Raw genomic sequence first — 425639 nt, 5'->3', positions numbered from 1 at the left:
TTTTAAGCAGGATTTGATTTTGTTTTTTAATAGTTCTATTTCTTTGTCAAACGTTTTTTAAATTAATTTTTTATTTTTTATTAACATACAATGTATTATTAGCTCTAGGGGTACAGCTCTGTAATCGCCAGGTTTACACACTTCACAGTACTCACCATAGCACTTACATTCCCCAATGTCCATAACACCACCACCCTCTCCCTATCTTTGTCAAACTTTTTATTTTGCTCATGCATTGTTTCCCTAATATTTGGTCTTTGTGTGTTCTTGTGAGTTCACCAAAGTTTAAGTATTATTCTCAATTCTTCGACAGATCATAGATCCCTGTTTCTTTAAGGTCAGTTATTAGAGTTTTATTAGTTTTCTTTGGCAGATCATGTTGACCTGAGATTTGTGATCTTTATTCCTGACATTGGTATCTATGCATGTGAGTAAATAGTCTCCTTTTCTGGGCCTTACAGGTTCACTCAGGCAGAGACCGTTCACCAGACAGCTCACTTTAGGTTTCTGAATGTGTCTCCTGGCAAAGTCCAGCTGTAAGGCCTAATATGTGGGTCCTATTTTGGGTGACGCCATTGCCTTAGCCCTGAGGTCAGGAGTGGGGCTCCCAGGGTGCTGTAGGATGGCCTCCACTGTTGCCTGGGTTCTCCGGTCAGACTTTCTAGACAGTCAGGCCTGGGTGTTACGCTCAGTAGTAGATGGGGTAAGTCGAAGTTGGCGTCCTGGCCCAGTATAGCAGAACAGGCCATAGGGCCTGCAGGGCTCGCTGGAGAACCTGATCAGGCAAGATCATGCGCTGAATTCTCTGGCTAGGCAGGGCTGCTGGTTTTGCTCTGCAGACCGGGAAACCACAGATGTCCTGTTGAAGGGCCACACTATAAGTAGGGATGGGGAATGTGACTTCTGTGTGCTCTGCTCCGGCTCCTTAGTTGGGTGTCGGAGGGCTGTTTTCAGCAGTGGGCGTGGCTACTAATTTCCCCACCTGGGTGGAGGGGTAGAACTGGCTCCAAGATCGCAAGACTCTTTCTGGTCTTGACTCCAGCCATCTGGTGTCCCAAGGTCTCTCGCTGAATGGGGCTGCCGGATTTGTCCTGGGGTCAATCAGGACTGCCTGGAGGGTGGAGGGTGCTTTCCCGGCTTTCTGTTAAGGTGTACTGTAGGGACTGTATTCAGTCATGGGTGGGCCTGGGCCCCGCTGGAGCCCGTGGCAGTCACGCTCCCGGGTGTTCCATCGGGCGGTCTAGTTGGAAGGTCCGGAAGCTACTCTCAGTCCTGGGCGGAGCCAGGTCTTGACTCAAGCCAATCTCCTCCCCAGGTACCACTTTTTGGGGATGATCAGCTGTGCCTGCTGTCCTCTCTGGTTGAAGCATTTCTGGGCTACACAGGTTCCAGGTGTTGCGGCCAGACTCTCTGGTCACGTGACGGGGGCTGTATATAGCCGGGGCGGGCCTGTGAGTGAGCGCTCTTTCCTGGGCCGCGGAGACTAGGTCAGCCGCGTAGGAGCCGCGCTCCGCGGTGGGGGGAGCTGTAAGTTGGCTCCACGGCCTGAGTGGGCAGAGCGGCTCCGGCCGAGGCTCCTGGTCAGATGGCAGCGCTGCGGGGAGCAAAGGCGCTGGCTGGGGCGACTCGTCAGGCTGGCAGGGAAGGACTTGGTGTGTCAAGATCCCAGTCCTGGGGGCTGCAAGGGCGTCCCCCTTTCTCCGTCAGATTCCAAGCGCTTGAGCCGAACAGACTCCTCCGCAGTCCCCTCGCGTTGGAAGTGGAGTAGAGGTTTCCGTGAAGTGACCCAGGGTGCTGGGGCGGGGGGCTGCACGAGGGAACCAGAGGCTCGGGGGAGACCCCGGAGCGGTGCTGTGCTGGCCTGCGGGGCGGGGAGGGGGGGGCGCCCCTAAGGCTCTGACCTTCCAAGGCTGGCTCTCCCGGCCTCTCGGGGGGCAGGGGTTACTTCGGCCTCCCCCCACATTGTAGGATTCTCTCAGTGGTGTCTTCTTCCAGAGGATCTGGTGGTTTGGGGAGCCGGGAGTGAACTCCCGCTCGGTGCCAGGGCTCTGTGTCCGTCTTGTGTGGAGAGAATGGAGGCCCTGAGGACCGCTGGCGCCGCCTGGGGCGGCTATTCTGCGGGGCTGCGGCTGTGCTCTGGGCTTTGGAGGGTTCCTCTTGGAGTGAACCTAGTTTTGCTCTGGAGTCAACTCGACATGCCACGTGGGAACTGCTGCCGCGCTGACCGACCTGGTGTCTAACTCTCAGAACGTCCTTAGCGCATTGTGAAAACTGCTGGACTGCAGAGGAGAGGAGAGGAATTACAGTGGAGATACGGGGAAATAAATTCCAGACGAGATAATTAGCTGGAGCACCTTAATAAAGCAGTACTCCTACCTCGTAAAGACGGAATTCCTCCTCTTGTAGTTAGCTTTGACCGGAGTCCTCTCAGTGAAGGAGAAATTCAACCGCCCTCGCTGGTTCCTGGGGCTCGGTGTGCATGGGAATCACCTGTGGAGCTCCGCAGGTGCCCCGACTTCAGCCGGCGCCCCGGAGCGGAGTGCGGGGTGGGGGAGGGGGTCTGTGTGACGTGCGCCAGGCACGGGGGTCGAGGAAACCAGGGAAACCGGCTCTGGGCTTTTAACTGTACTAAAGGGTTAATTTAAGTCTGGGTTCCCAGAGAGAATTCCTCTTCTGTACACAAATGGAAAACACCTGACTCTGGAAAGTCCTGGCTCTGGCAGCACCGAGGAAGGTCTCTGCTCTCTAATGACAGATGGCTGATCACCAGCTCCTGCCCGTTTCTCACTCTTGGGAGGGATCTGGACCAAACCGGACTCAGCCATGCAAGTTTTCTTTTTGGAAAAGTGTGTTATTCACCTTGGCCGTTTATTTGCATCGTGTGTTAGGGTCACTACTCAGGCGTTTATGTCTTGCTAATTTACTCGAGGCACTGGGTGCCCGCGGCAGCTGCACCGCCAAGCGCACCTGGTTTTTGGACAGCGGCTCTGTGGTTCTGTGTGGCGGTCAGATTCTGGCTCCGAGGAGTTTCCCGGGATCTACCGCTCCTTCCCCAGCACTTGACCCTTGGAAAAGGGCGCTGTGCTTGGAAATGGGTTTCTATCAGCTAGTTCCTCCTGGACGTCTGTGCAGAAGTCCTGTGGGTGTGTGACTAGTGTCACAGGTCAAGAGCAAGTGTTGAGAATGAATGCCAAGAAAAACAAGTGGCCGGCATGTTTTCTTAAGCTCTCTGTAAACCAAGCAAACGTAGGATCATTGTAACCCAGATTCTCCCTGAAATAGGCAGGACAGGCCCCTAGAATTGTAGGCAAATGGTGCCTTCCGTAAAATGTAATTCTGCTTTTAAAAGTAGGGGCTTATGTTTTGGATTTTTGAACTCTCAATGAGAACAGTACCATTAACCTTAGTTTTATTTCCTGAAAATGAAACATACATGGATGGCACCGTCTTTTTGTGTAAATGGAACAAGGCCTTTCAAAATGAAGTCATCGTGACCTTTTGTAAACATTTGAAAGCTGTTACATTTTAATTTTAATTTATTTTTAAAAAACATTTTATTTGACAGAGACCTCGAGAGAGAGCACAGACAGGGGGAGTGAGAGAAGGAGGAGCAGGAGACCCATGCGGGGCTCGATCCCAGGACCCTGGGATCATGACCTGAGCTGAAGGCAGACGCTTAACCACTGAGTCGCCCAGGGGCCCCAGCTGTTATATTTTTAAGTAATTTTACCTTGTTAAAAATTTATGCCAACTGTTCCTCATTCCTCACCTTGCTCTTGGCATCAAAAGAAATATCTTTTTCATACTGATAGCTGAATGTTTACAATAGTTTAAGAACAGCTCAGGTGATTGTGAAGCGTGTGTGTCTTTTGATTGTAAATATGGTCACCGGCCAGGTTTGGCAGGCCTGTCTGAGGAGCGAACCTTTCCACACATTGTCACTCCCTGTGGTTGGTTTCCCCTGCTTCAGTATGGCCTGGGCTCCCTCCGCTCAAGCTGCGGGGAGCACCAGCAGTTGGTGAACAAGTACGAACAGCGCCCTCAAGGTGCTTCTAATCCACTTAAGTGCTGCCCCGAACAGATTTGTTTAAATTACCAGTTGTCATGACTTTTCCAAAAATTTGGAAACTAGAAAAAGAAAGAAAATGTTACACTTACTGCATCATTCTACTGGCAATTTTTTAAATTAATTTTTATTTTTTTTTTATTAATATATAATGTATTATTAACCCCGGGGGTTCAGGTATGTGAATCGCCAGGTTTACACACTTCACAGCACTCACATACCTTCCCCAATGTCCATAACCCCACCACCCTCTCCCGAACCCCCTTCCCCCAGCAACCCTCAGTTTGTTTTGTGAGATTAAGTGTCTTTTATGGTTTGTCTCCCTCCCAATACCATCTTGTTCCATTTATTCTTTTCCTACCCCCCAAATCCCCAATGTTGCATCTCTACTTCCTCGTATCAGGGAGATCATATGACAATTGTCTTTCTCTGACTGACTTATTTCGCTAAGCATAAATACCCTCTAGTTCTATCCACATCATTGCAAACAGCAAGATTTCATTTCTTTTGATGGCTGCATAGTATTCCACCGTGTATACATACCTCATCTGCTTTATCCATTCATCTGTTGATGGACATCTAGGCTCTTTCCATAGTTTGTCTATTGTGGACATTGCTGCTATTCGGGTGCATGTGCCCCTTTGGATCACTACATTTGTGTCTTTTTTTTTTTTTTTAAGATTTTATTTATTTATTCGACAGAGATCACAAGTAGGCAGAGAGGCAGGCTCCCTGCTGAGCCGGGACTCAATCCCAGGACCCTGAGATCATGACCTGAGCCGAAGGCAGCGGCTTAACCCACTGAGTGACCCAGGCCCTACATTTGTGTCTTTAGGGTAAATATCCAGTAGTGCAATTGCTGAGTCGTTAGGATAGCTCTATTTTCAACTTTCTACTGGCAATTTTTACGTTAAAATATACACAGATAGCCGATATCTCTATCTCTTTTCATATAGATATATACTCTTCCTACAGAGTTGAATCATAGTACACATACAATTTTGTGCCCTGCTTTTGTCACTTAAATAAAAAGTGACTGATACTTGCAACATATTAGAAACTGAATTTTGTATCTGGTATAACTCCATAGTTTTGTGGGTCAGATGTGCAGTTTCTCCAAATCCTGACAGGTCCTGTCAGTGTGTCATCTTTATGTGAGCATGGACTCTTCTAGAAAGGATACTTTCTGATGACCAGTTTCTTGGGCCCACAGCTTAAAACCCTCTTTATTACTAGCAAATCTTCCAAAGGAAAGCCATTACTCTTGGCTAAGGTCTTTTCTTAACACCACCCAGGGATGTATCTGCCAGGGCAGGAGGGAAAGGGGTAGCACATGGAACAGGAGCTCAGACTCCTAGGCTCTTCAGTTTCAGGGGAGAGGGGCCCCAAAAAGTGGAGGAGAGAAGGCAGGAGAGAGGGAGGCGTGGTGCAGGACCACCCTGCAGGGCTGTGGGAAACAGGTTTCGGGGAGGTGGGTGTGAGCTTCTCAAATGGTATGGAGTGGGCCCAGAACACGAGGCTGGAAAGGTGCTGGTTTTGTGAAAAAGCTCGTGGAGCGGCCACCATGCGGTTTGGATACCCGGCGGTCACAGGAGGCAGCTCACTGTGTGCAGACTCGGAGGGGAGGTAGAGGGGAAGGAGGGGGTAGGTCAGAAGGGCAGATGTATCTTCCAGATCTGGGTCCTGGGAAGATACAGCACCCACGTAACCGGTACCCCTGTATTGCCTCTTGGTTGGCCTGGTCTTCACTGGATATTCTCAGATCCCCGGGGCAGCAGCTTCAGGGGACTTGGGTTTAGTTTTCAGGTTTTGTGCACAGTGCTTGACACGGTTTCTTACAGGGTGAACCAGTGTTAAGGTCTTGGGTATGTCCCCCGCCCCCCAGGGCCCACTGTGGCAGGAGTGGGGGCCACAGCCAGAAGGGCCACCCGGCTAACACCGAGGGCAGGCTGCGAGTCCCGGCCTTGTGGAGCCCCTTCAGCTCGTGGGCCTCATCTCCAGTCTCCATCGGTCCGCACGCAGCCCTGAGAGGCCCGTGTTGTTTTGCAGTTTGCAGGCTGGGAGGCTGAGGAGTGGAGAGGGCGAATGACGCCCCAGCCGCCCACGTGTGAATTGCTGCAAGTCTTCTAGAACACTGTCTGAGGCAAATAAGGTAGAAAGCACTTCATGATCCTCCTCCTCCTGGACCTGCTGGGAGCAGACAAGGCCCCCTGGGGCGTCCAGCTGGAGCTCCTGCCCCTCACGGTCCCCTCCCCGGGGGGCTCCAGCAAGCCCAGGCGGCTTCCTCCCCGGGACTTTCCCTGGTGGTTGGCATCATTCCTGGGGCAGGTGGTGTCCCTGCACCTGCGGGTCCTGGCCTGCGCCGGGTGTTCCGGGCTGTGCCCCCAGTCCCACTGTACTTGGCGTAGGCTGGACTCTGAAAGCCAGGGAAGGGACACGGACAAGGTCCTGGGAGGTCTGGGGAAGAAGGCTGGCTGGAGTCTCTTGGCAGCGAGGTGACCACTGAGTACGACGCACCAGAGAAAGGGGCTGTGGCACCCAGTGGGGGCTTCTAGGGGCCAGGAAGTGATGGACTGTGTCGTGGGCTCTGGGCTGGAGATTTGTGCATACGGTCTTGTTTCACAGCCTGGGTGGTGGTGGTGGTGGTGGGGGGGGGGGGTGTCCCTGAACCTCTTGTTTGCAGGTGGGAGGCCTGGAGATCCCTGAGTCTGTGACCTGGTCTGGCCTCAGGGGAGTGGCGGCTCTTGGGCAGGGTGGCCTGGGGTCACCTGCGCAGGAATCTGAGGACCAGCGGGGAGGCCCTGGGTTTATTTACATGTGCTTCATTCCCAAGGGAACTGGAGGCCTCACAAAGTTGAAAGCGAGGCCCCCTGGCCATGAAGGCTTGGAGGGGGCGCTGTGAAGAGTGTCTTGGGGCCGCAGCTAGAGCGAGAGGGCTGTGGGGACCGCAGGGGCCCTTGGGTGGTGCTTGGGGCCAGTGAGGGGCCTGGCTGATGGCACGAGTCCACATGACCTGAGGAGGGCACCGCCAGGTGCGAGGCCCGGAGGGAGAAGGACCTCACAGAGCAGGGCAAGGAGCTCCGAGCAGTCAGATTCGGAGGGTGCCTTCTGAAGTTTGAAGAAATGCACTTTTTTGCTGATTGAGTTAATTTGATTTCCCTCAAATTCTGATTGATGCATCTGGTGTTTTTTCACTTGGCTCACTTAACAAGCAGACGGATTAATTAGGAGAATTTTACATGTTTGGCACCACTGCTGTTCCCGGCGCGACTTTCTCTGGCTCTCCTGGTCCCTCCCAGCGCAAGCACAGACAGGTGTTTTCTGCAGCTGAACTCTTCACGTGCAGAAGCTTCCTTGACTAAAATAAGGTGTACATTTCCTTTGCACACTCTTGGCCTTGTGCAGTGGCTGTCCCCCGTGGCTGAGCATCGGAGTCCCCTGCAGGGTGGGACCCTGAACAGGCTTGCTCCGACCAGGAGCAGGGAACCTGAGCCCCTGCTGTGGTGGCAGGCACCTGCACTTTCAGGGTCCCCCAAAGTCCAGCGTGCAGCCAGGTGGAGAACAGCAGGGGTTGGGTCCTGCTGGCCTTGCTGGCCTCGGGGTGCCGTTGGCCGTAGGCCGCCCTCCTGCCTCTTCCTGGCCCCTTGGGCCCTCTGGGAACTCCTTTCTCGGCTCAGGGCTCAAGCTTTACAGCTGCTGGAGCGCAGTGCAGGGAGATCCCTGTCCCCTGGCCACCCCCGGAACTGGCAGGGTGCCCAAAAGCCTCTCCTCCCAGCTGTGCCTCCCAGGGGCTTGGTCCTCCTGCCAGTGTGAAGCTTTGATGTTGAAATCACAACCTGGATGCTTAGTCTTGGATTTCACTGCAGGTCGAGTGTGGCTCTGCTGGCCGCAAGCCTTGGAGCAGGTAGGACTGTGACCTTGTAACACGCCGGCCCGCCCTGACACTGTCACGGCTTTGCCATGTTGTTGGTTCCTGAAAGTGCCTTTCCTATGACCTATATTTACTCATTCCTCAGTCAGAGCAGTCTTCTTTCTCCATTCCTGCAGCTCTGTGTTTGGTTTGCTTTTTGGAATCAATGTCCAACCCAAGACCGGGAAAAAGATACCAGAAAAGGTTTGGACACCCACACAATGGCAGGGTCGTAGCCTGGGGTGCAACCTTGCTCTTAGGGCAAGTAGCACCGCGCTAGGCCCGGGCCCCTGCAGTTTGCTGGGAATGAGGGTGGGTTTCTTTGCTGCCAGGAGTTGGGAGCTGAACCGTGGAGGATGTGGAGGCCACTGGTCTCGGGATTGAAACAAGTTTGGGGTCTCTATCTCTGGTACATCCCGGTGCCTGCCTTCCTGTCCCGGCCCCAGCCAGGATGCCCCTGTCTCCTGCTCTTGTCAGGCTGCCCCAGGCAAAAATGCCCACATCTAATTCTTAAATTGCAGTTTCAACATAACAGGATAGATCTCATTTTAGCCCAAGAGATTTCCAGTAGGCACTCCTTACGCCAAGCCTCTTAAAAAGGGTGACAAGCTGCAGTCTAACGTCTAGAGACATCTACTGTTCGCCGACGTAACATCTTCCCTCGTGAAACAGATTGGAACCAAGATAATTTGGGATAAACAATTTGATATTTCCTCACAAATTTTTACAATTCTTTAAAGAAATTTTTTGCTTAATGATGGAAAACAAAACCTAACAGACTGTTCATTCGCTTTTAGAACTCAGGACCTCCTGAATAGGCCTCATTGCCACTCAAATCTTGATGCATTTCCTTTTGTAAAACTGGGATTCTTTTTAAACTGTGGTCACTGAAGGTGGACTTGGGCGAGTAAAACTCCTGTAACAATTCAGGACACAGTGATCCGGGGACCCTCACACACCTGGCTTGTTAAGAGGCAGCAAAGGCAAGAGGGAACAGTCGGGGGTGGATTTTCCTTTCATTCCCAGAGCACTTTCCAAGCGGGAGGCTTCAGCAGAGGGTATGAGGCAGGGAGCTGGGTTCAAGAACCCTGTGTAGGGGGTAGGCTTCCATCTGGGAGTAGTGCGGGGCAGGGGGAAGGACAAGAGAGGTCCCCCCCCCACCCCCACCCCCCTGCACGGGGAGGCAACTGGGAATCGTCCCCAGCTTGCCTTGGGACCCTGCCCTTTCAGACACTAGTAGTTTCCGCCTGGGAATCCGATTGATGAAGTGATTTCCCTTTTTTTGTTCTACATGAAGCTGTTCTTTTTTTCCAGCAGACCAGAGGAAAATAATTGTAGCCGCTCAGTTTTACAGCGTGTTAATTTAGCTCTCCAGTGAATAAAGTCTAAGGCTGAAGGCCAAGTAGTTTACTCAAACAGGAGACTGGGACTGTTGCCAAGACAGTGGGGTGGCTTCAAGGCCGCCCCGCCGTGATCCCCTAGCTACAGGTGGAGCCGACGCAGGGCTCCTGCAGGGGAAGCCAGGCAGTTCATTGCTACAAATGGCCCAAAGGAAAGTCACTTCCCCAGGTTTGCAGGCCAGACCCAGGCCTGCCCCCCACCCCCTTTCCAGTTTGTAACAGGGCCTCTGATCCTTGGCTATACCCTGGGAAGTCTGTAGGAGAATCAGGGGCCCAGCGCCCTGAGGTGTCCCGTGGCCATGCTGTCCCTGGCCGCAGCACCCACCGGTGTGCAGAGCGGATGTGAGGTGATGCAGGGTGGGGGCTGGGGGGTGCTGTGACCTGAGAGCACGATGCTTATTCTCAGCCCGTTATTTGGAAAGCTGGCTTTGTCTTAGGACCATTTGCTGAGAAGGAACTTTAAGATTTAGGACTGAATGTCACAATCTGTTTTTACCAATGAACAATCTTGACTAATCTAAGCTGTTTGGTCCCACCCTGAGGCCTCTCTGCCCCTCAGCCCTCGGACAGAGCCCCAGCTCGCTTTTGAAGGTACTGGGACCACATGGGCGGCCTGTGGTGAGGGTGTGGAAGGCTGTGAGCGCTGGTGTCAGAAGGGCCCGTTGCAGGACACCCCACCCCCACCCCGTCAGGCTGGGCTTGGACTCAGGCATGTCCCATGCCTCTGTTTCCCATGAGTGGGTTGGGACCCTTAGGAGGAATTACGGTCAGGATCCACACAACCCCTCTACCCTTGGGGGCTTTCTAGGGCAAAGGCAAACTGAATGCCTGCTTCAGTCACCCAGCTGTCTGTCCACAGGGGGAATTCAGAATCACTCGAGGGCCTTGGGGACCGGCCATCTGTTAGCGATCCCACATGGACCCGTGACCACGTAACACACTGTCCAAGCGGCGGATTGAGACAGGTGTAAACTGGAACCGTCCTGCACAGTATATGGTCCATCCCATGTACAGAATATCACAATTTAAACTGGCCCTTTAAATTCTAGGAAAAAACCTAATTGCTGAAAACAACTACGACAAATACGCCGCAGACATAAGTAGGAATGAAATAGCTGGTATTTTAAAGGGATTAGTTCTCAGCTTTCAAAGGGGTAGGTGGACGTGGTGTGGGGAGTTGGACTGGCACATGACAAGAAAAAGTCTGGAGGTAAGAGGTGTTTAAGTTCTCTCAAAACAGTTATAGTAGAAACTATTTATCTGATTCTAAAACTGAGCAGGGAATTCGAAAACACACCCGTGACAGAAAACCCATTGGCTGCAATATTCCAGCCAAAATTGACCATCCCCTTGTGAGGCCGGGCTGACCCAGCCCACGTGACTGATCAGGGTGAAGGGCTTGTGTAGGACTTCTAGATGTTTCCCCACACAGATGCCACAGAAGGAGTAGATTCCTTGCTGGAAATCCAAGCCTTGTGGTCTGTTTCCACTAATAAAGCTGGGTAAGGCACAGCTGAGAAAGAACACTCAGCCCGCACAGCCTGTCACCTCCCGAGTCCCCATGGAATGGGGTTGGCCCCTCCCATGGGCAGGAGAGCTGGCTGCTGGGCAGAACCTGGTCAGCCAGTTGGGGGTTCTGTGAGATGTCGACATGAAAGTAGGCGCTCTAGTGGTTTAAAGAAATGGAAGCTGGGAGAATTTTGTCTCAGTGGAGAACGTAAACCTAAATTACTAAAGGATAAAAGACCTGTCCTCCAGAAGAGGAGGGGTAAAGGCCCCAAAGCCTTGGCTCCCTTGTGGGCTCCACCTGGTTGTGGAGAGGGGTGGCGTCGAGACATTGGGGATGGGGCAGCTGGATGGCATCAGCAAAGGGGATGCCCATCGCCCACCCAGAGCTTTCCAAATCCTAGAGAAATGGACTGTTGTCTGTGCTGCTGTTGTCCTCTGCTGGGGTCTTGGGCGTGGACCTCGAAGAATCGAACTGAATCCTGTGCCTCAAGCCTTGTGTCCATGCTCCCTGCCTGGCCCTCCCCCGCCTCCTTCTGAACCCCAACCATTCCAAACAAGTTTCATGGCTCGGTTCCCACTTTTTGCGCACTGCGCTTGGCCTGAGATTCAGATGTGGCTCTTTTGACTCTAAGACTCTGCCCTTTCCTTAGACCGTAACCGAGGAAGAGGCGGGGGGCAGGGACTGGACCAGCCTAAAGGCCTTTTCCTTCATGTGACGCCACTCACCGACACTTCGTGCCTCCGTTCTCAGGGCAGGAAAGGAGCATGGAGAGGCTGAAGGGGGTGGGTCCAGGCCCCAGGTCAGAGGCAGCAGAGCTGGGGCCTGAACCCCTTGCCATCAGAGACCACATCCGTGGGCCCCCTTGCCCGTGGGCCGTGTCAGGATAAATCCTACAGCAGAGGCCTTAAAAGGCTTTTTTGGGGGTACCTAGTGCAATATGTAGACTCCTTCCCTGAAGACAACACAGCCAGAAGAGGAGACTTTGCAGCATCTGGGAGCCCCCCAGTGAGCTGGGGCTCCCCAGGCGAGGAAGGGCAGTGGGCAGGCCCCATCAGACCCCCCAGTCCTCTCATGTGCCAGTGGCCTCTTAAAGTGACGGTAACAGGAAGACTGGATCGTCAGACAGATAAAGGGCACTTATATTTTCCCGTGCCCAGTGTGACATTAAAGGTTTTACGCTTGATTGTAAATTTATTGCTTGATTGTCCTAACAGCCTATGCAGCAGCTACCATTATTTCCTACTCCCCCGGTAGAGGAATGGAGACAAAGGAGTAAACCAAGGCACCGCATGTCACAGAGCTGGGCCTTGAAGCCTCAGTAGCTAAGTCTGCCCCTGGTGGCTCTGGAAAGGGGAGGCGCTGGGCCTGGAGAAGGGGGCTGCCAGCGGGTCGCTGTGGGTGCTTGACCCCCCCTCCCCACATCATCTGCGGGCCTTAGTGGGGAACGCAACTCTGCCCACCAGCCTAGCTTGGGGGCTTCTCACCTTCATCGCCTTCTATCCTTATTCATGTAGACTGACTTTTTTTCTAGATAGAATTAACTAATGAAGATAGCCGCACACAATTCTTAGCCAGCTAGCTCTAAAGTGAGCGGGTATCTGTCTTCCTGAGCTCCTGCGGCCGGCTACCCATTAGCTTCTGAAAGCGGTGAGCTCTTTGGTCAAAGGCATACATTACGTTAATTCTTACATGTTAGTTCATTCCTGTGTTATTTCAAAGTCCTGTGTTTGCTGATTGTGGGCGCTACTGAGTTTGTTTGCAGGAAAGTAAACTTTGTAATGATGAGAAAGAAAATAATCTGTAAAATACCCAGATCTTTTTTCTCCTTTAACACAGTCTTTGTTTAAACAATATAGCACAATATTTAAAAAAATTTTTTTAATTTTTTTTGTTTTGTTTTCCTAAGGCACATGACGTATAGAAATACTGAGGTACAAAATGCAAATTTCTGCATAAGACTTTTAAAATAATCATTTTTGGAAAATGAAGGTGAACATCATCTTCCAGAATATTCAGCTTTTAGCTTGTTTTTTCTTTTGGACCAGTTCAACCAGCAACTTGTATCTAGCGATACAGTCTTCCTGTAGGAAGAGAAAAAGAGAGGTGAGACGGTTATTTCCACAAGTCAGTGAGTGTCGTGGCCGAGCCTGCGGTGGCCTGCCTGCTGGCCGCACCCTGTGTGAGCGGGGCGGCCTTGAGTCTGTTCGCTCGGCACAGAGCCTGCCCGCGACTGGCTGGCTGGGTGCAGCTGCTCACCGTAGATGAGGCCACACAGGTGCCGGGAGAAGGCTGGCGGGAGTCCTGCCCCAGGGGGAGTGTGAATCCCTGCGCTGAGGGGCCCAGGGCCGCTGTGTGTCAGGCGCACCATTGTTACTGTGATTAGGACTTCCAACTTGCTAACAATAATGATCTAAAAATGATCATTTTTATATTTTACTATAACATCACGTGGCCCTATCAGAGGAACCAAAAAACTTGAGGCCAGGCATTCATGATGCCCTTTCTCAGCTGGGTTTGCCTCTCCTTAAGGGGCTGCTGGGACCTTCCTGCGGTGGCCCTGTTAGCCTCCTAGGACCCTGGCAGGCAGTGTGCCAGACTCTTCCTCCAGCTTGTCCCAGCTCCCACCCCCCACATCCTCGGGCCCATTGCCACAGAACTACCAGCTTCAGATCCCAGCTGCCTGCAGCTGTCACCCCGTGGGGTGAGGATGCAGGATTAACGCAGAGCTGGGGGGAGGCTAGGGAGGGACCTTATTACTCTCATGTTTGTCACAAGTACTTTCCAGAATCCATTTCTGTTTCTGTTCAAAGTATACTCCCCTCAAAGGCACTGGAAGCCTTCACTAACTTGAGGTCTAGGGTGAAATGATTTCTGCTCTGTGCCAGATGCTTTGATCAGCCACGGACAGAGCATGGATGTTCATTCTCTTCCTAGGATTCTAGCTTAGCTGTGGTGTGAGAGTTTCTTATATAAGTGCTTTTTCGGGCTCCCCAGAAACTACCTATATAGGGTCTTTGAAAATATCAGCCTTTTCTTCTAACTCTGCCGCCCACTAGCACAAGCTAGTGCCTGACCTCAGTGCAGCCCCAACATTACACCGAGGACAGCGCGACCCACCTGAGCCCTGAGCACCCCCCACCACCCCAACCCAGGATGCGCCTCCGGCAAAGGCTCCTCCTTCAGGGCCAGATACCCCGTGGCCTGGAGGCCACTTACAAGGAGCCGCTCCAGAGCAGGCAGAGCCAGCAGGCAACCTCTCCCGGAACTGGTTCTATAGGCAAGGTTTAAAGGGACCACTTGCAGGACAATAAAAGTGCTGCTTATTTCTGGTTCAAACAGGATGGTTTCCAAACCCTGAGGCAATGAGTTTCTCAATGTTCTATCCTTAGGAATCCACAGTTCCAGCTCCTTCGTTTCAAGCCAATGTCAATTCATCACACATGTAGATGCCTGTGTCCTGACAGATGCTAGAGAAATTCAGGGAAAATAATTACTTCTGGCAAACCAGTTGGAGAGGCTGGGAGAATCTGTGTTTCTCAAATAGATCAACTGCTAATGGTTTATTTTTCTCCCCGGGAATTCTCAACTTCATCATTTTCAAGTAGGTGATAGATAACTAGACCTGTACACACGGGGACATTCATGGCCACGAGCTAGATTTTCCAACATAGAATTTCAATTAAAAAAAAAAAAAAAGAATGTAAATGAACATCAGTGTGCCCAGAGGCTACAGAGTGATAGAGGCACAGAAGGCAGAGGAGATGTGTTCTTTCGCGCTCTCAGCGTTCCTGGTGCCTCAGACTGAGAGGAGAGCGACAAGGAAAGAAACCCAGGAGACCGTGTGTGTCTCCCGAAGGGCCCGAATGGGAGGCTCACACCACAAGCGCCACAGCCCCGAACTGGCAGACATCGGGCAAAGACCGGGGTGAGGGGCTGGCTTTCCCCGGGGGCAGCCCATCTGCCCGCCTGTCTGAGGTTTCTTTAGAGAACTATCTGCAGGTGTGTTTCAGCAGACCTAACAGCTGTAAACGGGGAAAAGAGCTAAGTATAAACAGTCAAGGCTCCAGGGTGGGCTGAATCCTAAATGTCCTTGCCCGGACCCCCATCCCCTTCTTCCAGAGTCTGGAGTGACGTGCCCTGCAGGTCTGATGACCACGACACAATCACCTACCACACATATGCTCTCGGGCGAAGGCTCGTTGCAGAGCAAGAGGGCAACGTCCCCCTGATGCAGGTTACCGGAGCCTCCACCCGCGAGGGAGGGCCTGCGGGCCTGCATAGCCGCTCCTGCTGCCCTTGGGTGATGAGGCTACAGGCCAGCCGTCCCGGGCAGCTTTCAGACTGCCAGACTGGGGCGAATGCTCCAGAAATTTGGCAGACTTGTTGTGGGTGAAATTTATGTTCTCTACATGGAATTTTCCCTGAGGAAAATCCACTGGTCTATAGAATGTTACTTTAGACTCTTGACCTCATTTATACACACTAGTCAGTCCGGGGCACAGATTCAACATGCTGTCAGAACTACACTGGAAGACCACTGGTCAAGTAAGATCGCTTGCGCAGCTGGAGAGAAAAGCGTAGGAATAAGGTGAAGAACGAGCTGCCGCAGCCACTTCAGTGTATTCTAAAACCAGTGCAGAGGCCTCCTCTTCCCCCCTATCACCCACCTTACTCTTAGACGGGACACATTTGGCTATTTTGTCCCAGCGGTCAGAGGATCCCTTTGGGTACTGCTGTAATGCTAATTCCAGAAGTTTCTGTTGACTCTGAGTCCAGGGTTCCTCGGCAGCACGAGTTCTGTCTTTCTTCTGGCTCTCCTCATCGCTGGATTCCTTTTGTTCTGACATATCAAAGTCCTTCTGCCTCTTTCCTCTGAACTTCTCTGGCTCCACCTTCGCAGCAGCCTCAGGCAGCCTGGCTGGCCTTCGCCTCCGTGGCCGGCTTTCCGGGACCGCTGCCTCCTGCTCGTCGTCGTCATCCTCTTGCTCGTCCTCCTCATCCTCCTCCCCAGCCTGCTTTAGATCTTCTCTTTGGGTGATGATGTCATCTGGCAAGGCCGTGGTGGCCTTGGTGGGCCTGGAATTCTGAGCTGTAGATCTGAGTTCAGAGAGTCTGACCATCCCTGTGAGGAAGGACACATCACATGGACAGAAGGGCGGGTCAGGTCAGGTGACACGAGTAACAACACTGCCCCCAACACAGCAGACAGTGTAATAAGACCTTCTGCATATATTATTTTACTTAAATTTTACAGTATTCTAGAAAAATAGGTATCCTTGTCCTAATTCTACAGATGACAAAAATCAGGCTCAGAAAGCAGCAGAGGTGGCATTTGACCCCAAATTCTGCCTGATTCCAAGTTTCTGTCCTTCCCAACACTTTGAGGGACAGTGGGTTATACACAGTCTGGCTGTGACCAAAGAATGCAAAGAGCTCTTGAAGAACGAGTAACCTGCCACTTTTTAGGTAAGGAAGGATGTTCTTTACCATCCAGAATTATTACTAATTCCATTAGCAAAGCTAAAATGAATCTGCCAAACCTTGTGCTATCTATGCTCACCATCTGCGGGTGAGCCACCGACTCTGTGGGACCCGCTCTCCGCTCAAAGCTGCTCCTGGTGCTGCCATGTTGGACAGTAAAGGGCAAACGGACCCTGTCTCCCAGCCACGGGTGCCATCTCAGAGATACCCCTGAATGTTCAATGTCATAGCTCTTACTCTGTTCATACTTTTTCATACCTGCTCCACCGATTCTCTAGTAAGATCTGTATCTGTGCAACAGTCTACACCACACCGCTTTTCCAAGAATACATTTTGGAGAGTGCCCTGGAGGCTGGCTTCTTTCACACAGCTCTCATTGCCTATTTCAGCCTCTGTGCCGACAAATAACTGTGTCTGTGGAAAAGGAATCGGGAAATGCCCTCTTTCCTGAAGCTTGCAGAGCCCTGGGGATGACTTTCTGGGTTTGCTCACCTGTATTGCTTTCTTTGGGATGTGTATTTAAGTTGGAAAGCGTTAGGAAGTATTTTCTTCCTGGCTCCAAGCAAAGAGTACAGAGACTCTAGGAAAATTGCAGTTAATCTGGAGGAAACATATTTTGAGAAATATAGAATTCTTGGGAAAGCCGCTTGTCTATTCTGAAAGACTGCCCTGTGTGCCTGGTCTTACCAGGAGGTGGGCTGTATAGGAAGCGCACAGAGCACTTGTGGGGTGCGCAGAGTGGCTTCCCCCTGTGTGCCCCCCTCACCCAATACCAGCAAAGAACAAGGCTTTCATAGATTTTTAAACTTATTAACTCCTTCATAGCACCCACTCTGTGTGTGTGTGTGTGTGTGTGTAGGGCTGGACTGTTCTGTTGGTACCTGTGATTTGACCCCTTTTAGGGATATGACCAACAGAGTTCATTGGCCAAAACTACTAAACCATTGTATTTAAAGTCGTTATTATAAAAGGGGATTTATATTTGAAGGAATCACTCTAGATTAGTGGGATGAAGCGGGTGTTGACTCACCTGGGGAGCAGGTAACCGACTCCTTCAGCTGCTTGGCTTTGGTTGTCACCTGTTTCAAAGAATAAAAGCAAAGGAAAACCTTACTTTCCACAGGAGTCTTGTAGGTCAATTGACCTATTTCACAGAAAGTTCATGGGAATAAAATGGGCTCACGGAATCTTAGGCCTGGAAGGGCCTTCAGTCACCCATCCACTCATGCTCATGTCTTTAACCAACAAGGAGACTGGAGCCCAGAAAGATTAAATGGTTTGGTCCAAAACAGCCGTGTGACTGGTGCAGAGTCAGAACAAGAACTCGATCTCCTGACAACTTCTAGTTCAATGCCGGTTGCATCGTACTAGGCTGCTTTTCAAAATACACTATACAAACAAGTTGTGTTTTTCAGTTAGGATTTGCTGACAGAATATCTTTCTTCATCAGAGAATGTTATAACAGTGAGTATTAGAAACAGCGGAGAGATTTACTCTTAACTAATGTTAGAGCATAAATGAACTGACACTAGAGGAAGACTCTCTTGGTGGAGTAGGGCAGTCAGACCCAAGACCCACGAGACCTTACATACATGAGGGTGGATCCAAAGCAATATTTTTGTTCAGTGGCAATTATTTCTTTTTTTCCTCTACAAATGGTATCACATTATTGGTCTCATTCTGTACCTTTTTTCATTTAATGATGTCTTGGAAACCTACATATAGATTTCCCTCTTTTAAAATTGAGATAAAATCTACATACAGTTAAATGTACAGATTTTAAATGTACAATTCAGTGAGTTTTAACCAAAGAAAAGGACCTATGTAACCATTTTAATTCTAATCAAATTATAGAACATTCCTTTTATCCCAGAAAGTTCTCTTGTCCCCCTGATTTAATCTCTATTCTCTCACTGACAACCACTGCTCTGATTTTTGTTATAAACATTTTAAAATACAGGGTCAAATTAATTTTTAAAAAATGTTAATTGCTCAATGAATTTATCAATCAAGCCATCCTTTCCTTACTTATTTGAAATGGTGCCTTTATGAAATGTTCCACTGTCTATATGAACTATTTTTCTATATTTTGTATTCTGTCCCATTAATGCATGCATATTCTTGAACCGATGTTTCACCGCTTTAATGAAATTTGAAAGTAAAACCTCAGAAAGCATGATTGTTAAGAACTCAATTAGGTAGACTTGTCTTGATCCCACCTCTTATTAGCTGGGTAACTTCAAGCAATTTCTAATCTTTTCTCTGTGTTATGCATTACCCTCTGTCATATGTGGATAATTCGAGTAATACTATTTGCCTGTTAGGTTCTAAATTTGAAATAAGCTCTTAACCATGATGCTGAGCAGATATGAAAGGCTTAGTAAATACTACCTATTATAATTGACATGGATCACTTGTTTTTCATTCATACAAAGGACAAGAATTTGAGAAAATATTTAAAGCTGCTTAGGAACACTCTTCACTTTTATTCCCTACTTTTCTCTCTTCCCAGATGATCTTGTTTCTTATTTAATATAAGAAAAAAGGAAGTTCTCCAAAACGAGCCTCTTTGCATTCCATCTTTCCCCGCTCATTTGCATCACCATATACCCTTCCTATCTTTTATCCCAATTCAAAGAAATTATCTTCCTTCCTCTTGAGTTTTCACAGAACTATGTGAAATCTGTGGATTTCCTTTGCTTTCATCTTCCGTTTCTCCCTGTCCATCAGATACGTTCTATAATTCACACTGAGCTCAAGCGGCCTCCACTCTAAAAGATGATCTTGCCTTACATTGTCTTTTCTACTCCACTTGGCTTTCTCTTTCTCTAAATGTTCCTTCAGTGCCTACTGTCCCCCCACCCCAAATAAATCTGTCCTTGCCATTCATCTGCCCTTTCTATTTTCTCCTTTGGTATCTCATACCACTGTTTAATATTACTTCAGGAAAGGAATGATTAACCTGCATCTCTGGCCCTGACCTCTACCTTGGAATAGCATGTCACAGAAATTGGCCAAATCACAACAATGGATCTTCAGATCGAAAAGGACTTCATCTATAAAACAAGAAGCTTTCTTTGTCCCGAGCATTGTTCTAAGATACCTGTCCGTACACCTATTCCCCACAGCAGTCAAATTAGGTAGGTAGATATATAATTATTATCCCCATTTTACAGAATCCGAGGCCCAGGGGGCATAAATAACATGTCCAAGATTAAATAAAACGCTAACGAGTAGCTAAACCCAGGCAAGTTGGGTTCTAAATCTTTGCTCTCAATCACTATAACACACTGCCTTGGAATCCAAATCTCTTCTTTTATAGATGAAGAGATGGGCCATGTTCTCTTTCTGCTCTGTTAACGTGGCTTCTCTCTCAAACTGCCACTAAATCTCTTCTTTAGAGGCCTCCTAGTTCCTCAAACAAAATCATCAACTTCTCAGCTTTTGCTTCCTTCTCTTGATAGTGCTAGCATCCCAGTCACCCAGGCTCATAACCTGTTGTCAGGTTGTGGTCTTTTCTCTCGCTCCCCAGCCACATGCTCCACAGTGTCAACCCCATCTGTTCCTTTCTCTCACAGATCGCCACCTCCTGGGTCAGTTCTTCATTCTCACTTGACTGAACCACTACAACAGTCTTCTAACTGGACTCCTACTTACTAATATTTTTTATAGAGTAACACCACCTTAAGGTGGAGTTCTGATTAGACTCCTTTCATGGCTCATCACTGATTGTATAATGTTTAATTCCTTTTTTTTTTTTTTAAAGATTTTATTTATTTCAGAGAGAGAGCACACAAGCAGGGTTGGGGAGGGGCAAAGGGAGAGGGAGGAGCAGACTCCCCGCTGAGCAGGGAGCCTGACGTGGGGCTGGATCCCAGGACCCTGAGATCATGACCTGGGCCAAAGGCAGACGCTTGACTGACTGAGCCACCCAGGTCCCCTTAATTCTTAACCTGACATGCAAGGAGATCCACAATTTGATCTGTTCTCTTTCTCGTAGATAGCTTTCCTTTGAGCAAAACTGAATAATTAATGCTTCCCCAGATAGTCAGAAATTCCCTACCTTGTACTTTTGCTCAACATTAACATTGCCTGACATGATTTTCCTTTCATCAAATCTCTTCTTAAATATCTGTCTAGAGCCAAACCATCCTTCAAGGTACTATCAAGTGTGACTCCCTTCTTGATGACTTCCCTGATGTTCACTACCAGGGTGACCAATTCTGTGACCATCCCTTTTCTCTCTCAATTTCTATTATGTTTTCTAAGATGTAGTTTTTTTGATTATCATACAATAAAATTATCTTTTTCACTTTTGTCACATAGTTCTATGAATTTTAACTCAGAGATTCAACTACCACCACATATAGGATGTGAAAGAAATGTTTTTTTATTGCATCTTGTTTAACAAAATATTTTAGAGATTACTGTAGAATAGTACACAAAAATCTCTCATTCTTTTTTTTTTTTTTTTTAAATAGCTTAACTGAAGGGCACCTGAATGGCTCAGTTGGTTAGTTGGTTAAGTGTCTGCCTTCAGCTCAGGTCATGATCCCAGAGTCCCAGAATTGAGCCCCATGTCGGGCTCCCTGCTCAGTGGGGAATCTCCTTCTCCCTCTACCTCTGCACGCTCCGCTCTTTCTCACTCACTCTCTCCCAAATAAATAAAATCTTAAAAAAATAGCCTAAGTGAAATATAATTCATATACCATATAATTCACCAACTTAAAATGTACGATTCAGTGGTTTTTAGTATATTGTTATGTACAGCCATCATCATGGCCAACTTTAGAATATTTTCATCACTTCAAAAAGAAACCTTATACCCTTTGGCTATCATCCTCCCCACCTACCCCATCCCTCACACCAAGCAATCATGAATCTACCTTCTGTTTCTAGATTTTCCTGTTCTGGACTTTTGTATGACTGGAATCAAATAATAAATGGATTTTTGTGGCTGGCTTCATTCCTTTAGGGTAATGTTTTCCAGGTTCATTCAAGTTGTGGTACATATCCTTTGTGCCGAATAATATTCCACTGTATGAATGTACTGTATTTTGTTTATCCATTCATCAGTTGATAATCATTTGCATTGTTTCAATCTTTTGGCTATTATGGATAATGCTATTATAAACATTTGTGTATAAGTTTTTGTTTGGGCAAAATGTTTTCATTTATCTTGGGTATATACCTAGGAGTGGAACTGTGGAAACATATGGTAACTCTATATTTAACTTTTTGAGGAGCTGCCATACTGTTTTCCAATATGGCTGCACCATCTTATATTTACACCAGCAGTAAGTGTATGAGGCTTCTGATTTTTCTACATCTTGGCAAACATGTGTTATGGAAGAAAGTTTGTTATCAAACTTTTTGATTCCAGCCATCTTAGTGGGTGTGAAGTAGTATCTTGTGGTTTTGATTTGCATTTCCCTAGAGACTAAGGATATTGAGCATTTCTCCATGTGTTTATTGGCCATTTGTACAGCTTCTTTGGAGAAATGTCTATTCAGATCCTTTCTCCATTTTTAAAATTTGGGTGATTACTTCTATTATTGAATTGTAGGAGCTCTTTGTATATTTTGGATATAAGCCCTTTATGAGATAAATGATTTGCAAATATTTCCCCCATTCTATGGTTGTCTTTTCACTTTCTTAATGGTGTACTGTGAAGCATGGAAGTTTTTAAATCTGATGAGGTTCAATTGATCTAATTATAGTTTTAGCTCTTACATATAGGGGAATATTGCCATCGTGAAAATTAAGACTTCTGAACCATGAACAGGGGATATTTTTTCATTTATTTTGATCTTCAGTTTCTTTCAACAATGTTTTATAGTAGTTTTTAGAGTTAAAGTTTATATTTCTTTTGTTAAGCTAATTCTTTTTTTTTTTTTTTTTGATCTATTATGAACGAGATTATTTTCTGAATTTTCAGGTTGTTCACTGCAGGTATAAAAATAAAACTGATTTTTGTATATTGATATGTATCTTCCAATCTTACTGAACTCATTAGTACCAAGTTTTTAACATTAATTCCTTTGGATTTTGTATATATGAAATCAGGTCATCTGCAGATAGAAACTGTTGACTTCTTTCTTTTCAATCTTCTTTGTCTTGGCTAATTGCCTTGACTAGAACCTCTAGTACAATGTTGAAATAAGTAGTGAGAGCAGACATACTTGTCTTATTTCTTATCTTAGCAGGAAAACATCCCCTCTTACCCCAGTGAGCATGATGATAACTGTGGGTTTTTAGTAGATGCTTTTATCAGGTCGAGGCACTTCTCTTTATTCCAATTTTTAGTATTTTTATCATGCAAGGGCGCTGGCTTTTGTCATATGCTTTTATTGAGATGATCTTGTGATTTTTTTATTGATACAGTGTAATTTTATGGTAATTTTCAAAGATTCAATATTTGGATTAAATCCTGCTTGATCAGGGTATAAAATTATTTTTATAAGTTGCCAGATTAAGTTTGCTGTATTTCATTGAGGATTTTTGCATTCATACTCATAAAAATATTTGTATGTAGTTTTCTTGTTATTTTCTGGTTTGGATAAGGATAATACTGGCTTCATAAAATGAGTTGGGAAGTGTTCACTGTCTTCTATTTTTTGGAAGATGTTGTGAAGTTCTGGTATTCTTTAAAGTTTTGGTAGAATTCAGTGGTGAAGCCATCTAGATCTGGGCTTTTCTTTGTAGGTAGATTCTTTTATTACTAGTTCAATTGTTACAATTGTTATAGATCTATTTCAATTGTCTATTTCTTCTTGATTCAGATTTAGCAGTTTGTCTTTCTAGGAATTTTGTCCATTTCATCTATATCTATTGGAAAAATAGATATCTAATTTCTTAGCATATACTTGTTCCTGGTATAGTATTCCTTTACAGCCCTTTTTATTTCTGTAAAGTTGGTAGTAATGTCCTTCCCCCACCCCCATTTCTGATTCTAGCAATTTGAATCCTTTCCCCCTGTTGGTCAATCGAGCTAAATGTGAATTTTATTGATATTTCCTAAGCATTAGCTTTTGAGTTCACTGATTTTTCTCTATTGATTTTCTAGTTTCTATTTCATTAATTTCTGCTCTTCTTCTTATTTCCTTTCCTCTGCTCATTTTAATTAATTAATTTTTTTTCTAATACCTTAAGGTGGAAGGTTAGATTACTGATTAGGATCTTTCTTCCTATTTTTTTTTTTTTTTTAAGTAGGCTCCATGCCCAGTGTGAAGCCTAATGCAGGGCTTGAACTCCACAACCTTGAGGTCAAGACTTGAGCTGAGATCAATTTGGACACTTAACCACCTGAGCCACCCAGGTGCCCCTCTTTCTTCTTCTTCTTTTTTTTTTTTTTTATAGGGGGGAGGAGGGCTCCAGTGCAGAGCCCAACTTGGGGCTTGATCCCATGACCATGATATCATGACCTGAGTCAGAATGAAGAGTTGGACACTTATTAAGCAACTGAGCCACCCTGGCGCCTCCTCTTCCTCTTTCTTAATAAAGCATTTAAAGCTATAAATTTCCCTATATGAGCTGCATTAGCTGCATTACCTACATTTTGGTGTGTTATGTCTTCATTTTCATTCATGTTTAAGAATTTTGATTCCGCTTGTAATTTCTTTTTTGACTCATTATTTAGACGAGATCGGGTGCGTTCAGGGTGGTATGGCTGTAGACTCATTGGTTGTTTAGGAGTCTGCTGTTCAATTTTAACATATTGGTTGATTTTCCTGTTTTTTCTTTTTCCCTGTTAACTTATTTCTAATTTCATTCCCTTAGGATCAGAGAGCATACTTTGCATTATTTCCATCTGTTTAAACTTTTGTTTGTTTGGCCTATCCTAGAATTGTCTCATGCATACTTGAACATATATTCTCTTGCTGGATAAAGTGTTCTATAGATATGTTAGGTCTAGTTGGTTTATCATATTGTTCAAGTCTTCCTGTTGATCTTCTGTCTAGTTCTACACACTATTGAAAGTGGGGTTATTGAAACTTGCAACCACTGTTATTGAATTTTCTATTTTTCTTTAAGTAATCTCTACACCAAACATGGGGTTCAAACTCACGACCCTGAGATCTAAAGTTAAATGCTGTACTGACTGAGCCAGCCAGGCACTCCTTTTTTCATTTATATCTGGTTTTGTTGAATGTATTTTGGTGCTCAGCCTTTAGGTGCATATATTTACAACTGTTATATTTTTCCGGATTGGCCTTTTAAAATATCCCTCTTTATTTCTGGTAACTTTTTGTTATTAAATATTTTGTTTGATATTGGTATAGCCACTTTAGCTTTCTTATGGTTGCTATTTGCATAATCCTATCTTCCCTTCCTTGTCTTTCATTTTATTTCTCTTTGAATCTAACGTGTGTCACATGTAGATTGTATACAGATAGATCATGATTTTTTAAAAATCCTGCCTGCCAATCTCTCTTTGGATTGTTTAATCCATTCACATTTAATGTTACTATTGATATAGCTGTTTTTAAGTTTGTCACTTTACTTTTTGCTTTTTTCTTATGATTGTTTTGTTCCTTCATTGTTGCTTTCTTTTGTGTAAGTGAATACAGTTTTTCTTTTGTATAAGTGAATTTCTAGTGTAGCATTTTAATTTTTTTTTAAAGATTGTATTTGTTTGACAGAGATCACAGGTAGGCAGAGAAGCAGGGAGGAAGCAGGCTCCCTGCTGAGCAGAGAGCCTGATGTGGGGCTCAATCCCAGGACCCTGAGATCATGACCTGAGCCAAAGTCAGAGGCTTTTACCCACTGACCCACCCAGGTGCCCCTAAAGTTTTTTTTTTACTATTCTCTTGAGATTTTTTTTTTTAGAAGTTGTAGGGTTTACCATATACATCTTAACTTATGAAAATCAGTCTCAGTTCTACATTAGCTTAATTCAAATGATAAAAATAAACACTACTTCTATAGAGCTCTATTCCTTTTCTCTCCAAACTATAGTATAATCATTATATATGCTATTCATGTTATAAATCCAACAATACTTTGTCATAATTATGATTTTATCACCTATAGTTTACTCAGCCCAATAAAACTTTGCTCCCACCTGCCTCCTTTGTGCTCTTAGAGCAAGTATATTATAGATATATCATCTTTCTATATGTAATAGGCCAAGCAAACATTATATATCTATTATACAATTGCTTTATAAAATTACTTAGGAACAACATATACATTTCTAATGGTCTTTTATAATTCCCTATTTACCTTCACTGGTGCTTTTTGTTTTTTCATATGGATTTAAATTACCATGTGGGATCACTTGCTTTCAGACTGAATGACTTTAGTTTTTATTCATCTTGAAGTTTTTATTTGGCCCTCATTTTTTGAAAAATAGTTTTGCTAGATAGAGGATTCTTGGTTGGCAGGTTTTTCTTTGAGCAGTCTGAATGTATTATTATGCACTCTGGCCTCTATTGCTTCTGCTGAGAAGTTAGCTGTTAATCTTATTGGGTGTGGGAGGGAGGGGTTGCCTTGTTAGTGTTGAGTCATTTTTCTTTTGCTGCTTTCAAGATTTTCTCATTTTTTGGCTTTTATCATTTTAATTACATGTACCTTCTGTCAATATCTAAGGCTTTCCTACTCAAATTTACTAAGCTTCCTGATGTATAGGCTAGTGTTTTTTAAAAAATTTAGAGTTTTTACCCATTATTCTCTGGATATTTTTTTTTTCTGTCTTTCCAGTACTTCCATTATGCATATGTTGGTGTGCTTAACAGTATCTCATAGTTCTCTGAAGCTCTGTTTATTTTTATTTTTCCTAATTCTTTCCTCTGTCAGTTCAAATTTACTGTGGATCCTAGTCTCTAGTGAATTTTTAAAAATTTCAATTATTATATAACTCCAGAATTACCACTTCTTTTTCAAAATAATTTCTCTTCATTGATATTCCCTATATGATGTAATACTCTCATCATACTTTACTTTCTTTATTAATGCTTTCCTTTAGTTCTTTAAACATATTTATATTGGCTACTTTGAGGTTTTTTTGTTTTTTTTTTTAAGATTTTATTTATTTATTTGCGAGAGAGACAGTGAGAGAGAGCATGAGCAAGGAGGTCAGAGAGAGAGGCAGACTCCCTGTGGAGCTGGGAGCCTGATGCGGGACTTGATCCCAGGACTCCAGGATCATGACCTGATCAACCAACTGAGCCACCCAGGCATCCCTACTTTGAGCTTTTTCTGTTAAATCTAAATCTTTTCATTCTCATGAGCAGTTTCTGTTGCCTTCTATTTTTCATGGTTTCTTGGTTCTTTCCATGGCTCATTTTTTTTTTTTTTAAGATTTTATGTATTTACTTGACAGAGATACAGTGAGAGAGGGAACACAAGCAGGGGGTGTGGGTGAGGGAGAAGCAGGTTCCCTGCTGAGCCCAGAGCCTGATGTTGGACTCAATCGCAGGACCCTGGGATAACGACCTGAGTCAAAGGCCGACGCTTAATGACTGAACCACCCAGGTGCCCCACATTATTTTTTTTAAGTTTATTATTATTATTATTATTTTAGTAATCATTACACCCAATTTGGGGCTCAAACTCATGATCTGAGATCAAGAGTCACATGCACTTTTGACTGAGTCAGTCAGGTGTCCCCAAGACTCATTTATTTTCATTGTAAACTGAATTTTTTTTTTTTAAGATTTTTTTTTTTAATTTATTTGACAGAGAGAGAGAGAGGGATGACAAGTAGGCAGAGAGGCAGGCAGAGAGATAGAGGGGGAAGTAGGCTCCCTGCTTCCGAGCAGAGAGCCTGATGCGGGACTTGATCCCAGGACCCTGAGATCATGACCCGAGCTGAAGGTAGAGGCTTAACCCACTGAGCCCCCCAGGCGCCTCTGAACTGAATATTTAGATAATATATGGCAGCAGTTCTGGTTACTGGTTTCCCCTTCCTGTCCCCCCTACTTGTACCCCCATCACAATTGTTACTGTTATTTGCATGTTTGTTTAGTGGATGGGTCAATTATTTTAGTGAAGTATATGCCCCTCTGTCCCCTACAGTGTTAAGCCTCTGATGTTGCTCTTCAGGAAGGTGCAGGTATGGACAGGCCTGGTAATTTTGGATGACAGTGGTATGTGCAGAGAGAGGACTCTATTCCTCTCTTCATCTGACCCCACTGAATGTTAAACACCACTAAATGCTAACAGATGCTCTACTGTTTACAAAATGCCCTGGGGCATAAATTGCTCAATAAACAAGTCCAATCAAATTGTGGTTCCTTTGAAGGAAAGTTTCTGAAGTCAGTGTTTAATATTTGTTTTGACTTCAGGAGGTCTCCTCCCAGAGAAGGTATTGGTGAATTGGTTTGAGAATACCTGGTAATTACTCCTTGTACTGACTGAGAATTCTAAATATTGTATATATCAAAACTTGGCCTACCATACAAAACAAATAATGCTATAATCTGAGTCCTTCAGAATTTCAGTATCAAACAGTGAACCACACTTTTCTCCCACTTAAAAGACAACTTAGAACTTTTTAGGAAAAAGCAAAGCACAAATGGTTAATTTTCTAATTCTATGTGGTAAAGTAATTATTTTAATACTTTAGGCTCTTTGGGGCACCTGGGTGGCTCAGTGGGTTAAAGCCTCTGCCTTCGGCTCAAGTCATGATCCCAGGGTCCTGGGATCGAGCCCCGCATCGGGCTCTCCACTCAGTGGGAAGCCTGCTTCCTCCACTCTCTCTCTCCTTGCCTCTGCCTACTTGTGATCTGTCAAATAAATAAATAAAATCTTAAAAAAAATACTTTAGGCTCTTTGTCAACTTCATATTTCCTGGTATCACAAAATGGTTGTATCACAATGAGAACTGCAGATGATCCTTTTTTCTTGAGAATATCTTTTTTCGTCTCAGAAGCAAGCAAAGATGTATATGGTAATAATCACAAAATATTTGTTTTGGGGGCAAGTTTGGCATCCTCGGCATATTATTTATGATTCTAAGCAGATAAAGATATTTCTAAATAAGTAATGGTCTAATATAAAGCTTAATGGCTAGGGTGCCTTGAGTATGATAGCATGTCACTTCAAGAAATGAAAATCATCTTTCAGTGAGTATGGTCATCATCAAATCCAGTTTGTATCCTTTAAACAAATACCTAGTAGTACAATTGCTGGGTCCTATGGTAGCTCTATTTTTAACTTTTTGAGGATCCTCCATCCTGTTTTCCAGATTGGCTGCACCAGTTTGCATTCCCACCAACAGTGTAATCCTTAATTGACTTTTATTTTTTGGCTGAATAATATTCCTTTGTGTTTCTTTATGTATATGTGTGTATACACATATATACATATGTATAAACATATAAAATGACATTTTCATTATCTATTCATCTGACAGACACTTAGGTTGTTTCCATACTTAGTTAATTGTGAATAATGCTGCTATGCACATGGAATGCGGATCTCATTGAGATGATGATTTATTTCCTTTGGATATATGCCCGGAAGTGGGACTGCTGAATCATATGGTAGCTCTATTTTAAATTTTTTGAGGAACTTCTATACTGTCTTCATAGAGAATGTATTAGTTTACATTCTCACCAACAGTTTGCTGTTTTTCTCCACATCATCATCAGCATTATATCTTGCCTTTTTGATAATAGCCATCCTAACAGGTGTGATGTCTCATTGTGGTTTTGATTTGTATTTCCTTGATGATTAGTGTATTGAGGACCTTTTCATATACCTGTTAGCCATTTATATATCTTCTTTGGAAAAATGTCTATTTAGTTCTTTTGCTCAGTTTTAAATTCTTTCTTTCTTCTTCTTTTTTTTTTTGCTGTTGCATTATAGGAATTCCTTATATATTTAAATTTTAAATCATTATTGGATATGTGGTTTGCAGATATCTTCTCCTATTCCATAGATATCCTTTTTGTGTTGTTGATGGTTTCCTTGCTATGCAGAAGCTTTTTAGTTTGATGTGGTCTCACTTGTTTATTTTTGCTTTTGGCATTAAATCCAAAAAATCATCACCAAGATTGATGTCAAGAGGCTTACCCCCTTTGTTTTCTTTTAGTAGTGTTATGGTTTCAGGTTTTATGTTAAAGTCCTTAATCCATTTTGAGTTAATTTTTGTGTAGGTGTCCAATTTCATTCTTTTGCATGTGCTGTTCAGTTTACCCAGCACCATTTATTGAAGGGACTGTTCTTACCCCATTGTATATTCTTTGTTAAATATTCGTTGACCTTGTATGTGTGGGATTATTCATGGCCTCTATTCTGTTCCATTGATTGGTTATGTCTGTTTTTATGCTTGTACCATACTATTTTGGTTACTACAGCTTGAAATATAGCTTGAAATTCAAAGTGTGATGCCTCCAGCTTTGTTCTTCTTAAGGTTATTTGACTGTCAGTAATTTTTTGGGGTGTTCATACAAATTTTAGGATCCTTTTTCAATTTAAGTGAAAAATGCCATGGGAATTTTGATCTATATATAGTGGATCTATAGATTGTATTGGGTAGTATGGGCATTTTAATACTATTCTTCCATTTTAATAATAATCTTCCATTCCATGAGCACAGAATATCTTCATCAATGCTTTATAGTTTTCAGCATGCAGGTCTTTCATCTTCTTGGTTAAATCTATTCCTAGTATTTTATTTTTTTTCGATGCCATTGTATATGTAATTGTTTTAATATCATTTTCTGATAATTATGTTGTTTGTACATAGATATGCAACTCTTTTTTGTACATTGATTTTGTATCCTGCAACTTTACTGAAATAGTTTATTAGTTCTAACAGGTTTTTTTTTGTTGTTGTTGTTGGAGTCCTTACGGTTTTCTGTATATAATATCATGACATCTGTAAACAGAGATGACACTGGAGGTGAACTAGTGTCACTGTTTGGGTTGGTCATCAACAAATCTATTTCTCCCTTTTACATCTAGATGACTTCAATAATACATGTGCCAATTTGAATTGTTTAGTGTTATTTTTCTCACAAATTCTATAATGAAGATTTCAGTTACTCATTCTGCTTTTATATGATGTGCAATTATAGAAGATAAGGTCTTAAAGGTAGGTTGTATCAAGATATATTCAAGACTTTTTTCTAGGCTTCTCTTGGGAGAAGACATATATTTCTACATAGGTCTCATGCAGATGAGGCTTCTCTTTTTCCTCAGTATCTGAATTAATAATATTGTGGGCTACTGCCTAAGGTAGGATTTTGGATAACACTCTTGCTACATGTGTTTTAATAGTTACATGAATTGTAGAATTGTAGGAAAATTTGTTTTACCATTTTCTAATTCCAAGTAGAAAACATTTTATAATCCTTCTTCTTGATACAGGTATACCTAAGTTTATCTTTAAAATTCTTATGAAATAGGGGATCTACAATCAAATCTGAGACATACAGGCTAGGGTGGAATGGACAAAAAAAATCTAAAATATGGGGCGCCTGGGTGGCTCAGTGGGTTAAGCCGCTGCCTTTGGCTCAGGTCATGATCTCAGTGTCCTGGGATCAAGCCCCGCATCGGGCTCTCTGCTCAGCAGGGAGCCTGCTTCCCTCTCTCTCTCTCTCTCTGCCTGCCTCTCCATCTACTTGTGATTTCTCTCTGTAAAATAAATAAATAAAATCTTAAAAAAAAAAATCTAAAATAGTTTCATTCCTTTTAGTGAAAACACTGATGAAAGTAACAGAAAATTAAATTTGCAAAATGAAAATTCCAAGGTCCAATTAGGATCAGTGGAAAGTTATATGGTGGCATATTTCTGTTCACTATATAGAAGAATTTTCTAATTTTCTGAGCTATATAAAGTGTGTTCCTGGCATCCTCAGATAACTCAGAAAATAAATGTTGACTACTAGTGATAATCTCAAGTCCTGTTTTTCAAATTCTTGCTGGGTTGATGACATTTTAAGTATTACTCTAATCATAAAAATTATTTAACTAGGGGTGTCTCGGTGGTTCCATCTTTAAGTGTCTACCTTTAGCTCAGGACATGATCCCAGGGTCCTGGGATATAATATATATATAATATAATTATGTTAATTATATTATATATAATAAATATTATATATACATATAATAAAATATATAAATTAATTATATATTAAATATATACACATAAATATATATTATATAATATATTAAATATATGCATATTAAATTATAATTTATATTAAATATACATTATAAATTTTATTATATAAAATATATATATATTTATAATACATATTTTATTATATAAATTAAATATATTTTATATAAACATATACATATTTTATATATATACATATTTTAAATATATACATATTTTATAAATAAAAACTAAATATGGAGTGCCTGGGTGGCTCAGTGGGTTAAGGCCTCTGCTTTTGGCTCGGGTCATGGTCCCGGGGTCCTAGGATCAAGCCCCGTATTGGGCTCTCTGCTCAGCAGGGAGCCTGCTTCCTCCTCTCTCTCTGCCTGCCTCTCTGCCTGCTTGTGGTCTCTGTCTGTCAAATAAATAATAAACAGAATCTTAAAAAAAAATAAATACAATAAAATAAAAATTAAATATATACATATATAATATATACATATTTTACATAATATATACATATTTTATGTAATATATACATATTTAAATATATACATATATGTATATATAAAATATATACATATTTTATATAATAAAATTATATATACACATATACATATATTTATATATAAAATATACATATTATATATACATATATATACAATATACATATATATTATATATATACACACACACATACACATACACACTCAGTAATTAAAGGAATAAAGTCCTGAAAATTCATTATTTTCATTCAGTAGTATTTAATCTTGGCCAACTCTATATGAATTGAACACCCACTATAACTGAGTACTACTGTACCTTTCAAGTACAAAGGGCATTCTGTTATTTGAATATTAAATAAACCACCTAAAAATGTTTCCAACTGGTGGAAAGCAGTGCTGTTCATTCTTATTATTTTTTCAATGTCTTTAAACTTTTCTATGGATTCTCTGGAGAGAAAAATATAAAAAATAATAATAGAGTTCATCTTAACTATTTAAAAACAGAGCCTTTCATTAACTTCCTGATTACCTTTACAAGTAATGTAGATGTTTTGGCTTTTTTCTTGGGGGGGTTCCTTTTTTAATTTAAATTCAATTAATTAACATATAATGTATTATTAGTTTCAGAGGTAGAGTCCAGTGATTCACCAGTTGCATAGAACATCCAGTGCTCATTCCTAACATCATTGCTGAAGAGACTATCCTTTCCCTATTGTGTATAGTTGGCACCCTTGTTGAAGATCAGTTGACTGTGTATGTGTGTATTTACTTCAGGGTTTTCTGTTCTGTTGTCCATTTCTTTTCTTTATGCTAGTACCACACTGTTTTGATTACTGTAGCCTTATAATATATTTTGAAATCAGGAAGTGTGACGCTTTTAGCTTTGTTGTTCTTTCTCAAGATTGTTTTGGCTGTGTCCTTTGTAGTCCCATACAAATATTAGGATTGATTTTCCTATTTCCGTAAATCAATAAAACTTTTATAATTAAAAGAATGAGGTAGACCTATTATATACTGATATGGGAAAATATTAAAGGCAACATATTCTTTTTCCTTAGATTCTTAAAAGTAGTTTTAAAAATCAAGGTAATATATGTTGTTATATTAATTATATAATATATAATAATTATATATTAATAATACTTATATTAATATGTAATAGATAAATTAATATATAATATATACAAATAGCTTTTTAAAAAGCTTTAACAATATTATTTTAAAAATAGCTTTTAAAAAAAGCAGTATACAACAAGGGCTTATGAAGAAAAGCAACACACCCTACATCCAGAGTCAGTAATTTCTGTTCATAGTTATGATAGTTATTGTTTACAGTGTATGTATAATTAAATAACATGCTTTTGGCATATTATATCCTGAGTTCAACCTCTTTTTCCAAACTCTTTCAATAACCCTTGGTCCAAACGACCATCATCTTTTGCAGGAACAACTGAAACAGCATCTTACTTAGCCTGCCTTCCTGCTTGCATACTTTTCCTACCACAATGTCTTCTCCACAGAGCAGTCAGAATGACCCATTTAGATCTTGCACTCCTTTGCTCAAACATTTCCAGTGTTTTAACCATCTCACTCAGAGTAAAATCCACACTCTTTATTGTGGCCAACAAGGTTGTAGATAGCCTGCTGTCCACTGCTTCTTGCCTCATCTTTTACAATCCCCTCCCACTCACTCTTTGACAGCCATATTGACTTTTATGCTAGACTCTGCACACCCCAAGCATGATCTTATCTCAGAGCTTTTGTAAATGCTGTTTCCTCTATGTAGAGCACTTTATCAGACAGCCTTGCTTCTTCCTTTGCTTTGTGTCCCTGCTTGAGAATTACCTGTTTGAGAGACTCCTCAGAACCCCATTTTTAATTGCAATTCCCTTCAGTCTCTAACCTCTTACTCTGCTTTCTTTCTTTCTTTCTTTTTTTTTTTTTTTTTAAAGATTTAATTTATTTATTTGACAGAGACAGAGATCACAAGGAGGCAGAGAGGCAGGCAGAGAGAGGGGGGGGAGGCAGGCTCCCCACTGAGCAGAGAGCCCGATGTATGGCTCGATCCTAGGACCCCATGACGTGAGCCAGAAGGCAGAGGCTTAACACACTGAACCACCCAGGCACCCCTGCTTTATTTTTCTTTATAGCACTTGTTGCTATTTACAATTTTCCTTTTACTCCATACAGCCAGGCTCTTTCCACTGTGTGCTTCTCCACCATCTTTAGGGCAACTGACTTTACCTGCATGGTTGTAACTTGGCTGTGGGCAAATTTGGTATTCCAGCTCCATGGAAGGGAAAAGGGAATAAGAGCTCCTATGAACACACATTATTTCAATTATGCTCCTCTGAAAAGAAATTAGTAACCTAGCCATGCAGAGCTTTGGGGGGACTTGGATAAGCTGCTGCTGGGCAACTTGCCATAGTCTTCTACAATTTGTTGATTTAAAAAATTGGAAAGCCATCTGTAAAAAACATAAAGTGTTTAAAATATGAAAAGCCATTTTGTAAGATCTTACAAATTATGATATGGTAAATGTTATTCCTGTAGAAATAAGCTGTGCCGTGGACACACTTCTTGTGCCCTCAGAGGAGAATGTTCTCAATGTCAAATTATTTTGCTGTATTATTCTACTGTCTAGCATACTTAAATTTGGACTATGCCTTTTTTGTATGGTTTTCTTCTATTGTTTATATAGAGTTTCTCGTTGCCTTTTTTCATATATATACATTTTTTCAACTTTTCAGGCATACTATCTAGTCTATAAAATCTCCCTTTCTTCAAGGGTTGCTCTAACACAATCCTTTATTCTCCTACTTCAACGTGGATATATTGTACTTTTGTCCTATGGTATCACTGTGGGGTCTTGGGATTTCTGTTTATTAGATTGGATTCCATGTCTTTCTCTTTTTAAATGTGATTGTTTTGTTTGTTTGTTTTGCTAGAGTACAGTCTCTAGCAACTTTGTAAGAAAGACTGTGCATCCTTCCCTTATGTATTTACCATCACACTTGGGTTGCTCCAGATTCAGAACCATTTTTCCTCAGTGTGGTGAAGCCATCTGTCCCTTGTCTCCCTGAACCTAGTGTTGCTAATCAACCTGATGTCACTCTGATTGGTCTTATTGGGATGTCTCTTCTCCCTAGAAGGCTTAAAGATCATCCGTGTAGTCTCAGTGTTCATAAATTTTTTCAGGATCCCTTCCATGTATCCTACTTGACTTTAGGAGGTTCTTACAAATTGGTCTCAGGCTTTTATAAATTGGTCCCTGGAAAGCTTCATTTATATTATTTATTGAATAATATTCTTACACCTGTTTTCTTTCTTTCTCACTGGAAATTTTAATCAGATTTGGACCTCTTGGACTGATTACTTGTGTTTCTTATCTTTTCTATAATATTTTAAGATTTTTCAAAATTTTGCTCCATAGGTTTTCCTGATAACTTTCAGCCATTCTACTTCATTTATTTGGATACTTATTTTTGTTCAGATTCTTTTTTCACAGCATCCTTTCCTTTTTCCTCTGTTTTATGAATGTAATACTGTCTTGACTCTATAGATGTTAGAAGGCTGGCATAATAAAACAGTTCTAGAAGGTTGGTATAACCCTATCAAAAGATATCCTATTAACAAAACACCAAAAATTCTACAATATTCTTATATATAAATGCAAGAATTTGAAATAAATAAATCCAGCTGTTTATTAAAGAATAGTAATATATGGCCAAGTTTATTTTATCTTGAAAACACAAAGAAGAGGCCTTGATAATATATTCATCTGTATTAGGTCATATGAGAAAAATTGTACGATTATGTTGATATATGTTAAATATAAACCCCACTGTTAAAATTTCATATCTATCCCTGAGTACAACTGTAATGAATCAGAGTTGGAAAAGCTGAAGTAAATTTCTGTAGCATAGTAATCTATGTCTTATATCAATGACTAATATTAAAACCAATGGCCAAACATTAGGTTTTCTTATTATAATGTTGCACAAAAAAGTCTGCACTAATCACTATTACTATAATACACTATTCCTCTGGAATAGCTAGGTAATACAATAAGATATAGGGGCATGCGGCTGGCTCAGTCGGTAGAGCATGTGACTCTTGATCTCAGGGTTGTGAGTTTGAGCCCCATGCTGGGGGTAGAGATTACTAAAAATAAATAAACTGAAAATAAAGGGAAAGATATAAAGAAAGTGGCAAAGTATTTGCAGGTTGATAGGTCTGTCCTAAAATTCTAATGAATTAACACAAACTTTATTTGAAATAAGACCAAAATGTAAGGAGGCAAGTTGCAAAAATCAGCGCTATAGCACTTTTCACTTATTTGACAGGCAATGATGAAAACCCAAAAATAACATTCAGTGTTTGTGAGATTATGAGGAAGTGACCTCTCTTGTATACTACTAATGGCACTGTTTATTGTTATAACCTCTCTGGGGGCCAATTTTAGAGCCATCAAAAGTTCTAAAAACAACCATATTCTTGAACCAAGCAGTTCTACTTCTAGGAATACAAGATAAGAAAAAAAGTAAGTGGAAAGATGGATGAAGAAAAGAAAGATAATCCAGTAAAATAGCAAAAAAAGGAAGCAATTTAAATGACAATCCTTAGGACACGCCTTAATTATATCAAGACAACATAAAATATTCTGTAAGTGTTTAGAAAAATGAAGTGGCTCTCACTGTTGTGAAGAGTAGCTCCTGAAGTGAAAAGGACAGGGCACTGATTAATACTGTTAAAATAATGTATACTTATGCCTGTAGAGGAAGACTAAAGTCTAGTCCACATTTTGTCTATGTGACAAAATGTTTATAGAAATAATGTTTTATTATGGCTGATGAGAAACAAATTTTTACTTGAGTGTATTTTTAAAAGTTTCTTTTTTCTATGAACATAGTTTTACCAAGAAAGGCCTAATGACAAAACGTCTCTAGACACATTTAAAGTGTCTTTCATACACACAGCAGTAAAACAGCATTAAGTAGTGATAGGAACATAGTAGATGAGGAACCAAAATAACTAGTATTATCCCAACTCTGCTAGTAGTTGTGTCACCCTGAATAAACATCTCAGCAACAGTGTACTCAACTGTAAAATGGCTACCTATCTGTCTCACCATGCTGTCATGAAGATTGAGCAAAATAATGTGTATTTAAATGGTTTGAAAAATATAAAATACAATGAAAATGAATAATGGAATAATCAATATTATCACTTAAAATAGTTAAAAATGTTGGTTTGATCTCCTGATTTTTGCAATGTGGAGACCGAAATGATGACATGGAATTCAGATCTATAAACCTTTGCCCCAGAAGTCAGATCATGGCAAAATTCTAACAAAGTCAATAGACAGATTAAGCAATTAATTATGTAATTTTTCTCTGATGGATACCAAACAGTGCTAATACTGCCTCATCTTTCCTTTAAAGAGGCAATCAAGTTGCCTGAAATTCTCACCCTGATCATTCATATACTTGGGATAAGAACCTAAAGGCTCCTATTAAAATACAGGGGAGAGAGAGAAGGAGGGAGAGAGAAACAGATTTGGGGAACACATTTTTAAAATCATTTATTAATATTACTTTGAAAATTGGTTATTAGATTAGCCAGTGACTCAGCTAGCAAGAAGAACGGGATAAAGGACGTATTCCTTTCTAAAATGTAAATATCTTTAAAGACCTTGAGGTTGAGGAAGTGAAGGAGGAGAGGAAGGACCAGATGTGACGTCAGGCTCCGACCAAGGAAAGAGCCGTAGCAGGAATCCTGGCCGCGAGAATAGTGAGACGGTCCTTGTTATCTTTACAACTCATGTAGGTCTAGTCTAACTATAAAAGTAATAGCAGTAATATACTCACCAAAATAATTACTGTATATTTAATTCACTGATAAAGCATAAAGCTTATCTGCTATTGAATAAAATCTCTATTTACATATTTTTGGAACAACTACCATAATATATACATTCCCCCAGAGTTTCTCCTCTCTAGCTGTAGTTATATAAAATACAATTGGGAATTTTATGATTTTCCCTCCTCTTTTTCATTGGCACATGGGGATGCTTATCTAACTATACAACTTTTACTTCTCACTGTAGCACTAAGCTAATTATAAAAGTCTTTTTAAATCTATTCACCTGTCTTTTGTTTTGCTGCCTATTTGGGCCTTTTCTAAGCAGGCAGAAAATCTCCAATCAGTCAGTTATCACAACCAGAATGCGCGAGATTAGTGACCAGGAGAGAAGCAGCATCAGTTTACATCCTTTCAGGCAAGAGAATGATATTACTTCACAAGCGAGAAATCTGAGGCTCCCTGACCTTAATTTAGAAAACCTGCAGTTAATAATCACGTTGAAGTTGGTTTTCCATGCCAGTTTTTGTTTCCTTTGTTGTTTTTACAATTTCAGTATCCTTTGTGGTTACCAAAATTATTTGCTGGAAGGCATATATTAACATTTAAAATACTTACTCTATAATAAAATAGGTCTTGTAGTTTTGATATATCTGAGCTAAAATATACTTTGAATTTTTTACAATGGCAATCACATTGCTTGTATTTTATCCAGAGTAGAATTTAGCAACTTGTTGATTGCGACCATTAATTCACTGAAAACTCCTTTTTAAAATGAGGAATAAAATGGGTTTTTCATTGTAATCTGTCAACCCAAATACGGGACATACTCTAGCTGCTCCCTGCAAAAGGTCAATTGTTTCTTGAAGGAAATAGAACTAAACCTGAAGTTAGAAAGTTAGCAAGCCAAAAAAACAAAAAAACAAAGGTTCAAGGAACAGATGTGCAGACCAGGGAGAATTGGTACTGATTATGTCAGGAAGCAGAGGTTCTGATGACAGCAAACTGAATTTGTTTTTTCGCCATAATTAAATACTTAATGAAAACAAATCTCATTAATGCCATAAGCCAAAAAGAAGTATAAGTGATCTAAAGTGATCTTAACATTTTACTAAAGGAACTTATTAGCTGAACCCACTTCAGCTGCTTCGATGTACTTCATTGTGTGTTCACTTCATTGTGTGTTACCTGAGTCTACAGACACCTGCTCTCTTGAGGAGAGTGATTTGTGTGTGCCTGCACATGTGTGTGGGGTTACTGAAATGAAACGTGTAGTCCAGCTAGGATGTGATGCCGACAGAATGAAAATACAGTGTACATGCTGTACATAGAAGAAAAGTCACAAGTGCATTTCTTGGTGCCAAAGAAGTTTAGGTTCAAGGTATTTTAGGTACCTTATTATGAAAATAGAATATTTGGAAGAAAAAAAATCCCAAAAAGTCATGTTTGCTACTTCCATGGTAAGAAGAAAATATATCTAGTGCAGACATGGATTCAGTTTCCTTTGGCTAAGTCTAGAAGAAAAACAACTGAAACATATGGGATGCATTTGCAAAAATTTGAAAAATTTGAAAAGATATCTTTGCCTATACCAAGACTGCACTAAGACTACTGAACAATATATAGGTTTTCTAGATCTCTGATACTAACTAGCCATTCTCAAGGCTGTGTTGGTTACACCATGTCTATTCTTGGCATAGAAACTTTCATCTCTCTTCTTAAAAATACAGATAAAAATTTACCAGATTTTAACAACTTAATTTAAAATATTGCTTCTATTCTGTTTTCTGTCTTTGACATTATTAACTATGAGGTCTCATAGAAATGTTATTTAAAAAGTTATTTAAAAGTTAAAAGTTATTTAAAAGTTAAATGTTATTTAAAAAGTCATTTAAAAGTTAAAGTCTGGGTGGCTCGGTCATTGATCATCTGCCTTCAGCTGAGATCATGATCCCAGGGTCCTGGGATTGAGCCCCGCACTGGGCTCTCTGCTCAGTGGGAGGCATGCTTTTCCCTCTCCCTCTCCCACTCCCACTGCTTGTGTTCCCTCTCTCACTGTGTATCTCTCTGTCAAATAAATATATAAAATAAGAATTAAAAAAAAAAAGTTAAAGGCAGTGCTGCCTTCAAAGGCGACACTAAATGAACTATTTTTTTTCCCCAGTAAAACTAAAAGTCTTAGGGCCCTTTAAACCAGTTTGTTTTATGACTTTCTAAAAATTATTTCAGTAATTTTTGTTAATCATATAGTAACAGTAGTATAGTTAGAGGGTCATAGTACTTAAAACATCAATAACCATTTGGTCAGATATTTAAGGATAAGCCATTATTAATTTATCTTTTATGAGCAACCTAAAAACAAGGTTATAAAATGCACATCCCAATAACATTCTTAGCAGAAGAAAAGGTATCCTTATGGTTTGTCTCCAGTCATCTAAATAATGGATCTCCTCATGAAACAGAAAAAAAAAAAAGTTAGAATATACAAAGCTTTTTTTCATGAGACTTCAACTCTGAAGCCAAAATGATGCAAAAATCATATAAAAATTCAGAAAGTAGTCTTTTAAATGTGATCTTTAAAAGACTTATTTGATAGTAAAAACATCTCTATTATTTAAAATTCTCAAAGCAGTTCCTATCCGAAAAAAAATTGACAGTAATATTTTGTAAGTTTGCTTATAAATTAAAATGGAAGTTTATTATGAAAAAAACCTAGCATTTATGTAACAAGCTGGATGTTTTTGTCGGGGTGGTTGAGCTAGTCATTTCATAGGGTTTTAAAATTGTTCATTATCAAAAATGACTCAAGGGTATACTAACAGAATTGAAGAGGTCATTTGAATCTTTTGCTTTCAGTAATCCCTGAAATATTTTAGGTGTACAGGATTTACTTAAATTCAGTAAATAACTGACTTATTTAGTAAAGAATATTTACTATCAATTATGAAAATAAGGCTCATATTGATAAAAATAAAGATTTCTTTGAATTTCAAGTAAACATTTACTATTTAGCACATGTCAGATACTGTGGTAGATGCTTTTATAAGGTTCTCTGCCTTAAATTTCCTGAATAAAGTGTGAAATCAAAAACTTTTCAGGTAAATACTTAGTCTTTTAAATGTTAGATATAGCCAGTTATATATATATAGATACACATATATGTGTATCTATATATATATTCATTATATTCAACATATATATATTCATTCACACACAGATATATATAATAAAAATTATATATTTTTATTATATATATTATTTTATTTTTATTATATATATTATATATCGATATATATTGTTCACATATATTACTTTTTTTGGTTAAACAACTTGTCAAAATGGATGGTAGTTACCATTCTTGAAATAAAAAGATATATGTAAGAACCCCGCTGATTTAATTAATGCAAACCACCTGATTAAATACCTATAGCAATCTGTACTTCAACGTTAAAAAGATCCAGCTGAAATAGAACTTCTCTAATTCTGATCAGTCTAAGAACTATTTTCTCCACAGATAAAGGGGTCACTTTAAGCACAAAAACCAGCACTGTTTTCTTTGATTAGGTTACTGTAGCTTAAGTCTCTCAACACTAGAATTCCTCACACAGCTGTTAATTGTGGACCAGGGGACTGGCTGACATCTGCTTCTTGCTTATTTCATTAATGGTTCACTTCCAGGTCCTAAAAGAATTGTAGCCTTTCTCCAAAGAGAATGTCGGATGCATCTATGTCTGTCTTCTACATAGTTGGCTTGTTCTGGTTTGTCACTCTCCATACAATGCAAATCTGAGTAAACTCACATCTGTCACCGATCGACCCAATTCGTGGGCAATCTTTTCCCATCGACCTGGGGTCCCTCCTGGGAACTTAACCATACTTCTTGTCAGCTGGCTGAGGTCCTCTTCTGTCCATTCAGGTGCCTGCAAAAATTACAGAAAAAAGTAATTTTAGAGAATGTTCGCTGTAACATTTAATAAGCCTGTGAAACAAACTGGGCAATTTGCTTACTACAAAACCAATACTATTAACATGTATCCAATAGTTTAGCTAAAGCTTTGAGCTGCATATTTAACATAAGAATGCAAAGCTCCAGCAGCCTTTTAAATTTTCCTATGTATACCAAATAAGAAAGCAGAAATATTGTGAGACCAGGCTTTTGAAGACCAAAAAAAAAAAAAAAAAAAAGTTCAGTTTTGCATTAAGTGAGGAACCACTCTCAAAGCCTATGAAATACATTGTGTGTCACCCTGCTCTCACAGATGCCTCCTAAAAGGTTACTATAAAAGGTCTCCAAAGTTTTAAGAGAAATTATACCTAAAGTAAACAAAACACCTTATAAGTAAAAATGAAAATGTAAACAAGTAAATGTACTGCTTTAGAATCAGAACTGAAACAGAGATAGTTTTTGTTCATTCTGTAATAAAACTTAACTCTAAAAATCGTGTATTTTCAAGAGGTTTAACTTATCAAATGGTTAGCACTTTATAAAACTTAGAACAGAAAATTAGAAGTACCTACAACTGAGACTTAAAATCTCAAGTCCATGCAAAGCAACACTTCATTTCTGAGAAGGTAAATAGCCCCTAAAATTTTATCTAATTGTGAAACTGAATAAAAAAAAAATACCTTCAAGATTATGAAATCTTTTTTGCAAAAGCAAAAATTCTAAGAGCAAGCATATTCTCTGCATTTTATTCAGTACTACTTGCTCAAACCCAAAGCTGAGCAAACAAAACCCCCCAAAACAACACCCCCCCATTATTTAATAACAAATAACCATGTTACAATAACTCTACATTAGATTGTAGCACTAAACTACTCCCTACCAGAGGCGGCAACCACTGTGGTATTAAACAATACTACTCCAGGAGTCAGCAGAGAAATGGAGGAAGCCCACCTTATTTTCTTTAATTAAAAAAGAAAAAAAGAAAGAAGGAAACCTTTGAGACAAATACCTTTTCTAATCACCATTTCCGATAATGAACAGGCATACATCAGGCTGTTTGCATTACAGAACCATCAGCACAGAACAACAGTCAGAGGTGAGTGACCCCAGGGACTATCTCCACAGCTACAGCAAAGCTTCTCCCTGACACTAATCCTCCCTGTCATTCTCCCACTGTGCTCTAACCACACTGACATCCGCCTGCCTCACTGCAAGCTTAACGGGGCCCTTCCTGACTTTTTACTGTCTCCCCCAATCAATGGTTCAAGCGTGCTCTTTTCACCATGTCCAAATGGCAGCTTCACTCATAATCAAAGTGCACTGCCCCTGTTAAAGGGCTTTCCGAAAGGCTCTCCCATTTGCATTCATTTGCAAAGCAAACTACTTTTATTCACTTTGTTCTGCTATCAAGAATGTTCCCTGAAGCAGATAAATTGGCATAAATACAACCTGCCACTTAAGAGTCAGTAAATAATAGCCAATAGTAGGGAGGATTTTATCAATCATTCTATTTTGTATCCACTAAAAGCTGAAAGCCTCAAACATATTCATCAGTACAGCCGGTACCATACATGCATAAATTCAGTTCTATAAAAAGGTAGTCTCCATAGGGTATGGTCAGAATTTCTTTGATATTTAATGAATATCAGAAGTCTAATGCTCCATATCCAATAATTTGAAAATTTACACTGAAGGTCTTTTCTTTTTGCTTGTTTGTTTTAACTTTATTTAAAGTTATTATATGGACATTAGTGGGACATGAGTGGATTTCCAAGGAAATATTTTCATTTCTAAAAAAACTGAAACTTTAATAATTACACCAACTGACTTCAGAAATGCCCAAAGAGTTAATAAGAATTTAAGTTTATGGTAAAAGTCATACCAGGAATCATGAGGTTGACATTGCACAGAGATATAGTATCCAAACTATATTGTGTAACAATGCAAATTCACATTAAATCAAGTCATCTTACCTCTGTATTAATCATACAAAATTTTTAAGCAAAAAGTTGTCTAAAATATCAACACTGTAGCCATTGTGTCACATAGTAAACTAATTCTTTTCAATAATTCCTATTTTTAATCCACTGGCTTTCCAAATACGCTGCAGACATGAATAATGGACATTAAAAATCAATCAGATTTTAATTCTTTGTTAATGAATCTTAAAGTACAGTGCCACTTTTTTTCTGGGAAGGAAAAATTTTAAGTATCTGGACTGACATTCTAAAAAATCATCTATTGCTATGACAATCTTTCCTTTTAGTTTCATAGTTATTTCATGGCTGTGCTTTTTCATTATTAATATTAAAAAAAAAACTGGATCGATAATAACTAGGCCCATAATCTGAAATCTTTGAAAGAATCCTTTTAGCAATTCATTATTCTCTCTCCTACAGCTGTAAGGCACTTTGGTGAATGTGTAATTCCTCAGCAATAGTTAGTTGTGTCTTTAGAAGCAACAGAGCCTACTGTGATCCAGCTACTACAGCAGCCATGAGGGTGGCCATGGTGTGAATGTATTCTCCTTGTTCTAATCTGGAGCCAACTGTAGCTGTGAAAGTCAAATGAATGCATAAGCATACTGCTTTGCCACTTAAAACCATGTGTGTCCAATATTACTGAGACACTGGGCCAAAAATTCATCTCTACAGTAAAGTAATGGAAGACACCACATGGTGTGGGGACAGCTGTTGTGACTACACAAGCATTCCAATTTTGCATCAGAAAAGCCCCGCTCTGGGAATAAATCTCCATACTGAATAAAAAATAAGTAAGTTTTCAAATTATTCAATATTTTTATGTAATGACCTCAAAATATATCTACTAAAGTAAGAGCTGATATGAAAATTTAAATTGTATCCCCAAATAGTATCCCTTTGGGATAGATTTTTATCATAAAACCACATATGTTCAAAGATTTGATGTCTTTGAAAATCCTCACTATTCTTGGGGGAGAGGAGTTGGAAGCTGTACGAGAAAGCACACTCTATTTTTTGAGTAATCTATACATACCTTCCCCCTCACAGCTGTAGACCACAAAATGTTAATTACTAAGTATCATGCAATTTATGAGGTACTGAAAACTTATGGCCAATTTAGAAGAAATTTTATATGTATTTATTTATATTTTCTTTAAAGAGAAAAGGTCCATTTCTATCTGATAGATATTGAAACTCCCTAATGAATATTTCTATTGAAATGACCTACTAATGATTATTATTTTATATAATTACAAAAGTTACAATTTTGGATTCAACAATGTTTAGTAGATTCAGCTCAACTCAAATTCTTAGACATTTAAGAAATAATGTCCTTGCAAAAGAGCATCACCACTTAAAGTATCAGATATATCAGATATATCTGATAATGGATACCGAATAATGCGAATGGTATATCTAATAATCTGCTACCTTCCAAATCCATGCTCTATACTGACTTCGTGTTTCAGGATGCATATTTGATGTTCACCTCTACAGTTTTCCTTTCCAATTTAAAAACCGAGCAGTTAGGTACCCTTGACTATTTATATGAATAAATTGTATGTAAAGACAACCAAACAAAATAATTTTAAAAAATCACTTCAAATGTCTTTTCACTCTTAAGAGGAGAAACTCTTCTTTAAAGAATTTCTTGGAACTTCCCCCAAACTGTTGTTCCAAGGTTGTGACCCTTCAGCAGCAATCACTTCATGTTGTGCCCAGAAATGTCTCCTCATCTATGAGTTAGCTATCTTCCCAAAAAGGGAGGTCTACCTTTGGACCAGTGACCCTAAAGTGTGGCCGTGGGCTGGTGCCAATCTGCCAACAGTTTTTTACCCATCTGTGACAAAGTAAATCCATAAACTTGAAGTAAGGGTTAGAGCCAGCAAATTAAAACTGCCATAACAACCAAAAATGCTTCTTCTTCTTTTTTTTTAAATTAACATAAAATGTATTATTTGCTCCAGGGGTACAGGTCTGTGAATTGTCAGGCTCACACACTTCACAGCACTCACCATAGCACATACCCTCCTCAATGTCCATTATGCAACCACCCTTTCCATACTTCCCTACCCTCTGCAACCTCAGTTTGTTTTGTGAGATTAAGAATCTCTTAGGGTTTATCTCCCTCCCGATCCCATCTTGTTTCATTTTTTTCTTTCACTATCCCCGCAACTCTGCCTCTCAAATTCCTCATATCAGGGAGATCGTATGATAATTGTAATGGAATACTATGCAGCCAACAAAAGAAATGAAATTTCTTTCCTTTTTTTTTTTTTTCAACGATGTGGGTGGAACTAGAGAGATTATGGAACTAGAGGTATGCTGAGTGAAATAAGTCAACTTAAACAGAATATAAGCCAGTAAAATGTCAAACTACCATGGCGGGTCACATTAAGTGTGAGCTGCATTCTTCTTTGGCACAATAGGACTATAGATTGGTCAGCAACAGATGGAAATGAAAATGTTCTAAACTGGGTGCCTGGGTGGCTCAGTGGGTTGGGTGACTGACTCTGGATTTTGGCTTAGGTCATGATCTCATGGGTTGGGAGATGGAGCCCCACATTGGGCTCCATGCTCAGTGGGGAGTCTGCTTGAGATTTTTTCCCCCCTCCCTTTCCCCCTCCTCCCAACTCGTATGCTCTTTAAGCCCCCCACCCCCAAAACTAAAAATATTTTAAATCTGGTTCTTTACTAAAGATAGCTTAGAAACTTTGGTCAAGACAATGCATGTAGTTCAAATTCCTCTTTACTTCCTCTCTGGGGAGCAACAGTAAATAAATCCCCCTGGAGAAACGGACACAAGTATGTTTGATCCAGTCTTTTAAAAAATATTTTATGTCACTAAGTGTTGTGGTGATTTGATACACAGTAAAATACAACCCAGCAGAATTACTCTGAGATAGGAAAGAGAAAATTGTAATAGGCTTCAGGTGGAAGATGTCTAGGATGTCTGAGCCATAATGGGATGACTAGGGTGGCTTCAGCAAAGCAGGGCAGGGAGAGATGTGGCCAGAAAGGTAAGAAGGTAAAATCACATAAGGACTTCGAGGCCACTGCAAGGATGCTGGCCCCTTTATTCTGCATGACAGAAAAAGCTACTGGTGGGATTTTATTTTATTTTATTTTTTAAGATTTATGTATTAGAGAGAGAGTGAGCTCAAGCATGGCATGGGCGGGGGGAAAGAGAATCAGAGGGAGAGAAATTCAAGCAGATTCCCCACTGAGCAGGGAGTCCAATGTGGGGATTTTTTTTTTTTTTTAAAGATTTTATTTATTTACTAGAGAGAGAGAGCATGAGAGGGGTGTGGATCAGAGGGAAAAGCAGATTCCCTGCTGAGCAGGGTCCCCATGCATGACTTGATCCCGGGACTCCAGGATCAGGACCTGAGCTGAAGGCAGTCACTTAACCAACTGAGCCACCCAGGCACCCCCGATGTGGGGATTTGATCCCACAATCCTGAGATCATGACCTGAGCCACAGGCAGATGTCAGGTGTCTGAGCCACCCAAGTGCCCCTGGAGGGATTTTTTTTTAATTGAAGTATAATTACACACAACATTACATTACACACATTACAATAGTTTTAGATGTACAACACAATGATTCGATATTTATATATATAGTTGACCCTTGCTTGAACAACATGGGTTTGAATTGCATGGGTCCACCTACACACAGGTTTTCTTTTCTTTCTTTTTTTTTTTTTTAAGTAAATACAGCACTGTAAATGATTTTAGTAACATTTGTTTTCTAGCTTACTTTATTGTAAGAATATATAATACATACAAAATATGTGTTTTTTAAAAACTTTTAAAATTTATTTTATTTTATTTTTTAAAAGATTTTACTTATTGACACAGAGAGAGATCAGAAGTAGGCAGAGAGGCAGGCAGAGAGGGGAGGAAGCAGGCTCCCCACCCAGCAGAGAGCCAGGATCCCAGGACCCTGAGATCATGACCTGAGCCGAAGGTAGAGGCTTAACCCACTGAGCCACCCAGGTGACCCTAAAATTTATTTATTGACAGCAAGAAAGAGCATAAGCAAAGGGAGTGGTGGGAGAGGGAGAAGCAGGCTCCCTGCTGAGCAAAGAGCCCAACGTGGGGCTCAATCCCCGGACTCTAGAACCACGACCTGAGTTGAAGGTGGACACCCAACTTACTGAGCCACTAAGGCACCCCTAAAATATGTTAATTGACTTATATTATCAGGCTTCTGGGCAATCATAGGCTATTAGTAATTTTGGGGGAGTCAAAAGTTACAAGGTTTTCAACTGAGCACAATATGTGCAGGTGGACTGGCACCCCAACCCCCATGTCACCATTTATAGTGATAGAATTTTGTTTTCTTGTGATGAGAACTTTAAGAAAATTATTTAAATTCTATTTAGTTAACATGCTGTGCAACACTGATTTCAGGAGTAGAATTCAGTGATTCATCACTTAAATGCAACACCCAATGCTCATCACAACAAGTGCCTGCTTTAATACTCCTCCCCCATCTAGCCCATCCCCCACTCACCTCCCTCCATCACCTCTCAGTTTGTTTTCCATCCTTAAGAGTCTCTTAGGGTTTGTTTCCCTTTTTCCCCCTCCCACATGGTCATCTGTTTTGCTTCTTAAATTCCATGTATAAGTGAAATCATTTGATATTTGTCTTTCTCTGACTTATTTCACTTAGCATAATATACGCTAGCTCCATGCACTTCCTTGGAAATGGTTAAGATTTCATTCTTTTTGATGGCTGAGTAAAAGGCCATTGTGTGTGTATATGTACATACACACACACACACACCCCTTTTTTAAAGAAATTTTTTTTTGTTTATTAAAGGATTTTATTTATTTATTTGTCAGAGAGTGAGCACAGGCAGACAGAGGGAGAAGCAGGCTCCCTGCTGAGCAAGGAACCTGATGTGGGACTCAGTCCCAGGATGCTGGGATCATGACCTGAGCTGAAGGCAGCCGCTTAACGAACTGAGCCACCAAGGTGTCCTTAAAGAAATTTTTAAAAAGATTGTATTTATTTTAAGAGAGACTGAGCGATAGAGTACAGTGGGAGAGGGGGAAGCAGACTCCCTGCTGAGCAGGGAGCCCAACTCAGGGCTCCATCCCAGGACCTTGGAATCATCACCTGAGCTGAAGACGGATGCTTAACCAATTGAACCACCCAGGTGCCCCAATATACCACATCTTATTTTTTTTCCCGCTTTTTTTTCTTTTTTAAAGATTTTATTTATTTGTCAGAGTGAGCACAAGCAGGGGGAGCAGTAGGCAGAGGGAGAAGCAGGCTCCCAGCTGAGCAAGGAGCCTGATGCAGGACTCGATCCCAGGACCCTGGGATCATGAACCCAGCAGAAGGCAGATGCTCAACCGACTGAGCCACCAAAACATCCCCATACTACATCTTCTTACGGACATTGGGGCTCTCTCCAAAGTTTGGCTATTGTTGATAATGCTGCTATAAACACTGATGTGCATGTGCCCATTTAAATTAGTATGTTTGTATCCTTTGGGTATATATCTAATAGTGAGTAAAATTGCCAGATTGTAGGGTAGCTCTATTTTTAACTTTTTGAGGAATCTCCACTGTTTTCCAGAGTGGCAGCAACCAGTTCCCATTCTCACAACAGTGCGAGAGAGCTCCCCTTTTGTCCACATCCTCGCTAATACCTGTTGGCTTTGGTGTTGTTAATCTTACCCATTCTGACAGGTTTGAGGTGGTATCTGATGAGAACTTTTAAGATTTACTCTTAGCAACTTTCAAATATGCAATACAGTATTAACTACAGTTGTCATGCTATAGATTATATCCTACGACTTATTTCGTAACTAGAAGTTTGTACCTTTTGAACTCCTTCATCCATTTCACCTACTCCCTACCCTCCCCTTCTGGCAACTACCAATCTGTTCTCTGTATCTATGAGCATGGTTTTTGTTCGTTTGTTTTTGGATTCCAGTATGAGATCATATGGTATTTGCCTTACTCTGACTTATTTCACTTAGCATAATGCCCTCAAGGTCCACCCATGTTGTCACAAATGGCAAGAATTTCTTCTTTTTTTATGGTTGAATAATTGTGTGTATACACACACACACACAAATCTATATATGTATATTTTATGTATATTTACATACATAATACATATACACAGCACATTATTTTTCCCTTTCATCTGTCAATGAACATTTAAGATTGTTTCCATATCTTGGCTACTGTAAATAATGCTGCAGGAAACATTGAGGTGCATATAGCTTTTTGAGTTAGTATTTTCAGTTTCCTTCAGATAAGTACCCAGATATAGAATTGCTGGATCATATGGTAGTTCTATTTTTAATTTCTTGAGGAATCTCCATACTGTTTTCCATAGTGCCTGCACCAATTTACCTTCCCACCAACAGTGTGCACAAAGGTTCCTATTCTTCCAAGTCCTTCCCAACACTTTTTTTTCTTGTCCTTTTGATACTAGTCATTCTAACAAATGTGAGGTGATATCTCTTTGTGGTTCTGACTTGCATTTCCCTGATGATTAGTGATCTTGGGCATCTTTTCATGTATCTGTTGGCCATCTGTATGTCTTCTTTGGAAAAATATCTATTTAGGTCCTCTGTCCATTTTTTAATCAGACTGTTTTTCTGCTATTGAGTTGTACTGAGTTCTTTAATGTTTTGGATAGTAACCCCTTATTAGATATTAGAATTAGAATATTATTAGAATTTGCAAATATTTTCTCCCAGTCAGTGCACTGCATTTTCATTTTGTTGATGGTTTCCTTTGCTGTCCAGAAAGCTTTTAGTTTGATGTAGTTCTACTTATTTTTGTTTTTGTTGCCAGATCCAGAAAGTCATTGCCAGGACCTTTGTCAAGAAGATTACTGTTTTTTTTTTTCCCCCTTCTAGGATTTTTAAGACTTCAAGTCTGAGGTTCAAGTTTTTCTTTCTTTTCTTTTTTTTAATTATCTAAGACCTTTATTAACTGGTGCTTGCCATTTGTTGACTTTTAAAAAATCAAATTGTAAACCTTTATTACAAATTAAAAATAAGATTCTTAAAAATTTCAACTAGATCCAGATATGAAACAATTTAAAAATCTTTAAAGATGTATTGAGAAAAACCAGGTTTTTTTTTAAAAAACTTTTTCATTATTAAAAAGAGACATCTTTAGGTAAAAGTAATAAAAACCCCATGCTGCATAGATAACGCAGATAGTTCTATTTATCTGATCAGTGGGCAAAAAGCAAGAACTTAAGGTCAAGTCCAAACTTCTGTTCATTTCATATTTAGAATTTCATATTCATTTCTTCTTGTTGGACTAAACTGGATGATGGTGTAGAGATGGTAAGCTGGCATTTAGTCAGCGCTGCCCTGCTCAACCTAGGAAGTGGATGAATTCTCAGCTGGTGGACTCGCTGCTTTTGTCTCTTTGCCATCTCGTGGTTTAGGGTTTTCTGGGTGTCTGTGATGGTATGAATGTTGAGGTGGCTGCTGACTTTGGATCTCATCTTCTTGATTTTCCTTAGCTTTTTCATTGCTGTGCTCTCTAGGCTGTCTTTGGTGAGGAGGACCGTGCAGAATCGTGGTGTATAATCCAGATGCATATTCTGTCTCACTGGTCTACCTTGTTCTCCTGCATGGAGAACATGGGTGTCAGCACCTTCCATCACCTCTCCCTGCACAGGAGGGTTGGAAGACTGTGGTCCATGGCCATGGAGGCTCTGCATGTAGTAAGGGGGAAACCCTCACCTGTGGGAGGGCAGCACTGTTAAGCCTGGCCTTCAGGAGCAGGCTCTGATCGGTCCTTCTTTGCCCCACTCAATTCTGGTAATTGTGCTGGGAGTTGTGATGTGGAGGACCCCTGTGATGTGGGTAGCATGTATAATGGTTACAGTCTGCCGCATATTCACTGCTGTACACTGGAGATCCACCAGGCCCTGTCACATTTATGCCTCTGAAACCTTTTCTCATTCATCAAACTCCACGGTCTCTCCATCCCCTACATTGTGAAGGTACTTCCGGGTTTATTCTTTATGGTAGTCTGACACACTAACACATCTTCCTTGGTGTCATTCCTGTTGATGAAATCATACCGGTTTCTTACATTGAACCATTTACTGTTCCCACAACCCTCCTTGCGATGATCTCGTCCCTGCTGGCTGGCGCCAGCAATGTGAAGCCACTGCAGTGGTGTGGGGCTTGGGGTCTGTGACGCTGAGGGTGGGTGGAGGTTTGCTGCTCGTGGTTGCAGTGATGGTGACTGGGGCCAGCTGTAGCTCCTTCCAGGGTGTGAAGGAGGCCACTGGAGGCAGTGAAGCTGCTTGGGGCTCTCTGGGGTCCTCTTTCCACTCCCCTTTGGAACTCTAGATTCAAGTCTTTAATCCATTTTAATTTTTAAGTGTAAGTGGTATAAGATAGTGGTCTGGATTCATTCCAGGTAGAGGGACAAAGTTGGCCCAAGACGACCACATCCAGAACCATAGCTGGGACTGGCATCAATTTCTTTTTCTTTCTTTTTTTAAAGATTCTGTCAGTCTGTTTATCGATCTTAGAGAAAGCATGCATTCTTGAGCGGGGAGGGGTAAGCAGAGGGAGAAGGACAGAGGGAGAGAGAAAGAATTTCAAGCAGACTCTGAGCAGAACATGGAGCCGGATGCGGAGCTTCATTCCACAGCCCCAAGATCACGACCTGAGCAGAAACTAAGACTCATACACTTTGTCCATTGAGCCACCCAGGCACCCCCTGGCTTCAGTTTCTAATTAAATTTGTGCTATGTGAGTAATACTTTTTTTTTAAGATTTTATTTATTTGACAGATCACAAGTAGGCAGAGAGAGAGGAGGAAGCAGGCTCCCCACTGAGCAGAGAGCCCGACGTGGGGCTCGATCCCAGGACCCTGAGATCATGACCTGAGCTGAAGGCAGTTTTAACCCACTGAGCCACCCAGGCGCCCCGTGAGTAATACTTTTTTAAGTCTCTAATGGTAGTACTAATCTCTATATTTTTCCTAGGAAAGCAGTGTTTTTGAATTACTATGTGAGGGTACTCTTTCTCAACTGGGGTTCCTTGCCTGAACGATAAGATACAGAAAACTATTGAAATGACCCTTTTAAAATTCTCCCAAGGATGGTACATAACTAGCATAGGAGAGAAGTTAGTTCATTACATATACTAAATGCATGAGCAATAGGGCATAATTCTCTCGTTAAACCCTGCCTGAGAAAGGCTGAGGGAGTAGTTACTGAAGGTCTGCATAATTGAAATCTTAATAAAGCTTTCCTGCCATTTTTATTCCTTTCCTTGGAACACTGTTAAATAACAAATTCAGGTTGGGGAAAAGGATCTGGAGGGAGGTGTCAAACTAGTCCTTGTGCGGTCTTTTATCCAGTCCCCTTGTCCTACGTGCACCTTTAATTCCTGAGCTCTTCTGGGCTTGTGTGACATGAGTCAGTCTCGTGCAAGGGCAGGTGGGGGAAAGGTAAGGCCTAAGATGCTGGTAATTATCTACTCCTCCCCATCTTACAAAATTTCATTAACATTGCCTGACTGCTACAGTTGTCTCTCCTAGTCTCTTTGTTCCAGGGTTTATGCCTTTTTTTATTCCTTGACTCTCATTTTGTGAGGATTTAAAAGGGACAAATGATAAACAAATGGGATCAAAGTGATCTATTTAACAAGAATATAACTTTATGTGAAAAAATTTGTAGTCTTATTTAAAATGGTGAAACACACATTACATTATTCAAATATAACCTAAACAGTATGTGCTAGAATCATCCATTCATGATAATTTAATATGGTAACAAACAGCTGACTCCATTTTATGATATTTGATTGCTGATAGCTTTGAAGTCTCTCTTCCCTTTGTGCCCTGCATCTGGGCAAGCTGTTAAGAAAGCCCAGAAGGGGCACCTGGGTGGCTCAATGGGTTAAAGCCTCTGCCTTTGCCTCGGGTCATGATCTCAGGGTCCTGGGATCGAGCCCCATATCGGGCTCTCTGCTCAGCTGGGAGCCTGCTTTCCCCCCTCCCTCTCTCTGCCTGCTTCTCTGTCTCCTTGTGATCTCTGTCTGTAAATAAATAAATAAAATCTTAAAAAAAAAAAAAAAAAGCCCAGGAGACTGAGACATTGCAAGACCCTTCCTGTGCACAAGAACCCTCACCCCACCCCGACTCTCAACCACATTGAAAAACTCCAAGCCAGTTTCCTTTTCCTTGTTCTCTCAAGCAATTTTGGGCTAATATGGGAAGTCTGCCTTGTTTGCCTCAGAGAGCTGTATTATATAGTAAACTGAATTTTGTATACTCCTAGTGTCCCTGTGTGTGACATCATCAGTCTTGGTTATCTGAGCTAAATTTGGTGTGTGGAGGAGGTCCATCTTATTTCTGCAAGGGACACAATTGGTATTGTAAGCAGGATGTACAGAGGAGGACCACTACCGCTGGCTGAGGGACTTTTTTCTCTTGCTTCAGTTTAACTGGCTCTGTGGTTTGGTGCTACATTTGCAGAGTTCTACCGAACCTCTGTTATAGACTGAACCAATTTAAGATGGAAGTTTCAATAACTGGTGTTTAGGGAGAGGTGTATGGGATGGGGCCCTCTAGGTTGCCTTGAGTCCTGTCTCAGCTCAAACCTGTCTTATGTGTCTTATACTGAGTTGCGGGTTGTGATTCAGTCATAAGGCATGACTGATGCTAGATTCAGGAAAGACTCATCCTGTGATTGACTGGCCGTGTGTCTCAATCAGGTATTAGCCCGTATTCTACAGAGGGGCTTAGACTTGCAGCTTCAATACATAGGCCCACTGGGTGATCATCTGTGTGTGGCATTATTTGAAGAGTTGAATTACTCGGATTTATTCTAAAGGCACATGGCTTGATAGGACCCTACAAAATTCTTCTGTAGCTTCTGCTGCCTATTTCTCTGACCCCAGAATGATCTTGATCCTCAAAAACACCCATGGAATACCTGTGGTATAGCCAAGGCATTCACTGAACCACTGTCATGGGGAAGAGCCCTAATTCTGATGATACTGATTTGAGTCTCTGAAAGAAGGAATTTATAAATATGAGGAGTGTAGAGAAACCTCCTTGAAATACATCTAGTAATCACCACCAGTAAGTAGCAGGAGAAAAGAAAAAGAAACCTGGATACAGGGGGAGTGCATTGGTTTGTTAGGGTGGCTATAATAAAATGCCATAGACTGAGCAGCTTGGACAACAGAAATCTATTTTCCCAAAGTTTCAGAGGCTAGAAGTCCAAGATGAAGGTGCCATCACAGTTGTTTCTGGTGAGAGCTCTCTTCCTGGCTTGTAGATGGCCTTTTCTCCATATGTGGGAGGAAGAGAAAGAGAAATAGATCCCTGGTTTCTCTCCTTCTTCTTAAAAGGACACAAGTCTTATCAGGTTAGGGCCCCACTCTTATGACCTCATTTAATCTTAATTATTTCCTTAAAGGCCCCATTTTCAAATAGTCACTCTGGAGCTTAGGGGTTCAATGTGTGAGGTGGAGGTGGGGGGGGGACACAATTCAGTCTACAATGAGGAAACAAAAACTAAAAACAGAAGTACACTATTAGACCCAGGTAGTAACCTGAAATTTACTGGAAGAATTCATACAACACAAAGATAAAAGGGCACAGACTGGCTTTGTGCTTCTAAAATATTGGTTTTGAATTAATTTAAAATCTGCTGAAGTACACCAATTGCCAAAGTTTCATGGTTTATGCAGGGCTCAGATTATGGTCGTACTTGGGGTATCAGTGAGTTTAAACAAAGTGCCACCTAGAATATTGGGGAACTACTGAACATGATGAGAGGACAAACAGGTACGCCTCACCTTAACCATGGACACTGCTCTTGCCAAATTGCTCATGGTTGCAGTGGCATCTCCTAAAATATCCCACAGTGGTCATGGACTCTCTGACTGGATGAGTAATAAAATTAAGTAGTTGCCACTTACAAATTATCTTGATAAAATGGAACCCCATGGACCTCCTCTCCCATTAAAACAGTTAATAATGTCCAATGTATATTAAAACATGGCCTTTTAAATGAATGAAACCCCCTATACAAGACACATTTAGAGAAGGGGTGATTATCCCCGCTGCTTTGCCATTTAACAGCTCAATTTTGGCCTGCTCTTAAACTTGGGAAGAATGAATGGTGCCTCAAGGTGGATTACCTCAAGCTTCATGCTGTGGGCCTCATTAATGTCCAGTAGTCAGTATTATTGCAGTTACTGACTTCATCCAATCAGCAACTGGTAAATATTTTGCCATTGTAGATTTGGTGAATATGTTTTGTTTAGTGACTATTTCTACAGCCTCTTCAGTTTTTTGTTTTTTTTTTTTTTTTTTTTTAAAGATGTACTTACTTTAGAAAGAGAGCAAGCCGGGGGCTCAGGGGGAAGGGGCAGAGAGGGAGGGAGAGGGAAACCCAAGCAGATTCCGTAGCTTTGAGTGGAGCCTGACATGGGGCTTGATCTCACGATCCTGAGATCATGACCTGAGCCAAAACCAGGAGCTGGATGCTTAACCAACTATGTCATCCAGGTGCCCCTTGAGTGCAGTCTACTTCACCTCCAAAGTACGACCTCCTTCTCCCCAGCTACCATGGGGAGCCTCAACAGCCTTGTGATCACACACAGTCTTTAAGGGCAAGATCTTAACCATATCCTGCTTTTGGTAGGAAGACAAGTATGACATTGCACTGGTCTTTGTCCCCTGAGGAGATTTGTTTGACCTGCTCATTCAGAAGCTCACAAAAAGAAAACGGACCACTGCCTCATACTTAGTGTAAGGTTGATTGCAACCTTGATTAAAGTCTTGAAAATAAAATGGTAAACAGAGGGCTGGTCTACTAATGATGCTGTCAAGAAACAGCTTTTGAGTCTCTCAGACCCACAACATCTTTTAGGCTTTTTTGGGTTCTAGAGGAAACACACCTCTCTTTTATGTATTAAGTCCTTTTATGCTGTTACTTACAAACTGGCTCTCCTTGAGTGGGGGTCCCTTTTTTAATAAAAGGCTCTAGAATCCATCGAAATTTGCAAATTTGCTGACACTCCTGTTAATGACCCCTAGAGACTCCTTTAGTAAAGGTTTTGGCAACTGTGTGTCAGCACCAGAATACCATTTATATATACATAATAACTTTAAAATGGTAAAACCACAAATATTTTAATTTTGCTAAAATTAAACTTTTGGCCTTTCAAAGAAACTTTTTTTTTTTTTTTAAGATTTTATTCATTTATTTGACAGACAGAGATCACAAGTAGGCAGAAAGGCAGGCAGAGAGAGAGGAGGAAGCAGGCTCCCCGCTGAGCAGAGAGCCCGATGTGGGGCCCGATCCCAGAACCCTGGGATCATGACCTGAGCCGAAGGCAGAGGCCTCAACCCACTGAGCCACCCAGGCGCCCCTCAAAGAAACTTTTAAAAAATGAAAAGGAAAGCCGCTAACTGGGAGCAAGTATTTCACAACACATATCAGAAAAAAGCCTTGTATCACAATTTGTTTATCCATTCTCCTATTGATGGACATTTGGGTAGCTGCCAGCTGCTGGTTAGCATGTATGATGAACACAGCTGCTATGGACACTTATTTATACCTGTCTTAATGGTCAAATTCCTCTTGGATAAATACCTGGTGGTGGAATTGCTAGGTCATAGGGAAAGTATCTATTTTATTTTATATTTTTCCAAGCAAGTTGTATTGTTTTACATTCTAACCAGCAGTGTATGAAGAGGCCCTCCAGGTCTTCACCCACACTTGGTATTACATTGTTTTAGTTTTGACCATCCTGATGGGAATGAAATGTATTTTGGTAATAATTTGCATTTCCCACATTACACATGGTCTAGTTTACATATATTTACATTTACATATGTTTATTGACTCAACTGAATATTACTTTTATGAATCTGTGTTTATGTCTTGCTTATTTGTTAATTAAGAGTTCTTTGTTTTGTGGATATAAGATCTTTGTCAGATATGTTTTATAAATATCTTCTTCCATTCTGTAACTTATATTTTCCTTTAAAATATTTTAATTAAAAAAAAATCCTTTAAGTTTGAAATAATTTCAGATTCATAGAAAAGTTGTAAAAATAGTAGAGTTCCCATATACTCTTAATCCAACCTCCTATGATGTAAATATACTTTTATTGAAGTATAATTAATATATAACGTTATATTAGTTTCAGGTGTATAACATGACTGGCTATTTGTATACATTGCATATACATAGTCTACTATTTATAGTATACACCATACATAGTAACAATTTTTTTTCTTTTGATAAAAAACTTTTAAGATCTATTCTCTTAGCAACTTTCAAATGTGCAATACCATACTAATGATAGTCACCATGTTGTATATTACATCTCAATAACTATTTTAAACTGGAAGTTTGTACCTTTTGACTCCCTTTACCCACTTCGCCTACTCCCTACCTCTGGCAATCACCAGTTTGTTCTCTGTATCTATCTGCATTGTCTTGGAGCTTTCCATCTATGTTTTCTTCTAGGAGTTTCATGGTTTCAGGTCTTATGTTCAAGTCTTTAATCCCCTTTGAATTAATTTTTGTGTATGATGTAAGATGGTAGTCCAGATTCATTCTTTTGCATGTGGCTGTCCAGTTTTCCCAATACGATTTGCTGAAGAGACTTCCCTTTCTTCATTGTATATTCTTGGCTCCTTTATCAAATTAATTTCATATATGTGCGGGTTTATTTTTGGGCTTTTTATTTTGTTCCATTGTTCTATGTAACTGTTTTCATGCCAGTACCATCGTGTTTTGATAACTGTAGTTTTATAATAGTTTGAAACCAGGGAGCATGATGCCTACAGCTTTCTTTCTCAAGACTGCTTTGGCTATACAGTCTTTTGTGATTCCATACACATTTTAGGATTGTTTGTTCTATTTCTGTGAAAAATGCCATTGGAATTTTAATATGATTGCACTGAATCTACAGATTGTATTGCATAGTGTTGATATTTTAACAATAATCTTCCAATGTATGAGCATGGTATATCTTTCCATTTATTTGTGTCTTCTTCAGTTTCTCTCATCTTTGTTCATAGATAGTATACAGGTATTTTATCTCCATGGTTAAATTTATTCTTAGGTGTTTTATTCTTTTTGTATAACTGATTTTTATGTCCTGAAACATTAGTGAATTTGTTGATTGGTTCTAACAATTGACTGGTGGAGTCTTCAGGGTTTAATAATATAATACCATGTCATCTACAAACTGTCCTTGCATCCCTGGAATAAATCACACTCTATCATGGTATATGGGACTTCTGATATATTGCTGAATCTGGTTTGTTAATATTATTTTTTTTTAAAAGATTTTATTTATTTGACAGAGAGATCACAAGTAGGCAGAGAGGCAGGCAGAGAGAGGAGGAAGCAGGCTCCCTGCTGAGCAGAGAGCCCGATGTGGGACTCAATCTCAGGATCCTGAGATCATGACCTGAGCCGAAGGCAGTGCCTTAACCCACTGAGCCACCCAGGCGCCCCTGGTTTGTTAATATTCTATTGAGGATTTTTGCATCTGTGTTCATGAGAGATATTGGCTTGTAATTTTTTCTTTTGCCTTCCTTGTCTGGTATCAGGGCTTTTTATTTATTTATTTATTTATTTATTTAAAGATTTTTTATTTATTTATTTGACAGAGAGATCACAAGTCGGCGGAGAGTCAGGCAGAGAGAGAGAGAGAGAGAGAAGCAGGCTCCCGCTGAGCAAAGAGCCCGATGCGGGGCTCGATCCCAGGACACCGAGATCATGACCTGAGCCGAAGGCAGCGGCTTAATCCACTGAGCCACCCAGGCGCCCCTTATTTATTTATTTTTTGAAAAGTTTAAGAAGGATTGGTATTTATTCCTCTTTGAATTTTTGGTAGAATTCACCAGTGAAGCTGTTGGGTTCTGGACTTCTGTTTGTTGGCAGATTTTGATTACCGATTCAATGTCCTTATTAGTAATCAATCTTTTTTCTTTTTAAGCAAGCTTTGTGCCCAACATGGGGCTTGAACTCACAATCCCAAGATCAACAGTCACATGTTCTACCAACTGAGCCAGCCAAGCATCCCTCAGATTTTCTATTTCTTCATGGTTCAGTCTTTGTCAATTGTATATTTCTGGAACATGCATTTCTTTGAGGTTGTCCAATCTGTTGGTGTATAACTGTTGATAATTTTTTATGGCCCTTTATATTTCTGTGGTATAAGATGTGATATCTGTTTCATTTCTGATTTTGAGTCCTTTCTTTTTTCTTGGTTGAGTCCAGTTAAAGGTTTGTCCATTTTGTCTTTCAAAGAACTAGGTTTTAGTTTCATTGATCTTTTTCTTTTTAGTCTCTATTTTATTTACTTCAGTGATCTTTATTTCCTTCTGACTACTAACTCAGTGCTTTGTTTATTCTTTTTCTAGTTCCTTGAGGTATAAAGTTAGGTTGACATATTTCTTATTTTATTTTTTTTAAAGATTTATTCATTTTTGAGAGAAAGAGACAGTGAGCACGAACATGAGGGAAGGGTGGGGGAAGAAGCAGATGCCTCACTGAGCATGGAGCCCAATGAAGGACTCAGTCACAGGACCCTGGGATCATGACCTGAACCGAAGGCAGAGGCTTAATGACTGAGCCACCCAGGCATCCTCTTGTTTCTTAATATAGGCATTTATTGCTATGAACTCTCTTTTTAAAACTGCTTTTGCTGTCCCATACGTTTTGGTATATTGTTTTTTATTTGTTTCAAGATACCTCATTTTCTTCTTTGACCCACTGGTTGTTCAGCTGCATGCTGTTTAATTTCTGAATTTTCTAGTACACTTCTTTTAATTCATTTCTAGGATATTGTGGGAATGGCTTACATGGATAAGTTATAAAAGACATCACAGCTTCTGTCTTGCTCTCTCTTCTATCGTTTGAATCTGGAGAAAGCCAGTGCTAAGTTGTAAGGGCACTCAAGCAGTCCAACAGAAAGTAATGATAGGAAGAGACCGTTCCTCTTCAAGATCAAAAAGCAACCATTCATGTTTAGTATAGTGAAGATACTGCCTCCCTCTGGATGAAAGGGGAGTCATGCTTACTGCATGCAGATTTGGGTTCCTTAACCTTAGGGGAACGTAGTAACAATCTACTTCTGTAACATAATCCACTGGTTGTACAGGGGGTCATATGGACCTCTTTGTATTGTTCTGTGGGGATGGGGCTTAGGGAACCAGAAGAAAAATACTAAAATTGTAGCTACTACTTTTGCTGTGAGTAATACAATGTCCTTGTCTCTGATCAAGGAGTCTTGTGTCTTCAAAAAGCATGAAACTATGGCAGGTTAACTTATTCATTTGCGGGCAGAGTAAAATCTCCAACTCTTCATAGTTCTTGACAGTTTTGGTGACAAAGATGGGACTATATTTGGTGTGAAAGCAAGTCATTAATTTGAATGGTCATAAGAGAACTTCAAGTGTTTAAAGAAACGCCACCAGTACGTTATATAGCCCGCAGATGACTGAGGAGGTGTCTCCAAAATAAGACTACCCTTGGTTACCCAGAGGGATAACTGGCTTGTTATTTATGTGCTCTATGATGGGGTTATCCCTACAGTAGGAATCCTCCAATTTTAAAAAGTGGTATGAAGTTTGTTCCGGACTATCTGAACTGACCAATGACGTTACCTACCATGGTGGTGGAAGGCATTCAGGTCAATCTCAACTCCAGGGTTGTTATTGATGACCAAATTGCCACAATTTCCTGTGGGTAAAGGTAGAAACTGTACCATTGTTAATATATCCCACAATACCTGAGGCTTGTGGGATTGGCATAAAAAAGCTGGTATTCTGGCCACTTTTTTTAGGCCTCCTAGGAAGTCAATAAACTGTCCTTTATCTCCAATCTCATGTTTTCCACTAGTATCGCTGAACCTGTGGTGGGCTAACTTGTTAGTCTACAAATAGGATGGAACTGTAGACCCTTCACAGTTGTTGACAATCTATGTCCTTTCATTTTTTTAAAATGCTAAGTTTTTAATTTTCAGGAAGTACAATTTATTAATATTTTTCTTTCATGGTTAGTGATTTGAGTGTTCTGTCTAGGATATCTGTGCCTATCAGATGAGCTAGCATCTAAGTTCACTGTCTATTTCACATGGGTATCCAGTTGTATCACTACCATCTATTGAAGTCTATTCTTTACCCATCTGAATTGCCTTGATACCATCGTCAAAAAGCAACTGGCTGCATTTAATTCAGGAACCTCTGTCTGTTACAATGGTTTACTTGTCTACTGTATGCCATATAATTTCCATTATATAGATAAATTTAAGATGTAGCAAATCACATTTTTTTTTTTTTTTGGCATTAAAACTATTTTAGGGGCACTTGGGTGGCTCAGTCAGTTAAGCATCTGCCTATCTCAGGTCATGACCCCAGAGTCCTGGGATGGAGCCCTACATTGGGCTCCTTGCTCAACAGGGAGTCTGCTTCTCCCTCTCCTTTCTGCTCCTCCTCTTTCTCGCTCTTTTTCTCTCAAATAAAATCTTTACACACACACACACACACACACACCCCAATTTTAAATTACAAAGAAATGTTCAGTCTATTTAAATCTTTATCCTCTGTCTGATCATGTAGGCAAAGGACCTGTATCATGGCTTCCAGTGTTTGTTCCCCTTACCCCCACCATTTTCTTTTTTAGTTACATCTATTGTTCTACAGAAGTTATATCTTGTCTTGCTTTTCCTAAAATAATGTCATCACCTTTAAGATTAGGAAACTGACTAAAAGAGGTAATATAATTTTTTTAGGCCTCCTAGGAAGTCAATATAGGAACCAAATTAGGATTAACAGTTCCTAATGATAATGCTGCTATAAACACTGGGGTGCATGTATGCCTTTGAATTTGTAATTGTGTATTATTTAGATAAACTGGATCATAGGGTAGTTCTATTTCTAACTTTCTAAGGAAACTCTATACTGTTTTCCAGAGTGGCTGTACCAGTTTGTATTCCCATCAATAACGTAAGAGGGTTCCCTCTTTCTCCACATCCTTGCCAACACTTGTTTCTTTTGTTATTTTAGCCATTCTAACAGGTGTGAGGTGATATCTTATTGTAGTTTTGATTTGTATTTCTCTGAGGTTGAGGGATGTTGAGCATCTTTTCATATGTCTGTTGGCCATCTGTTTGTCTTTTTTGGAAAAATGTCTATTCATGTCTTCTGCCCATTTTTAAATTGGATTATTTGGTTTTTGGGTATTCAGTTTGATAAGTTCTTTACAGATTTTGGATACTAACCTTTTATCAGATATGAGATTCACATATATCTTCTCCCATTCCATAGGTTGCCTTTTAGTTTTGATTCCTTCACTGTGCAAAAGCTTTTTATTTTTGACATAGTCCCAGTAGTTTATTTTTTGCTTTTATTTCCATTGCTTCAGGAGACATATCTAGAAAAATGTTGGTATGTCTGATATCACAGAAATTTCTGCTTGTGCTCTCTTCAAGGACTTTTATGGTTTCAGGTCTCACATTTAGGTCTTTAATCCATTTTGAGTTTATGTTGGTGTATGGTGTAAGAAAGTGGTCTAGTTTCATTCTTTAGCATGTTGCTGTCCAGTTTTTCTGACACCATTTGTTGAAGAGACCATCTTTTTTCCCACTGGATGTTCTTTCCTGCTTTTTTGAAGATTAGTTCACCATACAGTTGTGGGTTTATTTCTGGGTTTTGTATTATGCTGCTGGATCTATGTGTGTGTCTGTTTTTGTGTGGAAACAGCTCAAGAGTCCATCAAATGATGAATGGATGAGGAAGACATGGTATAGACATATAATAGAATATTACTCAGCCATAAAAATGAAATCTCACCATTTGCAACAACATGGATGGAGCTAGAGAGTATTACGCTAAGTGAAATAAAGTCAGCCATAGAGACAAATAGCATATGATTTTACTCGTAGAGTTTAAGAAACAAAAGAGAGAGAGAGGCAAACCAAGAAACAGACTCTTAACCATGGAGAACAACTGATGGTTATCAGAGGGGAGAAGGATGGGGGAATGGGTTAAATAGGCAATGGGATTAAGAAACTTACTTGTGATGAGCACCAGGTGTTGTAGGGAAGTGTTGAATCATTTTATTATACACAGGAAACTAATACTACACTGTATGTTAACTAAGTGGAATTTGAATAAAAACTAAAAAAAGAAAAGTTCCTAACGAAAGAAAAAATGTATTCTGGACAAAAATATAAATGACTAAAACCCAACTTTGACTATATCATTTACACATACATACAAAGACATATATATATATGTAATATAAAATATGTACTTATTATTTAGAAAGACCTGGAAATGAGCACTGGTAAATTTATTAGTTTCTACTGTTTTTTTTATATGCTGGAAAGTAGAAGAAGTCTTCTAAAGGATTACAGTAGTACTGCTTGAAACTGTTGCTTTTAGAACAATAGAAAAGAGTAAAGTATAAAAAGTCAGTTATATGCATCACTATTACACTATTTAGGATAAAGTAAAATTATATTTCAATACTAACATGATGTTAACAGAAAATTTTTAGAACATGACAGTGGGTTTAAGAACTCATGAAAAAGCAGTTAAAATTACTTTTCTTTAGTTTTGGCAGAGACGAATTGGTCTACCAGCTTGTCAGTCATGTTTTGAAATTCAAGTTCTAAAAATGTGTTGACTTACCACTAACATAATTTAAAATTATAGAAGATCACATATTTAGTACCTGGGAGGTAGTCTTTTTTTTTTTTTTTAAAGATTTTATTTATTTGTCAGAGACAGAGGGAGAGACAGCGAGCGAGCACAGGCAGACAAAGAGGCAGGCAGAGGCAGAGGGAGAAGCAGGCTCCCTGCCGAGCAAGGAGCCCAATGTGGGACTCAATCCCAGGACCCTGGGATCATGACCCGAGCCGAAGGCAGCTGCTTAACCAACTGAGCCACCCAGGCGTCCCTGGGAGGTAGTCTTTAAAAGTTAGTTTGACCACACTTAATAAAAAATTTATTAAATCATTATTGACTGCATTAAGATCTAGATAGTATACTAAAAATTAACCTATTTAAAGTATCTGATTGAATGTTTCTTAGTATGTTGTGCAATGATCACTATAATCAATGTTAAAGCAGTTATAAACAATGTTAAAACATTTCCTTATCCCCCAAAGAAATCTTTTACCTTTGCCCCAACCTCCTCAGCCCTAGACAACCACTACTCTACATTCTGTCTCTAAAATTTTCCCTATTCTGGGTATATCATGTAAGTGGAATCATATGGTGTGTGCGGTCTTTTACTTAGCATAATGTTTTCAAGGTTCCTGCTATAGTGTGTATCGGTACAATTCCTTTTTATTGCCAAATAATATTTCAGTATATGGATATATCACATTTTGTTCATCTAGTAATCACCTAATGGACATTTGGATTGTTTCCACTTTTTGACTATTATGAATAAAACTGCTATGGGCATGTCATGTATAAGCTTTTGTGTAGACATATTTCAGTCCCTTGATTAGATACTGAAGAATGGTATCTTAAGGATAGGGATATTGTATGATATGGTAACTCTTTAACTTTCTGAGGAACTGCTAGTCTGCTCCCCAAAGCAGTTGCACCATTTTACATCTCACCAGCCATTCACAAGAGTTCCAGTTTCTCCATGTCTTTGCAAAGATTTTTTATTATCTGTCTTTTTTGGCCAGCTTACTAGGCATAAAGTGATATCTCACTGGTTTGCATTTCCCTGATGTGAAGTATATATTCTAGATGTATACCTGATAAGGGCCTGGTATCCAGCATACATAAAGAATGCCTTAATTAGGCAAGTGGAAAAAAGAACTTCATAGACATTTTTTCCAAAGAAGATATACAAATGGCCAGTAAGCATATGAAAATATACTCAATATCATTAGCTACCAGGAAATATAAATTAAAACTGCAGTGGGTGGTCCAGTATGGGATAAGTAGTGGGTAAGTAAGATTTTGAGACATAAGGCTCAAGAATTCAGGGATTGGGTCCTACAAGGCTTTGATGGCCTTCTTTGACAGTGTCAGGTATAATAATAAGTATCTATAAGTACTTCACATTTATTAAATCATTTAATACTCAACAATCTATGACGGTATCACAGAGCATTGAGATATAACTTGTCTAAGAGCTTACAAATTTGATCCACTATTAAAAATCCACCAGTGTTCCCATTACCTATAGGAAAAAAAAATTCAGGTTCCTATGCATGACATCTAAAGACTTGGCATCTGGTCCTTGCCTTCCTCTCCAGTTTTATTTCATTGCCTCAGATATCCAAAACTACCAGCTGAATAGTCAGGCTGTTACTTATCTTTGTGCCTTTTTGAATATTTTCCTTTTCCCCAGAATGCACTATTGTGCATGGTCTACCTAACTCCTTCTCTATTAAGATTACGTTTCCACTGAGAGGCCCACCTAGTCCGTCCTTACTGGAAAACCTCTTAAGCACTCCTGATTCTCAAGCCTTCAGACTTGGACTGGAATCTATACCATAACGCTGTAGTCCTCCTCACCAAAGACAGCCTTCAAACTACACTACAGGCCTTTCTGGGCATCTAGCTTGCAGACAGAAGATCATGGGACTTCTCAGCCTCCAAAAATCACATACAAGCTCTGGATTAAAAATCAGCATATATAAAAACTGAACAGGATTTTACTGGCTTTGGAGCTCAGAGAGATGGCAGAATAGAAGAAACCTGAGCTCATCTCCTCCCACAGACACATCAAGAATGCAACTCAATATAATGCAACTCACTCTGAAAATGACCTGAAGATTAGCAGAACAGCTCTCCCACAGCTGAAGATATAAAGAAAAAGCCACATCAAGAAGAGTAGGAGGGATAGAGACCTAAAGACATTTATAGACTTAAAGTGAAACACTGAAAAAACACATGCCATGCAAATGAGAGTGAAAAAAAATGTGAGGGTAGCAATATTTATATCAAGACAAAATCAGCTTTAAAACAAAGACTGTAACAAGAGACAAAGGCATTACATAATAATAAAGGATCAATCCAACAGGAGGATAAAACAATTGTAAATCTGTGCTAGAAGCACAGCATAGGAGCACAAATGGAAGCATAAATATATACAGCAAATATGAACAGACATAAAGGGAGAAACTGACAGTAATACAGTAATAGTAGAGGACTTTAACACCCTCTTTACATCAATGGATAGATCATCCAGACAGAAAACCAATAAGGAAACAATGGCTTTGAATGACAAATTAGACTAGATGGCCTTAATAGATATATACAGGACATTCCATCCAAAAACAGAATACACATTCTTTTCAAGTGCCTATGAAATATTCTCCAGGATAAATCACAAGGTAGGCCACAAAATAAGTCCTAATAAATTTAGAAAGATTGAAATCACCAATCATTTTGTCCAAACACAACAGTATGAAACTAGAAATCAATTACAAGAAAAAAAAAAACTGGAAAAAACAAAAATTATGTGGAGACTAAACAACATGTTACAAAACAACCAATGGGTCAATGGAGAAATTAAAGAAGAAATCAAACAATACTCTGAGACAAATGAAAATGGGAACACAATGGTTCAAAATCTGTGGGACACAGCAAAAACAGTTTGAAAGGGAAGTTTATAGTGATACCTGCCTCCTTCAAGAAAGAAACATCTCAAACAAGCTAGCTTTACAAACCTAAAGCAACTAGAAAAAGCAGAAGTAATCCAGTGTCCATCAATAGATGATGGGAAAGATATGGCATATAATCTATAATGAAATATTACTCAGACATAAAGAATGACATATTGCCTTTTGCAGCATTTAAGGACCTAGAGGGTATTATGCTCAGTGAAATAAGTCAGACAGGAAAAGACAAATGGTTTATGATCTGAATCAAAAACAAAAGAAAACAACTGAAAAACCAGAAACAGGCTCCTAAATACAAACTGATGATTGCCAGTGGAGGGTATGGGCAAAATACTGAAAAAGTTTAAGTACAAACTCTGAGTTGTAAGTCATAAGGATAAAAAGTACAGCATAGGGAATATAGTCAATAAAACTGTAGTAAGTTTGTATGGTGAACATACAAACATACTTTATTGTGGTGAGCATTTCAAATATACAAATGTAGAATCACTATACTGTATACCCAAAACTAATACTGTATGCCAACAATACTTCAATTTAAAAAGAAAAGAGGAGGGGGCACCTGGGTGGCTCAGTTGTTAAGCGTTTGCCTTCCGTTTGGGTCATGATCCCAAGGTCTTGGGATGGAGCCGTGGCATCAGGCTCCCTGCTTCGTGGGAGGCCTGCTTCTCTCTCACCCACTCCCCCTCCTTGTGTTCCATCTCTCACTGTCTGTCAAATGGATTAATAAAATCTTAAAAAAAAAAAAGTAGGGGCGCCTGGGTGGCTCAGTGGATTAAGCCGCTGCCTTCGGCTCAGGTCATGATCTCAGGGTCCTGGGATCGAGCCCCGCATCGGGCTCTCTGCTCAGCAGGGAGCCTGCTTCCCTCTCTCTCTCTCTGCCTGCCTCTCCGTCTACTTGTGATTTCTGTCTGTCAAATAAATAAATAAAATTAAAAAAAAAAAAAAAAGTAGGTTTCCTCAGTGAAGCCTTTTTAACTCCCAGAATACTGAAGTATTCCATACCATTAATGTACTTTTATGAAAATTGCAGTATTATATTATGATGGTCTCTTTACATTACTGTATGATAATCTCCTAAAGTTTTGGGACCATGCCTTTCATTTACATATTCACAATGCCTACAGCACATTATAAAGTCAGTGAGTAATTCATGAATGAGCACCATGGGGAAAAAGTAGAAGAAGCTATAAGAGAAATAGGTGGAAAGTCTACCAGGCCCCTTTGGAGATAGAAAAATAACTTTTAGATGCATTATTAGAAGTTAATAACATACACAAATGGGAAGTAACAATAATTACATATTTCTCTCAAGATTAGTGAGGCTCAAAATGTAGATCTCTTGCTCAGTAAGTCTACCAAAGATATATTTTCATGTTTCTGGAAATATTTTTATTTATGTGTTTACATCTTTTAAAGTTAAATCTAAACTCAGGGGAACAGCTATTTTTGTCTCCAGCAGAAAATGTCTCATATTATCCTATTTGTGAAAAAATAACAAAAAGAAATTGAAGGGATTTTAAAAAATTAGGATTTGTGATTGTAAATGGGACAGGAGAAATGAGAAATCCACCGTATTCTTTCTATTCTATTCAACTATGGTCCGTCCAGTATTTGTCAAAGTCACAGTATTCAGTAAGTATTACATATGTACACTGGAATCTAATTAGCTTTTTAAAGTATGGTATGTGGGGGGGAACAATTTTAGTAGTTACATTCTCTTAGAAAAGCCACATTTCAATTGTTGTATATGTTGAAATATTTAATAAGGTTTTTAGAATTAGAAGGATCACAGAGACAATTTAAGATAGAAGAAACTGAAGCCTTTGGAAGTTGAAAAATCTTCCTCAGCTTCAATGGACAGTTAGGCAGAGCCAGGTTAAGACATTGTTGCCCAGCAGTCCACTGTCAGGTTTATAGGTTACCAATCAATGTAAGTGTTAAGATGTCACTGACAGTGGGCATACATGTTGTATCATGGGATATCTTAAATATATATCAAGCCAAAGTGTTTAAGTGGGATACCTTTTCAATGTTTCTACAAATTTAAAAAGTAGGATTATAATTTTAAAGAGTACCACAGTCATGACAAGACTTTGTAAACTCTATAGATGAGGATAAATATCATAATTTCCTTTTGTTTTGTTATCAGATAATAAAGTCCTAGAAACATAGTAGGTGCTCAGAAAACACTTGTTGAATTAATGGAAAGAATACCATCTGGTAGTGTCCAGTATTAACCATTAATAAGGGAAGGACTGTGAAACATACAGAAAGGGAATGGGAATAAGAATATAGCTAGGAAAAAACATAAGAAAGGGGAGTAATTTATAAAATCATGATAATTTAAAAAATAGGTGTTATTTAGGTCTTTTCTAAACTCTGCAAATTCGGAGACAACCACAAACAATGTATTAGAAACTGCTGAGGTGAAAACAAAACTTAGAGGAAGTGTGCACTTAAGAACAGCTTCTTCGTAAGTGTAGTAAATTTTCATGTTTTATTCACACCTCCTTATGACCAGTGGGATACATCTGTAAGAGGACTCCTAGGATGAGGGAAGTGGATGTGAAAAGTATAAAAGCCACTGTCACACCAGGATCAAGTCATAGCATAATACTCATATGTGTCATCATACATCTAATTGCATTTTTATACAGGGAAGTTTAGGGTGTTTTTCCCCCTAACTTTCCCTCACTGCTGTTTATTTTCCTCACTCTCAAGAAAAGCTACTTAACTATCATTAGATTTTCTTCCTTCCTTATTTAGTCTTAAAAATTTATGGCTTCCAGGGGCACCTGGGTGGCTCAGTCAGTTAAGTGTCTGCTTTTGGCTCAGTTTATGATCTCAGGTCCTGGGATTCAGGAGCCCTCATCGGGCTCCTTGCTCGTTGGGGAGCCTGTTTCTTCCTCTCCTTCTGCTTGCTACTCTTCCTGCTTGTACGGTCTCTAACTATTTCTCTCTTTCTCTGTCAAATATATAAGTAAAATCTCTAAAAAATTAAAGTTTATGGCTTCTGATATACTTTCCACTTATATATAAACAAGTATCAGTCAACAGGTTTTTAGTTTGAACAACAGTGGTAAGATATAAAGTGCTTTGTTACTCCTTCAAGTGCTTTCAGTACTTGAGAGTGAAAATGGGATATGATAAATGTATCAAAAGGTGAAAACATGGGAAGAAATTCCTTGATTATCTCAGTTTACTTTACCATGCCAGTAGGCTTATAATAATTATATTGAAAGAATGCCTGTCTGATTGGCTGGCTGGCTAGCAAATGAATGAGGGAAAGAAACAGAAAGATTCTGGCCATTCTGAGAGGGGCAGTAATTTGCCACTGAACAGTTCTCGCATACAGCCAAGCAGACTAAGCTCACTTGCTTTTCTAAGGGATTAGTAAAGCTTCCATTCAAAAAGGGCGGCAGTGGTCGGGGCGCCTAGGTGGCTCAGTGGGTTAAAGCCTCTGCCTTCAGCTCAGGTCATGATCTCAGGGTCCTGGGATCGAGGCCCGCATTGGGGGGGACCCTTCTTCCTCCTCTTTCTTTCTCTGCCTGCCTCTCTGCCTACTTGTGATCTGTCAAATAAAAATTAAAAACAAACAAACAAAAAGGGCAGTGGTATTAAGAGCAGGTGGTGCAGCCCCATATCAAACCTAGGCTAGGCAAGAAGAGAATCGAAGGAACATTTGAGACAAGGGTTTTGAACAGGCTTTGTTCTCAACGGTTAACACAGCTAAAGTGTTAAGAGTTCCACAAATGATGTTATAGTCACATAACATGCCCTGAAAGAGTACTAATGTCTCAAACCATATGAAAGATTTGTCATAACAGGATGGGGGACATACCTTTGTGTACATGAAATAAGGTATACATTAAGGACATATATTAAGGCCCTAGAAAATAATATTTGGTAATTGTAACATGTATCAGTTCTTTTTGTGGTTGAGAATATTCCATTTTATGTATTTGCCACATTTGTTTATCCATTAATCTTTTGATGGACGTTGGGCTCTTTCCACCTTTTGGCTATTGTGAATTGTGCGGCTATGAACATGTGTGTACATGTGTTTGCTCGAGAACCTTTTTTAAAAATGTTATAACCATCCTACTGTGTGTGCAGTGGTATCTCACTGTATTTGTATTTGATTTGTATTTGCCTAATGAAAAATGATGTTGAGCACCTTTTCATGTGCTTACTGGCCATTAATATATCTTCTCTGGAGAGATGTCTATTCAAGGTCTTTGTCCATCTTTGAATTGATTGTTTTTTGTTGCTGAGTTGTAGTTCCTTTTATTTTCTGGAAATTAATCTCTTATCAGATATGATTTGCAAATATTTTCTCCCACCCCATTCCATTTTCACTATCTTGACAATGTCCTTTAATATACCAAAGTTTTTAATTTTGATGAAGTCTACTTATCTAATGTTTTCTTTAGTTGCTGTGTTTTTGCGGTCATAGCCAAGAAATCTTGCCAAATTCAGTGTCCTGAAGCTTTCCCCCTCTTTTGTTCTGAGAGTTTTATCATTTTAGCTCTTAGGGGTTGATGTCTTTGATCTATTTAGAATTAATTTTTGTACATGGTGTAAAGCAAGGGTCCAACTTCATTCTTTTGCATGTGGATATCCACTTTTCCCAACACTATTTGTGGAAAAAGACTATCCTTTCCCCATTGAATGGTCCTGGTACATTTACTAAAATAATTTGAGCATATATGTGAGGGATACCTCTAGGCTCTCTATTCTTTTTGTCTCTATGTCGTTCTGTATACCAATACCACACGATTTTGATTACTGTAGTCTTATCAGTTTTGAAATCAGGAAATGTGAGTCCTCCAATTTTAGTTTTTCCATTTCAAGATTATTTGGTTATTAGGGGACAGTCCTTGAGATTCCATTCCGATGAGGACTGTACTGAATCTGTAGCTCACTTTTAGGTAGTAGTCACATCTAACAATATTAAGGATTTCCTCCATGAGCATGAGATGCTTTTTCCATTTATTTATGTCTTCTTTAATTTCTCTCAGCCATGTTCTCAGTTTACCTCATTCATTTTTATAAAGAAGATCAAAGCTAGTTGTCTAGTCAGTACCTCTTACTTACTTGAGATCACAGTCTCCTTCCTATCTCCATGTCTGCCTTGAGGTTATAAACATTGTTATTTATTTATTTTTATTTAGAGAGGGAGAGAGGGGCAGATGGAGAAGGAAAAAAAGAATCTTAAGTGCACTCCATGCCAATACAGGGCTCCATCTCACAACCTTGAGATCATGATCTGAGCTGAAATCAAGAGTTGGACATTTAACTGACTAAGCCACCCAGTGAGCCACCCCCACCTTGAGGTTATATAAATTTTAGCATGCTATACACTGTTTCCACTTTTGACATTGATTCCGCATTGATCTTTGATTTTAAGATTTACCTGTATTGATATGTGTGTGTGTATACACATACTATATTTGTAGTTACTTTTAACTGGTATGTAGTATTCACTGTGTATTAGTTCCTTGGGCTGCCATGAAATATTACCACAAACTGGGTGGCTTACACAATAAGAGGAAACTAAAAGCCCCAAATCAAGGTGATATCAAGGTAGGTTCCTTTTGGAAGCTCTGAAGTAGAATCTATTCCATGCCTCTCTCCTAGCTTCTGGTGGCTACCAGCTATCCTTGGTCTTGCTTGGTCTGTGGCTGCATCACTTCAACCTCTGCTGTGTCACCACATGGACTTCTTCCCTGGGTATTTCTCTGAGTCTTCTGTTTTTACAGTGATACCCATTGTTGGATTTTGGGCCCATCTGGATCCAGTATGACCACATCTTAACTAAGACTCTGTTTTCAAATAAGATCATATCCTAAACTTCTGAATGGATATGAATTTTTGGAGGGCACAGTTCAAGCCACTATACATTATATGACTGTAATATACCATTTACCCATTCATTTTCCTTACTGATAGACATTTAGGCTACTTTCAATTTTTACTATTAGAATGCTGTACTAGGGCCCCTGAGTGGCTTATTGAAGCTTCTGACTTTGGCTCAGGTCATGATCCTAGCGTCCTGGGATCAAGTCCCATATTGGGCTCCCTGCTCAGCGGGGAGTCTCCTTTTCCCTCTGCCTCTCCCTGCTTCTCATGCTCTCTAATAAATAATAAAATCTTTGAAAAAAGAATGCTGTAATAAATATCTTTTAGAAGACTCTTAACCTATAGGTGTATTTCTCTGCGGTATATATTCAGAAGTGGAAATTTCTTATCCCTGTTAACAGGCTATGGGTAATTTTAACTTTACCATTAACTACTGCCATATTGTTCCCCAAAGGGATTGTATTAATTTATTTTCCCATTGATAGCAATGGAGAGTTCCTGTTTTTCCTCCATATACTTGTCAACATCTAATTTTTAACTTTGCTAGATATTTTAGTTTGCTATTATTGCAAAACAAACAACTGCAAACATCAGTGTTTAAAGCAACAGGCATTGGGGCACCTGGGTGGCTCAGTGGGTTAAAGCCTTTGCCTTTGACTCAGGTCATGATCTCAAGGTCCTGGGATCGAGCCCTGCATCTGGCTCTCCGCTCAGTGGGAGTCTGCTTCCTCCTCTCTCTGCCTGCCTCTCTGCCTACTTGTGATCTCTGTCTGTTAAATAAAATCTCTAAACAACAACAACAACAACAACAACACAACAGACATGTATGGCACGAGTCTGGGACTCAGAGATGGCTGATCTAGGCTGGATTTGGCTCAGGTAACTCAGCAGGATCACCTATATTCCATGTTTCCTAGGTAGGTATTATAATCACACTCATTTAACAGACCAGAAACTTAGGACCCAAAAGAGTAACTTTTGTAAGGTCTCTCAGCAAAAGAGTGACTATTTATAAACTGGATCTCTAGGTAATGTTGAATGGAAGAACATACAAATATCATTTTCATGTTCATGATGTTTAAGGGAATGCTTCAAATATTTTACAAGTATGTATATATAGGATTTTGCATTTTGGCAGTTGGGTATAATGGATTATGTGTTTATTTTAAAGCAACTCCAGGACATTAGAAAACAGATTCTTAAAACTCAGTATCTAACCTTTTTGAGTTTTGTGGGGTTTTTTGTTTGTTTTTAGAGAGCGAGCGAGCTCACAGGAGGGAGGGGGAGAGAGAATCTCGAGCAGTCTCCCACTCCAAGCATGGAGCCTGACATGAGGCTTGATCCCACAACGCTGAGATCATGACCTGAGCTAAAATCAAGTCAGATGCTTAAATTAATGAACCACCCTGGTGCCCCATTTCTGAGATTTTTGTATCTATATTAATTTGCAACAGTGACCTCTTTTTTTCACAAAACATATTTAATTTTTAAATTAAGATTTATGTTAGCCTCATAAAAATACTTTGGGAGTTTTCCTTGAAAAGTAGAATAATTTATATAAGAGGTTATCTGTTCTCAGAGGTGTGGTAATTGTGCATATTTTTTGACATGTAAATTTGGGTTATGTTAGATGCATAAAGCTTATTATCCTCATCATTCTTTTTTTCTAACCTTTTACTTCAATCTTTCAGAGACATTGTGCTTTAGATGTCTCTGTTACAAACAACATGTGGTTGCATTTTGTATTAGTTTTTCAATTTGAAATGTCTACATTCATTTACTGTGATTATTGAAATATTAGGACTTTATCTTACTTTATGCTTTTCATTTACCATGTGTGTCTTTTGTTCTTTCTCATTCCCTTCTATTGATCAAGTTTTCTTAGTCTCTAGTGGGTTTAAAAGTTTACATCCTGGGGCACCTGGGTGGCTCAGTGGGTTAAAGCCTCGGCTTTCAGCTCAGGTCATGATCCCAGGGTCCTGGGATTGAGCCTTGCATCGGGGGGGGTCTCTGCTCAGCAGGGAGCCTGCTTCCTCCTCTCTCTCTGCCTGCCTCTCTGCCTACTTGTGATCTCTATCTGTTAAAGAAATAAATAAAATCTTTTAAAAAACTAAAAGTTGTACATCCTAGTATTGTTAATGATGAATACCCTTATATTTTTAAAATAATCACCAACAAAGTCTACAGTTACAGTTTTTCTATCTTTCTCCCTCTCAAAACAAGGATCCTAAAATTTTCCTGATCTTTTCCTTCAGTTTTTTAAGTACTGCTGTCATTTATTTTAGTTTCAGCTTGTTCTTAATTAGTCATCCAAATTAGTCATCATTATTGCAATAGTTTCTTTTATAGCCAACCCTTCAGATTTATCAATGTGGTTTTTGGGGGTTTTTTTCTTTGGTCACAGCTTTTTCTTGCTGCCCTCTTCTCTCTTCTATGTTCAGTTTCCTTCTAACCGAAGCATATCTGCATATCCTTTACTAGCCTGTATAGTAAGTGTTGGGGAATGACAAGCTGTTAAGTCTTAATTTTCTGAAAATATCTTTATTCTTATTCTCAACTAATATTTTAATTCGGCATAAAATGCTAAGATGACAATTTTTTTCTCTCAGCACTTTGAAGGTGTTTTTCTGCTTTTTCTGATACCAAACGGTAATTGTTAGTATAGCTGGTGTTCCTTACTTTTCTCTCCATAATTAGTTTTAACAGGTTTTATTTATTTTAATGCTCAATAGTTTCTCCATGGTGTGTTTAGATATGGATTTTGTTTGTTTGTTTCTCCTCTCTAGGACATTGTGTATTTCTTAAATATCAGGACTCTTTTGTCAATTCTGAAAAATCCCAGCATTATTTTATCAAGTACTACATCTCCTATTCTCTCCTTCTGGAACTGTCATTTAGATAGATCTATACTTTCTCATTCTCCCTTCCGTATCTCCCAATCATTCTTCTATTTCCCCATCCTTCTCTCTTCGTTCTACATTCTGGGTGATTTGACCAGATCATCTAATTCACCAGTTTTCATCTCAGCCGTTTAATCCAACCATTAAAAGTAAAACAAAAAACAGTCAACATTTCATTTCCAGATGTTCTTTTTTTTTCTTATCCTTTTATTCCTGTCATGTTCTTTCATTACGGTTTTATTCCTTTTTTAAATCTCTTAAGTTACTTATTTTAATATAAGTAGTTTTATGGTCTCTTTTAAGTTGGTTCTCTTCTGTTTACGGAATTAAAATTTTCTTTGTATCTGTTGATAACCCTCAGAATTCATATTTTTATTGTAAGCACATCTTTACTGAGTCTTTTTTCTTTTCTTTCTATTTTTTTTTAATACCCTCAACAGGAGTTTCAAAAGCCCTAAGTTTCATGGTAGAGAACATTTTTACATTAGCTTTTATCAGGGTCCTAGAGTTTATAATAGCTTTGGACCACTGAATTTTGCTCTTTCTCCTTTCACAAGGGACTAGCCATTTGAGACCAGACTTTATGGAAGAGGCTCAATTCCAGCTGCCGGTGGACCCAAAGGCACAATTTCTGCCTCAAGTAAGTATTAAAACCGCAGGCACCGAGGCTTATACTCTGTGGTGTCAATTCTACTTATGACTATGGTTTTTTGAACTGTTGTTACTGGCACTAAAACAGAACTAGATTTCTCTTTTATTCTCTTATTAATCAAGGCTATGATTACATTTTTTGTTAATACTTCATCTTCTCTTGGAAGGGCAGGGTTCATTCATATCAGGTATCTTTCATGTTGCTAGAAATCTCCCAAAGGAGCATTCTCAAGGACTAGTCTACATTTACTCTTATGTCTAGAACATAATATTTACTTTATTTATATATATTATATATAGTCTATAGCATTTATTTATATATAACATTTATAGGTGCCATAGTTAATCTATGATTTCCAGGTGCTGTGAGGGAATCTAGAATTGACTTATAAGGACTGAAAAATGATTTGAAGTAGAACAGCCAATGACAGGAAATGAAACAAATGTGTAAGAGAAGTGTCTAAGAGAAAGAATAAAATAGCATACATAAGGCATAAGTGTATATAAGCCTAAATACTCATGATCTCACAACCTAGATTTTGTTAATGTGGCCAAGAAATTCGCCACATTTGTTTTACCTCTCTGCAACATTCCACTGTCTCACTTCCTATTTTAATCCTTCTGGTTCTGTTTACTTTGGGAATATTCCTTTGATAGTTCTGATTCCTCCATCTGTCCCCTAGATGTTTTTCCTCCACATGCTTCCCTGGTTTTAGCTATCGGATGTATGCCAAGGTCTCCAATAGTTACATCTCTAATTCTGATCTCTTAAATTCTACATTACTGTCTGCTGAATGTTTCCTTCTACTGGCATGATAAATCTGGCATATTTCTCAAACTGATTATATCTCCTTTCTCTATCTGTAATCTCCTAACTGTGCTCCCTTATCTTTAAGTCAATGGTATGTGTCTCTTTCAGTCACCTGGTAGCCAATCAGTTGGCATTAGCTAAAAATTCAAGAAGACTCCTACAGTCTCTTCTCTGGTCTCTACTTCCCCTGTTAGGTACCTAATTCAGGGCTTCATTATTTCTGAGACTACTGCAATAACTTTCTAATTGGTCCTTCTCTTCCCTTTGGCCTTAAACGTTATTGTTGTTGAACATTTCTAAGATACAGGCTTAATAATATCACTCTACAACCTATAAAATGTGATTTAATACCTTAATTTCACATTCAAGACCTACAATTTGGCTGCAACCTACTTTTATAAACTTATTTCCTTTTACCGTTTCAAGTACCCTTTGTCCCAGCTAAACTACATTACTCACAGTTCCTGGTAATATGCTCTGAATAGTCTGTCTCAAGAGTGCTTTATATCATGCAGATTCTTCTCTGGAATGTTTTTCCCCACCCGATTTCCAAATCCCTCATAAAGCTGCTTTTTTTTTTTTTTTTCCTAGGTGGAAGTAATCTTGCCATCTGCTGATCTGCAAAAGTACTTTAAACCTCTCACAAAGCTCTTATGGTACACCTCAAAATGTGCTTAAGTTTCTGTCTTACCTTTTCAACTAAATGCTATAGTGGTGGTAGTGGCTAAGAGCATGGGTTTTGAAACTAGTGAAGTGGGTCTGAATCATGGCTATGTCATGTATTAGCTAATTTGGAAAAAGTTAGTTTATTTCTTTTGTGTATTATGAGGAAAATAATAGCATATACCACATGGGGTTGCTGTGAGGATTAAATGAGTTATATATAAAGTACATAGAACAGTACCAGACACATACTAGCCACTTAATAAATATTAGTTAATATAAAGGACAAAATTGGGCATGTCTTACTTATCACTGTAGCACAGTCACATTATTTTCCACATAGCAGGCAGCAAGGTTTTTTTTTCCTTCTAAACTGAAAAAAATTATAACCAACAAATTGTACTAGATAATTCCAGGTACTATACAATAGCCAAGTATAAGCAGTACAGAAATAGTGCTATAAGAACTGAAGTAAGAGAAAGATCACAATAAGATGATTTTATAAGAAAATACTTTAGTGAAGAGTGACTCTCTAATGCAGTAGTATTTTAAAAGGCTTAATCTGAGAAAAGCCAGCAGGATGAACTGATAGAGTAATACTCAAGAAACTATTAGCAGTCGTGAGATAATGGGATACTGAATTATGATGATTAGCAATGAGGATTTTTTTTTTTTTAAAGTAGGTTCCATGCTTAGCGTGGAGCCCAACACTGGGCTTGAACTCACAACCCTGAGATGAAAACCTGAGCCAAAACCAAGAGTCAGATGTTTAACCAACTGAGATACCCAGGCACACCAGCAAAGAGATATTTCAAAGGGAGGGATAAAAACAGAGAGGTAACAAAGCCAGAATAAACTAGGTTTATAAAAATAGGAAGAAGTTAAAGAAAACAGTATAAAACCTGGATCTGTGGTGCTGGCAGATTAAAGTACAGATTTGAGAAAGTTGGGAGGCTTAAGTCCTGTTTTAGATATGTTGAATTGAAGGTACATTTTGTGTTACAATATAGTAAGGTCCTGTAGGTAGCTACAAAAGAAAGGTGAGAGGTTTTAAAGATGTAAACTGGGAAGTCCTCAGAATAGAGTTGATGGCTGAAAATGTAGGCATAGATGAACTGCCAGGAGGAAAGATGGAAGACGAGAGACTGCCAAGTACACTTTGTGAGGCAATTCATCACTGCCTTCCTAGGATCTTCAATGTCTCTAACAAAGTTATCAAAAACTGTCCAAGTATGTTCTGATGGGGGATATAGGCAAACTCAGAAATTGGGAACACCCAGTAAAACCTGTTCTCTCTAGTCAGAATGCAGATGGCATGAAAGCAGGGGCTGTGATGTTCTCAAATGTATCCCCAGGACTTAGTTCACGCCTTGCACATAGTAGTCAATAGATTAGAATCAGTGACTAGGAAGCACTGAAAAATGTACTTGTGGGTAAAAAGATTCAATATACTACTCAATGTAATAGCTAAGATGATGTGCAAATATTAAGCAAAATGTCAGAATCAAGGGGACAAAGTTCTCAGAAATATATACTATTTGGAATTGAGAAAAAATATTTCATAAGTTAGAAGAAACATGTATCATTATTGGAATCAGCTTAACTTTCATTTTTTGTCACATATCTGCATTTATTAGTAAGATAATCCAAAAACATTAATTTAGCTGGTTCTGTAAGCTCAGTGAAGTAAGTTCTATCTCTCTGACCTTTCTGGGAAAGAGCTTAATTTTTATTCAATCAAAGAAGATATAAATGTATTATTTCTTTACTTTTCTTTTTTTAAAAGATTTTATTTATTTATTTAACAGACAAAGATCACAAGTAGGGAGAGAGGAGGAAGCAGGCTCCCTGCCAAGCAGACAGCCCAACGCAGGGCTCGATCCCAGGACCCCGGGACCATGACTTGAGCTGAAGGCAGAGGCTTTAACCCACTGAGCCAGCCAGGTGCCCAATGTACTATTTCTAATCAAGATTCTAGTTTTAGTTAGTACCTAGAAAGGTACTATAATGGCCATGATCTGATTAAAGTTAGAATTGTGTATAATGATCAAGAGTAAAAATTTTGGGGTCAGATAGACTGCCTTTTGGATCTGAGTTCCCCTAATCACTAACTATGTAAGTTTGGGCAAAAAATATAAGTACTTTAAGCTTCAGCTAACTTATTAAGAATTGGAGGATAATAATAGTATCCCATATAGTTGATGTGAGGCTTAATTGAGATAGTTTGTGTACAATGCCTGTCAATAATAAACGGTCAACAAACATTAGCTGCTATTATTAATATTTTTTAAAGATTTATTTATTTATTTGGCAGAGAGAGAGAGAGAGAGAGAGAGAGAGGAGGAAGCAGGCTCTCTGCAGAGCATAGAGCCCAATGCCCAGGACCCTGAGATCACGACCTGTGCGAAGGCAGAGGCTTTAGCCCACTTAGCCACCTAGGCGCCCCAGCTGCTATTATTATTATAATATCATGTGAAGGGAGCGTCCTGCTATTTTATTGAAACTGTTTTAATTGACACTTTTAGAATATAATTTTGGACTCTGGAAAAAATAGTTTGGTATAGCAAATGGGCACCCCAAATTTAAATTCATACAAAGTGGTAAGTCTAATAGAATCTTCCCCTCCTCATGATCAAACTGGGATTTCTATTAAGGACTAGATCCTCAGTTTAAGGCAAATAAGAAAAAAAAAATTCACCACATACCTCCCATCCACATGGGATTGTTAGGAAAGGTATTAGCAAAAGGCTAAGAACCTTAGGAAGATAAAAATAAATTCCAGAAAATTTGAAACTATAAGCTGGATCTCACCAGTATTTATAGCCCAAATTTATTTGGGCAATCCAAAAAAGTCCAAAGTCTTGAATTCAGTATAAAGTGGTACTTTGTTAGTGGTGTTACCATCACCAGGTACCTGGAAGTACATTCGTTCAAGGCCTTAAAGAGTACTTTTTTTTTTTTTTAAGATTTTATTTATTTATTTGACACAGAGATAGCACAAGTAGAGCAGCAGCCAGAGAGGGAGGGAGAAACAGGCTCTTTGCTGAGCAGGGAGCCTGACGTGGGGCTCAATCCCAGGACTCTGGGATCATGACCTGAGCCAAAGGCAGATGTTTAAGCAGCTGAGCCACCCAGGCACCCCCTCATATTTTTTTTTTTTAAAGAAAGATGAACTCTCAATAAAAGAATAATGGAGCAAACCACCAGGCATGAGTGAGAACTTGCAGAAACAATAGGCAGAAGGTAAACACTCACAAAAACTTTATATATCAGAATATTAGAACTGTCATACAAAGATTATAAAACAACCATGTACAGTATGTTTAAAGAAATAAATAAGGGCACCTGGGTGGCTCAGCTACTTAAGTGTCTGACTTTTGCTCAGATAATGATCCCAGGTCCTGGGAGCCTGAGCCCCACCTCAGGCTCCCTGCTCGGCAGGGAGTCTGCTTCTCCCTCTCCCCCAACAACTCGTGCTCTTATTCTCTATCTCTTGTAAATAACTAAATAAAAAAATCTTTAAAAAACCTGTGTGAAAATAACCAAAGGGATTAGAAAACTACAAATATTTACCAAAAAGACTTGAAAGAATACCATGTAGAGCCTCTAAGATTAAAATTCTTTAAGTTGAAATAATAACTCAGTCAATAAATCAAACATCAGATTAGACACAGCTGTAAAGAGAATAACTAGGATGGAACACAGGAAATAAAAAGTCATCCAGAATGAGGCCCCAATAAACGAAAGTAGGAAAAATGTGATAGTGAGGTTATGAGATATCAGATGTAAAGGGAGGAAAGTCTAACAAATATTTAACCAGAGCCTCAGAATATGGCAGAAATAGCACAAGGCAATTATATAAAGAGATAACTGTTCCTATAACAAAAAAGCACCAATCCCCAACAAATCCCAAGAAAGGCACAAGAAAAAACACTGATACCTAGCCAGGTAATGGAGAACACCAAAGACAAAGTGAAGTTTTTTTTTTTTTTTGTTGTTGTTGTTGTTGTTGTTTTTAAAGCCAAAAATGGTGGGACGCTTGGGTGGCTCAGTATGTTGGGAGTCTGCCTTCTGTTCAGGTCAAAATCCCAATGTCTGGGATCTTCCTCTCTCTGCTGCCCCTCCTGCTTGTGTGCACTCTCTCTCTCTGACAAGTAAATAAAAAGCCAGAAGTGGGACTGGAGAGGTGCTGCTCTAACACCAGCTATCACACCTTTTGTGGTGCAGGTGGAGCTGGGCATTTGGGGCATTAGGGCCACACAAGCCCAAAGCTATAGCTCCCAAGGTTAGTGGATTCTGGTGGGGGCTCCATGAGCTCCACACAGGAGGCCCTTGGGGCTTTTGGGAAGACAGCAAGCTGAAGAGGAAGGATGCCTCTGAGCATGCACTAGAGAACCTGATAGTCTTGAAGAAACACCATGAAGATCACTTATTATATAGAGACTGAGCATCTGCAGAAAGAAACTGAGCAGCACAAGATAATGATGATTAAATGTACATAGTTTTCATATGGTGGCTACATGTCATTGCCCATTCTATGTAAACATAGTTTTGGTTTGATTAATATCTTTGTGCTGCCAAGAGATTCTAATTTTTAAAAAGCCAGAAGCAGTAAAAGAAGGCAGATTATCTTCAAAAAGTAACAATTAGACAGTTGACAGTAGAAATAGAAGTTAGAAGACACTGAAATGTTAAGATTGCTCTTCATTATCATTATCACTAAAATAAGCTAATTGTCAAGCTATAACTCCCCAGCAAAAATAGCTTTTAAGAATGAAAATAAAGACATATTCACAGAGACAAAAAACTAAGTTTTCACACCAATATCTTTAACTAAAGCATAATCTAAGGGATGAAGCTCAGGAAAAAAAAAAATGACTCCCAATAGAAAATTTGAGGAATGAGAAGAAAGAAAGAGCATACAAAAAATAGTAAATATAATAAAGATGTCTTGAAATGTTTTTAAAAAATAAGACAGAATTAAACTACATTAATAATAAAACAATCAAGGAGGAGAAATTAAAAGGAGGAATAAAGAATTGTAGTATTTCAAGATCTTCAAATTATTCAGGAAAAGGATTAGTTAATAATGAATATTTTAATTACCATGGTAACCACTAAAAGAATAGAAACAGTGTCTAACTTGAGAACTATTTGAAGGAAAAAGTGGAATGAGAAAACCATTAGTCCAAAAAAAAAAAAAGCATGTGAAATTGGAGATACCTATTAGACACAAAATTAGAAAAACACAGGCAGAAATAAACAGGTCTGGAGTTCAGATAAGAAGTACCATATAAGGATATAAATTTGGGAAGCATCAGCATAAAAACTGGGTTTAAAGCCAAGAGATTTAATAAGATCACTCTGGAAGTAAGTGGGGATAGAAAAGTAAAGTCCAAAGATAAAGCTCTTAGGCACTCTAACTTAGAGGTAAGGATGTGAGGAAGAATAATTAATGACTGTGATTTTAAAAGATAAAAATCACAGTGATTTTTAAAAGATAGAATAAAAATACCTTTCTAAAAAAAGGTATGGAAAATTTCCCCAAAACTGATCAAGTAATAGACCAAAAAGAGAAAATATTGATATATTCGAAGACACGGAAGCCATCTAAGTCATATTCTGACTATACAGCAGTGAAAAAGGTATTTATAACAAAAGGACAGCTAACAAAAATAAAACTAATAGTTTTAAAATTTTATAAAACACTTCAAAATAAATCAGAGCAAATAAAAATACAGAATTTAAAGACTTTAGAAATAAAGACTGAGAACAAACTACATAAAAATCCATGGGAAAACAGACATACAGATCAAAGGAATAGACAACCCAGAAATAAACCCATGTATAGATGGTTCCTTCATTTACAACAAAGGAGCGCAGAATATATAATGGAAAAGGACAATCTCTTTCAATAAATGGTGCTGGGAAAACTGGACCACTATCTTACACCATACATAAAATAACTTAAAATGGATTCAAGTAACCATTCTGACATTGGCTGTAGCAACTTCTTACTAGATGTGTCTCCTGAGGCAAGGGAAAACAAAAGCAAAAATTAGACTAAAAGGCAAATATAAACTAGTGGGACTTCACCAATAAAAAGCTTCTGCACAGCAAAGGAAAAACAACTAAAAGTCAACTTATGGGATGGGAGAAGATACTTGCAAATGACATCTGATAAAGTGTTAGTATCCAAAATCTATAAAGAACTTATTAAACTCAATACCCCAAAACCAAATAATCCAATTAAAACAGGGTAAAAGACAGATTTTTCCAAAGAAGACCTACAGATGGCCAACAGACACATGAAAAGATGCTCAACATAACTTATCCTCAGGGATGATACACAAATACAGTGAAATATCACCTCATACCTGTCAGAATGGCTAAAATAAACACAAGAAATAATAAGTGTTGGTGAGGATGTGGAGAAAGGGGAACCCTCTTACATTATTGGTGGGAATGCAAACTGCTGCAGTGTCTCTAGAAAACAGTACGGAAGTGCCTCAAAAAGTTAAAAATAGAACTACCCTGTGATCCAGCAATTATACTACTAGGTATTTAGCTAAAGGATACAGAAATACTAATTCAAAGGCATAACATGCACTCCAATGTTTACAACAGCATTGTTATCTACAATAACCAATTTTGGAAACAGACCAAGTGTCCATTGACTGATGAATGGATAAAGATGTGGTATACATATATAAAATGGAATACTACACAGCCATAAAAAGAATGAAATTATCATTTGCAATGACATGGATGCAGCTAGAGAGTATTATACTAAGTAAATAAAGTAAGAGAAAGACAAATACTGTAAGATTTCATTCACATGTGGAATTTAAGAAACAAAACAAGGGGCATCTGGGTGGCTCAGTTGGTTAAGCTTTTGCCTTTGGCTAAGGTCATGATCCCAGGGTTCTGGGATGAAGCCCGGACTTGGGCTCCCTGTTCAGTGGGGAGTCTGCTTCTTCCTCTCCCTCTGTTGCTCTCCTGCTTGTGTGCTCTTGCTCTCTCTCTCTACCAAATAAATATCAAAAAAAGAAAAGAAAACAAATGTGCATAAGGGAAAAAAGGAAGATATAGGCAAACCAAAAAATAGACTTTTAACTAAAGAGAACAAACTGAGGGTTACTAGAGAGGAGGTTGGTGGGGGGACGGGTTAAAGAGGTGATGGGGATTAAGGAGGGCACTTGTGATGAGCGCTAGGGGTTGTATATAAGGGCTGAATCACTAAATTGTCCACCTGAAACTAATATCATTACACTGTATCTTAACAGGAATTTAAATAAAAGCAAAAAAAGGTTCTCATGACAGGAAAAAAACTGAATGTTAAAATGGGAATCATTTTACATTATGTGAAAATATCAGATCATTAGGTTGTACCATCTGAATGTTATATATATGTCATTATATATCAATTAAAAAAAAAAAAAACCTATGGGTATGGCCGGGACTGTACTCAGGGAAAAATATGGCTTCGAATGCATTCATTAAAATATTGAGATGAAAATTCAAGTGTAAAAAGCCAAAGATGGCAGGAAAAAAAATCTAAGGGAATGAATAATAAACACAAAGGCATAAATTAATGAACTTTAAAAGAACAATAAAAAATGGCTTGATAGGCGCACCCGGGTGGCTTAGTGGGTTAAAGCCTCTGCCTTTGGCTCAGGTCATGATCTCAGGGTCCCGGGGTCGAGCCCCGCATCGGGCTCTCTGCTCAGCAGGGAGCCTGCTTCCTCCCTCTCTTTCAGCCTGCCTCTCTGCCTACTTGTGATCTCTGTCTGTCAAATAAATGGATGGAATCTTTAAAAAAAATAGCTTGATAAATCAAGGCATGAACTGGTTCTTTGTCAAGAATGACAAAATGATAAAACCAGACACATAATAAATAAGACTACAGGTAATAAAGGGATATAATTAAAGATTTGTAGGATGTTAAACACTACAAAATAACAGTCAATGTTAACATTTAAGAATGATAAGACATAAGTATTCTCCATTATTTCCTAAATCATAACAGAGGAATAAATAACAGTATAAAAACTACAAAAACTCTCCCATACCTTCCTTATGAGTGGTTTCAAAATACCCAAATACAAGTGGAAATGGGAGAAAAAAAGAAATGTTAATTTTTTTTTAAAAGATTTATTTATTTGTCAGAGAGAGGGAGCACAGGCAGGCAGAGTGGCAGGCAGAGGCAGGAGAAGCAGACTCCCCACCGAGTAAGGAGCCTGATGTGGGACTTGATCCCATTATGCTGGGATCATGACCTGAGCTGCCACTTAACCAACTGAGCCACCCAGGCATCCTAAGAAATGTTAATTCTCTGGCAAAAATTTGGCTGATGATTGATTATGGCAGAGTTTTGTCACTATCAAGCTGCATCTCTGTCTATCTCATTGTCTATTTCACTATCAAGCTGAAATCTCTTTAGAGGTTTCTTTCTAATCTCTGTGTAGAGGTTAGGATTAAATACTTTTTGCCTGTCAAGTAGCAAACCTGTTTTATATATATTAACTTAAAACAACCCTACTGTTATGCCCAATTTATAAGAACACGATGAAAGTATTATCTCCATATTATTTAAAAAATAAAAATTTCCATATTAAAAATGATAGACAACTGGGTCATGACTGTTTTGTAATTCTGTTCTTGAGTTCCCATTTATTTAGTGGCATTAATAAGAAAGAGAATGTTGCCTGAAGGTATCAAGAACAAAAAACCAGGAGGCTCCTTTGATAAAATGATGTAAGTGTTTGGCATAATATTATCACCAGAAATAAATATGTTATATTCTTAGGTCCCCTTCCCTTTTCTAACTGTCTGGCTGACTCCTTGTCCTTAGTGTTCAGCTCAAGTGTATTTCCTCTTCCCTTAGGTGTATCCCTTTGCATATGGGTATTATTATTAATAGAGTTAGAATTCAGTAACTGTTTACTGAATTAAAAAAAAAAAACAACTTCTGAATAAAGATTACAGCTTTTCTTTCCACCCATTCACTTAAAATTTCCTCTGAATCATCCCTTATTCTTTCCTTCTTTATTTAATTCTCCTCCAAAACCAATGCCTCTTATCCCATGGCTTTGATCTATCTTCTATTATTTCCTTTTTTAAAAAAATTTTATTTTATTTAAAAAAAATTTTTTTTTAAGATTTTATTTATTTATCAGAGAGGGGGGAGGGAGAGAGCGAGCACAGGCAGACAGAATGGCAGGCAGAGGGAGAAGCAGGGTCCCTGCTGAGCAAGAAGCCCGATGTGGGACTCGATCCCAGGACGCTGGGATCATGACCTGAGCTGAAGGCAGCTGCTTAACCAACTGAGCCACCCAGGCATCCCTATCTTCTATTATTTCCTTTAAGGTCTTGGTCCTTCAATCATCCCCGTTTAGTAGCTTCAATGTGTATTTCTTACTTTGCTCTTTCTGCTTTGCACTAAAAACTATGTTCATAAATTCCCTTTATGGGAGTGACACCAACAAAAATGGTAACATAGCCCCAAACATTCACCCTTCCACATAAACTGAACTATCTGAACCAACTTTGTCAGTGCACTGGAAAATAAAGGCTTATAGAAACCCAACAAATGATGAATCAAAGAAAAAGGCAAATTAAAAATGGTAGCAAGCTTTGAGGTATTTTTACCTGCCCTTTCCCTAGCCCAGGTTGGTGGTGATCTTGAAGATGGAAGTCTGCATTCCCAGTATGGGACCCTAGTCCTCGGCCAAGAGCAAACAGAGTAGACCTTATTTGCAAATTATTGTGTTTATCTCTTCTAACCTGTCTAGGGCTACCTGAAAAACTAATGCAGAGCCCTTGTCTTTGTCGTAAGACACAAAGAGGCTGCAAATGAAAAGATGGAAAAAGATATTTGATGTAAAGAGTAACCAAGGAGAACTGGGTGGCTATACTAATACTGGACAAAATAGACTTTAAGACAAAGAAAATCATTATATACTTACAAGACTCAATTCATCAAGGTGACACTTATAAACATAAACAACAGATCCCCAAATACACAAAATGAAAGAGCAATAAGTAATTAGAAAACCTGGAGCACCTGAGTGGCTCAGTAGGTTATGTTTCTACCTTTGGTTCAGGTCATGATCCCAGGGTCTGGGGATCAAGTCTTGCGTTGGGCTCCCTGCTCTGTGGACTGCCTGCTCCTCCCTCTGCCCCTGCCTCTCATAAACTGGGGGAAAAAAAAAAGGGGAAATGAGAACGTGACCAACACTGTAAACTACTAGACCTAACAAACATCTGTAGAATACTCCACCCAACAACAGAGTACATTTTCTTCTCAAGTGCACATGGAATATTCTCCAGGATAAACTTAGGTTAGACCACAAATATCAATAAATTTTAAAATACTGAAATGATATAAAGTATCTTCTTTAATTACAAGGAATGAGACTAGAAGTCAATAACAGAAGGAAAATTAGGAAACTTACAGATATATAGAAATTAAAAATATTGTGTCAAAAACTCACAAGGGAAATTAGAAAATATTTAGAAATCAATGAAAATGAAAATAAAACATGCTAAAACTTATGGGATAGAATGAATACTGTGCTCAGAAGGAAATATATAGCAGTAAATGCCTACAATGAAAAAAAATCTCAAATCAGTAACTTGAACTTTATAGCTGAAGGCTAGAAAGAGAAGCTAAAACTTAGAGGTGCCTGAGAGGCTCCACTGGTGAAGTGTCTGCCTTTGTCTCAGGTCATGATCCTGGAGTCCAGGGATGGAGCTCTGCTTTGTCCTGCTCAGTGGGGAGTCTGTTTCTCCCCACCTTCTGCCCCTCCCCTGGCTCGAGCTCTCAATTGCTCCCTCTCTAATAAATAAAATCTTTTTCAAAAAAAGAAGCTAAAATTTAACCAGAACCTAGGAAAAGTGGTAATTAAAATGAAAACAGAATAGAAAAGCAACAGAATTACTGAAACAAAAAACTGGTTTTTAAATAATCCTAAAATTTATATGGAACCAGAAAAGTCCCCAAATAGCCAGAGGAATGTCAAAAAAGAATACCAAAGTTGGCGGCATCACAATTCCAGACTTCAAGCTCTATTACAAAGCGGTAATCATCAGGACAGTATGATACTGGAACCAAAACAGACACATAGATCAATGGAACAGTCTAGAAAGCCCAGAAATGGACCCCCAACTCTGTGGTCAACCAATCTTTAACAGAGCAGGAAAGAATGTCCAATGGAAAAAAGACAGTCTCTTCAACAAATGGTTTTGGGAAAACTGGACAGCCACATGCAGAAGAATGAAACTGGACCATTTCCTTACACAATACATAGAAATAGACTCAAAATAGATGAAAGACATCAATGTGAGACAGGAATCCATCAAAATCCTTGAAGAGAACACAGGCAACAACCTCTTTGACCACAGCCACAAGAACTTCTTCCTAGAAAGATCGCCAAAGGCAAGGGAAGCAAGGGCAAAATGAACTACTGAGATTTCATCAAGATCAAAAGCTTTTGCACAGCAAAGGAAACAGTCAACAAAACCAAAAGACAACAGACAGAATGGGAGAAGATATTTGCAAATGACAAATCAGAGAAGATATTTGCAAATGACAAATCAATAATGCAAGCTTTATTTTCAACTTTTTGAGGAACCTCCATACTGTTCTCCAGAGTGGTTGCACCAGCTTGCATTCCCACCAGCCATGTAGGAGGGTTCCCTTTCTCCGCATCCTCGCCAACAACTGTCACTTAGATATATATTTAAAGGAATTGAAAACAGGTACTCAAACAAATACATGTATAGATATGTTCATAGCAGCACCATTCACAGTGTCCAAAAGGTAGAATTGGCTCAAATGTCTTTGAATTGATGCATGGTTAAACAAATCATGGCGTGTGTGTGTGTGTGTGTACAAAATGGGGTATTATTTAGCCATAAAAAGTAAAGTACAGATACATGCTACAATGTGGATAAACACTGAAACATGCTAAGTGAAAGAAGGCATAAGCAAAAGGCCACATATTATATAATTCCATTTCTAAGAAATATCCCAAAATAGGTAAATCCAGAGACAGAATGCAGATTATTGGTTGCTATGGGCTGGTGTAGACAGGAACAGGGAATGGAGAGCAATTGCTTAATGGGTAGAGTTCCCCACTGAAGTGTGATCAAATGTTTTAAAGCTAAACAGAGGTGGTGGTTGTACAATGTTGTGAGTGTACTAAATGGTAACAAATTTTTCACCTTTAAAAGGTTAAATTTATGTGAATTTCAACTCAATTTTAAAACTTGTTTTTAAAAATAAACCACATTGGGATGTCTATTAGAAGAGCGAAATGAGGACAAGATGGCGGAGGAGTAGGAGGAGGCGCCTTTTCAGCCGGTACCCCAAAGTGAGCTGATTACCTACCAAAGAACTCCGATCACCCATGAAATCAGCCTGAGATCAGAATTATACATGTCTGGATCTCTACAGGGGCAGAAGACGCCAGTGGGCAGATAAAGCGGAGTGGGAACTGCGGACTGATATCGGAAGATAAACAAAAGGCGGAGGGAGCCACCAGAGGCAACCGGTTGGAAAGTAATACCCCAATCAAGCAAGAGTGCCCTGCGTCTGGGGACCAGCATTAACTTGGAGACTGGTTGAAAGCACTCCAAAAGAGCAAAGGATCGCGGGGGAAATTGTGGGAATCGGGGCGGCTAGGGACAGGGGTTTAAGTCCCCAGTCCCAGGACAGCCTCCCCGGCGCTTAGGCAGAGAGAGTGCGGCGGAGAAACCAGCGCTTGGTCCCTAAGCCGCCAGCGAGCCCGAGAATGCTTGGGTTCTAGTTCCTGTGAGGGGTTGGGAGCCAGCCGGTATGCGCCGAGCCCTACCACAAAGCTTGAGATACGCGCGCACGTCCCTCATGCTCCCCTGAGTTACAGAGGCCCAGCCAGCACTCTTTGACCTGCGCCATTGTTTCAAAGCCTAAGCCGCGCGCCCCAAACTCTCCCCCGACAGAGGTGCGCAAAAGCCCAGCCTGGTGCTTACGGACCAGCGCCCCGTTCTCAGTGCCGAGACGCGCGCCCGACCCATAGCCGCCTCTGAAAGAGGTGCGCGCAAGCCAGGCACTCCCAGTCCGGGTCAGTGGCAAAATCTCAGTGTGCGATCGCTGCTTGGAACCTCTCCCGGTCAGGAGCTCCCAGACAGCTGCCACTGCCTTGGCTTTGGGTACAAGCAAAAGATCCTGCGCCCCCAGGGTCTGCAACTTGGAACCTGCTCTGCCAGCGGCCAAGGGGGAACTTATTTAGGCTCTGCACCCAGACTGAGGCTTCTCTCTGAGAGGGAGATCAGGGTGCGGTTTGTTTTCCTCTAAAACTACAAAAACCATCAAAGGTGGTCAAGGTGAGAAAAAAAAAGTGAACAAGCATAAAAACCGCCAGAGAACAAAAGCCTGAAAAAAAGCAGTTTCCTCAGAGCCCACCCCCACTTAACTCAGGAAACATCATTGACTGATAACCCATGTGGCAGGCCCCTCCCCCAGAAAACAAACCAAGAAAGAAAGAAAAAAAAAAAAAGGACTACAAGAAAACAACCACTACTTCATAGGAAAACTTGTATTGTACACTCGTTCCCACTATTCTGGTTCATTTTCTTTTTTTTTTTTTTACACATAGGTAATTTTTTTAACCTATTTACCATCACAGCGAGTTGTACAGTACATCAAATTCCATAATACCTTTCTAACCTGAACTTTTTGATACATACACCTATGTTTTTCTTTTGCATTTTTATTTTTTGAATTCCTTTTTTAAAAATTTAGTTTAGTTTAGTCTAGTTTATTCCTTTTTATTTTTATCCTCTCATATTCATATAGAGTTAAACTTCAAAGTAATCCCCTTTCCCCAATCAATACTACCCCTATAGGTAAACCAATTTTTAATCCCCTTTATCTTAGGAGAGTTGAGTGCTTTAACAAAGATATCAAGATACATCCAGGAAGAATCAAAACAACCTTCCTCGCACACACTGAGAATTTATAAGAACTCTCCCATCTTCTTCCACCAGTGTTTCTGTGTTTTTTTGTGTTTGTCCTGATAGCATATAAATTTTACACTTGTGGTTCTTTTTGACGAGGTTCTTTCTTTATTTGCATATATATACATATTTTTTTTTCTCTTGTCATATACTTGTATCAGTCTTTTTATCTCTTTTTGTCTACTTCATAAATCTTACCTTGGGGCCCATCTGGGCTGAACCTTCTTTTTCATCTTCCCTTTCTTTCCTGTCTCTCTCTCTCTCTTTTTTTTCTTTTCATTTTTTTCTTTTTCTTTTCTTTTGTCGCTCATTTGGGTGGGGAATCCTGATTGCTCAGAAGTGTTCCAGGGTGCACCTTGACTGCACCACAGTTAATACATCCAGCTACATCTGTTCAGTCATCTCCCACCAAAATGACTAGAAGGAGGAATGCCCAACAGAAGAAAAATACAGAGGATGGACCTTCTGCAACAGAGCTAACGGCTATCAATATAGACAATATGTCGGAAAGAGAATTCAGGCTAACAATTATCCAGGCAATAGCTAGGTTGGAGAAAGCCATGGATGACCAAACAGAATTGATTAGGGCCAAACTGAAAGTGACCAGACAGGATGTTCACAATGTTAGGGCGGAGCTTAAAGCTACCAGGGAGGAGGTTCACAATGCTCTCAATGAGTTCCAATCTAATCTAAACTCTCAAAGCTAGGGTAACTGAGACAGAAGATAGAATTAGTGATCTGGAAGACAGATAGAGAGAAAGGATTAGGAGGAAGCCTGGAACAAATAGCTTAGAAACCACGAAAACAGAATCAGGGAAATAAATGATGCCATGAAGCATTCCAACGTCAGAATTATTGGAATCCCTGAAGGGGAGGAGAAAGAAAGAAGTCTAGAAAATATAGTGGAACAAGTCCTTCATGAAAAATTTCCCAATCTCGTGAATGGAACCAGCATTCATGTACTAGAGGCTGAACGGTCTCCACCCAAGATTATACATTCCAAAAAAACATCACGACACCTGATAGTCAAATTGAGGAATTATAATTGTAGGTATAATCTCTTGAAAGCCGCCAGAGCAAAGAGGCTCCTTACTTACAGAGGGAAGCCCATCAGAATAACGTCAGACCTGTCCACAGAGACCTGGCAAGCCAGAAGAGGCTGGCAAGATATATTCAGGGCACTAAATGAGAAGAACATGCAGCAAAGAATACTTTATCCAGCAAGACTGACATTCAAAATGGATGGAGAGATAAAGAGTTTCCAAGACCGGCAAGGCTTAAAAGACTATGCACCAAGCCGACACTGCAGGAAATATTAAGGGGGGTTCTATAAAAGAGGAAAAATCCCAAGAATAGCATTGAACAGAACTATAGAGACTGTCTACAGAAAGAAAGACTTCAAAGATAACTCGATGTCAATAAAAACGTATCTATCAATAATCACTCTCAATGTGAATGGCCTAAATGCACCCATAAAACGGTACAGGGTTGCAGATTGGATAAAATGACAGGATCCATCCATATGTTGTCTACAAGAGACCCAATGTGAACCTAAAGATACATGCAGACTGAAAGTGAAGGGATGGAGAAGCATCTTTCATGCCAATGGGCCTCAAAAGAAGGCTGGGGTAGTGATTCTCATATCAGATAAATTAGACTTCAAACTAAAGACTGTAGTCAGAGATACAGAAGGACACTACATAATCTTAAAGGGACTATCCACCAAGATGATCTAACAATTGTAAATATCTATGCTCTCAATATGAAAGCAGCCAATTACTTAAGAAAACTGTTAATCAAGATAAAGAGTCATATTGATATGAATACACTAATCGTAGGAGATCTTAACACACCTCTCTCAGAATTAGACAGATCATCGAAGCAGAAAATCAATAAAGAAACAAGAGCATTGAATGACACATTGGACCAGATGGACCTCATAGATATATACAGAACATTGCACCCTAAAACAACAGAATACTCATTCTTCTCAAGTGCACACGGAACCTTCTCCAGAATAGACCACATACTGGGTCACAAATCAGGACTCAACTGATACCAAAAGACTGAGATTATTCCCTGCATATTCTCAGATCACAATGCTTTGAAACTGGAGCTCAATCACAAGGAAAAGTTCTGAAGGAACTCAAACACCTGGAAGCTAAAGACCACCTTGCTTAAGAATGCTTGGATCAACCAGGCGATCAAAGAAGAACTGAAACAATTCCTGGAAACCTATGACAATGAAGACACTTCTATCCAAAACCTATGGGATACAGCAAAGGCGGTCCTAAGGGGGAAATACATAGCCATCCAAGCCTCCCTCAAAAAAATTTAAAAATCCAGAACACACCAGCTGTCTCTATACTTTAAAGAACTGGAGAATCAACAGCAAATCAAACCAACTCCACACATAAGAAGGGAAATAATCAAGATTAGAGCTGAGATCAATGAGGTAGAAACCAGAGATACAGTAGAACGTATCAATGAAACTAGAAGCTGATTTTTTGAAAGAATAAGATCGATAAACCATTGGCCACACTAATCCAAAATAAAAAAGAGAGAAAGCCCAAATTCATAAAATTATGAATGAAAAGGGAGAGATCACAACTAACACCAAGGAAGTAGAAACAATCATCAGAAGTTATTATGAACAATTATATGCCAATAAGCTTAGCAACCTAGATGAAATGGATGCATTCCTGGAAAAATATAAACTACCAAAATTGAACCAGGAAGAAATCAACAACCTGAATAGACCGATATCTAATAATGAGATTGAAGCAGTGATCAAAAACCTCCCAAAAAACAAGAGCCCAGGACCTGACGGATTCCCTGGGGAATTCTACCAAACCTTCAAAGAAGAAATAACACCTATTCTCCTGAAGCTCTTTCAAAAAATTGAAGCAGAAGGAAAACTTCCAGACTCTTTCTATGAAGCCAGCATTACCCTGATTCCCAAACCAGGCAAAGACCCTACCAAAAAGAATTTTAGACCAGTATCACTGATGACTATGGATGCAAAGATTCTCAACAAGATCCTAGCCAACAGGATCCAACAGCACATTAAAAAGATTATCCACCATGGGGCGCCTGGGTGGCTCAGTGGGTTAAGCCGCTGCCTTCGGCTCAGGTCATGATCTCAGGGTCCTGGGATCGAGCCCCACATCGGGTTCTCTGCTCAGCAGGGAGCCTGCTTCCTTCTCTCTCTCTCTCTGCCTGCCTCTCAGTGTACTTGTAATTTCTCTCTGTCAAATAAATAAATAAAATCTTTAAAAAAAAAAATCTTAAAATAAAAAAAATAAAAAAAAAAAAAAGATTATCCACCATGATCAGGTGGGATTCATCCCTGGGCTACAAGGATGGTTCAACATTCGCAAATCAATCAATGTGATAGAACAAATTAATATGAGAAGAGAGAAGAGCCACATGGTCCTCTCAATTGATGCAGAAAAAGCATTTGACAAAATCCAGCACTCAATACTGATTAAAACGCTTCAAAGTATAGGGATAGAGGGAACATTCCTGAACCTCATCAAATCTATCTATGAAAGACCCACAGCAAATATCATCCTCAATGGGAAAAAGCTTGCAGCCTTCCCACTGAGATCAGGAACAAGACAAGGATGCCCACTTTCACCACTCTTGTTCAACATAGTATTAGAAGTCCTAGCAACAGCAATCAGACAACAAAGAGAAATAAAAGGTATCCAAATTGGTAAAGAAGTCAAACTCTCTCTCTTCGCAGATGACATGATTCTTCATATGGAAAACCCAAAAGACTCCACCCCCAAACTATTAGAACTCATACAGTAATTCAGCAACGTGGCAGGATACAAAGTCAATGTTCAGAAATCAGTGGCTTTCTTATATACTAACAATGAAAATACAGAAAGGGAAATTAGAAAATCGATTCCATTTACTATAGCACCAAGAACCATAGGAGTAAACCTAACCAAAGAGGTAAAGGATCTGTACTCGAGGAACTACAGAACACTCATGAAAGAAATTGAAAAAGACACAAATAGATGGAAGACCATTCCATGCTCTTGGATCGGAAGAATAAACATTGTTAAAATGTCTATAGTGCCTAGAGCAATCTATACTTTTAATGCCATTCCGATCAAAATTCCACCGGTATTCTTCAAAGAGCTGGAGCAAATAATCCTAAAATTTGTATGGAATCAGAAGGGACCCCGAATCGCTAAGGAAATGTTGAAAAACAAAAATAAAGCCGGGGGCATCACGTTACCTGATTTCAAGCTTTATTACAAAGCTGTGATCACCAAGACAGCATGGTACTGGCATAAAAACAGACACATAGACCAGTGGAACAGAGTAGAGAGTCCAGATATGGACCCCCAACTCTATGGTCAATTAATCTTCGACAGAACAGGAAAAAATATACAGTGGAAAAAAGTCTCTTCAATAAATGGTGCTGGGAAAACTGGATAGCTATATGTAGAAGAATGAAACTCGACCATTCTCTTACACTGTACACAAAGATCAACTCAAAATGGATAAAAGACCTCAACGTGAGACAGGAATCCATCAGACTCCTAGAGGAGAACATAGGCAGTAATCTCTTCGATATCAGCCACAGCAACTTCTTTCAAGATATGTCTCCAAAGGCAAAGGAAACAAAAGCGAAAATAAACTTTTGGGACTTCATCAAAATCAAAAGCTTCTGCACAGCAAAGGAAACAGTCAAAAAAACAAAGAGGCAACCCACGGAATGGGAGAAGATATTTGCAAATGACAGTACAGACAAAAGGTTGATATCCAGGATCTATAATGAACTCCTCAAACTCAACATACCTGAAACAGGCAAACATATCAAAAAATGGGCAGAAGGTATGAACAGACACTTCTCCAATGAAGACATACAAATGGCTATCAGACACATGAAAAAATGTTCATCATTAGCCCTCAGGGAGATTCAAATTAAAACCACATTGAGATATCACCTTCACCAGTCAGAATGGCCAAAATTAACAAAACAGGAAACAACATGTGTTGGAGAGGATGTGGAGAAAAGGGAACCCTCTTACACTGTTGGTGGGAATGCAAGTTGGTGCAGCCTCTTTGGAGAACAGTGTGGAGACTCCTCAAGAAATTAAAAATAGAGCTTCCCTATGACCCTGCAATTGCACTACTGGGTATTTACCCCAAGGATACAGATGTCGTGAAAAGAAGGGCAATCTGTACCCCAAAGTTTATAGCAGCAATGGCCACGGTCGCCAAACTATGGAGAGAACCAAGATGCCCTTCAACGGACGAATGGATAAGGAAGATGTGGTCCATATACACTATGGAGTATTATGCCTCCATCAGAAAGGATGAATACCCAACTTTTGTAGCAATATGGACGAGACTGGAAGAGATTATGCTGAGTGAAATAAGTCAAGCAGAGAGAGTCAATTATCATATGGTTTCACTTATTTGTGGAGCATAACAAATATCATGGAGGACAAGGGGTGTTAGAGAGGAGAAGGGAGTTGGGGTAAATTGGAAGGGGAGGTGAATCATGAGAGACTATGGACTCTGAAAAACAATCTGAGGGGTTTGAAGTGGCGGGGGGGTGGGGGGTTGGGGTACCAGGTGGTGGGTATTATAGAGGGCACGGATTGCATGGAGCACTGGGTGTGGTGAAAAAATAATGAATACTGTTTTTCTGAAAATAAATAAATTGAAAAAAAATAAATAAATAAAGAGGAGTAAAATTAAAAAAAAAAAAAAAGAAGAGCTAAATGAGAAGACATACCATACCAAGTGTTGGCAGGGATGTGGAGTAACAGGAGCACTCATAAAATAATGGGGGATGTGTTAAGTTGGGTACACCTGCTTAAGAAAACTGGCAATATCTATTAGAGCTGAACCATATGTACACCTTAGCACAATGCCTAGAACATGCTCAATAAATATTTATTGATTGAACTTACGAAGAATTCACTCTTTTTTTAGGCACTGGGACCTAAAGATGAAAAGATACAGTTTTCTTTCCTAATAAATAAGACACATAAATAAATTATAATATATTTATACATGTTTATATATGTGAAGGGTAGATAGTATATTGGTTTTGGAATCAGACAATTTGAGTCCTGGCTCTATGATTTACTAGTTACCTATGATTATAGGCAAGTCTGAATTTTATTTCTGTATCATTTCTGGAATTTCTTTCCTTTCGACATTCACTCTAGTTTCAATCTATTGTTGCCACAGTCATATTTATGAAATAGCACATCACCCTATTCCTTTCAGTTCAAAATCCAGTTTCCCCACTATATAAAAAATATTTAAATTTCTTAGTCTAGCATTCAAAAACTTTTACATGTTGTTACCTGTCTTTCAAGCCTTCTCTCATAGTATACTCCCACCATGTTTTAGATACAGTGGCTGACCACCTATCTTGAACATGCTTTGAAAAATATTTTTCCTTTGTATCTTTGCTCAACATGTCCTTCTTCTAAGAATTCACTGTCTCTTCTTTGAGTATCTTCGGGTTAGGTTACAGATGGAAGAAATAAAACCGATCACATTTAGAGCGTCGTCTGATGCATATGACAAATGAGTGAGTTAACATTCAGAGGCATACTTTGGCCTCCTGGGCATTTTACTTAGGTAAAGGAAGTTATTATTTCCTCTAAAATAATCATATTGTTGTATCAGAATGTCTCTTCTTAAAAGACTGACACTTGAAAACTGCTTTTCTGGTCCATCAGTTTGAATCTAATTCAGAGTCAAAATAAGTTATCTCTGCCCCTGTGATTCCTAGTTGAGAATGTGATGAGAGACTCCCAGGAACTTGAAAATTATGTAAATAAGACTGCCCTTTGAAAGATAAACACATAAAAGATAAGAACATGAATGGATACTCAGTGACAGAGTAAGTAAATTAAAGGGATCGTTTTAATTGAACTGACTTGAATTCAGTTAACATTCACCCCATAGATAAGACACTACAATGAATGTAAAAAAGGGTATGAGCTCAAATATGAGGTGGTTTATGGTAAAGAAGGAAAACAAGTGACCAGGTAATACTAAACCCAAAATTATATTTCAGTTTCTTCCTAAAAAATAGTTATTTATATTATTAATAAGACTGGATGCAAGAGAAATAATATAAAGTATATTACCCATATACCATACTACAGAATACAGAAAAAACTCATTACATTATAAAAGGAATACCAGAAACAAATGTGGATTTTTAAAAACTCTCTCTCCCTGCAGCTCAGGTTATGATCTCAGGGTCCTGGGATTGAGCCCCACATTGGGCTCTCTGCTTGGTGGAGAGCCTGCTTCCCCCTCTCTGTCTCTGCCTGCCTCTCTGCCTACTTGTGATCTCTCTCTGTGTCATATAAATAAATTAAAAAAAAATCTTAAAAAAAAATAAAAACTCTCTGTCCAAAGGTATACATAGTTATATTTCAAATATCAGTAAAATTTTATTTTTGGAAAACAGCTAGTGTACTATGATTGGTCTTTTCTATTATCCCTTTCCCTCTGCAAAAAAAAAAAATCCTAATTTATTTAAGTATATTATGGAACATCATAATCCTATTAAGATAGAAAGTTTATTTCAAGATAGAATGAAAAAATAGGAAATAGTATTCAGCTTTCAGTAATATCATGTCTGACTAGAACAAGTAATAACATTAGTTGTTAGCAAGTGGAAAACATTCTCAGATTTCAAAGCAACATCAATGTGATAAGATTCGAGGCAGAAAAGAGCAGGTGGTTTGGTTATTAATTATAAGCAGTTATTAATTATAAGACTCCAGGCTTAACTAAAGACCCACCTTAAAGACTTAATTATTAATAATATCTTGGCATTTTTCAAAATACTTGTAAACTATTTCCATTATAGAAAGTCTCTAAGAAGAAATTACATTTATAACTAAAAAGTTAAATAGCAATCACAAGAGAAATGATTAAAAAAACTTCCTCAGCTATCTGAAACATGGTCTTTGAAAGACATTATGAAATGAAAGATGTTAGAGTATTCATCAGTAGAATAAAACATGCTGATAAATACTCATTTTAATCACAAACCCATTAAATTAAAAAATTATCTATTTAAAGTGAAACTCATTTATTGAAGGGCTACCATGTGTCTGCAATTTTTGTATATATTTCATTTAATTCTTGTAGTATATTTTATTTACTTACATATACATAAATGTATACATGACTGTGACACATACAAACTGATATGTAAATGTCACCTAATACATTTTAGTACACACAGAGGTACAGTTTATTTTTTGCTTCACTTTATCTTAGTCTGTAAAACTCTGAAGTCAAGACTGATTATTTTCTCTTTTCCCATTCAGAGGAAACTTCTATAAGATGAGCTACTACGAAATTTAAATGTAGCCAGTTGTTAAACAAAACCATCACAAAAAATTACACTAAACTTATAATGAAGTAAATGATATTTAAAAAGGTTAAAACCCAAAACTCATCACTGTCTACTGTACTATATTTCATTATTATATATGCCTTTGAAGATATTCCCATCCATTGTATCTACATGGTGGAAGTATTACATAATGATAAGCTACTACTCTCTTTCCAACTCCACTTCTAAGTGATTTCACTATGATAATTTGAAATCAGCCATAATGGGAGTAATTATCAGTCAATTTGGCAAATGCTACAAATTGAAGCTTTCTGCCCCTGAAGAATCAATATTTAAAAATTTACCACCCATGGATCATACTACAATTTTGATGAAGAGGGCTGGCTTGAAATGAGTAACCCTGTAAAATACCTGAAAAAATACTCCCTGAAAAATCATTAATGACATATAGGGAATATTATCTTAAATGGTAGTAAATGATAAATTAGATCAATTCTAGAAACTACATAATACAAATAAATGACCATTCTTATTTCATTAGGAAGGATAAGCCATTCATCTTTAACTGATTGCTATGACCAGACTTTGTTCTTTGTTCTATTTTTCTGTTACTCATTTTTGTTTACTCTTTTTCAAAACACTAAATATTTATGTATATGGCTTGATGTGAAACTGAGGAGGGCAGACATGTGTCTTAGGACTTTTACAGTTTTTCCTAGGTACCTTGCCTTCCTGGGGTGAGGAAGAGGATGAATGGATGGGGACTAGGCTCCCTTATTTTGACATTAACCAGAGAAGCTCAGCTTCTTGTATCTTTCCTGCATAGGTTGAGGTTCTATGTAAAATGTCATTAGAAAAAAGGGAAGTTAGGAAGGCAGGAAGAAGAAGGGCAACACTATTTCTCAAAACAAATAGAAACAGGGAACACTTTACAGACATAAATAAAAAGGGAAGTCCCTGAAAAACTAAATTTTTAGACAATAAAAAGATACTGCTGGTTGGAATACTGTCTCTTCAAAAATATAGCCAAACACCTTTCAAACTAAATAGACTTCCAGATTTGAAAAGGGAAAATAAGTAAATGCATTGATTTAAATTACTAGGAATGCGTTTACTTTGAAAGACCTTTTTTTTTTCTTCCTAGAGCAAGTACATCAATCAAATACTAAAGAGTAAAGTGCAATAATAACTGTAAGACAAGAGTTCAAGCAAGACGACATCCTGGCTGCATGGAAGATGTGTGTTCCACAGACTCCATTTTCTTTGAGGGCTCCATCCCAGTACTAACGAGGCCCATCTAGCTTAGCTTATGAAATCTGACAAGGGTACGGCCCATGGCAATAGGATGTAGGATAGTGATTTCCTTTCTTATTTTATTCATTGCAGCCGCAGGGAGAGAGATAACGAGAACAGGAATGAAATCCAGGTCTCCTACATAGAACACTGCAGAACATTACTACTAGGTCACCAGGGGGAATAAAAGAAGGAACTATTTTATTTTAAAAGAGTTTATTTGTTATAATAATATTTATGGTGGAACATTATTTGGTTTCACTTACCTAATGACTTATTAAAACCTCACTTCTATTAATCATATATTTGAATGACTGTTTTAACAAAAAAATGTTTGACACATGCTGTTTAGGTTTAAAATATTTCACTATGTTTCAGAAATTGGTCAAAAATGACTATCACCAACTTAACTTATAATGCTAAGTAATTATAATCTGAAATAACTTTTAAAATTTCATTTTTTGTTACATAGTCCTACTATTTAGATTTTTTTCATCTTTTGCTTATTGCTACAGAGTGCTCTAGGCACTTTCACTAATGAAAGCCCTGGCAAATTCAGGGAGAAATCACCTAGGTTTGGCCCTTCCATAAGTTTAAGAAGGTTAAGAAATCCCATGGATTTGTGCTTAATTTATTTATACTGGTTGAGTGATGTATTTACAGTTCCCAATAGTTACATGTTTTCATCCTGAAAAATGGCAACTGAATATGATTCAAGGAGATATATCACAGTGGCCCCAATAACCAACCATTCTTTGCAAAGTGGAGAAAACATTGTTCACTTAGGGTTCTTGTGAGAATTAAATAAGCTACTCCATATACAGTACATAGAACAATATCTGCCATTCAAAAGATATTAGGAATGATAATGATCAAAATTCTGTAGTTTCTCTCTATTCGACATGGAATTATTGGTGAAACCAACAGCTAGTTTTCTACTCTGCTGTTTGTCTATATGAGCTACACATGGGTACATTAACCTGTCTATGGTCAAACACCAACACGTGTCCAGCACACCTTTTCCTCTTAGAAGCACATCTCTCGATTACATTGTTTTACATCAATACTTTGTAAGAACTTACAGATATGATATTTAAAACCTTCCCAAATATATATAGGACAAAACCAAAACTAGTTAGGGAAAATATTAGAGAAATTCTTGAAGAAAAGTCAACTTAAAACAAACAGCAGAGTAGTCACCTGGGACATAGTTACATTCATTTGGTTTCCACTATTATAAAGACAAAAGAAAAATGGAAATGTATATAAAAACTCTGAAAATTACAGCAGGATCTCAAAGAAGGCTAGAATAAAAGGAAAACTATGTTTTAGGTTTCTCAGTTTATAAAATATTTGAACATATATATTTTTATTTCTAAGGTGGAAAGAGTAGATAACTTCACACTTTTTGTATGGTGTTAAGTAATAAGAAAATGAAAACCCAGACAAGTAGAAAATAAACACTGATGCTAAAACTGGGATTCAGTTCTCCCAAACTTAAAAGTCCAGTATTTTGTCACCCACTCCCTTATTATTATGCTTTCTCTGCAGAAGTCACCATAATAAGTCACTGTGGATGCTTGATTAATTTAACAAACACCAAGAGTCTAATGTATGCACATTTCTTTTTTTTTTTTTAAGGTTTTATTTATTTATTTGACAGAGAGAGATCACAAGTAGGCAGAGAGGCAGGCAGAGAGAGAGGAAGGGAAGCAGGCTCCCTGCTGAGCAGAAAGCCCTATGCGGGACTCGATCCCAGGACCCCAAGATCATGACCTGATCCGAAGGCAGTGGCTTAACCCACTGAGCCACCCAGGCACCCTGTATGCACATTTCGATGGTCAGTTCAACCACAGAAACCATAGATAAAAATTCTAGTAGGAAAATAAACTTTGAAACAAAGAAATCCAGGAAAGGACATGTTGCATAATCACAGAGTTCTACATACAGAAACTCCAGTATGACCTCATTTTAACTAATTACATATGCACTAATCTTATATTTACCTGTAATATTCTGAGATACTCAGAGTATCCATTTAAATTTTGGGAGTGACACAATTCAACTCATAACATATAATAATACTTTCAGAAAGTTCAGGAAGATAGATGATATGAAGTTAGGGTCTCAGATCATTTCACTCTCTGGGCAATGGCAAAAACAAAGTCATACAGGAGTGTAATAAGTTAAGATGCATTTAAATATCTAGATTGCCCAGTAAAAGAACAAAAAAGTATATGGCTATACCAAGTTCACAGAGGGGAGAAATGGAAATGAAAAAATTAATAAATCTGATGGGGGAGGAGTCAAGATGGCGGAGAAGTAGCAGGCTGAGATGACATCAGGTAGCAGGCGATCAGCTAGATAGCTCATCAAACCATTCTGAATACCTACAAATCCAACAGGAGATCGAAGGGAAGAGCTGCAATTCTAGAAAGAGAAAATTGACCACTTTCTGAAAGGTAGGACCTGCGGAGAAGTGAATCCAAAGCTGCGGGAAGATAGACCACAGGGGGAGGGGCTGGTTGCCGGCAAGCAGTGGAACAAGGGAGCACAAAATCAGGACTTTTAAAAAGTCTGCTCCACTGAGAGACATCACTCCAGAGGCTAAACCGGGGTGAAGCCACACGGGGACAGCGTGGCCCCAGGTCCTGCAGGGTCATAGAAGGATCGGGGGTGTCTGAGTGTCGCAGAGCTCGCAGGTATTAGAGCAAGGAAGCCAGCTATAGAGACAGAACCAAGAGTGAGCTCTCAACTCGGGGTTACCTTGAATTGTAATCCGTGGAACAGGCCACTGTTCTCTGAGTGGGGTCCCCACAAGATCCGGGGAGACCCCCTTGGAAGAGCTCAGGGATCTGTGGGGTTCAGAGACTCCAGGCAGAGCTGTGCACCAGAGACAGAGACGCTTGGACACAGGCTGGGTGAGCTTGAAGCGCAGCTGGAGGCCAGGGAGACGGGAGTGATTGAGTGCTTTTCTCCGAGGGCGCACTGAGGAGTGGGGCCCCGAGCTCTTGGCTCCTCCAGGCCAGAGACTGGGAGGCCGCCATTTTCATTCCCATCCTCCACAGCTCTATGGAAAGCATTCAGGGAACAAAAGCTCCTGAAAGCGAACTGAGTGTATTACTTAGTCCGGCCCCTGGTAAGGGCAGTGCAATTCTGCCTGGGGCAAAGACACTTGAGAATCACTACAACAGGCCCCTCCCCCAAAAGATCAACAAGAAATCCAGCCAAGACCAAGTTCACTTACCAAGGAGAACAGCGGAATTCCAGAGGAGGAGGAAGCAAAGCATGGGATTCATGGCTTTCTCCCCATGAATCTTTAGTCTTGCAAAGTTAATTTTTAAAAATTTTATTATTTTTTCTTCTGCTAAATTTTAACTTTTACCCTTTCCGCTTTTAACATTTTTTAACTAGTTTATCTTAATACCTGTCATAAGAAAAAAATATTTTTTGAACCTTCGTTATTATAGTTATATTTTATCCTTCATTGTATCTAACTTTATTTTTTATATACACATAGGGTTTTTTCTTCTAAAAAATTTGGGGTAAAACTTCTCCTAATAGAACAAAATACATCCTAAATCTAGCACTGGACTTGTTCTAGTCTCCAGCCCAAGCAAATTCTCTTTACCTTCTTTTTCTTTATTCTCCCAACCAACTTACCTTATCAACTCCTTTTTTAAAAATTAAAAAAAATTTTTTTTTCATCTTTATAGTCATGTTCCATCCCTTCATTGTGTTTACCCTTATATATGTTTTTCATTCATTAAAATTTTGGGAGGTAGTTTCTTCTAAGAGACCAAAATACTCCCAAAATTGAGTGGGTGACCCTGTTCTAGTCACCAGTCATATAAATAAATAAATAAAGAAAGAAAGAAAGAAAGAAAGAAAGATATTTTCTTTTTCATATTTTTTATTTGTTTCCTTTCTTTCTTTTTTTTTTTTCTGAACTTCTTTTTACCTCCTTTCTCTCCCTCACTATTTGGAGTCTCTTCTGATTTGGTTAAAGCACATTTTTCTGGGGTCTTTGCCACCCTTTTAGTATTTTATTTGCTCCTTCTTATGTTCTTATCTTGGCAAAATGACAAGGCAGAAAAACTCACCACATAAAAAAGGACAAGAGGCAGTACCGAAGGCGAGGGACCTAATCAATACGGACATTGGTAATATGTCAGATCTAGAGTTCGGAATGATGATTCTCAAGGTTCTAGCCAGGCTTGAAAAAGGCATGGAAGATATTAGAGAAACCCTGTCTGGAGAAATAAAAGAACTAAAATCTAAACAAGTTGAAATGAGAAAAGCAATCAAAACTGAAGGCTCTTACTGCTAGGATAAATGAGGCAGAAGAAAGAATTAGTGATATAGAAGACCAAATGAGAGAGAATAAAGAAGTTGAGCAAAAGAGAGACAAACAACTACTGAGCCATGAGGGGGAGAACTTGAGAGATAAGTGATACCATAAGATGAAACATTAGAATAATTGGGATCCCAGAAGAAGAAAAAAGAGAGAGGGGAGCAGAAGGTACACTGGAGAATTATTGTAGAGAGAATTTCCCTAATATGGCAAAGGGAACAAGCATCAACATCCAGGAGGCACAGAGAACCCCTCTCAAAATCAATGAGAATAGGTCCGCACCCCGTCATCTAATAGTAAAATTTACAAGTCTTAGTGACAAAGAGAAAATCCCAAAAGCAGCCTGGGACAAGATGTCTGTAACATACAATGGAAAAAATATTAGATTGGCAGTGGACTTATCCACAGAGACCTGGCAAGCCAGAAAGAACTGGCATTATACACTCAGAGCACTAAATGAGAAAAACATGCAGACAAGAATACTGTATCCAGCTAGGCTATCATTGAAAATAGGAGAGATAAAAAGCTTCCAGGACAAATGAAAACTGAAAGATTTGCAAACACCAAACCAGCTCTACAGGAAATATTGAAAGGGATCCTCTAAGCAAAGAGAGACCCTAAAAGTAGTAGATCAGAAAGGAACAGAGACAATATACAGTAACAGTCACCTTACAGGGAATACAATTCATATCTCTCAATAGTTATCCTGAATGTTAATGGGCTAAATGCCCCAATCAAAAGATACAGGGTATCAGAATGGATAAAAAAACAAAACCCATCAATATGCTGCCTAAAAGAAACTCATTTTAGACCCAAAGACACCACCAGATTTAAAGTGAGGGGGTGGAAGACAATTTACCATGCTAATGGACATCAGATCAATCCTTATATTAGATCAATTAGATTTTAAGCCAAAGACTATAATAAGAGGTGAGGAAGGACACTATATCATACTCAAAGGGTCTGTCCAACAAGGAGATTTAACAATTTTAAATATCTATGCCCCTAACATGGGGCATAGAAACCATATATAAATATATATATTTATATATAAACCAACTAATAACAAATAACTATATAAACCAATTAATAACAAAATCAAAGAAACGCATTGACAATAATACAATAATAGTAGGGGACTTTAACACTCCCCTCACTGAAATGGACAGATCATCCAAGCAAAAGATCAACAAGGAAATGACACACTGGACCAGACGGACATCACAGATATATTCAGAACATTCCATCCCAAAGCAACAGAGTATACATTCTTCTCTAGTGCACATGGAACATTCTCCAGAATAGATCACATCCTGGGTCATAAATTAGGTCTCAACCAGTATCAGAAGATTGGGATCATGCCCTGCATATTTTCAGACCACAATGCTCTGAAGCTATAACTCAATCACAGGAGGAAATTTGGAAAGAAGCCAAATACATGGAGACTAAACAGCAGCCTTCTAAAGAATGAATGGGTCAACCAGGAAATTAAAGAAGAATTGAAAAAATTCATAGAAACAAATGATAATGAAAACACAACGGTTCAAAATCTGTGGGACACAGCAAAGGCAGTCCTGAGAGGAAAATATATAGTGATACAAGCCTTTATCAAGAAACAAGTAAGGTCTCAAATACACAACCTAATCCTATACCTAAAGGAGCAGGAGAAAGAACAACAAAGAAAGCCTAAACCCAGCAGGAGAAGGGAAATCATAAAGATCAGAGCAGAAATCAATGAAATAGAAGCCAAAAAAACAATAAAACAAATCAACAAAACTAGGAGCTAGTTCTTTGAAAGAATTAATAAGATTGATAAACCCCTGGCCAGACTTATCAAAAAGAAAAAAGAAAGGGCCCAAATAAATAAAATCATGAATGAAAGAGGAGAGCTCGCAACCAACACCAAAGAAATACAAACAATTTTAAGAACACATTATGAGCAACTCTACGCCAATAAATGTGACAATCTGGAAGAAATGGATGCATTTATGGAAAAATGTTCCATGCTCCTGGATTGGAAGAACAAATATTGAGAGACATATAAACTACCACAACTGAACCAGGAAGAAATAGAAAACCTGAACAGACCCATAACCAGCAAGGAGATTGAAACAGTCATCAAAAATCTCCAAACAAAAGCCCAGGCCCAGATGGCTTCCCAGGGGAAGTCTACCAAACATTTAAAGAAGAAGTAATTCCTATTCTCCTGAAACTGTTCCAAAAAATAGAAAAAGAAGGAAAACTTCCAAACTCATTTTATGAGGCCAGCATCACCTTGATCTCAAAATCAGACAAGGATCCCATCAAAAAAGAGAATTACAGACCAATATCCTTGATGAAAACAGATGTGAAAATTCTCACCAAAATACTAGCCAATAGGATTCAACAATACATTAAAAGGATTATTCACCATGATCAAGTGGGATTTATTCCAGGGCTGCAAGGTTGGTTCAACAACTGCAAATCAATCAATGTGATACAATACATTAATAAAAGAAAGAACAAGAACCAGACGATACTCTCAATAAATGCTGAAAAAGCATTTGACAAAATACAGCATCCTTTCTTGATCAAAACTCTTTAAAGTGTAGGGAAGAGGGCACATACCTCAATATTATCAAAGCCATCTATGAAAAACCCACCACAAATATTCTCAATGGAAGAAAAACTGAGAGCTTTTCTGCTAAGGTTAGGAACATGGCAGGGGTGTCCATTATCATCACTGCTATTCAACATAGTACTAGAAGTCTTAGCCTCAGCAATCAGACAAAAAGAAATTAAAGGCATCCAAATCATTAAAGAGGAAGTCAAACTATCACTCTTTGCAGATGACATGATATATATGTAGAAAGCCCAAAAGACTCCACTCCAAATCTGCTAGAACTTGTACAGGAATTCAGTAAAGTGTCAGGATATAAAATCAATGCACAGAAACAGTTGCATTTCTCTACACCAACAACAAGACAGAAGAAAGAGAAATTAAGGAGCCAATCCCATTTACAATTGCACCCAAAACCGTAAGATACCTAGGAATCAACCTAACCAAAGAGGCAAAGAATCTATACTCCAAAAACTATAAAGTACTCATGAAAGAAATTGAGGAAGACACAAAGAAATGGAAAAATGTTCCATGCTCCTGGATTGGAAGAACAAATATTGTGAAAATGTCTATGCTACCTAAAGCAATCTACATATTTAAAGCAATCCCTATCAAAATCCCACCCATTTTTTTCAAAGAAATGGAACAAATAATCCTAAAATTTATATGGAAAACATCTTGAATAGCCAAAGGAATATTCAAAAAGAAAGCCAAAGTTGGTGGCATCACAATTCTGGACTTCAAGCTCTATTACAAAGCTGTGATCATCAAGACTGTAGGGTACTGGCACGAAAACAGACACACAGATCAATGGAACAGAATAGAGAGCCCAGAAATAGATCCTCAACTCTATGGTCAACTAATCTTCAACAAAGCAGGAAAGAATATCCAATGGAAAAAAGACAGCCTCTTCAACAAATGGTGTTGGGAAAATTGGACAGCCACATGCAGAAAAATGAAAACAGACCATTTCCTTACACCACACATGAAAACACACTCAAAATGGATGAAGGATCAATGTAAGAAAGGAATCCATCAAAATCCTTGAGGAAAACACAGGCAGCAACCTCTTCAACCTCAGCAACTTCTTCCTAGGAACACTGCCAAAGGCAAGGGAAGCAAGGGCAAAAATAAACTATTGAGATTTCATCAAGATCAAAAGCTTTTACACAGCAAAGGAAACAGTTAACAAAACCAAAAGACAACTGACAGAATAGGAGAAGATATTTGCAAATGACATTATCAGATAAAGGGCTAGTGTCCAAAATCTATAAAGAGCTTAGCACACTCAACACCCAAAGAACAAATAATCCAATCAAGAAATGGGCAGAGGACATGCACAGACATTTCTGCAAAGAAGACATCCAGAAGGCCAACAGACCATGAAAAAGGGCTCCACATCACTCGGCATCAGGGAAATACAAATCAAAACCACAATGAGATACTACCTCACACCAGTCAGAATGGCTAAAATTAACAAGTCAGGAAATGACAGATGCTGGTAAGGATGCAGAGAAAGGGGAACCCTCCTACACTGCTGTTAAGAATGCAAGCTGGATGCAACCACTCTGGAAAACAGTATGGAGGTTCCTCAAAAAGTTGAAAATAGAGCCACCTTATGACCCAGCAATTGCACTACTGGATATTTACCGTAAAGATGCAAACATAGTGATCCGAAGGGGCACATGCACCCAAATGTTTATAGCAGCAATGTCCACAATAGCCAAACTATGGAAAGAACCTAGATGTCCATCAACAGATGAATGGATAAAGAAGATGTGGTATTTATATATACATGGAATACTACGCAGCCACCAAAAGAAATGAACTCTTGCCATTTGTGATGACGTGGATCGAACTAGAGGGTATTATGCTTAGCGAAATATGTCAATTGGAGAAAGACAACTATCATGTGATCTCCCTGATATGAGGAAGTGGAGATGCAATGTGGGGGATTTGGGGGGTAGAAAAAATAAATGAAACAAGATGGGATCGGGAGGGAGACAAACCATAAGAGACTCTTAATCTCACAAAACAAACTGAGGGGGGCCGGGTAGGGGGGTAGGGAGAGGGTGGTTGGGTTATAGACATTGGGGAGGTTATGTGCTATGGTGAGTGCTGTGAAGTGTGTAAACCTCACGATTCACAGACCTGTACCCCTGGGGCTAATAATACATTATGTTTATAAAAAAATAAAAAAAATTTAAAAATCTGAAAGAAAGCAAGAGAGAAAAGAACAACAAAAAAACCTAATAAAACAAGGACAAATAGAAAGCAAACACTGAGATAATAAATTTAAATCCCCAAATGTCAATAATAATACTAAATATAAATGAATTAAATGCTCACCCAAGATTTTAAAAACTGTAATACTTAAATTAATATAAAACTATATACGAAAAGAAGGCAGTAACAGAAGGATCTTTGGAAAATACTCATCAACACGGTAACTAAATATGAGTCACAAATGACTCATATTTAGACTATTTTGAACTAAATAAAAAATGAAACATCATATCTAAATTTGTTGGATATAGCCAAAATGTAATATGATATAAAATTTACATTTAAATTAAATAGTGTTCAGAAGAAATTTATAGCAATAACACTTAGAAAAGAAGAAAGTTCTCAAATCAATGACCTAAGCTTCCACCTCAAGAAACTATAAAAAGAGCAAATTAAACCAAAATAATTAGGAGACAGGAAAAAGAAATTAAAGAGAGTAGAAATCAATGAAATACAAAAGTGAAAAACAACAAAGAAAATCAGTAAAACTTGAAAGGTGAGTTTTAAAGAAAATCAGTAAAATGCATGTACTTTTGAGGACCCTGAACAGCAATAAAACAGAGGACACAAATTAGAAACAAAAGACATCACTCGAGATATCGTCTCTCATCCACTACTACAGATATTAAAATGATAATCAAGGAATATGACAAACAACTTATGCCAGTACACTCAATAATAGGGGGAATGGTCAAATCCCTTCAAAGACACAAACTACTGGCTCATGTAAAAAAGGAGAGATGAAATCAACATAAATTCTTGTAGAAAAGAGAACAGGAAAAGAATAGCTCCCAGTGCGTTCTATTAGGTTAATATAGCTGATATGAAAAGCAGACACAAATATTAAAATAAAACAACATTAGGACTCTGAGAAACAAACTGAGGGTTTAGGAGGAGAGGAAGGCTGGGGGGTTGGGTCAGGCTGGTGGTGGGTATTATGGAGGGCACGTATTGCATGGAGCACTGAGTGAGGTACATAAATATGAATTCTGGAACACTGAAAAGAAAAAAATTATAGGCCAATAGCCCTCATGAACATAGTCATAATTTTTAAATATTCTCATAAGAGGAGTGGCTGGGTGGTTTAGTTGGTTATAATAATCTTGATTTCAGCTCATGTCTTCAATACAAGGTCATGCATTCACCAAATTGGGCTCCATCCTGGGCATGGAGCCTACTTAAAAAAAAAAATTCTTGTACATATCCACAATACATAAAAATAATAATACTTAGACAAATTGGGGTTTTTCCCTGTAATATAAGGCTGGTTTAACATTTAAAAAAAAAATCAGTAAAATTCACTGTATTACCACACAAAAGAGAAAAGACATTTTAACTATCCTATTTGATGCAGAAAAAGTTTCTGACAAAATCTAACATCTATTTATAATTAACTATCAAAAGACTAGAAATAAAAGGGACATTCCTCATTCCTCATTTTAATGATGAGCACTTGTTAAAAGCCTAGAGCTAACATCATTCTTAAAAACTTTCTAAGAGGGCGCCTGGGTGGCTCAGTGGATTAGGCCGCTGCCTTTGGCTCAGGTCATGATCTCAGCATCGGGCTCTCTGCTCAGCAGGGAGCCTGCTTCCTCCTCTCTCTCTCTCTGCCTGCCTCTCTGACTACTTGTGATTTCTCTCTGTCAAATAAATAAATAAAATCTTAAAAAAAAAAAAAAACAACTTTCTAAGAGCAAGAAGGAAACAAAGGTATCTTCTCTCATCATTTAAAACTGGATGTCCTATCCAACCCAAAAGGCAACAAAGAAGATTTTAAGGCCTCAATGTCAGAAAGGAAGAAGCATAACTGTCTTATTTGTAGACAACATAATCATCTATGTAGAAAAATAACAAGGAGTGTATAAAAAAAATAAATAAACAAATACTAAGACATAAGTGAATTTAGCAAAGTTTCAGGATAAAAGGTCAATCAATATATAAAAATCAACTATATTTCTATATACTCATAAAGACCATCAGAAATTGAAATTAAAGTCAATTTAGAAGAGTATCAACAATATTTGAAATACTGTTGGTATAAATATTGATATTGTTAGTATGAAATGCTTAGGTATCAATTTGACAAAAGATGTTCCAAGAGAAATTAGCAAATACTTTAATAAAATGAGAGATATTCTATGTTCACAGATCAATGGATTCACTATTGCTAAGATGTCATTTCTCCTCAAATTGACCTACAGATTTAATGCAATTCTAATAAAAAGTTCAGATTTTTTTGGTACAGAGTGACAACTTGATTTAAATTTTATAGAAATGTAAAAGAAACTAGAAAAGCCAATACAATTTTGAAAAAAAGAACAAAAGTTGGAAGATTTACAATATTTGATCTCAAGACTTATATACCTAACGTAATCAAGATGAAACTATACTGCTGTAAATACAGACATACAATTTAATATAACAGAATAGAAAGGCCAACAGAACTGATTTCCAATGAAGATCCAATGGGGAAAGGATAATATTTTAACAAATGGTGCTACCACACATTAAGAAAAAGTATGAAACTCAACCCTTACCCTACACAATATCAAAAATTAACTTAAAAAGGATTATAGACCTAAATACAAATGCTAGAGCTATAGAATTCCTGGATGGAAACATTGGAGAAGCTCTTAGAGACTTTGGGTTTGATAAAAATTTCTAAATTAGTTCATAAAAGCAAGTTAGTATAAAAGAAAAAGATTGGATAAACTGAAAATCTGAATTAAAAATGTTTGCTTTTCAAAAGACACCATTACTAAAATAAAAGCAAGTCATGAACTGGCAGAAAATACTGGCAGAACATATAGGTGACATGGGACTTGTTGCCAAAATATGTAAAGAACTTCAAACTCAATAATATGACAAACATGGGCGACTGATGTGAACAGCCACTTCACAAAAAAAGATATGTGAATGGAAAATAAATACATGAAAAGGTGCTCAGCATTAATAGTCATTTGGGAACTGCAAATTAAATCACCATGAGACTGTAGAGGACTAAAATGAAAAAGAATGATGATAGCAAGGTTTGGCGAGGATGTGGAACAACTGCAACTCACACATTTTCTGAAGGAAAATAAAGTTGAATAGCCACTCTGCTGAACAGTTTGGCAGCTTCTTAAATATTTAAATAGACCCTCATCTCATATTCCAGTCATTCTACCAAAGGCATATACGGAGGAGAAATATAAGCATACGTCCACATAAAGACTTATACAAGATTCTTCACAGCAGGTTTGTTTGTTTGTTTTCAGAGAAAGTGTGCCTGTGCAGGTGGGGGAGAGGAGCAGAAGAAGAGGGACAGAGAGAATGCTAAGCTAGGTGTAGAGCCCAGTACAGAGTCAGACATGGTGCCATCTCACGACCTTGAGATCATGACCTGATCCGAAATCAAGAGTCGGATGCTCAAGTGACTGAGCCACCCAGGTGCCCCATCACAGGTTTATTTATAATGGCATAAACTAGAAACAACTCAAATGTCCATCAACTGAAGAGATTAAAAAAAAGTCCCAACTGTAGCATATCAATGTAATAGAATATTCAGCATTGAAAAGGACAAACCATTGAAACACAAAGAAACGTGGTTAAATCTAAACATTATGCTTACAGAAAGAAGTCAGACAAAATAAAGTACATACCATATGCTTCCACATGCGTGTTAGATTATGCAAACTAATTTACAGTAAGAGAAAGTAGAGACAGGTTGCCAGGAGACAGATGTAGGGTTGAGAATGACAGATTATAAAGGGGCATGAATAAAACTTTTGGGGTGATAGATCTGTTAAATATCTTAATTCTGATGATGGCTTCACAGGTAAATATATATCATAAAAAGGATGAAATGGAACACTTTAAATATGTGCAGTTTATGTCATTTGCATATCAATAATAAAGTTGTTAAAAAGGACAGAATGTAAAAAATTATCAACCAACACAAAAGAAAATAGGAGGAAAAAGAACTTAGAATATGGAGGGCAAATGGAATACTAAAAATTAGTCCAACAATCCTGAAGTCAAGATTTGAGAGAGAAAAAGAACATAAACTAGGAAGGACATATAAAAAACAAATAGTAAGATGACAGATTTAAACTCCAAGAGTTCAGTGATTTTATGAAATAAAAAATGGAATAAATGCTTCAAAGATGTTAGGCTAGCTTTTTTAAATTTCACAATAATAGGGGGCATGGGAAGCCTGGCTGGCTCAACACGAGGAGCTTGTGACTCCTGAGCTCGGGGTAGTGAGTTTGAGCCTCATATTGGGTATAGAGATCACTTAAATAAATAAATAATTTTTAAAAATAAGGGGCATATCTAATATATAAGGAAAACAAAAGTGCAACAGGATGGAAAAAATATGTACCTTGTAAACATAAAGCAGAAAAAGCTAGTATAGCTATATTAATATTAGACAAGGAAAATTTGATAATTAAAAAAGCATTACGAGAAACAAGCTGAAATACCTCATATGGTAAAAGGGTTGATTTATCAAGAAGATATAATTATTCAAAATTCAAAGGCAACAATAGCTTCAATATATATAAAGCAAAATCTGACAGAGCTGTAAGGAAAAACTGACAAATGAACAATCTCATTTGAAGATTTCAGCACATTTCTCACTATCATTGGCTAAGCAAGCATAATAAAACCCAATAATGATCAAATCATTTAAAAACATAATTAAAAACATTAACTAACATATATAGAATACTTATCCACAACTACACAAATCTTTCTGGATTTACTGAGTATTTATAATAATTGACCACAGGTAGTCCATAAAGCAAGTCTCAACACAAAAGGCTGAAATCGGAATCTTCTCAGCACAAAGCAATTAAGCAGGAAATTAATAACATAATGATAACTAGAACATTTTTATATGTTTGTCAATGAGGAAATATATTCCTAAAGAGTCCATAGTTCAACAAAGCAATCACAATGAGAGTTAGAAATATTTTTAACTGAATGATAACTGAAAATACAAAATATTAAAACTTGTGGCTTTCTACCTAAAGCCATCTCTGAGGGACATTTATAGCCTTTAATGCATATATTATAAGAAAGATTGGAAATCAATATGTTAACTTTCCTTCTTTAGAGGTTAGATAATAATAAAAAAAATCAAAGAATGAAAGAAATAATGAAAGAGCAATAATCGTGACACAGAAAATAGGCATAAAATATAGGAACATAAAAAGCGAAGATGGGGGGGGCGCCTGGGTGGCTCAGTGGGTTAAAGCCTCTGTCTTTGGCTCAGGTCATGATCCCAGGGTCCTGGGATAGAGCCCCACATTGGGATCTCTGCTCGGCGGGGAGCCTGCTTCCCCCTCTCTCTCTGTTTCTCTCTCTGCCTACTTGTGATCTCTGTCAAATAAATAAATAAAATCTTAAAAAAAAAAAGAAGATGATATTTGAAAAGACTATTAACTTAATAACTGAAAAGAATAATTAAAGAGAGACACCAAGGACACACAAATACCTAATATGAGCAAAGAAAAGGAGGAAATTATTATAGACCATACAGATGTGTGCTAATACTGTCATGAAGCTATTAAATAAAAGTTATTTATAATTGTAATGAAATTAATAATGGAATTAATGAAATTAATAATGAAATCCAGTTCCTTAGTCCCACCAGCAAAATTTCAAGTGCTCAAAAGCCATATACCACCCTGAACAGCATAGACATTGAACATATAATTGCAAAGAGTTCAGTTGGACAGCGCTGCTATAAACAGTAAATAAACAAACTTTATGGTGATAAATTTCATAATTTAAACAAACTGACAAATTCTAGGGAAAAATATACCTTAAGCTGATACAACAAGAAATATGAACCTGAATGATTATGTAAGTATTAAAGAAACTGGATCTCAAAAATCATCCCTGTGAGAATCCCCATTTGGCTTTATGAGTGATTTCTTCTAAATATTTATGGGAGGAATAATCCCAATTATATGCAGCCCTTCCAGGAAATAAAAATAAAGAACAAAGAATATTCTTTTAAACAAATGGTGAAGTGACTGTATTAAACATTAAAAATGAAAAAAGAACCTTTGCCTAAATTTCATACCAAATATTAAAAAGTGGATCGTATATTTAATGTAAACCACAGCAATAAAAAACTTTTAGAATAAAATCCAAGGTAAAGCTCTTTGGAAAAAATGGCATGGTAAAAAGTTTTTGAGCATGACACCAAAGCACAACAAATAAAAGGACAAAAATAATAAACTAGACTTTATCCAAATTAAAACCTTTTTTTTTTCAATTTCTTTTTTTTTCTCATTTTTAAAAATTAACAGAATTTATTTTGCTCTGCCAAAGATACTGTTAAGAAGATGAGAAGAAAAGTTACAGACTAGGAGAAAATATTTCTAACCAGATTTCTGATAAAGGACATATATTAAGAATATATAATGAACTTTCAAACTTTAATTACAAAAAAGCAACCAAAAGAATTACAAAATAGGCAAAACACATAAAGATTTCACTCTAAGAGGATATACAGACAACAAATGAGCAAAAAGATGTTCAACATAAAAAATCATTAAGGAAAACATCATTAAAATCATGATGAGATATCACTACACATTAGTATAGTTAAAAAAAAATAGTGAAAACACCAAATGCTGGTGAGTATGAAAATAACTGCATCTTTCATATATTGCTGATAGGAATATACTATGGTGCAGCTGCTCTGGAAAACAGTTTGGTAGTTCCTCTAAATGTTAAACTTAGAACTACCAGATGACCTGGCAACTCCACTTCTTGGTACCCAAGAGAAATGTAGTTAAATATTTTAAATCCAAAAATCAGAGGGTATGATATAAAGAATGAGAGTTACCTTTGTGTTCTGTATCTTGAATAGTTTTATATCTTTATATATATATAAATCTATATATGTGATAAAAGGCATACAAGTAAACTTATGTAAACACACACTAATGTCAATTTCCTGGTTTTGGTATTAAAATGTAGGTACAGAAGATATAACCATTAGGGGAATATGGATGAAAGGTAAATAAGAACTCTCTACTGCCTATACAATTTCCCATGAATCTGAAATTATTTCAAATAGAAAGTTTAAAAAAAGAAGCATTTCATATTTATAAGTCCAGCACGATTAACATCAAACCTAGCAACGATATAAGAAAAGTCACTCTTTCTCATATGGCTAATATCTCTCTTTTAAACATAAAAACAAAAATCCTAAACAAAGTACTGTCAAATCAAAACAATAAAATGGGTTTATTCTAGGAAAGCAAGGTAGTTTAATATTAGAAAATCAATCAATATAAATCATCTCATTAACAAAGGTAAGAAAATCACAGGACCACCTTAATCACAGAAAAAGGTATTTGATAATATTTGATAATATTCATTTTTAAAGATAACATTTGATAATATTCATTTTTAAAGAATCTTAGCAAAACTAGGAAGAGAATATACTTGATTTTTATAAAACTTAGAATTTTGTCAATGAAAATGGCAGAATAAGGAACTCCAAATTTTGTCTCTCCATAAAAGCAAGAAAAAGTAGGCAAAACTGTTAAGAATCAACTTTTTCTGAACTCTGGAAATTAGCCAAAAACTTGCCAGGACCATTTCAAGAAAAACAGCTGATTATTAAAATAAATAAATAAATATAGACATTATTTATTTGAGAGAGAAAGAGGGAGAGAATCTCAACCAGATTGCCCACTGAGCACAGAGCCCAATGTGGAACTTGATATCAGGACCCTCAGATCTTGACCTGAAAAGAAATCAAGAGTCAGAGGTTTAGCCACTTAGGTGCCCCGAAATCAGTTGATTCTTGATAAGAAAAGCAAACTTTCTAATATAGAATTTAATGTAATGTACATAAAGATACTCACTGGACTTGATTAAAGAGTGGATGTACTCAATTAGAACTTCGACAAAGAGATAGAAAATACTAAAAAGAACCAGTCAGAGCTGAAGAATTCAATAACTGAAATAAGAAACTCACTAGAGAGAATCAACAACATATTAGAGGATACCTGGGTCATTCAGTTGGTTAAGCATCTGACTCTTGATTCTGGCTCAGGTCATGATCTCAGGATTATGAGATCAAGCCCCTTATCAGGCTCCACACTGGGTGTGGAATCTGCTCGAGTCCTTCTCCCTCCATCCCTCCCCCATCTCCCTCTCCAGAAAAAAAGATTAGAGAATATAGAATGGATCATTGATTTGGAAATCAAGGTAATAGAAAGCAAAAAAGATGAGCAGGAAAAAGGAAAAAAGAGTAATAAAAATAGCTTAAGGGAACTCTGCAATATCATTAAGCAGAATAACATTCATATTATAAGGATCCCAGGAGAGGAGAAAGAAAAGAGGACAGAAAACATACTTACACAAATAATAACTGAAAAATTCCCTAATCTGGGAAGGCAACAGATGTCTAGGTCTGGAAAGCACAAATCTCATAGCAAAATGAACCCAAGAAGGTCCACACCAAGACATATAATGAAAATGGCAAAGAGTAATACTAAAGAGGGAATTTAAAAAGCAGTAAGAGAGGAGTTACACACAAAACAAAACGAAACACAAAACAAACCAAATCTATAAGACTATCAACTAATTTTTCCGTAGAAATTTTGCAGGCCATAGGAAAGTGGTATGATACAGTGAAAGTGTTGAAAATTAGAAAACCTACAACCAAGAATACTCTACCTTGCCAGGTTATCATTCACAATAGAAGGAAAGATAGTTTCCCAAACAGAAGTTAAAGTTCATCACCACTAAAAAAACCTTTAAAGAAATATTAAAGGGAATTCTTTAAATGGAAAGAAAAGGCCAAAACTAGAACAAAATTATGAAAGGAAAAAATTTCACAGGTAAAAGCAAATATAGTAATGTAGTAATATTAGTAATAGCATATAGCAATATTAATAGCAAATATAGTATATTTGTATATACTATATAATTTATATACAAATATAGTAATAGCATACAGCAATAGCAATAGTAATAGTAAATACAGTAAAGATAATAGATCAATAATTTATAAAGCCAATGTGGAGGTTAAAATGCAAAACCAATAAATCAACTGTATCTACAAAAACTAATCAAGGGATACACAAAAATATGTAAAATAGGACAGTGATACATAAAATGTGGAAGGGGATATAAAAATTTAGTGAACATGTCCAAACTTAAGATACCATCAATTTAACATACATTGCAATACATATAAGATACTATATATGAATCCAATGGTAAACAGAAATAAAAAACCCGTAACAGATACACAAAGTAAAGGAAAAGAATCCAATTATATGCTAAAGAAAGTTATCAAGTCGCAAGGAAGAGAGCTAAAGAAGAAGAAAGGAACAGAGAAGGACTTATAAATAATTACTTTAAATGTAAATGGACTAAATATTCCAATAAGACCTAGGAATGACTGTAAGGATTGAAAAAACAAAAATCAACTACATGCTGTCTACAAGAGACTCACTTCAGACTTAAAGACACACACAGATTGAAAGTGAAGGGACCATGCAAATGGAAATGAGAAAAAACCTGGGGCAGCAATACTTGTATCAAACAAAATAGACTTTAGAACAAAGACCGCAGTAAGAGACAAAGAATTGCACTAAATAATGATAAAAGAATCAATCCAGTAAGAGGATGCACCCTACATATGAGCACCTAAATACCTAAAACAAATATTAACAAACATAAAAGGAGAAATTGATAGTAATGCAATAATAGTAGTAATACAATAATAGTTAACACTCTACTTACACCAATGGATACATCATTCAGACAGAAAATCAACAGAAGGGAACAGTGGCTTTGAACAACACATTAAAACAGACAGACTTAACATACATACAGAACATTCCATCCCAAAACAGAAGAATACACATACTTTTCAAGTACACATGAAACATTTTCCCAGATAGATCATATATTAACCACAAATCTCAATAAGTTTAAGACTGAAATCATATCAATTATCTATTCTTTTTTTTTTTTTAAAGATTTATTTATTTGAAGGAGTGTATGTGTGCATGAGTAGGGTGGGGAAGGGAGAGAGAGAATCTCAAGCAGACTCCATGCTGAGTGTGGAACCCAGTGCAGAGCTCAATTTCACATCCCTGAGATCATGACCTGAGCCCAAATCAAAAGCTGGGTGCTCAACTGACTGAGTCATCCAGGCTTCCCACAACTACTTTTTCTGACCACAACAGTATAAAACTAGAAATCAATTACAGGAAAAAAAAAAAAAAACCTGGAAAAAACACAAATGTGTGGAGATGGGAAAAACATGCTACTAAATAATCGATTTGTCAATGAAAAAATCAAAGACAATATTAAAAAATATATGGAGACAAATGAAAACAAAACCACAATGGTTCTAAATCTTTGAGATACAGTTAAAAAAAGTTCCAAAGAAGAAGTTTACAGCAATACCTGCCTACCTCAAGAAACAAGAAAAATCCCTTCACTCACATGGAGAATTTAAGAAAAACAAAGGAGCAACGGAAGAAAAAAGAGAGACAAACCAAGAGACAGACTCTATAGAGAACAAACTAACGGTTACCAGAGGGAAGGTAGAGGGAGGAATGGGTAAAACAGGTGATAGGCATTAAAGAGTACACCTATCATGATGAAGACTGAGTAATGTATAGAATTGTTGAATCACTATATTGAATCCCTGAAACTAACCTAACACTGTATATTAACTATACTGGAATTAAAGTGAAATACTTAAAAAAAAAGAAACAAGAAAAATCTCAGTTTAACCCTATAGGTATAGGAAGGAGAAAAGAAGAACCAACAAAAGTCAAAGCTAGAACAAGGAAAGAAATAATAAAGACTGGAGGAGATAAATGAAACAGAAGATAGAACCAACCCCTGCCCCCAACAATAGAAAAGCTCAATGAAACCAAAAGCTGGTTTTTTGAAAAGATGAACAAAATTGACAGAATTTTAGACTCATCAGAAATAAAGACAGGACTCAAATAAGTAGAATCAGAAATAAAGGAAAATAAATAACAACTGACACCACAGAAATACAAAGAATTATAAAGAATATGACACAAAATCATATGCCAACAAATTGGACAACATAGAAGAAACAGATAAATTCCTAGAAACACAGACTCTTCCAAAACTGAATCATGAATTAATAGAAAATTTGAACAGATGGATTACCAGCAATGAAACTGAATCAGTAATAAAAAAAAACTCCCAGGAAACAAAAGTCCAGGACCAGATGGCTTTACAGGTGAATTTTAACAAACATTTAAAGAAGAGTTCATACTGTTCTTCTCAGATTTTCCAAAAAATAGAAGGGAAGGAAAAGTTCCAAATTCATTCTATGAATGGGCAACATTACTGTGATATCAAAACCAGACAAAGACACTACAAAGAAAGAGAACTACAAGGCAATATCTCTGATGAACATAGATGCTAAAATCCTCAATATACATTATCGTGCCAAATTCAACAATACATTAAAAAAATCATTTACCACAATCAAGTAGGACAAAACCATAGGTAACATCATATGCAAAAGTGAAAAACTGAAAGTGCCTCCTTTAACATGGATGACGGTGTCTACTCTCACTTCTTTTACTCAACATAGTACAAAGACTTGTACTGTGAAAAATATAAGACATTCATAAAAGAAACTGAAAATGACACAAACGGAAAGATAAATCATGTCATGGATTGGAAGGATTAATATTGTTAAAATGTCCATACTATCAAAAGCAATCTATAGATTAAATGCGATCTCTGTCAAACACCAACAGCATATTTCACAGAACTAGCATAATCATCACATTTGTATGCAACCAAAAAAAAAAAACCTTGAATACCCAAAGCAATCTTGAGAAAGAGCAAAGCTGGAGGTATCACAATTCCAGATTTCAAACGATACTACAAAGCTACAGTATTCAAAACAATATGGTACTGGCACAAAAACAGACACAGAGATCAACAAATAGAGAACGCAGAAATAAACCCTACTTATACAGCCAATTAATTTAGGACAAAAGATGCAAGAATATACAATGAGGAAAAGACAGTCTCTTCAATAAATGATGCTGGGAAAAGTGGACAGCTACCCATAAAAGAATGAAAGTGGCCCACTTTCTTATCCCACACACAAAAGTAAACTCAAAATGGATTAAAGGCCTAAATGAAACTAGGAAACTCCTAAAAGAAATCATAGGCAGTACTCTTGGATATTGGCCTTAGCAATATATTTATGAATATGTCTCCTCAGGCAAGGGAAACAAAAAGAAAAATAAACTATTGGGATGACACCAAAATAAAGAGCTTTGTACTGCAAAGGAAACCATCAACAAAACAAAAAGGTAACCCACAGGATGGGAGAAGATATTTGCAAATGATATATCCCATGAGGGTTAATATTAAAATACACAAAGAACTTCTACAACACCAAAAAATCCCAACATTACAATGAAAAAACAGAGGACCTGAGTAGACATTTTTTACTAGAAAGACATGCAGATTGCCAACGGACACATGAAAAGATGGTCAATATCACTCCTCATCAGGGAAATGCAAATCAAAACCAAATGAGTTATCATCTTCCACCTGTTAGAAATGGCTAGTACCACAATGACAAGAAGTAACAAATGTTGGTGAAGATTTGGAGAAAAGGGAACATTTGTGTACTGTTAGTAGGAATGTAAATTGGTGCAGTTGATATGGAAAACAGTATGGAGGTTCCTGGAAACATTAAAAATATAAATACCATGTAATCCAGTAATTCTAATACTGGGCATTTGCCCAAAGAAATAAAAATACTAATTCAAAGACATATGTATGCACTCTCAGTTTACTGCAGCATTATTTACAATAGCAAAGATATGGCTAAGTCTCCATTTATAGATGGACACACAATACTCACACACACAATACACACAAACACGCATACAATGAAATATTACTTAACTATAAAAAAGATAGAGATCTTGCCATTTGTGACAACAGGAATGGCCTTAAAGGGAATTATGCTTAGTGAAATAAGTCAGACAGAGAAAAACAATACCATATGATTTCACTTATATGTGTAATCTAAAAACCAAAACAAACAAACAGACTCTTAAATACAGAAAACAAACTGGTGGTTGCCAGAGGTAAGGGATGTTGGGAGATGGGCAAAATAGATCAAGGAGATTAAGAGGTACAAACTTAAGTTATAAAATAATTAAGTCACAGAGATAAAAGTACAGCAAAGGAATGTAGTCCAAAATACCGTAACAATATTGTATGGTGACAGATGGTGACTTACTGGGCACAGTACAGAGTAATGTACACAATGTTGAGTCAGTATGTTGTACACTTGAAACTAATATTACATTGTATGTCAATTATACTTCAATTAAAAAAAAGCACAACAAACTTTGTGGCACTTTAACGGACCCCAGTCCTATCTTCTATTCTATAGCTCATCACTGCCTCTGAAAATAACAACTGATTTCTAATCATGGCAGGTGCAGAATGAGCTAATTTGCAAAGAATGATGAATATTTATCCTAACCTGTCTGGTGGTTCCCTGGAATACGGGTTCAAAAAGCTTGTCTTTATTTTCCCTATTTCAAAACTGGCCTAATTCTAAGGCTGCTTCCCTACAGGCATTTGCTGAAAACTTTTACAGGCTAATATCTTAGCCACTGCTGACCGAGGTGACAGAAAATTGTTGGGAAAACAACAGATTAACTAAAAAGCTTGGGAGGAAAGCTGAGGAATGGGATGCTCTGACATCCCGGGGAATCTAGAAGTCTATGTGCATGCTCAGTGCTGTGAGAATGCTCAAAGAAGACATGAAAATGACAAAGTTCTCACTAACTGATGACCTTGAGTGTCTTTGGAAACACAAAGTAAAGGCAAAAGCAGGGTTGGTTTACAGCCTTCCATAACCAAGGTTGAATATGGAAGGCATCTCCAATACCTACATATAAACTTTGCATGGACTGTAAGAATTTTGGGCTCTAGACATTTAAGGAAACTCTGTCACTAAGCTAATGAAACAGAGATTTCAGTGGCCACACATGACAAAAAATACAGACTTCATAAAATGAGTTTAAAAAAGTACTAAACAAACAACTACAATTAGACCAAATAACAACAAAACCTAGAAAGGAGAGAGAATCTGGTTTCTAGAGTTGCCAAGTTATAATATTCATAATATCTGGTCTTCAATAAAAACAACAAAAATTACAAGGCCAGCAAAGGAAAAAAAGACAATATGTCCCATACAAAGGAATAAAGAAATAAAAACTGCACCATCATCACTGTTAAATGCTACAGCATGGATGAACCTTGAAAACATATTGCATGATTGTAATTACATGAAATGTCTATAATAGGTAAATCCACAGGGACGGAAAGTAGATCAGTGGTTGTCATAGAAGCAGAGGTTGAGAACTGGAACTTACTGCTAACAGGTAGAGGGTTATTTTACTTTTTTTGGTGTGTTGAAAATGTTCTCAAATTAGGTAGTTGCACAACATAGTGAAAAGACTAAAACCACTAAAATGTATGTGATTTTTAAATGGTGAATTTTGTTATGTGAAATATATCTCAATAAAAAAATTGTAGGGGCGCCTGGGTGGCTCAGTGGGTTAGGACCTCCTCTGCCTTTGGCTCAGGTCATGATCCCAGGGTCCTGGGATCGAGCCCCACATCGGGCTCTCTGCTCAGCAGGGAGCCTGCTTCCTCCTCTCTCTCTCTCTCTCTCTCTCTGCCTGCCTCTCTGCCTACTTAAGATTTACTTAATAAAATCTTTAAAAAAATTCTATAAAAAGCTGGCAACATACATCATATTTAATAATGAAATAATACAATTTTAAGAAATAATTTCAATGATGAAATAGTAGTCCATAAATAGTTGCACTATGTTGTGCAACTACCTAATTTGAGAACATTTTCAACACACAATGCTGTAAGTTTTTGAGATTGAAAATGAAACAAGGATACTTGGTATAATCACTTCTATTCTACATGTATTGAGATCCTAATTAGTACAAAAGAAATGTATAATATACAGATAAATAGAACTGAAAAATAAGCTTAGCAAGGTGGCTGGATATAAGGCAATTATAGAAAAATCAATTATATTTGTATATACGAAATAGAATTAGAAAGTGAAATTTAGAAGCAATATCATTTATGGTGTCATCTAAAAACACTAAAAACCCAGGAATAAATCCAAGGAAAAAATATGCAATATTTGCACACAAAAAGTTGTAACACAGAATCAAAAAATATTTTAGATTTATTCATGGTTTTTAGAACCAATGCTGTCTCGGTATCAATTCTTCTAAAACTGACCTACATATATTCAATATACTCTAAATTGAGTACTTCAGCTGAGTAATTTGTGGAAAATGACAAGCTACTTTGAAAATTTATATGAAAACATAAAGTAGTAATCTTACAGAAGGAAAAATGAGCTGAAGAGTTATTGCACCACGTTCTTATTATAAAGCTACAGCAAATTATGATGTACGGTATTGGCACAAGATGCACAAGACTAAGAGAGTCTTGTAAGACTTTCTAAGTAGAAAGCCTGAAAACAGACCCACACAGTTATGAACACTTGTTTTAAATAAAGATGGTATTTGTAGAGCTGTAAGAGGCAGTATTTTCATTAAGTGAGCCAACTGCTTTGGAAAAAATTTTGAAAAAAATTTATACTTAAGTATTACTTCACCCTAAACACAAAAATAAATTTCAGACTATTGACATTATGAAAAACAGAACATTAAAGTTTGTAGAATTTTTATGACTTTGAGGTAAGAAAAGATTTCTTAAACACAACACAAAATATATCAAATATGGAAAGGAAAGGAAAAGCATGATGATTAAAATTAATAACTTTAGTCATCAAAATACACCATTAAGAGAGTGAAAGGGCAAGCCAGAGTTGGATAAAATATGTGTAGAAGATCTATTTATGAAATATATAAAGAACTCTTCACAAATCAGTATGAGAAAACACACGCAACCCAATTTAAAAAAAATACTTGAAAAGACTTCACATAGGAAATTATTAGGGCCCAATAAACATAAGAAAAATTGTTCATTCCATCTTATTGGTCAAAGAATATGCAAATTAAACCATAATTAGATATCACTATATACCTACCAGAATGGTTAAAATATAAAAGACTTGACCAAGTGTTGGCAAGAATGTAGAGTAACTGGAATTTTCATATCCTGCTGCTGAAGTATAAATTGATAAAAAACATTTTAAAAAACTTTAGAAGTAAAGTTGAGCTTTACTGCAACTTAACTTCAAAATAGAAATTTACACATAAACATACTAAAGTACAGTAACGTTCACATGAAAATTATTTATTGTAGCCAAAAACTGGAAAAAGCACAATTTTCAACAGAAAATTCTGTATTTCTAAATGGACTATGACACATTAATGAAATGAACAACCTACTGCTACACACAACAATGGACAAATCTTACAAATATAATACCAAATGGAGGAAAGTAGATGTAAAAGAGTACACATGGAATGTGTTATGGACTGAATGTTTGTGTTCCCCCAAAATCATATGTTGAAATCCTAACCCCCAATGTGATGATATTAGGAGGTAGGGCCTTTGGGAGATGATTAGATCATGAGGGTGGAGCCCTCATGAATGGGATTAGTGCACTTATAAAAGAGACCCCAGAGAGCTCTCTCACCTCTTCTGCCATGTGAGGACACAGCGAGAAGACTGCTGTCTATGAATTAGGAAGAGTGCCCTCACCAGACACCGAATCTGCCGGCGTCTTGATCTTGGACTTCCCAGTCTTCAGAACTGTGAGAAATAAATGTTTGTTGTTTAAGCCACCCAGTCTATTATATTTTTGTTATAGCAGCCTGAATGGACTAAAACAGGATGATTCCATTTAGAAACTTCAAACAGCAGGTAAAACTAATCTATGATGTTAGAAGTCAGGACAGTTATATCTTTGTGGAAGAAAAGGAAGGTAAAGAGACCAGGAGGAAGAATGAGGGAGGTTTCTGGCCAATGGCAATGTTCTAGATCTTCTTGATCTTGGCAACAGTTAACTTGGTTTACCTTATGACAATTCACTGAGCTGTGTATTTATATTTTATGTACTTTTCTCTATTTTATTCAATTAAAATAAATTTTTAAAAGTTTATTTACCTGCTTTTTCTGTGTTTTGTTTCTGTTTTCCAGCCAATCATCCATTTGTTCCTCAATTTCTTCTATAGAAGTTCCATGATCATAAGACTGAATATATGCACTTTCTAAAGGTGTATATACAGGAAATTCAGGTTTTGGCTTTTTTACTTTAGCTTTCTTCTGTTCTAAAAATGTTTAAGAGAATCAATTATGAGATTTGTTAAGAAAGAAAAGAATTTTTAACAGTCTACTCATACACCATACCTTGAAAAAACATATACATACTGTTCTTTCATTAAAACAGAGTTATATACAATGGAATATAATTTAGCCATAAAAAGGAATGAAATCTTGCCATTTGCAACAGTATGGATGGACCACAAGGGGATTATACTATGTGAAATAAGTCAGATATGGAGAGACAAATACCATATGATCTCTCCTATATGGGGAATCTTAACAAAACCAAACAAAAAACAAAACCAAACCAACCCCCAAAAAAACCCAGCTCACAGATACAGAGAACAGATTGGTGGTTGTCTGAGGTGGGTGAGGGGAATGGGAGAAATGGGTGAAAGGGGTTAAAAAAAATTATAATTGCTTTGCTATAAATAGCTAGCTGTTTTATTGTGCTTTAGCTACTGCATTGTTTTTAAATAAAACTCAGAGATACTAATGATGAGAGGATGATCATGATATAACCACCACGTCAATTTGTATATACCTTTAGTTTTCAAAGTACTTTTTATGAAACATTTCATACTGTCACAATGAAAAAAGCCTGGTCATAATAGTGACATAATATTGGGCAAGTAACTTAACTCTTAGAATAAGTGTCTATTTTCTCATCTGTAAAAGAAAGCTAAACCTAATCTTCTAAAGTTGCTATGTGGAAAATAATGTAACCCTAACATACCACTTGGTGTAAAAGTGGCTTTTTTTTTTTAAGATTTTTATTTATTTATTTGACAGAGAGATAGAGATAGAATACAAGTAAACATAGTTGCAGGCAGAGGGAGGGAGAGAAACAGGCTCTCTGCTGAGCAGGGAGCCCGATGCGGGGCTCGATTCCAGAACCCTGGAATCATGACCCGAGCCAAAGGCAGCTGCTTAACCAAATGAGCCACCCAGGTGCCCCTCAAAAGTGGCTCTTGATAAATAGTATATACATTCATCTTTTCAATATTTTAAGAAATGCAAAATTTAATCTGATGGCATCAGAGGCAGTTATCAATAGAGCTCTTAACTGGACTCTTCATTAAAGCCCTTTTGATTAGAGTCCATATTGAAAAGCAATTTAAATCTTAATTGCTATAGTCAAATTTCTTATAATCATATCTTCACCATTGTGTATTTGCATATTGTCTAATGCTTATGTAATAAAATTAATATAATATTGTCATAGAAATGGATAAATTCCTAGAACAGAGAATCCATAAACATTTTGAGTGGGAAAAGGCTTAAATGCTGGCACAACTGAATACCCATTTGAAGGTAGCTGGCCATCATCTTACACAATACACAAAAATAGGTTCCAGTTAGATAAGAGACTTGACTTTAAAAACCCAAACAATAAACATCTTACAAAAATAAATCTTAAAAACTACAGGTACTATTTAAAGGATGAGGAAATCTTAACTAAAACAGAAATATAGATGCTATAGAAATGGTAAAGGACAGAATAAACAAATCAAGAGAGAAAGAATACATTTGAAAGGAATATGTACGATTCAAAGTACAAACAGATGACTGATATACAGAACATATAAGGAGATACTATAAATTGACGAGGGGATAAGCACCCAACAGAAAAAATGGGCAAAGTCACGAAAGAACAAATCCAAATGGCCAAAAAACAAGATACACCCTCTAAAGGTTTATCTTTATCTCTAAAGGTTTATCTTTAACCTCTAAAGATTAAAGAAATGCAGTTTGAATCAATAACATGATACAATTTTATACCTATCATATGGGCAGAAATTTTTTTTATAAGATTTTATTTATTTATTTGAAAGAGATCACAAGTAGGTGGAGAGGCAGGCAGAGAGAGAGGAGGAAGCAGGCTCCCCGCTGAGCAGAAAGCCCCATGCGGGGCTCGATCCCAGGACCCCGAGATCATGACCTGAGCTGAGGGCAGAGGCTTTAACCCACTGAGCCACCCAGGCACCCCCATATGGGCAGAAATTTTTTTTAAATTTCTTAAGAAAAGGTACTGTTGGCAGGGAAAGGGCGATCTCTACACTGGTGGTGGAAATGTGAATTATATTGCAGACTTTTTGGAAAGTGATCTAAGAGAACCTGTTAAAATAAAAAAAAATTTTTTTTCTCCAGCAATTCCCTATTTAAAAGCATTAAAATATAATTGTATATAAGTACATGGTTATATATGTATGTCTGTATGTTATTTGTTATTCATAAAGATATAAAACTGTTAACTTAGTAAATGTATATTAATAAGAAAAATGACTGAATGCATCTATACTAGGGAATATTAAATTTTCATCAAAAGATATTGAAGTAGAGCTATACCAGTTGACTTACAGAGACTTTTATGAGTTTGAGTAATAAAAGATGGAGTAAAGCATGTAAGATTCTCTATTTGCAAAACAAAATAATGCCTCTTTAAACCTCTACAAATGTTTGTGTATACATATTCATCTAAATATATTTTATTATTATTATTAAAGCATGGAGAAAAATATAGATGAACACCTACAAGGTATATAGGGGGTAGAGATAAAGAAAAGAAGAAGCATAGAGACAATGAAGGAAAAGAGAAGGAACATATCACTAAAAAATAAATAATATATATGCAGGTATACTTATGTATTTTTACAAAGTTGTAGATATAAATATAAAAACAAAATTTAAAGATATACAACATAAATCTTCAAACATAATTTCTAAAACCAATAAACCCACAGCTTATAAATATTCACTGATTTCTTGCTACTTTACGAATACAAGGCTGAGAATGTAGCATCTAACATTTTGCACTTGGCAACATCTTTCATATGTTAAAAAAATGTGTTTTCAAAAAAAAAATGTGTTTTCAAAACATGTCTAAGGGGAAAAAAGACCTCTATTTGCTAACTACCCTCATCTTTCCTGCAAATTTCTAGTTTCAATAAACTCTCTGTAATTAGTATGCGCCCAGCTATCATCAATTTTGGTGTTATAAACACATCCCTATTCATAGTTCATCCAAGAAACACAAATCTAAGAAATTTTTTTAGCAGCATGATGAATTTTATAGGGAAATTCTTGAGTTAAATAAAAAAATAAAGACTATTTTTGCTGGAAGAGTCTTTATTTTTATTTTATTAACATGTAACGTATTATTTGTTTCAGGGGTATAGGTCTATGGTTCATCAGTCTTACACAATACACAGCACTCACTACAACACATACCCTCCCAATGCCCATCACCCAGTCACCCCATCTACCTACTCCCTTCCCCTCCAGCAACCCTCAGTTTGTTTCCTTAGATTGAGTCTCTTATGGTTTGTCTCCCTTGGAAGAGTAAGTCTTATTGAAATTTAGTAAGTTATAGGCCTTAAGTTAAGATAGATTGGTTCTTAATAACAAGCCTGACAACGGCTAGAAACAAAAACTAGCCAACCAACCAAACAACAACAAAAATCAAACAACAAAATCCAAAATAAACAAATCAAAAAAGAAGTAAAACCCATGACTGATACCTTAAGTGTCTAGTGACTGAAGAGAAATGGTTTCCTCTCAAAAGAAAAATTTATTCAACATGATTGTCAAAGGAATGAGAAATGAGTCAAATATCATTTTAAGGGGGTCCTTCCATTTAATGCTCTTAGTCAACAAAATGATGCAGAGTTTGGATCCAGCAACAAAAACAAAAACAAACCAAAAAACTCTGGCCTAAGTAGCCTACCTTCTCATATATTTGGAAACTTACACTAAACAATTCAACTAATAAGTCAGTTACTTAGATCAAACACTTCCTGTCAAACATTGCAAAAGTATTTATTATGCTAAGACACATTTGCTGAATAGTGATTTGGGATCTTTGACCATGAACCTGAGGATAATTCTTTAGGTCTTGATTAACACTTGTACCTCTATGGTTTTGAAAACAGTGGAAAAGAGTTCAAATTGAGCAAAGTCATAACATCTTAACTCATTACCTTCTTTTTCTAGCAGGCACAGAGAATTTCTCCTTGGAAATGCACAGACAATAGCGCAGTAGATATTAATGAATGTAACTTGGAAGAGGATAGGAAGGAAGTTTTAATCAGTTTTGAGCACTATGCTTAAAATACAGAATGATAAGAATACAGATGATATCAGAAAAGTTATCAAAATAGTAAGGAGATTTGAAATGTCATTAATATAAAAAGTGGCAGAAAAATGAGAAAACAAGAAGTCAGAAAAACTAGGTTCTATATCTTTAGTCATATGTCAATACATTAGTATTTCCCTCACATTACTGACCTCTAAGTCTCCACCTGTAAAACGAAATATCTGCCCTACCAATCTCACAGCACAGTTGTGGGAATTAAATCCTGACTTGTTCAGGAATGTGCTCCTAATATTAAGGAGAATATTTAGAACTATGTGCTAAACTAAGCTCTTGATAAAACTCCTTTCACTTCTATCTGCTTCTTCCAATATAGTTCCCATTCCTTCAACCTCCTGGGGTTCCAAACCTTGGAGCTAACAATTTCCCCTTCTTATATCCTGTATGAAATCCAGTAGGAAATCTTGTCTCTAACTTCAAAATACATAAGAATTCCATTTTGTTACTTTTGTCACTCTGATCCAAGCCATCATCATTTCTTGTCTGGATTCCTAAAACAACTCCCAGCTGATTGGTCTCCTTGTTTCAAGTCCTTGTTTCAGTCTGTTCTTAACCTCACAGCCAGACTTCTTAGAACATGTATTAAATCATGTCAGTCCTCTGCTCAACCTTCCTAGGACTTGCCATTCCAGAGTAAAAGCCAAGTTCTCACAGCATAAGGCTCTAAGTGATTTATGCCTTCCATCCTCACCCCATTCATCATCTATCTGACCTCATTTTAATACTCTCCAGCCTCCTGCTGTTCCTCAAAAACATAAAGCTTTCGGGATGCCTGGGTGGCTCAGCTGGTTAAATGTGCCTTCACCTCAGTTCATAATCCCAGAACCCTGGGATGACATGCTCCCAGGGTCCTGGGATCGAGTCCCATATCAGGCTCCTTGCTCAGCCAGAAGCCTGCTTCTCCTTCTGCCTTTCACTGCCCCTGCTTGTGCACACACACTCTCTCTCTGACAAATAAATAAAATCAACAACAACAACCCATAAAGCTTTCATCTGTTGCCTCTACTGAAACCTACTCCCTCACCAGTCTTGCTTACTCCCTAACCTCCTGCAGGTTTTTTCTCAAATGTCTTTTCATTACTGAGGTCTTCTTTGTCCCTGCAGCCGGCCTGCCACACATCAATCTATCTATCTATTCTCCATCCCTCTTCCTTGTGACTTTTTACTGCAGCATTTATCACTGCTCATCCTATTGACTCTTTCTACATGGGCAAAATTCTTTTATTTAAAAAATTTTTTTTGAGGTTTATTTGAGAGACAGACAGAGAAGGTAAAGGAAGAGGGAGAGAAAGTCTCAAAAAGACACCACGCTCAGTCCATGTGGAACCCTACATAGGAGCTCGATCTCACGACTTAGAGATCACAACCTGAGCTGAAATCAAGAGTCAGACCTATTGCGCCACCAAGGCGCCCCATATGTGGGCAAAAATTCTTACTTATTTTGTTCACTACTGAATTCCCAGTGCCTGGGACAACATCTGGTGCTAAATAAACAGTGAATGAGTGAATGAGTGAATGAATGAATGAATGGAAAAGCTCTCACTGTGGACAGATCTGGGACTAGAACTCAGCTTCTGCAATTTACTAGCTCTTTTGCTTAAAGTCCTTTTGTAAAATGGGAATAATGGTAATACTACATCTCATGAATTGTTAATGAGGAGTAATGATATTAAAGCATATAAAATGATTAGAATGGTACTTAGAATATAAAGAACTTGTAAAGAACTGTGCAAAAACATAGTATTCTCAAGATTTAAAATTTACTATCCTAATATACATAAGATACAAAGAGGGGAGTTTTGGAGAAAGGAAGAAGTCTTACAATGCTTACGTGGGCCAGGTGAAACAACTAAAGGAAAAGGTCAAAGAAGAACAAATTAATGCATAATTTTCTAAGAATTTTATTTCCGTTTCAATTAAAAAAGCCTGCCTGATGAACGGAAACTCTGAAGGTAGGAGTAAGATCATTTATTCATTCACTCACATTTCATCCAAGTTTGTGAATTTAGTATGTGCCATGAATAACGCACATTAAGAGTACAGTACTGTGGGAACAGTTCTATTTAAAAGGAATTACCTTAACTAGAAATTATGTGGTATCTAACTACTATATTTTACCTCTTATTGCTTACATACTTTTATGTACTTTCAGGATTTTAAGATGGGTGATTTTTTTTTTAAAGTCCCTAATACTGGGGTGCCTGGGTGGCTCAGTGGGTTAAAGCCTTTGCCTTTGGCTCAGATCACTCAGGGTCCTGGGATCAAGCCCCACATCGGGCTCTCTGCTCAGCAGGGAGCCTGCTTCCCCCTTCCTCTCTCTCTGCCTACTTGTGATCTCTGTCTGTCAAATAAATAAATAAAATCTTTAAAAAAAAAGAGTCCCTAATACTATATTAGACAATTGGTAACTTAAATGACTGGTGATTCTAATATAAAACTATTGAGAAACTAGGATGGTGTCACCAGAGTACCATATGAGCTCAAGTTATAGACCAGGCTTTTGTTTTTCAAAATATTTTTCCTAAAAGGGGAACAAGTCATAGAACTGACTGCTTATGAAGTATGTCATATTACTTAGCTTCTCTAAATTTCTTTATTTTGAACACTAAAGTACTGCTTGAAAAAAATGTACATAAGCTAGAAGCCACCTCTTCAGGAGTAATTTTACCTCCTTACAGAGAATCAGTTATAAAGAAGCAAATAAGTAAATGTAGTTGTTTATATTTAATTCTGGGGTACTGTATCACAATTGCAAGTGTTTGATGCTTTTGTAAAGAAGGATTTAAAAAATCACTTTAAAAAAGTAATTCAAAACTTCCAATTCTAAAAAAATGGGGTAAAAGTACTTTTTCATACTCCTCCCCCTAACAAAATGGAAAACCCCTAAACATTATGTATAAAACAAGCACAGGAAGACTGATTTTTGAAGAGAAGACAGGCCAGCCAGGTATGGCGGACACGACGAACACCGAGGTGGTGAGCGCCCTCAGTTTCCTTGCATAGTAAGACAAGCTTAGGTAGTAACCGATTTATACTTCACGCAAATAAGGGACAGAATTGTGGCCAACATTTTCTTGCCAGTGAAGGCTAACAAGAAGCCTAGACTTCTGCCACTGTGAGACTGTAATAATACCCCCCAAGCTCCCTACCAGGACGTGGAAAAGACTTTCCTGCTGAGAGATAATAAGAGTCTCCTTACTCTGTAAAGTCAGGGATGGGGTAGGGCTAACGTAGGCTAATGGGAAAACTAGACTTCCTGTCTACCCAGAGGTAATGAGGCATCCCTCCCCTCCCTGCCACGGTGGCTTCAGAGAAAGCCTTGAGGCTTTCAGTGCTTTTACAACTGCCCAGGAGTAAAGAGACCAACCCTCCACAGCATCAGCAAAGGCTCGGCGGGGAACTCTAAGTGGGCATTCTTGCCTATCCCAGCGAGGGGATGTCTGTTGGGTGTTATCAGTGTGGCCTATTTGTAAGCGAGAACACCCACACTTGCCCAGCCCTAAGAAGATTCACAAGCACCCTCTCCCTCAGCTGTAAAACAGGCCGTGGACTTCCTGAGTATAACAGTGTAATAGGGCAGCAACTTTCCCCCTTTTCAGTTCAGCTAGAGCACTGTCAGAGAACATTAGCTAAGATAGAGTATATTCAGAGTATTATAATACCCCAATATTAAATAATATTCAGAGTATTATAACATAATACCCCAAATGCCCAATTTTTTTTTAAAGATTTTATTTATTTATTTGACAGAGAGAGATCACAAATAGGCAGGGAGGCAGGCAGAGAGAGAGGAGGAAGCAGGCTTCCTGCTGAGCAGAGAGCCTGATGTGGGACTCGATCCCAGGACCCTGAGATCACAACCTGAGCCGAAGGCAGCGGCTTAACCCACTGAGCCACCCAGGCGCCCCCCCCCCAATTTTTTTCTTTAAGATTTTATTTATTTGTGAGAGAGAGAGAGAGCATGAGCATAAGCAGGAAGGGGGAGTCAGAGGGAGAGGGGACACAGGCTCCCACTGAGCAGGAAAGCCCCACATTGACTCCGACTCAGGGCTCAATCTCAGGACACCTGGGAAGTCCCTCATCATACCAAGAACTGAGAATACCTCAATTTGGATGAAAAAGATAATCAACAAGATGAAAAAGAGATCCAAAGTATTTGACTAGGATTTTACAGTAGCCATAAAAAAATGGTTTGATAGTAATGAACATTCTCAAAATAAGTGAAGAAATTAAAAATCAATAGCAAAGACACAGAAGACATACAGAAAAACCAAATGGAAATATCAGAAGTGAAAATGTGGTAACTAAAATTAAAAATTTAATGACTGAGAACTCAGCAGAAAAATGGAACAGAAAAAGTAATCAGTTAACTTGAAGAAAGAAATTGTCTAATCTGAAAAACAGAGGGGGGAAAAAAGAACAGAGTCTTGGGGACTTGGGGGCTATAACAATACTTCATTAAACAACAGCAGAATACACATTCTCTTCAAATGCCCATGAGATATATACTAAGCTAGAACCTATCTTGGAGCATGAAACACCTCAACAAATTTAAATGAACTGAGATGATACAGAATGGGTTTTCTGACAAAAATGGAATCAAACCAAAATTCAGTTAACAGAAAGGTAACAGGAAAATCCCCAAATACTCAGAAAATAAACAGCTTAATATTTAAATACTTAAGTAATCCAGGTTATCAAAGAAGATGTCTCAAGGGAAAAAAATACTAAACTGAATCAAATGAATAACTACTGTATCAAAATATGTGGGACACACCCAAAACAGTGCTGAGAGGAATTTAAAGCACTAAAAGCTTACTTTAGGAAAGATGAAAAGCCTCAAGACCTTAATCAAGGCTTCCACATCAAAATCAAGCAAAATCAAAACAAGCACAAGAGGGGTGCCTGAGTGGCTCAGTGGGTTAAGCCTCTGCCTTCGGCTCAGGTCCTGATCCCAGGGTCCTGGGATAGAGCCCTGCATCAGGCTCCCTGCTCACCAGGGAGCCTGCTTCCCTCCCACCCCTGCCTGCCTACTTGTGATCTCTCTCTCTCTGTGTCAAATAAATAAATAAATAATCTTAAAAAGAAAAAAACAAGCACAAGAAAGCAGAAGGAGTAAAAAAAATAAGAGCAGAAATAAATGAAATAGAAAACAAAAGCAATAGATTAAAAAAATCAATGAAACAAAGAATAAGCTGTTTGAAAAGATCAATAAAATTGACAAACATCTGGCAAAACTGAGAAGGAAAAAAAAAGAGAGAAGTTACCAGTATTCGTACTGAAACAGGAGAAATCACTACAAGACATGCAGACATCAAAGGGATAAATTAGGAATGATCTCCCTGATATGAGGAAGTGGTGATGCAACATGGAGGCTTAAGTGGGTAGAAGAAGAATAAATGAAACAAGATGGGATTGGGAGGGAGACAAACCATAAGTGACTCTTAATCTCACAAAACAAACTGAGGGTTGCCAGGGGGAGGGGGTTTGGGAGAAGGGGGTGGGATTATAGACATTGGGGAGGGTATGTGATTTGGTGAGTGCTGTGAAGTGTGTAAACCTGGTGATTCACAGACCTGTACCCCTGGGGATAAAAATATATGTTTATAAAAAATAAAAAATTAAAAAAAAAAATTAAAAAATAAATAAATAAATAAATAAAAACCCCCCAAAAAAAAAAAAAAAAAAAAAGAAACTATACACACATAAATTTGACAATTTAGATGGAATTGACCAATTCCATCTTGAAAAATACAAACTACCCCAACTCACCCATAAAACAGATACATAAAAGAAATATTTGAGTAAACCCTGTAAAAACAAAGGGGTTTAATTCATAATTTTAAAACTCCTAAAATAGAAATATCCAGTCTTAAATGGTCCCACCAGAGAATTCTATCAAATGTTTACAGAATTAACACCAATTCAACATAGTCTCTTTCAGAAAATAGAAGGGAGAATGCTTCCTAATCCCTTACATGATGTTAATACTACTCTAATACCAAAATCATACAAAGACAGTACAAAAAGGAAAAACTAGAGACCAATATCTCTCATATAGGTACAAAAATCTTTAGCAGAATATCAGCAAATAGAATTTAGCAATATAGAAAAAGAATTACACACTATGGCTACTTACTGCAGGGATGCAAATCTAGTTCAATACTCAAAATCCAATCAATATAATCCACCAAATTAATAAGCAAAGAAATATCACATGATATTAACTGACACAAAAAATTAACAAAATTCAACACCTAGTCATGATAAAAGCTTAGAAAACTAGGAACAGAGTGAGATTTCCTCAGTTTCATATAGAGCATCTAACACAAAACCCCTACAGTTTACGTACTTCATGGTAAAGTGCTAAATGCTTTCTACCCAAGGTTGGAAACAAAGGAAGCATGTCCTCTCTCACCACTCTCAGTAACATAGTTCTGGAAGATATAGCTAGCAAAATAAGAAATGAAAAGGTAATAAAATGCATATAGGTTGAAAAGGAAGAGAAAAAAACTATCCCTATTGTCATATGACCTGATTATCCACATAGAAAATTCAAGGAATCTCATAAAAACTCTTGTATTTAACAAGTTAATCTAGCAAGACTGCAAGATACATACCTACATATAAAAACCAACTGCATTTCTTTATTTGCAGTGAACATATGGAAATTGAAATTAAAAACCCAATACCATGTATAATCACTCAAAATAAAAAGAGAAATACTTAGATATAAATCTAACAAGATATGTACAGGATCTGTATGCTAAAAACCACAAAACACCAAAGAGAGAGATCAAAGAAAATATAAACAGATGAAGAGCAGATGGTGTTCATAGATTAAAGGACTCCATTAGAAAATATTAATTCTCTCCAAACTGACATACAAGTTTAACATAATTCCTATCAAAATTTTAACAAGATTTTTGGTAGATATGCATAAGATTATCCTCAAATTTATATATAAAGCAAAGGAACTAGAAGAGCTAAAACATGTTGAAAAAGGATAGGAAAGTGGAAAGAATCACTCTACCTGACTTTAAGACTTACTGTAGAGCCACAATAATCAAGACTGTCATATTGGCAGAGGAGGAGAAATGTAGATGAATGGTACAGAATGGAGAGCTTAGAAAGAACCCCATGCAAGCAAGGGCAAGTGATTTTTTGACAAAAGGTGCAAAAGCAATTCACTTTTTGAAGAATGGTTTAAAAAAACAGTTGGCAAAACTGGCTATACATCCATAAGCAAAAAACTAAACTTGAACCTAAACCTCACACCTTAGAGAAAGTTAGATCAAAAGGGATCATAGATTTAAATGTAAAATATAAAATTTTTAGAAGAAAATAAGGGTGAAAATATTTAGAATAGGGCTTGGGAAGAGTTTTTTTAAATAACATAAAAAGCATCATCTAAAAAATAGCAACAATAAATTGGACTTCATCATAAAAGTTTTTGTTCTGTAAATGACTATTAAGAAGATGAAAAGCTACGGATTGGAAGAAAATATTTGTAAACCACATATCTGAAAAAGAAATCATATCTAGATTATATAAAGGACTCTCAGACTCAACAGTTAAAAAAAAAAAATCCAATTCAAAAATAGGCCAAAGGCATAAACTGTAGAGTACACACAGATGGCAAGTCAGCACACGAGTGTTTCAACATCACTGGCCATTAAGGAAATGCAAATTAAGATCATGATGAGCTCTCTCACAAATGTATTAGAATGTATTAGAAAATAAAAAACACTGAGAATCCCAAGTGCTGATAAAAGGTACAGAGACTAGATCTCTCAGACCTTACTAGTAGAAATGTAAAAAGTTATATAGGCACTCTGGAAAATAATCTGGCAGTTTCTTAAAACTCTAAACATAAACCTGTCCTATGGCCCAGCAATTGCCTTCTGGGCATTTATCCCACATAAATAAAGACTAAGTTCACAAAAAAACGTACACCTGACCATTCAGCAGCTTTATTTGTAACAGTCAAAAACTGTAAACAACCAACTATAATTGGTGAATGGTCAAACAAATTATGGTAAAACCTTACACAGAATAAATAGCAACGAACTATTGATACATGGAACAACTGAGTGAAAAAAAGCCGATCTCAAAGGTTGAATAGTGTATGATTCTCAAAATCATATTCTTTAAATCGTATAGGCAAAATGACAAAATTAGATAGATGAAAAATAAATTAGTAGTTGCCAGATATTAGGGATAATGGGAGAACGGGAGGATATGGGTATGATCATAAAGGGGTAGTGACAGAATGGGATAGTAGTAACGTAAATACACACTTGTGATAAGGTAGAGAATTATATATACATTTTGTATTAATGTCAAGTTCTTGGTTTTCAGGAAGACACATAGGACACTCTCTATGCTATTTTTGCAACTATGAATCTATAACTATTTCAAAGTAAAAATTTAAATAAAATAATAATTCAACAAACGATGCTGGGAAAACTAGATAACCACATACAAAATAATGAAGTTGGACCCTTACCCACTATGAAATAAAGTCCAAATGGATTAAAGATCTAAATGTAAGACCTTAAACTATAAAACTCTTTGGAAAAAAAAAAGGGCAAAAGCTAAATGACACTGGATTTGGCAATGATTTCTTTGATATGACAACAAAGGCACAGACAACAGAAGAGAAAACCGACAAATTAGACTAAAGGAAAATTTAAAAATTCTGTGCATCAAAAGACAATGTCAACTGAGAAAAAAGGCAACCCACAAAATGGGAGAAAATATTTGTAAATCATATATTTGATAAGGGCTAATATCCAGAATATATAGAGAACTCCTAAAACTTAACAAAAAATAATCCAATTAAAAACTGAGTACAGGAGCTGAATAGACACTTCTCCAAAGGAACACCCATTAGCATGGCTACAATTAAAAAAAAAAACACGGAAAATTAGTGTTGGCAAAGATGTGAGGAAACTGGAGCCATTTTGCACTGTTGGTGGGAACGTAAAATGATACAGCTGTTATGGAAAACAGTATGTTGCTTTCTCAAAAAATTAAAAATAGAATTGGGGTGCCTGGGTTGCTCAGTCAGTTAAGCATCTGACTCTTGAACTCAGCGCATGTCTATCTCAGGGTTGTGAGCTTGAGCCCCATGTTGGGCTCCACACTGGTCATGGAGCCTACTTAAAAAATATTAAAAACAGAATTACAGTAAGATCCAGTAATTCCAACTCTGTGTATATACCAAAAGAACTGAAACCAGGGACTCAAACCGTCCTGTGTATACCCATGTTCATAGCAGAATTATTCACAATAGCTAAAAAGTAAAAGCAACCCAAGTATCCCTTGAAAGGTATTCAAATGGATAAGCAAAATATGGTATACACATACAATGGTATAATAGTTAGTCTTAAAAGAGACGGAAATTCTGACACATGCCATAACGTGGATGAACCTTGAGGACATTATGCTAAGTGAAATGAGCTAGTCACAAAAGACAAATATTGTATGATCATCCTTACATGAGACACTTAAAGTAGTCAGAATCATAGAGACAGAAAGCAGAGTGGTGGTTGCCTGGGGCTGGGAGGGAGGCGAGAAGGGGGAGTCACTGTTCAATGCGTACAAAGTTTCAGCTTTACAAGACATTGCAATGTGATGGCTGTACAACATTTGCCATTTTAAGAAGACCACTACACCTTACTCAGTGTATACTCTGGCACAGCCCTCTGAGGATACTGCACCATCTCAGCGGTGGAGTACATAGACTTGAGGGCAGATTAACAATTAGGTCATGAAAAACAGGCAGCATAAAATAGCTACCACTAATCTGCATGAGATGCATTTACTCAATTAAGCAGATGGAAATGTTATTATGAACTCAGTATTCCAATGATGGTCTTTAAAATTAAGAAGGATAGGGGCAAATGAAATGCACACTGGGGGATTTGGGGTCTTTATATATTAATTCTAAAGTATACAATACAGAACACTGTAATGAAGTTAACAAAATTAATTAAAAGATTCTTTGCATGTAAACCCTTAGAGACTACATTAAAAAATACATGACAGTTTCTGACATTATTAATAATGTGACTGCTCTTTAACGTTTTTAATGTTGATACCATCACCTTTCCCTAATATACACTACTTATATAAAAAACATGAGCATTAGAAGTCTTATTACTCATGGCTGGTATGAGTATTATTTTTAATATGCTTTCTGGTATTTACTTTTTCTATTTTGAATTTTAAAAACTGATAAATTAGTGATGAATTTTCAAAACTTTTAAAAGATTACTATATATTTTTACTGGTAAACAGTTTTCAGGTATTTACATATTTGAAAATGTTTTTCTTTGCATCATCATCTTTATTAGGCAATAACAACAAAGTGAGAATTACTAATCTGTTTGAAAATTTCTATCAAATGCTTCAAACAAAAATCTTCGAGTGATTTTGTGAAAATGGCCACAAACTTTAAAAGGAATTTTTACATGTGATAAATGTCTTACATTGTGATAAATATTTTATGTCTAACCCTTATTTTCTAAGTTGCAGTATACATACTAAACCCATTATTACAGAATTCTAATACATATGCCAAAATTATAACAATTAAGTGGTTTGTTACAAAAGCTACACAAAATGGTAAACTATGTCTACAAAAGCCATAAAATATATATTCACCTTGACTCTACAGGTAAATTTTGGATTAGCTTGATATTTTTCTCTTTTCTTATAAATGTGATTTCCCCCTTTCTGACTTGTCTTAAAAAGCTTATAAGAATTTAATATAACAATTGTACTTAAAAACAATTACATAAATAGTATACTTAAGAGTTTCACTTATTGATTTACTCAACATAGTTAAAACTATCTCAACAATTGCTAGAACATAAGCTTCTGTTTCAATTTTAGATTTAATATAACAATAATACAATCATTTTTCCATCCCTCCCCCTCAACCTTCATATGGAATCCTCTATTATCCTAAACTCTCCCCTCTTAACAGAAATCTGCTTTAAAAAATAATGTAGTTGACTTGAATATTATTATTATTATTTATTTATTTGAGAGAGAGAGAGCAAGCAGGGGGAGGAGCAGAGGGAGAGGGGAAACAGACTCCCCACTGAGTGTGGAGTCCAGCTTGGAGCTCTAACCCAGGACCGTGAGATCATGACCTGAGCTGAAACCAAGAGGTGGATGCTGAACTGACTGAGCCACCCAGGCACCCCTGATTATTATTTAGTATTTATAACTGTTGAAACTTTTTGAATTAAATTATGTGCTCCTTGAAGGAGTGTTGTATACAGGATAGATGCTCATTAATATTTATGGATTACATTAATTCACATATTCATCTAATATAGCCATTTATTATCTGCCAGGACACCATAGTCAATGCTGCAGACATAAAGATGAAAAAGAAACTGCCCTGTTCTAAAGCTGCCCAGACACCCGAGGGATTATAACAGGGAGAAAAATGGGTCCTTAAAGATGTCCACATTCTATTTCTGGAATCTGGCAATATTTTACCTTATATGTCAAAAGAAACTTTGCAGATGTGATTAAGGTTGAGCATCCTGAGATGGGAGATTATCCTGAATTATCCAAATTTGCCAATCTAATCACATGGGTCCTTAAAAACAGAGAACTCTTCCCAGTTATTGTGAGAGAAAGATGTGACTACAGAAGAAAAGTCAGACATCACACATGTGCCTTTGAAGATAGAGGAAGAAGGCTATGATCCAAGGAATACGGGGGGGCCTCTAAAAGCTGGAAGAAGAACACAGCCCTACTTGGTGAACCTTCATTTTAGCCCAGTGAGACCCATGCTGGACTTCTGACTTACACAACTGTGAGATAATAAATTTCTGTTTAAGCCATTTAATTTGTGGCCATTTGTGAGAGCAGAAAACTAATACTGGATCATCAAGCCCATCATGTTTTTTTGACACATAGGAAATTAAAATACTCAAAGGCACACTTTGACACTACCTAAATGTACTCTTCGGATTTGGAGAGAACATGAATTTTCTTCTCTCTCCTTATACCATTGTCTGATGCCAGGGTAAAGGCAGAAAACAGGGACCTTCTGAAGGGAAATAGTTATCATCATTTTTCTATATATTAAGTGTCAACTGGACGCTTACTATTCTAATGCCACAGCTGCTTTCTTCCAGTTTGCTTCGGCTAAATACAGTTGAATCCTAAATAATGCAGGTTTGGACTGTGTGGGCCCACTTATATGCAGACTGTTTTCAGTATATACTGTACAGCGCTATAAAAGTATTTTCTGTACCTTATGATTTTCTTTTTTTTTTTTTTTAAGATTTTATTTATTTATTTAACAGAGAGAGATCACAGTAGACAGAGAGGCAGGCAGAGAGAGGGAAGCAGGCTCCCTGCTGAGCAGAGAGCCCGATGTGGGGCTCGATCCCAGGACCCTGAGATCATGACCTGAGCCGAAGGCAGCGGCTTAACCCACTGAGCCACCCAGGTGCCCCACCTTATGATTTTCTTAACAACATTTTCTCTTCTCTAGCTTACGTTATTGTAAGAATACAGCATATAATATATAAAACATACAAAATACGTGTTAAATCAATTGAGTTCAAGGTAAGACTCCTGGTCAAGGGTAGGCTATTAGTAGTTTAGTTTGGGCTGCAGGAACAGCTTTTACTGTACACCCTCCTCAAAAGCACTCGGGCTGTTTTGTAACACTATGTGTGCTGTGCAAGTGTGTACATTTATAGGTGTGGGGTGACCAGTTATTAATTATTGTTGTGTTGTTTCCTGTGCCCAGATTGGTATCATGACACTGTACAGTTCTTTAGAAAAAAATTTTTTTTATTTTAAAGATTTTATTTATTTGAGAGAGAGAGAAGAAGCAGGGGGAGGGGAGGGGCAGATGGAGAGGGAGAGGGAGATTCCACAGGAAACTTGGCTCTATGGTGCTCAATCTCAGGATTCTGAGATCATGACCTGAGCTGAAGGCAGATGCTTCACCAACTGAGCCATCCAGGCACCCCAATACCATGCTCTTCTTTCTGAACACAGGTAGGTAGAGGGAAAGGAAGTCTGAACCCCAAATACTCACACTGGAATTTTTAAAAGAATAGAGATTTCACTTCCACAAATTCCGTCAACAAGTATTTACTGTGGACCTCCTATTATATGGCAGGGTCTGTTTAACGTATTTGGATAGACAGAGCAGTGAACGAAACAGTCCCTACCCTTCCAGAACTTACATTCTATTGGGAGAACCAGATGGTAAATTAACAAATAAATTAATGTCAAGTAGTGTTAAATGCTCTGAATAAAAATAGAGCAAAGTAAAGGGAAGGGTGTATAGATGTGGGGAAGATGTAGGTATGGCAAAATCAGACCAGAAGACCAGGGCTGGGGAAATGCCTTCTTTAACTGTATATTCAACTTTTCCTAAAATCAGCAAAAAATGACTTTCATGTTCAAGAGAAAACTTCTTTTCAACATATTGATAATTTAGTCACGGGTTTTCTTGTTTTAACAATATATTCATGAAACAAAGACTTTGAAAGCAAAAATCCTTAATATTTTCAGGTTTCCCATTTACTACTGTTTTACAGCAAACTGAGGGATGAGCTGGGCAGACTTGGTGCTGAATATCAACGACAGTGAAAGCACTGGAGTATTTTAGGACTTTCTGGATTTTGGATGCCTCCTAGATCTGAGAAACTCTATGACCCTAAGCTGGTTTTATCTCTCCTCTGATACTGAACCATGGGTGGTTCAGTAATTACTAATATAGTATTTTCCACATACAATAAAGAAGTAACTCTATTCAGAGGATGGTAAAGAAAGCACACAACATTTAGTTACTGCTATTTTAAGGGAAAAATCCAAATTTAAAAAATCAGTTTCATATGATATTGTTAACACAACCAAGACAATGTTTAAAACTCACTTTGAAGTGTTTCAAGTTCAGCTCTAGTCAACGCATCTTCCTTTTTCTTCAATCTTGTTTCTTTATATTTAGCATAAAACTCCCCAGCATCCTTAGGAAAGAAGTTACAAACAAATTAATATGAAAATCAGTTTCTTTTGTCATTATTTACCACATGATTTCATTTTAAAGCAGTATATTCATTTAACAAGCATCTTCCTTTGCTTGTTTTTAAATTTTATGATTAACAGAAGAAACTAAGGAAATGTTTATGATTTTTATCTCTTAGCTTATTTATTAAGGCCAGTAATTGCAAAAATATAAATTTTTTAAAGATTTATTTATTTTTTGACAGAGAGAAAGAGAGAGAGTGAAAGAGAGAGTGAGCACACATAGGCAGAGTGGCATACAGGGGGAGATGCGAGAATCAGGCTCTCTGCCTAGCAGGGAGCCCAACATGAGGCTCAATCCCAAGGACTCTGGGATCATGACCTGAGCTGAAGGCAGCTGCTTAAATGACTGAGCCACCCAGGCACCCCCAGAAGTATAAATATAAGTAAAGTCTTTTTTCTCAGTTATGGAAGAGAGGATTCTGCTTCCTGTTTTCCACCACTGTTTATTTTCTCAGTATTGTGCCACTACATGGACAAAAAGCAGAAAAACACACTTGTTAAACTGAATTATTTGGTACAGTAAATTGTATTACTGTGACCAACAAAGTAATAACACTATTTTTATATTAGTCCCTTAACTTTAAAAGATTTTCAAAATTATTATATGCAAATCTGATTATGAAACCTATATGATCATATAGATACAAGTGAAGTTGTCATTCCTCCTTCCTCCACACTTAGAGATTAGTTCCTATCATGGAATGTTGGGGATTGAGGACAAATACTTAGGTGTCAAAATAGAGGGCTAAAGTCTCAAGGAGTGGCACCCAGGTAAGACTCTACCAGAGTAATGAAAAAAGACTAGGGCCTCAATAATCACAAGCATGGAAATAAACAAGTTGATGCTCTAGCCATATGAAGATCCCGACATGGAGAAAAACAGAATAGGTCATTTTCCACTACCTCTTGATTCAAACTTCATCCATTATATAGCAAGATTCTTGTAGCTGCCAGGCCACATGGTGGTTTTTTAAAATGTCTTCGCCTATGCTTTGCCCTCTAACGAGGGCAAAATGCTGCCCTGCCATTATTCTGATGAATTCCTATTCATCCTTGAAAACTCTACCCAAGTATCACCTCCTTTGCAAATTTTTCTGATCTTCCCTGGCAGAGTAATTTTCCACTGCTTACTGCTTTTGTATTTAAGCTCACTTCTAGGATTGCTTGTATCATGCTATATATTCTCTCCTAGAAAATGAGAAATTTGAGAGAGGGGTACTTGTATGACCAGAGCACAGTATCTGGCATAAAGCATGTACACAATATTCATTGAACTGAACTAGATCAAAATATATGAGAAATCTTGTCAAGAAAGAAATGAAAAGGCTTGATGATTGATGTGGAATAAGAAAAAAAGAGGTATCAAGGATAACTCTAGGGTAACATTCCCAGATTTTAAGATCCCTAGGGCAGATAAATCATAGACTCATTTGAGAGAGTTTTATTTTTCAAGGAAATAAAGGAACAAAATCAATTCTTGGCTCTATCTTGATTCAAATGGAAATACATGAACACTTAAACCCTAGAATGGAATTTTCTCTTTTCATCTATGACTGTCTAGGAGTTACAGCTTTTCTTAGAGTCTGTATCTTTTGGAGTTATATCAGAACTCTTCCACTTGACAGTGAATTAGGTAAATAATAGGCATTTCTAAAATCACTGGGTCAATGTAATAAAGATTTAGCTCTTATTCTCCTATTCTCACTTTTATGTTCCTACCTCATTTCTACCACAAGGATTCCATAAGCCTTGGGTCAACGAAGCAATGTTATCATTTGAAGGGTATAGAAAAATCATGCATGCAACATACTTATCCTCCTAACTGTTGGGTTAAGGATTTATGGCCCCTTTACATTCCCTGTACCCCTAAAAACTTAACCCTGCAATACTATTATTTTCCTTAAGTCCTATCAGTTATTGATTGCTTGATGTGAATGAGTGAATGAGCTTATTAGCTTCTTTGCAGGCAGTTTTTAATAGTAGGAAAAAGAAAAGGTTGGGAAGGCACTGGGCCCTTGAAGGGAGTAGGAAAGGTGGCAGCATGCAAGAAAAAAGGTCACAGAGAAGTTATTCATGAGACGTGAAAGAAGGCAGGTTGAAATCAACCATCACAATATCATATAGTGAGATAAAATACAGTGATTAAGAGGACAGAATTGGGAGCCAGACTACCTGAATTAAGGTCTCAGCTCTGCCATCTTAAAGCCTATATAACATTCAGCAAGTTACTACACTTAGTTTTGGGTGAATCATCTCATTCAGGAATGGGGATAATCACAGGGCTATTGTAAAGACCAAAGTGCTGATAGACGGGAAACACTTAGAATAACATCTAACACACAGGCTTTCTATATGTTACCTATTTTGATTATAACTTCAACCTTTTACCAAAAACCTTACTCTGCACCACAAACAGTTTTTTTTGCTTCACACTTCACCAAAACTCCTCCTGCAGACTCCTGTTATCTTCTTGCTTTCATGACTTTCTTTATCTGCACCCCATCCACGCAAAAATCTTTCATTAGGTAAGAGCAGCCTCTTCCTCCTGGTCCTACCAAATCTGAGTATTTCTCTGTTAATGTGGTCCTTCCTGCTACAACACAGAAGTCCAATAAAATTCCTTTTTGAAATTACCCATCTGATCCAAAATCATACTTATCTGAGGATCACTATGGACCTAATCACCTTAACGTACTCTACCTAATTCCAAGAGTTTTAACACATTCCCTAGTTTCACTCACATTTTGCTCTAGGCCAAGAACCTTATATGATGTTATACCATTCTCTCCTATAATAAACCTTAAGATATTGCTGAGAAGAAGAAACAGTTTCACGCTTCCTCACCATTTGATCACTTTCCAGTTTGTCAGTGCACCTTAAAGTATGTACACCAAACTGCACACAAGGAGGGCGGGAACAAAGCAGAATGTTGAATGCAGTAGACCTATTTGAGACCACAGGTTTCTTAAAGAAGTAAGCCTTTCTAGGATGCCTGAGTGGCTCAGTGGGTTAAAGCCTCTGCCTTCAACTCAGGTCATGATCCCAGGGTCCTGGAATCGAGCCCCTCATTGGGCTCTCTGCTCAGCAGGGGGCCTACTTTCTCTTCTCTCTTTCTCTGCCTGCCTCTCTGCCTCCTTGTGATCTCTGTCAAATAAATAAACAAAAATCTTAAAAAAAAAAAAAAAAAGTAAGCCTTTCTGGAGAAGGCATATTGTAATTATAGTCTGAAAATACAAGTTAGAAAAGAAAAAGGATGAGGAACACTTAAATGCTTAGAAATGGAGCAGAGGGTCTTCCCTCTTGCTAGGGGGATGGGGTAACTGGGTGATGGACACTGGGGAGATTATGCGTTGTAATGAGCCCTGGGTATTATGTAAGACTAATCAATCACAGACCTGTACCCCTGAAACAAATAATACATTATATGTTAATTGAATTTAAATTAAAAATAAATAAATGAATAAATAAATGGGAAAAATGGGGAAAAAAAGAGCAGTTGTTTTCAAACTCCCCCCCTCCCATTCTTCAGGGATGGCTAATTCACATCAATATAATTGTCAAGTAGAGAAAATAAAGTCTCATTTTGAGTCTAGAATAAGCCTCAGTTTAAATACACACACAAAAAATTAGAATTTCTTATATATACAAACTTCTTATCCATCTTTGTGGACACTGCCTGAAAAATAATAGAAGTTTAATAAGTACTCCATTAATGAATGAATGCTTATTTTAATCAACCAGGACTCTAGACTGCCAAGGTTTAGCTCTGTAATACTATATTAAAACTATGGGATTTACATGATTCCAAACAGACCAATTCTCAAGTAGCTTCTATTATAATCACTATGGATGTAACATGAGCAAAAGTTTTTACCTTAGAAGCAACTCTTGTAGTATTTAACAAAAAATTTTTAAGGGCTCAAAGCTTGTCTACATAGATATGAAGCAGGGAACTGATTCTACATTGTAGAACTAGAGCCAACTTCAAGAATTTGCATGTTATGACTGTTCTTTGTAATCGTAAATCGTAAAGCCTGGCTCTTGCACAAGAAGACATAAAGCAGTTATATTTACTTATGTTTATTTATTGAACCACTATTATATATGTTGTACATTGTAAGGATAAATGGGGATTATATGATAAGGCAAGCAGCAGATAAGGCATATGTAAAAATAACTGAATAAACAAAAATTTGGAATATAACCTATGTGAGAACAGAGATTTTTGTGTTTTAACTTCTTCTTCTTTTTTTTTTTTTTTTTTTTTTTTTTTTGTATTTCCAGGGCCTAGAGGAGCACCTGGCACATAATAAGCACTCAATATTTGTTGAATGAATTACTGGAAAAGAAAATGAAGCTCACCCAACATTCTATGTTTTTTTTTTCAAGATTTTATTTATTTATTTGACAGACAGAAATCACAAGTAGGTGGAGAGCCAGGCGCAGAGAGAGCGGGGGAGGAGGCAGGCTCCCTGCACAGCAGAGAGACCAATGCAGAGCTTGATCCCAGGACCCTGAGGATCATGACCTGAGCTGAAGGCAGAGGCTTTAACCCACTGAGCCACCCATGTGCCCCAACATTCTATCTGTTTCCCCACATTTCCTGTCCTCTTGAGATTAGGTGAGGTCATGGGACTAATTGTGGATAGGTTGTAGATGGAAATGTCATGTATCATTTCAAACCAAAGCATCAAAAAGCTCATGCAGTCCTCCAGTTATCTCCTCAACCATCGTGAGGAAGGAGGCCACATGTTCCAGGTGGGTACGGTTTTAATATGGTAAATATGTCATTATTCTGAGTCCTGAATGGCTGGTTAGAGCACGATGTCCTCTTTTCTATCAACCAGCGATACACCAGTAGCATAAACTAGAAAAAAATTTTAAGCCACTGGATTTTCAGGATGATCTGTACCTTGCCATAGCCTATCACTCTATCCTTACTATAATACAAATAATAAGTGCTGTGAAGTTAATAGAATATTTAATGGGAGGTTTTCAATTGGACTGATCAGGAAAGGCTTTCTAATGATGATGGCCATTTATGTAACCCTTGAGGATGTAATATTTCCAAGAGTAGTGAGTTATTAGATGGAGGATATCTGTATCAAAAGCTTTTCTTTTTTTTTTTAAAGCTTTTCTTTTAACATTATTGACATGGTTCATTTAAGTGATAAAATAACATGCTGAGCTGGTACTGTTTGCTGTGTTTCAGTTTATTTTTACTTTTCCATATAAAGTTCAAAATATTAAACAACTGAAGGAAAACTTAGGAAAGAAGGGTGTTGATCTAGAGTGGTACAAGCAGTGAATTGCTACCTATCACCTATTCTATGGGAATAAGGAACATGGAAGAGCTCTGAGGACAGGTAACTACAAAAGAGATGAAGGATGTTCCATTTCTTTTTTTGATTGTTGGACAGCACAAATCTCCTTTGTTTGAAGCTTACATAAAACCTTTAACATAGAAAATACCGGAGGCACATTTCTAAAAATCTGCCCACATGGTCATTTACTCCATATCAAATTTTGTTCTCCCACTGGCTTACGCTGTAACCTCAGAATTACTAATAATGTGTAATAAAATTACAATAAGGAAAACAGGAAAAAATTTTAAATTGTAGACTTTGAATAAAATTTTTAAAATTTTTATAAAAACATTGAATTCACAAAAAACTCATAAAATAAAATATTAAATAAAATAATTAAAGTAATAAAATAAATAAAATAAAATATAAATGAAAGAAAAACCCAGAAGCTATGCCTTCCTCTCTCCCTGAGTCAGTGGTACTCAAGAAGATATAAGGCCTATGAACTATTTTTTCCACTTGGGCTAAGAAACCGAAGAGATTATAGAAGTCATCTACTCAGCTCCAACTCAATGCAAGAATCCTTCTATAACTTTTATAATAATCAGAACCAGTCTAAATACCCTGATAGGGACTTTAAGACCAGAGAGCTTATTCATTCAGTATAAAGTGGTTACCTACCTAGTTATTCCACTAGTGGGAAAGTTTATTCTTTCTCAGCTTTTATATATCTCATATTTCAACATTTATTTTGGTTTGCTTTAAGTTTCATTTCTAGCATTTAGTAGTTGTGTCACTTTGAGCAAACTGCCTCACCAATCTGAGTCTTAAGTATTTTTTATCTATAAAATACCGAATCAATGAGATTGTAGATCTCTAACATCCTACCTAACATTCTGTGTTTTTTAAAATCTTTTCTACATCTAGCAAAAACCTAAAAAGTCAACTTTATATTCTGTCTTTGGACCTCTGACTACTTGCATCTTACACCCCCCTTTCAGAGGGCAGAAGGAATGGATTCTTTGTGTTCTGTTGGGACGTGTTTCCAATTTTCTTTCTCTGTCTTTCTATAGCAGTAGAGTTTCAGCCTTACAAAAATTCAGACACACTTTTCCATCTCTTTCCATTTGTTTGCATACTGCCTACATACAATATGTTTGCAAAATTTTTTAGAAAGTTCTTAAAAGTAAACTTTTTTGTCCCTTGGAGAAACTGTGTTTAACTCTGCCTAGGAGAACAGGCAACTCAGCTTGCTACAATTGCCTCAAAGACTTTCAGAAGCTTTTTTTCACTGCTAATTAGCTGTGAATGTTTTGTTTATTTGGTTTCTGACAGAGCCCCAGCAAGCAGAAGCAAAGGGGCTAGAAAGGAAGGGCCCTGACTGTACAGTGGGTGACCTCCAGGCTCGTCTACAGTTGTAATATCCATGGGAGAAGCTTCTTGGGAGGGAGGATGCCTCCATTTACAGATGGTTCTGTAAAGTAGAATTTTCCCTTTACTCTCTTAGGCAGCTTTTATTTTATTTTTTAAAGCAAAAGCCACAGCACTGTGGAGAAGATTCCTCTATTTTCTCAGACACTACTCTTAAGCAACCTACAAATCCTGATAGTGGTGTTGCTATGCATGCTGGAAATTTCCTACAGTAATTTTTAGTCTGACTGTATTCACAAAAGATCAGCTTGGTAGTGAGAAAAGATGGGGCTGGGACTAAACAATGGGAAAAACATACAACTTCAGGCAATGTACACATAAGGGAATTTTATATTTTACAAATTATGTAACTAAGAAAAGTAACACAGCAGGTAGAGAGAAACTTGAATGTTGAATTCCCACAGAATCAAACAAACTATTAAGCACATAAATTCTGAATACCTAAGATCTGTTTCATCTCAGAAAGTATAGAGAACTATGAACAGACCATGATTTAGACTGGTAATCACTTAGGATATATGGCACTTACTGATTTTATATATGAGAAATTGGTGGTATTACCAATCTAAATTATTATGGGCCCAAATATATGAGACTCCAACACAGATAGGCAGTGACAAAAATAAACTAAGTTATAAGAGTTAAACTGAAAATACGCACATAGTATATTTCAATATTGTTTGCTACTTTTATTGTTATGAATATCAAAAAATATTCAAGAAGGGCATTTTGGAGGCCAGAAAAATTTCTTGGGATTATAGGTTGAAATTAGCCAACAGAGAAGACTTGTTTAGTCAAATTGCAAGAGAATGTATATTCCCTTTGAAACTACCATGAGAACAGAAACAGACTAGTAAGATATAAGTATCACTAGGGCTAAACTTTTAATGTTAAAATTAAATTCTTGGGGCACCTGGGTGGCTCAGTGGGTTAAAGCCTCTGCCTTTGGCTCAGGTCATAGTCCCAGGGTCTTGGGATCGAGCCCCGCATCAGGCTCTCCGCTCAGCGGGCAGCCTGCTTCTCCTTCTCCCTCTGTCTGCCTATCTGCCTACTTGTGAACTCTGTCTGTCAAATAAGTAAATAAAATCTTTTAGTAAAAAATTAAATTTTAGGCTCAAAGTATATGATACCTCTCTTGATATAGTCCAAGTTCCTTGTTATATTCTAGTTCACATTCCATGTCTTCTGATCATTCCACTTGCTTTCTGCACTAAACATATTTTCTCAAGTTTTCCTAACTTCTCTGCATATAGTCATGCATTTAATCTTCTCTCATCGCTCTATACACAGGCAAACCTTCCTTCTACTCATCAATTTACAAACACTCTACATTTCTTTGGTTTCTCATCTTTCTACTTGTCTGCATATGTGAGTACATGAATGATGTGAAATATACATTTTACAAAATACATACACCTCTACTTGGATATTTTCTAATCTGGGAAATGTTTGATATCTATTTAACATTATCAAATACTTTATATGTACCAAGTATAATAGTTGTTAGTTTTCTGATCTTACTCTCACCTATCAATTCTTACAATTTTCCCATTATCTTTTTCAGAACAAAGGAAAGGGAAAAAAAAAAAACAACAACCCAGAGCTGGAGGTAATAAGGACCTTCTTGAAAAGCAAAGGAAGCTGTCAAAGATATACTTTTATCTCTATCCAGTCTGATCACAGAACAACTTTGGGTCTTTTCTGCCCACTATGCACTATAACTTTTCCACTAGTAATATTATGTATGTGTCTTTGACAGATGTGTGGGATGGAAATACTTTGCTGTCTAATCAATAAACTTTATTCTGTCTAAATGGCCTTTATAGATTCCCCATATCAGATTTACCTATTAGAGTATAAATTCCTGAATGGTTATATACAGAGTTTGGAGAGTTGGAATATTGGCTTAGAAGACAGTAATGGGCTATGTGATATCTTCTTTTTTTAATAAAAAGCAGTTGTATAATGTTTTTCTTAGGTCTCTTTCAACCTCAACCCAGAATGACTGTATGGGAATTACTGTATCTATGAAATTATTTTTGCATACTACCCTGTACACAAAGTGGGCACTCCACTGTCAATGGTCTAGTCATATTTCAAGACTCAATTCAAGTGACTCTTCTTTGTAGTTTTCTTTGGTCACGGTATATAGAGACAATCTTATTGTCTGATCATCTACAGAAGTCTTTTATTTATATTACATATGTGAAGCTTATATACCATACTGTATTACAATTATTTTAATTCATGTATTATAATCTCTACATGACATAAGGTCCCAGAAGGCATATTCATCTCCATGGCCCCTTAAGAGTGCCTTGTTCTGACATGTTTAATAAATTTTTACTGAATTGTCTAACCTATTTATCTAAATATATAACTTAAAAGAAGCTTTACATATCAAATACTGATGTAAATATTGTAATGTGTAATTTTTTGTGGGAGGGATAGAAAATAATTTAGATAAATTAATTAGGGATCTTAGCTGCCCAGTAATAAACAGTGAACTTAGGAGCATAACTGAACCAGAACTGTCAGTTTTCCAACTCCCACTGGATAACCATTCATGTATATGAAGTACAATAAAGGAATGGGTATTTAGAGGAAGAATAGGAGGAAAGAAGTTCGAGATGAACAGCTGTTGATATGATAAGGAGAAATTTAAGTATGGATCTGGCTAGTGTAAAGGCCATTTGCTAGAAGTCTCTGAGTCTCCCTTTGGACCCTCCTTCTTATCCAATAGCTCTAAACAGAACCCTTGCAGACCAGTTTTAATGAATTTCACGGAAGTCAAGGGATTCACAGACAGAAGTAAAATTCTCTTAACTGATATCTGCTTAACTAACTTATTGCATGATTATAGGAGCTGGATGTGTCGATTAATACTTGTTATTGTAATTATATGATTCAATTTAAGTATTATATAAAAAAGGTGAAAAGTAAGTAGAAAAAGAGAGTTGTTTCTATGAATACCAAGTAGATGCTTTGGGAAGCTCAATAAAAGAGTTGCTGAAAATGCTGTTAACTAGATATAAGTCTGTCAATTATGAAAGACAGGGGAAATAATAAAAATCTATAAGGATTATATAATTATATTGCTTTGCAAGAGTCTAGTTTAACTCTTCTTTAAGAAATCAAGTGGAAGTTTGCCCCTAAAGAAACCAAGATTATAGATGCAGTATACACAAGGAAAAACAAAACAATGGCACTATATCACAGGAGTGGTGAATAAATGTAAAGTACATGCTTAAAACAGTTGACGTCCTCTGTATTTTTAAAAAAATTTTTTTTTAATATATACTTAGAGCTCTAGTAGGGCTCTTTTTTGACTATTGCACCAATTAACCAACCCAGACTGCTTTGGGTAAGGAGGGCTTCTCAATTTCGTAAGTATCTTATTTAAGACCTCATCTCATCAAAGCTTTAGTATTGTGGGTAAGGCATATGTACTCACATTATACAATTTTACGGGTGATAAATTAATGCAAAGTTTACAGTAGATCGAAGAAAAAAAAGAAAACATCTAATCCTAACAGCAACTACTCAGTACTGCTTTGCTCAAGCTGTTTATCAATCTGCAATACTTTCACTTTCACAGTTTGTATCAGTCTACTGTATTACATTATTTTGTTAGTGAATGTGAAAAAAAAAGTATCTTATGTCCCCAAAGCAGAATTAAAATACCATGTATTTGCTTTAAAAAAGGAGAATTGTCTTATTTTTATTCTTGGAATGAATTTATCAGAAAGAAAAAATTAGAACAAAATTTAAAAGTGAGATTTACAAAGATTTTAAAAACCTAATGCCTAGCATCTCAAAACTGAAAGCAACAGGTATCCCCAAGTAAGTAAAAACTTTAAAATGCAAACTGATCCTACAGTTTAAGAAAGCAGAGTTTCTAAAGAGATTACAATTTTTTTGTAAAATTCCTAATTTCTGTGACTATAAAAAAAAAGTATGGTGAGGCAACACCATCTGTTAGCTCTAGATACCATGGGGAGATAATTAAAATAATAACTTATAAATCAAAGCCCTCTTAATATATTGGCTCTGTTTTTATGACTCACTCTGCATACTAACCAGGAAATGTTAATTTTACCAAGTAAATGTTTCAAATGGCTTAGTTTAAAATTACAAAGAAATGTTTCAACTAACATTTTGTGTGATATTCTATTTACTCTGCCTCATGACTATAAAATCATCTACACTCTGGTTTGCTTATTTCAGATTCTAAAGCAAAAAACCCCCCAAACCAAAATCCACACTTAAAAAAACATGAAAATATATGTCCTAAAATATTTTTTGGTCACATCCTCTCATACACATATTGGTATGGTAAATATACTTTACATCTCTCTTATTAAGACACATACATAGCATATAAGGATTTTGGGTTTTTATTCAAATAAGTAAGATAATATGTTAAGCAACTTATAATCAAAAGCTTTTAAATTATCCAAATACTGTAATTTTCTCTATTAGCTATAAACAAAATATATAATTCTGTAAGCAAGAACTATTAAGATGAACTATTTTGATGGAAGATAGGTAAATAATTTCGCAAAGTTTAGAAAGAAACACACTAGCAATTTTAATTTCATTTTCCCCTCTAATATAAAATTTTTATTGTAAAAGGAAGAAAGAGAATAAAATGCAGAAGTTGGAATGATTCATTTCCTTAAATGATTAGGAAGAACAGTTCTGATATGTGAAAAGAAGTGGGTAGGACCAGGTAGAAATTATCTGGCTCTCTCTTTTTTTTTCCCTACACATTTTCTGAAATGAAGTACTTCCTCCCCAAAATTAAAACTTAACCTCAAAATTTGTACACCCAAACTATTATTATTACATATACTTTTAAATGTTATGTTTATGTGTTGGGAATTTTCTAACCAGATGTAATAATTAAAATTAGCAAAGCAATAATTTAATAAAATCTACATTGGTATGCTGAATATTGAAAAAATAAGAGAATTACCATAATGGTATGATACAGATCCACATTCTATTGTTTGATCAAGACCGACTAGCAACAGAAACTGAGTACCAATATAAGATAAAATATCTCCTCTTCAAGTCACAAATAAAATGGAAAGCAACGTATGTTTTTGCATAATTATACAAATGTTCATGTAAAGTGTTGTTTTTTTTTTTTTTTTTTAAATACTGTCTTCTTAAATGCATTACAATAATAGGTGACTGGCTATTTTGAGTCCTGTTCTTATTTCCTGGATATGCCTTAAATGTTGACAGTGAATTAAATTTTTATTGCTCTTGTATCTGTCTTAATGATAGTATTTTTTTCTTTTTTCTGATGTTTTGGAATTCTAAGGTGTTCTAAAAGCAATGTAAGAGACAGTTACAGGAAAAGATACCTAAATAATTTTAGAACTATTCTAAATAGATTTACACTTCTATCAATTCAATCACCATTATAAAGCATCCACTGTATATCAGCACTCAGATAGCAGACATGGGCACAAATTATTTCATGAATAATTAAAATGAAAGCATCTAATATTATATGAGAGAGGTATGCTTTACCTGGATTAGATGAGGCAATGCTTTTAGTGTAAGGCAAAACCAAATTCCCAGCTTGCATGGAAGCAAATCATGCCACTGTGGTTTTGTCAGTAATCTAAAGGAAAAACACAAAAACAAAAACAAAGAAGCAAAATATAGAAAGAATGTTGGGAGACAAATATTTTTATAAAGATCATGAATTCTTTCATGAATTATGAAATGAATACCTGTTTCAACAAAAGTACAAGGAAATTTTTCAATGTAATACTTATGACCGTTATCACTACATTTGATATAGCCTATCATGAAGTACATTAGTACTTACACATAAGTGCATTAGTACATATAGCAACTAAGAGAATTTAGGCAAGATTTGGGGGAAGGAGACTCCTAGACAAGTTATAAAGCTGAAGAAACAAAAGCCCTCTTTCTAACCTGGACTTTTCATCAGTTCTGCAAAATGAATTCTTAAACCTTATGATTACTTCAGCCATAAAAGACTAAGCATCATCAGAGTGTTCCCAAGTGCTGACAACCAGATATGAAGACTGTAGTATAAACAAACCAATACATAAAAATTAATGTCATTTGCAGTTCACTGAAGCATTACTCACTGATGTCATCAGAACAGAAGACAGGCAGAATAGTCTCTGATCTCCATCTCACATTGATCCAGTTCCTGCCCTGCTGTGTGAACTATTTAAACCTTTTATTTCTTTTTATGAATCGATATTAGAAATGGTATCTTTTTGAGTGTACTGCATATCACGGCCTTTCTACATATTGTCACTTCTGAGCTAAACACTAAAGTGATAGATTTTTTTTTTCTAGGAATACTTTATTTCTAAAGTTCAGTATAAAAATTTCACAATGACAAGAATTTGGGAGTTTGATTATTTAAACATATATTTACACTTTCCAAGAGAAAAATCCTGTGGAACTTTTGCCTACGATTAGGATTTGTCTCATAAACTATGGCACAGTACTAATCTTTCAAAAAACCTATTACAGATGTAAGTATTACATATCTGAAATGAATATATATATATATATATATTAAGTTGAATCATATCAAAGACAGTTTAAAAGTTTCAAATTACAAAATATTTTTATATGCTCCCACCTTTCATTTTTTTCTGAAGCACCAAGTTTTGATACATCCACACTCTTGCTGCCTGTCTTTTTTTTCTTTTCTCTTTTTTTTCTACTAAGCAGTTCATCCTTAATGTGGAAAGAATTATGGTTACAGGTTATCATTAACATGTACTCTTCAAATGTTATCAAGAGTCTTCTGTGAAGGGTAAACATTATAGAAGAACATTTATGCAAATGTATGTAGGGTCCAACATGATTAAGTAAAATCATCAATCTTTAACAATAACTGTTGCCATGGCATCCAGTTCTTAAACACACATGAAGTTCAGCACTGTCAGTCATGTGTATCTCCATAGCAATCAAAGTTTTCTAAGAGGAGAAAGCATTCAACTTACTTTTTCTCATTCATCCAACTTTAATAATGTCACTTCAAAAAGAATGAGTAAACAGATGCAAATTTAGAATACTGATAAATATGTTTGATTATCTTTAGCAAATAAAAGTTCAGAGCTGAATAAACTATGTAATGGTATGTTAAAATAAGAAAAGTATAATTTTTTCATCAACTGATCTCTGAAATTATAAAATTATACTCACTTTAAGTCATATATTTAAAACCTTTAAAGTAAACATTCTTTATATAAAAGGCTATAACACAAAAATTTCTAAAAATGCTTTTTACATAAAAAATATTTCTGTTTGGAAGGTGACAAGAAAGAAAACATGGCTGTACCTTTTAACTTTCAGCTCGATATTCGGGCCTTCACAAAATTTTATGACAAACTCAAACGCCACATTTTTTAAAAAGAAGATTTTTTTCTTGTGTCATGGGTTCTTCTTTACTTAGAAACACATTGAACAGTAAATACTGAGTATAAAACTTTTAGGATAAGAAGTATATATAGAAAACTTGAAATTTCTATCAGTTGAAAAATAAAATGTCTGAAATTCCATGTAAAATTAAGGAGGCTAGATCATTTGATTTATTACCAATACTTACCAGTTGTTTTTCCAGGTAGATTGACCAAACCACAGCATAATGACCCACCGTGAGAATAATGAACAAAAGTAATGCCAGCTCAGCATTGCTCATTTTTCTCACCCGCCTGTAGTAGAATACAGGCTGTCGCCAATCTGGAAGTCCATTGATCAGAATATCATCATACCTACAGTAGCAAATACAACAGTTTTTCATGGGGAGTTTAAAATAAAAGCAAAAAAAATTAATTCATGCCTATACTTAAGAATAGGAAAGAGAAAATAATTTTCTCCAAAATATATAAAACTTATGTAGATTATTAGCATTACAATGGCCTATAAATTCAAAACACTGCGTATAGTACAGTCACAGACAACCCTCAAAAAGATACACAATAATATACTGTGGATACCAGACCTGTGTTTTACAGCACCCCAATGACGTGACTTCTGGAATGACATCTAAACTAACGAGACATATAGTCTACTTCTCTATCATAGTCTGCAGTAAAGACCCTACCACAGAAGTCAGCAACAAAAGGAAAGATCTTAACAGAAGAAAAATCAAGATAAGAGGCTCTTTGTTACCATGAATTATATATTAATTGAACCAAATTCAGGATGAATTTTCTAGTCTGTGCTATTATTTCCAACCCTGTACTATAGTTTAAGGTTGAAATATTTATATATACTATTTTATCAAAGCTTCTTCATGATTAGAAGCCTATGAGTACCTTTTAATTTTGTATTGCTCAAATTCCTTTAAAGAATAAAGTTTCCAAATTAAAAAGAGATGGGAAACAACCAGTGTTTATGTCAGATTTCTCAATAAAACTGTTTATTTGTAACCATTTAAGTGGCAATTTCCTCATTTTTGGCTTTGCTGGAAGCTTTTCTAGTAATACGTTTTAAATCAGCTTTCTTTAGAATAAAATTTCAACTGAATTGAAGTTTACCTGTCAGACCACTACGAAGATAAATATTTTTAAGGTTAAAAATCAGGAGTAACATTTATGATTGTAAAACTCAAAATGGTCACACACAAACACTGTATGTTCAAAACACACAACCTGTTAATCTTAATTGAACACAACTCATTAAATATTCTAATCACACTATTTCTCGAATTAAATCTTCACTGAAAGGCCTAATTTGGTGCAACACATTGACCAAAATATTTTAATTAAAAATATTCTGAGTTACTCGCAGGCCTAATTACAGGAATAGAAATAGGGCCTATATTGTCAGGCAGGTCAGTAGAACTCAGTAGTAGGTTTTTCTCAAGTAAATTGACCGATCTAGGAATAATAGCGCAGCTGCTAAACTGCCAGTCTTGACATGTAAATCAATTTAAATGCAACAACTGCAGTAGCTACTTTGATAGTTATTAAATTGATACCTTGGAGATATGCTTAAAAAAAATAAGCACAGGATTTATTATAGGCAACTTCTTTTTTTAGTAGAAAAATATTGGTTACAAATTTGAAATATATTTTATTAGCAAATCTGGAAAGCCTAACATTTAGATCAACTTAGATTATTAATAATAATGGCAGATCAGAATAACCAGTGTTCAAAGCAGAAGACATTAATTAGTACTAAATTCTTAAAAGGCAATGTGTAGTGTACAATAGTGTACAAATTAAAATATGGTTGTGTAGTAGCCGGACAACAAAATTGATGTTAAATGTTCTCCTTTTAAATACACAGAGCAATTCTTGAACACTATAATATCAAGATAAAATAATAAGATTTCATCAAAAACTATCATTCCTGCCCTCAAAAGTTTGTTTAAATTTATCTTTGTATAAATTGACTCAGTTTAAATTAGAAATGGATTGACAAAAAGGTTTCAGGATTACATTTGAATGAAGGCCAATGAATGTTAAATCCTGAATTTATTCTAAATCTATATTCTACTCCAGATTTGTTCATAGAAATAGAAGTGAATATAAAAATCACTATTTTCAGCTTATCTGTCCCATGAATTAACTTCATGTAAAGTGGTTATTAACAAAGAACATCTAAGGAAATGGTGACAATTCCCTAAGAGCATTAATAAGTATTAAATTTGTTTTAGATCTAAACTGTATTGGAAGAAAACATAACTCATAGCTATGAATCTTATCCCACATATTTTAATCACTATCATTGTTAAAATGCTATGTATGTATTAATAGCTACATTTTTCTACCCCACATACAAGTTGTGTTTAGTGTACAGCCAAATTCAAGACAGTAAAACCTCATGTACTGAACACATTAAATAGAACCAGATATTTACTAAGCTATGTTTGCCACTCTAAACAACAGTCTCCAAGGATTAAGCTTAGAATCAATGCTCTATTGATTTTACTATCAATGAACATTATGGCTCATACGACTAGCCATTTTAAGGGAAGATAGCTTCTATTAGTTCACTTTTTAAGAATATATGCTGTTAAAGATAAATCATTGCTTTCCTGAAACACTGAAAAATAAAGATATTTCTTAAAATATACCGAGACTATATTTATAATTATTTAAGAAAAAAATGTGTTGACAACTCATAAAATTTAAAACATCACTGTGTTTTGCTTTTTCTATATTTAACACATAACACTGATAAAATATTCTGTAATTCAGCTTGTACAAACTGCTCTGAATAACCTGTTAAAACCAGATTAAGAATATGCACATTATCATTATAAGAAAATACAAAAGTAAATATGTTTGATGAAAATATTACTAATGCAAAAAATGATATGGAGTCATAAAGGCTAATATCTTGGAAATTAAAACACTGATTAACCAATACCACATTCAACATATGATTTAATATATGTTTACTTTGATTTTCTTAAAATGTACCTGATAAACATAAAATAATGGTTATGTAATCATTAGTAAATTTGATTCTACAATCTCAATTTATCAAATATATTTAGCCTAATATAAACATTGGAAAGCCATTAAATCTAAAAATGTTTAAATTACCAACAGAAAAAATGTTATGTAAATATAAAATATTCTCATATTTTGAAATGTAAAACAGTTACTATGAAACTAAAATAGAAAACATATGTTATGAAAACAAATACTTAAATAATTCTAGCATGTGCCTAAACTGGGAATTTCCCATCATACAAAATTTGAAATTTTAGTTTAAAAAACAATAACAACAATGACCATCTAGGTCACATTTTGGACCCAAGAGTAAAAATTACCTACACAAAGATCATAAACAGGAAACACATCTAAATTAATCGATCTGACTCTCCTTTAAAAATGTATACATATGCAAAAACTTGTGGAATATAGCACTTTCTCTATTCCATATAACAGGTATCTTATATATTCTGATTAGAGAAGGTACTAAGATAGATTTCTTACTCTCAGGTTAGTGTATATTTTTCTTCAGACACATCTATAATCAAATTTAGAATAATGAGGTAATGGATTTGTAAATGTTTAGCATACTGAGGCTGAGATAACTACACTTTTTGCTGAATTTGTAAGCAAAACATGATTGAATTTAGTAAACTAAAAAAAAATCCAACTTTTACAAATAAAGTACCTTAAAATAGACCAAAAATCTCCCCAAAATTTAAAGTTGCACAACTGGGTTAGCAAAATAATATTGGTTAAAAATTTATAATAGATTTTAAATAAAAGTGATATACTAATATTACTAAAGCATAATCTAGTGTGTATATGTAATGACTAGTATCTACTTGGTACTTTTTTCAGCTAACGCTCACGGCACTTGCACAGAAATTTATGTCAGACTATAGCTGAGCTGCTTTTCCCCAAATTAAACAAGTACCTGGGAGTTGAGAAAAGGCTATTATGCCTTCCTTACACTAGCCACACAAACTTGTTAGTTGCATACTATAGTCTGTGTTTCGGGCTGAAAAAAAAAGGCTTAGAAATTTATTCACAATCTCACTCCTAAGAATCTATTCAAGAGAAATCGAGAAAAAAAAATCTGTTCAAAGACTTAAACGTGAGTATTCATAGCAGCATTGCTCATCGTAGCCCCAAAATGGAAACAACCTAAATGTCTATCACTTGGTGAATAGATAAACAAAAGTTGTATATGATATGGAATATTACTCAGCAATAAAAAAGAATTATCTACTGGTATATGCTACAATGTAGATGTGCCCCCCGAAGAGTGTCACAGAAAGAAGCCAGATGCAAAAGAGTACACATTACATGATTTCATTAATAGGAGATGCCCAGAAAAGAAATTTATAAACACAGAAAGGAGATCAGTGATTACTTGGGTCTGGGAGTAGAGTGGGGATGGCCTGCAAACAGGCCTCAGGGAATGTTTGGAGGTGATGGAAATGTTCTAAAACTGGGTTGTGGTGTCTGCACAGCTCTGTAAATCTAGTAAAAATCATTGACTTGAACACTTAAAATAGGTGACCTCTATGTATGCAAGTTATACCTAAGGAAAGCAGTTTAAAAATAAAATTTGCTTTTCCTTAAAAAAAAAAAAAGTTATCTAGTTTATTTTATCTACGTCAATTGCTATTCTCTTTCCTACCAAAATTAAAGAATGCACCTGATTTCAGTGAAAACACAATTCCTCATAAGGGAAATAAATAAAGAAACATATATGACAATTTTCAAAACTGCAAATTCTTGGGAGGTTACACATTTAAAAGTACTTATTTAATGAATATTTATAATAAATAATTCTGATACCAAAGAGCATTTTTTAATACCAGCATAAGACAATATTCCTTTAGAAGATAAAAATGACTGCTGGATTTTTCTTCCTAAAGGAATTAGAAACATTAGATAATTGTCTGGAGAGGTCCATTTCTCCTATATGTTTAAATACACATAGGTCACCTGGCCTCAGGCGTAAGCTTTAGAGAAGTGATTCTCAGCTTGATTAGTTAAGATTTTTGCCTCAAGGAAAACCAGTTACCAAAGAGTTACTTGTGCCTCAAGGGGTATAAATAGTACAGCTGTTTGTGTAACTGTCAGATTCATTTTTTTCTACTAACACTGTAAAAACATTGCAAAGGGAACGAATCCCCCCAAAAATGTTAGATGCATCTATGTCAATGAAGAAACATTTTATACAGAAGAAGTGATTGTTCTGTAAAGATATAAATGATTTTTTCAGGAACTGAAAGAAATTGTTACAAAGTTAACTGACTTTAAGGTAACAACAAACAAAAAGACAAAATCCGATGCCAAAGACATAGGGAGACTAAATAAAGCTATCTTTACAGACACATTCTTGATGTGTGAAATAAAACTAGGGGCTCAGGGAGAGAAAGCAACTAGAAAATATGCACAGAACGACCAACACTTCTTTCAACACACTTCTAGGACTCTTTCAACACTATGGATTATCTCAAACCAGAGGAATGTCTGCTATGGTATCTGGACCAATGCCAGCCCTTGTTATAAAGCAAGAACACTTACAGAGGATATCTTGAGTCCTTGCTTTGCAATCTGACAAACTGAGGCATTCAAATTAAAGAGTTAAGATGAGAAGCAAGAGTAGTAGCTAACATTTTAGGATATAGAATAATTCCAGATAATACATTCAAAGAATTTTTTTTTTTTAAAGAAAAGATTAGTCTACACTAGCCTGGAATAGAAAATATCAGCCTGTATCACGCACTATTGTTTTGTGAAATTTCTGCTGCAAGTGTGTGTATGTGCACCTGTGTTCTGAGGCATGATGCAAAATATGCTGCCCCCCGCAATATACTTACTGTGGGTCTGACTTAAGAAACTTGGAAGCCTAATGCAATAGTGTCAATGCATTCCACACATTCTGAAGGAGCAAAGGAAAGGGGCCTTTCTGCAATCTCCTCTTACGTCACTGGCACTATAAACTATGTATAAATTTATTACTACTCTTCTGAAAGGGCCGCAGAGAAGTCTCGAAGTGAGGGGGCTGTCTTCCCTCCGCAGTTTAACTTAAATGCAGAATCACCAGAGCAGAGTAAGGGAAGGGAAGGAGGCAAAAGAAATAGGAAAGAGAAAGAAGCACTTTTCTTCCATACCTATTTTCTACAGACTTATACAAGTCTGTTCTCTTACTCACAAATAACAGATTTATTTTGAGAGTGAGAAAACACCAAGAAATTGTGATAACATGAGTATCACTAACAGCCTAATTCCAAAACATTTAAGGAATGGGGGAGGGGGAAGACCACCAAGCACAATTAGGAGCTATTACTGATAAATCAAAAATGACTGGGCATTTGTTTGAAGTCAAGTGGTATCTGTAAGTCCCACAGCATAGACACTCATGTTAAATCATATCTAATGGAGCTATGACTTGGTAACATTATGACTCACGATCCTGAAGTGTACAAGTACTGAATCAACCTAGTGAATATTTTCAATAGAAATTAACTCTGCTCTAAACATAGGAAGAAACAAAAATAAAATACTAACTTATAATAAATGTCTAGTAAGACAATTTTCCTTTACAAACTTAAGACATCAAACTGTAACATCTTAATTCAAAAGCAGAAATGAACACTCACCTCTGCCTTCGTTCATCATCCTTTAAAACTTCATAAATGGCCACCAACTAAAATAAAAGCATTACTTTAAAATAAAAATACTCTCAGCTATAAGAAATCACTTAGGAAGGTGAACACACTATAATGCACAAGCAGAAAACCCTATGTGCTCATAAATACGATGAACAGATATAATCTGAATTTTCTGTAACATTTTCTATTTTTAGTAGAACCTTAAGAGGTTAAAAAATGCTTGATACCAAAATACATCTTTGTGAAAGATGCAAAAGTAATAATTATGTTAAAATGTGCTTTTAAAAAGCAAAAGCTGTAATTTAGACAAGAAAATTATGACAATTATGACCCTCCAAGAATTTAGAGATTCTAATATAAAAAATGATGGTGATATTTTGTAAAAAATTGAGTGAACATGGCATTCTATTTCTAAACTACGACCCCATTTTCAAACAGAATTATTTTACATATAAGTTACTATTTTTATTAGAAAATAGTTATTTATAATTTGTTATAAAATATATATAATAACAGTACACTTCACTTACTTGTCTAAACTGAGTTTCTGCGTTTTCATCTTTATTCTTGTCTGGATGCAAAGTCAGTGAAAGCTTACGATATGCTTTTCTAATGTCTGCAGATGAAGCATCCTGGGGGTGGTAGGGGGAGGGGAAAAACACAAAGCAAACGTTGTCAGAAAAAGAAATTCCCAGAACCTTGTTAAGATCTGAGAAGACAGCCAACCAAGTGCAGGACCCCGGGCAATGTAATTTGAGCAATCAGTCTAACAACCAGGCTATGCAACTAGCCTGACCCACATGACTGAACAATTATTCAATCTAATTTGGCTCTCCTCTTAACTTTTCATTACCATACAGTCATTTAAAGAAGACAGTGTTTGGCAAAACTTTTCAAACACTTGCCTTCCTAAAATTAACCAATAAATCTTTTTCAGTAATTAAGAGATCAAAAAGAAACAAATTAAAAATTAATACATCCATGTGCCTTCAAAGAAGATCTTTATTTATTTAGAATCTTAAAGCCAATTTCTGAATCCCACGCTTACCATATGTGGTTTCTTCATTGTTATTTATATTGAATTTACCATCGAGCCACAACCTATGGAATCTCAATTTCCCATGTCAGAAGTACACGTATTTGAAGGCAGTTACATTTGTATTTATCCAAGATAACTGTAATTAGAAGTAGTTGTATGTATTGTACTTAATATTTTTTTAGTATTTCCAAGGGTGTTTTCAATGGTGTCCAGTTTCCATGGTCTAGCTGTTAGTAATAAATTTGCCCACTACTATTAATATAGTACATTTAAAAAGTCACAATAATTCAGAAGGAATATGTTGGATTAAGTGGATGTTAAAATTACATTCTATATAATCCTGTGTGTATAGATAAACTCAGAAAACATGGTTTTACATGGTCAGTATAAAAGACATAATGATAAAAAAAGAACACGATTTAAAACTGGGTTTAAAACTATCTCCACTGAGTTTAAAAATTATTCTAATAACTAGCATATTCATAGTGGTACAAAATGGTAACAAAATTGTTTATTAAATTGTATTTTGTTTATAGCTGAAAATTTAGTAACTCCTAAAACTACTTTACTTGAAAAAGTTCAAATGCCTAAAAAAACCAAACCAAACCAAAACAAACAAAAATCTTTGTCCCTGGGACTAAATAGTTGTTAAAGAAATAGAGCTGGAGAGAAGTAAAGTGAGATTATAATCTGTCTGTCAAGCTTTCCTTTATGAACCATTATTTTCATTATCAATTTTCTGGGGCTTACTGCTCCAGGGTGTCACTCTTGTGAAAAATCTCAACTTAGGTGTGAATATTTTTGTGCCTTACAGAGGACTGAGAAGATATAAAGTTAGCAGAGTAACTTTTGAAGATATTACAGTTAAAATTTTCATTCTAATTTGCTAAATAGAATTGATGTGTTCCAAATTCTTAATAGGTAACATGCAATAGAAAAGGATGATTATTTACTGAAAATTTGTGATGGAGATTTTGTTGAGCGAAGAGGTCAAGTGTCAAATGAATAACTGTTCTCTAACTGGGACTTTAATTTTGGATTTTATTGAATTAGGACTGTATCATAGAAAAATTCCCAAAGTAGATTTCTTATAAAATAAAGCTTACGTGTTTTATTGTGTTACAAAATCAATGCATGCTCATTATGGAACACCTAGGACTTACTTAAAAATAAAAATAACTTATAGTCCCCTCCTTCCAGTCTTGCCATGCTGATTCTAATTCTCCATTTTTCTGCCACAATATGTGCTCTAAATATAAATGTAGCCAGATGGCTCTCCTATTTCAAACCCTTCAGTAACTCCCAAGTGCCTTCATCATCTGTCTTTTCCAATCTTTTTAGCTTTATCTCCCACTATCTTGGCCCATCTTCCTGGTCTCCCAGATCATTACATATTAGGATGCTGTTCCCCAACCTCATGTTTTTGTTTTGCACCCAGCTGTAGGTACAGACGATTCTCTCCTAACTAAAGAATGAGTGCCTCGGCCTACACACAGTATTGTTTGACTTTTTCCTCTTGAGAATCTGCCCAGTACAGTTATTTCACCAATTAGCTCCACCCTAAGTGGACAGAACAGAAAAACTTGAGGATTTCCCTACCTAAAAGCCATGCTCTAGATAAGCTTCACTTTGAACTATTACTTATTTAATATTAGTAAATTATTCTAAGAATCTTATTTCCTTATAACAAAGCTATGAACTAACTACAGTTATTAGGCCCATTTTCTGATAAGATAAGTGAGACAGAGAGAGGTTAAGTAACTTGCTCAAGTTTTCCTGCTATTGGTAAACCGATGAAAACAGAACTCAAACCCCAAAAGTGTTTTATCAGAACCAGAGACTCCTATGTCAGCTCGGTAGATCCAGCTAGTAGATTTGAACTGAGTCACTTCACAAGAGGCTACAGCTTTGGGAAGGCAGTGAAAATAATTGTTACATTCATAGCGATCTGATAAACCATATGGAAAACATCCACATAACTACAATGTGAATGTTCAACTGCAATTTTAAAGGTAAAGACCCTGATGTGTGTTAACTTTTCTAACATTTCACATCGGATTTCTATGAGAGAACTGCATATTAGAACATTTACCTCCCATAATCACTAGATTAGCCTTTTATCTCTCTGGCATGTGAAGAAAATTTTTTGATAGGGCTCACTTCAAAGAGAGCCATACCTCAAAACATAATAATCAAATTGTTGAAAGTCCTGGGTGAATTGGTTATCTTTTTTTTTTTTTTTTTTTTTTTTAAAGATTTTATTTATTTATTTGACAGAGAGAAATCACAAGTAGATGGAGAGGCAGGCAGAGAGAGAGAGAGAGGGAAGCAGGCTCTCTGCTGAGCAGAGAGCCCGATGCGGGACTCGATCCCAGGACTCTGAGATCATGACCTGAGCTGAAGGCAGCGGCTTAACCCACTGAGCCACCCAGGCGCCCCTGAATTGGTTATCTTTAACGCTATTGAGATCAGATCTACAGGGTTCAATTGCCAGAATTCTTTTCCTTCTAAATGTGACAGTTTCTTGGCAACTTGGATGTGAACTATCTTAGTATTTGGATGACCCGTATAAAGAAGATACATATGGTTATTCTAAAGAAACAAACAACAACAAAAGTCAGATCCCCAAAAACCCCAATTATGAAAGTAATATGTTTGTCAAAATTAAATACAGTGGATGTCAGCAAAAATAGAGTGGCAAACTCCAAAGACCTGTCCCTTCACAGAAACAGCAAATAACGTAGCAAAAATAGTTAGAATCAACCCAAACTGAACTATGCAAACTACTCAAACCAGGCAACTACTTATTAGGAAAAAAACAGCTAATTCTCAGTTAGGGTCTTTAAGATTCCAATCTGAGTTCTCTGTGTGGGTTCCTAGTGCAGAAGGAAGCAAAACAGACTTGGTTCTTAACTGTGGTTGTTTATTTTGGTCTATTTTTTCCCTGATGGACTGTGTTAAGAGCTTGCTTTTATTTTACCAAACTCAGTACTCTCCCAAGTCAGAGAGGTAATTAATTATCTAGGACATTTGTTAAAAACACTTAAAGGTAAATTTATTAGCTAGTGCCAAATTGAGGCAAGGGATAGCAGTTGGGTCATACAATAGAAACATCAAAAAGCTTGGGAGGAAAGACTAGTAAGATGCTTTGGGGAAAATGGTTTGAAAAGCTCCCATATATTCCTTGGAAACTAGAAGACCATGTGCATGCTCAAGGTAGAGTACATCCTTTCTGAGGATGTACTCAGAAAGACCTGCAAAGATCCTAAATTCTCTGGCTGATCTTTACTTTAGCTTAGACACAGCAGAAAGTGAAAGCTGAGAGAGAGTTGTAAATCTAGTTGAGTGCTGAAACCATGCTCCATTATATACATATAACCCACTGGCAAAGACTAAGTCCCCCCCAACACAACCCCCCCAGGTCCAAGCCTTTAAGGAAATCTGTTGAATCATTAACTGACCACTAAGCAATTCAAACAGAGATGTCAGTGGCTACACACAACAAAGAATATACACTACAAAATTAATTTTAAAATGTCACTAGACAAATAAAATCACAAGCAGCAAAACCCAAAACAAATAAACAAATAAACATAACCAACCAACCAAACAAAAAACAAACAAACCCCTGGTAGTGGGGGATAACCTGATTAAATGATGTACTCAAAATGTCTAGTAATCATGAAAAATTATGAACATGCAAAGAAACAAGAAAGTATGGGGGTAAAAGAAATTAATAGAAATTGTCCTTGAGGACGCTCAAACATTGAACTTACTGGACAAGGACTTTAAGTCAACTATTTAAAATATGCTCAAGAGCACATACAAAGAACTCAAATACAAGAGTCATGTCTCACCACACAGAGAATATCAACAGAGACAGAAATTTTGAAAAGGAACCAAAAGGAAATTCTGGACTTGAAAAATAAAATAACTGAAAATAAAAGTTCACTAGAGGGGCTCAAAAGCAGAGCTGAGCAGAAGAAAGAACCTATGAACTTGAAGTTAGGTCAAATTGAGATTACCCGATATGAGGAACAGAAAGAATGAAAAAAAGATGAACAGCACCCAAGAGACCTATGCAACACCATAAAGAGACCATCCTACACAAAATGAAAGTCCCAGAGGGAAGAGAGAAAGAAAGGGAGAAAGAAAAATATTTGAAGAAAATAAATGCATGAGGACAGCCAAATTTTGATGAAAGATATAAATATATGCATCCAATAATCTCAACAATCTCAAGTAGGATCACTTCAGAGAGAGCCATACCTCAAAACATAATGATCAAATTGTTGAAAGTCAAAGACCAAGAGAGAAAATCCTGAAAGCAGCAAGAGAAGTAACTCATCAAATACAAGGGATTCTCAATATTATTAATAACTAATTTATCATCAGAAACCATGGAGTCTAGAAGGTAGGGGAATGACATATTTAAAGTGCTAAGAAAAACCTTTATCTATGAATTATATATCTAGCAAAATTATCTCAAAAATGAAAGAGAAATGAAGATATCACAATTAAACAAAAACTGAGGATTCACAGCTAGTAGATTAGCTCTAGAAGAAATGCTGCAGGGAGTTCTTTGGCTGAAAGAAAAAAAAATACTAGACAGTAACTCAAATCTATATGAAGAAATAAACACTGGTAAAGATAATATATGGATAAATAACAAAAGTCAACATTTGTGTATTTTTGGTTAGTAATTCAATTTTTTTCTATACAATTTAAAGGACATACTAAACAATAATTACAAATCTAGATCAAATAAAACAATAATAAAAATCAATGTCTATGGGCATACATTCATAAAGATGTAATCTATGACAATAACTACATAAGAAATAGGAACAGACTTTCTGGGAGCCAAATGTTTTATATGATTTAAACTAAATAGGTATTAATTCAAACTAGATTGCTATAAATTGTTAATTGAAATCCCCATGGCAACCACAAAGAAAATAAAGATCTATAGTAAAAGAAACATAAAGTGGATTAAATGGTACAGTAGAAAAACAGATCTAACAAAAAATAAGCAGTAAGGGATAAATGAGGTAAAGAGAAGATATAAAACAAATAGAAGACAAACAGCAAAATGGCCAAAATAAGTATTTCCTTATCAGCAATTATTTTAAAAAATGGATTGGGGCAGGGCGCCTGGGTGGCTCAGTGGGTTAAGCCTCTGCCTTCGGCTCAGGTCATGATCTCAGGGTCCTGGCATTAAGCCCTGCATGGGGCTCTCTGCTCTCAGCAGGGAGCCTTCTTCCCACCCCCCCGCCTGCCTTTCTGCCTACTTGTGATCTCTTTCTCTCTCTGTCAAATAAATAAATAAAATATTTAAAAAAAAATGGATTGGGGCACTTGGGTGGCTCAGTAGGTTAAGTGGCAACTCTTGATTACTCCTAAGTCATGATCTCAGGATGCTGAGATTGGGCCCTGCATTGGGCTCCAGGCTCAATGGAGAGGCTACTTGTCCCTCTCTCTCCTCCTCTGCCTCTATCCTGCTCATGCACACATAATTTCTCTCTTAAATAAATAAATAAGATCTTTAAAGAAATGGATTAAACTTTCCAAATAAAAGACAGAAACTAGCAAAATGGATTATAAACAAACATGCTCCAACTATATGGTATCTATAAGAAACTCATTTTATGACCAAAGTGATTGAAAGTGTGTAGGTGGAAAATAATACTAAATGCAAACAGTAACCAAAAGAGAGCTGGGATAGCTATACTAATACCAGGCAAAATGGACCTTAAAACAAAAATTGTTACAAGAGACAAAAAAGAACATTAATGACAAAAAGGTGAATGCATCAAGATACAGCAATTATAAACATATATGCACCTACCAACAGAGCCCCAAAATAAAGTGAACACTTAACAGAATTAAAGGGAAAAATAGGTCATTTGTATAGTAACGTTATAATATGTGTACAATAATATGGGAAACTTTGGCACCTCAGTTTCAATAATGCCTAGAGAAATTCTGTAGAACATTAGTAAGTGAACAGAAGACGTGAACAACAATATAAACCAACTGGACAAACCTAACAGATATCCATAGTACATTCCACCCAACACCAGAATATACATGGAACATTCCCTAGAACAGCCCAAATTTTAGAACACAATGTAAGCTGAAACAAATTTTAAAATACTGAAATCATAATCTCCAACCACAATGGGATGACATTAGAAATCAATAATGAAGGAAATTTGGAAAATTCACAAATATGTGGAAACAACACACTCATGAGCACAACCAATGAGTCAAAAAATAAAAAATAAACTAGAAAATACCTAGATATGGATGAAAAGTGCTATTATGTTATATCCCTCTAAGAGAACTGTTGTACATGTTAAAAGAACATAGTAACAAGCCAGAAAACTGTGCTCCTGAAGAATAAAACTGAAAAATTCTGGAGAATTTTTTTCCCAGTGATGTTTAGATTAAGACTGAACCAAGAAAGGTCACTAAATTTCAGGATCATATCATTTCCTTTTGGATTTATGCATTCTGTGAGGTTTTAATTCATTAATGTAAACAATTATAACTATTTTTCTAACTTAACATGACTAAGGATTAAGCAAGAACTAAATTAAATTATGACAATTTTATATAAAGTAAAAAAGAAATCACTGTAAAAATTAGCAAGTATTGATATAAATGAAAACAAAAATACAACATATCAAAACTTAGGATGCAGCAAAAATCAGTGGTCAGAAGAAATTTTACAACTACAACTGATGACAAAAAAAATCTCAAGCTAACCTTCCACCTTAAGGAAACAAGAAAAATAAAGTAAACCCAAAGCAAATATCAGAAATGAATAAAGATTAGAGCAGAGATAAAGGAAATAGAGAACAGAACAACAGAGAGACTCCACAAAACCAAAAGCTGGTTCTCTGAAAATGTCAACAAAACTGCTATACTACAATGAGAGTGAGACAGGGGTTTCAAGTTGCTAAAATCAGGAATAAAAATGGGGATATCAATCTTATAGAAATAAAAACAATTATAAGAAAATATTATGCATAATTGTTTGCCAAGCAATTAGGAAACTCAAATGAATAGACAAATTCCTAGAAACACAAAAATTGACTTATAAAGAAATAGAAAAACTGGATAAACTTAGAACAGTAAAGAAATTGATCAATTAGGGGGCGCTTGGGTGGCTCAGTCATTAAGTGTTTGCCTTTGGCTCAGGTCACAATCCCAACTTCCTGGGATGGAGCCCTACCTTGGGCTTCCTCCTCAGCTAGAAGCCTGCTTCTCCCCCTTCCACTCTCGCTGCTTCTGTTCCCTCTCTTGCTGTGTCTCTCTGTGTCAAATAAATAAATAAAATCTTTTTTTTAAATTGATCAATTATAAAAACCCAAATCCAAAAAAACTCAACATCCAACAAAGAAAAGGCCCAAACCTAAAAACTTTATGACTTAACTAGTGAAATCTAGTAAACAGTTAAAGAAATCACTAGTTCTCTACAAACTCTTCCAAAATTTAGAGGAAGGAATGCTTCCTAACTCATTCTGATACCAAAAGCCAGACAAATACCACAAAAAAAGAAAACTATAGACCAATATCCCTTATGAATATTGATACAGAATTCCTCAAACTTTTGGTAATCCAAATTCACCAGAATATAAAAAGGATTATATACCATGTATGAAAATTAATATTATATACCAAATCAACAAAATTAAGGACAAAAATCACATAATCATCGCAAGAAAAAGAAATAGAAAATAGAAAAAGAAATAAAACACATCTAAATTGGAATGGAAGAATTAATACCATCTCCATTCACAGATGACATGATTCTATACAAAGAAAATCCTAAAGCACGGGGCACCTGTCTGGCTCAGTTGGAAGAGCAAGCAACTCTTGATCTCGGGGTTGTGAGTTTAAGCCCCATATTGGGTGTAGATGTTACTTAAAAAACTCTTTTAAAAAAAAAAAAGAAAAGAAAATCCTAAAACATCACAGAACAAGTATCAGAGCTAATAAATAAATTCAACAAATTGTAGGACACCAGAACAACATATAAAAATCAGGCATATTTCCATACACTAGAAAATCTGAAAATGGAATTAAGACAAATCTTTTATGATAGCATCGAAAAGAAGAAAATACTTAGGAATAAGTTTAACAAAAATGTTACGGTTTTACACTGAATTATAAAACATTGCTGAAGGAAATTAGAGTTCTAAAAAAATGAGAGATATCCATTTCATGGATGGGAAGGCTTAATATTGTTAAGATGGCAATACTTCCCAAGTTGATGTACAGATTCAATGCAATCCCTATGAAAACCCTACCTGGCATTTCGCAGAAATGTATATGCTTATCCTAAAATTCATAGGGAAAAGCCAGAGATCCAGAATAGCTACAACACCTTGAAAACAAGTAACAAAACTAGACAACACCACAGTCTTGATTTCAAAAATTTCCTATAAAGTTGCAGTCATTAAGACTTTGTAGTCAAGGCATAAGGATATATGTATAGCTCAATATAAGAATTCAGAGTCCAGAAATAAACTTATCCATCTATGGTCAACTGATTTTCAACAAGGATGCCAAGAACATTCAATAGGGAGAGAATAATTTTTTCAACAAATGATGTTGAGACAACTGGATATCCACATGCAAAAGATTGAAGTTGGACCCTTACCTCACACTACAAACACAAATAAGTTGGAAATGAATCAAAGTCCTAAATCTAAGAGCTAAAATGATAAGACTCTTAGAAGAAAACAGAGAGGTAAATCTATATGACCTTGGATTTTACAATGGACTCTTAGCTATGACATCAAAAGAATAGGAAACAAAAGATAAAATAGAGAACTACACGTCATCACAACTTAAAACTTAAAAACACTGATCACATGTTCGGTGGTTCCTTAAAAAAATAAACATAGAATTACATTCTTAGACATTTATTGAAAAGAATGAAAATAGGTGTTCAGTCAAAAACTAGTACAAAAATGTTCATAGCAGCAATAGTCAAAAAGTGAAAACAACCGAAATGTCCACGAATTATGCATGGATAGACAAAATGTGTATAGGTCTATACGTACAATGAATATAATTCAGACATAAAAAGGAATAAGGTACTGAAATACGCCACAACACAAATAAGCCTTGAGAAAACTATGCTAAATGGGAAAAGCTGGACAAAAAAGCCATATATTACAGGATTCCATTTTAACTGTACATTTGTACTTTATATACAAGTCCATTGAGGAAAAACAAATTAGTAGCTCCCACAGACTGGGGAGGAGGAATGAGGGAGTAGACTGCTTAATGTACACAGAGTTTCTGTTGGGGTGATGAAAATATTCTGGAAAATGATGACTGTACAACACTGTAAATATCCTGGAAATCACTGAATTATATACTTTAAAATGGTGAATTTTATGTTTCATGAATTTTCTTTTTATTTTTGTTTGTTTGATGATTTTTTAAATTTATTTTTTATTTTCAGCATAACAGTATTCATTATTTTTGCACCACACCCAGTGCTCCATGCAATCCGTGCCCTCTATAATACCCACCACCTGGTACCCAACCTCCCACCCCCCCGCCCCTTCAAAACCCTCAGATTGTTTTTCAGAGTCCATAGTCTCTCATGGTTCACCTCCCCTTCCAATTTCCCTCAACTCCCTTCTCCTCTCTAGCTCCCCATGTCCTCCATGCTATTTGTTATGCTCCACAAATAAGTGAAACTGTATGATAATTTCTAAAAAAATTAAAGAATGCATTCATTTCTTTTAGCAATTGCTAAAAATTGAAAGAACTGCATGCTATGCTATGTACGAGGCACTATCCTAAGCCACCATATATGTATTATTAATTGCCTTGATTCCTACAGCCTTTTGTGAGAAGTATAACTATTATCTCTGTTTTAATGAGGACACTGGGACTCAAACTGAGGCTGAGTAATCTGCCCAATGTTACACAGGCAGCATGGCAAAAATTTCCTGCAAGAAATTTGATCTCACTTACTATGCTCTTTTAAAGATTATTTTATGCATATCCTATGGTCACGCCTTGGTTATCTTCTCCTGTAAGATATGCTATATACCTCAAAATGGAGTCAGCTATTTCTGGGAATCTGAAAAGCAGGATTACTAATGATCTGATACAGCTCAACCCAGAGATGTGTAAAATATATGGGTTGCTCCCTATGAACCACTCTTCTAGAGATAGATATGCTAACATAAAAGAAAAAGTTCTCACCTAATTTACTTATGTATTGACCTGGAAAGGCTAGCTGTTAGACTGGAGGGGAGGTGCCTGGGTGCCTCAGTTGGTTAAGCCTCTGCCTTTGGCTCAGGTCATGATCCCAAGGTTCTGGGATCGAGCACCAAAAATAAATAAATACGATCTTAAAAAAAAAAAAAAGGCTAGCTGTGAGATTGGGACAGATCTCAGAGAAATATTACTTATATTCTAGATCATATTAGAGTTATTAGTCACTTTCCACTTATTATAATGTTTATGACAAAGATGGGTTTGAACATAGCTAAGTCATTTGCTAGCTATGCGATTTTAGACAAATTACCTGCTTTCTCTAATATCAATTCTTCATCTGTAAAATGGGGATGATGATGCTACAACACCTAAAACATGGTTGTGATGTTGAAATAAGATGCATATGAATGACATGCTTATTATAGTGTGTGGTAGTAGTGATGAGTAAATGAAAATTATTATTATAACAGGTGGGCTAAAAAGTCACTATTTCTCCTTCATTTTTATGCTTGGCAAATTTGACTTGAAGTATATTTGGATTTTTTTCTTTCTTCCTTCCTTCCATCTGTCTGTCCATCCATTCTTCCTTCCCTCCCTCCCTCCCTCTCTCTCTCTCTTTCCTTCTTTCTTTCTCGTGGATTTGTGGTTGAGGAGAGTAAAAGGGATTGGAGATTTTTTATTTATTGCTATGACATTTATTGAGTACCCACTATGTGCAAGCACTGAGGATATAGTGGTAAACAAAACACAACCTCTATCCTCATAAAAGTTTTGCAAAGAGCACTGAAATCTCTTCCTTAGGTAACCTAAGAGAGATTTCTTATTTTATTTTCTATAAAAGTTGGCAAAGTTCTTTTTTTGGGGGGGGGGGCAAACTTTTTATATAAAAGTCAGATAGTAAATATTTGAGGCTGATAGTAAATATTTACAGGCTGAAGAGTCTCTGTTGCAACAATTCAACTCTACCACTGTAGTGAGAAAGCAATTATAGACAATCCATAAAAGAATGGGTGTGGTGGGGTTCCAATAAAATTTCATTTTCAAAAACAGGTATGGCTGGCTTTGGGCCATGGACTGTAGTTTGTTGACCTCTGATTGGTTGACTGATTAATTTTTTAAAAATTTTACTTATTCATTTGACAGAGAGAGAGCAAGAGAGAGAGCACAAGTAGGGGTAAGGACAGGCAGAGGGAGAAGGAGAAGCAGGCTCTCTTGCTGTGCAGGGAGCCTGATGTGGGGCTCAATTCCAGGACCCTGGGATCGTGACCTAAGCCAAAAGCAGACGCTTAACCAACGGAGCCACTCAGGCCCATTATGACCTAAGCTGAAATCAGGAGTTGGACACTTAACCAAATGAACCATTCATGTGCCCCCAAAGTAAATTCTTCTTAATAAAACTTTCTAGTCTCAGACTCAGGGATATTCAATACAAGAGAAGGACATATATTTAACTATCAGATTCAGCAAGGAGAAAAGACTACAGTTACTCAAACTATATAGTTAGGCACAAAACTGAGGAACTTCAAACTCTGGTTGACATCCATGAATCTTAATTTGTGTAATGTTACAACATAAGATCAACTGCCTCAAAGTTAGTAATTCCATGTAAATCTTTCTGACTCAGTCATTTTTGCATTTGGTATTACTGATTAAAACTCAAACAAAATAAACTCTTAACTTTGCCCTCTTTTTTTAAAAAAAAAAAGATTTTATTTACTTATTTGACAGACAGAGATCATAAGTAGGCAGAGAGGCAGGCGAAGAGAGGAAGCGAAGCAGGCTCCCTGCCGAGCACAGAGCCCAATGCTGGGGGATCCCAGATCCCTGGGATCAAGACTGGAGCCGAAGGCAGAGGTTTTAACCCACTGAGCCTCCCAGGCACTCCAACTTTGTCCTCTTTATTCTGGCTTTGCATTTAAATTTATCAGTCAACAGAGTCTACTCTCCCCCTCTATTTCCCCCAAAAGCCGTCAAACAAAAACTATATGCCTAGACATAAATGCATGTACCACTAGAAGAACTAAATAATAAAGACTTTGAAAAGAAGCTGTCTCTGGTCAGTGGACTGGGAGGATAAGGCAGGAACCTTAGCCTCTTCATATTAATATATGTATTCATCATATCTCAGGACCATGGGATTTTATAACAGGTGCATATAAAATTCAAAATAACTTGAAAAAGGAAAATGTTTTAAAAATAAATAGTGACTTCCATGGAAAAATAAATAACATAGAATAAAGTAGTTTTCTTCATTATAAGTATTAAGTCTGGGCTTCCATGGCTAATCTACAAAAGAAGCAGGGGGAAGCTTTGAGTTCTGTTATAAATCATAATTAAAGTCAATTGCCTTTAGAGAAATCCATTGAAATTTATATAAGATGATAGTTTTAATAGACTTTTCTTAGCATTAAACTATACACATAAACCAATGATAGGTTTTCTGTATAAAATTCCCGGTTATTAATGCTCACATAGAACATTTACCTTATTATTCTTTGAGAGTCAAGATCAGTAAAAATGATTTGTTGACAAATCAGATAATTTCTAGTACAGTAAAAAAGGAATTCTGACCCCTCATTTTTAACTTGTATCTAAATAAATTTAGATTAATGACATGTTTATTTAAGTTGGACACACCTCTGCTCTCCCCGCAAGATTAAAAAAGTAAGCACTCTCCAGAATGTAGAAAAAAAGAGTAGCTTCAAGAAACATCTGCTTCTGATATCTAATTACTGGGGGGACTGACTTGGCAGGAACACCAGGTCAACTATACACAAAACAACATCATCACTTCTGGTAACCAGATTAGTTATCTTAGACTACATTTGGCAACCAATTCCCCGTGAAAGGGAGGTCTTTTTAACAAGTCAATGGCAGGTGGAATAGTTCAATATTAAAGAGATTTAAGAGACAGACAATCAAATGTAATATATGGACCCTGTTTGGTCTCTGATTCAAAAAAACTAAGATGAGAAGGCATTTTGAAAAAACTGGGAATACCCAAATAAGAACTACATTCTAGGGGCTACTAAGGAATTATTATTAATTTTATTAGATAGATAATTGTATCATAATTATTTAAGAAAATGTCTTTATCTAAAAGATGCATAACATGTCATACTACCTGATATTTATTTTTAAGTACTTCAGGGAAAAAAAAGGATAATGAGGCAAATGTTGGTAACTATTAAATTTCAATAAAGGTATATGGGAGATTAAATTATTCTCTCTACTTTTGTGTATGTTTTTAAATATTCATAATAACCCCCCCCCAATCACAATGGTAAGCAATAAATCATGCAATATTCAGTTAAATCTATTATAATTGGTTATTACATGTATTTAGTGTTTTTGAAACCAAAGAGATAAGCCATAAGAGACAATCTAATAACAGCCAAGAATTTTTAAAAAAAAAGAAGAGTAAAGAGGGAAAGAAGGATAAGTAGTGAAGCAAAAGTTACTATTTAATTATGATCCATTAGAGAAATAGAGATTTTATTATCATTTTTAAAGATGAGAAGGTAGCCACTGAAAATTTCCAAATTAACAGAAAAAGAAATTTTGCTAATCCAACAACAGCAAGTAAAAGACAACAAGAAAGTATCATAAATACTATAGACAAAATAAGAATAAAATCAAATGCAGTAATTTCTCAGTAAATATAAAAATATAGTCAGTTCACTTATCAAAATATGAATTATCACCAAACTGGGTTAAAAACAAAACCCTAAAGAGCAAAAACAAAGAGATGAACAAAGACAAAAGTAAACAAAAGTAAAGAGTGTTGGCTATCAGAAAAATGGTAATCTAAAGTCAAAATTCACCACAAAGAGTGGTAATAGGTAATGACAAAAGGCATATAACCCACTGAAAAATTAAAATAGTCACAAACCTTTTATGCTCCAAATGACTCCAAACCCATATACACATAATAGCAGAAATTCCTAAATATAAGAACTTCATAAAAACAATTATGGTCAAGGACTTTCATATACCTTTTATAGAATTTGACATAAGTAAACAAAAACTAAGCACAGTTATAAGGAATTTGAATTAAAAAAACCTTAAAGATGCTTATATTTCACATATATATGTGAACACACATATGTTCACATATGAAATATAATAAACAGCACAACCTACCAAAGTCTAATGTCAGAGATCATTAAAAAAATCTGTAATGAATTTGGTCACGAAGAAAGCTTTAATTCTAAAAAGTGGAGATTCTACAGCTCACATTTTAAAATAAAATTCAAATAACTATCAGAGTCAAAAATAACAAAAAGCCCCCCAGCCGCTGACAGATTTTTTAAAAAAAGATTTATGAAAGCAGAGTTAAGAGTTGAAATTGAATACATTTTGCTTAGAAATTAATACAAAGGAAAAAATGCAAAATCAAAACTTCAGAGAGCTAAAGCCCTAAAAAGAAATATATGCAACCATAAATGCTATTATTATTTTTTTAAATGCCATTATAAACAGGACAAACTGAAAATGAATCAACCAAGTGCTCACCCTAAGAAAGTAGAAAAAATTAACAAAATACACAAAATAAAATAGGAAAAATTATACATGCTGAAGATAGTGAAACAAAAAAGGCAAGAAGGTAGTTCTTTGGAAAGAAGAATAAAATGTACCAGAAGGTGCCTCAGCAGTCACTTGAAACCTCAGTTTCTGTATCTTAAAAATAGTCCCGTATCAATTTTTACCTTCCTTTCCTCTGCCTCGATCTACTTTTTAATAGTAGGGCTGAATAATCTCATCTGAAAGATCAGCCCAGACATGTTCTAGATATGACACAGGGAACATTTAATATCTCTTGTTCACCTAATGCAAATGCCGTTTTTACATTTATTCCCTTTCAGAGACAAGACAGCATTTACATAGCCACATGTGGCGACCAGCTAATGGTGTTTGACAATGCATTTCTAGAACACTATTCTCTTATCACAGAAGATAGAAAGTAAAAAACTAGAAGTGAGTTGGGTTTGGCCAGCAGATGCCCTCTGATAATAGAATCCAGAAAGGAGGCAAAGAGCACTTTTGCTGGCAAACAAGGTCAAGAGTTTTTCTGTGATAGTATCAGTTAGTCCTATTATTCAACCACCAGCTTTGTGAATGTTGGGTACTTCTTTGAGTGAGGTTGGTTTAGTTCTGGAGGTGGCAGAAGTTGCAATGGCTAACTGGTCATGGCGGTTTCTTGATCCTAGTGATTCCTAACTGTAAGCAATCAGGGTAAGGTTTAAATAAGAGTTACAGGAGACAGGCAATGAGCTTATTATCTTGGGTACCTTGGGGAGAAAGAGAAGGAAGAATCTGTAAGAAATATTAGAACTTCCGTTGATAAATTAGGTTGAGGTTAAGGGCATAAATGATAGATGACTTGTAGGTGTCAGACTTGTACAAGTAAGGATACTGGTACCATTAGTAGAAGTAAGGAATACTGGAAGAGGATTGGAAGGGCAGAGAAAACCATGAGTTTGCCAAGCAGGAGGTGCCTTTGAAACCAAAGTCGAGTGGTCAATTAAGCATCTGGATATGTAGTCTGGAGCTCAAAGTAGTTTGTGCTAGATGTATAAATTTAGTTGGGACATGAAGAAAAATCAAACCATAATAACATTACTTAAAGAAGGAAGTATGGCGTGGTAAGATACGAAAGCCTAAGTGAATATAAAAAAATGTAAATAATTAATGGCAGAGAACCAGAAGTAGGTAGAAAATCAGAAAAGTGTAGTCTTATTTTAAGGATAAAAGAATGGTCAGCAGTATCAATACTGCTACTGCTACATAAAATGAACACTGAAATATATTAACTGGATTTGCTATTATGAAGATCACTGGTGACCTTGGCTATTGTTTCAGTATCGATGCCAAAGCAGAGTGGGATAAGGACAGTGTGAAGTGAGGAAATGAACAAATTCAAGAAACTTGACTGCTAAAAATAAGAGATGTGGGATTGAGGTAAGTTTTATTTCCTTTTTATACTGTTGAGAAGGATCCAGTTAAGAGAAGAATTTAAACACAGGTCAATACAGAATTATTGATAGTATGCTTCAGAGAAGGTGGGGGCAGAGAGAGGGATAAAATTCAAATTATAAGAGAAAAACTGGCCTTCAAAGCAGAGACATCTCAATAGCAAAAAAGAGAGGACAGTTGTAGAAGTAAGCCTATAAGTGGGTCATGGACAGCTGAAAGCAACTGAATGTAAATGTTATAAATCTTGATGATATATAAACGCCATTGCTAGTAAAAGTTGGGAATAGAATTCTTTGCTTGAATTAACAGTAATGAGTGTAAAAGAGCTGGTGGTAAAAGAGTTCTTTTAGCTTTCAACTTTTCATCAGAGGTAGTAGGAAAGTCATACTAAGAGGAAAAAAATGGACAGGTAGAGAGAAGGGAGATAAAACTAGTAATAGTCTGTAGATTTTGTCTAGGTGTTCTGTAAAAGGAGATCTGAAGTATATAGTGGTAAGTTGACATTTTAACTTAACCCTTTTTCCTACATTAGTGTTTCTTCATATTTCTAGTTGTATGCAAAATAACTGATAATTTATTCGTTTTAGAAGTTGACATGTGAAAAATCAAAATTAGACAATCACTGAAGAAAATGATCAGGAAGTTCAAATTCCCAGCTTTTCTCCGTATGTAAGAATACTACATAAAAATAGATATACTTTATAATCTGTATATTTTATACCCAAATGGCCAGCAAACATATGAAAAAGTATTCTATTTAATTCATCACTGGGGAAAAGCAAATTAAAGCCACAGTGAGATACCACTTCATACCTGCCAGAATGCATACCCACCAAAATGAAAAAGATAATTTTTTAATCTTTGTAAAATGAAAATTTTAACAAGACTTACACTTAAAAAAAAAGAGATAATACCAAGTGTTCACAAAAATATGGAGCAACTGTACCAGAGAGGGAATATAAAACTAGTAAAACCATTTGAAAACTTTGTCAGTGTCTACTAGAGCTGTATATACACATACCCAATGACTGAGCAACTTCATTCATAGGTACATATCCAACAGAAATGCAAACATGCTTACCAAAAGACATGTACAAGAATGTTCATAGATGTACTGTTTATAATGGCTCCAAACTGGAAACAAACTAAATACCCATCAACAGTAGGATGGATAGGGGCGCCTGGGTGGTTAAGTGGGTTAAGCCTCTGCTTTTGGCTCAGGTCGTGATCTCAGGGTCCTGGAATCAAGCCCCACATCAGGCTCTCTGCTCAGCAGGAAGCCTGCTTTTCCCCCGCTCTCTGCCTGCCTCTCTGCCCACCTGTGATCTCTCTCTGTCAAAGAAACAAACAAAATCTTAAAACAAAACAAAAACCCAGTAGAATGGATAAATAAATTGGGTACATTCATACAATGGAAATACAAAGACAGCAATGAACACAAGGGAACTTCTGTTCTATACAACATTGGTTGAATTTCATGAGCATGTTGAGCAAAAGAAGTCAAGCAACCAGACTATATGAGTCTGGGTATATACTTTTTTTAAAAGATAAAACTAATTTATGGTGTTATACAGCAGGATAATGACTGTCTTTTGAAGGACAATGATTGAGAGGGAGCACAAATGGGGGTATTATAAAGTGCTGGTTACATTTTATTTCTTAACCTTGGTCATTACACCAATGGATTTGGTTGTGAAAATTTATCCAACTAAATACTTAAGATTTTTGTATTTTTCTTAATATGTGAATTTGTGAATTTCAGTAAAAATTTTACTTCAGAAAACTGTATCTCTTAAACTACTTTGCTAAATCAGACTCACCAAATGAGCTCCTTACAGAAATACCAACAACCCAATAGAAAATAAAATATATAACCTCCACATTTAAGCAACTTCTCTTCCAAAAAAAAAAAGAAAGAAAAAGAAAAAGAAACCCAAAAAGACCAAAAACAAAAAAATCATATGCAAATTAAACAAAAACTTTCCACCAACCAGCTTCATTCCATAGCATCATGTGGTCTTCCCCCCTTTCCTTTATTGTGAATAAACAAAAAAAGGAAAGAAACCTCACTTGCAGCCTTCCAAGAGATAAAACTATGTGAAATGATAAAGGCCCAATTTATTTTTCCTCTTTGCCCTGTGGTTACCTTTAGAACTATAAAACCAGAGAGAAGATTTGCAATAATTTTTTTTCCCTGCAGCAGGACAGTTCTAATTTCTATGATTTAAGAAGCAAATTGGCAATTAATAAAAGCAAATTAGTGTTAGAGACTTTGATACTATGTATTTTTTCTGTACATTTTAGCAGCTCCAGAAGCTAAGAATTTTCAGACTCTTGTTTCCTCATAGGCATTTTATTATGCGATAGCTTCTTATAGATTATTTCATGATCATTATATTCTGGGATGCGTCTAATACTTCTTATCTTGGAAAAAAATTCTGAAGTATTTTACTTTAGTATATTTGTCAACACCTTACTTGTAGATCACATTTTCATTGAATTATTTGTAATAATTTTTAATTGTCCTTTTGTGGAGATTACAAAAGAAAGAAAATACAGGTTATTAAATTCTAAATTCTATTTCATCTATATTTCTAAGAATTAGCACATGGACTGAATGGGCTGGGAGATTATGGCAGTAGCTGAAGTAAAAAAATGATTGTGAAAGAAAAGGAAGAAGTGCCTCAGTGGTATGTAGACAGAGAAGACTTTGGGAATTTGGTGTGATCTGAGAAGCAAAGTAAGAGCAAATGGATGCGAGAAGTATTTATACAATTGAAGAATTCAGTTAATACTGATTCTTAGGAAAAAAAACAAATTAGAAAAAAAGGTAGCAATGAACATTACTTTAAGCAAAACCATAAAAATCAACCTAGTTCTAAACATTGGTTATCAGGCAAAAATCACACACAAACACACAACCAGATTAAAAACACGTTATGTATTATTCCATATAACGTTTCTCCTTAACTCTCCTAATTACCAAGGTAGCCCTGAAGGTTTAAAGGACTGAGTAACCTAGTTTGGTATTAGATAGCAATCATTTTTTGAAACATGGATACTTCAAAACAAAACAGGATATAATCCTTGTGAATCTGGAAATGATTTAAAATGATTTATCAAACCAGTTAAAAGTAGAGAAAAAAAGAGAACTCTATGCAAATCCAGAAATTATTTCAACAATCTATTCCTGGTTCTAATACATGCATAACATCAGGGGAAATTTTTGAACCTTCATTCTAAGATTTTATTTATTTATTTGACAGAGGGAGATCACAAGTAGGCAGAGAGGCAGGCAGAGAGAGAGGAAGGGAAGCAGGCTCCCTGCTGAGCAGAGAGCCCGATGCGGGACTCGATCCCAGTACCCTGAGATCATGACCTGAGCCGAAGGCAGCGGCTTAACCCACTGAGCCACCCAGACGCCCTGAACCTTCATTCTTAAACTGGTTAGGATTATTTCACTTCTCTTACTTATTTGTTTGTTTTTGTTTTGTTTTTAAGCAATAAACAGAAAAGACAGAAAGGAAAACTCTTAATATACATCCCAATTTTAAAACTTTTAATTAAGGTGAGCAAAAGGATTAAAAATGCCTTACCTGGAGGCGCCTGGGTGGCTCAGTGGGTTAAAACCTCTGCCTTCAGCTAAGGTCATGATCCCAGGGTCCTGGGATCAAGCCCGGCATTGGGCTCTAAGCTCAGCAGGGAGCCTGCTTCCTCCTCTCTCTCTGCCTGCCTCTCTGCCTGCTTGTGATCTCTGCCTATCAAATATATAAATGAAATCTTAAAAAAAAAAATGCATTACCTGTAGTGTAACTGGTGGAGTCTGACCCTCACTGGGACAGATAAAAATTTCTTTGAGATAGTCTTCCAGCTTAATTAAATCTGTTTTAGTAAAACCACTTTCCTAGAAAGTTTCCAATTGGGAAGGAGTGGAGAATGAAGCTAAGGTAAGAAGCAAGCATTTTTTAAATTTTTTTTTTTTTAAGATTTTATCTATTCATTTGCCAGAGAGAAAGTACAAGCAGGGGAAGCAGCAGGCAGAGTGAGAGGGAGAAACAGGCTCTCTGCTGGGCAGGGTGCCGGATGTGAGACTCGATTACAGGACTCTGGGATCATGATCTGAGCGGAAGGCAGACGCTGGACAAACTGAGCCACCCAGGCGTCCCAAGTGGTACGCATTTTAAAGAAGAGGTACTCTTAACTTGTCCTAAGTTTCTTTTGAACTTAGACTAATTCCTAATGTGCACTACAGGTCACCAAACACAAGTTGCCTGGAATTAGAAATTTTCCATGTTGAGTCCATCAGAACTGATTTGGAGATTGTTTTGATGTTATGAGTGCTTCTTACAGTCAGTATTTTGCCATTTATTTTGTTCCCACAATTACTATGTGCAATGGTGTCTGATATTCTTGAAAAGCAGTAAATTTGCAGAGCTTTAAATGTTCAGTTATAGACATAAACATTAAAAACCTCAAGTTGGTAAGGATATAAAAATGGGTTAATACTACTATTTTTATTAATCCCATTTCCTTGAACCACGACATTAGCAATATCTAATAAATCAAAGTAGTCTTCAAAAGTCAAACACACACTTCCATTCCAACCCAGAATAGCTCTATCTTAAAATTTGTTCTCTTAATTAAAACAAAACAAACCTTTGGATATCATTATGGAGTAAAACAACATTATTTGGAAAACAACTTAATCGATAAGCTAACAAAACTATAAATGACCATAATTAATTACATTCACAGATCTTTATCTGAATAATTTAGGCTGGCTTTGTTAAGTGTAACATCCAGTTCTATGAGGCCACATAATTTTACAGGGAACTTTATTAAGATAATTTGATACAAAAATCTTTAAGTCAAACCAAACTAATTTCTTAAAGATAAATAACAAATTATATTGATACAAAACACTCTCCTTCTAAAATGTCAAGATGATCATATATATGAAATAATCATCTGATATAACAAATCAGAAAGAGAAACTAGTATATACCAAGAAAAGTATCCATGATCAGGAAGTCAGGAATTCTGATGAAAACTTTTTTTAACCCTCTAAAGTCTTTTAACAATCATGACTACTCCAATTGCAAAAAATGCATACCAAGCAAACTCTCTAAAAAAATACATATTAATTAAAGAAATTTGGCTACAAGGTCTATGTTAAATGTTAAATAAAAGGATATCCAAATTTAAATACCCCCCAAATTCTTAAGCCCATGAACAAAAAATAGAAATTAACATTTATACACAAGGACTCCATATTCTTTTTTTTTAAATTTTTTATTTTTTTATAAACATGTATTTTTATCCCCAGGGGTACAGGTCTGTGAATCGCCAGGTTTACACACTTCACAGCACTCACCAAAGAACATACCCTCCCCAATAGGACTCCATATTCTTAAATTTACTAGCTAATTTAAGTTTCATTATGTGCTTAAATTACTATTCTGGAGCTATATCATTTTATCTAATGTTATGAAGTATTCAAATAATTATAACTGATTAATTACTCTAATTTATAAACTTTGACATATTAAAATTTTCTTAGCATGAAAAGGTTTAAGTTACAGCTTCTCATATCAAAATATCATACCCATTAGGGTAAAATTTATTTTTAAATGCAGTACTTAGGCTAGTTTCTTTACATACTTACATGTCCATTCAATATATAAAAATTTACTCCTCCCCATTAATTGTATTTTCAAAATTGAGGAAATATTAACAAACATGACTATAAGTCTATGAAAGTCTTAAAAATAGATGTATCATTTCTTATCCTAAAATAGATGACATGTAAAGTAAACTTTGAAATTTATTTTACATGTAAAATACATTCCCAATAAACTGAGTATGAAAAACAAAAGGAAATGAAATAATTAAAAACATTAAAAAATCTATTATCAGTTTAAATATCTAACATTAGATTAAAGATAAATACTTAAAACACAAATTAAATATTTCACTATTTCATTAAACCAGTCTATATATTAGGTCTGGGATGAAAATTTAAATCATAAAATATTATGGATTTTCATAATACAACTGTCTAACATATATATTAAAATTTTTTGTTCACAGGTCATCTTCAGTTACATGAATTTACTTATTTATTTTTATGCTACAGTTCAATTAATATGTTAGGACTTAGAACAGATTTAAGGTACCATCAAAATATTAAAAAAATCAGATATTATCTAGCTGACATTTTATAGAGCAGATGAATAAGGAAGTTGCAAATTTTCTATGCTGTTCCTAATGTTCATTATTATTTCTTATCAATAATTATCTCATTATCAATGTCACAAATGTATCTTAGACACATACATATTATAATCACATAATCATATAACACATAATCCACTCTATAGACTTTATATATACTTTGTGTCACATGTCATGACTTTATTATTTCACCTTCATTAATAAGCTCCTAATTTACAGTAAAGTTTCTTTAGATATCAACTAATTTTTTTTTAAGTATCAATGAATCTGGAGATACATGTACAACTTTTACAGACCATCACACCTGCATTTGGATGCAAATAAATTTGTTCATAAATCAGGGCTACTTTATTTAAGAGTGTTATCAAAGGATTCACATTATAAAGTAAATTGAGGGGTGCCTGGGTAGCTCAGTAGGTTAAAGCCTCTGCCTTCAGCTCAGGTTATGATCCCAGAGACCTGGGATCGAGCCCCGCATTGGGCTCTCAGCTCCATGGGGAGACTGCTTCCTCCTCTCTCTCTGCCTGCCTCTACCTACTTGTGATTTCTGTCAAATAAATAAATAAAATCTTAAAAAAAAAAAAAAAAGTAAATTGAGGGGAGCCTGGCTGGCTCAGCCAGTTAAGCAGCTGCCTTTGGCTCAGATCATGCAGGATCTTGGGGTCCTGGGATGGAGCACCGTGTCAGGCTCCCTGTTCAGCGGGGCATCTGCTTCTCCCTCTTCCTCTGCCCGTCCCCAACTCATGCGCGCGCGCCCTCTCTCTCTCTAATAAATAAAATCTTTTTTAAAAAAGGTAAAGAAAAACTTTGCTATAAAAATTACGTATACATTATTACATTAATATGGCCTTTTACTCAGTGTTATTTTTCTTCATAAATACTTATAGGAGACAGAAGACAAAATTCAGAGGGTTTGTTCATTGATATCTTTTCCTTTTTAGTTAAGAAAAAAAGGTGTTATTACATAAGCAATCATATCTTTTTTCCGCTTAATAATGAAAACTTTATAGAAAGGGGATGGGTCCAGGATGAGGGACAACCCAAATAAATCATTGGTGTAGTACAGGTTCATTAAAGGACTTTTTTCAGAAGACAGTGAGCTTTGGAAAGCATTTTATTAGCTATATAGGTGGCCTGATGATACAAGATAAAATGAAACAAATTATTTCACTGTATATAAAATTTATTTTTAAAAGTAAAATAAAATAGGAATTCTTAACTGACAGAATAAGTGAAAAGGATAAATAAAATTTTTATTAAAATAAAGTAACAACTAGAGAGCCAAACTGTTTTTCTAGCTGCTGTTTGATCATATTTTAGGTAGCACTGAAAGCTATCAAGTATTAATGTAAAACCAAAACTTGAACACAGAATGAAGACAAATAACATTAGAACACATATGTAATGGAATACAGAGTTGTCCAGACACATCTTTAGAGTGGTCAAACTGAAGCTGTATTTTTCAGTCTGTATGAATAGCAGGAGCTGCATCTGCTTTTGTTGGTATATTAATATAATGTTTTGACAAATCAAAAGATTTTTATTAAGCAGTATAGCTGCTACATATTTCTTTGTGCTTATTATACTTGCAACATATAGTTTAATAAAAATCTGTTAAGTATTCTGCATTTCAGGAAAATTTATGTTTTAAAAAATAGTATACAAAAAGAAGTAAGTTTGATTATCCTTTTCTACTTGGTTAATTTTTGTCTTCTTGACATTGATAAAATTTACTGCTAACAATGTGTATTGTATGAACACTGAAAGTGAATAGTATACTCTCGATATAATGCTGTGTTGGTAAAAAGGAAAGCTATATTGTAGCTTTTGGCACTACAACCAGCAAGTATAAAAGTAATATAAATAACTTTAAATACTAGAGATGATACTACATAATGCCAACATACTGGTTAAAAAGGAGAAAATACAACTCTGCAACCTCAGTGTAAAATAAAGGAACTTTTTCTCTACCAAATTAAAGATAGTTTTAAATTTGTTTGACTGTAGCGAATAATAACTGCACAGCTTTATTCTTTTTCCCTTTAAAAAGGTTTAACATGTGAAATTAACTTGATACAAGGCACAAGTTTCTTCCACAAGGCAAAAGCTTCAGAAAAATGGAGAATATTTCAGTTACCTTTTGTCAAGAGAGATTACTCAAATAAAAATTAAGTTCAAACTTAACCATAACTCTTTTAGATATCCATTTAATTTCATTATTTCATTAGTAACTACAATTACAAAGCTAACATTTACAAATATCTGAAGTAGCTTACAATTTTTTGGAGTTTTCCTATCTATGAGAAACAGACCGTATCTTTTCAAAGTTCATTCTATTACAGAATTGAAAACTAATTTAATGCAATTATATTGGTTTAGAAGGCATTAATAATAAAAGGAGATCCTTGAAAATTATGTTTCGGCAATGTGTTTTCTTCTTACTAGAGTCCCCAAACTTCGTAAGATAAGAAACAAAGCAATTCATGATTTTCTGGAAGATTGCTGCCATTAAGGTGATTAATAAGCAAATTATGCTGCAAATTTAGCTGACTTTATAAACAACCTGAAATGAATGTACACTACATTTGCTTAATCAAAACAAAACAAAACAAAACAACCCAGCCTGTTACAAACTCAAACATTAAGCATAATAATAAGTTACTGGCAACTACTCTACTTCAGTGTGTTTTTTTTTATCTTGATAGAAAATAAGAATTTTATCAAGAAACTAAAGAAAAGTAGAACCACTGCAAACCATTTTTCATGCTTTTCACAGGATTTTCCAAATACGTATTCTCTTTCAACATAAAACCAGTATCTCATGCTAATATCAGATCAAATATTATCCATGGTTTCCCTCTGATATTTTGAGTGATAAAAAGACTAACTGTAAACTAATAGAACATACTTACTAAAACACTTTATAAAACATCAAAATTAATCCACATAATGGGATACTAGTAGGTAAGTATGAAAACTTACTATTCTTGTTATTGTGAAAGAATTAGACACTAAAATCAGCAGAATACTGAGAAAATCAACATTTGTTTTTTTGTCCTAATAAAAATGACAACTTTACTCCCATATATGTAATGTCTCAGTTCCAGGGATATATAGTGAGAGTGGATTTTTTTACTTGGCTATAAAAGGAAAACATTTCTGATGAGAGAAAGAATATTAACCACTTAAAGAATACATATATTCTTTAAAAGAATATTTTACATAAAATATCCTAAATTTTGGTTAAATTAATTTTATTTTAACTTAAGGAATTGAACTGGAAAAATATTTCTGTTCTGTTAAGAGACTATAACAACAGTTAGATGGTAATGTTTAATTAAGGTGCAATATTGATTGTGAGCACCTCATTTACTACTAATAAAGTATCTTTTACTAACTTGTAAAATCATTCTAACTAATATTAGGTTAGGAACATTTGACCAACACTTTTTTTCAACAAATATTAACAACGAAATAGAATTTTAAGATACTTAAATAGCCATTTTTTCAAATTATTGGTAGACTTTGTAACTTATTTCTCTAATTACAGTGACATTCTTAAGTATTATTTAAAAAATATATTCTGGATTCAATATATTATCTAAAACAATATAAAGCACATATTTGGAAAGAAAGAGAAAATATTCTCCCTTAGAAAGTACTGAAGCTCCATCTAGAGGCTTTTCCCCCTATTACTGTCACTTGCAATATAAGTAATATCACCTAGAAATGTGAATAATATTAAAATGTCAGAGATTTCTTTTGTATCTACCTTTTTGTTATTCATAATGAGTTCTTGCCCTAACCTTCTTAGGGTAGCGCTAGCTCCGTCACTGCCATCAAGTGGTAAAAAACTAAAACTGAAGTTGAAAGAAAAAAAAAAAAGAAAAAATTTATGCCCTCTATACTACTTATTTGGTTCTTTTTTGGTTCAAGAAATTAGTTTTTTTTTCCCTGTGCCATTTATATTCTTGGTCAAATTAAGGAGAAAATAAATTTGCCATCTGTTTCCAGAAAATAGTAGCACTATACATTGTCTGTAAATCTGAACTTTTCTGGATATTTTTATATTTGCAAGGTATATAAAAATACTTTGAAGTAAATCTTTAGGTAGTTCAATGATATATTTAATATAAATACAGTTTGCAAATTACTGATAGGCAGTTTGCAAATTACTGATAGGGATAGCAGAGAGAAACACAGAGAATTGTTTGTGATTAATGAATTTTACAGTACAACAGTTATGAGAAGAATAACACTATGATGGAACTAAAATAAATATTTTCTATTATCTGTAAAAATAATATAGATTTTAATAAATTGAACACTCTCATTGTTTTCTCAGGTGTATGTATAACACTACCTCCCTAAAATGTCTTTTATAGCCTTGAATGGGGAAAGATCAGAATAAGGGATTCAGCACTAAGAAAAGCAAAACAACAACAACAAAAAATTTAACAATGAGGAAACAAGTCAAAGATTCAAAGCAAATCCAAATTATTTAATATCTTTCCTTCTTTTTATGAACACATACTTCCTGAATAATGTTACAGGACTTAGGACTTCCAAAGAAACAAAATTACAGAACCTAAAAGACCAATGAAATAATGTCTCAGTTCAAGGGATGCTACTCTGTGAAATGCATCATCATTCACACCAAATAAAAATATTTAATTTTTAAATATTAAAAAAATTATGTATGAAATAGTACATGGGAGTGTAGTTAACTTACTAAGTCTCATACTCATGTTTAGAAACTCCTCCAAATTGCTAGAATATGTATTAATGAGCCACTCTTTTTGTTTTATATATTCGTAACATGAAAATTTCTGAATGCTCTGATTTTATTCTTTTGATTAGATTTTAAGTTTTACCATGACATTTGTCTATAAATCATAATTTGAAAAATTTATAACTTTGATTATAGGTATGAATCCCCACTTAAATTAACAAAAAACAGTAAGAGCCAACATTTATCGAGTTCCTACTATGTGCCAGGCACTATTCTAAATATTTCATATGTATTAAATAATCTCTCAAGAGCCCTATAATAGGTACTATTAATATTACAGAGATAAGGAAATTGAGGCCCAGAGAGGTTAAATAACCATCCATGTCACACAGTAAGTGGTAGGAACAAGATATGAAGCTAAGCAGTCTCCCTGTGTAGTCCTTACTCAACCACTTTCACATAAGGCAGGTTTTCTCAGTCTTAGCACTACTGACATTTTGGACTCGATAATTCTTTTTTTCCTTTTTTTTTTTTCTTTTAAAGATTCTATTTATTTATTTAACAGATGGAGATCACAAGTAGGCAGAGAAGCAGGCAGAGAGGAGGAAGCAGGCTCCCCACCGAGCAGCAGAGAGTCCGATGCCGGGCTTGATATCAGGACCCTGGGATCATGACCTGAGCCTAAGGCAGAGGCTTTAACCCACGGAGCCACAGAGGCACCCCTCCTTATTTTTTTTTAAGTAGGCTCCACACCCAGTGCTGAGCCAGATGTGATGCTGGAACCCACAACCCCAGGATCAAGACCTGAGCCAAAATCAAGACTTGGATACTCAACTGACTGAGCCCACCCAGCTGCCCCTAGATAATTCCTTATTGGCAGGGGGTAGGGCTTGGGGGGCACTGTGCATTGCACCTCTGACCTCTACCACCAGAGGCCATTAGCATCACTTCACCCGCCCAAGTTGTAACAATCTAAAATGTCTCCTGACAAAACCAAATGTCTGGGGGAGGGAGACTAGCGGGGGGGGGGGGTGGTGGCCAAAGTTAAGAATCACTGTTATACGATAACAATTTAATCTGCTATAACACTGCAGAAACAAATGATGACCAAATTATCTGAAATTAGTTTTCCCTAATTTTGTTTTATTTTTAAAGTTTTTAAATCATTTTTATTAACATATAATGTATTATTTCCCTAATTTTAAATTATTTACCACAATACAGAAATTTTTAAATCTATAGATGGGTTAGAATAGTAATACTCTAAGTCTTACAGTTTAGAAAATAATGTGTTATATAATTAAAAGCCATAATATAAAGGGTAAACCTCATAATCCAAGATTTGTATACATAAACATGAAAATATTAGGCAAACATAAAATATACAAATTTCATCCAAATTTATAGAAGTACCTACCTCTGGTAAATGGGACTGAGGGACAAAAATATGGGAATATCACCTTTTACTTTACATACTTTAGTATTGTGTTAAATTTTTTCAAACAACATGCTGGTTTTTTACTGTTTTTTTTAGAAACCAGATTTTAGGAAAAACTTTCTTTCTAAAGTTAGCATTTCAGTTATGCTCATTTAAGTAAACTGTTTTCACTGGTTTTCCTATATTTCTCCCTGTTATGCTCTATCTTACATGTAAAGGTAGGAAATACAACATATTCATGATAAAAGTAATTACACCTAGCCAGGCAAAAATATAAACTAGACAGTCAACCAGATTAAAACAAAAAACAGATCTAGTAAAAAACCTCCAGCAGCTTTCCATTTTACTCAGATCAAAAATCAAAGTCCTTGGTCGTTATCTCAGGAATTACAATTAACACTTGAACTTTTAACAGCCTAGTTTAACTTGTAACAACCTATGTTGCCATCAGGAAATAACTAAAAAAGAAATTTAAAAAAGGAAAGGGAACAGAAACAGTATACTATAAAAAATCAACTAAATGCAAAAAAAAGCAACAAAGGAGAAACTGAGGAATAAAAAATATACAAGATAGCTTCAAAGAACACAATCAAAAGAGTGAAAAGATAACCACAGAAGAGGAAAAATACTTGCAAATTATGTATCTGATAAGGGGTAAAAACAATCCAGAATACATAAAGAAGTCAACAGCAAAAAAGCCAAACAGTACTGTTAAAAAATGAGCAAAGAACTTGAACAGACTTCTCTAAGGGTGACAAACAAATGGCCAGTAAGTACATGGAAAGATACTCAACATCACTAATAATTAGGGAAAACTAAATCAAAACCATAATAGATACCACTTCAGAACTACTAGGATATAGTTTTTAAAAAATGGAAAACAGGGAGCCCGCTTCCCCCTCTCTCTCTGCCTGCCTTCTGCCTACTTGTGATCTCTATCAAATAAATAAATAAAAATCTTTAAAAAATGGAAAACAGTGAGTATAGAAAGTAATGTAGAGAAATTGGAACTCTTGTACATTGCTCGAGAAAGTAAAACGGCACAGTCAGTATGGAAATAGTATGACAGTTTCTAAAAAAGTTAGATATCATTAGCAATTCCACTTCTCAGTATATTCCCCAAAGAACTAAAAACAAACTCAAACACATTCGTACACCAATGTCCATAGCAGCATTATTCACAATAGCCAAAAGGTGGAAACACAAGTTCATCAAAAATGAAACCATATACAGTGGAGTATTAAAAAAAGCAATGAGGTACTGATATATGCTACAACATCGATGAACCTTGAAAAGACATTATGCTAAACAAAATAACCCAGAATTTGTGCAAAAGCACAAACAATGTATGATTCCATTTATAGGAGGTCCCTGGAATAGGCAAATTCATAAGACAGAAAATAGAGCTGGGGGAAGAATGCATGTGAAGTTATTGCCTAAAGGGAACAGAGTTTCAGTTTGGGATGATGGAATATACTTGAAAAAGATGGTGATTAGGCTTTGAGAACATTGCGAAGGTACTTAATGCTACTGAATTGTACACTTAAAAATGGTTAAAATAGCAAACTTTTCATAATACATATTTCACCACACTTAAAAAAAAAAAGGCCAAAGTCTTCACAATCACATCAGAATCTCCCAAGTCTTTCAAAATGGCCTACCAAGTCTCTGATCTCATCTCCACTCTTCCTCTGGCTTTTCCACACTCGTGCCTCCTTGTTGTTCCTTGAATGCACAGAGGACACAATCCTGCTCAGAGCCTTTGCGTCTACTGGTCCTTCTTCCTGAACTGGACCTCCCCCTCGTCTTCAATGGCTCACATCCTTCCCTTCTCAGTTCGTCAAATACTGCCCTTTAAGTAAGGGCTTTGCTGATCACTCTACCTAAAGCTGTAACCTCTCCCCTGATACTTCCTATCCATTTTCTCTGCTGTATTTTCCTCCATAGCATTTATACTATCCGGTATCTTATGTGTTTCACTCATTTATTGTCATTCTCCTCCATCAGAATGTAAATACCATATGGGCAGGAATTCTGTCTGTTTTATTCAGTGCTGTGTCCCTAAAATAGTGCTAGTTACATAGAAAAAGACAATAAATCACTGCTGGGTGAATGAATAGTAAATTATTACAATTAGTAATTTACTTCCCATCTCTTTATCTTCTCTAGAAATTTCATATAAATGGAATCATCCAATATGCAGTTTTATATATCTGCCTTCATTCATTTAGCATAATGTTTTAGAGGTTCATACATGTTGTTACATGTATCATTTCTTCATTTTTAAAAAAATTACCAAGTGGTAATATATTTTTTACATACTTATACATATTATTGTATATACATAAGTAACCTTATTATACTTTAAGCACTTCTTTGTTATTATTATATTTAAGTAGGCTCTACACCCAGCATGGAGCCCACTGCGGGGCCTGAACTCATGATCCTGAGAAGGAGACCTGAGGTGAGATCAAGAGTCAGATGCTTAACTGACTGAGCAACCCAAGTGCACCAGGCACTTCCTTACTTTCTCACACACAGATCTAGATTCATCTATTTTCCCTGTCCCAGCTCTGGAAACAATCATTTCATGTAGCCCTGATTCTTTTTATTTACTCACTGAGTATTTATTTCAATTTTCTTTTTCATTTACTTTAGTACTAATAGGTCCTTTTCCAAATCTGTTTGACAATTCTTTAAGGAGCATTAATTAGGATATAGTCTAAGCTCCTGTAACAAAGAGATTCAAAGATACAGAAGAAGATTGTTTCCTTCTCGGTATGCAAGAAGGGGGCGTACACTGGCATTTCTTCTTAAGGCAAGACAGAGAACTGCTACATTATACTTCATAATCCATGGCCAAAAATCAGCCTTGGCCACACCAACCTTCAAGGGAAGTTAGTAAATGTGGTTTTCAGTTTGGCAGCTATAAACAGGCTATACTCATCTATAACCTAGGGAATCTTGATGCATAACTAGCACCAGAGACTCCTGTGCCAATCAGAGTCCACTTCAAATTAAACTCCCCACTTGAGGTTTTGTCTTATATAAGTAAAGTAACCCAGGACCACCAACTTAACTGAAGACTCACAGTTACAAAATCTCTGGGGAAAGGTTTTTGCCTTTTTAAAGAGCACCAGGTTGAGACAGTCAAATTTTGATGTTCTGAGAAATGCTAACTTTATGCTAGCTGAGTAATGCATTTAATTTTCCCCCTTATAATCAGTATTTTAATTGTTTCAATTGAAAGGATCATCCCACATAGAAATCATATGCCCTCCTACTCTTTTAACTGTGCAAGGTGGCAATATTTCACTGAATGATCACAGATCAAGAACTAAAACAAAGGTCACAAAATATGCCAACAGCTTTAATCTTTCTTCTTATAATAGTTACAAAATGTATCATTTCAGAATCTACAATTAAAATGATTAATTCAAAATTTTATCAATTACCTTCTAAAACAATAAAATAATTTAGTGCCAAATTTCCATTATATACAATACTACCCTCTAATTGTAAATGCATATTTGAATGATTTTATATTACATCAAAAATTAAAGTTCAATTAAAACATTTTTCCAGAATTTTCACTCAGTCATTTGCTATGTGAATTTGCATCTTTTACAAGTTATAGCCATCTTTAAAGCAAAAGCATACAAATAAATATACAAGAAGCTCAAGTATATTTTTCTAGAAACTAAAAGTAATAGCTAACATTTATTAAGCAGTATATTTTACATATATCATAACATAGAAACCTCACAACCATCTTAAAAGGGAAGGACTGCTTATCTCACAGATGTGGAAACTAAGATTTAGAGACCTCATGCACTTAACTGAGATGATTATTACAGCAACCCATCTCTGAGATCACAGTCACTATACTTTAAAATGAACATTTCCCCGTACTTTAAGCTCTTTAACTTCAGGCTGCATCTTAAAATTGTTGGTGTACTATTCATTGCTGTTGAAGTGATACTAAGCAACAATAATGTGGCAGTTGTCATTCCCTGTGCATGCATTAATCTCCAAGGCACTAGTACCAAACCTGCAGAATCTGAGTTGGAAGAAAATCCTAGAGATGATACTGGACTTTTCTTTTAATTTTAAGAACCAAAAAACTGCTAAGGAGAGGGGGAAGGTAGAGGAAAGAAGACCTATTTAGCAACACTTCCAAACAACATTTCCAAAGTGGGAATCCAAAGTAGGTTAGCTCCACATAATTACAAAACTGGCTTAAGAACTCAGCAGCAATAGTTCTTGATTTGTTTTAGAAATGCTGCACAGAGACAGACAGACTCCATGTGGCAAAATAGAACGTCACTGACTGAGTCAAAAAGTGATTAAAGAGCCGGACTCTGATTGTAAAGAAATTTAGCAATCCTTTAACCAATTTATTTCATACCTATTTTCATTTTGGGGTATGTGCAAAACTTATAAATAAAATCTATGTCTCAATTTTGATAGAGTTCTTTTGATCATTTTGACAATTCTAAATGGTAAAAAGCCTCAACAGTGCATTTTCCTTTTAATTAGTATATAAAATCATGGTACAACATGCTATGATAGCAAAAACAGTGTTTATTATATAATTCACTACAGGACATCTTAACATAGAGCTTCAGATATAACATCAATGAAATCATGCCCCTTCCTACCAACCTCACCTTATGACCAGGAGCTTATGCATTACCAAGGACAAAAATCTGATAATTAACCCATATAATAATAGCATTGACAGTTTCTCAGTTTTTTCAGGCTCATAAAATATGTTTTTCTGCTAAGTTTCTAATGTATTCAGTTCATGATTTCCTTTATGTTTTAGCCTTTTTATAATTTGTAAGGCTGGGGTAACAACTAAAAATATTTTATGCATTTAAGTTACTTTCTTAAATTATCATTGTTTTTTTAAATCATCATTGATTTCTGTTAGTATCTTTGCTATCAACATTGTGATGTTTCTAAGTTTTCCTAAGTGGGCAAATTTATTACTAATGCAGAGTAAAAAATAATGTAATTCAAAGCTATACAAATTTAAATTTTATACTATCAAATAAAAATATGATGACCATTATGAATCATAAGGTAAATTCTCTTTTTTGTGCTCTCCAAATTTATTAATCTAAGTTAACTAACAAATTAAGCCTCCTTTCCCTCTCATACTAAGTTCCTTGAAGGAGGTCAGTAGAGGAAAACAAAAAATTCCCACTTCTTAGTAGGTGTTAAAATACAAAAGTTTTTAAAAACAAAAATGCAGAAATAGCACTGGGGCCAGAAAATACGTAGAAGAGGAAATTCTGAGTTACAAAACAAACATTTTTAAATAAAAGATTTGAAATTTTTCAAGAGGGAAGAAAATACTTGTGATCCTATTCAAATTATTTGTTCCTGTCCTTCCGTAAGGAATACTTTCTTTTATAGATCTTGACAGATTCCCTCCTGTGTCAGCATCTTTCTTAAATTGATAGACCAAACATTTATTTTTAAACATGGACCACAATAAATATGAAGTTGATGAGATTTCTGCTATGCTACTTTGTAATATTCTCAGAGACAGTATGATCACTGGTTCTAGTAGAAAAAAAGATAAAATGATCAGTTTAAGAGTTTGGAATCTTATCCTGAATATTCTGAGATGTTTTCCTAATCCTACCCAAATGGTTCTATATTGCTAATCTCTCATATACATTCTAATCCCAGTAAAATTTTGAAACATAGCTTCTAAACTTTTATTTCATACTAATTAGGGTAAATATTTTAGTTTGTCTTGATAGGACTCTGGCCACAGAAGTACATATAATACCTTTTTAAACATACATGTGACATAATTCCTTTAATTTTATAATTTATTTAGAGATATTCAGAAAATCAATGACAACTAATAAATGTTACCCTTTAAACATTAGATTTGGCTCATTAACAATTTAATAACTGGGGTGAAAGAAATAATTTATTTGGATATCCTTTGTTGATGTTAAACAATGAGTTGTTTATCTTATTAATCTATTTCACCTTCAGAAGCTAAAATCATCTCAAAGAGTCACATCTTGTCTTTCTCTTTGGTATATATTTATAAGGACCAGCTTAAGAGTTTTAAGTTATAGAAGAAATCAAAAGAAAAGGACATCTGGAGATACAATTTGAACTTCTAACTAAGAATTACTAGCCCTGAAAAACTGACAAAAGAAAATATAACACAGAGTCATTTTTAAAGTCCTTCCTCTGAGAAGCAGAAGATATACTGTACTTTTTAAAATCTAATTTGTGAACTGATTTCTGCTAATTTCAGAAACTCCTAAAAGTTACACCTCGAACAAAGAGTTTGACATCATAATACAAATTACTTCTACTGAAATTAATCATTAAAACTAAAGAGGAAATGGTACAGATATAAATATATAGTGTCAAAGATGCCTCAGTCATTCACAGAACTTTAGAAAATTTATAGCAATCAGGATGGTATTATAACTGCATAGAGTAACTAAAGCATACTGAGGGAAGACAAGGCATTAGGACTAAATAGGTCATGTAAACCAATTTCAAATACAAAAAAGTGCTGTTCTCAGAAAAACTTTCAGGATTTCGACTTCATAATTTACATTCACCAACTTCTCTTTTCCCTTTATCTTCTTTATGTAAGCCATCTTTGCAAAAAATGAAGTACTCAGGGTGCCTGGGTGGCTCAGTGAGTTAAGGCCGCTGCCTTAGGCTCAGGTCATGATCCCAGCATCCAGGGATGGAGCCCCACGTCCAGCTTCCTGCTCAGCAGGGAGCCTGCTTTCTCCTCTCTCTCTGCCTGCCTCTCTGCCTACTTGTGATCCCTGCCTGTCAAATAAATAAATAAATAAATAAATAAATAAATAAAAATGAAGAACTCCACTTTGCTGTACCTGTTTACTAATATTGAGCATGACCCAGTCTTTGTTTTGCTTTCAAGGAGAATTATGTAAAATGCAACATAAACAAATTACTGGAAGAATAAATTTTGAAACAAGGACATACCAAATATAACCCTCAAATTTGTTATTAGGCTCAATAGGTATATATATCCTTTACCAAACTGCCATAAAATTTCTAAATGCTTTCTCTCAATTTCTGTGTTTATCACACTGCAAACAAGTTAACAATTTGCAAACAAGCACCAGTCCCCAGATCACACTTTGAGTAGCATTATCTCAGAGACCAAAAAAGAACATAACACACAAAAAATAATTAGGAATTAGTGGTTGAAGCTTTATTCAAGTGCTAAGTATTCAGCAAGTTTGTTGTTCAAGAGGATATATTTAAATCTAAAATAAATGCACTGAATATAACTTCCTTCTTTCTTAAGTAGTTTTTATTACATTTGAAGTCAAATTCAGAGTTGGACATTTGAGTATGCAACTAATTTAAATTAAAAAAAAAAACCCTGGATTTTGAAAATAAAAGAAACTACAAGTTTATTTAATCTATTTTTCCTTAAGAGTAACACTGGTTGTCAAAGCAGTCCTATAACCGATTCCTACTTGTCTGGTATAAAACGTTACTTGATAAATAAGAGGTCTAGAAGATACAGTATTGGCAGCGTAAAACAGACTAATGATCATCCACTGGTTTTAATCCGGAAGTACTTCTGCCCTATTTCTATTACTTGAGAATAGCTGCTGTTATAGTTCATATTCTACATCAAGAAAATGGAAATAGGGTAATGTTAGATTGAAAACAGGAAAGAGTGTCATGATACATTCCAGGAAAAAGTCTCTGCCTCAAAAAAAGCTGAAAGGCTCTTCAAAAGATGATGTAGTTTTCTTTTTCTTTTTCTTTTCTTTTCTTTTATTTGAGAGAGAGTGTGAGAGAGAGAGAGCACAGGGAGAAAGGGAGAAGTGGACACAGGACTCTATCTCAGGACACCGAGATCATGACCAGACCCAAAGGCAGATGCCCAACCAACTGATCCATCCAGGTGCCCCGATGATGTCATTTTCAAATCAGCTTCCAACTTTGTTAACAGCTTTATAAACAACATAGTTAACTGAAGTAAGATAATATTAAAACCTGGCAACTTAAGAAATAAGCCTTACAAAGTAATAAATCCAGAAATCATTAGTATGCACACATAAATATGAACATAACCTAAAGAACAGGGCTACTTGGCTGTATTACTGCACCTGTGTTCTGGTTTCTCAATTCTCTAAAAATCAAAATTCCCACAACAAGGAAGTCTTGTTGCTTCAGTATTAAACTGTCATAATTAAAGAAGTATACTCTTTCCTATGTGACTTCTGAAGGCAAATATAGCTCCAATGAAAGAAATTATTATTAAATTTATCAGGTTAAATTTTAATAACCAACACTAACAATGAAAACAACTACCTAGGAAGAAAGTGACTATATTACCAGAGAAAATCAAACAGAAGGTAGATCTATTGCCAGCAACTCCTTTAGGGTTCCCAGATCTAATTCTACTGTTCTTTTTTTTTTTTTAATTTTTTATTTTTTATAAACATATATTTTTATCCCCAGGGGTACAGGTCTGTGAATCACCAGGTTTACACACTTCACAGCACTCACCAAATCACATACCCTCCCCAATGTCCATAATCCCACCCCCTTCTCCCAAACCCCCTCCCCCCGGCAACCCTCAGTTTGTTGTGAGATTAAGAGTCACTTATGGTTTGTCTCCCTCCCAATCCCATCTTGTTTCATTTATTCTTCTACCCACTTAAGCCTCCATGTTGCATCACCACTTCCTCATATCAGGGAGATCATATGATAGTTGTCTTTCTCTGCTTGACTTATTTCGCTAAGCATGATACGCTCTAGTTCCATCCATGTTGTTGCAAATGGCAAGATTTCATTTCTTTTGATGGCTGCATAGTATTCCATTGTGTATATATACCACATCTTCTTGATCCATTCATCTGTTGATGGACATCTAGGTTCTTTCCATAGTTTGGCTATTGTGGACATTGCTGCTATAAACATTCGGGTGCATGTGTCCCTTTGGATCACTACATTTGTATCTTTAGGGTAAATACCCAATAGTGCAATTGCTGGGTCATAGGGCAGTTCTATTTTCAACATTTTGAGGAACCTCCATGCTGTTTTCCAGAGTGGCTGCACCAGCTTGCATTCCCACCAACAGTGTAGGAGGGTTCCCCTTTCTCCGCATCCTCGCCAGCATCTGTCATTTCCTGACTTGTTGATTTTAGCCATTCTGACTGGTGTGAGGTGATATCTCATTGTGGTTTTGATGTGTATTTCCCTGATGCCGAGTGATATGGAGCACTTTTTCATGTGTCTGTTGGCCATCTGGATGTCTTCTTTGCAGAAATGTCTGTTCATGTCTTCTGCCCATTTCTTGATTGGATTATTTGTTCTTTGGGTGTTGAGTTTGCTAAGTTCTTTATAGATTCTGGACACTAGTCCTTTATCTGATATGTCGTTTGCAAATATCTTCTCCCATTCTGTCAGTTGTCTTTTGATTTTGTTAACTGTTTCCTTTGCTGTGCAAAAGCTTTTGATCTTGATGAAATCCCAATAGTTCATTTTTGCCCTTGCTTCCCTTGCCTTTTGCGTTGTTCCTAGGAAGATGTTGCTGCGGCAGAGGTCGAAGAGGTTGCTGCCCGTGTTCTCCTCAAGGATTTTGATGGATTCCTTTCGTACATTGAGGTCCTTCGTCCATTTTGAGTCTATTTTTGTGTGTGGTGTAAGGAAATGGTCCAATTTCATTTTTCTGCATGTGGCTGTCCAATTTTCCCAGCACCATTTATTGAAAAGGCTGTCTTTTTTTCCATTGGACATTCTTTCCTGCTTTGTCGAAGATTAGTTGACCATAGATTTGAGGGTCTATTTCTGGGCTCTCTATTCTGTTCCATTGATCTATGTGTCTGTTTTTGTGCCAGTACCATGCTGTCTTGATGATGACAGCTTTGTAATAGAGCCTGAAGTCCGGAATTGTGATGCCACCAACGTTGGCTTTCTTTTTCAATATCCCTTTGGCTATTCGAGGTCTTTTCTGGTTCCATATAAATTTTAGAATTATTTGTTCCATTTCTTTGAAAAAGATGGATGGTACTTTGATAGGAATTGCATTAAATGTGTAGATTGCTTTAGGTAGCATAGACATTTTCACAATATTTATTCTTCCAATCCAGGAGCATGGAACATTTTTCCATTTCTTTGTGTCATCCTCAATTTCTTTCATGAGTACTTTATAGTTTTCTGAGTATAGATTCTGTGTCTCTTTGGTTAGGTTTATTCCTAGGTATCTTATGGTTTTGGATGCAATTGTAAATGGGATTGACTCCTTAATATCTCTTTCTTCTGTCTTGCTGTTGGTGTAGAGAAATGCAACTGATTTCTGTGCATTGATTTTATATCCTGACACTTTACTGAATTCCTGTATAAGTTCTAGCAGTTTTGGAGTGGAGTCTTTTGGGTTTTCCACATATAGTATCATATCATCTGCGAAGAGTGATAATTTGACTTCTTCTTTGCCGATTTGGATGCCTTTAATTTCCTTTTGTTGTCTGATTGCTGAGGCTAGGACCTCTAGTACGATGTTGAATAGCAGTGGTGATAATGGACATCCCTGCCGTGTTCCTGACCTTAGCGGAAAAGCTTTCAGTTTTTCTCCATTGAGAATGATATTTGCGGTGGGTTTTTCATAGATGGCTTTGATGATATTGAGGTATGTGCCCTCTATCCCTACACTTTGAAGAGTTTTGATCAGGAAGGGATGTTGTACTTTGTCAAATGCTTTTTCAGCATCTATTGAGAGTATCATATGGTTCTTGTTCTTTATTTTATTGATGTGTTGTATCACATTGACTGATTTGCGGATGTTGAACCAACCTTGCAGCCCTGGAATAAATCCCACTTGGTCGTGGTGAATAATCTTTTTAATGTACTGTTGAATCCTATTGGCTAGTATTTTGTTGAGTATTTTCGCATCTGTGTTCATCAAGGATATCGGTCTATAGCTCTCTTTTTTGGTGGGATCCTTGTCTGGTTTTGGGATCAAGGTGATGCTGGCCTCATAAAATGAGTTTGGAAGTTTTTTCCTTCCATTTCTATTTTTTGGAACAGTTTCAGGAGAATAGGAATTAGTTCTTCTTTAAATGTTTGGTAGAAATTCCCCCGGGAAGCCGTCTGGCCCTGGGCTTTTGTTTGTTTGGAGATTTTTAATGACTGTTTCAATCTCCTTACTGGTTATGGGTCTGTTCAGGCTTTCTATTTCTTCCTGGTTCAGTTGTGGTAGTTTATATGTTTCTAGGAATGCATCCATTTCTTCCAGATTGTCAAATTTATTGCCGTAGAGTTGCTCATAGTATGTTCTTATAATAGTTTGTATTTCTTTGGTGTTAGTTGTGATCTCTCCTCTTTCATTCATGATTTTATTTATTTGGGTCCTTTCTCTTTTCTTTTTGATAAGTCGGGCCAGGGGTTTATCAATTTTATTAATTCTTTCAAAGAACCAGCTCCTAGTTTCGTTGATTTGTTCTATTGTTTTTTTGGTTTCTATTTCATTGATTTCTGCTCTGATCTTTATGATTTCTCTTCTCCTGCTGGGCTTAGGGTTTCTTTCTTGTTCTTTCTCCAGCTCCTTTAGGTGTAGGGTTAGGTTGTGTACCTGAGACCTTTCTTGTTTCTTGAGAAAGGCTTGTACCGCTATATATTTTCCTCTCAGGACTGCCTTTGTTGTGTCCCACAGATTTTGAACCGTTGTGTTTTCATTATCATTTGTTTCCATGATTTTTTTTCAGTTCTTCTTTAATTTCCCGGTTGACCCATTCATTCTTTAGAAGGATACTGTTTAGTCTCCATGTATTTGGGTTCTTTCCAAACTTCCTTTTGTGGTTGAGTTCTAGCTTTAGAGCATTGTGGTCTGAAAATATGCAGGGAATGATCCCAATCTTTTGATACCGGTTGAGTCCTGATTTAGGACCGAGGATGTGATCTATTCTGGAGAATGTTCCATGTGCACTAGAGAAGAATGTGTATTCTGTTGCTTTGGGATGAAATATTCTGAATATATCTGTGATGTCCATCTGGTCCAGTGTGTCATTTAAGGCCTTTATATCCTTGCTGACCTTTTGCTTGGATGACCTGTCCATTTCAGTGAGGGGAGTGTTAAAGTCCCCTACTATCATTGTATTATTGTTGATGTGTTTCTTTGATTTTGTTATTAATTGGTTTATATAGTTGGCTGCTCCCCACATTGGGGGCATAGATATTTAAAATTGTTAAATCTTCTTGTTGGACAGACCCTTTGAGTATGATATAGTGTCCTTCCTCATCTCTTATTATAGTCTTTGGCTTAAAATCTAATTGATCTGATATAAGGATTGCCACTCCTGCTTTCTTCTGATGTCCATTAGCATGGTAAATTCTTTTCCACCCCCTCACTTTAAATCTGGAGGTGTCTTCGGGCTTAAAATGTGTTTCTTGGAGGCAACATATAGATGGGTTTTGTTTTTTTATCCATTCTGATACCCTGTGTCTTTTGACAGGGGCATTTAGCCCATTCACATTCAGGGTAACTATTGAGAGATATGAATTTAGTGCCATTGTATTGCCTGTAAGGTGACTGTTACTGTATATGGTCTCTGTTCCTTTCTGATCTACCACTTGTAGGCTCTCTCTTTGCTTAGAGGACCCCTTTCAAGATTTCCTGTAGAGCTGGTTTGGTATTTGCAAATTCTTTCAGTTGTTGTTTGTCCCTGAAGCTTTTAATCTCTCCTTCTATTTTCAATGATAGCCTAGCTGGATATAGTATTCTTGGCTGCATGTTTTTTCTCGTTTAGTGCTCTGAAAATATCATGCCAGCTCTTTCTGGCCTGCCAGGTCTCTGTGGATAAGTCAGCTGCCAATCTAATATTTTTACCATTGTATGTTACAGACTTCTTTTCCCGGGCTGCTTTCAGGATTTTCTCTTTGTCATTGAGACTTGTAAATTTTACTATTAGGTGACGGGGGTGTGGGCCTATTCTTATTGATTTTGAGGGGCATTCTCTGAACCTCCTGAATTTTGATGCTCGTTCCCTTTGCCATATTGGGGAAATTCTCCCCAATAATTCTCTCCAGTATACCTTCTGCTCCCCTCTCACTTTCTTCTTCTTCTGGAATCCCAATTATTCTAATGTTGTTTCGTCTTATGGTGTCACTTATCTCTCGAATTCTCCCCTCGTGGTCCAGTAGCTGTTTGTCCCTCTTTTGATCAGCTTCTTTATTCTCTGTCATTTGGTCTTCTATATCACTAATTCTTTCTTCTGCCTCATTTATCCTAGCAGTGAGAGCCTCCATTTTTGATTGCACCTCATTAATAGCTTTTTTGATTTCAACTTGGTTAGATTTTAGTTCTTTTATTTCTCCAGAAAGGGCTTTTAGATCTCTCGAGAGGGTTTCTCTAATATCTTCCATGCCTTTTTCGAGCCCGGCTAGAACCTTGAGAATTGTCATTCTGAACTCTAGATCTGACATATTACCGATGTCTGTATTGATTAGGTCCCTAGCCTTCGGCACTGCCTCTTGTTCTTTTTTTTGTGTTGAATTTTTACGTCTTGTCATTTTGTCCAGATAAGAGTAAATGAAGGGGCAAGTAAAATACTAAAAGGGTGGCAACAACCCCAGGAAAATATGCTTTAACCAAATTAGAAGAGATCCAAAATCGTGAGTGGGGAGAAAGGGGATAAAAAGAGGTTCAAAAAGGAAGAGAGAAAAAAGAAAAAAAAAAAAAAAAAGAAAAGAAAAGAAAAGAATTTTAAAAAAAGAAAACACCTAAGAAAAATGTAAAAAAAAAAAAAATATATATATATATATATATATATATTAGATAAACTAGTAAAAAATCGTTAAAAAAGAAAAAGGTAACAGTTAAAAAAAAAAAAAAAATTTTACCCGAAGGCGAGAAAAAAAAAAAAAAGAAAAAAAAAATGAAAACGAAAAAATTAAATTAACTGCAAGACTAAAAAAAATCACAGGAAAAAAGCCATGAGTTCCGTGCTTGGCTTTCTCCTCCTCTGGAATTCTGCTGCTCTCCTTGGTATTGAAACCGCACTCCTTGGTAGGTGAACTTGGTCTCGGCTGGATTTCTTGTTGATCTTCTGGGGGAGGGGCCTGTTGTAGTGATTCTCAAGTGTCTTTGCCCCAGGCGGAATTACACCGCCCTTACCCGGGGCCGGGGTGAGTAATCCGCTCGGGTTTGCTTTCAGGAGCTTTTGTTCCCTGAGCGCTTTCCGTAGAGTTCCGGAGGACGGGAATACAAATGGCGGCCTCCTGGTCTCCGGCCCGGAGGAGCCGAGAGCCCAGGGCCCCACTCCTCAGTGCGCCCTCAGAGAACAGCGCCCAGTCACTCCCGTCTGCCTGACCTCCGGCCGCGCTCCGAGCTCACCGAGCCTGCGACCGGTTCAAGGTAACACGGAGCTGCGAGCTTACTGTCAGCTCTGTCTCTGTAGCCAGCTTTCCCGTTCCAATACCCGCAAGCTCTGCGACACTCAGACACCCCCGATCCTTCTGTGACCCTGCGGGACCTGAGGCCACGCTGACCCCGCGTGGGCTTCGCCCCGGTTTAGCCTCTGGAGCGATGTCCCTCAGCGGAACAGACTTTTAAAAGTCCTGATTTTGTGCGCGGTTGCTCCGCCGCTTGCCGGGAGCCGGCCCCTCCCCCCGGGGTCTATCTTCCCGTCGCTTTGGATTCACTTCTCCGCCGGTCCTACCTTTCAGAAAGTGGTTGATTTTCTGTTTCCAGAATTGCTGTTCTTCTTCTCTTCGATCTGCCGATGGATTTTCAGGTGTTTGCAATCTTTAGATAAGCTATCTAGCTGATCTCCGGTTAGCTGAAGCAGTCTCAGCTTGCTACTTCTCCGCCATCTTGACTCCTCCTAATTCTACTGTTCTAATTCCGCAGAGTGCCGTGAGGCGGAGGTTCCCACTCCCAGAACACCAAGCAATTCTTGGACACCCCGCTGGTGTCTAAGAAGTCAACTCTACTCTGATACTATCTACTGAAAGATAGTATTAGATTCCACAGGTTAAGGGCACAGTCCTACAATATACCCCACTTCAGATGCCTGTCACAGCCCTAGGCTATTAACTGTGTTTCTAGCCTAGAAGGTTCAGATTGGAGGTCCCAACAACCTCCTCCTTAGGTTCTTTTAATTTGCTAGAGTGTCTCACAGAATTCAGGGAAACACATGTTTACCAGTTCATAAATAAAGGATATGAATCAACAGTCAGATGAAGAGATACATAGGGCAAGGTGTGAGGAAAGGAGGCAGGCTTCCATGCCCTCTTCAGACACGCTATTCTCCCAGCACCTCCATGTATTCACCAACCCAGAATCTCCCTGAATCCAACCCTTTTGGGTTTTCATTGGGGGCCTCATTGCCATCATGATTTACTAAGTCACTGGCCACTGGCTGATTCAACCTATAGTTCCTCTCCCATCTCTGATCAGGAGGTGGGATGGCAAATTTCAACCTTCTAATCACATGGTTAGTCCTCCTGGCAACCAGGCCCTACCTATGGACAGGGTCCAAGAGTCACCTTCATTAATAATAAGATACTTTATGGCTCCAAAGTATTTTCAGGAGCTGTGGATAAAGACCAAATATAACCGAGAAATATATTTTGGTCATATTTTAGTCATTTAAGTGACTAAGTATATATTTCTTATAAATCATTTTTTTAAGGTAGATAACCAACAATTAAACCAAAGTTATTTTCTAATGTTTTGCTCAATACCAAGATCTGACCATCCACAGTGGTCCTAACAAAGGGATAAAACTTTTCCTAGCACTTGGCTAGAATTCATCTTCTCTTCTATAACAGAAGAAATAGGCATGATAGATGGAATTTTGCTGAAATGAATCTAAATTCATATATTGAGGGATATCAGTATTCCTCAAATATGCTATTCATAGTGGATAAGAAAATTGTGTTTCAAAACAAATCTGACATAAACCTAAATGTGTCATGGTTAACAACATTATTTTTAGTAATTATTTCATAAAGCCACATAGTTGTATGCTTGTATGCTCACTACCTTAAAAAAATATAAAGTGTTATTAGCCAAGACTGTGGAGATAAAATTTTCTCTAGTTTGAAACAGGATTTGCAAGAATAGCAATCCCACTAGGTAGATATTCCTGACAATTTTCTTTTTAATAATAAGGAAATTATGCTCAACCTCACTAGTTAAAATGAAAATTAAAATGGAATTTTTTACCCTTAAGAATATAGAAAATGTAAAAAAGTCTGACTAGAATATCAAATATTGATTAGGGTATATGGAAGGTAACTTAATGTAGTCACTATGGAAAGTAATTTGTCTTGTCTAACAAAATCCAAAATATTATGTAGCCTATGATCTAGTTAATTCACATCTAGGTATATAACCCAAAACAGACTCAGATATGTAGTACAAATATATTTTGTATCACACTATAAAGTTTTTGATTGAGACCTGCAGAGAAATACATTTTATATAATTGTGTTCTGAGTTATGATATACGTCTCATGAAAAAAAAATAAATGTCCTTTACTCTGACACTTTCTACTACATTTTATTCTTTTTCAAAAGGTAGATTATAACTTACCTAAATTAATTTCACCACCTGCCGCAAGGAAAACACTGCCCTAAAAACCTGTAGCATATGTGCAAGACAATATCTATAAGACTGTTCATGTGGCATTGTTTAAAATAGAGAAAAACCTGGATATAATTTACATGTCCATTGATATGTAGATAATTAAAATGTAATACACAATATAATATTATGAAACAGCAGTATATAATATGTACAGATCTTTAAAATATAGAGTGAAAAAAGAAGCAGAATAATATTTCCAGAATTCTGCAATTTCCAGCAATACCATGATTACTACATATATACATACATAAAATTATTAAAATGGCCAGAAGTACATACATATTAATACATTAATTCATAGGGAAGTGGGAAGTTCTCAAATAGTAAAGGCAGGTTTGAGAGGCCTTTAAGTGATGTATGTCATGGTTTAATTTTTAAAGAATAAATATTACTTGAAAAAATTTGGGAAGAGTTGCAAGTTTTGAGATAGGAGTAGAATGAATGAATGGGAGTAGAGTTGCAGAAGAATGAGGTAGAGGAGAGTAGAACCAGGTGTATATATCCATACACTTGCATCAATGAATAAGAGAGAAAAAAACCGGGGGGAAAAATCATAAGGACTAAGGAAAGATTAGGGGGGTATGTAGTAACAGCTGGGGTGGGGGGAGCATAAAGTAGATTGAAAAGGCAGGAAGAAAAGGCCTAACAACTGGTAAACTGATCCATTCCTCATTGGTGGTTCAACTGTATAAATAAAAGGGTGGCAGCTTAGTGGGAAAGTACTTAGCAACTCTGTTTACACAGACAACAGAAAGTGCCACTAGAGTGGCAAATTGAACTGTGCAAGGCCAATTAACCCTTTCACCTTAGTGTTTTATACTAGCTATCTTACTTAATGTGCCTCTGTTAGATCTACACTGATGTGTTAGAACGAAATGTAATTATAAATCATTGTTACATGTATTGATGAATTCTGCAAATTCCATGAAGCATATCCATTTTATTTAGTGTTCTGAATACCTTCTTTGCTACTCTCATCTGGTTTTAATTAAGAATGCTTTTGAAGGAAGAAAGGTTATCCAAAAACTCTAACTACACATGTCCTTTATTAAACTATGAATTGATTACTACTCAAGTTTTCTGGCCTAAAGGATTTTTTTTTTTTTCCAGTTAGATTCACCTTAAATTTCTTCTGGATAAATTAGGGGAAAATTAGGGAAAGAAAGACATATTTAAATGGGCAAAAATATAACAGGGAAATCCTAATATGCATTGAAGATGTCTGTAAACCAACCAGCTGCTGGATAAGCAGTTATCTATACTCATGATTTACTACTTACGAAAATTCTGCATCTTGAAGGCCTATATAATTACATTAAAAAAAAAAGACAGTAAATAGATTTATTGTTGAAAATTGTATTCATCTTCTTGATTTCAAAATACAGTCATGTATCTTCTTTGAACCCTCTATATTTGAGAGCAAGGATCATATCTTCCACATACGCTATCAAATCTAGAAAACTATCATGCACTTTTTATAGGCATCCACGCATTCGGTAATGATGAAGGAGAAATGGTGGCATATATGAAAGGCCTGCTTCTATGATGTAGTAGGGCCAATAATAAAAGCATGTATTGTTCAATAGTAAGTTAAGACAATCCACGTAAACATTTATTCATTAATCCTAACACTCTTTTCCCTACTACCCACAGCTTCCGAAGGTTACCAATATCTTCCCACAATTAGCTAAAATTCCATGTCATATCTTCTTCTGGCCATTTGTCAATGAATCTTAATAGCAATACTTTTTAAAAAAAAACGATTTCACTGATTTATTTGAGAAAGAGTGGAGAGTGAGCACAAGAGGGGGGAGGGGCAAAGGGAAAGATAGCAGCAGACTCCCTACTGAGCAGGGAGCCCCACACAGGGCTCAATCCCAGGATCCCCAGATCAGGACCTGAGCAGAAGGCAGACGCTCAACCCACTGACCCACTCAGGTGCCCCAATAACAGTACTTTTTAAAATGCTAATCAAATACTGGAGAAAATGCCAACAGTTTTTTTTTTTTTTTTTTTGAGGGGGGGTTTTAAAGGAATAAGACTATATATCCTAACCCAACAAATATTAATAAAAATTAATACCAGTCAGAAGATGTCACACTTGCTTTTAGGAGCAAGGGACTTTTCATAGTTCTGGCTTTTCTCAATTCTTCCCAGTGGGTAACAAAAGATGAGAGAGGTGGAGAATTTGGCCTGCATCATGCTACAGAGTTTGTTTATTGGCTTCCACAGCTAGGCTAAAATCAGTGGAGGAAGGGGTATGTGGGTGGCTCAGTCGTTAAGCGTCTGCTTTCAGCTCAGGGTATCATCCCAGGGTCCTGGGATACAGACCCGTGGGCTCCCCACTTGGCGGGAAGCCTGCTTCGCCCTCTCCCACTCCCCCTGCTTGTATTCCCCTCTCACTGTCTCTCTCTGTCAAATAAATAAATATAATCTTAAAAGAAAAAAAAAATCAGTGGAGGAAGAGAAGGATACAGCCTCTGCCTTTCTCTTCTCGAATGCAGGCCACCCACTAGGTTCCCCTATTACTCTTTTCTTCCATAACAACACCAACATATCCACTGCAAAGCCAACCAATCAAAAACAAGCAGCATCAGTGAAGACCAGTGGTAGGATCAATGGTAAACAACGGAAGAAACAGTGTTAAAACTCCAAATCTGCTCTCATGAACGAGCCTGAGCATACACTGATGCTTCTTTGTACCTAGAGAGAGAATATGGTGACACTCAAGCACAAAAGCAAATCTCGGTACTTAGTACTTAAATACCACACAAAATTCAAGATTTTATCTAAGCGATTTTTTTTAAAGATTTTATATTTTGAGAGAGAGAGAGAATAAGAGAGAGAGAGAGTGCAAGAGAGAGGGGAGGGTCAGAGGGAGAAGCAGACTCCCCGCTGAGAAGGGAGCCCACTCAGGACTCTATCCTGGGATTCCAGGATCATGACCGGAGCTAAAGGCAGTCGCTTAACGAACTGAGCCACCCAGGTACCCCATATCTAAGTGATATTATAAAAAGAAAACTACTAAATTTCAAAAATGTAATGAAAAATACAGTGCTAGATTATGACAAGTAAACATAGGTTATTTACCTAACAAGTTGTAATATAGATTGTGCAGTAACTAATTTACAAAGCTCAGTTTCTCTAAAGCACTTATTTCAAGGCCTTCTTTAGGAATTTACTTCCTTGTTTTGTAGATAAATACACAAACTATAATACTAATCACAATCATTCTTAAGGAGAAATAATTTCCCAAAGTAGTGATTATTAATTTAACTCAAGAAAGGATATATTAAGTACAGATATCTCTGACTAGTTCCCTTCTGAACACTCTAGTTCTGGGGCCAATTTTGGACTTAAGTTTAGAATTAAATCCCAGTGCAGAGTACCAAAATACACATGCCCAGGAGCAGGTAGTCAATTACCACAATTTTTTTTTTCACATTAAATAAAACAAATACATCATAATGAATATAACATTTAAGTTAAAAGTCAGGATAGTTATGTTCTCATGCTGACACTGCATACGATCATTACATCACTTTTGATTTCTCCCTCCCTACCTGGATAATGAAGGTTGAAAATAGGTACTTTTTCTCTTTTGGAAAGCTGATCAGATTGTCTAATATAAACATTCTTTGAAAAGTCTACAGAAAAATAATAAACAAATGAAAATTTTTTCAAAGAAACAAGGGGAAAAAAACCCATTCCCAAATTATTTTGGTACGTTCTGTACATCAAGCCAACATTTAGATGATATTTAACTGCAAAGCTTTTTTTTTCTTTCTTTTTTTTTAAATTTTAAATGAGGATGTATAGTTTGTATACAGGAACACTTGGCTTATTTTGTAATTTGGTTAAGTGTCAGTATTTTTTTTCCCTAAAGCTCTTCTCTCTAAAGTCCTTCCACCCTTCTCTCTCCTCATCCACCAAATATATATTGATACCCTGAGATTTTTCTTGATTAACTTTTTAAAATAGGTAATACAGTATTTAAGAAGTACTAAAGAATATAAAACATAAATAGCCACTAGTCACTTAGAAGCATATCTCTATCAAAAGAGGGAAATCTTGGAGCACACAATTGGCTCAGTGAGTGGAGCATGTGACTCTTGATCTTGGGGTTGTAAGTTCGAACCCCATGTTAGATGTAAAGATTACTTAAAAATAAAATCTTAAAAACAGCAACAACAAAGAGAGGAAAATCTTAACAAGAGAGGGAGGGAAGGGCAAGAGAGAAACAAATGCAAACTCTACAAGAATTTTCATTATTTCTTGAAGAAAGGTTTTGTAGTACTCATATACTGATAAAGTAATTTACAGAATTCAGAAAGCCAGTCTCTCACTAAAATGAGAAAGTCAATTAGCAAGTGAAAAGACAGGCTCAGAATCTGGTGAGCATGGGGTCAGCAACTTCTTTTTTTTTTTTTTATATGTGGTTTTATTAAAGCAAGAGGACAGGACCCCTGGGAGAAAGGGCTGCCTGGGGTCAGCAACTTCTTAAGCTTTGAGTACATTCAGCAAAACTAGGCAATACCAGGGCACAGGCAGGGGGATTGTTTACAGACAACATATAGTAATCTGTCAGTTGCTTTTATTTTGTCTTGCACTGTTACCAAATTATTTCCTCTCTATAAAGTATATCATATACTTCTTTCAAAGATTGATAAAACCTAACACAGTGCAGGAGACTAACAGAATAGATAAAGGAATATAAAGAGGCGGAAGGCGGGGCAAAGAATTTAAAAGACAATAGAAACATATATGAAATCACTACAAAAGGGCTTCTACGACACCCAAGGATCCCAAGGCTAAAATACTTTTTAAGAAACTACATCACAAGGCACACTTTATTCAGAGACTGTAGATTCAGCAAGTGATATGTTTGTATGATGTTATCAGAAACATCTAAGGCTATAAAAAATACAAATATCAACTCTGGTTAAACATGGTCATTGAAGTGCACACGTAAGAGCAATTAGTTACTCAGCTTATTGCAGGTTAAATAGTGTTATGACGAATGCTTCCTTAACTTGAACTGCCTTGTATGTGATTAGTAAACAATGGAATAAGGTCCTTACAAATCAAAAGTTGAGTTAGCACAACTTGGTTTTCTCCCAGCACTCTCATTTTATTAAGTGATCTAAAACGAGATTTCTCACAATTAGACAACGCCTTAGCAATATATGAAGACCTTACAAAAGAGCTAAAAATCTACAGAAATTCCTTCCTTTAATCTAAGTAGTAGCTGTTTTATAGACATCAAGAACATCTATAGTTTCCACTATATAAAGTTATTGAAGAAGCCATGAGTACTGCTGAGGCAGAGGCAAAAAAGATTTGTGAAATAGGTTCTGAGTCATACTTTAAATTTTTATTCAAATGACCTTAAAACTATTATCCCAAATAAAGAAGCATAAGCATAAGAGTTTAAAGGATTTTAAGAACTGACTGACTATAATGCTAAGTAAAAATGCTGAGAGAGATTTAATTAAAATTTTTAAAGTATTGTTTTAGTTAATGCTTATAAAGTTCCAGAGAGCGCTGTATTTGATCCTTTTTTCCTAGAAGTTGCTTTTCTTAGAATATGATTTTGCAGAAAAAGAAAGTCATATATTGAGTTAAAGCAGAAATAACTGTTCTTGGATCTGGTCTACGTGGATAAAGTAGAAAATAACGGAAGGCAAATTAAAGACAGAATTCCGGTAGAAGAGATATTCTATTTACTTTTTTCACCATGGCTTACTGACAAAACCTTCTTCAAGTCAGTCAGATTAAGGTATAATGAATAAAAAAAAAAAACTATCACGGTTTTCCTGCTTACCTACTCTGAGCAGTTTATTTCTAGCCTTCAATGCCTTCACCGTTTTTTATAATAATCAAAACTTTCTTCTCCCATGGCTTTTCTATTTTCTTTATTCTGAATTTTTTTCTAGTTCCCCAGCTTACCATTCTTTCTCAGAATTAAAACATAACAGATTTATGAGGTTGAAAAATCTAGTGCTAAACATTGTGCTAGGTATATTAAAGAAATAGCAGCAAAAACCAAAAGATACAGAATCCAGATCCTAAAGAAACTATATAAATACACGTATTTCCTAGTTCTTTCCATTGGGAAATACTACATGCAATTAACACCACAAAAGTAACATGCATACTTAATGCCCATATTTTGGTTTCTAAATGCTACTCTTCAATGAGAAGAACCAGCACTGCTTGAAGAAATGACGGATTCCAGGGCTAGAGCAATGGGAAGTATATGAAAAGTCTGGAACACCTTGTGGTGCCAGAAAATAAGGCATCCTGAAAAACAGTAGGGATAAGTTAAAAAACAGAGGAGCCAATGTGAAGGAGTTCTCAATGGCCAAATGTGATAAAACACCAGCAAGAATAATGATGGTAATGGAGTATAAGCCATAAAATATTCATGAGTGCATACCGATACAAGCAACTGTCCAAAAAGGGATCGCTCTTCTTTACAGTTCAATACTAACTAATAAATATAGAAAGAATAACAGAAATAGAAAAATCACCATCTTGTAAATACCATAGTAATGCTGTGACAGGCAAAAGTCATCAATGGATGCAATTACTGGGCAAAAGTATGATGAGAAACAAAATATTTGCATAGTCTCAAAGTATTTTCCCACAAGAAAAATGAGAGAGGGAAAATACTAACTTTCCAGTTGAAAACTTGGCAGAAACTTAACCAAATAGTTAAAATTAATATCATCTGTAATGAGATACATCAATGTCATGTTCTTACCAATATACCAGAAAGGGCACATCACCTCTGTAGGTATTCGTGCCAAACACACATAAACTGAATAAAATGAAGAAACATCAGATAAACCCCAATTGAGGGATATTCTAAAACATATAAAAAATATAACTCCTGAAAAGTATCAAAGTCAAGAAAGACAAAGACTGAAGAATTGATCCAGAGTGAAAAACATCAACAAGATAACTAAGTGGGTGAATCTGGACCACAAAAAGAACGTTAGTGGGATTGCTAGCAAAATTTGAATGAGAGTATAAGCCAGTTAACAGTACTATCTGTGTTAATTTCCTGATTTTGATGATTTTATTAAGGTTATGAAAGATATTTGGGAAAGCTAGGTAAAAGGATATAAGGACCTCTTTGTATTACTTTCACCACTTTTTTTTTTGTCTTAGGTTATTCCAAAATGAAAAATAAGTAAAAATAACTTAAAAAAATATTTTAAAAAGTTTTTAATTATGTATTTGACAGAGAGAAAGAGATCACAAGTTGGCAGAGAGGCAGGCAGAGAGACCGGGGGAGCAGGCTCCCTGCTGAGCAGAGAGAGCCTGATGTGGGGCTGGATCATGACCTGAGCCGAAGGCAGAGGCTTAAACCACTGAGCCATCCAGGTGCCCCTAAAAATATTTTTCTTAATTCTAATATTTGAAGTCAGTGATCATACATCTCTTTAGCCTCTCCTTTTCACTTATATATTTCTTCACTGGACAAGATTTCCAGAACAACTATTATATTTGTAACTCACCCTTCAAAAATTCCATTTGAGAATGTATCTATGCTAGGGTTGTATATAATATACTGATAGAGATTACTTTATATTTCTTACTTTCTATGATCAAGTCACTATGTTTATTAATGCAAACAGAGTTAGCTTTTAAAAGCAGAAGGATGTATCTGAAATGATCATGTAGTTTCTGTCCTTGATTTTATTAACAGGCTGTACTACATTAGTTGGTTTTCAGATGTTGAACTAACCTTATATTTGCAAGATAAAGCCCACTTAATCATGGTGCTTAATTAATCTCATATGTTACAAGATCCAGTTTACTAACACTTTTGCTGGAAATTCTACATCTACATTTGTGGGAGTAATTGGTCTGTAATTTTCTTTTCTTGTGACTTCTTTGTCTACCTTTATGTTACCAGAGTAATACTTCACAAAATGAGTTGAGAAGTATTCCTTCCCCTCCTCTTCTATTTTCTGGAAGTTTGTGGAAGACTACAATTATTTCTTCTTTAAAAATCTGATAGAATTCACCAATGAAGCCATCTGGGTAGAAGCTTTTCTTTATGGAAAAATTTTAATTACTAATTCAATTTACTTACTTGTTATAGGCCTGCTCAGATTTTCTATTCACATAGTTGTGGTAAATAAACTTTGTTCATTTCATCGATGTTGCTTAATTTATTGGCAAAGTTCACAGTATTCTCTCATAATGTTTTTAACTTCTGTAGGGTTGGTAGTGATATACATCTTCTTTCATTCTTGAAGTTGGTCATTTATTCTTTCTTTTCCTGATCAGTCTAGCTAACAGTTTATCAATTTTATAATCTTTTCAAAGGGCAAAATTTGGTTTTATTGGTTCTTCCATTGTTTTCTGTTTTATATTTCATTGGTTTCTGCTCTAATCTTATTATTTCCTTCATTTTTCTTGTTTTGAGTTCAATTTGCTTTTTTACCCCTCCTTGTGTTTTAGGCAAATGCTTAAGGCTACTGATGTGAAATCTGTTTTCTTTTTCTTTCTTTTTTTTTTTTTTCCTAAATGCTGCTCAGGTTTTTTTTTTTTTTAAATTTATTTATTTTCAGAAAAACAGTATTCATTATTTTTTCACCACACCCAGTGCTCCATGCAATCCGTGCCCTCTATAATACCCACCACCTGGTACCCCAACTTCCCACCCCCCCACCACTTCAAACCCCTCAGATTGTTTTTCAGAGTCCATAGTCTCTCATGATTCATCTCCCCTTCTAATTTACCCCAACTCCCTTCTCCTCTCTAACACCCCTTTTCCTCTATGATATTTGTTATGCTCCATAAATAAGTGAAACCATATGATAATTGGCTCTCTCTGCTTGACTTATTTCACTCAGCATAATCTCTTCCAGTCCCGTCCATGTTGCTACAAAAATTGGGTATTCATCCTTTCTGATGGAGGCATAATACTCCATAGTGTATATGGAACACATCTTCCTTATCCATTCGTCCATTGAAGGGCATCTTGGTTCTTTCCATAGTTTGGCGACCTTGGCCATTGCTGCTATAAACTTTGGGGTACAGATGGCCCTTCTTTTCACTACATCTGTTTCTTTGGGGTAAATACCCAGGATTGCAATGGCAGGGTCATAGGGAAGTTCTATTTTTAATTTCTTGAGGAATCTCCACACTGTTCTCCAAAGAGGCTACACTAACTTGCATTCCCACCAACAGTGGAAGAGGGTTCCCCTTTCTCCACATCCTCTCCAACACATGTTGTTTCCTGTTTTGTTAATTTTGGCCATTCTAACTGGTGTAAGGTGATATATCAATGTGGTTTTAATTTGAATCTCCCTGAGGGCTAGTGATGATGAACATTTTTTTATGTGTCTGATAGCCATTTGTATGTCTTGATTGGAGAAGTGTCTGTTCATATTTTCTTCCCATTTTTTGATATGTTTGCCTGTTTCATGTGTGTTGAGTTTGAGGAGTTCATTATAGATCCTGGATATCAACCTTTTGTCTGTACTGTCATTTGCAAATCTCTTCTCCCATTCCATGGGTTGCCTCTTTGTTTTTTTGACTGTTTCCTTTGCTGTGCAGAAGCTTTTGATTTTGATGAAGTCCCAAAAGTTTATTTTCGCTTTTGTTTCCTTTGCCTTTGGAGACATATCTTGAAAGAAGTTGCTGTGGCTGATATCGAAGAGATTACTGCCTATGTTCTCCTCTAGGAGTCTGATGGATTCCTGTCTCACGTTGAGGTCTTTTATCCATTTTGAGTTGATCTTTGTGTATGGTGTAAGAGAATGGTCGAGTTTCATTCTTCTACATATAGCTGTCCAGTCTTCCCAGCACCATTTATTGAAGAGACTTTTTTCCACTGTATATTTTTTCCTGTTTTGTCAAAGATTAATTGACCATAGAGTTGAGGGTCCATATCTGGGCTCTCTACTCTGTTCCACTGGTCTATGTGTCTGTTTTTATGCCAGTACCATGCTGTCTTGGTGATCACAGCTTTGTAATAAAGCTTAAAATCAGGTAACGTGATGCCCCCTTAAAGCTATAAATTCCACTTAGATACTGCTTTAATGCATCCCCTAAATGTGATATTTTCTGTTTTAATTTTCAGTCAGTTTAAAATATTTTCTAATTTCCCTTGTGATTTATTTTCTTTGACCCATGGGTAATTTAGAAATGTGTTAAGGTCCAAATATTTGGGGATTCCCAAATTTGTTTCTGTTGTTGATGTCTAATTTAACTCCATTGTGAATAAAGAACATACTTTGTATTATTTTAATCCTTTTAAATATACTGAGGTTTGATTTATGATCTAGTATATGAACTATCCTGCCAATGTTCTATGTGAACTTGGAAAAAGGTATATTCTACTGTTCTTGGGTGCAGTGCCCTATAGATGTCAGTAAGGCCAAGTTGGTTGACAGAATATATATTCTTGTTGATTTTCAGTCTAGGTATTCTATCATTTAAGAACAGAGTATTAAATTATTATTGCTGATTATCTATTGTTCCTTTCAATTCTTAAAGTTTTTGCTTCATGTATCTTGGAGTCCTCTTTTTAGATGTGTGTAACTGTTGTATATTCTGATGACTTGTCCTTTTTATTGCTATCAAATGTCCCTCATTTTCTGTAGTAATATTTTTTGTCTTCAAATCAATTTTGCCTATTATTAGTATAACTGAATATTAGTATATTGGTACATTCCCTAATGTTAGTATCTTACTGATACAGCATTAATGCTTGTACCATCTTTTTATATTCAACCGATTGTGTCTTTGAATCTAAAGTGTCTGTTGTAGAAAGAATACAGTTGGATCTTTTTTTAATCCAGCCTGACATTCTCTATTTTATATTTTGGAATGTTTAATTTAGTCATATTTAGTTTAGTTATTGATGTGGTCAGATTTATAGCTGCCATTTTGCTTTGTATTCTATATTTCTCATGTCCTTCCCCCAATTTCTCCTTTCAGTTACATAGCTATAGATATGTCCTAGTGTTCATTTTACTTTGTTAGAATTTTTATTACATAAATTTTTTAGTTGTTTTCTTAGTGGTTGCTCTAAGGATTACAATGTATATTGTAACTTATCAAGATGTACTTCAGATAATACTAACCATTTGCTGAAAAAAATATAGAAACATTCCTCCATTATACCTCCATTTCTTCCCTCTTTGTATTATCATTCTCATATAATCTTTACATAAAATCAACAACAGAGTTTTATAGTTGTTGAACTGTGTACCTACATATTTATATTTTTCTGTTTTTTTTTCCTTCACATAGATTTGCATTATTCTTTAGTTTCATTTTATTTCAGTCAAAAGAACTTCCTTTAATAGTTCTTGTAAGATAGGTCTACTAGCAATGAATTCCTTTAATCTCTGCTTATCTGGAAATGTCTTTATTTTACCTTCTTTTTGAAAGATAAGTCTGTAGGATATGGTATTTCTGGTTACACTTTTTTTCAGACCTTTGAATACGCCAGCCTTTTTTTCTAGCCTCCATTGTTTCTGATGAAAAGTCCGTTTTTAATCATATTTCTGTCATCCTGCATGATTTTTAAATTTTACTTTCAAGATTTTCTCCTTATTTTTGGACTTTTACAATTCAACTCTGCTTTGCTTAGGTATGGATATCTTTGTTTAGCACCTATTTGGGGTTTTTTGAGCTTCATGGATGTACAGATGAATATATTATATATATGTTTTTGGGGGGGGGCATTCAACATACTTTTTTTCTCTGGTCCTTCTGGGATTTTCATTATATACATGTTGATATGCCTGATTGTGTCCCACAGATTTTTGAGTCTGTTCATTTTTCTTATTCTTTTTTCTTTGTTTTACAAACTGAATAGTTTCTACTAACCTGTCTTCAAGTTCATGGATTCTTTTGTCATCTCAAATCTGTGATAGATCACACTGAGTGAATTTTTCATCTCAGTTAATGTCTTTTTCAATTCCAGAATTTGATTTGGTTTTATTTTAAAAATTTCTATTTTTTACATTCTTTATTTGCTGAATCATTGTTATCATATTTTTCAACACTACTTCCTTTGTTTCTTTGAACATAACAGGATCTTTGAAGTTTTGCCTACTAAGTTCAACATCTGGGCCCATTTAAACACAGTTTCTATTGATTTCTTTTTTTCCTTGGGTACAGATCACTTTGTTTTTCCTTTGTATGTATCACAGATTTTGTTGAAAACTTGCTATTTGATAATACATTGCACACCTTAGATTCTAATTGCCCCCTTGCGCTGGGGCTTGTTCTTCAATTATTGTTTGTATGTTTAGTGATCTGCCAAGGGTTATTGTATGGAGTCCATCTTCTGTGTGGTGTGAAGCTGCTGAAATCTGCACTTGGGTTTTTTTTCCCCCCTCTTGTTTTTATTTTTAAGCTTGTGCAACACAGTTTAATGATTAGTCAATCATTAGCTAGGGGTTGTGCTCAAACATCTTAGGCCAGTAAAGCTTCTGCTTTTTGATGATGGGTCTATGTGTCAGCAAAGAAACATATTCATTAAATTCATTAAATTCATTAAATTATGAATATAATTTAGTTTTTTTAAAAGTCTTTTCAGGCTCTTACTTTCTGTTTGACCCTCTTGTGGCTTATCTGTATATGCATAAGATATCTTATTGAGGCTGGAATGTGTGAATAGCTAGAGCCTTCTCCATTCCTTCCATAGTCTTCCAGATTATAATGGACATGGGGATGCTATCAAAGCCCACATAAGTGTCTTATTCTCTGGATCTCCTAGTTAATTTTTTGACTACTCTACTGTGATCATGGCCTTCCCTATTTGTTTGCTATTGAAATAGCTAGTAATACTGACTACACCCAACAGCAATAGACTTTTCTGTGTTTCACTCCAAATCAGGTCAGCACCTTCCACCAGCATTGAAGTTGATTCCTATAGTTTGCTCTGTCCACTACTTCACAAAGAGAGCTAAAGGGATGGATGAGTACAATCCCAGGCAAAAATGTCACCAACTCCCACTTACATTACCTGAAGTTCACCAACTTATTTTTTTTAATATAAATACTTCTCAATTTGTCATATGTCTTTATTCAATTTTCAGAGTCCTGAAATAGTTGTTTTTGACAATTTTGTAAAATTTCATTATGGGGCTCAGGGGTGGGAGAGCAGATTTGCCGAGCTCCTTACTCCATTAATTCAAAAGCCTTGTCTTTCACTCTTTTTCTCTCTTTTACAGAACCCTCTCAATTACAACCTCCATATATTTTTAGTTGTATAAACTACCTATAACAAATTTTTGTATTCATATTTGAACCTTATATATCTATTTATTCATTAACTTATATGTAGTCTGTTACCATACTAATATATATTATAAAACATATATGAAAATATGAGATTTTAAAGGATAGAAATATAAGTGAATAGAGGCTTCAACATTTTTCCCAAGCCCAACAATGATCTTTTGAACCCTGGGCAAAGTAAGTACCTGTTCTTCCACTCAGAAATCTAAACCAGGGACAAGTCATACTTTGGTGATTCCTGCAGTAAGCCAGCACTGTCCAATAAAAATATAATGCAAGCCATATGTATAACTTTACATTTTTCACTAGTCACATTTTAAAAAAGGAAAAATATATAAAATTAATTCTAATAATATTTTTTTTAAAGATTTTATTTATTTATTTGACAGAGAGAGATCACAAGTAGGCAGAGAGGCAGGCAGAGAGAGAGAGGAGGAAGCAGGCTCCCCGCTGAGCAGAGAGCCCAATGCGGGACTCGATCCCAGGACCCTGAGATCATGACCTGAGCTGAAGGCAGCGGCTTAACCCACTGAGCCACCCAGGTGCCCCTCTAATAATATTTTAAACCAAAATATTCTTCTCAACATATAATCAATATTAAAATTACTGAGATATTTCACACTACTTTTTATATAAAGTCTTCAAAGTCAATATATATCTTACATGGCCAGCACATCTCAATGAATAAGCCAAATTTTTGATGGTTAAAGTGAAATGTAGTCCTACCCAAACATAAAGTTGCGTTTAATGGGAAAATATTTTATACTCCTTTAGTTTTAAAATCTTAATTTTAAGTTAAATAAAATATAAAATTAATGTTCTTTGTCTAGCCACACTTCAAGTACCTGACCATCATATGTAGCTAGGGGCTACAATACTGGACAGCACACCTTAAACTATATGCACTATAAGGACTGAAGAAGTTATAAATAAGCCTATAAGATAGCTGGTTGCTCAACAATATCTATAATATACTGTATACATATATAAAAGCATTCAGAAGAATAATAGAAAGTTAAGAGCACTGAAGTGTGGTCTCATTCTCAAAACCTATTAGTTGGCTTTCTTGGCCAGGATATCATGGTGTTTGTTTGCCAGAATGAAGAATTATATCTGCAGCTTATCCTAACTATCCTTACAACCTTAAAGCTACTTCATTTGATGCAAGCTATTAATTTCTCAAGTGACTAACATCTGAAATTTGATGAAATAATTTCTAACAATTATTTCAGTGAATCAGAAACTACCTAATATATTTTTTTACAATAACTAAATGTATAGATAGGTTTTTTTAGTCTAAATTTGTTTCTTATTTCATTTCCTTACTCATCCCACTTATTTTAAATAGGTTATAAGTTAAAGGCAACTTAAAAATATCTATTAAATTTATCTAATAAATATGAAGATATGTTGTTAATTTAGCTTATCTAATTGTGATTAATTATTATTATTCTTTTTCACAAAGTAAAAGAACTTACATGGGTATATAACACTAATATTAACAGAACTCTTAAAGGAAATATTCACCCCTAAATAAAATAATCCTACTAATCCCAAAATTCAAACTCTTCCATTAGTTCACACTACTTTCTCACCTTTGTGCATGCACATATATAACGCCTACAAAATTATAACCAAATATGAATATGAATATGAACAACTTGATATTTGGCTTTTTTTCACTTATAATTACAAAACAAACATAATTTACTGAAACAGTCTCATGTTAAAATTTGATTGTTTCCAATTATTTACTATTAATGCTTTCAGAATAACTGATGAATTAACAAATATGAAAAATAGGCTTTATTATCAGTTTCGTAACATATTCTAGATAGCTTTGCAAACTCTATTCTGTCACAAAAACAAAGGTTAGAAACATTACTGCAGAGAACCACTGCAGAGACAGTATTGTTATCCACATTAGAAAACCAACAATGACTCTAAGTGAAATGTCTTTTAAAAAGATCATTATACCACTTCTCTCTTCCATGTTAGTATCTTCAAAGACCTCTCTGGTATTAACAACTAAATATTAAATGTACATAATAATTACAAAACAAACATATTCCTCAAATTGTATTATAGTGATTATATTTGAGTCCTATGAATCCAGAATGAAAGGACTCTATATCTTCCTTGTAAATCTGAATTGTATACCTCTTTCCTTAAATCATTTATTGAAGCTTCAATTAAGGATCATCGCAATTCTTTGAAGTTACTATCCACTGAAATTCTATGATTTTAGTATTTCATCAAGTTGATTACTAAAACAGTTTTCAGTGAGGCTAACCCTGACAGTCCTATGTTTTGTTTTGTGCATCTTTGAAGACTGAATATGAAAGAATGTAATGTTATTTGGGTCCAGAAAGAAAGAGTCTTTTTAAGAGGTTTGCAAATAGCACATATTTACAGCTGACATGACCTGTAAATAACTTAACTTTAGGACCATTCATTTCCCCCAGCAATGGTTTTTGTGCCATGTATGTTGTTTTGCTGTTTTTCTCCCCATCTGGCATATTTCTCTAACTAGGTTCAAGGCAAAGTTCAGAACTCTCCTTTGGGCATCTCCAACAACAGGGCCATACATGTCACTCTGAGGTAATGTGGTCTACTTATTACCACATTCAAAACCTTGCAGGATCCAGTTATTTTAGAAATGTTACTTGACTGTTTTAGCACCCACACTTGAATAAAATCTAGTAATAGTGGTCAGAAAGTGAAAGGTCTATTGTCCCTTTTAATATCTAAGTAATAGTCTCTTATATTACTGTGAATAATAGGTCTGATTATACTTCTGGATGATAAATGGCAAAATGCTCTTAGATAACAGGAAAACTAGCATTAAAAATAGTAATTATTATAAAATAAATACAGCTTTAAAAAATATTCCAGGGTTAAAATGGCACTGCAAGAATCGAGGGACTTCCTTCCTAACCCCACTCCAAATACATACCAATGAAAAAATTTAGAGAGAAAATTACAAACACATAACCATGAAAAATACTAAGTATCTCTACAGACAAAAACAAATGGAAACTTGTAGCCCCAGTGAGAGCTTAAGGTATAGGTCTACTGGACTCCACACCTACAAGCAGGCAGTAATAGAGAAGTAGGACTCACAGAGTAATAAGGCTAAAAGTACTCTACAAAAGGCCTGGGATCAGAGCCAGGCTCAGTGCTTGAAACCAACAGTTACAGTGGGACTCGACCACCTTTGGGCGGGTGGGGTGGGGTCTGGGGAGTAAAAAGCGAAAAGGCCACTCACTACCTGAGGCTATAGCTTATAAAATATTACCTATCTGAGATGGTAAGAGGCCATGGTTTCAGCGCCACAGCTGAGACCAGGCCAAGCGATCTGCAGGCTTGGTAGCTGAATCTGCAGTGGCCCCAGTATAACCTCAGGAGGGAGCCCTAAGCTGCCTATAGGAGTAAAAGCCACTGTGAAGCCCCTAGGGAGGTCTGCATGCCTGAAAAGGAGAGAGAAACCCACTCAATATAAACTTGTAAACTAAAATTTCACTGAAAGAAATATAGCATCTTAATTATAAAAGAGAAATTATTTCCTTCATGTTGAATCACCTATGTGCAGCTCTTTATAGTCATCTCAAAGTCTAAAATATTTTTCTATCATGATAGGAGGTTTTTAGAAGACACATGACCTGTACAATGGCACATATGCATCCCTCTTTAAGAGTCTATAACAATTTCTGGGTACAGTTTTAATTAAATTAATCTTGTGGCTCATATTACCAAAGCTGACATACCCCAAATCATCTTATGTTTTCAACTTCCAGAAATTTGCTGTTGTTGACTTTGATGACCCTAGGGAATCATTTACAGCAATCTCAAATCATGCTTAGTATAGTTCTAAGACAACTGTAACTATGATGACTTGGATCTTCTTTGGGTTGATTTAGTACATATCTAAAGACCATGAATACAAGAAGGTCCTTCAAGTTGCCAGTATATTTTCTTTTTAATAGCTTTATTGAGGTTTAACTGATCCATAAAGAATTGTGGGGTTTTTGGTTTTTTGGAGCCTAACCTTACTACTGGAGAAAAAAAATCAACGAGTAATTATTTTTCTTGTGCATTTTATCTTAAGGTATTTCACAGCAATAATTTGGAGGGAATATATATTCAGCGGTACGCCAGAAGAAGATCGCAAATGAAGTTGAAAGTAGGTAAGAATTATGGTTTTGGTTTTACATAAAAATAACATTTCCATGTATACTACTATCTCAAAACTTAACAGGCTATTTCATAACCCCATTGTCAGACATAAATGAAACAGAGTGGATGACCATCTGCTAGAAGACCTATAGAAGAGATTCCTATATGAGGAAAGACTGGTGAGATCTCTTCCAAATTCAGGATTCTATTATTGGCTTTTAAATTTTTGTTTTTGTTGTTTTTTGACTCAACATAGAATTCTTAACATTTTTGACCTCAGTGCAATTTCTTTCTTGTGCCAGGATTTTTTAAAAAAAAGATTTATTTGTTTATTTGAGAAAAAGAGAGAGAGAGAATGCACACACACAGGGGTAAGGGCAGATGGAGAGAAAGAATCTCAAGCAGACTCCCTGCTGAGCAGGGAGTCGGACTCCTGGCTCCATCTCACAATCCTGAGATGATGACCTCAGCTGAAATCAAGAGTCAGACGCTCAACTGACTGAGCCACCCAGGAGCCCCTGTACTAGGATTACTTAAAACAACAATAGCTAGATACAAAAATCATCAACATTAAGATCTACTTCTTTTCCTCAGTTATGTGTGAAATTACAAAAGGTAAATTCAAAAAGACCAACAATTATTCACTCAAAAAGGAAGGCAATACTTACTAGGAGCTATGTAGAGGTGGCAGAGGCAGCTAGTAAAAAATGATGATTTGGCATCCCTGATTGATAAAGAGCCAAAATAGTGGCACATAAATAGAACTGCATCTAGAAATCTCCTTTAAAACCATTTCAACAGAGCTATAATAATCAAAATAGATGACACTAGAGAATATAGTAACTATTTCATAGCTAGCAATATATTTGATGGATGAGTTTCAGAATAAATAGAATGGGCAACCTCAAAGTTAATTACAAACCAGGAACACTGGTGAATTCTTGGTTAAAGAAACACTGAAAACTTAACATATTAATAACTTTAAGAATTATCAAATACAACAGGCAAGTCCGCAAAAGTAAATAACCCATTTGAATCAAGCTGATTATTTGAAAACACCCTTATTAGCAGACTGTTCTCTATGCATGGACATAGAGAACCCACTGTCCCTAGAAGAGTAGCATGGACTATACTAACAGCCTTTATAGGCCAAAGAAAAGAATGGAAAAATGTACAGATAATTAACAAGGAAGATGATATCTAGCAAAACTAGAACAATCTAAAAACAAAAGAAAGCAACAAAACAATGCTTAATTAAAATTTAAAAAAAATACAAAAAGTACAAACTATGTCCCTGACAAAATAGACATAGTAATAAGTGGCTTTATCCCAAAATATTTAGATATATCTATACAGCACAGAAATGTTAATTTTCTAAGCCTGTGCTTTCCAAAGTGGTGCCATTAGCCATATTCAAGCACTTGAAATGCACTAGTACAATTTAAAAACCAGATTTTTTATTTTATTTGATTAATTTACATTTAAATTTAAAACATGATGCTTGATTCAGTTACTAGAAAGCTTTTAAGTGTGCTTAGAAGATTTGGGGTATACGAATCCACTCGTTAGCAGTATATTTTATGATATCTCAATGCAGATCAAGTATTTTCTATCAAAACTTAGTATCTGAATTGAAGTGTACTAGAGACAAATAAATGCAAAATACATACCAGATTTTGAGGACACTAAAAAAGCTAGAATGTAAACTATTTCATTAATAATTATTTAAAATGTGGTTATATGTTGAAATATTTTTGATACATTGCATTAAATATATTAAAATTAATCTGCTTTTTTTACTTTCTAAATGTAGTTTCTAAAAAATTTAAAATTACATACATGGTTTGTATTATATATCTATCACACAGTGCTGCTCTAAGGAATCAATATCTTGAAAAAGTGTCAAATGCTCCAAACTTAGCATTTGGAAATATACGTCAGTTGGATTGCTAAGTAAGATCTTACCTATCTCCTATTGTCACAAATATTACTTTAGGCTACTCAGAATTTATTTATTTATATATTCCAAAGTCATTTGTATCCTCTTCACACAGAGGATTGGTACAAATAATTAAAGTATTCCTCTAAGTTACTGCAAACTATGGTAATGTTTAAAGGTTATTCCATCATCCAGAATGAATAATCAAGTATCTGAAGGACACTGAGTCATCAAACACTTATTGATTCCTTTTATAGTCAGATTCTCACACTGATACAGTAAATAATGTTTTTGCATCTATGAGAGCTAAATAAGCATCTTTAGTATAGCCAAGATTTTAATAAGACTCATTTTACAGGACAATCATATTTATGTATGTGTATGTATCTGCAGATATGTATTCTATACAGATATATATATAATATATATTATGTATTCTATATAAAGAATATGTATAGAATACATAATATATATAATACATTATTACTTATATTAGCATACAATACACATATGCTTACAAATTTTCTCCTGGAAGAAAAACATCAGAACTGTATCTTTATAGTGCTTTATAGTGCTTTTCCAACCTTTTTCATACCATGGCATTTCACAGAAAATTATATTTGTAAAGACACATTGGAGTAAACCGTTAAGTTCCATCAAGAGAGGACATCACTATCTAAACACAGTTGTTTATAACACATCAAATGGCTAACTTGGTTTTAAACATCCCCACAAAACACTCCAAAACTCTCTGACCCATATTTTATTTTCACCTGATTCATATTTTATTTTTACTTATGCCTACAGTTGTGAAAATACAACCCCTCCACATTTTTAATGACAATATCCAAAGAAGGCCACAAGATGGAGATATTACTCCATTACCATTTTTACTTGTAGTTTTTGAATTTTTTAAATTTTTCCACATTTCCTTCTCCCTGTGTACTTCCTACTTTCTCACCTCAGTGATATTCTCAGGTATTATCCCTATCTCTAACATTTATTCTGGTTCCTCTCCCCTCTGCTTTAACTAGCTTTATTATAGAAGTAGTATAGAATTATACTTGTTTTTAATATTAAAAGCAGGCAAATTAATTATTTCATTCAAGCTCAGTATTTTCCTACCTCTAAAATTAAGGTAATATTTATATATTGTTCTCCTTTAGGTAAAGAATCTTTTAAAAATTTGCTATACACAAAGTAATAAGCATTCCAAAAGTCACTAATGTTGCTCCAAACTTCTCTGCAACTCTTCTTTGAGAACAGGCCTTAGTTTATGAACCTTATATGAAATTTATATATAGACCTCTTTATCAGTTCAAACTATATTTACCCAAGCCTACTAGCCCAATTTAGTCACCAAATTTAGCTCCAAGTCATTATTAGCTACAGCTGAAAATCAAATCCATCCTAAAAATGCACTATTAATGAGAATAATCTGCCAAATATGCTGCAGGCTTGAAGGTGATTTAAAATAAGAAGTTTCAATAATAGTTTAAAAGATGGTAATATTTTTGAAAACCTCTGACACTTTCCACAATAACTAATTTGAAGATCAATCTAATTTATTCTAAGTTGAACCTCATATACTACTTACAAAGGTATGATACAAAAAGTCAAAACATTAATTCTGTATAACTATTGTAGAATTGCATAGCATGGTAATCATTTGAACTTTATCAAATGTCTAAACAAAAATTCTTTAAAAATAAGAAGTCTATTTCCTACCATTGATAAAAGGTCCACTAAAAAAAATACAAGATACGATATGATCAACAACAAATAAAATCCCAATTTCCAACCATCCTACATTATACATACATGTTAACTTCCTTAAATCAAATTTAGAAACCAGCTATTAACAAAAAACACCACTTAAAGTCAGAAAAGAATATGAATACTAATCTTTTATCTGTTAACTAAAAGTGTGATCACTGAAAATAACTAATTTGAGAAGCTTCCTGGTAGTGTGTAACTTCAATTGGTCATGGGATAGCTTCCATAATTTGACCCATTTTGCTGTGGTATGAATAAAGTCCTCTTGACGAGAAGTAAGAAGTCTCTAGCTTCCTTAATAGGCATGTATATGAACCTTATGATTTCTATATGATCTGTTCAGACCTTTCCAGTAAATGACAATGATCTTTCTGGTCTTAACTTGTTTTGACTACTGCTCATTAGAGTCTCATATAGCTTTTTAAAATTCGTGTGCCTTGTATAACCAGGAGTTGCATGTGTTCCAGAATTCGTTTACCCAAGGAAATTATTCCCTCTTAGAATTCTAGTGTTTGCTCTCAGTGGTATTTTTATATTGCTTCTTTTCCACTTTCCACTGTTTATATTATGACATACTCTTTATTTAATACTTGATCTTAGACTCTTATCTTCAACAATTACTCTTCACCTTTAACAATTCAAACTATTAGCTGACTGTGTAGCTGCACAGAGCTTTATGCTTACTGCCTCACTGGCACAAAAATGGGTGTCTAATAATGAAACGTTATTTTAAAAACATATTCTAACCAGAAATGTTGAAAGTGGCATATTCTTGCTTTTGCAACATGCTCAATTATATATCAGATTTCAGTTGGTGAAATGACATTAATCAGAAACACTTACTAAATAAGTGAATGAATCCTAACCTTACCTTAGTATTTACAAGGACAGGAATGAGACCCAGATTCTGAACTAAATTTCTAATTAAGTCCTGATGACGCTCTTCAACAAAATTTCTAAGTAAAAACCCAAAATATTTAGCTCTTAAAATAGAATACTGTGAACTTACTTGAAACACAGTAATCATTTCAGTTGGGCTTCAGAAAAGAAAGGAAGACTTCAGGGAGACCCTTACCACTAAAGGCTTTAAAAAACAGTCAGAAATGAAAAATGCAATAACTAGGACTGGAAACAAGTTTGATGCAATGAACACAAGGCTGGAAGAATCAGAGGAAAAAATAAGTGACACAGAGGACAGAAAAATGGAAAATAATGAAGCTGAACCAAAGAGAGAAAGAAGAATTAGGGAACATGAGAACAGACTTAGGGAACTCAGTGATTCCATCAAACATAGTAACATTGGTATCACTGGAGTCCCAGAAGTAGAAGAGACAAAAGGAGGAAGAAAATTTATCTGAGGAAATAATAGCTGAAAATTTTCCTAATCTGGAGAAGGAAATAGATATCCAGATTCAGGAGGCACAAAGAATTCCCATCAAAATCAACAAAAGTGGGCCAACAGCAAGACTATTGTAATTAGATTTGAAAAATACAGTGATAAAGAAAAAAAAATCTTAAAAGGAGCAAAACAAAATAAGTCCTTAACTTATAAGGGAAGACGCATAAGGCAAATCTGCAGATTTCTCAACAGAAACTTGGCAAGCCAGAAGGGAGAAGCATGATATACTCAAAGTGCTGAACAGGAAAACATCTGCAGCCAAGAATAGTCTATCCAGCAAGGCTATCATTCAAAATTGAAGGAAAGATAAATATTTTCCTAGACAAACAAAAGCTAAAGGAGTTTGTGACCACTAAACCAGCCCTGCAAGGAATATTAAAGGGGACTCTTGGAGTACAAAGGAAAGACCAAAACAAAGAAAGGAACAGAGAAAATCTCCAGAAACAAAGACAAAACAAGTAATAAAATGGCACTAAATACATATCTACCAATAATTACTCTGAATGTAAATGGACTAAACACTTCAATCAAAAGACAAAAGGTGTCAGAATGGATTAAAAAACAAGACCCATCTATATACCACCTATGAGAGACTCATTTTAGACCTAAAGACATCTGCAGACCAAAGGTGAGGGTACGGAGAAATATTTGTCATGCAAATAGATGTTAAAAGAAAGCCAGAGTAGCAATATTTGTATCAGACAAACCAGACTTCAAAAAAAAGATTGTAACAACTGATGAAGAAGGGCAGAGTATCATAATAAAAGGGATGATCCAACAAGAAGACCTAATAACTGTAAATATTTACGCACCCAACCTGGAAGCACCCAAATATATAAAATAATAACAAACATAAAGAAACTAAGAGATAATAATACAATTATAGTAGGGAATTTTAACACACCACTTACATCATCTGAACAGAAAATGAACAAGGAAACAATGGCTTTGAATGACACACTGAGGAATGCTTGGGTGCCTCAGTTGGCTAAGCATCTGCCTTCAGCTCAAGTCATGATCCTAGGGTCCTGGGATCGAGTCCTGCATCAGGCTCCTTACTTAGCAGGGAGCCTGCTTCTCCCTCTGCTTGTGCTCATGTGCCCTTTCTCTGACAAATAAATAAATAAAATCTTAAAAAAATTAATGACACACAGGACCAGATGGACTTAACAGATATATTCAGAACATTCCATCCTAAAACAGCAAAACACACATTTTTTTCAAGTGCACATGGGGCACTCTGCGGAACAGATCACATTTTAGGTCACAAATCAGGCCTCAACAAGTACAAAAACGACTGAGATCATACACCATGCACATTTTATGACCACAACACTATGAAAAATGAAGTCAACCACAAAAAAAATTAGGAAAGACCACAAATACAAGACATTAAACATCCTACTACTAAATGAATGGGTCAATCAGGAAATCAAAGAAGAAATACAAAAAATACATGGAGACAAGTGAAAATGAAAATACAGTGGCCCAAAACCTTTGGGATGCAGCAAAAGCAGTCCTAATAGGCAAGCACATTACAATACAGGCGTACCTCAAAAAGTAAGAAAAATCTCAACTTAAACAACGTAACTTTACACCTAAAGAAGCTAGAGAAAGAAGAACAAAGTAAGGCTAAAGTCAGCAGATGGAAGGAAATAATAAAGATTAGCACAGAAATAAATGACATAAAACTAAAAAACAAACAAACAAAACAACAAAAAAACCCCACAAAAACAAAAAAGAACCCTAATAGAACAGATGAAAACAGAAGCTGGTTATTTGAAAAAAATTAATCGACAATACCCTGGTCAGACTTATCAAAAAGAAAAGGACCCAAATAAATAAAATCACAAATGAAGAAAAAGAGCAACAACACCACAGAAACATAATTTAAGAGAATACTATGAAAACCGATATGTCAAAAAATTGGACAATATGGAAGAAATGGATAAATTCCTAGAAACATGTAAATTCTCAAAACTGAATCAGGAAGAAATAGAAAACTTGAACAGACCAATAACCAGCAAAGAAATTGAATCAATAATTGAAAATCACACAACAAACAAAAATCCAGGGCCAGATCGCTTCACAGGCAAATTTTACCAAACACTTAAAGAAGAGTTAATATCTATTCTTCTCAAACAATTCCAAAACATAGAAAACTTCCAAATTCATTTTATAAGGCCAGCATTACCTTGATATCAAAACCAGGTAAAGACTCCAACAAAAAAAGAAAACGATGGACCAATATTCCTAATGAACCTGAATGCAAAAATTCTCAATAAAATACTAGCAAACTGAATCCAACAGAATATTAAAAGAATCATTCACCATGATCAAGTGGGATTTATGCCTGGGCTGCAAGGGTGGTTCAGTATTCTCAAATCAATCAACATGATACACCACATTCATAAAAGAAAGGACAAGAATCATATGATCCTTTCAGTAGATGTAGAAAAGGCATCTGACAAGGTACAACATCCATTCATGATAAAAATCCTCAACAAAGTAAGCTAAGAGTGAACATACCTCAAGATAATAAAGCCCATATACAAAAGTGCCATAGCTAATATCATCCTCAATGGGGAGAGTTTTTCCTCAATGGTCAGGAATAAGACAAGGATGTCCACTTTCACTACTATTATTTAACATAGTATTGGAAGTTTTAGCCACAGCAAACACACAGCAAAAAGAAAGGAAACAGCATCTAAATTGGCAAGAAGGAAGTAGAATTTTCACTATTTGCAGATGACATGACTCTACGCAGAAAACCCAAAAGACTCCACACAAAAATTGCTAGAACTGATACATGAACTTAAGAAGGATACAAAATCAACATATAGAAATCAGTTACATGTCTATACATCAATAATGAACCAGCAGAAAGAAAACCAAGGAATCAATCTCATTTACAACTGCACCAAAAACCACAAGATACCTAAGACTAAACCCATCCAAAGATGTGAAAGACCTATACTCTGAAAACTGTAAAACACTGATTAAAGAAAGTGAAGATGACACAAAGAAATAGAAAGACATCCCATGCTCATGGATAAGAAGAATAAATATTGTTAAAATGTCTGTATCACCCAAAGCAATCTACACACTTAATGTAATTCGTATCAAAATAACTGCATTTTTCACAAAGCTAGAACAAACAATCCTAAAATTTGTATAGAACCACAAAAAACCCTGAATAGCCAAAGCAAACTTGAAAAAGAAAAGCAAAGCTGGAGGCATCACAATTCTGGACTTCCAAGTTATATTACAAAGCTGTAGTAATCAAGACTGGCACAAAAACAGACACATAGATCAATGGAACAGAATAGAAAACCAAGAATGAACCCACGAGCATACGACAAATCTTCAACAAGGAAAGAATATCCACTATTTTCTTGACTTGAAAGAGACTGTCTTTTTCTTGGTTTGCCTCCTACTTCACTGGCTGTTCTTTCTCCATGGCCTTTGCTGGTTCTCCCACATCTCCCTGACTCTTAAAGTTTGGAATGCCCATGGCTTACCTCCCAGACCTCTGTTTTTCTTACTTTCACCCTCCCTGGTAAACTTACTCAGTTTTGCGGCTTCAAATTGCCTTTTAAGTGCCAATGACTCTCAGATTTATAGCTATAGCTCAAATCTTTCTCCTTATAATTCCAGACTTATATAACCGACCGTCTATATTCCAGATCCATTTGAATGTTTAACATTTAATTTAGCATGACCAAAACCAAATTTCTGATTTCAATGGGGACTGCTTCTAGATCAGGCTTCTCCATCTCAGTAGTAACAATGGCAATTAGACAAGTATTTATATAATTACTGAGGCCAAAAGCTTTAGATTATCCTCAACTTTTTCCCCTTCATATCCCACATTCAAACAATCAGTAAAATTCTGTCAGCTCTTTGTTCCAACTAAATCTACAATTTGACCAGAGCCGCTCTACATTCTACATCAATTATCCCACTAAGTAACTAATGACATACAGACACTCCTTAAACAATAACCATTCTGAAATTTAAGTCAAATCATGTACCTCTTCAGTTCAACCCCCAACACGGATCCCCAACTTACTTATACATAATAGCCGAGGTCCATGACTCTGATGTCATCTCGCGTTACTGTACCCCTGGTTCACCCTGCTTCAACTGTACTGTACTGGGTTCCTCACTTTTTCTCCAATATCATGCAAGCTCTTACCTCAAGGGTTTAGCATACACCATTTGCCTTTCTTGAATGCTCTCCCCAACTTGTCAACATGACTCAACCCTTACTTCATTCAGAGGCCTTTTCTGAACACCTGACTTATATTTACTTGTTTGGTTGTTTCCAATTATTTCCCCCTACTAAAACGTGAGTTTCATGAGGCTAGGGGTTTTTTTGTTTTGTTTTGTTTTTTGGTACCAGTCAATTTTCAGTGCTTAAAATTTAGCGGGCACCAAATAAATTTCTGTTGAATTAACAAAACTGATGAGTGTACAGAGCCAGGTAACAACTCTGTCCTGATCCCTCATGTCCGGATAGTCACCAAAAGACTGATTGGCTCTGGCCTGAAAATTACACATTAAGAACCAAAAAGAGGCTGCATTTGTCTCTACCAAATAACTGGTCCACTAAGATTCTTTCAAAAAAGTTACTATTCAATGTAATGTAAACAACTTGTTCCAATCAGTGTCTCTGCTTGGGTAGGATAAAATTTCTTCTGGCATTCCTCCCAATTTCAACACTGCTAGGTAAGAGAAACAGATTAAAATGATTTCCTGGATCCTTCTGTTCGAATTCTATTTTGACATGGAATCTTCTTGATCATCTATGCTTCTTTATTTTCCCATCCTTGTCCATACAGGGAAGTGCTTTGGTTATTCACACTGCCTAATTAACTCTGAAATTAAATTAGATGAAACTGTAAGTGAAAATTTTATGAGGGTTCACATGCAAGCTAGATTATATAATCTAAATTTTAACCTACTGCTACTAAATATCTGTATTCTTTTAAAAGACTTTAATTTTCCATGAGTAACTGGAAAGCACCTTCAAGATCTCTGGACAAGTTATGTATAAGAGTCTCTCTAGGGGTCCCTGGGTGGTTCAGTACATTAACTGTCCTGCCTTTGCTGAGGTCATGATTGGGGGTGGGGGGATGGGCAGGGACCTACTCAGCAGGGAGTCTGCTTTTCCCTGTGTTCTCTCTCTCAAATAAATAAATAAAATCTTTAAAAAGACTCTAGCTAGAGTTTAATCATGATAAATTCTAAAAAGGATTCTTGATATTAAAGATACAAAAGTCTTCAGAGTTATATTTTCACTAATGATTTTTACACATATTGTAGTATCATTCACTCTGAAAATGAGGTATATTCTGTCTCCATGAGAAGCAAGTGACACCAGGTGAAATGGCACCAGGTGAAGATAATGAATCTAGACATCACACAATTGTTTGCAGGTGAGACTCTTAAGTGGCGAAATGCTTACACTTTATAACTCTTACAAAAATGAAATTCTTAAAATCATTGTGCTGGGGTAAAAGCAATGCTCTATTCCATTATTTTTCATTAAATGTAAATTTCCATTTAGTGTCAAACTCAATAGTTCATACAAATTTATGATAGTTTATAGGGGGGGAATATGTACATTTCATATCTAGTCATGAATGACATCATATTCATATCTTGTCTAGGATGACAATTGTTGGTAAGCCTTAATTTTTTTTTTTACCCACATAACCATTCAAAGCATTTTTTAAAGGACTCAATCTGATTGTGTGAAATTCTAAATCTTTCTCCCCATAATCCTTAAATCACTGAAATGCCATCTTCTCCTTGGCAGTAGGTTTCAGATAGAGACTGGATATCTACCCTCACTTAACCACTCCCAAGGTAGGAGTAAAGCGCAACAAACGAACTATACAAGTTAGCCTCAGGCTAAAAAAGGAAAGAAAAGAAATGAAAGGAAAACAAAAAGAAAACGATTTTGTGCTACTGGTTGGGCTTCTCTTCCTGTAGCAGCACCCCAACTGCCTCCGATGCCCAGAAAACTTAAGAGCCTCTTTTACTCTAATTCTAGGACCAACTCGGTGGAGGCTTCAGGATCCTCCAGAGTTCAAAACTGTGATACAAACCCCTATCCAACAGGCTAAAAAGTCCAAAGTACAGGGCAAGAAAAACTTCTGCAACACAGACGCCGACCAAAACGCATTCCCGGTCTTCCGGGAAAGGAAGAGGCAAGAAAGCAACTAAAGTAAGTGTAACTGGGTAGGTGAAAATTTAGGGAAGCCATGACTATTCTTTCCACATTCAGGGAACAGGAAAGGGAAGGTGTAAAAGGTCTTCCCATACTCCTCCTCCTTCTTTCTCCAACACAGCTGGGTGGAAGGATCTTCCCCAGAATGGCAGAGGTAAGAGAAGGTATCACCACCCCAGGCTGGTGGCACCGTCCAACCTGTCACTGAGACCGGAACTTGAGAAGAGGAGCTCGGCGACGAGGAACGGGGGGAAGGGGGCAAATTCTGCGGCTGCGGTTACGAGGAGACCCTGATGGGCCCAGGTGAGGAAGGCAGCCAGAGCCCAGGATGACCAGGTGCTGGCCGCGGCGCCGGGCTCCCTCGGAGGTAACAGGGTCAAAGCCCGCCCCACCCGCTCCTTTCTGCCCGGACCCGCACCTTTCTACCCCGGAGTAGCCCAAGTAGGCGCAGCCCTCGGGCGAGCCGGCGGCCCCGCTTACCTGCTGCACCCCGAGGAACTGGTAGAAGTTGAGCTGCACCTCCTCCACCAAGTCAAATAACTCCAGGTCTCCGCTCTCCCAGCCGTGTGCCGGCCCTACGGCCGCCAGTAGCAGCAGCAACAACAGCAGTGGCCGCGGTGGCGGCGGGAACGGGACTGGCCGACGCCAGCGGCGCCGAGAAAGCCGGACCAGCCGGGAGCAGGTAGCCGTCATCGCGCTGGGCTCGGAAAGGTCACCGGCCACGCTGTGCCGTCGGCCGAGACCGGGGACGTGGCGGGCAGCGCGGGCTGTGGGGACAGTGCCTGTCAGTCAGAAGCACTGGCAGCCGCACGGAAGTCGCCCTCCCAGCGTCCCCGTCCCCCCGCCCCCAGCGGCTGGGCTAGGGCGGCAGGAGCGGGCGAACGCAGCCGCGGGTGGGCGGGCGGAGCGGCAGCCGGGTCCACCTTCCGCAGACCCTCACCCCCAGGCCTAAAAACAGCTGTAAAGCCAGCGCCGGGCGCTGAGGTTGCAGAGGGGGAGAGGCTTCCCCTCGCCTCAGCCTATCCCAGGCCTCTCTTCCGGTGACATCACGTCTCCTAGCAACCGCGGGACGGTGGGCGGGGCCGGAAGTAGGGGAGTCGGGTGCCCCAGATCCCGGCCTCGGAGAAATGCGTTTTTGTCGCCGGCACCCACTGAGGAGCGGTACGTTTATTTACACAGATTAAGGCACGTGGAATCATGCGCGTACCTAAAACATCCCAAGTAAAAATTTCCCTAGAAACGTCTACCTTCTTACTCTCCTCCCCCATAGTGAAAACATGGGCTTAACACTGATTTGATTATGGCCTGTTTACAAACATTATATTATACTGTCAGCACATAAAGATATAGGAAGAATTGAACTCACGCCTGAAAAGGGCATAACTGGTGAGTGGTCTAGAGTGTCCTTTATGGCAGAGGTGAAGCGGAAATGGAATTCGGACCAACACAGAAAGTATACTTCTAAATTAAGTTTCATAGGCATAATACCATTGAATAGGCAGCTTGGTAGAATGCATAATGGTGATGCAATCACGGTCTTAAGGAAGTGCAGTTTATCCACCTTAGCCCACTTCCAATTGGGTTTCCTTTCCCAATGAGATTTTTTTTTTAAATTTATTTATTTGACAAATCACAAGTAGGCAGAAGTAGGCAGAGAGGCCTGCAGGTAGAGAGGGAGAAGCTCTGCTCAGAGAGCCTGATTGGGGCTCAATCCCAGGACCCTGGGATCATGACCTGAGCTGAAGGCAGAGGCTTAACCCACTGAACCACCCACGTGCCCCAATGAGATGTTTTTAAAAGACATTTAGGCTTAAAACTTTCCTCCTTCCCACCACTGTCTTACCTCCTCGTACTACAGTGCTTCTGTTCCGTATGTTTTAATTTTCCCCTCTACCACTATTGCTTTCTCTCGCATAAACTGTATTTTCTTTGTAGGCGTCTTACACTTCTCCTCCCTGACTCCCTACTCTTTTTGAGGAAGTAGAACGGAACATATGCTTGTATAACTCAGGGTGCTGGCCCAGTTTTTAAAATTTTATATTAAAATTTTCCCATCTTGGGAAGATAAGCTTAATAGGAGTTAAGTTAAGCTCAATGGGAGAATGATAAAACTATTTTCACTCTTATAGTAAGTATATATTATATTTGATAAAGGTTAGAAAAATAGTACCTAGGAAGAATCTTAAGAAATCCTTTTATTATAGAACTTAAAAAATATTTTTAAATAGTCATAAATGAATGCAAGAATATCTTGCTTTACAGTGTATATTCTTGAATTCATCACATTTTAATTTGATCCTGAGGGTTACCTTTCAAAGATACAAGAACAGGGATGTGTTCATCTTCTAGGGATGCTACAAAAAAATACTATAGACCTGGGTAGCTTAAACAACAGACATTTATTTCCCACAGTTCTGGAGGCTGGGAAGTCTGAGCCCTCTTCCTGTACCCTTACAAGGCAAGACTAGGGCAAGTGAGGAGGAGAGAGAGAAAGGGAGGGAGAGGGAGAAAGAGAGAGTGAGAGAGGTCTATGGAGATCTGTGTTTCCTTTTATAAGGGCACGAATCCCACAATAGGAGCTCCACCATGATGACCTTGTCTAAACCTAATTAACTTTGATAGTGTGTGGCTAAGCTGGTGTGTGTGTGTGTGTGTGTGTGTGTGAGTGTGTGACTAAGATATCTTCTAAGAATGCACCATTGGCAATGAGGAAAGCAGAAAGATCTAGGTTGTTGGATGGGTCTTCCACATAAAGATTATGTGATGAACTTGTTGTACATGAACTTGAACATCATAATGACCCTTACTTTCTGCGAGTGATTGTGAAAGAGCACTGGTAATTTCATGGACCAGTAGAACTCAAAGAGGTTTAAGGAAGACATCTGGGGATGCCTAAGTGGCTCAGTTAGTTAAGTGTCTGCCTTTGGCTCAGGTCATGATCCCAGGATCCTGGGATCAAGCCCCACATGGGTCTCTGCTCAGCGGGGATCCTGCTTCTCCCTCTCCTTCTGTCTGTGCTCTGCTGTCAAATGAATAGATAAAATCTTAAAAAAAAAAAAAAAAAGAAGAAGAAGAAGCCATCTGGTAGTCTATTCCTCACTTTGGGATAGATCAGACTTAACCATACTAACAGAATTGAATATAATACTTATTATAGTAAAAATCCAAACCTTTCTTAAAATTGCTGTTTTGTGGTTAGGTCTATTCATCCTAAGATTTAGAAATATCTGGCTCTCATTAAATCTTGAAATTTTCTCTTTTGCTCCATTGTAACTCTCAAATATAGGACTTGAAGTTCTAATGTTCTTTAATGGAACATTATCACTCAGTAATTTTATTTATTCAAACACTATTCACAAACTTATATTGAACTGACAAAGTTTAGGAAAATACTGTTTGGGGGCAGCACCTCTTTAGAAAGTAGTTTCTTTTTAATTTATTTATTGTATTGAATTTTAACCATTTTAAGGTCCTCATAAATACAGATTTTCTCCATGTTGTAAATAATAAATATATTTTTAAAAGCTGACACATAGTTTTCATTTCTCCAAATAATGTGCTATTAACTTGAATAATCTCATAGTATATAAGAGCACAGATTCTAGAGGCAGACTGATTAAATTTGAATCCTGGCTCTACCACCAGGATCTCCTATAGGGTGATCCCTCTCTTACAGTTTCTTCATCTGTAAAATTAAGGTAATATTACTTCCAAAATTAAAGGTCCTTGTGGGAACTCAGTGAGATAATGAGTGCCTGGTATATAGTAATTGCAATTTAAACGTTACTATTATTTTATGGGACGTCTCCATCTACCTTGTATTAAAGCTTCCAAAATAAATCTTACCTATTCTTAAATGTTTAAATGCTATCTTTAAGGGTGCTTGGGTGGCTCAGCCCACTGAGTGTCCAACTCTTGGATTCAGCTCAGGTCATGATCTCTGGGATGTGAGATCAAGCCTGGTGTTGTGCTCTGTACGCTACACCAAGTCTGCTCGGCCCTCTCTCTTCCCCTCTGCCCCTCCCTTCATTCACGCTTTCTCTCTCTCAATAAATAAATAAATGAAATCTTTAAGAAAAAAATGTTATCTTTAAGTCATTTGTTACTCAACTTAGGCAGTGATTGTCCACTTCACCAGAAATTTATTCAATCACCGGCTTGCCCAAGATGGTAGGAGACAAGACTATCTTTACAAAATAATGACTGGTTCTCAAAGCCAGTTTAATTTTTTGTTCCAACTCTATAAATCATTCACAATTTGGGGGCTAAATCCAGCTTAAGGTTGTACAATAGATACCTAATTAAAAGCATGTGACTCTATTGAACAAAAGGAAGGGAAATATTCACATTCAATGATTTAGTCACTAAACAGTCACTGGTCATTGTCTTACACTGAAGTAGCCTTGTATTTTCAGATAATGAGGTTTTCCGCTTTACATAGACTTCAGTGTGTCACAACGCAATCCATGTTAAAATTTCTTTCTTCTCTCACCTTCTACAATTTGAAGATTATCACTGGTTTTTCCAAAGGTTCCTAGTAACTCACTTGAATTACTTTTTATAATTTGAAAACTAGTTTTTCTCCTTTTCCCTTTAGCCAACCAAGGAGGAAATAAATTCTCTTACTGACTCCTCAGTTCAGCAGGAGCACAGCAATCATTGTATTTTTCTCATATACAAAGGCTCCAATTAGTGTGCAAAAGAAAATTTTAACAGACCCCTTCATCATCTACTCTTTCAGGCTGAACAGTCTGGTTTTGGCATTCTGCCACTGAGTCCTAATACTGTTTGTGATGCCAAATTGGAATACAAAGGGGAAAACAGTACAAAGTTGCTGTTCACCTCAGTCAACAGCCCACAGCTAAGGCATTAGTTTATGCATAGAAATTCCATGCCTCATATAAATGCCTATTATTTAATTTATGAAGAGGAGGCAGAATTTTAAAATAATACTGAATTAGCAATATATTCAACATGGAAACAAATAGAGATAGATTAAGGAAAATTTAGCTCCCAATGGTAGGCTATGGGAAATTTAAATTCTTTTACTATGCCTATGGCCCAGCTTCATCTCTCCCTCCTCCCAATACATAATTCTCTTTTACTTTTGCTCACCAGAGAAAGACTCTTAGGCCAAGACCCCATAATTAGACTAGTTTAACTTTTAAAAACTTGAATAATAATAATTCACCACCAGGGGGCAAAGAACAGTTTTACAGGCAAAGGTTATTTTTAACAGCCTAAAAAAATTACCTGCATGAACATAGTTGTTGTTGTTGTTAGGATTTCAGTAGCTTCAAATTAAGAGATACAGATTCTAACCAAAATCTATAAATTTAAGAAGACTCATGTTTACAAAGAGAAAATTGAACAAGTTGCCAATTACCAGGTGCCCATTCATTTATGATCATTTTTAGGTGCTGAAGCAGAAATTTCTGCCTCCCCTTTCATACACTTGCATGAGGAAGAGAAGTAGAAACTGAACTTTTGAATTACTAATCTAACCTTGTATAGGCTGGCCTTTAAGCTGTGTTTAACATATGCTTTTTTTTTTTTTTTTTTGAGAGAGAGAGTGTGTGTGTGAGCACAAGTGGTGGGGGAAGGGCAGAGGGAGAAGCAGGCTCCCCTCTGAGCAGAGAGCCCCAAGGTGGGGCTCAATCCCAGGACCCTGGGATCAATCTGAACGGAAGGCAGACTTTTACCCAACCGAGCCACCCCGGCGCCCCAACATATGCTATATTTTAACCAGTGGTCTCCCAAGCGTGTATTTCAGCACTGCTTTTTTGTTAATTTTGTGTGATTAATTGTACTCAGGTCTTTAACTCCATCTAAAATTGGGTTTATTGACTCTAATTTTATACCTTGCCACTTGTTAATTTTATAACTGTGAAATGATATTAATACTTGATAAGCACATCAATTTCCAAATGATCTCTTTTGAGAAGATGGTATCACTGCACTTAGTGAAATACCAGAGTTGTGGCTACCTAATAAACAATAACAAAATTATCGAGACAGTAAATTATTGGTAAGAGGTGAAAAATGTGGCCCAATATGCATAAATCCTGTGTTCTGAAGTTTCAAGGTATTGGATTATTTCTGACTTGCAACTCGGTAAAAATTCTGATAATGGAAGCAAAACAGAGATTTTTGAAATCAAGGTATCTGTGGTATAGGAAAAAAAAACACATTTTATTTCTCTTGGCTAAATGCCCTCTTCCTGCTTCTAAGTACCTGCTGAGACCACATTTCCTTTAATCAATTATAATGATGCCACTATTTCAAATTAGGCCTGGAGTAGAGTGAAGACACCACAGTGGTCTGGCAAGATCTGCTACTTTCCCTTCCTTCAACTGCTCACCCCCAGTCTGGTCATTATCTGCACTGTCAGCCCTGCCCACCAGGACTGTCTCCAGGGGGTACAGAATTGGACCAGATACCACCTTGGGTTCACCTAAAGAACATTTTTGTCCAGGTAAAACCATACTGAAATCAATACTGAAAGCAAACTGAAGGAGAAAGAGAAGTTGCAGAAAGTCCTTATTAAGGGTCTATTTAGAGACACACTAAAGAATATTCTATGCCCCCCCTTTTATATTAGTGATCAAGGGACATTTGGAGATAAAGTATTTTTTTTTTTTTACCATTGTCAATTTGCTTTTTTATTTTTAACTTATTTTAGTGTGAATTGGCAAAATCAGCTCCTTCTTTCTCAATTTCCTCCAGCTGGGCCCAGTGATTAATTGCTCAAAGGCTAAGGTTTTCACTCTGATACATTACAACCTGCTTTAGACACCCTGGTGCATCTCTTTAAATCCTCTCCAGCTCACACTAACCTAGGCCAAGTGACCAGTCTCACACTGGCTTCAACCAGCCTCCCATGGTTGTGTTCTGACAGCACCTGGCTTTGGGCCAGATTTTCTGATCATTTTTGGAACAGCAAGTGTTTGTCCATAGTATGCTATCTAGCACTTCCTAAAAATATTTTAAAACACACACAGAATCTCTTAAAGGCAAAAGCAATAATTTAACCACTGAGAATGGAGCTCAAACTACAAAAGAAGCATGGAAATGGGTATTTGGAAATTTTCCCATCATTAGATGAACATGATTTTTTTTCTTTTGCCAAAAATTATTTGTGTCACTAATTCAAATTATCTTACCTAATTCTTAACAACTCATTTTAAATTTCCCAAGTGAAAATTTTCAGAGGACTTAAAATCCATTTGTGGAAAATATACAAACCCTTCACTTTTCGATTTGTTTGCAAGAACATTATTTTGACATCAGCAAGGACAGAAAATTGCTAATCTAAATTTTAGCAAATTTAAATTTAGCTATTCTAAATTTTAGCTAATTTAAATTTTAGCTAATCTAAACTTTGCATCATTGCTGAATGGAATTGCAAAACAAGTTATGACTTAGTAGGAGAACCAACAATACACTTCATTGGGATCTATGTTTCTTGTGAGGAATATGTTCACCTATGATATCCATTAAAATTAAGCATCTAGATAAATTGAAATCACATCAGACCTTCATCTTATGCTACAAAAACTTCAAAATTTTTCAAGCTTTTTCCTGTAAGTTCTAAGCCATGTTTTCAACATGGAGAGCAATAGTATTTCCAGGAAGACTGAGATATGCAAATACTACAATAATTTTATATACTTACTATACAAGACTTTGAAGCCCAACCAATGCTTTCATTTAGTACAGGATTGATTTCACAGAAACATCACTGTTTTCATTTATATTCAAAGCAATACGTGTTGGCATTTTAGTCAATGTTATCCTTCATTAGCTTTTTCTTTACATATATTTTCCATGTAGGGTTATAGCTGTGGCTAAGGCTTGTTTCATCATGATGTCCCAAGCTGTAGACCTTTGGCAAAAAACAATATTTTAGGCACATGGGAATATGCTCATTTCCAGAAAGAATAATGCTTGTATACAACTTAAAAAAAAAAAAAACCCTTCACAGTAGAGGTGTCTGATTTATCAAGTAAAAATATGAGATACCTAATTAAATTTGAATGTCAGATAAAAAACTAATATTGCATGAGACATACTTAAACTAAAAAATTACCTATTGTTTAACTGGCATTCAGCGGTAATTGGGTATATTATCTGGCAACCCTGGCCGGTATTTATTTTTCTACTCTTTATGGAGACATTGGTTGAAATATACTCAGGTAGTCTTCTAGGAAGTAGTAATGTCTTCATTACTTTCTTGTTGGCTATTTTAAATTGTCAGCTATTTTAAAATCAAGTGGGAAAACAGCTGAAAAAAAAAACAGCTGAAAAGTCCACCCATATGTTAGGAGAAAATATTTGCAAATTATATATTGGATAAGAAATTGATACCCAGAATATATATAAAGAACTCCCATAGCTCAACACCACCACCACCAATAAAACAACTTCCCCCAAATCAGCAAAATATTTGAATGGACATTTCTTCAAAGAAAATATACAAACACAAATGGCTAGAAAGTATATGAAAAGGTGTTCACCATCAAAGGAAAAAATAAAAACAGAAAATAATGTGTTTGTGAGGATGTGAAGGCATTGGAACCCTTGTGCTTTGCTGGTGGGACTTTAAAATGGTGCATCTGCTGTGGAAACCAGCATCATCCTTCTTCAAAAATTAAAGATAGAATTACCACATGATCCAGCAATTCCAGAAGTGGAATTGCTGGAACCCAACTCTGGAACCCAACTCAAAGAACTGAAAGCAGTGATTCAAACAGATACTTGTACACCAATGTTCATTGCAGCTTTGTTCATACAATCACCAGAAGGTGGGAAAAAACCCAAATGTTTATGGACAGATGAGTGGATAAACAAAATGTGCTATATACATACAATGGAATATTATTCAGCCTTGAAAACAAAATTCTGATACATACTACAGTATGGATAAACTTTATCCATTGGATTATATGAATTATGCTTATCCGTTATGAAGCTAAGTGAAAAAGTCAGTCACAAAAGTACCAATAACGTATGATTCTACTTAAATGAGGGACTTAGAATAGTCAAATTCATAGAGTAGCACTGTAGTTGCCGAGGGTTGGGGAGAGAGGGACATGGTGAGTTATTGATTCATTATACAGCTGGGGAAGATAAGTTCTGAAGATGGATGGTGGTGATGGCAGTATGAATGTACTTAATGTCACTGTACTTAATGTATTTAATATCACTGACCAGTGTATTTAAAAGTGATAAATTTCATGTTATGTATTTTTTGCCACAATAAAAAAATTTTAAGAAGATCATCTATACAACCACATAACTGGTCACGAATAAACTATAGCACACAGTAACCTCTCTGTTGAATGTCCACTGATTCCTCAGCATGTCCTGTGTAGCGTATGTGACTTTTATAATTGTCTAATATACCAATCAACTGAGAGCATGAGTACAGAAATGTGCATTATATGTTAATAAAGTTTAATCGCTTCCTTATTTTTTGAAGAAAAAAATAAATGAGAATAGAGGCTCCACTATTGTCTTCATAGACTAAACATTTTTAATGGGACTGTTTGTTTAAAGGAAAGGAAGGAGCATATGGTAGATAAACTCAAAATGGATGAAAGACCTAAATGTGAGACAGGAATCCATCAAAATCTTAGAGAAGAACACAGACAACAACCTCTTCCACTCTGGCCACAGCAACTTCTTGCTACACATGTCTCCAAAGGCAAGGGAATCAAAAGCAAAAATGAACTATTGGGATTTCATCAAGATAAAAAAAACCTTTTGCACAGCAAAGGAAACAGTTGACAACCCCAAAAGACAACCGAGAGAATGGGAGAAGATATTTGCAAATGTCTTACCAGATAAAGGTCTGGTATCCAAAGTCTACAAAGAACTTATCAAACTCAACACTCAGAAAACAAAAAAACAGTCAAGAAATGGGCAGAAGACCTGAACAGACATTTCTCCGAAGAAGACATACAAATGGCCAACAGACACATGAAAAAATGCTCAACATCACTTGGCATCAGGGAAATACAAATGAAAAACACAATGAGATGACCACCTCACACCAGTCAGAACGGATAAAATTAACAAGTCAGGAAACAACGAATGTTGGTGAGGATGAGGAGAAAGGGAAACCATCTTTCACTGTTGGTGGGAATGCAGGCTGGTGCAGCCACTCTGGAAAACACTATGGAGGTTCCTTAAGAAGTAAAAGTAGAGTTACCCTATGACCCAGGAATTCCACTACTAGGTATTTACCCAAATACCCTGTATATCTTCGGATACAGATGCTTTGATCTGAAGGAGCACATGATCCCCAGTGTTTATAGCGGCAATGACCACAATAGCCAAACTATGGAAAGAGCCGAGATGTCCACTGACAGATGAATTGGTAAAGAAGACCTGGTATATATCCATATATATAATGGAGTATGTATATGTATTTTGTATATACATATACATATATTGTATATACATATACATGTATATACATATACATATATTGTATATACATATACATGTATATGTATATACAATATATGTATATGTATATACATGTATATGTATATACAAAATACATATACATACTCCATTATATATATATTGTATATATACAATACATATACATATATTGTATATACATATACATATATTGTATATATACATATATATATATATACATACACACACAATATAAACACTATACACATATACACACAGGGGAATATTATTCAACCACCAGAAAGGATGAAATCTTCCCATTTACAATGACATAGATGGAACTGCAGGGTATTATGATAAGCTAAATAAGTCAATTAGAGAAAGAAAATTATTATATGGTTTCACTCATCTGTGAAATTCAAGAATCAAAACAGGATCATAGGGAAGAGAGGGAAAAATAAAATATGATAAAATCACAGGGAGAGACAAATCATAAGAGACTCCTAACTGTAGGAACACAAGGTTGCTGAAGGGGAGGTGGGGGGGGTATGGGGTAACTGGGTGATGGACATTAAGGAGGGCACATGATGTAATGAGCCCTGGGTGTTCTAAGCAATGGATGATAACTGAACTCTACATCTGAAACTAAGATACACTATATGTTAACTAATTGAATTTAAATAATAAGTTAAAAGAAAAAATAAAAATAAAAAAATAAATAATGCAACTGTCAAAAAATAAATAAATAAAGGAAGGGAAGGAGAGAGAGGCTAAGAAAAATTGAGAAGCTACAGCAAGTAAAGTATAAGGGAACCTAAAACGTGGTTGGCTGTGTCCAATGCTGGGCAAGACAGTAAGATAAAAGCAGAGACTTGGTCCCATAGTTGGCAACATGAAGGTCTTTAGAGACCTTGACAAGAACAGTCTTGATGGACTGTTGTGGACAGAAACTGGATGGAGTGAGTTGAAGAGAGATTATGGAATGGAGACGTGGAAACTAATTATAATCACTGTTTTCAAAATGTTTTGCTTCAGAAAAGAGTAATGAGAGGGGAATTTGAAAGGTATTATGGGGTCAAATGAGATGTTTTGTTATTGTTTCCTTGATAGGACAGATTATAGACTGTTTGGATGTTGGCAGGAAAAGTCTCGAAGAGTTTGGGGAACTGTAGGAGAGTCGTCCCTGAGAACAAGAAAGGGGATGGATCCAGACCCATGCGGAGGAGTTGGCAGGTGAGTGGTGGGGTTAGGTGTGTGCAGGTAAGGTGATGTTGGCAAAGGAAGGATGAGAAAGCTCTAGTCTGGGGAAGTAGGCTGAGGGGTTATGGGGTGTGCACGGAGAATTTGATGGGAAAGAAGGTATAAAATAGCCATTTTGGAATTGAGAAAGGAAGTACACTGGGAATGTAAAACAGGGCTCTGGGCAATAACGAGTACCCTTTTAAGGCTATGGTCACAGATTTACAATAAGAGTGTTTAGGAGAGTTGTGCATTTTTCTCTAGCAGTACTTGGCAGCTCAGGGGCAAGCAGCAACCAGACTGGGGCTTTGCCTGAGCACATCAAAGGGAGAGGGAGGTTGAAGGTAATGTGCTTTGCAAGGTATGTGTTGGTGACTGGTAGTGAGGGAATGTTAGGGTTTGGACCAGGTTTGGTCAATGCTGATCACAAGGTCATCATTGTGATAGTGCGTGTCTGAAAAGGGTTGAAGAAATGATTGTTGCAGATGAGAAGCAAGGAATGAGAGGTCAAGGTACAAATACAGGCATATCTCATCTTACTGCATGTTGCTTTACAGTGCTTTGCTGAAATTGCATTTTTTCCCCAAATTAAAGGTTTGTGGCAACCTTGCGTCAAGCAAGTCTATTGGCACCATTTTTCCAATAGCATTTGCTCACTTCATGTCTCTGTGGCACATTTTGATAATCCTCATATGATTTCAAACTTTTTCATTATTATATCTGTTTTGGTGGTCTCTGATCATTAATTACAACCTGCTGAAAGCTCAGATGATGGTTAGTATTTTTTAACAATAAATTACTTTTAAATGAAGGTGTGAATATTTTTTCAGACATAAAGCTATTGCACACTTAATAGACTACAGTGTAGTGTAAACATAACTTTCATATGCTTTGGAAAACCAACAAATTCACTGGACTCACTTTACAGCCCTATTCACTTTATTGTGGTGGTCTGGGTATGCCTATATATGGCAGTAAGGGTGTGTTACTTCTATACGAGTTTAGGAAACTCTAATCTCATTCTCTTCAGTCCTACCTTGGTCAGGAAGTGTGATTTTTCCCTTTGTGTCTCTATTTCCACACAAGATGACCTAGTGCCTCACCTTCGGATCAAGAACAATTCAACCCTGGAAACAGCAGGATGTCCCCGGTGGGTGGGAGCTTCCTTCCCCCTTGAGGATAGCTCAGGAGTCCTGTCCACTCTGCTTCCTGGTTCTCTCAACTAAGGGTCTTCCTTGCCTTTCCCGTTTCAAGATATCTGCTCTTTCCAGGCTTTTCTCTTCTTGTGAGCCAGCCCTTTACCTGTTCTTTCTTTTTTTTTTTTTTATAAAATTTTTAATTTATTTAATTTTTAATTTTTTAAATTTTTATCTTTTTTAAAAAAAGATTTTATTTATTTATTTGACAGAGAGATCATACATAGGCAGAGAGGCAGGCAGAGAGAGGGGAGGAAGCAGGCTCTCTGCTGAGCAGAGAGCCCGGTGTGGGGGCTCGATCCCAGGACCCTGAGATCATGACCTGAGCCGAAGGCTTAGGCTTTAACCCACTGAGCCACCCAGGTGCCCCCGTTCTTTCTTTTTATTAGAGCCCCAACTTAACTCAGCAAGCCCATGTCTGTATCTTTCTGTCCCATATTGCAACTGAGCTTCTCTGAGTCTTTGTTTCTTCTTCACCACATGCCAAGGGGGAAAAAAACAGCCTTCAGCTTTCTAGAGAGGGTACAAGACAGGAGAAATTCACAGAAGGCACATGGGGAAATTGAAGATACACCCTGTCTCAGACCGATTATTCATGAGACTGTTGAATTCATAAAAAAAAAAAATGAAGACAGAAGTAGAGGTGGAAGAGAGTGAGCCAGGTGTTAAAGTCATCAAGGACTGGAGTGGGGTGATGAGAATAGCAAGTTGTCAGTGACAGAGAGATAGCAGGTGGAGAGTTCGATAAGAACCTTGAAAGGAGTTGGGGAAGAGAAGGCCTATAAATGGCATTTGGGGAGCAAAGAGAACTCTCTTCTCCTTCAGGTCCTAGGCTTGAGAGGCTTGAGGGGGCTTGAGAGGGAAAACCAGTCACTACTCTATTGGTGAAACGCTCTCCTCAGGGAGCAGAGAGCTTTCCATTCCAAATGAAAGGTCCATAAGGGTCAGCATTCTGTCTGTCATGTTCACCTTCATATCTCGAACACCCTGCACCGTGCATGAGTATACAGTCGTTGAATATGAGTTGAATAAATGGAAGGGCAGTTAAATGAATCTGGTGTTTATAATTAAATTATGTGCTACCAATATGTGGCAGTCTCCAGCTTCCTACTCCAGGATATGCGACCGGCATGGAAAGCAAAGCATCCTCAGGGCATCTGGTGTTCCTGGCACCTAACAGAGCACTGAGAACAGTCCTCGATTGTGCCTTCTGCTAACTCACCACTGGCAGCCACAGGACAAGGAGTCACCCAAGTGTTCCCGGCCCTTCTGACTGATTTGGCTTTCCAATGTTAGAGTTTTGGGGAAGCTTAGGGGTTATCAAATAATCAACCTTTATTCCCCCATTTAGTTTAAAACCAAATGAGAAACCGATGCTGAAATCAGACTGAAATAAAAACATCAGCTTTATTCCTAGTAAGTTTAAATATCATAATCTGAGCTATGGCCATTATCAGGATACCTTAAAAGGTCCCCATTTCCACCAGATTATGCCAGCCCTAGAAAGTCCGGGGAAAGGTAACCAGGGAGTAAGTCTCCCAATATCAGGCTGCATTCAAAAAGGGAGCCCAGGAAAAGCTGGACTATATACACTCTGTCCCTTTAAGATAATTTACTCCTCAATTTGGGGGTGAAGTGAATGAGGAGACAGAAAAAACCCTGGAAACTTCCTCCTATCTTTATCTTTTCTGCTGAGTGGACATTTCTCCCTTCTTTGGAAATATAAGCAGGGGGCTAGAAGGTCTCCCCCAAACATATCCCAGCGTTTTATTCTCCAAATAGACTTGAGTATATGGTCAACCAGGGATATGCTAGTCCCATGGGAAAGGCAATCAGCTGCTTGGCAGGAAGACCTAGTATACCTTCATGAAACAGCTGCCCCTTCCTCTCCCTCAATGCCATTTCTTCATGTATTTTCCTGAGAAGTTGAACAATTAAATTTTGTCCCCTAAAAGCTCCAAAATGGTAAGAACAGTAAATTTATGTAAGTTGACCTATCTTCCTATCCCTTTCTGTCTTCCCAAACTCTTCCACCATGACCTCTGGAGCTAATGGTATATCACCAGAAAACTCCAGTATATCCCCAACATCTGGCTGGTCAATCATCTGTGATTCATGGCACATTCTAAAACCAAAATGTAACAAGCAGTGAAATTTCTGGGTCATTTTATAATCCTATTTTAAATTTTTAAGATCTGCCAAACTGTTTTCCAAAGTGGTTGTTAGCACTTTACCCTCCCATCGGCAACATATGAGAGTTCCAATTTCTCTGTACCCTCATCAACATTTATTATTTTCTGTTATTTAAAAATAGCTATCTTAGGGGTGCCTCGGTGGGTCAGTTGGTTAACTGCCTGCCCTTGGCTCAGATCATGATCCCAGGGTTCTGGGATAGAGCCCCACATCAGGCTTCTTACTCAGTGGGAAGCCTACTTCTCCCTCCCCCTCTGCCTGCTGCTCCCCCTGTTTGTGTTCTCTGTCAAGTAAATAAATAAATCTTAAAAAACTTTATTGATATCCTAGTGGGTTTGAAGTGATATCTCTTTGTGCTTCTGATTGCATTTCCCCAGTGATTAATAATGTTGAACACCTTTTCATGTGCTTATCTTCTTTGAAGAAATGTCTATTCAAATCCTTTGTCCATTTTAAATAGAGTTCATTGTCATTGAGTTATTGAGTTGTAAAAATTGTTCAATAATTCTGGATCCTTTATATAAAGTTCCCTTATCTGATATATGATTTACAAATATTTGCTTCATTCTGTGGGTTTTCTTTTCACTTTCTTGATGATGCCCTTTGAAGCACTTAAATTTTTAGTTATGATAAAGTATAATTTAGCTATTTTTTTCTTTTGTTGCTGTGTTTCCAGTGTCATATGTGTTGCTGTGTTTCCAGTGTCATAAGACACCATTGCCTACATTTCTATACACCAATAACAACAGCAGAAAAAGAAATCAAGGAGTCGATCCCATTTGTAATTGCATCAAAACAAATAAGATACTTAGGAATAAATCTAACTAAAGAAGTAAAAGATCTATACTCTGAAAATTTTAGAACATTTATGAAATAAATGTAACAGGACACAAAGAAATAGAAAAGCATTCCATGCTTATGGATTGGAAGAACAAACATTATTAAAATGTCTGTACTACCCAAAACAATCTACACATTTAATACAATCCTTATCAAAACACCACCAGCCTTTTTCACAGAGCTAGAACAAACAATTCTACAATTTGTAAGGAACCCCAAAAGACCCTGAATAGGCAAAGCAATTCTAGAAAGAATAATAAAACTGGAGGCATCACAATTCTGCATTTCAAGCTATTACAAAGCTGTAGTCATAAAGACAGTACAACTGACACAAAAACAGACACATCGATCAATGGAACAGAACAGAGAAACTAGAAATGGACCCACAACTATACAGTCAACTAATCTTCACCAAAACAGGAAAGAATGTCCAATGGAAAAAAGACAGTCTCTGCTACAAATGGTGTTGGCAAACTGGACAGCAGCATGCAGGAGAATGAAACTAGATGACTTTCTTACACCATACATAAAATAGATTCAAAATGGAAGAAAAGGGGCACCTGGGTGGCTCAGTCGTTAAACATCTGCCTTCAGCTTAGGTTACGATCCCAGGATCCTGGAATCGAGCCCTGCATGGGGCTCCCTGCTCAGCAGGAAGCCTGCTTCTCCCATTCCCACTCTCCCTGCTTCTTGTGTTTCCTCTCTTGCTGTGTCTCTCTCTGTCAAATAAGTAAATACAATCTTTTGAAAAAATGGAAGAAAGACCTAAATGTGAGAAAGGAAACCATCAAAATTCTATAGGGGAACTTACGCAGAAACTTCTTTGAACTGGCTACAGCTACTTCTTACTGGACACATCACTAGAGGCAAGGGAAACAAAAACAACAATGAACTATTGGGTCCTCTTAAAAATAAAACACTTCTGCATAGTGAAGGAAACAGTCAACAAAACTAAAAGGCAGTCTACAGAATGGGAGGAAATATATGCAAATGACATATCTGATGAAGGGTTAGTATCCAAAATATATAAAGAACTTATCAAACTCTACACCCAAGCCCCAAATAATCCAATTAAGAGATAGGCAGAATAAATGAATAGACCTTTTCCCAAAGAAGACATCCAGATGGCTAACAGACACATGAAAAGATGCTCAATATCACTCATCATCAGGAAAATACAAATCAAAACCACAATGAGATACCACCTTACACCTGTCAGAATGGCTAAAATTAAAAACAACACAAGAAGCAACAGGTGTTGGCGAGGATGTGGAGAAAGAGGAACCCTCTTGCACTGTTGATGGGTAATGCAAACTGGTGCAGCCAATCGGATAAAAGTTTGGGGATTCCTCAAAAAATTAAAAATAGAACTACCCTATAATCCAGCAATTGCACTATTAGATATTTACTCAAAGGATACAAAAATACAAATTTAAAGGGGTACATGCACCCCAATGTTTATCACAGCATTATCTCCAATAGGCAAGCCATGGAGAGAGCCCAAATATCCATGACTGAGGAATCTTATTCCTCACAATAGAATCTTATTCAGCCATCAGAAAGAATGAAATCTTGTCATTAGCAATGACATGGATGGAGCTAGAGGGTATTATGCTAAGTGAAATTAGTCAGTCAGAGAAAGACAAATACTATATGATCTCACTCATATGTGGAATTTAACTGAGAAAACAGGTGAGCATATGGGAAGGTGGAAAAGAAAAAAAAAGGAGAGGGAAATAAGCCATAAGTGACTCTTATGAACACAGAACAAACAGGGTTCATGGAGGGAGGGAGGTGGGGATGGACTAGATGGTTGATGGGTATTAAGGAAGGCACTGGTTGTGATGAGCACTGAGTGTTGTGTGTTAAGTCATGAATCACTGAATTCTATTCCAGAAACCAGTATTTCACTATACATTAACTAACAAAATTTAAATTAAAAAAAGGGGGAAAAAGGAAGAAACTACTACTTAATTCAAAGTCATGAAGATTTAGGCCCATGTTTTCTTCTAAGAGTTTTGTTTTTTTAGCCTCCCCCACTTTTTTCTTTTTTTTTTTTTAGATTTTATTTATTTATTTAACAGAGAGAGAGAGAGATCACAAGTAGGCAGAGAGGCAGGCAGAGAGAGAGAGAGGGGGAAGCAGGCTCCCTGCTGAGCAGAGAGCCTGATGCAGGATTTGATCCCAGAACCCTGAGATCATGACCTGAGCCAAAGGCAGAGGCTTTAACCCACATGAGCCACCCAGGCCCTCTGACCCCCCTCCCCCACTTTTTTGGTAATAGCTTTAATGAAGTATACTACATATAAACAATTCACTCATTTACAGTATAATATTTAGCATATTCACAGAGCTATGTAACCATTACTGCATTCAATTTTAGAACTGATTTTCAACATCTCCTGAAAAAAAGCTGCTTTTGTTTAGTTATCCTGTCCTATTTTTCCCAACATACAGCCCTAGGTAACCCCTAATCTACTTTTGATCTCTAGACATCTGTTTATTCTAAAAATTTCATATAAATAGAATCAAATAATATGTGGTCCTTTGTGACTGGTTCTCTCATTTGGCATATTTTATTTATTTATTTTTTAAAGATATATATATATATATATTTGACAGAGAGAGAGAGAGAGAGAGAGGTCACAAGTAGGCAGAGAGGCAGGAGGAAGCAGGCTCCCTGCTGAGCAGAAAGCCCAATGTGGTGCTCGATCCCAGGACCCTGGGATCATGACCTGAGCCAAAGGCAGAGGCTTTAACCCACTGAGCCACCCAGGCGCCCCTCTCACTTGGCATGTTTTAAAGATTCATCCATGTTTTAGCGTATCAAGACTTCATTTTTTTGATGGCTGAATAATATTCCATTGTATAGATATGCCACTTTTAATTTACCCATTCGTTAGCTGATAGACATTTGGATTACATCTACTTGTTGTTATTATAAATAATGCTGCTAAGAATAGTCTCTCAATTTTTATTTATCTGAGAATGTCTTCATTTCTCCTTCATTTTTGAAGGTCTGTATTGCTGGATAAAGAATTCTTGGCTGACCATCTTTTCTTTCAGCACTTTGAATATATCATCCCACTGGCTTCTGGATTTCATGGTCTACAATAAATATTTAGCTGTTAGTCTTATTGATGATCCATCATCTGTGACACATTGCTTCTTTCTTATTGTTTTCAAGATTGTTTTTTTTGTCTGAGGCTTTAAATCACTTTGGTTATGATATGTCTCAATGCCTATCTTTTCGAATTTTGTCTCCGTGGAATTTGTGTAGCATCTTGGATGTATAGATTGTTCTTCATCAAATTTTGGAAAAAATTGGCCATAATTTCTTATATTATATTTTTTGTCCCCTTTTCTCTATCTCCTTGTGGGATTCTCATTATGCATATGTTGGTATACTTAGTGGTATCCCACATCTTTCAGTTTGTGTTGATTTTCCTTCATTCTTTTTCCTTTCTGTTTTTCAGGCTAGATCAAATGAACTGATTTATTTCCAAGTTCACAGATTCTTCTGTCAGCTCAAATCTTTTGTTAACTCTCTGAAGCGAATTCATTTCAATTACTGTACTTTTCAACTTTGGAATTTCTACTTGGTTCTCTTTTTAATAATTAACATTTCTTAATTGATACTCTTTACTTAGTGAGCCATCATTCTCATACTTTTCCTTTAGTTTTTGACACAATTTTCTCTAGTTCTTTGAGTATATTTAAAAACAGATGATTTAAAGGCTTTGTCAAGTAGTCCAGCATCCGTGCTTCCTCAGGGAAAACTTCCATTGACTAATGTTTTTCTCTGTGTATTGGCCATACTTTCTTGTTTCTTTTCATATCTCATAATTTTTGGTTAAAAATTGGAATTTTAAATTTCATAAGTGACAAATCTAGAAATCAGGTTTCCCTTCACTCCCCAGGGGTTTTTTGTGGCTGTTTGTTGTTGCTGCTATTTGTTTTGTAGTGTGTCCTGAATTAATTCTCTAAGGTCTATATGCTTTTTCATGAATGGACACAGAAACCACTACTTGGTTATCTTATTAGGTAGTACAATGTATAGGTATTTGTTAAATGCTGGGGACCAATAAAGTCTGCCAGCTTCTGCATGCAAGCTGAAACATGCCTTCAATGTTCAGGGAGACAGATTACTACTCTACTTTAGTCTTTACTTTCTGCTTTCACAGAGCCTCATGGTTAACCAGAAGTGAGAGTTTAGGGCCTTCTCAGGTCTTTGCCGGGTATGCACACAGTCCTACGCATGCATGTGTCTTTCCAGATTCCCAGGAATATTTTCCAAAGCCTTTATAGACATCTCATTTCCCAGATTTTCCTTTTAAGTGTTTTGGTGAACTGTTGCAACTGCCATTACCACCCCAGACAGCAGTGATATTAAACAATTGCCACTGACTGTTTTCTACAAATAGTCCTGGGGAAAATGCTGTTCACACTATGTGAGCTTTGTGTCAGGTCAAATAAAGACAAACCTTGTGAGTGGGATTTTCTAGGGAACTGCCAGGCAGGTCACCTAATGACAGCTATCTGAAAATGGGGCTTTGGGGGCACTCCAATACTCTGTCCCTTCCATTGCCTGCTAGGCTGTTGTCTGTTACCATGATTGCAGGTCTGTTTGTTTTCAAGTCTAGACTGGAACTGGAGGGAGAAAGAGGGGAAAAGAGTAAGTTAAAATGAAACAAAACTCACTGTCTTTACCATAATTCAGTGTTTTTCTTGAATGACACTCCTCAAATTGTTGCAAGCCTTTGGTTAATTTCCAGAGTTCTGAAAGGTTTATTTTGACCATTTTTGCTAGTATTTTTGTTGCTTTCATGACAGAGTGAATTTTCAGAGGAACTTCCTCTGCCAATCCTGAAGGGCTTTTTGGTTCCTAATATTATTTTATTTTGAGATAATTTTATATTCATATAAAATTGTTGTAGAGAATGATAAAAAAGATATCAATACTTTTCTCCCCGTGATAACATCTTGCATAACCGGAGTATGATATCTTATCTAGGAAATTGATACTACTATAATCTACTGATCTTATTCAGATTTTACCATTTACATGAACTCATTTGTGTTCATGTGCACGTGTGTGTATTTAGTTCTGTGCAACTTTATCACATATGTAGATCTTTGTGATCACCATCATAGCTATGATACCTAGCAGTTCTATCACTGGGATCCCTCATGCTATCTCTTCATAGCCACAGTCACATCACCCCTTCTACCCCCCCAGTCACCACTTCTAAGATTTGGCAACCACTAATCTATTCTTCATGCCTATAATTTTGTCATGTGAAAAGTGTCAGAGTATGTCCCACAATGAAATATTATTCAGCAATAAAAAGAAGTAAAGTATCGACACATGCCATAACATGGATGAAACTTATAAACATCCTAAATGAAAGAAGCCAACCACAAAGGACCACATTCTGGATGACTGCACTTAAATGAAGTGTCCAAAGTAGACAAATCTAGAGACAGAAAGTGAATTAGCCCTTGGCTAGGGCTGGGTGGAATGGCAGGGGTGGAGGGAGAGTGGTTGGTGACGGCTAAAAGGTGCAGAGTTTCTTTTGGGGGGTAATGAAAATGTTCTCAGAGTGAAGGTGGTTATGGTTGTTCAAATTTGTAAATATCCTGGAAACCACTGAATTGTACACTTTTAGTGAGTGAATTGTATGGCATGTGAATTATATATTAATAAATCTGTGAAATAAGAGAATGCTACAGGGGTGCCTGGGTGGCTCAGTTAGTTAAGCATCTGCCTTCCGCTCAGGTCCTTATACTAGGGTCCTGGGATTGAGCCCTGCATTGGGCTCCCTGCTCAGCGAGAATTTGCTTCTCCCTCTGCCCCATCCCCCACTTGTGCTATCTCTCTCTCTCTCTCAAATAAATAAATAAAATCTTTTAAAAAAAGAGAATGCTATGTAAATGGAATCGTACAATATGAAACCCCCACCCTACCCCCCTGTGACTGGTTCTATTATTGTTAAACAGAAGTTTGGTCCCAAGGAAAATATCTGTTTCCAGAAGTAGTAGATATACAAAATATATACAGTATAGAAAAGTGTGTATAAAGATATAATAGCTGGACACAACAAGAGGTAATGGGGCATAATCAAAAAGGAGAGAATTAATCCTTGCTCTTTGAGGAGTCTGGGCAGCATTACCATTCACATACAAAAGTAATTTAAGTGGATCTCTTTTCCAGTCTACTCCAAGGATGGAATTTCTCAACTCTTTCTGAGCTGAAAATGGAAGGATAAAAACAAGCTGTTTCAGCTCAATTCAGATAAGATAGGTTTTTATTGGAAAAGAAATCCAGCAGCAATGACAGCAATACATAAACACACTGAGCATTACAATATCAGTTGCTTCTAGATTCCCAGATAAAAATTATGGAAGAGAGCCTCTCTGTACTTGGCACAGAGATTGAACACTCTCCTTTCATTGTACACTAGATCATTACAAAGCTTTCTACTAGGGAAACTATGTTTGTAGACCTTATATAATTCTTCTCTGATCGAAATAAAATGACTTGTTCATTTATGGAATGCTGTCCCTTGATCAGTGTTATCATGATTTTTCACCATTGGCAGTCAGTAGAAGTAAACTTGATTTGGTCTACAAATCACTGTATCATACAGTTTCAAAGCTAGAAATTTGGGAATTAAAATTTTAAAAAAGAACACCTAAGAGCAAATGCTTTAATAACCTCAAAGTAACAAGAACTCTCAATTTCCTGAAATACACAGCTTATTTGCATGTATTTAATCCCTCTTTGAGAAAGAGAGTTAGAGAAGGAATGAGGAATGGAGAGAGGGATTGGGGCTGGGAGGGAAAAAGTGAGGGAGAGGAACAGAGATAGGGAGGGAGAGAGATTGAGCTGTCAAAAGTTACTGCGATTCTTCTGACTCTGGGTTCTCTTCCATTGTGTATAACACTTTCACTGTAGAACAAATCTACATGAGTAATTAATCTTTAACTGGCTGAACAAACTCTTCCACAGGGCCATACCTTCTCTGACATTAGAGAAATTAACTACAAATAGACATATTTCACAAGTGCAGCATTTCATAAATGTTAGGGTAGAGTTCATTCTCTAAACCTGGGGTTGGTAAACTTCTGCAAAGGACCAGACTCCAAATATGTTTGGCTTTGTGGGCCAAGAGGTCTCTGTTGCAAATAGTCAACTCTGCCACTGTAGCATGAACATAGCCATAGGCACTATGTAATGGAACAAGGGTGACTGTTCCAAAAATATTTATGAACACTAAAACTTGAATTTCATATGATTTTCAACTGTCAAGAAATACTTTTTTGTTGATATTAAAAAAAAAAATTCTTAGGCTTACAAGCTGCACAAAAACAGATGAAGGGCCAGATTTGGCCTGTGGGGCTTAGTTTTCCAATCATAGTCTTAAGTAATAGAAGAGTAGAAACATCAAGTCTCCCATGAAGAGATGGGTGTATTGGATTGAGTATTGGATTTGCCATTCCCTAGTTGTGTGACCTTAGATAAGTTATCTGACATGCTTAAAATCGTGTATGGTAATAAGTATTCCATAGAATTGTGAAAATTAAGTGAAGTACCATATGCATGTTTAGCATATGCAAGGTCACAGTGAGTAGAATTACTACTATAATGAAAGACTTTAGGAGTGCCACAAAGCCTTCATTTTCTCCAAACCTCTGTCCTACACTGAAATTTATAGCAGGATTTTTTTTTCATTTATTTATTTTCAGCATAACAGTATCATTATTTTTTCACCACACCCAATGCTCCATGCAATCCGTGCCCTCTATAATACCCACCACCTGGTACCCTGGATTTTTTTTTTTTTTATTATTAAGACAGCATAAATCAGGCCCAATCTTACAGTCATCCTGGAGTCCTTTCTCTCTCACCTTTCCCATTCAATTAATCAGTAAATCACATCTGCTCCACACTAGAAATTTTTAAAAAAATTTTTATTTATTTTTTTCTCAGCATACTATGGACTCTGAAAAACAATCTGAGGGTTTTGAAGGGGCGGGGGGTGGGAGGTTGGGGGAACCAGGTGGTGGGCATGGATTGCATGGAGCACTGGGTGTGGTGCAAAAAACAATGAATACTGTTACGTGGAAAAGAAATAAAAAATTAAAAAAGAAAAAAAAAGAAACACACACACACACACACAAATTATTTATTTTTAAAATTTCTTTTCAGTGTTCCAGAATTCATTGTTTATGAACCACACCCAGTGCTCCATGCAATATGTGCCCTCCATAATACCCACAACCAGGCTTACCCAACCTCCTACCCCCTGCCTCTCAAAAACGCTCAGATTGTTTTTCAGAGTACACCGTCTCTCATGTCCACGCTAGAAATTTATCTAGAATTTGACCACTTCTCTACAGCGATCCATGCCATAGTCAACTTTCACCTCATCTTTCTGCTCTGATACTTGCCCCCAGATGGCAGCATTTTTCACAGAGGTGCTTTTAAAATATATTCTCCAATCACTTCATTCCCCTGCTCAAATGTCTCTGATCATTCACTCCTAGGAAAATTCTAGGTTCTTACCAAATAAGCCCTCAGATCTCCTACACTCTTCCCTTTACTCCCTCAGCTCCAACCATAATGGCCTTACTATTCTTCAAATATGCCAATCTCGCTCCTTTTTCCCACCTAATATTTGTTGGTATTTCTTTCTGGAATATTCCTTCCCCAGATAACCAAGTGTTTTCAATTTTACTACTTCTTTCAGGTCTGTGCCCAAATACAACATTGTTGGAAATGCATTCTGTTACTCCTTAATTCTATTTTCTTACTTGGTGATTGCACTACTACCTCCTGTTATATTTCATATTTATTTGTAGGTTGAATCCCTCCTCCATGGGAATGTAAACTTACAAAAGCAGACTTTGCACATCTTGTTCACAATTATATCCTCAGTGTGCAGAACATTACCTGGCACAGAGTAGTTTCAAATCTGTTAAGTGAATAAATAAATGAACTTTGGCTACTCTAAAAGATTTTGAAAAATGAGAGCTTTTGAGTATTGTTCTTACATTGATTTAGAATACATGTTTGAAACTGATGGCTACTGGATGGAGGGATGGGTTAAATGGTTGATGGGCATTAAGGAGGGCACTTGTATGAGCACGGGGTGTTGTATGTAAGTGGTGAATCACTAAATTCTACACCTAAAACTAATATTAACTGTATGCTAACTAACTGGAATTTAAATAAAAACTTGGAAAAACTTAAACATAAAAACATATAAATAATAGGAGTTTAATGAGAGTGAAGTTAATTTCTTTATTATCTAGGATTCTGGAGGTAGGTGTTTCAGGGCAATTCTCTATGAGGTGGTCCAGGTGACCAAGCTTCCCCTACTTTGTTGCTCATGATCTCAAAAGAGTATTGTCTTTTTGTCTGAATGGTCCAAGGTAGCTCTTCTTTGAATGTATGTTCTAAGCAAGAGGAGGGAGGAAGGAGGAGGAAGTCCACACATAGACTTTACTTAAGGACACTTTCTATAAATCATACAAAACATTTCCATTCACTTCTCTTTTAAAATTTAATCACATGGAGCCTGCTTCTCCCTCTACATCTGTCTACCACTCCTCCTGCTTGTGCCCTCTCTCTCTCTCCTCTCTGTCAAGTAAATAAATAAAATATTTTTAAAAATTTTTAAAAAGCTATTTTAAGATAACTGAGACATTTTCCTAAATTTTCTCCTAAAAAAAAAAAAAAATAGAGTAGAGTCAAGATGGCGGAGAAGTAGCAGGCTGAGACTACTTCAGCTAGCCGGAGATCAGCTAGATAGCTTATCTAAAGATTGCAAACACCTGAAAATCCATCGGCAGATCGAAGAGAAGAAGAACAGCAATTCTGGAAACAGAAAAACAACCACTTTCTGAAAGGTAGGACCGGCGGAGAAGTGAATCCAAAGCGACGGGAAGATAGACCCCGGGGGGAGGGGCAGGCTCCCAGCAAGCGGCGGAGCAACGGAGCACAAAATCAGGACTTTTAAAAGTCCGTTCCGCTGAGGGACATCGCTCCAGAGGCTAAACCGGGGCGAATCCCACGCGGGGTCAGCGTGGCCTCAGGTCCCGCAGGGTCACAGAAGGATCGGGGGTGTCTGAGTGTCGCAGAGCTTGCAGGTATTGGAACGGGAAAGCCAGCTACAGAGACAGAGCTGACAGTAAGCTCACAGCTAGGTGTTACCTTGAACCGGTCGCAGGCTCGGAGGTCAGGCAGACGGGAGTAACTGGGCGCTGTTCTCTGAGGGCGCACTGAGGAGTGGGGCCCTGGGCTCTCGGCTCCTCCGGGCCGGAGACCAGGAGGCCGCCATTTGTATTCCCGTCCTCCGGAACTCTACGGAAAGCGCTCAGGGAACAAAAGCTCCTGAAAGCAAACCCAAGCGGATTACTCACCCCGGCCCCTGATAAGGGCAGTGCAATTCTGCCTGGGGCAAAGACACTTGAGAATCACTACAATAGGCCCCTCCCCCAGAAGATCAACAAGAAATCCAGCTGAGACCAAGTACACATACCAAGGAGTGCGGTTTCAATACCAAGGAGAGCAGCAGAATTCCAGAGGAGAAAGCAAAGCATGGAACTCACGGCTTTTTCCCTGTGATTTTGTTTAGTCTTGCAGTTAATTTTTTTTCTTTTTCATTTTTTGTTTTTTTCCTCACCTTCTGGTTAAATTTTTTTTAACTTTTTACCTTTTTCTTTTTTAACGTTTTTTAACTAGTTTATCTAATATATATATTTTTTCTTTTTTATATTTTTCTTATTTGTTTTCTTTTTTTAAAATTCTTTTCTTTTCTTTTTTCTTCTTTCTTCCTTTTTGAACCTCTTTTTATCCCCTTTCTCCCCCCTCACGATTAGGGATCTCTTCTAATTTGGTTAAAGCATATTTTCCTGGGGTTGTTACCACCATTTTAGTATTTTACTTGCTCCTTCATATACCCTTATCTGGACAAAATGACAAGATGGAAAAATTCAACACAAAAAAAAGAACAAGAGGCAGTACCGAAGGCGAGGGACCTAATCAATACAGACATTGGTAATATGTCAGATCTAGAGTTCAGAATGATAATTCTCAAGGTTCTAGCTGGGCTCGAAAAAGGCATGGAAGATATTAGAGAAACCCTCTCGAGAGATATAAAAGCCCTTTCTGGAGAAATAAAAGAACTAAAATCTAACCAAGTTGAAATCAAAAAAGCTATTAATGAGGTGCAATCAAAAATGGAGGCTCTAACTGCTAGGATAAATGAGGCAGAAGAAAGAATTAGTGATATAGAAGACCAAATGACAGAGAATAAAGAAGCTGAGCAAAAGAGGGACAAACAGCTACTGGACCATGAGGGGAGAATTCAAGAGATAAGTGACACCATAAGATGAAACAACATTAGAATAATTGGGATTCCAGAAGAAGAAGAAAGAGAGAGGGGAGCAGAAGGTATACTGGAGAGAATTACTGGGGAGAATTTTCCCCAATATGGCAAAGGGAACGAGCATCAAAATTCAGGAGGTTCAGAGAACGCCCCTCAAAATCAATAAGAATAGGCCCACACCCTGTCACCTAATAGTAAAATTTACAAGTCTCAGTGACAAAGAGAAAATCCTGAAAGCAGCCCGGGAAAAGAAGTCTGTAACATACAATGCTAAAAACATTAGATTGGCAGCTGACTTATCCACAGAGACCTGGCAGGCCAGAAAGAGCTGGCATGATATTTTCAGAGCACTAAACGAGAAAAACATGCAGCCAAGAATACTATATCCAGCTAGGCTATCATTGACAATAGAAGGAGAGATTAAAAGCTTCCAGGACAAACAAAAACTGAAAGAATTTGCAAACACCAAACCAGCTCTACAGGAAATCTTGAAAGGGGTCCTCTAAGCAAAGAGAGAGCCTACAAGTGGTAGATCAGAAAGGAACAGAGACCATATACAGTAACAGTCACCTTACAGGCAATACAATGGCACTAAATTCATATCTCTCAATAGTTACCTTGAATGTTAATGGGCTAAATGCCCCTGTCAAAAGACACAGAGTATCAGAATGGATAAAAAAACAAAACCCATCTATATGTTGCCTATAAGAAACTCATTTTAAGCCCGAAGACACCTCCAGATTTAAAGTGAGGGGGTGGAAAAGAATTTACCATGCTAATGGACATCAGAAGAAAGCAGGAGTTTCAATCCTTATATCATATCAATTAGATTTTAAGCCAAAGACTATAATAAGAGACAAGGAAGGACACTATATCATACTCAAAGGGTCTGTCCAACAAGAAGATTTAACAATTTTCAATATCTATGCCCCCAACGTGGGAGCAGCCAACTCTATAAACCAATTAATAACAAAATCAAAGAAACACATCAACAATAATACAATAATAGTAGGGGACTTTAACACTCCCCTCACTGAAATGGACAGATCATCCAAGCAAAAGATCAGCAAGGAAATAAAGGCCTTAAACGACACACTGGACCAGATGGACATCACAGATATATTCAGAACATTTCATCCCAAAGCAACAGAATACACATTCTTCTCTAGTGCACATGGAACATTCTCCAGAATAGATCACATCCTCGGTCCTAAATCAGGACTCAACTGGTATCAAAAGATTGGGATTATTCCCTGCATATTTTCAGACCACAATGCTCTAAAGCTAGAACTCAACCACAAAAGGAAGTTTGGAAAGAACCTAAATACATGGAGACTAAACAGCATCCTTCTAAAGAATGAATGGGTCAACCGGGAAATTAAAGAAGAATTGAAAAAAATCATGGAAACAAATGATAATGAAAATACAACGGTTCAAAATCTGTGGGACACAACAAAGGCAGTCCTGAGAGGAAAATATATAGCGGTACAAGCCTTTCTCAAGAAACAAGAAAGGTCTCAGGTACACAACCTAACCCTACACCTAAAGGAGCTGGAGAAAGAACAAGAAAGAAACCCTAAGCCCAGCAGGAGAAGAGAAATCATAAAGATCAGAGCAGAAATCAATGAAATAGAAACCAAAAAAACAATAGAACAAATCAACGAAACTAGGAGCTGGTTCTTTGAAAGAATTAATAAAATTGATAAACCCCTGGCCCGACTTATCAAAAAGAAAAGAGAAAGGACCCAAATAAATAAAATCATGAATGAAAGAGGAGAGATCACAACTAACACCAAAGAAATACAAACTATTATAAGAACATACTATGAGCAACTCTACACCAATAAATTTGACAATCTGGAAGAAATGGATGCGTTCCTAGAAACATATAAACTACCACAATTGAACCAGGAGAAATTGAAAGCCTGAACAGACCCATAACCAGTAAGGAGATTGAAACAGTCATTAAAAATCTCCAAACAAACAAAAGCCCAGGGCCAGACGGCTTCCTGGGGGAATTCTACCAAACATTTAAAGAAGAACTAATTCCTATTCTCCTGAAACTGTTCCAAAAAATAGAAATGGAAGGAAAACTTCCAAACTCATTTTATGAGGCCAGCATCACCTTGATCCCAAAACCAGACAAGGATCCCATCAAAAAAGAGAGCTATAGACCAAGATCCTTGATGAATGCAGATGCGAAAATACTCAACAAAATACTAGCCAATAGGATTCAACAGTACATTAAAAGGATTATTCACCACGACCAAGTGGGATTTATTCCAGGGCTGCAAGGTTGGTTCAACATCCGCAAATCAGTCAATGTGATACAACACATCAATAAAAGAAAGAACAAGAACCATATGATACTCTCAATAGATGCTGAAAAAGCATTTGACAAAGTACAGCATCCCTTCCTGATCAAAACTCTTCAAAGTGTAGGGATAGAGGGCACATACCTCAATATCATCAAAGCCATCTATGAAAAACCCACTGCAAATATCATTCTCAATGGAGAAAAACTGAAAGCTTTTCTGCTAAGGTCAGGAACACGGCAGGGATGTCCATTATCACCACTGCTATTCAACATAGTACTAGAGGTCCTAGCCTCAGCAATCAGACAACAAAAGGAAATTAAAGGCATCCAAATCGGCAAAGAAGAAGTCAAATTATCACTCTTTGCAGATGATATGATACTATATGTGGAAAACCCAAAAGACTCCACTCCAAAACTGCTAGAACTTATAGGAATTCAGTAAAGTGTCAGGATATAAAATCAATGCACAGAAATCAGTTGCATTTCTCTACACCAACAGCAAGACAGAAGAAAGAGAAATTAAGGAGTCAATCCCATTTACAATTGCATCCAAAACCATAAGATACCTAGGAATAAACCTAACCAAAGAGGCACAGAATCTATACTCAGAAAACTATAAAGTACTCATGAAAGAAATTGAGGAAGACACAAAGAAATGGAAAAATGTTCCATGCTCCTGGATTGGAAGGATAAATATTGTGAAAATGTCTATGCTACCTAAAGCAATCTACACATTTAATGCAATTCCTATCAAAGTACCATCCATCTTTTTCACAGAAATGGAACAAATAATTCTAAAATTTATATGGAACCAGAAAAGACCTCGAATAGCCAAAGGGATATTGAAAAAGAAAGCCAACGTTGGTGGCATCACAATTCCAGACTTCAAGCTCTATTACAAAGCTGTCATCATCAAGACAGCATGGTACTGGCACAAAAACAGACACATAGATCAATGGAACAGAATAGAGAGCCCAGAAATAGACCCTCAACTCTACGGTCAACTAATCTTCGACAAAGCAGGAAAGAATGTCCAATGGAAAAAAGACAGCCTCTTCAATAAATGGTGCTGGGAAATTTGGACAGCCACAAGCAGAAAAATGAAATTGGACCATTTCCTTACACCACACACAAAAATAGACTCAAAATGGATGAAGGACCTCAATGTGTGAAAGGAATCCATCAGAATCCTTGAGGAGAACACAGGCAGTAACCTCTTCGACCTCTGCCGCAGCAACATCTTCCTAGGAACAACGCCAAAGGCAAGGGAAGCAAGGGCAAAAATGAACTATTGGGATTTCATCAAGATCAAAAGCTTTTGCACAGCAAAAGAAACAGTTAACAAAATCAAAAGACAACTGACAGACTGGGAGAAGATATTTGCAAACAACATATCAGATAAAGGACTAGTGTCCAGAATCTATAAAGAACTTAGCAAACTCAACACCCAAAGAACAAATAATCCCATCAAGAAATGGGCAGAGGACATGAACAGACATTTCTGCAAAGAAGACATCCAGATGGCCAACAGACACATGAAAAAGTGCTCCACATCACTCGGCATCAGGGAAATACAAATCAAAACAATGAGATATCACCTCACACCAGTCAGAATGGCTAAAATCAACAAGTCACGAAATGACAGATGCTGGCGAGGATGTGGAGAAAGGGGAACCCTCCTCCACTGTTGGTGGGAATGCAAGCTGGTGCAGCCACTCTGGAAAACAGCATGGAGGTTCCTCAAAATGTTGAAAATAGAACTGCCCTATGACCCAGCAATTGCACTATTGGGTATTTACCCTAAAGATACAAACGTAGTGATCCAAAGGGGCACGTGCACCCGAATGTTTATAGCAGCAATGTCCACAATAGCCAAACTATGGAAAGAACCTAGATGTCCATCAACAGATGAATGGATCAAGAAGATGTGGTATATATACACAATGGAATACTATGCAGCCATCAAAAGAAATGAAATCTTGCCATTTGCGACAACATGGATGGAACTAGAGCGTATCATGCTTAGTGAAATAAGTCAAGCAGAGAAAGACAACTATCATATGATCTCCCTGATATGAGGAAGTGGTGATACAACATGGGGGCTTAAGTGGGTAGGAGAAGAATCAATGAAACAAGATGGGATTGGGAGGGAGACAAACCATAAGTGACTCTTAATCTCACAAAACAAACTGAGGGTTGCTGGGGCGAGGGGGTTTTGGAGAAGGGTGTGGGATTATGGACATTGGGGAGGGTATGTGCTTTTGTGAGTGTTGTGAAGTGTGTAAACCTGGTGATTCACAGACCTGTACCCCTGGGGATAAAAATATATGTTTATAAAAAATAAAAAATTATATTAAAAAATAATTGAAAGCATTATTAAGATAGGAGGCTTGGGGAAAAGTTTCAAAAAAATCCCTAAAAACTAATTTTAAAGGGCTGTGAAATCATAGATATATTTTGTGTGTTTGGGCCTATATATACTAGTCCCCCCACTACCTTTGGTTTTGCTTCCTGGGGTTTGTGTTACTTGCAGTTAGTTGCAGTCTGGAAGTAGATGATCTTTCTTCCAATGTATTGTCAGAAGGTCAGTAATAACCTAAGGGCATGTTGCAATGCCTGTGTCATTCACCTCATTTCATCTCATCATGTAGACGTTTTATCTCACATCATCTCAAGAAGAATGAGTACAGTGCAGAAAGATATTTTGTGAGACCACAGTCACCTAACTTTTTTTTTATGGTATATTGATTTGTTTTATTTTATTATTATTTATTGTTATTAATCTCGTACTGTGCCTAATTTATAAATTAAACTCAATGCTAAGTATGTACGCATAGGAAAAAATGAGGTTTATAGAGGTTCAGTACTATTCACAGTTTCGGACATCTACTGGGGGTTTTGGAATGCATCCTCTGTGCATAAAGGGGGACTACAGGAATGGGTACTTTACATGGAATCTCTCATCACATTTTTTTTTTTACATTTTTTTCTGCCTCTCATCACATACTTTAACGTTCATTGCACATAAAAATTTAACTTGTCTGATCTACTCTCATATTCTTATCTTTCAAATTTTGAGAGTAAGGTACAAAGGAGGAACGATGTTCTATGATGAGTAACAAAGTTATGACACACTTGTTCTAAAAGACATAGCTCAGAGATTGTACTCTGTTATCCAACATTCTTGTAATTCCGTACATCATCATAACAACAAACAAAAAGCTTTTGTAACATTAGCTACAAAATACTTTTCCTGGTTTGTCCTTTGCAATCTTGAAAATAAATAAAATTTTATGGAAAAAAAATAGAGCAAGTGAGTGAGAGAGAAATACAAGTTTGTATTTTAAAATGTAATAATTTATTTTATTTGGACTTTATTTTTATTGATGTATAGTTACATCAGCCCAAACCTCTAGCACTGGAAACCAGGTATTAACATTTTTTATGTATTTTCTTTTCAGGTATTAACATTTTTAAAAACTTTCTGGGTTGATTCTAGTATGCAAACAATATTGAGCACAAATACTTTATTTAACCATAAAATAAAGTTACACACACACACACACACACAAAATAAAACTTAATCACATGACTATGCCCAAGGGCAGGAAGTGGGGAATATGTAGAGTTTATTCTGGGGGGCCATCTCCCCACCTAAAAATCAGTGCTATATTTCTGTAAGGGAAAGAGGGCAAATAAATATTGGGAGAAACTAGTCTTGCACAGTTCTCTATATTTTTCTTACCCTTGTTCCAGAAAATGTAGCCAAGTTGAGGAGGCTCTCCCTACAGCCCCGCTTCTTGGCCCAAGTGTTGGAGAACCAGTCTGGGCTATTGATATTCTTTGGCTAGAGTAAGATGCCAGTACACTGTCTTCTAGTTGAACCAAATTTATCAATTGAATTGATAATCATTTTTCTCAGATCTAGTTTCTAAGAAAATGAAAGCGTTTTCTGAATCTTTGAGACTACCCATCCTGGTTTCCACAACATGGTATCTGATATCCATTGAAATAGCCATTCAGGACCAGCTTAATGGATTTACGACCTGTCTAGAGATGCAGAGCCCTGCACTAGGCTAATGCTCTCTCATCTCCATCTTGAAATTCTTTATATTATCTTAGAATTTATCCTTTTGTAAGTGAAGTTCAAAGGGACAATGCAGCAGGTCTCTGAGAAGAGGTAGGTGGACATGTAACATGCAAGCAATTCCTTGCTACCCTGTCTATATATAGCATTGAAATGCCCATGAGGACAGAATTTCAGTGGACATGTGATGGAGAGGAATTCAGTGAGACTCAAAGCAAGTACAAGGTAAGTCCCCCCCTCCCCGCTTTTTATTTATTTGAGAGAGAGAGAGAAATAGAGAGAATATGAGTGGTGGAGAGGGGGCAGAATCAGAGAGAATGAAAGAGAGACTCCCCAGTGAGCAGGAAGCCCAACTCGGGGCTGGATCCCAGGACCCGGAGATAATGACCTGAGCCAAAGGTAGATGCTTAACTGACTGAGCTACCCAGGTGTCCACAAGGTAAGTGTCTTGACAGAGTGACAGGCAGCAACCCCTAGGTCCTTCTCCTTCCTTACTTATTAGTCCTTCCTTACTCATTAGTAAGCTAAAAGTAGAGAGTGTTGATAGAATATGCACTTATCAAGAAGTGAAGTAAAAAGTTGAGTTAATTTTATACAGTTTCTACCCTTGTGGTAAGAACAAAATATGTAGGCATGAGCAAACTTACAAAATACAAACTGTATGAATTCAATAATTCCTCACACAAATTAAGTACTCTCATATTTGCATTTAAAGCTAGCTATGCACACTATAAAGATGAACAGTAAAATTCACACTAATAATTATAAATTTTAATTTTTCTTTACATAAAAGACATGTTAAGTAGCAAATAAAAAGCACTATTACACATCAAGAGAAAGACCACAGAAGACCAAGAGATGAAATGGAAAATAACACAACCCTGTCCGTATCAAAGGGCATTTCACAGCCATGGTGTTACTCTTCCTTAAGTCTCTCTTCTTTTTATGGTCATTTCGTCCCCCATCTGAAATGCCTATGTGTCTCAAAGTTCTAGTGCCTTGAATTGAGAGCTGTTTTCAAATGTTCTGGCCATTCCCAAGCTCTGTAATACATCCAAATCCAGTAGTGTATTACCTTCCATCACTTTTTTGTTTCACCAGGAGTTTAATTGTTTATCTCTAGATGCAACATTTGTCCCATTTCCTTGCTTACTTTTCTATAGGATGATCATAATGGAAATATTTAAAACTATCAGATCTTTGTACAGGACATTCCATTTCCAAGTCTGAGCTATGAGCCTAATCATCCAGGGAAGGAGAAGCAGACAGGTACCATGCAGAGAGGCCATTATACAGCTTCATGTCCCAGGGATGACTTCTTTTTCTGAGGGCAGAGAGATAGAGGAGAGAGAGGGAGATGCAAGTGAGTGTGAGATAAATACCAGACTTTTTTAGAGAGAAAAGAACTTTATTATTTTATTATTATTTTTAAAGATTTTATTTATTTATTTGACACACAGAGATCACAAGTAGGCAGAGGAGCAGGCAGAGAGAGAGGAGGAAGAAGCAGGCTCCCTGCTGAGCAGAGAGCCTGATGTGGGGCTTGATCCCAGGACCCTGGGATCATGACCTGAGCCGAAGGCAGAGGCTTTAACCCACTGAGCCACCCAGGTGCCTGAGAACAGAACTTTAAAAATTAATTATATTATTTGTGAATATATAATAAGACCAATTATTACAAATTACCTGGGCAAGAAAGTCTTACCCTGATAGAAAATAAGGAAGGAAATCCTGCCTTTCCTGGCTATGGTAGTTTAAGAGAAGAAGGAAGGTTATGGAGGCAGGTCAAATATTCTAGGGCATTTATCTTAAGGTTTTCTAGAAAAGCATCCTAGTTGGAAGTAGGGAGACTCCACACTCTCTCTCTACCCCCCTATCCTTTGCCTTCCTTTCTCAGTGTGGACTCAAGAAAGTGATAAATCGCCTCAGCAGGGGTTAGCCCAAGTTCATTTCTCTTAAACTCTGGAAAATCTCAGCAATCCCTGAAAGTCTCATACCTTTGGCTGTCCAAGATTCTGCATGGATGAGGGTCCCAGGACTTGTAGCTACACGTATCAGAGCTTTGTTTCTCTTCTGGTGTGTTAGTGGGTAGGATAAGTAATGTAACCTTTATATTAAATATTCAGTTGTAATGTAACCTTATATTAAATATTCAGGAGAATACACTAGTAAGACTAGCAGGTTAGTAAGAGGGCTAAGTACGTTTGGAAATTGTTTTTAATAGATAATTGGTATGTTAAACAGTTATGTTGCTCACTGTAAGGCTGTTTCCATTCAAACAAATGAAGATTTTAATCTATTTTCCCTTTTTTTCTTCTACATGATTTTGAAAGTTACTCTGCCCTGAATTGGTTGTTGCTATTGAACTGTGCAGTAGATATTAGTCTGCAATACACACCTAAAATATAAGTTTAAGGAAGTCTGAATAGGGGCACCAGGGTAGCTCAGTAGTTAAGCGTCTGCCTTTGGCTCAAGTCATGATCCCAGAGCCCTGGGATCGAGCCCCACATTGGGCTGCCTGCTCAGCAGGGAGTCTGCTTCTTCCTTTCCACTCCCTCTGCTTGTGTTCCTTCTCTCGCTGTATCTCTGTCAAATCAATAAATAAAATCTTTAAAAAAATAAAAGAAAGTCTGCATATATTTTGATTTAAGCATGTAGTGAATGCTGTGGTGGGTGATTGAGGCAACCACCCCCTACCAACCACCCCCCAGCTCTCAGCTAAACCCTTTCTGGGAATTGCTCTTAGCCAAAAGGAGCCACTCTACCTTCCTTCCTGGAATAGTTCACAGTAGAGAACTGAAAATGTGGGTCCATCCTGACCAACACCCTTGCCTCCCAACACCCTTGCCTCAAGGCAGGACTATACAGGCCTTCTCAGCTCAGAGCTCCCTCTAGGACTGGACTACATTTCAGCTTCTCCCTCTGCTCAATCCTATTTCTTCCACTTCCCGACAGGTGTTGAGTCCTCATGGCACTCATCAGAAATTACCATATGTGTTTCTGTCAGAGTTCTTTCCCAGGGAAACTGACGTCCACCAGCTTTTGGAGACCCAGATTTGAAGAACCGTCCTATTAATATTTTAGTATTTTTATGTCACTCAGAGGACTATTTTATTTGCCTGATCTCAGGAAGAGATAATTTTTGGTTGATCTTTTTGTTTGTTTCACATCACAATAGAAGAGTATTTTTGGAAAATGTGAAAATAAATAAAACCCAGAACTCCTAGTTTTAAAATGTGTTGCCAGTGTAATCTTATATTTAGAAAATAAAAGATGTTATGTGTGTACTGTTTCTCTCTTTTATTAACTTTTAAAAACAAAGCAAAAAACATTAAGATAATGATTTGTTGAAGAAAAGAGACTGAACTAAAAATAAAGTAGAAGAATTGGTAGCAGTTGTCTGAACTTTATCACTCATCAAGTTCAATTATGGAAAATACTTCATATATAATAATATAATATATATAAGTATTATTTTCTAAGATTGTAAGGTTCTATCATGCTTTCTAAGTTAACTGCAAGTTGGGAAAGTATCTAGTGAAATACTGAAATACTGAGTATTTAAGGTCCTCTTTCTTCATACAAGTATATTTAATTTCACACTATATCATGAGGTAAGCATTATTATCCCAATTTTATAAGCAAGAGCACCACTTTCAGAAAAATTAAGTAGTTCTTCTAGATTACTGAAACAGTAGGTGGTGGAGTCTGAATTTAATTCAGCTTTGCCTCGTTTTAGGATTCTTGTCATGATCTAACTCTATAGTACGTTTCTAAACAAAAGAATAGCTGGATTGGACCACAGAGTCTGGTTCCAAATAAACAGTGGGAAAGAATGATGATTTTTCCTAGTTCAAAGTAGCTTTTATTTAGGTTTGCCCTAATAACAAAGTATAGAATATATTCTTGAGGTAAGCATTCCAACCCAGCAACCAGGGCCTCCCTTGTTTTTCATGGAGACACACTAGAGGTCTGGTGGGTTAAGCAAGCTGTGAGATATCTGTCAGGTTGGAGGAGCATAGACCTGTGTGCCTGTTGCTTTTACATCAGCCATGTCAGCATTCAGTAAGCATGAACAACCTATAGAACTATTTACAGCTATAATTCTGAAATCATGTTAAGTTTCTGAGCCTTGAAGTTCTCTGCCAGTAACGGGCATCGCGCCTTTACCTCACTCAGGCTCTCAGGGCATAGATATTTCCACATGTTTGCTTGGGCTGGCTTGTCCATGGCCTCCCTCAAGAAGGCAGAACTCCCGAGGGCCTGGGTGGCTCAGTGGGTTAAAGCTTCTGCCTTCGGCTCAGGTCATGATCCCAGGTCCTGGGATTGAGCCCCGCATCGGGCTCTCTGCTCAGCGGGGAGCCTGCTTCCCCCTCTCTCTCTGCCTACTTGTGATCTCTGTCTGTCAAATAAATAAATAAAGTCTTAAAAAAAAAAAGAAGACAGAACTCCTAATCATTTGGCAAAACTGTCACCACAGTAACAACAATTCATACACCAAATGTAGCATTTGCATACATAAGTGACCTAAATTACACACAGCAATAAATTTCAGTACTCGAAGAGAATTTACCCATAAAAGATTCAAATACATTAACCAGTCACCTAGGCCCAGTTCTGAGGTGAAAAATGCACATAACGGAGAGGTTTTAAATTAGAAAATAACACAATACTGCATGATTCCAGCTGCAGAAAAAAAGTTGTGAATAAGTTTAGATTACCCAATCTAGAATCTAGTCAACACAAAGTAGGGATCTGAGGCAAATGAAGACAGAAAAGAAGTGATATCTCTGTACTGTCTTTCATAATTTCATATATAATTGTTTTATACATATATAATTCTACCTCTTACCTTTAGAGATAGTAAGAACTAGAACAGTTTGGATCATTTAGATGATCTAGTTTTTTAAAAAACAGGCTTTTTAAAAACATATAATTAATATATAAAGAACTGCACATACTTAACGTGTACAATTTGATGAGTTTGGACATATGCCAACACCTGTGATACCATCACCACAATCAAGCTAATAGGCATATCTATCATCTCCCAAATTTCCTTGCATCCCTTTGTTTTTGTTTTCTCTGGGAGTTGTTTAATGGGTATAAAGTTTCAGTTATTCTAGATTAATAAGCACTAAATATCTATTTTACAATATAGTGCCTATAATTAACAATATGGTATTGCACATTTCAAAATATGCCTTTCTTTTTCTTTTTTTTTTTTTTAAGAATTTTATTTATTTATTTATTTGACAGAGAAATCACAAGTAGGCAGAGAGGCAGGCAGAGAGAGATGGGGAAGCAGGCTCCCTGCTGAGCAGAGAGCCTGATGCCAGCATCGATCCCAGGATCCTGAGACACTGACCTGAGACAAAGGCAGAGGCTTACCCCACTGAGCCACCCAGGCACCCTAAAATGTGCCTTTCTTAATTCACTATGTCAAGAAGGATATAATATATATCTTTGAAGCCCATCTTTTTTATTTCTATTCCTGAGAAGGAATTGAGAGGGGCTCATAGTAAAAAACAGAACAATAAATGATTATTTGTATCTAAAAATTTTTCCCTAGTTATAAAAGTAATATATATCATATAGAAAGTTGGGAAAATTTTGAGGAACATAAAGACAATAAAGGGACGCCTGGGTGACTCAGTTGGTTGGACGACTGCCTTAAGCTCAGGTCATGATCCTGGAGTCCCAGGATTGAGTCCTGCATCAGGCTCCCAGCTCTATGGGGAGTCTGCTTCTCCCTCTGACCATCTCCTCACTCATGCTCTCTCTCACTGTCTCTCTCTCAAGTAAATAAATAAAATCTTAAAAAAAAAAAGACAATAAAGATTGCTCAGATTCTAATCACTAAAAGACAATTATTTTAATGATATAGTTAATTTCTTTCCTTCCTACTTGCAATTAGAGTAGGTCATACAGTCATATAATTCAAAAAGTCAAAAGAATGAAGAGCATTTCCCAGTCACATAAGCATGGTGGAGTTCTCTCACCTAGAAGCAACCAATATATACTTCTTATGTATCTTTTGAAATCTCTCCAGAATAAAACAAATACATGTATTTTTCCCTTTTACTCTTTTAAGAAATAATTGCATACTATATATAATATTATGCAACTTGACTTTCTCACTTTACAATAGATCTTGGAGATCTATCATAACACTTCACAAAAAGTTTTCTCATTTTCTTTGCTACTGCTGCTTCTCCAATTGTATGGACAAACCATAATTTCTCTGAGACATTTTTTTTCATGAGTATTTATATTTTTTCAAGTTTTTTGCAACTGAAAAAGCAAAATAACCTATTTCTATGCCATTTTATACCTATGTGAGCATATATTTTGGATAATTCCTATTGTAAATTTATTAGGTCAAAAAAATTTTTTTTATTCTGTTCCATTGATCTATGTGTCTGTTTTTGTGCCAGTACCATGCTGTCTTGATGATGACAGCTTTGTAATAGAGCTTGAAGTCCGGAATTGTGATGCCACCAAAGACCCTCAACTCTATGGTCAACTAATCTTCGACAAAGCAGGAAAGAATGTCCAATGGAAAAAATACAGCCTCTTCAATAAATGGTGCTGGGAAAATTGGACAGCCACATGCAGAAAAATGAAATTGGACCATTTCCTTACACCACACACAAAAATAGACTCAAAATGGATGAAGGACCTCAATGTGCGAAAGGAATCCATCAGAATCCTTGAGGAGAACACAGGCAGCAACCTCTTCGACCTCAGCCGCAGCAACATCTTCCTAGGAACAACGCCAAAGGCAAGGGAAGCAAGGGCAAAAATGAACTATTGGGATTTCATCAAGATCAAAAGCTTTTGCACAGCAAAGGAAACAGTTAACAAAATCAAAAGACAACTGACAGACTGGGAGAAGATATTTGCAAACGACATATCAGATAAAGGACTAGTGTCCAGAATCTATAAAGAACTTAGCAAACTCAACACCCAAAGAACAAATAATCCAATCAAGAAATGGGCAGAGGACATGAACAGACATTTCTGCAAAGAAGACATCCAGATGGCCAACAGACACATGAAAAAGTGCTCCATATCACTCGGCATCAGGGAAATACAAATCAAAACAATGAGATATCACCTCACACCAGTCAGAATGGCTAAAATTAACAAGTCAGGAAATGACAGATGCTGGCGAGGATGCGGAGAAAGGGGAACCCTCCTACACCGTTGGTGGGGATGCAAGCTGGTGCAGCCACTCTGGAAAACAGCATGGAGGTTCCTCAAAATGTTGAAAATAGAACTGCCCTATGACCCAGCAATTGCACTATTGGGTATTTACCCTAAAGATACAAACGTAGTGATCCAAAGGGGCACGTGCACCCGAATGTTTATAGCAGCAATGTCCACAATAGCCAAACTATGGAAAGAACCTAGATGTCCATCAACAGATGAATGGATCAAGAAGATGTGGTATATATACACAATGGAATACTATGCAGCCATCAAAAGAAATGAAATCTTGCCATTTGCGACAACATGGATGGAACTAGAGCGTATCATGCTTAGCGAAATAAGTCAAGCAGAGAAAGACAACTATCATATGATCTCCCTGATATGAGGAAGTGGTGATGCAACATGGGGGCTTAAGTGGGTAGGAGAAGAATCAATGAAACAAGATGGGATTGGGAGGGAGACAAACCATAAGTGACTCTTAATCTCACAAAACAAACTGAGGGTTGCTGGGGGGAGGGTGTTTGGGAGAAGGGGGTGGTATTATGGACATTGGGGAGGGTATGTGCTTTGGTGAGTGCTGTGAAGTGTGTAAACCTGGTGATTCACAGACCTGTACCCCTGGGGATAAAAATATATGTTTATAAAAAATAAAAAATAAAAAATTAAAAAAAAATTTTTTAATTGACAAATTAACCTCCAGTGAAGATTCTAAATCTCTTTCTTTTTTGACCCATATTTTCTTTTAAGATGAGTGATAGTAAATTTTATGTGTCAACTTGATAGTATCAGGGGTGTCCAGATATCTGATTATTTCTGAGGGTGTCTGTGAAGGTGTCTGTGGATGTGTCTATGAAGAGCGTTTGAATTGCACTGAGTGGCATAAGAATTGGTAGATTCAGTAAAGAATATTGCACCCCCTCACTCCCAATGTGTGTATCTTCTACTCCACTAAGGGCCTGAATAGAACAAAAAGGTGGAGGAAGGAAGAAATTGTCTCTTTCTTTTCCTTCCTCATTACTTCATTTGGGACGTCTCTTCCCATCTTTTCTTACTTTCTCACTGGGATTTATATCACTGGCTCTCCTAGTTCTCAGACTTTCAGACCTGGACTGAATTAAACTACTAGTTTTCCTGGGTCTCCAGCTTATAGATGGCAGATCTTGGGACTTCACAGCCTCCAGAATTGTGTAAGCCAACTCATCAGAATGTTTCCTTCTATATCCTATTGGTTCTATTTCTCTGAAGAACCCTGACTTATATAGAATTTATTAAAATAAATATACTATATATTATATACACTATATATATATTGTGCATATGCACACACACACACACCTTTATTTCCAGAGAAAAATGGCAGGATCACAGAATTTCTCTTAATAAATCAATAAGACACAGAAACAGCAAAGGCACATGTGGTCATCAAACTAGAGAAGAGCAACATTTTTCTTTATGTTTTTTGGAAAATATCATTCAGAGAAAGAAGTTTGCAGAAATCCTTAAGAGATCTTCTGCTTTCTCAGAAGCTGTGTTTGTCATTTCTCCTTTTGTCCACTACACAAAGACATACTGAGTGTCCGCTATGTGCTAGAATACTAGACCTGCGATAGATTTTGCAGGTGCAAGAGTGAGAGAGAAGAAAAAAGGCAAGTGGAAGATGTTGAGACAAAATTCTAATTTGTGACTAACACGTCTGCTTTGGAACCAAGCGGAACTGACGGTGAGGGGTGTGTGAGGAGGCAGCCCAAAAGGAAAGACACGGAAAGCTGCTCTAGAGTGGAAGTCCTGCTCCTCACAACAGGTAAGCTGTGAATCAGTGAAAGCTGGACACAGGGTCAATCACACTGGCCTATTTTTCTCTTGTTGAGAAAAAGGTAGAAGAGAAATTGGGGTTTAATAAGGGAAAATTATCTCTAAATAAAAGAAGTCTTTACAACTAGTGTGAAAAAAAAAGAAGAAAATAAATTTAAAACCTTTGGAGGCAGAGGCTTCTAGGTTGCTCAGTAGGTTAAGTGTCTGCATATGCTCAGGACATGATCCACAAGTCCCGGGATCGAGCCCTGCATCAAGCTCCCTGCTCATCTGGGAGCCTGCTCCCTCTCTCTCTGCCCCTCACCCCACTCGTACTCAATCTCTCTCTCTCTCTCTCTCTCAAATAAATAAATAAAATATTAAAAACAAAAACTTTTGGAGACATAGGTGGTACATGGAAAGTCCCTTGTAAAACCATTCTCTGCCTTAGCCTGAACTGGAAGAAGCCTTACGTTTTGTACTTTACCTCTGGTTAAGAGAAAAGTTTGGGATGTGGCTGGTGGATAATGGGCAGCACAATACTCCTTCAGGGCTAACAGTTTCTGGCAGTATCAAAAGTATCAAAGAACCACAGTTAAGATACATAATCAGGAAACAGAGGCCTTGCCCTCCCCCCAGTGCCCCTGCTCTAACTACAACAGAGGAATGAACTCTGGTTCAGTTCTTTAAACACAATCATAGATGTGAATGCAAAGACGAATCAAATTCACCAATTGTTCCTGTGCCTAGATAGGGGAACTTCCAAATCAGACAACAGAAAGGCAGAATACAGAATACAAAAACGTTGAAGCAAAGGCATTAGGCTGGTTAATATAAATGAGACAAGATGATCAATTTCTTTGTTAAGCACGAAATGTGGTAGAGTCAGGGCATTTATCCATTTTATCCTATAGACAAAAGAAGGAAAACATGCTAGTCATCTACTGATTTGTTAGAACAATCTCTCAAGTACTCATACTATATAGGAGTATAGAAATGTCAAACATGACATTAAGAAAACATCAGATTATTGAGTAAGATAATTCATGAGAATTATAGGGCACTTTGGAGATTACTTTAAGAATATAGCAATGAGGGGCACCTGGGTGGCTCAGTGGTTTAAGCCTCTGCCTTCAGCTCAGGTCATGATCTCAGGGTCCTGGGATCGAGCCCCACATCGGGCTCTCTGTTCAGCAGGGGAGCCTGCTTTCCCCCCTCTCTCTGCCTGCCTCTCTGCCTACTTGTGATCTCTGTCTATCAAATAAATAAATAAAAATCTTTAAACAAACAAAAAAAAGAATATAGCAATGACTTCCAGAATCTTTGTTCACATTATTCTTCCAAGGGTAAGTTTATAATAATAAATAACAGAACAAGTTAGTATAGTTATAAATATTCACACAGGTTTCAATACCACATGAGCTCAGATCCTTTGAACATGTTTTATGACACAAGGGTGGTCATTCTTCCGCAGCTGCAGGGGAGAAAGCACCTCTCCTTCAACCAACTCTTTCAATTATGAAGATTTGGCATTTTATTTATTACTTTAAGCAAAACCAGGCCTGTGGAGCTCAATTTTGCTTGAAGAAACAGAGAAAAAGAATAGCGTGACATCGTTAAATAACAGGGGAATAAGCTGAAGCTTATTATGAGAAGATGCAACTGGGCCTTGACAATAAGAGAGAATTAAGAAGAATCTCTGCATTATAAGTGGAAAACTAGAAGGCCCAAATAAATACGCAAATTATTTCTAGACTAAGTAACCTTTAAGACAAATTGTGTGATTCAAGATAAACAGGATATTTTATTATTATGAAAGGTTAATTTTGACTTAAAAATTTCAACTTACAAATTGATAGAACTATTAAGAGAAACAGACAAATCCACATTCATAATGTGGTATTTTAATATAACCACTCGATAACCGATAGAGAAAAATAATTCTTATGACAAATGTCATAAGATTGAAACAATAAGCATATTTTCCCCAACATAATACAATGAGTTAGAAACTAACCTCAACCCAAGAAAACCTTCATATGCTTGGAAATTAAATATCTGAGTAAAACTCATGGATCAAAGAAGACATAGTTGAATTTAAAAAATAGTTCATGGGTGCCTGGGTGACTCAGTCAGTTAGGCATCCAATTCTTGATTTTGACTCAGGTCATGATTTTGGGGTCATGGGATAGAGCCCATGTCAGTCTCTGTGCTCAGTGTGGAGTCTGCTTGAGATTCTTTCTCTCCCTCTGCCTCTGCTCCTTCCCCTGCTCACACACACACTGTTTCTCTCTCTCAAAATAAAAATAAAAACATCTTTAAAAAAATAGTTTGAACCAAGCAATAATTAAAGTAGTACATATAAAAACTTATAAGATTAAGCTAAAATAATATGTCAGGGACAATTATGGCAGAAGATATTCATACTAGAAAAAGGCTAAAAATTAATAAACTAATAATATAATTTAAGAAATTTTTAAAAAGGCGCCCCTGGGTGGCTCAGTGGGTTAAGCCATTCCCTTCAGCTTGGGTCATGGTCTCAGGGTCCTGGGATCAAGCCCCACATCAGGCTCTCTGCTTAGCAGGGAGGCTGCTTCCCCCTCTCTCTGCCTGCCTCTCTGCCTACTTGTGACCTCTCTCTGTGTCAAATAAATTAATTAATTAAAAAAAAGAAATTTAAAAAAGAACAAACCCAAAGAAAGTAGAAGAAAGAACAAGTTAGAAATAAGAACAGAGGCCGATTAAACAGAAAACACAGAATCAATAAAACAAAAGATCGATTTTTCAAAAACCCTAATAAAATTAATGAGCATCTGATGAGATCAATCAATAAAGGAGAATGACAGGACAAATAACATCAGAAAAAAAAGAACATTATCATAAAAGCTAGAAATATTAAATACAGAATAAAAAGTCATTATGAACAATCTTATGCCATTAAATTTGAAAGTATAGAAAGGAAAAATTTTTATCAAAATGCAATTTACACAAACTGCTTTTTCAAGAAGAAATAGAAAAACCAAATGGTTTTAAAACTTAAATGATCTTTCAGTGCAGTTGAAAAAATTGAATCAAGGAAAAATTGGTGACTTAGATGGCTTCACATTAAATTGCCACAGTGAAGGAATAAATAACTCTGAACTATTCTGATATTATAGACAAACTCTTTCAGAGAATAGAAAAAGAGAGAACACTACTTATCTCACTTCATGAGGCTAGCATAACCTTGATAACAAGGAAGAAAAATTATAGTCCAATTTCACTTGTGAACACAGATATAAAAATTGTAGCAAAAGTATCAGCAAATTAATCCAGCAATATGTAAAGAATATAAAACACCATGACGGTGATAGCCAACCTCCAAGATGGTCCCCAATGATTCCCACCTCTAGGTAGTTCTCTCCCAACACTGGATCAAGGTAGGTATATGTGACCAATAGAATACAGCAGATATGAAGGTATATCACTTCTGAGATGTGGTTATCAAAGATGTAGAGTCTCTTCCATAAAGAACAGCACAACCAATAGCCATACTAAGAGACAAGATAGAAACAGCAGTTTTTGAAAAATATCTGGTGTATACAGGAAGGAGATCTATTTACTAATCTCAGAGCATGTGCTTGTGGGGCAGGGATCTTTGGGACACTTCTCCAAGAGCAAAAGAGCTGGTGGGTGCCATTTCCCAGCCCCAACCACAAGCCTAGATACATGGATACCTGTGGGCACCATACTGTCCAAACACTCTCCATCTAGTGCTAACAGCATGCCCTGCCCCATGCTTCTGCAGATCTGCCCCCTTCAACCTACTTAGCCTTGGCAGTAGTTTCCTCCTCTCACTCCACAGAAACTGTGGCTGCAACTCCCCACCTGCAGTGGCCTGTGTGGCCCTTCTTGGTTCAGCACGCCATACGCACAAATTCTCCTGTGGACCTGCCCCCCCCCCCCCCGTTTAAACATGTCCTTGGCCAGAGCCCATCCAAAGTGGCCCCTAAGTCTGGCAGTATGCAGGCAGACTACTGCCTGGGGACAGAGAAATATAACACACAGTCTGACTCTGACCCCAGCAGTGGGGTGGAAGCAAACATAATTTCTGACTACAGGCCCCACCCACCAAAAAAACCTTCTTAGGGACAACAAAGGGAAAGCACCCTGCAGTCTGAACTACTGACTCTCTGGCAGATGCCTTGTTGGACTCAACTCAAGTCTAAGTCAGCCGCAGACTGGCCCACTAACAACATAGGGACAAAACCTTGCTCACAACAGGCAAAGAGAGCCCCTGCAGACAAGACTGAAAGCAAATGCAACTCAGCCACAAATATGTAACACACATAGGAGACATCCCTAAAGTGCCATGTTCTGGTTAACAGGGGACATTGCACTGCAGGGCACTACAGGACCTTTTTTTCATAAGCCATTATTTTCAAGAGCAGGAGACTTGGATGACTTTCCTAATACCAAAACAGACACAGAGAATTAGACAAAATAAGAAGACAGAGGAATATGTCCCAAATGAAAGAACAGGACAAAGTCACAGTAAGAGAGCCAAACAAAACAGTGATAAGTAATATGTCTGACAGAGAATTTAAAGTAATGGTCATAAAATAATTCACTGGACTTGAGAAAAGAGTGGAGAACATCTGTGAGACTATCAACAAAGAGAAAATATAAAAAAAGAACAAATCAGAGATGAAGAACTCAACTGAAATTAAAAATATACTAGATGGAGGGGCACCTGGGCGGCTCAATTGGTTGGGGGGTCTGATTTCAGCTTAGGTCATGATCTCATGGTCACAGGATCAAGCCCTGTGCCATTTGGCTCCCCACTCAGTGGGAGTTTGCTTGATATTCTCTTTCCTCTGCCTCTACCTGCCTCCCACTTAAGCTCACAATCTCTCTCCCTCTTTCTATAATAAATTAATAAATCTTAAAAAAAAATACACTAGATAGAATAAATAGTAGACTAGAGGAAGCAGAAGAACAGATCAGTGACCTAAAGAACAGAGTAATGGAAAGTAAGCAAGGTGAACAGGAGAAAGAAAATAATAATGATAATAATAACAACAACAACAACAAATGAAAACAGCTTAAGGGAACTAGTGACACCATCAAGTGAAATAACATTCACATTATAAGGATTTGAGGAGAAGACAGAGAAAAGGGGGTATAAATTTAGAAATAATAGCTGAAAACTTCCCAAATATGGAGAAGGAAACAGAAATCCAAATCTAGGGGGGCAGAGAGAGCCTCCCCAAAAATCATCCCAAGGAGGTTCACACCAGGACACATTGTGATTAAAGTGGCAAAGAGTTGGGATAAGGAGAAAAAAATTAAAAGCAGCAAGAGAAAAGAAAATAGTTACATATAAGGAAAACCCTATAAAACTATAAAGCTGTTTATTCAGCAGAAACTTTAGAGACCAGGGGCATCTGGATGTCTCAGTTGGTTAAAAGTCTGCCTTCAGCTCAGGTTATTATCTCAGGGTCCTGGGATCAAGCCCTGAGTCAGGATCCCTGTTCAGCAGTGAGTCTGCTTCTTCCTCTGCATGCCCCCCAAAAACTGCTTGTGCCCAGTCTCTCGCTCCCTCAAATTAAAAAAAAAAAAAGAAAAAAGAAAAGAAAACCTTAAAAAAAAAAAGAAAGAAACTTTAGAGGCCAGGTGGGAGTGGCATGATATATTCAAAGTGCTGAAAGAAAAAAAAAAACTTGCAGCCAAGAATATTCTATCTAGCAAGGATATCATTCAGAATACAAGGAGAGATAAAGAGTTTCTTAGGCAAACAAAAATTAAAGGAGTTCATCACCACTAAACCAGCCTTACAAGAAATGTTAAAGGGGAGTCTTCAAGTGGAAAGGAAAGATTATAAGAGTAAGAGAAGTAGGAAGCACAAAAGCAGTAAAATTAAGTATATGTATAAAAATCGGCCAAGGAATTCACAGAATAAAATGATGTAAAGTATCACACCATATACCTAAAACATGGAGGGTGAGGAGTAAAGAATGAGTTCAAGTTTAAATGACATGAACTTAATATAGACTGCTATATGCATAAGATGTTATATATAAACCTCAAGGTAACCACAAATCAAAAACTGGTAAGAGATGTGCAAAAATTAAAAAGAAAAGAATCCAAGTATATCACTAAAGAAAGCCAGCAAACTATGAGGGGAGAGAGCAAGGGAAGAAAGAGACAGAAAAATGACACCGCCCCATAAAAAAAATTAACAAAATGGCAGTAAATACATACCTATCAATAATTACTTTGAACGTAAATGGATTAAATGCTCCAAGCAAAAGACACAGGGTGATGGAATGGATGAAAAAGCAAGATCCATCTACATGCTGCCGGCAGGACACTCATTTCAGATCTAAAGACACATGTAGACTGAAAGTAGGGAATAGAAAAGCATTTATCATGCAAATGGAAGTGAAAAGAAAGTCAGGGTAGCAATGCCCATATTGGATAAAATAGACTTTAAAAACAAAGACAATAAAAAGTGACAAAGGAGGATACTATATAATCATAAAGGGAATAATCTAACAAGAAGATAGGACAATTGTAAATATTTATTCACCCAAAATGGGAACATCCAAATATATAAAGCAACTAATAAAAAAATGTAAAGGAAGCAATTGATAGTAATACAATAATAGCAGGGGGTTTTAACAGCTCACTTAACATCAATGGATAGATCATTCAAACAGAAAATCAGCAAGAAGACAGTAGTTTTGAATAACACATTGGGCCAGATGTACTTAACAGATATATTCAGAAGATATCATCCTAAATAACAGAAAGCACATTCTTTTCAAGAGCACAAAGGACATTCTCCAGAATAGGCCACATATTAAGCCACAAAACAAGTCCCAACAAATAAAAAAGTCTAAAGTCATATTATGCATCTTTTCTCAACATAATACTATGAAACTAGGAATTGCCCACAAGAAAAACTCTGGGAAGAACACAATATGTGGAGGTTAAATAACGTGCTACTAAACAATGAAAAGGTCAACAAAGAAATCAAAGAGGAAATAAAAAAAATACATGGAGACAAATGAAAATGACTACACAATGTCCCCGAATATTTGTGATGCAGCAAAAAGCTCTCCTAAGAGGGAAGTTTATAATAATACAAACCTATTTCAAGAAGCAAGAAAAATCTCAAATAACCTAACCTTACATCTAAAGGAGTTAGAAAAAGAACAACAAAACCCAAAACCAGTAGAAGGAAGGAAATAACAAAGATTAGAGCAGAAATACATGATACAGAAACTTAAAAAAAAAAAAAGACCAAAAACCCCAGGTCAGTGAAATCAGGAGCTGGTTTTTGAGATCAACCAAATAGATAAAACTTCAGCCAGACTCATAAAAAGAAAGAGTGTGAGAGAGGACTCAAATAAATAAAATCAATAAGGAAAGAGGAGAAATAACAACCAACACTACAAAAATACAAAGGATTCTAACAGAATATAATGAAAAATTATATGCCAACAAATTGGACAACCTAGAAGAAATGGATAAATTCCTAGAAACATATAATCTCCCAAAACTGAAACAGGAAGAAATAAAAAATTTGAACAGACTGATTACCAGCAATTAAATTGAATCAGTAATCAAAAAACTCCCAACAAGCAAAAGTCTAGGACTAGATGGCATCACAGGTAAATTCAACCGAACTTTTAAATAAGAATTAATATCAATTTCAAACTATTCCAAAAGATAGAGGAGGAAGGATATCTTCCAAATTCAACCTATGAGATCAGCATTACCATGGAATAACACATTGTGCAAAAATTACCAAAACCATATAAAGGCACTGCAAAAAAAGAGAACTATAAGACAATATCTCTGATTAACATAGATGAAAACCCCTCAACAAAATATTAGCAAACCAAACCCAACAATATGTTAAAAAGAGTATTCACCACAATCAAGTAGGGTTTCTTCCCAGGATGAGGGTAGTTCAATATTTTCAAATCAATCAATGTGACATATCACATTAATAAGAGAAAGGGTGAAAATCACATGATCATTTTAATAGATGCAAAAAAGCATTTGGCAAAGTAAAATATCCATTTATGATAAAAATATCCATTTATGATAAAACCCTCATCAAAGTAGGTCAAGAGAACATATGTGAACATAATAGAGCCTGCATATGAAAAACCCACAGCTAACACTATACTCAATGGTGAAAAACAGAAAACTTTCCCCCCAAGATCAGGAGCAAGGCAAGGATGTACAATTATCATACTTCCAACATAGTACTGGAAGTCCTAGCCACAGCAATCAGACAAGAAAAAGAAATAAAAGGCATTCAACCATGAGAGACTGTGAACTCTGAGAAACAAATTGAGGATTTTTGAGGAGGGAGGGTGGAGGGTTGGGTGAGCCTGATGGTGGGTATTAAGGAGGGTACATATTGCATGTAGCACTGGGTGTGGTGCATAAACAATGAATGCTGGAACACTGAAAAGAAATAAAATAGGCATCCAATTAGGTAAGGAAGAAGTAAAACTTTCACTATTTGCAGATGACATGATACTATATATAGAAAATCCAACAAAAGATACCATGAAAACAGTACTAAAACTGATAAATGAATTCAGTAAGGTCACAGGACACAAAACCAATATACAGAATTTCATTGCTTTTCTATACACTAATAATAAAGCAGTGGAAAGAGAAATTAAGAAAACAATCCCTACCATTGCACCAAAAATAATAAAATACGTAGGAATAAACTTAACCAAGGGGATGAAAGATCTGTACACTGAAAACTGTAAAACACTGATGAAAGGAATTGAAGTTGACACAAATAAATGGAAATATATTCCATCATCATGAATTGAGCAAATTAATATCATTACAAGGTTCATTCTACCCAAAGCAATCTACAGATTTAATGCAATTCCTATCAAAATACAAACTATTTTCACAGAAGTACAACAATTAATCTTTTTTTAAAAGATTTTATTTATTTACTTGACAGAAGAGAGAGAGAGCACACAACAGGGGGAGCAAGGAGAGAGAATCAGCATAGGGAGAGAGAGAAGTGGGCTTTCTCTTCTATCATGACCTGGGCTGAAGGCAGATGCTTAACTAAGCCACCCAGGCACCCTAGAACAAATAATGTTAAAATTATATAAAAACACAAAAGATCTTGAATAGCCAAAGCAATCTTGAAAAAAGAAGAACAAAACTGGAGGTATTATAGTCTCAGATAGCAAAATAAACTACAAAATATACTGTTGTAATCAAAACACTATGATAGTGGCACAAAAGGAGACACATAGATCAATGGAACAAAATAGAGAGTCCAGAAATAAACCCACAATTATATGGGCAATTAGTCTTCAACAAGGGAGGCAAGAATGTACAATGGGAAAGGGACAGTGTCTTCCACAAATGGTGCTGGAAAAGCTGGACAGTTATATGTAAAAGAATGGACTACTTTCTTACAGCATACACAAAAATAAACTCAAATGGATTAAAGACCTGAATGTGAGATCTGAAACCATTAAAATCCTCGAAGAGAACATAGGCAATAATTTAATTGACGTCAGCTGTAGATTTTTCTAGATATGTCTCTTGAGACAAGGGAAATTAAAGCAAAAATGAACTATTGGGATTATATCAAAACAAAAATCTTCTGCACAGCATGGAAGCAACTGACAAAACTAAAAGACAATCTACTGAATGGGAGAAGATATTTGCAAATGTCTTATCAGATAAAGGGCTGGTATCCAAAGTCTATAAAGAACTTACCAAACTCAACACCCAAAAAACAAAAAACCAGTCAAGAAATGGGCAGAAGACCTGAACAGATATTTTTCAAAGAAGACATGCAAATGGCCAACAAACACATGAAACAATACTTACATCACTCATCATTAGGAAAATTGAAATCAAAACCACAATGAGCTTTATTCTTCTACATATAGCTCTCCAATTTTCCCAGCACCATTTATTGAAGAGACTGTCTTTTTTCCACTGTATATTTTTTCCTGCTTTGTCAAAGATTATTTGACCATATATTTGAGGGCACATATCTGGGCTCTCTACTCTGTTCCACTGGTCTGTGTGTCTGTTTTTATGCCAGTACCATGCCATCTTGATGATCACAGCTTTGTAATAAAGCTTGAAATCAGGCAATGTAATGCTGCCAGTTTTGTTTTTCTTTTTCAACATTTCCTTTTTTTTAAAAAAAGATTTTATTTATTTATTTGACAGAGAGAAATCACAAGTAGTCAGAGAGGCAGGCAGAGAGAGAGAGGGAAGCAGGCTCCCTGCTGAGCAGAGAGCCCGATGCGGGACTCGATCCCAGGACCCTGAGATCATGACCTGAGCTGAAGGCAGCGGCTTAACCCACTGAGCCACCCAGGCGACCCTTTTTCAACATTTCCTTAGCAATTTTCCTTAGTCTCTTCTGATTCCACACAAATTTTAGGATTATTTGCTCCATCTCTTTGAAAAATACTGGTGGAATTTTGATCAGAATGGCATTAAAAGTATAGATTGCTCTAGGCAGTATAGACATTTTAACAATGTTTATTCTTCTGATCCAAGAGCATGGAATGGTCTTCCATCTTTTTGTGTCTTCTTCAATTTCTTTCATGAGTGTTCTGTAGTTCCTCAAGCACACATCCTTTACCTCTTTGGTTAGGTTTATTCCCAGGTATCTTATTGTTCTTTGTGCTATAGTAAATGGAATCGATTCTCTAATTTCCCTTTCTGTGTTTTCATTGTTAGTGTATAAGAAAGCAACTGATTTCATTGCTTTCACAAGAAAGCAACTGACTACATTGACTTTGTATCCTGCCACATTACTGAATTGCTGTATGAGTTCTAGTAGTTTGGGGATGGAGTCTTTTGGGTTTTCCATATAAATTATCATGTCATCTGTGAAGAGAGAGAGTTTGACTTCTTCATTTCCAATTTGGATACATTTTATTTCTCATTGTTTTCTGATTGCTGTTGCTAGGACTTCTAATACTATGTTGACCAAGAGTGGTGAGAGTGGGCATCTTTGTCATGCTCCTGATCTCAACGGGAAGGCTGTGTGCTTTTTCCCATTGAGGATGATATTTGCTGTAGGTTTTTCATAGATAGATTTTATGAAGAATGAAACTCAACCATTCTCTTACACCGTACACAAAGATAAACTCAAAATGGATAAAAGACCTCAATGTGAGATAGGAATCCATCAAAATCAGAGGAGAACATAGGCAGCAATCTCTTTCGTATCAGCCACAGCAACTTCTTTCAAGATATGTCTCCATAGGCAAAGGAAACAAAAGTGAAAATGAACTTTTGGGACTTCATCAAGATCAAAAGCTTCTGCTCAGCAAAGGAAACAGTCAAGAAAACAAGGAGGCAGCCCACGGAATGGGAGAAGATATTTGCAAATGACAGTACAGACAAAAGGCTGATATCCAGGATCTACAAAGAACTTCTCAAACTCAACATACACAAAACAGATAATCATGCCATTTTTTGGCATGATTATCTGTTTTGTGTATGTTGAGTTTGAACAGACACTTCTCCAATGAAGACATACAAATGGCTATCAGACACATGAAAAAATGTTCATCACTAGCCATCAGGGAGATTCAAGTTAAATCCACATTTAGATACCACCTTACACCAGTTAGAATGACCAAAATTAGCAAGACAGGGAACAACGTGTGTTGGAGAGGATGTGGAGAAAGGGGAACCCTCTTGCACTGTTGGTGGGAATGCAAGTTGGTGCAGCCAATTTGGAGAAAATGTGGAGATTCCTTAAGAAATTAAAAATAGAGCTTCCCTATGACCCTGAAATTGCACTACTGGGTATTTACCCCAAAGATACAGAGGTAGTGAAAAGAAGGGCCATCTGTACCCCAATGTTCATAGCAGCAATGACCACAGTTGCCAAAATGTGGAAAGAACCAAGATGCCCTTCAACGGACGAATGGATAAGGAAGATGTGGTCCATATACACTATGGAGTATTATGCCTCCATCAGAAAGGATGAATACCCAACTTTTGTAGCAACATGGACGGGACTGGAAGAGATTATGCTGAGTGAAATAAGTCAAGCAGAGAGAGTCAATTATCATATGGTTTTACTTATTTGTGGAGCATAAGAAATAACATGGAGGACATGGAGAGATGGAGAGAAGAAGGGAGTTGAGGGAAATTGGACGGGGGGATGAACCATGAGAGACTAAGGATTCTGAAAAACAATCTGAAGTTTATGAAGGGGCAGGGGTAGGAGGTTGGGGAAGCATGGTGGTGGGTATTATGGAGGGCATGTATTGCATGGAGCACTGGGTGTGATGCATAAACAATGAATTCTGTTACACTGAAAAGAAATTAAATAAAAAAACTAAATAAAAACCACAATGAGCTATCACCTTATACCTGTCAGAATGGCTAACATAAAGAAACACAAGAAACAGTAAGTGTTGGCAAGGATGTAGAGAAAAAGGAACCCTTGTACACTGTTGGTGGGAATGCAAACTGGTGCCACCACTGTGGAAAACAGTATGAAGATTCCTCAAAAAGTTAAAAATAGAATTACCATATGATCCAGTAATCCCACTACTGGGTATTTACCCAAAGAATACAAAAGCACTAATTCAAAAAGATACATGCACCGCTATGTTTACTACGGCATTATTTACAATAGCCAAATTATGGAAGCAGCCCAAGCCTCCTTCAATAGATGAATGGATAAAGAAGAAGGGTGTAGATATATACAAAGGGAAGTATTACTCAATCACAAACAAGAATGAAATCTTGCCATTTGCAACAACATGGACGGATCTAGAGGGTATAATGGTAAGCGAAATAAGTCAGTGAGAGAAAGACAAATACCACATGATTGCATTCATTTATGGAATTTAAGAACAAAACAAAGAAAAAAGAGACAAACGAAAAAAACCAGACTCTTAACCATAGAGAACCAACAGATGGTCACCAGAGGGAAGAAGGGTAGGGGAATGGTGAAACAGGTGAAGCAGATTAAGACCACACTTATCATGATGAGCACTGAGTAATGTACAGAATTGTTGAACCACTTTATTGTGTACTTGAAACTAGTATTACACTGTAATTAACTATACTAAATTTTTTTTAAAGCATAAAAAAATTTAAAACTTTTACATAGCAAACAATTCCATGTTTTTAAAAAGAGTGAAAAAAACAAGCCAAAGAAATTTTCCAAACTCAATGTCAGCATCTGCTTCTGGAGAGTCCAACCTGTGACATACTATTTATTATATTTCAAAGTAAGCAAAACAATATACAGTATTATCTGTAGTAAATGTTTATAGAATATAATTCAGAATGGTAGTGTTGTGGAGGGTAGAAATAGACTTCAGAAGAAGTGGTCTTTGAAGTTCAAAAGTACCTGTAATACTTTATTTCTTAAGCCATTGGTGGGTGGGAATCAGTATATATATATTATATTATTCTTTGTATATTTGGTATTTAAAAAATAAATGAAAGATTATGAAAAATTAAACTGTCAGATTTATAATTGCTTAGAAATCAAAGAAAAAATAAAAGTCATCATTTTGTATTTTAACACACAAGTATTAGATTTATAAATAAAACATCAATATCTGTAAGTTGAATTTGCAGGCTTGAATAAACTGAGTCTGAATTAAATCACAGTAATTGTGAATATGTCATTCTGGCCCACAGCCTCTTTTATACATTAAAAACTCACTGAAAAAGATTTCTCCTCTTTATAAATGAAATATATCTCTATCTTCTCTAATGCATGAGACCCACCAGTCTACTTATTGCAAAGTCATTAAGATGAGCTGAGTTAATTATTTTCCAAAACTGATTCATATTTTATATATTAATCAACCTTCAGTAGTTAGACTTACATATACATTTTATCACTCCACAAATATTAAATGCCTTTTTATGCCACGAACTACTTTCAGATGATATGGATAAGCATGAACAAGAAACACAAAGTGCTCTTAAATCATTAGCATGATTTGTTTTTAAAGTATCTTCTTACATATCTAACTGTTAATATCTGACTCAGGCAAAATAATTGCTAATGTCTGACTCAGGCAAAATATTTCCATTTAAGTAGTCAAGCTATTAGAAGTTAAATAGTATACTGTGGGTGGGGGACCCCCTCAAGGACCACACAGAAAATTAAGGAGTTAATTCTGGTTCTGTTCCATGTGGTAATGGAATTTTTTCTTCCAGACTATTTGCACATGTCGATTTCACATAAAGCACCAAAGATTATAAATTTGGAATCAAAGGTTTCTGAACATAAAAGTTAACTACCCAAATCTTTAAACACATTTAAACCTGCACAAGGTCCAGACAAGGAAAAATTCATAAACAGCAATATTTATTGAAGTAGTAACAAAAATTATGAGAAACCACCTAGTCACCTTAAAATAGAGCACAATACTCCTAGTTTTCTGAAGTTGTTGCTGTTCTCTAACTGTACTTACCATCAGTAACACTTTCCATTTTAAGGTATTTCTAGTACTTTCTTTATTTTTAAAAAAGCTGGAGAACTCAAAGCCAAAGTCCTTTAATTTCTCAAAATCATGAGTGAATAAATTTTTTAACTTTGGAATGTAGAAAAGATGTCACAGGAATTTGAGGTTGATGTACAAATTTGGTTACTTAATATTGACCAATGTCATGAAAAACTAAACATTTTAGTAAAACAACCCTTTGAGTAATTTAATATCTCCCAATAAACAATAAAAACCTAAACTGAGTTTTGTTATTTTTTCCCCTTAGTTGTTAAAATAGTCAGACTCATGGAGTAATAATAGTTTTGCATCTACACATTTCAATCCATATACTAAATGTACTTATATTTATTTCTTGGCTATTTTCATAGTTATTCATACAGCATATACATATTGGGTGCCAACTATGCACCGGGTACTTTTCTAGGCCCTGAAGTGAGCAAATACAGATATGATTCCTGTCTTCATTTAACTTCTAGTTAAGTAGGGCAGAGAGACATTAGTTAAATGATCACCAAGCCAATATAGTAGGACTATAACAAGAGCTAAGAAAGATAGTTACATAGTACTAGTCATAGTCTGTAGAGGGGTGTCTGTTCTGGTCAGAGAAGCATATCAGGGCAGGCTTCTTAGAAGAAGCGGCCCTTGAGCGGAGACTTGAAAAGCTTCTGGAGTTAATTAGGTAAAGAGGGGAGGGGAGAGGACAGAGGGTCCTAAGTGCGTGTGTAGGCTCTGCGGCTGGAGCCCAGTTTGAGGTTCTCAAAGACACAGAATCAGCAGTAGCCTGTGCCAGACGAGACCCAGGAGGTAGGTAAGGTCCAGATCATACGGGCCTTGCCGGCCACAGTAAAGAGCTTGTCTTTCTCCTCACATGTGTGCATCGGCGAACACCCCTTCTGTCTGCAATGTGGAGAACAGATGGGAGAGGGAGCAGAGTGAAGAGAGCAAGAGGCCAATTCGGAGCTTATGCCAACAGTATGAGGGAGGCAACGGGGCTGGTGCTGGTGGTGGAAATAAATACTTTGGAGGTGGAGCTGGCAGGACTACGTGATGATGAGAAGACGAAAAGAAATCTGAAATGGATTTGTGGTCAGGAGTGTTAATAGTGAAATATAATTAATTATACAATTAGAGCCAAAAATGAAATCCTATCAAGTGTAATTAGCACACATACATCTTAGGGTTAGAAGGCTCGATAAACGATCTGAGGTGGCATTATTTCTGTAAAAATGACTTGGGCCACATAGTGACGTTTGAGTTTGCAAGTTCCTTCATTAAAGAAAATTTATCTTTACCACATTGTCAAGCCTGTGTCCCTCTTCTCTACATGTTTCATTTAAAACTAAAATCAGAGGTCCTTGGGGGTGGCCTAGTCAGTTAAGCATCTGACTCTTGGTTTTGTCTCAGGGTAGTGGATCGACCCCAGAGTCCGGCTGTGTGCTCGGCTCCAAGTCTGTTTAGGACTCTCTCTCCCTCCCCCTCCACTCCTCTCCATCTCTCCCTTAAATAAATAAATAAAAATTTTAAAACTATCATAATCAATATCATTACTTTTCTTTTCTTGTCAGAGGCAGATTTTGAAAACATGGGAAACTTTAGGATTATACTTTCCCCCATTTGGCTTTGTGTGAAATTTGCCCTTTTAAAACATAAACTCCTGATTTTATAAACTACTATAATTGAAATTTCACTTAAACACAAATACCATCAAATGAAGAAAAATGTCTTCAGTTCTCCTTATTCACCAATTAAAAAAAAAAACACCTATAGACACTTTACAACTGGACTTGTCTTTTAAACCCAGAAATTTCCAATGCATTTGCAATAGCTCCCGTGTCATTCAGGACTATAAGCCTTAACAGAATGTCATTTATTCTTCTTTTCCTGTTGGGAACTGAGTCAACCTGAATGGAAATCACTTGTATACTAGGGAGAGCGAACAAATGTGATGTGAAAGCCAGCAACAGCAACGCCGGAGCTTTAACATTCTAGTCTCCATTAATTGTCATTAAGACTCTGTGGCAGGCATGCTTTTCTTCTTCCATCAACCCCCTTTTTACTCCCCATCTTCCATCCTGGGAGGGGTCTTTTAAGTGGAGAAAAGAGGCAGAATGTAACAGCCCTCTCCATTGATGTTATAAAGGTGATCAATATCAACAAGGGAAGAGAAAAGTGTTGGTCTGGTGGATGTTTGCCCTTCTTGGAGGGGCCTATAGTTCTCTTCCAAACCACGGATGCTGCCCTGTCAGGCTTACTGAGGAGAAAACCAAAGCAATCAATTGACTGGGGTTGGGGTAGGGTGAGAGCCTGCACAAGAGGGCAAGAACACAGAGAGAAAACCAAGACAGAAGGAGTAGATTCCCAAATGTTTCCCTAATGACCTTTAAGTGTTGGCATTTATGTATTTGTATTGGATTATGTAATAATAAGACTTTTTTCTTTTCCATAAGGCACAGTACCTTCATACCCTTCCAGATGCTATAGGCTTAAGCAGTGGTTTACACTAGCTATTAACGCTATAAATTACCTTGATTTTGGTGGGTATTAAGGAGGGCACATATTGTGTGGAGCACCGGGTGTGGTACATAAACAACAAATCTTGGAACACTGAAAAAATAAAATAAAATAAAATAAATTACCTTTATTTTTTTCCAAAACCCTCGATTTAGAATCTGACACTCCATTATATAGTACCTAGGTTGATCTTTCTATTCTGAGGTCTTGTTTTATAATGCCTTGTATTATTATTAGCTTTACTATCAGAGTCACCCTCAAGATTCAGTACCCTAGAAAATGTACAACACATGGTTTTTCTTTAATCAAACAAGATCTTTGTTCTATTTTACACTTAGTAACCCAAAGCCTAGCATCCTGGGTAGTTCCTGGTATAAAAATATGAAATAACACTGATCATTGGATGAAAGCCAGCTGTAAAAGTGAACTAGACAGACCATGAAGCTCTTGGTAACTGACACTTATAGACTCCTTGGGATAAAGAGCCTAAATGCTGCTTATGCATAAGTTGTCAAGCTTCATGTCATTTGATCCTGTTGCCTTGGCCACAATTGATTAGACCCTGGAAGTCCACAAACACCAGCCAAGAAAGGCCTTTCATACTGGATTGAGACTAATCAGCTCATCCAGTTTCTCTCTCACTGGAAACTTGTGCTGTAGATGCCCAGAAAGTAAAAGTGGATAGGAAGCAGTAGTGAGAGGCTGTGTCATGAGTATGGTGGAACCATCAGAGTAGGGGGCATTTGAAGCCCCCCAGACTGGATCCTAGTCTTGAGAGCTATCAAATACCAGGAGTCACCCATAGGACAGCAGGGTCCCTCATGTCTTCCCCCAGTCTGCCCTCACCTTTACTGAGATAGAACACGGTGTAAGTTTAAGTTGTACAACATAATGATTTCATATGTATATATACGGCAAAATGGTTACCATAATCAAGTTAATCAGCACACATTTCACCTCACATAATTGCCATTTTTTATGTTGTTATGGTGAGAACATTTAAGATCTACTCTCTTAGCAACTTTGAAGTATACAATACAGTTTTATTAACTACCGTCACCATGCTCTGTGTTAGACCCACAGAACTATTCCTCATCACTGGAAGTTTGTACTCTTGGACCAACATCCTCCCGTTTATCCTAAACCCTGGCAACCATTTTACTCTCCATTTCTATGACTTTAGCATTTTTAGATTCCACACACGAGATCATACTGCATTTGTGTTTCTCTGTTTTATTTCACTTAGTGTAATGCCCTCAATGTTCTATATTTTCATAAATAGCAGATTTCCTTCCTTTTTTGTGGGTGATAATATTCCTGTGTGTGTGTGTGCTTATATCTCACATTTTCTTTACCCATTCATCCACTGATGAACTGATATAGTGATTTCATTTCCTTTGGGTAAATATCCAGAAGTGGGATTGCTGGACTGTATGGTTGTTATATTTTGATTTTTTGAGGTACCTCTATACTGTTATTCATAGTGGCTATAACACTTTTCCTTCTCACCAACAGTGCACAAGTGTTCCTCTTTCTCACCAGAGAATGGTCATCAAGATTTTAAACTATAGGAAAAAGTTATAGTAATAAAAATGGTATGGTACTGGCATAAAAACAGGCTCATGGACCAATGGAATAGAATAGAATTGAGAGCCTAGAAATAAACCCATGCATATAAAGTCTACCCAGAAACAGCATCAGATTCCACAGGTTCAAAACTTAGTTCTGCACAACTGTTCCCCACTTCAAAGGCCACTTACAAGTCCAAGTTGTCGGCTGGGCTTCTGACGGACTGACTACATGTCAGAAGTTCCCGTGACCCCCTCCTTGGGTTCAATCTATTTCCTATAGTAGCTCACAGAACTCAGGAAATCATTTCACTCATTAGATTACTAGTTTTTACCTACAGGATACAAGTCAAAAAGCCACCAGATGAAGGACGTATAGCATAAGGTCCCAAACAAGGAGCTTCTGTCCCTGTGGAGTTTGACATTTGTCCGTGCTCTGGTTCACTAACTTAGAAGCTCTCAAAATCCTTCCTTTTGGGTTTTTATTTTTTATTTTTATTTATTTTTTTTCCTTTTGGGTTTTAAGTGGTGACTTCATTACATAGGTAATTGATTGATTAAATCATTGGTCCCTCCCTGGAAATCACAGGGTGGGACTGAAAGTTCCAACCTTCTATTCGTGGTTGGTTCCCCTGGCAACTTGCCCCCATCTGTAGGTGTTTACCAAAATCACTTCATTCACATAAACTCCAGTGGAGTTGAAAGAGGTTTGCTATGACTATGACACCTTTGTTGCTCTTTCACTTAGGAAATTCTTTTTTTTTTTAAAGATCTTATTTATTTATTTGACAGACAGAGATCACAGGTAGGCAGAGAGAGAGAGGGGGAAGAAGGCTCGCCACTGAGCAGAGAGCCCAATGCGGGGCTCGATCCCAGGACCCTGGGATTATGACCTGAGCGGAAGGCAGAGGCTTTAACCCACTGAGTCACCCAGGCGCCCCCACTTAGGAAATTCTATAGGTTTTCAGAACTCTGTGTCAGAAATGGGATGGAGACCAAATCATAATATCACAACAACCTATACAAGATGAATTCTTACTGTCGTTATCTGGAAGCAGTTAAAGAACAAAGCTGATTTGTAAAAGCTAATTTGCAAAATAAGCTTTTTGCTTTTAACTTTAAAAATTAAAATTTAGCACTCATTTAGGTTTTTCAGAAATATAATAATATCTCAAAATAAATCACAGTGTTAAGAAAAGCAAAGCATACAATTCTAAAATATTGCAAACCTCATTGTGAAAGTGATAAAATTGTGTAACATGTTACTTTAATAGCAAAATGTGTGAAATTTATGCAGACAGCCCATACAAAATAATTATAGTAACACAGTAAATGATATAATTTACTCACATGTACATGTCATGTCCACAGATATTTATTTTGTTATCTGGAGATGTGTTTTGTTAAAAAATATTTGATCTTAAAACTTCACACACATTAGCCCCCCCCTTTTTTTTAAGATTTTATTTATTTATTTGACAGAGAGAGTTCACAGTAGGCAGAGAGGCAGGCAGAGAGAGAGAGGGAAGCAGGCTCCCTGCTGAGCAGAGATTCCCGATGCGGGACTCGATTCCAGGATCCTGAGATCATGACCTGAGCCGAAGGCAGCGGCTTAACCCACTGAGCCACCCAGGCGCCCCACATTAGCCCCTTTTTGATCACAGCTGATTGTAACGTCTGTGCCTAGAGAGTTTCACTATTACATCAGAGAGGATTGGGACACCCGGGGGGCTCAGTTGGTTAAGCATCTGCCTTCATCTCAGGTCATGATCCTAGACTCCTGGAATCGGGCTCCTTACTCAGTGGGGAGTCTGTGTCTCTCTCTGCCTGCTGCTCCCCCTGCTTGTGCTCACAGGCTCTCTCTGACAAATAAATAAATAAAATCTAAAAAAGAAAGAAAGGGGGGAGAGAGAGAGAGAAGGAAGAAAAGAAAGAGAGAGAGAGAGAGAGAGAGAGAAAGAAACTAAATTGGATTGTAACACGGAGACCTGAAGTTATTCTTTACTCATACCTCTGTTTAGAAGACTTGAGAATGGGAGTTCTTTGAAAGCAGGGACCCTGCCTCATTCATCCTTATCCCCAGCATTTAGGTTATCAGTAATAGATGCGTGTTTGGGAGCCTATAGATGGGAAGTGGTCGGGCAAGGAGGGGATTGGCAAATATGGTTAGGATACAATTCTTCAAGCAAATCATGGGGGATAATATTGCAAAGCTTAGTGTATGAAATGCTTAAATACCAGGAGAATTGTTTTATTATATTTAAATAGGCTCTACACCCAGCATGGAACCCAACACAGGGTTTGAACTCATGACACTGAGCTCAAGACCTGAGCTGGAATCAAGAGTTGGCCGCTTAACTGATTGAGCCATCCAGGTACCCAAAAAATAGTAGTTATTTTTAAAGTGAGTCATAGATAATAATTGAAATTAATGAGCCATTCTTGCTCATGGAAGAGTATATATTGAGGGTGGTCAGTAAGTATTTTTAAATGACTCAAATGACAGAATATTAGATAAAAATCTGAATTGTTCCTTGGAATCATGTCAGAAGGTCAGATTAGGTGGTCTGCAAGTATTTTTTTTTTTTTTTTTTTGGTGTGAGATGTGGGGTTTCTTAAGCATATAATTTAAAAATATGCATGAAGAAACCAAAGTATTGCAAAGTCCAAAGATAATTCTCTGAGCATAGTTCAGATTTCTTAGAACACTGCTGGATGGAGGAACAGGACCAGGGCTCCAGATCTGTTGTTTGTAAGTGTTTCTAATGGATGCAATCCATCATTGTTCTCCACAAAGCTTCTCTTGACCTGTGTGCCTTTTAGCTTCCTCCTTGGTGCCACCATTATGCCTTATAGAATTCTATCATCATACCTGCAACTCTTTTCTCCAAGTGAAAATAGAATATCGATCTTTTTTTTATTTTACTAAATCCTCATTTTAAATAGGCAAACGATCCACAAATAGCATGAAGAAGAAATCACAAATCCCCTGACATCCCACTGGAAGTCATTAACTAGAGTTATCAACCTCTCTGCCACAAGAGACTGGCGTTTTCTGAAAGCAGTGACCCTTTGTCCTTAAATTTGTATCCAATGTGCTTCTAACATTTTAAATGCCCAATTAGTAATGATGGAATGAATGAATGAATGAATGATCAACTTTGCTAAACTCTGGATATGCAGAGATTAATTAAACCAATTGATTGCCCTCAAAGAACTTGCAGTCAGTGGGAGAAAAAAAACAATGAAATAAGTAAAATTCTGGGCAATAGAACCAGAGTGCTGTGGGGTCAGCTAGAGGGTAGTGATTGTTTCTGCCTGGCAGGGCAAAACAGACAAGACATTGAAGCTGGTTCTCTATGATGAATAGTGTTTTGCCAAATTAACAACAAAGAAAATATCTGAGTTGATGTTTCAGAGTGGTTATGAAAAAAGACACAGAACTGTTATGAGTAGAGTGTGCTCCAGTCTGGTGTACAGAGAATGTAGGGCTCAGGAAAGGGGAATTAAAAAGGCAATTAACTAGCATCTGTGAAGCACTTATTATGTGCCTGGTCTTAGGAACTTTCTATCATTAACTCTCCTGTAAGAAGGTTGTAAGATAGCAAAGTAGCACCTGGAAGACAGTTATGAGGTATAGATGAGGCTAGAGGAGGTAAGCCCATTTTGCAAAGGGCCTTGAAGATTGTTCAGTCAGGGTTCTATAAAGATTTTATGCGGAGAAATGATATAATCAGTATCACCTTTTAGTTTATAACCACCTTAACCAGACATAGTGTTTTCTCATCACCCTTAGTGATCAAGTTCACCGTTCTCCTCCCACAAATTGAGTCACCAGTGTCTCCTATCTAGAAATAGAGTTTAAGGTTATTTCATTTATTTATTATTTTTTTTTAACAGATCAGAGATATCTTTGACAATGTTGTGCCTATTTGCCTGTGCTCCAGACCTATTTATAGGACACCCTATAGTTATTTCAACATTTCACTTTTTAAGCATTTTTTCACTTTTAAGCTCTTCTTTTCTGAGCTCCCCTCATTTTGTCTGGGACCTGTTACTTGTGTCTCAAATTGAACGAGTCCACATGTTATTTCTTTTCAATTATATTCATTTATCATCACAGGAACCTTACTCCAAGTCTTCACATTCCATAATTCTCTTTACAGTGCAGCTTTGATCCGAACTTTTCTGTTGTTCTTTGGTCTCTGCATCCAACCACCCTGTGTCATTTATTACAGAGTCTATTACGACTTCTCATCATCAGCCTGTTTAATTCTAACTTCGTCTGTGCACTCATGGATGGCTATCCTTCTTAGTAAGAAATTTCTCTGCCTTACTGTTTGCTTTGCTTTCTTTCTTTTCTACGTGTTGTTGCTCCAAGCTGAAGATCTGCTTATCTTTACAGGGCATCTGTCTTTATTGCTCATGTCTTCTATTTACTTACTGACTTATTATCTAACTCTCAGGAACAAACTGATTCTAATGGACTCACACTGCTCTTTGCTTCCTTGTAGGTGGCCACTAAGAGGATGTGAGATCAAATTTTTCATGCAATTATCAAATGAATGGACAAAGGGATATAAAACATCTGGACTTTGGCGTAAGCATTTGGTAGCATACGCATTAGGGAAATGGAAATGAATTCTTTTAGTTATTGATACCATGAAATGGATCTCAGATAGGACTGTAAACAATGGAGAGCTTAAAATCAAGCAGCATGTGGTTGAATGATCATGGTTTAGATTAGCAGACCTGGTAGAGTTTAAGGTCAAACCCAGCTTTGTTTAACATGTTCATAAATAATCTAGGAGACTTCATTTTAAAAACCCTTAATTAGGTGTTTAGGTGAATTCAAGTTGGGAGGTGTTACACATGATATAAGAAAAAGAACTAGAAGAGATAGAATGATAAATCTTCCTTCTTTCCCATTCATTGGGAAATGAATAAAATGAAAGCTTAGTGTGAGAACAGTTCCAAATTATTAACAGGAAAAAAAAAAAACGTAAAGGAAGAACAATGTCAAACGAGGCCACAGAAAGCAATCAGTAACATGGCACAGAAGCAACAGTGGTCATTACTACATAGAATTCTCTTAAATTGATTCTGATTTCTGTCAAGGGTACATAAAATTTGCTGATCTAAATTTCAATATGATACAGAATCATGCGTTTTTGTATTTAAATCATGCGTATTTGTATTTTTGTTTATTTTAAAAATGCTCTCATTTGGTATTTAATCTTTTGTTTATTTTAAAAATTAACATACAAAAATTTGATTTTGAGGGGAGTGGACAGTGGTGTGGATTTTAACACACGTATAGATTCATGTAAGCACTACCACACTCAGAAGAGCTCCATCATCCCCAAATACCTCCTTTCACATCTCTCTTCCCACCCCCAAGCCTCCAGCAACTACTCAATGTCTCTGTTACTATTCTTTTCTCTTTTTGAAGGTGTCATGTAAATGGAACTGCATGTAACTTTTGTTGTTGTTCGAGGTGTATTCTTTTTTATTGTGGTCAAAAAGACATCCCATAAAATTTACCGTCTTAACCATTTTAAAGTGTAGATGACAGTAGTGTTAATTATGTGTACATTGTTGCTCAATGTTTCTCTAGAACTTTTTCATCTTGCAAAATGGAAACTCTATACCCACTGAGCAACTCTTCTTTTAACCCCCTCCCCAAAGGCCCTGGAAACTATCATTCTACTTTCTAAGAGTTTAACTATTTTAGATTCCTCAAAAAAGTGGCATCATATAGTATTTGTCCTTCTGTGACTGGCTCATCTCACTTAGCATAATGTCCCCAAGGTTCATCTACATTGGTGCATCTGACAGGATTTCCTTCTTTTAAGGCTGAATAATAAATATTCCATTGTATGTTTATACTATATTTTCTTTTTCTTTTATTTTATTTTTCCAGTGTTCCAAGATTCATTGTTTATGCACCACACCCAGTGCTCCATGCAATACGCGGCCTCCATAATACCTACCACCAGGCTCACCCAACCCCCTACCTTCTCCCCTCCAAAACCCTCAGCTTGCTTCTGAGTCCACAGTCTCTCACGGTTTATCTCCCCCTCTGCTTTCCCCCAATTCACTTCTCCTCTCCTTCACCCAATGTCCTCCGTGTTATTCCTTATGCTCCACATGTGAAACCATATGATAAAAGACTCTCAGCTTGACTTATACTACATTTTCGTTATGTATCTATCTGTTGATAGACATTTAGATTGTTCTACTTCTTGGCTGTTGTGAATAATGCTGTAATGAACATGGGTGTGCAAATATTTGAAGATCCTGTTTCAATTCTTTTGTATATATATGTCTGGAAATGAGATTTGCTATATTATATGGTAATTCTATTTTTAACTTTTTTGATAAACCTCTACACTGTTTTCCACAATGGCAGCACCACTCTATATCCGGAGCAGTGCACAAGGGCTCCAATTTCTCCTTATTCTCAGCAACAACTGCTATTTGCTGTTTAGGCTTTTTAATATAATGTTCATCCTCATGAGCGTAATGTGATTTCTCATTGTGGTTTTAATTTATATTTCCCTAATTATTAGTGATGTTGAGTGTCTTTTCATGTGCGTTTAGTCATTTGTATATCTTCTCTGAGAAATGTCTATTGAAGACCTTTGTCCATTTTAAAATTAGGTTATTTTGTCTTTTGTTGTTCAGTTGTAAGAGTTATTTATATATTCTGGATATTAGCCCCTTTTCAAATATTTTCTCCCATTCCATAGGTTGTCTTTTCATGCTGCTGATTGTTTCCTTTGCTGTGCACAAGTTTTTGTTTTTGTTTTTTTTTGTTTTTAGCTCTGACGTATTTTGTTTATGTTTTTGTTGCCATACATGCTTTTGGTGTCATAACCAAGAAATCATTGCCAAATCCAATGTTAGGAACTTTCTCCCTATATTTTCTTCTAGCAGTTTTATGGTTTCAGGACTTACATCTAGGTCTTTACTCCATTTTGAATCAATTTTTGCATATGGTGTAAGGTAAGGATTCAACTTTTTTCTTCTTCTTTTTTTTTTTTTCCATGTAGCTATCCAGTTTTCCCAACACCATTTGTTGAAAAGACTGTCCTTTTCCTATTGTGTAACTTGGTATCTTTGTATATGGTCCATAGCGTTGTTCAAATCCTGTTTCCTTACTGATTTTCTGTCTGGTGGCTTATCCCTAACTGAAAGTGGGTATTGAAATCTCCCACTATTATTGTGCTACAATCTATTTCGCCCTTCAATTTTGTCAGTGTTTGTTTCATATATTTGGCTACTCTGCTGTGAACTGCGTAAATATTTATAGTTGTTATAGCTCCCTGGTAAATTGAACTTTTAGCATGTTGTTTGAATATATAATGTCCTTCTTTGTTTCTTGTGACAATTTTTGACTTGAGATCTATTATGTCTGATATAAGTCAGATAGGGCAACCTCTTTTGATTATAATTTGCATAGAATATCTTTTTCCATCCTTTGACTTTCAGCCTGTATCTATCCTCATAACTAGTGTCTCTTTTGGGGCACCTGGGTGTTTCAGTTGGTTAAGAATCTGCCTTCAGGGGCACCTGGGTGGCTCAGTGGGTTAAAGCCTCTGCCTTCGGCTCAGGTCATGATCCCAGGGTCCTGGGATTGAGCCCCGCATCGGGCTCTCCACTCAGCGGGGAGCCTGCTTCCCCCTTTCTCTCTGCCTGCCTCTCTGCCTACTTGGGATCTCTCTCTCTGTGTCAAATAAGTAAATAAAATCTTTAAAAAAAAAAAAAAGAATCTGCCTTCAGCACAAGTCATGATCCCAGGGTCCTGGAACTGAGTACTGCACTGGGCTCCCTGCTCAGTGGGGAGTCTGCTTCTCCCTTTGCCCCTTACCCTGCTTGTGTTCTCTCTCATATAAAGTCTTTTTTAAAAACAGTGTCTCTTGTAGACAGCATATAATTGGAATTGATTTTATTTTATTTTTTTAAAGATGTTATTTATTTATTTAACAGAGATCACAAGTAGGCAGAGAGGCAGGCAGAGAGAGAGAGAGAGAGAGAGAAGCAGGCTCCCTGCTAAGCAGGGAGCCCGATGCGGGACTCGATTCCAAGACCCTGAGATCATGACCTGAGCCAAAGGCAGCGGCTTAACCCACTGAGCCATCCAGGCGCCCCTGGCATTTATTTTTTTATACATTCAGCTATTCTATGTCTTTTGATTGGGGAGTTTGCTCCATTTACATTTACATTATTGGTAAGGAAGTATTTATTACTGTTTTGTTTATTGTTTTCTAAATGCCTTGCACTTATTTTTCCCTTGTTTTCCTCTCTTGCTGCCTTCCTTTGTGTTTTGTTGATTTGTTCCTTTTTGTGACATATTTTGATTCCTTTCTCATTTTATTTTGTGCATCTTCTTTAGGTATTTTCCTTGTGGTTACTGTGAGATTACACTAAATATCTTACAACAAGCTATTTCAAATTGGTAACAGCTTAACTTCAATCACATATAAAAACTACTTCTTTATATCCACCCCAGCCACTTTCTGTTATTGATGTCACAGATTACATCTTTTTATCTTTGTGTCCATTACCAAGTTTTTAGTTACCGTTATTTTTATGTTTTTTTCTCTTCTAAATTCTATACCTGACTTGAAAATGACTTACATACCATCATTATAGTAATACAGGATTCCATATTGTCTACATATTTACCTTTACCAGAGAGTTTATATTTTCATACGCTTTCATGTAGCTGTTTAGCATCCTTTAGTTTCAGCTTGAGAAAGTCACTTTAACAATACTTGTAAGGCAGGTCTAGTGGTGATGAACTCCCTTAGCTACAGCCTTTTTTTTTTTTTTTTAAAGATTTATTTATTTATTTTATTTGTTTGTTTTGGAAGCAGAGCGCAGAAAGAGAGGGAGAGGGGAAGCAGTCTCCCGTTCAATCCCATGATCCTGAGATCATGACCTGAGCCTCAACCAGGATTTGGATGCCCAGCTGACTGAGCCAGCCTGGTGACCCAGCTATTGTGTCTTTTAAAAAGACCCCCACTCTTTTTTTTTAAGAGCAGTTTAACGTTTACCACAAAGTTGAGAGGATGATACAGAGACTTCCCACATAACCACCACCACACCTCACATGCATAGCTTCCCCCATTATCAGCATCACTCACTAGAATGGTATACTTGTTACCAAGACTGAACCTATATCAACACATCATAATCACTCAAAGTCTATATATAGTTTACCTTAGGGTTCACTCTTCATGCTGTACATTGGGACAAATGTATAATGACATATATTCATAATTATAAATCATACAGAGTATTTTCACTACCCTAAAAAATCTCTGTGCTCTATTCATCCTCCTACTCCAGGAACCACTTGTATTTTCATTGTCTTTATAGTTTTGCTTTTTCCAGAATGTCGTATAGTTGAAATCATACAATATATAGCCTATTCAGATTGGCTTCTTTCACTTAGAAATATGCATTTAAGAGTCCTACATGTCCTTTCATGGCTTGATCGCTCATTTGTTTTTAGCACTAAATTTCATTTTTGGCACTATTTCATTCATTTTAGCACTAAATACTTACTTTACTTACTCAAAAAAGACTATTTCACAGTCTCTTTATTCATTCACCTACTGAAGGACATTTTGGTTGCTTCCAAGTTTTAGCAAATATAAATAAAGCTGTTATAAACATTCGTGTGCAGGTATTTTTGTGGATATATTTGTGATACCTTTGTGTATATCCCAAGGATCATATGATAAGACTATGTTTAGTTTTGTAAGAAACTGTCAAACTCCCTTCCAAAGTAGCTATACAATTTTGCATTCCCACCAGCAATGTGTGAGTTTTCCTGTGGCTCCATATTCCTTGCCAGCATTTGGTATTGTCAGTGTTCTGGATTTGGGTCATTCTAATAGGTATGTAGTGTTATCTCATTGTTTAAGTTTACATTTTTCAGGGCTCCTGGGTGGCTCAGTTGGTTAAGTGTCCTATTCGATTCTTGATTTCGGCTCAGGTCATGATCTCGGGGTTGTGAGATTGAGCCCCAGGGTGGGCTCTGTGCTGGGCATGGAGTCTGCTCAGGAATTCTCTCCCTCAGAGTACACACACTCTCTTTCTCTCAAAAATAAATAAATAAATAAATAAAATTGCCCTGATGACATAGGATGTGGAAAATCTTTCATATGCTTCTTTGCCATCTCCATATCTTCTTTCGTGAGGTGATTATTTAGGTCTTTGGCCCATTTTTAAATTGGGTTGTATATCTTCTTAATGTTAAGAGTTCTTTGTGTACTTTATCAGATGTATAGTTTGCAAACTTCTTCTTGGTCTGTGGCTTATCTTTTCATTCCTTTGACATTGTCTTTTGCCAAACAAAAGTTTTTGGTTTTTACTTTTTTTTTTTTTTTAAGATTTTATTTATTTATTTGGCAGAGAGAGGGACATCACAAGTAGGCAGAGAGGCAGGCAGAGAGAGAGAGGAGGAAGCATGCTCCCCACTGAGCAGAGAGCCCCACATGGGGCTCGTTCCCAGAACCCTGGGATTGTAACCCGAGCCAAAGGCAGCTTTAACCCACTGAGCCACCCAGGTGCCCCCCAAAGTTTTTTATTTTAATTAAGTCCAAGTTATCAATTATTTCTTACATGTAAATGCTTTTGGTGTATCTAAAAAGGGATCACCATACCCAAGGTCATCTAGGTTTTCTATGTTTTTTTCTAGAAGTTGCATACTTATGCATTTTAAATATAGGTCTATGAGCCATTTTGAGTTAATTTTCTGTGAAAAGTGCAGGTTCTGTGTCTAGCTTCATATATATATATTTATATTTATATATTTTTTTACATATGGATGTCAAGTTGTTCCAGCATCATTTGGTGAAGGAACTATCCTTGCTCCATTGAATTGTCTTGTTCCTTTACCAAACATCTCATGACTATATTTATTTGAGTTTATTTCTGAGCTCTGTTTTCTGTTCCATTGATCTGTCTATGCTTTCACCAATAACACACTATGTATACTACTGTATCTTTATTTTTTTTAAAAGATTTTATTTATTTATTTGACAGACAGAGATCACAAGTAGGCAGAGAGGCAGGCGGCGGCGGAGGGCGGGGAGCAGGGTCCCTGCTGAGCAGAAAGCCTGATTTGGGGCTCAATCCCAGAATCCTGGGATCATGACCTGAGCTGAAGGCCGAGGCTTTAACCCACTGAGCCACCCAGGCGCCCCTCCACTGTATCTTTATAATAGGTCTTAAAGTCAAGTGTCAGTCCTCCAACTTTATTTTCTCCTTCAATATGGTTTTGGCTATTCTGGGTCCTTTACCTCTTCATATATACTTAAAAACTAGTTTGTTGATATTTATAAAATAACTTGCTGAATTTTTATTACATTGAATCTATAGGTCAAGTTGGGAAGCACTCAGACCTTGATAATATGTGTCTTCCTATTCATCAAGATGGAATATCTCTCCATTTATTTAGTTCTTCTTTGATTTCAGCCATCAGAATTTTAGAGTTTTCCCCACATAGATCTTGTGCAGGTTTTGTTAAATTTATACCTAAATATTAATTAATTTTGGAAGCTAATATAAACTGGATGATTTTTTAGTTTAAATTTTAGTTAACATGCAGTGCAATACTGATTTCTGGAGTGGAATTCAGTGATGCATCACTTACATACAATACCCAGTGCTCATAACAATGAGTGCCCTCTTTAATACCCATCCCCCATCTAGCCCATCCCTTACCCACCTCCCTCTATTAACCCTCAGTTTGTTCTCTATCATTAGGAGTTTCTTATGGTTTATTTTCCTCTCTCTTTTTTTGCTTCCCCCCTCTCTACTGTTTATCTTTTTTCTTTCTTAAATTCCACATATGAATGAGATCATATAGTATCTATCCTTCTCTGACTGACTTATTTTACTTGGCATAATAGCCTCTAGTTCCATCCACATTGATGAAAATGGCAAGATTTCATTTTTTGATGGCTGAGTAATAGTCTATTTACACCCCCCCCCACACACATCTTTATCCATTCCTCAGTTGATGGACATTTGGGTTCTCTCCACAGTCTGGCTATTGTTGATAATGCTGCTATAAATGTTGTAGATAACGCAGCTATAGATATATCCCTTTGATCAGTATTTTTGTATCCTTTGGGTAAATACCTCAAAGTGCAATTGCTGGATCACAGAGTAGTTCTAGTCTTAACTTTTTGAGGAACCTCCATACTGTTTTTTAGAGTGACTGCCCCTGTTTGCATTCCCCACCAACAGTGCAAGAGGTTTCTCCTTTCTCCACAACCTCACCAACACTTGTTTTTTGTGTTGTTAATTTTAGGCTTTCTGACCGGTGTGAGGTGATATCTCATTGTGGTTTTGATTTGTATTTCCCTGATGATGAGTGATTTTGAGCATCTTTTCATTTGTCTTTGGAGAAATGAAATGTCTTCTTTGGAGAAATGTCTGTTCATGTCTTCTGCCCATTTCTTAACTGCATTATTTGTTTTCTGGGTGTTGAGTCTGATGAATTCTTTATTGATTTTTGATACTAACCCTTTATCAGATATGTCATTTGCAAATGTAAGCTGCCTTTTAGTTTTGCTGATTTTCCTTCACTGTGCAGAAGCTTTTTATCCCGATGAGGTCCCAATAGTTCATTTTTGCCTTTCTTTTCCTTGCTTCTGGTTGCATATCTAGTAAGAAGTCGCTGTAGCAAAAGTCCAAGAGGTTTCTGCCTGTGTTCTCCTCTGGGATTTTGATGGTTTCTTGTCTTGGATTTAGGTCTTTCACCCATTTTGAATCTGTTTTTGTGTACGGTGTAAGAAAGTGGAGCAGTTCCATTCTTCTGCATGTTGATGTCCAGTTTTCCCAACACTGTTTGTTGAATATAAATTGTGTTTTTAGTTTTTAATTTCAAATTCCACTTGTTCCTCGATGTATATATAAAGTATCTGAATTTTTTGTGTACTAAAATTGTACCCTGCACCCTTACTAAATTGCTTATTAGTTCCAGGAGGTTTTGGGTCATTTTTTTTTTTTTTGGATTTTCTACGTAGACAAGAATGTCATTTGAAAACATAGTTCTATGTCAGCTTTCCCCCATCTGAATACCTATTATTTCCTTTACTTGTCTTATTTGATCAGTGAGGACTTGTAGTATGATAAAAAGAAGTGGTAAGAAGGAACATCCTTACCCTGTTCCTCATCTTAGCTGGAAAGATTCAAGACTCTCACTGTTAAGTATGATATTAACTGTAGGTTTCTTGTAGATATTCTTTTTTTTTTTTTTAAAGATTTTATTTATTTATTTGACAGAGAGAAATTACAAGTACACTGAGAGGCAGGCAGAGAGAGAGAGAAGGAAGCAGGCTCCCCGCTGAGCAGAGAGCCCGATGCGGGACTCGATCCCAGGACCCTGAGATCATGACCTGAGCCGAAGGCAGCGGCTTAACCCACTGAGCCACCCAGGCGCCCATCTTGTAGATATTCTTTAGCAAGGTGAGGAAATTCCCCTTTATTCCTAGTTTACCAAAAGATTTTTTTTTTACTATTTTTACTGTTTTTTTTTTCTTAGAGGCTTACGTACAATGTTTTATCTCACTATTTTTAATGCTCATATTTAAACCATTATTTATTTATATATATGACAAAATCAAATACTATTCCTTCCTCCAACTAGAAGCCATTTTTTTCCCATTCACCTTCTGCACTGAGATAAGACATTTTAATTTCCCCAGTCTCTCTCTGGCCTGATCACCCTCATCCAACACTCTCCACAAAAAAAACGAACAAGTAAAATACCACCTCGGTTTTGCTAAGATAATTCATAACATTGGTTTCAGGTCTTTATCAAGTTTCCCTTGATTAAAAAAAAAAAAAACAACCCAAAAACAAGTTGGTAGGCAACCTCTTCACTTAAACATTCATTCCACAATATTTACTGAGCACTCACTGTATGTCAGACACTGCTTTAGGCTCTATAGATACAGCCATGTATAAGTATAGCACAAGCCACATACAAGTATGGTGAGAGAGTTAGATAAAAAAACAAGTAAATAAATTGTGAAGAAAAACAGACTCATAGGAAGCCTATGTGATAAGAAGTGACAGGGTTAGTGGATGGGTATGTATAGAGCAAGGCAGGTCTGAGAAGATCTCCCTGTAAAGGTTCATGTTTGGGCAGAGACCAGAATTAAAAGACCCTGTCGGGGGAAACTGGAAGGGGAGGTGAACCATGAGAGACTATGGACTCTGAAAAACAATCTGAGGGGTTTGAAGGGGCGGGGAGGTAGAAGGTTGGGGGAACAAGGTGGTGGGTATTAGCGAGGGCACGGATTGCATGGAGCACTGGGTGTGGTGCAAAAATAATGAATACTGTTATGCTGAAAATAAATAAAAAATAAATAAATTAAAAAAAAAAAAAAGACCCTGTAAAGAGACCTGTGGGTGGAGCACTCCTGGCGGAAGGAACTGCATGTATAATAGTTACATGCTTCAAGACTGGTCTTGGAATTGGTTTTCAAAGGGTTTAAGGGGTTAGGACTTTTATTCCAAATGTAATAGGAACTCATTTGGAGTTTATTTTCTAAGTTTTACTGAGGAAAATTTCAAAAAGACACAAAAGTAGAAAGTAAAGACCCTTCATATATCCATCAGCCAGGTTTAATAATTATCCCCACACATGGCCAATCTTGTTTTATTCATACCTGGAATTACACTCCTCTGAAATACTTTGAAATTGTTTCATTCTGAAATATTTCAGCATGCATTCTTAAAAGGTAAGGATTTTTTTTACTATCACTCTTCAAAATTAATAACATTTCCTTAACATAAACAGATATCCAATCAGTATCCAGGATTCCCAATTGTCTCACAGTTATTTCTTAGTGTTAGTTCAAATCAGAATGCCCCGAAGATTCATATATCACAATAGCTTGACAGGTCTTTTCAGTCCCTGTAATGTTTACACATTCCACCCCCCCCCCTGCCCTTTTTTCCCCTTGCACTCTATTTACTGAAGAAACTGGGTTGCTTGGCCTATAGCACTTCCTGTAACATAGATTTTGCTGATTGCTTCCTTAGTGGTGGTGTTTAACATCCTTCTCCTCCTTTGCCAGTGTTCCTATAAATCAGTAGTTAGGGACAGAGGCTTCACATTTAGGTTTGATTTTTTTTTTTTTTCTGACAAGAATATTTCATCAGGAGATACATAATGTCTGGTTTTCTGTCTTGTGATGTTATTAGCCATTGCTTAAGCGTATTAATTCATTATAGAATGCAAAAAGTTATATTTAATTCCATTACACCTTCTTTGTTTATTAACTAGAATTTTTCTGTAAAGAAATACATCCTCTAAGTTGCTTGGTTACCTTAGATATTATGGGCTGAATTGTGGTCCCTCCCCCAAATTCAAACACTGAAGACTTAACCCCCAGCACCTCAGAATGTAACTGTATTTAGAGTTAGGGTCCCTACAGGTATGACTAAGTAAAAAGGATGCTGTTAAGGCTGGTGCTAATCCAATATGAATGGTTGTCCTTATCAGAAGAGGAAATCTGGACACACATAGAGACACAGGGATATAGGTACACAGAGGAAAAACTGTGTGGGGACACAGTGAGAAGGTGGTCATTTGCAAGCTGAGGAAAGAGGACTTAAAGAAATTTCACTTTGATTTTGGACATTCAGCCTCCAGAATTGTGAGAAATAAATTTCTGCTGTTTAAGCCAACCAGTAAGATACTTTGTTACAAAAGTCATAGCAAACTAATATACTAATGTAAATTTGTATAGATAAGGCAGGATGAATGTTTGGTATTATCAGTTTGCCTTTATTTATCAGTTTTTAAAATAATGAGTTGGTTACTTTGCATCTTCCAAGAGTGAGAAATGATTTTTAAGTTTCATAATGGACTTGTGAATTTGAATAATTCATTGATACTTTAAAATGTGTTACCACTATTATTTTTACTGATACAAGGACTATCCCACTTTTGGTTGTTCACAACATTTTCCAGTCAGACTTTTCCAATCTTAAGTCCTTAAAGCTGTGTCTTTGATCATTTCCTTACTTTCTGATGTGATCAGGCATTCCAGATTCATCTCTAATTTCCTGCTCCAGATCTGGAATTAGCAATTTGTCCAAGTTACTTTTGTTCCCTTTAGTGGGAATGTTTTAAGGCTAGGATGCTAGCAGTACTCATTACAATTGAGTTGCATGTTTTTTCCAGCCCCATAGACAGAACTAATAAATTCTTTTATAAAAGAAACTTCCATACACCATGAATTTATATTGATACTTCAAAACTGTAGGATTTTACTTAAACTCTTAGATTTCTATTTCCTTTCTCTCATGTCCAACTAATTCCATTTCCCAATGATATCAACATATTTAATCATTTGTTTTATCCCACAATTCATTCATATAACAATCTCACATAACAGTAACTAACACTCCCATCAGCAATATTACTAAAGCAGTTTAAGAATTTCTTCATATTTTTTGTCTTTGGTGATAGTTCACAAGAGATGTACTTGAATTAACTGCTCCTTATGTGAATACGCCACCAATTCAGTAAACAGTCAATTTCATGGGTGAGGAGTTAAGAAGTCAGAGGACTGGGGAACCCCAAGTTTGGTCCCTCGAATATAGCTCTATAGTTATCAACTCACTCTGAATACCTGAGAGGTCAAACAGAGATCTGAGAAAAGAAATGCCAGAATTCTGCAAGTAGAAAAGTGACCACTTTTTGGAAAGTAGGAGTTGCAGAGACCTGAATCCAGGCTGATAGATCTAAGAATGTAGTGGTTGGGAGGGAGCCTGCTTTAAGGAGGCTACTGCAAAGTATTATAAGCAGGAGGTCACAAAATCAGAACTTTACGAAGTCTGTAAAAGTAGGCTTCATCTCTGGCCTAAAGGTGCTCTGGTGGCAAAGCGGGGCAGAAACCCAGGTGTGACAGTGTGATCTCAGGATCCCTGCAGTCACAAGAAGAATGGGAGTACCTAAGTGCTGCAAAGTTTCCAGGCATAGAAGTGGGAAAGCTGGCTGAGAAGAGTGAGTCCAGGCACTGGCTTTCTGCTCTATGTTGCCATAAACTGCAAAACATTGCATGGTTGTGGAACCACTTTCCTGGGATGGGCTACAGCAAAAGACCAGAAGTGAGGAGGAACAATGCGGGTCTGCACCCCAGAAGTCTAAAATTTGGAGTCTTGAAACTCAGTTGTGTGCCTGAGATAAAAACTCTCAGTAACATAGGCCAGGTGAATACAGAGTTCTGACAAAAACCAGGGAGACAAAAGTGAGTGGCTGCTCTTCTGTGAGGGCTCACTAAAGAGCCAGGGGCTAGAGAGTGGGGCACCACCATATTCATCTGGTCCATTGGTGCTGAAAGCCTTCATGGAGCAAAAGAGCGCCACATAGTGGAATCTGGAGCCACTGACACTGAGCCCTGCCTCTGTTCAAAGAAGGCATATTTATAATAGGGCTAGCCCTCCTGAGAATCAGCACAACAGGCCCTGCCCCTAGAAGACCAGCCCAAACAACTGGCTTGCACCAAGTTTACTGATAAAAAATGGCTACAGAGCTTCAACTCTTGAGGCAAACAGTATATAATGTTCTTTATTTTTTAATTCTTTAGTCTTTCAGTATTATTTTTTCAGTTATTTTCTTATTTTTTCAATTCTTTTTATTTTTAATTTTCATTTTTATATGTTAAATATGTATATTTCTTGTTTCCTTTCCTTTCATTGTATTTTATTTTTAAATATATATGTGTGTCTGTGTGTGTGTGTGTGTGTGTGTGTATTTTTTTCTTTCTTTCTTAGTTTGAGATCTAGTTTCTTTTAACAAGCAGACCAAAACACAGCCAGGATCTAGTTTTTGTTTTTTTGTTTTTGTTTTATTCATTTGTTTGTTTTCCATTGTTGTTGTTTCTGTTGTTTTTTTCTGGACAAAATGATGAGATAGGGAAATTCACCCAAAAGAAAGAACAGGAGGTAGTACTGCCAGGGATTTAATCAATACAGATATAAGTAAGATGTCTGAACCAGAATTTAAAACCACAATTATAAAGATACTAGCTGGGCTTTAAAAAACCATAGAAGACACTAAAGAATCCCTTACTATAGAAATGAAAGAACTAAATCCTAACCAAGCTGAAGTTAAAAATGCTATTACCAAGATGTGGTCCCAAGTGAAGGTTATAAAAATGAGAATGAATGAAGCATAAGAGTTAATCAGTGATATGGAAGATAAAATTATGGAAAATAAGGAAGTTCAAGAAAGAAAGAAAACTATTAGATCATGAAGGGAGACTTAGAGAACCCATCAATTTCATAAAGTGAAATAATGTCCGTACAACAGGGGTCTCAGAAGATGACAAGTGGGAGAAAGGGGACAAAGGTTTATTTGAACAAATTATAGCTGAGAACTTCCCTAATCTGGGGAAGGAAACAGGCATTCAAGTTCAGAAGGTATAGGGAATCCCCTTTATAAACAATACAAATAGGTCAACACCTTTACATATAATAGTGGAGCTTGCAAATTTCAAAGATAAAAAGAAAATCCTGAAAGCAACTTGGGACAAGAGTTCCTTAACTTACAAGGGTAGACACATAAGGCTGGCAGCAGATCTGTCTACAGAGACCTGGCACGCCAGAAAGGAGTGGCATGATACATTCAACATGCTAAATGGAAAAATATGCAGCCAAGAATACTTTATCCAGCTAGGCTGTCATTCAGAAAAGAAGGAGAGACAAAGAATTTCTAGGACAAACAAAAACTAAAGGAATCTGTGAACACTAAGCCAGTCCTGCAAAAAATACTAAAGGGGATCCTTTGAGCAGAGAGAGCCCAAAGGTAACACAGACCAGAAAGGAACAAAGACAATCTACAGGAACAGTGACTTTAAAGGTAATACTATGTCTCTAAATTCATATCTTTCATTAATTACTCTGAATGTAAATGGGCAAAACCTCTAATCATGAGACACATAGTATCAGAATGGATTAAAAAAGACCCGCAGATATGCTGCTTATAAGAGAAAAGAGACTCATTTTACACCCAAAGACACCTCCAGATTGAAAGTGAGGATGTGGAAAACTATTTGTCATGCTAATGGTCATCAAAAGAAAGCTGGAGTAACTATCAGACTACTAGATTATATCAGACAACTAGATTTTAAACCGAAGACTGTAATAAGAGAGGAAGAAGGATTCTATACCACAATAAGAGGGTTTATCCAACAAGAAGATATAACAATTGTTAATATTTATTTACTAACTTGGGAGCAGCCAAATATATAACCCAATTAATAACAAAATTAAATAAACTCATTGATGATAATGTAATAATATTAAGGGATTTCAACACCCCACTCAATCAAGACAAGTAGGAGTTGTTTCTTTGAAAGAATAAGATTGATAAATCCCTAGCCAGACTTATCAAAAAGAAAAAAGAAAGGACCCAAATAAATAAAATCATGAATGAAAGAGGAGAGATCAGAACCAACACCGAAGAAATACAATTATAAGAGAATCTTATGAGAGATTGTATGCTAGCAAATTAGGCAATCTGGGATTCTAGGATAAATTCCTAGAAACATAAACTACCAAAACTATAACAGGAAAAAATTAGAAAATGGAGAAGATAATAACCAGCAAAGAAACTGAAGCACTAATAATAAAAAAAAACTCCCCCAAAACAAGGGCCCAGGGCCAGATGGTATCCCAATGGAATTATACCAAACATTTAAGAAGAATTAATACCTATTCTTCTGAAACTGTTACAAAACACTGAAATGGAAGGACAACTTCCAAACTTAATGAGGACAGCATTACCTTGATCCCCAAACCAGACAAAGAGCCCACCAAAAAGGAGAATTACAGACCAATATCCCAGGTGAACATGGATGCAAATATTCTCACCAAGATACTAGCTAATAGGATCCAACAGTACATTAAGAGGATTATTCACCATGATCAAGTGGGATTAATTCCTGGGCCATAGGGGTGGCTCATCATCTGCAACTCTTCAACAAATGGTGTTGGGAAAACTGGACAGTCACATGCAGAAGAATGAAACTGGACCACTTTCTTACACCATACACAAAAATAGACTCAAAATAGATGAAAAACCTAAATGTGAGACAGGAATTCATCAAAATCTGAGGAGAACAAAGGCAATAACCTCTTTGACCTTGGCTGCAGTACCTTCTTTCTAGACACATCTCCAAAGGCAAGGGAAAGAAAAGCAAAAATAAACTGTTGGGACCTCATCAGGATAAAAAGCTTTTGCACAACAAAGGAAACAAACTAAAAGGCAACCTATGAAATGGAAGAAGATGTCTGCAAATGACTTACCAGATAAAGGGCTGGTATCCAAAATCTATAAAGAACTTACCAAACTCAACACCCAAAAAACAAAAAGCAAGTAAAGAAATGGGCAGAAGACATGAATAGACATTTCTCCAAAGAAGACATACTAATGGCTAACAGACACTTGTAAAGATGTTCAACATCACTCAGCATCAGGGAAGTACAAATCAAAACCACAATGAGATACCACCTCACACTGGTCAGAATGGCTAAATTAACAAGTCAGGAAACAACAGAACTACCCTAAGATCTAGCGATTGCACTACCAGATATTTATGCAAAGGATACAAACATAGTGATTCAAAGGGTTATATGTTCCCTCATGTTTATAAAAGCAATGTCCACAATAGCCAAAATGTGGAAAGAGCCCAGATGTCCACTGACAGATGAATGAATAAAGAAGAGGTGGCAAATATATACATAATGGAATACTACTACTCAGCCATCAAAAAGAATGAAAGCTTGGAACTAGAGGATGTTTTGTTAAGTGAAATATTGTCTGAGAAAGACAATAACCACATGATTTCACTCATATGTGGAATTTAAAAAACAAAGCAGATGAACATAGGGAAGGAAGGAAAAAAGAAAAAAACAGGGAGGGAGGCAAACCATAAGAGATTCTTACCTCTAGAAAACAAACTTGAGAGATGCTGGGAGGGAAGTGGGTGGGGCGATGGGGTAATAGGTGATGGGCATTAAGAAGGGCACTTGAATAAGTAATGGGTGTTATATGCAACTGATGAATCACTGGCTTCTACCCATGAAATGAATAATACAGTATATGCTACCTTAAATGAAATTTAAATAAAAAATTCTTAAAAAGTAGTTAAGTTCATTTCTTTATTTTGCTTTTTGTTTGGGGGGCTTGCTTGTTTTAAAGTTGTTTAAAGTTTTTTTTTTTTTAAGCTACATATTCACCTGGTTACAGAGTCAAAACTATAAGACAATGTAGATCTACAGATAACATTCACCTTCTTCCCTCTCTTCTCATAGATAATTTTAAAATCTTATTTTTGTTTCCACTTGAGGTAAGTGCTGGTGAGGATGTGAAGAAATTGAAACCATCATCCCTGGCTGGTGAGAATGTAAATAGTACAACTGCTGTGGAAAACAGTTTGTTAGTTCCTTAAAAAAATTAACATAAAATTACCATTTAATCTGGTAATTTCATTCCCAGGTATGTACCCAAAACAAAAAGCAAGTACTCAAAGAGATATTTGTGCACCAATGTTCACAGAAGAATTATTCACAATAGTCAAAGTTGGAAACAAGACAAGTGTCCCTCAACGTACAAATGGATACACAAAATATGGTGTGGATGCACAATGAAAAATCTCTCAGCCACAAGAAAGAATAAAAGTCTGATAGAGACCACAACATGAATGAACCCTGAAAACTTGATGCTAAGTAAAATAAGCCAGACAGAGGAGGACAAATAGCATATGATCCTACTTATATGAAATAACTAAAACCGGCAAATTTACAGAGATAAAAAGTAGATTAAAGATTATCAGAGGCTGTGGGGAAGGGAGAATGAGGAGTTATTGCTTGATAGTTACAGAGTTTCTGCTTGGAGTCATGGAAAAGTTTCAGAAAGAGATAGTGGTGATGATTTCATGACATTGCAAATATTATTAATGCCATGAGTTGTATAGTAAAAATGGTTAAAATGGAAAAAAATTGGTATTTTTAAAAAACCTCTCCTCCCGGTTTTACATACATAGTAGCATACTCTCCACACTTTCTCCATCTTATTTTATTCCATCTTGCTTTTTTTTCACCAAATAATCATCTATAGTAGTGTAGAGATAGAGAGATTTCTCATTTCTTTTATGGCTGCAGAGTACTCTAATATATAAATGTATCATAGTTTATTTAAGTCTTCTAAAGATGAAAAAAATTGGATTGTTCATTGGAGATTTTAAAGTAAAAAAAGGATATAATCTCATTTACATTACAAACAGATCATTCTGGCTGATATGTGGAAAATGTACTATGTGGGAGTTGGGTAAGAGTAGAAGCAGAGAGATAAGGACTTTATAAATATCCTGAAAAGATGATGGTTACTTGAATGAAGGTGGTAGTGTTGGACATAGAGAAAATCCATGAATTCTAGATGTGATTATGGTAGAGACTACAGTATGTTTTCTGGCTGACTGTGGGAAGTAAGGGATAAAGAAAAGCGAAGGTATCCTAATTTGGGGGCTTCATAAATTAGGTAGATGGTGGTGCTATGAATGGAGAAGGCTAGGGAAGACGTAGGAGTTAGTTGTTTTGTTTGCAATTTTTTTGTTGGGTGGGGTTTTTTGTTTGTTTGATTGTTTGTTTGTTTGTTGGTCTTTTGTGGGGTGTGAAATCAGGAGTTCTTCTTGGGATATCCAGATAGAGTATCAAGTAAGTCATTTGGAATATGAATCTGGAGTTCAGTGAAGATGTTAGGTGTTAAACATTTTGGAAGTCATTGGCTTATAGGTATTTGAAGCCATGGGAATGGAAGAGCTTACATAGGAAATAAATGTAGCTGGAACCAGGAAAGAGGTCAGTAGCTAACTCTAGTCCACACTAACAAAGGAGGGTGAGCAAGTGCAGAAACCTGAGAATCAGCCCCAGAGGTGGGAAGGGAGGAACCTGAAAAGTATGGTATCATGAAATCCAAAAGAAGAAAGTTTTTTATGAATGAGGGAACTGTCCATGTCCATAGCCATGTTCAATGGCTATGCTACAAATAGATGAAGTAAGATGGCTAAAGGAAGTAAGGAGGCTATTGGTGATTTTCACAAGACTTTTAAGCAGAGGGGTAGAGAATGGTAGGTGAGGAGTAGGAGACAGGCAGGTCAAAGAAGGGTTTTAGATGAGAACAGCTTTATAATGCTTTATAAAGCAGGTTTATAATGCTTCCCCTGTGAAGAAGGATGACAGAAAAAGGAGAGGGTTGATTGTATTAGAAACATCTGTGAGGTACACAATCACTTAATAGTCATACTCCAGTACTTCCGCACATTATTGTTACCTATCTAGATTTAACTAGTGGTATCACAAGACTCCAAGCCCCTTCTACTCCCTGTACCTTTTATTTCCTCTTATCTTGAGATATTCTTTGACTCAATTTGTTTATAGTTCTTTCCGAGGTAGTTTCCTCAGAAAGAGAACATGGTTGGTGTATTTTCCTGAGCTCTTTGTGTGTTGAAAATGCTTCTTCTTTGGTCATCACTTGGCTGTGTCGTAGATTCTTGGATCACTTCCTGTACTCTAAATGTGGTTTTTCTATTTTCTAACTTGCAGTGTTGAAGATGAGAAGATTCATACTGATACTTGTTTGTTTCTCTTTCCCTTAGACAGTAACCAGTTCTCTTTGAACGAAAGCTTGTAAGACTTCTTCCTTGGGTTAGGGGAAGTTCCTCAGGATATGGGTAACTTTTCCCATTATTCTGGCTTTTAATTTGGTGATCTTGACCAAATCAAAGATCCAAGCCTTCTTCATTCTTTTCTTTATGGGACTTCTAAAATTTGTCATTTTTATTTTCTTTGTGGCTCATGAATTTGCTCTCAGTGGTGGAATGTTTTCCATTCAGTCTATTTAAACTCTGGTGGAGACTTTAAGCCGTGACTGATTTGTTTTCAATTAGTAGAATTTTTAAATTTTAAGTACACAATTGAGTTCTGTCCTTTCAGGAAACATCTATTGTGCTTTAATTATATGTCCTTCAACAACTCCTAAATTATCATTAAAGTCACTTAAGTCCACCTTCTTAAGGACTAACCACTTTGATTATTTGGCAGCATGCCTCCTCTAAGTTAGAATACTTCCTAAATGTTTGATGGTCTTTTTGGCTGATTCATATCTTTAGATATGAAATCCCTCAGTAGGTGGAGCACTGTGTTTTACTGGCCAATGTGTCAAACTCAAGACCACAGGTGTCTCTCACTCCAGGCAAGAGGGAATCTATTGTCTCTACTCCCAGTCCACTATAGAAATAAGCCTTTTTCACAGCTTTTAAGTCCTAACTTGGAATGCAGTGATGTTCTAAACTTGTAATTTCTGCCCCAGAACTCAAGCCCTGAGCTGTATTTGGATGCTCCTCCTGGCTTCAACAATAGTGGACAGTTGTTTGGGTGGCCTTGGAACCAAAAGGGTACGGAGTCAGGAATGTGAGTTCAAAAATCCCCTTTAATTTGATTTTATTTGATTTTCAAGTCTGTAAAATTTTGGCACATTAAAAATACATACTGTGCTGTGATATAAAGTTATCTGATGTACGATTATTGGTATAGCAGTTAAGTATACATAATTAATTGAGGTGGATGATTAGCTGGAGTTATAATGAGAGCAAATTATATTTTGAAATAAATTGAATCCTGAATACATTTTTTTTTTTGTTTCAAGTGTCATGAAATACCACATGTATTTTAAATGTCCCGTTGGGGATTAAAGAGCGTGAATATAATTCAGGCTAGAGTTTGCAGCCTAAAGTTAACATATGAGAGAACCTATGTGCTAGTTGCTGAAGAATTTTTACTTAAATTTAGCAAACACCATCAATAAACTAAGATGCGGGGTGGAAATTGAATAGATCAGGTGGTTAGAATCTAACAGACATTTAGACACATTGGGGAAGTGCAGAGATGCTGAGTTATTCATCCTGAACTGCGCTAATTAAAAAAGTTTTAATCACCTTGGTTCAATTAATGTCTCTAAAGAAATTATAAGTTAACAAAATGTTTGTCAAGCCAAACTCTGATCCAGGCTTGCCTTGGTGTGATGCAAACGCTGGCTGGGGGCCAAGGACGCTTCATGCTCTCATGCTGAAATATGAGCTGAGCGCCGCGAGGACCAGAGAAGCCTAAACAAACATCTGGGTCCTTCTAACTGCTTAATATTTTCAGTTTTTATAACAGTCTTCTCTGGATTTCTTTATAAAAACAAAACATACTGTGTGCTTTTCCTTAGCACAGGCAAGAAGATCTTGAGACTGCGGCGCCAATTTGGTTTCGATCAGTACTGATGCTTCCCTTTTTAAACAAATTATCTTTTGCCTCTTTCGTTTTTCCATTTTCATCATCTGTCCCCTCTTTTTTATTTGTTGTTTTTTTTTTCTTCTGCACTTTGATGGCTCATCAAATTCCTCTGACGTGTTTGATTAGAGCAATTAATGACAAATCTATGAGTAGGAAAATCCATCCATCATAATAGGAGTTGGGAGTGCTTGGATCACTAACAGTTAAGTCCTGAACAGATTCCCCACCTTGAACTATAGCCTGGCCCTATACTACCCATAGTATGCCTGTGGCCTGCACATGTGCTTAGTTTGGCACTTTTAAAAGAACTCGGTGTTCTTTTAAAAAACGGAATATGAATGGGTGTGCCAGTCTGCTTCATTTGGCATAGCATGTGAGTCTTGATTTTGGGGTCATGAGTTCAAGCCTCATGTTGGGCGTAGCGCTTACTTTAAAAAAGAATAAAAAGTAAAGAAAATAAAAGAAGCAAATAAGTAAGTAAATAAATAAAACTGAATATGAATGACTAAATGAAATGCACTTTTTCCAACTGACCCCAGGCCAAACAGCCTTCAACTTCCTTTCGGTTTTATCCTACCTGAATGGCCTGTGAGTCGCCTAAGTTTGTACCTGGTTAGAATTTTTATGGAGAAAGCCCCCAAAGCCTCATTTCCCAAACGTTCTTCAGGATGTTCTGAGGTGGAGCCTAGGGCTGTGCCCATGTAAAGAGCATTTCAGGTGGTTCTGCCAAGGTGATCCTGGGCCCCACTGAAGAACCATCACCTGAAATGTTTTCCAAATAGTCTCTGTGTGTTTGTGACCAAAAATAAATAAATAAATAAAATAAAGTCAAATCAAAGTAATTCCTGCACTCAAATATAATTATAGAAAAATGACAGAGCAGATAAATGAGAATGATGCATCTCATTAATTCAAGGGTTCTCCTTTTGCTAAATTATGCTGAAGTTTTTATGAAGGAAAATAGTGAATAATTAAAAATGAAATTTTATATGGAAAGCAGTAATTATACATATGCATGCACAGGCAGCAGTGGTAATGCTACCAAATTTCAAAACAATTTTCTTTCTTAGCTCTCCCAAAGGTGACACAATATTTTTTAGTTTAATTTTCCAAAAATTTGTTTAACAGAAAAAGGTTCTATTCATGGAGATGGTTTTTATTAAAAAAAAAAAAGCAAAATTCTTTCAACTTTGTAATAAAGGTTGTTGAAAAAAGTTAAATTGTTACTCTTAATCCAATTACCCTAAATAAAATTATTGATTTGTTAGGTATTAATGAGGTGAACTAAATTACCATTAAATCTAAACTAGGGAATGTCCTTGCGCTATTAAAACACACAGTTTACTACTACCATTCTTCTGAAAATTCTCTTTAAAATTGGTCTAGATTTTTAGACTTTTAGACAATTTTCTTTAAAATTGGTCTAGCCTTTTTTCTTTTAAACATAGCAAAGTAGGCAATTCCATTCTTTTTAAAGTTTTTTTCCTCTGATTTTTAGAAGTTGTGAATATAGTCATACAATATAGAAAAGTAGAAAAAGCAAAACATTACCCATAGCTTTACTTGCTTAGAGAGAATATTTAATAAAATATGACATAATACGAAAGGTGATAAAATTATAGTATAAATACAACATAATGTAAAATATTTATAGAATAAAAAAAGACCATTTTACAAAGTTAAAAAATATTTCTGTGCCACAAGAAACCACAGTTAAGCAAAATGCAAATTTCAGGGGCACCTGGGTGGCTCAGTGGGTTAAAGCCTCTGCCTTCGGCTCAGGTCATGACCCTAGGGTCCTAGGATCGAGCCCCACATCAGGCTCTCTGCTCTGCAGGGAGCCTGCTTTCTCCTCTCTCTCTCTCTGCCTGCCTCTCTGCCTACATGTGATCTCTGTCTGTCAAATAAATAAATAAAATCTTTTAAAAAATTCAAATTTCACAGTACTACATTACATAAAAAGTAAAATTCTTCTTTCTCAATTCAGTCCTGATAGTTGGCTCTTTTTCTTTCTTCTTTTTTTTTGAAAAGGTTTTTCCAGTAATTAACATACCTTTAAATAATATGTTTAGTACTTTAATTCTTCTTTTCCTTTCAGTTTAGGTATAACTTGCATTCACAAATTGCACACAAATCTTAAGCTGGCTCAAAGAAATTCGATGTATGTACATCTATAACCATGTCACTAGTAACTGCTACCAAAGCAAGCTATAGAACATTTTAGCTCCCAGAAGGCTTAACCCTTCCCACACAGTGTTCCCTTAAAGATAATTACTCTTCTTCTTTATAACTTGGGTGAGTATTACAAGTGTTTGAATGTTATGTAATCAGAATCATATATATTTTTTCCTTTTTTTAGAGGTGTAATTAACATACAGTGTTATGTTAGTTTCAGGTATACAATATAATTGTTCAATAATTATACATTTCTCAGTGCTCATTAAGATAATTTTAATCTCCTTTACCTATTTCACCCATTCCCCCCATTCACCTCCCCTCTGGTAACCATCGTTTATTCTTTGTATTTAAGAGTCTGTTTTTTTTGTCTCTTTTTTGATTTGTTTGTTTGTTCTGTTTTTAAATTCCACATATGAGTGAAATCATATGGTATTTGTCTTTTTCTGACTGACTTCTTTCACTTAGCATTATACCCTCTATATCCATCCATGTTGTTGCAAGTGGCAAGATCTCATTTTTATGGCTGAGTAATATTCCATTATAGATACACCACATTTTCTTTATCCATTCATCTACCAGTAGACACTTGGGTGGCATGCATAATTTGGCTAATGTAATAATGCTTCAATAAACAAAGGGGTGCATTTATCTTTTTGAATTAGTGTTTTTGTATTCTTTGGGTAAATTCCCAGTAGGGGAATTACTGGATCATATGGTAATTCTATTTTTAGCTTTCTAAGGAACCTCCATACTATTCTCCACAGTAGCTACACCAAGGTGCATTCCTACCATGGGGGTTTCTTTTTTTTCCACATCCTTGCCAGCACTTGTAATTTCCTGGGTTTTAATTTAAGCCAGTGTGACAGGTGTAATGTTTTTCACAGTAAAGGAAACCTTCCACAAAATGGAAAGCAACCTACTGGATGGGAGAAAATATTTGCAAATGATATATCTGATAAGGGGGTAATACCCAAAATACATAAAGAACTTAAATAGCTCAACACCAAAAAAAAAAAAAAAAAACCCAAAAAACAAAAAAAAAAAAACCAACAACAACAAAAACAAAAACAAAAAACCAAAGAATCCAATTTAAATATGGGCAAAGGATCTTAATAGACATTCTCCCCAATAAGACATGCATATGGTCAACAGATACATGAAAAGATGCTTAACACTACTAATTGTCAGGGAAATGCAAATTAAAACCACAATGGGATATCATTTTATATACTATTTCAGTATATGTGCTGCCGAAGCGAGCACTTATATACTATTTCAGACAGATATTTCTCATTCAACATAATACATGTGAGATTCATCCATGTTTTAGGTATAGCAGTAGTTTATTTTTCATGGATATATACTTTTCCATACATAACTATATCACAATTTATCTGTTATATTGTTGATGGGCATATGGGTGGTTTCTATTTTTGCCTATCATAAGTAATACTGCTCTTCTTGAACATGTCTTTTATGGAAATAAGTACTCATATACCTTGGGTATATAACAAAGAGTTCAATTTATCTTTTTTTGTCATGATAAGAAATCTTTATCTGCCCCAAATCATGGAAATATTCTCTTGTGTTTTCTTGTAGAAAGCTTGTTGTGTTATTTTTCACATTTGGTTTTAAGATCTATACTGAATTAATTTGTGTGTACAGTATGAAGTAAAGATCAAGATTCTTTTCTTCTTCAAGTATATATCTACTTGACCTAGCATCATTTATTGAAAAAAAAACAAAAGCTATTCTTTCCCTCACTGAATTTAGTAAATAAATCCTCTGTCACAAAAAAGTTATAACTATAGATATATATATTTATATATAGAAACATTTATGTATATGTTTATACTTGTTGCTGGGTCTCAGTTGCATTTCATATATCTATTTGATTATTTGTACATCATTACCACACTCTTTTTTTAAATTTTTTTAAAGGTTTTATTTATTCACTTGATGGAGAGAGCAATCACAAGTAGGCAGAGAAGCAGGCATGGAGAGAGGAGGAAGCAGGCTCCCCTCTGAGCAGAAAGACTGATGTGGGACTCGATCCCAGGACCCTGAGATCATAACCCAAGTCAAAGGCAGAGGCTTCACCCACTGAGCCACCCAGGAACCCTCATTACCACACTCTTAAGCACTGTAAATTTGTAAACACTGATATCTGGTAGTTAAAGTCTTCCATCTTTGTTCTTCCTCAAGATACCCAAATAAAATTTTTAAAATCATTTGGTCACTTTTCACAAATAACTTCTTAGAAATTTGCTTGGGATTGAGTTGAATTTATAGTACATTATGAGCAGAATAGATATCTTACTAATATGTGACCAAATTATTATAACTCCATTTAAAAAAATCTGTAATTTCTCTCCACAATATTTTGCACTTTCAATATAAAGATCTTGTGGTTCTTTTGTAAGATAAGTTTCTTGTTTGTTTTTTTTTTAAAGATTTTACTTATTTATTTGAGAGACAGAGATTACAAGTAGGCAAAGAGGCGGGCAGAGAGAGGAGGAAGCAGGCTCCCCATGGAGCAGAGAGCCCGATGTGGGGCTTGGTCCATACCCTGGGATCATGACCTGAGCCAAAGGCAGAAGCTTTAAACCACTGAGCCACTCAGGTGCCCTGTTTCTTGTTTATTGATGGTTTTTTGTGCTTATATGGTATTTCTAAAATTTTTATTTTCTACATTTTCCCCCTAGTATATAGAAGTAAATTGATTTTTTTTATTTGACCCTATATCTTGCAACCTTGCTAAAATCTCTTATGTATTTTAATAACCTGTAGATTCTTTTGGACTTTTTCTGTACATGTCCTGTCATCTACAAATAAAGACAGCCTCATGTAAAATAAAGAACAGAGCAGAAATAAATGAAATAGAGATTAAAGAGAAAGAAGAAGAAAAGATCAATGAAACCAGAAGCTGGTTCATTTGAAAAACAACAAAATTGATAAATCCTTGACCAGATCCACTGAGAAAAAAAAAGAGGAAGGACTCAAATAGTAAAATCAGAAATGAAGAAGGAAAAATAGCAACCAACATGAGAAAAATAAAAATATTAAAAGAATATTAAGAAAAATTTTATGCTAACAAACTGAACAATGTTGAAGAAATGGACAAATTCCTAGAAGCAGATAATCTTCTAAAACTAAATCAGGAAGAAATTGAAAGTCTGAACAGACTGATTACTAGATATGAAATTGAATCAGTAATCAAAAAACTGCCAATAGACAAAAGTTCAGGATCAGATGGATTCATTGGTGATTTCTACCACATTTTTTTTATTTATTTGAATTTTACTTAGTTAACATACAGTGCAATATTGGTTTCTGGAGTAGAATTCAGTGATTCATCACTAACATACAACACCCAGTGCTCATCACAACAACTACTCTCTTTAGTACCCATTATCCACCTACCCATCCCCTACCCACCTCCCTCTTTCAACCCTCAGTTTGTTCTCTATCATTAGGAGTCTTTTACGGTTTGTTTCCCTCTCTCCTTTTTTCTTTTCCCTCTTCCTCACTGTTCACCTGTTTTCTTTCTTAAATTCCACATATGAGTGAGATCATATGGTATCTCTTTCTCTGATTGACTTATTTCACTTAGCATAATACATTCTAGCTCCATCCACATTGTTGGAAATGGCAAGATTTCTTTCTTTTTTTTTTTTTTTTAAAGATTTTATTTATTTATTTGACAGAGAGATCACAAGTAGGCAGAGGGGCAGGCAGAGAGAGAGAGGAGGAAGCAGGCTCCCCGCTGAGCAGAAAGCCTGACATGGGACTCTATCCCAGGACCCTGAGATCATAACCTGAGCCAAAGGCAGCGGCTTAACCCACTGAGCCACCCAGGCGCCCAAGATTTCTTTTTTTGATGGCTGAGTAATATTGGCAAGATTTCTTTCTTTTTTTGATGGCTGAGTAATATTACATTATATATATACCACATCTCCTTTATACATTCCTGAGTCAATGTACCTTTGGGCTCTCTCCACAGTTTGGCTATTGTAGATAATGTGGCTATAAATGTCGAGGTGCATGTCCCCCTTCGAATCAGTATTTTTGTATCTTTTAGGTAACTACCTCATAATACAATTGCTGGGTCATAGGGTAATTCTATTTTTAACTTTTTGAGGAACCTCCAAACTGTTCTCCAGAGTGGTTGCATTGATTTACATTCTTACCAATAGTGCAAGAGGATTCCCTTTTCTCTTTTCTCCATATCCTCGCTAACACCTGTTGTTTCTTGTGTTGTTAATTTTAGTTATTCTGACAGATGTGAGGTGATAATTTATTGCTCTACCAAATTTTTAAAGAAGTAATACCTATTCTTGAATTTTTCCAAAAAATAGAAAAGAAAAAAAAACTTCCAAATTCACTCTATGACGCCAGTATTATCCTGGTATCAAAATACCAAAAAAAAAAAAAAAAAAAAAAAAAAGAAAGAAAGAAATCTACCGGCCAATATCCCTAACAAACATAGGTAGAAACCTGCTCAACAAAATACTAGCAAACTGAATTCAAGAACACATTTAAAAATGTCATTCATTGTGATCAAGCAGAATTTTTCCAGGGATGAAAGGGTGGTTCCATTTTCATAAATCAATCAACATGATACACCACATTAACAGGACAAAGGAAAAAAACTATTTGATCATCTCAACAGATGCAGAAAAGCCTTGATAAAATACAACATCAATCCATGACAAAAAATCTCAACAAAATGGGTTTAGAGAGAACGGACCTCAGCTTGATAAAGGCTATACATGAAAACCCAAAGCTGATATCATATTTAATTGTGGAAAACTGAGAGCTTTTCATCTAAGATCAAGGACAATACTTGGCTGTCCACTCTCACTACTTTTATTCACCATTGGTCCTAGATGCACCAATCAGATAAGAAAAAGAAAAAGGATGCAAATTGATAAGAAGGAAAACTGTGACTACTTGCAGAAGACATGATACCAAACATAGAAAACTGTAAAGCTCCACCAAAACACTCTAAAAACTGATAAATGAATTCAGTAAAAGTCATAGGATAAAAATTTTAATATAGATATATGTTACAGTTCTATACATGAATAACAAAGTAGCAGAGAGAGAAATTTACAATTTTCCAATTTACAGTTGCAGCAAAAAAAAAAAAAAAGACACATTAGGAATAAACTTAATCAAGGAAGTGAAAGACCTGTACTCTGAAAACTACAAAACACTGGTGAAAGAAATTAAAAACAACACAAACAAATGGAAAGATATTCCATGCTCATGGAATAAAAGAATTCATATAATTAAAATGTCCATATTACCCAAAGCACTCTACAAATTCAATGCAATCCCTATCAAAATAACAACAGCATTCTTCACAGAACTAAAAAAATAATGATAAATTTGTATGGAACCAAAAAGATCCCAAATAGTCAAAACAATCTTGACAAAGAACAAAGCTGGAAGTAACCCAATTCCAGATTACAAAATACACTACAAAGTTGTAGTAATCAAAGCAATATGGTACTGGCACAAAAACAGACACATATGTCAATGTAATAGAATAGAGAGCCCTGAAATAAACCCATGCTTACATTGTCAATTAATCTATGACAAAGGAGGAAAGAATATACAATGGGAAAAAGACAGAGTCTCTTAGACAAATGGTGTTGGGAAAACTGGACAGCTACATGCAAAAGAATGAAACTGGGCCACTTATACTGTTCACAAAAACAAACTCAAAATTGATTAATGACGTAAATGTGAGACCTAAAGTCATAAAAATCCTAGAAGAAAACAATGTCTCTTTGACATTGGTTGTAGTAACAGTTTTCTAGATATATTTCTTCAGGCAAGAGAAACAAAAGCAAAAATAAAAAATAAACAAATAAAAAAAGCAAAAATTTGGGCTACACCAAAGGAAAATTTGGGCACAGCAAAGGAAACGATCAACAAAATGAAATGGCAATATACTGAATGAGAGAAGGTATTTGTAGATGATATGTCCAATTAGGGGTTAATATCCAAAATATATAAAGAACTTACACAAGTCAACAACAAAAGAACAAACAATCCATTTAAAAAATAGGCAGAGGACCTAAATAGACATTTTTCCAGAGAAGACATACAAATATGTGAAAAGGTGTCCAGTATCACTAATAATCAAGGCAATGGAAATCAAAACCACAATGAGATATCACTTATATCTGTCAGTTGGCTACAATAAAAAAGACAAGAATAACAAGTGTTGGTGAGGATGTGGAGAAAAGGAACCTTGCACACTGTTGATGGGAATGCAAATTGGTGCAGCCACTGTGAGAAACAGTAGGAGGTTTCTCAAAAAATTAAAAATAGAATTCCATATAATCCAGGAATCCTACTTCTGGATATTTACCCAAAGAATACAAAAACACTAATTCAAAAAGATATATGCACCCTTATATTTATTATAGCTTTATTTACAATGGCCAAGATACAGAAGCAATCCATAGGTTGCCCGCCCCAAACGCACATACTGGAATATTACTCGCCCATAAAAAATGAAATCTTACTATTTGTGACAATACAAATGGACCTGGAGGATATAATGGTAAGTGAAATAATTCAGTCAGAGAAAGACAAATCCCACATTTCATTCATACATGGAATCTAAAGAAAAAAACCAAAAGACAGACTCTTAAATATAGAGAACAAACTGGTGGTTGTCAGAGGAAGTTGGGTGGGGAGGATGGGTTATTAGACAAAGAGGATTAAGAGGCACAAACTTTCAGTCATAAAATAAATGAGTCACAGAGATAAAAAGTACAGGACCCAGAATACAGTCAATAATATTGTAATAATGATATATGGGACAGATGGTAACTACACATATTGTGGTGAGCATTGAGTATGTATAGAATTACTGAATCACTATGTTATATACCTGAAACTAACATATATTGTATGTTAATGATACTTGAATTTAAAATAATTTTAAAGACAGACTCATGTCAAGAACTGAAGGGTCTGGAGTTTTACTCTATTTATAAGAGTAAATCACTTGCAATCTGACACAAGATGCCTGGGTCATGATGAAAGACCTTTTCACTCATGAAAAAGCAGTATCCAAGAGTATCAACATGTTTGTATCAGTACAAGCCCCAATTAGCAGATGAGCCTAGATGAATGTCTGCACACAAACTGGATCATGTTACAGGCCAGAAACACTGAGCTTGCGGGAACTTTCTGTTTTATAGCAAGACTTATTATCCCAAAGCAGACATGATCTTACTCCTCAAGGTTAGTTACTGCAAATACTTGGTCAGGGCTTTGCATTCTTGGCATACTCAGCAAGATGTGTAGGAACAGGAAAGCCCCCACGGAACAGCATTTCCTGACACTGCCCACCCCTGACTTTTACGTCATCTTTGCTACTAGCCTGATCAGGACCCCATGGACATAGAAAGGTTGTGTTCACTGGCAGGATTTACTCTGGGTTTGTATGGGAACCAACAAGGAGGCAAGACACGCTCTCTCAACCCCACATGCCAAATCAAGATTGCTACTAATTGGCCAACAGAGGACTTGAGTTGGATGACATTCTGGGGCAAAGATGCTTTGCCCTTTTGTCCCTTCTATTATCCCTTGTGAGTGTCTGGAATTATTTCCCTATTCTAGGAGCCCTGAGAGGCTACTGAGTGTCTTTAGAGGGCAGTTCTAAGGCCTCTGTCCTGACAAACCAGGATGTTCTGGAAAGAGGGGAGAGCAGGGCAAGGGCAGGGATTTTATTGTCTCAGCTGTTCTGAAAAGCTCATTATTGTTTTAATTTATGGGCTAGTGGCCAGCTCTCTCCTGTTCTTTTCATTTGCTGGGGAGTCATGAGCTGAATTGCCTTGGGAAAGGTTGCTTTGGGCTAATGTTTTACTCTGCTCTGTTTTCTTCAAGTTTCCTATCCTGCTGCTTCTTCATTTAGGATTTCCTCAAACTTCTGTTCCTGTTTTCTTGGTTATGTTTTCATTTCTCAAAAAATAAATTATTCCTGCTATTTCAGTGGGATCTTGGGAGACAGGAGAAGTAAACAGGAAGACTCATTTCTCTGTCTTGAACTGGAAGCCTATAATTTTTCAAGGACTTGGCATCATAGAAAGAGCATGAGATCCCTTTTGCTTCCCATCCTTTCTTTTTTTTCACTTTCCCTCTCTCTCCCTCTGTACTTCCATACACTCATCCACAGGCAAACTGTAGGACAACACATGCTATTAAAACTAAAATAAAATAGAACAATGATTTTCATGATATATGTTCTCTCTCTCAGTGACTCAGAAAACATTTGCTAAGTGTCTCCTCAGTGTTTGGCATTATTGTAGGCACTAGGAACACAAAAAAACCTGTAGTCCCTGACTTCCTAGGGGTCTAAAGACCAGTAAGAGAAAAGAAGGTAGACAATAGCCAATGGGGTAAGTGTAAATTCACATTATGTATTCTTTGTAAGGGGAGCCTTTGGAGTTCTGACCAAGTTTTGTCAAGGGTGGAGTGTGAGGCAGAATGAAGTCTTCCCCATGGAGATCATGTACTAGCTCAGTCTCAAAACCTCAACAGGATTGTCCTAGGCAGACAAAGGGAATATACTTAATATGGCATAATCCATAATGCATATAGCATATCGGGAAAATATAGCATATTTCCAGAGCTCAAATGTTTAAGGGGAAAGGTTAGAACAAGAAGGTTTTGAAGGTCCTTGTGAGTCACACTGAAGAGTTAAAGTGTGGCCAATGTTTCCCAAAGTGTGGCACAAAATTATTTTAGCTCACACATGCACTTTTAAAGAAATGGTTTTGAGTTTTTATGTATGTTAGAAACATAAGCCAACATGTTAAAACCATGGTTTTAAATCTGAGGGGTTTGAATTGGCGGGTGAGTGGGAGGTCGGGGTACCAGGTGGTGGGTATTACAGAGGGCACGGATTGCATGGAGCACTGGGTGTGGTAAAAAAATAATGAATACTGTTATGCCGAAAATAAAAAAATAAAAAATAAAAAAAACCCCATGGTTTTACAAATATTAGCACTTACGGTTAAGCTAGCAGGTAATGCTGTTTGGGATTCATCTCAGACAAGCCAATGAACAGATTAAGTGCTCAGATACACTCAGAAATGTTCCAAGCCTTCAGAGCCCACCAAACTGAGAGAAAATAGACACTACTAGTATTAAGGAGCTTAATATAAGAAAGGAGCAATGAAAGTAATTAAAAAAAAGTAAAAGTAGTAATCCCTCTACTCCTAAATTCATTTTCCCATTTACTATGTATTTATTGGGGTTTGATGGATTTGGCGCAGATCAAGGAAAAACATATGACCACAAGAAGCAGTAGCACACAACTAGCTTTACAGGGTGGTGCTTAGGGTTGCATGTGGGTAAATCCCTTACCAAAGGAGTCTGTGCAGAGGTTATATTGTAGGGTACCAGAAGGGGAGGAGGGCAGAGTGACTCCTAGGGGAGAGGGAGGCCAGAGAGTGGCTTCTGTGTCTAGATGATGTCACTCAGCACCACGGTGGGGAATTTCTGGGTCAGAGAGCTTGAAGGTCAGCTATAATAGCTTGGGACCTTATAGCCATGAGGCTCTATCTACCCAATGACAGCAGATGTGGGGTGAGGTTTTATGGAGTACACAAAGCAGATGGGACCTAAATGGCTTAAAATCTGCTTATTGTGGCTACTTTTTAGATAATTAGATGTATAAAATTTTGAATTTGGCACTGGTGGGCTTTTGAGCTAACAAGTCTCAGCCTTGAGTAAAGAAATAATGGAGTTAAGACTCAGAAGGCCATCTTTGGCTTATGTATACAACAATGTTTGTTCCATGGAGCTCCTGAATCCTGTAGTTTGGGAACATGATTTATAGCAATGTATTTAAGTGAGTAGAATCACATTACAACAAAATGGGGCTCCCCTTGAAGTTGTATTTATTTTCATTTAGTATAATTCAAAATAAACCCAAACAATTTAATTTTATTTGATTTCAAAACAATTTGCATTTAGTTTAAACTATGGCGCCTGTGTAGCAGTTAAGGGAGTCAGAAAACCCTAAATGCAATGCCTAGCTTTACCACCCATGTAACTTCTATCTGCTTCAGTGTTCTTGTATGTGAAACAAGGATTCTGGCCTCTGCTTCATGATAAGTTTAGGATTAAATAAGGTAATGCAGGGAGAATAAGCTGGTAGACTCTTCTGACCTTGATGTCAACTGAGGGGACTAGACAGAGGACATCAGAGTCTCAATGTGAGAGGCAAGACACTCCCACCCCTACCAAGTGCAGAATTCACAGTGGGGACACAGGAGATAGTTGTCAATGACTAAACTCCCTTACCTACTTAGAGAACAAGGGCTATAGTGTGGAAGAGAGTTTTGTGGGGTGATTGTTGAAGAATTTATTTGAAGAGGGTGGCTGTTCAGCTTGGAGTTCCCACTCCAACCCTTTGTATGGAGGGGGAAAGGGGTTACTTTCCTGTGCTGGGTTAAGGGGGCCAGGTTTCAGAGGAATCATGTGGGGTGTATGGGCCTGTCTCCTGCATTTGTGAGACAAAAGCAATTGGGTCGGACCTTTGCCTAAAGTGGCCTGAAGTCTCACTCAACTCTGGAGCCCAGAAAGAGAAAGGCTGACTGGCCATCACTTTGATGACAGAGCCAGGACAGGCCTGTTGGGTTTGGACTGGCCTGCATTCCTAGAGATTATTGGGGCCAGGCATGCTGTTGGATGCCGGGTGGACCAGATGGCAGGGGCTTGCAGGAAAGAGATGAGTCCTAGACAATAGGGCTTCCAGAAAAATGAAGAGACACTAGGTGAGGACGTTAGAGCTGTCCCAACGGACCTATCCAAAGAGCATGGGAAAGCATCACCATGAAAGAAAGTTTGTATTGTTTGCGTGGCCAAACCCTGAAGTCTCAGAGCTCTAAGCCATCCAGCATAGTAAGGATGGTCCTTCCCCCTTTATTCCTTTCCCCAACCATGAGCTCTCAGCAGAGTGAGGCTGCACTATCTGTTGGAGAAGTGAAGGAGGAGTTGAGCGGGTGGATGGCAGAAAGCGGTCCCTTTCTTGGCTTGGAAAATTAATGCACAGAAAGTACTGTTTAAATCTGTGCTGCCCAGTATGGCAGCCACATTTCTGGCTATTGAGCACTTCAGATGTGGCTAGTCTGAATTAAGAGGGAAGTATAAACTACATGTTGTCCTTCAAAGACCTGGAAGAAAAGAATGTAAAACTGTCTCACTAATAATTATATATTGATTACAGGTTGAAATTGTAATATGTTAGATATATTTCACCCTTTAAAATGGGACTACTAGAAAATTTAAAATTACACATGTGACTCACATTATGTTTCCATGGGACTGTGCCTGTTTAGCTCGTCCTGAGTGTTTTCCTCCTAGTTACAAAATGACTCTTTGATTTTCAAACAAGTCTCATCACAAGCTCATGTCTTCCTCAAAATACGGTATTTGTCCTCAAGGTGAATTCTCTCTGCAGCATGAAAAGCTCGTGAGATGACCAACAGAAAGGAAACAAATTCCAGCAACTCCTATGTTTTCTCTGAATATTTGTTATCAAACCCTACCAAAGTCTCATCTTATGTAGCTCACAGGACAAAAACCACTGCACCAGGCAGGATAAAGTCAAATGGAAGTAGCAGGTACTAACTTGTACATAAGAAAATGAAAGAGCCTTTGATTAATATATTATAGCAAGTTTTCAAATACTTGTGCTTGTTCAAATATGTGATTTTGAAAGCTTACAAAAAGCCACTATTTCTCTATGGCTAGCAAACACTTTTATTCATTCCATATATGAAGGCTTTGAAGTTCATTGCTGACTAGGCTAGTCTAAAATGGAGACAAGTCTTTGTGTGGTCCCTTCACATTGGATGTCCATGTGTGCCGGTCACAAGGGAGGCTGCCCAGAACATGTCCATCTCAGGATGGAACATGGATGACCATCTCTGTCACTGTGCAGTTTATGAAAGCCCCACCAAACAAGATATCACAGGTAACTTCAGAGTAGCCATGCTTCAGGGTGATGTTAATGTCTCAGAAAGTGGTAAGGATGCTGGTCCTGATAAGCAGTAGTGGCCTGACACAGGACAACTGTGATGGGCAAGTCCCTATCCAGAGTTTCCTGTGCGTGGTGGTTTTTTCAGCTTGCATTTATTGGACTTCTCCTTCTGCCCAATTCTCTTTTCTTTCCTTCCTCTCCACAGACGTTAACGCCTAATAAATATCTTGCACGCCCAATTCAGGTTCAGTGTCTGCTCCTGGACTACCCAACCTCTGACCTCCCCCTGCAATCTGAGACAGAGCCTTACCTCATACTCATTCCCATATCCCATTAACATCCAGAGCTGATCTTAGGGGCAGAAAGGGGATAGAAGACTGGGGTACCATGCTTGTAAGTGCCTCAGCTCCCTTCCCAAGTCCACCCAGTACATGTACAAGGTGTAGGATGAGGTATCTGTTGAACTGGGGCCGAGTTCCTGTGTGTCAGACACATCTGATCTGGAAGCGCTTCTGGGTACATTCTGTGATGCTGGCCATACTATTTTTCTTGCTCTACAATTCAGACAAAGACCTCCTTCAAGTGTTCAAAATGGAGCTTTCAAGATGTCAGCATTTTCTTCCCTGGCTCCTGGCCCCTGGTCCCCTACCATGACAGGTCCCTGTGTGTCCCTCAGGGATTAGCCAAGCCTTCAGGGGAAGCCTACAAGCTCCATTTCCAACCCCTCCTTCCATACCCAGCCCTGCCAGCATCCTCGAAGACGGAGGACCTGCGTTTCTCCCAATGGCCAGCTTACCAGAAGAGGACACAGACCCCCCCAACACTGTGTTTGCCCTGGGTCACCCCCTCCTTCTTCCCCTGTTCCCCTGTGTGGCATGGAGTTCAACATGTTCTCTGACGTTCTCTCAAGACAGCTATCCCTAATGAATGCATTTGAATGAAAGCCAAGGAAATGTTTAAAGTTATGTCTTATGATACAGCTTTGAGACTAGTGGCAAAAGAATACCCAGACCTTGGAAAATAACATTGCCCACCACTCTTTCCATTCTTTTTTTTGGGCGGGGTCCTCTGATTAATAGATGCCTATTCATGAGAACATTGACAACCATAAATATTTATTTTAAAACACAGAACTTGGTCACAAAAGAATTGGAGAAATGGCATTATTTCCTGTCCAACCAGGTATATGCCCATGGACATTTATTTCCTTACTAGGAAAGTGAGGGGACTCATATTTCTTGCAAAAAGGGAGATATGCTCAATTATACCCTGGGGGCTGGGGAGGGGGAGAACAAGGCAGAAGGCAGGAGCTATAACTAGAACCTACTAACTTGAGGTTTGCAAGGTCCAGGGACACTTCTTGTTCCTGAAAGATAGGCTGGAGACTCAGAACACAGGCTGCTGGTAAGAACCTTGCTGCGCATGAAATGCAAACATCATCGTTGTTTTTCCACGCTGGCTAATTAAGATAATTCTGTTTGAAGTTACAGCTCCTGGCTCGACTCTAAGAGGCCCGCTCTTATTTCTTGAATCTGTGCCCACACTTTGTAGGTTTTCTGCATGGCTTGTCTGGCTGGGTGACTCTGGACAATGTTTTCAGAAGCTGTCAGGCATATGCAGCAGTGAAAGAGGCAACCATGTACATGCAGAAATTTCACAAAATGGCAGCATCTCACACATCACAGATGATACAATTTTCCAAAGACCTTAAATGTAAAGCTTACTCTGGAGAGCTTGGGAGCTTTCTGTGTAGACGTGGTTTAGGTGTCACATATAAGGGAGCTGAGGGTTGATGAAATCAGAGCCTCTGTAACTTCTCTGGTTTACACTGACTTTTTTTTTTTTTTTTTTTTTTTTTTTTTTAAGTACGCTCCACACCCAGCACGGAGCCCAATGCAGTGCTTGAACCCATGACCCTGAGATCAAAACCTGAGGTGAGATCAAGAGTGAGATACCCAACCAACAGAGCCACCCAGGTCCACCTGGTTTGCACTGATTTTAAGGGTGGGTTTTGGAATTAAGTCAGAAGGGTTTGTCCCCAAATTTCTTCCAGACCAAGATGATCTCTCTTCTGCTTAGGGTGCAGAATTTAGGGTTTTCAACCAATACCAATAAGCATCTGAGCAGAGTCAAAGATGCTTCTCAAGCTGGGGCAGCCACTATGGAAAATAGGATGGAGATTCCTCAAAAAATTAAAAAAAGAACTATTTCATATGATGCAGCAGTCCCACTTCTGGATATATATCCAAAGGAGATGAAATCACTATCTCAAAGAAATATCTGCATTCCCAAGTTTATTGCAGCATTATTCATAATAAAAGATATGGAAACAACCTTAGTGTTTGGCTAACAGATGAATAAACATTTTATACACACACACACACACACACACACACACACAGGAATATTATCCATTATCCAGCCATGAGAAAGAAAAAAAAATCTTGTCATTTGTGACAACGTGGACGGACCTTGACAGCATTATGCTAAGTGAAATAAGTCAAATAAAGACAAATACTGCATGGTACCACTTATATGTGGAATCTAAAGAAGAATCCACATTCATAGAAACAGGAAGTAGATAAGTGGTTGCCAGGGTCTGGGGGTAGAGGAAATAGGAAGAGGCTAAAAGTATACAAACTTTCAAAACTTTTCTTGCCCTTTATTTAGGTGCTTCTAAATAACCCATGGCTATCCTTCCAGGTAACCAGGGACTCCCTGTACCCAGGTTCCTTATCTCTAACAGCCACAGTAATAATAATGACCTCCCAGGGGGGCTGCTGTGAGGAGCAGATGAGATGACATGTGAAGTCTATTTAGAAATGCATCAGGCACAGCTGGCTACTTATAGCACTAATCATCATTGTTCAGTTATCTGGTATTTGCAAATGACACTGGTCACCAAGTGACAGCTATCTAAACCTGGCCCAAAGCTTCATTATCAAAATGTGAGAGGTATATGCTAACCAGTTGTGTCTTGGTTCTCTAGTTCGAACTCTTTGGTACCAGATAACCAGAAAACCACAGACTTGGACAAGTTTTGACTGTCTGTATTTAATTATTTCTATTCCATCTTATTCTACCAATGATTTGAAACCACATATGTATAATGAAATATAAACTCTAAAAATACATATTCAGGCTCCTAGCTACGGATTAAATAAATCACAGGGATGGAAGGTACAGCATAGGGAATATAGTCAGTGGTAGTGTAATAGTATTTATGGTGACAGATGGAAGACACACTTGTGGTGAGCACAGAATATATAGACTTGTTGGATCACTATGTTGTATACCTGAAACTAATGTAACATTGTTGTCAGCTATAATTCAATTAAAAAATTTTTGTTTTAAAGAGTAAATCTTTTTCAATATTCTTGAATAATTCCCCACATATACCTCTACTCTATCTTGAAAGGTCTTCAAATGAGTATTTGGGAAACAGTGCAAAACATATTATATCCAGGGAAAATATAGATGGGGAGATAAAATTTATATATATACATATTTTAATATATTTATATATCAATATGTAATTATATATTTTATGCCATTTGTATATAATATATAACTTAAATTAAATAATTTATTTAAGTTACAAAAAATGGGTGTTAAAATAAATAGTACACAGACATGATGGACATAAAAATAATGCTAGGATGTAAATTTACTTCTAAAGTTCCTGAAAACCAAAGAAAAAGGAAATATGATAGGCTATATATCTATATTATCCAAAAGAAGAAAGTACACCATTTCCTCAGGAACAAAGACAAACAAACAAGTAGATAAAAAGATATTCCTGACACTGGGGTATGGAAAAAAAATGTTTTGCCTGATTTTTCATATGTAAATACTGAGACTTGCTGTGGGCTACAATAGCTAACGTCCTCATCATATCTGGATAATAAATGTACTCACTGATTCAATATAAGAGTATTATAATGTCCTTGGGATATTCCAAAGGAATAAAGTCAAACATGGTGAAGGCAATTGTGGGAGCTCAAGACAAGCTCTTCCAATTTGAGACCTCTCTTTTTGATCTGGCTTTATCTAGGAGAAAACACTGACCATGAAGAGCAAGAGGGGAACTTCAGATCCTTTAAACTCTCTTTTATTTTATATAGTTCCTCTCAACTGTTTTGGTAAAAACAGAAACAAAACTCCAAAATCTCAAAACAAACAAACAAAAAACCCCAGAAGACAGCAGCAGACAATTTGAGATTATACTTTTTGGAAAGGGAACAGACTGGATTATAGTTTAATATTTTGAATTTTCCCCTTTCCTGGGATTTGGTATTGGATAATAAATGATAACATCGCTGCATCTTTTAAAGACCACTTTTGAAGACATTTATAGTTTTTTATATCCTTTTATTAGATTTACTTGATACGTTTTATTTTTAGGACTCCGCTAGGAAGAAGTTGATAAACTGGGATGCTTTCAGTCATTAGATAACCAGAGTTTGATGCCAGAAACTGAGAGGTAAATTTTAAATTTAATATCAGTAGCTCTCCTTCACCTTGGTTTTCTAGAATAACTATCTTTCTCTCATCTTACTTCGATCTCATCCTGTTCCCATAGTTTGATTGGTACTATACTATTTAGAATGTTTTTTGAAAGAAGGTGAGGCACAAGCTTAAAATCAAGTGCACAACAGCATTTTATGATGAAAAGGGGGAGCATTTAAAATGTATTCACTAAATTATTCAACAATATTGTTTTTACCTAGAAGTAACAGAACGTGACACAACTGTGGCTTATAGCCTTTATTTTATACATTAAGAAGCCTAGAGAAATGCAGTCCAGGGCTGATATGGGTGCTTAATGATATAATCAAGGACTCAGATCTTTCCATCCTTCAGCTCCACCATCCATAATGTGTGGCTTTCATACTCAGGGTCCAAGGCAGCTGTTCCACCTGTCACCCTCAACATATGAGGTATGCATACCAGGCCTGCTGGGTCTGTTGCTTTGTAAAGCTTCCTAGAAGCTCCACTACCACCAATCACCACCACCAGCAACCTCTCCTTATGCTTTACTGCCTAAAACAGAGTCACATCACCACCTGCAAACAGCTCCAGGAAGGCGAACAGTTTAGCTAGGAACATTGCTCCTTACGCAAACTCACAGTGCTGTTTAACAAAGAAGGGAAGAGTGGATATAAGGTTGGCATTTAAAAGTGTAAACCACAACAAATATTTGTAATATAACATTAACAGAAAAAAAACAGGAAACAAATCACCTCTTTTGTGTCACCTCAGCTTTATAAACTAATAGACACAACATGAGAAAAATTACCAAAATGTTAAGCATAACTGTCAATGGGTGGGGGAATTATCAGTGATATTTATTCTGTTATAGGTAGTTTTCTGTATTTTGTTTTGTTAAATTAAGTGTTTGCCAGTTTATAATGAAAAGAATAAATTAGAATTTGCAAAATAGAATGTATTTTACATTTATGTTTATTTTATTATTACACTTCTCTAATTCATCCTTTATCAGCATCATCCTGAACATTACATAAGAATATCAGGAACTGGGGTGATGTGTGGCTTAGTTGGTTAAGTGGCCAACTCTTGATTTCAACTCTGGTCATGATCTCAGGGTGGGGAGATTGAGGCCCAAATCTGACTCCTTAATCAGTGGGAAGTCAGCTTGAAATTTTCTCCCTCTACTCCTGCCCCTGCTTATTTTCTCTCTCTCAAATAAATAAAAAAGCTTAAAAAAAAAAAAAGAATATCATGAACCATTTTTTTATGGAAACCAATAGGTTACATAGTCTGTATCATCTAGTTTTGCTTTTTTTTTTCTTTTTTAAATATGGACGCCCGAACTTTACAAGCTCAAACATGGTGGATTATAGATTGCATTACATGACACAACCAGAAAATTGGCAGGATGGCAGGGTTTGGCTCAGCTGAAAGAACACTCAACCAGCAGGCAGAGATAAAATTCTATCAGTGCACAGAAGGATTTGTGTTATCTTGGGTGATATAATTAACTTCTTTGAGACCCAAAGGCCTCATCTATAAAATGAGGGCTTGAACTATGTGACCTCTAAAAGTCCTTTTTGACCTTGGCATTCTGCTTCTTTTAGCTACATATCAATTTTTCTCAGAGCTCGTTTTTAATGGCCTTCTGAAACATTTGTCTTAGTAGTTTACCCTCACATTGAAACTGTCATTTCATGAATGACACCCCCCTTATCTGTTTCTCCTTCTACTTTTTAAAATATTTCTCTCTTCTTTTGCAATTTAGTTTCCTCCTTCAGACCTGGACATATGAATAATGCTCAAGAATTGAGCATTGTTCTAATCAGGCTCTTTTTTATGGCCCCACTTAGAAGTTTCATCTGCTTTGATAACTGTTGTGTGGATGAATCCCAAATCTATGCTCTTCTCTCTGACATCTCTAGGCTTTAGACTCAATATTTCTACCTGGCTGAGAGCCATATGTCATTCAGTTAAATGTTGTCACCTGAAATTCAACTTGTTTAAAATCAAGCTCATCCTTTCCCTAGTCAACATGGTCTCCTATTTCTCTAATTGGTACCATTCTTTTCTTAGTTTTTTTAGGCCTGAAACCTTAAAGGGTGTCTTTGATTCCATCTTCTAGCTTATCCCTCATAGAAAATCAAGGAGAAATCTTTTTGGTTCCAGTTCAAGATGGCAATGTAAGATCCTGAAATTGCCTCCTGCGACGGATAGAACAAATCTACAGTACATATGGAAAAATTTCCTTAAAAAACAAACCAAAACAAAACCCTAAAAACTAGCTGAGGGAATCCTGTACATCAGACAAATAAGGAAAAAAAAAAAAAACCCACATAAAAATGGGTGGGAGAGGTTGAGATGCAATCTTGCTATAAACCCCACCCCTGGCATGGCAACCTGCAATCAGGAAAGAACTCAAAACCCAGAGCTTCCCCCTGAGTAGTGAAGAGTTTGAACCCCACGTCAATAAACCAAACTTTTAAGACCTGTACCTGAGAGACGAGCCCTAAACTATCTAACTCTGAAAAATAATGGGGCTCATGCCCACAAAACCCATAAGGCTATAATGAACTAAGAAACAGCCCTTAAAAGGCTGGTGTACCCAGAGTTACTTACCCTAAGGACCAGAAGAGAGGCAGCCAACTGAGGGACACTCAGGTTTTACGAGAAAGAGGATTATTTGCTTATCTTAAAGCACTGGTCTGAGGGGCAGGGATTTAAATTAACATACATCTGGGGCCTGCTGGGGTACTTTTGGGGGATGGAGACTGGCATACACCACCTTTTTATTCTTCTTTCTGCCTTGCTCTGGCCTGATAGGTGCTATATTTGTGCTCTCCCTCTGCCTCAGTTCAGCTCACAGGTGCTTTCTGGAAAGAAACTTGTAGTATCATGAGTTTTGGTGGCTACTGCCAGGGTATGCCTCTAGATTACCCAGCTGATGGCCAGAGGGCCAACATTTGTGGGTCCCAAAGAAGTATAACCAATGGAGAAAGAGTTCTAAATGGCTAACATCACAGGGCCACAGAAAGAGGCAAGAGTCTGGGGAGTCCAGGGTTTCTGTGAAAGAGAGCTATTAACTTATCCTCATAGTTGTGGCCTGAGGAGCAGGCTTCTAATTAAACACACATCTAAGGGCTGACAGTAATCCTTTCTAGAGACCTCAGAAGGCAGGTGCCATCTTCCCGCTCTCCCTCTGCCATGCTCCAGAGTATCACTGTCTCCTGGAAGGGAGCTTCTATATATGTTTAGTAGGCTCTAGATTTTGCAACTGCTGCCCAGGGGCTTCCCCTTGATAACCTGGCTCTGGTGACCAGGAGGACTTGTGTTCCTAGTTCTCACAGGATTATAGCAATCAGAGAGAGAGTCATAGACAGCTAATGAAAACAACCAGCCCACCCCCCCCCCAAGTCTTTCTGTCAAAGAGATCTATTTGCTTATCCCGGAGACTTGGCTTAGGGGCAGACTTCTAGTGTGGCATACATCTAGAGGCCTATAGAGGTTCACTCTGGGGATGGAGGCTGGTGAATTCCACCTTTGTGCTCTCCCTCTGTTTCACTCCAGATCACCAGTATTGCCCATAAAGGAGCTTGTACACCCATATGGCACACCAATTTTTGTGATTACTTCCCTGGGGACACCTCCAGATCACCTGAATCTGGTGGCCAGCAGGACCTATGCTTGAAGCACCACAGTTTGTGTGTGTGTGTGTGTGTGTGTGTGTGTGTGTATATATATATATATATATATATAAAATTTTTTTTTTGCATACTTTAAAAGCTGGTGCCTGAGGGTCTGGCTTATATTAAGCTTAAATACAGGTGACTAAAATCATCCCCTTTATTACACTTACAGGTCTTGGCATGCCCTCAACTACTTACTGGAAGTCACTAAAAATAAAATTGGCTATTTGGATGATCACAAAGTTTTAAGACACAAACAAGAACTAGGACAGCGTTGAATGATAAAGCTCATCTCTGATATGGGGCTACTCTTTTAAGACTGAGAGAGGCTATTTTATCTAATGCATAGAAACCAACACATACAGTTAAGGAAAATGAAGAGACAAAGGAATATGTCCCAAATGAAAGAATAAGATAAAACTTCAGAAAAAGTCCTTAATGAAATAAAGATAATTTACCTGATAAAGAGTTCAAAATAATGGTCATAAAAATGCTCATCAAACACAGAAGAGTGGAAGAAGTGAGAATATCAACTAAAGAATAGAAAATATAAATATCAAATAGAAATGACAGAGCTGATGACTATAACAACTGCCCCGAAAACATACTAGTGGGTTTCAGTATCAGACTAGAGGACACAGAAGAAAGGAAGAGATAACTCAAAGACAGGCCAGTGGAACTCAGCCAACTAGAGAAGCAAAAAGAAAAAAGAATGAAAAAAAAAAGTGACTAGTTTAAAGAACTTCTGGGACATCCAGCATACCAACATTTGCATTTCAGGGTTCCTAAAATGGGTGGGGGGGGGCAAAAAGTTAATTTGAAGAAATAATGGCTAAAAACTTCCCTAAGTTGGGAAAGGAGACAAACACCCAGATCCAAGAAGCCAGAGAGTACCAAATAACATGAACCCAAAGAGACCCACAACAAGACACGTTATAATTAAAGTGTTAAAATTTAAAGACAATGAGAGAATCTTAAGGCAGGAAAAGAAGAATAGTGTATTAGAGGACCCCCATAAGATTTTTCAGCAGGAACTTTGTAGGCCAGAAGGGAGTGGTACAATATATTCAAAGTACTGAAATAAAAAACAGCTTCCAACTAAGAATACTCTACCTGGCAAAGTGTTTATTCATAACTGAAGAACAAATAAAGAGTGTTTCAGACAAGCAAAAGCTAATGATGTTCATCACCACTAGACTGGCCTTACAACAAATATTAAAGGGACTTCTTTAAGCTGAAAAGAAAGGGTACTAATTAGTAACAGAAAAACATATGCAAATATAAGCCTCCCTGATAAAGGTAAATAGATAGTAAAAATCAGAAAAATCTAATGTTGTAAAGGTGGTATATTAATCACTTCTAAGGCTCATATGAAGGCTCATATGAAGGCTAAAAGACAAAAGTAGTAAAAATACCCTTAACTATGATAATTTAAGGGACACATGATTAAAAAATGTAAAATGTGGGGCGCCTGGGTGGCTCAGAGGGTTAAGCGTCTGCTTTCAGCTCAGGTCATGGTCCCAGGGTCCTGGGATCAAGCCCCACATCGGACTCCCTGCTCAGTAGGGAGTCTTCTCCCTCTCTCTCTGCCTGGCTTTCTGCCTGCTTGTGATCTCTCTCTGCCAAATAAATAAATAAAATCTTAAAAAATGTAAAATGTGACATTGAAAACATAAAACATGGTGGGGGAACAGTAAAAATGTACATTTTTAGAATGCATTAAGTTGCTAACTTAAGTTGTTAGCAACTTAAAATAGACAATTTTAAGTTGTTATAAGTAAGGCTCATGGTAACCACAAAGCAACAAGTAGATAGACAAAAGATAAAGGAATATAGACATACCACTAAAGAAAGTCATCAAACCACAAAGGAAGAGAATAAGAGAAGAAGAAAAGAACAGAGAAGAACTACAAAACAACCAGAAAACAATTTAACAAAATGTTAAGAAGTACATACCTGTCAATAATTTACTTAAATGTAAATGAACTAAATTCTCTAAAAAAAATAAATAAATAAAAACAAGACCCATTATATGCTGCCCACAAGAGACTCACTTCAAATGTAAGGACATACACAGAAAGAAAGTGAAGGGATGGGAAAAAATATTCCATGCAAATGGAAACCCAAAGAAAGCTGGGGTGTTTATGCTTACGTCACACACACAAAATTTTTTTAAACAAAGAGTGTAATAAAAGACAAAGTGGGGCATTACATAATAAAGAAAGGGTCAATCCAACAAGAAGGTCGAACATTTGTAACTATTTATATATCCAACCCAAGAGCAGCTAATTATATACAGCATATATTAACACACCTAAAAGGAGAAATAGTTATATGATAGTAGTAGGGGACTTTAAAGCAAGGTACACCCCGCTTACATCAATGCTTGGGGCATTCAGACACAAAATTAATAAAGAAACCTCAACTTTAAATGACATGTTAGACAAGATGGACTTAACAGATATATACAAAAGATTCCATTCAAAAGCAACAAAATACACATTCTTCGCAAGTGCCCATGGGATATTCTACAGGATACATCATACATATGTTAGACCACAACACAAGTCTAAATAAATTTAGGAAGGTTGAAATTATATCAGGCATCTTTTCTGACCACAGTGGTATGAAACTAGAAAGGAAGAAAAATGAAAAATTCACAAATACATGGCAATTAAACAACGTGCTGTTGTACAACCAATGGATCAAAAAGAAATAAAAAAACAAACAAAAAATACTTTGAGACAAATGAAAATGAAAATACACCATGCCAAAAATTTGGAGATGCAGCAAAAGTAGTTCTAAGAGGGAAGGTTCACAGTGATAAATCAAGAAACAAGAAAAATCTCAAGTAAACAACCTAACTTTATACCTTAAGGAACTAGAAAAAGAACAAATAAATCCCAAAGTTAGTAGAAAGAAAAAAACAGCAAAGATCAGAACAGAAATATGAAATAGATACGAAAGACAATAGAAAAGATCAATAATCCAAGAGCTGGTTCTTTATTTTTTTTTAATAAAATAGCCTTTATTTGTTAGAACAGTTTTAGATTCACAGTAACACTGAACAGAAAGTACAGAGTTCCCCTACAGTCCCTGCCCCCCTCCATACTCAGCATTCCCCACTATCAACATCCCCCACCAAAATGGCACACATCATTATCATCCAAAGTCCATAATTTATATTATGGTTCAATCTTGGTGTTATCCATACATTCTATGAATTTTGACAGTGAATAATTACATGTGTCCACTGTTTGAGTATCATACAGTGTAGTTTCACTGCTCTAAAGATCCTTCATCCCTCTTTTTCCCCAACCTGGTAACCACTGATATTTTTAATGTCTCCATGGTTTTGACTTTTGTAGAACATCATATAGTTGGAATCATACAGTATGTAGTCTTTTCAGATTGCCTTCTTCTACTTAGTAACATGCCTAAGAGCTGGTTCTTTGAAAAGATAAGCAAAACTGATGGCATTTTAGCTAGACTCACCAAGAAAAAATGAGAGGAGTCAAATAAATAAAATCAGAAATAAAAGAGGAGACATTTAAACTTATACCATAGAAATACAAAAGATCATAAGAGACTACTATGAATAATTGCTAACAAATTGGACAACTTAATAGAAATGGAGAAACTCCTAGAAACATAAAAATGACCAAAACTAAACCACAGGGGAGAAGTCAAGATGGCAGAGAAGTAGCAGGCTGAGACTATATCAGATAGCAGGAGATCAGCTAGATAGCTTATCAAACCATTGCAAACAACTACAAATCCAATGGGAGATTGAAGAGAAGAAGAACAGTAATTCTAGAAACAGAAAATAGACCACTTTCTGAAAGGTAGGACCACCGGAGAAGTGAATCCAAAGTGACGGGAAGACAGACTGCGGGGGGAGGGGCCAGCTCTCGGCAAACCGTGGAGCAACAGAGCACAAAATCAGGACTTTTAAAAGTCTGCTCCACTGAGGGACATAGCTCCAGAGGCTAAACCAGGGTGAAGCCCACGCGGGGCCAGTGTGGCCCTAGGTCCCGCAGGGTCACAGAAGGATCGGGGGTGTCTGAGTGTCATAGAGCTCACATATATAAGACCAGGTAAGCCGGCTACAGAGACAGAGCCAAGGAGTGAGCTCTCAGCTTGGGGTTACCTTGAACCGGTCACAGGCTGGGTGAGCTGGGAGCATGGCCACAGGCCAGGGAGAAAGGAGTGACTGGGCTCTTTTCTCTGAGGGCGCACTGCAGAGTGGGGCTCCGAGCTCTTGGCTCCTCTGGGCCAGAGACTGGGAGGTTGCCATTTTCATTCCCATCCTCCAGAACTCTACAGAAAGTGTTCAGGGGACAAAAGCTCCCAAAAGCTAACCTGAGCAGATTACTTAGCCTGGCCCCTGGTAAGGGTGGTGCAATCCTGCCTCTGGAGAAGACACTTGAGAATCACTACAACAGGCCCCTCCCCCAGAAGATCAACAAGAAATCCAGCCAAGACAAAGTTCACCTATCAAGGAGAGCAGCAAAATTCCAGTGGAGGAGAAAGCAAAGTGTGAAACTCATGGCTTTCTCCTCATGATTCTTTAGTCTTGCAGCTAATTTAATTTTTTTAAACTTTTTTTTCACTAATTTTTAAAAACTTTTACCCTTTTCTTTTTTAACATTTTTAACTAGTTTATCTAATATATATGTATTTTTCTTTTTTATATTTTTTTCTTTCTTTTTTTTTTTTTGTTTTAATTTTTTTTTCCTAAACTTCTTTTTATCCCCTTTCTCCCTCCCACGATTTGGGGTCTCTTCTGATTTGGTTAAAGCACATTTTCCTGGGGTCTTTGCCACCCTTTCAGTATTTTATTTGCTTCTTCATATACTCTTATCTGGACAAAATGACAAGGCAGAAAAACTCACCACAAAAAGAAGAACAAGAGGCAGTACCAAAGGCTGGGGACCTAATCAATACAGACATTGGTAATATGTCAGATATAGAGTTCAGAATGACGATTCTCAAGGTTCTACCAAGGATCGAAAAAGGCATGGAAGATATTAGAGAAACTCTCCCTGGAGGAATAAAAACCCTTTCTGGAGAAATAAAAGAACTAAAATCTAACCAAGTTGAAATTAAAAAAAGCTATTGATGAGGTGCAATAAAAAATGGAGGCTCATACTGCTAGGATAAATGAGGCAGAAGAAAGAATTAGTGATACAGAAGACCAAATGACAGAAAATAAAAAAGCTGAGCAAAAGAGGGACAAAGAGCTACTGGACCATAAGGGGAGAATTCAAGAGATAAGTGACACCATAAGACGAAACAACATTAGAATAATTGGGATTCCAGAAGAAGAAGAAAGAGAGAGGGGCAGCAGAAGGTGTATTGGAGAGAATTTCCCTAATATGGCAAAGGGAACAAGCATCAAAATCCAGGAGGTACAGAGAACCCCCCCTGAAAATCAACAAGAATAGGTCCACAACCCGTCACCTAATAGCAAAATGTACAAGTCTTCGTGACAAAGAGAAAATCCTGAAAGCAGCCCAGGAAAAGAAGTCTGTAACATACAATGCTAAAAACATTAGATTGGCAGCACACTTATCCACAGAGACCTGGCAGGCCAGAAAGAACTGGCATGATATATTCAGAGCATTAAATGAGAAAAACATGCAGCCAAGAATACTATATGCAGCTAGGCTATCGTTGAAAATAGAAGGAGAGATAAAAAGCTTCCAGGACAAACAAAAACTGAAAGAATTTGCAAACACCAAACCAGCTCTACAGGAAATATTGAAAGGGGTCCTCTAAGCAAAGAGAGAGCCTAAAAGTAGTTGATCAGGAAGGAACAGAGACAATATACAGTAATAGTCGCCTTACAGGCAATACAATGGCACTAAATTCATATCTCTCAATAGTTACCCTGAAAGTTAATGGGCTAAATGTGCCAATCAAAAGACAAAGGGTATCAGAATGGATAAAAAAACAAAACCCATCAATATTTTGCCTACAAGAAACTCATTTTAGACCTGAAGACACCTCCAGATTTAAAGTGAGGGGGTGGAAAAGAATTTACCATGCTAATGGACATCAGAAGAAAGCTGGGGTGGCAATCCTTATATCAGACCAATTAGATTTTAAGCCAAAGACTATAATAAGAGATGAGGAAGGATACTATATCATACTCAAAGGGTCTGTCCAACAAGAAGATCTAACAATTTTAAATATCTATGCCCCTGGGATAGTGGGAGCAGCCAACTACATAAACCAATTAATAACAAAATCGAAGAAACACATAGATAATAATACAATAATGGTAGGGGACTTTAACACTTCCCTCATGGAAATGGACAGATCATCCAAGCAAAAGATCAACAAGAAAATAAAGGCCTTAAATGACACACTGGATCAGATGGACATCACAGATATATTAAGAACATTCCATCCCAAAGCAAGAGAGTATACATTCTTCTCTAGTGCACATGGAACATTCTTCAGAATAGATCACATTCTGGGTCATAAATCAGATCTCAACCAGTATCAGAAGACTGGAATCACGCCCTGCATATTTTCAGACCACAATGCTCTGAAGCTAGAACTCAATCACAAGAGGAAATTTGGAAAGAACACAAATACATGGAGACTAAACAGCATCCTTCTAAAGAAAGAATGCGTCAACCAAGAAATTAAAGAAGAATTGAAAAAATTCATGGAAACAAATGATAATGAAAACACAACAGTTCAAAATCTGTGGGACAGAGCAAAGGCAGTCCTGAGAAGAAAATACATAGCAGTACAAACCTTTCTGAGGAAACAAGAAAGGTCTCAAGTACACAACCTAACCCTACACCTAAATGAGCTGGAGAAAGACAAGAAAGAAAGCCTAAACCCAGCAGGAGAAGAGAAATCATAAAGATCAGAGCAGAAATCAATGAAATAGAGACCTAAAGAATAGTAGAACAAATCAACAAAACTAGGAGCTAGTTCTTTGAAAGAATTAATAAGAATGATAAACCCCTGGCCAGATTTATCAAAAAGGAAAGAGAAAGGACCCAAATAAGTAAAATCATGAATGAAACAAGAGAGATCACAACCAACACCAAAGAAACACAAACAATTATAAGAACATACTATGAGCAACTCTACGCAAACAAATTTGACAATCTGGAAGAAATGGATGCATTCTGAGAGACATATAAACTACCACAACTGAACCAGGAAGAAATAGAAAACCTGAACAGACTCATAACCAGTAAGGAGATTGAAACAGTCATCAAAAATCTCCAAACAAACAAAATCCCAGGGCCAGATGGTTTCCCAGGAGAATTCTACCAAACATTTAAAGAAGAACTAATTCTATTCTCCTGAAACTGTTCCAAAAAATAGAAATGGAAGGAAAACTTCCAAACTCATTTTATGAGGCCAGCATCACCTTGATCCCAAAACCAGACAAAGATCCCATCAGAAAAGAGAGTTATAGACAATATCCTTAATGAACACAGATGCGAAAATTCCCACCAAAATACTAGCCAATAGGATTCAACAGTACATTAAAAGGATTATTCACCACGACCAAGTGGGATTTATTCCAGGGCTGCAAGTTTGGTTCAACATCTGCAAATCAATCCATGTGATACAACACATTAATAAAAGAAACAAGAACCATACAATACTCTCAATAGATGCTGAAAAAGCATTTGACAAAGTACAGCATCCCTTCCTGATCAAAACTGTACACTCAAAAGTGTAGGGATAGAGGGCACATACCTCAATATTATCAAAGCCATCTATGAAAAACCTACCGCAAATATCATTCTCAATGGAGAAAAAACTGAAAGCTTTTCTGCCAAGGTCAGGAACACGGCAGGGATGTCCATTATCACCACTGCTATTCGACATAGTACTAGAGGTCCTAGCCTCAGCAATCAGACAACAAAAGGAAATTAAAGGCATCCAAATCGGCAAAGAAGAAGTCAAATTATCACTCTTCGCAGATGATATGATACTATATGTGGAAAACCCAAAAGACTCCACTCCAAAACTGCTAGAACTTATACAGGAATTCAGTAAAGTGTCAGGATAGAAAATCAATGCACAGAAATCAGTTGCATTTCTCTACACCAACAACAAGACAGAAGAAAGAGAAATTAAGGAGTCAATCCCATTTACAATTGCATCCAAAACTATAAGATACCTAGGAATAAACCTAACCAAAGAGGCTAAGAATCTATACTCAGAAAACTATAAAGTACTCATGAAAGAAATTGAGGAAGACACAAAGGAATGGAAAAATGTTCCATGCTCCTGGATCGGAAGCACAAATATTGTGAAAATGTTTATGCTACCTAAAGCAATTTACACATTTAATGCAATCCCTATAAAAATCCCACCTTTTTTTCCCCAAAGAAATGGAACAAATAATTCTAAAATTTATATGGAACCAGAAAAGACCTCGAATAGCCAAAGGAATATTGAAAAAGAAAGCCAAAGTTGGTGGCATCACAATTCCGGACTTCAAGCTCTATTACAAAGCTGTTATAATCAAGACAGCATGGTACAGGCACAAAAACAGACACATAGATCAATGGAAAAGAATAGAGACCCCAGAAATAGACCCTCAACTCTATGGTCAACTAATCTTCAACAAAGCAGGAAAGAATGTCCAATGGAAAAAAGACAGCCTCTTCAATAAATGGTGTTGGGAAAATTGGATGGCCACATGCAGAAAAATGAAATTGAACCATTTCTTTACACCACACACGAAAATAGACTGAAAATGGATGAAGGACCTCAATGTGTGAAAGGAATCCATCAAAATCCTTGAGGAGAACATAGGCAGCAACCTCTTCGACCTCAGCCGCAGCAACATCGTCAAAGACAAGGGAAGCAAGGACAAAAATGAACTATTGGGATTTCATCAAGATCAAAATATTTTGTACAGCAAAGGAAACAGTTAACAAAACCAAAAGACGACTGACAGAATGGGAGAAGATACTTGCAAACGACATATCAGATAAAGGGCTAGTGTCCAAAATCTATAAAGAACTTAGCAAATTCAACACCCAAAGAACAAATAACCCAATCAAGAAATGGGCAGAAGACATGAACAGACATTTCTGCAAAGAAGACATCCAGATGGCCAACAGACACATGAAAATGTGCTCCACATCACTCGGCATCAGGGAAATACAAATCAAAACCACAATGAGATGTCACCTCATATCAGTCAGAATGACTAAAATTAACAAGTCAGGAAATGACAGATGCTGGCGAGGATGCAGAGAGAGGGGAACCCTTCTACACTGTTGGTGGGAATGAAAGCTGGTGCAACCACTCTGGAAAACAGTGTGGAGGTTCCTCAAAAAGGTGAAAATAGAACTACCCTATGACCCAGCAATTGCACTACTGGGTATTTACCCTAAAGATACAAACGTAGTGATCCAAAGGGGCACATGCACCCGAATGTTTATAGCAGCAATGTCGACAATAGCCAAACTATGGAAAGAACCTAGATGTCCATCAACAGATGAATGGATAAAGAAGATGTGGATAAAGAAGATTCCATACGATGGAATACTATGCAGCCATCAAAAGAAATGAAATCTTGCCATTTGCAATGACGTGGATGGAATTAGAGGATACCATGCTTAGTGAAATAAGTCAATTGGAGAAAAACAACCATCATATGATCTCCCTGATATCAGGAAGTGGAGATGCAACATGGGGGGTTAGGTGGGTAGGAGAAGAATAAATGAAACAAGATGGGATTGGGAGGGAGACAAACCATAAGTGACTCTTAATCTCACAAAACAAACTAAGGGCTGCCAGCGGGACAGGGGTAGGGAGAAGGTGGTGGGATTATGGGGACATTGGGGAGGGTATGTGCTATGGTGAGTGCTGTGAAGTGTGTAAACCTGGCAATTCACAGACCTGTACCCCTGGGGATAAAAATACATTATATGTTTATAAAAAAATAAAAATTAAAAAAATAATAAAAATCATGCCCCCAAAAAACACAAAAAATTTTAAAAACCTAAACCACGAAGAAATAGAAAATCTGAACAGACCAATATTACCAAGGGGATTGAATCAGGAATCAAAAACCTCCCAATAAACAAAAGTCCAGGACCAGACAGCTTCACTGTGAATTCTAACATTCAAAGAAGAATTAATATCAATTCTTTTCAAACACTTCCAAAAAACAGAAGAGGAAGGAACACTCCCAAACTCATTTTATGAGGCCAGCATTACCCTCATACCAATACCCGAGAAGGACACCACAAGAAAGGAAAATTATAGACCAATATCCTTGATGAACATAGATGCAAAAATCCTCCAAAAAAATTAACAAAGAGAATTCAACACTACATTAAAATATCATATACCACAACCAAGTGGGATTTATTCCAAGAAGCAAAGACTGTGCAACATTTGCAAATCAATTAATGTGATACACTATAGTAACAAAATGATTGATAAAAAAGAACCATACAATTGTCTCCATAGATGCAGATACAGCGCTTGACAAAATTCACCCTCCATTTATGATAAAACTTAACAAAATGGGTATAGAGAGAACATACCTCCACATAATAAAGGCCATACATAACAAACCTGCAGCTAAAATCATACTCAATAGTGAAAAGTTGAAAACTTTTCCTTTAAGATCAGGAACAAGACAAGAATGCCCACTCCTGCCACTTGTATTCATCGAGTACTGGAAGTCCTAACCAGAGCAATTAAGCAACATCAAGGAATTAAAGCCTTCCAAATTGGTAAGTGAGAAGTAAAACTGTTAATATTTGCAGATCACACATTATATACTGAAAACCCTAAAGACTCTACTAAAAAAAACCATTAAGAGCTAATAAATTCAGTTCAAAATCTGTTGCATTTCTATATACTAATCTATATAATAAGAAGAAAGAGAAATTAAGAAAATAGTCCCATTTGCAGCTGCATCAAAAAAAATAAAATGCCTAAGAATATATTTAACCAAGGATGTGAAAGACCTGCACACTGAAAACTGTATCACATTAATGAAAGAAATCAAAGACACAAGTCAATAGAAAGATATTTCATGTTCAAATATCATTAAAATGTTCATACTACTCAAAGCAATCTATAGATTCGATGCAATCCCTATCAAAATTCCAATGGCATTTTTCACAGAACTAGAACAAACAATCCTAAAAATTTGTACGAAACTGCAAGACCCAAATGGCCAAAGTAATCTTAAGAATAAAGAGAACAAAGTTGGAGAACATCACGCTCTTTGATTTCAAACTTTATTACAAAGCTATAGTAATCAAAATAGTATGGTATTGCCATCAAAACAGACCCATAAATCAGTGGAACAGAAAACAGAATAGAGAACCCAGAAAAAACCCATATGTAGAGGGTCAATTAACTTACAATAAAGGAGCCAAGATTATATACGGGGAAAAAGAGAGTCTCTTTAATAACTAGTTGTGGGAAAACTGGAAAGCCATGTGAAAAAGGATGAATCTGGACCACTATTAAAAGACCATACACAAAAATTAACTCAAAACAGATTAAAGACTTGGACATAAGACCTGAAACCATTAAACTCACAGAAGAAAAATAGGTGGTGGTGATGGGAGGGGCTGGGTGGCTCAGTCATTAAGTGTCTGCCTTGGGCTGGGGTCATGATCCCAGAGTCCTGGGACTGAGCCCCATGATGGGCTCCCTGTTCTGCAGGGAGCCTGCTTCTCCCTCTCCCACTCCCCCTGCTAGCATTCCCTCTCTTGCTGTCTCTCTCTCTCTCTGTGTCAAATAAATAAATAAAATCTTAAAAAAAAAGAAAAAGAAAAAGAAAACTGGTGATAAGCTTCTAGACATTGCTCTTGATGATAATTTTTTGGACCTGATACCAAAAACAAAGGCAACTAAAGCAAAAATGAAGAAATGGGAGCACATCATACTAAAAAGCTTCTGCACAGCAAGGAAACAATAAAATAAAAAGAACACTTGCTGAATGGGAGTAAATATTTACAAATCACAAATCTGATAAGGGGTTAATATCCAAAATGTATAAGGAACTCATTCAACTCCATTCCAAAAAAAGAATCTGATTAAAAAATGGGCAGAGATTCTGAATAGACATTTTTCCAAAGAAAATATTTCATGAAATATGAAAAGATGCTTAGCATTACTTATCACCAGGAAAATCAGAACCACAATAAGATATCCTCTCGCACTTGTTAGAATAGCTGTTATCCAAAAGATATAACAAGTGTTGATGAGGATAAGGAGAAAGGGGGACCCTTGTGTTCTATTGTGGGGGAGTATAAACTGGTGCAACCACTATAGAAAACAGCGTGAAGTTTCCTCAAAACATTGAAACTAGAACTACCTTATGATCCAGCAACTCTACTTCCAAGTATTTAGACAAGGAAAATGGAAACACTAATTCAAAAATATATTCATTGCAGCACTTTTTATAATAGCTAAGCTATGGAAACAACCCAACTGTTCAGCAATAGATGACTGAAGAAAATGTGATACACACACACACACACACACACACACACACAGGAATACGACTCAGCCATAAATAAGAATGAAATCTTGCCATTTGCAACAACATGGATGGACTTTGTGGGCATTATCCTAAGTGAAATAAGTCAGAGAAAGACAAATATTCTCTCACTTATATGTAGAATTAAAAATAGAAACAACAGAAAACCAAGCTCAAAGATAGAACAAATTGATGGTCGCCAAAGTTGGGAGCAAAGGGAGGGTCAAATGGGCAAAGATACAAATTTCCAGTTATAAAATAAATAAGTTAAGCCATAAAGGTGTACTATACAGAATGGTGACTATATTTAATGACAATGTATTACATTTGAAAATTGCTAAGAGTAGATCTTAAAAGTTCTCATCAGATAAAAGGTATTTTGTAACTATGTATGGTCATGTTTACTATACTTACTGTCATGATCATTTTGCCATGATATACAAATATCAAATAATTATGCTGCACATCTGAAAGTAATATAACGTTAATAGTCCAATTATACCTCAATCAAAAAATTATAGTCAAATCTGCTAGTCTTTTAATTTATGATTTGAAATAATATTTTTATAATAGCCCAAGATTATAAAATTGTCATCTTAGTTTTCTTTCAGCACTTTCTCATTTTACTTTCTAAGTTTACACTGTAGTCCCAATCTGACCTGGAATTCCTGACATAAACTCTAGATAGCACATCTGATTGTTCACTTAACACATCCACTTTGGTTTCTGACTGGCATCTCACAGCTGTCATGGTTAAATCAGAGATTTTTGTATTCCCCTCCACCGATCTGCTTTTCCCTAGTCTTCCTGGCCTTAGTAGATGGCACTGCAATTTCTCCAGTTGCTCAAACCACAAGCCCATCCATAACTGTGCAGTCCTCTCTTTATCTCACTTCCAGCATCTAATTTATCAGCAATGTCTCTCAACTCTACCTTCACACCATATCCCAAATCCATCCATTGTCCTAGTTGCACTGATACCACCTAAGCCTAAGGGAGTAGCATCTTTTTTTTCCTGGACTGCAGTGACAATCTGGTCACGGAGATCATTGCTTCTACTCCCTCCATCCCCACACACATAACTGATTCTCTATGTAGCAGCCAAGGAGATTTAAAACAGAAGACCAAGTTATATAACTCCCTTGTTTAAAATTATACCATCACTGAAGACACAAGATCTACAGCCTTTACCATAGATTTCAGGGCTCCATGTTACCAATGCCTGTTAGACTCCAGTCCTTCCTCTGCCCCTGGTTCCAGTGTTCTCCAAATAGCTCCTCTAGAGCCTTTTGCTATTTCATCTTCCTAGACTTAACTTCTCTCAAATCTTCAAATGGCTGGTGGCTTCTTTTCAATTCAGATCCCAGCAAAGATGCTGCCTTCTCAGCAAGGCTTTCCCTGAGCCTATATAAAGTTCTTTCCGTCATTTTCTTCCCCTTTCCAAGTTTTGTTATATCACAGTACGCACCTTCACCCCCTTTTGTATACTGGTCAGAGTATAAACCAAATGAAAAGATTCCAGCACCCAAGCCCCCAGTCAGAGTTTTAAATACAGGCCGCCGCAATGGGACTGGTGCCTTGGAAGGTTCACTCAGGCTGTAAAGGGGAAGGCAGATCTCAGCAGGATGGAAGCAACAGCAAGCGGAGCTGGAGGGTGGCGGAGGGAGGCAAGGAAGCCAATGGTGAGCTTGCAGCTCTCAAGGTCAAGCTCTGTGTCTTACAGTTAAGTCAGTTCAGGTACTCCCCATCGAGGTCTAATTTAACCTCTTAGAACAGTGCTTAGAAAGAGCCAACTGCTTCATCCCGTGGAACTGTGACCAATGGAAAAGGTGGTAGCAGAGTTAACAAGACCCACCAGGGAGGAAACCCTGTATTTCCTCTGTGTGTGTTTTTGGGGTGTGTGTGTGTGTTTTAAGTCTCAAACTTAGAAGGGGGGAAAAAAACACCCATAAATATATTCTCTCCTGAATTTCCTGGCTGCCCTTAGCTCTCAGCAAGAGAGGCCAAGTTCTCCTAACCTCTGTGAGGAAGGCCAATAGGCTGACAGCTGGATATCAATATTTACATTCTGTTATCACGTCTGCTGAGGAACCCCAGGCCTAAAAAGCTAAACTGAATTATTCTCGTTTTATCTCTCTACTGCTGGGTTCTGAAAAAAAACACTTCTTCTTTTGAAAGCACAGGGTTTGGTTCTCTTTTTTTAAAGGCCAATATAATTTTCTTTCCCTAAAATATCATAAAGACTTCTCACCCCAAACGTTAACCCTTCCCTAGCTCAGTTGGCACTCAGTGTATCTGAAGTGCAAACTGACTGACATGATTTGTTATAAGCCAACATTAAAACAATCTGCCATCTGCAAGACACATCCCCAACACTTGGGCAGACAACAAGGAAAACAGACTTTAAGTGACCACTGACATGACTCAGCTGTGAGCAACAGCAAAGGAAAAACATGTAAAGGGCCTTGGAGGCCCCTTCTGGGACTTAGATTTTATTGAAAAGGAACTACCAAATGAAACATTAGGAGAGTCGGCTGGCCACTCGGGGTAGAGGCAGTGCTCTACACACATCCCACAAATCACAGGAAGGTTGCCAGCTACACACTGTCATTGGGAAAACAAAACCAAAAAACCCCACAAAACCCTCCATAACCAATAAGCTTGGCAAGATATTACACATGGTACCCAACGTCAGATCGTGAAAATAGTTTAGCTTTCTTCTCCAGGGTCATACTTTCTCTTTTCTTTATTTTCCTTTTCTTCTCCCATTGTAATCTTTGTGAGATGCACAGATGCAGTCTGGAACAATCTGGATTTATTTAGAGTGTCTATTTTCTGTACTATAAATGGGTTGGTTTACATGGGGTCAATGATTAGCAGGTAGCTCTGTGAAAGGATTTCTTTCTCTTGCAAATAATGTAAACATCCAGCTGTCTGTTTACAAATGTGAAGATGGAAGAAAACATCTTTGATCTTTTGGTCTGGCCTTTTAATTCATTTCTTTGTTGCACATGCAGTGTCTTTTCAAGCATGTTGACCCCCTGTTCACCCTCCCTTAGCCTCATGTTCAAGTTTCCCACAACCACCCACCAAGATCTGAGTGGAACTTGTCCAGAGTCTGGTCTGCAGGGTGTGTGGCAGTTTCCCCCTCACACGTTGCAATAACAGCCAACAAGGGGACATGACTGTGCATGGACCTATAGCCACAAAGTCATTCTTAAAAGGAAGTGGCCAAAAAAAGTTCTCAAATTGTCACTTGTTGGCAAGCAGGTACAAGAGCTTCGTGAACACCAATGCAGAATTAAGAAAAAGGCTCAATGTTTCGAACCGTGCATTGGGGTTTTTCTTTACCAGCAGCCGGGAAGTTTGAATGAATTGATGGGAATGGTTGCCATGTTCTGAATTTGACAGCAATGAACCGCATGCTGCATCTTAAACTTGGCATGTTGTGGAACATTTGGGGGAGGTTATTTTTGTGTTTTGTTTTTGTTTTTTTACAGCTCAGCACTGGAACCCCTCTGTGAGGAATTCCCTTCTTACAACCATTGTAAGGAAAACTTTTCTGAGAAGTCTCCAGTCTCATCTTCTCAGTCTCCTTTGAGGTTGGGGCAGATGTGTGGCCTGCACTTGACCAACAAAGTCACCCTGATGAGAATCAAGTACTAACAATATAACGGCAGGGTGGCCCATCCGGCAGTTGGGGACAGTAGCTTAGGTCTGGCAGTGTCAGGGGCGGGGGGTGGACATTGAGGGCACAGAAGGGGAGCTGCACTGCAGGGACACAGGTAAATCTCCGCCATTCCCAGCAATCCTACAGGCTTTCCAGTATCATCTCCACACATTTAAAAAATCAGCCAGGGTCATCCTTCTGTTGCTTATGAAGGACCAGCGAAATAGAGCACTCTGCACAGGTCAGTGGTCCAATTCTGGCATCTTCCTAAGAAGGACATCTTGGCAAAAACCGCATGGGGACTTCGAGGCCCTACCTTAGCTCAGGTCTCCTCTTCATCACCAGTATTGTGCTCCTGTCTTCAAAGGCAACTTGACTCTTCTCTCAATTCTTTATGGGTGTGTGCCAATTTTCATTCCAATGAATGAGATTTTCATTCTGGTGAAACAACAGGAAATAAACACCAGTGTTCACAGTTAACTTTGATTCCCTTCAAGATGATGAGAGCAGATTTGCAAGGATATTTAAGAGATGGGTTCTTGATGCACAAACTGTTTGATTTCATTTCTCCTGATAATATATATATGCTTCTATATAACATACATATATGTTATTTATAAGGTATATATATATTCATATAGAGAGTGTTTACTGGCTTTTTTAGGGCAACTCTGAAGTGGCCCCCTCTTTTCTCAACAGCTAATTTTATTATAATAAAGACTTTTCGAGAACAGCACTCTAAGCACGATGTATTTATTTTTAAAAGGTAACACTAACAACAAAAAGCTGAAAACAAAGGGGTTAGATTGCTGTGGTACTCATACTGCTAGTAAGTGGATGAGCCAGAGGCTGAGAAGAACTTAATTATGGCTCCCAACCTGCCCTAGACTCATCAATGGATTCTGCACTACATGTGCCTCATGGCTCCTTTTTTTAGTGCGAGGAAAGCCTTTTGTTACCAGGCAGGTACAGATGCATTCAGCATGAGTTACGCCCTTGAACCATCTAGAGAAGGGAGCAAGCATTTGCTTTGTTGGATTGCAAGATCAAGCTCTCTAAATATGACCTCTATCTTCAGTGGTGTTTTACTCTATTTCTCAAAATATAATTCTTTGAGTGGGAGATTTAATAAGGTAACAATGTCACTTTCCAGCAAAATCTCCAAAAAAGATTTCTCAGAGTCCCTGGGGTATTTCCCAAGAGCTTCTCCCCATGGCTGAGTAGCCCTCATATGACTTCTGTCATTCCTCTTTCTTCTTTATTCACTTCTGCTTTTCCTGTGCCTTTCCATCGAAGATGCTGTTTCTGCCTGACCTGGCGCTGCTAGCTGGGCCCAGTGACACGGGTGTGCCCCCTTCCTTTCCATTTTCCAGATTCTTCACATAGAAAAGATTCCACTGGGAACATTTTTTTTTTTTTTTTTTTTTTTTTTTTTTTTTTTTTTTTTTTTTTTTTAATTTTTTTATTTTTATAAACATATATTTTTATCCCCAGGGGTACAGGTCTGTGAATCACCAGGTTTACACACTTCACAGCACTCACCAAATCACATACCCTCCCCAATGTCCATAATCCCACCCCCTTCTCCCAAACCCCCTCCCCCCGGCAACCCTCAGTTTGTTTTGTGAGATTAAGAGTCACTTATGGTTTGTCTCCCTCCCAATCCCATCTTGTTTCATTTATTCTTCTACCCACTTAAGCCTCCATGTTGCATCACCACTTCCTCATATCAGGGAGATCATATGATAGTTGTCTTTCTCTGCTTGACTTATTTCGCTAAGCATGATACGCTCTAGTTCCATCCATGTTGTTGCAAATGGCAAGATTTCATTTCTTTTGATGGCTGCATAGTATTCCATTGTGTATATATACCACATCTTCTTGATCCATTCATCTGTTGATGGACATCTAGGTTCTTTCCATAGTTTGGCTATTGTGGACATTGCTGCTATAAACATTCGGGTGCATGTGTCCCTTTGGATCACTACATTTGTATCTTTAGGGTAAATACCCAATAGTGCAATTGCTGGGTCATAGGGCAGTTCTATTTTCAACATTTTGAGGAACCTCCATGCTGTTTTCCAGAGTGGCTGGACCAGCTTGCATTCCCACCAACAGTGGAGGAGGGTTCCCCTTTCTCCGCATCCTCGCCAGCATCTGTCATTTCCTGACTTGTTGATTTTAGCCATTCTGACTGGTGTGAGGTGATATCTCATTGTGGTTTTTGATTTGTATTTCCCTGATGCCGAGTGATATGGAGCACTTTTTTCATGTGTCTGTTGGCCATCTGGATGTCTTCTTTGCAGAAATGTCTGTTCATGTCTTCTGCCCATTTCTTGATTGGATTATTTGTTCTTTGGGTGTTGAGTTTGCTAAGTTCTTTATAGATTCTGGACACTAGTCCTTTATCTGATATGTCGTTTGCAAATATCTTCTCCCATTCTGTCAGTTGTCTTTTGATTTTGTTAACTGTTTCCTTTGCTGTGCAAAAGCTTTTGATCTTGATGAAATCCCAGTAGTTCATTTTTTCCCTTGCTTCCCTTGCCTTTTGCGTTGTTCCTAGGAGGATGTTGCTGCGGCAGAGGTCGAAGAGGTTGCTGCCCCCGTGTTCTCAAGGATTTTGATGGATTCCTTTCGTACATTGAGGTCCTTCATCCATTTTGAGTCTATTTTTGTGTGTGGTGTAAGGAAATGGTCCAATTTCATTTTTCTGCATGTGGCTGTCCAATTTTCCCAGCACCATTTATTGAAAAGGCTGTCTTTTTTCCATTGGACATTCTTTCCTGCTTTGTCGAAGATTAGTTGACCATAGATTTGAGGGTCTATTTCTGGGCTCTCTATTCTGTTCCATTGATCTATGTGTCTGTTTTTGTGCCAGTACCATGCTGTCTTGATGATGACAGCTTTGTAATAGAGCTTGAAGTCCGGAATTGTGATGCCACCAACGTTGGCTTTCTTTTTCAATATCCCTTTGGCTATTCGAGGTCTTTTCTGGTTCCATATAAATTTTAGAATTATTTGTTCCATTTCTTTGAAAAAGATGGATGGTACTTTGATAGGAATTGCATTAAATGCGTAGATTGCTTTAGGTAGCATAGACATTTTCACAATATTTATTCTTCCAATCCAGGAGCATGGAACATTTTTCCATTTCTTTGTGTCTTCCTCAATTTCTTTCATGAGTACTTTATAGTTTTCTGAGTATAGATTCTGTGTCTCTTTGGTTAGGTTTATTCCTAGGTATCTTATGGTTTTGGATGCAATTGTAAATGGGATTGACTCCTTAATATCTCTTTCTTCTGTCTTGCTGTTGGTGTAGAGAAATGCAACTGATTTCTGTGCATTGATTTTATATCCTGACACTTTACTGAATTCCTGTATAAGTTCTAGCAGTTTTGGAGTGCATTCTTTTGGGTTTTCCACATATAGTATCATATCATCTGCGAAGAGTGATAATTTGACTTCTTCTTTGCCGATTTGGATGCCTTTAATTTCCTTTTGTTGTCTGATTGCTGAGGCTAGGACCTCTAGTACAATGTTGAATAGCAGTGGTGATAATGGACATCCCTGCCGTGTTCCTGACCTTAGCGGAAAAGCTTTCAGTTTTTCTCCATTGAGAATGATATTTGCGGTGGGTTTTTCATAGATGGCTTTGATGATATTGAGGTATGTGCCCTCTATCCCTACACTTTGAAGAGTTTTGATCAGGAAGGGATGTTGTACTTTGTCAAATGCTTTTTCAGCATCTATTGAGAGTATCATATGGTTCTTGTTCTTTCTTTTATTGATGTGTTGTATCACATTGACTGATTTGCGGATGTTGAACCAACCTTGCAGCCCTGGAATAAATCCCACTTGGTCGTGGTGAATAATCTTTTTAATGTACTGTTGAATCCTATTGGCTAGTATTTTGTTGAGTATTTTCGCATCTGTGTTCATCAAGGATATCGGTCTATAGCTCTCTTTTTTGGTGGGATCCTTGTCTGGTTTGGGGATCAAGGTGATGCTGGCCTCATAAAATGAGTTTGGAAGTTTTCCTTCCATTTCTATTTTTTGGAACAGTTTCAGGAGAATAGGAATTAGTTCTTCTTTAAATGTTTGGTAGAATTCCCCCGGAAAGCCGTCTGGCCCTGGGCTTTTGTTTGTTTGGAGATTTTTAATGACTGTTTCAATCTCCTTACTGGTTATGGGTCTGTTCAGGCTTTCTATTTCTTCCTGGTTCAGTTGTGGTAGTTTATATGTTTCTAGGAATGCATCCATTTCTTCCAGATTGTCAATTTTATTGCCGTAGAGTTGCTCATAGTATGTTCTTATAATAGTTTGTATTTCTTTGGTGTTAGTTGTGATCTCTCCTCTTTCATTCATGATTTTATTTATTTGGGTCCTTTCTCTTTTCTTTTTGATAAGTCGGGCCAGGGGTTTATCAATTTTATTAATTCTTTCAAAGAACCAGCTCCTAGTTTCGTTGATTTGTTCTATTGTTTTTTTGGTTTCTATTTCATTGATTTCTGCTCTGATCTTTATGATTTCTCTTCTCCTGCTGGGCTTAGGGTTTCTTTCTTGTTCTTTCTCCAGCTCCTTTAGGTGTAGGGTTAGGTTGTGTACCTGAGACCTTTCTTGTTTCTTGAGAAAGGCTTGTACCGCTATATATTTTCCTCTCAGGACTGCCTTTGTTGTGTCCCACAGATTTTGAACCGTTGTGTTTTCATTATCATTTGTTTCCATGATTTTTTTCAATTCTTCTTTAATTTCCCGGTTGACCCATTCATTCTTTAGAAGGATACTGTTTAGTCTCCATGTATTTGGGTTCTTTCCAAACTTCCTTTTGTGGTTGAGTTCTAGCTTTAGAGCATTGTGGTCTGAAAATATGCAGGGAATGATCCCAATCTTTTGATACCGGTTGAGTCCTGATTTAGGACCGAGGATGTGATCTATTCTGGAGAATGTTCCATGTGCACTAGAGAAGAATGTGTATTCTGTTGCTTTGGGATGAAATATTCTGAATATATCTGTGATGTCCATCTGGTCCAGTGTGTCATTTAAGGCCTTTATATCCTTGCTGATCTTTTGCTTGGATGACCTGTCCATTTCAGTGAGGGGAGTGTTAAAGTCCCCTACTATCATTGTATTATTGTTGATGTGTTTCTTTGATTTTGTTATTAATTGGTTTATATAGTTGGCTGCTCCCACATTGGGGGCATAGATATTTAAAATTGTTAAATCTTCTTGTTGGACAGACCCTTTGAGTATGATATAGTGTCCTTCCTCATCTCTTAACATTTTTAAATGACAACAATAAAAACTAGATGGAAAATTCTATTTATACCCTTTAGATTAAACTAAAATGTGCTATTTATGGTTTTTTTTAACTCTTAAGTACTTAGACTTGTTTTGACTCTCAGAAATGAAGTGCAACCCTTTCTGGTCCAGTGAATAAATTCTATCCACTTTGATAAGTTTCTCTTTCCTCTCTGAAGGTCACTGGATTTTTATAAGTCAGTATACTCATCTGGGATCTGTTTTGAGGTATGTGAGTAGATACCAATTACTTCACAAAGGCAAGCAGAACAGACACTACAATTACTGTGGGCTTTGTGTTTTCTCTCAGATATAATGAGTTCTTTATGTATTAAGTAAGCTGTTCATTCTTTGCCAGATTATGGCAAAAGTTTTTTTTTTCCCCAATATGTTTATTTTGAGCATTTTAACTTTTTTCTTTCTTGGCACTCATGTTAATTTAAATTAAGTATTTTGCATGAATCACTGTGTGATGTTTGATACAACAATTTCTCACTATCTTCACATCTATCATCCAACTGTGGCTGTGGCCATCTCTTACCTGGACTACGTCGACAGCTCCTCACTAGGCCCCCTGCTTCCCCTCTTGCCCCTTACCGTTCATTCTCCAGCAGTCAGAAGAAGCCCGTTAGGACAAAAGTGTGGTCATGACACTCTTCCCCAAAAATCACCTGGATGGCTCAGTCAATTAAATGTCTGCTTGCCAGCTCAGGTTATGATTCTGGGGTCCTGGAATCGAGCCCCAAGTCAGGCTCCCTGCTCAGCGGGAAGCCTGCTTCTCCCTCTTCCTCTGGCCCTCCCCAGTGTTTATGCTTTTACTCTCTCTCTCAAATGAATGCATTTTTTTTTAAATCAATTAAAAAAATCTTTTTAAAAAATCTTAGGAAAAGGCTCCCCTCCTATCACCTTCCTCTCACCAAGCTTATAAGACCCTAAATGATCTATCGATTTGTTGATCAGTTGAGTCCCCCGCTGCCTTTCCCACCTCAGTTGACCTCCCTGACCTCAACCACTTTGCTTCTTCCCCAAACCCCAACCCCCGTCCTGCCACACCAGCCTCCGTACTATTGCTCCGACCTTGCACACATGCCCCTACCTAGGAATCTTGGCACTCTCTATCCCCTCTACTCGAAATCTCTTTCCTAGATATTATCATCTCAATCCCTTGCTCTCTTTAAGTCTCTGCCTGTGTTTTGATGTCCTTCTTTCTGACTTTGTCCATCTTCCGATTGTTTCCAAGCTCAGGTGAGGGAGAAGTAAGGGTGTATTAGCTGGCCCCTCAAACTCCAAGGGCGTCTTATAGCTGATGTTGTTATTCTCAATGGAAGCTTTTGAAAAGTTTTGCTTCCTGAATTTACAAGAATCTAACTGGTTTTGATATTTTTTTTATATAATTTTTTATTTTTTATAAACATATATTTTTATCCCCAGGGGTACAGGTCTATGAATCACCAGGTTTACACACTTCACAGCACTGGTTTTGATATTTTGATCTTGTACTGAGGAAGGTTGGTGAGCACCCACATTAGTTCTTGTAGTTAATCCATAGATTCTCTCCAAATGCCTTTGCTTTCACTCATGTCATCTGAGGCCAGTTTTGTTTTTTCTTTTCAAATCCTCTTTTCATTTAGTTCTCTTTAGGTCTTACTAGGACCTCTACAACAGTATTGAATAGAAGCAGTGATAGCTTGCATCCTTGTCTTATTCCTAACTTTAAAGGGCATGCTTTGAAAATTTCCCATTAAACTTTATGTTTGCAGCAGGTTTTGCTAGACATCCTTTATCAGAATGGAAAGGTTCCCTTTTGTTGTATTTTGCCAAGAAAGACTTTTTTAAAAAAATATTTTCTTTATTTATTTAACAGAGAGAGAGGGGGCTCACAATCAGGCAGAGAGGCAGGCAGAGAGAGAGGGGGAAGCAGGCTTCCCGCTAAGCAGAAAGTCCAATGCAGGGCTCGATCCCAGGACCCTAGGATCATGACCTGAGCCAAAGGCAGAAGCTTAACCCAATGAGCCACTCAGGTACCTCCTGAGAAAGACTTTTAATCATAAATGCATACTGAAGAATAATGAAGACAGTCTTGCCCTATAAGATATTGATATATCTGTAACTCTGCCCTAATGAGTTACAATAAAGACTATAGTACTAGCACCAGGGTAGATAGAACAAGAGCAGATTAAGAGTCTAGAAATAGATGCAAATCTATATAAAAGTCAGATGATTTATTCTGGTCATCTTTGTCTCTTTTTGTGACATTTTCCTTTTTCTCTGTTAAAATTCCCTTTTGACTATTTGTTATGGCTTCTCTTCCCAGTCACTGGGGCCATGTCTTCTCAGACCCTACTGAAGAAGCAATTTCCATTTTAATTCTCCAATAGGTTTTTTCAGAGATTTCTTTTATTCTATCAAATGGTGTTCATCATCATCATCGTTATCATGATTATTATTATTATATCTTATTCTGGAAAAAAATGTTTGAAGCTCAACTCTGCTGCTCGGAAGGTAAGGATATACAGTGTGTTCTTTCTATGTAAGCCTCAGTTTCCTTATCTGTAAAAAGGACAAGCAGAACTCTTACATCAGCATGTTCTTGGAAGGAATAAATAAGTTACTGTGTATAACCTGCCTGGCATAGTATCTCACAGTGGGCAGCACTCCATATCGTTTTGCTTTAATAAATACAGTTGGGTTTGTTTTTCCTTATTCTTCTTCCATCATGGCAAGTCCTAGTTAAACCTGATGAGGTGTGTGTGTCGTCTTGCTCTCATGTGTGATGCTGAATTCTCTTTCCGGGTCTGCAATGAGATAGTAGGCTGGGGAGCACTGCATCCCATCTAGTTTCCAGATCCTAGTAGTCTTTCACACAGTTGTCCCCTGATATGTTGAACTGACATCTTCTGCCATGATGCCTGGTTCACTTATCCTCTGAACCAAAGTTGTACATAAAAAGCTAACACTCATTCTCTATTATAAGGTTATTCAATCCCATCCTTTGGCATTTTATTCATAGAGAATATAGTCCTAAAAGATAATATCTATGAAAGTATAGGCTTATACCTGAAGAATGTCAGCTCATGGTGATGATGATAATGATGGACAATGGTGATGGCAATGTTTACTAAGCATTGCATTTCAAGTGCAAAAGATTCCTAGCTAACTCATAGACATTTGAATCAGCAGCTCCTCAAGCAAAAAGTCACCGTGCCTAACTGTAGTGCTCTCAGTGGACACACATCCCTTGTATATGTCAGCACTTGTGTTGGCTCTTTGAGTCTCTATTGAGCCACCTGGGAGACTCAATTTCAGCCTATTAAGCTTGTCTGTACAATGCAAATGGCTGAAGGGTCACATTTACCAACAAAACCAAAAAGAATTAAAAACATCAGAAAGGGTTTTCAATGATGATTGTAGAAAACTGAAGAGACTTGAGATGTATAAAACAGATTTTTTTTAAGCTACTATTGCACCTAAAATAGTTTAAAGGCTGCTATATATCCTGACTAAAGATAAGTTAAAATAAAATTAGAGAAAGAGTTGAAGTGAGATAAACGCCTGCCAAATATTTGACCAGCCTGTAAAAGAATGTCTTGTTTTCTTCCCACATATTTTTTAAAGAGGAAAGCTCAGGGTCAGATAGAGCAGGGGTACACTCAGCTCAAAAGTCTTGGGCAGACAAAAACTCCATGCATGCTGGTGTATTAGCAGCAGGCTAATTGCAATGGGCAAAATGATCTACAAAAAAAACAGCCCAGACTCAGTATTGATCCCCAATGGGCAGGATTGATTCAGGCTTGTGCTATGCTAGTATCAAAGGTAGTCCAATTTAGTGGGCAGAGAATAGCAACAGAACCATGGTGTTGTGATTGCTACTGGTGTATCTGGTTAAGAACAAAAATCTTGGCCAGTTCTTGGGGGATATAATTTCTGGGAAGTAATGGTCAAGGCTAGGAAGAAAAGTATCACAACCCTCGTCAATTGAGTTGAAGTTCATGGAAGCCTCAGTCCTCATGCAAATAAGAAAACCAAGAGGGAGGGAAGCTCAGTGAACACAGCAAGATTAGGAAAATGTTTGTGTCCACCCAGAGTGCTCATATATAGGTTTGCTTGCAAAAAATTCATTCCATGTCTAAGCAGCAGATGGACAAATCTTCTTAATATGGCTGCCTTACTGGGATTAATTAGGGAATTCAGCAGAGCTTTAGCCTACTATGGATAAAGGTCCTCATTATTTACAGTTGAGTGAGATCAAACCTTTCTGGCTGTAATGGAGCTTAATCTCTCCAGGACTGAAAAAGTGTTAGAGCAGGACAGGAATCCTACTCTAATCAGTGAAGAACATGCATATGAAGTACTACAGATAATCTAAATGAAAAATATGGCTGCATTATTGCAGCCCACAGCATGGTTTATCCAGCTCACTAGACTTGAATAGAACACCACACAGTCTATATCAAGGACATAGTATCTCAACTGATCATCATTGACCTGGAAAAAGATGCTCTGGTTTCCCCACTAATGGCCCGAGACATGGCCCATTCTTTTAACTTCTTGGAATCATCTTCCCATAAAACAGATTTTATTTGCCTCCTGATAACTATGTCAATATCTTACACATATAAATAAGATACTATTATAAAAATGTGTTGCACATGAGGCACCTGGGTGGCTCAGTTGATTAAGCATCTGACCTTTTTGTTTTTGAGTCCTTTGAGGTTCATTCATCTTTTTTTTTTAATTAACATATAATGCATTATTTGCCCCAGGGGTACAGGTCTGTGAATCGTTACATTTCACAGCACTCAGCATAGCACATACCCTGCGCAGTGTCCATGACCCAGCTACCTTATCCTTACCCCTCAACCCCCAGCAACCCACAGTTTGTTTCATGAGATTAAGAGTTTATTATGGTTTGTCTCCCTTCTGATCCCGTCTTGTTTCATTTTTTCCTTCTGTATTCCCCATAAACTCCTATCCTGCCTCTCAAATTCCTCAGTCAGAGAGATCACATGATAATTGTCCTTCCTTGATTGACCTATTTCACACAGCATAATACCCTCCAGTTCTATCCACGTCATTGCAAATGGCAAGATTTCATTTCTTTTGATGGCTGCTTAGTATTCCATTGTGTATGTATGTATGTGTGTGTGTGTGTGTGTGTGTGTATATATATATATATCACATCTTCTTTATCCATTTTTTTAAAAGATTTTATTTATTTATTTGACAAAGAGAGATCACAAGTAGGCAGAGAGTCAGGCAGAGAGAGAGGAGGAGCAGGCTCCCTGCTGAGCACAGAACCCGATGCAGGGCTCCATCTCAGGACCCTGAGATCATGACCTGAGCCAAAGGCAGTGGCTTAATCCACTGAGCCACCCAGGCACCCTATCCATTCGTTTGTTGATGAACTTCTAGGTTCTTTCCATAATTTGGTTATTGTGGACATTGCTGCTATAAACACGCAACGAAGAAGCATCTGACTTTTGATCTATTCAGGACTTGATCTCAATGTTGTGAGTTCAAGCCCTGCAGTAGGCTTGGAGCCTACTTACAAAATGTGTTGCACATAAGTATAAAAATTAAAAAAAGATAGGTAATGGAATAATGGGAAATATTTCTTAAAACCTGTTCACTGGAATTTCACAGCACAACAAAAAATTATCTCTCCAATCCTCTCCTGTTTCCCCAGCACCAGAATCATATCTCTCCTTGAATGACTCCATATAGCCAAACAAAACTCATGGCATTTTCCCATAAATACTCTGCCTTTTCCTATCATATCACTGCATCTTCCTCCTCACTTATACTTGACCATTCCTCTCTCTCCTACATTAATGATCACTGCATTCAAATTTTTCAGTCAAAACTCTATTACTTCATGAAGCTAGATAGCTCTACTTCTGATCTCCTAAATATGTATTTTAGTTAGCTTAAATACAAACTGGGAGTGTGGGGAAGGGAGAGATGGCTTCTTAGAAAGGGTGGAATTGAATTGACCTAGAATAAGTAAAGTCCTTAATAAGTAGATATTGGAGATATTCTAGTCAACATCATCACTGCTATAGCCACCACCACATGCTTACCATGAGTCAAACACTGCTTTGAGCAGTCTATATGCATTATTTCACATAATTCTTGTGACAACATTATGAGGCAATATTATTAGTTCCATTTTATTGATGCATACATGGAGGCACTGATAGATTAAGAAACTTGTTCAAGATTGCTCAACTACTATGCAGTAGAACAAAGTGTGAAACACAGAGAACATGCCTGTAAATACTATGCTACAATTCATAAAGAATTGATTGAGCTGTCCACACTACCCAAAGCAATCTACAGGTTCAATACAATCCCTATCAAAATACCAACAGTATTTTTCACAAAACTATAAGAAATAATACTAAAATTTGTATGGAACTGCAGAAGACCCCACATAGCCAAAGCAATGTAGAACAGAGCTGGAGGTATCCCAATCCCAGATTTTAAGACACACAACAAAGCTGTAGTAATCAAAACAGTATGATACTGGCACAAAAACAGACACATAGATCAATGGAACAGAATAGAGAGCCCAGAAATAACTCTGAGCTTATATGATCAATCTATGGCAAAAGAGGCAAGAATATACAGTGCAGAAAAGACAGTCTCTTCAATAAATAATGCTGGACAAATTGCACAGCTGTATACAAAAGAAAGAAACTGGACCACTTTCTTACACTATACACAAAATTAAACTCAAAATGGGTTAAGAACCTAAATGTGAGACCTAAAATCATAAAACTCCCAGAAGAAAACATAAGCATTAATCTATTTGATATTGGCTACAATAACACTTTTCTAGACTTGTATCCTCAGACATGTATTCCTCAGGAAATGAAAGCAAAAATAAACTATTGGGATTACATCAATATTAAAAATCTTATGCAGAGCAAAGAAACCATTAACCATTAACCATTAACAAAACAAGGCAACCTACTGACTGGGAAAAGATATTTGCAAGTCACATATCCAATAAGGGGTTATCCAAAATATATAAAGAACTCATACAACTTGACACCCAAGAAAAAAAAAATAATAATCCAATTAAAAATAGGCAGAGGACTTGAGTAAACATTTTTTTCAAAGAAAACACAAAGACGGCCAAAAGACACATGAAAAGATGTTTGTCATGAGGGAAATACAAATCAAAACTACAATGAGAAATCACCTTATGCCTGTCAAAATGGCTAGTATAAAAAAGAAAACTAATGAAAAGTGTTGGCAGTGATGTGGAGAAAAATAAACCATTGTGCACTGCTGTTGGAAATATAAATTGATGCAGCCATTGTGGAAAACAATATGGAGGTCCCACAAAAAAATTAAAAATAGAAATACCATATAATCCAGTAATCCCACTACTGGGTATTTACCAAAGAAAATAAAACAGTAATTTGAAAAGATATATGCACCCTATGTTAATCCAGCATTATTTATAATAGCCAAGATATGGGAGCAACCCAAGTGTCCATTCATATATATATATATATGAATATTAGTCATAAAATAATGAGATAAATAAATAGTCATAAATAAATAAATAAATAAAATAAATAAAATAAATAGTCATAAAAATAAATAAATAAAATAGTCATAAAAATAATGAGATCTTGCCATCTGCAACAACATAAATGGGCCTAGAGGGCATTCTAAAGTGAATTAGGTGAGAGAAAGACAAATACCATATGATTTCACTTACATGTGGAATTTAAAAAACCAAAGAACAACAAACAAACAAAAAGCAGAAGCAGAGCCATAAATATAGAGAACAAACAGTGGTTGCCAGGGGAGAGGGGGTGCAAAATGGGTGAAAGGGAGTGAGAGATTCTGGCTTCCAGTTATGGAATGAATAAGTCACAGTAATAAAAGATACAGCATAGGGAATATAGCCAATGGTATCGTAATTATGTTCTATGGTGACAGATGGTAGCTACACTTGTGATGAGCAAAGCATAGGGTATAAACTTGTCAGATCACTATGTCATACACCTGAAACTAATGTAACATTGTGTAACAATGTAACAATGTGTGTTAACTATACTTCAATTAAAAAAAAAAAAGAAGAAAAGGAAAAAAAATTCCTAAGTCTTTTCCTTCCTTCCATTTTTTAAGATTCTTTTTCAAAATCCTTTCATTTATGAAGTATTTTTCTAAGTTTGGGGAAGCACACACACACACACACACACACACACAGAGAATTGATTGAGCAAACAACAGCAGATAAGGGGAAACACACAGTGTTTGAAGAAAAGCCTCTGATTAATATGACTACACACTAATAAAAATGTTCAGTCTCTATAAAGATAAAATCAGGCCAAATTATGAAAGGCCTTGAATTCTCTCACAAAATTTGCTTTTGTAGGAGTTATTCTATGGATAATAGAGAGCTATCTAAGGATCTTTAGCAGATGAATGGTATAAAATCTGGCTTTAAGGTACGTAAGTTTGGGGACAGTGAGTAGGATCTATAGATAATGGGAATTCAGCAGAAAACAAGAAAACACCAGCTCTCTTCTTTCCTTTACCTAGTAAAGCATTTAGCCTTCAGCTAATTTCAATCAATGCAGATTCTGAAACAATGTAACCTATGGCACCCCCAACAATCATGAAGATATAAGAATTCAATTGATCATGGGCCAGTAAGCATATAATAATAGTGACTATTGCTAACTTTATGAAATTATTGTTGTCCAAATCTCCTTCTTCTATGGTATACATATTTTATATACAGTCTCCTCTAATTACTGGATATGTTTATTAGAGGCATATTTATTAAGTAAAGACAAAGATACTCAATGTGTTTGCCCTGCATAAATCTTTCTCCTCTACTCAAACCAAGTTACAATTAGCAGTCAAAGCAATATTGAAAGGGGCTAAGAAAGAACAATCAAAGATGTGTGAATTACGCATATAATTGAGTATAATTAAATCCTTTTGTTTAGAGAAATGGAGGTGTAACATTTACTCACACTTTTTAGCTGCTCTTATCAAGCTCCCAGTGGAACCCTTGGAAGGAAGCTAAGAAGATGGAAATTCTGCTCTGGGCAACCCTGCCCAAGTTCAACTCTGAAGGGGCTCAGAAGGGGCTCAGACCACTTACTACTATGCATACTTTCCAATCCTTGTTTGTGATATAGTTATGATACTAAAACTTGATTGTGGTTAATTACCTTAACCCATTAAATTACTGAGTTGTTTAATAAGACATAGTTTGGTTAATATTTTGGCAGCAAATCAAAAAGTATACCCTATATAACTATTATCTTGATTTCTCATCTTTCCCTTCAAAATCAAACATATTTTTCCACAAAACTTCCAACTATTCCAAAAATGAATTTTATTTCAGAACTCTAAATTCCCTGTTTACTTGATTCAGGAAGTCGCTGTGTTCATTACCTGGGGGTTACATTTTTCAGTTACTACACAGCCTGGTGTTCGTTTCAAGAGCTACGCTGCTTAGAATCTGGCATTTCCCTGGGTATTACTGAACACTTTTTACAGATGTAAAAGCAGACAATGTATTGTTTTCTAGCCCCCAAATCACTTTGTTTATGCATTACAGTGTAGAAGTATGGAGTCTCAATCAAACACTAGCTCATGCTTCTTTAAGAGGGATTCTGTTTTGCTTACAGGTAATCCTGCCTACACACTCAAGCCAATGTGGGGTGGCACTCCATCTGAGTAACCAACTGCTTAAACCTCTCAACTTTCATAACAGAAATGCAGATATAACAGATTATTGAAGCCACAGCCACCAAGTCCAGACCCAATGCCACATGCCACCAACACCCACCAAACATGCACTGCCAATTCCTTTTGGTTCAAAGTCGAACACGGCAACTCTTCATGATCAGCTGATTCAGAATCTTCTTAAGGAGGACTATATTACCAGAATAAGATTACAATTGTTGGGGCTGGTACTGTCAGCATCTAAATGAAGGACTTGGCAGATGAACTTGCTCTTGTTGATGTCATGGAAGACAAACTGTAGGGAGAGATGATAGTTCTCCAACATAGCAGTCTTTTCCTTAGAACACCAAAAATTGTCTCTGGCAAACACTATAACATGACTGCAAACTCTAAGCTGGTTATCACAGATGGGGCATGTCAGCAAGAGGGAGAAAGCCATCCTAATTTGATCCAGCATAATGTGAGCATCTTTAAAGTCAACATCCTTAATATTGTAAAATATAGCCCAAACTGTAAGTTGCTTGTTGTTTCCATCCCAGTGGATATCTTGACCTATGTGGCTTGGAAGATAAGTAGATTTCCCCAAAACTGTGTTATTGGAAGTGGCTGCAATCTGGATTCAGCCCAGTTCCATTAGCTAATGAAGTTTACCCATTAAGCTGTCACGGGTGGGTACTTGGGGAGCATGGAGACTCTAGCTAGAGTACCTGTATGGAATAGAATAAATGTTGCTGGTGTTTTCCTGAAGAATCTGCACTCTGACTTAGGCACAGAAGCAGATAAGGAACAGTGAAAAAAGGTTCACAGACAGGCGGTTGATAGTGCCTATGAGGGGATCAAAGTGAAAGGCTACACATCCTGGGCCACTGGGCTGTCTGTGGCAGACTTGGCAGAAAGTGTAATGAAGAATCTTAGGTTGGATGCATCCAATTTCCACAATGATTAAGGATCACTATGGAATAAAAGATGATGTCTTCCTTATGGTTCCTTGCATCTTGAGACAGAATGGAATCTCAGACGTTGTGAAGGTGAATTTGACCCCTGATGAAGATACCCATTTGAAGAAAAGTGCAGATACACTTTGAGGGATCCCAAAACAGCTGTAGTGTTAAAGTTTTCTAATGTTATACTACTTCACTGTCTAGACGATTTTAGTTGGAGGCCGTGTATATTGCCCTTATTATCTGATATGTTACTCAAGTAGTAATAGTAAGAGGCCTAGGAAAAAATACCAATTTCCCAAAGTTATAAATAGGAAACCCTACACCTATAACCTGATACTGGGTGATCCCTATCTTGTGTTGTTCTAAATTGGTTCCTGTAAAATAGTTCTACCACCTCAAGGTACCACTGCCAATGTTGCATATGATGTAGTTGTTCTTCATTCCAGATGAGTCTTTACTGTGTGTTCTAGAACTTCTGACCCCTTCACCCAACATGTCAGCCCAACTTTTTTTTCTCCAGTCAATCACATCCTGGAATCTAATAGATAAATTCAATATTGCTCTTCTAAAGGATCTCTTTTTGTATCCTATGTGTATCAGAATACAGTATACATGGAAACATAATAGAAAAAGAAAGATCTGGATATAAACAATGTAACCAACTGACATACCAACTGAAATACCAAATAAACTTTGTACAGTGAAAAAAAAAAGAAACACGGATATGACATCCACAAGTGTTACTAAGATTATGAATATGTCTTTAATCAGCAACCATTGCTTTAAAGCTCTTGCCAAAGTGTACGGCCTTGAATCACCTATTCAGAGAGTAGTTTTGTGAATGCTTCTTCCCTACTCCCCATGTTTCCTTCCAGTAGAAGAATCTCAATGACAAAACATCTTGACTTTTCTCTGCCATACTTAGCTAATCTTACTGGAGAATCTGGAAGAAGAAACTGAGTATGCATAAGCTAGACTCCTTCACTTTCACTTGGGAAAAGAGCAAGTATTCTGTTTCTCCTAAGCCTTTTGTGAAGGGCCTTCCTTGCTCCAGTGCTGCCTGATAATGTGTAGAGGCGTCAGTCTGTTTCTGGGGTTCAGCAGTGGAGAGCCCTCTTGCCCAATACTTAAAAGTCACATTTTCCAAAATTAGCCACATAAGTAATGAAGGTGGTATTTGCAACCTCCATCTGCTAACTGATATATTTTATTTTGTAGTCAATTAGGAATGTGTTCAGTAAAAAAATGTGTCTGTATTGGGTCCCAGCTAACACCCAACAACTACTAAAGTCCAACAGAAAAAAATTAAATTTAATAAAGGTAGACTCCCACACCATCGACTCACTCTTTGAGACTGAAAAGTTCTACCCTGGTGTCATTTATACCAATGTTTAGGTAGAGCATATTAAAATGAACCTTCTCAGAATCACCTTCACTGAATCAGACATTAATGTCAGCTTTTATTAGAAGTCATTATGAAAAAGCGCTGTGTAAAATAACATATATATCTGCTGACTGCTAAAAACAGTATCTATTACATGTCTGTTGCTCAATGCTTCATTTGTTTATCCCCTGTGGAATTTTTACTTTAGAATTTAGAAGCAGGAGAATATTGTCTTTATTCAAAAACTGATATGCTTACTCGGCAAGGTAGAAATAACTGTGTAACTATGATAATTGTCTCTTTTGATTTCAGTAGCAGGAAATCCCTGGTCTAGAGTAGTGCACAGGAATTATAATAGCCAATATGAAGAGCATTCTTGTTTCATTCTCTTCATAGCTTTAGCATCTAATTTCCATTTCAAAAACCTGCACACAATCAGTTTTGTAAGCCATCCCATAGTCTAGAATGTAAATAAAGCACAATTACAGTAATATAGGAAAATTAAAGCAAAGGATTTCCAGTTTCCAGTCTAGCATGTAAGGAGCTTGGAAGTCTTCACTTATGACCTCACAATAAGAAAAATCCTGGACAAACTAAAAATCAACTATTCTTCTTAGATCCCCCCCATGGGATTGAGGTCACTGCAACACCCCTCTTCCAACTGAACAGACAGTTAGATACAGACAATCACAACTTATCAGAGCAGAATCCCAGGAGCAGAAACTTCTACAAGGACCAGAACAATAATGGGAAAACTTAATCTGTAATTGATGAATTGCTGGAGGCTCAGTGCAGGCAAGTTTGAGAGTTAAAAATCATAGGGTGATCCAACTTTAGGAAGGCCTCCAAAGTTTTGTGAGGCTTACCAGACTCTTGGTGAAAACCGGAGAGAAATCTCCTCTTGCTTCTGGCAAACAACAGCCGCTTTGAAGTAGGCCTAGATAATTCTGTTCTTTTCACAAGGCCTGCCCTCAAGATAAGCTATTGTACCAGAGCCTAACTAACCAGGGTTATATCAGTCTAACCAATATAGGAGAAGGCAAATATCTAACTCCAGTCAACTCTAGCCTTCCTATCTCACCAAAAGAGGAAGCAAACAACAACAACAACAACAAAATCCAAAACTGAGATCACAACCAGAGGCACAGACTCTCTAAAAGACTGATACCTGATCATAGACTAGAGAATCCTTCCCCTCCCCTAAACATCTTATCATTTCATCAGAAGGGCTTCTGCATAATAAGAGGGAGATATAACAGAAAGAACTGTGTATCTCAGATCTTATTTAAGAAAAGTGTCTAGGGAAATCCAAGGAAAACAGCAGAGACAAAAACAAAAACTCCAAAGGAAATTTTTGCCTATGATACATAGGGCCACAGCAAGAAGTAAACACAGCCTAACCCCTAACCACATAACCATAAAGGCTCATGTTAGACAACTATTCACCTTAGTTCCTTTTATACTGTATACCATGCCTGGCTTTCAACCAAAAACATTTTAAGGGACAGAGAGGGCACCAAAACCAAACTCAAATGTGGCAGAGATGTTGGAATGATCAGACTGGAAATGAAAACAACTATCATTAATATGACAAGAGTTTCAGTGGAAAAAGTGGGCAAGATGCAAGTACATGGTTCATGTAAGCAGACAGATAAGAGACTCAAACCAAGAATGAAAAGGACATGCTGGAAACTAGAAACACCACAATAGAAATGAAGAATGCCTCTGATGGGCTCATCAACAGACTGGATACTACTAAGGAAATAATCAAAGATACTGAAGAAATATTAATAGAAACTTCCAAAACTGAAATGCAATGAGAAAAATAAATGAAAAAGCAGAATATCCAACAACTTGAGACAATTATAAAATGTGTAATATATGCATAATGGGAATAAGAAGGAGAAGAAGAGAAAAAATAATTGAAGAAATATGTGAAGCAATAATGACCAAGAGTTTCCAAAATTAATGATAGACACTAAACCACAGACCCAGGAAGCTCAGATAACAGCAAGCAGGATAAATATCAAAAAATCTACACTGAATACCAAACTTTTGTATCAGCATGGACGGGACTGGAAGAGATTAAGCTGAGTGAAATAAGCTAAGCAGACAGATTCAATTATCATATGGTTTCACTTACTTATGGAGCATAAGGAATAACACGGAGGACATTGGAAGTCAGAGAGAAGTGAGTTGTGAGAAATCGGAGGGGGAGATGAACCATGAGAGACTGTGGACTCTGAGAAACAAACTGAGGGTTTTGGAGGGGAGGAGGGTTGTGTTTGGGGGGGGGGGGGTTGGGTGAGCCTGGTGGTGGCTATTAAGGAGGTCATGTATTGCATGGAGCAATGGGTGTGGTGCGTAAACAATGAATCTTGGAACACTGAAAAATAAAATACAATTAAATTTAAAAAAAACAACACCTTGGCATATATCCAAACCACAGAAAAATAAAGACAAAGAAAAAAATTTGAAAGATGCCAAAGGAGGGAAAAGCCTTACTATGAAAGACCAAATATAAGAATGTCACTCTTTTTCATTACAACTTCTCTTTAGAACTATGCAAAAAAAAAAAAAAAAAAAAAAAAAGAATGAAATATAGAAAAATGCCACACTCTAGAATCCAATGAAATTATCCTGTAAAATTTGGAATATGGTTCCAGCCTCATCAGAATTTCAATGTCCTGATAGTGCAGCAGCCTTTGTATACCTCAGGAATTATGTTATGGCCTAGAAAGTGGCTCTGCTGATCACTCCCTTCTTTGAGCCTTCCACAAGAGGAAATTCTACATGCTTGCTTTAAAAAATAACATCTTTACTGAACTGAAGGAAAGAACTGTTTCTAGAAGAAAATTTTATGGAATTCAGTACCAGTCAAGCAGCAGTATGTTTCACATCTAGCCAGGCCAACTAAGAATGAGAAAAGACACAAATTACTAATGTCAGAAATGAAAGAGGAGCTGATCTTTGATCCCATGGACATAAAACAGACAATAAAAAAAATTATGAACACATTTATGCCTACAATTTGGTAATATAGATGAAATGGACCAAAATCTTAAATGATACATCTACTAAAACTCATCAAGGAGAAATATGTTACTTAAATAGGACTGTATCTACTAAAGAAACTGAATCAATAATGCCTGTCAAACAGAAAGGCACAGATGAATTCATTGGTGAATTCTACCAAGCATTTAGGGAAGGAATTATAACAATTCTCTACAATCTCTTCCAGAAAATAAAGCAGAAGGAATACTTTCTAACTCATTTCATGAAGCCAGCATTACCTTAAAAACAAAGCCAAAGACATCATGAAAAAGGATAACTACAAACCAGTATTTTTTCATGAATACAAATACACAAATCCTCAAAAAGACATTAGCAAATTCATTCCTACCATGTATAAAAAAAGTTATACACCCCACAACCAAGTGCGGTTGATGCCAGGTATGCAGAGCTGGTACAACATTTGAAAAATCAATGAATGCCTCATCAGCACCCACTTCAGCTTTAGCTTTGCTGACAAAGTGCCCACTGTGTGGAAAGCCCAGGACCCCAGCCCTTGCCTGGCACAGTACCAGGCAAGCAGCAAAAGTCCCCAACCACACACAGTCTACATAGAGGATGATCATACACAAGACCATTCCTTCAAGTTTAAGAGCAGTAGCTCTTCTGTCTAATCCATAGAAACAAACACAGAAGGTCAAGCAAAATAGGGAGACAAAAGAATATGTTCTAAAAGAAAGAATAAGACAAAAACCTCTGAAAAAGAACTAAGTGAAACAGAAATTAGTAATATGCCTGACATGAAATTTAAAGTAATGATCCTAAAGATGCTCATCAAGCTGGAGAGAAGAGAGGATGAACTCAGTGAGACTTTCAATAGAGATAGAAAGTATTAAAAAGAACCAATCAGGGTTGAAGAATTCAATAACTGAAATAAACACACTAGAGGGAATCAACAGCAAACTAGCAGATACTGAAGAAATATCAGCAATCTGGAAGACAGGGTAATAGAAAGCACTTAAGTTAGATAGTAAAAAGAGAAAAGGATTTTAGAAATGAGGATAGGTTAAGAGATCTGTTGGGTAACATCAAGTGAACAAACATTCACATTATAAATGTTCCAGAAAAGGACAAAAAGAGAGAAAGGGGTAGAAAACTTACTTGAATAAATCATAACTGAAAACTTCCTTAACCTAGGGAAGAAAATAGACTTCCAGGTCCAAGAAACACAGATAGCTCCAAGGAAGATGAAACTGGGGAGGTCCACACCACCATATAATAATTAAAATGTTAAAGGTTAAAGATAAAGAGAGAATTTTAAAAGCAGCAAGAAAGAAGCAAAATGTTACCTACAAGGGAAAACCTGTGAAGCTATCAGCAGATTTTTCAGCAGAAACCTTTTAAGCCCTAAGAGAGTGGCATGATATATTCAAAGTACTGAAAGGAAAAAATCTACAACAAAGAACACTCTACTGGGCAAAATTATCATTCATATTTGAATAAGAGATAAAGATTTTCTCAGACAAACAAAAGATAAAGTTTATCACCACACCACTAAACCAGACTTATAAGAAATATTAAAGGGACTTCTTTTTTTTTTTTTTTTAAGATTTTATTTATTTATTTATTTGACAGAGAGAAATCACAAGTAGATGGAGAGGCAGGCAGAGAGAGAGGGAAGCAGGCTCCCCGCTGAGCAGAGAGCCCGATGTGGGACTCGATCCCAGGACCCTGGGATCATGACCTGAGCCGAAGGCAGCGGCTTAACCCACTGAGCCACCCAGGCGCCCCTTAAAGGGACTTCTTTAAGAGGTAGGAAATAAATGGCCATAATTAGATCTAAGAGAATTATGAATATAAAAATGTAAAATATGATGGCATATACATAAAACCTGGAGGAAGGAAGAAAAAAAATAAAGAGTTTTTTTTTTTTTTTTAAAGAATGTGTTTTGAACTTCAATGACTGCTATGTACTTAAAATAGACTGCTATATACTTAGGATATTATATATGAACCACATGGTAACCACAAACCCAAAACCTATTCTAGACACACAAAAAAGAAAGAGAAAGAAAATGAAACATAACACAGCAGAAATTCATCAATCACAAAAGAGAGAGCAAAAGAAGAAGAAAGGAACTGAGAACTACAAAAACAACTTGGAAAACAACTAACAAAATGGCAATATGTACATATATATCAATAGTTATTTTAAATGTAAATGGTTTAAATGCTCCAGTCAAAAGACAGGCTGGCAGAATGGATTAAAAAAAACAAGACCCATCTATATTCTGCCTAAAAAAGAATCACCTTAGGCCTAAAGACACATACAGACTGAAAGTGAAGAAATGGAAAAATGTTTCCCATGCACATGAAAGTGAAAAAAAGCTTAAGTAGGAATACTTATATCAGACCAAATAGACTTTAAAACAAAGATTGTAGCAAGAGACAAAAAAGGGCATTACATAATGATAAAAGATTAATCCAACAAGTGATTATAATGATTATAAATATCTATGCACCCAACACTGGAGCACCTAAATACATAAATATTAATGAACATAAAGAAAGAAACTGATTTTAATACAATTATAGTAGGAAACGTTAACACCCCATAATGGATAGATCATCAAGGCAGAAACTCAGTAAAAAAACAGTGTCTTTGAATGACTAGCTGCCTATGACGAATATATAAACAGAACATTCCATCCAAAAACAACAGAATACATATTCTTTTCAAGTGCACATGTAACATTCTCCAAGACAAATCACATTAGGTCACAAAACAAGCCTCAATAAATTTAAGATCAAAATTATACCATGCAACTTTTCTAATCAGTGATACTGAGACTAGAAATAAATCAGAGAAAAAACCTGGAAAAAATACAAACACATGGAGGCTAAACAACATGATATTAAACAACCTATGGGTCAATCAAACAATCAAAAAAGTAATTAGCACTAGGTGTTATATGCAAATAATAAACCATGGCATCAAAAGCTAATGACATACTATCTGGGGGCTAACATAACACAATATAAAAAAAAAAAGAAATAAAAAATACAAGGGGACAAAGGAAAATGAAAATAGAAGGGTCCAAAGTCAGTGGGATGCAGCAAAAGCACTTCTAAGAGGGAAATATGTAGCAATACTGGCTTACCTCAAGAAAAAGGAAAAAATTCCAATAAAAAGTCTAAACTCACATTGAAAGGAACCACAAAGAGAGCAACAACCAAAGTAAAAGGAAGGAAATAATAAAGATCAGAGTAGAAATGAGATAGAAACTAAAATAACAATTTAGGGGCGCCTGGGTGGCTCAGTGGGTTAAGCCACTGCCTTCGGCTCAGGTCATGATCTCAGGGTCCTGGGATCGAGTCCCACATCAGGCTCTTTGCTTGGCAGGGAGCCTGCTTCCCTCTCTCTCTCTCTCTCTCTCTCCAGCCTACCTACCTGTGATCTCTCTCTGTCAAATAAATAAATTAAATCTTAAAAAAATAAAATAAAATAACAATTTCAAAAAATCAATGAAACCAAGAGCTGGTTCTTTAAAAAGAAAATCAAAATTGATAAACTCTTAGTCAGACTCACCAAGAAAAAAAAGCAAAAGAACCAAATAAATATAATCAGAAATGAGAGAGAACTAAAAACTGACACCACATAAATTAAAACAAAGGGTTATGAGGGAATACTATGAAAAATTATATGCCAACAAATTGGATAGTCCAGAAGAAATGGATACATTCCTAGAAGTATAAAATCTTCCAAAACTGAATTGGGAAGAAATAGAAAATCTAAACAGATCAATTACTAGTAACAGAATTGAATGAGCAATAAAAAACTACAGTTAAAAAAAAAAGTTCAGCACCAGAGGGCACAGGTGAACTCTACCAAACTTCAAAAGAAGAGTTAATACTTATTTTCCCCAAACTAGTCCAAAAAATAGAAGAGGAAGGAGAACTTTCAAACATGTTCTCTGAGGCTGGCATCCTGATACCAAAACCAGACACAAACATTGAGAAGATAAAAGAAGAAAGAAGAAGAAGGAGAAGGAGAAGAAGGAGAAGAAAATAAAGAAAGAAAGAGAAAAAAGAAAAGAAAGGAAAGAAAACTACAGGCCAATATGAACATAAATGCAAAAATCCTCAACAAAATATTAGCAAATGGCATTCAAAAATACACTAAAGGATTTTTTTAATCACAACCAAATGGGATTTATTCCAGCAATGCCAAAATGATTCAATATTTACAAATCAATCAATACAAACAAAATGAAGGATAAAAATCATATGAATCATATGATCATCTTAACAGATGCAGAAAAAATACTCACCAAAATTCAACATCCATTCATGACAAAAACTCTAAACAAAGTGGGTTTAGAGAGAACACCTCAACATAACAGATGACATATATGAAAAACCCACAGCTAACATCATAGTCAATAATGAAAGAGTAAGAGCTTTTCTCCTAAGATCAGGAACAAGACAAGGATGTCCACTCTTGCAACTTCTAGTCAACATAATACAGAAAATCCTACCCATCGCAATCAGACAAGAAAAGGATATCAAAGCCATCCAAATGGAGAAATGAAGTATAAAAATGTCACAATTTGTAGATGACGTGATACTATATTTAGAAAGAACTATACCAAAAAACTACCAGGAGTAATACATTAATTTAGTAAAGTTTCAAGATACAAAATTAATACCCAGAAATTGGTAGTGTTTCTATACACTAATAACAAAGTAGTAGAAAGAGAAATTAAGAAAACTGTCCGATTTACAATTGTACCCAAAAGAATAAAATGCCTATGAATAAACTTAACTAAGGAAGTGAAAGATGTGTACTCTGAAAACTATAAAACACTGGTGAAAGAAATTGAAGATGATACAAACAAATGGAAAGAAACTCTATGTTCATGGACTGGAAGAATTAATATAATTAAAGTGTCCATATTACCCAAAGCAATCTACAGATTCAATGCAATTCTATCTAAGTATCAACTGCATTTTTCACAAAGCTAAAACAAATACCTCTAAAATTTGTATGAACCACAAAAGACCACAAATAACCAAAGCAATCTTGAGGAAGAACAAAGCTGGAGGTATCCCAGTCACAAACTTCAAGGTACACTGCTAAGCTGCAGTAATCAAAACAGTATGGTACTGGCACAAAAATAGACATATAGATCAATGGAACAGAATGAAGAGCCCTGAAATAAACCCAAGTTTCTATGGTCAATTAATCTATGACAAAGGAGGCAAGAATATACAATGCAGAAAAGACAGTCTCTTCAACAAATGGTACTGTAAAACTGAACAGCTACATGAATAAAAACTAAACTGGATTGCTTTCTAACACCATACACAAAAATAAATTCAAAATGGATTAAAGATTTAAATGTGAGTTTTGAAATCATACATTAGCTGTAGCAACATTTTTCTATATATATCTCTTGAGGCAAAGGAAACAAAAGCAAAAATAAATTAGGACTACCTCAAAATAAAAAGCTTCTGAATGGTAAAGGAAACCATGAACAAAACAACAAGGCAATCTTCTGTATGGGAGAAGGTATTTGCAAATGATACCTCCAGTAAGAGTTAATAACCCAAATATATGAAAAACTTGTATAATTCAACATCAAAAAAAGAAATAATCTGATTTAAAAATGAGCAGAGAAATTGAATAGACAGATGGTCAAAGAAGACATACAGATGGCCAAAAGACACAAAAAAAGATTCTGAAAATCACTAACCACCACAGAGATGCAAATTAAAACCACAATGAGATATCACCCTAAACTTGTTAGAATGGCTAAAATCTAAAACACAAGGAGTAACAAGTGTTGATGTGGATATGGAGAAAAATGAACACCTGTATGCCATTGGAGGGATTGTAAATGGGTGTCACCACTGTGGAAAACAGTATGGGGATTCCTCAAAAAGTTAAAAAAAAATAGGATGTAGTCCAATAATTCCACTTCTGGTCCTTTACCAAAACAATCCAAAATCACTAATTTGAAAACTTATATGCACCTCTGTGTTAACTGCAGCATTACTTACAATAGCCAAGTTACAGAAGCAACCCAAATGTCCATCCATAGACAAATGGATATAGGAGATGTGGTGTGTGTGTGTGTGTGTGTGTGTGTAAAATGTGTGTAATGGAATATTACTCAGCCATAAAAAAGGATGGGATTATAACATTGATGACAACATGGATGGACCTAGAGGATATTATGCTAAGTGATATAAATCAGAGTGGGAAAGACAAATACCATACAATTTCATTCATATATGGAATCCAAAAAAATAACGTGAATAAACAAAAAGCAGAATCAGATCTTAAAATACAGAGAACAAACTGATAGTTGCCAGAGGAGAAGAAGGTAGGGGGATGGGCAAAATGGGTGAAGGAGAGAGGGAAAGACATACTTCCAGTTATGGAATGAATAAGTCATGGGAATAAAATACACAGCATAAGGAATATAGTCAATGGTATTGTAATAGTATTGCATGGTGACAGATGGTAGCTATAGTTGTGGTGAGCACATCATAATGTATAAACTTGTCCAGTCACTGTATTGTCCACCTGAAACTAATGTAACATTATGCATCAACTACACACAAACTAATAAAAAGAAAAGGAAAAGATACAATCCTGTAACAAATTAATTCTTCCATTTTTAATTCTGGGAATTTTTGTTTATTTTAACTCTAGAATCTCAGAGAAATTGGGATATTTCTAAACTGCTGTGTATTTGTATTTGCTTTCTTGCTCAAGCTTGTCTAGGAATCTTACCCAATTTCTATTTGAGGGGGAGTTGAAGGTATTTCAGGAAAGCAAACAACTGAATGATGTGTCAACCAAAACCTGAAATGTTTGTTTCAGAATGCTTATATTTTTGAATATAATAAAGTGTGTCACAATAACAAAAAAAGTAAAGAAAACTAATGAATGTAATTCATGACAACAGCTAAAAACAAAATTCACATGACCATATCGATACAGAAAGAACATCCGACTAAATCTAATGCCCATTTATGATAAAAACTCTGAGCAATTTAAGCATAGAGGGAAACTTGCTCAACTTGATAAGGAAGATCTACAAAGAATTGACCACTAATATCAAACTTTATGGTGAGAAACTAAATGTTTTACCACTAAGAACAAGAACAAGGCAAGAATGTCCCCTCTCATCATTCCTTTTTAAAAATTGTACTGGAAGTCCTAGTAATGTCATAAGGCAAGGAAAAAAATAAACAGGTTGAGAAAGAAGATATCAAACTGTCTTTGTTTGCAGGTGATATGATGTCTTTTTAGAAAACTAAAAAATTGACCAAAAATCCTGAAACGAATTAGAAATTATAGCAAGGTTGCGATCTACAAGGTTAATATACAAAGGTCAATTGTTTGTATACGCCATAAATAAACAACTGGAATTTGGTATTAAAAATATAACACCATTTATCTTCGCAACAAAAAAGAAATACGTATAACTCTAACAAAAAATGTATAAGACATACATGAGGAAAACTACAAAACTCTGATGAAAGTGACCAAAGACGATCTAAATAAATGGTGCCATATTTTATGTACATGAATAAGGAGACTCAGTATTGTCAAAATATCAGTTCTTCTCAACTTGACTTTTAGATTCAATGTAACCCTAATGAAAATTCCAGCAAGTTATTTTGCAAATATTGATAAACTGATTCTAACATTGGTTTATCAATATTTGGAGAATATTGGAGAAACTAAGACCCAGAACATTGAAGGAAAAGCATAGATTTGGAGGACTGACTTAAAGACTTACTATATAGAGATCATAATCAATATAGCACAGTTTTGGTGAAAGAATAGACAGATAGACCAATAGAACAGAATAAAAAATCCAGGAAGAAGGGGGCCTTGGTGGCTCAACTGGTTAAGTGCATCTGACTCTTGATTTCAGCGTGGATCATAATCTCAGGGTCATGGAGCCCTAGGTTGGGCTCTGCTCAACAAAGAGACTGCTTGAGACTCTCTCCATCTCCCTCTGCCCCTCCCCACGACTTGTACACAATTTAAATAAATAAATAAATAAAATCCTTAACCAAACCCTGCCCACCCAGGAAATCGGCCCAGACAATTACAGTCAACTGATCTTCGAAAAAGGAGCAAAGCAATTCAATGTTTTAAATATTGTCTTTTCAACAATGGTGCTAGAACAAGAAGCCAGAACAGGAACCTAAAAATAGACCTTATACCTTTCACAAAAATAAATTCTCAAAATGGATCATGGACCTAAAGGTATAATACAAAACTATGAAACTCCTAAAAGATAACATAGAAAAACACCCAGGTGCCCTTGGGTTTGGTGATATTTTCTAGACACAGCACCAAAAAGATAATCTATGAATGAAAAATTAGATAAATTGGACTTCATTAAAATTTAAAATTTCTGAGAGATACTGTTATGAGAATATAAGTCTCCAAGTCACAGACTAGGTGAAAGTATTTGCAAAACACATATATGATGATGGAATATTACCCAAAATACATAAAGAACCCTTAAAACAACAATATGAAACAACATAATTTAAAAATGGCCAAAGATCTGAATATACACCTTTAAAAGAAGATAAACATATATACATATGGCAAATAAACATATGAAAAGACATTCAACATTATATGCCATTAGGAAAAGGCAAATTAAAACAATAATGAAATACCATCACATAACTGTTGGAGAGGCTAAAATCCAAAACACGGTCAAGGTTGTATAGCAACAGCAATTCTCATTCATCACTGGTGGGAATACAAAATGTACAGCCACTTTGGAAAACAGTTTGGAAGTTTCGTATAAAACTAAGCATACTTTTACCATACTCTTCAGCAATTGTGCTTTGTGGCATTTACTTAAATGAGTTGAAAACAATGTCACACAAAAACCTGCACACAGCTACTTATGGTTGTTTTAGTCATAATTACCAAAGCTGGAAAGCAAGCATGATGTCTTTCAGCAGATTAAAGGATAAATAAAATGTGGTACATCCGGACAATGGAAGATTATTTACCACTAAAAAAAGAAAAGAACTATCATGCCACAAAAGAGCATGGAGGAAACATAAGTGCATATTGCTACGTGCAAGAAGCAAATCTGCAAAAGACATTACAGATTTGGGGCACCTGGGTGGCTCAGTGGGTTGGGCCGCTGCCTTCGGCTCAGATCATGATCTCGGGGTCCTGGGATCGAGTCCCGCATCGGGCTCTCTGCTCAGCAGGGAGCCTGCTTCCCTCTCTCTCACTCTCTGCCTGCCTCTCTGCCTACTTGTGATCTCTGTCAAATAAATAAATAAAATCTTTAAATTAAAAAAAAAGACATTACAGATTTACATATTACAGAAATATGACATTCTGGAAAAGGTAAAACTATGGAGATAGTGGAAAGATCAATAACTTCCAAGTCTTCCAGGAGGGAGGGTAGGATTAGTAAAGCACAAGACGGCACTCCTGGGTGGCTCAGTGTGTTAAGCATCCAACTCTTGATTTCAGCTCGGGTCCTGATATCAGGGTTGTGAGATCAAATGCACTGAGTGTGGAGCCTGCTTGAGATTCTCTAGAATCTCTGCCCCTCCCTCTTCCCTACCCCTTGCATGTACTCTCTCTCTCTTTAAAAAAAAAAAAAAAGAGCACAAGGAATTTTGGGTCAGTAAAACTATTCTGTATGATAATATAATAGTGGATCCATGTCATTATACATTCATCAAAACTCATAGAACATATACATGGAGTGAACCTTAATGAAACTATGGACTTCAGTTAATAATAATGTATCAATATTGGCTCAATAATTGTAGCAAATATAACACACTAATGCAAGATCTTAATAATAAGGGAAATTGAGGCAAGGGATAAAGGATGATTTGGGAACTCTTAGTACTTTCCAGTTGATTTTTCTGCAAATCGAAAACGGGCTTAAAAAGGAATGGGGGAAACCTATTAATTCAGAAAATGAAAGCAAGGGAAATAACAGTTTTTAAAAATGTTAAAACATAAAAAAATAGGACATTGTGATGGAAAAGAAGCAGGAATTCAGTCAGCAAAATTTTAATACCTAACCCACTCAGACTTTAGGCATTCAAATTTTCAGAAACAGAATACTAGCCATAGAGTGTTTAAATAAAAATAGAAATAAAATAGAAACTTAAACAATATAAGTGTATGGGGGGTTATATTGTGATTTATAATAAGAAATATATATATATATTTGGTCCTTTCCCCCATTTCTGGCACAGAGTTTCTAATATTCTTGGAATTTCCTAAATGGTAAGAGCAATAAAGGTGTCTTGCTATTTATCCCAAGCCCCTTTCAGCCCTACGAGTTTATGCTAATGAGGAGACTTTTGGAAAGCCCCTAAGGATGAAAGCTGGTTGCCAGGGAAACCAATCAGGTAATTAGAGGATTGGAACTTTTGGCCTTACCCTCAGACCTCTGGGGAGGAAAGAAAGGCTAGAGATTGAGTTCAATCACCAGTGGCCAATTATCTAATCAATCATGCCTATGTAATGAAGCCTCCATAAAAACTGAAAAGTAAGAGATTTGGAGAGCTTCCAGATTGGAAAACCAGAATCCATCCATGTGTTGGAAGAGTGGTACACCTCAAACTCCATGGGGACAGAAGCTCCTGTGTTTAGGACTCTTTCAAACTTCCCCTTATGTATCTCTTCATCTTACTATTTATTTGTATCCTTTAATACCCTATGTAATAAATGATTAATCTAGTAAGTTATCTGGTTTCCTGAATTCTATGACCCACTCTGGTAAATTAATCAAAACCCAAGGAGGGGTTGTGAGAACCTCTGATTTATAGCTGCCGTTAGCAGCACAGGTAACAAGATAAACCTTGTAATTGCTATCTAAAGTGGGGGCAGTCTTCTGGGACTAAGTCCTTAATCTATGATATCTGACACTACTCTCTAGGTAGACAATGTCAAAATGGAGTTAAATGTAGAGGACACCAGTCAGTGTCTGCTGAGAATTGGAGAGTTGCTTGAGGGAATCTGAAAAAATACCCTGGAGGGAAGAAGTCTATAAAGAATGACCAAGAAGATCTGAAAAAGAACTGTACAACTTCTAGAAATTAAATATATAATAAATGAAGGGGCACCTGGCTGCCTCAGTCGGTAAAGGATGCAACTCTTGCCCTTAGGGTCATGAGTTCAAGCCCTACATTGGGTGTGGCACCTACTTAAAAAAAATAAATAAGTAAAATATTTAAGTGAAAATGACAACTCAATGGGTTAAGTCTATAGTAAGTATAAAAATCAATCAACTTGAAATTATATCTGAAAAAATCAGTTAAAAGTTAGTTCATAAAGGCACCTGGGTGGCTCAGTGGTTTAAAGCCTCTGCCTTCGGCTCAGGTCATAATCCCAGGGTCCTGGGGTCAAGCCCCACTTTGGGCTCTCTGCTCCACAGGGAGCCTGCTTCCTCCTCTCTCTCTCTCTGCCTGCCTCTCTGCCTACTTGTAATCTCTGTCAAATAAATAAATAAAACCTTTTAAAAAATTGAAAAAAAAAAGATAGTCCATAAAAACAAAGATATGGAAAATACATGAGAGAGATTTAAGAAACATGGAACACAGAGTAAGGAAGTTTCAAATACATGGAAAATAGAATACAAATGATTCACAAAGATTTTATCAGAGTACCAGAAAGATGCAATAGAGAAAAGAGTGGAAGAAATATGTTAAAAGATAATGGCTGAGAGTTTATCAGAAGTGGGGAAAGACACCAATCCTCAGATCAAGAAAGCCTAATGAAATCCGTAATTGGAAAATACTAAAGAAATCCATCCACAGACAAATCAGTGTGAAATTTCAGAATGCCAAAGACAAAGAGAAAGCAAATCTTAAAAGCAGTCAGAAAAGTAAGACTGGTCATCTTCCAAGGAAAGATAAGCAGATTCATATCTAACCTTTCAACAGCAAATAACTGAAGCCCAAAAAAGTGTAAAATTATATATAAATGTCTGAGAGGAAAAGCTGTCAATCTAGAATTCTGTACATAGCAAAACTGATTTCAAGGAAAGGCAGTCATGATCAACTCCTTATCCCCTGTTTGGCCATGTAAGAGTGGTTTTGAGCCCAGAACATTTCCTTACTGAGAGAGTATTCATAGTCTGTGCTGGACTTGTCATCTTATGGAAGAATATCTTTCCAAGGTCTAGGTTGTTGTCCACATACACTAAGCATTAGTGACTCTTAGGCAAGCTCCTGCTTTCTGTATTTTAGACCTCAAGGCAGAGTGTGGGGTCCCTCCTCTGCAATGTGAAGTTGGATGTGTGCCACTACATTGCCTGAGTGGGCTGGCAATGGATAGATGTATTGCATCTATCTATATCTATACCCATATCTGGTGGATATATGCATTGCAAGGGCTGGAATTTGTGCACTCCCTCTTCCTCTATTGCTGTAAATAAATGTGGTAACATGTAATCTGGTGCATGTGTTGTCTGTTCTCAGCGACCTCAAATCATGCACTGGTCTCTTCCCTGGGTGGCACCCAACTGCCTTTTAACTGTGGCTTCATGGCCCAGTCACCCACTGAATCATGAAATATCAATAAATAAAGCAAAATAAAGACATTGTTAGAAAAACAAAAACTGACATGGTTTTAATATCAAAACATCCTCACTAAGTGAAATTCTAGAGGATATAACTCAGAAGAAAAATGACTGAAGACAGAAAATGCAAGATACAAGAAAGACTAGTGAAGAAAGATATTTGGAAATATATGGCAAAGCTAATTAAATGCTGAATGTACATAACCATAATATAGTGCATATGAAAACATGAGAATGTTAAAATATAGGTCAATAATAGATTAAGATATGAGAAGTAGTAATCACATTTGAAGAATCTTAGGTCTTCATATTGTCTCGGAATGAGGTAAAGATATTAACTTCAGATTTTGTTGAGTTAAATGCAGGGTAAAAAAAACAACCACCACCAAACATCTGAAGTAACTACTAAAAGAGGATACATAGAGCATGTAATTTTCAAACAAGTGGATGGAAAAATAGAATGAAACAGAAGTTAATCAATTAAAAAAAAAATAGGGAAAGAAGAACAAAACAACACAAAAATCAAAGAGCAAAACCAAACACAGAAATAGGACAAATCAAAAGCATGACAAAAATGAGTCATAATATGACCAATCATAGGAAACAAAGAGTAAATTCTGTAATTGTAAGACCAATTTTTTTTTTAATTTAGATATATGATGTATACAAGACATATACCTAAACATAAAGCCACAGAAAGATCAAAAGTCAAAGAATGGTTATGAGTACCCAAATCAATCTTTGTTCCTAGTACCATTCTTCAACAAAAGAACAAGAGATCCTCGAACCAGTGGCTCATTTTAGGGCTGGGTTGGGGAATATGCAAGGTAAGCCCAGAACACCTTGTAGTGCTGGAAAGTTAATGAAGTGCTACACACACACACACACACACACACACACACACAGAAAGACAGGAACATACACATGATCACACACACATGATCACACATACAAGCACACACACACCTCAAACAATAGAAATCAAATTGATGGGCATATGTCAAAAAAGATGCAGGATCCAACTGAAAGAGGTTCCAAAGGTCAAGGCTAAAATAATTTGAGCAATAAAATAAACAAATTAGTACTGTATAACCCAAAGCACAAAATGAATCATGAGTCCATACTGATATAAACAAGTGATGGTATAAAAAAAAAATGGGAAGAAAAAGACAAGTTTCCCACACAGAAGATCTCTTTCAAGGTTGTGGAGCATAACACTCAAGTCACTATGTGCAATAGTGACTTCCTTCCAAAGAGCCTATTTGTCCTAGTGCGAAGCACAAACTTTATAATTTTCCACGTGTGCTATGAATAACAAAGGTTGAGACTAGCATATCTTTTTAATGATTGCACCTTCTTTAGGTCTATGACAGATATCCAAGATTGGCTTCCTCAGCTCCATCCCATCTACCCTCTAGACCACCTTCCTATACTGGCGGGACTGGAAAGTTAAAAAAAAATCAAAATTAAAAAATAACTCACATTTCCTGATTTCTTGGTGCTAATAATGTTCTGGGTGCAAGTACCACCAAATTCAATGCATTCCCTTCATTTTTGATGGTGCAGTGAAGAGGAGGCTCTTGTTGCTATTTCCACTACAAGCGATATCATGGAGAAATATCATGGAATTATGAGATGCAATTGCAGTGGCCCAACTGGTCATTCCAGTGTCTGTCACCAGCTTTGTGGGTGCTGAATCATTGTTGCAGCATCTGTTGTGGCTCCTAGATCTCTGGATTTTTGAATTTGAGATATTTGAGATATTTGGACTGTTGATGCTTTCCTTTAATTAAGTCTCATATATTTTTAAGGTTTTTTAAGGTTTTATATTTTTATTCTTTTTAAAGGTTTTATTTATTTATTTGAGAGAGAGTGAAAGCTAGACAGAGAGAGAGAAGCAGGCCTGCCACTGAGCAGGGAGCCTGATGTAGGACTCAATCCCAGGACCCTGGGATCATGACATGAGCCAAAGGCAGATGCTCAACTGACTGAGCCACCCAGACATCTCAAGATTTTATACTTTTAGAGCTGTTTTAGGTTTATAATAAAATTCAGAATACAGAGATTTCCCATGTACACCCCCCCCCCACACAGACTCCCCCATTGCCAACATCATTTATCACAACGGTACATATTTCACCAAGGATAAACCTACATGGATGCATCATGATCACCCCAAGTCTATAGCTAACCTCAGAGTTCACTCTGGTATACATTTTATGGATTTGGACAAATGTATCATGGTATATGTCCATTATTACAGCATCATACAGACAGAGTATTTTCACTGCCCTAAAAATCCTCGTACACTGCCTACATATTTTTCCTTGCCCTGCTTTTCTCACCCGCCCGGCTTTTCTCACCCGTCAGCAACCACTGATCTCTTTACTATCTCTATACTTTGGCCTTTTCCAGAATATCATATAGTTGGAATCATACAAAATGTAGCCTTTTCAGGTTGGCTTCTTCTACCTAATAATATGCCTTTAAGTTTCATGCACAGTGCAGAGCCCAATGCAGGGCTGGATCTCATGACCCTGAGATCATGACGGAAACCAGAGTCAAGAGTCAGATGCTTAACCAACTGAGCTACCCAGGTGCACCTGATAGCTCGTTCTTTTTTAGTGCTGAATAATACTTCACTGTCTGGATGTACCATAGTTTGTTTATCCATTCAGCTACTGGAAAAACATATTGGTTTCCTACTAATTTTGGCAATTATGAATAAGCCTTCTATAAATAGCAGGGTGAGGATTTTGTGTACACATAAGTTTTCTACTCCTTTGGGTATATATGTTTTTAAAATAATAAGTTTGGGCGTGCCTGACTGGACCAGCTGGTACAGCATGCAACTCTTGATCTCAGGGTTGTGAGTTCAAGCTCCCATGTTGGGAGTGGAGCCTACTTAAAATTTTTTTTAAAAATTTTTAAAGATTTTTTTTACCTACTTATTTGACAGACAGAGAACACAAGTAGGCAGAGCTGTAGGCAGAGGGAGAGGGAGAAGCAGGTTCTCCACTGAGCAGAGAGCCTGATGCAGGACTCAATCCCAGGATCCTGGGATCATGACCTGAGCCAAAGGCAGATGCTTAACTGGCTGAGCCACCAAGGTGCCTCTAAAAATTTTTTTTAATAATATTCTCCTTCCTCTGTACCACCTGCAAAATCTAAGGGAAGTGAAAAAAAAGAAGAAGAAGAAGATACGTTTTCCTACTGGAGCTTCCTTCTTTAGGATTGATTTTGTTAATATTGAAATCATAGAAGTAAAAAACATTTTAAGTTTGCATCAAACTGAGTAAAGTATGTTTTATTTCCCCATCAGTATTCAGTTAGATTGAGAACTACCTCTAGGCAAATGACCAGTTTTGCCTAACTCAAGGATAGCTCTACTCTCCTTTGGTCTCCCTGAACACTCCCCAAATTTCTTTCCCTTCTGCCAGATCAGATAATAGAGGTTTTCTATTATACTCTGTTCACATTCATCCCCAGAAGCATATCATATACTCAGGGAATTTTTCAAACTACTTCACCTATATTCTCACTGGAATATAATGACCCTAGTTCTCCTCCTTCTAGACTATGCTATTCATTAACCTCTTCACTATTTGATTATAGTTTCCTGTTCTGTGATCTCTGACATATTGCCTCCAGTTTCCTGCCTCAGCTGAGAATGTGCCCTTCTTTTACTTATAAAACTTCAACTACATTACTAAATAAAAGAGTACATTTCAAACTTCCTAGCCCAGAATTCTAGGTTCTTTACAAACTATCTTCAAGAAAACTTATTATCACCATAAGTCAATATAGTAGAGGCTTGATCTTAATTAGATATACTTTAATCCAGTCATTTTTAGTTTAACCCCATTTTATTTTTTAAATTTTAATTCTAGTACAGTTAGCATACAGTATTGACTTTCAGGTATACAGTGTAGTGATTCAACGATGCTATACATTACTCAGTGCTCATCACAGTAAGTAAGTAATCCCCTTCACCTATTTCTCCCATCACCTCACGCCCCACCCCAACTGGTAACCATCAGTTTATTCTCTATGGTTAAGAAAGAGTTTGGTTTTTTTTGTTTGCCCTCTTTTTTCTTTGTTTGTTTTGTTTCTTAAATTCCATATGTGAACAAAATCATATAGTATTTGTCTTTCTCTACCTGACTTATTTAACTTAGAATTATACCCTATAGAGCCACTCATGTGGATGCAAATGGCAAGATCTCATTCTTTTTTGTGGCTGAATAATATTTCAGAGTGTGTGTGTGTGTGTGTTCCTTATCCCTTCATCTACAAATGAATAATAATAACAATTTAGAGAATTCTATGTGGCAATTTATGGCAATAAGAAATCACAGAGGTGACTTCAAGGAAAACATCAGTTGTCAAAATTGATTCCAAAGGTGACAGAAAACCAGGTTACACCAAATTTAGAAAGCATCGAAGTTTGTTAAAGATACGATATTCAAAACAAGCTATCTGTATCACATGGTTTCATAGATGAAACAAAGAAAATCTTTAAGAAACAGGTCTTTAATAATTCCTAATGCCATTCCAGAGCATAACGCAAGGTGAAAATTTTTCTAGTATGTTACATGAGCAAATACACAAAGACATCTGTAAGAATAGCATACACACAAAAAAGCTGTATCTTTTTAGAATTGAAGAAACCTTCCCTAACTTGAAAAAGACTATTTGTCAATTAATAATCTAGAAACTAACTGAATATCCTACAAGCACTCCCATTAGTGTAAGAAAAATACATGAACTCCTACTATGTCTTCTCCATCTAACATTGTTCTAGAATCCTAGGTGATATGATTTTAAAACAAAAATCATAAGGTTAATAAACATTGGGAAGGAAGAGATGAACTTTTCACCATTTTTTATGATATTGTTGGCCACCCAGAAAATCCAAAACAATTGACTAAAAAATAATTTGAATTAATCTGAAAATGTAACAAAATATAAGGTAAATATACAGAAACCAACAATAACCAGTGACTATGTAATTATTATTTTACTTATTTATGGTTTGTTTTGTTTAAAGTTTTTATTTGAATTCTAGTTAGTTGGCCTCAGTCGGTTAAGCATCTGACTTTTGATTTGGGCTCAGGTCATGACCTCATGGTTGTGGAACTGAGGTCCTTGTCCAGCTCCACACTCATCGAGGACTCTACTTCTCTTCCTCTCCCTCTGTCCTTGCCCCTGCTTGGTCAGTGGCACTCTCTCTCCCTCTCTCAAATAAATAAATCTTTTTTAAAAAAGAAATTAGAAATTCTAGTTAGTTAACATATAGTGTAATATTGGTTTCACAAGTAAAATTCAGTGATTCCCCACTTACATATAACTCCCAGTGCTCATCACAAGTGCCCTCTTTGCCCATCACTTATTTTAGCCCATCTCCCGCCCACCTCCCTCCATCAGCCCTCAGTTTGTTCTCTATAGTTAACTGCTTCTTATGGCTTACCTCCATCTCTTTTTTTTCCCCTTCCTTTACCTATGTTCATCAAGAAATTCAAGAAATTTTGGTTTTTAAATTGCACATATGAGTAAGATCATATGGTATTTATCTTTCTCTGACTTATTTCTCTTTGTATTATACTCTCTAGCTCCAACCATGTCATTGTAAATGACAAGATTTTATTCTTTTTTGACAAATATTCCATTGTATATACTACCACATCACCTTTATCCATTCATCACCCTATGGACATTCTGGCTTTTTCCATAATTCGGTTACTGTTGATAATGCTGCTATAAACACCAGGGTACAAGGGTACCTGGGTGGCTCAGTCAGTTAAGTGTCTGCCTTTGGCTCAGGTCATGATCCCAGGGTCCTGGGCTTGATCCCTACATCAGGCTCCCAGCTCACCAGGGAGCCTGCTTCTTCCTCTCCCTCTGCTGCTCCCCCAGCTTGTACTCTCTCACTCTCTCTGTCAAATAAATAAATAAAATCTTTAAAAATAAATAAATAAACATCAGGGTGCATGTATCCCTTTGAATCAGTATTTTTGTATCCTTTGGTTAAATACCTAGTAGTGCAATTGCTGGACCATAGGGTAGTTCTATTTTTATCTTTCTGAGGAACTTCCAAACAGTTTTCCAGACTGGCTTCACCAGTTTGTATTCCCACCAACAGTGTAAGAGTGTTCCCCATTCTCTGCAACCAAACAACAATGTGCAGAAGAATGAAACTGGACCACTTTCTTAAACCATACACAAAAATAAATTCAAAACAGATGAAAGACCTAAATGTGAGTCAGGAAACCATCAAAATCCTTGAGAAGAACACAAGCAGCAACCTCTTTGACACTGGCAACAGCAACTTGTGACTAGACACATCTCCAAAGGGGGGGGGGGGGAACAGGAGCAAAAATGAACTATTGGGACTTCAAGATAAAAACCTTCTGCACATCAAAGGAAACAATCAATAAAACTAAAAAGCAACCTACAGAATGGGAGAAGATATTTACCAATGATGTATCTGATGAGGGGTTAGTATTCAAAGTCTATAAAGAATTTATCAAACTCAACACCCCAAAACCAAATAATCCAGTTAAGAAATGGGTGGAAGACATGAAGAGACATTTTTCCGAAGAAGACATACAAATGGCTTACAGATACATGAAAAGGTGCTCAACATCAATCATCATTGGGGAAATACATAACAAAACCACTATTAGATATCGCCTTACACCTGTCAGAATGGCTAAAATTAACAACACAAGAAACAACAGGCCTTGGCAAGGAACTATGCAATTAAAAGGAGATCCTGTTTGGGATGTGCTTGGGCGGCTCAGTCAGTTAAGTATCTGACTCTCAGTTTCTAATCAGGTCATGACCTCAGGGTCCTAGGGTCAAGGCCCCCATAGGGCTCTGTGTTCAGCAGGGAGCCTGTTTCAGGATCTCTCTCTCCCTCTGCCCCTTCCCCCACTCACTAATGCTCTGTTTCTCTCTAAACTAACTAAATAAATCTTGAAAAAAATAAAGTAGAAGTAGATCCTGTTCAAAGTAAGAAAATAATATTTCAAAAATAACTATGGACAAATTTAATAATAAATATATAAGAACTGTGAGAGGATAACTCTAAAACCTTCTGGAACAACATAAAAACACTAGAATACCTGAGGAAATATTGCTGTTGCTGTATCAGAAAACCTAAAATAGTAAACATGCCAGTGTTCCACATATTAACATATAAATTCAGTAAACAGAATGAAAATTCCACTGGAGTTTTCAAATTACTAGACTGATCCTTTTTAGGGTGGAGGAGAATGGGGGGAGGGAAAGAGAATCTTTTTTTTTTTTTTTTTTTTTTGACAGACAGAGATCACAAGTAAGCAGAGAGGAAGGGGGATGGGGGTGGGCAGGCTCCCCACAGAGCAGAGAGCCCAATGCAGGGCTAGATCCCAGGACCCTGATACCCTGACCTGAGCCAAAATCAAGAGTCAGACACTTAACCGTCTGAGCCACCCAGGTGCCCCTCTTTGATTGATTCTAAAGTTCAGCTGGAAGAGTAAATAGCTGGGAACATTTGGGATATGTATAATCTGTTATCAAAATGTAGTCCAAAGCCATCCTAGTAAAAACAATGTAATATGGGAAATGTTTTTCAATGGAAAAAAAAAATGTGTTCGGAAATAGATGCACACATATATATGAAGGGAAGAAGAGTATAAAGGAAGCCTTCCAAATTAGTGAGAAAAAGGGATCAAAAAATGCAGGTAGAACAACTCACTACTTGTAGAAAAATGGAATTGCCTGAATTAAAGAGTTAAAAGCAAGAGAGAAATAAAACCACAAAAGCATTCTGGAAAAACTTAAATTGTCTTTATATGGTAACAGAAGGAAAAAGTCATTCAAATTAAAAGCAAAGGAGAGCACTATGAGCAAAGAGAGTGAAAAAACTGACTACACAGAAAGGGTGATATTTTTTCTCTTTTATATCTTTTAGCATTTTTTCAATATTTCTATGTATAGTCAGAAAATTGCTATTAAATTTTAAAAATTAAACTAGAGTTTAATAAGGAAATTTACCTGAATAAAAGGCTACCCTACCACACCAGAGTCAGCCAAGGGTCTACCCATGGACAAAATCTCTCACAATGTCTTTTCACAATTATATTTATTACATGTGCACCTATTTATTTAATACTTATCTCACCATCCCCACCTCCTCAAATCCACCAGCCTTTCTTAACCAGGGTTAAGAGGGAGAATTAATTCCCAATACCCTACAGCCTCCACTGTAAGTAATGAAATAACTTCTCTAAGTATCTAGAATGGTACTAGTTACATGCTACCCTTACAAGGGTTGAGAATGTGTTCCGTAGTTCAGAGCAGAAAACGTGTTTAAAAAGGCAGAGAGTAGACCCTAAGCTCTAGTTAAGCCTGAGGGCAAGAAATATCTCTTTTTTTTCCGGGCTTGTGCTTTTTGCCTGGCATTGTGTATAATTTTTAGGAGGTGCTCAGTCAATTAATATCTGCTCAGCATTCTATCAGATCCACATCTGCTCAAAAAGAAATCGTTTCGTCTGAAGCCAAGCAGAACTCACTTTGGAACAAAGCAGGGGAATTCTTACTTTGTGCATTCTTTTATTTCAGAGATAAAGATATTCTGAATAAGTCTGGAAATACTGGGCATTTGGATTCCATAGGCAGTCAATTCAGCTAACTGGAATCCGGGGGGAAATATGCCTTGTATCACTGAAACAGGAAAATTTTATCTTCCAAGGCTCAAGCTTTAGAACACAGTATTAGCCAAACAGGTAGTAAATATACTGTGGTTGCTCTCTAGCCTGGGTATGGTGAACAACAACACAAACAGAATGTATGAGCCCAAATTTTGAGCAATTTCCTTTGTTTTCTAAGTACTCGATGTGATTAAACTGATTAGTGCAAATAAACCAAAAATCTCCACCTAATTACAACTGGGAATTAAGTAAAACACCTCAGATAAGTTGTTGACATGCTTTATTTTGGTAACACTATTTTTCTTATGAGGCTGGAAATGTAGTTCAATAAATTATTTATAAAAATCTTATTTATTCCATAATGGTCACAGTGAAGACTTGATAATCTAATACCCTGACCTTAGTGCTTCACACACGTGGCATTATTAATGGAGACATTTTTCTCCCTGTATTATAACAACAACTTTCTCATTCATCACACACCTTTGCCGCCATTATTCAGTCTTTCTCTCTCGTTTAAATCTGTTGTTAAGGATCAATCATTCTGCAAGTTTCCAGCACTATGTTTTACATTCTTCTCCATTAAATCCGATAAGGAAATAATTATCTGAGGACAAAGCCCTGAGATGTTCAGCGGATACAACTTTCAGTTCTATTGACATTCTCCTGGGTGTCTGAGCCCCTGCTGTTCTTTGGGGTTTCTTAAGGCCGCACTAATTAGTCTTTGTCTTTAACTTTGCATTTCTATTACAGGAAGAAAGTGTGTGTGTGTGTGTGTGTGTGTGCGTGCATGCGTGCGTGTTCATGTACATTCTCATCTGCAATTCAATATATTAGCAGTTTAAGACAACCGACTATAAATCTATATATATTCTATAGATCATCAGGCTACACAGTAGCAACTATCAATTGAAGACCAACAGAGGGTTCTTTTTATAGTATACAAGTAAAGCTTTTCTGCCGAAATTACCATTTTTCAAACTACCATGTGCAACACGGTGGTCATTTAGAAAAAAACTATCTTCCAAACCTGAGCAGTGTATATAGTGTTGCCCTTAATTATATCCCCTTTTGACGTGGCTTTTGAAACCTGAAACAAGGAGAGTGTGCCTGGCCGTGAGACAGCTGAGCTATGAACTAACCTCGGGAGGGACAAATAAGAAAAACAAACAAATAACACAAAGCAAAATTCCAGGCTGAGGATCGACCAATGTACTCTGAGGTGGTTACTGTGTCTTCTACGACGTGGGCTGCAGTAGCTACTTTATTTCATTAAACACCACTTCTCTGCCATCTTGCAGACCAACAATTGGGAAACTACATGAGCAGCTGAGAAGCTAGCTGTCAGAGTTAGATACACCTTGATCTGGATTCTAGATGGTCCATTTCCTAGCTAGGTGACCTACAAAAACACCTAACCTCCCCAAGTGCCTCATCTGTGAAAGGCTGGATAACAATACCTACTTTTCAGTGACCTTTTTCAAGGTAAGAGGAGGCAAGAGAAGAGGTTGATGAAGAGCTGGCATTAGACTAAGGTTTTGGTCCTAGATTTTGTTTCAGGTGGTGGGATCGCAGGTATTTATTACACGATTAAAAGTCAATAATTAAATAACAAACATGAGTCATGAATGAGCCAAGAATTATGTTCAGTCATTTCTGTGCACTGAGATCCTAACAATAATAATTATAATAGTAATAGCAATAATAATATATGTTTGGTAGGGTTGTTGCCAGGTTTAAGTAACATATGTGGAGTGTTTAAGCATGTTGGCTCATTTATACTGCTTTATAAAAACAACTGCAATTATTATGATGGGGTGAGTGGCAGTAATGGGTGAGAAGGAAAAACAGAACTTCTTAAAAGTACACTGAGGAAATGACAATGTCTCATAAAGAATGAGTCTTTTCCATTTACTGACCTAAAATTCAGGAAACTGAAATTTTATCTAAATGACGAGACTCCCCCTCAAAAACTAGATTCTTTACTAAGATCATTTTATTTTATTACTTTTTTAGAGCAAGAGAATATACAAGTGGCAGGGGGTGGGGTGGGTAGAGGGAGAGTGAGAAAGAGAATCTCAAGCAGACTCCCCACTGAGCAGGGAGCCCAGCTGAGTGGGGCTCCAATCCCACAATCCTGAGATCACGACCTGAGCCAAAATCAAGCCTCAGACGCTTAAATGACTGAGCCACCCAGGGAGACCAACAGACCATTTTAAATCATCCTGCAGGATATATCATCCACAGTTACAGTGCAATTTAAATAGTTCCTTGTTTATTTTTTTTTAAAGATTTTATTTATTTATTTGACAGAGAGAGATCACAAGTAGACAGAGAGGCAGGCAGAGAGAGAGAGAGAGGAGGAAGCAGGCTCCCTGCTGAGCAAAGAACCCAATGTGGGACTCGATCCCAGGACCTTGAGATCATGACCCGAGCCGAAGGCAGCGGCTTAACCCACTGAGCCACCAAGGCGCCCCAGTTCCTTGTTTATTTTTTATTAAAGCAGGCTCTTGCCTTCAAGAAGCTTACATTTTTCAGGGCAAAGGGTGAAACAGTGCTACAACATGGAACAATTAGGATGCCTGGGTGGCTCAGTCGTTAAGCGTCTGCCTTTGGCTCAGGTCATGTTCCCAGGGTCCTCGGATGTAGCCCCTCGGATAGGGCTCCTTGCTCAGCATGGAGCCTGCCTCTCCCTCTGCCTGCTATTCCCTCTGCTTGAGCTCTCTCTGTCTCTGACAAATAAATAAATAAAATCTTAAAAAACAACAACAAACTAGAACTAGAATGTGTGATGTGAATGACAGCTTCTTCAAGGAGTCCAGAAAAAAGAGATGGCTTTCTAGGATAAGGAGCTGAGCTTCAACAAGGGCGGGATTTGGAAATGTGGCAAAAGCTGGGTGGAGAACAATCCCAACCTTCATTTTCTAAAACTTTTTATTTAAATTCAATTTAATTAACATATACTGTATTAGTTTCAGAGGCAGAATTCAGTGATGCATTCGTTGCATGTAAAACCCAGCGCTCATTCTGTCAAGTGCCCTCCTTAATGTCCATCACCCAATTACCCCATCCCCCTTCCACCTCCCCTTCAGCAACCCTCAGTTTGTTTCCTGTAGTTGAGGGTTTCTTATGGTTTGCCTCCCTCTCTTTTTTCCTCTTATTTTATTTTTCCTTTCCTTTCTCTATGTTCACCTGCTATGTTTCTTAAATTACACATATGAGTGAAATCATACAGTATTTGTCTTTCTTCGACTGCCTTCGCATAATACCCTCTAGTCCCACCCATGTCATTGAAAATGGCAAGATTTACAATCCCACTTTTAAATGAGGGAGTTTCTTTCTATTCTTTCCAGGACCTGGGGGCCATTTCTGCGTCCTATAGACTTTACTTTTCCATTACCCGGAAAAGCAATATGCCCAGGGAGAAAACAAGAACAAGGTAGTTGTTTGACCCCAGATGGTATAAAACAATCCCTTTCACTTTCTTGCTTCTTAAAGACTAATATAATTTTAAAATAGATTCTAAGGGGTCCCAGGGTGGCTCAGTCAGTTAAGCATCCAACTCCTGATTTTGGCTCATGATCTTGGGGTTGTGAGATCAAGCCTAGTGTTGGGCTCTGCCCTCAGCAGGGACTCTGCTTGAGATTCTCTCTCCCTCTCCCTTTAACCCTCCCCTCACTGGCAATCAATCAATCAATCAATCAATAAATCTATCTTTAAAATGGATTCTAAAATATTGCCTAGAGGTAATGATGTCAGAGACAGAAAAGAAGTGCCAGGTATTGGATCCAGTGCTATGTTTTGTTGTATCTGAGACTGAAGGCACATGAGAACATGAGCAACTCTGGAAGACTATATAAAGAGGAGGACCCTGATCAAAGTAGAAACGTTGATATAAGACACCAATACATAAGACATTGATCAAAAGGAACTTTCAAGATAGTAAGAGACAAAGTAAAAATAGGAAATGATTTTGTCTTTATATGTTATTAAAAGGTGGCATTAAAAATGCATAATTTTGATGAGAGATTAGTCATTTCACTTAGCCAAACTTCCAAAAGTGAAGTTAATTCCATGTAACTTAATTTCACATACATATATATTCAATACTGGTATTTCAACAGTACAAAAAATTATGTGAATAGCAAATAATAAAGTAATGTTCCCCTCCACTGAAATTCTCAGATCTTCTTACATAATTTTACCTACTTTAGTAAATAACCATCCTAGGAAATACACATTGTACTAACATACATAGTGTAAAAATTCAGAAAAGGATAACAAAGCTTTTAAAAAATCTGCTTGTGGAAAAGAAGCTTTAGAGAAACTACTCTAAAATCTGTAGTGCCAGTATAGAAAAAAGCTGGTAAGAATTTGATTGAAACACATAAAATTGTAAAGGATACAATATAAACTGACTTAGATGATCTTTTACTCCCCCCACAATACAGGGCAAAAAGAGGTTCAACAAAATTAGAAAGTAGTAACTTCAGTAAAGGAAAAAGTATAGAAAAACTACACAGAGTAGAAAAATTGCCTCTCAAATCTCCCAGCATGAAAAACCATATAAACAAGTTTATTTAAGTCAAAATAGTGTGCTATTTTGAAAAGCAGGTAATATTTAACTAATGTTGACAAATATATATTCATCAAATATGTATTATGCTCTTGCTGTGAATGAAACAAAGTCTCTTCTTTTATTGAGCTTATATTCTACTTGGAGGGACAGAGAACAAATAAGAACCAAATAAATCCTATAATTTCAGATTGTGGTAACAGTGCTGTGAAGAAAACAAACCAAGAATCAAAATACAGAATGACTGGGAGGTGGTGAGTGGGGATGCAGTTTTAGACACTGTGTCAGACAAAACTACTCTGAGGTTATATATGAGCATAGATCTGAGAGATAAGGAGAAATCAGCCATGTGAACCTCTAAGGGTGCAATTTTCCAGGCTAAGGTATAAAGGTCCCATTCTAAGAGAGAGAGAGAAAGATTATGACACACACATGGAACATACACAGAATGCTCCATCCAACAATTTTCTCAAGTGGACATGGAACACTTCCAGGACAGACCCTTCTTAATGTCTGCATTTACAACTATAGCCTTCTCTCCTAGCACTCCTTTTGCTCATCCCATATTGGTATTTGGTGTTTTGTTTTCATTTAGCTCAAAGTATCTTCTAATTTCCCTGGTGATTACTCCTTTGACCCATTGGTGGTTCAAGAACATATTGTTTAATTTCCACATTATTTGTGAATTTTCCAGTTTTCCTTTTGTTATTGATTTCCAGTTTCACTCCATTGTGATCAGAAAAGATGCCTTGTATTTTTTTAAAACCTTTCAAAAATTTTTAAAATCTTAAAAAAATTTTTTTAATCTTTTTAAACTTACTAAGATTTATTAATGGCCTAACATATGTTAGTCCTGGAGAATGTGCCATGTCCACTTGAGAAAAATGTGTATTTGGCTGTTTTCATCTATTCTTAATTTATTCTATATTTCTGTAATCATGTTAGATGTTGGACTTCATCAATTTTTTTTCTGCATATATACATTTACTCCTTTGAACTATCATTAAGATATAATACATTCATAATTTTCCTAATATTGACTAACCCTTGTAGTCCAGGGAGGAAGCCCAATTTTTCAAATTAACATACATTGTTATATTATTTCAAGGATACAATAAAATGATTGAACAATTCCATTAATTCCTCAGTGCTCGTCAAAAGTGTACTCTTTTTTTTTAATTTTTTAAATATTTTATTTATTTATTTGACAGAGATCACAAGTAGGCAGAGGGAGAAGGGGAAACAGGCTCCATGCTGAGCATAGAACCTGATGCAGGGCTCAATCCCAGGACACTGGGATCATGACCTGAGCCGAAGGCAGAGGCTTTAACCCACTGAGCCACCCAAGCACCCCCAAATAAGTGTACTCTTGATCCCTTCTATTTATTTCACCCATCCCTCCACCTACTTCCCCTCCAGCAACCACCAGTTTATTCTCTGTATTTAATAGACTGGTTTTTTGTTTGTCTTGTTTTTAGTTTGTTCATTTGTTTCGTAAATTCCACACATGAGTGTAATCATATGGAATTTGTCTTTCTTTGACTGATTTACTTCACTTAACATTATAGCCTCTAGATCCATCCATGTTCTTGCAAATGGCAAGATCCTGTTCTTTGCTGTGGTTGAATAAAATTACATCGTATACAGACTTTATCCACTTATCTGCAGATGGACCCTGGGTTTGCTTCCACATCTTGGCTATTGTAAATAACACTGCAATAAACGTAAGGGTGCATATATTTTTTTGATTTAGTGTTGCTGTTTCCTTTGGGTAAGTACCAAACAGTGGAATAACTGAATCATTTGGTAATTCTATTTTTAAGGTTTTGAGGAACCTCCATACTGTTTCCTACCAGGACCGCACCAATTTGTATTTCCACCAGCAGTGCCCAGGGGTTCTTTTTTTCCACATCCACATCAACACTTGTTATTGGGAGGAACCCCATTGTTTTGTTGTTGTTCTTTTAAAGATTGTATTTATTTGACAGAGAACGAGACAGCCAGAAAGGGAATACAAGCAGGCAGAGAGGGAGAAACAGGCTTCCCGCTGAGCAGGGAGCCCAATGTGGGGCTCGATCCCAGAACCCAGGGATCCTGACTTGAGCTGAAGGCAGACGCTTAGCAACTGAGCCACCCAGGCACCCCATGAACCCCATTGTTAATGACATACTTTTTAAAGTACTGCTGAACTACAATTTCCATTATTTTATTAGCATTTTCACATAATTGTTGATAAGTAGGTTGGCCCTATCCTGTCAGGATTTGAAGTCAAGACTTTCTTAGACATTCCTTATAAATAGGATTTGAAGGATCTCCCCTTTTTGATCTTTCGCAACCGTTTAGATTCTATCCAGCTTGCCTGTTTCTTAACAATTTTAAAGAATTAACAGTGAAACCATGTAAGCCTGGAGTAAGGAGGAAACTCTTTTTTTAAAAAAATTTTTTATTAACATATAATGAATTATTAGCCCCAGGAGTACAGGTCTGAGTACAGGTTTACACTTCACAGCACTCACCATAGCACATACCCTCTCCAATGTCCATAACCCCACCTCCCCTCCCTACCCCCCTACCCCCAGCAACCCTCAGTCTGCTTTGTGAGATTAAGAGTCTCTTATGGTTTGTCTCCCTCCCAATCCCATCTTGTTTCATTTATTCTTCTCCTGCCCTCCAAACCCCCCACGTTGCATCTCCACTTCCTCATATCAGGGAGATCATATGATAATTGTCTTTCTCTGATTGACTTACTTCGCTAAGCATGATACCCTCTAGTTCCATCCACGTCATCACAAATGGCAAGATTTCATTTTTTGATGGCTGCATAGTATATATATATGCCACATCAAGAAAGAAACTCTTAAATAACTTTTCAACTGTTTTCATTGTTACTTGTTTGTTCAGATTTGTCCAACTGCTGCTATCCATTATTTTTCAGTTACATTTTGAAATGTATTTTTAGGACAGTTTAACCTCCTTATATCAATAACTTGCTTCCCTTTTCCATTTCTAATATTGTGCATTTGTCCCTTTTTCCTTTCTAAAAAAATTTATTACTACACCAGCCAGTGGTTTATCTGGTTTTTCTCTGTTATGCTGTCTTCAAAGAACCACCTAATCTTAGCAAACATACTATATTTCAGTCTTCTAGATGTATGGTTAAAATTTGTGAGTTTTTTTTCCTTTCTTTATTCTGTAGCTTTTACTGGCTGAACTTATTCTTCTTTATATGTATTAATATAAGATATATATGTAGTAATTATGATTCTATTTTACCTTAAGTTTTCTATTACTATTAATTGCCAAATGTACGGTGTTTCTGTATTTGGTTTTATAGGTATGTGTGTGTTTCTTTGAATAATTTTAAAGTTTATAATAAGCTTTTTGGATTGTTGTTTTGCTTGCAATCATTATAACTTCATTTACTATTATTGACTCTCCATTTCTTGATTTAGCAACTTCAGACTACATCTGTTGAGTACCAGCTACAGAAGAATATTTTTAAAAAGATCACAAATAAATCTCTTCCCACTTCTCTTCATCCACCTTCATGATTGATTTTGATTATCATATTACCATTTTTTACATTGTCAAGGATTATAACAGTAGCATTCTGTAACTATTTTCCATAATTGTTTTAATTTCATATTTTAATGAACTGAGTCTTTATCACCAGTCTTTTTACTGTGGCTTCCCACTTTATTTCTTGGTTATTTGGCTTTGATTTTTTTGTTTTTTCAAAAAAGGTCATGTGGGTCCTGTGTGTGTGTGTGTGTGTGTGTGTGTGTTAAGATAGATTTATTTATTTATTTAAGAGCGAGAACTTGCGTCTATTGGAAGGGGAAGGACAAAGGGAGAGGGAAAGAGAGAATCTCAAGCAGACTCCTTACTGAGCACAGGAGCAGGACATGGGACTTAGTCTCATGACCCTGAGATCATGACCTAAGCCAAAAGCCAGTCAAAAGCTCAGTCAACTCAGTCACTCGGGTACCCCTGTCCTGAGTTTGTTTATGATTGAGATTGTCCATGTGTCTATTTCTGGCCTTTATATTTGAATGTCAGTTGATTGAGAATAACATTTTTGGATCTTACCTTCTTTTACTCAGCACTTTACAGACATTAAATAATTCTTAGAGAAGTCTGAGGCTACCCTGTTCTCTTTTTTCTGGTATATAATTAATATTCACCTATATATGTAAAGAATTTTATCTTCATCAGTGAAATGCAAAAACCATTAGGATATATCTCAGTTTAGATATTCACGTGTCAATTCTTTTTTTTTTTTTTTAAGATTTTATTTGAGAAAGAGAGAGAGAGAACATGAGCAGGGGGAGGAGGTAAAGGAGAGGGAGAAACAGGTTCCCCAGTGAGCAGGGAGCACAAAGCGGGACTCAATCCCAGGATCCTGGGGTGATGACCTGAGCTGAAGGCAGACACTTAACTCATCAAGCCACCCAGGTGCCCCTCACGTGTCATTTCTTTTCTAGGAGCAAGGTGTTCTAGGTTAATACCTTCCCTAATTGGGAAAATTCTCTTCTACTGGTTTTTAGGTACAACGTCTGATCCATTTACTAGTTTCTCTAATTCCAAGACCCCAATTACCTTTAGTCTAATTAGTCTTTGTCCTTTAAATATTTTATCTACTCTTGAAATTGCTTTGTCTTTAAAAAAAAATCTACAGACTCTGTGACTTCTTTGGAGGTCAATGAGGGTGGGGCTAAAACTTCCAACCCTCTAATTACTTAGATCTTTCTGGTGATCAGCTCTCTCTGAGGCTCTCTAGGAGCCCCAGCTCATGTCACCTCATTAGCATAAAGTCATATGTGATTAAAGGAGCCCATTATGAATAACAATCCTATCTCTGAAGAAATTCCAAAGATTTTAGAACTTCTGTGCCAAGAATGAGGGACAAAGCCAAATATATTTCTTATTGTACCACACCCCTTGACTGAAACAAGCCCCAAACCAGACAATATACATGAAACAACAGTTTTCAAGATATTGGGTATTAGGTGGGGGGGGGGGGGAGAAGGATAGTGATTCCTAAAAAGCATGAATTAAGTCTTATGATATTCCACTATTGCCTGGAGAGAGTTTCCAGGCATCAGTGCAGGGAGGAAGGGCTCAGATGGAGCCCAGCAATCTCTTTGCTGAGGAGACAAAGCAAGTCATTCAGGGAGTCCAAGGCAGCTAAATTCTCAGGCAGACTAACAGAAATGGGAAAGCTGCAGAAGGAAAACTCTGGAGATCTGCAGAGGGACCCCTTGAGTCCTCAGCTGAGTACTGATCTGTTCATGCATGGAGGGAACTACTGAAGGCCATGGGAAGAACACCCAAAAGTATTACAGGGAAAACACAGGACCAGATATAGTTCTAGTTCCCACAATCCAGAGTGGAAAACCTCTCAATTCAGGGATATTGTATAGAGTACTTGAAAGAGTTTTGCCTTAGAAATGGGCCAAAAATATTGCTATAGTAAACACTGCGCTGGTCCTGCCTAGCAAATCTTGTAAGATCCAAAGGGATCAAACTGTTTCCAAGTAACTTAACCTTGTCCTAGAACAAAGATCAAGACTATTTATAGGGATATAAAAATATCCAGCATACAAGAAGATAAAATTCACAACAGTTGGCATCCAGCAAAAAATATTGCTAGGAATGCAAAACAGCAGGAAAGTATGATGAGAGAAATGAAGAGAAAAATCACTCAATTGAGAAAGACCCATATATGACCAAAAGATAGAATCAGTAGACAAGAAACCACTACAATAACTGTACTTTATATGTTCAGAGGTTAGAGGATGATTGAATATGGAAGACATTTTAAAAAACCAAAATCACACTTCTAGAAATGTTGGGGATGAAAAATTCAGTGGATGGTACAAATGACAGATTAGACACTATAGAAGAAAATAAGCAAACTTGAAGATTTAACAATTGATATTATCCAAAAAGAAACAGAAAGAGAAAAGACCCACTCCTAAATTGAACAGAACATCAGTAAGATATGATAAAACTTCAAGTGGCCTAATATATGTGCAATCAGAGTCTACAGTGTGGGGGTGGAGGCTTGTTAAGAAAAATGGCCCCAAATTTTCCAAATTTGATAAATAAACCAGAGCAAAGAAACTAAATGAATTCCAAACACAAGAAAAATAAGGAGAATTATACCACGGCATATAATAAACAAATTTCCCAAGACCACTGATAAAAAGCAATTACTAAAAGCAGCCAAATAAGACATATATTATATAGAGAAGAATAAATATAAGGTGACAACATATTTTTTATGGGGAACAATGCAAGTCAGAAAGCACTTGAACAATATATTTAAAGAACCTCCTCCCCAAACTGTCAAACTAGAATTTTTTAAAAAATATTTTATTTATTTGAGAGAGAAAGAACACAATCAGAGGAAAGGGCAGAAGGAGAGGAAGAAGCAGGCTCCCTGTTGAGCAGGAAGCCCAAGTTGGAGCTTAGTCTCAGGACTCCAGGATCATGACTTGAGCCAAAGGCAGATGCTTAACCATCTGAGCCACCCAGGCACCCCTCAAACCAGAATTTTATACATAGCAAAGATATCTTTTAAAGATAAAGGCAAAGTGAGGCACCTGGGTAGTTCAGTTGCTTAAGCATCCATCTCTTGATTTGGGCTCAGGTCATGATTTCGGGATTGTGAGATCAAGCCAGAGTCAGGCTCCATGCTCAGCAAGGAGTCTGCTTCTCTCCCTCTCCCTCTGTTTCTCTTCTTGCATGTGTGCTCTCTCTCTCTCTAAAATAAATAAATAAATAAATATTTTTTAAAAGTCATAATTAAAATAAAAGCAAAGTGAAAACTTTAAAAACATACAAAGGAGAAAAATAAATCCCTGACTTTTATTATAAAAAACACTAATGGAAGTGTTTCAGTCAAGGAGAAAATGAAATTAGGTGAAAAACTTCACTAAGAAACAAAGAGCACCATAAATGGTACTATGTGCATAAAAAAACCCACTTTTTCTTATTTAAATATCTTTCCAGGATAATACACTATCCAAAGCTAAAAATAATAATGTATTGTGGAGTTGATGTGTTAAGCTTAAGTAAAATGTAGAACAACAATTGCACAAAGGACTGAGGGGGAAAATGGAAACATTAAGCTATAAGGTTCTTTATACTAAGCATAAAGTGGCATAGTATTTAACAGCAGAGTCTTGTAAGTTAAAGATGTATACTATGAACTGTAAAGCAATGTCTAAAACAATACAACAAATTATAGCTAGCAAGCCAACAAAAGATATAAAATAGAATTCTATTCATTTAAGGAAGAAATACCATACTGTTGGGCAATACATAACTCTTCCAACTCATTAACAAAAAGACAAATAACTCAATTTAAAAATAAAGAAATACCAGTTCTACCAAATACTCAAGTAATTTTAAATAGAACAAGAGAAAAAGGACAGCACAGAACAGATGGAACAAAAACAACAGCAAAATGAATCATATTATATCAATAAGTATAATGCTCTAACCACCCAAATTAAAAGGAAAAGATTATTGGGTGAAATTTAAAGAATAAGACCCAACTATGTACAACCTAACAACAACATAACAAAACACTTTAAACACAGTGACACAGCTAGGTTAAAAGTAAAAGGATAGGAAAGATATAACCTGCTAACACTAATCAAAACTGGCTACATTAAGATCAGACAGAAGAAATTTTAGAGCAAGGAGTACTTCCAGGGACAAGGGGGGTTATATTATAATAAAGGAATCAATACAATCATAAAAGTCCTAAGTGTTGGCATACCTAATAGAAAAATATAAAATACATGAAGCAAAAACTGACAGAAGACAAAACCACATTTAAAATGGGAGTTTTCAGGGTGCGTAAGTGGCTCAGTCAGTTAAGCATCTGCCTTCAACTCAGGTCATAATCCCAGACTCCTGAGATCAAACACCCGCAAGGGGCCCCTTGCTTGGTGGGGAGTTTGTTTCTCCTTCTGTCCCTCCCCTCCACTCAGGTGCATTCCCTCTCAATCTCTCTCTCTCTCTCTCTCATGCATGTGTGCATGCAAAAGCAAATAAAATATTTTTTAAAAATTTTTAAAGGAGTTTTCAACACCTCTCTCTCTATAATGGATAGAACAAGTAGACAACATTGGAAAGGATGTCGAGGACCTGAACGATACCATCAACCAAACTGACTGAACTGACATAAAACATATAACAAGCAAAGAATGCAAATTCTTGTCAAGTGCACATGAAACACATACCCGGATAGTACCTATTTGGAGTAATAAAAGAAACCTAAACTTGGAACTTTGTAAGTCATGTAAAATATGACTTCTGATCACAGTCTATGGAAACTACCTACCAAAAACAATATAACCATAAAGTGCAACAATATTCGTCAATTAAAAGGGATGAAATACTGACATATTGTGCACCACAGATGGATCTCAAAAACATTATACTACATGAAGGTGGCAATCATAAAAGACTAGGTATTATGTCATTCCATTTATGGAATGTCCAGAATAAGCATATCCACAGAGAAAGAAAGTAGATTTGTAATTGTCCTAGGCTAGGGAGGTAGGCAGGGGCAGGAGAAGGTTGGGGAGTGACTGCTAATGGGTATAAGGTCTCTTTTGGGAGTGATAAAAATGCTCTAAAGTTAGATTGTGTGGATGATCGCACAACTCTGTGAATATGCCCAAGGCACTTAATTTTACATGTTAAATGGGTGAAATTTATGCCATAAATAATATCAATCAAGCTGTTAAAAGTAACCATATAGAATTGTATTTTTTTAAATCTCCAAATAATTTTGAAATTAAATAACATATTTCCAAATAATCCATGGATCAAAAAAATCCAAGAGGAAGGTAGAAAAGTATTTTGAATGGGATGAAAATTTAAACAAAACATACAGCTAATGCAGTTCTTAAAAGGAAATTCATTACATTAAAAAAAAAAAACCTATTTTAGAAATGAAGAGAGTCTCGAAACGATCTAGCTTCTACCCTAAGGAATAGAAAAAGAACAGTCAATGAGACTCAAAGTAAGCAGAAGAAAGGATACAACAAAATTCAGGGAAGAAATCAATGAATTAAAAAAACAGAAATTAAAGAAAAATGCATCCAGAGTTCAATGTTTTTAAAGACCTTTGAGAAGAGGTATAAAATTAATAAAACCCTAACCATACCAATTGGGGGGAAACAGAAAACACAAATTTCCAATATGAGGAATGAAAAAGGGACATCTTTATAGATTCTACAGACACTAAAAGGATAATTAAAGAATATTATGAACAACTTTATGCCAGTAAATTCAAGAATGTAGATAAAATAGACATGTTCATTGAAAAACACAAATAACCAAAGCTCACTAAAGAAGCAGCTAACATGAACAGCCCTATATCTATTTTTAGTAGTTAAAAACCCCACAAAGAAAACTACAGGCCCAGATGGCTTCATTGGTGATTTCTACCAAATATTTAAGGACAAAACATACCATTCTAGAAAAGCTCTTCTAAAGAAATTGAATAGAAAGGAATACTTCCCAACTCATTCTATGAGGCTGGAATTATCTGTAATAAAAAACAAAGACATTACAAAAAATAAAATTATAGACCAATATTTCTCGTGAACATAGAGGCAAAATTCTTAACAAAATTTTAGCAAATCAAGTCTAGTGATATATTAAGAAGAAAACACATCATGACAAAGTAGGTTTATTCCAGAATAGTGGGGTCAATTTAAAATAAAAAAATCAAACAATGTAATTTATCAACTTAAGATTAAAAAAGAAAACCTAAATGATTATCTCAAATGACCCAGAAAAGCATTTGGTAAAATCTAGCATTGACATGTGATAAAAAACTCTCACCAACCAAGGGTAAAAAGAAACTTCTTTACCCTAGTAAAGATCATTTATAAAAAACTAGAGCTAACCTCTCTTAATGGTAGAGAATGAAGTCTTTTCGTCTTAAGATCAGGAAAAAAACAATGATACTAATACTGCTCCTATTCAACCTTGTAGTAGAGTTCCAGTTTCCAACCAGTGACAAAAGGGGAAAACAAATTGATCATCTGGATTAGAAAAAAAGATCTGAAACTTAAAAAAATGAGAGTAGTATTAAAAATCTGATTTTAAAAAATTGTGTAAACCTGTTCCCTGAAAACTACAAAGCATTGCTGAGAGAAATTTTTAAAAGTAATTTTTAAATTTAAAGTTTTTAAATTTTTTAAATTTTAAATTAAAATATAATTTAAAAAGTAAAAAACTGAAGAAATATACTGTATTCTTAACCTGGATAAGTATTAAGTTATCTATTCTCCACTCAATTGATGCATTCAATACTCAAAATCTCAATAGGCTTTTTCTTTGTTGTTGGAAAAGTTGACACACTAATTCTTGGAAATGCCAGAAATCTAGAATAGCCAAAATGACCTTGAAAAAGAATGACAAAATTGGAGAATATATATGACTTGACTTCAAGACTCATTTGAAGGCATAGTAATTGAGACGATGTGTCATTGTCATCAAGACGGCAAGTAGATTGGGGCACCTGGGTGGCTCAGTCAGTTAAGTTTCCAACTCTTGATTTCTGCTCAGGTAATGATCTCAGGGTCATGATTTCTGGGTTGCTAGATTGAGCCCAGCATTGGGCTTCTGACTCAGCTTGGAGTCTGTCCCTCTCCCTCTGATCCTCAACACCCATCCCCCCCACCTCTACCTCAAATGTGTGCACCCTCTCCCTCTTCCTCCCTCCCTCCCTCTCAAATAAATAAATACAATCTTTTAGAAATAAATAAATAAAAATTAATTACTGGTTTGATGAAATGCTATCACAAGGTAAAGCCAAGTTTCCTTAACCTCAGATGGTCATTTTTCCCCCCTCAGGAAAATACACTGCATTGATGGACATATAAGTAGTGATAGCTACTATCAAGGGCATTTGAAATGCTATATACTATGACATGTAGGGAAACTAAGTATATTACTAATGTCTGAAGATTAAGATATAACTTTAAAAGTGTGTTTCAGAAGAGCATTTAAGAGTGTCAGTAAAAGAAGTTAAAAGAACTAGGTAAGTCTGGAAAATTGGAGTATGGACATGCTGGTTAAAGACACTATCCATTTGGCAGAAACAGGAGAACCAGACTGAACCTTGTGATTAGAATAACAAGTACAAGATAATGAGGAGGAAATTTATCCTTTTTTAATACAATCCCCCTGTATGTAAGAACAAAGAATTCAAAGAAGGGCTCTTCCTACTGAGTTGAAGATCTTCATGATGACCAGGAGAGTTTTAAAACAAAGAAAGCAAAGCTGAAGCACTCTGGGTCAAACAGCCTGTTTTGTGGTAGCATCCAAATCAGGTTGGGTCATAGGATCAATACGATACAGGTCTCTCTACCACATTTATCATTAGTTGGTTGATGTATTAATT

The 425639-nt window shown here is 36.9% G+C and overlaps 1 protein-coding gene, 1 long non-coding RNA gene and 2 pseudogenes across 3 annotated transcripts; 2 read left to right on the top strand and 2 right to left on the bottom strand.

Annotated features, from left to right (window-relative positions):
* Window positions 1-12749: 12749 nt before the first annotated feature.
* DNAJC1 (DnaJ heat shock protein family (Hsp40) member C1) lies at window positions 12750-243714 on the bottom strand. Its single transcript, XM_004757596.3, has 12 exons — window positions 243198-243714; window positions 168129-168230; window positions 167587-167633; window positions 161101-161266; window positions 160129-160226; window positions 159027-159120; window positions 146594-146684; window positions 128352-128515; window positions 41591-41710; window positions 17398-17446; window positions 15554-16008; window positions 12750-12967 (listed from the first exon to the last, which is right to left on the bottom strand). The coding sequence occupies exons 1-12, from the start codon at window positions 243408-243410 to the stop codon at window positions 12899-12901; spliced, it is 1668 nt and encodes a 555-aa protein (XP_004757653.1). The 5' UTR covers window positions 243411-243714; the 3' UTR covers window positions 12750-12898.
* LOC123393345 lies at window positions 50834-52099 on the bottom strand (annotated as a pseudogene).
* A 53-nt stretch (window positions 243715-243767) lies between the features above and the next one.
* LOC123393341 lies at window positions 243768-279635 on the top strand. Of its 2 annotated transcripts, XR_006608109.1 has the most exons (4): window positions 243768-243878; window positions 254259-254381; window positions 276563-276641; window positions 279372-279635. It is a non-coding gene; the product is annotated as an uncharacterized LOC123393341 (long non-coding RNA). The 2 variants fall into 2 exon arrangements; XR_006608108.1 differs by lacking the exon at window positions 279372-279635 and having other exon boundaries at window positions 276563-276784.
* Window positions 279636-383059: 103424 nt separating this feature from the next.
* On the top strand, window positions 383060-384058 carry LOC106006316 (annotated as a pseudogene).
* The last annotated feature ends 41581 nt before the right edge of the window (window positions 384059-425639 follow it).

This window comes from Mustela putorius, unplaced genomic scaffold (genome assembly GCF_011764305.1).
Source record: "Mustela putorius furo isolate JIRA1106 unplaced genomic scaffold, ASM1176430v1.1 tig00000827_pilon_pilon_pilon, whole genome shotgun sequence".
Classification (NCBI taxonomy): Eukaryota; Metazoa; Chordata; class Mammalia; order Carnivora; family Mustelidae; genus Mustela; species Mustela putorius.
This window is presented reverse-complemented; position numbering and strand designations above follow the sequence as displayed.

Bases quoted from the DNA above. Each gene is read 5' to 3' on its own strand.
- DNAJC1 (XM_004757596.3), bottom strand. From the start codon at position 243,410: ATGACGGCTACCTGCTCCCGGCTGGTCCGGCTTTCTCGGCGCCGCTGG. The intron at 41,711-128,351 runs GTAAATAAACTT...TAATTTTTGCAG, and splicing joins ACAAAACACAGAAAAAGCAG to GCACCTGAATGGACAGAAGA. The intron at 17,447-41,590 runs GTGAGTTTACTC...TCTTTGAAACAG, and splicing joins TGGGTCGATCGGTGACAGAT to GTGACAACCAAAGCCAAGCA.